Source organism: Anser cygnoides, chromosome 1 (assembly GCF_040182565.1).
Source record: "Anser cygnoides isolate HZ-2024a breed goose chromosome 1, Taihu_goose_T2T_genome, whole genome shotgun sequence".
Classification (NCBI taxonomy): domain Eukaryota; kingdom Metazoa; phylum Chordata; class Aves; order Anseriformes; family Anatidae; genus Anser; species Anser cygnoides.
The window spans coordinates 58922274-59479993 of NC_089873.1; the positions used below are offsets into that span (position 1 = coordinate 58922274).

The 557720-nt window shown below is 41.0% G+C and overlaps 8 protein-coding genes across 22 annotated transcripts; 3 read left to right on the forward strand and 5 right to left on the reverse strand.

Annotated features, from left to right (window-relative positions):
- Positions 1-67256: 67256 nt before the first annotated feature.
- Positions 67257-88966, reverse strand: C1H12orf75 (chromosome 1 C12orf75 homolog). 5 transcript variants are annotated; one of them, XM_048053022.2, is made up of 6 exons: positions 88810-88966; positions 81546-81570; positions 75281-75316; positions 74150-74229; positions 73308-73343; positions 67257-71960 (listed from the first exon to the last, which is right to left on the reverse strand). In XM_048053022.2, the coding sequence occupies exons 1-6, from the start codon at positions 88850-88852 to the stop codon at positions 71929-71931; spliced, it is 252 nt and encodes an 83-aa protein (XP_047908979.1). In that variant the 5' UTR covers positions 88853-88966; the 3' UTR covers positions 67257-71928. The 5 variants fall into 5 exon arrangements, with proteins under 5 accessions (XP_047908979.1, XP_047908928.1, XP_047909159.1 ...); XM_048052971.2 differs by having other exon boundaries at positions 67257-71963; positions 88810-88965; XM_048053202.2 differs by having other exon boundaries at positions 73308-73348; positions 88810-88965.
- A 16845-nt stretch (positions 88967-105811) lies between these two features.
- On the forward strand, positions 105812-143387 carry APPL2 (adaptor protein, phosphotyrosine interacting with PH domain and leucine zipper 2). The gene is made up of 21 exons (XM_048075086.2): positions 105812-106008; positions 110918-111016; positions 120912-120971; positions 121474-121545; positions 124254-124341; positions 126506-126547; positions 126667-126725; positions 127707-127853; positions 130186-130268; positions 134109-134267; positions 135392-135580; positions 135907-135949; positions 136028-136084; positions 136201-136289; positions 137935-138087; positions 138192-138244; positions 139759-139933; positions 140583-140619; positions 140749-140889; positions 141634-141681; positions 141883-143387. Exons 1-21 carry the CDS (start codon positions 105955-105957, stop codon positions 142009-142011), a joined length of 1977 nt encoding a protein of 658 aa, XP_047931043.1. The 5' UTR covers positions 105812-105954; the 3' UTR covers positions 142012-143387.
- Positions 143388-143467: 80 nt separating this feature from the next.
- Positions 143468-186619, reverse strand: WASHC4 (WASH complex subunit 4). Of its 3 annotated transcripts, none has more exons than XM_048075025.2 (34): positions 186478-186619; positions 182672-182811; positions 181691-181744; positions 181478-181543; positions 181270-181315; positions 178634-178701; positions 175502-175584; positions 174161-174203; positions 173522-173625; positions 172791-172911; positions 171127-171250; positions 170899-171026; positions 169993-170153; positions 168068-168194; positions 166684-166809; positions 166011-166118; positions 164022-164168; positions 163806-163885; positions 162605-162710; positions 161708-161824; positions 160934-161102; positions 160640-160794; positions 159033-159107; positions 158096-158200; positions 154760-154894; positions 153879-153987; positions 153086-153152; positions 152252-152338; positions 151585-151732; positions 149888-149984; positions 149225-149421; positions 148133-148232; positions 146675-146750; positions 143468-145892 (listed from the first exon to the last, which is right to left on the reverse strand). In XM_048075025.2, exons 1-33 carry the CDS (start codon positions 186536-186538, stop codon positions 146683-146685), a joined length of 3522 nt encoding a protein of 1173 aa, XP_047930982.1. In that variant the 5' UTR covers positions 186539-186619; the 3' UTR covers positions 143468-145892; positions 146675-146682. The 3 variants fall into 3 exon arrangements, 2 of the variants coding, with proteins under 2 accessions (XP_047930982.1, XP_047930941.1); XM_048074984.2 differs by having other exon boundaries at positions 143468-145911; XR_010831660.1 differs by lacking the exons at positions 143468-145892; positions 149225-149421 and having other exon boundaries at positions 146701-146750.
- A 6195-nt stretch (positions 186620-192814) lies between these two features.
- On the forward strand, positions 192815-227530 carry ALDH1L2 (aldehyde dehydrogenase 1 family member L2). The gene is made up of 23 exons (XM_066997268.1): positions 192815-192973; positions 198862-199003; positions 201267-201501; positions 203481-203646; positions 204512-204613; positions 206436-206525; positions 207937-208071; positions 208461-208586; positions 209977-210068; positions 210960-211107; positions 211850-211969; positions 212958-213085; positions 216215-216365; positions 217070-217140; positions 217247-217352; positions 217709-217796; positions 218560-218653; positions 218921-219017; positions 220456-220554; positions 221279-221444; positions 222711-222816; positions 223942-224141; positions 225170-227530. The coding sequence occupies exons 1-23, from the start codon at positions 192923-192925 to the stop codon at positions 225223-225225; spliced, it is 2769 nt and encodes a 922-aa protein (XP_066853369.1). The 5' UTR covers positions 192815-192922; the 3' UTR covers positions 225226-227530.
- NOPCHAP1 (NOP protein chaperone 1) lies at positions 227494-233436 on the reverse strand. 4 transcript variants are annotated; one of them, XM_066997291.1, is made up of 4 exons: positions 233283-233436; positions 230162-230248; positions 228753-228889; positions 227494-227702 (listed from the first exon to the last, which is right to left on the reverse strand). In XM_066997291.1, exons 1-4 carry the CDS (start codon positions 233419-233421, stop codon positions 227520-227522), a joined length of 546 nt encoding a protein of 181 aa, XP_066853392.1. In that variant the 5' UTR covers positions 233422-233436; the 3' UTR covers positions 227494-227519. The 4 variants fall into 4 exon arrangements, with proteins under 4 accessions (XP_066853392.1, XP_047915515.1, XP_013036505.1 ...); XM_048059558.2 differs by lacking the exon at positions 233283-233436 and adding an exon at positions 230979-231135; XM_013181051.3 differs by lacking the exon at positions 233283-233436 and adding an exon at positions 230794-230939.
- On the forward strand, positions 232870-290744 carry SLC41A2 (solute carrier family 41 member 2). 3 transcript variants are annotated; one of them, XM_066997278.1, is made up of 12 exons: positions 232914-233022; positions 236965-237200; positions 241587-242331; positions 245675-245782; positions 250356-250427; positions 251315-251459; positions 253357-253503; positions 263717-263864; positions 264438-264517; positions 276376-276507; positions 277553-277701; positions 288695-290744. In XM_066997278.1, exons 3-12 carry the CDS (start codon positions 241777-241779, stop codon positions 288878-288880), a joined length of 1722 nt encoding a protein of 573 aa, XP_066853379.1. In that variant the 5' UTR covers positions 232914-233022; positions 236965-237200; positions 241587-241776; the 3' UTR covers positions 288881-290744. The 3 variants fall into 3 exon arrangements, with proteins under 3 accessions (XP_066853374.1, XP_066853379.1, XP_013036424.1); XM_066997273.1 differs by lacking the exon at positions 236965-237200 and having other exon boundaries at positions 232870-233022; XM_013180970.3 differs by lacking the exons at positions 232914-233022; positions 236965-237200 and adding an exon at positions 237230-237329.
- A 10457-nt stretch (positions 290745-301201) lies between these two features.
- CHST11 (carbohydrate sulfotransferase 11) lies at positions 301202-473978 on the reverse strand. 2 transcript variants are annotated; one of them, XM_048059529.2, is made up of 3 exons: positions 473711-473978; positions 398652-398737; positions 301202-306068 (listed from the first exon to the last, which is right to left on the reverse strand). In XM_048059529.2, the coding sequence occupies exons 1-3, from the start codon at positions 473811-473813 to the stop codon at positions 305220-305222; spliced, it is 1038 nt and encodes a 345-aa protein (XP_047915486.1). In that variant the 5' UTR covers positions 473814-473978; the 3' UTR covers positions 301202-305219. The 2 variants fall into 2 exon arrangements, with proteins under 2 accessions (XP_047915486.1, XP_047915476.1); XM_048059519.2 differs by having other exon boundaries at positions 473696-473978.
- A 42380-nt stretch (positions 473979-516358) lies between these two features.
- Positions 516359-554291, reverse strand: TXNRD1 (thioredoxin reductase 1). Of its 3 annotated transcripts, none has more exons than XM_048047650.2 (15): positions 554139-554291; positions 541874-541983; positions 539531-539653; positions 536802-536874; positions 536566-536685; positions 535554-535696; positions 535315-535430; positions 533325-533550; positions 530894-530986; positions 529151-529227; positions 527321-527477; positions 525143-525250; positions 522967-523062; positions 520750-520884; positions 516359-517533 (listed from the first exon to the last, which is right to left on the reverse strand). In XM_048047650.2, the coding sequence occupies exons 1-15, from the start codon at positions 554212-554214 to the stop codon at positions 517471-517473; spliced, it is 1716 nt and encodes a 571-aa protein (XP_047903607.1). In that variant the 5' UTR covers positions 554215-554291; the 3' UTR covers positions 516359-517470. The 3 variants fall into 3 exon arrangements, with proteins under 3 accessions (XP_047903607.1, XP_047903727.1, XP_047903686.1); XM_048047770.2 differs by lacking the exon at positions 554139-554291 and adding an exon at positions 550082-550100; XM_048047729.2 differs by lacking the exon at positions 541874-541983 and having other exon boundaries at positions 554139-554271.
- Between the last annotated feature and the right edge of the window lie 3429 nt (positions 554292-557720).

Below are 557720 nucleotides of genomic sequence, written 5' to 3' on the forward strand. Positions count from 1 at the left end.
TTACCAGCAGATGTGAAGAAGAGTGAAGAAGAGTGTGCACTTCATCCCGTCATATCCAGTATAATGCAAGTTATGTTTACCTCAGTCTTTCCTGTCACTTGCCTCTGTTATAAAAGAGCCTTATTGCATGAAGTTGAAAATGCTTTTCTTCAAGGTAAGTATTTTGGTTCTCAGTGTAGGGTCACTGGGTGAAATGTAATAGCCTACACTGTTCAGGAGGCTACTAGATCTAACTGTTCCTCTTCACCTTAAATTTGCTAGACCCTTCACCTCTAGTTACCTCTACCTTTCACCTCTAGTATGGGAAAAAGAATGAGGTATGAAGAGAGATTCCAGGCAGCTCCATTTTGAAAAAAAAAAATCCACATTAACATTTCACCTACTAAAAACACTGTAGCATTATACCTGTGTGGTGCAGAAGGCAAACTCTCTGTAAATGATAGTTGATACATGACAACATGCTCCCTTTTTGTCCAGACCGTCAAGCTTTCTCTCTGGGAGATTCCTAGCTGATAGCTATTGCCACAGTTTTACACTTCATTGATGAAGTATACAAAAGGGATTTAAAATACCATAAACCACCTCCTTGGAACCTATTCCTTGGAGCAGACAGTTTACACTGCTTGCCAACACTTTTGTTCAGCATGGAGAGCATTCAGTGGGTACTAAAACTTAATATCCAGTAGGTGGTTTTGTTTGTTTACTGATTTGTTTTGTTTTTCCTGCACGCAGGAGTTTGCTATGAAGTTCTTCACTGAACTGCTTCCCTCTCTGAAGTAAGATAGATCAGTTCACCAGAATTCACCAGTAAATACTGAGCCCAGAAAAACTGCATTTCTGTTGGTCAATCTTGCTTTTTATTTGTTAAATTCTGCTCATGTGTGTTACAGTGGCTATTGAACAACTTCAAAACTCTGCAGACACAGACTAATCAAAAGCTTATTGAAATCTGTCAGAAGCTTCTTACTGATGCCTTGGGCTCCTATCACACCCTATTTAATTACATGCTGTTTGGAAGATTCAAAGCCAGCTAGCAAGGAGAAAGCAAGAATGCACCTGGATACAGAAACACATAAGCTGTATATTTTTCTTCCTTCTGTCCTTGCATCATATTCATTTGTTAACGGTTAAAATATTTTTGCAGTCCCTGAAATCCCACATTCTGTGTTGCTTAATTTTTTTAACTATATGGTAGAGCCAGGTGGTGAACCAATAACATTTTTCACCTCAGTTGACACAATTAAACACTATGATTTTCAACCACCAAGAAAAGTTGGCTAGTTGAGTAAGGGCAGTTTGACAACTGAGATATTTATGTAGAGCCAAAATGAGATAGTGCCCTATATTTTAAACAGTTCAAGTCAGAGGAGAAAAATGTAAAATTGGTTCCTAGATAATAGTGCCTAATCTCTGTTTCTATGGCACATTGCTGTGCAATTAAGGTTGGCCCATGAAAGCTGTGCATGAGCACACTCAAATCGCTGAATGGCCTCATAGATGGCAGGAAGGAAAATAAATATTCTACTGTTTATACTTTCAGAAGTAAAATCTTTGAGATAAACAGTGTGTCAGGCTGACAGGTGTGACTTCTTTAGCCTTCGCCTGATGAATTTTTCATTCACAGCAGAGGCTGATAGCCTAAAACTGTTGATGGAAAAAACCCACTGTTCAGATTTTGATAGGAATATGAATGTCTGAGTCTTAGCAGGGTCTGACTTCTGTGCAAAGAATTACAGACACTGCTGCACAGGCGTGAGGGAAGGACTGCACTGCAGCTGTGCTGCATTGGCCTGGTGTTTCACTCACGGTGCAGCAATACAAGGGAAAGGCGTTTTATGAAGCAAGTTGCTCATATACATCTCCCCCAAGATACTTGGAGAACAAAAGGGTTTTTCAGAGGTTTCTTGTGGGTATGTAATTCTCCATAAAGCGCCCAAAGCCATGCATTACCACACCATTCTTCATTTTGGTGAGTTCCTCACCTGCCAAAATGTTGCCCAGATCTTTGTGGAGCTACTCCTTGTAGGCATGCAGCAGGAGCATTAATATCATCTTCTTCTGGCTTGCTGTGCTTGGGTTGTCCAGGGTTTCTGCTTAGGTCATCCCCAGTCTAAGGAGGACTGAAATATGGGTGGAGAGAAATGGATCTGCATTAAATACAAAGAGGAGAAAATGATGAGCAGTGATCATCTATGCAAGCAAGAAAGGCTGCAATCTCCAGGCTAACCAAATGTGAAAAAGGCTTGCTGAGCTCCTGCCAGTGTATGGAAATTCCAAGAACAACAAGTTAATCCAATAAGATCCAATAAGACATTAAGATTGAGAAGTAGAGAGACAAATTGTGTTCATACTCCATGAAAATACAGAGCAATTGTAAGTCCTATAAACTCTGCAAGATTATTTTTCCTGTCCAAGAAAATCACTCCTGTCTCATATGGCTTGAATTTAAACCAACTAGCTTAAATCCTGGACCTTAACTCAATCACTGAGAAAATAAAGAGAAGGTAGGATCAAAGTTCAAAGCAAAGCGGTGGGGCAGAGGATGGCGCTGGACACAGGGATGGCGTGGCAGGCAGACTCAGTCCCCCTGCCCCACTGGTCTCACACCTTACAAAGCTGTAACAGCAGGAACCCAAGGGGAACCCTGCCTCTGCTCCAAGTTTCTGAGGGGCCGTCACACTACAGAGGGCTTATCAGTGGTCAGTGGCCATGTGCAGACGCATGACAACTCAGAGATGTCATTTTGTACTGACAAGCATGTGAGAGTGTTTGAGTAGAGGAGGATGGAAATATATACATAACCCACTACTGCTTCTCTTATGCAAAGCTTTCTATTACATATTAGCAGTCTTCCCAGCTGTTTCAGGCATAGATCATTTCAAGTTTTTCAGAGTAATTATCTCCACAGTCCCTTTTCCCCTCTGGACCAGCTGATTTATAAAGTGATGGCAAGACTGCACTCCATCAGGACGCCTAGCAGCGAGGGAGAGATGAAAACTTACTCTAAAACCTTTATCGTTTTAGGTGGTAAATTATAAACATTGCTGGGGAAAGGCAAGAAGACTGGAAAGCTCTGAGCATGACTTAAATGTAAAACAATGGGAAAATGGGCTAGGCTATGACTAAATTGCACAGGAGTCTAGACCACACACACACAAATACGTGAAACTGTTCAAAGCTGAAGACACAGTGTGTTTTTTTTCAACCCCACACATGATAACGGAGAGGATCAACTCTCCCCCTAGAAGTCCATAGCTATTCAGAAAAGTGACTTTGTGAAAAACTTGCTTGCTGGGAGTATTCACTACCTACCATGTTTACTCCAGCAACAGTATGTGTAGTTTGCTTCAGCCACTGGAGTCACAAGAGTCAATTCCAGAATGCAAAGAAAAGGAGATTGCAACCAAGAACAGAAAGGGACCGGCAGACTCTTAACTGCCAGTGGTGATGCTCCATTAGCATGGCTGACAGCTGTAAGTATAGGGAATAGAGCAGAAATCCTTTAGCCTCCTCCATTTACCACATTTAATCTGAGCTTCTGAGCTTAGCAATGCCCAGTCAACACAGAGATCTACACTACAGTTGTTAGTTTTAGTTGTGTTTGTTTTGTTTTGTTTTGTTTTGTTTTCCCAGAAGACCCGCTATCCTGTCCACAGCACAAAACAAGACATTTTTAGCACTTCTAGAAGGGTATTTTTTTGTTGTTTTCTTGATTAAGAGTAAGCTCTGCTTTCCTTTTCCTACTTGAAATTTTCTAAAGATGAATCTACATATCTCCTTTGATTTGTTTGCTTATTTCCTTAAATAAATAAATAAGTAAATAACCAGGAGGAAAGAGGTGGTGCATTTCTGTAAGGTTATTTGTGTAAGAAATACTATACTATAAATTTACATGCATGGAATACTCACATAAAAACGCAAAAGTTCTGCTTAAAGGCCCGTGCCACCAGGAAATGAAATCACGGTGTTTGTTACTTACATTTCCCGAAATGAGCAAATGAGAGGGATGTGGAGAGTGGGGAACAAGTGAAGACCCTGTTCGGCCTTGCAGAGCTGGGGAGCACCCAGCTGAGCGGGATCGGGGGAGAGGATTTTGCAGCCGGGCTGAGGCATGGCTGGCAGCGCTGCCTTTCCCTGCTGCCGTAAGGGCATTTCCAAGACGTCTGAAAGTCAAAACTTGGCAGGCAATATGAGAGCTGGATGGAAAGGGAGAAGTACTGGGGATTAAAAATGATCACTTTCCAGAAATAAAAACAAAAGCCAGCCACCATTTTTTCCCTTGCATAGCAGGATACATGAGGATACCAGTAAATATCGAGAGTGTGATACTCCCACTTACTCCCCCATTCATGCTCACTCGCAGTGGTTTCCTCACCATTTATCAGAGGCAAAAGGCAGAAGTTTTATTTACAGAGCGATATAAATAACAAAGCCTGAAAGGAGGAGCATGATGCCCAGCTCTGCAGCAGTGACAACAGCAACCCGGCGGGCTGTCAGGCACACTCCCCTATCTGCAAACAGCGCAGCAATCCAACGTGGTGCTACCAGAGGCTGCAGCCACCCACCACTGAGGGAGGCACAGAGCACAGCCTTCTCCATAAATAACGGTACTCCATCCAAGTTCTATTATTAAATTCTTTCATGGGTGATGCAAGCTGTCCTCAGGAATAAATAGTCTGGTACGCGATTGTGGAGGATGGTTTTGTAGGGAGGCAGTTCAAAGAAAACACGACCCGCACCAGATTAGGCTTGGGCAATTCAGAGGAAACTATGAAATAGCACATGCATTTTTCAAAGTGTTGCATTAAACACTTTCCAAAATCCCAACATCTGACTATTTGTATTCTTTCATGCGATGCTATGTAACCCCTAGCCTTAGATTCCAGCAACTGTAAGCACTTGAGCCTCACACCAAATGGTTACAGCTCCACCAAAATCCCACCCAGCGCCCAGTCAGAGCTGAACAGGGGAACATGGCCAGTCAAGGCTAACTCAGATCCCACTAGGTCCAGCCAAGGACTGTTCTCCCATAAAGCACAAAGCACAAGTTTGCCAAAGTGCTGGTGTGCAGTCCAAACCAACACTCAGACAAAAACAATCTCAAAATAGAATTAAGGTCCTAATTATATCTCCCTTGAATATTATTAGAATGTTACAGTTGTTAAAAATAGACATTTTGAAAAAACAATCAAGACATTTCCAAGGACTTCAGCCACCAGCTCCTCTCTCCTGAGCATTCCTAGTCCATGTTCATTGCCTTTACCAACTGCTGTTGGTCCTCAGTCACAAGAACACACCTCGACCCTCCCAGACCAGAAGACGTATTGATAAGTAGTGCCTGCTCATACACAGGAAGTTTTGTAAATCTGATTTCTTACCTGGGGTCTGAGTATCCTGAGAAAGAGGCTCAAGTCACATAAGTCACATTAGCCCCTTAACATTTTTTTTTTTCTTTTTTCCAAATTCCTCTCATTTGGGGGGGATTTAGGCAGCACCAACCAACTCTGCTGCTCACCATGTAAATGCATTGTCCACACTTCACTCTGTCCCTTTAGTCCCAGCTTGTCCGTCAGGAAGAGGACTTCTTTGTTAAAATCAAAACCTTTTACAGTCTCTAGGGTCTCCTTCATGTTACTCAAATAAGGCACAAGTCCATTTCTGGTTTATCTGTGTGTAATGACACTTAAGTAATTCACTTCTCTTTGATGGTCCCTTGCACTAACGTAAGAGGGAAAGAAGCCTACTATGAATGAAAGGGTAGCTCCCATGATTCAGGACAGTTTGCCTTTTTTCCTCCAGTCCTCTCACTTCACAGCACCTGCATTGCACCCACAAGCCCCTTACAGGAGTGAAAGTAGGGGAATGACACTAAACAACAGACAGTGCCATGGCTGTGCACTGCTGGGAAGATGTTCAGATACTATAATCTCAAGAGCCTCTACCAGAGAGAACAGCAAGCCAGGGATTTCTCTCTCCACATTTGTCTTTCCATGGGTGACAGAGGAATTACCCTAATTGTATTTGAAGTAGTGTCAGTATTTCACTTGAGGAGGAAGCCAGATCAAAGAAAAGATAGTGTTATACCTGGAGGCATGGTAAGGGTAAGAGCATGTGCAATTCAGAGGCATCAGACAGGCATTCAAAACCGTATCATGCAGTCTTTCTAGCTCATTGGTTCATGAACCTCAATGGCACAGGGAATATTTTACAGCACTTCTGTTCCTTCCCTGATACTGCTTGAGAGCTGTATACTATCTTGATCTCAAAGCTGTGTCAATGCAAACATCTGCTAAAGAAAAATTAAGAAAAAACCAGCTGCGTACAGGATAAACAACACAAACTTTATCATCTCTGTTTTTTCCTCCACTAATATTCTGTTTATTCACAGAACTACTTTATTTCATTGGTAACTGGTGTTCAGCTGGTCTCAGTCTATACAAACTCTCTTCTTCCAATGGCACGTTGCTGATCTGCGCCAGCTATGGATCAAGCCCCAAATGGAGGAGACATCCTGCATTTCCTGTTTTCTGGCCCTTGATCTTGGTGTTATTATTTGTCAGAGGTTTGCCAGAGGTGGCCTGCTTCCCACGTAACAGCTTCGAAGTCAGGCTGGGTTAACGCTTGATGGAAGATGCCTAACATGTATGTTGCTGGTCCTCATCTCCTCAGCCACACAGTGCCATGCCCATAAGTCTTCCACGGAATGCGCTGCGAGACTCCACAGAGGCACTGGAGCTTGTTCACGCAGCAGCAGCGGGCTGGGAAGGCAGTGGCTGACAAACAAGAAACACTCTTCCCCTCAGGTGGCCTGCTTCTCCCTCGCCAGCCGCACACTGCGGAGCAAAGTAGCTGAAAAGCCAGCTGTCCTGCCAAAAAGGACAGAAGAGTTTCTCGCGGGCAGCACAACTGCTTTATTTATTTATTTTTCTTATTTACCACACCATAGTCACTAGCTTGGTTTTCCTTAATCTTACAAATCGCCTGCCAAGGACACAGAGCATCTGGCTTTCTTCAGCAAATAAACTGTTTGCCATGTGTCTGCTGTCCAAAAAGACATGCTGCCCCCGAGTTACAATCCTGAAAAGGACTCTTGTCAACATGTTTTATCAACTAATAATAATAATAATAATAATAAAAAACCCTCCTGTGTTTTTCTCGCAGCTATTTATAAATTGTCTCCAGAAGCCAGACAGTGAATCAGCCTCCTTATCCAACTTTTGTTTCTACCAATGCAAATGCTCTCAGATTTGTTATTGGAGGGCTGTTCAAGAACAGCTGGGCTGCTGGCATTCAAGCTATTCCTTTTTTAAGGGGTTTTGTTCTGAGTACAAAGAGGCAGATTCAGAGATCATTCATGGACTTAAAGTCAAGCATATACTTAATTACTTTGCTGCACTGAAGCCTAAAATATTTGCATTGAAGCAAAACCATACAAAAGCAGCCTCTCTGAACAAGCATGCACAAATGTCCGCTACAGGCTGAATCTTTGCAGAGCTGCTGTGTTGGTAGCAGAAAGGAGGTTGTAAATTCCCCCCTGGTAAGCAGGAGTGAGTCAAAGTAGTTAATGAGTAAAGCTGGCGTGAAGACTGTACACACAGCTCTCTTTTGGAAGGTGGCTGGGGCAGAAGGTGGGGGGGGCTTGTGCCCTCTGAGATTTCAACACGTGGGCTGACTGCACAGCTCACGCTCAGGCAGAGAGTAGGGGTCGGGAATTTTAGCCTATGTGCCATCGCACATGCATGCTACTCCTACTGATAAAAATCTACTAGCGAAAAAACACACCTCCATCCTTCCACCTTCTCTTCTCCCACAAAACTGGGCCTGCATTTGCCCAGGTTACTAAGTGCTCAAAGGAGCAAATGTTACCACTGCATTTAGTGGGGCTATTGCAGGGAACTGCTCAGCCACGGATTTGCCATGAACTAGCTGGGTGTGCTAGAGTGTAACAGGAACTGTTGCTAAGTCTCATGAAATGCTGTACAAGGATCTGATCCAACCCACGCTGAAGTCAGGGCAAAGACTCCCACAGATTTAAATGGGTATTAGATCAAGACCTCAGACTTGTAAAATCTTCAGGGCAGGGGCCGTGACGTTATTACAATGCACAGTGTGCACTTAATATGCTCTCTAAGTAATAATAAATAAGAACTTGGAGGTAATTTGATGGGGGGTGGGGAAGAAGTTTCCAAAGCTTTCCAAAGAGCCTTGTTATCCCAGCATACCAATGTATTCTACCAAAGCTGTGCTAATCTTTTTAAATATCTTCATACAAAGACTGTAAAATCCTAGTTGGTTACGTGGGTTGCAACTATTCTGTGGCAGCTATTCATTTCACTCAATAGCTCACCTTGCAAAAAAATAAAATAAAAAGCCTATCTGCTATTATTCCTTTGCACATAATTAATGGCTTGCTGCCATCCTCTGCTGCACAAAATCTTTGAAATCCTTCCCGCTCCCCTTTACGTGCTTTTCCTCCGACAAGAGACACAACTCAAAAAGTTAACTTCAGGTTCAGAAGTCAACAAACTATCCATCACTTTCAGGGCGCTGCGGAGGAAGACAAATAAACACGGGAATGAAAGGACAATGGAATCTCTAAAATGCACCCAGTTTCCTGTGACTAACCAACCGATAGATATGAAGGGCTCTTGTGGTCCGCATTCAAGGATGACTGTAAAAGCTTTTGACAGCTAAATGAGGTAGGTTGTTGGCTTGTTTGTTATTTTGTTTTGTTTACATAAAGAAATTTGTTTTAGGACAGTTTCTCCCGTGTGAGCAAAATATATTAGCTCTGCAGGCTTTGAATGAGCAATAGACTGGCCCCTTCAGTCTTACCTAGGAAAGGGTATGCACAAGACTGCTATCTGTCTGCTTTATTAGTGGCAGACTTTTCCATTCCTCCTCCTCAAGATGCTTAAGTTACAACCTACTTCAGTGGAGCAGTCAGGTGAGATTAAACACCCTTTGAATACACCCAGATCCTCTGTGGTAGGACAGTCACTGAGCAATGATCCCTGTCTCACAGCTTTTCAAAACCAACACTGTGCCCTTGCCATGCTCCCAGGTCTTTGGCTCAAGCACCAAGAGAACAGTCCCAGAATTCAGAATTCAACCTGAGATCAAGTGTGGTGCTTATTGAAGCTAATGGGCAAAACCTGGACCAGCCATATATCCATCGCTTGCTGTCAAGTAGGGTATATTTGCTTTACTGGGACTGTTTATCCCAAGATCTCTGCTGGGATGCTGACATTCTGCAAATGCTTCCTCTGAGATATGCTATCAGTTTGCAAAACAGTCTCTCTGAGTGCTCTCATCAGTTGTGCTCTCAGATAACGTAAATTGACAAGTAAGGCAAAGCACAACAGATTATCAACTAAGAGGGAGATGCTGATCTTGGTGACAGTCACTAGAAGTCTGGAGTAACTCAGCTGGACTCCATGGAATTATCTGCCCCCCACAAATGTCACTGAGTTCAGGCACTGTCCCCTGGGTAGGAGAGGATGCTTGTTTTTGCAGCTTTGTAAAGCATAAGTAGTCACAAGTCCTCTTCCCTGTTAGCAGGCCTGTGAGAACCTTGTAGGGTTAGAGGACAGGCTGCTGTGTGGAAGCTGTTCTGCTGTAGAAAGCATCCAGCCATGCCCAGACGGACAAGAGCAGTGAAATTCTGCCTAAGGCACCAAAAATCGGTGAGACAATTATCTTTGCTGAGGTCTCAGTAAGTCAGGGAAATTCTGCTCTGCTGCCCAATTGTTTTTCACCTGAGCAGCTGCAGTTGTAACCTCCTCTGAAGCTGAACGGTGGAATGGGGAGGTGTTCAAAAACCCTCGTTAATGCTCTTCACATTAATGTCACTTCACCAGAGGCAACTGAATGTTACTATTCTGGCTCCCTATTTCTCCCTTTAGCTACTCTGACAACAAAGAGCTTTCAGTCAAATAAAGGGTATAAGAGATGTACTGAAAACCTGTCAGCTCACCTCTACTGTAAAACTTCTGAAACTCTGTGGGCCTCTTCTTCACCCCGCCTACCTCTGGAGCAGCCCCCAGCCTGCAGAGTTGCAGTAACTGAGCATGAGGCCTCGTATGAAAGGGTGTTAGAAGTGCTCACCTTGCCAATTGCAAGGCTCACTTTCCTTGCTATAAGGAAGGAAAAAGAAACATCAGAAAATGGGTCAAAACTGGACCTTTCAGTCATGAAAGATCCACCTGAATCTCCCATAAGGATGAAGCATACAGTTAACCTCTATATGTGATGAAGAGAAGGTGCTTTGCTGTTCATTCATCATTCTGCTGATTGTGAGCATGTTTCCTTAAAGAAAACAAATGAATACAAATATTAGCTTTCAGACAGAGGGATTTGTCCTGTTTGGTGAGCTATAAATAACCCTTCCCAAAATGTTTAAGTGCCATGAGGCTAAAGTGTTTGGACATGCTAAACAAAAGGTTAAGTACATGACTTTGGAAGGGAGAACCTGTCTTTCTGAAAGCATGATGACGGGCCTGCAGGGAGCGCATTAAGACTTGAATCAAGGCAAGTACAATACAGCACTTAGTTATTAAGAGCTTCTCAAAAAGAGTTCAAATAGCTGCACTTTTCATGAAGCCCAGCCAGACACAGAAATCACTTAATTCACCAAAGCAAGTACTGCAGTTAACATATGCATTTCTTAATGGCATATTAATGAATAGGATGTCCCCTGGTCACTACAGCCGGCCGTGTCTCTATCTTTGGTCCATTTAATGTCAGTGTTTAAGATGATGAACTAAAAAGATCATTTCCGTCAAGTCTTTAAGCAGCAAGGAGACAGTCAGACATTAAGGCTTGAAACACCCTGCGGTTTCAACAAAAGATTACATCATCTCTTTTACCATACCTATCTTTCCCAGCATGTTTATCTTATTTAACAGTCAGTTTGGTTGTCTTTTTTAATGGTTGATATTTCTCAGGTACCAGATATTTAACACTTAGGGACAGATTTGCTCAAAGTCTGCCTTTGTGTTTGAGGGGGTGATCACTGGCTAAAGCTCACCTCTCCTGGGGCGATGCATTCTCAACCTGCACTTTAGCTCATTGCAGGCCATTTCAAGATCTCAGAAGGGTGACAGCGCTTCCCCCTGTGCTCTCTCCACATTTTAGCAATCTGGAGTTGAACTTTTAGAGAGGAAGGAAAAAGGGGACACTGCAAAGCTTTACTGTGGGTTTGCAAGAGGTTCAATCTCACTGCTGCAATAATGATTACCCAGAAAGGCTGGCAGGCAGAGTCTGTTATTATATCTGACAGAGGCACACAGTTTTTATTGGGACCAGGCACACAGAATAGATCAAACTGGGACATGGTACACAAATATAATCTGGTTCTTAGCTCACTGTTATACTCTCTATTGTGCGCACAAGTTTGACAGATGATTTTTCCACAGATTGCTGTAACTTTTTTATTTTTAAGAGGAAAGGCATAAATATCTGCCCTTAAGAGAACTGTCCAAGCTTGCTAGCAACTGTTTTTGCCTGTCCTTGTCCTGAAAAAGCATTATGAGGACACCTTCTTGCAGAGCTCTGTTGGGAAATCCCCTATTGGAAAGGGCAGCCTGTGTTTCCATGCAGGACTGTTCGTGCACCAGTGTGAGAGACATGATATACATGATCAGCCTGGCAGATAGAAGTGCATTTATTTACTCTGCAGATTAATATTGCTTGTGTGCCCTCCAGCACCATGCAAATTGAATTAGTTTTAAAGCAGTTGTATTTTGGGAGGCAGTTTGTTTTCCAGGCCTACCCTTGAATTTGCAACCAAGACTTTCTTTAACAATACAAAAAGGATCCTCAATGTATCAATCAGCTTGTAGGTGCAGACTGGCATCAGAATGCCTCCCACATTATGTATTCAGGCTGCAGATGGGTAGTGTTGGTATTTCCTAATTTGTGAAGGCATGGCTTTACAACCATGGCATTCTTCTAATGTACTTTTGCTGTGTGTTCAACTGAGCTTTTAAAACAGCTATCTGAAAAAGCAACCATACCAATGAATTCCAGCCAGGGCAAGAAAGGGATGGTCCAGATAACCTCTCAGCCCCTTTACAATTTGAGGTGGAATCACTTTGACCTCTAAGTGAGTCTTCAACAGGGGATTAGGCAGATTACAGTGTCCTTCACCACCAAGCAGAAGATAGCCTCATAGGCTCTTCTCTGGTGGACAAGCTTACAGTGCAGAACAAGGCCCACAGATGCTGACTTTTCTGCTTTTAGTCCTCCCAAGCCTGGTTTCTTCTTTATTCTGCTCCTTCTTCATCTTACCTCCTGTCTCCATCTTTGGCTCTATCTCCATCTTTGGCTCTATCTCCAGCTCCTTACCTTCTGTCTCCATCTCCAGCTCTGTCTCCAGCTCCTTTCTCCATCTCACCTCCACCTTTCTCATCTCCATTAACCCAGTGCATCTCCAAGTCCCCAACACCAGTCACACTCTCCCTTCTCTCCCCTTACCTGTATCACTACTGGTTTTCCTTTACCTTTCCTTCTTTCCCCACAGTTGAAGTCATTGTCCTTTATTTGTGTGAGTTACTGTCCTTAATTTAGACTATACAGAGGTTGATAGAGGGAGACATTTCTGCTGTATCACACATCAGTAGTGAGCAGCAGCTGAGAAGCACCACTGACTCCAAATTGTGGACTGCTCACCCTCCACCAAAACCACAGGGCAGACCTTCACTTATTCAGCCCTGTCCCATGCCTCTCCCTCTTCAAGTATAAAAAGCAAGCTATGTGCAGCTAACAGTAGCTGCTGCAGGGAAAATACTACTTGGACCCTTCAAGCAGAAGATTTATCTAAGTATAATTCTGTCAAACTTTTAATGTTTTTTTCAGATGCTTTTTCTCACATGCACAATAGTGTCAGCTGGCTGCCAGTGTTGTTAAGCACTCTCCTTTCTCTGCCCTGAAGAACAGAAGTTATAGACGGGGCCAGACACTGGTGTAGATGCAAAGGTATGGACCTGCAAGCTCCTGCCTTCATTTTTGTAAGCCTAATGTAAACAGCCCATGGCACCTGGAGGCTGGCGGGATGACCCAGGAGTCAAGAGGAGGAATTTAGGTCAGTTTACAACTCTTATTTTCTGTTTGTTTTCTAGCCACTGCTTTCAACTTAAATGGCCACTGTTTTTGGTAAAACAATCACATGTAAAAGATACAGCTAAACCAATCTTTGATTATACCTGGAGAGCTGCATGTAAGCAAGTTGTTGAGCCTCTCCCTCCCAGCATCACTTCTGTCAGACTGAAGGATCACAGACTTGACAATTCAGATAATTAGAAGTGGCAAGGGGAGAGGAGCAAAAGAAAACACTACAGCCTATCACAATTCATCAGCTGTCAATCATCCTTAAATTTCATGAAGAGACACAGCACAAGGGTGCACATCTAACCTTAAAAAATCCTCTGCAGTTCCCGTTACCTGATTTCTGTGCATACAGGACACAGCCCACTCTAGGACACTTCTGCTGCAAGCCAAAGAACATTGTGAAGGAGATGGCAAAGGAAACGCTGCAGACCAGAGGAAATGACAGCATGCATTTTACAGATAGCCCTCTCGCCTCTGTACCATCGTTAATTTAACATCCCAGAGCCTGGACTCTGTGTTAATGAGGTCTCTCCCTGTCAGATGACGAGGAAAAACCACTGGCTCTGACCCCTGGAGGTCACCAATAATCCCGCAGCGCTTCTCAAAACAATGCAAAGTTAAACCCTGTGTCACAGGCAAATTGGCTTTATCTATCCAAAATTAAAAAAAAAAAATAAAAATCAAACAGCAGCCATCATTTTACAAGTTTGCCCCTCCCAGACCTTGATGGTCAGGGCCACTGTTAACAAGTGATCAATTAGCCTGCTTAAAAGCACTGATAACAACATTTTTGTGTCAGAGCAACCAGAGGGCTGGCTGCCAGGACCTAATCTCCCCCTTCCTCATGGCAATCATTTTTGAAAACTAAACAGCTTGCCGTCTGGATGACGGCATTAAACCCCCCTGCTGGATTTCTTTTCAAGATGCCCTCAGAGAAATTAAGTGGACTTTTAAGATGTGCGAGGCCCTGCGGCAGGCGGCCCTGCCTTGTGCAGGCACCCAGCCTCTCCGGCCCATGCTGGAGGCCTCAGGACTCTGCTGACCAGCCCCAGTGGGGTTCAAGTTCAGAAAACACAGAGGCAAATTACCCTTTTCTGTGAAAGATGGAATAAACTGCTAACACTGCTTTGGCACATGGGTGTGGTTTGCTGTAACGCTTGCAGGCCCAAGGCTCTCTGTGATCAGGACTGTTTATTCTTTGCATTTGCTGGTCTTCCCACTCCCATCAGACACTTCCTGTGCTATCAGTCCCAGGACTTCAGTCAACATAGCTTGTGGGTTCAGCTTCATTTACGTCAACATCAGCTTGGTATTCCTCTCAGTCTTATTCTTTGGGCAGGCACGTGGAACCAAACGTTGTCCTGCTATGAGAAATACAGCTGTTGCAGCTGCAATTTGGCTGCAGGCAGATGAAGTGGGCCTAAACTCGGACCTGTGGGCTCCAGGCTCATCCCAAGCTTCGTGACAGCCCAGGCAAATGGCATCTGGCATGGGAATGGTGTGTCTCACTGTGTTTGCCCCCATTTACACTAAATCCTGCTTCACCAACAAAGCAGCAGGCTGCTATCTCAGGAAGCTGTCCTGTCAGCCTGTATTCTTTGAATATTTGTTCCCCTTGTCTTCTGGCATGCACAGATGGGCAGCCAGGCAGAGGCCATGCTTTGGGCTGGGTGTATTTGGGCCCCAAATGTGGAGTGCCCGGAGGCAGGTATCCCCCATCTGCTGAGAGCAAGGCTGGAGCCAGCAGGCCTCTTCACAAGCCCACATGGCCACATAAACATTGCAACCCCAACTATAAGGCTGGGACCTTGTTTTTGCCTTGCACTGTAAAATACTGCATGCTATTTCTGTCCTCACAATACAGCACAGAGCCTCTTAAGCACTCAAATGCCTGGGGCCTATTATTTGAGTTTTTGTAAAAGAAAATTCCACTTTTTTCCTTAAGACTTTCTGTTCAAACATGCAGGTTGCCATGCAAAATGACAAAGCACCAGTGGCCCCGTAAGGACATCAGCTGATGTATCTCATAACCTGTTTGAAGACTGCATGACAACAAAGAGCAAAGAGGTTGGCACAAATGAGGCTACACCATGGCTTTGCCCAAAGCCCTCAGCACTGCAGCTTCCAAGGACAAACCAAGACGCAAGCAGCAGCTCAGAGCCTGCCACCTGGTTTAGCTCATGGTTTGGACCAAAGGTACCAGACTTACCCTTTCATGTGCAAATGCCCTGTCTCTGGATGTGCTCTAACTCTTGTATAGGTCAGCATGACACAAGGACAGAAAAGGGGTACTGCTCATCTCTTCCCCAACCCTCCTCTACCTCCAGGTGTAGGACACTTGGCCACCCCACAGATGCTCCCTGCTTCCTGGGCAACCCCATGACAAGAGCAGTCCTTGCAGGCAGCAACGGCACATCACGCATATGATCTCTGCCTGCTGGCTCACGTACCCATCTCACTGCCTGTCCCTGAACTACCATCACACCTTAAAATAAACTTAGGCCCTAGAAATTTCTCACAAACCCTGTAAATCTTCACTGGAACCAACACAACACAATCCCCAGTCTTAGTTTTGCTTTCAGCTTTAAGCCTCTCTTGTGACAGCCCTGGAGAAGGGCTGTTAAGATGCTCAGTATATAAAGTCTCACCCTCAGGATGTCAGTCTTAAAAACATGGTATTTTCTAATAAAATACAGCCAACCAGGCTAGTTCAGGCAGAGACCTACCTGGGGAAGAGGCCTGAATCCATGATCTCCTTGCCAGCTAGAGTACTGAATGGTGCCTTAACATACCAAAAGTCATTTTTATGAGTGTTACTTTGCAGTACAGCTGCATCTGGTCTCCACATTTCCACTAATTCCTGCCATTTCTGAGTAATTTAAAATAACTCCTGTTACCTCACTTTCTCCCCTCCTGCTCATTACATTTTTTTAAATCACTGATGTCACCTCAGCTCTTTTCTTCAGTCACAGCAGAACTAGTTTCTCACTCCCACTTTGGCTTCTCAGTTTCCAGTCTCATCACCTCATTCTTTTTCTATTCCTGAAAGCTACAAACTAGGGCTGAGTGAGTTTCTTCTGCTGGCACCTTCGTTGGTTTTTTTTGTGTGTGTGTGTTATTTTTTGTTTATTTTTTAAATGGACTCTTTACACTGTCCTTATTGTTCTGCCTCTGAGGAAGCACTTTTTTCTCAAGGCATGTTCTTTTTTATTTATTTATTTATTTATTTATTAATACAAGAGTACAGTGCAATTCATTCTATAAAAGTTACTAATTCTATACTTCAAGAAAGTCGTCATGCTCTTGGATGTAAATTCAACTCCTGAAGCATGGACAAGATTAATTAGATAATTCTGTAAGGTTTGAAGCAGAGCTACTAGCCATGCAAATGCTGCTGTTACCCTCATCTTGAAAGAAAATAGGTATAAAGTTACAGATGTGTTAGATACATGCCTATTCAGGCATGGTTTGTTACACAGCTCCAACATCTGTTCTTTGTCTACTAAAGCCATTCAATGTGTGTTCATGGTCCCAGTGCATGAGGGCACTATCAACCAGACAGAGAGCTGGTGCTGGAGACTACTTTGCTTCCAGCTAGCAGAGGCTTGGGGGTGTCATTCACACCAGCCAGCTTCTCACCTGCCCATGCCCTCCATATGGAGGTCCCCTATCCAGCTCCAGACTGAGAGTCAGGAGGCCATGCTTTGCTATAGAGCTAATAGTAAGAGCTTTGCTCCTTTGGGGCCTTAGCAAGACAGTGCAAAAGTGGATGTGAGAGCCATCAGGTTGGAATTAGGCCATTGTGCAAGCACGACTTTCCCAGGGACAGCATGTAATAATTGCCAAGTGCAACTTGAGATCTGCCTTGGTGATCTCATTGCTGAATAATTCAGTGATTCCTTTCAGTTAACATCAAAAGGGATGAGCAATCTTCAAGGGGGGCACTGCCTTGCTGCAACCTTATAATAGAGTTATCACAGGTGTGAGGGCAAGTGGAGCTTGTGGAGGACTAAGATGACAATAGCCTTTTATGTGAGAACATTAGAAATGAATCTGCAGGTCTGGGGTCATCTAACCCACCCTTTGGAGACCTTCCTCAGAATTGCTTTCTGTACTGCATCGGAAAGCACTATAGACAGTTAAGCTGGTATGTGCAGTCGCTCTGATAAATGACACAAAAAGTTAGAAAATAAATGCTGGCTTCTCCTTTTTAAATTATTTTTCTCCGTTTTGTTTAAATCTTGGAAGTTATTTGATTGTTTCTTTTAGTTTCTTTTTTTGGCAGCCCTGAACATTCACACAAACAGCTGCAGAGAAATTGCAAAATAAACCCTCCCCCTTCTCTTTTATTTTCTGGTAAGTTATGTTGAGAAAATAAATATGAATGGCACAGATGTTCCATTTTTCTCTCTGCGTAAAACAGTTTATGACATCTTGCAAACACTGTAAAAATATTTCTTTTAAGAAAGAGATTTCTCTTTCTCAAGCTCACTAAATTTCAGAGATGTTTCAAGAAGCATTGTAGAGCAAAGTCTGTTTTTTGCATGTCATTTTCTAGTTTACTAATAACATCAGAAAAATAAACCAAATGCTTTTAAATCAATTGTACTGGTTATTATTTGGATTTGAAAAGCTATTAAAGTTTTTAGGATTGCTGATCAGCTGCTACAAATTTATACATCTCTGTAGGCCCCCCAGTAACAGACTTAAATAACAGAGTTGCAAAATTAATGATGCATCAGCTGCAAGAGAAGACGTTTAGCATAGAAAGTGAAACATAATAAAAAAAATACAAAATAAAATTTAAAAGGTAAGTTTTTCCTCTTTAATGATGTAAAACAAAGAGAAATAGAATAGCTGAAAAAAGAACTATAATCAAATGTATAATCATACTATACTGAAAAGCCTAAAAGCAGACAAGACAATAAGGGAACTAGATAAGGTGCCATTCATCATGGATTTCCTCTGCTGTCAACTCACTCTGTTGCTCCCATCATAAGTAATTGGACCTTTCCCTCAATCACAGCCACGTGGGCTCGAAAGGACCTTGAGAGGTCAGCTAGCCCATCCCTCTGCCCCAGGGCAGAATCAGCTGTGCTTACCATCACTTCTGACAGACGCTTGTCTAACTGCTCAAAAATCCGCCAGACACGATTCCACAACATCCCTGGGTGACCTATTCTCATGTCGCGGTCTCTTGGCCTTCAGAGAGTTTTTTGTGATGTCTAATCTGAGTCATGCCTGTTGCAATTAAAGCACTGTTCTGTATGGGCATGGTGGAGGGATGAATCCCTTTCTCTTTCCACTACCCTCAGGATGCATGCACAGAAATGCTCTTCTGCACAAACTGTGCCCCCCGGCCCACAGGTCCCACAAAACCTCTTTCTCCAGAGTATATCTCATCAGCTGCAATCAGAAGGAGCATTTTGGCACAGTAGGGGTAGATGTCCCCTGTTCTGTTCATCAGGTTATAAATTAAAAAAATGAAAATAAGGGGGTAAAAGAATGGTCACTGTTTTTAAAGCCATTACCCGCCTAACAGTAATTTCAGAGTGGTCCATCTTCTTTTTCACCCTCCTTTGCCACACAGCTCTTGTTCAGGTGTTCAAGCATCCCATTTTGCTTTTCAGGAACCCAGCAAACCAGAATTTATGCTTATTAATTCCACCAAAAGACCAGGGAGGACAAAATAGCACCTTGTTTGAATGGTGCCAGTAGTCACCATCCCCGTAGGCTCGCTCCATGCTGTGGTTGTGTTGCAATCAGGCTTATGGTTTTCCCTTAGAAAAAAATTTCTGGAGGAAAAACTCTTTTCAGCTAAGCTATTGAGAAATGTTCTACACTGTCCATTTGTTTTCTCTTTGCAATGAGTTCATAAGTTTTATAAAGCATACAGACAGATCCCTTTTCTATGAAAGAAAACCACAGGATTTCAATAGCAGGGACATGAAGTAGCCTGCAGTGTTCACAGTGCATAGAAAGCATCCACAATGTGAGTTCATGCCCATGCACTTCCAGCTTGACAATGAGCATTGCTTTATGTTTTAGATTAAGTCTGAATCAACCCTGATACTACTGCAGTACTCACAGGTTATAAGAAACTTACTGGGGAAAATTCCATTCTCACCTAATAGTCATAAATCAGAGTAATTATCATTAGTACGATAGTACTAAACCTACCACAGTGGAAGTTAAAGTACAGGTCAGCTCACTGCCAGTACAGAGATAGCTAAGAAAAAGAAGACAAATCCTTTAATGTGATCATTAATTAGTTAATAATGGCTTTGAGAGGAATCAGGAAATTAGGAAATTCACTGTTAAAACATTACCTGGACAGAGCACAACATAACCATAGTTCTGGTTTCCTTATGAAAGATGGAGAGAGAAAGCAAATGCAGGAGAAAAAAAAAAAACTATTAAAACAAAAAAGTGAAAGAAATTCTAAAGATTACTTATTCTTTTAGCCAAGTGCAGAATATAAAACTAGTAGACCAGATTCATGACACTATACACAGAAATTCCATATTTTTCAGCTATATCTCTGAAAAAAAAATGGCTGAGAAAAAAAGGTTCATTAGATGAAGATTTTCGTGAGATTTAAATGTTACCATCTGCAGTATAAACTGGGGTCACTCACAATCGTGCTTCACCAGCAAACAAGGCAAGGAAAAAAAGGAAAATGCAATCAAGCAACCATAGCACAGATCATGAATCAGGACCCCTTACATTTGGTTCTGCCAATGGCTTCCTGTGGGAGCACTTCATTCTCTACACCCAGCTTCTTCCATCTGCAAAGTGGGAGCAATACCTCATTCTGTGAGACTTACTTCACACACTTACAAAGCAGAAAGACTCCCTAGTGCAGCAGTGCAAATGGCCATTTACTAATTATCAGTCCTATTATAAAATAGAAATAATTCAACTATTTCTACCATTTGTTCCACCTCCAAAGAGATCTCATTCAATCATGAGCTATATGTCCAGAACTTAGCTTTATTTTGAAATGCAAAGAATTATTAAACTCCTTCTTTTACCCATGGTACATCATACTCCGATCAGTAAGGAACTGAAGGCCTTTAATGGCTCCCCATAAATGAACACTGTGCAGTTGATTTGTGCCTGTCTTCTGAGCTAGCCACAAGATGGCTCTTTTTCTAAACCCGACAGTACTACAACTTATAAATTTGCTTATGACTTTTGCAGCTACCTACAGTGACTGCTGTTTGAAACACTTGCATCAGAAGATGAGACCAAAAGAAATTCAACAAGTGAGGATTTTTTTGTTCAAGCCCAGTCCTCAAGCTGAAACATAGATGGAAACAGATTACAACAAAAGATAAGGTTTTCATCAACTCTGAGAAAAGAAACCAGCAAAGCCATTAGAGCATAAAATAATTACAAACCAGTGTGAAAAAAAAATCTTTTGGATACACTGAAGACCGTTTGTAAGCCACTTCTTATTTACTTTGGCATCAGAATGCTCTTACAACTCCATGGAATTTAGACCTAGCAAAAAAGAAGGACTTAGGCACATAAACTGCATCTGTAAAACCACGAATCAGTCACTGTCTACCCATGGAGATGCCTAAGCTTCAACAGCTCTACAGTTTCTGACCTCAGATTTTCCCAGAAGTCTATACATGCACTTGGGTGTCACATCCTTGACAGGAATGAGCTTCATTCCCTCTACCTCACACCTAAAAATCCAGTTAGGTTCTTCCATGTATTGAAGGGATAAAGATGAGCAGGTTTGTAACACGCACTACATAGGAAAGAGTCTGAACACCTCACGAAGTGCAATAGCAAATTTTTTTTTTAATAGCCACCACAGTTTTCCATTCCAACATACATGCAAAATTTAATTAAAATTGTAATGTTCTGAAGTACAGCATTACTTCATCAATATGTCCTGTGAACATTACAGTGATGCACGTTCCTGCCATCCCTCTTTCCCTAATGAGTAATGCTATTCACAGAACTGTGAAAGCATGGGCATCCACTGAAGGAGCAGGAGAGAAGGACAAAAGTAAGGAGGAAAGACAGTGCTGTGAATCAGGTATTTCCATGAACAAAAGAAAGGAAAAGTATATTCAATAAATTCCAGCCCCTAATGCAGATTTTCACTAAGGCAATGATGCCGCTCTTGAAGCTGAAAGTATGGCCTATGTGGAAATAACTCAGCTTCATATCAAACAATATTTTTATTGAAAATTCCACTTATGTTTTCACTTTCCTAAGTGTTATTACACAGGAAATGCCGGTAGCTGCATGGATCTTCGGAAGAAAGGGTAGATGAAATAGGTGAGGGTGTACATTTCAACAGACCAGACTTAAAATATTATGTATTCTAGCTTTTATGGAAGGTATGGTGGCTACTTATTTTGCATCAATATTTTTCTTTGTTCTGGAGCACACAGTCCTTCTCCCTTTCTTCTCATCCCTCATTCGAGGTGACCAGGCTGGGTTACATGCTGCTCATTACAATGAATGAGAAGAGCCTCTATTATCTTTTGGGTGAATTGAACAACATTTGTCAAATTATTTCTCATTTGTGTGAGGTTTAGTTTAAAATGCATTGGCTCCCATATCCCCACAGCTTTTGAGTAATTTGAAATTAAAAACTTAAAGTTATTTTTCATGAGCTAGAACAATAGCATTTATATCTGTTGGCCCATAGAACTGACAGGGTACTGGCAACAGGCAATTTGGAGCATGACTTGCCAATGCCTGTATGCATACTTCTAAGAATAACTCAGTGTCCAAGAATTTGGCCTGTTATATCACAAGCCAGGACTAGCTGACAGCTGTTTTAAATTACAGTGGACTGAATGATATTAGCTTTATTGTAGTTGGACTGACGCTCTGCTTTCTCCTAATCGTCTTAATGTTCTGATTTGTCCTTTAGCCAGCAGTTGCACAGCATTTATTTATAACACTCAAGGTTTAAGTCACAAGTGACAGATTGGTTGGATTGTCTTGTACGCATGGAACATGATCAAAGTAAAGGACTACACAGTTAGGGAAATTTAAGCTTCTTTGCAAGGGACAGCCTATAGATTCAAGGCTAGGATTTTCCTTGCATAGCAGAAAAGACTGACTCTCAAACAGATCTATTCTAATTTTCCTAGAAGGAAGGCATTTCTTCCAAGACTTGCACGCTATTGTCAGCTACATAATCACATCCCACTTCAATTTCTTCTTGGGTAATCAGGCAAAAGGTTAGTCATGGACCTGCAAACAGCTGTGTACTTCAATTAATTACAGTCTTCAGAACTCATTAATTATATTAAGAACTTACGTCTACTCAGGGCCAAATCTTGAGCCCATCATAGACAGTACTAAAATTTCCGAAGATTTTACTGGGGTCAGTGTATGTCCGTTAAACTTATTTGCATGTGAACTTTTGGCAGTTCGTTAAAAAATTGCTATTCCTTCAGGAGAAAACAAATGGATGTGGGTTTTGTTTTGTTCTGTTGTCAAAATAATAATAAAAGAAATCCTTTACGAGGAATAGCAAAGAAAACTGAACACAAGATTCTGATTCAAGGTGCAGGAATTAATCCTTCTACTCTACTCAGCGTTGGGAGGGTCCCAGGCAGGGTCCTCTGTCCAACTTTAGGCACTACACTTAAAGAAAGATGCAGACAAATTTCAGAGTCCACAGGAAAGCAAAAAGAGTAATAAGTTTAAATATATGGCATGTGAAGAAACAAGAACTGCAGGAAGGTGATGGCAGAAGGAATAGTACATGCCAAAAGTCTTCAACTACGTGAAAGGTTATAGTATGACAGGAGGGATTAGCCCATTCTCCATTTCCAAGGATAGTAAAAAAAGATGTAGCAGGCTTAAACTGCAACAAGAAAAATCACGTCAGACTCTTGGGAAAGGCTCTTTCATGGAAGGGTATCAAGGCAATAGAACTGTTTGCCAGAAAAAGTGGGGAGTATCCACCCCTGCAGGTTTCTAAGAGTTTGATCCTACCACAGGTGGAGATATGGTTATGGTGACCTTGTAAGGGCTCTCTCAACTCTATCTAGTAAGATCCCATGATCTGTAGGCTTTTCTAGTACTCCCCTAGTTAATTTGAACTTAACAGACTGGGTAACAGCCTTTACTATTTGTTATTATTATTACAACTTGAACTTATTTGGAGTCATTAAGAAGCATCATACTGTATGTAACTTAAAAGACACCTTCCAACTGCTTTTCTTAGTTCTGCTGAAGCAATGACACAGCAGAATTCACTGAGATGCAGAAAATAATGCATAGCAATACATAAAACAAACAGAATACCGCACCTACAGACAGACCACAAAGAATTCCAGTCACAAAAAGTTGTGCCAGTCCCTTGCATGTCAGTGGTTGAAGGCTATGTCCTTTATTTTGTTTTAATATACACTCAGCCAACAGAAGAAACATTAAAGGAAGCACAAGGCAGAAACCATTATATAAGAATGAGGATATCTCTGTTCTTATTTTGAGGGTTGTGCATTGACAAAGCACTCTTTCTGATGGTACAGCTGAGTCTTGTATTTAGCACCACAGTCTACCTGCTTTGTTGTATATACAGAAGCCCACGTAGCCTCTCTGGTGTTACAGTGTTATGTGAGTCAATAATTACCTTCCTGAAATCAAGAAAAAACATTTGTACTAAATCTTGCACTGTTAATCCACTTCGATTAAAATTAAAATAAATTGTTTCCTAAAACTCAGTGCTCTCAGATGTGCCATCTAAATTTCATGGAGGATCTTACCATAATAAAAGACAACCTCCAGATTTCTCACAATTCAAATTCATTGGCATCAGTGCACAGGCCCCAAAGCAGCAAGTTCTAACTCTGGAGTTGGCAATCAGCTCTCTTTCCCCATCCTTTGCAGAGTAACAGAAAAACTTATGTTGGAAGAGGTCACCTCACCCAACATTCTGCTCAAAACAGGACTATTTTCCAGTTAGATGAAGTTACTCTGGACATCATTTAGTCAAGTTTTGAAAATCTCCAAGGATGGAGAGTTCACATCTCTGTGCAAACTGTTCCTGTACAAATATATATTTCTTTTTCCTTATACCTAATTTGAATTTCCTCTGGGATAACTTGTGACTGGTGTCTCTTGTCTTTTCACTTTGCACCTCCAAAAAGAATCTGGCTTCATCTAATCAAAACTTCCCCTATTAGGCTGTAAAAGACAAAAATTAGCTCACACATCAGCCTTCTTTTCGCCAGAATAAACAACCCCCCAGTCCCCTAGCTTGTCTGTGAACAACCATGAGGCTAGCCATCCTAGGGGCTCTCTTCTTTCTCCATTTTGTTGACATGTTTCTCACACTGGTGGACCCAAAGCTGGACCTACTACCTGAGATGGGATACCATAAGTACCTACCAGAGGTGAACAACACTTCCCTTGACCAGCTGGTGATACTCTCACTAATGCTGGCTGGTACATGTCTCACAAAAAAAAATCTTTTTCCTGCAGGTTGGACATGCCACCCTCTTTCAAAATGCTCACCTCTGTTCCAACAGGAATTGAAGCCATATCAGTCCCGAGTCAGTGAGCATTTTTGTATAGCTGCCTTCCCAGGATAAACCCTGCAGCCCCACTGAATGAGAAAAGTGTCTCTTTAAAACCTTCAGGTCTCACTTTGGACTAGAAACTTTGCATTGCACCAATCAGCTACACAACTCCTTATGGCTTCACCATAGTGCATACGATTAACTATAATTACTATATAAATGTATATACGTATTTTATACATCCATTCTTAATGTTCAACTTCCTGTGCTCTCGGTGCAGCTCCTAGGATACTTATGGCTCCTGTGTGATACAACTTCCCCTGATTTACCAATATGAATTTTGAATTTTAACATCACAATGATGCTGTTTGGCCTGGAAACAAAGCAGCTGAACTGCTTAACCAGCAGTGAGCAGTAACAAAAGGAATACACACTCCTTTTGGTGTCTAACTCTTCTTAATTACTCTTCTTGCATCTTCTTAATTAGAACTGCTAAAAGGTTGTCCTTTGTAGTACAAGCAGGTCTGATAGGAATGGATGTACAACTGTAGATCACAGCTTCCTGCCTAGCAGTGACATTGTTCCCTGTGAGGCTTCCGTTTAATTATACATTAATGATACATTCTCAATTGTATTTCAGCGAAGGCTACTCTCAGCTCATTGTGGAACTGCCAATAATTATTCATAAGCAGCAAAACTGGGAGAGAAAAAAAGAGAACCACCTTTTTTAAAGGAGACTCAAGATATCTGCTATGGACTCTCTGGGTCCTTCTTAGTCCCCTGACAAATGAACAAGAGAGAAGCTTTCCACACTTCTACCATAGGGATTCCCACAGACTGGTGTCTCTATGGTTTCTTACATCACAAGAGCCAAGAGTAATGAGTAGAATGTGCTAATTTTGCAAAGAGAGCAACAAATACTGAAAGTAAGCAAAGTACTCATGCTGCAGTGATAATGGTGGCAATAGCATTAGTGCTGCAGCTGTGACCTCCTTCAACATCATTCCCTGTGCAGGCAAACCAGCACTGACACTCTTTCCACCAGTGTTCCTTCTTTCACACACACACACACTTCTCTTTTTTATGTTTAACTCTGTCTCACTATCTGCTTATTCTTTTTGTCCAACTCCCATACCCACAGACTTAAGTCGTTAACAATCTTATTCCTTTGTTCCATTGCCTCGTGGAGATTCCCTCGAATTCAGTATTTGGGGATTGCAAGAGATTAATAGAAAGTAAAATATCCAAATCTTTCATGATTCCAGAAGAGGATAATTTCTCTTTATCTTTTCAGCTATTCCTCACTGACTTGTCCATTAAAGTAACCACACTAAACCATTCTTCCTTCTAAAGGCAATATGCTTTTGGAAAAGGATTTATTTTTAATAAGTGCTAACAATCTATTATGGTCTACAGAGCATGCTCAGTATGAAAGGGATAAATCTTCAAAGTGAAATATAAAAATCTGCTAACCATTATAAGGATTTTGCGGGTGTACCTCCAGCTTGCTACTTTGAAAATTTGCCCCTTTGCCTGTCTTGAACTGGCTGAGGAATTTCCAGATCTGGTGTATCATTAGAAATAAAGTACTGGATTGTGCTCTAATGGTACTATTTGAAATTTAAACATACTGGGCTTTCTATACATGAAAAAGGAAGTATTTCCAAGGAATGCTTGGAATGTATTCAGCAAGGAAATATATTTAATTATATTGAAACAGAATCCTAACTTTATTATAGATGACTACCCTTGCTGATAGCAAAGGACAAAGAATGATTTTGGGAAAGAATTGCAAAAATATGTTCTAATGGCATAAGGGCTAAACAAGGTTAAGGAACAGAAGTGCTAAACTTACCATACTTAAGCCACATTAATCTTTTCATTAGTACATAAAAAAAAATCACAACTTTCCATCTCAAGTCATTATGTTGATGGGGCATCTTTGATCTAAAAAAACAGCAATGATCCCAAAGGGAAGCCAGAAGTGTTTTTGATTATTATCTGTAAAGTCTAAAATTCCTTAGGTGAAATTCAGTATGAAATGCAACCATGCAATGATGAAGGTGAGTGAATATGTCAACATCTGTGCTTTATTAAAGCTGGACTATTTTTACTAGGCACTGAACCAGGGAGACCAAATACCCTGATAAAACCAGAAACTCCAGGAAGGGTTCTTTGAAGGTATTTCTTGCTGTCATGTTACTGAAAAATACAACTTAATGTTATTTTCTTACATGTTTAATATAATCAGTTTGCCTCACTACACATCACGATCCAAAACTGTCTTCTAAAAATGTACAGGGAATGAGACAGATTCCTCTTGCTAACCACAGATATCAAATGGATCATGAAAACGCATTTTCCAATGTTCTGAGTAATGACATTTCTGATAAAAATGCAGCTTGAGTGTTGCTAGGTCCAGAAATATAAAGTAAGCAATCAGAATTATATCTCAGTAGAATTAATTAATAGGATATTAGATGTCCAGAGTTGTGAATATTAAAAAAAAAAAAAAAAGAACAAGTTTCTGTGAATTCTCCAATGAATGAATACTGTAAAGCAAATATTGGGAAGAACAAAATTCAAAGAAACTATACTCACTCTGTCATCCAAGCTCCTGTTTAGTATAGACTACAATGTTTCTTCTGTGCTAGGCCTAATAACTAATGCTGGAGTGCAGCAGACCAAGCTGAAAGGCGATAACATGGTTTTGGAGACAGAAGAGATGGAGAATTTACAAAATGAAAATCTAGCATCAGATAAGTAGTGGACAGGAAAGCAGAGGCTGTAGAGGCTGCTGCTTCCAACTCCATGTTAGTGAATGAAATCGTTCCTCAATCTCTGTGAGATTCAAATTAGGTCATACTCCCTACGATGCTGTATTTCAAGAAAGAGTGACTGTCAGTGCATCTCAGTAAATATAAAAATATTAATTTTTGCATTTTTACTGCAGTCCAATTTCTATACATTCATATATGTGCACATTCAATTTTCATTAAGTTTGTAGGAGGCTGAAAATTTATGTGCCATGGAAAGTACAAAAAAAAACTAAAACCTGCCAGAGACATCCTCACTAAGCTATGCAAAGACGACTTATAAAGAAATCATATAGTCTGTATAATTATTGCTAATTTGTTATTTGCAGAACATTTCTCATGTTTATTTCCACAGATTTCTCGTGACTCTTTGGAGATTGCTTATTAGCCATGCATGGAGAGCTATGGGCAGATGTGCACATTCTGTGAGCCAGAAGATAATTTAAAACAAAGGAGTTAGTTACAAAAACAAAATTAAATTACAAACAAATTACAAAAGCATTTTAACACTTCACAATTGAATATGGATGTTACAGTCTGACAAGAGGTAAATTGCAAGGTTAGTCTTTCACAGTGCAAGGTACTTTTGTCCCATTTTTAGCAAATTACTCCAATGAAATATAAAAATAAGAACCCATACTGTCTTTGGAAGTTAAAAAGAACATTTACAAAACTGTCAAAATATTTTTACCAAAATACTTTGCCATTAAAATGCTTTTGTGTTTTGATAGAGAAATTCTTTTGGTCAGGTAAAGAAACAAAACATGCCTTGCTGATTGGTACTAGGTTTGGGCACTTTCCTAGAAAGTGGTGCCCACTTCCAGTCCTTGTCACTGCTGAGCTTTGCTCTGCATTACACCCAAGAGTGACAGCAGTCTGCACATCCGGTGTTCTATGCTAGCACCAGCAGCTACAAAACTTCAACAGAAGATACACTTTTTTGTTGTTTGTTTGCAGAAATACAGTAGAGTTGCTTTCACTTCAAAAAGAAAAAAATACATTTCAAAACAAAGAAGTTGCCATGAAAAACAGTATCTTTCCTTTGACTGAGGTATTCTAGACTTCTTTTCAACATGGAGAGTCTTTAACTACTACCCAAGTATTACTGTTAAAAGGGCACTCATGTTTTACCTTTCCCTTTTCTCCTCAGTGAGTCCCAGGCTTGGCAACAAATCACGTAGTAAATTAGCCCACTTAATTATATGCAAGTAAGTGGATCTGAGCAAGAGTTAAATGGTGCAAATATCTCCCATTCTTTATTGCTGTTCTTTGCACTGTGCTGTTTTCACTCAATATTACTGCGTTTATAGCACAGTACCATGGTACCAATCAGATAGGCTTCTGCACTAAGAAACTCTGCAGTATGTGTATCTTTACCCTGTTTGTTCTACCCGTGATAGAGGGTAGAGGGTCTTGCCAGAGGTTGGTTTGACTCCATGGAACAACATAGAATCATTAAGGTTGGAAAAGACCTCCAAGATCATCTGGTCCAACCATCCCCCTACCACCAATAACACCCACTAAACCATGCCACTGCTAGTACAGGATGGCAGTGACGTTCACTTTAGTCATGCTCCTGGTCATGCACAACACCAGCTCCACACAGTTCGGAAATGGTCACTCTATTAGCCCAATCACCACTCTTAAATGTTACACGTGAGAAGCAGTGGTCTCCTTTCATTTTCCATTCTGCAGTTCTAGTCAAGCTGATTCCAGTCAACAAGGACGTTGAGCCATTTTCCACATTCTGTAAACTTCTTGCTCATTAAAAGTTCCCCTCCAGAAGCAAACACTACCTCCCTATGTTGCTGTCCTTGACATTTATGAAAATGAAAGAGGTCTTGTAAATAGTTCAGATTTAAGGCTTCTCTGGAAGGCATGCTTACAGTCACTATCATTTCATACTGCAATACTACAGTTACTGAATACAAAATTATTTATTTACACCTCTGAAGTCACTGGGGACTCACTGTCTTCAAAGCAGAAGACAGTAGGAACAAGGTTGCCATTACTGAGTCTTCAAACTACTATGTCACCAACTCTAGTTGGGGAACAAAAACAGGCATCTCTGAAGAACATAACTCCTGTATTACCCCCGTATCAATTACCAGAAAGACAGAGCAGGGCAAGGAAAAAAAAGTTATCCATATAATCAATCCAAGCTACCATCTTACACAGTGCACATCACCAAGTTTGAGACCACTGCATCTGGTTGTAAGAGCCAGTTTCCTTTAATCAGTACGAAGAAACTATAATCATCTGTGGGTCCCTAATCTTTTCCTCCTTGGGTATCCCATTTGATTATGAAGTAAATACCCAGAAAAGTAGAAGGTAAAGTAGGAAAAAATCTACCATAGTCCTTTAGTACCAAAACTTAACCTCACAGTATTGTTTCAATTGTGCTTATGCTAAATGCTACTTGGATATATATTTATCACATGGAGGTACCATGCAGATTCCAATCCTCCATACCAACTCAATGAAGATACAGTTTACTCCTCACTTTCAACACTGAGTGAACATGTTCTTACTGTAACTATTGAGTTTCTGAAATATGGAATTAATCTGGGCTGCATGGCTCAAAGTTTATCACAGACAATACCAGAGTTCAGGAAGGCACATACAAAATGAGGAATTACGGTTGCTGTTCTAGAAAAGGCTCTCATCTATATTTATTCATTTTTATCAGTACAGTCACTATCAATAGAATTGTAGCATTTTATATTTCTTTCAGCATTTCAACTTTTAAGAACGTAACATGCACAAATATCCCCTTTTCTTTCTCCTTGAGCTCTGGTAGTTTGCCTCCTTATCTAAGATACTGATCCAGAGCACACTGAGGGCAACTTTGAAGACAGGCTCAAGAAGCGAAAGTAGTTACAATGCATGTAGGCATTTTGTTATCTCTTTTTGGTGTATTTTCTGAAGTGAGATAATGTCTGCTTTTTTTGTTGCAAACATGTTACTATCTTCTATCTCTTAACATGCCTACTAAGACCCTGTACATTCCAACGATATTTTAAGCCAGGTCTTAAAGTACAGGTCATGACACATTGCCTGAGGTTCATAAACCTATTCCCTTTCACCATCCCCAGACTCCCACTGAAACAGACTTAGTCACTCGCAAATAGTCCTCCTCCAATACCAGCAGCACTCTATAAATCACTGCACCCATTCCTTCACGCGTGCTTGGAAGCACCATGGGAATCAGCCCAGAGGATTCTGGGGCACATCTAAGAAGGTCAGATAGAAAATAAGCAACCATGGAGTCAAAGCGGGGAGTGAGGGTGAGTACACCTCATCACAGCAATCAGCAAGACAGATGATACCAAAGAACTTATGATCCAGTTATGTTTTTAAGTGTCCAAGGATTACTGAAGGGCACAGGCTGAGGGAGACATACCAAAACTCACTGGCAACAAGAATCAAAAGTATTTTCTGAGTGGGTCTGCCCCTTAGTGGCACAAGGGCACAAACCTCATTTGAAGTCCATGAGAACTGTGATCCCTGGCTATTTTATAGGAGAACAAAAAGATGCATTTGGAAAACTCCCTCTTCCCCTTAGATCCTCAAATTGTCAAGTGACCAACCGATGAAATCCCTTGAATCTGCTTTGACAGTGAAGGCGACAAGTGATTCCCCATACAGCACAACCATGTGTCCTATTTCTCCAGCATGTTTGGCTGAGGACTTCTTGAGTCTTCTGATAACTTCCTAAAATGAATTATGACTGTGGTCTTAAAAAAAAAAAAAAAGACCCTCTTGCATTGTACCACACAGGTATGTGGCACATAGTTGCCGACGAGCAATAACTCTTGTGTCATGGCAGGGGGGAAGAAACAAACTGATTTCCACTTAAATTAAATATCAGGGATGATAACAACAAATAATGTTGTACTTGAAATGTAAGTCACATCTGTGTGTGATGTGAAAGATCTGCAGAGCTGCTTTCATTGGGAGTGTTTTCCTTAGGGCTCTGGGCACTTCAGTGTAACTTTTTTAACCTTTTGGTACAGACTGATAGCAGAAAAAAGCCAGTCACAGATGATACTTTGTAGGGTGGTGTGGAAGATGATATGATTTAGGTCAGAAGGGAAATTAATGCAGTCTTCTGGCTGTGTCACTCGATAGCTCTAAAGGCTTGTTTCTGAGGACAGGTTATGCCTGAGATGTCTATATGGAAACTGAAAAGTGAAAGCCTTTCAGCACAGTAAAGATTCACAGAGAAAGGTGATAGCTTTCTTATACCAGTTAATAATGTCCCTATCTACAAACTTTTCCATATTTATATACATATTTATATACATCATGGCTCCAACATCATTACTACCATATCAAAATATTTAAATATTTCAAGATACAGAAACCATCTCTGTACTTCAAATAAGGTAACACACTAGAAAAATAGTGTCCCAAATGAATGCATCTGCTGGATCTGAGGGATTCCCGCATGGATTTCAGGGAACCTGACAGAAGGAAGTGGTTTTAACCTTCTTTGTCCAAAAGGAGCATAAAAATTATTTCTTGACTTATTCAGAGCATTTTCATGAGTACCAGTGAATGGAAAGTTCTCCAGCAGGCATGTTTTTCCTAACCAGGTTTTCAGATGATTTTGCATATGTCTGTGAGATTTATTGCTGACTGATTCATTAAGCATCCTTGGACACATCACTTCAGACCTCTCTGATCTTGTTTCATACAAAACCATACTCACAGTTACAAGAGGCCGGCATTTTTCCTCCCATGATCTACCCTTACCTCAGACCAACACCTCTTTGAAATGGTCACTGCCAGTCCTTGATACAGAGCCAGTACTTTGAAAAGAGATATTGTAGATATTTGCTGGTTATTTCCTGCTCCTTACTGTTTGGCTGATTTAATCTGGCAGGGTGAGAATGGACTTGGTTAAACATCTTGTCCTGTAGTTATACTCACCCTGGTCCATTTTTTCCTTTCACTTTGTTTTTATGCTGTTGTAGGACAACTGCCTTCTACTAACTGTTTCCTGGCTAGTAATGTTGTGAATTAATCTAGCAAACTGTCAAAGTCTAGTAGTTTCCTCTGTGTGCCAAGGACACCAAACCAGATTGTGTCCAGTTGTCCCTCTGCAGGAATATTCATGATGTATACAACCTCCTCCACAGGAGCAGCTGAGCTATCTTGAAGCTCTCCTTCTGCCCTGCTTCACAATTGCATTTTTCATAGAAGAAAAATGAAATTATCTGGTAACTGAATAAGGAGCTTGTGTTGAAAGCTCTGATACAAAATACCAGCCAGGAGAGTGAGGCTGGCCTGGACACCATATGCAGGTAGCTACTTATACTCACCCCCAGCCCATGGATCCTACTGTAGCTGCATGTTTACACACTGTACAGCAATGCCCCCAGGCATTATTGGGACAAAGCACAAAGTTTCTGTAGAAGCTTAAATTAAAAAAAAAAAAATCTTATTTTTTACTTGCATCGGTGCAAGTAAAGGTAACTAGTAAATCTTATTGACTACAATTCCAAACTCACATCAGGGAGAGAAGTTAGTTCTCATTTTTGTGTCTGTTTCAGACTAATGCGGCAGTGTAATTCAGAGAAATATTCAACCCATAGCTGCTTTTAAATAGTTTACAGAGGACTGTATCATTTGCAATGACAAGGTTAAACCACTGGCACATGCAGTCACTGCTTTATCACTAACATGGGTCCTTTTTTTAGCACATTCCGGCCCACAGCCCTAGGGGAGCATATAGTAACTTGTGGCACTGTTTTAAAAATAAAGTTTTTGTAAATGCCAACCACAATAACCTTAAGGCCTGCAGTAACTATTCTGAGAAAAAACACCTTGTTATGTCAGAGACATCTCATAATACTTCAGCCAGGAAAGACTGGCCTGAGCAGGCTGTCCTGTCACGGCTGTCCTGTTTTGAATTTTCCTCAAAATTCCTCTGCTGACAAATAGGCTTAGCTAGTTCATCTTTTTTAAAGGTACACTCAATAGGGAAAAACTATATGAACCTACACCCTACTTTCTGAAGTTCTGAATCCAAGGCGAGACTTCCCTTCCGGGGTAAAATGTTCAGAAACACCTATGATTTCAATTCTAAAGCAGTAATATAAGTGTTCTAAGATGCCTTCTTCATACTACCAGTTTACCAAATCTTTATTTAACTGGTTTTGTAATTGAAACACAGGATCAATAGCAAGGTTGGATGTGCCAGTTGTGATTGTGAAGTTTCCTTAAAAGTGTATTTTGAAAAATAATTTCTGCAAAATAAAATGCAGTAAACATGCAACATTTCCATGTCATTACTAGGGTAAAGCTGGAGCTAAGGATGTACTAAAATGGAGATTAATGTAACAGTTGCACTGACTGCCAAATACAGCCAAGCTACCGATTACTGGCGACAACTCAGCAAGCTAGAAGTTATCTTTATCTCTTTTGGCTTGACAGAAGGATTAAGCTTTAACTGTTTTGAGAGCTGGGAAGGGTGTAAAGGAGGTGTCTGTCTTCCATAAATCATGATGAAATAGGACATATGATCAGTATGAAAGAGCACCTAAAAGCAAAGACATTATATTTATTTATATTTAATTGGTGATATTGTATCTGATTGTGAATATTTCAGTCCTCTGCCTCCTATAAATGCTACGTTGTTTTTATGTTGTCTTGAATTTGTTTGGAACCAACTCAACTTTTTTTTTTTTTTTTTCAGAATTCCTTATATACACAAAACGCTCTAGTGACCTGGAGTTACTTACTGTTTATCCATAGACTGCACTAGATGAGCCAGATCAGGAGCAGGACTGAAACAGATGCAGCCGTCCCACTGACAGTCATCACAGCTGGACTTAGGTTAAATCATTCTTTAACTATTGCAGAGGATGTTCTTGATACAAGCTGGAGAAAGTAGCACTCACAGGTGGACTCCGCCAGTGCTGAACAGGGGGTGTAGGATTGAAGTTCTAGTGTGGACAGCCTTACCACTAGATACCAGGGCGACGCTGGTCTCACCAGCTTTAGATTGATGCCTACCTAATGCTACTTCTAATATATGTTAGTGGTCTGGTCAGCGTAGATATTTGTCCTGCATTAAGGACATTGTCAACATCTTAGGCACTCAAATTCCTTTTAAAATCTGACCCAGTCATCAATAGTGTGTGTGCTTATGAACATATATGAACAAGTGTGTGTTGATATTTATGGCCTTTTACAAGGTGTTATACATTCTAACAAAGAGGATAGCCATAATTATGTAATAAATTGAGTTTAGTTAAGGCCTCTTAGTCACTATGTTGTCCATGCAAATTGCAGACTTCTAAAAAAAAACATCTAAAAAATTAAGTATGGCCTACAAGTTACTAACCCCAATAAACTCTTTAAATGACCACAAATTATTTTCTGCCAGGCATTAGCAATTACACATTAATCTTCCAACCTCTTCTCCGCTCCTATAATTTCTTGTGCTCAGACATTATTTAATTCAGTTATTTCTTTTGTTTCATCATTTCCTTCACATATTACCATGTTTTTATGATTGTTATCCTACCTGCATAAATATTTGTAGGCTACAATTAGCACCTTTTATGACACTGTAGTTGTTATAAACAATGAACTTGGTCTTTTCCATTATGCTGTCATGATACACAAAGGTAAGCAGAAGAGTATATTAAAAATGTTTAGAAATGTTCAAAAACTCTCTTGCTTGTTCAGCTCAGCAAGAAAGATAGCTACTATTGGACTCTTCCCTACCGAATTTAGAAAAATAGAAGAAAAAATGTTTATTTCTGAATACAATATTCCTAACTGTAATTCCAAAAATTCATAGAATAATAAAGCTTTAATCAAGTTCAGCATTAGGAAGGCATTTTCCCTTCTCAGCTATTTCTTCTCTAAGTGAGTCTAACCCTCCCAGCATACACATGAGATGACTAATAAACCATTTGGTGTGAGCACAGAGCTGTACAAGGGAAGGGTAAGCCATAACACAAAGAAACTGAGTGAACTGCTCAAACTGAAATGCTCCCGGTGTCAGATGAATGACTAGAGGCCAAGAGGTCTTGGCTGCCAACTCCTATGTTGAGACTGCTAGACAAAACTTATTAATCACTCACTTGCACAACCAAACTAGGAAAAAAAAAAAAAAAGAGAAAAAAAAGGAAAAGAAAAGAAAAAAAAAACACGGGAAAGGACAATAAATTGAGCTGATGAATAGTGGAGCACAGACATCTCTTCTAGGTGACTAGTTCTGATCTGATGATGGCAGCTAGCAGGCATCCCTTTCTAACAAGGGTCTGATTGCTATTCAACAAAGTTCAGTAGGAGATTTCAGGGTATTTTGAGCTTGCACCACTAAAGTAATGCTAGAGGTAATATACTCATTACCAGGACAATCAAATAACTTCACACTCTTACTGGATACAGAAACTGAACTTCTCAGAATATTTCCATCCAAACTCACCGATCATGGTGGCACTCCCAAGCCAGTTGAAGTAGTAGAGCTGTCTTTACTTCCAGAAATCTCAACTCCAGAACTAGAAGTAGTACTTCAAACCTGATTTCACATAAATTTTTCATAGATAATGCCACATCTGTAAGTAGACTGAATGGAAGCTGCTTCAAATTCAATTTAGAGATGATACTCCAAATGTAAACAACAGAAGAATTATGTGTGAGAATCAAATATTCCTTAAAAATATGATCACAACTTCTAGGATCTATTCAAATAATCCTAGAAAAAGTCTGAATGCTGTAAAAAGCAATGCACAAATGAATATAAGCAGCAACCAAACAACAGCCAACATAAAGAGCATGACCACCAGAGATCAGTGAAAGTAAAGAAGAATTAATCACCTGAGACTCTTTCAGGTGGATGACAACTTTTATCAAACTTTTTATCTGAGTAGCAGGTTAAACTGACTTCTCAAATAGGGTAACATTAATAATCCATTCAAAGATATGCTAATGGTTTTTGAATAAAAATTCAGTCCAGAACCCCAAAAGAGCTTTGCCTTTGAAAGTCTTCCCTGTGATTTTTTGATTTTTTTTTTTTTCCAACAGACCTGTATTTTCTGACACAAGTATACAAGCTGGAGACAACAACTCAACAACTTGCTTTGTAAAGCACTGCAAAAGGAGCGCATAGAGCAGGGCTACAGCCTGACTGGACTCAGTGAATGATCTCTGTTCTCCCTGAGTGCCCCAGGCAGTCTGATGGATGCTCATAGCAATATATCCAGCCAGAAAACAGAATGCATTAAATTCAGAAGCCGACTCCACACACGTGTATGAGTGCATGACTCCCTGTCAACTTGCAAAACCAGGGCTGTATAAGCAAGAACTGCATTCCTCAAGACAGGGAGTCATTTTTATGCCTTCTGCCAAAGGAAAAATCTACAAAATGTGTGTGGAACCCACCTAACCAATGTTATTGCCTTTTTCCAACAAGCCTGACTTCTCAACCCACAGCCTATTCTAGAGGCAGAGCACTACACACAATGCTGAAGGAACCAATTCTGTGTTCTTATGACCACAATCCAAAGCCTAGCCAGGCTGCAGAGGTGCCCTAGGAGATTAAATTGATCTCGAAGGCATGCCAGACCTGTGATATCTGTGAGCTGGTTATCTGCATAGACTTCTCCCCAGAATTCAATGTGGAATACTCTAAACTGTGTGAAACTCCATACTCTAAACTGTGTGAAACATGCACCAGTTGAAGAGATCTGTCAAGGATTTTTAGACTTGCTAGGTTTGAACATCCTTGCTATTTCACTTATTTTTACTGGAGACAAATGAAAAAGCTAGATTAATTATACCATGCAGTGAAAGTAGACAATGTAAAGGGCCATCAAAGGGTAGAAATCCTATAAATCTTTATGATGTACTGAAAGTATGCAAGGCACAATATGACAGCATTTCACTGGTGGTAACAGAGGTACTTTGATGGAAACTTTTCTCTCAAAGGGAGGGTTTTCCAAGGCTCATTAATTTAATGCACTCTGATCTTTCAGGTACGCAGCACTGGACAAGAGGAGAGTTGGAAAAGAAGGCACCTTTTGGACAAAGAAAAGTTGGCTCCTTGTTTCTTTATCTTTCGTGATCCCAGTAACCCGTTCATGGCATTACCTTTTCTAAACATCTGGAGGTTAAGATAAACCAGTTATTTTCTCCAAAAGTATAGCTTTCCAAACCCAGCAGGTATTATCTCACAGTTTTTAGCTCAGTGTTTACTGGGGTAAAGCAGGACACTGTTCAAACTAGGCACACTGCCCATAGCCCACCCACCGTTAACTTTCACCTCTCAGGAGCAATGCTTGAGCCATGCTTCTCTCCACAGGCAACAGACTCTGCCTAAAGAACTGCAAACAAATGACAGCCCCAAATCTTCCATGCAAGGCATGGGACTGTCTCTATGTATGCAATATATTTCAAACCCACTCTTCCTAAACTCTAAAGTGGAACAGGACTGATGCATATGTTTACTACACAGGCAGGCTGCTCACCAGGAGGCTGTGAGATTGCTTGTGGATCAAAGGAGCATTCCCTTGGCTCCAGAAGCCCCAGGTTGCTCTGGGCAGTGCAGCGATGTGCGTTGCAGCAGTTTCCTAGCCCCAGCTAGAGCAAGTGAGACCTTAATCTGCAGCTCCCAGAGCTCATCCTAAACTCTACAACCATACTGACTTTATCCCCTCTCACGTTGGATGTAGAGTTACATAAAACTGATGAAGAGAAAAAAGATTAGGAAAATGTGTGAGGTGGAAGAGAAAATACCCCAGTATGCTAATGCCCTGCTTCATCCTCAACAGTCAGATTTTGCCTTAAACTCCAGTCTATGAAATGAGTGCCACCAGACTGTTCCTCTCCCCTTGCAGCCACCTAAACTCTGCCAAGAGGGGAGACTGACAGCCCTTATGTAAAAACAAGAGTGAATCCCTGTTTCTGGGAAAGTAATAGAAGACATCCCTTGAATTTGAATGCTTGTGAGTTTTTTCTACACACTAGTGCATTCCCATGGAGGCTGTTTCCCCCAGTTTCTGCTATAAGTTTATGCTGTTTGAACTGCTCCGGATTTGCCATGCCAAAGTGGCAAGATCAGGGAGAGTTTTCTCTAAAGACCCACTATATCAACTCTCCTAAGTTCCTCATTATTATGGTTATATAAACTCTTGAAAAATATGAATTAATCTCTTCGGCAACTCACAGCCACTCAGAATTTGACAGAAGTGGGAAATCACGGTTAGAAAAACTAAATCCTGCCTTTGTTTCCTGAACTTTAAACTACAGATTAATTTGACAGATGTCTGAGCCTCATTAATATTGCTATTGTCTGTCTCTGAATAATAACTCTGATTATCATTATGCTGTTCTGAGACATGCATATTTTAATAGTATGCTCATTACTATAAAAAATGTAAACCACATTAACTGGATTTTTTTTCACACTGTCATGAAAAATGCATTTGAAAGGGGGGGTTGTAGTGTTTCCAATTCTATGAAAAACTGTAGTAAGAATTGGAAAACACTTGAAATTTGTTGGTATGGAACTGCCATCACTGAGAACGTTTTCACCTTATTCTACAGGCTCTCTGCATAGCAAAGCTGGTTCAACTTCACAAGGGCCCACTGACACTGAGACTATACCAGGATGGCTGAGCAAGAGGAATTCCTGGAGGAACATGACCACAGCCAGCTCACTTCCATGTTCTGGTGATATCTGGCTCCTACAATGGCTTTGCAATACCACAAGCTCTTAGGCACAATCTCAAGCATCCCTAAGACCTCTCTTAAATGCTCTGAGAGCCTTGCTGGTCCTACGGCACTTTTTTCCTGGAAGAGCCATCATTTTGCCCCTACAGTTCAAGTGCAGCCTAATTCAGACCCAGAGTTCTGGCCTGCATAGGGTCACTTTCAGAAGCAGTTGAGCAAATCGTCTCCTCTTCGCAAAATGTATTTGTACATCACATAAGGCAGCATTTCACCTTGAGAAACTTCTGCTTATTTGTGTCTTGAATCCAAATGATCCATAGCCTGGGGAGGAGGCAAAAATGAAGCTCTTCAGGTAGGCCTTTCAGGATGAAAAATGAACTGTAGAATTCCATCCAGATTCACTAAGTCTAACCTTCAAACATATGCCATTAGCTCTACGTGCAATATATTTGCATCCCAGACTGGGATGGCAGTCCTCTCTTCAAATCCAGCCCTTTGTACAGAATGGCACCTGTCTCCCTGATCTGGGCATAGAGACCAACATCACCCACCCTCCTACATCTTCCTGCACACAACTCTCTACTTTCTATTCATCCCAGATAGACAGAATCAGAAGTGTGTCTGGATCTGGTAGATCTTTAGTCTCCTTCATTTGGCTGAAACTCAACAGTTTCTACTTTCTAATCTCACGACCTGGGAAATGAAAAAAAAAATATATTTTTTTTTTTTAATGCAAGAGGTAAAGGAGACCTGGCTGGAAGAAATATAGGAGAATTAATGTACCCACGTTTATATGCAGTCTTTTCAGAGACTCCATTTTGGTTTGGGAATATGTGCAGTTCACTTAGTCTACTTCAAATCCCTAAAAGATCTCAGGAGGACAAATAAAATATGACAGATTTAAGGCTTTCAAGGTTTTCTGTGTGGAAGGAAAGATTCCAAGGGACAGCCTCTGCTTTCCCAGCATTACCTTTTCCTCCATGTTTGGAGGAGGTGACAAGAATCGTTCTAAGAAATGTATGAGCAAGAAAAAAAAGAAATCATCTCTCAGGCCCAATTGAATATGTTTGTCTAGTTTTTCATTCCAATCAAGTCTTATAGGAATTTGCTGGGATGAGATTACTACTCCTACCACCCAAGCTAACCATGAGCATTACTGACTGACGTTCCTTTATTCAGATTTGCCAAAATTCTCACTCTGATTAAGTTTTCTCCATTTTTGTCCTGAAGAGGATTAGAGGGTTCTATTAATACCTCCCCCCTCTTTTTTTTTTTTTTTCTTTTTTTGGCAGTCTGTTCTAAAATGCTAAATCCTTATTTCCTCAGCAGGGGTATAATATCTTCTCTTATTAAAAATACTGAAACACAAGCTTACCCAGAGGTGTGTTTTATTTGACATGAAGAGATTCAGTAAAAATGCTTCCCTGGGAGAGCTAGTGTTTCAGCCATCCTGCAAGGATTTGGCAAGTGTTTCAAATGTTCTGCTGGACTCTCTGTTTGAGATTTTATTAACCCCTTTCAAAAATGGTAATTTCCACCATTTCCAAGTGCAGATGGATGGAAATTTCCAAGTCTATTGTCTGGAACTATGGCACAGGCAAAGAGAAAGACTGAATTGCTTGATTAATCACTGGGGAATGGAATAGAATATGGATGATAAAAAAAATCTTTCTAAAACTGGCTACAGCAGCATTTTACAAACAGGCAGTGAATTTGGCCTCCTAAGACAGTGACCACCAAAGTGTTCCCATCATCAGCCTGTAATACTGCAGTGTCTCACTGTGAAGGGGCAGGAGAGAGCTGGGAGTCCCTCTGTAAGAGGTCAAGAGGGTAAGAAAGGAACAGTCAAGGGACAAATTTCAGTAAAGTGACAACAGAGCCCCTAAAGTTCTCACACTTAGCAAGTATAAGGTCATGTGTACAGAGGGACAAAGGAATAAGGAGATCTCCCACACTGTGTGACAGAAGAGATCTCTGCACCACAACATGGATATCCCATAGGGCAGATGTTAGCAATGTGCTAGAGAAGTCAGCCCCAAAGCCAAGGTTATCCGTTGAGAGCCCTTGATCATGCTTAAATAGTTTGGACACTTGCCATCTCTCAGCAAAGGCAATGCAAGTCTTTCAATTGACTTAAATGGAAATTGGAATGAATCTCTAGGCCTAATCTCTTTCAGTTACTTTCTGTTTATATCATTTCAGATCTCTGTGACAGTTGTCTCTCAGATGTATTTCATTAGGTATTTAGCATTCTACTGAGAAGTTTCCCAATACATGCTTCTTCTCAAATCTTCCTTTGTAAATCCCAATGAACAAAAATCTTCTCACTTTCCATCTCTGGTTGATTTTTCATTCATCCATCTCTTCCTGCCAGAATCCTGGCTGATGCACTGTCTTTGGATTGTTTAATCAAACTGATAGCTAATAAAATGGATGTCTCATCATCAAATAAATTCTTCCAACCCAACTTTAAAGCCCCAAAGTGTTCTAGATTCTCATCTGGAGTAAATCAATTTTTGCTGATATCAGCAAAGCCTTGCTGGCTTACAGCATTTGAGAATCTAATCTTCTAATCTTGATCAAAGTAGAAAGTGTCTTACTATGATTGCCTACATTTTGTACTAAATGATCACTCTTTTGGCAAGCAAAAAAACCATCAGAATGTGTGTTCAAACTCTTCCCCAAAGGCATAAATCCCCCTGCTGCTTTTCATCTCAGCCTCCAGAATAGAACACACTCCTGTCATTTATCAAGAAGACAGAAGTAGTATCGCATATGCTAACACAATGAACATGCCTTTTTTCCCATACTATTGCAACTACCTTAACTGTTCATGCATGGTTTCCTGAAGTTATTTTATTGCTGAATATACAGATACACCATGAAGAAAACAGTTACTCTAAAAGTATTGTAGTTATAACTCAATTCAATGTCATATGATAGATCGTCTACGACTGCGTTCATGTGATCTTTTTTTTGTAACATGGTATTGAGCTATAACTCAATAACCAATACCTACAGTACTTTCAACCAGTGGCCAACCATACCAACACATACGGAATGAACCAACTGCACAGACAAAAATTCATTCTTATGACACCAATGGAGATTTAATGTTTTAAAATTCAGTCCTTTGAAAAACAAATATTGTTTCTCTAAACTACATGATACACAGACTAGAAAGCCAAACTGTAGCCAGTTTTGCCTATGGTACAAGAAAAAATGCTTCTTCCAGTTAATAGAACTGTACCTCCACTCTGTGGTGAAATTCGGTCTTCTCATGAAATGCACATTTTACCACATTCACCAAACAAGGAGAAAGAGCAGAATTTAACCAGTGGATTGAACTTAACTTCTCTAAATCCATCTCAGAAATCTTCCCTTCACTGTAGATTACTGAAGGCTACAGAGATGTAGCAGTCCAGAAGGGCTGAATATAAGTATCATATGAATAACGTTTTATTTCAAGGGTAAGAATCTGCCTTGAAGAACTAGTTGTGCTTCCTTTTAGTTGATCCAACAGATTCAAATAAAGGTGATATTTATGCAAACACTTTATTATAACTTCTTTTTTTTCCTTCGGCAAATGGCAAGGTACTCTAAATCCCTGCATCAATGCATTATTAGTAGACCTAAATTCTAATAATCTCAGCTCGTACTTTTCCAGACAACTGAGCTTGAATATTTCTATTGCACAACCTGCTCCAGCTGCTTGCTGATCAGTTGTTTGGATACTTACCTCTTCCATTGTGCTAATAAAGACTGTCCCTCTAGCTGAAGACTAACCAACAGGTTATCTCTTGCTGCCATACAGTTTATCCCACAAAAGAAACGGGGAAAAGGCCCTACAGCCTGAAAGCAAAGACAATAAGAGCACCATGCCATAATCACTCTGATTTTTGACCTGCTAGGAACACCCCACACTGACCATGCTGAAATCTGTTTTAAATCCATTTAGGTTGTTTTGAGAGAAAGGCCAAGGGGCCATGCCTGCTGCTTCAGGAGACAGAGGAAATGACAAGAACTCCAAGGATATGGCCTCTCCTAGCATGCCTGATTGACAGATCTGTTTTCTGCATTTAATACACTGTAAAAACATTGTAGCAGACTTGGGACTTATTCTTACAGAGAAAAATAATTATGAACAGCATACTATTTGTGTGGATTTTAAAAGGCACAACTGGGACCCTATTAGCTTCGCTAGACTCTCTTTATCTTTACAGAAATGTTCAGTAATTAAATCTTAAAAATAGGGATCAGAGCAAACACAGTCGAAAATCTAAACACAATCTGAAATGCTGATTTGAGTTGGTCAAGTAATTTTCTAAATCCATGGCAACTTCATTAGCTTGTTTTGACTGGAGAAAAACAGTAGGAAAACATTCTACTTCTTTTAAAAACAACATACTGTACTACTTTGAAACAGTGTGTCATTGCTAAATTAATTTGAATTTGGCAAATAAAGGCAAAAGTACCAAAAATGAAATAAAACACTTCTCTTGGGCCAAGGTAAGATTTTTTATCTGACTTTTTTTTTATCCTCCCCCCCTCCTTTTTTTTTTCTTTTTATGCTGAAAATGACATAGGATTTACCCCACAACTCCTCTTAAGCCTCCTACTGCAGTTAGAATATTTTGCAAGTCTCCATTCTGCATTGTGGGAGAATGAATCACTGACGGATTTTGACCTTTTATAGCCTGGATGGCTGCAAAGGACCCTACAGGAAAGGCCTCATGTCCCATCAAGGGGAGAGGCCACCCTCAACAGGATGCTCAAAACATCTCTTGTCCTACTTAATTCTGATCAAAAGACATAGCTGAAATACTCCTGTGTTCCCCTGTCAATACGACCAACAAAATATTCTCCAATGGCATAAAGTTTTGTAAAGTCATGTAAAGTTTGTAAAGGTCATGAAGAAGTGAGGAAAAGAGTTGCTGAAACTGTAGAGAAGCTGAGGAATACAGTCTAATGAGAAAACACATAATGCTTTACTGCAGAAATTATAGCTGAACCTGTAAAGAAATGACCCCACATACCCACAATCACAGAAGTGACCATACAAAAGTAAAGCTGAAAAAACTCCCATTCCTGGACATTTTGGTATTATGCTATACGCTGCTCAAACTGATCTCACAGGATCTCTAACCTGCAAATACAGTGTATTTTCTCACCCACTCACATTCTTATACTTCTTATTATCATGGAATAAAGTTGTGCTTTCCTTCTCAAGCCTGGGTTGATCAAGAGCACATACAAAGAAGTATTGAAAATGAGAAATACCTTGTAATGTGAATTTACAAAGTTGTAGCAGCAAACAGGCTTGCAAATGAATGAAGGTAGCGATTACTCCAGGGCTGCATTAAATAACAGGTGGCCAAGTAAAGAGCAGCAGGCTGAGGTAATGGGTTGTCTTAACTGGTGGAGAGGATTAACAGTCCCAGGACACACGAAGCCATGATCTCCATCTGTGATCCTTGTGCTGCTCACATCTTTGGAAGGCTGACCACCCTTGAGCTACCTTAAGACTGCAATGGTGTTTGCATGCGGTCCTCTGGGCACGTCACTGGACTTATAAAGTCAGAACACAAAATTATAAAGCACGATGAAAGACAGTTTACTTAGGGCTTGTCTCCTTAGCTTGAGTATGATTTTCTTTCATAAGTAAACAAACTGTAAATTAAGAACTCGTATAAAATGCTCTGGTATCAAAAACTTCACAAGCTCATTATCTGCAATTTGAACACGCAGAGACTGAGAGCCAAAGGGAGCTGTCTGAAGTCAAAGAAGACATTGGCTGAAGCCAATTTCCTCTCTCAAATCCATGCTCTACCCGCTGGACCATTAAATCAAAGCTTGGGCTTTTCAGTGCTTGAACACATTAGATTTGTATTTAACACCCTTGGCAAATGGGAAAATTACGTTAAAACATAAAACAGTAAATGGCCTTCTGAAGAGAACTTCTGCAAGTAAAAGACGGTTTTAGCTGGATTATTAGCACTTGTGCAGTGTTACATACACGTTATGTGGAAGCATATTCAAAACACAGAGTATTTCCACATGTACATGTCTAAGAAAACAAGTTGTGGTTGGCTAGAGCTGACAAAAATACATTAATAAATGAATAAAGGCTTTCCTTTTAGCAGTAATTCAGCCTCCCCGCTGTGAAGATAGAAGGTGCTCCAAGCCTCACTTCTATCATTCGCACTCTTGCCAGATATAACATACCGCAGAGAACACTGCAATTGTGTTATACCAAAGAAAGCAATCTCCTGCTAGACTCAAAGAACAAGAACAAAAATCCCACTGCAGCTCATAATTGTTTAGCCATAACATAAATGGTGAGTTTTTCACTTCAGGTTCACAAGATCACAGGTCCCAGCACATACCTGCCTGTCACTGGGAAAGTTTTCCATGTTTTTTGTTTTGTTTTGGTTTGGTTTTTAGTAGCAGATCTGCCACAGCAAAACCAAGCCCAAGCCCTGTCACATCCACCCATGGCAGGGCTGCAGTGGCACCACACTGGGAAGGCAGGAGCAGATGAGGAAGGTGAGCCCACCAAGCAGTTCATCATCTGTCACTGGAAAGAAGACACATTCACTGAGCTGCCAACAGTTACAGCCACCAAAAGATTTCCCTTTTTGCAGAAGGGATAGTCCTTTATGAATAGGCTTTAAAGACCAACCGGTAAACCCTGCCCCAATGAAGTCAACAAGAGCTTTTTTCACGAGCCTGGAGAATGATGATGCAGGATTCAGTCCTACAGGGGACACTTCCCAAATCAACTTGGAAAGCTCCCAGATTAGCCCGTGGGGGGAGGAAGAAAAGGGGACTTAAGGCAAGTGCAGCACATTTATTTCCAGGCATTGGCTTCGATAACATTAGCTAATACTTCTCTGCCCACTCAACCATTTTAAAGTTGGTTCTGCAAGATACTAAACAAATGGGCCCCAGGCCAACAGGACACTTAAACATGTGCTCGACTTTAAGGATACAAGTAAATCCTCCTGAATGCTTAATGTTACGCTTTCCTGAACCAGAGCCAAAGTGCTCCATCCCCTGCCAGCTCTTAAGGCCAGTATCAAACAAATCTCTCCTGGTAATGTTAAACAAAGTCCTTCATACAAGTATGCAAATAGTTCCACAAACTATATATATATTATCTCATTCTTCTACATATACATGCATGGGTCAGTTCAGGATATTCTGTTTCAAACTTCTATTTTATGCCTACGCTTTATGACTTTGATCCAAGCACTTCATTGCTCAGAGAAGACAGGGATTAAAAATGAACAGCATTCAGAATTCATTACCCCTAGTAATAGTATTAACCCTGTAGCAATAGTATATTGGCTTTAATATTATCCATATTGTGTTCTCTGGCTGGCATTTTCTCTGATATGTTTTGGTTTTCAGCTTTCAATCAATTCTCTCATCCAACTGGAATAGTTTCTCTCATCCAACTGGAATAGATGCCAAAATGACTTAGAAAACACTGTTCAGGTTCCATATAATAAAGCAAACCACAGGAATGGTCTATTAGCATTAAAATTACAGAATCATTGAAACACATTAAAGATAAACATGCCATCAATGTGAGTCGAGCAAGCATGCCACTCCAACAACACTTTTTAATAGCCCACGTTTGTACATTATATATAAACCTTTGACTATGTGCACCATGCAACACACCTTATTATGTTATTTATTCAGTACAATTCCCTTTTCTCTATTCAATTCTATTTTATCCCTAAGGATGCACAGTACATTCCAGCAGGACAAAGCAATTCAAACTTGTATCCCCAGGCTAAAAGACAGACCAATAGCTCTCTGTCTACTTCGATCTACCAAAACAGAAGAGTATTCCATTAATCCTCCAAGTTGGCCCCGCTGTGATTTCACCAATTAACCAGCCATTTCTGTATTTTATAGGATTTCTGTATTTAACTAAAGCAACTTTTCTAAACACATTTATTTCTTTGAGATCAAAGCCAAAATTCCATCTTTTTATAGGTTTCAAGAAGTTTCCAAAAGCAATCGACAAAGATCCAGTTGCTGAAATTCTCCAATGCATTTTAAAAATTATATTGCCAGGTTCCTGTATTCTTGATTGCCATTCAAGTATCACAGCCAATATCACTAAAACTCAGAAGTTCAGGTGCCCAACTCCTGATGAACACACTCACTACCTCTGTATCCTCAAACTGTTGATGAGCCTACAGGTCTACAGTAGGCTTGGGGATCTATCTTAAGAGCATTTTTGTCCATAGTGTCAATATCTCCCTGCCCTAACAGCTGCCTTTTGTCTGTGTGTCAAACATCTAAAATGTGTCAGGGGATCTGTGTAGAGAAACTGTGAAAAGGTTGATGTACCAGCATGGAAACTGAGAGTAAGAATTGTATGAGCTCACAGATTCTGTGAGAGAAGGGATGCTACCGTTTTAATAAACAATGATATTCACGCACTTCCAGAGAAATTAGCTGGGAAACAACTTGTACAGATCATATGGATACTGAGCAAAACCTACTGAGATCAATAACAACCTTTCCATCTATTCTAGTTGAGTTTTGAATCATACCCTTGGTGAAAGAGGAAATCATGTATGAAAGGCATGGATGTTTAGGAGGGTTGGTTTTTTGTTGTTGATTGTTCTGGTTTTGGTTTTTTGATTGTCGGGTTTTTTGTTGTTGTTTTATTTTTTTGGCTATTAGCAGAGGTATTCCCAGCTTTTTTGTATTTTCTTTCATTCTTTGGACCAGGACATTTATATGCTGCTGGCAGTCTGAGAAGAATTTCCCCTAGTTACATCAGATTTAGCATAGCTAACAGGATATATCACTTTTCCACATAAGGAGCAGCTGCAGTTGCTGCAGGGAGGTTGTAAATACACGGTATTTGGCCACACATTTTGCAATGTTTTGCATATTCTCTACATTTACATATTCTATACATTGAAAATTGGGGGAGGGGAAGGAAGGGTACCTACATGCAAAGGCCAGCCTTACCAAGGAGAAAAAGTGACAGTGATGCCAAAAGCCTCTAAAAGGCTTACTTGAACTCATTTCTGTCCTCCTGTATCAACTCAGGCTCCTTTTCTGGGGCACAGTTTAGCCTGTGTTTGATCTGCTGCTAAGGCTGCACTGCCAAGACTAGAGTCTGTCCTACAAAGGACATCATTTAAGATACTACTTGCTCTGCCTGGTCCCCTTGGAGAAATTATCTGCTTGCCACAAATCTTTTTAAACCAGTGATACTACACAAGACAGCTCTGCCAAGCAAGACACATGAAACTGAAGGGAATTTCCTTTCTCCTTTCCACAGTGGATACCCTTTCAAATGAAATGGGGTTGTTCCAGAAAGAAGTCACAACACATCTTTCTCTTGTTCTAAAACGTATTAATAATTCAATTTAAATAATTCAAGACTCAATTTATTTTTATGGTTAAGAATTTAGAACAGCTAGATGTTGAAGTCCATTTCTGCACACATCATTAACCTAAGTTTCATCAGTTCACAGGATTTGCTCCACGCTTTATTTGCCATCTGAGGAGTCTAAATGTGAGTCAGACAATCCAGGCTTTCTCCTTCCTTTGTTAGAAAATGTTTATGGACAGTCAGGCCTGTCTTCTCACGGCATATCCAGCAAGCCAGTAAACGTCATACAGAGTATTGGTAGAAGGATCTTTTTTTCAACATAAAGATGTTTCAAGACTCATCAGGATGAGTGATTGCTGTCATCCATAACCCCTCAATTCCAATGCACACAGCTTTCCACATAGCTTTTCAGTGAAACCAAAAACCATCCGCTATTTTCAGCGACACCATAAGTACATGGGGTTGTTTGCCATTTAATGTACTTTCCAGAAAGCCTTCCACAGAAGCATTAGAGCTGGAAGGAAAACTCTCTGCAGTTTTATTCCACACCCCTGCAGAGCAGCATGTTTACCCATATTAAACCCAGCCCCAAACCTTAGAGATGAGTATCTCCAGTGGTAACAATGTCCCAATCTTACTCAACAGACTGTCCCCTTGACCAATGTTGTGGTTGGTTTGGCTTTTTTTTTTTTTTTTTTAAGTTATGCAACCACAGAAACATGCATGCATAAATACACGTGTACCAGTCATCTCTCTCCTGCTTGAGCAAGGGCACAGCTTCTACTACATGTTCCTGAAATGTAAGAATGAATGCAGGCAATTTCATAAATTCAAGGTCCTGAAAAACAGCATTTTCAAAATTCTGTAAGACAGTAGTTAGCTTTATTTTTGATGGTGGAGATGTGTATATATAAAAATATAATTCAATATAATATTCACATGTGTGTATATGTGTGTATGAAGAGCAAACACTTCCTATGTTAATGATGTGTTGGAAAGGGCACTGGGCAGTTCAGACATCTCTAGACAACTTCCAGGTTGCTCAACCCTAGAAGCTGAATCCAATGGAGTATGAAAACATTGCTTGAAAAGCACAACTAAACTCAGTGTCTACACCAGGCAAAACAGAAGGAAGCTGGCTGTGGTTCAGCTGACATTTATGCTCCTACGCACTTTTTAGGATATCTGTGATTTCAAAAAGCAAACCTAACCTACCCTTTGTGAAGGTGAATCCTTCAAAAGAATTCAAAGTACCCACAGAGAGTAATTTTAAGCACTGGCCAGCCAAGCTGCTCCTTCTCTATTGTTTCCCAAACCTGGTGAGGCTCTGAGCTTTGGCAGTGAAGCATGCAGGAGCTGACTGCATAATGAAGCATTTTAAAAAAGGAGAAAGCAGTGTGCAACAACTAACTTTCAGCATTCAGCTCGATGCTTAACAGACTTGTTGCCATCTTCAAATAAGGCAAGTTCCTCTGAGACACAGCTGCAGTACAGGAACCGTTCAGGTGCTTCAGCTCTCCCTCTCTAGAGACCACTTTGTCCCTAATACTTTAAGAACCCAGAGGGATTAGCTTGCTCACTTCATGCTTGAAGACAATGTGTGTTTTTTGCTCTTTATAACCCCAAGATACGCAGTCTGTCAAAGGGTTGTAGAGTTAGGATTATATTGAGGCAATCTTTACACTTTTTATAACATATCTATATTTATATATTTCAGACATGTATTTCTTGCTTTGGGTGTCTTATCAATAGGGGAATATTCCCAACTCTCTTTACCTCAAACCTACTGGTTTTAATTCTAAAAGATTTTATTTTTACTGCTCTCCTCTGCATTCTCTCCCAATTTGTCAGCTTTGCTTTCGTAACATTTGTGGTTGCAAATGACCAGCATCACAATAATCCCTGCTTGCAGTTTCTTTAAAACAAACAAAAAAAAAAGCCAGAGATCTGAATAAGTTGAATGTACTCTGACACATATCTGTTTGCACAATTCCCAGCTTCACGAAGGCCAAAGTCGTCATGAGCACGTCGCCACAGCTATGTGGACCAACTGTTCGAAGATCAATTCTCTGTATGTCACAGTCTTTTGGGCAGCCTTCCAGTCTGACAGCTTGAGAGGATCCATTTCAAAACAAACAACAAAGGGAAGATGTAGCTGTGAATTAAAGGCTTTGAAATAAAACCCATGCAGCAACCAGTGGGTCACAGGATTTGTGAGCTATTTTACCTCTAAACTTTTGCCAGCGGTGGAACATACATATATGTTTGTACCTTGTGTACTGGAAGCCTGAAGACACAGCATACGCCTTGCAGTTACACAAATACAACAACTTCAGGAAAGATCAATCCAAACATGAGATAAATAAAGAAATCCTACAATCACATTCCAGGTACAGCTGAAAAACTATTGCTTGAAAATCCTTATATTCTTGCTTGAAAAGCAGGAAGAGAATTTGAAAGAAAAAGTACACCTTTATTGTGGCTTTGGTGTTTCTAATATCTAGACAGGGAAATGTTCAAATGGGCATACCATGGCTGATTAGCTGTGCCACATCATGAGGATGCATCAACATATAAATCTGCCCTATCTGTGCCTCAAGTCAGGAGTCTATGCCTCTTCCCAAATCTATGACAGTAGAACACCACAGAAGAAAAACAGCCTCACCAGTGCTCTTTTGCACCTTTGCAGGGTGACGCACAGCCCAGATGTGCACCTCCGGGAACTGGGGAGCATTAAGAAAGGTGCCAGCAATAACTAGCAAATTAGCCAGCTAGAAAATCAAGGTAAATAGGAGAATCAGTAGGGATGAAAGAGGCAGCTGGTGACTTATTTGGCTGCAGATGAGAGTTCTGGGGAGGTATTTGGGTTTATTTTTATTCTAGCCCTCTCTTCCTCTCCCTTCTTTCCAAAACTGGAAACATCAGACTACAGAGTAAAACTTATGGCTTCTACCTGACTGCCTGCAATGCCAACCCTAGCACCCCATGTGCTTCTCTGGGCTCTCACATACCTGATGTCCACAGTGGAACTGAGGAGTGTCCATTTCTAATAGCTTTAACAGACCTAGGCCCGCTTTAGGTGCTTTATTTTCAGCACACATCTGTGCAGGTCCTGGGCCACCTTCTGAAAGTCACTCTGTCACACCAGTTTGGGGAATACAGGTGGTATAACCACTGCTGAACTCATCAGGTGCATGCATGGGGCCGGAGACATGCACATGAACCGATCCCTCTCTCAACACACACAGGTGGGGAAGAGGAAGAGCAGTGACAAGCAAGTCCAGTCCACTGGCAGAAATTCTGTGTAATGCAATGTTCTTGTTACACTGCTGCTCTGGCCTCACCTTGGACATGTCTGAAATCTAGCTTTTTAGGGCAACGCAGAGCTGTAGCAATGAGCAGGTCCAGAGAGAACAAGTAGTCTTGAGGAGCTCTCACAGCAGATCACTTGCTGCCTTCCTTCATCCCTACAAGCCTTCTTAGCAGATCTGATAACTTACATATTTAAGCAGTACCACAACCACAGATGCCAGGGAAACAAAAACAAGTCTGTGATGCCAAGTGGGTCCCTTTGGATCCAGAAGTTAATGTAGAAAGAAAAGGAAGTGTCCTGTGCAATTCCACATTACCATCAAAGAATATCTTCTTGAGAGAAGTCTGCACAAAGACCTGTTACCACACCAGCTTTGTACTAGGAATAGAGAATTGACATTTTAGACACTCTCATCTAACACTGCATAGAGCTGGCTTTGTAAACACAGCCAACTCTGAATGGAGAGACCTTCAGGGAGCAACCCACCGCATGTTTGGAATGGGTCCCATACCAACACTGTGTAGGCTGAAGAAGTGCCAGTAGATGTAGGAATTTCTTCCAAAGAATTCTTAGTTCTTTCTGGACTGGTTATAACTAAGAATGTTGTGCAAAGACCTGGTCTAACACAGCAACAATGTTCAGCTACATCTAGATTCAAACTAAAAAGCCATGACAGTAAAAGCTTTTTAGTGATACCTGTACCTGTGCAAAGTTTAACACACAATTGAAGTCTTTGACTTGAGGACATCTACCACCTGCAGGAACTCACATGATGGAGGTAAATGCCTCTGCTTGCATAGGCTGAGTAAATTCTATGCCATGCAACACAGCGCTATCTAGGCATGCCAACCTGGGCTTACAATGCTGCTTTCCAGGAGCAGAAATCTCTGTAGCATGTTCCTCAGCATGGCTGATCTGCAATTAAACTGTGCAGACCTTGCCCAGAGAACTTGGCAGTGCAATCCCTGGTTCTGATAACCAGCTGAAACAGTTCTGCTCTTGCAATGTAGCGTACAAAACCTCAGGATGCCTCTGTCACCATGCAGATAGGTCATAGGATATTTTCAAAGGTATGATGGGACTCCATCCTCCTGTACTATATAGGGGCCAAATACTGAAATATTAGGAGTGACATTTCAGAGCACCAATATCTTGTCACATTTTGTCCTACTCATCATAGGCAAAAACAGCAAGATTCACAAGCTTCAAATATCGCTTAAGTACATGCAAATGGCTAAGTCATACATGTGGTTACATTAATTGGGACCCAAATTCAGACACCTCTGGGGACTTGTTAACATTTAACTTGTGTCAGAGCACGAATAGTGTCATGGTTCCCCCTGTGGCATCAAATTAGGCCCATTAATTAGTCTCTATTAATACACAATCTCTGGGTGTCATTAGCACATTTCTATTGGCAATTTTTTCACAGCAAAGTTTCACTCATTCTAATTGCTCAAGTTGTCTTTTTCAGAAATCTAACAGTTGCTTTTGGATAGAAACAGTAGTAGAAACACAAGCAAATAAAATAAAACATACACCAGCTTTAGCACAGAGCTCGGAGTGTGATCCAAAGGTCACTGAAGTCAGTGGAACAACTACAATTGTCTTCCATGGGCTTGGGATCAGGCTTCTTACGAACAAACTTTTACTAAAGTTTCAGCCTCTTTGAGAGCTTGCCTAGTTATTTCACGTCCACTCTAATTTAGCATAAATAGAAAGCAATTCTCCAGCCCTTTCTTGCATGAAACAGCTTGGTCCCATTAATTGGAATGGTTCTCACAAGCAAGTGCTCTTTCATACATACCAAAGTCAGCAGTGTCTAAATAATAGCCCAGGAGTAGGTAAGATGTAAATTCTAGTAAGAGCCAGTTAGACCACATTAGTGCCAGTATTTCATATTCCATTATCATCTACATCTCTCTTTCTTCTACATCTTTTAAAACTGCTTGCCTGTGTTTGATTCCTTGCAGGTTCCTGCAAGAATGAGGGGAGGGACCGTGACCCTGATTATTTTATTACATTTTTTAAAAGTTTTACTCTCCAAAGGTTAAATACCACAAGATTTCCGAACTAAGAGATCATGGTGGCAACACACTCTCACATAAGGAGGAAAAGGAAGATTTCTCTTATGTTCCTTTGGCTCAGTATCACAGCAGCATCAAAAAAAATGGCTCTACAGACAGAGCCAAAGTCACACTTCACACAACTTTCCTGCTTTCTGCAAAGTAGCTGTTCATTTCATGAGGATTGAATCTGGTCTGCAGATTGTAAAATACTGCAGTAGCTTAATTTGCAAAAATCATGGCAAAGACCAGTCCAACTTGAAATATAGGCAGCAAATACAAAAGGCATGATTGCACCTCCACAAACACAGGCAAATTTTTCCCCCACCTCCTTCTCCCCACCCACCCCCCAAAAAAGAAGCGCAATTATTCAGAAAAAGGCTGGGCCTATTAATCAAGCCTTAATTTAATATCAGCAAAATTACATCACTCACTAGCATGCTAATGAATTAATCTCCCAAGGTTTTATGCTAAATGCTCTTTCATGATCCTGAGTCTCTCCTGTTTGGTATACTGCAGATTTTTAAAGACCTCTTTGTAAAAATATAACATATATTTTTCAATTGAAAGAGACTGAGAGCATTTTCTTTACTGAAAGAATAGCACAAAGCCAAACAGCAGCCAAGGAGCTTTTAAAAAGCCAATATTTTATTCAAAGTTGTTACTAAAATTCAGGGTGGTCCCTCTTTACCAAATTTCTGGCATTTTATCGTGCTCATAATATTCTGCAGATCAACACAAACACAGAAACAGCTATACAAAGTCACACTGCTGCTTCAGGATCCCATCTGTGAAGGAGACGGGTAACAGCTGCTTTCAGAAAAATAATATATAGCTTCTAATGACTGCTTTATTCAAAGGCCATTTAGCACAAGTTTCAAAGTAATTTAGAAGTGTACTTGTCAGCGACTCCTGAGAAGAGCACACCAAAGCACAACTACTAAAGCTGCCATGGCTGAGGCAGGAGGCAGTCTATTTCCTTCTGCAGGAGCTTCAGACCTCTCAGAAGTATAGGCAGCATCCAGCTTCTTTACCGTAAGGATGGGGACAGGCCACTTTTTTTCCACAGCAGCACTGAACACAACCAGGGAAGGGCAAAGGAGCAGTGCTATGGAAAATCAGAGGGACTGGAGGGCATGAAGGCAAGATCTCCTACTGTGAACATCACCCATCTCCCTGCCAAGCAGCACTGCTTTAGTTATTTCGATCTCTCCCTTAGCATCAGGCTTGGCTCTCCACAAGTCTGGAATTAACATACGACGCCATGGGGTATCTTCTGCTCTTGGCAACTCCCTTGCCTATGCATAAAGTTGAGCTGGGTTTTGCCACAAGCTGAAAGCCTCTCTCTTTCAGAGCTGAAATTTGGCATTCATTCATGAACTTTAGTGTAAAGCTGACATACTCATATAAACTTAGATATATATTTCACCAAAGTCAAACCAAGCCTGAGGTTGTTTGGATAAAACTTTTTAAAATAAAGTTTAATTTTTTTCCTCACCCTCTCGCACCTTATCTTGTCCTTCAAGTAGTTATTGTCAGCCTGTAGAATATTAGCCTGGCTTGTTTACCCAAGGTTGCTTCCAATTTTCACATTAAGCAAGAGCAATGTTGCCGAGGACTTGAGCCAAACCTAGTGAAATCCATAAAAGAAAGCTGCATCAATTTTAACGGGCTTTGCAACAGGTCTCAAACATTTCAAGAGTAAAAGCGCTCCATTCCTGCAACCACAGCGTTGGCAGAAGCAGGACAGCACATTGGCCAAATGGCAGGAAGATAATAGGGACCTAAAAAGCAGGGTATGACCAGTAGATCTCAGCAGGAATTCCTAACTCCAGTAGTTAAAGCTGAGCTACTGCTGCAGCATACAGCTTGTCAGCAGAGGAATTATCACTGTCATGACACTAGACCTATTATCTAAGAGAGATTTTAAAGACAGAGTGGAGTGGCTTACATGGGATGGGCTCAGTCACTAGGCACAGAGCCTTTGCTATTTCCCTCAAGACTGTTGAGGAACAAATGCATTTAATTTCCACACTTCTTTACTGGAGGAAAAAAAAAAAAAAAAAAAACTTAGCCTTTTAAGTCTAGGAATTGAGTCTTTGGTAATATCATATGTTAGCAGAAGGGAAAGACCTTCTTAATCCTTCTTTCCCATTGTCCTTCTGAAGCTGTAGTAGATGCCTTTCCTTCATTAGGGAGAGACATGGGATACAGCCATTACTCATGTCCCAGGCACAAGAAAAGCTCAAAGCAAGTTTTTCAGCTTATTAGAACAACCCCTGTGCCCCCACACCCCCCAAAAAAATAAAATAAAATAAAATAAAATAAAATAAAATAAAATAAAATAAAATAAAATAAAATAAAATAAAATAAAATAAAATAAAATAAAATAAAATAAACACCTATGGAGGTATGGAGGCACAAACTCAAATGAGACTGAGTATCCCCTGCACTATGCAGCATCCCCCACAAGATAAACCTGACCACTTGTGTGCATGGCAAACACAGCCCCAGGTCACCTCTTGTACTCAGGTGCCTCTGTCATCATCCCAGCCATTCCAATGGGACTGCTTACATGTGAAACAGGTCTTAGGGTGTCTACTTTTCAGCAAACAATAAATCATTTTTTTTTCTGCTAGTCTTGGCCTTTAATAAGGGTTACCACATTTCACCTACTGTTCTTCAGAAAAAGGTCTTGTTTATTCATCTGCTGGGTAATATTGTCATCCTGCACAGGTATGTGCACTCAAAGGTATTTAAACATCCTCCAACACATCACTGGGCAACACAGCTACCATCTGTTATTCTCTCTGTCTCAGGCCTGCACAGTAAATGATAAATGAATCTGTATATTCTTCTTCCAGGTTTGTTTTTGTTGCGCTTCTGGGTTTATTGATGCATTGAAAATGCACTTTAGGCCAAGTCCTGCACAGCATGACAGCTGATGGAACGATGTGAATAACTGCAATTCTTTAAAGTGCCCTGGGATGTGTAGCACTCTGTATGCATAAGTCACTCCTAAGAGCAACCAGAATAAAACCTGTGACTGGCAGTGCGTGCAGGATTCTGAAATATAACTAAAGTGGTTGGAAAGGCTTTGCAGCGACACAGCTCTTCATGCACTGAAATACATGCACTGAAGCTCCATAAGCCTGGTCATCCATTCCCTTTGATAGATTTAAAATAGACCAAGACAAATGAAATGTTTAATCTGTGCTGATGCAGAAGGAATCATTTTCTGGAATTCTTTGTTATTGCTATGGAAGTATCACCCCAAGTATTTATGTTCATTCTTTTTCTGTTTCAGAGTGTGGAATTCTCCTGCTGGCATATTTATTTTCCCTAATACCACTAAATGCATACTGAAAACTGACTGAAATAGCCTGGCTTCTTTAAGAGATTAGATGTCAGAGGTGATGGGAAGCGTTTGAAGGAGGTACAACCCTTCAGCTACCAAGGAGAGCTGTGTGGGTCAAGGAATCATGGCTGTCATTTTCTTGCTTCAAGATGCCACTTCAAATCTAGCCCAAATGAAGAATGAGCCTTAAGTACCTGCTCATGAGAAATGAACCAGCAGCATGTGTTAGTTAATTATGGAGAAGTGTCTACAGCACAAAGCACATGATGCTTTACAATGATTTTGTAACCTCTTAGTCTTCCAGCAGGCAAAAATGGGTCTGCATCAAAGACACAATGATCACAAGTTTTCTGGGTGCTCTGCTACCTTGCTGCTGGCCTGCTAAGTGAACCTGCTGGTTCTGACATGCCAGTACGTTTCCTAACGAAGTGTTACTATAAGGTAAGACAGAGTAATGAAAATAGTAGCTCCCGTCCAAAACACTACAGCCTGACTCATCACTTGGTTGTATCCTATTACTGCAAAGCTCAAAAAAAAGGAAAGTAGCACTTTGTTATAGGACCCATTTCTAAATAGTGTTTGGATCCATGCACAACAGAAGGACAACGGCCTTATTTTTATCCCTTCCCCATTGGCAGAAGGCTCATATTTCAGCAAGTATATTTAGTGCAGAGATTTCAGAGCTGAAAAAGCCAGGGAAATGTCAGCATAGAAGGCCCCACAAGCTAAAGGGGAGACACACCATGCAGACATCAATTGGACAAAGGTAGGACAAAACCAGCACTCTGCCAGTGAGATATGCAGGGCTGCCACACAGGACAGGGGACAAGCCAGGTGTTGGCCCTGCACAGACAGGCATTCACCACGGGTTGCAGCCCCACAGGGCTGGGCACGGAGAGCAAGGCTGGTAATGGGCTGTTTTGATAGCACAGCAAGGGGCAAGCCAGTACCAGGGTATCCAACCAGGAGCAAACAGGCCAGGGCCACAATACAGCACTGAGAAGGTCCAGCCTGTAGCCCAGAGACAGGGCTAGAGACAGACCCACCAACAAACCAGCTCAAGGACAAGCCACAAGCCTTGGGCCTGCTGGAGTAGGCCCATGGTGTGGGTGGAGTTTCAGATGAAACCAGTCAGGGCTGTTAAGGCCCACTAGTGCCTTCAGGGTCTCCCTAATGTCTTTTTTGCTTTTTTTTTTTCCTCTTTTTGTTATTGCTAGTGACTGTGGTGGATAACTGGGCCCTAGTACAGGTCTGAGCAATGGGCTATGCAATAGTAATGCAGTTTCACAGCCCTTCAGGCTGACCACCCTCTGAAGTAGCGGGGCTGCTTCAAAGGGACCCATCCTGCACTAGGAGACAGCTCTTGCTTTTCTCTCTGCAGAAAAATGGCATCTCTCCCTGACATTTCAACCCCTGGAGGAGAGGGAAACATAGACTGTAAAGGAAACATTGACTGTACACTGAACATACTTCACCGGCCCCTTGGGAAAAGCAACTTTGCCAGTTCACAGCATGTGGGATCAGCAGCTGGCTACAATCAGGTCCAGTTCAGACTCATCCCCAACTAACCACATGGTCTCAAATACTTTTGTTAGCCAGACTTTTAAGTAGCGCTCCCTTTTGTTGGGATACCTCCGTTCAGGGCCATAATTAGAGACAGCAGATCGTGTTGATTTCAATGGCCCAGACCTCAGCTGAGCTCAATTACACTTGGGTGACCTGCACCTCCGATGGTCAGGCCCAAGTGCCTTACATTAGACATTGAAATTAGTACACTGCACTGCTTGCAGGACTAATAGTTTTAAATCTTATGATAGAAACTGTACGATGTAATGAACTCTAATTTTCTCATGCTATGGGTGAGCCTTGAATATATATAGATAGACGACCTTCACAAATAAGTTAACTCTACATTCTACCTCCCTTGCACACAGTTTCCATTTAAAATACTTTTTTTTTTCTCTCACATTACTCTCTCTCTCTCTCTTTTTTTTTTTTTTTTTTTTTTTTTTTTTTTTTTTTTTACCGAATTTTGCCATTCCTCAGCTACAAGGAGAAAATCGAGGCTCTATATGGTCATTTTTCCTCTGTGAGCAACCCCATTGCTCCCTTGTCCAAGCAGAACCGGAGGGCTGCACGAGCCGTGCCCAGCAGCAGGAAAGCAAACCCACCATTGCTGGAGCAAGGCTGCTCTCTGGTGGGGAATCCTACACAGGTGCATGCTGATGCCTTTCCAAGTGAGGTTTTTTTGCAGCATGAAGCTTCCACTTGCCCATGTCTGGTTCCCTTTCCCTGTCCAGAAAGCCGCCCTGCCACTTTAACCGCAGTCAAGCCAACAGCCTGTATATCCTCTGCTCCATATACCTGAAATGTGTCCGCTGTAGAAACAGTCCAGGATTTTTCTGGCAATAGTAGATGTCAAAGGAAGAAGTTTCAGAGCCTGCAAATATTCTGAGGTGACTGCTGCTGAATTCATTTTTTCCATAATGTCTGTCCCACATCCCTTCCCTGGCACCTGCACCTGAAATCCTACCACAGATCTATAGTGCCTTTTACAAACTCAGATGGCCATGGTATGCCCCTGATTTTCCCATTTTCCCTCACAGACCATGAACTCAGCCACGTACTTTGAACCTCCTGATGTTCTCCAGCATTTCTTTGCTGCCTTTCTCCCTCAATGTGTTCTCTGCATGCTCATGTGATGCTTTTCCCTCACACCATAATACCTTTCCTACTGGGGCTTCTCTGGAGAGGAGATAACCCTTGTCTCTCCAACGTTCACTTTGTGCCACCTGCTGGCCCCAAGTCTTCGGTCTTCAGAGAACACCACAAGATCCTCCCCTTCAAAGTACCTCAGGAAAGGAAAAAAGAAAATCTTTCCAGAAAGTAAGGGCCTTGGCAAGGCTGGTCACCATGGGAGACTTCATGAAAAGGCCTTGGCTCCTACTGCTCAGCTGGCATTCAACACGTCATGGTCCCTCGCTGGAGTCTGATGGGTCTGATAACAAGTACAGAGCTTGGAAGCGTGCTGGGATCTCTCCTATTTTTGCCATCTCTGTGAATGGCTTTTCCTGTCCAAGGCTGCAGCTGCCTGCAATAGTGAAGTTAAGGCCCTGGAAAGACAACTGCTGCTGTGCCCTGCGGAAGCCCAGCCACATCCCTGTGTTCAAGTCCCCAGCCCAGCAAGAGCTGGTTGCTCCCTTGTAGCAGTACAAGTTTATCAGCTAGAGGGTGTGAATGCAAGAAGAAAAACATCTGATGCTAAAACAAGGACCTAAGAGATCCATGGTCAGACATACGGGAGACACCAGTATCTTACTTACCTCTGTCATTGATCCTTTTTGCAGTCACAAAGGGGAATGAACAAGCCTTTTGTCCAAATTAAACCTTTCCTTCTCAGCAAAGCTTGATCACAAAATTCACACATTTTCTTGGGCAAAACAAGGTTAAATATGGATTTTTGTGACACTGGAGGTTTTGGGTTTCTTTGCTTGTTTTTGTTTGTTTGTTTGTTTTCTCAGGCTGGGCCTCTGCACAGCCTGGTCTGAACAGTTTGGGAGCAGTGACAAGCAGAGTGACTTGACTCAGTTGCCCATAGAGTCAAAAGAGATTGATCTGCTCAAACACATATGTCACCAGGAAGTGCATCTACTACGGGGAAAAGAGACAGTCTCAAATGAGATCAAGCAAGCTTTTTATTTAGTCATATCTCACTGTGTGAAAAACTCACTCTGTGTCCTTGCAACACTTGGAATTTTGCTAAAAAAAATCAAAAAAACATGCAAGTGTGCTGGTGCCAGGGCCTTCTGCACAGGTGCACTGGCAGCTGTTCAACCCAGAAAGTGGGCACGGTTGGTGTTAACTCTGGCAAATTAAAAGAGACGCACTCTGAGTCAAAAAAGCATTGCCTGCAACATGCAGAGCTGTGGGTCAGCTTGCATGGTTCTCTGTGCCTGCTGCTCTGTCCTCAGCTGGGCTATGAACATGGTGGGGGAATTCATGAAAGGATTCCTACAGTTGCGTTTGAGCAGGGAATGAAATCATGGATTATTTATTTTTCCTCAAAGAAAAAACAAAACAAAACAAAACAAAACAAAACAAAAAAAACCACCACAACTTATTCCCAAACTATTACTGGAAGCAGTCACAGGTTCTGAGGCTTTTAACAAGGGGAAAAAAAAAAAAAAAAAAGGAACAAAAAGCTGTTTTGCTAACATGAGTAATGCTTCTCAGTGTTTCTCAGCATTCATAATGAAGCCAAGCTACTGATTCTTTCTCCATCTAGAAAAGAGTAATTTTCACTGAAGAAGTGCAGGGAACAGCACTTCAACAAACAGCAATTAATCAACATCACTGTAACATGCTCTTGCTTTTCTGCTCACCTCCAAAATCCCCCTCCTTCACCTTCTTTCATCACTACATCCCTGTTCTCCAGCTGATGCACAACCCCTTGGGGCTGCATTTCTTGGGCATGGTCACAGACATAAGGAGGAGACAGTAAGGAGGGAGAGGGCTGAGACGTAGACTCAGGCCCTTGCTAGAACCACTCAGGCAGTGTGCAGGCAACCCCACCTCGCTGGTGGTACCAAGAGCCTCAGGAACATGCTCACCACTAGAAGCTCTTGGCTTTTGTTGGGGAAGGAGTGCTGAGATGTTATCAGAACAAAGGCTATCTGCTTGGGCACTCAAATTTGAAAACTGTTTTTGAAGGCTTCAGCCCGAGTGATTTAGCCAAGACTAACAAGCCTGTGGCATAGTCAAGACTGGAGTTTCTGATTCCCAGTCTCTCATGTCTATTTTTAGTTCTGAAATCAGATAAACAATAAAAATCAAAAGCAACCAGTCAAACAGAGAACCTGCTGAAAAATAGCAGTTGTGTACTTTTGGCTTTCTTCCACAAGTAGCTAGGCTTTAAGTAACAATAACAAAAACAATAACAAAAAAGACAGAGAAAATAACTCTCTAAATTAACTGTTTTTACAGGCTCCTTATTTTGCTGGTTAGGAAAACTTTAGATTTTTACATCATGCTCCCAAGCAGTTCCTGTCTATCCAAAGGCAGGTACCGTGTTTCTTTTCGGATGCCTCATCTCTCTTGATGTACCTATGCTTGTTTTTGAGAAGCAGTAAGGGTATCAGCCTCCATGTACACTATTTTAACCCATTTTAACCCATAGCAGCATGATGAAAACTTTTTAGTTTCTAGTAAATTACAATAAAGACTAAGCAGAATAACTTGAGATTGATCAAACTGGATGTTTGACCTTTTTATTCTGAACTTTAGACAGCAATTTATAATCCCAGTGCCCTCAGTTATAAGACCACCTTTGGGTGACCAAGAACCAGCTTTTAGTAGTTCAAAGATAAGTGTTTACCTCGGAAGAGATTAAAAAAATGACATTTTTATTGTCTAACTTGTGTAGGCATTACAAGAAAGTTTATTCCTGGGAAACAAACTGGTCCAAAGCAATGATACAATGAACAAACAAAGATTTGCCAAATTTTGATGGAAAATATTCGTACATATCTACTTAGGTTAGTCTATTTTAGCATGTATCCTGTGAAAAAAAAATAGAATGTGATTTTTTTTTAATTTTTTTTAACGTATCATGATGCATCAGGATGTATCAGGAAGCTTAATTTTGGCATTCTTTAATTTTTTGAATGTTTGTTGAGGGAGAGGATGAACAAGATTGAGTGAATCTTTTGATCTTATTTATAGTTTAGAAGTGCCCAGAGTGCACTAAAAACACACCAGGATGCAAACATTTATTTTAAACTCTCTTGCTTTAAAGACTTTACAGAGCACCCAGAAATGGCTGATTGCCTCGTTTATTGCAGAATCACAGTAGCATCTGTAGAGAGGCTAGAACAGGGCTATAACGAGTCACCTTGAAACTGGACAATAACACAGATTTCATCATAGAAAAAAAAAAAACAAAAAAAACTGAGAGACATGTTTTATGGCTATCATGAGAATCTGAAGTAGCCCAGAGCCAGTATTTTTATAGGCTCTAGTGTCTTTCAGATTTGACCTACAAGCTCCATAAGAAGCAAAGTTATTTAAAATTATTTGATTTTTAAACAATGTCCATGAATTATAACTTTGCCACAAGCAGTGACAAAGTGACAAGCAGTACAGTTTACACTGTCATTGCTCAATATTTTGCAGAATGTGACAACTTGGCATTTTAATACCAGCATCTGAGTCCATACATTAAAACTAAACCTTATAGTGAAAAATAAATAACCACAAGCTGTGGAAGTGATTAATTAATTACAGCAATTTCCCAGAAATCAGAATAATATACATTGAGTAACTCTTTTCAAAATTTTAAATAAGTATTTTGGAACAGGTAAACTTTAGCTGCTACAATTATATGTATGGGTACTGTAAAATTAAAATTTAAGACATATCTTTTAAGGAAAGAAACAATTGAACGTTACAGAAATGAGGACAACAGAGGTGTAGCAAGACTCTTTCGAAAGGATTCCTCCCTCATGCATTTTTAGGACTTTTGAATAAGCCTTTGGGATTCTCTTTGTTCAGAACATTTTTTCTGTACAGTTCTGCCAGAGGGTTCAGACTCCAGGGACTCAGCGTTTCCATACAGGTCTGTAGGATTCTTTCCCACGAAAGACATTTGAAGAAACTGATCTCCAGCAAGACCAACAAATTTGCTGTCTTTGAACAAAGGTGTTTCTCGAGGCCAGGCACAGTTTGCTGACCTACTTTGGACAAGGATTTATTCTGACATCCCAGGCTACAGCCTGCCCCCTCTGACGCTGCCAGGATAGCTCGAAGCTCAGCTGCCGATGGGGCTGTGATTAATTTGATTGTCACCAGCACAGCTCTGAACGTAAGGCTTGCTCAGGAGGCACATAAAAGGAAACTCAGTGCAGTCACTTGGGCTTTGCTGCTAAGAGAGCAAGGAAAGCAGACAAACAAATCCCAACGCTATTTAAGACTTGAGCCAGCTGACGACAAGGCCAGCCCCTCCAGCGCAGCAGGGTTCTTTGCACTGGTCTTCTGTCACTGGGGGGATATGGCCTGGTACAGCCCACCTGGGGATAGCATACAGTTCGTCCTTCAGTGGGTGTGACACCACCGTATCTTAGCCATAGTGCAAAGAAGACAGTAGGATCACCAGGAGTATGTCATGGAGGTGTCCTCCTGCCCCACGAACCTAACAGCTGGCTATTTCAAACTACTTCGACTATTTATACTGGTAGACTCCACAAAGGTGCACTGCAGAGCCACGTGACAAAACCAGCATGATGAAAAGTGGAAGTTTTCAGACTGTGGTGAGCTATACTCTGTGCACATCAGACATACCCTGTGATCTAGGCCAAAAATAAATAAATCTCTGGGGGTCAAATGGTCAGCCACAGTCAACTGGAAGTAATTTCCGTTACAAGCTGCGGAGGTCTGCAGGTGAAATTATGTGAGACTGCAACTACTTGGAGGCAACTGCAATGACAGTAAAAGAGAGCCCACTATAATTTGCAATGTCTAATACAGGTCTTTATGATAGTGAATCACAGGACCTGATTCTTATCATCTTGCACTTTCCGTCAACGTGTCAAGCCTCTTCAAAGAGATTATGCAATGTTGCAAAGTCATCTTCTCACCTAATTTCCTACTACTGTTTACTCTTGTTTTGCACATCACTGCTCAAACTGGAATGCGATGGAAATACTTTCCCATCATTTTGTGCATTCCAACTTTGCAGCACGAAACTGCTTGTCCAAAGACACAGCTTAAGGAGATATGCTGGGGGTAAGATGAAGTTTCAAGACCCTGTACTGAGGAACAAATGACTCCTAAAACCATGGCAGTCCAAATCCCAAGATGATATATGTGCAGTAAAAGCTCCACTTAGAGAACAACCAAACATTATCCATGTTTTACCTAAAGCTGAAAAAAATAGTTGAGTAGTGAAGTGTTCAGGGTAAAATGTTCTCCAGTGGCACCTACTTGCAGTGCTCATCTGAGTAAAGGTGCAAATCCAGCTGTTCAGGTAAAACTTGGTCTGTGGCAGAGTTTTATGCCAGAGGCTGTGTTCAAGATTACAAAATAAATAAATAAATAAATAAATAAATAAATAAATAAATAAATAAATAAATAAATAAATAAATAAAGGGGGGGGGGGAGGATAGTGCAAGAGGCTTGGAAAATTACTACAGATTAGAAATGCTTATAACAAAGATATCATAAATATTTTTTAACATGGATTATTTCAGCCAAAGTGAAAAAAGAAGAAAAAAAAAGATTAAAAAAAAAAAAAGATAAAAATGGAGGAATAAGATCATGCTTTAATAAAATACATGAAAAATACCTGAAAGTAGGAGATATGATTAGACTAGTCTAATCTAGTCTAATTCGTTGAGGGGGGGGGTATATTCATTTGAAGTGTAGAAACGTATATGTCTCTATGATAGAATTAGTCGATACCATTTACATTTTTTTCCTGTATCTCTGAATGAGGATTGTCTGCAATTGTGAAGGATGAGTTGCTTGTGTACCTTACTGGTTCAGATGAGAAATTGGCTTCCTCTTCAAATTTGAAGGAAAAAATATAATGCTGCTCTTGGCAAGTTACTGTCATAAATCAAAAATTATTTTCCAATTAGAGTTTTTCAAGGTTCTTTTCACTGGAAATCTTGGGTTTCTCAATAAGTAATTGTTATGCAAACAATGATGTTTTGAACAAAGACTCTTTAACAGTGCTGGGCAAGTACTCCAACTCTTATTCATTCTATTAAACAGAATTTAGAATTTATACAAGATCCATCTCCCCTGGCTGGCACAGTTTCCTTACTACAAATTAATTTCCTGCCAAAAATGGTTTCCTTTTATCTGATGATCCAAAGCAGTTCCTTTGATAGAACAGTAAAAGAATTTAATCATTTATTTATTAAACTAACCCACAATTTGGAAGAGGAAGAAGAAGTAAGCAACTGGTTTCTTGCAAGTGTTCGAAGATGAAGTACATCATTATAATAACCAGATACTTGGAGTTTGCTCAAGTTAATACCATTTAAACATTAAGATCTAATTAAATCTTCTAATTTTATAAAAATTTTTTGGCTGATTTCCCAAAAGCATGTAAGGCTCCTATGGAAAACCAGGTAGTGGGAATCCTTCCAAATTTTTTTCTTACTGCAATAACATTTTGGGAACACAAACCTAGCTGGCAGAAGATATTCACAGCTCAAAGTTGTGGTCAGTGTCCAGTAATACATAACCATAAATATGATAATAGATTGAAGCTGAAAGGTGTGCGTTACCTCTCAGATTTTATTTATTTATGAATGTGGTGCTATGTTTGTGTTCTGTCAAGTAGAGTTTGGTAGTGACACAACATGGACTCTCTCCAAAACTTGAATACCTCTTTAGCTCCAATAAAGTCTTACATTTTCCTCCAGTCTGGCATCCCCCACAAAACAGTTATTGAAAATGACCTGTCTCCAATTAACATGTTGCTCTGAATCATAGTCTCACAGTAAGAACCCAATGAGCTTAGCTTTTATAGAGCTGAAGCCATCCTGCAGCCAACACTGAGATTTGGCAAATAAAACATGGGCAATGATGGCTAAGGGTGGAATTTAGGTTTTCACATTACTGCCCTCTCCTTTAACACTGGAATCAAAGACCAGAAACAGAACTCTGTAAGTGGGCTGCTAATTCCCAGAACATTGATAAGGGTGCTGTGATCCAAACTAATCACTTGCATAGTGATCCATTGGTTATGAGACATGTAAAATACATCATAACTAAGCCAAAGCTTTGTTTCTAACTCTGCTTTGTTTTTCAGATTAAGCTCTTGTTTCTTTTCTGCATGTTCTATAATCTATTATTGTACTGTACCTGTTAATGATTTTTACATCTTGTGTATTTTCTCAGCCTACTAAGTTGTTTTTCAAACATGGTGTAAACTTCCAAAGCAACTAGAAGCTCAGGTCTGCATAGAGAGATGTAAGCAAACGGAACACAGTTTGAAAGAGAAGGTAGGATATTTATATATCCTAGTACCACACAAAAGGACATATAAGGTTCATGGACTTATTACGTTGGGCATAAAAAAAAAAAAAAAGAGAAGTCTACTTCTTGCTATATTTTCAACAGATGAGAATCACAGAGAAACGGAGCAGATACTTAATTAAACTATTTCCTTTTTTACGTCATTTTCAGTTCCTAACCTCCTTCTGCATCTATCTTTACTGCATAATAATATAATCCTCTTCCTCCCATGGACTTCTTCCTTTCTGGCACACTAAATCCATTTCATGCATGCTCCACCCCATGGTATCTTTCTCATTCTTTCCTCAGTACAGTTAAGCTAATGAGACTTGGTTTAAGAAGTTCCACTGTGCTTCATGGAATGATCAGTTTCACAGGCAGGGTCCTATCTTCACCTATAGGCACTTGCTCACGATCAGGTTAAGTGCTCATGTATACATGAGTTCCTACAGCGTGGGTAACAGCCATTCTAAACACTCACAGGCAGGTTTCTGCTGTCTGGTAAATATTCCTATGTTTGAAAACTCTAACATTACAGCAAAAATTGCCAGATCACGTAAAATGAAATTGCTCTTATTATGATTAATCTAAGTTATCTGCACGTTTGGTGTTAAAATAAAAGTTGAACCATTTAGCCCAGCCTCAAAAGATTTCCTGCAATACTGGCGCACCATTGCTTTGTGGAAAGTTTACAGAGCCATTATTTTCTTGGTATGTTTCTAAATGCATTGCAAAACAAAAATACTCCACAAATCACCCTCCTCCAGCATGTTCTCCACAAAGCCAATTCACCTGAAGTGCTCAAATTGCTGTCAATAGGAAGTGATGATGCTGTACTGCAAAACTCCAAGGAACTATAAGCAGATAAGAGCTTCTTTAGTGGGAACAGGCAATAGAGGAACTGTAGTAGCAGTCTGTAATAATTGTCACTTCTGATCACCATGGGAACAAAACAGAGGGCTACTTTGCAGAAAACAGATCTGTAGTGACTCACCAACTGCTTAGGAAGCATGATTATTGAGAATCACTAGACTTGTGTGGGTGAAAGAGAACAATATGCTAGTGAGTTACTAAAAAAACTAATGCCATTTCAACCATAACCTGATACAGCACAGACTCCTTTGCTAGAGATGTAGGATGAAATCAAGTAAATTAGTACTTCGTGTTTGCGTCCATTAGAGACAAACTTCAACTTTACGTTCTTCTGCAGCTTCAGCCTTGTGTTGACTCTGTTATGAGAGGATTTCACTCCTAGTGAATAAATCCTAACTGAGTTCTATGTAATGTTTTACACTGGGTTTTACCAGGTTGTCTGCAACCCTCTTAGTGATGGATCTAATGCTTGAGCAACACAGAAGTTTAAAGCCATGCCACATCCTCTGAACTACACTGCAACATGGATGGCACACACAGGATGGACAGCATCTCCACCTGGACCACCCAGATACTGAGAAGCTGAGTCCTTACAGCTAAGCCCCGGGTTCTGCATTAAGAAAAAAACAAAATAAATAAACTGTCTCATCAGTGTAATTCAAAGGAACAGATGTCTTCTAGGTGGAATAGTTTGCACAACAAGACCAAAATTTCCATCCAGTAAGAATCTGAACTGTTTTTAAGCTAATCACAAACTAGTTTCAATCCTATGCTTTAGTGGCATAGAATTTTTCAAGATTCAATTGTCTGAGCTGAGTTATGTGACTTCAAGCATAATATTTCCGAGCTGTCAAATAATCCCAAACTGGAGCATATGAGATTATAAAGCCTGAATCCACTGTCTTTGCTAAAGTATTTCCAGAGTGAAAAGATACTTTCTCAGCTTTGGCTGGAGAAAGAGTGACAACTGCAAAGGAAATAGTATCACAGCCCCAACATTTAAATGTCCCTTCTTAACAAATGGCAATTCAAGACACTTTGACAAAAAACAAAGTATATTCCTCAATAATAGCTCTGCCATTCAATGGCTTCTTGTGTTCTGTTTGCATTCTCACATTGAACCATCACTGAGTGCCTAAATATCTTCCAAGGATGCCATCAAATACACAGCTGTCATCTGGCATATAGGGTCTCTTTTATGTTCCTCCTCCTAACAGAAATATCCATAGATCGTACGTTTTGAAAGAGTTTACTCATTTCTCCATGAAATGTCATGTGCTCTTATTAGCAAAGGCTTAAGAAATGCTAGAGGCTCACCATAGAGGAATTTTGATGAACAGAAAATCAGTTCCCTAAGTGGAGTTTGGCCAAGACAGAATACATTGTCTTGTCATACAGTTTCTACAACTCCAGGTCCTTGAGAAAACAAAAGACAAGAGCCTGCAAATTTAAGACAAGGTCATGGCCCTAGCTCTTCAGTTTGATGAGTACAGCCCTGCATAAATGAATGCAGATCTATTGCAGAGGCTTCAGCCCATGATACTGAAACACTTGACAGTTGATCAGTAAGTTTTTGAGATGAAAAGATGCAGAGGAACAAAAATATTAAGAAAGAAACCACCATACCTCCCACACATTCAGGGGATGAATCATTAAGAAGCCAATTCTGTAATTTGCTCCTCATTTCTCTGCAACTCTGCACAGGAAAAATTAGGTGATGATGTAAAACAAGAAAAAGTACTTTGCAACTGTCCCAACACCAACTCCTAGGAGCTATTCATTAAAGATCACCACTTACTTTCCTCAGCCCACACATGGGGTTCAGATGTCAACAGTAGAACAAGTGCTATTTGAATTTAGCCCAGTCCCTCTTTTTGATGATTCTTCCCAGCAAGCAAAGGATAGAAGTGGACATAACTGGGGAGATTAGTAGTGTCTATCATCATCATTTTGAGCACTAGCTGAACTATGATGTATCCATCTTAGGACAACTGCTTTTTCGTGTTTTGCTTTTTCTTTTGGGAAAGGCAAACATGGTTAGGTCAGACATGGGCCTTACTGATTTCTGCTAAATAAATTTGTGCTGTTCAAACCATTTGTGGAACATGTAATGTGGAAACTATATCCTTATGCTATCGTAAGCAGGTGGGAAGCAAACCTACGTGTTTATTACCCAGTGGTATTTGAGTTCTCATTAATTTGGCTTGTAAGAACAAGAGTCTTCAAGTGTAATTTACAGACATTCATTCATACTGAGATATTTAATCTTCAAGTTAATTTCATCTTGGTTCTAGGTTGAAGGGGTCAAGTATGAGCTGCGTATTTGTCTTTCGGAGCTGGAGACTTGAAAGTGTTGATAGGCAAGAAGCAGTGTTCTGGAGAACAGCAGTAAATATTGCCACAAACACTTAAAAAGAGGGCAAGCATGGAGTACTTTTAAGTACTTCTTTTTACAGACCTCACACCATATAAACTACCACATATTTTAAAACTAGATGTGCAAGATACTGGAAATCACAGCCATTTGTTGTTTGTCTTAATAGATACTGGTGAAATGGGCAGGAATTTTAGGGTTCTCAGTGTTTCACTGCTTTATGTCTAAATTTTGCTTTTTCTTTTAATTTTAAGAGTGGTCACTGATCTACTGTAAAACATGAATATGGATTTTTTTTTAAGCGTATAACATCATGGCCTATTAAAAAGTTTGACTAAAGAATTATGTAAAATGCTTTAACAGTTTAAATACTTGTTCAGCTATATGGAAATGTACAATCTGTTTTATGTTTAGTGAGGAACCTGCAGTTGTTATAAATGTAACAAATTTTAAAGTGTCCCATCCATTACTTAATACAACAATTTGCTGAAGTAATAACCACACTCATTCTGTTACAATTTTCCATATTTGAGATGCTAGGAGATAAGTCAGGAACACAAAACTCAAATAGAGATCAAAACTCCCCTACATTTCAAGAGGACACCACACTGGAGTTTAGTTCAGTTATCTCTGACAATACCATCACTTCATCCTTATGCAAGGAAATGTTTCTGTAATATCACATAGAACGGAAGACAACATAATAGTTTGTTTCATTAGTATTTTTTTCCACGTAATGCTTTATAAAAGAGATAAAGCTGAAGAAAATAAAAACAGACATACATATTATGATGAAATACACTGTCCTTATTTAAATAAATTTCCTTGAGCATTATCTTTTTAAAAGGTGAAAATTAAACACTAATATTAATTTCACTGTATAAAAGTGATGGTAGCAATTATAAAGAGCCCAATGGTCTTACACTTATTTCATTCTAAAGTTTTCACAGCAAAAATAGTAAAATTTGCAATATTACCAAAAAGATGCAAACCTGTCAAATATATTACTCTGAAGTAAATTAACAATAAATTTATAGGAACCTACCATAGGAACTATTAAGTGGACAGGAGTAATGATTTTCTATATAAAATCTATCAAAAATTGCTGGAGAAAATATACGAAGCGTAGCTGATAGCTGATGAAATCTGCAATATGGCCACAGAGAAATAAGTTGCAGATCATCAAAGTTAGCTCTTGTGCAGAAACATCCACCATGAGTTCCTTAATTTCATTTTCACTGGAGAACAGCAGGAGGTTTCCATAATGCAACCATCATAGCAAACTGATTCAATGTTGTACTTTAAGCTTTACCCGTAGTTGGAACTTGCAACAGTTTAGATTTTTTGGTGCTCTGATCTGTTTTGCTCTCTGGAAGGCTATGTAAATACAAAAATCTTCAGCAGAAAGACAACTCTCGCTAAAGCACTGGCAAATGGTCTTTGCAGAAGACTGCTAAAAAAAAAAAAAGAAAAAGAAAAAGAAAAAGGGATGAACAGATTTAACTGAACTGGTAAAGCTATACAGTAACTCTATACATAAAGCATGAAATAGGTTTGTGGTAGAAGCTGATATTTGTGGCATATGCCCTCCAGACACACAAGCACATAAACTCTTGGAGTTCACAAGCCCCTTTGCAGGTTTAAAGGTGTTCATCTGTGCAAAGCTTTTGCAGCCTGAATCAGCAGCCACTCCCTGATCTTACAGCAATGAAGCCAAAATGCACTTTCAACTATTTTGAATAGAAAGAAAGAAAAAGAAGTCAAGAGATCAATTCCACCCAACCTCAGGCATTCAATTAAAGCACCTAAACAATTAATTCAGACTCCAGTCATCGACCATGAATGGAAAGCTTCAACCCCAAGAAAGTGCCTCGGCCTTGCTCAGATCAAGGGTGTCAATGTTCCCAGCTCAGACATCTCAGCTGGGTTACTGAAATTACGTGTGATGACCAACTGCATGTCTCCCTGTATATGAGTGCTCCTAGCAGAGCCCAGGGAGCTTTCACCATTCCCATGACTAAAAGCAACAAGTATAGCCATGTTCTGCTCTGCTGGCCCTGCATCCAGCACCGAGACCAGCCAGAACTGCTTCTGGTTCTTCATCTAAATTAGGAAACGTTTTTTCTTTCTATGGAAAGCGTTGGCAGCTTTATAATCCCCCCTCCCTACCAGCTAAACACTTGCCAATGTTTGTTCAGTTCACATTCTGAATGGAAGATTAGATTGTTTTGTTTTTCTTCAGGCACGAAGAAAAGAAAAAAAAACTTCTTTTAATTAATTAGTTGAAACTTTTATTCAGAAATAGAGCCTATCATTTTTCCCTGTCCTGTCACAGCCAGCAGAGAATGGAGCACTACAGATTCTCTCATAACTGGAAGAAAGCTCCAGTGTGTGACTTTGTGGGTGCCTCTCTTTGTTCATCAGAGTGGCCCCAAAATGGAGTATTCTGACTGCAAACTCTTTATTCCTGGGAAACGTTTTGTCTCGGTACTGCTGCAGGACCAGCTGTGGTGTGGTTGAAGGTGAGCACAAGGACATCTGATTTTTATTCATTCCCAAATGAGGTTATATGGGGCTCCCTTGCTTCACACTTCTCATCGAGAAGGTGACTTTACCCACTGTCTGATTTCTGTCTGCAGCACTGACACCCTGGTTTGGCCTTCAGAAGAGTTACGCTGCCGCTGAGAACGCCACCAGGCGATTCCCAGACCACCCCATATCTCAGGGAGTATCACCACCTGGTTTCTTTCCAACTAATACATCCCAAAGACATAATGTTAATTAAGCCATACCATACCTCCAGCTGTTTGGATCTTGCTGTGTTTATTTCCTTCTAATCTTAATCAGAAAACAAAAGGTAAAGATGGTTAAAACATTGTAACATATAACCAATTTAGAACATGGTTTAACAAAGCATGCGACAGAGGTACTACTGTTCCAAAGACAAATACTATTATTATGGTAACTAGTGTTATTTTTCTTCATTTTTTTGTTTTGCAGCACATTTTGGAAGCTCCAGTCAGTGACTTAGCTCTGTGGTGTACGTAAGTGACAGCGGCATTTTGTTGTATTAAATCTGAAAAATATTACACGATTTCATAAATATGTTTATGACTTGTCTTTAAGTACCTATAAAATGAATGTTTTTCCCACTGTTTAAAAACATAACATGGAAAAGAAACAGTTTGCACTGGGTTTCATATAAGAACAGAAATAAACCTGAAAGCAAGCACTTACTAACTGTTATTACTGGAATTCACCTCAATGCAAGTAAACACCTTCAAATCTAAAAATACTGCCAAGGCCCTGCAAGTGCATGTATCATAACCTCTTAATCCTAACAAGGTTTTGTTTTCTTTGAATTCTCACACCACTCAGAGCATGAAGAAGCTGTTCAGAAGACAATGTACTACTCTGGCAGCATCTGCTCTATGATCCTTCGACAAAAGTAGGTATGTTAGAACTTAAATAAATGGTAGCAATCACTTTGACGATTATAAATAGCCTCACAGCCTCAAGAGGGACCAAGGCTGGTTGGTCTGTCTGAAGTAATCATTGATTTTTAAAGGATAAATACATCTTGCTAGATAAAATTAAACTGAGAAAGCAGGAGAAATACAATACACAACCTTCCGATACCTTTCGGTGCAGCTTTCGTCTGACTGGAAACCATGGCAGCCGCATCTGATGGCAGACCAACATACACACCACCGTAGTTCCTGATTTGAGGGAAAAAAATTAAGAAACAACACAGCTTAATTGGAACACTTCTTCCTATAACATCAGTGTCACGCAATGACATTACAAAAACCATGCACGGTCAGAGAGGATGCACCTCTGCACAAGCATCCTTAGAAGAGCCCTCCTTTCCCACAGCTATGGGGGGAAAAAAACTCCTGAGGCTGGCTGTTACTTACAAGTGGGACCTAAGGCTGTGAAATGAGTATTTCATTCAAGTTCCCATTATTTTTCATTAAATTCCACCCGTCTTGTGACAATAAACCCCACCTGCACAGTTTTTCCTAGACACCAATTCCAGCAGACAGTCAGTCTGATAGCAGTGCCCCAATACTGAGACCGCTGAAGCAAGTCTCTTCAGACAATGCACACCAATTAAACAACACTTCCACCTCTCCTCATTAATAAACAGGATCTGCATCTCCCTCCTTAGGGCCACATGTGGAGAAGACTGTTAGTAGAAAGAAACATAATAGTATTTGGTATTTTCATGGCCCAACCTTCTCCCTCTCATACCCTTACAGAGTGTACTTTCTGGCTCTAAGACCTGTATGAAAAGCAGGGACTGACACAAGGGGGTGGAAAATGGGGGACTTAAAAATTTCTGCCATGCCTGGAGGTAGCTGCTCTGACCCATTAAGTACTAAACGAATCACATCCCTGGGGATCTGAGTTGATTTCTTGTGTGTTTGATGATGGAGTCACACTTCCCTTCAATTTCTAGCCCAGCGGAGAACTCCCACAGGTGCTAATGCCATCTGTGGCAGGGCCGGTGGGAAGGCAGAGGTCACTGGACATTATGGACCAGATCACCTACAACTGTGAGATAATGTGTTTGTCTTATTGCAAAGCTCCCTCCCCCAGCACACTAACAGGGTGGAGCACTATCATCTATTTGGGGTTCTACCTGAGATTTCCTACTCTTTTCTTTGCTCTGATGACATTGGTGGGGCTTAGGAGGAAAAGAAGGATGTACAGCCAGCAGCAAAACTTAGTGCAATCAATTCCAAATTAAGCCAGTACAGGACCTACCTCCTTTTGTCATCATCTGATACAGATTCTTCTGCTCTGTAACACCAAAAGATATAGAGCACATTAGCATACAGCTTCTTTCAGATATTCTGTCACCATCTGGGTAGATTCAGGGGCAAAGGAAGAAGGGGATTATTAGTGATCCCAGCTTAATTCAGATCATCCACATTTCAATAAAGCACTCACAAAGGAAAAAAAAATAGTGACAATTTTCCAATCTATTGTATGGAAGAAAGAAAAGGATTGAGAACAGATGCAGCTTACTTTCCACAGCCCCCTCCAGTGATGCCTGAAAGTAGGCTTGGGAGCTGAAAGCTGGTAGATTAGCATCTTTCCTGAGTGAAAGGATGTTGTTCCCAACATTGTTCCACGTATAACAGGAACATAAAGGCTCCATGCATAACAGAAACAAGCCTTGGCTGTTCTTCCACCAATAGAGGACTGGAAGGGACTGGCCATCCATGCTGGCATGGGAATGAGGATGAAGAAAGAGAAACTTTCACAGCAGCTGTGCCAAAATGTGCTACAGAACCTCTATGTTAAGTGAGGTACTGCTACTACTGAAGTCAGAGTTGTTTGCAAATCAAACAACTGTTACTAATCCTTTGTAATGGACAATTACTTCTCTTCTACCCTTAGATTAAAATGAATAGGGAGTCACTAAGGTTTGACTTCCCCTGCTTGAAATACTGTCCAGTGTAGCTGAACCAGCACAGGGCATAAAGTAATCAGCACTGATATGAAGGCACATGTGGTAAAAAGATAAAAATGGTATTGTTACTACCCGTGGGTATAGTGCCTGTGCTGTGCTCTTGGTCTGTGCCCCAGCACCAGCCTTCACCCAAACCACCCACCCGCCTTTGATTAAATATTTGGACTTTGAGCTCTGCTGCATGCATGGCTGGGTATGGATCAGGGCAGCTGCTGCTCTTTAGCTTGACTTGCAACCTATCAACCTAGCAATAAAAAGAGAGGCAAAGCAACTTGAGTGCTGTCAAATCCACAGACATCCTGCACTCCTTCCCTACAGCGGGGGTAATGGTGACACCTGCCCAACCTTACCACAGCTGCGGCCGCAGCAGGGAAAGGCTGCAAACAGGGAAGGGAGCACCATGACACAAGGAGGGCTCTGCTGTGCAAATGCTCGTGCATGGGTTGTTCACCTGGATACTGTCACCTGGATATCCCCAGCTAGGGACCAATTGCCTGAACTATGTGGGCAATGAAAAGATGCTCCCCACCATCAGCTGAGCCATGAATTTCTGGTTTGCTCCCCATGCAACAAAACTGAGAGCTGGCCTTTACCCAGCCTTAGGGCTAAATCTATACTGTAGCTGTGAAAGGTTTTTCTGAACTATGACATTGAACAATAACGTATGACATTTCTTATAGGAATTTATTTGTTCTGAAAGATACGTGTGCCTACTGTTTAATAATCGGGACTGTATGCCATTACTGACCCCTGAAGTCAAGGGGGCTTTTGCCCAAAGTGTCGAGAGCTGGTAGCAAGACACAACCTTAAATGCAGGGAGATGGCTCTTAGACCTCAGTCAGCACTCTCCTGGGCAGATAGCAAGCACCTTAAAAATACTGCTACAAATTGGAGATAATTTCACACATCTTCTTTCTAAGCAGCAGAACATTATAAACTATCCTTTATGCATCAGCACAGCAGATATGGTTATACCAGTCCTTAAACAGCAGAGGTTTGCGGTAAATCTAAGAACACTACGTTTTCCTAAAAGATATTCACACAGGGCATACCACTGCCTGGGGTGAGCCTCCTTGTCTGCTGTCTTTGCTTGTGTCTTATCACTCAAGAGGCACTGAGCAATAAACTCCTTATTCTCTGGTCTTCCTGCCACTCCTGTTTGGAGGAGCAAGTGCCACCTCAGAAGGCATTGCCCATCCCCTCTGCCACCACGTGGCCTCAGTCACTCAGCCATCTTGTAAGCAGCAGGAGAGAAAAAACGTACAGACCCCTTTCCTTGAGGGCTGCGAAGATGCTTTATCCTAGTATGGGCCAGTTGCAGCAGAAGAAATAGAAAAGAATGTGTATATCAATGGGTAGGAATGAGATGTATATTTTTAGTAAAAAAAATAATAAAATGACAGCACTTTAAGAAAGGGACCTTGGGTGACAGAAGATCACAAACAATCATTTCTGTTGAACCAACCAAACATGTCACAGGATTGATTTTCTCATACAACTGGAAACGTTTTCTATAATCCAGATTAACCATTATCCAGAGAAAAGAATCCTTTAAAAGCACTGATAACTTCATGAACAGTTCAAAGCCACTAAAATGGAGTTGTAAGAATAATAATCAATATTGTCCAACAGGAAATTAATGTCAATGTTTAAAAAAAGCCTCTACTAGGCAACAGGACTATTTTGTTCTGTTCTAGCAGTGTTCTGTAACGGGGCATCACTGGGCCATTACTGTCATTCTCTCACCAAAACAAATTATCCAGGTCTATCATTAGGCAGGCTAGGTTTTTTTTAAACATTTTGCTTTCCTCCTTTCCTCTTAATAGCTACAAATCAAAGTCTAATTTTACAATCCCTTTTCCCTTAAATGCTCAATAGCAAATAGTCTGGGATTGAGCAGGCCACAGCTCTTGGGCTGAGTTACGACTGGGTGCAATCGGTCATATTGCTGCTGGGAGAGAAGGAGGGAACAGAGAGGAGGAATGTGGAAGCGTGAGAGGAGAAGAACAAAAAATTCTGGTGGTGACGTTGAAGGAAGAAGCCATTTTCCATCTTTCTGAGGACTCATTTCTAAGTAGCAGGGGAAAGAGAGCTGCTCCAATGTATACATTACACATTTTTGTGCATCTCTTGCCTTCACACACTGTGGTCTGTAGTTTAAGGCACCATTTCAAGAAGTGCCCACTGATTTCACATGTTCAAATTTCGAGGTGCCAGCTGAGGCAGATGGACCACTGCTGCTTCTGTGCTCACACTTCATGAACAGAGGTGGCCCCGGGGAGCTGCACTGCAACGGTGACACTTGACTGTGTGGAAATGAGAATGGAAGGAAGATCCTTTGGTTTGGGCAGTGCTCTGATCGCCACGTCTCCCAGACTCACAGAGGATGCAGGAGTTCAGCACAACCTCTCCTTCTCTCTCCCACGACCTGTCCCTCTAATGAGTCTCTAGTTTCCTCTTAGAGAAGAAAGCACAAAATATAAATTTTAAATATCTCTCTTTGCATCAAAGAGCCTCCACTTACAGTGTTCTCCAGGAACAGCAAGCTATGATAAGCCTTTCTGCCCCAGGAATGGATGGCAAAAGGAACTAAACAGGCTGGACCAGACAGCCTGATGCGCTTTGCACTGATCTGCTGCAGTGTCACTGCATCTGCTCTCAGATGCCGTTGACATCTACTGCAAAGGAACTGAGATCACATTTTTCAGCAGGTGGCGTAGGTGGAGTCCTGTAGCTGGTAGGCAGATTTAATAGCAAATCCCTATAACAGCATCTATTTTCGGCTAGAAGAAATGTTTCTTTTGGTAAGGATTTGTCTGTCCCAGGAGGGTTCCAGTCACCCTCTTAAGTCTGAAAAATATTCTTAGTTCTCCAGCTGTCAGTTTTTACATCCATCAGTCCTATGCCCATTTGATGGCAAAAAAGCTGCCATTTTTCACATAATCTTTTAAATATCAAATGACAGGCATTCACATTAATTCACTCCATCCACATTTTTCTTATCTCAGTTTTTATGACTTTGTTCGTGTTGAACTCTGGCATTATACAGGCTCCTTCTAGCAGTACTCAGTAGTCCCGCCAGAAATAATTCATTAAACTTTGCACAAGCAACAGATTTCGTCACCTTAGTTTCACAGTCTTTCTTGGGACCAAGGGACTGTCATTTGTATTTGATGGATTTCTTCCCAATATTTTGAAACAGTTTTGAATTGTGTCCTTTCCTTCCTACTGCTATTAATCTTCTTCCGAACCCAGGCACATTCTGAATACAATAGGCATTGCATTAGTCTGTAGTACATACTTTACCCCTCTTATATCCAAACTTTCCCAGTTACCACAGTGTACTTGTTTTAGTATGTCAGTTGGCTGAAGCTGGGTGACAGGTTTTTGAGGGCTGGAGTATACAGGAAGAGATCACATTCCCAGATCATACACCCTTTTTGTCGTTGCGCAGACCTCAACCTCAGAGCACTTTGCATAGGAAGACCGTACCACCGTTGCCAGTTTACTAGTGGAGCAACTCAAGTCTCAGAGGGCAAAAAAGCTTCTCTGTAGTTACCTGGGAGGGCTCTGAGCAGGATCCAGTCCTCCCTCAATCCACCTGGCTCCTGGAGTTGTAATGAATCGCCATCAGGGAACAAGAAATCCTTTGAATTAAAATAACTGGATCCTGTACTGAAGAGTATGATGCAAGTGAGCACACGATCGCTTTTCTCAACCACAGCCGATATGACTAAAATAGCTTTTTTCTGGTTTTTTACTTCCTTTGAAAAAATCTGCTGCTAAATATTAGGATGATTGATCTAGGGCTTTTCTGGTCATCACTGCTGTTTCTCCCTCATTAGAAACACAGATCTGTTAATGTCTGACTAGAAGGCTCAATCATGCTATTACTCACACGGGTTGTTCGGCTGGCTCCACTGTACTTATCAGAATGAGTAATGGTTCCGGGACTGACCCCTTCCCCTTGTTGAAGTCTGCACTAGTAATTAGTTTTTTCTAAGCTATCTTGATACTTTTCTGAAACATGACAGAGGATCTATCGCTAATAAGTAGTATTTTCCCAGCTTAAGTCTTGAAGTCCCAGCCCTACAAGCATTTCTGCACATAAAAACACAGATCTACATGTGCTGACACATTCAGGCACAGAAACATGCCTACTACATTCTTAATTGAACGGTGCTTGTGATTTTGAAGTTTAAAATTACCAAAGAGCAAAGAAACAAATGCAGTTCTAAGTCAGTCACTTAAATTATCTCAATTGCCTGGACAATATAAGACGACCCTAATATAAATTGAAAATGGTGGTTTTGTTTATCTAAGAGTACTGAGGGCATGGGTGCTGCAGGCTATATCAAGAGGAGGTTCCTCATAAGCTTGCCTTCTGTAATTTATTTATTGTCTGAGACTGTAAATCCAGAAAACAGATTACATGGGTAATAGATCTCAAGAGTATCTGTGACAACAGGACTCATCCGCCAAGCAAGACCTGTCTTTAGTTCTCAGCCACGCTCTGTAATAGCAAGGACAAGCCTGTTGTTACGCTCTTCTCTCCCCACATTTATCTGACTTGACAGCCCTTATTTCTGCTCCAGGTTTCTTCCGACTAATTAAGAGTAGTTGTTTTAAATGAAGTAAATAAAACCGAAGAACATCCTTATTGCATAATATGAAAATATTTACCCGGTCCCTAAGGCTCAAACTCTAGTGGCAAATAACAATTATATGAAAAAGAAGGCAAGACCTCGGGATGACTTCTTTAATGTTTCCTTTGATAGGGAAATAGATTTATAGCTGAATAAAGCTGCTCCTGCAAATTTTTGCATCAGCAAATGAAAAATGGGTTGACAAAGGCTGATCTTTTGTTGCTGTTTTTCTGTAAACCAGAAGTTGGTGAGAGGCAGCAGGACAACAGAGGTTCAGGCCTTCCACGTTTGGAGAAAAACAGGATGGGTAGGGCTGCCCACTGCTCCTCAACATCAAAGATAAGGGACAGAAAAAGGAGCTGATAGATATTATCTTCAATGTGGAAAAGGTAAGGGTCATAACCTTCACTAGCTAAAGATCTCATCTGCAGCTAAATAGGGAAGGTTGGTGTTTTCTAAAGGAAGTCTGGATGGATTACTAGGTCTCTGGCAAAGAGGGGAGTTTTGCTTGAGTGGCTCATTAAATCTCTCACAGGGCATGGTGGAAATTTATGTGGTCACTTCATACAATAGCATGCCCTTTGGAGAAAGCTGTACTGGTATATGACAGGGAAGAATAGTCTGAAGTAAACATGACCACCTCTGGAAGACAACTCTCTCAACAGAGGCTAAGAAAAGAGATTTCTGCTAGAGAAATAAAAGGGGAAGGAATCTGCAGAATAATAAACAAGACGTGAGGTTGTTTTGAGGAGATGGAAGCTGTCACTAAAGACAATAAGCATCTGGTGCTGTTGATTGCATATCAGGAGCCAGATGAATCATTACAATGACTAAATCCAGTATAAGGCTAGTAGGACTGAAGATAAGTCCATGGTTACATGTTTGAAAAGGTAGCGCAAGTACTTACACATCTTTAGTAGTCCCTGTGGCACCTAGAATGGAAAAAAAAAGTGTATGTTTACAAGATAATGGCATAATCCTGAAACAAACTGATAGTACAGTAAACGTTTTTCTGCCTTTCTGTCCTAAACAACTTCTTTACATGTGCTGTAAAAGAGGCAGATATAGCAACAGGCATCTTCTATTGTCAGAGAACAGATTTCTCATGATTATCTAGTTTATCCTTAATGATTATCTGTATTAGCCCTTAAGTCTGTCATACTTACACCTGGGCCAGATTCTCAGAGGGTGAAATGATGGTGCAGTGGACCAGTGCCCAGCTGCAGTCACTCAGGATGAGAGCAACATAACATTCATCTTCCTGATTTTTTTTATGCTTCACTTTGCTCAGTCCTCTGGTGGTTTTGTCTGTTACAAACTGGCCGCAGCTAACCAAGCAGTTACTCCCAAATGCCTGTTAATTTTGTGCACATGCCATTTGATCCAGTTGTAGATTTGGCACTACGTGTGTAAACGCTGCTCCATTCTTCTTGTCAGATAAACAAGGTTTTATAAAACAACTAGACAGAAATAATATAAACATTGGGACACCATCCATCCAAAGCCCCAGACATCTAAATAGATCAACCACCCCTTAATTCATCTTGCTATTTAACAAAAAAAGCAAAAAGACAAAAGCTACATCTAGGCTGCCTGATTTCAGTGATTGATTTTTTGGTGACTCAGATGCTTCTTGCTGGGAGAGGAACATGCACTCAAGTACGAACTCCTTCCTGTTCCTCCCAAGTTATTAATGACACGTTGCTATTGCTGGTATGTCGTTCAGCTGAGTAACCAGCAAATTATCCCTTCTATTAATTACACAGGCTAGGGTAGACAGAGAACCTTTCACTTCTCTTCTTCCCTTTCCTCTCAGTATTTAGCTGGAAGAGACTATCCGAGCTCACTCTGAAGAAACTACAGTTGCCAATCTAGAAGATTTTTATGGGTTTAGAGGTATTTTTTTTTCCAGCCATGGTGTTTCATTTCTTGGAAAACTTTATTTTTGCTGCTGAAAAATATCCTTGAAGAGCAAACATCCTTCATTGCACTCTGATGTATGAGAGTATGCCTTCCCTGACCTGATTTTAAACCCAGGGAGGAAGAGACAGTCCTGCAAGGCCTTTCAGCAGTACCTACCTGAATGGACAGCTTGAATTGCAGGAAACTTCTCTTTATAGCTAACTCTTGAGCATAATTTCATTCCCGGTTCCTATTACTTGACCATCCCTCCTTTTCCCAGCAACAACAGACTCATCTTGTATGACCATACACATTTCTTTTGTTGGCATTGATTGCAGAGTCAGCAAAATCTCAGTAGAGCTATATGTATCAAAGGTACTCTTCATTAAGCTGGAAGCACTATGCATGATAAGCTCAGGCCTGAGCTCTCACACTTCATTCTACCAGACAGCCTTCTGAGAATTTTTGGCTCTAGAAGCACATCTACATGATACTATCTGTAAACCCTCCAAATTAATTGTGACCAGATGGGCAGTTTGCATTGCAAACCTCAATCTCAGCTGAGGTGGGAAGATGTCTTCTGCTACCCAGGCTAGTTCGTTCAGAGTTAGCTCAGCTATGTATCTTCAGGGCACCACCCTGGGCATCCAGACAGAGCCCAGCCATCAGCAGCAGCTCACATGTTGAAAAGTCTAGACCCATTGCTATAGCTAGCAGGATTTATTTATTTTTTTTTTCAGAAGAAACCATTCTTGTGTTCTGCATCAGAACCACAACTTTCTCATTTTCTCACCTCAACCTAAGCTCACTGCAAACAAACCCGATTTCTCCAAAAAGGTTCAGAGCCCTTTGTGAAGCCTCTGCTGAGCCTTTGTTGAGTCTGAGCCAGGGCTCTCAGCACTTTGGGTCTTGGTTTAAAAATTTTATAACACCTTCTGTGCAGGAAGTATACCAAAAGTGTTTGATAAGCAAACTGAAACCTTAACTGGGCGGAAAGAACTGCATGTCTACAGGACAGCTGCAATTCTGTATGGAGATAGTCAGGTTTCAGTCAACTGCCAAACACACTTCAATGCCATGCCCTTGTTTGATGCCATGCTCACGTTCAGTGCAGTACCCATGTGCTAAGTGTGCTGCCCACAGCAAACTGCAGTACTCTGCACAGGAACAAGCTCTGGACACAGGGCTGCACTCATCCTAAGACATCTACCTGGCAGGCAGACCTTACGAGCATGCTGGGACAGGAGCTGTCTCTCAGACTGATCAGCTTGGTCTTCATGTAGAGCCACATGGCTGTGAATGTGTTTGAGAACAGAGGTGTGCCCCTAGCACTCCCAATTTGCAGCACTCGTTTCCTTTGACATTAGGGGGGTGTACCACAGCAGAAATTCATTGCAACTTTTTGAAATGCACCTCACACAGAAACACAATGAACTAAGCATGATGAAAACAAAATCACTTTTTAAAAGATCATTTTTATTGGCTTGTTTCCTATTGTTTTTATAAGCACAAAGAATTAGGTTATCCTCACTACCATTGATGGGATTCCATCACGCTTTCAGTAGGGTTATTTCTCACTTTCACTAGCAAAAGTGAAACAAGAACTTAGTCCAAATTCAGTTGGGTTCCACTGAAGTATCTGATATAGACCTGAAAGTGGTTCCAGTTCACAAAGCCGTTTTCTTGCTGGAAGTGCTATGAGCTTAGGAATGAACATTAACTCAGCCCATAACTATCTCTACGTAAAAACTAATAAGATTTCTTCATTAGGGAGAACACCCCTTACATACAGCTTTTTATTTTGTAATGGATCCAATAACATCACAGTTTATACAGACTTGTGTTTGTTTTCAAAGTCCAGCCCACTCACCCTCACTGCTGTTACTTCACTGATATGTTTCTCTAACTCTTCCATGTTTAGTAACCAAGACATTATTTTATAGCTTCTCAAGTTCCTCCTGCCAGAAGTTCAGCAAAAGTACCTTGCTTACTATCAGTTCCCAAACAGTGCATAGCTATTTCACAGCTGCAAAACTTAGTGCTCTTGTAGTCATGATGTTATAAAAATACGACTTGAAAAAAGCCTTTTTTGAAAGGCTATTCATTTTTCCAACTACATCAGCTTGGTCTAAAAAAAGGTAGCACTTGACCCCACAAACCTTGTCTAATAGACTACTGCTGGTTTGGGCCCCCCAAGGCTGTTTTTGCAACGTGGCTACTGGGTAAGCTCTAAGTAGAGGCAATAGCAGTGAAGAGAGCTGAACCCTCTCTGGTATCCTGCTGGGAAGACTTGGAACCTGAGGAATTGCAACAGGCACCACATTTCTTCCCTGGCAGAACTCTAAATGATATAGCTGAACTCTGTAGACTGCCTAGCCTTATTCCACCCACTTCTCTAGGAACTTCCCAAGCCTGTCTAATCACAGATATAGACTGGGGGTAGCCAGAATAATAACAAATAAAGAAGTACTGAGTTGACCCCTCTGCTTATACATCTACCAGTAAGACCATGGGTGCATTTTAGCACTTCACAGCTGCAGGAAGAGGAGGAGGAATGCAGCCTGCAGAATAAACGAGGCACATTCACACATTCATCACTCTCAACACGAGTGATTACAGGAGAAAAACATTTTGTCTAGAATGGTGGAGCTGGGATCCCTCACAAAACATAACGTTAAAACAGTCACAAAAGAAGAAGGACAAATACGTATCATCACAAAGCATCTTCCATTCAGTGAGAGGGGGTCTGCACTTTCAAAACAAAAGCAGCTTGTTACTTGTATCCCTGCAGAATTTCAGTAATTGCAGGACAAATGCAAAAATGTTTGAGAGAAACTGATAGTCACAAAGTATGTTGCTCTATACTGAGGCATGCATCATGACCAAATGTGGAAGACAAAAAAAAAAAATCAGAAAAACAGAAGAAGGATGAGAGGCAACCACTTACATCAATAAAAACATGGATGCAAAAAATGCCAACATCTAGCTTTAGAGCAGACTATGAATGATTTTCCTATTAATTTCTAATCAACATTTTCATACAATATTTTCTTGCAAATACTCCAAATGGTAATAAGAATCAAATTTAAAAAAAAATAAAATTACATGTACACGTATATAACACAAGATTACATATGAGTTTTCTATTGTTTTTTCCCTTCTCATTGGCTCTAAAAACCACAAACATGGAACCAATTCCTAACTTCAATGGAGTTATGCTAGATCTAACTCAGTGTAACTGAGGGTAGAATTAAATCAATGTACCTGAAATCAATTACTTCAACTCATCAGTTGGCAGTTTGGTACACAGACATGACCTGATCAAACATTAATTTCAAAAATTGCTTTAAATAGAATGGCAGAGGGGTTTCCTGGGTATTCCACCAATCTGAAGTTAGTAAGTCTCTATAAACTTGGTGTGAAAGTTCTCCTTCATTGTAATTTGGCAGTATTTTAAGCTTCCCACAGAGTAACAGCTTGTCTGTATATTTAAATCAAGGCTAGACTGCCAGCCTCCACTGAGTACCATAATTTAAGGCGCTGTCATTGCTACTACAATTGATATAGAAAGAAGGAGGCAGTTAAAAAATTGTTAGTGAAGCAACACTAGAATGAAGGGAAATGCCTTAGCCCAGAAAAGAAGGAAATTAATGTGTAAGGGCATGGGTTTTTTTTAAAGACCAAAAAAGAAGAGCTCCTTTGGAGTTTCTGAAACATCAGGAAATAACATGAAAGAAGGATATATGAGACAACAAAACATCAGGAAAATAGCAATTTGCTAACAAAATTGTTATGTGCTAATAAAAACTTTAATGGGATTTTTTCAAATAAATGTAATCCATAGCTAACATTTAAAACAGCTGGTGGTTATAAGAAGGATATGTTTGCATCAGTTTGCTCAGATAACACAAGTCACCGTTTCTCAGCTGAGGAGCCTTTAGGCCTCAAATCCTTTTGTCTGTTGCTCTGGAAGGAAAAGCTGGGCTCTGTCAATTATATTGGTATTCTGGAGTGCTGCACCACAGACAGAAATGCTATTCTAGATCATGTCTATTAGTTTAGGTCTTGCAGACCATAGGGCTGATAGCTCCTCTGATGTCAGTCCAGCCATGCAACAGAAGATAATATCATTAGCTGAACTATCATTATATACGTGTCTGTTTAGGAAAAATCTCGTCAGGCTAAAACAGAAATTTTACCAGAGGAAGAAAATGGGGAGTAGCATAACCCATGTCTACTCTGTTCTGTGAAGTATGCTATAATATTATCCTTAGTCATATAATATGACAGAGTGTTACAGGTTAATTATATGTTATGCACCTCCAGCTTTGACATTACTGACTGTAGAATAGTCATAACTTCACCATTGAAGACGTAGTCATGCTGTGCAAGCCACAAAACTAATTTGTATTCATGCTGTACTCGTGTCTTTTGGTAAGATGTTGAGAACTAGACTTTTCTTAAAAGCTCTAGAATTTGGATTAAAAATGATACATCTTCCCCTACATAAAATTACTTTAGTTTTACAGACTCGCTATGTAAGGACTGCTAAACTGAAGAAAAAATTAACTAGTAGATGGTGAACTTAATTCTACTACCAGATGTTGGTGACTGTAACACCACAGACTGTGCAGCCATTCCTGACTTACCCTGGTGAAACTGGGAGCAGACCTGGACCTCTCAGACCTATACTTGCTTTGGAAAGGTCTATCAGTGTAACAGTAAAAATTACAGTATACTGAATGTGGATTTTACACGGCATTGTTATTTTAGCCTATGCTAAACTACTGGAGACCTATGGACTATTTCTAAAGAGTATGCGAGAGGTTGCCATGAAATACAAGCTGAAGTATTTTGTGAGTAACAGCACAGGCAAGAAGAATTACCAAAGGGGCTGTACTTTCACTGAAAATCTTTTAAGAAGCCAACACCTGTTGAAAATAGCTGCCTTTAAAGCAGCTGTAGACATGTTTATTTAAACCAACAAACTTTTAGCTCAGAGTAACTCACTAAACACCACCATGGTCAGAGTTAGCCTATTCAGCATTCACCTGTTGGTGCCCTGTTAGGAGCGTTATGCGGTGGCCAGGCCAACGGTGCCGGAGACGCTATCACAAAGTGACTAATAACCAGCCCAAAATGAGTATTTTCCTCTGAGCTGCTCTGACAGTTGCTCTGGTGCTTTTACCCAGCAAACAAATGTGGGATGTGAACAAGCATCGTCCCTGCTATGAAGCTACAGTGGACGAGCTGGGAAACAACTTCCAGTCATGGCAATGCAGGAACCAACTAGCAGGAGAGAAGTAACACGTTTGCAAATGTGACAGCCCTGACAAGAGTGCTGGAAGGTCATGCCTCAAGAGAGGCTTCCGATACATACATGATACCTCATTTATCAGCATTTAACAGCAACCAAGTAAACAATAACAGCAGAAAAGCCTCCCCCTGTGAGCACAAAGCGCGGGGTTCAGGGAGAACAGCAGCACACCACACAAGCCTACAACTTGCAGGAGTCACTGCCGCTCACGCTCAGAGACGTGTCGGTGCCACACATCGGCCCTACCATCACCCAAGGCACACCACAGCTCTGTCAGAGCAAGTCAACGCGGCAAGAGGCTGAGACCCAGCAGGTCTCCCTGGCCTGGCCGCTATTTGGCTGTGCATTGTCAGGAGGTTACGGATTTAATAAATACAGCTGAGAGACTTAAGGCAGGAATTTAATTAGGCAGCACTGTTTGCCAGGTGCAGTCAGGATGAAAAACGAGTTATAAATGCTCGTATTTGTAATTATACGGCGTATGCCCACTATTATTTCCATACATTTTCCCTTCTGCGGGGGCAGGACGAAGAGCCGCGCCGCCTGCCCAGCTCTCCCCTCCCTTTTAGACGGGGGGGAAGGAGCGGGGTCGACCGGAGGGCCCGGCCAGGGGCACCCACACCCCGACGGGCACAGAACCTCGGGCTCGCCACGTCCCCGGCCCCTCGGGCGGGCAGAGGGGGCACGAAACCACTTCCCAAGGGGCACAAGTGGCCTCACAGGGAACCAAAGGGGGACAGGGCTGGCAGCCCCGGACCCTCACGGTCGCGGCGCTGACCCTAAAACCCGCGGTGCCCTCGGCGGGGCACACCGCCCCCATCCCCGGGGGGAGGCGGATGGCGGCCGGCAGCGCAGGATGCTCCCGGCCGGGGCAGCCCCCACCCCACAGCCGGCTTGGGGGGCGCCTTCCCCGCCCGTCCCCGGCCCCCCGACCCCCGCGCCGCCCCCCTACCTCGCCCGCCCGCGCCGCCGGCCGTGGAGTTGCCGCAGCCCATGGGCGCCGCCCGGAGCGGTGCGGAGCGGAGCGGTGCGGAGCTGAGCGGCGACGGGAGGCAGCCGGCGGCGGGCGGAGCCGGGGGGGAGATAAAGCCGCGGGGACCCCTCCTCCTCCTCCTCCTCTTCTCCTCCTCCTCCTCCTCCTACTCCTCCTACTCTCCCCACCCATCGCCCGGGAAACAGCCGGCCCCTGCGCCGCGCATCCCCGAGGAAATCCCTCTCGCACCTCGCCGGCTGGACCCGCGTCCCCCCGAGGATCCTAAGCCCCGGTGCGGTTCCCCACAAGGGTGCGGGGACCCCGAGGGCTCCCCCCCACGCGTGCCCCGAGCGGGGGGCTCAGCGACGGCCGCCCCTGGGACCCCCGGGTGGGCCCGGTGCAGCCACGGGCCGGGGGGGGCCGAGACCCCACTGCCCTCGGGGGGCAACTTCACGCAGGCGTCCGCCGGTTCCTCTCGGTGCTCCTCGTGGAATCACAGAATCATTGAGGTTGGAAGAGACCTTCAAGATCATCTGGTCTTCCTGCAGGAACGCCCCGCTGACCCCGGAGACCCACCGGGTTGGTAGAGCTACGGATTCACGTTTACCGATTCCTGCCAAGAGCACTGAGAAGATGAGTTTGCAAAGTCTGCAAGCAAGCTTTTTTATTTAAAATGTACACTGTTCCTCCCAAAGAATTGGAAGTTTCTTCTAATCCGGACCTTTCTTCCGCACAGAGCACTAAAGTATCTCCAAGCCTTGCTTAGGTACTCTTGCTCAGGATTTCCAAATGACCAGAGAGCCAAAACCCAATGGAGACAACCACAAATACTCTAGCTAGATAGACATGACTGCTGCAATAAATGTGTTTAAGGACATAGAAAAAAAAACCTCTTAGGAGTGCCATATCAACGCCACAAGCATCACAAATTTCTAATGACTGATAACTGTCTTTGCTACAAGAGAATCAGATAGCAAACATTGTTGCTTTATCTTTCAGTCTGTTCAGAGCAGAGAAAGAAAGACATCACAATTTTCTTTTGTATTTCCCAACAAGCACATTAAGAACAAGCAGCTCCATACACAGCAGAGTCAATAATGTCGAGTCTCCTACAGATTTATGCCCTGGGGTCTCTTCATGAGGTCCCTCATGTCTACCCAGCAGTGAGCAGACCTTGGAGCAGGGTGGGCATTTTTAAGTTCTCCCTCCCCTGGCTGGCCACCTATTTCCATCACATCTGCAGAAACTCAGCATCTTCAAGGTCTTTGCCTGTCCCTCCTGATAAAATGAAAGTGAACAATCAGTTCCAAATTTAATAAAGCAGAGCTAATGGGCACATGTGCACAGCCATAGAACTCCTTCACCACCAGGAGCCCCAGGCACACAGGCATAGATCTTGCTTCAGCAAGAATCTCCCATAGGCACATGCTTTTGATGGCCAATTTTCTGAAAATCACATAGAAATACAAATTCTCAGGCTGAGTTTTCAAGTGCCAAGCATCAGCCCAAAGTGCATTTTTATGGCAGAGTTAAGAAGGAAGAAAGGGTCCTATGAAAAGCAGGGCTGAAAGACATGCTACTTAAGATCCTGTATGGTTTTCTAACATGAAAACAAAAGATCTCAGCAACCCACACTGACCATAAACTTGCCACTGTGGACTAAGCTATGAGCATGGTTTTAATACTTAATTTTACCTGAGGGGAAGCAGTTGTGGTGAGCACAGCAGCCAAGCCGTCTCCTCACATATGAGAAGAGGTGGCTGGGAGGCAGAAATCCCCCGGAGATGCCTTCACACTGAGCCATTGCCATAGCCACAACAAGAAGATATGAGTCTGGTTCAGAAACCCGTGGTTCAAAGAGAACAGAAGGACACTGCATCATCCTTCTAAGCACTTCCACTTGTCTTACAAGTTCAGTCTACCAAACAGAAGCTGAGGGACCTATGTGCACAAATTAAGGGGTGTGTGTTGAGTCCAACAGGGCAAGGCACTTCCAGCATACCCACCCAAAGCCGGAGCTAACAGCATTTCCAGGAGACTTAGGAGAAAGGCAGTGTGATACGTTCCTGTATGTACTGTCCGGAACTGCTAGGAGCCAGCCCTTCCTGAACCTCTTAAAAGAAGGGCCCTCAGGCAAACTTTGTCTCTTGGCAGCTGCATTGTAGGCGTCTCCTCTTTCAACTGAGAAGACACACTTAAGTTTCAACTTCACCTGTGCTCTGCACAAGCTGAGTATTTCACATTATTTCTGAAAATCAGATGCTTTCTGAAAAGCAAAGTGCAGTCACATAAGCAAGTTTATCAAGCAAATGCATTGCATTAAAGACCGGTGCCTTCCCTCCATCAGCGAGCTCCTGGCACCTGCCATCACTCACCCTGTGTACTCCATTGCCTCTGAGGAAGACTGGGAGGAGTATGGATATGAACTTCTGTGAGAAAGGACTGTGTTATTCTTTCCTTAAATCAACCTAAAATTTACGCAGTTGGAAGAGCAGGTTAGTTAACAGGGATTATCCAGATCTGAACTTCTGGTGATTTTCTCTTTTTGAACACTTTTGTTAGTCTGAGTGTTGACATCCAAACCATCTATTTCTGTCTGTCAGGCTGGTATGCAGGTCTATGGAGAATGTTTTCAAATCCTTTAGTTACTTCTGGGTGTTAGGAAACAGCCCTTATTTGTATGAGAATGTATATTTTGCTGAATTATTTTTTATCTAATAATCCATATAAAACCTTATTCATCCATGATTTTTTTTTTCTAACAAAACACATGCTTCCAAAGGTTTGTATCTCAGCTCACGCAAGTAGAGAAAAATGATGGTGCCAATACCATCTTTTAGGTATTTTCTTCTGAATAGTAACTTTTAGATATAGATGCTCTAAAAACCACAAGTGTCCTGACAAAAATAAAAAATCACCATTAGTTACCATCCTGAATTTTTTTTCCAAAACAAATTTACAACAGGAATTTAATTTAGACAAAACTTTCCCACTTCAAGAGTTGCACTACAAAACATTTATCAGAGTTAAATAATGGAAAAATTCTGGTGGATTCTCACTTCCAGTGTTTTCAGGTTGAATGAAATTCCAGTGCTTTCATGCTACTGTGTATTATGTTTCTTCCTGGACAGTTTTATAGTCTTGCTACAGCGCTGCTGTTTTATAGCTAGCAACCTTGGTTAATAGTTTTCACTGCCTTGTTCAAATATCGTGGTGCTGCATAGATGGCGACTGTGATCATTTAGTCACGGAAGGTCAGCCAGTTACAGCCCATTTTCCCAGTAAACCTACAGGGATGATTCTGTTTTAAAAAATCATTAGCCCAAGCCTACCATGAACAAAAGCTTTCTTGGGTCAGCTTGGGGCTTGCTTTTACATGTCAGCGAACAAAGCTCAGTGCATCAATACTTTCAAATTCAAAAAAAAAAAATTAAATTTAAAAAATCAATTATTATCACTGATATAAATAAAAAGATCTAATAATTAAAAAAGAAAAGATCACAACTTTATTAGTAAAAGCTATCATGATTCCACAACCATTCAGAGTGTCTATTAAATGGCAGAGGGAAACGGTTCAGAATTTTGTATATAGAGATCTCTACATTGCTGTGAACATTTTCAGAAAACCTCTTCTCTTCTCCCCTTCCCTCCCCTTTCCTTCCCTCCCCTCTTCTTCCCTCTCCTCCCCTTTCTTCTTTTCTCTTCTTAACAAGTGTTAACAACTTTGTTCTGGAGAACAGAAGCCAAATGACATAACAAAATCCGTAAGTTACCAAAAGGAAAATTCTCAGTTCCCCAAAGATCAACCTTGCTCAGGACTCTCTCTGATAGTGGCTGAAAGAATAGAAAAAACTCATATGATACATCCCCCCTCAAAAAACTCTCCCATTTAACAGCATTTGCAGTTCACAGCCTTCCTGAAGCAAATGTGTTTTCTATATATTTAGCAACCCTTAACAGATTTTTCTTCTGTGAACCTGTCCCACCTGCCCTTAAGCCCACACAAGCCCTTGGCAGCCAAATCATCCTGCGTTCCACTTCTCAGCCGCATCTGGTCTGAAGAACCTCCTTCTGTTTGCCTCAAGCACAACTCTTGTCCACTTCAACTGTTGATTGTTCCTTGTATCAGGATAAACACTGATGAAGCAGTCCTGCTGCCCAAGCCATTCAAGATTTTTGTTCTTCGCAGCAGAATAAACAGCAAGGAAACAATCCGCCATTCACCGATGCCACTCATAACTTGTCACATCCCCTGTACTAAACTGTAGTTAGCAGCAGTGATGCTAAGCTGTCATTTCCTGGCAGCTGTGTCAATAGGTAGTGAAAGTACTTTGAAAGAGCTTATCTGTGAAAGGGTTTTAAAAAGCCATTCTAGTGATTAAATTGTGCCAGTAACATCAAGCTTATATAGGAAGCAGCGGGGGGACTCTGCTTGGAGGCAGCAGCCAAACTGCTGTGCCCACCATAGACTTACTTAATCTGTTCAGTGAGTCCTTCCTTGCAGTCTGTGTTAGGAAGAAGAAAATGTGGACAAAGAGCTCCCTCTCAACTCACCACACCTTGCTTTTTCTGCCTGCCCAGGAGCCCCACACTTGGTCTGTGGAAGCTGACTGCAGGAAAAAATCATTTAAACTCTTCACTTTAAACAAAAAAGAGCATGTGACAGGAACGAGGATATTTTTCTCCATAAGGCAAGATTTTCACTCATCTATCTGTCCCAGCTTTCCTGGAAGTGACAAATAAAATTCTCATTATTAGGCCAAAGCAGACACGGATTGGGACAGAATCAAAAAAATCAATGAAAGTGTAGCGTTCTCTAAAACCTGGCAGAATGGAACAAAAATCCACTGGTCAGCCATGGAGAAGCACAAACATATCACTAAGTGAACAGTAAGTGTGGAAGAAATGTGAATACTCCATTAGCTAATACAGTGGCTTAAAAGAAAAAGAAAAAAAAAAAAAAAGAAACAACAACAAACTAGATCTGATAGAATCAATGTAATTAATTTCGTAATAATACTTATTGAAAGTGATTATTGTGAATAGTCATGAAAATCTGCTTGTTTTTTAAAGCTAACAGTCCAGGGCATATGACTCTTAGCTGATTCACAAGGTAGAAATGGAGTTCAAGAGTCAAATTTTCAAAGGCAACTTCATGAAGAAGAAGTAAGTCGTAATTCAACACCAGTATCTTCACATGAGTGCCACATCTTTTCCTTAAAATGTCTTGATTTTAGCACACAGACTTGCAGAGAGCCTTTGAAGAATTTGCTCCCAAGCTCAACTGTTACCCACTCCCTGCAAGATTTCTCTTTTAGAGTCATAGGGATGATTCAGTTTTGGGCCCCATACCCAAGTTTTCTCCAAGCTCATGGGAACTCTGTCGGAGTAAGGATCACTGTATCAACCACAAAGGTGATTTAGAAGGTATGTTTTATCAGTCTCCATAAACAGCTGCATTCATATTAGTGGCAGTGAAATGCAGTTCTAACATCTGCAGCACGTTCAGGCCTAGGAGAGGGAATTAGCAGATTTCAAAACACGGCCACATTTCAGCCATCAGAGTCCTCTCTGCAAAAGACAGAGGGAAAAAGAAAATGTCCACCACAGGGATCTTTACTGGAATGCAATTCTGACTGCCCATGTCTTATTTCTTCAGAGTCACGGTTTGGTAACAACCCCACCTTTTCCCTTTGCAGAAACAAATAGAGGGCCCCCGTGACTTTCAATTAATACACTTCTAAATTCGTGGGAACATTTTCCTTAATTCCTTTCCTTCCCATATGAAAAAGATGCTTGGTTTAGTGCTGGTGCAGTTGTTGCTACAATCCAAGGTAGGTGCCCTTGAAAATAACAGATGGACAAATGCTTACATTGTGTATTCAGAAACAGTTTGGCATTCTTTCTGTGCCCAAAAGGTTGATATACATGCTATATTAGATCCTCCTATTAAAAGTCTTATAAAAAAACAGTAGATGCATAACAGTGCTTCTTACTTCCGAGGTCACTCAACTTTCATTTTACTGTCTCCGATAACAACCAGACTCCCAAAGCTCTATTCTGGAGGAGAAAAGCATCTTACTCTGTTCTTTTAATATGATATGCAGACAGAGTGATCTCTTTCTTCTGTCTCTCACTACATAAATTAATTTGCAAGATGCATCTAAATCAGCTTTTACAAACAAAGAAGGGATCAAAAAAACGAAAAGATTAAAAAATGCAAAAAGTCTAGAGAAAAGAACATTATACTGACATGTCATTTAGATGCCAATGCAGCAGAGCATCCTTTTTAAATTCCCTGTCTCAAAAATGTATATGAAAAAAGTCATGCTTCTCAGGAGATGTCCCCTGCACAATATACTGGCCTGTCTTACAGAGTCCCAAACTTTCTTTTCAGGAAAGACCCCTTTGCACACAAGGCTCTTATTTCCTCAGTATTATGGGAAAACGGTATCCCCGCTTTTATTTTATTTTCATTTTCAGGCATTTTTTCAGATGCAAATTCTTCCCCTGAAGAACTGTTGATATAGATTTCCATTACAGATTCCCACCTGCAGTAATTGGTTTTGCCATATATTGCTAACGAAGCCAAATAGCACAGTTGCTGCCTCTTTTTTTGTGTGCAGTCTACCTGGAGATTGTAGAAATGGGAGACACATCCTCAGGATGAAAAACGTCATTATCAAATTCACATATTTATGTCCCTCTGATTATTTAACATATTACATTTTGAAGACTTAGGCTAAAATTTGCCAGTATTTTTACAATGAATATATATAATTCATAGTGGCTATATATAATTCACACTGGGAGGACTTTTGTAAATTGTCTGTGCCATTTTACTGAAAAAAATGAAATTTGCTTCAACAAATAGTTGCCACCTTAAAAAAGAGAGAACTATATTCCTATCAAAACTGCACCTCTTTCTATAAGTATGCATTTAGTACTAAAGGATGCTAATTATTTTGATTAGTTGAAGTTGCTGTCATATTAGGCATATGGGAAACAGAAGTTATTCATACAATTAGCAACATGGAAGCAGAGTGTTAGCTTATTCAAAAAAGACACCCACATAGGGCAATTATATTATTTTGCATTGACTGACAAAGAGCAAAAGTATGTTTTTAACACTGAATTTTAATCAGAATGTGATTTTTGACAGACAAAATATGAATAAATTTTAAGCATTTAGAGGTTTTTGAATATATAATTTGAAATATTTATAAGAGCAGGGTATTTGTGCACACAAAATAAAACAAACTGTAGACAATCAGTGTGCAGATACATGATGTTATCACAGAAGAGATCCTTTTAGCACCTACATAAAGGGGACAATGTCCTCTCATTTATAATAATAAAGATGAAGAAATTCACTCTTGTTCTGAGATGGTGTCAGCTTCTGGACCCACAAGCAGAGGTGAAGAGTAGAGAGAGAGACAGAAAAAAACAGAGATAGGGAATCTCTCCGTTAAACGTTTTATCTAGTTTCATTAATTTCAGGTTTAACAGCATAAGGAGGCAACACACCAAAACCCAAGACTAGCTGTTCCTCAAAATATTAAAACACTATATATCACTAAATATCAAATAACACTATATATCAATAAATATCAAAAACACTAGTATTTTGCTTACTACTACTTGTATGTGTAAATCTGTTTAAAAAATCATGACTTAGGGCTCTGAAAATGCATGGGATTGCATAAAAGTTATAAACTGAGCTTCAGATAATTGCTGTGGAGATTTACTTCTTTGATTTCTGATTAGTGAGCATTTAGGTTTTGTGGCCTTACCTTTGCTCTTTCCTCCACGATAAGGAGGTGCAAAAAAATGCTTTTTGAGCAAAAATGAAATCTTGCTCGCCTCATAAGAAGCAGCTCTCACTGCTTGGGGAATTACAGGCCTGGTAGCCCCACGCAGCAAGCCTGCCCAGAACACTGCAAGAGTGAAACCACGCGTGCCGGCAGCACCAAACCAAACACAAAGCAGTGTCACGAGATCTGGGCTCCAACCTAACGATAAACAGACGGCTTCTTTGAAACTAAGCCACTCTCGGTCTTGATTTAGCTTTCAAGGTACTGAACATTGCTCCTTTTGGCAGCGCTGTGACACAGTGTAAATCAAACATAACATGACCTCGGGAGCTGTATGCACAAGCAGTTCCATCAGGCGAGGGCTGAAAAACTCTGCAGACTTTGTCATAGATTTCTTTCAAAGCCATTAAGTTCATTTAAATGCTGATAAGAACATTTTCCATGACATTATTATTCCTGTTCTCCCAGTCATAGATTTGCATTGCTGTTCTGCTTGGGGCTTTTTTGTTTTTGCTATTTCATACAGGTTTGATTTCAGAGGGTGAAAAACTAATTAGGAACCATGAGTCCCTTCTAAGAAAACCTCATGTATATAATTAGGTCCTATTGACTCTGTCTGCTGTACATGTTGTCCACATGCTTCATGGTTTTCACAAAGAGAGATGCTTGCTGACCTAGGACCTTGTCAGCACTTGTGTTTACAGAGTATTTAAAGATAATGACTTATGTGACTGTCGTACTAAATGTTCTGGTGTTGTTTTTTTTCCCTAAAAAAAAAAAAAAAAAAGGAAAGAAAAGAAAGAAAAACAAGGATAAGTAATGTGTTACCATAAATGAATTTGAAAGAGCTGGAAAACTATTTACTGATCTGGCCAACATTAATATGCCCGGTTAATCTCCAGGAATTTGACAGGCCAAACACAAGTTTCTGCATTTGAAGAATTGGATCTATATAGCCAAGTGTACAGGTAATATAAAGCATTACTACAGGTGTTGCAAAACACCTACCGTGCGCAAATCATACAGTAGAAAGAAAAAGGAAGGGCAGCTTCTCTGCTGCAAGGCAAATCCTGGAGTTGGTGTGAGGTGCTCAAGCAGCAGCGCACAGTGGACAGTTCACAGCCAGCAAGCTGCACGCGGCCTGGTGGGTTATCATCTTGCTTGGAGCTTGCTCACAGTGGCCTTTCACCTGGAAAAACTCTCTTAGTGCACTGCGAGCGGTCTGCCAACAGAAGAATTACTTTGCTAATAGCAGCAGCCTGGCCCTGCTGCCACCCTTTCTAGAGGCCACACTCTTACCCAAGGTGTAAGGCCCATGAATCTCTAACAAGAGCATCTAAGAGCTACAACACTAGGAAAGGTAGCAACAATACACGGCTTGCAACTCTCTGCTCCCCTTGTACTGGCCCCCAAGAAAGAAGGCCACCAGCATGCCAGCATGACGCTCCTGCAACCGGTGGCAATGCTGGAGAGCCTCAGCACACGCTGCACAACTCTTGCTTTCTGGCAAGCACTCCATTTACAACTGGCGGTCCACGCATATGAGGGGAAAGGGTTTCTGGTATTTGGCTTTCTCCAGACAGCAGAAGAGCTTCTAAAGGGCTGTCACAGGAAGAAAAACTGGGAAGTCTAATCTAGCAAAGCTGGCAGCACCTGAGCACTTTGGAAGAATACAGAGCTTGGTGAGATGATTCCTGTTGTGCTAGACTGGGGGTGTCCAAACCCTCTGCCTGGGCAGCAAGGCAGCAATGCCTTTTCCTGCTATCTCTGCACTTGCTTGTGTACACGTGTTCATGACACTGCCTTGGCAGCCTGCCTGAAAGAGTCACTCCCCTTCAGGAAATAAACAGATTGTGGTAACACTGCCCATTCAGGCGTTGCCTAGAGCTTACTTATTGCTTTCTGTCTCATCTTCTGTTTTTCTGCAAACACAAAATGACACCCTGTTGCACCACCATGCCACTGAATCACAGGATGGCTGTGGTCAGAAGGGACCTCTGGAGGCCATCTGGTCCAACCCCCTGCCCCTGCTCCAGCAGGGCCTCCCAGAGCAGGCTGCCCAGGACCACGTCCAGGTGGCTTTTGAAGATCTCCAAGCCGGGAGACTCCACAGCCTCTCTGGGCAGCCTGTGCCGGTACTCTGTCACCATCACAGTGCTTCCTGATGCTCAGACACAACCTCCTGTGCTTGTCTGCACCCACTGCCTCTTGTCCTGGCACCGGGCACCGCCGAGAAGAGCCTGGCCCCGGCCTCTCTGCGCCCTCCCCTCAGGGATCTGCACACACAGACGAGATCCCCGGAGCCTCCTCTTCTCCAGGCTGACCGGTCCCAGCTCTCTCAGCCCCTCACAGGACAGGTGCTCTGGTCCCTTCATCACCTTCCTGGCCCTTCGCTGTCCCCTCTCCCCAGTACATCCCTGGGAGCCCAGAGCTGGGCCCTGCGCTCCCAGTGCGGCCTCACCAGCCTAAAGCAGCCTGGGCTACCACGAGCCTTTGTGGCATGGCACGTTGCTGGTTCAAGTCCAAAGCTGCCTTTGCCTTGGGCAGCACAAGCAGGCTCCACTCAAGAGGGAAGCAGCCAGGAGAGCTGTTTGGGGCCTCTGTATTTTCTTTAGTACCCCCAGTTATCAGGTTAGGGACGCTTTGTGCTACTCTACATAAACAGAACAAAAAGGCCCTAAGCAGCAAGCAAGGTGGCCTAAAGGGATCTAATAATGCCAGTAGACTTTTGTGGATTTCCAATAGTGTCCAAACTTAGGATATTTTCTAATACTTATACCTTAATATTCAACTCTAAGTAAAACTAAAAGTTTTAACTTTAACTAAATCTGAATGTTAACTCTTGTCATTCAGGTTTTTTAGCTTAAGCAGAAAGAGAGAGATGCCAAGGAGAGGTAAATTAAAGAGAGCGATGAAAGTTAAGACAACATGAAAGTTTCAGTTCTCTTGTTCAAAACAAAACACTGAGTGCAGGGCCTGGATGGTTCAGGTGGTCTCAAGATTTAAAAAAAAAATAGCCTGAAAGCTGGTTTTAGACACAGTGACATTAGGTACATTTGCATGTGCTACTTATATTAATGTATTTTAAAGATGATAAAAGAAGGGCTCTGAGTCAGTGATTCCTCCAACACCCAGGTGACAGTCCTTCCTGTGGAGCCAACCTGCATTTGCAACATGGTATTTTGGCCTTTAGTAACCTTTATAGCTAACAGATTAATCATTAGCATTTCATAAAACAATTATATGCCAGGCATCAGATTTCTCTTGCTTTAAACTCATACCACATGCACATTTCTTTGATGAAACACTTATATTATTCTTTTTTTATGGTACTTGTCTTTCACAGTAAGATTTTTCCTCAGGTACCCACAAACTCTAGGATTATCGTCTGAAAAAGGGGAGCTCTCTGCTAGGCTAGGAAGTTAGGGAGCAGTGCACTTAACAGGTGAAAAGTTCCTGTACCCTAGCATCTGCCCAAGCACTGCAAAAGGTATACAAAAGGTACTAGATTATAATATTTCAATACTTCTCCCCACCGATGAGCTACCTGTTCCCTGTTTGACCCTGTTCCTTACAAAGCAAATGCAAAATGGTAAACCAGATCCCCTTTACCAGGCAGGCTCCAGACAAAGGGCTGTGTGGACACCAGTAGGAGCCATGCAGCGCAGAGCAGGCACGGGCTTAGTCCTGGCAATACCTCTAGCTGATACGGTTATCAGAGACTTGGGCTTTCTAAACCATGTTCTTATTCAGGATCTAGATGGAGGCTGCTGCTGTTTCAAGTACCCTTATGGTTACATAATGGAACTTAATTGTACTTAAATTACATGAAATTAAAGATGGCAGTTACACCCTTCACCTTCAAAGAGGTTTTAATTTGATCCATCCCACTATCAAGTACATCTGTACATACCCATTCTGCCATATTACTAATGTGTTTAATGGAAATAAACAAAGCCATGTGTTTTACATTAAAACAAAAAGCATGAGGTCTTGGTTACATGACAATAATTTCAATGGAATTTTATTTCAGCATGGTATTATCTTGTGGGTCATAAACAAATTCACAAGATACTCTTTCTGTCTATGCCTGAGTTCTCATGTACATTAGATGCCCTATTATTAATCTAACCAGTAAGGTATTCCGATACTATTAAAAATTGTTTGGGGATGCTTCTGGCAGTGAGAATAGCAAGACTCTTTTTCAGATCCTTCATTTGTAAATAAATAAAGAAATAAAAATTGAAGTGATTTATTACAACTGTCATTTAACATACCTTCAATATTTATTCAAGACAGTTATTACATGTTATTACACCTCTAAAAGTCATCTGTAGTTCAAAGATTTCTTTGTCATTGTCTTAAATGCATAAATAGACTCAGCTGACTTAGCAAACATGTGACTAGCACACTACTGCTCAGAAATTTCTTGTAGTATAAGATATTAAGCCAAAAAGGAAGTATAATGCAATACATTCTTTAAAGTTATAATGGAACATATGAAAAAGAAAACACAACGCAATATGACTTACTCCTGTAACTAGTCTAACCGGAAAAAGTAATTATAGTCAGCTCTCCATTAACTCTGGGTGGATTATCAAATTTGGAAATAAATTATGCTAAGGATGCAGAACAGCCGCCTTGTTTCCAAACCAGCCAATTAAGGCTGGCAGGGCTTATTAACTCACACGCAGCACCATCCATTTTCAGCATTACAGCTCCCAGCCCTGAGCAGGCGCTGGGCAGTTAGGTGGCAATGTACTTGGGCAAATAAGCCCTCCTGTGGAAGGCAAACCTGGAAGCCTGGCTCCAGGAGACTTAAGTCCTGCCTAGGAGGCACAGCCCCCAGCTGCCATCTCACGCCGCGGTTCCTTCTGCCACATGAGAAAAGGCAGTCTGGGGAGGAACACACTTGACTGGCTTGCTACCAAGGGACATTCCTGGCTGCCCTCAAGCAAGAACAAGACTATCACATGTAAAACCCCAAATCCGAGTTTGAAGATGCACTAATTTCTGCAAATCTGCAGTAGTACTGTAAGTTTTTACAGCATTTTACCAAGAAGTGCATATAGCAGACAAATCTCAAGCTCACGGATCAATCCAAACTTTCTTCTTTCCTTTAAAATTGTTAATTCTCTCAGTTATGAAATCTTTGGGCTACATTCAGGCTTTTGCTGGAAGGAAGATTTAGAAATTTTTCCATCTCTATTTAGAAACAATACAACTAGTTCATTTGATGAATTACTTCATCCTCAAAAATAAATTATTTATTGATTTTATTTGATATTATTAAGCCTTATTAGCATCGTAAGCAGTATGTATCAAGTATTTTGGCCAACGCAAGGATTTTACCTTAAGTTTTCATATTCTAAGAAGCATTTATCTTAACCTAATCAAGTCAGCTGTAGCTTACAGAATACACATATAAAAATTAGTTGGACTGCTTACTGGAATTGTTCTCCAGCTCAGCTCATACTTCTGAGATAGATTTTTTTGAACTAGAAGGTATGTTCAGGTGAATGATTCTAGGTACTGTGTCTGCTGCTTCCCTATTCTCTTTCTATATGTCCTTTTAAATATGTCTTCAAGGAATAACTAAGAAACTGCTTTTCAGTAGAAGGATTTCTGTTCTAACTTGAGCGTTGCATTCAACACCTGGATTTAACAGACAGGAACCAGAGTGGGGTGAGTTCCCCACTACCGCTGCCCAGTGCAGTGAGCAGCTCTCTGATTACACAGCAACATAAACATCATGCAGCCCCTCTTCTGGAGGGGGATAAAATACTCTGCGACAGGAAGCTACCGAGCTCTGAAGAAGTCAGCCTGGGTACCAGGTGCAGTAGAGGCACTGCAGTGTGCCCCAAAGCACGCCAGCTAGAGCTGAGCTGGCCAGGCTGCTTCCTGTGCCCTGGCCAGACTGGGCAACCCAGCCTAGTGGTGCTGGTGCGGTGTGTGGAAACCCATAAAACCCAGAGATGGCGTCTTCTCATTTCAAAGGCATAGGCACCTGCTACGCCAAGGCTCTGCCTATACACAAACGTACCTAATTTCTGAATAATATCACTACAGCTGTGAAAGTAGTTGACATCTTCAGTGGTAAGTGCTATATGGCTTATTTGTTTTAAAAACATAAGAGTTGCCAAGACTGAAAAATAATTCTTGAGACTAGTAATTCTTATTCTTAATAGGCACTATATATATATATATATATTTTTTCAGAAACACCTGGACTATGTTGGGGAACTTTAATAAAAATGTTCTGATACTATACATATCAACTTCTGACAATACAAAAGAATGAGAGATACTACTAGCTAAATGTGAAGTGCTTTTTGCTTTGTTTAAATAAAACTAGTAGAACCTGTTCTGGAAATAGCTAACCTCAATTTTAAAAAGATGGCAACAGGCTTCCACACTTGAACCTTAGCCTAAACAAAGCCATCAAGAAGAACAAGATAAGACCTTAAAGGTTATAGCTCTTGCGAAGCTTCCTTTTATTTCACACCTTGAAATAATAAAAAAAACAAACCATACTTACATCTTCTTGTCGAAGGTTGAATACTTCAACCCAATGGGGAAGACCTTTTGCTGAACTATTTCAAGTTGGAAGGGGGTGTGGGAGGGACAGAACAGGGAGAAAAAGGCAGAGACATAACAGAAATATTAGGGAAATATTCACAAAGGCCCTGAAGCTACTATAACAGATACAGAAAATCTGATAAAGCATGGACTTCTCTTCCTCGGTGAATTTCAAGTAATGTTTTCGAACTCTTTGAAAAATAAGACTTTAACACAGGCTGACAAAATTGGCTCAGAAGAGGTCATGGATTCTTAAGGCTAATGCCTGGCTTCAGATTCTGTACACGCACACAAAAAACTCTGACCTCTTTCCACCATTCTAAAACTCTCTGAAACAACATTATTATTACAAAGCCACATCTATTTTTGTTTTCTCATTATATAAATATAATTGACTGTTTGTCATACTTGATATTTTTGGTCTTAGCTAGTGATTTCTATTAGTGCTCAGTGTCTTTACTCAGGCAGGAAAAGTAGACTGAACGTGAGAACCCTGTTTTTACTCAAGGGACTGGAACAGTCCAGCAACAGCTGCAACAGTCCAGCTTCAGGACTGATGGAGTGGAGTCATGCCGAGGCAGTCTTGGCACATTGGGTTAAAGGTCCTATCACAAGCTTCAGAAGCAATACCAATCAATGTCAGACCCACAGAAATACCTTGGCCAAAATTGCAGGGTTCAATGATCATTTCTCATACATAATTAAAGCAAACAGTCATCCAGCTGATTTGTAAAACTTTTCTAAGGCCATCTACTTGCATGCGCTCTTTTAATCAACAAGAAAAGCTGTATTAGCAGTTACCTTTCTTGCCATATAGCATGTTCGCTATTGTTTAAGAATAACAGAAGTGGAAAAATCCACAAGGATTTAGGTGCAAAGGGCAGGCACTTACCATAACGGCAAACACAGGTCAATGGTAATGTTTGTAATTCTTTTACAACTCAGACACCATCATTTTTGTTCTAGTATTTTTCTTCTTTCAAAGGAGAGCAGCAAGATGAGCTAGCCGAAGACTGGCATTTTTTCTTAGAAGGTAACTTCCCATCATTTTAAAACCAAAATTTTTGTCTGCATATTCTGTTTAATAGGCGGGATTCTTCCTAAACTCTTCAGAAATGCTTTTTTTCTTAAATTGAATTGTTTTTGATTATTTCCACTTTTACGTTGAGCCATACTGGAGTAATGAAAGCTACAGATGATAAGCATGGAGCGATTGATCTTTAGGTAAGAAACTGAAGACTTTCATAGAAACTGAGGCATCCAAAACCAGTGGCAATCCTTCAAAAAAGTGAACATAATGAAATACTCATGGTGAGACAGTTAACTTTGAATATGTTAGCCTTGGTATCACCTATAAATATGAATTAAGCCTAAAATACTGAAGTTATACAATGCAATTTAGACTGCAGTAAGATGGCAATAAAAACATGGCTTTTTACATAAATGACTACTACATTTACACATGTCCCTTTCCAACATCCTGCATCCTGGCTTGTATCAGGTATAGTGTAGCCAGCAGGACCAGGGAGGTAATTGTCCCCTGCACTCTGCTCTGGTGAGTACTGTGTTGAGCTTTGGGCCCCTCAGTACGAGGACATTGAAGCCCTGGAGCGTGTCCAGAGAAGGGCTACGAAGCTGGTGAAGGGCCTGGAACACAAGTCCTGTGAGGAGCGGCTGGGGGAACTGGGGTTGTTTAGTCTGGAGGAGAGGAGGCTTAGGGCAGACCTTATTGCTCTCTACAGGTACCTGAAAGGAAGGTGTGGGGAGCTGAGGGTTGGCCTCTTCTCGTAGATAACGAGTGATAAGACTAGGGGGAATGGCCTCAAGTTGCGCTACGGGAGGTTCAGGTTGGAAATGAGGAGACATTTCTTCTCAGAAAGAGCAATCAGGCATTGGAATGGGTTGCCCAGGGAGGTGGTGTAGTCACCGTCCCTGGGGGTGTTCAAGGAAAGGTTGGACATGGTGCTTAGAGACATGGTTTAGTGGGTGACATTGGTGGTAGGGGGGTGGTTGGACCAGATGATCTCGAAGGTCTTTTTCAACTCTAATGATTCTATGATTCTACGATATGGCTGAGCTGGGATGAACCTGCCTGCAGCGCTCTGTATTTCCCTAATTTTGCTTGCAGAGCAACCTGTAGACAGGAGGAAAACAAACAAGCCCGGCTTAGCCAGCGGCTGCACCCTACCCAGAAGGTCACCCAGGACCTGGGTCGCTTCTCTGAGCCCCCTGGGCTGGCCAAGCAGAGCGGGGACACCCCTCGGGGCTGGAGGCCCTCGGGCCCCACAGACCTAGGCTGGAGGACGCGCTTTTCCCTTCATTTCCATCACGCTCCCCCCTGCCAGGGAGCATCCCCAGCAGCTGAGGGGAGGGCCCGCAGCCCCACCGTGCAAGGGGACAAAGCCACGAGCGGAGCAGCGTGAGGAAGCTTCAGGAGGAGGAGAAGGACTACCCTCCATTTGAGGCCACCAGCCCCCACGGGGGAACAGGGGGAACCTCCAGCTAGCCCCGAGGAGTTAATGGCGGCGGGGAGCCGCCTCCTGCCCGCCCTACGCCGTGACTCGCTTCCTCCCACGGACGGGAACTGGGAGGAGTGAGCGGCCCCGGGCTGCCGCCCCGACCCCGCCAGCGCAGGCAGCTGCCGTGCCCCGCTGCCCGCCGAGAGACGCGGCCGCCCCGGCTGGGAGGGACGCCGCCGCCGAGCCCCAGCTCCCTGCGGCCAGCCGCCGCCATGCCCGCCGTCGACAAGCTCCTCCTGGAGGAGGCTTTGCAGGACAGCCCGCAGGTAGCGGCCCGCCGCGGGGGGCGACAACGGGGGGATGCACCCGAGATGGCGGGGCCGGTGTCCCGGGGAGGTGACACCGCCGGGGGGCGGGGGAGAGGGGTGTCCGAGGGCCGGGGAGGAGGGCAGGGCGCCGGGGAGCGGAGCGGGCTCCCGGCGGGTGGAGGGAGGAGTGGGTCGGGGGCTCCAGCCCGTCGGGGGGATGCTCGGCGGCTGGCGGTGGAGCAAGGAGGTGGCATCCTGGTGATGTCGGTGAAGGCTTTGGGCTCCTGATGATCGTCTGTCAGGGGAACATAGGCTATGGCTGCGGCTGGGGGCTCTGGGGAAGGAGCAGGGTGCGAGGAGGTCAGGGCACAGCGCCTTTTCTCCTCGCCCCCCTCAGGTTAAGCCCTCCTGTGGCTCTTTCCTCGCGTTGTCCCATGCCGGGGTGCTTTGGCTTTAGGGGGTGCCCTGAAGTGTTGAGCTCTGTTTGGGGAGGAGAGGTGGCATGGCTTGTCACCCTGGCTCCCTCCGTGCTCCGTGAGAGGAAAGCAAGCTGTGGCGCTGTGCGTCACCTGGCCCCAGTGTGGGCGACAGAAGTAGGCTGAATGGATCTCGTTGCCAATGTGCCCGTGCTCCTTGTGAGGTGTCCCAAGGGGTGTAGCTCAGATACAGGAGCTCCCCGTGGGACAGGTGAGGTTTGGTGAGGTGAATCCCACTGAAGGTGACCTCGTTCTGAAGGAGTCTCGGAAAGGAGGACAGCGGTTACTGCCTTTTCCGCCCCAGCCCTTGCAGGCAAGGAAGGAAGAGACATTTTTTCTCTCACCCCCATGCTCTGTCAAACCCAGTGTAGCATCTGTGCTGGGAGCCCCTCTCAGCTGCAGAAGGGGACCCTGAGCACTTTGGAAACCCCACAGCAGAGAACATGACATGTAGAGATGGTTATGGGCATTTCGGAGAGGTGGGTGGCCTTGTGGGAAGGGAGGGTAGAGGGAAGGAAGAGGGGAAGTTCATGTGGAAGAGAGACACGAGGGGAAAAGGAGAGTGGAAATCCCGCAGAGGGGTGGGGAAGGTGCACTTGAGGTCAAAATGCGGTGCAGGCAGAGATACACAAGTAGTTGGTGAAGCAGGGAAGGAGGAAAGAAGGGCGGGGTGGATCTGCATGGATCCTGTTCCCGGTGCCCAGTGTTGTAACCCGGACTCATCTGCTGGTGGACCAGGAGGACAAATCTGTAGGTAAGCTGTGGAGCAGATTGCTAAAAGGTGTTGTGGAGTCTGTCATGAGACATTTTGAAGGAAAGGTTGGACGTGCACCTGTCAGGAATTCGTGAATCTTGGGGCTCATCTTGATCACCTCTTCTTGTTTTTCTGTGATTCTGTGAAATCCCATCCCAATAAGAATGATTTTCATCAAATGTTTGATGAGACCCGTGGAATCTCAAAGCTTGGAGATTTTCAAAACTCAACAGGAAAAAGTCTTGAGTAATCTGATGCAATGTCAGACTGAGACCTCCTTTGAGCTGGGGTTTGCACCAGATAACCTCCAGAGTTTCTTTCTGACCCGAATTGTACTATGTTCCACAGTTTAACAAAGTCTGCTAGATTTATTACGAGCAGTTATTAACATTTTTAGTAGTTACCTCCCCAGAGCATTCTGGAGCTAAAGAACTTGACATGCAGGATACGTGAACTCATTTTCCTCTTCAATCAACACTTCCTTCAATGATTAAAAAAGTAATGCTGACTGAAAGCAGCTGAACAAAGCACTGAATTGTATTTGGAGGTCTTCATCTTTTTTTTCTGAGCTGAAGGCTGGTAACATCTCCTTTCCAATTACTGGAAACAGTGGGCTGAACATAAACCTGGGTGTTTGGAGGATGTTTTGGCTTGATGCGGTCATCACTTTCTGTTCAAGTTATGCAACTTTGGAGGGATGGGCATTGTTTAATTTTATCGAATGGCCCAGTGTTGCTAAAATCTATTTTTTCGTGCAGGAAAATAGACCTTTTTTTTTTTTTTCCCCGGGTCTTTTGCATTTTTATTACTTTTCTGTTGGGGAGGCCTTTACATTCACAGCCCTTCAGGTTGCCTCTGTGAGCTGGGTACTGCAAAATCAAAGCAAAAAGACAGTTTGTGTCCCACAGAGCTTGCAGTGTAGCAGCTTATGTGATCACTACTTACTTTTGCATAAAGTGACCTGATTCTCTTCTGCCATGTGCAGTTGCTGGCAGCAATGCAGAGGGACAGTAAAATGAGGACAACCTCACTTTGCAGAAAGTATATGAAGTATGTAAATTATGTGCAAAACAGAAGAGGATTAGGCCATTGTTATTTCTTCACTAGTTTTCTGAAACTTGATTTCTCTCTCCCTGACAATACAGTATTTTGTCTTGATTCATCTCCAAGCACTGACCAAAAAAGGCCTTAAGGAATGGCTTAATTTTGAAGTGCTTGGCCATGGCATAGGAGAGGAATTGACGTAGGCAGCCATGCTAAAACCAAGGGAAATACTTACATGAAGTAAGATTTTTATTTTTTTCCTGTGTTGCCAGCAGCCAGGATGATGGTGCTATTAACGAGGCCTTCAAAAACATTAGCTTAGTATTTGGATTCCTGGTTTATTTCAGCAGCGTTATCTGCTATTCCAGAAGTTGTCAAAACAGAAACAACAAAACTTGCATACATTGCTATTTTGTTGCGGTAGTTTAAAATAGTGTTCTTAAATGTGAAAGTTTCCAAGCATGACTTCAAAACTGCTTAATCATTTATTGTTTTTCTTATTTTTGAACAAAGTGCTAATAACTGAGGCCAAGACCTTCAGAAATGCTTTTCCAGAACTGCTCTACCTCAACGCATATTTCAACATTCTGAAAAACTGTGTGTGCAAAAATTCAGTAAGATTTAGGAATCTGAGTGAATTCAGGTTTGAAAACCTGAAGACTGGGAGGCAGAAACATGTGTACCCTCATTCAGGCAACTACTTTTTAATTTTTCAGTCTTAACTTGAGATTGGTCTTGATTAACACTGTATGTCAAGCTTTATTATTTTTTACCTTCTCTAGATTTACCTTTTTTCCTACCATCCTCACAGCCTTTGGAATTCGTCTGTTTTTATAACACATGACAGGGAGGATAAGCACTGTATAGATAGGAGATAGCTTGATGACCGTAGTTTTGCTAATTTTAATCAATGCTTCATTGAAGATTAAACATTTTAAACTAGATATTTTTGAAAAGCAATATGTTTTCAATTACTGAAGTAATAGTTTAGTACTGAAAACTCTCAAAATCATGCCACAGTCCCTGTAGAGAGGTTCTACACAAAGGTCCTTTATAAATTTGTGTTCTTGGTATCAATTTTATTGAGTAGTCCTTTTCTCCATGCTTTGGTTTTTGTTTTCTTCATTTGAAAACAGTATTTTGTATTATGTATCTCCTTCTATGCTGAGATCTCCAGCTAGTTTCCCAAAGGCATTAACTGCCAGTGTCTCTAAGGTAGGAGGTGTTGTAGCAGCTTAGCGTGTCAGCAGACTGAAATGCTTAGAGCTTTTTTGTTGCTTGAAGTATGGAAGTACTCCTGTGCAATGTCTAGAATAGAGCCCCAGGACTGACTCCCATGTCATGTACTTTAACCTCTGGGCAACAGTAATTTCTGGCTTAGATACTTCTCATCAGAGATGAAATGATAGTTTAGTCCAGAGTTCTTGAAGGATGCTGATTTTGAGCTTTTCAGGACAAACAAAATCTTGGCAGAGATTTGCAAAGAAGAATAAATGCCTTGGGGAAGTACATGTTAAAATACTGGAATTACTTAAAACTTTCTTAAGACTCTAAAATAAATTTTCCAGATATGAACCTGGATATTTCAACTGTATTAGAAGTTCATGTAATAGGAGGGCAGATAAAGCACTTGCTCTGTTACAGGACTGACATGATTATTAAAGTACTGCAGTTTATTATGGGTGCCCCTCAGATAAGCAGATGAAACTAATTAATGTCATATAAACTAACTGTACAGACAGAAAGACACTGCCACTTAGCATCAAACAGATTGGATTTACCAAAGTTAAGACTAAGGATGTATCACGACTTTGTTAAAGGGACACTGTCAAATTTAGTGACAGACTTTCCTCTTTCGATACTGTGTTGCTCTAGCAAAATCTGGAGCCAGCATTATTCTGAGATACTTTTCTTTCCCTTCTCTGAAGCTGTGTCAGCAACACAATTCATTGTTACTGGTGATTCCACCAAAACAAGCCAAGGGAATTCATGTCTGTAAGATAAAGCCAGTCATTATGCTCTTCTTTTCTCCGGTTTGCTGACAAGGATGAGCTAGCAGAATGGAGAAAGTACGGGGTATCTCTGAGCGGGTGTGTGCTTGTGTGCCTGTTGTTGCAGATGAACACGGGGTTGTTTGGCGTGGCTACGTCAGCAGGGTTTGGCAGCAGCCCTTTAAGAGTTGCTCAAGACAGTTGAGAGTGAATAACACTCTGTAAATTACCTAATGGAAAGGGGTGCTTTTAGTGCAGCCTGACATTAAAGAAGTAAAGTGAGCAAGCACTGGTGTTTGACCCAGTCCTTAACGTGGTTAGGATTACTGTAGTCAGCAGGCAGATATTCAGGATTTTTTACATTCCTGATTGTGTTGGAAGGAATGTTTATTAATTAGAGGAAGAGTCCGGGAGTTAGGATTTGGCCGTAGCACTTTCCTCACTTTGTTTCCTAATGCCTCAGTTTACCTATCCCTACTTGGAGGGCTAATTTCTATGTGTATTAAGATTGTTAATAAACAAAACCATACAAAGTGGAAGATTTATTGTTTCTGATTGATCTGTATTTTTGCTACCACTTATATGCACAGTCTTTTATGATTTTTTTTAAAAAATATTTTCACTTGGAACTAAAACTGTTTGCTTTTTTTCTCTTATCGAAGACTCGGTCGTTGCTCAGTGTATTTGAAGAAGATGCAGGAACCCTTACTGAATATACAAACCAGTTGCTTCAGGCAATGCAGCGAGTCTATGGTGCTCAGGTAATTTTTCATTTGTGTTTCTTTTGTTCCATGTGCAGTAGAACATAAGTTGCTATTATGATGCTGTTATTTACGTGAAGGGTGCCAAGTACCTGCAGTTCTTGCGGCTTGAGAAGAGTTGTGGGTGTTTTCCATCTGATGTCGCAGCCCCTTCCCACCTTAATGTTCTGAAAAGTCATACATATGAAAAAAAAATCTTACCTGCTTTGTCTGTCTCCAAACTATTCACAAAAGAAATATTGTGGTACGTCTGTACTTTATGGTATATGGGAAGGCCAGCCTTTATAAAATTGCTCGCTTGCACCTAGGTAAAGTCAGGTATCACTTTAGCCACCTAACTTTGATGGTGTGACTCACCATCTTGAAGAAACTGTCCATGCCCATTGATTACAGAGAGAATGTACACTTTGAGTCATACTGAACCTAAGTACCTAAGAAGTCAGTGTGAAAAAAATGGGAGTAGGAACAGAAAAAGACAACACTTTCCTAAAGCACCTACATGACCTAGATGACTAAATCCCTTTGAAAGTAAAACTTTTAAGTCATATCCAGTGCTTTCAAAAATATTATAAATCTGGGTGATTTTCAGTGGAGCTAGGGATTCCCATGTGTGTAAGGCCAGATATTTTAAAGTACCATATCTAGGTCTTCAAAGACATACGCGGTATCTCATAGCACTTGTGAAGGCATTTACGTAAGTTAGGTATGTGAGTTCCTAAGTAGCAACAGTTTTCCTATTCTTAAATCAGTACATCAGAGAAAATGGAAAGATGAGAGGAACAAGAGTGCCCGGAACTTACTGGGAGACTGAGTGCCTGATTCTCATCTTACATTATCAGTAATCAGCTGTATAGCTAGTGCAAGTATATGCCCATTTGGTGGGATTGCTCTTTGGGCTGCCTGGTGCTGTGTGACTGGGAAGAAAAAGCAGTCTGCTGCGTGTCTAAATACTTACACCTGGAAGATCCAGCGTTGAAGATCTAGTCTTAATGTCCTGGATCCTGTGCAAATGCAGAGCAATCGGAGACTTGCAGCACAGATCAGATACTCAGAAAACAATACAGTGCATAGCCAGGGGCTGGAGAGGTGGCATGAAATCAGCTCTCAAAGTTTGTGATGGGCATTTTGTTAGTGTCTTTGAGCTTTAAGAGAATGTTGGCCTGTTGGATGGTGGAAATGTGAGGCCAAAGAGCAGGTAGGATTGAAACAGGTGGAAGAAGGAAATCAGAGGGTAAATATGGTTTGGTTGTTAAGTGTTCAGCTTGTGGACTGTGTGTCTCTTTCCCCTGCTGATGCCTTTTTCAGATACGGTTTTAGGAAGCAGTGCCTTTACTGTGATTCATGAAAAAATGCTTTGTCTGCTTTTGTTTGCCTCTTCCTTTCCATCTCAGTTTTTAGCCATCTCTATTTCTGTTGCCCCACTGTTATGACATTTCCTCTTTCTTCTCACTATATCAGCGCATTTACCCATCTGTACTTTGAAATATTACTGAGTCTTTCGCATTTTCATAACGTTTCTTGGCCACTTTCTTCCTGCTCAGTTCCTGCTTTAGTTTGATCTAAATATTCAGTCACTTGTGAATATTAGATGCGTGCCTTGAAATATAGAATATTTGTTGCCATTTTGAGATGGGGAGCACATAGCAGGTTTTTTTTAAGTCTTTGTAAGGATGCACTTAACAATGACTTAGGAAAATCCATGTTTAGTGGCCAGAGCTGGAGACTTTACCAAGGATGCTGGCTTAGTGTTTAGTGTCAGTACTGTTGCTACTTCTGCCGTTTAATTCCTTGGGAATTGTGTGTTGTGACTTCGTTTTGGGTTTGTGCTCCTGGGACCCAGAACTACAGTAGCAAAAAATGACACTGCATTAACAAGCAAGCAGCAATAGATCACATGAATTATATACGTGGGAAAGGAAGCTGAAACCTTTTTTCCCTTTATGTGCTTTAAAAAGTCTTGATATTCTTGCATGAGATTTAAATACAATAAAATTGGGACAAAATTCTGATTTTTAAATAAAAATTAACGGGAACAATGAATTTAGCCATATACTATGGTGGTTAGTTCTACATTGTTGGTGCTGTGTAGGATAACAATGATTTCTGACTGATTTTACTGAGCTTTGTGAATGTCAGTGTATCCTTTTAAGGAGCTGTTTCTGAATATTTTGAAGGAATACGCTCTTCTAGACTGAATCTACCTTCAGTTTTTGAGATGCACACTACTTGCTACAAAACTTCTGATTGCGCTTGCCCTAGAAAGAGAATTGTAACACTGAATATGCACCACTGAAACCTGAGTGGAGGGTTAAGAAGAGTGAGGGTGCAATATTTCTTTGCTGCCTCATCACAAGAGAAAATAAACTTTTGCCGATGCTTTTGTTAGGAGACCCACTGTCTGGGCCTCATTATCTGCACACTAGGAGGTGTTCCCAGCACCTTTTCCTTTTGAGAGGGAATGAGATTAAGTAGTAGGAATGTAAAAGTAGAGAGTAGTGAGAAGACAGATTCTGAATTTCCTTTTTTTATTTTCCCAACTGCTTTGTCTTTGCAAAGTCACTGTCATCCCCTGCTGTTATTTCCTTATCTGTATAATAGGAATTACAGTGACTGACCTACTTTGAAGCAGTGATAAAAGTTCTGATTGCACAGCCATAAAAATGGCTGGAATCACAACCGTGGCAGTTGGACAGGACAGAAGTGGGTTGTACTGGTCTACAGTACTGAAAAATCAGGGTTTATGCCCCCTGAAAACAGTTACTACAGTCTTCAAAATGTAAATCTCTTTTTCTTTCTAACTATGTCCTGAACTTTAAAATCTCCCAGGTTTGTCTCGATATTTTCAAGATGTCCTGGAGAAGTTTACTAGAATTTTGGTGTTTCTTTGTGTTGAAAACTTGGGTTTTCCTGTAATTCAAACCACTATAGCTTGTGATCGAATAACAATAGTTGATGGTTCTTAATGGAGCAGTGCAGAGTCTCAGGGGACTTGCAATTAGTACCAACTGAAAGCTGTTAATTATCCATCTGGATATATGCTTATATTTGTCCCAGAACCCTGCTTTGTGTGCAGAGCAGCAGTAAGTTTGTAAATTGACAGCTCAAGCTGCTCTAAATGCTTGGATCAGTGCCTTGGAAAGGAATGCGAGAAAGATAGAAGTATTTGCCCAGAGATTTTTTTTAAGCACTTGGAAAGTAGGATTTTTTTGAAAACTCCTTTTTTTTTTTCTTAAACTATTAACGCCTCCTCCTTCCCTCCTTTTTTTTTTTTTCTTGAAGTTAGAGGAATTTGGCTATGTGCTGGGGCTCTTACATTTCAGAACACTAGGTATTCAAGCAGAACTTCATTTAACGTGCCTTTAGTGCCGGCTGCTCTTCCAGTGACAGCAGAGCAGTTGTTGAGATGGGTGCATTTATTGGGATGAGTAAAGGCAGTAGAGAGACCTTTGAAGTGACTTGGAGCTGCTTTTGTCCCAAGGGTGGCAGCACCCTGTTGTGGGGTGGAGGCGTTTGGTGATGGACGTGCCGCCGAGGCACGTGGGGCCAGGTGGTGCAGGAGGGCCGTAACCGTAAGCTGCAGCTGGGTGGTGGGCTTCAGCAGCTCTCCTTTGGGTGCAAGACCCTCAGGCTGCGATGCTGCAAGGCAGGTGAGCGTGTGATGCTGTGGTTAGGGAAAAGGTCACAGGAGCCAAGCGTATGAGCTGTGCTCGAGGAGCAAGACTCGGTAGCTCTGACAAGCCCGTGTGTGTAAATACAGAGAAGCATTTTTATATTTCTTCTTCAAATAAACCACATCCGTGTGAGTACGTGTTGTGCTTCCTGCTCTAGTTCTGTTCTCCCATCTGTGCTGTAGAACCCTGAAGTAGTTCATCGCATGGATGGTCTTACAGAAGAAATATTTCTTACGGATTTTGGTCTTGTAGTTCCTCCTCCTTGCAAGCAAACCCTCATGCTACATCTGGCATTGCTGCTGTCTGATTTCTGTGAATGTTGTGTTAATTGTTCTGGACATTTTATTACCTGAGCAGTATGTAATGCAGCAAGCAGGGACTTAATTCACTGGGCTGCATGCTGAAGCTCTTGCAACAGTGTTTGACCAAGCTGTGCCCAGTTCACATTCCTGGCTTCCCACTGCCACAGTAAATTATTTTCAGAGCTTTGCCATCATCTCTAGTTCTTCATCATACTACAGAAACAGCTTACGTGGGATCTTCACATAATGAAAAGGAATGCCATTTAAGAACTCAGGAGGCTGTTGTGTCTCTACGGACTATTAGAAGGGATAAACAGTTAAGCAAATTAGAGGAAAATAAGATGTATTATGTCTTTGGAGAGAAGTTTCATCTCGTTATTTCCGATAAATCTGTCTAGATATTGAAAACAGCGATGGCAGAAAGGGAATCAAAATAAACCCGTGTTGCCTTTGGCAATATATCCAGAGAGAGAACAGCACGGGAATTGTGAAGAGTAATTCTGTTCGGCTTCAGTGTCTCTGCGAGCAGTTGTCTTGTGATTCCAGAGTCACATGGGTAAGGCAGCTTTATGGCCAGGCTCTTAAGGAAACTCTCAACAATTATGAAACAGCCTTGGTTTATATGCACCGCATTACTAGGTATCAGGACGGCTTGTATCTGTCCAGGACTGTTTTAAGTAGTGCTTTATAACTGTTATTTTCCTCCCCAAATTCGTGACACCTTGTGTCTGCATTTTTTAGCAGCGCTTCTTGTTTGATCTTACCATCTACTGACTTCTGCGAAATAGTGTATATATTATTGTTCCTTTTTCAGTGGAGGTTTGCACCATACACCTGTGCAGTTCTTGAGGTTTATTCACCATATGCTGCTAACAGGTAAAGGGTATTAGCCCCTGAGAACTAATGCGTTTACAAAGCCTTGGGAGTTGATGTTAATACTGCTGATGAAGTGGGAGCCACTGTGCTTGGAAGCAAGCCAATGTTGCGCTAAGCAGCATCTGGAGACCTGAGTGCTGCGAGGAAGCGTAAATGTATAGATGCCATGCTGACAGGAGCTGTTTTGCAGGAAACTGAAAATTCTTTCCCTACTTAACTAGACATCCTATGGTGGCTGCTTTTGCTGTTTTACAGCAGAGTTTTGACTGGTGCCTTTTCTTTTTTTTTTTTTCAAGCTGTTAGATGATCCTTTGCTGAACTTACCGCATTTGTGAGGACTGAATGCCATGCTGTGAATCAGCAGCAAGGCAAACTGTATTTTAGTCTGATCTTGTGAAGTGCTGGGCAGCCTGAGCACCCCAGTGAGGCTTAGCTTCTCTCAACATGGGGTTCAAGATTCCAAGCAATTTAATATGGAAACCTAAATGTGTGGGACTGCAACATTTACCATACTGCTCGAAAATTATATTTTGTAGGAAGATAACGTGCATGTAGACAGAGATGCATAAAAACGCCATATCAAGACCCAGTTCTTTCTGTGCTGTGTCTAGTTTTGAAGGTCAGTGTGTTCCCTAGTTCTGAAAGGATGAGAAGCCTGCAACTGCCTTGAGGACCTCCTCTCTCAACCACCTGCCTGATTTTTTTCCTCGTTTATCAGGCATTAAGCTTTCCCATATGTAAGCCGGACTTTACTATGTGTCATTCTGCACATACAGACTGCATGAATAAATGCATTTTCCAGTCTCTTGCTTGTTTACATATGAAGAAGCATTTGGCAGTTCTGTGTGCTGGTTACTTGCAGAGCTTTAAAAATGCCAGCTTTAGCTGGAGTAGGAAAGTAGCTTTGCAGAAAGCTTCATTATATTGGGATTGGAAGTGGATGTGATGGAATAGCTCTCTCTGTCTTTAGAAGTTAATTTATAGCTCAACCTAATCCTTTACATGACCTCAAATCTGAAGTCTGTTAGACAACTGTCTGTAGAAGTATCTTCTGACTTTAATGTGTTGGCTGTCTGGTTTTACTTCGGAAAATAAAAGAAAGAGATTCTAAAAAATGATGGACTGCCTCACTGGTCAATGGTCAATACAGCGAAGATTTTATTACAAACAGGTTACAGAAAAATCAGTCTCTCCTGATACGAACAGCTTGGTGAATAAAAGTGGTAATTGTGAAGGTGGAATCAGCTCAGAAAATCACATGCTTTTGCTCTGGTGCTAGATCAGAAAACAACAGTTGGACATTTTGTTGCTGACTTGTTTGAAGGCAGGATGAGGTACTGAAGTAACCCAAGAATTTAACAGAATGTTTTTTAATCTGCTGGGTTTTTATTTGTGGTGGATTAATGCTGGATTCAAAACACCACTCCCATTACCTTATTATGTGAACTGGTGTTAGTGAACTTTACGAAAACCTATTCCTAGGGATTGTCCTAGCTTGCCAGCCATGGGCTTTGTTTGTTTGTTTATTTTCAATTAAAAAGTACAGGATTTTATCTGTGATCATAACTGTCTGCTGGATACCTATTTGTGTCCAGACCTTCAGTCTGTTCTTCTAGTGTACTTTTTGCATTAATGCTGCAGTGATGTTTTCCCTGATGTATAAAATCATCTAATGAAAATTAATGAATTTGTAAGGCCCAGTACTGGTTAATTTTGCCTGCATGTAGAATGTCTGGATTTCTGTTCAGGTTTCTCTTGGTTTTCTGCCTGAAGCTGTCATTTCATCAATAGCTTTCCCACTCCAGAAATGCTTGATGAATTCTGAAGTTTCGAGGTAATGTGGGAGAGACGCTGAGTAAGCGGTTGGGACTGTAAAATAGCTTTTCTTTTGCTATGGTCTACTGAATTTCAGTCACTTCAGGATAAAGGAAGTGAATGTTGCTGTATTGTATAGGAAAATATTTTGGAAATAGATTGAAACACGATAAAATGATTTGCCTGGATTCAGCGGATCTATCAGCTGAAGCAATCCAAATAACTTCTAAGTCTTGAGACTGGTAAGTCGTGGCAGTAGGGGGGCAGGAGAAGGCTGGTTAGGAACAAATGGGAGGAGGATTAACCAAACTTTCCCAGATTAGTGCGTTTAGCAATGCGGTATTACCACTAGGTCAGCAGAGCACTTTGCCTGCTTCCTGTTCCTTATGCAATATGATTGTGTTTAAATTCACCAGCTTAATTTGAATTGTTTACAAGTGTTTGTTTTGTGTGTGTGCTGTGGTGGATATAAGTCTAGTGGCAGAGAGAGTTACAAAGAGGCAGGGAGGGAGGAGGGAAGGCCCCAGGATTAACTCCTCTACGTGGGCAGGGCTGGAGTAAAAAGCTTGCTCGTGGTGTTTTGACACACAGAACCAATCCAGTAAGAGGCATGAGCAATGTGTCCTGCTGGCATCGATGGGACATAAGTGGGATGTGGAGCTGTTGGCCTAAAGTCAGCCCAAAATTTTGAAGGAAATTTTATGTCAGGCCCTTCCATCACTTTGGACCTGGGGTAGCATGCCATGGATGTCTGCTTGGGGTCTCTATGTGGCTGTTGTCACCTGATTGTATACCTGACATGATGTTAACTTATAGCCCCATGGGACTCTCTGGGTGTGGGTATTCTCCCTCTTATCCTGTCACATACTAGAGACCTCTCCTGGGGAGCAGTGATGGCTGGAAGATGCTTCTTCCACAGCTCTCTGTATTGCCCACTCTCAAACTGCCTCATGTCAATGACTAACAATGCTCTTTTTAACTCTTTGGATATCATTGGGATGGGGAAGGAGGGTGAGGAGCTGGTAATCTTAAAAATCAAACTGGTCGAAGCTTTGAGGATGGCTAACACAAAGGAATATGGTGTCAGCCTAGTATTCTGAAACCTTTGGTGTCAGCTTAGTATTCTGAAGCTGCTTTTAATGTTGGCAAGTTTGAGCCACCAACATGTATTTCCAAAACAGGACCACAGGAACAAGTGAACTAAGACAAAGGGGGGAAAAAGGCTTATTTCTAAATGCAGATTATTTCAAAAGATTCCTCTCACGTTGATCCAGCTATAAAACTAACAGATAGCACCACAGCTGCTATGTGAGGACTTACTCTTAAAGCTTTTACTCAGCTTCATCTTTGACATTGACAGAGAAGATCCCATGCCTGAGAACCTCTGCTGCTTTCTGTAGTCTTAAATCCATCTCTGGACTCCAGCCACATGCACACAAACAAGCACACCCTTCTAATGTCACCAGTCCACACGGAGCGAGTCTCATCCTTCCTGTCATCCAGTCACTGCTTGCCAGCGCCAGCTTTGAAGGTTTCGGTCTCTCAAGTGTCCTTACTGCCTGGGGGCAGATAGTTAAGGCTTATTCCATCCTTCCCTGAGCCCTTAACAAGGTTTGTTAACTCGGAAGGCACAGCCTCCTTTTTCATCCACTGGCTTGGGAAATACTTAAAGGCCAAGTGTTTGTGTAAAGCCTTTTCACGCTGAAAACTTCACAATCCGTATAACCTGCAAATCTTGCATGAATCCTGGGTATTATTACTTTATGAAATTGTAATGCTCGTTACTAATTGGTCTGAGACAAGAAACAAGACTATAATAATCCCCTGTTGTGGGAATGGTGAGAATAGTCATGGGGTGCACATGACCTGAATTTGGGCCCAGATTAACTCCAGTTCTGAGCCCTTGTTTGTGACTTGGAGGGCCTCTGCCCTCACATCTCCAGCCACCTGTGAGTGTTATTGCCCAAGTGTTTTAAGATTGTCAGAATTAGCTCATCCTTCTTCTGCTGCGTGCTCACAGTGCAGTTATTCACGTACAGCTGGTGTTACGTAGGCTGCTGTGGCTATGCCTCTTTTTTTTTTTTTTCTTTCTGTGCTCTCGGGCACACCTAAGACTCTGGCTGAACATTTGGGACAAGCCTTGCTGTCCGGATTAGCACTCCTTCCTGACATGCCGAAGTGGTGCAGAAGCAGCAGGCTGTAATGCAGTATGTCAGAGGTGGCATGAGGCCAAAGTAAAGCTGTTTCTGGCCCAGATGGTTAACTTTGCCATGCTTTGCTTGCTCAGGACGGTGAGGGAGGGAGCACACAAACTCTGTCCCAATTTTAATGGTTTTGTATACCAGCCCCAGAAAAAGGGTGCTATAAAAGCAGTTCAGAGATTGCCCTGAGTTTTACGAACTCTCCATTGCCTTAACGTATTTTATTCCCCCCTCCAAATGTGTAAAGTTTAAAATGAAATTACAAGTGATTAATTTTCTATGTTACCAAGGAAGAGAGGGATCTGACAAAGTTTGAGACAGATCTGAGTTCCCCCTGCTCCCTTTTTCTTTTCTTCCCCAGTTTTAAGTCATTGCTAACAAATGGGGCCACAACAGTTGATTTACTAGTGTTGTGAATATACCGAGTAAAAGTTGACGTATCCAAATGCTTGGCTGTATTTTCTTCTAGCGAGGTCAAGCAAAATTATGCACCCTCCCTACAAGTCTTGCTTTGCTTAACTCTTAAGGATGTGTGTACTTTCTTTGGGCAGTTTAGCCATAAAAGTACAGAATTACGTGCGTCTTGTACTCCTGTATCAACTTAATGCAGTTTAATTATATCAGTACGTTCCCTGAGCATGATCACATTATATAAAGGCACATCTGTGGGTTCTCTTTATTCCTGTAGATTTTGGAGAAAGATGATTAATGAATATGAAACATTGTTATGCTAGTATGACAGCTTACATGTTTGAGGTCGTTCTGATTCTATCTTGGAAGAAAACAAAATGACAAATTTCACCTCTGTTCAAGGAGGTTAAGCTGAAATAAGCTGCGTGTTGATTATGTGTGAAATGTACCTGATATTACTGCTTCTCTGTGCAGGTATTTTGGGACTGTTTGTTTACATGCAACTGAACATTTGTCTGAGTAGTTGCAGATTCAGTCAAGAGGCTGGTTATGAAATAGTAGTAACAGCAGAGCTAAAGATTTGTCATTATTTGTATTAATGTGTAACTTTTGTTTGTAGAATGAAATGTGTCTTGCCACGCAACAGCTTTCGAAGCAGCTCCTTGCCTATGAAAAGCAGGTATGTTCAACACTGTGCCTCTGATTTATTCGTCCACGCTTGAAAAGAAGCCTCTTCAAAGAGTGTGGTTTCCAGAAGTGCTCAGGGCATTGGATCTATTTGATTTCATGTGAAGACTGTTGTAAAATTCCCCAGGATCTTCAAGGGAATTGGGTCACTTCTCAGCATCTTTAAAATTAAAAGAAACAAAAAACAAAACAAAAACAAGACAAAAAAAAGTGCATGATGTGAGTTAGTAGACTTACGAAGATAGAAGCCAGTTTGTTCCTACTGTATAAAGTTAAGATGAATCTAGTAAGCATTAATTGCATGTTGTCCAAAATCCATTAATTTAAAACAAGAGTAGCAGTGCATAAAGAATATATATATATTGAGTTGTTGTTTTTCCTTTTAGTTTTACTGCATTTTGTAAAAGTATTTATTACCTTTGTAGTAAAACACTTCTTGTGTCTTATACTCAGCTTTGTTGATTTACTAACCAAATACTTGTTTCTATTTTCAGCATTTTGCCTTAGGGAAAGGAGATGAAGAAGTGATATCCACCCTTCATTACTTTTCAAAAGTTGTGGATGAGGTAATTTGAACTGCTATTATTCTATTATTACAATGTTAATGGAATATTGGAGCTCTTTCTTTTGATCTTTGCCCTTTGGGTTCTGAGCCTTCCCTCTGAAGGACAGATTGTGTGAGAGTTTTGTAGAATCATTTAAGCAGTGGTAGAAAGAAGTATAATACCACCTTTTAGTAGTGGTCTCTTTAGATCTGCAGATCACTAGAGCTGGGTCTGTGGCTTCCTCGTACATGCTATTCTCAGAGCAAAGCTGAACTTACTAAATAGGGGAATTAGAAAAGAGACTGAATCAGGACATGGTTCAGGTAGACTGGGAAAAAAATCATATTTATATTTTCAAGCTTTGAATACTGCAGTTTGAGCCCAAACCATCCAGGGATGGGCACAGAACAGCTGTGCAGTGGTACAGTTGCAGCTTATTTACTGTAGGATCACAGAGAATCCAAAGGTGTCTGGGGAGGCTGCAGAAAGGTCTGCTGAAGGCAGGTTAGCTACTACAGCTGTATGTGCTGAACACTTCTACACTCCCTCCATAGGTTGTGGCTAAGTAGCAGGTGTCTTCTTAAATGTGCTCTTGTTAGACCTGCCCATATAACATTTCATTCTAATGTCAGTGTCTGGGTTCTTATTGCTTCAGTATCGTTTGTTACATCATTCTCTCTGGTGTGAGCAGGACTGTGTGTCATGAGACAAGTGCTGTTCTTTAGTCTACTTCTAACCTTCACTTAGAAGGCAAAGGGCTATAACGAGGTTTACTTTTGGGAAGACGAGAATAAAGAGGGTTGCAGGGCAAAAAATAAGTTAAAAGTTTCAGAGCTGTTCTCATTCCATGGATAACTCTAATTATATAATGGGAGGAATTCCAAGGATTAATTTTGTCCTTAGCCTTATCCTGCTGCATGCCTGCAGTCAGGATATACTTGAAAAGAACATTTACTGTCACAAGTCTTGTACTTGTCTTGGTGATTTATTAATAGATGAAAACTAGTACATTCTCCTCCCCAGGTACAAGAGAACCATCCCTTTTGTGGGCTGAAAGTGGAGAACCTTGCTGCTCAGTTCTGTCAGTCACATTTTCCCTCACAGGAACCTGTTCCATTCCTCAACCTCCTTTCACGTGTGTTAGCTAGCCCCTGTATCTCTTTTCCAGTTGTCCTTTCTACAGGTGTTGAGTTGCCCTGGTTTAGTTCTGTGTTGTTGAGTGGGAAATACTGACTTCATCCTTACCTACCTAACCCTAATCACAACAGGAAAATGCTGTGAAGGTAAAATACTGCCCCCTGTTGTGATTGTGTCCTGGGTAACCTTCCTGGATGGAAGAAGATTCTAGTCATGGAAGTGGAACTGTAACTCTGTGGTATAGAGCCTAACAAAATCTGGTTAATAGAAGCAAATTACAGATGAAATCCCGCTGGGTTGCTCACTAGAATTAATCATCAAGTGAACTGCTCTAATACAGCATGTGGGAAATGAAAAATTCTTGTATCCTTATAAAACGGTAGGCAGGAATTAACCACTTAGTGCAAAATCCCCATCTGTCTCACAGAAATATGTTTTAAGCACTGAAGTACATGGAAGTACCTTACATCTTTGTCTGCTGGGCACACATGGCAGGTGTGGTTCTTCAAAAGCTGTAGAGTGCTGGGGCCATGCTCTAATTTAGATGGTTCTCCTGTGGATCATCGTTCTGTAGTTTGTTCCTCCAAAGCTGACTTTATTATTATAGGGCTTAACAACTCTAGCTGATGGCTGAACTCAGTTATGTAAGGTGATGTATAAACACGAGTCTTTTTTTCTTTTTTTGAAAGAGTTTGTATACTTTTACTTCCATGGGAGAAATACATTTTGTAGGTTAGATATACAGATATATAGATCTTACACAAATACTTATGTGTATGTATATCTTTAAAAGGTTTTTTAAAAAACTCGCCTTGCATCTGTGTGCATCCATGTGTGTTGAGGAAGCAGGGGTTACAATGAAAACCTGCAGTGGGTGCTTAAGTGTTCACCAGAAAGCTGCGGTAGATGCTAGGTTGGAAAATACAGCGATTATAGTAACGTGATTATTGTGGTCATAGTTTAACCACTGGGGCTTGTTGGTCTGCCTCAGCCTACGTGGAAATGGGAGTAGGATGCGTTACGTAGAATTTGGTGCTAATTTTTCTGGTGGAAAAAGGTCACTGTGGTCATCTAATTCTTACTGGGAAAAGTGCATGTTGATGTTGACAAATGCACGCAGAAAGACCAGAGGAGTCACTTATTTTAGTAGGAGACATTTGAGTTCAAGTATTATGAATAGAAGAGGTTATGGAGTCTCTGTCTGTGAAGTTTCTCATAACCTGACTGGACATGGTCCTGGGTAGCCTACTCTAGCTGACCCTACTTGAGCAAGGTAGGTTGACTAGGTGATCTCAAGAGGTCCTTCTCAACCTAAACGGTTCTGTGGTTCTGTGAACAATAATGACACTTGGTGGTGTTGATATGATAGTTCTGATCCCAAATGGTAGAAATATAAAACCACCGGACTTTCTGTAATTTTTTTTTTGGTGAGAGCTTTGCTAAGAATTTTGTATTGCTCGTGATTAAGGTTACCAACATGTGCTTTTTTAGTCTGTATAAACACCAGTTACAGAGAGTTCAGTAACAGACAGTGTATGTTATTCTTTTTATTTACATTCTGTCTTAGAACATTCCTCTATTCTCTGTTTTAGCTCAATATTCTTCATTCTGAATTGGCAAAACAGCTTGCAGATACAATGGTTCTCCCAATAATACAATTTCGGGAAAAGGATCTCACAGGTAAATTTTATTTTAAATTTTAATTTTCCTCTTGGTGTTCCTTCTTGCTTATTTTGTCATAAGCTAAGGCATAATGCCATATAATTTGTTCTTCTGGTAATTCACAGAAAAGTTTTGTTTTGTTTTGTTTTGTTTTGTTTCCTGCTACAGAATTTCCTTTACAGGTGTGTGCTTTTACTCAGACATAAATAGTGCAGTTTTGCCACTTATAGGTTATGCCCTGTGTGGTGCAAGTTTGAAAATACACAACTTTGTTCTTTGTTGGGTCACTCCACTTTGACAGGAGTGTAATTTCACTGAAGCCAGTGATGTTACAGTTGCCTAAAGCAGGGAAATTTAGCAATGTATCTGGCTTGCAAACAACATTTGTCCCACTTCCAAAGTTTGGGGTTGTTTGAAAAATCACAAGCTCTTTCAACTTCATAGTATGATATATTCCCTTCCTTGTAAGCAATTAGTTCTCTTTAAGCCCCTTCCATCCACGGGTAGTTCCAAGTAACCTGATTGTGCAAACTTGGAAATTCCTTAAACAGTAAAGCAGGAGTGCAATCATTTGTTGTAATTTCAAAAGAGACAAGTTGATAGTCAAGGTCAAGGACGCTGTAACCTACATATGCATCAGAAACACGAGTTCTTACTGCAGCATTTCCAGGGCTTTCAAAAAAAAAAAAAAAAAACAACCAACGTTTCTCATGCTGAGTTTACTCTCCTGCTTATATATTTTTTGAAAACATCATTTTGATGGGAGATGAAATAAATAAATAGCAAAATAGTGACTATTATAGGTTTAAGATATCATAGCATCTTATTTGAAACCATGGGAGATACCAAGGTACTTATAAAAATGGGTATCTTGTTCATAATCTAGTGTCAAGTATGTAGCAGTATTTGGGTGCTCAGATGCTGATTCTATAAATGCTCTCACACCTCTTTAACGAGGCCTCCCTGATGCAGTGAATCTGGTCCCATCTGTATGGATTCTGTCCCTAGTTTATAACAGGAGACGGAAAAAGAAGATGCAACTAAAGCCTTAGCTGGTGCATGACAACAAACAGAAGTTTATTCAGCTTACCTGGATGTCAAAATGTTTTTTATTCTCTCCATCCATCCCCACCACCGTTTTGCTCTGATGCAATCTGTAGATTAGAGAGATTAGATTGTAGATTTTAGCAGAGGATTGGCCATACTGAAATTTCATCATAGGATTAAACAAGGAAGCAGAGAAGATAAACTGTGTTCTTGTTTTACTTCTGATCTTGTTATGTACTGAGTACTGTAGAAACCTTTAGGTGCAAGTTAGTCACAGACGGGAAGAATTTCTGTCATTCTGCATTAGAATCATGTGGAAGTGTTCTGGGAAGAAAAAGGTGGCATGAAGCTGATTTCTGAATAGGTTGTTACAAATAATCAGAGACCATGATGACATCCTACAGTTTACCCATTTTCTTTTCAGAGTTGCATAAGAGCTGGTCTTGTGGTCTTATGAATGTGCTTAGTTTGTTGGTTTCTGAGAAGGGTTTTGCCAATTAAACGTACATTGATAGGGGAACTGAAAGCGATTTGTACCCAACACTACTGAAAGTTGAGTTGCCTGTTTAGTTTCTCTTCCTCCTACCTGCATCAGAAACTGGTGGCCAATGTTTGTTATGTCAATATCACAGCCAGCAATCGGATGGATTAGACAAATACTTCTTTTCACAGAGAAGCTTAGCCAAAAAAAAGTTCCACGTTGATGAAGATTATGTACAGGGAAGGGGCTTAGTTCATGCGTCTCTAGGACTTCATTAGATTTCTTGATATCATATAGGCATTGTCAGGCTGTTCAGAACTGCTGGTCGTTTAAGGCAGTGGAGGGCCTTTTGTGATAGCAAGCATAGTGAAACGATGCTTTGGGTAAATGACACTGACAGATAAGGAATCTTTTTCAGTGATAACTTGCTCAGTCAAATAAACTAACTCGACTCTTATTTTCCTATCTGTCTGTTAATTTCTCTAGCCAACTGATCTGGTTTATTATCATTTTCAAGATAGGCATGACTTGTGTGTGCATCTCTGCTTTGGAAGGACTGGAATGATTTAGGTATTAACAGTGCCATAAGTCATCTCAGTTGAACAAAGTGTTTACAGCAGTTTTTACTTTGAATATTCAATTTCTCTTTTCCAGAAGTAAGCACGTTGAAGGATCTTTTTGGCCTTGCTAGCAATGGTATGTTTCCTGGTTTTGTTTGTTTCTAATGGTGTGCACCTGTTATATCACAGAAGACATTTTTAATCTATGCACACACACATCACATTTCTAAAAAAAATAATATTCCTTGTCTACAGAACATGACGTGTCCATGGCAAAGTATAGCAGGTTACCGAAAAGGAAAGAAAATGAAAAGGTAAAGAACGTGAAAGGGAAAAGGAAAAGTTTTCATCAGCCGTTCTGTCTTCATTGTAGCTAGTCCTTACATACACTTACGAGTTTTGGAGAGTTCATCAGTTAAAGCCATGTTAGCTCAAGAGTACTCATGATTTAGTTTCTAAGCAGACACAAAGCTTTTAGACATCAATTCAGCAAAGCTATACCTGTTTTCTCCAACTAAGGCAAATGACCAAGTATTTTGCTGAACTAGAGCCCTTCAGGTCCAGAGGAGCTCTTCAGACAGACGCAATCCAAATGGCTATAAGTAGATTTGTATGGGCCTACTGTTGTACAGCTAATGTGATGATGCTGTGTCACTGGTACAATTCATTGTAAATCATGTCATGAAGCCTTGTGTCTGCTATTTATAAAGCATACCATTGTTTCACATCTGCCTTCCTGCTAGATTTCTATGTATGGATTGTCATTTAATTTACAGTACACCAAACCGTGTTGGTGGAATTGTTTTACATTTCTTCTTCATTGCCCACTGGACCACTATTCCAAAATATACCTCTGTATGCTGGAAATGTATGATTGGCCCTGTCCTTTAAGAGTGCTTCAGTTCTACAGGATGCTCTTTCAAAGGAAGTGCATTGAAGAACAGAATGTGATACAGCGTATTGTGAATTATTCATCTCTGCTTTCTGCACTTACAGGCTTGTGTTGTGATCTCAGCTGCAAATAAATCTCTTGCATTGAGATCAGGTCTAGAATGTTAGTTGTGGTAGTTGAGTTAGTTTGTAGTCACAGGGACTGTCCAAATGCTGAAGTATCTTGACATAGCAGGGCTCAAAGTTGATTTGGGTTTTGGATTTGCTTTGTTAGTTTCTCATCCTTCATTTTTATGTGGAGAAGTTCTGTAATGACTGTTGTTTAATGATAATTTGAAAATAATCAGTGAATATATCCATATGCACCATAACACTTTGCCAACCTCTTATCAATTTTTGTTTAGCTTAAGGCAGAAGTGGCAAAAGAAGTGGCAAATGCAAGGAGAAAGCAGCATCTTTCATCTCTGCAGTATTACTGTGCCCTGAATGCTCTGCAGTACAGGAAGAGAGTGGCAATGATGGAACCTATGCTAGGATATACACGAGGACAGGTATGGGCAGTAAAACAACTCTGTCAGTTAGACCCTTCCCAGGGAAAGTGAAACATTGTAGCTCTGTTTTTTTTTTCAATTATTTATTTATTTTTGAGAGCTGACAAATGAAAATAAAAGAAAACAAAACAACTTTATTCAGCGTGCCTAGGTTCTAACAAATGGTTTTGTTTGTGGCAGATGGTTGAATGTTTAGCTATCCAGGAAAGATAGCAATGGGAAAAATAATTACTATTACACATACATTTATTTACACATATATTTGTTTACATGCACTTGTATGCAAAATCAGCCTGGGGTTAATTCTTTTCACAGCTAAGTTATCTGTACGACAGCATGTAGTCCTACTCTTTACTCTGTGTCTGCACAAACTCTCCTATGTAGCAGTTCCCCTCCTGGCACATAATGTTCAGCATACTGATGAGGAGTGTACACGACAGGGAACAGAGCATCCACTGGAGAACTAGAAGGACAGAACAGTAGGGTGGATTGAGCATAAGTCTGGGAAATCCTGTTTCTAATCTTTATTCTGCCAGCAATCTGACATAGTGGCTGAACGCACATTTCTCAAATCTGTAAATTGCAGCAGTGATACTGTTAATCTGACCCTCTGGGATGTCAGGAAGATTAATAAACTAGTACTTTCACAGCACTTGATTCTCATGACTTGCCCATTTTAAGGGTCTGTTGTGCTTCAACACTGATGAAAGAAAGTGTCCAATGAGAATTGGACCATGAAAATAGAAAAAATGAATGCAATGGTCTGTTTGAGATTACAACCTGGATCACCGTGTCAAGTGTCCTGTGTCTGTTGCAGATAATGCGTCCTATATAAAGTAGGTACTTAAAGAGAATTCAGTTGCTTTCCATGGAAATTCATACTGCTTCTCTAGTGTATAATTACTTATCCTGAGCAAAAAACTGCACCAGTTTCCCTTTTATGGAAGCCAAACAACTTCCCTGATCTGGAAAAAAAAATCTCTCATTGCTTTATACAGGAAAGTCTCAGGTTGTCATAGGAATGACTGAATAGCCAGAAGCCAGTTGATACTGATGCTTAAATACTGTGAACCCCCCCCCCCATTAGCTTTTAAAGTATGTATTTTCTTTATTAATTGCTCGAAACATGCCTAATATTTCACATTTCCAAAGAACGAGCAGGCCATAAGGAATTTTTAGAAGTCATGGCTAGTACAGAGGGTTTGTTAAAGTTGGACTGGATGATCTTAGAGGTCTTTTCCAACCTGACTGACTCGGTGATTCTATTTGACTGAAAACTGACATCAACGTCTAAGATAGGCATGGCAGTCTCTTATTATTGTCAGTGGAATGTAGGGCTCTTCCCTCCTGCAGTAGATTTCTGAAATAAATAGGTGAATCATTCTTGAAGAGAGTCTGCTTTCTCTCCTTTGTCTGTAAAGGGAGTCTGTGGTCAAGAACATAGTTGCAAAAATCTAAGTTACAGGCAAGATGAATCCTATGTCCCAAAGATAGGGGAAAGGAGTGGAATCACGAGTAAAATTGGATTAAGTATCTAATAAATTGCTTAACAGCAGAGAATTGTTTTGATGTTTTTGCATTTATTTCTGGAGTAGCTCACTTTTTTTTTTTTAATTAAAATAATTAATTGCATACACACCACTACCTGTGTCCATGATTCACAGAGCTGTCAGTAGTTCCTAACTACGACTGTGCACCCCACAGCCAGAAATGAAATCTAAGGTAGTCTACACTGAGTGCTTTGCTGCTACTGCATGCCTGCTGAGCCATACCAGCAAACTGGACTCTTCATCTGTAATAAAAAGTGCACTTGGCCTTAGCAGAACAAAATCATGGTAAAACTGTAGTTGATATAACCGATTGCCCTAGAGACTTCCGCTAGTGCAGCTACACTTCATCGTTTTCTTGTCTGACTTTGCTGTAGCAGTTTATAAATTTCCAGGTTGGACTACTAAATCTAATGGACAATTTATGTCCTAGTCTTTTTGGTAAGCTGGCATTGCATGCAGTGGCTCATGACAGCACAGAACCAATTCTGTACGGTGCTATTATAGGAGAAGGCTGCCTGTTCCCTCCTAGCAGTCATTCAGCAATTCATTGGAAACGTACCTGTCAGCAGCCAATAGCTTGTGTGTGTAATGGGGTACATGAACAGGTGGGAAGGTGCAAAAGAGAAAAATACAAGAAGTCAACAAAGTCATTTTAATCACACATTTGTTTGCCAGCCCAAAGCACCAGTCATAATGGGATCACTGTTAACACAGTTCCAGCAATCTGTTATTTGTCTGCCAGAACCAAGATGATGCCAGTGTCCCTTACTTGTATTTTTCAGATCAACTTTTTCAAGAAAGGAGCAGAGATGTTTTCCAAAAGAATGGACAGCTTTTTGTCATCTGTTTCAGACATGGTTCAAAGGTAACAATACTTTTGCTTCTTTTTGGTTGTTCTTTTGAATTCTGAGCAACAGTACTGAAACCTTCAGGACATAATAGGCAGCGCCCATGTTTCTTGCTCAGGAGAGTGCTTCCATGCTTGCATTGCATTTTTGGGCATATTCTGTTAAAGTAGCAGGTGGAAAGGGGGGTGTGCTTGTGCATGTAAAGGAAAGTGCTGTCAGTGCACTGCACAGTGTTTTTACAATATAGCCAGGAACTGTATCTTGTAAAGTGCTCAAATGCTTTCTTTTTTGCAATGGGTTAATAGAATTAATATAATAAAGCTAAAGTGCATTCTGAATTAGAGGTGTTTTTACTTGCTGGGTCTTCTGTAATAATAATGGATTGTTGTTACAGTAACCTCCCAAATAAGGATTTAGGACTTGTAGTGTTTGATGTTGTAGATACACAAGGCAACTAAAACTGCTTGCCCTGGGCAATACGCATTGCGTCTGGAATAGCCTCTATCAGTCCACTGAGTTCAACATGAATTGTTTAAGTCCCTATTTCAATAAAGTGCCCCATGTTTGTGCTCCTGCTTTTGAGATTATTTTTTCTTTGTTCCCTCTCTTAGTCCTCCTCTTTTTGTAGTGGAGATTGACATTCTCTTTATAATTAAGTCCTTGTAAATGTTATAAACTTTACATTTAAAATGTAATCATATTAGAGAGAACACTCATCGTTTCTTTTAAATCAGCTGGAACACTAGGCTGAATCCTTCGCTTTATTGCTTCATACCTTTCATATTGGAGTATATCCAAGTCATTACTTATTCTGACTCTGGTGGCATTTTAAATAATGCATGCTTGTTAATTTGAGAACAGTGTTACCAGTAATCTCCCTGTGTAGGAGATTCTTTTACTAAATGATTCTTTATTTCCTATATCTTTATGCTTATTTATATATCTTTTTATGCTCAATTCTCAAATAAATTCCTCTACAGTCTACATAGCATTTGTACAGATTGGAGGACAGATTTTAAACTCCCTTGAAATAGTGTACATTATTAAAGGTAGAGCATGCTGCCAGTGTCTCACAGGCACAGTTAGGATCTTATCACTGGATTGTCGCTGTAGAATAAGCCCTTGTTGAAAACTTGGGTGGGTTTGCACTCGGGACAGTACACAATACTGAATGGAAGCAAAAATAGGCTGCTCAATTAGTTTGCTCAGTCTGATTTTCATGTTTAATTCAGCAAAGCTGGAAAGTACAACTCAAATATAAATAGTGCAGTTGTGTGATGTTGTGTGATGTCTTTGGAAAACCCAAAAGAGAAGCTTGCAAAATCTTGATTGACTCTGCAGCTCAGCAGTTACCGACAGAACTCGGTTTCATTATTTAAGGTTACACGGCCACTGAAAAACTTGCTGCCCAATCCTTTCCTCCTTTAGTGCTAGGGATCACAAGGCTTCAGTGAGTCAGATCTGCTTGCTAAACAGGCTAAAAGCTTTTTATTTGTCACATTTGTTTTCATTTGGAACAACAAGCTGATGAGAGCCATTGTGCAGCTAGAAATGTCAGCAGTGATGTGGTCTTGCATCTATTTAAGCTGATTGCGAAACTGACTCTTCATATTTAAAAGTATTTTCGTTTACACAGTAAATACTGCTAACAGTGTCAAAACACATTAGAAAGGAGAAATCATTGACATATTCTCAGTAACCGATTTGTTTAGCTGCCACAAATGCATGGAGAAATAATTTCAGAATTTTCATTTTTTCTTGCTTTTCTGTCAGCAAAAGAAGAGAAATGAGCCTTAGGAAGAAGATTCCAGTCTCACGAACCATGGAGATGCCAGGACAGTTTTTATTTTTAAGAAATACAGGGTCTGTGCAGCCTGTATCATGCACACACGTACTCCAAAAGGTTTAACCACTTGGGATGCAAGTAGGGGGTTAAAGTTCCTTAAAGCATAGGTGCCAGGGTTAATGGCCTTCTAAGATAAACAGTGACAAATACTGTTATGTTCCCACCTCATGAGTTTTCCTAATAGCCCGGATGCAGTTAATAACTCCTAAAGTATGGAAAAGTTAATAAAGAAATCAAATACGTACCGATAATGTTTCTCTGGAAGTCAAAGGACAGCTCCTGCAATACAGACCTCAAGAGGTCATCTCATCCAGTCACCTGTTGAGAGCAGGATCAGCTACAGCAGAGTTCTCAGTGCTGTGTCCAGTCCAGTTTTAGGTATTTCTCTCTATCACACACACACAGTATCTTGCCACAATTTGTTTCTGCTCTCTCATGTCTGTTGCTGCATGCCTCCAAGAAGGGTCTAGCTCCATCTGCTGTATGCTCTCCCATTAGGTAGTTAAGCTGGCAGTAAGAGCTCCTCTTAGCCTTCATTTCATAAGGCTGAAAAGCAGTTCTCGCAGCCTTTTTTCATGTCGCATGCTCTGCCCTCCTGACCACCTTGGTTGCCCTTCACTTGACTTGGTTTAATTTGCTTCTGGCTTTCATGTGCTGGGGCACCAAAACAGCACCATTTTGCAGCTTGTCAAGGCCCCTCTGAACAGCAGCCCTCCACTGTAGCATAGCTATCAATCAGTCTTCCCAATCTGGTGACATCTTCATGCTTGCTGAAAGTGCAGCTGTTGTCCTGTTGTCCAGCTCGTATTAAAGACTGTAAACCTGTAGGCTTCAGTATCGGTCCAAAAGAAACACCACTAACAGCTGAATATCGGTTGGGCTTTGTGTCACTGATAACAACCCTTTAATGTTTTCTACCCTAATGTTTTCTACAAAAACAGCCATGTTTTCTACCCGTCTTGTAGTCCGTTTCTCCAGTTTGTATTTCACTAATTTGGCTAAAAGGATGCTATGGGAAACCATGTGAAAAGTCTTGCTGATGTCAAGTCAAACATCATCCACTACTCTCCTCACGTCCTCCAAGCTAGCCATCACATCACGGCAGGCAATCAGGGTTGGCAGGCGTAAATCTGTGCTTGCTGTTCCCAGTTGCCTTCTTAATCTTCACGTGCTTGGAAATGGCTTCTAGGAGAATTTGCAGGAATTCCAGTGTGTTACACTATGGCAGGAATAAGAAGTTGTTCTATGAAAGCCAAGAAATACTATAGCAAAGCCTACTTTGAACTGTGCTGTTATATTAGAGCACCACTTGTATGTGTTCAGTCATGTTAACTCATACATGCATTGCTTTTAGATGATTTCTCTCTGTCTCAAAAAAATAACTTTTCATTGTCAACATGCCTTGTGTACTCATTTCAGGCTTACAGAATAATTCTGATCTCTGTATACTGTTTGGGGAAAGAAGACACTTATGTTCAACACAAATTGGAGGGGAAAAAAAAATAGCTACTATATGAGACATACTGAGAGCAAGTTCACACACCTTCAAGCTGGGCTTTCAAAATAAAGAGCAAGGGGAAATCCTGGCTGTGCTTTTGCTACCAGCCTCCAAAGACAGCCATATTTTCCTTAAACCAGTGTTAATATCTTCAGAGTGTACGCATCTTGTCTCTTCAGCCTCGGATGGCGTTTTTTGGGAGCAGTTCCCTATTGTATGCTGCTTCTTCCATTCTTTCCTAACTGAACGGATTTATCCAGTCCTTAGAGAAAGCCTTGGGCGTGTAGTCTTATATTACATTTCCTATAAAATCTACTCTAAAAATAAATTTTATCTTTGCATTCATTACTCTCCAAACCAGTAAGAGATTTTACTCAAATGCTTTCTACATTTAATTGGATTCATATTTGATCTCAGCTGGTGTTTTTGTTCATGTTGGGTTATGGATGTTAGCTATAACCTGGTATAAATTGACTAATGATGGCTTTGGATTTGTTTTGTTTTGTTTTCCAGCATACAGGGGGAGTTGGATGCTGAAGCTGAAAAAATGAGGATATCCCAGCAGGACTTGATTTCAGTTAATGAGTCTGTTTACACACCAGACTCTGATATAACTTCACCTGCTATCAATAGAAACCTCATCCAGAAGGCTGGCTACCTGAATCTTAGAAAGTAAGAAGGTTGTTCTACTTGCTCGTTTCTTTAATTGTCGACTTGTTGCTACATATTTTTGTTTTAGATCTTGAAGACTCCTCAGGTAATGAAGTTTTAGACTCCTCATTCACTCTGGTAGCTTTACCTCTCAGCTCCTAAGTATTTCTGTCATCTTTGACAATATGTTTTAGAAGTTTAAACCAAATTAGAGGCATTTGAGGCAGTTTCCCTAACACAGAAGTTTACTTCTGGATGAATTCACCTTCAGGGATATTTCCTGTGTTCAGCTGGCTAAAAATTAGAAGCCTATGGGGCAGGGCTCAGATTGTTCCCATTTCTTAGGGCTAATGAAAACATAGTGCTTACAAAGAACAGCTATATTTTGTATTTAATATGGGTTTTCATAAACCACCGTGTTTGCATAACTAGAAGTTTTGTGGACAATGCAAGTGCATAACTTGGAATGTATGCCATACGTAGAGTTACTTCTGCAGATTTTCCAAATAAAATCTTCCATCACCTTCCACAGGAGCTATGTATATACAGCAGCAGAGTTTGGTGGCATATAGTAACCCAGCCTATGTAATTGATTAAGCTTCAGGTCATTTCTGTTTGACTAGTAATCTTCTTTTCTGTTCTTTTTTCTTTGTATTGGATATTTGTTTATTCCTAGCAGCATTCTAAGAGCTGGATTACAATATAATAGGAAGGACTTCATAGCTAGGGAAGAGATGGTTTATGAGGTACTACTTGCAGAAGACACTTTTTCTTATGATGGCTCTGTTTTGAAACTGCTCATGCTGCTCATCAGCTGAAAATATTTTTTTTTAATCAATCTTACTAGTATTTCATGTCAGTTACTCAGTACTAATAATTCATTTATTCCTTAACTAGGAGATAAAAAGATTCTCTGCAGTAACTTGGGATGTTTAGAATTGATTTATTTCTCCAGCTTTTATTAAGGATTAGTCTCTGCTAGAAATAGGTGATGTTTTTACTTCTAAACAGACTCATCATTAAAAAATGTCCAGGGCTGAACATAAAGTTCAACTTTAGCACCAGGGTATGTTTGAAGTTTCATAAGGTCATTTGGAGTCATTTCTAAATACCAACGAGTCTTTGTCATTGCATCTTCTCTGTAGTAAAACAGGTCTGGTGACTACAACCTGGGAAAGACTCTATTTCTTCACTCAAGGTGGCAACTTGATGTGTCAGCCGAGGGGAGCGGTAGCTGGAGGATTGATTCAGGACCTGGACAACTGCTCTGTTATGGCTGTAGACTGTGAAGACAGAAGATACTGCTTCCAGATTACTACTCCTACGGGCAAAGCGTATGAGACAGGTTTTCTTTGAGGACAGCCGGCCATGCCTACCCTTTCAGATGCTGTGTCATGTAAAACATGCTTGCTGTAATTGTAAGCCTTTCTGGATTTCCAGAAAGCCGTTTCCAAATTAAAACCATGTTCATTCCCATCCTCCCCCACAACTGCCTGAAAAGCAAAGGCAGTATTTAAAGCTGCTTTAGCTGCAGCTTATTTGTGATTTTTGTTCTTTTGATGGTGAATAGAGACAAAGTTTGGTGGCTTTATTATAAGACTGGGAGCCAGACATTCCTTCTGTCCACTGCTAGCACTGATACACTATGTTTACATTTCAGGGGTATAACTCTTCAAGCAGAAAGCAAGAAGGAATATGAAGAGGTAAAAATATTGTCTTAATGTTTGTCATTTTTGTATACAAGTGAGCTTGAAGAGCTGAGTTTCATTTTTGCCTTCTAGTGGATATGTGCCATCAACAACATCTCCAGACAGATATATCTCACCGACAATCCAGAGGTAAGAGCTTGTTTCCATATTTCAGTCCATTCCTTCTAACTTGCGTTGCTGTTGTTCTTTACAAGGCAATATACCCAGCGTACATATGTAAAAGAGTTGCTGTTTTGTTTTCCTAGGCAGCTGCAATCAAGTTAAACCAGACAGCCCTACAAGCAGTGACTCCCATTACTACCTTTGGGAAAAAACATGAAGTTCACCATTCCAGGTAAAATGCTCGCTTTCATGGACTAGAGCCTGCTGTGTGCTCAGCTGTGTTCCTTTTACAGGGCAGCAGTCACCCAGGCCTGTCTGGGTTCTGGCTTTACAAGTTTTTTTTATTTCCAGCAAATTCTTCTATTTCTGATGTTTCCTACTGTAAGCCAGAAGAGATATAAAGTGTTGAGGGTAATGCTTATTGCTCCACATCGCAGCTTTGAAGATCCCTGTAGGTGCCATTGTGTTTTTGCTGTTTCTTCTGAAACAAGCACAGTGATTTACTTCTAACCATTTTTCAGTGAGGGAATGACTTGTAATGTGGATAATACAGCAGAGCCCCCGCTATACATTTAAATAAGTTTATTCTTGCACATTACTGCAACCAATTCCTGTCAGTCTGACACACGATTATGCCTTGTGAGGGCTTTTAAAATAGTTGCTTTTGTTCTCTTGTGCTCGTTCAGGTCAATCAATAAAGATCCCTGCCACACACACACACACACCTCAAAAATTGTTAATAATGCTCTAGGATATGCTTGTATTCAAAATGTGAATTTTATGTATGGTTTCTCTGTATCTGTTTTGTTAATAATCCCAGCATCTTGCCCAGTAGGAATTCTTCAGACTCCATGATCAGAGTTGGCTTTCAAGCCTCGTGTTGGAGTAAATTCTTGCTTTGCAGCAATGAGATAAATAAAATAGGGCAAGTTTGTTTCATGCTGACTTCTGCACAAAGAGCATTCTCTGTAAGATTTGTTAAAAAATTGTATATTTGTGTTCAGGTATTTACTTCTAGAAATTCAAACCTTTTCTAGATCTTCTGTCTCTCAGACCAATGCCTTTATTATGATTTATTATTCCCTTGATTATGACTGCTTTTAGATTCCAAAGTTCCTCTGTGGGCATGGGGAATGCCAGTCAAGTGACTTTCTTTCTCATTTTATTAGGAGGTATAGCTGTTTCACTTTGATAGTTTTCTATGTATAAAATTCTAATCACCAGATATTTTACTGGCCAAAGGAACGAGCTATTTCCTTGATAACTAATCTCACAAGTCACTTTTATGTCTGTATACAGCCAACTTTGTAGAAATAGAAGATGTTGCTAGTAAAACCAGTGTACTATATGTAGTGACGACTTCTGTAGCTGTAAGAAATTTACAAATTCATCCTCTTTGAAAAAGGTGCAGGAAGAGGTCTGGCTCAGTATGTAATACTTATTAACTACCACCTTGTAATAAGCCTGTGGCCAAGTGAGACCTCAAAAATATGGCAGGATCACCATTTACAGGCTTAGAAACAAATTCAGGTCTGCTGTTTGCACTGGTAATGTGACTGTAAATATGTCCACCAGAGGGCAGGGAGGCAAACAGCAACCTATTTCCTGTCTGTCAGTCCACAGAGTTGGTCTGCAGTCAGGTTTCATATACCAATATTTTTTTTTTCAAATAATTTTAGGTATAAAAAATAAAATGAGGATTTTATTAGAGTCCTCAGTAATAGGTAAATAAAAAATACTCTTATTTATGTTAAATGAATACTGGTTCAATCTACTTTGGATTCTTTTGGATCTTTGGAAATCTTGCCTCCATTCCAAAGCAAAGATATGGTGTCAATGATTGAAACTTTTTTTTTTTTTTTCCATTTTGACTTTAGCCAGAATGTAAGGAATACAGAAAATGATAAAACAACGCCCAATGAATCAGCTGGTGCTCAAGACTCCACACAACTCATTGCTCTTGGAACACCGATTCAGTTTGATATTGTACTGCCTGCCACGGAATTCCTGGACCAGAACAGAGGTGGCAGGTATGGTCAGAGACAGCAGTTGGTCACTTTGAGTGATTTCAGAGGAGAATATTAGGTATTACAGCGTTTGTATGTGGTGACCAGTTTTTATTCTTATTTCACAGGCGTGCAAACCCATTTGGGGAATCCGAAGACAGCAGCAAAAATGAGGAAGAAGGTCAGTGCTGCATTTTTCCAGATAAAGTTAGTCATGATCTTAGGCATAATTCAGCTGTCAGCCTATCCGGTGTCTCTTAGTGAAAGCACCTGACATCACGGAGCAGCAGTAACAACCTATAATACAGCTAAAGCTAGTTAGGTTCAGAAGCCTGTCTTTTAAATATCACTGCCTATGAAGACAAGCAGCTTTTTCCTTGATAGTCCAAGCTGTATTCCAGATTAGCTCTATTTCAAAAATTTAAAGGCAAAAAGATTTGGGTTTTAGTCCTTTTTTTTTTTTTTTTTTTTTTTTTAAGAGGAGCTGTTGAATTCTTTAGAAAGGATTTGATGGGACTGTATTATAGCTCTGCTCAAGTTTGAGAATGCTTAGTATCCATTTCTTACCCACAGGCACTCTGAAATCCACAATCTGAGTTTCAGAGAAGAGTACAGGATATAGCTAGCAGCAGCAACGTGTCTCTTTGAGTGAAAGGAGTTTCTTACTGCTGCCTCCTTTCCCCCCTCCCAGTGACGTGCCAGTACAAGGCAGCAGTTTTGAGCTGTGTGTGCTGGTAGGCTAAGGTCAGACTCTGCCTGTGCACCTATTCTCAGTTCCAGTTACAACCACTAACAACCGCTGTTTGGAACCAGCAGCCCCTGTCAGAAAACTGTTCGCAAAACTGAAACAGACCGTAGTGATTTGAATTCTCACTTGAGTGTGCTGTCCCGGTGTGAGGTAGGATGGCTCACAGAGGAGCTGTGAGGAGCAGGCACCTCCACACTGCGGGACACAGCAGAGCGCACAATGCTTCAGTGGCTGCTTTGTGCCTCAGGTTATACAGGTGGATCTCCATTGCTCAGCTAATGCTGAGCAGTCTTTGTGGTGGTATCTTGTGCAACATAGACACAGCTCTTGTAGCTCTTGAGCTGTCACATTCAGCAGAGCTTATCCTGCTTTATACCTTGCTCACCACTGAACATGCAGGGAGGTGGATCAAATGACAGCTTTTTCACATAATGGCTATGTAATTATAAATAAGAGAGTTATGGTGATAGTCAATAAGCAGGGAAGGATTTAATGAAAACCTCAGTGGAACTACCTGCAGTGTGGTTAGAAGGTCATAAAATTAAAGCAAGGAATATACAAAGTTTAAAGAATGAGTTTGTTGGCAGCTAAGGCTCATGCAAAACCATCCATTTATCACAGTCTGTGTGTTGTGGTCCCTCCATCTGATAGCAAGATAAGCAAAGTAAATTTCACTGGCTAATCAAACAATTCATAAAGGACCAGTTATAGTTTTTAAAGCTGCTGAGCGGCTGTGCTTCTTTTTTCCTGCTTGCTGCCAGTTCAGGCAGTTTAAAACGGGGTCAGAGTGACGCCTGGCTCATAGAAGGAAGCCATCACCCACACAGTCACCACCCACGAGTTTACTGTTGAATTTCCAAAGGGGAAAAAATAATTCCATGGTTATTTTCCAGCTACTGGCAAATCAGAGTGGCACAGTGAAAGCTTTCACGCCTTTTATCTTCCAGATTCACTCTTGCAGCAGATGTTCGTAGTTCGGTTTTTAGGATCTATGGCTGTCCAGTCAGATGACACGAGTGAGGTGATTTATGAAGCTATGAGACAAGTGTTAGCTGCTCGTGCCATTCATAACATTTTCCGTATGACTGAATCCCATCTCATGGTCACCAGCAAGAACTTGAGGTACTGTAAAATCTTCATTGCTTATCCCGTGTCAGTATTCTGTTCTCTTCATGCAATTTGTGATAGTAATTTTTGCTTTTCCAAAGAAGGCACCCTTCAAGGGAGCAAGATCCCAAGAGTCACTTTACTTTGTGAAATGCCCTCCTGATTTGTTGTATGAACATCCTACTGAAATTTAATAGGATGCATTGGGTTTCTAAGACCCTACAACTACACAGGAAAAGATGCAAAAAGAAAAACGCAGTGAGAGATTCTCTTACCTCAGATGCAGTAACAGCGAGAGAGGCATTGCTCTGTCCTGTTGTCAGTATTGTTGCTGTAGAATATGGTTAGACAAGATGTCCACTTCAGCTGGATTGCATTTTAGTACAGGCACATACGGCGTTAGCTCGTGCTGGCAGAATATTTACCAAATTAGTGATTCAGAAAGATGTGACCAACAGGTAAAGCAGCTGACAGTCAGGGTCTAGAGTTGAATTTTGCCATTGACTGACTTGAAGTCATGGCTAAAGCATTTGATTCTGCGTGCATTTCCTCATCTGTAAAATTGATTCAGTGGTTGCCTTACTATTATAAAGCACCTTGAAATGACTGATAAGACTCATTCTAAAACCATTTACTTTCTTTTTCTCCCTACACACAATTGCAGGTTAATAGATCCTCAAACTCAAGTTACACGAATAAGTGTAAGTAACTTTGTTTTGAATCCGTTTTTTCTACCACAGCATTGAATACTTAGTCACATGAACCTTAGCTCTTGACCAAGCTTACTGCATGCTGATTAAAAAAAGACTTCTTTTATTATAATTTTCCAGTTTGAACTTGCCACTGTGACACAGTTTGCTGCTCATCAGGATAACAGGAGACTGATTGGTTTTGTGGTCCATCTCAGTGAGACTCCGGGAGAAGAATCCATGAGCGCATACGTTTTTGAGAGCAACACAGAAGGAGAAAAGGTTTGCATAACGTTTATTAATATACTTTATTTAGAAAACAAGTCCTGGGCTTCTTGGCTTACACATCTGGGAAGCAGTACGACAGAAGGGAGAGTAACCAAATTTCTTAGTAGGTAAACATGCAGTGGCCTGTGTCTAAAAAGGCCCCAGTCTGTTGTATGTGCTGCTGCATTGGCTATAAGGAAAGGGTGCGATTGCTAATACAAGCATTAAGAGATATGGAAAAGCATGTCTGTGTCTAGCTGAAAAAATGAAATTATTTCATTTCAATGAAACACTGAAAAAATGAATTTATCAGTGATAGCGAGACAAATACAGCTAGAAAGCTCTCACCAAAAAGACAGCCATACTGTGTTAACAGCACTGCGGCGCTTGCTGCGTGTCTTGTAATAAGAGACTTCTAAATAAGGAAGATGTTGAAGAATTTTTTCTCTTAAACAACAATAATCTGAGGCATACTAGGGGAGATTCCCAGGTTTGGAAATAACTTAGTGAATAAAAGCTCACACACAGAAAAAAACTGAGTACAAAGATAAACTTTAGTTCATCTCTAAGAGAGCTTTGAAATAAGACTGCTTTATTTTTATGTAGTTATTACAGTGAATTGGTTTTCTACCTCTCCTTTTACACCTGTATTTAAAACTAAGTTTGCATCGATGCTTCTGTGTTTTAGTCCTGATTAAGCAGCAAAACCCGTAACAAAAACAAAAAAACCCTGACCTTCACATACATTTCTCTTTCTAGATTTGTTACGCCATTAGCTTGGGAAAAGAAATCATTGAGGCACAGAAGGTAAGTTTGATTCCCCATAAATGTCTGTCTTTTCTGCTTTTGGTGACAGCTTTTTTTGGTGGAGCTTTGTCATAGTCGATAAGCATAAATATAACAACTTACCCACATAGTTAAGGTATTCTCCATGTCTTTCTCAGCAATATAAAGTTCAAAATAAAAGACCCATTTTTACATATTGTTGACCTCTTTATTTTTCTTCAGGACCCAGAAGCATTAGCTCAGCTAATGAAGTCTGTGCCATTAACAAATGATGGAAAGTTCATGCTTCTGAACGATCAGTCAGAAGAGGACGGAACCACACATGAAGAAGGGGAAGAATCAGAAGCATAAGAACTCCTGGACCTTTCCTACCTCCTATCTGGGAGCAGGAAAAGCGGGGAGTCTTCGCAAGAAGCTCAGTTTTTAAATCATCTGTGCACACTCAAGGCCAGCTTCCGTCATCCTGCTAGAGAGAATGTGGTGTCTTTGCAGTGGAGTCTCCTCTGGCTTTACAGTGAAACAAAAGCAGAACCTTGGCCTTTGGGAATTTTTGCATTTGTGAATGTGTAGTGTAGAGGGGGTCAGGGAAGCTGACAATCCTAGGAGATGTTTCAGCATTAGCCCTTTGCTGCTGGCAGTTCAGACAGCAAAACTGTCAGCCACAAAGGGTTAATGTTACTTCTGCAGATTAACAGTGAGAAGCCTTCATTTCTGCTGAAATTAGTACAAATTGTAAGTTGTCAGCTCCTTTAAAAAAAATCAGGCCTCGAACTTCCTACCCTAGTCAGTTTTTATAGTTTGCATGATTATGTGCATCTGAATGAAGGTTAAAAATGCACTATTTACTTTATTTTCAGATGAAGTTATTTTTAGTCTAGTTTAAGTGTAACAAGATTTATCTTTTGTGCTAGTCTATTTACAAAACAATTTGTTAAACACTAAATTTTTCCTATTAATATAATCTATTTTTATATTGCATCTGGAATAAGCTTACAAAACAAATTTAAGTGCCTACTCTTACCTTTATGGGGACCGCACTCACGTTCTGTAATTAAATAATGGACATAATGTACCTCCTTGATTTATTATTCTAAATACCACTGACATGCAAACATCAGTAGTAGTCAACAAGTGGGGCATGTTAGCTGTGTGCAGTTTTTCTACGGTTAGGTTTCTTAAGTTGCCAGAGACAACTTGTAAGACAAATAAGTACTTTTATAGAGTTCTTTGTATTTTTAACATTGTGGTGACGTACAACAGTGGAAAATCTACCAGCAATCTTCAATTTTAAGAAGCTGAGCAATAAAATGCTAGATTATCAGTCTCTAGTACATTGACTAGTTTCACAATACATTCCTGAAATTAAATGCTGTGTATCTTGGCTAATAAGTTTAGATTTTTTCCCCCTCCATGAAGTTGCATTTTGCAAGAACAAACAAAAATAAATAGGAGTACTGGGGGGAGAGGCAGGAGGGCATCCATATGTGGCATTGTTTATATTAATCGAGATAAGGTAACTGGAACAAATAGCTGATGTTCTTCAACTGAATTTAACTCTTCTCAAGCACTTAATAGGAAACTAGGTTTTCTGTAAACAATATGTGCTACAGCATCTGAAAGATTACAGTTTGCGAGTGTTTGACATGGAATAAATTCGTTTAGTTGGTTGCTGAATGTTTGTAAGAACCATGGAAGACAACTGTTAGTAACTGACACAAACACTTCTTCTTAAATAAAAGTTGAAGCTGTCATATTAAAAAAATTAAAACCTCCTGAAGTGCTGTTACTGAAGACACTGAGAATGAGGTTCTGAAAATTACATTTATTAACAGTTTTATGTACATAAGGTACTCTACTCACAAACCAGACTGAGGTAACAAAATACCCTTTTGTACAATGAGTTAGGAAACACTGTTACATTTGGTCCTTTGTACCTGAGAAGCTGAAGACAGCTGTTGTTGATGGACATCAGGTGAAAACTCAAATTTACTTCTAATTAGGACCTCTGGAACCTACCCTTCAAGCAAAGCTGAACACACACCAGCACTTTGCTTCCCAGGGAAGCACAGACCACTTGGGTGCTGCTGGGGCCATCGCTCAGCACCGCTGGTCAGTGACAGATGCCTTTTGACCTGGGGGCTGAAAGGCAACGAGGGCATCAGCTGCGCTCTGCTTCCCCTACCTGATAGCACCAGGAGGGAAGGCAAGGCAGCCGCGTGGCTTCTGGCATAAAAGGACACAGCACCATATCAGAAGCAGGTTTCAAGACCTCTGGAGGAGCTGCTGCCACCACCTCCACCTACAACAGCCTCGTCACAAGACAAAGCGCAGGAGGGCAGCGGTGGCAGCTGCCTTCTCAGGGAGGTAGACTGGCCTTCAGCCTGTTCTGCCCCTGACTTGAAGGAGAAAGAAAACTAGAGATCCATTTTATGTCCCTGCAGTAAACTCATCATCCTCACTTCCCTTTTTCACCTCTCGCAATTTTGGGTGAGCAACAAGTTCAGTTTAGTTTGGAGGATTCTTTTTGTATTACTTTTAGATCCATCATCATCTCCAGCCAACCTGTTGGAGCCCCTTTTGTTCCTAAAATCAGCGCAGGAGGGCAAAAGCAATGAAAAGAGTAGCACCACAACAAGAATTCTGCACCCCTTCCAGATAATTGGGACAGAGGAGTGCCATCCAAAACCAGGACCCACTTTGTATTTCAGATGACGAAAGCTTTCGTTATCTATGTGCTGCTACATGACAAAAAGTGTAAATATAATAAACTACAATCCTGTATTAGCAAGAATAGCTCTATTATCACTGTACATATTTGTTTGTATGTATATATTTTTGCCACATATAGTATACATTCAAGTCCCAACCTCAAACAGGACTCTATAAAAATAAGCTCATGTCTTTTCTGTAGAATTTCCATTACCAGAACCACATGAATTTGTTCACCATCATACGCACATTAGTAACTGGAGCATAACCTAGCTGAGATGGTCTTTCCAAAAAATGTGGGAGAAGGAAAAATAGAAATGCAGACTTCATTAGAGCACAGGTAATGCCTTGACTGTATGTATCTACCTAGCAAGTCCATCCTGGGGGGAAAACAAACACTATGTGTGAGTCTGCTGTTGTTGCAGAATCAGGATAGTGCTTGACCACTCCAAGGCAGGAACTTCCATGCCTTCAGATGAGACAGGAGTCTGGAAGTAGGTACACTGCAATTGCAACAGTATGGAAATTATTAGGAACAGCCAGACTGCTGCTGCTGTTCTCAGCAACACTACTGAGCGCATTCAGTGCGGGCACAATTTGGTCAGAAAAAAAGCATACATAAATTATGACAAAAACTATCAAAAATAAATCAAGTAATGCAGCATTTTTTAGGGCAGTCTCTGCAGTTAAACAAACAAACAAACCCTTTAATGAGCCCAGCTGATTTAAACAGTCCACAAAGCTTCTGGGTCATGTTTTCAGAGCCAATGAAAGGACTTTCATCAGTCTGGTCTCTCTCCAGTTGCAACAAAAAATTTGTCCTAGTTTTCCAAATGCTGAACTGACTCGCAAGAAAGAATGAATCAAAAAGTCTGCCAGGAATTGTCTTAGCTACTGACACGAGGGTGGGGGGAGCAATTTGAACCATTTATATTAAAGCATTACTTTTTTGACGGGGGAGAAGGGGTGGAATCAGAAGAGATGAAAGAAGCTTTCAAGTACAGTCTTAAAATACAGTTAAGAATGCCAAAAACCAAAAAGTAATTTCTCAGGCAGACTAGAGTAGTTTCTTCTAGCTAGTAAAACCTAAAAGTCTTATGTTCTGGGAGATTAAAACACAAGAGTATCTTTTAATGGAACTGGTGTTTACTTTTAAGCTAAGTCTAGCTATTTACTTAAGTCAGGTATCTGAGTTAACTCTTGTACAACCTAGAAACCTCTACTTGCAGGCATTAACAGATGTTAAAATTTATACAGAGTTCTCACAGTGTTCAGCAGCTTCTGAAGCCTGCAGTGCAATTATTGTTAATAACCAGGCATGTAAGACTGTATTAACAACACAGACAATACAACAGACCTACAAAGGCTAAGAAACACAGATTTGAGGCTGAAACTTGCAGTTAGGCACAACATATTCATGAAGTATAAGATCACTTAATAGGTACAGACACTCATCACACAGTGTCTGGTCATAAAAGGAAGAGCTGATTGTGGTTCTGTCTTGGCTCTTGATTTCCTTACTTCTGTGGATGCAAATCAGACCTTCAGTATGAAATGAAAAGTAGTTTGTTATCTTCACTTTTCTGGTTTCCCCTGTCTCTGATATTGGCGTTGGGGGGGGGGGGGGGGGGGGGGGGGGGGGGGGGAAGATTCGGGGAAAGTAAATGCTTGGCAGGGTCTTAAGCTCCCAGAGTGCAAATCCCATACTAATAATAAGGTTTTGTGGAATAAAACATTAATAAGGACTTCCACATTGTGCAACAGTTTTAACATACATTCACAAGGTACACTGTTATACCCACAGTGTAATTTGTGACTGCATTAAGCAAATATAACAGGACTGCATACCCACATCTGGACAACAGATATTGCACCATATTTTTCTTCAGTTTTCTATTTCTTGTTGAACAGATAAATGTACAAGTTCAAGTCTTAGATCAATGGCCTATGAGTCTTTTTTCTTTTTTTTTAACAGTATGTTAGAGATGCAAGAAAGCATCTAAAAATTAGTAGTTTTCTTCGGTATACATCTGTAATTCAAAATAACTACCTCCAAGCTATATTTTATGTAGTTATTTTCAATCTAGAGAAAGTGCTGTAGATAAGTAACTCCTGAAAAATATGAGTTTCTAAAGGAAAATTGAACAAAAACAGACCTAGCGTCATTGGATGCTAGTATACTATTATACATTTTCTGTTGGGTTTTACGGACCAAGTAAGTTGAATGCAGAGCTTTTACCCCTACAGAGTGTTACTAATTTTGACAAGAAAATGAATTATTTGAGTAAGTAATTATCACCCATACCAGCCATATCATTTCACAACAGGATCTGCAGGCGTAGAGTTGGAAAGATCTCCGTTGCTTGCTTTAACAGATTCTTCTATAAAAATAAAAATTGGAGGCATGGATTATGTTTAACATTTTACTCAAGGCAGTAAAAACAGTCTTAGCATATATATCATGTTGCTCTCATAAAACATTTGAAACACTATACCATGGTCACGTATGCCAACTGACCTTGTGGTACAAAGGATCCTGGCACTATGAAGAAGTTTGTATTTGGGTTGTAAGGTTTCTTCTCATCAGTAGGATTACTTGTGTAAAGATTACATACATGTACTCAGACATTTTGCAGAGCCCAAGTCTAAATATTGTGGTAGAAGGCAATGATACAACCATGTCCAAATCTTTCAGGCTGGTATGCCTTTCCAGCTTCCCTCACCACAAAACACGTTTTTCAGAGAACTCAACATGTACCATGACAGTGAATATTTTACCTGAAATATAAGTAACTGTTGTCCTACAGAATGCTCTCCTAAAGAAGCAAGGATTGTATATCTAGTCCTACTCACCACAATGCTCATAGTTGACTTTTGAGTAGCACATTCATTTGAGAAACACCACTGAACGTCAGATATAAGTTCATACTAAAAGATTTTTCTTTATGAAATGTCTTCCTAGTACAGAAGAAAAGTGATCTTTGTCTCAGTGACAGTAACCTCACAGCTCATTTCTATCTTTGTCAGAACTAAACAGAATTGGTAAATTGTTTTCCATTGTTTAAACACTGCTACATTCAGCCATGAGAGAACCGAGTTTCTAAGCAACTTGTAACGGAACATCTACATCGTAATCCTTGGGAGCTTTCTCATTTCTTTAAGATTTTTTCCAAACCCAAGAGAATTTCCCATAATTCTTAAGGGAGACTATATAAGCATGAATGTAAAATGCAAAATTTCCATGTTACCTAAGTCAAGAGAGTATATATCACAAGTAGAGATCTTGCCCGTTGAATGTAATTCAATGGTAGACCAAAACATATCATAAATATTACACATGTGAAAGTCACGTATAATATCTCCATTATCTGCCTATGTGAGTTGAAAAGCAGCTACTAAACAGCAGATGAAAAACACCAATTTCACATCAAAGGTTGTGCAAAAAAACTGTTAACAACATTAGTAATGGAGAGGGTAAATATGATGCTAAAGTTACTGAATTTAATACTGCTGCAAGTATGCATTCTCCATGTCCCTGGTTTTGCTTGTTTGTTTCCAGAAGTCCAGCTTGAAATTTAACTTTTCCAAAGAAGGACTCCTGAGCTGTTCTTGACTACTTAATCATCCTGAACCTCATAAATTCTCTCAGTAATACTGATTCAACACAATAGCAAGAAAGCAACTATGGAAAAAAGGAAAAGAGCATCTTCCCTACTAAGACACTCTTGGGAACTTAAGTGTTCTACACATAGTATTCACTCACCTTCTTTTTCTTTCTTTTCCTGGTTTTCTTCTGCTGCAGTTTTATCTGCTCTGAAAAAAATTCTTGCACTACTTAATGAAAAATAAAGGAGTTCAAATTCCTAAGTAAAAAGATACAGAAGAGAAGTGTCAGTGTATCACAAGAAAGACTTTGTAGACAGATTAATATTCTTCAGAAGCATCAAAGGCAACTAGACTTCAGTATCTACATCACTTATGTGCTGTAGAAAATCTTCCTCCATTCATACCCTTTCCACATGCATTTTACAAAAAGCGTAAGTCAGCCAGAATCTCTAAAGAGTAATTTAAGCAAAGCAGCATCGATGCAATAAACCTGTGACTAATCCACTGGGGCTGGATGTGAGGTTTGTAGCCACAGTGAGAATTTGAAACAACTTGCACATGGAAAACTACGCAACCCAATAATTTAGATGACTGCGAGGTAGATCAGTTTCTAAACAAGGTTCAGTGATATACATGCTTGTGTACAGTCATGCAGGGCTTTCTCTATTCTAGCAACAGCTGTGCTTTTACAGAATGTAATCACCGACTATTTATAAACAAACATCTGCAGATTTGTCCCGTAACCCCTTCAAATGAAAAGCAAAATGAGAGAGACAGGCTTTTATATCTCAGATAGAACCTGAACTACTACACTTGAAAATTTAAGTGTATCTTTCTCCTGTTTGACAGCTGGTATGCTGTCAAACTCAGTAATTCAGCGAATTAACACCCAAGCAACTCTGAGGGTTCACAGTGTTATGTTAAATTTCTTATAACTAAGATTTTACAAAAAAGTTTTTAGCTCCTATTTAAACATTTAGGTTTCAGTTGCATTCGATTTTTGTCTGTTAGACAAAGACTTCCAATCAAACAACTCAAATTCCTGACTCAGACAAATACCACAAATGCTTATGACATCCCTTCAGATAGTACACCTCAAGTCTGTTTTTATTTTTTTTTTTGTTTGTTTGTTTAGCATTGTTGCTCTAGACAATGCTTTATGTTGTTTGTTCTTGATAATCTCCTTCAGAAACCAGCTCCCTGAACTGTGCTGAACTCAACACATAACAGAACTAGACCCATGCTATACCTGTAAGCAAACTTCCAGTCGCTTGTGAGTAAGGTTCATAGTTTGTAGCAGTTTTTCATCTTGATTAATGGACTGCACATTCTGTTGCTTAGCTACTGCTCTTATTTCCTTCACATACTTCTCTCTAACAGACTGGAACCAGTGCAGGGAATCAAACTCCTGGTACTGATCCAAAAGCTTCAGAATGTAAGCCACACCTATAGTAATTAACAAACCATGTGCCAAGTCAACATGCAATTTATAAAACATTTTGTGAATGTTATTAATGGATCAGTTTAAACTGATAATTTCCATGCAATTAGAATTTAAATTGCAATTAACTTACATTTAAATCTAACAGAAAAAAGAATTGTAATAAAGAACAAGCTTCGATTTTTAAAAGCCTCATGACTTATCCAAAGACTTGCATGAATTCTCATCTGCTGAGACCTGCAGGCTTTGAAAGAAACCAAGGAGTACTGACATACGACAAAACTGGCTGCTGCCATAACCAATTATTCCATGCTTAAGAGATTCTGAACAAAATAGACCCCAAGTCCACTGTGCTGGAGCCAAGACAATCCAAATTTATATTATGGGAACACACACATAAAAGACAAACATTTCTTGCAAATAGCCATTATGTTGGCTTACCTAAATGTTAGTCAGCAAGCTGAAACTTACCCATGGCAAAACCATCATCAGTGAAAGCTGCTCCGCTTTTGTTCTTCTTATTCAACTTCTCCTTACAACTGATTGAATGCTCTACAAAATTGAGGGTCTGAAAGAATGAAAAAATTGTCTTGGAGTCATCAGCAGACATAAAAAAAAAAAAACTACAAGATATTCACATGCTGTTAGATATAATTCTTTGCCACTATCTATACTAACTGTGTCTCCCATCATGAGGCATTTTTTTGGAAAAGCTTGTCCTTTTTCTAGAATTTCGAGGAAGAAAGTTAAGTTTTGGAAAACATTTGCATAAGTAAAAACATAAGGTACATCTGCTGTTCTTGTGAGACTATCACTTAGCAGACTGTTACTGATTAAAGGTAAACATGTACATAAATAAAGGATAATTAGAATAACCAGGATTCCTGGAAAGCTTAAAAATACCACTGTCTTAAAGCTACAGTGCATTATTTCACTTTATTTAGAAATGTATAAAAAGATTTAGTCAGTCTTACAACGATATTGAACAACAGATCCAGGTACTAACACTAAGTAATGGGTATTTGTCTGTATGCAGTAGCTACTCTAAGACATGTATATCTGAGTACATTAACAACTTCTCAAAAAACTATGAAACATTTTCAACTTAACTACACTGAAATGTATTTTATTTTCATCAAATGATGGCATTTTCTCGAAACTGTGTTAATCAGAAAAAATTCCACAAATTGTAATCAAAAAGTGCAGAGTGTTTGCCTTAGCCCTTTACTGTCTTTCACTTCTATCACCGTGACATACTCATCTTCTCAGTTTTATTAAATTCGTGGCATATATTTATCTGACATTCTAAAATTAGCTTCTAAAATGGTGTTCTGGTTTTGGCTCAGACAGTTAATTTTATTCATAGTAGCTGGTATAGGCTGGCGGTTTCAATTTAGGATGGAAATAATGTTGCTAACACACCACTGTTTTCACTGTTGCAGAGCAGTGCCTACACAGAGTCAAGGACTTTTCAGCTTCTGATGCTGCCCTGCCAACGAGGAGGCTGAGGGTGCATGAGAAGCTGGGAAGGGCCAGAGCCAAAACAGCTGACCCCAAATGCCCAAATACATGGAATGTCATGTTCCATAACACATGGCATCATGGTCAGCAACAGAAGCTGAGGGGAAAGAAGGAGGAGAGGGACACATCTGGAGTGATGGCGCTTGCCTTGCCAAGAAACTGTCACACATGATGAGCCCTGCTTTCCTGGAAGGAAACACCTGCCTGCTGATAGAAAGTAGCAAACGGATTCCTTGTTTGGTTTTGCTTGTGTGCACAGCTTTTGCTCTACCTACTGAACTGTCTTATGCTCTACCCAAGAGTTCTCGCAATTTTACCTTTGCAATTCTCTCCCCACTCCCACTGTGGGGGGAGTGAAGGAGCAGCTGTGTGGTGCTGAGCTGTCTGCCAGGGTTAGACCACCCCAAATGGGATGTTATACCTACCATGCAATTAATCTGTTTAGACCATTTAGGCCTTCAGATAGAACTGAAAAGACAAACAAGGCTTTGGACAACTACCAGCAGAACAGTTCTCAACACAGGTCTACTCATACTTAAGGAAGAAAGCATAACACGTTAATCAATAGCCATAAACAAAACATTGAAACAGAAACTTTGACTTTTTTTTTTTTTTAAAGTACTGGTACAAACAATGAATATACTAACCAGTGGGGGAACGATTATATAGAAGTTCCGCAAATGCATATTCTTTGGGCTGCGAAATTCAGGAGCAAATACATCCACAAGCATTTTAAAGTATTCCGTTCCTTCTGCAAAGTTACGTGTGAGGTCACTGAGGACAGAGTCCAACTGCCTGCAAAGGATAAGCAATGTGTTACCTGTTTTCTGCTAGAAGTTTCTTTACTTACTCATCTCTCCAAGTAAAAATGCTCTCTTCACCCTTTGGCTACACCTACAACCCAATATTCTGACAAGAGAGTCCAAGGTGACACCCTGCCTCTACAGCCACCTTGAATAATATAGTTTGATTTAATTTCCTCAAAAGCGTTCTATAGAATACTTTTTTTTTTCTCTAAGGCCCTGAATATTAAAAAAAAAGATGTCAGACAGGTGGTGAGAAACACTTGTTAGCCTTTAAATCACAAATATATTATCAAGAAACCAGATTCAGTAACAAGTCTCTTAGTACAAATGATACTTTATATTCATTTTTAAAACTGCTTATATTTTCTATGCTTTTAACACATTTTTGCATAAAATTACTTTAACACATGCACACACGCAAGCAACCAACAGTTGCATTTACAGCTTTAGAATTACAGCTCTCTCATCCCAACCCTGCCCCAGACCTCAAAGCAGGATATTAGGGTACCTTGCTGCTTTCTGCGTTTCTTCTGAGAGTCCTTCTTCTTTCACCAGCTCTTCAAAATTAACAATGTCTTCCAGATCAGGAACAAACCTGAAAACTTACTGTTTGTTACGATTATCTTCACCTGGTTATATTCAGTGAAGTATCTAACATAGTTTATAGTATATTTAATTTAGTCTTCTGGGCTCAAACTACTTGTTTGAAGTCATAATCTTATCTGCAATTCTATTCTCATCTGAGTCCTGTTAAATCCACTTCTAAATACACACAAAATTATTTATACTTCTTTTACTAGGCTACCATCTCCTTTCTCTAGCACTTGTCCTTGGTAACTATAAATTTATTAACATTTGCAAGAAAACCAACTATGCTGATATGTAAGAGTCACTAGATCTTAATGACCTTGTACAAAAATATTCTTCTTTACATACAGATAGATGATTGTATCAAGGAAGTGTTAATTTCAATTTTAAGCTCTTCAAGATTAGTCCTATTTTTCTTTTAATGCACCTTCTTGAAGTGATTAACATTAGGAATTACTTAATTATGAACTAATGACTTACATACACATTCCATTAATTCTTTTGCAGTGTATTTGCCTATAATTTGTTTGATTTTTGGTGTTTTAAGGCAACCATTGAGCAGATCTGAATGCAGGCAATATTTTTGATAATTCTACTTCAATGAAGGAATAAAAATGGACTTCTTAAATATTTAATCAAATTATATATTATTTATGGCAGGTGGGTGAGAACCTTTTCAAGGGAATATCACCACAAATAGGGAACAAAGGACTGAATAAGAGAAAACAGAAAAATCAAGTATTTGTGGAAGTACCTAATTGCACTACTACAGCAGTGAAGTCCACCAGATCTTATCATTCGGACATAACCCATAGCATTGCCTTTAAAAACAAGGGAAAAAACAGAAGGAATTTATAACTATTTAAATATATATACATATATACACACACATATGCACACACTTCAGCATTCCTACAAGTTCTGAAACATGACTTAAAGTTTCCGTACGGTATTTCAGCTTTTAAAGCAGTTTCTTTGCAGAGTTAAAAAAAGATAAAAGACATTCATTGAAAACTGATGTAAAAAGTCTGTCTAGATGAGTAAAACACAAGATCATCATCTAGCAACATTGAGCTCACTTGCATGATAGCCTAAGGGCCAAATAGTACAAAATCTTTCCTCCAGGCACATTGAGTTCCATTAAGTTCAGATCAGTCCTACACATCTACAGTATCAATGGCTGAAAATACCGTCATAATTTCATGCATTACTCAAAGTTACTTTGGCTAAATATACAGCTTTTTCCTGAAAAATATGAAGAGTATTTTACTGGGAAATATACGCAATCTGGATAAAAGTAACTTCCATAAGGAAAAGGAGAACCTAAAAGGAAACTGGGTTCTATGCAAGCTGTAGATACATTTTAGATTATGACACGCAAGGCCCAGTCCTGTGCATTAGATACGAGTATTTATTTTCCCTGGGGTACAAGTGAAGCACTTTCCATCTGACTAGGTTTAGCCTGTGCTAAGAGTTCAGTTACAAGACTATGAAGACTTCTTCCATTTACTAACATTTATAAGATTGTCTTAGATAGCATTTCATACCGATTTGACTTATGAGTTGTCTGAACTGGTCAAGGTAGCTCTGGCCATCTGGGGTTATTCCAAGTTTTCTGATGCCTCTGTTGAATTTATCTGCTCTTTCAAATGGATACTACAAAAAAAAAATACAGTAATTTGTAAAAAAAAAACTGCTAACCTTAAAAAGTCTATTTTTTCATCATGTCAATACTATTCTATTTGCAGTGTATCCCTACCTCAGTGACAGCTTCAGCATTTTATTTTAAATTACACACCTGCCTGTTTCTATTAGTTTGTAAAAATCATTTGACAAGTCACTTCTGCAAACTGAAAAATGAAATAGAAATGTTACAGTGAACAAGAAAGTATTCCTACAAGAAAAAAAACACTTGACATGCAAAGAAGCTGATAGCATATTTTACTGAAATACATTGCATGTTACATTTTTGAGAAACCAATTTTCTGGCATAGGAAATCAGACCCTAGTCCTCAAAACCTGACTGACTTGAATAAATGTCGTATGTCCATATCATTTTGGATTCTATCTGTAAAATCTTATTATTCAAAACTGACAGTAACTGTTAAGCATGATTTGAACCTGAAGTTTAGAGCCTCTAATGGATCACAAATGCAGCAAATTATTGTTTTCAGGTCACTGACAGAATAATTTTAACCAACTCCATAACATCAAAGAAAATATTCACGGAGGAAACAGAACGAAGCCAAGCCATCCTGAGCAAGGAAATTCAAAGCATTCTATTGTGCTAGGACAAAAGCTTTCAGTTTGCCTGGAACTATATGTTTAAATAACAGAAAAGTTGTGCATAGTCCAGTCCGCCTTTAGTCATGTGAAAGAAGTGCTTCTTTCAGACAGGTTACTCTCAATCCTTCAAAAATTACTATACCTTGTGATCATTTTGATCCTTGACTTCCCTGAAGAATCTGATGTCCTTGATAAGTCTGGATTTGATATGTTCATCATACATAAACTGACTAAAAATATAAAATTTTTTCCTCAAAAACTGGTAAGTGAAGTTGACCTAGAAAAAAAAAAAAGTAAAATCAAGAAAGTTGGCAGAGTAACATACACCTCTAGTGACCCCTGTTCTGTAGCTTCCAATACAACTTGTATTTATAATAACGTAACTTTGAAAAAAGGAAATCTATTTCTCAGTTTATTTCGTTTTGTTATTCTCAACTTATCTATTTCACTGCTTTAAAGAATAAAGAAAAAACCTTCTCCGGGAAGACCTACTGTCTTCCAGGAAGGGCAGAGGGATCAAGGAACAGATTAGCTATTTCAATTCGATGACCTGCCCCACACAGCCATTATTTTGTGTCTGGAATATCCTGTAACTGTCCTTTTGAAACAATACAAGTATTTTGAGTTGAAAAGGGCATCAGACATGCTCGACTTCCTCACTCTTCAAGTAATGGAATCTGCATAATGTCCCAACATACCTTTTCATTTTCTCAAAATTTTCTAAAATACTCTCCCATAAGACAGAAGTACACTTCCACCCTACGTATCTCATTTACTTCTCCTGTTTGCATAAAAAGCTTTAATGACGACCGGACATGAATAAAGCAGCAAAATCCACATCACTTGGAAATAAAGCAAGTAATAAGACAACTTTCTGAGTAACCAAAACCCCCATGATTAACTATTCCACTAACAAAATCATTCTCAGAAGAATAGTGCAAGGAAAGTTATTTCTCATAGTAAAAGGAAGCATGAAAACCTTATTCTCCTCATCACTTGTGTAGCTGGTGCCATGCTCAAGGATTTGGCTTCAGTGATCATGGATCTACCTTTGAGAAACCATGTCTGTTGAGAGCTGATGGGATTCACTTGTCCATGAGGAGCAAGAAGAGTTTTCTTGCCAACAAGCTGGCCCAACTTCTAAGAGAGCTTTAAACTGAGCTTAGGAGGAGAAGGAGATGGAGTTTTGAGTAACAGAGAAGATCCTGGGGCTGCTGATGTACTAGGAACAAACAGGGAAACACCCGTGAAATGTCTCAGAGTAATTAAGGCTCGTTCCTCTAAAAAGGCAATGTGGTAAACAGCCTGACTGAAGTGCATCTATATCAATGCACACAGTGTGGGTAACAAATGAGGGGAGTTAGAAGTCAGAGCAGTTAAAAAGCTATGATCTAATTGTTATCACTGAAACTTGGTGGGACAAATCAGACAATTAAAGTGCTGCAATCCACGGCTATAAACTGTTCAGAAGGGACAGGCAAGGAAGGAGAGGCTGAGGGATCGTCTTCTATGTAACAAAAATCAAACGAACAACAAAAAAAAAAAAGATTGCAGAGAGCTGTCTGAGAAACAGTGATGAACAGGTAAAGAACTTGTAGGTGAAAATTAGAGGCCAAGTCAAAGGAAACTTCACGGGTGATGTTCACTACAGGCCACCCAGTCAAGGGGATGATGTTGATAAAGCTTTCTTTCTTCAACTACAGGAAGCAACACACTCACAGGCTCTGATCCTTTTAGAGGACTACAATCATCTTGACAACTGCTGGAAAAGCAGCACAGCAAGCTATAAACTGTCCCTGAGACTCTTGGAGCACGTCCAGGATAGTTTCTTAATCCAGGTGATAAGATAGCCCAACCAGAAGAAAAGCATCTCTGTACCCACTGCTTACCAACACCAATGAGCTAATTAGAAAGGTCAAGATTTGCTGTAGGCTGGGCTTGCAGTGATCATGCCCTGGTGGAATTTAGGATCCAGAGGGATACAGGCCAGGCAAAGAGTAAAGTCAAGACCCTGAATTTTAGGAATACAAACTTTCAGTTCAAGGAATTAGTGGATGGGATCCACTGGGAAACTGCCCTCAGGGATAGAGGAGCAGAACAGAGCTGGCAGATGTTTAAAGACATTTTTCTTAGAGCACAAGAGCTCTCAATTCCCATGTGGAATTCCCGTCAGACAAGATAGGCCAGAGACCAGCATAGCTGAGTAAGGTCAAACTAAAGTGTAAGAAGGAAGTGCACAGCTCCCTCAGCCTGGAAGGAAAAGGCTCTGGAAAGACCTTATTGTGACCTTTCAACATATAAAGAGAGCTTTTAAGAAAGATGGAGAAAGACTTATTTTTTTTTTTTTTTTGATCAGAGTGGTTTTAAATTGAAAGAGGGTAGATTTACATTGGGTATCAGAAAGAATTTATTTATTTTTAAAACAGCGAGTCTGGTGAGACACTGGAATAGGTTGTCCGGAGAAATTGTGGATACCCCATCTCTGGAAGTGTTCAAGGTCAGGTTGGATGGGCTATGAACAGTCTGATCTAGTGAAAGATGTCCACATCCATGGCAGGGGCAAACTGGACTAGATTATTTTTAATGGTATCTTCTAATACAAACCATTTTATGATTCTATTATTTCCATTTTTAAAATTACTTGAGAGTGAGAAAGTGAGTTCAATATTCAGCAAGTCCTCCCCCCACCTTTTTTTTTTTTTTTTTTTAAATGTAGCCAGAAGAGAGATAAAAATAAAGCAGCAAAGAGGTGGAAAGAAGTTGAACAGAAGATTTGAAATCACCAACCTGAAAAGAAACTAAACTGAACTTTGGCACTGTATGCAAATCTGAAGACCACAATGATAAACTCCCGCTGTAGTAAGCAAGCTGTGGGAAGTGCCCTCATTTAACACCTAAAGAGGTGAATGCCTTCTACCAGTTAAAGTGAGCATCTACACTACAGATATCTAGCAAATTGTCATAGATCTGCAGCTTTACTTCAAACACTCAAAAGCTGATATTTAAGCTTAATGATTATAAGATCAACTTAAAATTAACATTTCATGTCTACTAGATTTAAGTACAGTGATAGTATCTGCCTATTAAGTATCAATAAGCAGCAACTTAGGAATCAAAATATTCTGTTAGTTTATTAGTTTATTTTCATGTTTATTGAAGGTCACAATCCCACCAGAACATCAGTATCTTATTAGATGTGTTTACAGATCTCTTCATCAACTTTTATGTAACAACCAGAAGTGACATAACTCCCAAGAGATTTTACAATAGGGATTTGTATTGTCCAAGAACTGATTTGTCTTATTAATACACAAAAACCATTATTTTCACATTACTAGAACTGCACAACCAAATAAGCCACTGGGAGATGCAGGAGCTTGGAGCATTACTCATGCCCTTAAGCAGTACACTTTTGCGCGCTATTAAGAAGGGGAATTCAGGAAAAGAATAATCCAACAAATATGCAAAATGTACTCACTGTTGTGTTCATGATTCCTGTTCCATGAGTTCGAATTGAATTAGCAATGTGTCGAATATTGATAGTGTTCAAGTGTTTGTTATTACTAGTTCTTTCAATGAAGATCTGGAATACGCAGAGAGGAAAAAATGTTATTTACCCAAAATTAACTCTGTGATAAATTACCAATCTAGGTAGTCCACACTCTGTTTCTGAGAACAAGCTAATAAGTGGTGATTAGGGAAAGAAAAAAAGAAAAAGCACGCATACAATGAACTTTATCTAGTATGCTCCACCAGTTTCTGGAATGTTGTGGTTCAACAACTCCAAGGCAGATGCTTCACCTGAATCGTCATATTTATTGAGGCTATCCTCCAATGATTAGTCTAAACTCTTCTAGCACTGTTTGTACTTTTGGCCCTATTGTATATCACGGCAATGAGTTTCACTACCAAATTATGCGATATAAGACAAAGTACTTTTCTGTCAGAAAGTTGATAATTTTTAAGAAGGGGCCCTCATTCTTGCATTGAGAGAAACCACAAAGTCATTCCCTGTACATATTTTCCATATCATTCACTGTTTCAGAACTCCAATAACCCATCCTTTTTTCAAATATAAAAAAAGATCAAAAATCAAAAATATCATTTTTTTCAAGCTGAAGAATCATTTATTTAACACATCCTTATATAGCAACCAATCATCTCTGCTGCTTTCTCCTAGTTTCACTGGAATTTTTGAGTTTAAGTGATCCTACTGGCACACAATACTCAAAACATGCTTATAGAACATTTTCCAAGACGTATCTACAGTATCCCCAAAGATCTTCTAGAGCAGCAGTAGCTACTTGACAGTTTGTCATTGCGTATGTTCAGCTTGGGTTACTATCTTGTATGTGTAATCTGCGCTTCCCTTCAGACTGGACAAATCCATAAAAAACGTACAGAATATATCTTACCTGATTATTCAGATTGTAAAGGTAGCGAGACACAAACACATGAATATTTCTCATGATTTCCAAAACATCCAGACCCTGAAACAACATTTTATATTGAGAATTTTTATCATAATAATTCTCAGGAACCACTGACATGCCTAACCACTAAGACATGAAAATATTATTTGTGCATTTCTGTTACTTCAAAGCATTTTAGGAAACAATATTTTCCCTTTTCAAAATGAAGACTCTCTGCACAATTTTTAAATGTGAGTTCAGCTCACATTTTACATTTACACTTCTGCCTGTTTTTGCTTCCAACTTCCCTTGAAAGCAAGGAATCCACAGGTCTATTCCACATACCCAAATTTAAAAAACAGATAAATTGATGCATCCTCAGATTTGAGAAGACAACTGTTGAGGCTTCTATAGACACACAAATTTCTATCGAGACTTAAGCAGCTAGCTACTTTTTGATGTCACTTTGCCCAATATGTCTAGAAGACTGAATTTTTTATTTACAATATCAGTTTGAAATTTGTTTTGCTTGATAATCCCTTGAACAAGCCCCTTTAGTATCACTGTGCACAGAGAGGATCCTGTTTAATCTATACACTTTATTTCCAAAGATTGTACCAGGACTTTGTGGGGGGTAGGGTGCACACGTGTGTGCATGTGCATTTTTGTTTTGAAGCTTATACTAGAACGAATGCTAGGAAACCAATGTTGTCAAATGATGTAAGTCTTTACAACAATGTAACGGCCAAACATTATTGGTGCTAGAAAGCCAAACCCAGAAACAGAAACTATAATCCACAGCGCTTTTGTACCAAGAAGTAGCTGGAGTTCTTAGTTCAATGCCGTCTTCCAACTTCGGAAGGAACAGCCAGGAAGGAACGTTAGAAAAAGAGGCTGTATCTCTAAGAGCTTTCACCAGTGTGCTAACCCAAATGACGAAGCTAACATTCTAAAACATCCAAGATACTCGAATGAAAGTCTTCAGAAACATGAGTTGCATTTATTTTACTTCAGAAACATGAGTTGCATTTGTTTTACATCCACCCTATAAACAGTGAATGCCTTTACCATTAACTTGATGAAACTGTAACTTTACTGTGTATGTAACCTTAGTTCAAAGTTTCTCTGAGTCATGCTACTATTAAGCTAAGCAGGGATCTCCTGGAGTCCTTGATAGCCACCTTATGAAACAGTTTCACTTGATCGTCACTAACAAGAACTTGTTGAGAAGCAAGCAATAAAAACAGGGAAGAGACCCGCAAGTCACAGATCTTTCTACACTTAACGATTGTCATATTGTAGATGTATTATTTGTCAAAGTGTTGATATTGGAATTTTAAGAAAGTGTTCTGACTTTGTACATCTGACTTAATTTTAGTAAGTATGATGTTAAAAATAAATGATATCCTTTAGACCAACATGAACTTAACTGGCAGCAGTGTTAAGCATCTCCAAAGACAGATCCTGTTTCAGAAGCCATCCAGAAATTATTTTTCCCCAAACTCTTTTCTGTTCTCAGGGACTTTAATTCCATTGTCTCAGTCCTTTGAATAGCTAGCAAATACGATAGCATAACAGAACAAGTGATTCTCATCCAGTGGATACTGTACCTGTTCCAGAGTCTGACTGGGAAGATGTGCTTCAGTCATACTTAAACCATAGCGCTGAGTTGCTAGGTTTCTCATCTCACTATAGGTAGCCCAGTCATGTAAAGCCACAGTTGTTAAGTTGTAGAAGGTCTTGTCCAAATAGTGAGTTACATAAGCTGTAAACACATAAAAGGATGAACTAAAATAATCATTCCAGTTTAGTTAGGGAAGTGTGCTTTACTATATCATTTTACTTCTTTCCAAAGCATAAGACAGATGAAAGTAATGGGATAAAGAAAGTGCATAAGAACTCACCTTTTATGTCAATGAATCGGTTGAAAAAACGTATTGGGTTGAGAAAGAAGAAGTGAGCTAGATCCTTCATACCAACTCTGAAGGGATTTCTGTCATCCAGTTTTAGGTGCGTATGAACTGACAACCGCAGGTCCTTTTCTATCTCTTTACATAATTTGTCCAGCAAATGCTATTCAGAGAGATTAAAAATAAAATCATATTCAGTGCCTACTTACAGAGCTCTGTTAACAGAACTAACATCTATTTTCAAATATGTTCTCTGACCTTTCTTCTCATCTCAAGAAGAACGATTTAGGGCTACCTACCTAGATAAGACCTCGTTCAGCAACTCTCCACAAAATACGTAATATTTGTTTTTGAACTAGTCAAAAAAAAGAGTTGTTCAAAGGTTAAAACCTAAGACTTGGGAAATCTGAATTCACATTTTTCTCTCTGCCAAACATTACTTATAATTCTAGATAGCGAGTCACAAAAGAGGCCATCTACATTTACAGAGCCTCTGCTACTAAAAGCCATGCATATACACTAAAAGAAGCTGATTTGACAAAATGCACTTCTGTATGCCGTACTATGTTCCTAGCCAACACTGATACCATGGATAACATCCTAAATATTCAAGATAGTAAGTGATAATTTTCTTATTTATTGAAATACTTCACACCACCTCAAGGTTGCTAAGCTATTTTTATACATCATGTCAGGTCTGCTACAGTAGATACTGGCCTAAAACATTCTCCATAGCATTGCCTTTCTCTTCCATTTGAAATAAATTACCTCATTGAGCACTTCCATGATTTCTTTATCATAGCATTCCAGAAGCACCTCATAAGATTCCAAGTGCCTTGCATGCATCATAGCAGGTACACAGTCCCTCAGTGCACTGAACATATACTGGAGAAAAAAAAAAAAAAAAAAAGCTTTTATGCTTAACCAACAGATTGACAGACATACCAACATCTCAAATAGTTTGGGTTCAAAGCTAACAAACAAATTAAAACCACTAGTCTTCCCACTTTCATCAAAATCAGACTTCATTTACTACTAAAGCTTCCTGGCCTTAACATGCTCATCTGAAGTACTTAGCTGCTACTGATCCATTCACTGGAAGGCCATAATTATTAGCCATTTCGGCTTAAATGATCTGTACTCTAATCATAGTGTAATTGACTATGGCGTGCACCATACTGGATCAGATAATTGATTTTATCAGGATTAGTATGATAAAGCATGATTCACTGCTACAGCAAATTTGTTCCCTTACAAATAGGGAACAGGAGATGTGTGGTGGAAGAAGCTACAGAGCAACTATCCCACACAGCATCACTGAAGATGGTGTTATATGCTTTAGAAATAAATTAACCACAACTGCGAACAAAGACTTAAACTGTTCAAGTCTCGCAAAAAGTGTTAATTTCAAATTAAAATGAACGAAGAACAGATGAACAAGGAGGCAGACAGTAAGAGAGATTTTTACAGCAGTCTAACATAAATACTTTCTTTAGACTTGGAACAAAAGTTGTTTTTATATCCTCCAGACTGAGAAGAAATTTCTGCATCAGAAGTAACTCATCTGGGATTTTTTTGAGGCTCTATTTTTCCCCCTAAAATTTGCAGACTAATCTTTTCCCTTTCCTCCTGTGAATCCCTCCCACTACTAACATTATTACTTACATGCAGTCTAGCAGAATCAACTGCATTTTCATACACATCATCTAAATAGATTGGAAAGACTGCTCGATGCCAGTACAAGAAACAACAGTCACATTGTGCTCGAACTCTAGAATACAAGATTACTAATTAGACAAAGAACTGGAAGAAGCCATTCTTCTAACACAGTGATACATATTTCAGTGTGTTTAAAGACAACTGCTCTTCAAGCCTAAGTTTTACATGTTTATATTAACGTTCCAGATGCAACATACTTCAAAGCAAAGTTCTTGAATAAAGGTATTCAGCACTTCAGTTTTTCCATTAGCCTATTTAGAAACAAAGCACCCCTGGTTTAGAAACAAGGTTTAGTCAGCCTTTTAAAAAAATAAACTGTTACTCTACAACAAAATCCTAACTAATTATTTTCTTATTGCATGCAATGAATAGCCTAGAAGTCAAACACATATTCTAAGCTTCTTCTGTAGCCAAAAAAGGAGAAACAGGCCCTTCTTTACAGAACTTGTGTGCAATACTTATCTCAGTAATTTTTCCCACAAGTCATCCACTGGTGATGTTTGTTGTTCTCCATAAAATATGCACGTAACAGATATTCACCTGGCTTTCAGATGCCTAACTTTATGTTACTTGAGTGCCCCCTAAAACTACACTCACAGTGGAAAAAAACATGGTGCCACACGTGAACTAACAGCCTGATCTCCTCTAAGGACTGATAAAACCTTCTAACTAATCATAATGGAAGTGACAAAATGCCAAAAATAGCCATAGCAAATTCATATTTGAGAACTGACTGCTTCAGTTTGCCTTATGGCCAAAGGCCTAGTAGTTTCAAAAGCTACTAGACTCTACACGTACGTGCACTTACACTAACATTTATGAACAACTCTGGTGATCAGTTGATCAGAGCTTGGGTTAAGAGGAGGACTTTAGCTTAACATAAAGCCTAGCCATCTACATGTCTCAGGAAGTGACAGAATTTCAAAGTGGTCAAAGTCAAGTACCTAACTTGACTTGCACTTCCTACCCAAAGATTACCAAGCTTCAGGTTTAGCTCTGGAATTCTTTTTGTCCATCCCTGGTCTACAATACATATAAAAATCACGACCAGCATGCAGCTACTAGATTTTGCAATTTGCACAAAGAAGACCCAGCTCCCCCCATGACACTACACCTTCTCCAATATATATCACGTGCCACTGCTTACCGCTCTGTAAGTTCACTGATCAAGTCTAATTTCTTCAGAACTAACTGAAGGGGAAGGAGTTCTTCATCTTTAAAAGTTTTCTGTTTAGAAGAAAAAGATGACAACCTTATATATATGTATTTTTTTTAATAAGATACTACAGTTGAAGGTCTTTTCCAACCTAAATGTTTCTATGATTCTAAATAAGTGAAGGTCTGGAATAATTGTGGCACTTACCATCTGTGTTCCCACACTCAGTGCAAGGGAAACAATTAGTCGCCTCTGTTTTGTACTCGGCCCATTGAGGGTGTTCTCAGCCAATACCAAAGCAGAAAGGACATCCAGGCGCTGCTCACTGTACTTTTTATCAGAAATGACTCTTTTCTTGATGACAGAAAGACAAAGAAATTCAGAGAAAAGTTATCTAAGCCCAAAAGCTATATCTTACCTATTATTCTCAAAGTTTATAGATCTGTCATAAATTGAGTATTTCTGAAAACAAATTAGATTTAGTGAACAAAGCTAACTGAACCCAGATCAACTTCTTCTGTCAATTCAGTGGTATTATCTATCTACAAGCTTGGAATATGCGCAGTTCAGCATGAACATGGGTCTGGTCATATTACTATAGAAACACTGCGTAAACTGCATGCCAATTTTTGTTCTAAGATGCACTTGAGGTTTAATTCATTTACTTACAAGTAGTAGCTTCCTATTGTTAGTAAAAATAAAAAAAAATACAATTTATGGAAAAGAGCCAGAAGATGTATAAACATGGTAATAACGATACCTTCTGATTTTATACAAGTTCTAGTTTATCAGAGAAACTACATGCCAAAAAATTCACGTTAACAAATGCAGGAAGCCAAGTCTTCTGGCTAAGTTGATCTCTCAGATTTATTCATGAGTAGCAGCATTATTCAGAAGAGGCACAGTTTCATGAAAGTTAAATACTATTCCAACTTTAAGCAAGTGTGCTCAATGTGAAACTCCTACCCCAATGCTAAAGCTATGCAAAGTATATGCCTTAGACCTTTACTCGACTTTGTCATCTGCTAAACACATTTCTAAGTACAGCAGATAAAAAAAGATGAGTACTTATGATCTCTTCTATTTACCAGCATTTGCCCGTTACATATTTTCTGAGAAGGAAAGTAGTCAAAATATCAAGATCTGTTCACAAATCTGTTCCATTTGATAGCCACTCACAAGTATCAGCATATTTCTATGCATTTAAAAATAATTTGTAATGCAATTACATATATAATTTGAAAAGGTTATGAAGTTATCTGTACACATGAACCGTTTCTTTGAAGACATGCAGTTTTTCTTAGCAACTTTGAAGTTTTGAACTTCTTTAGTTGATGTTACTCCTGATACATATCAGCTTTTTGAAGTAAAATTTTATTTTTGGCTTACACCAGAAAATGTAGAACTGCCAGACAAATGGAGATTATAGCCAAATTTCAAACATATCAAACAAGTTTCCCAACTAAAGAAATCTACTGTTTAAACTGTAATCTCTGAATGAACATAATCAAAACAAAAAGAAAGTTTTATAACTGCACCGATATCAATGGCATACCTCCTTTGTAATTTGGCTACTGAAGACAATGAAAGAACAAAATCAGCAATACATCAGAACAGGTATAATACAAACTCATTTTCCTTTTATCCTGAATTCAGAAATACAAGAGCTGATAAGCAAAATGTGTATTAAACTAATCATATTTTTCTGTAAAGAAAATACGTACTTATTATGGTATGTCACAACCATAAGCACTTTCATCTCACTGAGAGAAATAGTGAATTTATGCTCACATTAAAGCCCTGTAAGCCACCATATATTAACTACTGCTATTTTCTCAAGCGAACAAAAAGATTTCAATACATAACATCCTGCTTGCTTGAACTTAAAACAGATTGCTTTTAGAATGTGATTCAGAAAAGAGGTCAGGCTGAAAATCACTAGAAATAAAAATGGAAAAGAACACAAACAGGGATGCAACAAGAGATGCAGCAGTTGAGAGGAAGAGAGGACCCCTACTCGATCGAAAAATAGATAGCCATCGTCTGTGCTGTAACGTTTAAGGCAAACCTATGACTTACCGGAAAGTTTAGATACCTATCAGTTTTGCCAAACCAAGAAAAGTACTTTAATTTGAAATTAAGATTTCAATAAAAAACACTTAGATAATAACAACTATTAGAATTTGAGTTACATACCTTGGCTACAGAAATAGAGTGAAGAGCCTGGTACTGCAGATGCTGAGCAATGTGTGTCACAGAATCTGCCACAACCATACTTCTTCGGTAAAACATGTGTTCTATTGCCTTAAGTCAATGCCAAAACACAATAGTTGATGTAGTTACCAGAACTGTTGCCTCCAGAATTTACATTTATCCCAGCTAACTCATCCACACTGCAAATACAAGACCCTTTACACTTCCAGTATACTGTCAGTTGCCATTAACTGTCACAGAAATTGAGAAAATCAAACCATTCAAGAGTGCAAAGAAGTTTTGTGGGTTTGTTTAGCACTTTCTTTTTTATTATTATAAATAATCCAATTCTGTTCAACGTAATTTTAGAAAGGAATCCCAAAACAGTGTATTTCCTCTTTAGAAAAAGAAGAAACAGAATACACCAACTAAGGAAACTGGTTAGAAGTTACATAAATCAGTTCTGTCTCCCAAACCTTCTGTTCTCTATTCAAAACCAGTCTTGAACAAGAAGCCACACAAAAGCACTTCCTCTTTCAGGTTCTCCACTCCACCATTTCCACAAACATCCCCACCCCACCCTTTTTTTCCCTATTTTTAAAATAAGTTGTGACGTTTGATCAAAGTTCTCTGTGACAACCTACATGAAATCAACAGTTTTCATTCTGTGACCTACCTTCAGAAGTTCCACAAGCCTGCAAAGAGCTTTCACTGAGGTTTTGGTCATAGGCTTTTGCATTGACATGTAGAGATTCATTGTAGTTTTAATGATGGTGCTAAGACTGTATGCATAAAGAAAACCCTAAAAATAAAGTAAGAGGGGAAAAAGAAGCAAATATTTTTACAATATACCAAATATGTCCTCTCTGTTTTCCTTCATACGTACCAGATAACTAACTTTTGCCTCTAATAGAGAATCACTCCATCTAAGCAAGAAGCCTGGGATCTCAAACCTGAATGAGACCTTTTTTTTTTTTTTTTTTATCATGTAGACATTACAAACCTTCCCAGGAGTCAATAAATCACCTGGTCATTAACCTCTCCTAGAGTCATTCAAATTAAACATAGGTCAGTGAATTAATTAATCGCCTGATAGGTCTAACTATCACAAAAACTAAAACTTTCATAGAATAAATACACCAGCAGTATTTACACAGTTCTATACACTTTCTAAATAGAACTGTCCATCCCACAATAAAAAAAACCACATCATTCCTACAACAACCTTTTTCAAAGTTTGCCAAGCTTAAAAATCACTGTTGACCATGTACAGGAAGACAAAAATGATAATCAACTTACTTCAAAGGAAAAGTTGTAACAACAAAAAAAAGACTAGGAAAAGACAAGTGGTCTAGGAAACTCAATTTGCTAAGGGGCAAACTTACGAGTCGATTGCAAATTGTTCCAATATAAAAGAGATACGTCCTAGTACATGTGTGTCTTTAGATATGGAAGATCCAGGATCATGCTTCTATCACATGCCTATTTATATCAGATTTCTATCAGGCAGACAGATGCATAACAAAACTATCAAAAAATAAGACATCTTACATCAAGACTACATGCTGTTAGTAGGCCAAAAAGAAAACCAGCTGCCTCAGTACATAGTAAGATTCTTGCAAAGTACCATCAATAGGCAAAGCACAATGAAACAACACAAAACCTTTTACTGGAGATATGTATTGTGCTAAATAAAGCCAAATTACACACTGTTTCAGTCCAATTTATATACCTCCTGACTGAGTCGAAAGGAAAAATAACACCTTTACCACAGAGAAAATGAAGCCTTCTAGATTTCCTAAGAGAAAATTTCAAAATTTTAAGCACTGAATATTTAGTCAGATTTGTTTTCCCCCACGTGCCTTGTGGAAAACACCTTTTACAGATTTACTCAAAAGAGTATCAACTGGACATTTTTAGTTTTAGAAGATTTCCCAGATTGTAAACTAACACAAAGATAACCACAGAATTTCAGTATTTTGTTTTAATGTTCAACAGCTTGCAAGAAAACATCTTTTTTGGTATTGTTTTCTGTATCAAAACATTAAAAGACTGCACACCTGAATGAAGACATTACAGCGGTTAGAAAGATCTTCAGCAAACTTATCCATGCGTTGCTCCTTTGACAAGATGGATTCCATTTTTGTCATCCATGAGCTCACGAAGACATAGTATGACTGCATATCTCTGGAGAGGGAAACAAAAAAAAAAAAACAAATGTTTTTCACTTCAAATAAAAAGAGTATGAGAATTTTCTCTTTCCAAAGCCTGAGTTCTTCTATGGGAAATATATTACAGGTTCAGTCCTCAGAGTAGTAACTTTCTCCATTCTCAAAAGTATCTGAACATCATATTCACTTATGCTTTAACTCTCAATAGATAAGGATTAGTCTGTCCATTATATCTGTACAAAATCTTGTATAACCCATTCTTTCAAGAGACAAATGGCCCTCTGAGTAGTACATACCATACTACTTTAAATTAACACAGTAAATAAAACTGCTAGAAAATGCTTTCAAACACCAGACAAAATGGAGTCCTCCACAAGTTGCAAATTTTTCCTCCAAGTTTGAATTTGAAATATATAGAACTTGTCATTACATCAATGCCTGACTGGACTGTTCTTGAATAACACACTTCTGCAGAAAATAATCTGTTTTGATTACACCAGTTGTAATATTTAAACTGAGATCACTTTTAAAACTGTTATTTATTCCACACTACAGAACCGTGACACTGCAATACCATATACAGTAGCAGTTACAGCAGAAATGTACTTAAGTCATTGATAAGTGTCAAAAATTACACTTTAATAAGTGCTCATATTTAATGGAACACTTATCAGAGGCAGTGGAAGAACTTGTAAAAGACATGCAGTAGTTATCAGCAGAATTCAAATGAGTAGATAAAAAAAAAAGGATTTATTATAATGCCTTCAAATGACTGTGGATAACCAGGATCTTTTTTTACAACCTTTTCTGAATCTTAAGAGCTGCAAGACAAGATTTGTACCACTGCCCAAAACCAAAAGCAAAGCAGCAGTGTAATTATGCTCCACCCGTGAATTAAAGCCCAGGAAAGAATTCAGTCAGAGCACTTGATTATTCCAGTGGACACAGGATGCAAACCACAAAGTGAAACAGAAACAGGCAGAAGTGAAAATAATCTGTTGGAAGATCATGTAGGCACGGAATTGCCATCCTTTGTTTCACCCTTGCCCCTCCTCTCCAACCCAATTTTGCACACAGGGTTAGAAGTCAACCTGCAAACTTTAAGTGTTTATTTCTGTTCCTCAGACCGTTTTCCACCTTGTATCAGTTTGCAACACAAACAAAAAGGTGGTTGTGTTACGTTCCTACAGAGTGCAGCAAATTGTTCATAGGACTGAATTTAAATTTCCAACTCATATTTACAGATTTTTGAAAGAACTTAGAGCAGGAAATGATCTGCAAATGACACGCAGAGCACAAAAGAGAAACCTTTTCCGATGTAGACAGTTTCATAGACCACTAAATGAGCAATTAAAGACTTGAAGAAAACAAATGTTTGCAAAGGAAGTATCACTGAGGAGAGAAAAATCCCTTTATAAATCAGTCAGTCTACATGGGCCTTATCTCCATAAACACATAGAAACCAGAGCGCGCTAACAGAAAAGAAAGCAACTCAGGTTACTGGCAGTTTAAAAGTATGGAAATAACCCAGAACAACTGAGAAAATACATAACTGGGGAAAAAAAAAATCTAATATTTAGAACTGCTGGGAACTTTGTGATTTCGGTCACATAATACACATTTTTCTGAAAGCTTAAGTTTGACCAATACTTTCTTTTAGCAACATTAAACACACATTACTGCAGTGATATTGACCTTTTTCTCCACACCGCTTAGCAACACTGCAAAGCACATTAGTACCCTGAGTTTATAAATACATGAGTTTCTTCATTATTTGCCAACCAGCACAATGAAGCAATATTTAGGAAGCATACTTGGTAAGTGACTGTGCCTTCTGCTGTAGAAAGTTTTCCCTTTGCATTTTAACTGTATGAATACTTTTCTTGTCCAGAAGTTTGGCAGCAGCTGGTATCTTCTGAATCAGAAAGTTATCAGCAAACCAGATAATATTTGCTGTTAGCGTGATGGCTGGTACCTGGAAGAAAAAGAGGAGAAAAGGGGCAGAATATTAAAAAGTAGCAAAAAACATTAGTGATAACAAAAAAAAAAAATACTATGCCACTATGCACTGTCCGTCCTTTTAGTTATGAAACATGTTTTTATGCCTCTTTTAAACCATAAAAATTCCATTTATTTTTGCATATTTAGTTTCTACACAACATTACTGCTCACATTAAAAAAAAGTTCTTCCCTTAGAAGTCCATAAAGGACACCAGACACAGAGTTACTACCACTGTCAGTGCTTCTTAGTAGTGTTTGAGAACTTCTAAAGGTGGTCAGGGCTTTTTAGTTTTGTGTGGTATTAAGACTTAAAAGTCTTTCAAAAAAAATGTATGCTTCTACCCAACATCAAAACCCAAAGCATTTGATCAGTCTTGCAATACTCAAATCTCAACAAACAACTCTTTGTCCTCATTGCCATATTAACCTTGAGAAGAAACATTTTAATGATAATTTCAAGTTATTTGATCTTTCTGCTTACCAAGTGTAAAACACAAAGTGAGTACACAGGCTTTAGACTATAAAACAAGGGAGAGGGGGAGAGGTAATTATAAAAAGGAACAAAAAATTAAAGTCTGCTCTCTGACCTGTTTTGGTAACTTGCACATTCTTCCTGTTCCCATGACTTAGCCATGCTACACAGCCAAGAAAATCATCTGCTCATTAATGAAGGTTGTTTTTTTTTTTCTCTTAATTAACAAAACGGGTAAAGCACTCACCTTTTTACAGACATCCAGCAATGACTTGTAAAATTTCTTGTCTACAGTCCGAAAAATCTGAAAATGCAGTACAAAGAGGCCACAGATGCCTACATATCTATCTCTCTGATCAATTTCTGAAGGTTCACCTGCAGAGACAGAAAAGAAGTTCTTTTTGAAGTACTCTCAGACCAACAATAAACACTTAGAAACAGTGAACCTGCTAGGAGAAACATCAGCTTGCATTACCAAGTTTGGCTTCAACATTTGCGAAAGTTGTGCGAAGAGTATGAGCAAATTCTTCAGCAAACGCGCTATTCTTCGACACAGACACTCCACCGTTCGTGGAATCAAACTGTTGCTCTATGCAGGCCTGAAGGGAAAAAAAAAAAAGGTATAATACCATAAATTTCAGGCCTCAAGAGAATACCAATTTTGCAAAACAGTAGTGCAAGACTACATTGGTTTATGTCATACAGCACTAGCCTGAAGTTAGAATCTTTACTTAATACAGATTTTTAAATCTGTTTAAGTTTAGTGTACTAAACCAAACAGAAAACATTAAAAACCTCTTATGTCTAACAGTAAAACCAACCAAAGAACACTAAAAATCCACCACCATTCAATTTATTTACTGATTTAGTATTTCTTCCATGAGGCACTTTCAAAGAAACCACATGATGCTAGTGCTAGTGATAAGAAACTAAATGCTAACATATTTAATATGTTACTACAAATACGCAATATACATTAACTAAGAATCATACAGGTAACATGTAGGATGTGGTTCATGGTCTCGTAGGATAAAAACCCCACAACTAGTGGCTGTTTTTCTAACTATACTAGAATAGTCTTTAACGGGATTGTACGTGAGAATTTTTTCACATATTATTGTTTTTGTTAGGAAGGAGAACTGGCAGGACAGGAGGAGAAACATCTTGAATGAATAGCAGACAAATGCTATTGATGTCTCAAATTAAACATATAGTGAAGCTTTTGTACTAATGCAACATTATAGAAAGTTAAAAGGAAAAATTGATAGTTGGATATCAGTATCAGTTTTGAAAGGAAAAACCTGATTATATTTAATGATTTATCTACAATTTCACTTTTGAAGGCTTTTCCAGACCAGAACTTTCTTCCCTATGCCTTTTTTGATGTAACAGCAAGAACTGAGTAACAACCTTGTTCAATTGGCTCTGTTGTGACCAAATCCAGCAACATCCAATTTGAGCATCTCAAATACTAACCCTTTTCTATAAAATGGCTCTTTGTATGAACACATTTAAATTAAATATACTGAAAAAGGAGTCATTCTTCTCCTCCAGCTGTACACTTGCACATTTCAGGGGTATACACTGCTGAAAGTGATTCCTAATGACAAGTACTTGTGTCATAAGCTAGGAATGAGACAAAATATGTAACAAGAAGTCACACAACATATTTCAAAGATTATGAAGAGATTTTAACTTGCAGCTAGAATGAAGTGGACCTATGTAAGCCTGACCCTATTAAAATTTCTGGATAAAAATCAGACTCCCTGAGAATACAGAGTCCTAATGCCAAGTTCTCTGCATTTCTTTTGTTGTGCAAAACAGTAAGCATTAACTGCTACCATTCAAAGCCTAGCACAGTTCTAGCACAAGAGAATAGCAGGGAAGAATCTTACAATTGAACTTTTTTTTTTTTTCAAAAAAATGTACAAATGCAAAAAAGCCAAATTCACACATCACTATCTGAAACAAGCCAGACCAAATCAAACAACAACAACAAATAATCCCACACACACACACACTAAAAAAGAAAATACTCAAACTCAAACAAGCGTGATATCCTATTGAAAGCCATTCTGAGAACAGTCTCACTTTAGCACCAGTTTCCCCTACTACACTGGTGAACATTAATGTTATTACCTGAAATATCATTCCATCAAGTAATTGGCATTCCAGTTTTAACAGCAACTTTTCAAATGGCTTCAGTTTATCTTCTTGAATTCCAAATTTGGAAGGGTTGTGATGGACAGATTTTAGCAGCCTGAAAGGGGTAGGCATAGAACACACAGATGCAAAACAATTAAAACATACTAACAGTTTTATCACATCCTGTGCTATTTTGATAACATCACTGTTCCGTGGAACATGCGCAACAACAACTCCAAAATTGTAACAAATAAAAAGTCTGTGTAAGCCACTTGTATTTGAACAACTACCATCTATTGAGGTTTTCAATGAAAGTTATTTTTCCACTACTTTAACTACCTATATAATTGTTGACTCCAGCTCTTCCTTTAGATAGCGTTCTTACTCAAATCTGTATGCCCATCCCCGTGATCAATAGGGAAATGGAAAATTAGATTTCTTATTGAATACATTTAAACATTTAAACTTTCATTTAACATTAAACTTTCTCAATATACTTACCATGTACAGTTTCAGGAATGGCACACAAAACATTCAGCACTGTAAAAAACTAACTGATGCTGCTAGAAGGACAAAGTGGGAGCTTCCCCCTGCTCCTCACTGAGTTTTCTGGTAAGCACTCAGGGCTAATAAAAATCCACGTTCCTAAACTGACTTTCTTCAAACAAGACACATGCACATGCTTTTATGTCACGAGAGTATTTTTCACACCTTCAGAGACACACCTCTTGTACATGGTCCAGTGATCTTTCAAAGTGGCATGATTGTCAATTATTTCATCTAGAGTGATTAAGACAGTCAGTAATTCTCCCAGATGCTCATACATTGCCTGTTTAAAAAAATAAAAGGTAGAAGAAAAGGCTTGTAGCTATTTTAATGCTCACTGCAGTGATGCATTGCATATACAACATCAGTTCTTTTAAAGCCAGCAAGACATGAGCTAAGCCATCATCTAAGACATCATTTAAGTCAGAGATTTTTTTGGTTGTTTAAAGATTTGGTATTTCCTGTGGTGGGACACAAGGAACGTTAGTATGCGTGTAGGCACCACTTAAAGTTCACTGATCTAATTTAATATTGAAGGTAGGATTTTCAAAATTAGCTAAAAGCACAAGCACGTAGTGCACACAGTAACAAAGCATGTCAGAACTTTTTAGCTACGAAAGCTAGAATTTAACAGACAGAGGTACTAGCCCTTTCCACATAAAGGCCAGAAAAAGCTGATTAACAAAGTAAAGTCTTTAAAGGAGACTCCAGATTGAAAGCTGTACTTGAAATTCACTTTCTTGCTACTTTCCTCAGAATGAAGACAAATATATTAGCATGAAATTAACATAGGCGAAAGGGTACAAAATCATTCCCACCTGAAAATGAACTCCTGACGTCTCTATAATTTTAGGTGCATTCCTGTAAATAAAATAAGTACTTTAACATCTTTTTAATCCTTAGAACAGAACATATTTACTGTTTCTGTGTCAAAGTATGTTCTTTGTTTCTTGGGGTATGTTTTTCTTGATTAACACAGTAATGTCAGAAAGCAAAATTATTCTCAAAATCTGATTAAAGCATATACTATGTGAAATGTGTGCTATATAATCAAAATTGATACTGCGGTTTTGAATGTACAGCATGCAACTGGTTTAAACCACTGATTTCATTCAGTGCATGTCTATCAGCAATTCCCAATTCAGTTACGTAAACAAATAGCCTTGATACAGCCTTGTGCCCCAAAAGTACAAAAAAAATTAAAAAAAATCACATTTAACCAAGCCATAACCAAGCTACATAACCAGCCCTGTTCGCTCAGCACAATACATAAAGTCTACTTTGTGCTGCAGTGTAAGACAAGAACGAAAACAGGTAAAACCGAGAAGAACAATGCTATCCTATGTCAGGGAAAAAAAAATCTAGAGCCCTGCAGTTATATTCAGAGCTAAACCCAACAACTCTGTTCAGGACTGATCTCTCCTCAGAATTCTCAGAGGAACTAAGCCCAACGACCATCACTAAACTCAACATCATGTGTTAAAACCCTGGATGTTTCACGAGGAATCTGTAACATGAATTACAAAATCAAAACAAACAGCAGTATCTTTTATCTAAAGATTATAATTATTGTTGAATATTAAAAAATAAACTAGTGATGTCAGACACCACAGGCTCCTTTCTGCAAAGACACTTGCCTCTCCCTCAGACATACTGAAACATAACTGCACACACAAAGATGTGAGTTCACATGGCAAGTGACAATAATTTGTTTTTAAACTCAATGGATGATTTAATACTGATAAAGACCACACATTTAAACATCAGACTGTGAAAGTGATCAGATTTTTAAGCTTTGGAAGCTACTGGTATCTCCTGTACCACTCAACAGATGAAATCTCTCTCAAACAAAGCAAGGCTGGAAGAATAATAGGAGGATCTCCTGAACATCAAGACTAAGTGCCTCTGAAGTATCAGATCTATCAAAAATGGGGGAAAAAAAAAACCAACACACTAAAAAACACTTGCATCTCATCAAATAAAAGCTCCAACTTTTCCAAAAATAAAATACACTTTAAAAATAGCTTATGAAGCCTGAATTTATACAGCAAAGCACCAACTCTAGATAGTCATATTCCAAAACTGACCATGCCTTGAGTGTTTATATTATATTCATTTTTAACTACAAAACATGATACAGCATTTCAGGGAATAATTACTTGTTGCTGGTGTAAAGAACAGCCAACTGATGGACTACATTCACCACCACTTCATAACATCGAGTAACAAAGCAAGACAGCTCCTGAAATACAAGAAAATAAAATCCATTACAAGAAAATATAATGCATAACCCCTTCTCATGAACAGCATTTCTACTTCCAAAATACAGAACATAAACCACTGAACTTGCACCCAAGTTCCAGCTACATTCCTAATCCAAGTCAGTGAACAGATCTACAGCAGGATGGAAAACAGATCTGGGTTTAGGTCAAGAAGCTATTGTACAAAGCTCCTAGTACAACTTGATATTTCTTAAGTACCAATAAACACTTTATATAAACAGAAAAGCATAATAAAGAAAACAGAAATGATTTCACACTCGCATATGGTTTTGACGAGGTGGATACTGAAATACCATAGCTGATGCTCAAGGCCATATTTTAAAAAAGGATACAGGGTCTTTGGAGAAAGTACAGAAAAAAGTCACCCTCAGGAACTCAATGTGCTTTAAACATCGTGCTGTAAAAGTTTTTAAGAGTTCTATTTATTAGAGACAGTAAAAAGTGACTTAATAGCAGTGCCCAGGGACCTTCAGAGGGAATATTCAAATATCCCTGATAGCAATAGCTGAGCCTTTTCCCACTAGATTCAAGAGTCACACTCTGGAAGCCAGCTATAGACAAATTCAAATGAGGAATTAATACAGAAGCCTGTACCTACTATAAGAATGATTAGCCACAGAATACTGTCTTTAAAAAAGTCTTTGAGATGCATGCTCAAGTAAAGCAGAACTTGTGCTCAGTTACATAGCACAAAATGTGTAAGAAGAGGTCAACCTTGATCACGGAAAAAACTGACCTTAATTTCTATAATGGATTTTAACAAGGTGTTCCTTAAGCAATAGGGTAAATGAATCTGGGTTTCCCTTAACCACAACAGTGTTTATTTATTAATGCACCTTATAATCCTACCAGGCAGCAGTCTGCATGAGATGAGTGGCCAGTCAGCACACAGATGGCTCCATAGCAGACAGCCCACGCATGCTAACCAGCCAGCCTGCTGTTCTTGCCAGAAGACTGGCTAACAGCTGAATTCTGTCTTCCCCTTCATCAAAAATAGATCTTATTTGGGCTTCTGCCTTCTATTAGTCACCAGTTTGCACGAAACATGAAAGTGTCATTACTTCTTATATTTGTATTGCTCTATGCCATTGAGCTGAAACCAGCCAACAGGTTCCAGAAGAACAGGTTAATAGATAACTGAGATCATGTTTCCATTGCCTTTTTAAAATTTCTTTAAAACAGCTGCCTTCTTAACACTTCCAGGCAATGATCCAATTTAACAGCACATGTGTATTATCGGCTACCTAATATAGATAATTGTCATTTTTTCAGAGTTCTTCAAATGCACTGTCTTCTGCAAGAAGACAACCTACTAGTGTTTCATGGCATTAATTTGTTTTTTTTTTTTTTTTTTAAACGTTTCTACATAGCAAACCAATTGGCTACAGCATCTAGTTAATTAAGTTCTCCCTGTTCTCTGCATACCAAGAAATCTAACTCAAAAGAGCCAATAAATCAGTAGATACATGTTAGCTATGTGGAAACAACATTTCACCTCTCCTACAGTCTTCATTCATGTTTTTACACTGCTCTCAAAGTAATTCTTGTAACTTTGACCATAGCAGCATCCCCCCGTCAATTTGCTACTACTGAGTGGATTTAGAGGAACACAACTGTTGAAAAAGACTCAGAAAGGAAAAAGTTTTCCTCACAGCTTTACCCAAACTAATACAAACCCGTCAGCATAGTAACCCTTACTCTTGAGCAATGTCCTCTGTCTGCCTTCTTGCCGTGGTTCTCAACATCCAGCAAACTATAGTAGCACATATACAAAGTTGGTTCACAAGCAAGACTGCTATACTTATGTAGTGTTTCCACTATAAATGTGCTTAACAGGATATACCACCTAAATGTGCGTAAGTTTGTACTACAGGGTGGGTTTTATAATGCACATATGCTGAAGCTATCCAGACAACCAGTCATCCTGCTCTCAACTTTCATCTCAAAGAATCCTGGCAGTATTATTACACTAATATCCTGGAAAAAGAACAACACAGATGTACAGTAGTCCCTTTCCCGAAACACCACTATCTCTCAAACATCTGCTCAATAAGAAATAGAAAATCAAAAACATAATTGACAATGTTGATAGAAAAAAGCCTGAAAAAATAGAAAGAAAAAAAAAAAGATATGGTAACAACTAACTGCACTTAGGCATGGTAAAATGGGTTAAGACACAACATCCTACGGCACTCAACTATAAATGACCAGTAAATGAGTACTGCCATGCTAGTATACAGCAAGAAAAGGAATTTTAACATTTATTAAACAAGAACTTGTTTAAGCATTCTGAAAGTTTCCTTTATCTTCTCTACTTCAACATATATGCTTCATTACAAGCGATACTGCATAAAAATAGAAACATTTTTGTAACAAGACAGTCACTTAAGCTATAATGATGGAAAAAATCCACAGTAGACTGAAATCCAAAAGTGTGGGAAATCCTTAGAAGAAACATGTATTCTTTTTTCTTCCAAAATACTGAATATTCTTCCCTGAAAGCTTGAGAGGTGCAAGCCATTTTTTTCCAGATACATTTTAATTTTGCCCCTAATAGCTACACAACGTACAAACAATTAATTGAAGACCAGTTTTCAATTAAAATTAAAACTTGAGAAATCAAAGCTATAAGATTAGAGATCCTTAACATTACTATCAAATGAAACAACCTCAGTTTACGCTCTTACTGAAATCAGTTTAATGCTAATTTCTCTGTACAATGATTACACAAACCGTAATTTATTCTCTCATTAGACTACCTGAATTTTAGATGCATATAAACAAACATAAAAACTAAAAGCTAAAGTAAAGACCAACAGATGACCAACCCAACTTAAACAGCTGTCTTGTAAGTGAGCTGGTTGCAACGGATCTACAGGCAAAACATTAACGTATCAAATGACTGCAGTGCCTTTCAGCAAGCTGCAAGCAGGATACTGGAGGCTGCTAAATCCACGTTGCAAATAAAATTAAGATTATAATTGCTGTAAGAATCAAAGGATACTCTACCTGCAAGAAAGAAATAAATCTTCCCATCTGTATTTGGCAATCTCCTTCTACCATGCTGGAATCTGTGCCTTGAAAAACAAAGATTTGTCACTACTTTATTCACCAAATTCTGAAGCTTGCCCTCCAAACCATTTGTATGTCATACAAGCAGAGTACATAATTAAAAGCTTACTGACAGAACTTTAAAAGCTTTTAATCTAGTTTTCTCATTAAAAATTGGTTTAAGCTATACATAAAGCAGGAAAAAAAATCTCCAGCACATGAAAGAATATAAAATCTATAAAATGTAGTTCTTTAAAAGATATCTCATGTAACTTTGATATAAAGTTTCCATTTAAAAAGTCTGTAAAAAGCAAGGCATTTATATATTGCAAGGAATGCCTACTGGTATAGTTATTAACTGAACAAATATATTGCATCGTAAAACAAAGATGAAAAGCTGTGTAGAATAAAAGTTCCTAAAGAAATTTGTTTTCCTTTTCCTATACATCATGCAGTATAATAGAACTGGTTCTCGCCACAGCTCCAAAGCATTACTCGTATGACAAAGTAGAGCAACCGGGTACTACGAGATACGATAATTACATCACCAATGTCAAATTCTTCTGGAGTGCTGAAGCGATTGCAATACTAACAAGACTGTTGTCAGGTAATGTCATGACAGATTAATGCTCTAGACTTGAGATTTTTCTGTTGGGCCACTCTGAATGAAAACAGCTTATAATTGCAAGTTTACCCACAAAAGAAATGACACCATGTTAGAGAAAAGCAGTCTCCTGTTACAGAGATGACCTTTCAATCTGTAGAAGGAAACTCTTAAACTGCATTTAGTTTTAGTTTTCTGGTCTTTTGCTTCATAAAAGTGCTCTTTTAGAGCAATTACCAGAGTCTAAAGGAGCCTCCATAACTCTGTTAGAATTTTTGTCCCAGAGCTCCAATTAAACACTGTATCCTTCCCCTCTGCACCTTTGTTATGTAACCTTTACTCTACTGAGATTAGCAGATGACCCAAAAAGCAATCCAATGTCCTGAAACTCCTACACTAGCCATAGTCACTTAAAGGACAAGATGAAAAAAATGTTTCTATATACTGAAGGCAAAAGGTTGCACAGTGTTTCTCTGTTCAATTTATCCACCCTCGAGGCAGTGGTCTTGCTATCTGTTCTAAGTAAGCAAGCTACTTGTTATCAAAGCATATGCTATGAGGAGGGATCTGGGAGCAGAGAATACCATTTTTACATCCCAACCCACAGAAGGTTGGCCTCTCAATTTCTGCCGTTCAGAAGCATTCCTTATGGACCACGGAAGCAGGAACAAACTGCTGCTATAACATACTAATCTGCAACAGTCTGCCTTTATTCATGCTGGAGACATGAAAAGCTTTTGAGAGACCCCTACTATTATTTTGACAGCACAGCACTTCCTTTTCAGATATAAAAACCATGTCTGAGAAGAAGTGAGAATCTACTAACAAAAAAACACAACACAAGACCCAATCTTTTTTTTTTTTGACATTTCTCAACTGAACCACAACAGACATCTTACAGAGAACTTAGAAGTATGGGGGAATGTTTAGCATTCTTTTGTTGCAGTCAAGGCTCTTGATTTTTATTTTTTTTTTTAATTTAAAAAAAAGCCTTTCTAGAAGACTACTCTGAAAGGAGCATGCTTTCTTTCATCTCACATTTCTGAATCAGAAAACAAAGCTAGGTAACATGTCCCTAAATCATTAACACATTTGAGTCCTCAGGACCAAGATCTTTGCTTACTCCGAGACCAGCATCCTTTAATGTAGATGCTTAAGACTGACCCTTTGGGTGAGTTACCAGTGAAATTCAGTGACAAAAAGAAGGTTTTCAGGGTTTGTCAACTGAATTGAGTTTCAGCCACTTTTGTCCCTGTATCATGGTCTAAGCAGCAGTAATGAGTAATGTTGCTTTCACTTGAAGTGCGGAAGATGACATTAACACACTTGTAGTTTTTCCTAAGACAACTATGATCTTATGAGTAGAGTCGACTCGCAATAGGACTTGGTCCAAGTATTTATTATCAGTTTCATTGTTTTATTACAATCAAATTGCAAATTTATGGTTTTACTACAACCAATACAAAAAACAGTCCTAACACGAAATATGCTATTTTAGGATAAAATATTCTCATATGAAACACAGGTATTCAATGCCACACTTTGAGAAATAGCTGCTACAGATTGTAAGCTCATGTTTCTGTACAATATACATTAAATATAATCTCATTAAAAAAAGAAGCCAAAATGTTTATTGAAAAGAAAAAAAAAAGTCGCGATGAATTTCAGAAGTACTGCTTTTATACATCTCATGCATTCTCTCAGTATCTGTTTTTAAAAGCCATTTGTCTGAAAAACATCAACAGTCCGTGCTCCCTACTTCTCATGTAAGGCTGCAGCGAAACTTCCTATTAATATGACAATACGTAATACAGATAGCATTAAAACTTTATGTATAAAGCTCTGTTATCTCTATAATCACCAAGTCCATTTCTTAACATTCACCACTCAAAGACATCCGTAATAGAAAATTACACTTACTGTAGCATTTAATATAACCTGAAGCAATACAGTAAAACTACAAACTTTTACTGGAAAGGGAGCTACTTACCTCCTTCTCCATAAAACAAGAGGCCGTTATAAAATTTAGTTTCTGCCTAACAACAAAAACAGAAATTTGTTTTTTTAAATAGTATATATGTAATCATGCTACAAAAATTTAGACATTATAACTTGTTTCTTTATTGCAAAATAATAATCTATATATCAGCTTGCCAATCTGCAAACATTTCCATGCGCATTGCAACAGCTAAATTTACCTCATATTTTAACTTCTTGATTTCACAGCAAAGGGCAGCATACACGGTTATTACTTTGTTTAGAACCTAGATTCAAAAGGAAAATAAACAGATTACAAATAGAAAACTACAGCTGGTAAAAATCTTATAGAGTATTTTTCATGTTTTAAAAGGGCTTGGTTTTAGCTAGAATAACTTCTTATTTTCCCCCTGTTTTAAGCATAAATCACTTACCTTGTTTTCTGTCTTTATGAGCTCCAGTAGAGAGGACTGTTCGTAAGGCAAAAGCTGAAATTTATTTAAAAAAAAAGCAAACTTTAGAAAACACTTGTCCAACTAGGTAAGTGGTGTAATTTTTTTTTTACAGTTTAATCTCAAATAAGGTCAGTAATAAAAGGACAATAATGGCACATTACTGGCTACCTGTGCTGCAGGAAGCCTTCACTCTTCACATTTATGCAGAAAGGGAAATAACCAGATACACTATATGGCATTTATAGCAATTTACTCACAAAACTTGGAAAGCGACAACATGGTCATTATGGAGCATGAAAAAAGAAAAAAACACAAAAAACTTCGCATGCAGGCACTGATGTTTTGTACTGAAGTCAGCCATGAGATTGACTAGTTCATATACATCCAGTGCTGTAGGAGCCCACATCATGTGAACAGACAGAGGATTGTTTGAGACTACATCTTCTGCACAGACAAGTTCTATATGGTAACAAAAGCCAAAGTGCTTTTAAATGATATGCGCAAGTTCGGTGAAGAAAAAAATTCATGCTCCACAGAGGACAGAAAACTTATAACCAAGGAAAAAAGCACTTCTGGAAGACGGAAAATACTGTGCATTTTGATTTTCTAAATATATATATATTTATATTTAAGGCCATTAAATCAAAGCATAGCTATAAGCATACACACACAGTTCACTCTGCATTTATACATATATCAGGGAACTCTACTAGATGCCAGCCCTCCTCCAAAGAAAAAAAAAAAAACAACACTCACTGAGAAGTTTGCTGGAATTAGGCTTCCTAATATACGAAGAACTGACATTCATTTAACTTCCACTAATACCCAAAGGACAGGAAAGCAATAATACAAAAACACCTTTTCTTGTGATATGAGCCAAATAATTGTTTGCTGATTAAAATAGCATTAGATTTAAAGGAACATAACAGTTTCAATGCATATTAAAAAGTGTATGAAGACCTTTAATGCAATGGGATCAAGACTGAAGTCCCAAACATCTCCAACAGAGTCATCCAAAGCATCTTCAATCCTCTTCAGCTGAGATGCATATTCCTCAAGAAATTTTCCGTAATTCTTCAACTCCACTTCAGCATGGATTTCTGAGAATTCATAACATTTATACAGTTTTATAGAATATTCAGTGAACTGCAATACCCAAAAGCTTATAAAGGTTTTAATCTGTTGCTATTTAGCATTGTAACACTGCATTCCTCATTTTGCTGCACCATTATCTCCTTAATACTACTGCATCTTTTTACTACAAAGCCCTTGTTTTAAGAAACATACAACTCCGCGTCAGTTTCAAAGAAACCCAGATATTAAAGAGTATCAAACATTTAAGAGGCTTACAGAAAGTTATTTTTGAAAGTACGTATATTTTCAAGCTAAGATCTTGACAACCTAAATATTACGCCAAGATGCTGAGCAAAGAAGTGACTGTTCAAATCTCAGCATGGCAGGTGCTTTTACCCATCAGCTGAACCAGCATGTATGCAATTTTACTAGAACTTTGAGGCAATGGGTCTAATCATTTTGGCCTGAGAAGCAGTTGTATTGGTAGCAATCCTTCTTCTACTCTCCCCCTACTATTTCTCAGTAAGTCATTTGGGTATTAAGTTGATGGCTTCCAATCCATCCCACCACTTTCCGATTCACCACTTTCAAGCAGAACTTTTCCTCTGCTTAGCACCTGAACATTGAAAAGCACAGCTGTCCTGGTGCTGCTAGTTGCAAGTAGATTATCATGTTCAGAAGGAAGCATTCAGCTGGTCAAATACCAAGAGTAGTGGTGTTAATGAGTATAGTAAGTCCAAAGAAATTTGATCCACAAAAGTTTCATTCACTCTATCCCGATCGTCTTTCTTCCCACACTAAAGCACAAGCAAAGACAACTACCAAGTTAGTTGCATAATCTGAGCTACTGAATGATCACAGCTCAAGGCTTCTATCCTCAGCAAGGAACTACAATCCTTTCTCATGTGAAGACTGAAGTGTCTTCCCCCTGATTAGACTACACATATAATAGCTTACGATCTTCTGATATTCACTGAAAATAGGATTATCTAAAGTGAGTAAATCAATAAAAGAATGCAAGTCAGCTAAAAAAAAGGAACTTTGCCTAAACAGGAAGACAACTCTGCAGAGAGTACTCTTTTTCGCTTAAGTAGTGATTTAAGGGCCCTTTTCACATTTTAGCAAGTAGATTGCTCTAGAAAGTTTTTATACATCTGTAATAAAGATGTATAAAATACACTTTTTTGGGGTGTGTTTACTCATGTAAATTGCCAATAACTGAGATAAATGGTAGTTGGCTACTTCAGTGGAAGAATGCTGCTGAAACAAGGATCCTTTGGACATTTCTTGGAGGCAGAGAAAATCCCTGATGGGGACACTTCACCAGGCATAAAGGGGAAGAATGAATGAAGACAGATGAAGAGAGATGAGAAGTTCTATGCACAGGAAAGTTGAGACTGAGAAGAAAAAATCACTACAGTGAAGAGCTAACTTTCCTGAACTAATTCTGAGCTACTACTTTGAAACCAGCAGCAACGTGAACCGTAAAGGACTACAAAGCCTAACCAAGATGCATGGCAAACCAACCCATGGGGCTCCACCGTACCCGTGGACCTGCTGCTGTACAGGCGCCATCAAAATAAGGAAATTGAATTTCACATAAACAGATAAGAAGCAAGTGAACAAAAAGCTCTCCGTCAGCAGCGCGCACTCCAGACACTGATGCGTATCCCTCGTGTTGTATTGTCATATTGTTCTATTCCATCAATTCAGCCCATTTTCCAGGTTCCTACCAGTGCATCTTCCGGAAGCTCTGCTGCGGTAAAACAGTGAAACTGATGGATGCAGACCCCTGCAGGATGGAGTTTAACTAGCCATCATGACAGCTGCAGTACTTTACTCTGAGAAAATTTTGCAGAGCATGGCAATTTAAATTCTTATAGAAGCTTGCTGTGTTATTCCCCCAGTTCCACCTTCTCCCTTCACAAACAAAAGGCATAGCTAAGAGCAGAAAAATTGAAAGAGGTATTGGGGCTTTACAGGAAGAACTGACAAAAATTAAAAAAAAAAATCATGTAAGAGTAAGAAATGGGCATTGCTGTTCAAATCAATTCCCTAAAGCTAAACAGGCAGCACACCTCAAACAAAATCTCACAGCAGCATTCTGCTAGAGACTCACAAGCTGTCACCTTTCCAACAGCCAAATGATGCATTTAAACAATGCTATAGCTCAACTTAAAAGATATTAAGTATTGCCAAACAGATGGTCATCGATTTGCCACCTTGTACTGATCATAAACAAAAAATAATAAGAGACAGGTGTGAATAGTTTATCACGATCTTTCTAAAGTAGACATGAGAGTGAAAACTACTAGCTAGTCAGATATAGGTAGAGTTGAACTGATAAAACATGACATGGAAATGGCTTGGAGAAGGGGGAAACGTTTTAAGATGCAGAAATATTTCTGAAACAAACTAGACTGCATGGAGAAAGAAAAAGAAATCATAGATATCTTCCTTTTCTTCCAAGCAACAGACCTACTTCATAAGGCATTATCTGGTTACAATGAAGTTTGATTTAGCTTCTTGTCTGGTGATAAAATGAAAACCTTACAGCTGGAACAATGCAATGATCCACTCAGCAGCACAGATTCCCACAGCTTCATCTAACCTCCTTCCATTAAGTCAGCAATGTCAATATTCAGGCTATTTATTGCCCCAGCAGGATTTGCAAGTGCTGTGTCCATAAATACCTAGGACAAAGATGCAATAAACTGGACTTGCTCTATGTCCTGTTTCCTCAGTTGAGAAGACTGTAATTTCTAAAGATTAGTGATACAGATACAAGGACAAAATAGCAAAACAAGTAATTTTCAAGTCACTAGAGTTCTTTGGTGATTTGGCTTTGAGAGTTGCATTCTGTTCCCAACAGCAGCTTTGCCGCTGTTCCCGGGCAAGATGGTGGTAACAGAGTGCATTATGGCATGTGAGGTTCTCCTGGCTGCACTCAACATTGATAAAGACCAAAAGAGATCTGACAACTTGTGTAAAAGCCCCACTTGGCATTCCACAGCTTGAGAGGTGGTAAGGACCTCAGCTCAGGGCAGCTTCAGTTTCCACTGAGGGCCAGGTGAAACGCATGCGGTACAAGCGGCCACATCCCTGGGGATAGCGCTGTATGTCAAACAGCTGGTCCACGAGTGACATATTTTCACAGCAACACCTGGCATCGTTAACGCGGCACAGCTCGATTTACAGAGCCTATTCCAGCGTGACAACCACATACGTCCCCTGTTTAAAAAGTAGGTCACCTCCATAGGCAGAGAGAAACGTGGATTCTGACGGACGCTGCCAAAGCGCTAAGCATCACGAGGGCTCGCATACTGATTTTCTAAAGGTGAAACAGCAAGCGACTGCCCAAAAAGCCTGTATCAGCAGAAGCTAACTTATCCCGAGCTGCCTTCTCCGGCTAAATGGGGGTCGGGGGGGGGGGGGGGGGGGGGGGGGGGGGGGGGGGGGAGAAACGCTTCAAAAAATAATGATGAGCGAGGAGCTGCGATGGGGAAGGACCGAGGCAGCACCTGCCCACGGTGGGGGGACACGAAGGGACAGGGGGCGGCTGGGGCAGGGGCGGTAACGGCCGCCGGGTTCCCCTCAGCCCTCGCGGGGGGAGCCCTCAGCCCGCCGCCCGCCGCCCCCTCCCCACGCGGCCGTTAACGCCTCAGCGCCGCCCGCCCCCGCCGCGCGCTCACTCTGCGAGCCGTCGTCGCGGCGGCCGAACTCCCAGTCCGGGGACAGCGTCTCCAGCGCCATCGCCGCCGCCCCCCGCCGCCTGAGTCAGGCGCACGGGACTTCCGGCCCCGCTGCTGCTGGGAAATGGAGGCGGAGAACCGGGGGGGGACTCTGGCCCCGCCGCTGCCGCCCGCCCCCATCTTGCCTCGGCGGGCCCGCGGCCATCCCGTTGCCTCAGCGGGCGTGGAAGTGGCTTCAGAGTCAGCGGCTGCTGAGGGCAGGGAAAAGACAGGCTCCGGCCAGAGCTGGAGCAAACCCTTTCGCTACAATCATTGTATTGCCTCATTTTTCCTCCCCCCCCCTTTTTTTTTGTACAAAATATTTTTTTCTTTCAGCTGTGGAAAACCGCCCGTAAACATGGGCTGTCAGGCTTAAAAAGTAGTCACCAGGCAGTTTTTGTTACCCTGTCTCAGAAAAATGGGTCCTTCAATTCCGCAGGATTGTTTGAGTACAAGACTGAAACTCGTAGAGCTGGTACTCAGTAGGGCCCTCCCTTCCCCACATCTGAGCTGAAAGCGTAAAGAGCAAAACGCTGTGGGGTTGGTTATTGCAAGGGTGTGAGACCATCGCAACTGCAGACCAGGTAACCCAGCTAGCTGGGTTACGCAGGGGCCACGCTAAATACACGAGGATAACCGTAGCATAATCGGATGCAAGCCTTATTTTGAATATGGGGAAAGGAAATTAATTTAGAATACATATATCCTTTACCCTTTTTTAAAAAACGCATTATGTCAATAAATTCCATTCTAAAATAAAGGAGCAGGAGGCTGCATAACTCGTAAAATCACAATTAGACTCAAACAAGTACACCAGTGAAATTTTACTCTGGCATTCACGATGCAGTTATTTCAAAGGCTAATTGCTTTTCCTGTGAAACGCTAGGTGGCAGTGTTTGTTGCTGACGCTGAAATTTAGGTCAATTCTAGATGCTGCTAGAATTTCTATTTCTTCTGGAAATCTTACTTGGACTTTGTCCTGAAGCCTGTTGTTTCAGTGACAGCAAGTCTAGCTCAGCTCTGGCCGATAAATCTACCGTGCTGACTTATCAGTGAATGTCCATATGCTGGTTGCACATGTGAAATTATTGACACATTTCATGAGCACCTTTTCTGAAATTCAGGTGACACAGCTTTCATGTGTACCAGGATGTTTTTATTTGGTACAAGCTTATAAGAAGATTACTTCAATATCTGTTACTGTCTTCAGAAAATACAGTAGTCAGAAAAATCTTTAGACTTTGTTTAACACAGTCATTTTTTGGTAATTTAAATATTACTGAAGAGGCACACTTGATAAAGCAATCATTTCTTTTGACCAGACCAAAATGACCATGAAAGTAAGATTTCATATTGAATTTTCACATGAACTGAGTCTTACATAAATATGTAGCAGTCAAAATTATTTGTTACACCTGAGTACTAGAAAGGGTAGTTGAGAGAATAAAGTCCAAAATACAGTATAATTAACTTGGTACGATGACTCTTTTATTTATGAAGTGGCTAGTTATCTATGACTTCGTAAATCAACATGAGCTCGCCTGTGTGAGGTATTAACCTTTTATTTTCCTTTGAAGTTATCCCAGTCAGAAACATCATTAAACATTAGACAATACAGTTACTTGGTATTTTTAACAGAATTTTTATGATAGTTGAAAGCTCGGTGAAAACTTTAGCACTGCACCGAGCAGGAACCATTTTATTTTTTAAAAATGATGAAAGCATTCAGAGCAAAAATTGTTTTTAGTGTATACAGGCAAAGTTCCACCAAGCTTGATAGACTTGTAGTTACTTATAGGAGAAAGCATTTGGCTTGCTGAATCTGCAGGAAACCAGCTCTGCTATACATTCCTTGTCTGTGGAACATTCAGTGCTGAGCTCTCTGAATATTTTAAATAAAATAAAGTCCTTCCTCAATTTTTATGGCAGGATTCCCAGAAAAGTTTTACTATCTGAGACTTGCTCTTTGCAACTCTGAACCAAAAAGATAATATCAATTTTTACAAAAGTCGTTTCTTGTCTGTTGTGTGGAATTTGAGAAAATTCTACTTATGCATCTGAGTAAGGCACCTGATCATGATAATTCTTTCTACTGCTTAAATTGGTAAAGTAATTCCCTTTCCTCATCAAATATATACCCCCTTTTGGTTACTCTGGAAAAATGAAATGCCAAACATGCAGTTTTAGATGGTTGTATAGCTGGCAGAAAATCTGTATGAATAGGCTGTGAAAACTTTGCTATCATGTGTGTTTCTAACCTGAAGTGGATATAAGGCCCAAATGGGGGAAAAACAAACAAATTAAACCCCACAGTTTTATATATAAACATTGCAGAGCAAAACAAGAAATAATAGTTTCCCGTGAAATCTTGCATTAGCACATGGCAAAACAAGAAAAGTTGCTCTTGTACAAAATTTGAGTTGAAACTTGTCATGCAATTAACATAGTTAGGGAATAACCAGTACAAAGCCTTACTTTATATTTTTTAATTACTCAGTCTTTAAAACTGGATGAACTCTAAAGTACGCCTGCGGAATTAAGGTCTGAACTATGACCAAATCTGTCTTCGTCATGAAAAGACCCGTCAAGGCTGATTTCCAACGACAAAAAGCCTATACAGATCTAGTTCAGTCATTTGCTAAATCCCAGGGTATGATTTTCAAAAGAAAACAAATCCTGGAAGATCGAGCAGCTTCCCAAGTACTTCAGTATGTGCACGTACTCGGCGTCCTGTGGAACACAGCCTTCCTCAGCAGTCGTGCCAACTCTTGATGATATCTTTAAAGACACTGAGAAACTTTTGCTTTACAGAAACCAGCGAGGATTTATAAAGTTCAGCTGGGTTAGGTCTCACGTTTGTTCTGTACATTTCTGCACATACAAACACATTCTGCTTTATAAGCATGCTGTTGAACAAGCATGTTTAACTTCTGAATGGTATTTGTGTTTCACATCAGTATACATAGCACCCTATATCTGTGCAACTTGTGGACATAACATCACCGGGAAAGTAGGGAACAGAAGCTGAATGGGTTAGGGAGAAGGCAGTGCTGGAAAGCTTACTATGGATAATTGCAATTTCCTTCAAGTTAACCTCTGGATTTAAGAAGCAGAGACCAGAACTGGGAGAGAGAAATCCAGAGAGAAAACTTAATGTATAAAATGTGCACCAAATCAATTGCAAAAGTCTACGCCAATAATCACCAGAGCTAGGATTTCTCCCCAGATGAACAAGAAAAGTTGATAATTTGCAAGGTACTATGGCTCATTCTCAGACGGATCAACGCTGTCATCCTCTGCATGACGAAGAAATCTCCAGTTTGAATTGACTGCAAATGTTTATGCTGATCCCTGAAATTCTACATACTCAATTTAAGTGTGTTTTTTAAGCCCTTGCATATGATGAGTGCATCACTGATCACTAGAAAAAAGCTGATGGCATGCAAATGCTATGCTGGCATGTGATTTAGCATGTCCTTATCCCTGTTCATTCCCTCTTCATTACTACGAAATCTAAAGTAAAGCTTGCACCTTAATCCCCTCCTCTTCTTTATACTGAGATTCTGCTGACAAGGGACACCTTATCCACTGATTTTTCCCTTGTGTCACCCAACATTTTAATAGTTTGTGAAGTAAAGCCATCTAGACACGATAAATGGAGATGTATTCGTTTCTCAGTGGGTTTGGAGTTGTGTTTTGGAGACCAAGGTATGCCAACTAATTAAAACCCTGGTGTTCAACACGTGAAGTGTTGTACGTACTGTGTTGTGGGTGTAGAAGGAATAGAGCCATGAGTCATTACAAATTGCTTATCTAGGAACAGCGGGTATTTTGCCGTAAGCCTGCATGTCAACTGCTAAATGCCAAGTATGTGGTATTGTAGTTGGAGAGGATTTTGGATCACAAACCAGGATCTGGAGTCTCATGCACTTTGGCAATGTTTGAATCCCGCTCCACACTTTGTAGTACAGGAGCATTTTTGATGCCAGCCAACAGCAGAAGTTGTTTGCGCTCTGTTGCATGGAATTTGTGCAACTGGATCGTTGTATGAAGGCTGCCCTACGCTGCTTCCTCCTACTGTCTGAGGTAGTGAAGCAGTTCCTTTAGTAAGGGACCAGGTGTCTGTACCTTTTATTTGTGCACATCATGGTTTCAGTCAGCGGCCAAAAGGACTGTCATGTGCATGCATGTGTATAGTCCCTGGAGAGATACAACACGACCTATCAAACTGTGCAATTTTTCTTTAAAAAAAAAAAAAAACACTAATTAAAAAAGAACCAGATTAACAATAAGCATTTCAGATGAATGCTGCCTGTAGTAGTTAAATGATGCATTAGTCCAACGAGATTGAGGGTTTGGGCCATTTTCTTTTATTTTCTGTTTTATATAGTTATGGATTTTTATGCAATTTTCAAATGGTTTGTTTGAAAGAAACACTTTTAGTGGTGAAGTTTGGTAGATTTTATGTGAGATAATTAGAAGATATGAGGCCACATCCTGTAGAAGTAGTCAGTAACAATAGAATACATTGGGCTTTAAAAATAAGTCAGGAAGCAAAATTTTGAAGCTTTCTTATTGAAAATCTGGAATTACTGCACTCCCTTCTTCTTAAACTCATACTACCATGGATACTAGGAAAGGAACTACTTGTATAAACATGTTCTTCTTCCTCGTTAATGTGACTTTTTGATAAATTCTACAAGTTTAGCCAATTCAGCTTTCAATGTCTCAGAGCAGAGGAACTTACTGATGCCCTCAGGAGACTGTTCCATAGCCTAGCAGGTCGCCACATACCCCAAATGAAGGCATCATGAGAAGAAACTTCAATCAACTGGACAAAGTTGTACCCTGAGTTTTAAGCCTAGGAGGAGAGGAAATTATAGGAACTGACTAGTGGTTCTCTGTGTTGAATCTTCATTGCAAAAACAAAGTCCAGTGGTTTTTTTTAATTACAATTTCTGCAGGTTCCTCTCCATGTCGCCTATTCTTACGGGACTGCCTTGAGTAAGGGTCAGGATATATTTTGTCTACATAGAAGTTAATAGAGGAATGAGATATATGATGAGGGTTGTAAAGCAAAACCTCGTGTCGCTGTACTCCATGGGGAAAGTGTGCTGTGCAAGCCCTTCTTGCCTCTCCCTGCGGGACCGGTGCAATGCGGTGCCTCTGCTTCCCACATCCCCGAGCACAGAGAAGCAGCGGCAGCTCTGTGGCCACGCTCTTCTTTCAGGTCTGGCCGGGCAATTGCAGCGCCCTGAAGAAGAGGATGGGAGCCTTGTCATTAAACCCTGGACATTGCTATCACAGATCTTCTGCAGAAGAGCAGTAAGAAATGGCTGTTTGCAAGTGCTGGGAAAGACCGTTTCTACTGGTTTCTACTGTAACACGATCTCTGCAGGTTATGGATTTGGCGTAAGCTTTGTTTTGACTTCTCTGATGTGGTTCACAAGCCAGCCATATGATGACCAACTTCTTCATTTTTTTCCTCCTTGTTTTCTTGACAGAAACAGGGTGTGTTTCAGCCTTGCACCCACCTCTATTTACAAATATTAAATATTTCTGAGGTTTAAACCTGACCCAGTTAGCAGTCGTGCTTATACTACTGCCACGGTTTCTGCTGTTTTGCTCTTTGTGGTCCTTCTGGGGTCATTTTCATTTGCCTTAGGATATTTTTTGGCACTTTGAATGCGTATTTTCCCGATCTTCTCCATACCTGCAACAACAAGATTTTGTCACGACTTTAGAAAGGTGTGAATGTCGAAAACTTTATGTTAACAGCTGACCTCAAAGGAGGTCAGGGAGGATTTTTTTAATTATTAAATAAATGAGCCGCTTTGTATATCCAGTGATGCTGGCAACAACGCGGGTCTCCAGAATGCTGCCGATGCCCAGCACTGGCATTTTTGGAGTGGCAGCCGATAACCTGCCTGGACCTTCCCCTCTCACCGCTGGTCCCAAGGCCGCTGTGGCCCGGGGGTGGCTGACAGCCTCCAAAACCTCCTCCAGGCCTCGGGGGGCCCGGGCTCCCCTCACCACACGCCTCAATCCTCGGGGGGGGCTGCCCCTCAGGGGGTGCGTGGGGATACCGGGGGGCAGTGAGGGTACCGGGGGGAGCGTGGGGGTACCGGGGGGGAGTACCGGGGCCTTGCCGACCCCGCTGCAGGTGCGGGGCCTCCCCCGTGCACCCACCGAGCCCGGGCCCCGGGCGGGGGCGCGGCGCCGAGGCCGAGGCCGCCCGGGCTGGCGCGGAGCCAGCGGCATCGGCGCGGGTTGCATCAGACGAGGCGCTGCCGCCGCCGGTGCCGCCGGTGCCGGTGCCGGGGCTCGTCGTTGGGCTCGGCGGGGCCGGGGGTGGGGGGCGGGAGGGCGGAGGGGGGAGGCAGCCCCCCGGCGGAGCATCCGCAAGATGCTGCGGGCGGCCCCGCGGCTGCTGAGGACGATCTGCACCACGGGCGCGGTGAGCAGCCTTGGGGGGGGGGGGGGGGGGGGGACGCGGGGAGCGGGGAGCTGACGGGCTCGGGGGACGAGGGGCAGGGAGGGTCCGGGGGCGGCCGGGGGGCTCGGTGGGGGTGCGGGGCCGAGGGACCCCCCGAGCCCTGCCCGGGGCTGCAGGCCCCCTGCCCTTGGCTGCTGCCTCCGCCGGGCCCGGGGCTGCCGGCGGGGGCCTTGCCCTGCTCACGGCCTAAATTCCCCCGCGGCCCCCGGGGCGGCTTTGCCGGGTGCCGGGTTTGCCCCCGGCCCCGCTTCCCGTCCCGCTAAAGGCACGGAGAGCGCAGCGCCCGCAAGCGCCCGCTCCGGGCTGTCCGGATGCCTGCCCCGGCCAGCTGAGGCTGGGAGAGGATCTCTGCTCCCCCGAGGACCGCTCTTTGTCTGGCACAAGGACAGCAGTCCTCCGAAGGGCTCTGCATGGGAAGGCAGGCTGGGAACGGGGGGGTTTGACGCGGGGCTTTGGGGACCGCGGTCAGCAGTGCCCGCAAGGCGAATGAATGACCGACGGAGAGCGCGGTGCCCGGGGCTGTGCGGATGGGAGGGAGGGAGGGAGGCAGGCTCTGCGGGAGGCTTCAGCCTGGGGCACTGGGAGTTAGCACACGCAGGGGAATCCTCAGCAGAAAGCAAGCTTTCGAAGCAAGCAGGGTTTAAAATTCAGCCTTGAGAAGATGTAGCAATATTAAAATCTTCGCTAAATTCTTATAGAGAAGAAATAAAATGTTGTCGTCTTTTTGACAGCAGTTACCAAACAGTAGCCTTCAAGACATTTGGTTAGAAACTGATAACCCACTGACTGTTAGACATGCATATATACCCATGTACAAAAGAGGCGGTAACAGAAAATAGGTTTTAGCTATGAAATAAATACTCTTCTCTGCAAATGTCTTACAGCATTAGACTCTTATGAAGGAAGAAAATGCAACTCTTGGACTTGTCTTCCAATTTTAGGCAGTAGAACTTGAAAAGATAGTTACCAGCATTTGTCAGGCTGCTTCTCTATATGGTGCTTAATTCTACTGATTATTTTGGATTAGGTGTTTTGAAGGAGAAAAAGAACCAGAATGGAAGCTAACAAAATGCTGCATTTATTTTAATGAGCTATTGTAGAATCAGTTCCAGCTCTGTATCAACAGATGGCACAGCCAGAATTTTAAAATTGGGCAATTAAACTTAAAGCTATGTGTTCATATTAGGGCAATGAAAAAAAGCTATGCTTTCATATCAGAGCAACCTGATCTAGTGGGGGGTGTCCCTCCCTGTGGCAGGGGGGTTGGAACTAGATGATCTATGAGGTCCCTTCCAACCCAAGCCATGAAATAAAAGTGGACTTTCAGACAATCTGAGCATTCAAGACAAGACTGCTTTACAAGTAGCCTAAAGGTTTTGTGACCTTTACCTTTATCTTATTTCCTCCATCCGAACAGGAAGCACTTGAGTCAGGAAAAGAGATTTTATTTCGAACTAGTCCCAGTGCATGTCAATCTGTGTTACAATGTAAGCAAAACAGAAGGTTAAAGAAGAAGTAAAAGTTCAGACAAGGAAACCAACAGAATTACAGTAAAGTGAGCATCAACTTATCTGGTAGCACTGTCAGATTCACTACATTATTCTATGACTTGTGAACTAATAAAAAAAGGTCAGGCCTCTCTAAACTACCTGTGCTCCGTTGTTTCCCACAAGTAGGAATTGGGCATCCTTACAAAAATAAAGCAAGAAATCCACAGTGACAATATATGTCTATTAACTTTCCCAAGAAAAGAAATGCATCTATTAATGGGTATCATATGTTCATAGTCAGCCAAGCAGCTGCAAAAGAAACCTACCATAACCTCCTAACACTACTGACAGAGACAGTAACAAGCTTGATCTTTGTATGTGCTAGCGGTGATGATCCAGTACCCACCAAGCACATTATTCAACACGATTGTTTTGGTGTTCTTTAAGGAGCTCCTTTCTACAGCTTTATGATGAATGCTAGTGACCATATCCTGCCAAAATGTGCCATTTCATTAAGAAGGAAAACACCAAACTAGTTTTCATTTCCCTGTAATTTTATAGAACTTTCACTTTTAATTGAGTGTCATGTCCATACTGAATTCTTCTAAAAGGATTTCTCACTGTCACGGGTCTAACTCATCTTGCATAAAAATGTTTGAGGAGAATTTCCAAAATAACACAGAGGGTGGCTATTAGATCTTCTGCACTGAGCCAGTTGTCGATTTTCAAACAAGACAAAAAACGAAGGACTGAATTTGTGGTCTGATCATGCAAGCCTCTCCACATATGGGATTTCTCCCACTGAACCCCACAGATATCCTGTGCATGGCTGACTTGTGGGTTTGGCACTTGCTTTCTGCTGATGACAGTGCATGTGTTAAGGCGAGACAAGCAAACCACCACGTCTAAGCCAGATGTTAAAAATCACACAATGCACGTGTACCATTCATTGGAGAAAATGCGAGAATCGCTGGTCATAGCCCAGTTACAAGATCCGTCTTGCAATTGAAGGCAGTCTCCAACTGAGTAACTTTCTATTTGGGTGAGACAGCAGAGCTGATTTCTTGCCAGGCAATCTGTTTGTGCACTGCAGTCAGGATATGGGACTTTCTGAGTTAGCCCGTCCGCAATCTTCTCAGTTTGACCAGTTTTATTTTTTGGTCCTTTGGAAACTGTGTTCTCTCTTCTAACCATTTGTTCACTCAGCTCCATGATTAGCATGAATTAAGCAAGTGTAGCTTAACTGAAACTGTATTTACAGCAGCTCAGGATTTGGGAGGGGAACTGGTATGCAGTTCCATGTAATATGAGGATCAGACAGGGAAACATGAACTAAGAGTTAAGTTTAGGGATATAGGTTACAAGTGTCATTAACACTTTGTGAACAAGTGGAGAGAAAGTAGCTCTTAAAGTGGTGGTACACATGGACTGTAAATTACAAGATTGTCAAGTATCAGAAAAGTACTTTTTTTTTTTTTTCAGTGATTACTTTTAAAGTAATTTAAAATGGAGGTTGGATAAATCTGTAAAAGCAATCATACAACGTTGCTTGTGGTGGCAGAGCACTGGATTTTTAGCTAAGGTCACTTCCAGTCTTGTGTTCTTACTGAGAGATGCTAGCAAAAGGATGAAAGTAGAATAAGTAACTTGTACCTGGACTACCTTTAAAGTTTTTTCAGTGTACTTGTTGGGCTACCGCTGTAAATTAGTGCTGCACAGAGATCAGAGGATTTGCTACCATGCCAAACATGTTCAGTGAGCTGGCAGGTTAATCTTTCCCCAACTTGCCTGCTATACTTAAAACAATTAAAAGATTAGGAAAATCTGATGACTAAATTTTATAATGCAGCAGTGTTTCTGCTGTAAAAGTAAAGACACCGGTCACAAAGCATTGGGAATACAGTCTATCTGCATCCACTGGGCCTTGCTAGATAAACACTGCAAAGATAACTTGTGCTCTCTGAAATTCAGATCCAGGACTTGTCTTTACTAATGTTGACAAAATACTGGACGTATTTTAGGCATTACTACCAGCAGTGCAGCGTTGGTTGGGAATATCGTCATTACCGGTCTCACAGAGGATGTTTACCAGCCAGCTGTGAAAATCTGATTTTGCAGCCCAAGTTATGTCCACCTTTGCAACTATTTATTACTACTGCAGTTGCAGGCATGCTGACTAATGCTGTAACACAGGGATAGTTTTGCTTATGCAGCTTCATTCTGAAGAAAAACACTGCCTCTGGAGACAAATAGTTATTTCTTACTGGTTTATATAAAAATGGTATGCATAAAATAACAAGCATGCTTCAATATTCCTGTAGTGGAGCCTACCATTTTGTAAAGTCCTTTCCCTAAGGCCATCTGCACAACTGAACTGTAACTTGAAAACGGCAAAATTCATCCATAATATTTCAACTGTGAAATGAATTGCATTGAAATGGATTGTGTTTTTGAGTAACCTGTTTTTCAGGACATTTCTGTTTGTCACAGAATTTGTCATTTGATCTGAAGGGCAGTGCAGATCACCTGGTGTCCAATCAATAACCCACTTCCTCAAGCCATCCTTATGTCCCAGCTTCCATAAGAAAGGGAAGAGAGGACGCAGGAGAAAAACCTGCAAGTGCCAACACACAGAACAAATACTGGTGGTCAAGACGCTCAGACAGTGCCTCGATTCCTACGTATCGCTCTGAGCTCATGGCGCCTCATTCAGGATAAATGGCAGTCCAAGTTGAGTTGGGAAAGATGAAGTTAAGGATGAAGGTGGGGATGTGGATTTATACTCTGTCCTTCATTCAGACCTCCTTCAGTGGTCCAAATCTAGGAATAGTTTCCATCTGACGCAGCTGTGGGGAAGGCAGGTTTTTTGTTTATTGCGTGCGGAGCTTTCCTTAATGACCAGGTCTGCCAGTCCATTTGTTTTTCAAAGGTTTCAGTCATAGCTGATGAAAAATGCAAAGGCAGCGCTTGCAAGGGCAGTTCCACACCATGCTCATTCCTGCACCCCTGCTGGACCTGCGTTAGGGCTTGTGGTGTTGCAATGAACTAGACCTGTGAATAGATCCAGTTAAGAATTAGCCACATTTTGTCAGGCCACTGACCACCTGTCTCCGTACCCTAATCCAGTTCACCTTGCAGCCACAGGAATAATACCTCTAGGAAAAAGGAGGTGGTAGGGGCAAGGGGCCAGAGGCAGGATGAAAGAGGAGCACAAAGGCACTGAGGGACATGGTGTAGTGATGGAACTCAGTAGGTCAGGTTGATGGTCGGACTTGATCTTGAAGGCCTTTTCCAACCTAGGTGATTCTGTGATTCTGTGAGAGTTTGGATTATGTTGAAGAGCATCAATGTATTTGTAGTGTTCACAGTAAAACTCAGTTGGTCTTGGAACAGTTTCAAAGTTGAGGTGGATTCACTGAAGCTGGGTTCTCCCCGCCTTCCCTGTTCACACAGGGGCTACATCAAACCCAGAAAACGTACGCTGTGCTTCATCTGGTATGTTTCCTTGAAAGGGAAGGATTAAAATTAGAGTGTCCTCAAAGCTGGAGTCCTGCAGAAGACCATTCTTTAGATTTTGGGGAGCCTAAGGGAATTAGTACTTTTCTCAGCATGTGAAGAGCTTAAATAAAATAGCAGTAGACGATTTTCTGGTATTATAGTAGTGCTGTGATTCTAACTGTCCTAAAAATCAAAAGTTGGGGCAGTTATTGGCACCTACTCAGTCTAAAGAAGCGTAAAAGCATGTATCCACTGTACTGATGAGCAGACACAGAAGGCAAGGGAAGTCCAGCAAGGGAACCTCATATTTAGTGGTATTTCTGTGTAGGAGGATCAAATGGATGATCGCTGCTTTTAACTTGGCAGGAACAATGCAAGCTTGTCTTCTTTGTCTATTCATATTAACCACAAATTGTATGCCACCATCTAATTATATAGATTTAGAGGGCATGTTCCAGACACCTAAATTACGCCTAAAAAAACTGTTGTATGTACCTGTTTCAAAAATATTTTTGTATTTCATATCATGTTAGTTATGACTAGGAACAAGGTCATAGAGCCTGTTATGCCTCTTACAGAGTAAAGTGAGTTTGTCTAATAAAAATTATGAGAAACCAATATAAACATCAGTGGCAATATCAAATGACACTTTTATGCTCAGTGTTCTCATTTATTTATTTCTGAGAGATTAACAATAGGTAAACAATTGATTATTTTTTCTCCAAAGGCATTTGAGGTAGAAAGATTGTTGCATTTTAAATCAAAATGAATGTTGATCCAAAAAGAGCAAGAGAGAAATATAAGTAGCAACATATATACTTTGCATCCTATAACATGGTTTGTTTTAATTCTTTTGATCAGGCTTATCAGAATAAGCTAAAGCTAGCCCTTATAGGTCAAAGCATTTTTGGACAAGAAGTATATAACAAGCTGAGAAAAGAAGGCCATAAAGTTGTGGGAGTATTCACAGTGCCTGACAAGAATGGACAAGCTGATCCTTTGGGTAAGTGTAACCTTAATCTAAATGCTAACTTACAGACATACATAAACTTGCCTTGTCGTGAGAAGAAGATGTCTATATGGGAATGACTTGCATATTTTGCCTTTATTACACTGAATTCAGCACAAGAACTATGCTTAAATGAAAACACAAGTCCCAGAACTGGTTTGACCTTCTTAATTAGATCAGTATTTAAAACTTTTCTCTAGCTACGCAGGGCTATACATTGTGATATTAAGAAAATAAATTAATCTGTGCATCTTATTTGAATGCACATCCTAAAGGTAATCATCTTGAACTAGATCTGTATCTTAACAATATGCAAAATATGTAAAAGCAGGTTCAAGGAACAGTCCGATAGGCTGCATTAGCTCCAGACTCGTTCCCTTTTCTGGAGAAGAAGCAAATAGCTGCTGAGCCTGTACTCAAGCACAAATGTCTGTCACCTGTTTCATGGTGCTGTCTGGGACACTCAAGGCATGGAGCCAAGACTGTTTATCCCTGGCTTTCTGCCCTTTCTGACAAGCTTGTATGCAGCAGTGCACCTGCAGAGCCTATTTCTCTTCCACCTGGACTATGGAAAACCCACTGAAAAGGGTAGAAGAGGCTTTGCTCTCCCTTTTTACAATGCCATGATGCATAATGATTTTCTGGACTTTCTAAACAAACAGTTGCTGGGCAGGTATTCAGAACTGTACTTGTACAACAGAACATAGTGTGATGAAGAAGCTTATTTGGTATCACTATCTGAATTATAACTTTCTCTTATTTTTCAGTGCCATGAAAATGGTGAGTTAATAGGATTAGCAAATGTAAGTGCCAGAAAGGAACTTACCTTTATGGATAATCAGAAATTAAAATTACATTCCATGAGCTGTCTCAAGCATCTCTTCTGCTTTTTTATTTTGGTCAGGTCCTGACATGTTTTTCCAGAACTCTTATAAGGGAAGAATTAAACATAAATTTTGCTTACTTGGGCTATGGCACTCCCAAACTAGCACATAGTTCTCAAGTTTATTACATTCTATAACCCCACCTCTTTAAAAGAGTTAATCACATGTTGGAAGAATTACAGGAGGTAAGTATTAGTTTAGAAAAAGACAATTTAACCATCCAGTTCTGGAGGCATACCATAATACTTGGTTGTACTATACAGATTATTACTATACAGTTAAACTAGCAGATGGAACACAGCAACTCTTCCACTGATTTCAGTCGTGGCCATTTTAACTAAGCTGTGGAATGTTTATTGTTCTCCTAACGTTTTGTTGCTTTTTAATTCCTGATGATCCAAACAGCTGAAGACTCACGTGAAGTTGGCTTATGTTTCTATATCCTCAGTCAGCTATGATTTTTATTTCTAAAAGCAATTGCGGTGCATGCTAACTTCCAGTGCACAGTGTGGAATGATACTTAAGTATTTACTTAAGACCTAAGTTGGTTGGCTAAAGATGCTTCAGGTCAAACTCAAGATTCAATTTCAGATACGAAAAAGAGGAAGGAAGTACAAAAATGTGTTTCAAAATAGAAATTAAATTAGGTAAATTGTCCATATCTCTTCTTGTCTTCCCTTTTCTTGCAATTACATATCCAACTCAACAGCTGTAGAGTTCGACTCTACTGTCCTCCCAGTGATGGGTTGTGAAGCAAATGCACAATGGAATTTATAAAACACCTAAAAATTCTCTCTGCAATTAATGCAGTTGCTTTTTCTCAGCCTTCAGCCAAATTTTGGGTGTAGTTGTGTCACACAGATAAATGGAAACAGATCCAGAAATCACCAGTAAACAGAATTTTGAAGAAATAACTGAAGGCCACTAGCATCTGTTAATATTTGAGCCACATGGCAAGATGCTACTGAGATGAGCATGTAGTAATATTCACATACAAATTGCTGAAATGTAAACTTAAGCTCTGCTAAACCAAACCAGTTGCAGGCAAATGTAATGATTGGACAAAAAATAAGTGTCATTATTTAATAGTCAATGACATTCATCAATCTCTTCTGCTTTCCATTGTATTTATGAGCCAGGCCATAAGAGTGAATTTAAAAGTTGAGAAGGACACAAGCTGTAGGAATGAGAATCAGTGACAGAATTAATAAAATATATTCAAGCACAAAGTTTTCTTTAAACACCATACAGAACAGTACAAAGGGCTCTATGTATTGCATTTCATGATCTGAGTTGTCTTGCCATATCTCATTTGAATTTGAACTTTTAACAAAAGAATGTGAATTAACAAAAAAAATATTCTCATTCCTCAGCACTGGCAGCAGAAAAGGATGGCACTCCTGTTTTTAAGTTTCCCAGATGGAGAGCTAAAGGCAAGCCTATCCAGGAAGTAGTTGCAGCCTACAAATCCGTTGGAGCAGAGCTAAATGTCCTTCCGTTCTGTACACAGTTCATCCCTATGGATGTTATTGACTGCCCAAAACATGGCTCAATTATTTACCATCCATCCATCCTACCACGGCACCGAGGAGCTTCTGCAATCAACTGGTAAGTTTTTGCATGCTGTTCATCAAAACTACGTCTATGTCCTGCTGGGATGTTGGGCCAGACCCATTACTCATGTAATTGCTGACACATTTCTGTTGACTTGCAACTGCTCTGAAGCAAGTTCTGTGAAGCAGCTGAGTATTTGGGTCATGAATTGCTCTTCATACCTGAGATTCAGCACGATTTCCACTGCAAGTGCAGCTGTTATTCTGGGAAGACCAGTGATGTGATCTGTCCGTTCATATATTTTACTCACATAGGTAGCTCAACAGCATGTAGTTTCCATAGGCAGGACAGTACCCTCGCAGTTCATCCCCTTCAAACACTAGATAACTGTCTACAGAGACATGACAGAGCCTAAGATTTCACAGAAAAGAAAGAGAGAAAACAATCTACAAGAAGAAAAGTTTATCCTGCTATCATCCTGAGCAATGCACAAGGCTAGATTCAAGGTGTTATTGTGAAAGAACTACCCTCCAATAATGAACACAGTGGACTCAGATCTAGCATTCCTGTGAAAGCAGAAATGTTCCTATCATAATGTTTAAATTCAATAAGAAATTGTCTAAATATGAAGAAACAAATTAAAAATAATCGAGCAGGTAGCGTGGTGATTATTTAAAGATGTGTTGGGGAACAGTGGGAATTAGGCATGACTAAGGGACACCAACCACAAACAAAGGTTCTAAGCCACTGAGGGTTCCTCACTCCATCAGTTACAGCCTCTTCCAGCTGCTGCCACTTTGTTATGAGCAACTTTTTGCAGAGGGAGATGGTGCACAGAGGAAGGAGCTCACAGTAATTCTCATCCTGTTGTCTACTCAGCGTCAGCGGCATTTGCCCACATTACTTTCTTCTTCCTCAGTGCAATGCTGAGGACATGTACTTCTCACCAGGGTGCTCCTTCTGTATTTTTAGATAATATAAAACAGATGAGATGCTGCTTAAATGTGTGAAAGATCTTACATGGACTACCCAAATTTTTGCAAATTTTCATTTTTGATGTAACTGCTAACTTCTCCAACTGTCTTCAGAGTTTTTTTTTTCTTTTGCTCAAATGCATGTTTTTTTTCCTTTTAATAATGTAGTTTTCAGTGTTTATGTTGTGAATTTTCATGTGTATAAGCCAGATCTCGAATGATCCTGTCACAACATGGACTGCCAAGGGAATATTTATATATGTCTTACAGAATATGGCGTTGGTGTTTGCATGCATACATATTGTTAAAAGCACGCAGAAAAGTTGTGCCTCTTCACTTCTGGTTGCTTGCTTAAGCACTTTGGTTTGATTTTCCATCATTCTGAGGCACCTGCAGCTCCAACAGAGAACCAGAAAATCTATGTAGCTGAAGTTCCCTTCAAGTTCAGAGAGATCCTGAGCTGATGTAAATCAGCGTAGGTCTGCAGTATGAGCAGTGCTATGTTCATGCGCACCAGCTGAGAATCTGGCTGGACATAAATTCCCCCACTGACTTTTCCTTAAACAGTTACACATTCCTGCTTTCTTAAGCATCCATCATTTTCCACTCTCACTTTAGCTCTTTTTCAGCTGTGGGACAGCTGTACTTCCCTTGCTGACCTACAGATAAGCTTTGAAGCTTAGCTAGTTACTGTAAACAATTAGGAATTATTTAGAAAATATACTGTCTCGATACTTCCATCTTTCAAACTGTCACAACTATTGCATACCTTTTGCTCTATGTGTCTTATCACTGATAATACACTTAAAATAGCGCAATGAACGGTGTGATAAATGCTTTGGATTCAGTTGCAGCTTTTCTTATGTCACTTTGGGGAAACACACATCAATAGTATCAAAACTTCGGGTACCTGGCTATGAAATGAGCAATGAAACTGGGGGTAAATAGTGTTGGAATTTTATTTTCTGCGTAAAGCAAATAAATATGTAACAAAAGAATGGATATCCCTGACTGCTTTCATAATGTCTCTATTTACTGTAAGGTTTCTTTTACCTCCAGGACTTTAATTCAGGGAGATAAGAAAGCAGGATTTACAATTTTCTGGGCTGATGATGGTTTGGACACTGGACCAATACTTCTGCAGCGAGAATGTGATGTTGGCCAAAACGATACCGTGGATGATCTGTATAACCGGTTTCTCTTCCCAGAGGGAGTAAAGGCTATGGTATGTTTACCTGTATTAAATATCAACATTTTAAAATGAAAAGAATAGCATCTGCTGGAGTTTGAAAAGAAAAAGAAAGGAAGAGGAAGTACAAAATGCATAAATTTGGTAAGACAGAGGTTGTGGTGTTCAGATGAATTTTAAGGTTCAGAGGAGCTCTGCTGCTTCACAACAGCTGAGGAGGTTGCCTAAGAATATTTGTTGCTGGCAGTGGGCAGAGCATATCCTGTTTCTGCAGAAGGCAACAGGTCAGATTTGTCTTGAGTGTAGCTCTTCCACAGACTTGAATGTTTTTACAAGGTGAAAATTTTTACAGGCTTACAGAGAACAGAAAGTTAGGGGTGAGGCTGAAGAAAAAAGAGGGATGGTGTTTAAAGTTCACAGCCTTGGTGGACTGGCTTTGGATTTTGTATACATGTCCTTTTTTTCTGTTTTGCTCTGTTTTGTTTTAAAATGAAGAAAAGAAAATACATAAAAATACTCAACATGGATCATTAGAGTTTTTTTTTTTTCTCCCTATTTTAATGCAGAGAAATATCTTTTTGCAGAAAGAAGAGATGAATGCAAACATATAGAACTTCGTTCTGTGCTTAGCTAAGTTCTGGTCCTGTAGAATTTAGGCAGCTGCTATTTGCATGGTAACTAGGCACTCCAATCAAATTTCTAAGGCTACTTTTTTGTCAAAGAAGTTGAAGTATATATGTATGTTAATCAGTGCAGTATTGGTTCCCTAGATTTTGGAAAATCCAAGTTTTAAAAAGAAACCTATTCTTGTGGAAGAAAGTCTTCTGCAGTCAGTCACAAGCATGACTGAGTTCAAAAAGGGAAACCAAGCTAACATTAAATCTGTTACTTTTTTACTTAGGTGGAAGCTGTACATCTAATCGCTGATGGTAAGGCACCTCGTATACCTCAGCCTGAAGAAGGGGCAACATATGAAGGGATCCAGAAAAAGGAAAATGCAGAGGTAGTGTTAAATAACTCTGTGGTTTTCTACTGCCTATCTACCGCCTATCTCTAGAAAAGTTGTTTCTAATTCGTATTTCAATAGTAGTGACATGAAATTAATATAGGTTTTAACTCAATTGTTTCCTCATCTCATATTTCTGGGATGGAGCCCCAGGTTAAGTTCATATAGCCTGCCAACAGTTACATATATATAGAAACTTGATGACCTACTTGAGATCATCTACAAATAGCTAGATAGCAGCTGCACCTTCAGTGACTTCTTACGTTACCATACTTTTAAATACAGCAATGAATGGAGATAGTTTGTTTACCAACAACCCATGCTATATTCTCTACCAGAAATAGGTCTGATGTTACAAAAAATAAGTGTTGGCACCTACCAGAAAAACAAACAAATAAGCAAGGAGGTCTCATAAACAAACAACATATTTTTAAAAATAAATAAAAAATAATAATAATGCCCATGCCCTGGAGCATGGGCAACATATACTATATAATTATCCCTACTGCATTAGCTAGGTCTTCTTTGTGGTTGGGAAAGCCACCATAAAATGATAGTGAACGCTGCCTCTAATACCCTCTTTTGCTTTTCTAGACCATTGCAGAAGTTTAAAAGAAAAAAAAAAAAGTGAAAATATTACCAACAATTTCAGCCTCTTGACCTTGGTGAACATACTCCTTTTCACCTGAAATTTTAATGCTTTTTTATCATATCACAATTGCTGACTTAGCTTAGACACAAATAGCTTTTCATATGCACATTTTTAAGTGTTCTGACCTTATATAACAGTTATGGACCAAAATTTTGGGGTGCCCATATACATACTGACCCCATATGTAGGAACTAGCAGAACAGCTGAAGAGGTTACTGTTTTTGACTCCTAGCTATTCTAAAATGTCAGTGAAAAGGAGCTGACCAAGGGGAACTTTCATGTCATTATTGAAATTACAGGGAAGAATGAGAATGAGGACCTAACAAATGTAAACAGTATATGCAAAACTGCAGTGAATTCAAAGATGCATAGTGCCTTATAATTTTTAATGTATTTATTTAAATTGTATGTGTTGTCCAAAAGCTGTATTCATCCCTTAAATATAGTATATAAGGAACTCCCCCGGATTGAACTAGTTTAATGCCCTGGTTGGAAAACTATTCTCATTGGCTTATAACTTGCTTCTAAATACTCCTTGTGCTTTAACTAAGAAGAACACTTGAGATTTGTTATTTAATAGATATTCTATTACTTTATTTAATTCATTTCATACATATACTCATGGTACTTGCAAAGATAAAGCAATACATTTTCACTAGTGTTACATTTTAAGTATATATGACATTCTTTACAAAACATTATTTCCTTTTTCCTCAAGGTCTTGCAGGAACTGCAAGTTTTAGTAGAGATTCCATTTATGAAACAATTTATAAAGGGTTAGTAAATGATTAGTCAGTATTTTAATAAAAGTTTTTAAAAGAACTTAGGAACCAAGCAATAAATAGATCATGTTCAGCAGAAGGTGTTACCCTGACATATGCTACTTATATTTATACAGTGTTTAGTAAATTTGTTCATCATAATATTAATTATGAATGAATACCTAGTAGCAAGAGTTATGTATTCATTACATTAGTGTAAGAAGGAGAATCTGTGGAAAGATAAAGGCTGCACTGGTCTTTCTGTATTAGACCAAACCCTTTCTGTGTTCTTAACAGTTGAAAGAAAGGGGGGGGGGGGGGGGGGTGGTATGCAGCTTGGAAAACCTTAGTAACTTGATTTATAACTAAATAGAGAAGAATTAGCTGGCATATCTTGACTTCCTAGATCTCCTGGGATCAACCTGCAGCAGCTTTGCACAATTGGATCCGAGGGCATGATAAAGTACCTGGAGCATGGGCAACAGTGGATGGCCAGGTAAGCTCCGTAAATTCAGTACTCTATTTGTGACTTTTTTATTACAAAAGCTAAAGGTGTCTGCGTACAGGTGAATACAAATTTGAGTTATGTTGGAGTAGCTCTCATTTGGTCATTGTATATTTTGTATATATCTAGAACAGGCACGTGAACGAATACACAGAACACAGTAGGTAACATTTTTATGATAGGTGCATTTAATTAAAAGAAGGATAAGAGCAGTATCTGAAAAATAGTATGAATAGTACAAAGCAGTAAAAAGCAAGGGTAGAAGCAGACCGTGCCAGTCGTTTAAGGAAGTAGGTATGCATTACAGTGTAACAAAACCCACACTGTACAGTGGGCAACATCACAATATAACAGCAGAATGAAACACCGAGCAACTGAAATAATAACAACAACAACAACAAAGTATTTTTAAAAGAGATTTGGTCCTAGGAATACTAGAATCATTTGTAGAATTAAACTTATCTAATTTAATCTCAAAACAACTACTTCCTTTCCATGTTGCAACTTTTCAATACTTAAAGGGGGCTTAGAGAAAAGATGGAGAGTGACTTTTTGCTCAGTTAGATAATGTCAGGAAAAGGGGGAATGGTTTTAAACTAAGAGAGGGGAGATTCAGGTTAGAGGTTATGAGGAAATTCTACACTCAGAGGGTGGTGAGGCACTGGAACAGTCTGCCCAGAAAAGCTGTGGATGCCCCATCCCCGGAGGTGTTCGAGGCCATGTTGAACGAGGCCCTGGGCAACCTGATTTAGTGGGTGGTGTCCCTGCCCATGGCAGGGGGGTTGGAACTGGATGATCTTTAAGGTCCCTTCCAACCGAAGCCATTCTGTGATTCTGATTCTACTCTATATTTTAAAACCATTACACATTTGATCTGCATTTTACTTGCATAAAATATTTTAAAGTCACATTTCCTGGGTATGATGTCCAAATTTTGTTACTTAACTATTAGCCAGCTGTTGTTAGTCTGATCCAAAAGCCTGGCTCTGCCCTAATATTGAGGGACTGATTTGAGAGCCCAGAAAGAGCAGAAGAGGCTAAACGAGAGGCGGCATTCAGCATTTCCAGCCTGCAGGCAGATCAGGACTCTACCACTCACATTCAGGCTTCTGCTGGTCTCTCACTTTGGACATGCACTGACAAAAATTGTTTCCCTTTCTGCATTGATTGAGTCTTGCACAACATTACAGCTAAGCACCTTTGCAGGTTTAGGCAGCTTGCAAAGTTTTACATGTCCTGGGTTGTAAAGATACAGAAATAATGTTATAACATGTTTTCCATGTGTAGTTACTTATATTTTATTACTTTATATTATACTAAAGCTTCCAAACAATATCACTTCATCATTAGGATTTTAGAGCATGTTTAGAATCTATGTACTTTTAAATCCATTTATTTTTAGGTGGTTACTTTTTATGGATCATCATTACTTGATGCTTCGGTGCCTGCTGGGCAAGAGCTGGCAATAAAAGGTGCTTCAAAACCTGGACTTGTAACCAAGAACGGCCTGGTCATTTTTGGTAATGATGGGAAGATGGTAAGTGCTCACCCTCGCACACATGAGTATGGATGGAATAAATTAGCAAGAAGTGCAGGTAGTGTGGAATTGTTATGCTATAAAAATTGAGCTGCAAATGGTAGCAAATTTTTTTGGAGCTTACCAGTCCTCTGCGATCCTAGAGAAAAGACATTCATGTTTTGCCTCAGACTAAATCCATATTCAGTTTCAATGGATTAAAATGTATTAATGCTAGGGGAGAATCTGAAGACAAGTAGGAATGACCTGTTAAATTACCTGTATCATAGCAGCTTTCCTATAAGCCATTTATTTTACTATTTCCACGACCATATTAATACCTAAAAACTCTCCACACAATGACATCTTGCCTTCCAGATAATTTGAAGTCATGTCCCCTCATTTTTCAGGTACTAGTGCGAAATCTACAGTTTGAGGATGGAAAAATGATCCCTGCATCTAAATACTTCTCTGCTGATGAAACAACTGCCCTGGAACTTACAGAAGAGGAAAAAAGGATGGCAGAAGATATTAGGGTAATTTAATAAACTGTTTTAGTAGTATATTACTTCAGACAAAAACATTAGGTACTTCTCATTATAAGGAAGGCATATCTTTTATTTAACCATGAAAATTGTTTTGTGAAGAGTATGGGGTCAAATTTTTAGTTATTGAAATTAATTCTGATGGATGTGAGAATTCACTAGAATATACAAAAACTTACACATAACCCTATCAAATTTTCTTTCAGATATAAGTGTTACAAAGACAATGATCACAGTGTCAGTTATGGTAAACGTTTGTGAATGGTGAAGGTGGGAGTGAATGTAGAGTGAGGAGAAACAAAAGGACGTTTGTCTCACAACAGTGAGGTTTTCAAGACCTCGAAAGTTCTGAGATCCTTTCATCACTGTGGTAGTACTCACTCGGATGCAGTCTGAATTGCTCTTGTGGACAAGCTCCAGGGAGTCTAGGAACAGCAGTCCAAGAGAGAAAAGCAGCAGTTTTCTACCTCTACCTTTGTGCTGTCTTCTGCCACAACCACACACAAGAGGCTACCTTGCAGAGGGGTGTGGCGATGGGGCAGCTGGAGCAGAAATCTCTCAAGGCCAGAGAGGCACCTTGCTGCCCTCTTGCATAGTCTTCCCCTCTGTAATGAGTGTCGTGTGCTTAGATTGAAGCCACATTGGTGATTAGTTTGGGTTTCGTGCCAGAGCAACTGAATCACAGATGTCTTCCCTTCCGCTAACTCTGCCAGTAACTTTTGGCACAAGTCATGCAGCTTGATGAACTGATGTTTTAAACTGCTGCTCCAACATTACCTTGAACCTGCTTGCCAGCAACTACAATACTGCCTGTAGCTATTGACTGAGACAATAGCTAAAAGAAAGATGAACTCAGGTCACGAGCTGCTGACTCTGAATTATAATTAATTGAAATTTCATTCTACCAGTTATTTCACCTTTCACATTAGCAGAAATGTCCATCTCATGCATGCAGCTTAAACTACTCCTCAGCTCTGCCCAGCTGCCAGAAATTCCACCCATCCAGTCACAAATTTCTCCAGGCTATCCCCACCTCTGCTGACAGCACATTCTATAATGCAGCAGGAAATTATTATTTGGAGAAAAAGGCCTTGAAAAATGGGCCTGACAATTATTACCTTTGTACCAGGTTGTGTGCCTCATTAAGTAATATTATTATGAATGAAATAATTTTTAATATGATAATTATGCTGAATATTTTATTGGCTAACATGAAGTCTATAGAAAGTTCCAGATCCTCTTAAAATGTTTTTCTGTTTTAGAATCCTATGAAATAATATACTTTGTAGGCATGGATACCTTATAAAATACCACTTGATAAATACTTCTTGCAATTAGAGGATTTTTCATTATTGTCTCCACAATTTTTGTATATTATTAGGCCATTTGGAAAGGAATTTTGAGCAATATTGCTGTAATTGAGGATTCCACAGACTTCTTCAAATCTGGAGCATCCTCTATGCATGTTGTCAGGTAAAAAACTATTCAAAACAACAAAATTTGGAAGCAAAAGTTAATGGAAACAGTGTTGTCATGGTGCTTTTAAGTCAGGGTTGATAGAGTAGTGTTCAAAAAAAAAAAAAAAAAAGATTGTCCATTGTATTTTCTAGTACTATTTAACTATCTCCCTTCCTACCTTTGAAAATATTATAGGGTTCTGTTCCCAAAATTAGGAGTTATTGATGTAATCCTGCTCTTTGTGTTCAAGCAAAGTTCCCTGTAACTTCAGGAACAGAGCCATATGGGGAAGAATGGTGGTGCCCAAACCTGTTTGAATGCAGTGACAGGTATCTCAAGAGCAGGAGGCTGATTTGGCAAAGAACTCCTGAGAAGGAAAGAGGAGCCAGCTCTTTTAGAGAAAGGATTCAGCCCATGCATACAAGTGCACAGAGTTCATGTTGTGTTGGGTCTCTTCAGTTAAATTCTTTTCGCAAGTCAGATATCCCAGGCCATAAAATAAGACCAGCATTTCAGTGTTGGTTTCTTGTTTGTTTTTGTTTTTAACAAAACGATTGTTGTCCTTATTACTTAGCAGTCTCACAGAGTTCTAAATTTCCTCCATGTATGGGTAGTCTCATATGCTGTTTCATCAATCAGTACGTTATTTGTCATTTATTTCCAAAAGTTTATCCAAGAGTATTCCAAAACTCACATCTTCTTTTCCATAACACCCCCAATTAACCCAAGGGATTTCAGTAAAATGTACAACTGCAGTGCCATTGTTCTCAGAGAAACACACACACATATATTCACATGCATACAAACCGGTAGCCAGTTTTGACTCCTTTCCAACTTACAGTGATTTGTTTATCTGAATAGTTCTTCCATTTCTAATTCAACTTACTATTTCTTTAAAATCTTCAGAATGCTAGAAGAAATCAAACAGAAATATAGTGGGCTTCAGCTACAGAACGAAGATGTGTATATGGCCACTAAGTTTGCAGACTTTGTTCAGATGGCTGTCAGAAAACTCAGAGGAGAGGACAAAGAAGAAGAATTGGTCATTGATTATGTAAGACCTTTTATTTTGCCTTCATTGCTTACTCTTTATTGTTTTTTGGGAAGATAGACAATGCATTTTCCTAGACTGTTTGATGCTGGCAGAAATACAAGTATTTGGTCATGCAAACCATTTGTAACTGTTTCCCCCCCCCCCCAAGTTTTATGTATTTACATTTTGGAGTGGAAGTATGTATGTAACATCATTTACAATGTTATACAAACTGCGAGATCAAGAACGCACGTTAGAGTAGCTCTCACATGTGCAGATATTCCTGCCTCCCCTGCTCTGTCCTGCCAGTATGCCTCAGTCAGAATTTTTCTAGACCTTCTGCAGTCCTGAGGCAAGCTGTGCTAGGTTTTTCTCCTAGGTGTTGATTGAAAACTTTGTGTGAAGGGAAGATAGCGTATTTCATGAAGTCATTAAACAAGGCAGGATTACTTGAATTTGGGAATTACATGTTCATTTCAAGTCCACTGGGACCAGCCTTAACCAGGGTTTAGTATTTTTTAGCCATAGAGATCCAATTATAAAAATTATGGAAATCTACTTCACTGTCTCTGAGTATGGGCATTGGTGTTAATGGAGAATATGATTTCAATTTCATTTTACTTTCTTGGACATTCCTAACAGCCATATATGCATCCTAAAATGTGGGTGGATGTTGGCTGTACATACCAAAAGCTTGTTAAGCTACATTAAAATCTTAATTATTAAAAAAGTCAAATTAATATCTTATTCATTTTGCTCTTAGGTTTCAAAAAATGTGAACAACATGACTGTGAATATGCCATACCAGTGTTTCATAAATGGTCAATTTATAAATGCTGATGATGGAAAAACATACGACACCATAAACCCAACAGATGGATCAGTAAGTAATTTTTAAGTATAATCAGTACCAGTTTATTTCAATTTCTTTGCCTACAAAAAATCTAAAACACTAAATATTGCCAAGTTCAAAACCATAAATACATTAAAGAACCTCCAGAAATAATTTTAAATTTCAATTTACTTCTCAATTTATATATTCTACAGTTTTTCCATTTCAATCAAGTTGCACATTAAAAATAACCCAATTCCACTTCAACTAGTATGTCAGTCTCCCTGCCTAGCTCTATGGTTTACCTTGTTCACATTCTTGTTTAGCTTTGCAAACAAAAACTGCTGAAGATTACTTGCTAAAGAAGTATTTCTTTTAGAATACTGTATATTTTTTTTGTCAGTCATCAACAGTTTTTGTTTTACTTTTATTTACAAAGCTGATGTCTTAGGGCAAATGTGACTTTAAAATATCCCATTAAATTCCCAGTTAGAAAGATGACTTCTCAACAGGAAAATACAGTTCTGCTTCATCCTCTCAAAAACACTGAACATTGGTTGCGTGACTCAGAATTATAAATAAGTGCTGCTGATGCCCTTGTATGCCATTTAATTCTGGAGTAACTGAATTCTGCTGAAATCAGTACCACAAATGTCACTGTCATCAGAAGCCAGATTCTGGTACTTTTTTTTTTTAACTCCATAAAGGAATGGAATAAAAATCATAGCAATTCTGTGTTAGGATTTACAATGTATATGTTGATAGAACACAATCATCATAAAATACTGTGTGTATATTAGGGAGACAATGTGCCTTGATGTAAAGAAAGATGTAGGAATCAGAGTCCCTGCATTGTCCTCCAAATTCAGCCACCACCAGCTGTATCTGAACTTCTTGCAGCATGATTCACCCATGACAAGTGATGGGCTTGACAATATTGATTATTTGCTTATACCCTATCAAGAAGTTTAGGAGGAACAAGTTACACACAGCATAATAGCCTTTCAGTCTGAACTAACAAAACGCTACCTTTTGACAGATAATAGCCAGTGTATCTTCTGCTTCATTGGCTGATGTTGACAAAGCAGTGGCAGCAGCAAAAGAGGCATTTGAAAATGGTGAATGGGGAAGAATGAATGCAAGGGAAAGAGGGCGACTCATGTACAGGTATGTAAAGAGCAGTTTTTTGTTTGTTTCATTTTTAAAAATCATGTTGTTTTATTCCTCTGAAGAATTGTTACACATTTTCTGAACGTGATGGATATTCTTAATCCCAGAGTTACCAGACTAGTTATCCTTTTGTCCCTTCAGTGCCTGTGTTTGCACTACATACAGTAACCATACAGCCACATTGCCACTAATTTTGCAACTGACTGTAAATGATGCTTCATTTTCCATGTACATAAACCAGCATACTTCTTAACCTGCTACAGACCCACCCTAGCAGATGTTTTATTGTCTGTTTTGAAAGAATTGCACGGTGTAGAAACACTGTAAGCTGAATCCCACTTTTAGCTGACACGCTTCCAGCTCAGTTCTCCTCATTTGAATTTTTTTCACTGGGTCAGCCCTAGAGAACGTCTGGTTCTCTTTTTGCCTGCGTTGTTATTGTTTCAGAAGACAGAGATTATGCTGCATGAATGGTATTTTAGTGATGGTTTCTGATCCTTGAAGGGCAAGAGGTGATCTGGGAAGGATAGGATGATCATGCTAGCTAGATACTCAAAGGGCAACACTAGAGGCAGCTAATTAAAACCCAGTTACTGAAGATTCTCCATATGCAGCATGACACTTATGATGCCAGAGAGCAAGCACTGGTAGGGGACTGTCTTGCAAACTTGACCTAACTAGAAGCTTCAGAGCTTCCCTATAAAGACAGCCTCTTTTGTGGAGCTATATGAAGCGTTTTTATTGCTTTCGGTGTCCTTTTTTCAATTTCAGTACACATGAATGGATGAGTAAGTAGAGCACAAATGAGTTAACAAGCAGATTGCTACTCCTGATTGCCACAGGTCCACAGTTAGCTAATGTGATGACGAAAAATCAATTCTCAGCACAGAGAAAGAAATGTATTTGGCAAATTATGTCCCTATTCAGTAGGCAGAAAGCTTAGTTACTGTACTTGACATAGCAGTTAGCTTTAAGGAAGGTAGGATCTTGAACAGAGTTGAAACTTCCTGCACAAAAGAACTCACAAAGGAGTAGGTCCTGGGTATTCAACATCTTTCTTCTGCAGGCTGTAACCTGCAAGCCTATCAATATTACTACTGGATATCCTGGCCAAGTCAATTGTGCTGAGAAAACTGCATGTTCATCTGTAGAGAAGAGAGGGATTTTTTTTTTTCCTTTAAAAAATATAATATTACATCGTGTGCCCATATGCACAGCTGTATTAAGCCTGTATTACCTTGTGCCAGGAGGTTATGCGCCAAATAGGTGTAATTAAGAAATAAAAAAGTATTAAAAATGCTTTACAATACATTGCAGGCATCTTAGCAATACAGAATGAAAGCAAAGTTGAAAAATCTGCTTGTCTCATAAAGTAAAAAAATATATATTCCAGGAGTTCATGGTGAGTGAGACGTTTGTATCTGGAAAAATTTGGAAAAAGGCCTGCAAAACTGAAAAAAAATATCTTCACAACAGAAAACAATCAAAACTAATATTAAAAACTCAGATTAAAATTAAACACCACCACTAACACTTAAAACTTTCAAAAGTGTACAAAGTTCAAAACATGTACAAACTTGGATTCAAATTGTGTTAGGAATGTAGAGTGCTTGAGAACCCAGGGTAACTCTGCCCTGGAGATAAACCCTGAACGTCTTAGGACTACTGTTCTGTGTTCTACACCTGAAAGACCTGCAAGCAGAGCTACGTTGGTTAGGCATATTGAAAAGGTAACTCCCCTTCACTGCATAGATTATTCCTGGATTAAACTCTTCTCTGCTTAGGGGACTGGCTCTCCAGGATAGGTATACCAGAATATTTATGTTGCAAGTCATTCCCAGTATGAATGAAGTCTCTCTTCAGTCCACCTTAATTCAAACAAGGCCCCTTCTTCCTCTTTGAGATTTTGAGTGTCAGACTGGAGAGGTTTGTACCTTTAAAGCCTCTAGCTCTGCTGCTTTGTCCTAGGGAATCATTAATAGAAGATATGAGGCATGCAGTAAATGGAACTTCCTCCTTTGTGCCTGACATGCCATACCTGTTCTTTTGCACAGTGCTGCTTATGCCCTGACCTGTAGCCGGCTCTTGAAAATACAGTTTTAAAAGGAGAAGAGCATTTTTCCACGTCTCTGCAAATGTTTTAAATGTGCAGAACTGACACAATGGAAAAAATATTTTCCACATCCAGTTTCAAATACTATTTACAGGATCTTAAACACACCTAGTTAACCTCTTAAAATCACACGAGAGCATTGTTTATACATCTGAGTACCAAAACAGGGAAAGAAGCTTAAGAAAAACCTTGCTGCATCTGTTTTACTTCTATAGGAGAGACATAAGACCTGGATGCAAAAATTCATTCACACAAACATACCTTTCTGCCTGAGCAGGGGACCACTAAGAGACACTCCTGTAGCTACTATTAACTCAACAGTTTTTACCACAGATACCCTCACAGTCTTACTTATACCTCACTGTCTTGCTTCACAAACCTAACAGATGGAGAACTTGAGGCCTAAGTAACCCTGAGACAGATTTTTCAAATGTACTAATGCATATAAAATTCAATTTGTGTTACAGCTTAGAATCTGTATCTTTGGACATCGATGTGCCTTTGAAGCACCTAACACTTAAGCAATTTGTCCAAGTTCAGACAATGCAAAGCAGTGTTATGAAGCTAGGTTTCCCAAGTCTTAAACTAGGACACTGACTAGCCTTTCTCGGTACTTTTGATTACTTGACATTTCTTATGTTACTGTGTATTTGTTTTCTGACTTACCAGTCTGATTTTTTATAATTGGCTCCTTGTAGTACAACACAGAGAGAGCAATTTTTCTAATGATTATGGTAATTGCAAAACCGTAATTGAATGATCAGGTGAAGTTTTCACGGATCTGGTCTTAATCCAGTGTATATTACAGTCTATGTGAAGACATTTGCAGACTTAAGAAACAATTGCTCAAGCACTTGCTGACATTAATGAGCAGTGGATCCAACGCTGCATTTCCAGATTCAGTGGCAATGCTATTTTGGTTATAGTTCTTTACCACACAAAACATCATTTTATGCTCTCAATGATTAGAAGTCACTTCTCTTCGATGTGCATTTGCAATGTTTTGATTACAGACTTGCAGACCTGATGGAAGAACATCAAGAAGAGCTGGCAACCATAGAGTCTATTGATTCAGGAGCTGTCTACACTTTAGCTTTGAAGACCCATATTGGAATGTCTGTGCAAACATTCAGATACTTTGCTGGATGGTGTGACAAAATTCAGGCAAGTGAATGTGTAAAGGAAATAACCAATGACAGTACTTCTCTATGCCTTTTTTTTTTTTTTTTCTGCTGACACAATGCCAAAAAGCAGTGTTAGCAAAGTAATCAAAGAATAAAAAATAAAAATAAAATAATTAGAATTTTACCGACAATGGATGTTCCTGACAATACAAAATCAGTGTCTGCTTCCAATTGGAGAATATGGATTTAAAGTCTGACTCCAAATATCTAAGAAATTACTTGAGATGTCAGAGGATATGTACGCTTAGTCAGTTCTTGATTATCCGTGGAACAGAATATTGTTGTGGTCCAGTCATGCTGTTAAGTGCAGAGCCTCGTGCTATGTTACTTCCTGGCCGAGGCTGCTAAATTTGCTTGGTACCACAGCAAACAGCACAGGTTCCTTTAAGATCCACAACCAGGAATATCATTCAGCTTTCTTTCCTCCATTAGATTCTCATTTTATGTTCTTCCAGATTTTTGTTATCTATGCCTTTATGTCACCCAACTGAAAATCAGGAGCTGGTTACAATAGTCTTAGAAGGAAATTTTACTTCAGAAACATCCCTGCTCCTTTCGCTGATTCCTAAGTGCTTCTGGTTTTGCAGACTATTCTCTGGCTTTCCAAAACATACTTATATGACAATTCTATTTGAAACAAAAATGATTAAATGGTACCAGTATTAATCTGACTTTTTTTTTCAGGGTGCTACAATTCCAATCAACCAGGCCCGGCCAAACCATAATCTAACATTCACCAAGAAAGAGCCAATAGGGTAAGTATCACTTTTTTTCTCCTTAGTGACAGCCTTGGCATATAGAAAAGACATACAAAAGCTGCCTTCAAAACTGTAATCTTACCCCATTTTTCCCTACTTTAAGTGTCTGTGCAATTGTTATCCCGTGGAATTACCCACTGATGATGCTCGCATGGAAGAGTGCAGCATGCTTGGCTGCAGGCAACACATTGGTTCTCAAGCCAGCTCAGGTAAAACTAAAAGAAATGTACAAATGGCTCTGGTCCTCCAGTTTTTGCTCAGGCAAAATAATTCATGCACCCTAGTGGATTTCATCCATAGGCTAACTTGTTCTATGTTTTCAAGTGCATGTATATTAATATAAATAGCCATGATGATACAAGATACTGATTGTCTTAAATTCTACTCTTATGGTACTCTCATTTTCAAGAATGATACAATATCCATCTTCTTCCTCACAGTATCAACAAAATAAAAGTGGTTGTTTCTTACAGAAAATAATTCAAAGTTAAGAAGTACTGAGTGTAAGAGATATTGATATGCATTTAATTAAAATAGGAGACCTAATCTAAGTGTTTCTACTTAGGTCACACCTCTGACTTCTTTGAAGTTTGCAGAACTCTCAGCTAAAGCTGGATTTCCTAGGGGTGTTATAAATATTCTGCCTGGTTCAGGTAAAACTTCAACTAATCATTTTTTTCTGGGAAGAGTAGGTCATGCTAAAGCTGGGGAACTAGAATTGTGTGTGCCGTTGAAGACCTGGTACATAAGTTTGTTTATCTTTGTAGGTAGTAGGCTTGCATCTGTGTCATACAGCGATTTCACGAATTTCCAGAACTGAATTGGAAATTTCTGTATGTCACCTGGCTCTAACTAGTGGTAAGAGCTGTCAGCCTACACCCTTTCCAAGCTCAAACAAATAGCATGAATACTCTGAAAAGGAATGCATTAGACAGAAACGTATTGCACTAGATTGTAAGACTTCATTTTTTCTCCTAATCTTATCATCACTTGGAGGTATTTAAACATGACTGTGAGACCAAAAGCAAGCAGGTAAGATGCTTATTGGTCACTATAAATAATGTGGTCCACACCGTGTTACCTAGTGACACCATTTTCATCTTTCCCCTGAAGAAGTAAAGTGACAAAGTAACTGTATGGGGCAGGCTCTGTTACAAATCTGGTCATTCCACCTACAGTGGAATATTAGGGAAGAAATTCTTTAGAACAGAGAGATGAGGGAATTTGGACACATTAATGTGATTTAAGTTAACTAACAGGATATTTTCATAGTCATATGAATAAAGCTGTAAATCTAAATGAGGATGTGATATTTTACTTGATTGACATAGTTAGTTCTTTCTGTGTACAGTGCTACTGCTGGGGTAGTAAAAATTGCTTATGTACTGTCCAGCTAAGCTGTTTTTCCCATCCCAGGTGGCCTAGTGGGACAGCACCTGTCTAAACATCCAGATGTTCGCAAAATTGGATTCACCGGTTCTACACCAACTGGTAAAGAGATCATGAAGAGGTACTCTCAGCATAAGATTCATAAATAAATGCTACTTTATCTAGTTCTTGAGTACTTTATTAGCTTTATCTTGCATGTAGCAGTAATACACAAGCACAACTAGACATGGTTGTTTACGTGTATGTAGAATTCTACTGTCATTGTTAGAAAGTAGAGGTTTACATTTCCACTAGTTATGATTCAAATGAAATAATGAAACAGCTATTTAAAAGTTTGTGAGTGTTTTTGTTGTTGTTTGTTTGTTTTTACATAATCTTTATTTTTCAGTGCAGCCACTAATCTGAAGAAAGTTTCACTTGAACTTGGAGGTAAATCACCACTGATCATATTCAACGACTGTGATCTTGACAGAGCTGTAAAAATGGTAATGCTACTTTGAAATAAAACATACTCAAGGCCTTGGTGATGCATCCTCAGAGTATTGCAACACTTTTCTTGTCAAAAACTGCAGCAGGAAACCCTTGCATAAAAATTTATGTAATCTGTTAGAAAACAGAGTCTCTTTCTATAGGATGTTTCTGTATGCTAGGACAATTGAATTGTACATGCTGTGCCAAAAAGACAGGGATTTGTACTACAAGAAGTATACATTAGACAGAACACAACAATGGAATATACTTAGAAAGTATTTTCATCAGCCAAGTTAACACATTAAAAATGATTTCTGTCAAAATATGATACTCAAAATAAGGAAAAAAAGATTCAAAAATAAAAGTCTGAAAGTAAGCTAAAATATACAATGAGCTCCCTTTTGCAATACAATGCTTCTTGGTTCACCATCAATCACGTCACCTTCCCAACCAGCCATAATGCATTTAAAATTTCAAAGTAAAAAGAGCAAACGAAATTTGTTAGTTTTAATCTTATTTCCTGCTCAAGTGATCTGACGATGAAATGACAACAGATACAGTTTGCTCACTAAGAAGTAAACGAAGGTCTCAGAAAGCAGGAAGAAACCGTTACATACTTTCCACATTTGTTGAGCTTGTGTTGGCAGGACAAGAGTCTGAGTGATGGCACAGTGAAGTATATGTGTAAATAAAAGTTAAAACTTTGCAGTCAGTGCACTGCTTGGTCACACCACTGTTTTCACATGTAGAAGTGAGAGGGTGATGCAGAGGTTGGCCTGAGATATACATAACATTGATGGCTTTTTTCAAAACAGTGCTTTTTTTTTTGCCACACGCTTGACATTAGCACATGATCCTCATCTTACCTACTAATGCCAAAACTCTAGGCCTTTGCAGCAGCCAAAAAACAACTTAGAGGGAATTTTATTTTTCCTGCCTTTCTTTCCCCCATCTCCCTACCACCCCTGGAAAAACAATAGTAGGCATCATTTTTTGGTAAATAAAAGGGAACATATTGCACTGATTCTGAATCCACACTCTTGAAACAGAAGGTTCACTGCAGATTACAGTGAGGTAATGTTCATCCCATTCCATGCGACTATCTACACAAGCAGTATTGCTCACTGGATTAACACAGTTTTATGTTTTCTGGTCATGCTGCTAGCTCTCTTCAATGTGATGCTGTAGCAGGTGTTTCTGTGGAACACTGATGGAAATGAAAAGAGCAGTGCTAATGGATTCGTCCCAAGCCATTTGTCTCCAGAGCAGTGTGTTTGCCAGTTATAAGATTAGTCCGCTTGTTGCATTGATGATGTCCCTTTACATGAAGCATCACACTTTGAGTGTTACAAGCATTGAATGCATCTGAAGGGAACAGAATGAAAGAGAGAATGAACAAGAGGATACCTATAAATACATAAATATGAATGTGTTTTTTTTTCCTTTGATCAGGGTATGGGAGCAGTATATTTCAACAAAGGAGAAAACTGCATTGCTGCTGGCAGGCTGTTTGTGGAGGAGTCAATCCATGATGAATTTGTTAGAAAAGTGGTAAGATATTTAAAGAATAAAGTTTAAGCAGATGTGTTACCATGGCACAAAGATCCACTAGTTTTATAGAAATGTGCATTTCTTGTTATCTTCAGTTGTTTAACTTCTCATTATTGTTTAGGGTAGGCAATGCTACTTCTTGTGACCCTCTTACAGGGTTAAAAGGAAGACACTAAAGGGAGATATTTTCATCAGTAATGCACAGATAAGTGACATTGAAGTAGATATTTTACCTTCAATGATATTTCGTATTTCACTAAGAAAGTAAGATGAAAACAACGACTGAACTTCAGTCTGTGTGATTGAAGATCGCTATGCAGTTTTGAAAAAGGCATATTGGAAGGGTAACTTGTCATTCTTAAAAATCCAATAGTTACCATACCATATCACTAGAGAATTCATTTGTATAGTTCAAGACCAGGAAATTATTGTGATAGCTCATTTACCACTGGTAAAAGCTAACATTTTACATGCGTTCTTAATAACAGAAGAGAACGAGTACATGAAAACAGCATAAAAAACATAGAGAAGTAACCAGAGCTTACCAAACACAAGACTATATAAACAGTCTCATTTTAGAAGGGGAGGAGCGTTCACCTTCTAAGAGTGCAGCCCTTTCTCTGAGCCAAGCTTCAAAACACTATCAACAAAGCACGCTCAATCACTGGCCGCTTTAACAACCATTTCATGTTGTATAACTTCATTTCAATTGGGTAACCCATAGGTGGAAGAAATTAAAAAGATGAAAATTGGTGACCCACTTGATAGATCTACGGATCATGGTCCACAAAATCACAAGGCGCATTTGGAAAAGCTGCTGCAATATTGTGAAACTGGAGTAAAAGAAGGAGCCACTCTAGTGTACGGAGGAAAGCAAGTATGTAGACCAGGTAAGGTATTGTTCAAAAGTGTTTGGAATTTTTACACTTTAAATAAAAGCCAGTGGTTTTGTCTCTGCTGCTTTATATAAAGCTGCAATATCACAGAAACGGTACAAGGTAAGCCCAAGATAGCACTTGAGAACAGTGTTCAAGTCTCATTCTAAGGGATCCTGTGCAACCAAAATGTAACATACAAAACTGAGTCTGTATTAGAATCTTATGATCATTTACTCCTATTGTTTGTGGAGCACTGAGGCCTTTTTTGGGACATCACTGACCTGTCAAGAGCTGTAATTATATCCATTTAGATGAACAAAACATGAAAGCTGGCTGAGGAAACTGCTGGCAGAGTCTGCATTAGGTACTATTATCAAAAAGCCATATAAAGAATATGTGTATTAAGTTTAATGGGAAGGCAGCATTTTCTCATGGACATCTGTCGTTTATCAGAAATGAATAATAGACATTTGTGCCTGAGTTTTACAATATAACAAATGCATCCCCACAGAAAAAGAAAGTGGAGATTTGTAGCTACAATAAATCCTTGTAACAAAATTAAGCGGGAAGGAGGAGGCAATTAATACGAATTCTTGGAAGTTGACTTTACCCACTACAGTGAAATACGCTCGCTCGCCAAGATCTAGGTGGCCAGGACCATTTACGTCTAAGACCAGGACAATTCTTGATTGGGAACAATGAACTAATTTTTGGATTTCTTTTTTCCACCCTTTAGAAATGAACAGTTGTTATTAGGTGAGCCTTTGTCCTAGAATTTTCTTTACTTCAGTCTCCATAAATCTTACGCAAAGTTGCTGCCCTTCAGATCTTTTTCCTTGTTTGGAATATACAGAAATGTATGGCTAGTCTGTCTTCCTGTTGGGTAACAAGAAAAGCAGTGACCTCTGTGACGTGCCATAACCTTGTCTTCCTGCTGCTGTAGTGCAGGGTCTTCCCCTTAGGAGTCACCTGGGCTGGTGGCATGCAGGCCTTCTGGTCTGGGCATGACCAACATGTTACTGCTCCGATCAAGAAAGGCCATTCTTTTAACCCTTGTGCTGCTGTTTCACTGGTGCTTTTCTACATACATGGAGGTCTCTTCCAACCTAGATGATTCTGTGATTCTGTTCATACTTCATTCATGTCAATCTTAGTATTTTCTTTTTCAAGTCTCAGTGTATCAATGATGTCAAAGTATGCAAAACTGACGGTATGGCTGATAAAACCACAAAGCATTTTGTCCATGCTCAAATAAATAATGCCTTATCCTCTGTTTAGGTTTCTTCATGGAACCCACTGTATTCACAGATGTTGAAGACCATATGTATATTGCCCAGGAAGAGTCCTTTGGTCCTGTGATGGTGATTTCCAAATTTAAAAATGGGTACGTTCTCCTCTGGTTACTGTTTGCAAATTTACTTCCTCATTTTCACCCTATGCATAGAAATGATAAAATACATAGTATAGGAGTGATAAAATATGTAGTATGATTTTGTTTAAACTTGTAAGACCTGGCTGAAAAATCTGAAAATTTTTAGTATGGGGTATCCTTCTCCATGCCAATATAGAACTAATGCTATTAGAACTGTGCAAGGGAATAGAAGGCAACTCCATGTACCACTTCTTAAATAAGACTTGGTATTTAACGTAACATTTTTACTGGAGCTTATATAATTGCGACAGCTTGATCAAATTGCAAAATGTGTATTTTTTTTTTTCCCAGTGTAATTGCTTATTCTCTTTGTCACAAAGGACTGCACAGCATTTTTGTGCATTGGACAAGACTGGCACTTTTTTTTGTAACTGAAAGCTATTAAAACTGGCAGTCCACAAAATCACTTTATATCATAGGTATTATTTACAAACAGATGAGATAACCTTATATAAAAACATCATGTAACTTATTTCCACCAGGTTTCATTTTGCTGCAGTATCAAAGTGCATCCATGGCCACATGGACACCCCTTTATATCTACAACTTATGTATAGCAGTAAGGGGCTATAACAAGTTTTTGAAGTTTTAACTTTGAAGGTATATGGAGACGAAATACAATCAGGAAATAGCACTCTGAACATGTCCTGAAAAGACGTGTCACAATAGAAGGCTGAGATTCAACATTTATTCTCCATTAACTTGTAAATTTTGGCAAACTGATTCATAAACCCGCTGCCAAGCTCTGTTTTACAAATGTTTTCGTATTGCTCTAATCCCCAGGTTGTGTTGTAGCTGAGCAAAGTTAGTATGCGTAGTGCAACTTTTCATTTGACATTTCTTAGTGTAGTCTTACACGCAGAAATGTAAACACAAGCTTTATAAATTTGAAGCAAGTGTATGAATTTCTTTAAATCTGACAGATTGACACACAGAGTAGTCACAAAAGTAGACACACAAAGCTAACTGGAGAAGAGAGCGCATGGGAAAAGGTGTTTCAATGAAAATGAAGGTGAAAGCTTGCAAATACTTGTTTATTTTACCTCCTAGCAATTAAATCAATTCTTTCTCCCACAGGGATGTTGATGGAGTGCTGCGACGGGCAAACACCACAGAATATGGTTTAGCTTCAGGCGTTTTCACAAAAGACATAAGCAAAGCACTCTATATCAGTGAAAAGCTAGAAGCTGGGACAGTTTTTATAAATACATATAACAAAACAGATGTGGCAGCACCATTTGGTGGATTTAAACAGTCTGGCTTTGGAAAAGATTTAGGTAAGTTGTTCTCTACCTCGTTTCTTTTCTTATAGTCCGAATCAATGAAAAAACAATTTTAGCCATGAACTACTAAAACAAAAGCTATGGATGTGTTTCCTGCATCTCCCACACTCCTCCAGGTAGAGATCTAATTCCTCTCCCATCCGTACAATACTCCCACCTCAATACCTCCACTTCAGTCCCTCCTGTACAAATGTTAAGTAATGCTACAGCATACAGAATATTCCTCTCAAGCAGTCAAACAACAGCTTATCCAGAGCTGCCCGCAGGCTACAAAATGCTGTAAAGCAGCAACGGTATTGGCCAAAATCTTCTTTCCTTTCTCTCAGAAATGATGTTAATTTAGGTCTCTCCTCTAAATTTATAAGAGCTTCAGAAATTTCATTATGCCTCAAAATGTCATCGAAATCTGCCAGTGAGCACTGAGAAAGATTGCATGAAGATATTTTCTTTCCAAAAAGTTTCAAAACAAAAGTCAGGCTTAGTCTAGCAAAGAAACTTTACAAGTCTGGACAGATCAAGCCTCATGGCAATGAAAAAGTAAAGATTTTTTTTTCACAGTAATGCAACAGATTTTTGCCTTTTGAATTTCTAGCAACTATCAGACATTTGTAGAAACCAAAATGATTAATATTATCAGGAAAAAAAAAGGAAGATCAAAAACTTCTACACAGAATTTTTATCTGGAAACTTAAAGGCAAACCAAACTTCTTAAATTCAACTACGAGCCCCCCCCCCCCCCCCCCGTTGCCATCTAAGATTGCTGCCACTTTAATCCCACCCAAGTGACTGCTTCTTAAATTCCAGCTGTTTTCTTTCCACACTTGTTGGGTTTGGTCTCTTTTTGTTAAGCCAGTTCTGTAAATCTAAAGGGGAGGGTAAACTAATTAGTTTCTCATGATTTGTTAAGGGCTCAAATGTTGGCTACAGCATTTTGATTTTTTCTTTAATGATATAGTTACGTTCTCCGACAGCTTTCTCTCATTTAGCTGCTGTTCTAACTGATTAATATTGTGCTTGTACAGGTGAAGAAGCTCTTCATGAATATCTCAGAACAAAGGCCATCACTGTGGAATATTAACAGCCTCACTTGGAAAGTAAACTTTTGGCAAAGTTTTAATCTTAAGGACTCCACAGAGCACTTAATACCATGCCCAGGATATGCTGTCTGCAGTGCTACAACTAGAAAAAAAATACACCCATTCCATAGACAAATTTCTGGAAATCAGGTCCAAATTTTAGTCTCACTGAAAGACAAAGGTATTTGGGAATTAACCTGAAGTTGTTTAAATTATCCAGCAACAGTAGCAGTTGTAAGCACAAGCAAAAAAAAAAAAGTATTTAAAAAAATAAGCCAAACCACAACTGAAGGATAAGTTCTCACATGCCTACTACTTATTTGTGTGAACATAGTATCTACATGATCATTTTTAATCCTTAGTCATAAAGCTTGACTTAAAGTTGAACTAAAATATGCATATTATGTCATTTTTGCTATAAACGAGTTCAAGTTTTACAGTAGCAATTAAACATTCTGCTCTGGTGATTCTTCAGCAGTACAGAAAACCTTTGTGCCATAAGTAAATCAATGCAAGAAAGTGCACTTACTATGATCTTTGTATAACACATACAGAGTTCAACATCAGTGTTAAAACTATGCATATCAAGCTAAAATTACCTGAAAATATTTTCTATCTTTTTGTTGATATGGAACATGTGATCTGCCTGCAGTTTGAAAGGTGTTTACACTAACAGATTAAAATCACTTTGTGTCTGTGCAGATGGACTGTTATCACCGTTTTATATTAACCTACTGGAAAATCTATTTTAAAATGACTGAGTTAAGACATTGGCTTTCAAACTTTCTTCAGTTTGAAGCTTTCCGAACAGATCAAGACCTTATCTAACAAACTAAACCTACTAGGACTGCTTGCTCTTCTTAGTCTGCAACTCCACCTAGAGTTTAATATGATCTGTGAGCTACCATTAAAAGTAGCAGCCCCATTCTTTGATTCCCATCCTTTCCATTCCCTAAAATACTCAGTGACTTAACCAGCTAATCTCAGTGAATCGTGCCCCCCTTCCATTTTTAAGAAGCCACACTGTGAAAGACCAGAATCCTTGTAATTTCTTATCAGAAACACTACCAAACAGATCATAAAAGAAAACTCTAGAATTAAGTGCTGGATTTAAAATAAATGGTGTAAATAATTGCAGGTTTGAAGTCATGATATCTTAAATTTAATACTTGAGTAAATACAATATAGAAAATTTTACTTTAATGGTGTAGAAAATTCAAAGTTCCTTTAAGAAACAAACTGTGATATCCAGGAGCATCATAGATTCTTCTGAAATGCAAAGCCATCTGTAAAGTAAATTAAACTGCCCAAATCATTGTATTTGATCAATCTGAGGAGAGTACAAATAAGACATAACTTCATTGATTACAGTTCCACAACTGTTTCAAGCTAGTTCAACCTCAGTACAGGCATACTGAAAATTAACCTTCTTATTCTTCTGGCAATGGCAGTTGTTAACCAAATGGAGAGGACAGAAACACCGTAGAGAAAGTGGGAGATTAGAAGTGTGGCTTAGAGCAGTTGTAACACCACAGAGGCAGACTTAACCATGTAAGTACCAAGGATATCTACACTATAGCCACAAACATTGCAGATATGAGCTAGTTCAGGGACTAGCAGCAACCCACCCATAACTCAGTGCAAGCCAAGAAGAATAAGTAATCCTTTGTCAAACTCTCTCAAGTCATGGCTTGTTACAAAGCTGTCCTTTACCGTGCTACCTCATCTTGAAATGGCTCCAACCACTGCTTCGGTGTTCAACAGCTACTATCATGAGTGCAATGTAGACAACCTCTGATGTACTTTAAGGTAACGTTTAATATTGAAGACATGGTACATAACAATTCACAGGACACCATATAAAAGAAATAAAATATTTTTCTCCTAGTTACCTCTTTCCTCCCCTTGAAGCGAATATTTATTTTAAGCACACTACAAAAATCTTTATTCAACAAAGCAACAGTTCTTAACTAGCTCTGCAGCACGCCTTCCTGTTCAAGTGCCCCAAATTCTATCCACTTTCTTTGTCTAACCTCATGATGAAGCTTGGAATTTCCATTTTGTTTGATGAATAAGACAGTACTTAATCTTCAGAGATGCAGCTTGCCTCAGAGTCATGAGTAGATCCTGAATTCTCCTTTATGTAAACTATAGCATTTTATGTGATCCTGGGAAGTGTCACATTTTGCATCACATTGGTGATGCAAAAAACACGGTAGTTTTAAGGGCCAAATTGTCAGACAGAAAACTGTTTTTGTTTTTTCTTTTAAAAAAAAAAAGTAAAATAAAAATGGATTTACTCATTCACTTTGCTGTCCAAAATTTCTATTTTGCCCTTTTCTCCCTTTTGTTTAGGAAACTTAATGTTGTGTATTGTCACTTCGTCAGTTGTACAGTCATCTCCAGATTCCGAGTCATCTTCTGAAGTTAGTATCTCCTCATCCGTATCAGAACCACTCAGTTCAACTACAGCCACATTCTGGAAAAAAATAAAAACAAAAACAAAACTGAGTTAACACATTATACATTTCTGTATCACTTCTATCATTTGAGTAAAATATAAAGAAAACAAATCAATCAACCCTACTAGCATAAGAAAACCACAACCACAGTTAAAATTTTGGCTTCTTCTGTGATTATGACAGGTATCATAAACAGATTCCTAAATACAAAAGTTGTAATTTTATTGCCCAATAACAAACATAAGTGCATTTTTGTATCATTATAAAAGAGAGAACTGAATACATAGCTGAACTAGATCTAAATTAGAAGTTTAAAGTGGTGAGCAGTAAGCATCAAAACTAATATTCAGTAAAGAATTTAAATCAAACCACTTAATGCATAAAGGGGTCGTGATATATGCATATGAAGTGTTTATATATTTATGAATGTAAATAATATAATCTAGTATTATTGATGGTACTACAGCCATCAACACAAAGTAGCAAGTAGTTTAAATCACCAGGATATTTTCTGAAGCAAAAAATGATTGTATATTTCCATATGCAGAGCTATGATTTGAGGTCTGTTTTTTTTTTTTCTATGAAAACATCTGTCTTAAACTGACAGTTCTCACCTCAAAAAATTCCTGTATGCTGCAAGGCAAAATACAGGAATATATATTTATACAAAATATGTTAAATATACACATAAAATATATTTAACATAAATATATGTTAAATGCACATATAAATATACACATGTATATAAATACATGTATAAATACAAAATATAGGATACATATTTGTTGTGCAAATACATTTCTTACATGATCTGCAAATAGCACTATGTTATTAATGATTAGGTCTCCTAGCTCGCTTATTATAAAGCCAAGACTTTTTTCAGATGTTGCCATATCAAAAATCTTTTTAAAATCCTGCCAGTTACCCATGCCATATCAGCATGTTACAACAATTCTCATAATCCACTTTGTTTTTTCACTATTCTTCAGCCTAGTTCTTTCTAAGATCAGAAGATTATTTTACTTGTTTCTAAATTTATTGTATAGAACCAAATATATAGTATTTACCATTTCTATAACTTTTTCTGTGGTGTCGTCTAGACTTTCAATATCAAATTGATGAGCTGGCGCTGTTACCATTTTTCTTCTTAGCTCATCATTTGCATGCGCCATCTGTGGTAAAAAGCTCTGTACTCTGTCCAAAACTGAAACAGAAATAATTACCACCTGCATATCTATAAAAAGACACATACTCATTTATACCTCAGAAATCTGAGCTTCTAAACAGATTCCATTTCAATTGTAATGTCCAATTATCATCTTATGTTTTAATAGGACGATTCTTTATAATATTCAATTTCCCAAGACATAAATTGCAAAAACACAAAGAATTGGTCAGCATCTGGTAGGGGTGAAGAAATCACACCTACAATTCCATTTGTATTCTTAAAACAAAATGTAGCTAGTAAATGCCATGGTTTAAAATACACATTGAATGCCATCTTGAGAAACTTCCACATCAGCATTACCTCCAATGGAAATAAAATTATGTCCTCCTTTCTTCCCTTACCAAGTATAGACTGAAGGACTCAAAGATGACAGAAAAATTAACTGTAGCACAGATGTCATGCTACACAAAATAAAGTAATACAGTTTCCAAAAAGGGCTCTGAAATTAAGATGGTGGGAGAGAGACAGATGATCTAGGTTAAAGTATAATGCACTTGTCCTCTACAGAAGTCTCCCTCTAAGCTTGTTGTGGACTTCCCGACAATTTTAAGATAATCACTGTAATTAGCAGAATCACACCCATCTCTCCTCCATGTGGAAAAAGAGAATCTTCACCTGCCTCCAGACTTTCTTCAGGTAATCTTTGCTCCACACACACAGATCCATCAGTTACTAGTTTTCATTCTCTGTGAAGTAATACGTACTATTCTGAATGAGCCCCATGCAAGTCTAACAGGCATAACGTACATCTGAAATGTTGTCATTTTCATAAAGACATGCATTCCAATTAATTTATTATGAATGAAATGTTATATGGTCTGCCTTAATAATTCTGGCAGAACATTCATTAAAAAATAAGTTATTAAAATTATCCACATAACATGCATGAATTTGAAAGTAGCTGACTAAATGAAGACCAAAGGTACAGCCTAGCTAGTTTACTGTATGCAGACATTTGGATTTTTCTCTGAGCATAAGTCTCTAAAACTTAAAACTGCAACACCTAGCACAGCATATCTAGTTTTGCAGAAAGAGCAGTTACATAATAAACCTGAAGGAGGCGTAACTGCAACAAAGAATCAAACACCAACAAAACAGAACATGAGAGTTTCTCCCTTTACCAATGCAAGGAAATAGTTGCAGATTCACAGATGCAAAAGAATGTTAAACTGTTAAAGTATTAAACATTAAATGATGTTAAATAAAATACCTAGTAGTTGCCACTGCCCCAGAAGCCTTTATACTTACCATTACTCCTTGGCATCCTAACCGTCTGTAAAGTTGTGGCCTTCTTGCTGCTACGTTTTGAACTGATCAGTAATGTTTCTTCTAGCCCTGGAAACAAACAGGTGTTTAAATGTTTACCTGCACCAACCACAAATCTCACATTTTAAGCGTGAAGATCATCTCTTGCTGCTCCTTCTCCCCCCTCTCTACACCAAACCTAAACAGATGAGGATTAATTCAGCCCTCTCTGCCTCCAGAAATTCCACTCTGCTTTCCTGCAAATGTTTTTTTTTTTCACTTTTGTTTGGGATGGGACACGTCAGTACCTCTGTACACAACAGGGAGCGAGTATCTAGAACTTGCTACCACAGAGTGTGAAAGCAGATGGATCAGCAGGTACAAAACGGAGTTAGACAAACTCAGGGCAGCAGACATAACCAGATCCCACGGGACTGAGCGGAGGGAACGTGCCCTCCAGCAGCCCTACCCTACAGCTACAGCCACGGCAACTACAAGAACAGCAGCAGACAGCGTTCAAGTTAAAAAATCCCCCTGCACCACGTGCTACCGCAGCTGCTGGGAGAAAGGCTGCCGGACTACACAGAGCACTGGTCTGCCCAGCAGTCACTTCAAAGTCTTTCTCAAAGGTTTACTTCGCAAACCGGAGCTCCCCCGGGCTGCGGCTCGGGTCGGCTCCACGCTGCCGGCGGAGGCGGGGGGCATCCCGGCTACAGGCCCCGGTGCCCGGAGGCCCAGCTGAAGAGGGGTGGCGGCGCTGCCCCCTCCCCGAGCACGGGGGTCCCGCCGCCCCCTCCCCGGCCCCGTTCCGGCCGCTCACCTGGGCGGCGCCCCGCGGCCAGCAGCTCCCGGGAGGCGCCCGGCGCCGCCGCCATGCGCGCACCCGGCCGGAAAATGGCGGCCGGGGAAGGGCCCTCAGCGACCCCTGGCGGGCTCCCGGGGGGGGTGCGCTCCAAAGCGAAAAATGATTTTAAAAAGGGCTTTGGAATCTTCGTGGAACGCCTTTTTTTTTTTGGTAACTTTCCCGTTTTTACGACCAGAATCTGGGGAGTCAAATGTGGGATCCCGAGGGAATTGTAGTTGTCGTTTGGAAAAGCAAGTGCTGCAGCTGCCAGGTTCAGCTCGGGGCTGTTCCGCAGCTCCCGGCCCTGTCTGTAAGCTGGGGAACGGCAAAGCCCTAAAATGAGAACTGGGTGCTTCCTAAGAGAGGAGATGGGATGTCCAGGCCCAACATGAGGACAAGGAGTAACCAGGTAACTGTTGCTCTAGTAGGAGATGTGAAATTTTTTGAATTTGCTGCCTGGTTTGCACCTTTCTGCCCAGCCATGCTTCCAAGAAGGATCCCTCTGCCTGCTCTTGAAGACTGACAGGTGCTGAGGACTGAGTTATTTAGTGGTGGGCCACAAAACACCGAGGCTCTCTGAATTTGCTCCCAGCCCAGAATAACCATACGTGAGCCCCAAGTAAGACATTTCATCCATGGGTACAAAGCAACTTGAGCGGACGGAGGGACACGGTGCTGCCAGGGAACCTCTGGCAGGGTGTGATGAGGTGAGTTGCGCAAGATGCCCAAGCAAGCAATGAGAAAAGCCAGGAACAGCACCCTCGGGTGCTATTCTCGTATATTCCAAGCCGCGGCTGGCAATACCAGTAGCAGAAGCACACTTCACTTGGTTTGCACAGCACCCAGCTGGGTACTCAAGCTACATAGTACAGGGTGCAGGTGCATGTGGCTGTCATGAGGCCAGGGGACAACAGCTCCTGTAGCCCACAGAACTGATAGCCCAAAGGTTTGGGCTGCTTCATTCCTTCAATGCAGTCTCGACTTGGAGCTCACGGTGATGCTTTGTGTGCCTCTGCTGCAGTGCAGAGCGTTTTGGCTGCTGTCCTGCGAATACATCGTCCTGTGCTTGAGCTGCTGCTTTTCCACGCACCTTGAGGCAGCTAGCTCCAGCCGATGGCAGATACTTGGTGCCTTGCCCGTGCTCTCTTCTGGTCTGTCGACAGAAAGGAAAAAAGACGCTGCAGGCTTGGCTGCTGCCACCATCATTAAATCCAGGTTGCCTTTCCTTCCTCTTTCTTCTCTTTCACTTTCCACTTTAGGCATCCCCAGTGCTTTGAAGTGCGGAGCAGCTGTCGGGGAATAACACCAACAACGGTAACAACCGCACAGATTCAGCTGGCTCCACCATTTTAATATGCTAAGCTAAAAAAGCAAGCGTGCTTCCAGATAAGGGTTTTGAGGGTTGATTAACAGGGCCCAGCAAGGCCTTGGCCATACAACGAGTCAGTGAGTGGCGCTTCATTTGAGACGGGCAGTTGATTGCAGGCGTGGTATGCATGGACTTGCACTCAAGCGCTTGGTGTTGAGGGAAGGGTAGGCGGCCTGACAAGAGCCAGAATACTTCAGCTGACCCAAATACCCAGAAAACCCCCTTTCTTCGGAAGCTATTTTTAACCACCCTGCGGGACAGAACGAAAACGTTCCAAAAGTAGCAAAAATAAAAATAAAAATTCCAAAGCAAAGCAAAAACTGCTGACTCGGAAAGCTCTGCCAGGAAACCTTCCCCCCCCCCCCCCGAGGCCAGGGCTGCCTCCTCCGCCCCTCGGGCTCCCCGGGGGCTGCGGGGCGCCCCCCTCAGCGGCGGGGCAGCGGGCGGGTGGCGGCCCTGGCCGCCCGGCCCCTTCCCCTCCGCCGGCTGCGGGCTGCCGGTGGCGGCGGCGCATCACGGGGCCACATCATCGCGGGGGCCGCCCGCCCGCCCGCCGCTTCCGCGCCTGCTCGGTGCGGCGCCGCTCACCTCGCCCGCAGCTGTCACCGCCGCGATGGAGCGGCCCCGCCGGCCGCTGCCCGCCTCGCCCAGGTGAGGGGCGGCGAGGGGAAGGGGACGGAGGGGACGGGGGTGACGGGGACGGGGGGGGGGGGCGGGTGAGGGGCGGCCGCCCGGCCAGCTGCCATCCCCCCCCCCCCCCACCCCCGGGGGAGGGGGGGTTCGGGAAAGTTTCCCCGCCGGGCGGAGCCGCGGGGGCCCGGCAGGGTGCTGCGGGGTGAGGCGGCCCCGCAGCCTGCCCCTGCGCTCGGCCCCGGTGCTGTGGCCTGCCCGGAGGCTGCTCTGCACGGTACCGGGTCCGTGGAGGCACTGCCGGCGCCCGGCGCTCCCCGCATCTCCCTGGCGGTGCTGGTCCCACCTGGCGCCCTTCAGCTGCGCCGGGATCTGGCTGGGGTCGCTGGAAGAGCAAGGAGGCGTGCAGCCTGCAGCCATCACCTTCTTCCTTCTTTCTTTCCTCTTTTTTTTTTTTTTTTTGTCTACAAGCTTTGCGATTAACATGTGGTGACACAACACTTGCGCTCTTTCCATCCTCTCCTGCCAAAACATAAGAGCTTTCTGTCATTTCCTCCACTCCATCATTAATTCTCAATTACGTTCAAGTAGGAGCTGCAGCCACTTTCCCTAATTTCAGTAAATATTATCGTTACCTCCCGCCCCGTGCTGTCCAGGATGCAATCGTGTCCTCTTCGCTAACATTTTATGCCAGATTATAGACCACGATATATTAGCCAGGCTCTGATAAGTGCAGCATATAAAATTAAATTATTGTTTAGTCTTAGTATCAGTAATAAATCATAAAGATACAGGGAAAAAAATAAAGTCTTCTCATATGTCTCTTCTGCATAGAGTCCCGCCAGCTGTTAGTAGATATCCTAAGTTATCTGTGCTTTACCAGCTCAGTAATGCGGGTAAAAAGATGAGATTAGATGGGAAGACCTGTCTTGGCAGTATTCCCCACTTATATTGCCTTAAAGAGATTATGAACCTGGAACTGTAATGACATGGTACGACGGGTAGACATTTCAGAAGGAAAAATAAAACGTATCATTTTCTTTTCAAATACTTAAGGATATTATCCCCCCAAAACAATGTGAGGTCTGTATCCTGGTGCCTGAGTTAATAAGCGATTCATCCCTTCCTCATGATGACAGTAGAAACCTGTAATCAGGATCCCAAATAGTACAGCTAGGACTCATCCAGGTAAGCACCTAATGGTTACTTAATCTAAAGGAGAGCGCTACCTCTTCTGTTTCAAACTTCCCCACATGCTTTTGATGGTCTGGATGTGATTTGCCAGACAGTTTTCGTGCCGGCATTCCGTTTGGGTGATTTTGCAACCTGACCGCATTTCACAGCCTGCCGCTTCGTTTCTGGCTCTGTTTTGGTCTTTTTTAATTGAGTTGCCTTAAAAGTGCAGAGGCAAACCAAATCTTTTTCTGACAGCTGCTTTTCCCTTCCTCGGGGCAGAAATCGAAAGCTGCCATGTTCAGGAAGTGAAATGCAGCAGTCTGAAACTTGTCTGAAAATTGAGCCTGAGGCTGGCTGCTCCTTCAGTGTCTTCATTATTTTCAAGAAGGCATTTGGAGGTTGTTTCATCTATTTTTTTCTCTTTTTTTTTTTGGTCTCTTTTGCAGTTGATTTAATCTACAGCTGCCAAAAAATAAACACCATATTAACTAGTATATCACATAATATTTAAAAAATGGTATGTGATGCCTGTTTATCTGCTGTGCACACAACGTTTATAATTTTTCATCATGTTTTCCATTTTTTCATCCCAAACATTAAGTATCTGGTATAAATAATCTTAGCACAGCACACCATCTTAGGTTTGGGATGCTACAAACTGGTTAATAATAATACAGACTGTTTACTCTGTCTATATGCTGAGGTGAACTGATGTAGCTTTCACTTTCTGCTGATACGTTCACCAGGACACAGTAGTGTAAATGATTAGCCATAGCTAACATAAGGATGTCGGGGTGATACCGGGAATTTGTACGTACATAGGACACAGCAGTGGAGAAGAGGCCGTGCAGATCCTGTGTAAATCTTCAGAACCTACAAAAAATCCCCTAAAATGTCACATTCCAAACCTCAGAATCTCAGAACTGTTGTGGTTGGAAGGGAAATCTGGACACTGCCCCATCAACCACCGCTGCTCAATGTAGGGTCAACTAGGGCAGGTTGCTCTGGGCCGTGTCCGCTTGGATTGTATCACCGAGGATGGAGACTCTGTAACCTGCTTGGACCAGTGTTCAGCCACCCTCACAGTGTGGAAAAACAAAAAGGGGAAAAAAACAAAACAAAAAAAATAACTACACTTTTTTCTTATGCATAAACAGAATTTTAAGTGTTTAAATTTGTGTCCACTGCCTCTCATCCTTTCACTCGGTACCACTAAAGAGTCTGGCTTCATCTTTTTTAACTACTCTCGCCAGTTATTTGTACACTTTTCAAGATCCCTCTGGGCATCCAGCTTCTCCTCACCTATCAGATGTTCAAATCCCCAAATGATCTTCATAACCTTTTGCCGGACTGGCTTCACTGTGCCCATGTCTCTCTTGTACTGGGGAGCCCAGAACTGGACACAGCACTCCCAACATGTCTCACCACTGCTGATCGCTGAAAGATTGCCTCCTTCCACCCGCTGGCAATGCTCTGCCGGCAGGATTCAGCCTGGGATGCTTTTGGCCTTTCTGCAGCAGGGACATGCTGCTGGCTGAAGGTCAGCTTGTCCTCCACCGGGGTTTTCTCTGTACGGGTGGTTTCCAGCTGCTGGGTCCCCAGCCTGTGCTGGAATGTGGTCTTATTTCTCCCCACCAGCAGGACTTTGCATTTCCTGTTGCTAACCTTCATGAGATTCCTGTTGGCCCATTCCTCCAGCCTGCCAAGGTCCCTCTGAATGGTAGCACAGCCATCTCATGTAATCTTCTTCATTATATCCGTCTATAGACATGGCAATGACCATTCCATTATAATTATCCCAGTGTTGAATAGGTGGAAGCAGCCCATGAAGGGAAAAGAATGAAACACTAGATATTCAATAGCTACAAAAGCTGGTATAGAAAACTATTTAAAAACACTTATCAACGTCTCCTCCATGACACTTATATATGGTGATTTAAATTTAAAATCCAGAAACACCAGGATGTCTCCTTAATTAATAAATGGTGTTTGCAGGCATGTCTCAAATGATGAAATCCTAACCTCAGTTAAATCAGTGGCAAAATTCCTGTTGCTGTACACGTGATTAGTATGTTAACCGTTCTGAAGAGGAGTGTTTTGCAAACAAGTGTGAAAATGAGCAAAGCTAGAGTCCTGAATTTTCTCTACAATAGATTATCACATACATAGTCTGTTGTCCAAAGAAAGGCCCTTTCTAAGGTTGTACCTACCTGTTTATTATGGCAACATATTAAAGGTCAGTGTTTCATTAATATTTCATATAACGTGCCTGAATATCCCTTTCCAAGGCTTGTTCTTGTACTGAGAGGTGTTTCTCAGACACGTTTAAGCTATGGTGTTTTATTTTAAGCCACGTAGAAGTGCAGCATAGAGATTATTATTGCCTTAAAAAATTACCTGTAAAAATTGTTTGCAGCTTATAGGAAAAAAGGGCTTTGACTACGGTATGATTAGATATGGATCCTGTGAAAGCTCTCAGTATTGTTTAGTTTGGTGTTATCTTTTCATTTTGTTAGCCAGACTCTGAAAGAAATCAGAAAATTAATTTTCGTAGCCTTAGACTTCAATAAATATTTGTTTTAGCCTCACATAATATTGACTTTAGAAAAGTTTCGTATTCTGTGCTTCAACATTCTTCCCTCTTCCGCTTTTTCTGAAGGTACTTTAAAAAGTATGGTGATTGTTTTCATGCTTTAAATCAATCGTCAGCAGTGTAATTGCTGTACGATCAAATTTTTAGCCATAGAACTCAGTCCCTTGATCCTGCTGGTGGTGGATGTTCTTTAGGTGCTGGGAAGGCGTGTAAGAAGCTCCTCCTTGCTACGCTCCTGAGAACTGAATCCTCACCGTGACTGAAACAACGTTTGGGTAATAACGAAGAGCATTCTTGCTGCCTCTTCCTGAACAGTTACATTTTCCATGTCATCTTCATCTTCCTCAGATATGACAAGACCAATCAAGTCAATCAAAAGTGAAGGATGGAAAAATCTGATAACAGTCAGGTGTTCAGTTTCATGGCTGAAGTATGAGAGATTTTACCGAAGCAGCTATTCATTTCCAAAAATCAGCATCTCTTCCAGCTGGTGGTCCTCTGTATTTTCCACACCATCTCCTTCTGCCTGTCCAGTTACAGCATCAGACATGCTGTCTCTGTATGTATTTTAAAAATTGCTGTATGCATTAGTTGTATTAATTCTTGTGGAGAAAATTGCTTTGTTGTGTGCCAGATTGCTAAGTGTCTCACTTTTCAGGAATAAGTCCTCAGCACACAGCAGGGTATGACTCTGTTTCCTATTTGTGTGTGTTTGCAGGACTGAGAAAGAGAGGTGAATAACACACAGTAATTGTTATGTGGTATAAAGTGAATGAAGGAAAAGAAGGAACTGTTAAATGTAGCTATTTAGGAAACAATAATGAGTTGAAAATGATTATATTCATACTCTGGGCAGAGCTCATTATTTTGCTTGTAGGCAGAAAGACAAGGTGTCCTTTCATTTCACATATAACATGCTGAGTATAATAAATTTGAGGCTGCTTTCTGACTTCTCAAAGGATCTTTGTCTTTCTCTCTCTTTCTCTCTTTTTTTTTTTCTTCTTTATTAGTTCACCTTTGTCTGTAACCTCCTGGTTATATGGCAGGAAACAAGATTCACTTATCTCCTCGCATTTTTGGATGCAATTTTTGATATTTTTACTTCCTTTATTTCACATGAGTTACTCTAGTAGTTACTCTAGTAGTGCTTGCTCCTTTACCTGGCTATATCTTTTCTAGACAACACAATAAAATCACAATTGTTCTTGTCAATGATAAAGCTTCTTAGGGACTTCTAATCCCTGAGATCATGTTTTTCCTTAGATGTAGCAGGTACAAGTGTTTTGTAGCTACAAGCAAAAAACTAAAACTGCAGCAATATTAGCATCCTGTAACTCAGAATAAAATTATTGTATCAGGTGACATTTGGAAGATTATCTTTGCTGGAGCAGGTTTTTAGAAACGAATGCTTACATTCAGAAGGCTTCAAAGTTATTTCCTCTGTGTATGCTCTAAAGATGTAATTACTCTTCGTTGTATATTTAAATTTTGTAGGATAGTTTTCAGTTCATCTTCTAAAGTTCTCATTTTTAAGCATTTACCGTTACCTCATTTTGGCATTTCAGGTCCTTTTGGTAGGAAAAATAGAAATGACTGTCATCCAGACTGCTTTGTACTTTCTCATTTCAACTGTTAGCCATCCAGGCCAAGCTTTTTCCCTGTTTGTAACTTTTACAGTTGACTGAATCATTTTTCTGTCCCCCTTTGTTCTTTTAGGTGTGATTTCTGTTTGTTAATAATCTCTCATATTAAATGAAACCACAGTACCCCCAAAAGATCCATATCTTAAGAAAATAGAAAGTATAGACTTACATGGAGAAAACCCCATATGGTATAAAGATATGGGCAATTAACCCAAATATTTTTGGCCGGAGTTCCAGAGAAATGAGTAATTTCCATGAGTCAGCAGTCTAGCACTCCAGTGATGTGACTGGAGGACATCAGAGTAACCACAATGACAGCCAGCCTCTGCCTTGCTAAAGCTATTGGGAAATTTTCTCAGTGTATTTCCCTGGGAGTGAAATTAAATCCGTCATCTCTTACTCCTCCACTCCGCGCTCCCCCCCACCCCCTGAGAAAAAAAAAAAACAAAACCAAAAACCTGCCACCCCTAAAAATCCTTACACTGGGGCTGAGTCGGGCTATGTGGCTTTTATCTTGGACACTTCCAATCTTAGTTTCACATCCCATTTTTGAATTATTTCACCTCTAATCTGGATGCTTCTTGTGATCGACTGAAAGTCACCTGGCTAAAGCAATCTTAAATTTGCCCTCTGCAGAACTCGTGTGCTGCTTTCCATCCTCATAAATCAGCTGGGAACCTTCAGCACCCTGTGTTACAGCCTTCCTGAAACCCTGATTTTCCACAATTTCCATGAACTTCCCTTTCATTCCTCTTAATCCTTCTATAAAGCTCTGTTGTCACAGATTCTGGTAATAGTTAAGCTGCTAGTTTAATGACACATCTGCTTGTCTTTTTTTATGCATCCTATCTTTTCTTTTACTTTCTTTACTTACCCTTGCTTGGGTCAGGCAGAAACTAAATTGCTCCTTCTTGTTCTCTTTCTGTAGCACGTAACCAAGCACCATTTTCGACTGTGGTTAGAGCTCCTCTGGGACAGCAACAAAGGTCATTTTGTTGTTTTGTTCCTCATAATGATGTGTGGGGAAACTAGAATTGAGGCCTACAAGTTTTTATATATAACAAAAGGTTCAACATAGCACAAACTACTACAGAGTGGCAAAAAGATATTTCAGGAATCTTGGTTCCTCTTTTTGACATGTGGAAAAAATTGTGGGTTTTGTTTTTGTTTTTCTTGCAAAATTTGACTTCTTTCTAAATCGAATGATAAACTCCACTGTTGCTTTTAAAATATTATTTTCTTGGTCAGAGCTGCCTTGGATAACGCAACTGATAGAGGGAAAGTCTTCATGTCGAGTCTGAGTCGTCTCCTCACTGACAAAAACCAAACAAGTAATTCTGTAAGCAGCAGGAGATTTGAAGCTGACTTGCTGTGGCTGTATGTGGGCGAATTATCCTAACTCATGTTTGAAGATGCCTTACAGCAAGGGCACCAGTCAGGTTCTCCTGTAAGGCTGTTAGTAACTAAAAGCTTTGACATCTCTATTTTCTGTCAAACGTAATTGAAATTGCTTCAAAAATATTGGATGATTTAAAAAACATTGAAACGGAGAGATGGAAAGTGTAGGCATCATAACATATATATATGATCTTAGTAACCCTATTTTCTTAGGAAAATAGATAAAAAATCCTTCAACCCTGAACTATTTCTATTTCCTGCAGTTTGTAAAAATATAACTTTTTGCAGCTTTGCATAGATTTTTTTTTTCTCTTGAGTTTGTGGAAATGTGTTATCCAACATCATATTAGTTCAGTCTGCCCAACCTTTGTTCTTTGTTTGTACCAATGATTTACTTGTGTTCATGGAGTCTAGTAATAAATACAGGTCAACAAAACTTCCAGTCAAATGAATACTGTTGTACTTCTAGTAAATTACTGTAACTATTATTGCAACATGAAAACTAAAGAAGAGGAAAGTGAAGTGGCTTCTGATGGAGGACATGTCAAATGACTCGAGACTGCCTATATATCGTTGTCTAATATTCTACCATAGCAGCAATTTGAAAGCAGAAATAAATACACATAAAATCACACTAAACATAAAAGATATATTGTCTTTGGATGACTTGCAGAAAGCAAAACAAACTGACCACATCTGGTGTTAATATTGATCAAGTAATAATATTTTAGTGGTCACTAGACAGGAGAATAAAGTATCTTTAAGGAAATATGTGCAACCGATGCCTCATGCAAAATTAAATAAAAATCAGTTTTGTGATATCTTATTTATCCTAACTCCTAACAGTTTTTGTTTCTAATTTTAATTAAAATTTAATATACCATATTTATGAGTATAGTGCTGCAGGTGTATTTTTAAATCACTAGTATACTATATATACTAATATAAACTTAGCTTATATACAAATATAAACTATTGTAGACTGGGCTGAATTGGTCTGAATTTCACTACTGCCTTCTTTCCTTGATACTGTAGTATTTCATTAAAAAACATCCAGCTTTATTGCATATATAGAATCTCTCTATATTTAACATAATTTATATGTTTGCTTCAGAGCAAATTCGGTAAGTAAGATCTTAAATCAGCATGCTTTTGAATTGTACGTGCCCATATTTTTTTGCGATCATTTTATGGGGCTGAGGAGCAGAGGCTATCAACACATAAAGACTGTGCCACCCAGAATATCACTTCAGGCTTGCCACATCTGTTTTGAAAGGTGTTTTTTCCCCTTTTTTTCTGTGCTTCCTGCCATTAGCACAGGGCATGAAGAACAACAGCAGCACCACAGCGCACCATGTGGGCTCTTTTTTACCTCACCTGTGCACCTTCCACAAACAATTTCCTCTGGGGACCTACTGCTTCCAAGGACGCTGGAAGTCTAGGACTAAACTCAGGACTTGCCTAATGGCTTTGACTTCTGGACTTTAAGAAGGCAAAAGTTGGGCCCTCACCAATTCACTTACGGTCCACGTTGCTTTATCTTTGTCTCACTGGAAAGTACACTGATTTGTGAAACCTCCTCACCCACCAATTTTCTCTTTTTCCCTTCTAATTTCTTTCAATTTAGGTAGTTGAGGGTTGGAGGAGAGTGGCTTGTTTACAAACACTTACTTTGAAAAGGTAGTGGGTGGCCTAAACATTAAACTAGTATCTTATGCCTTCTGTAGAGAGTTAAAATATTTTCAAGTTTTTTATATATACTTTTTTTTTTTCAGATCCAGACTTGCTTATGGAATTGTTGAAGACCTGAGATTTCTGAAAAAAACTTTTTGCATGCAAAAAAGGAACATTTTGGTTTATCTGTTTTAAAATTATCAAGCGTGGCTCTTGATGACTCATCTACAAGATTTCTTCACTGACGTCTGAAGAACAAAGTGCTTTTCCAACCTGTACTTCTATAGCACTATGACTAACTGTAAAGGCAGATCTACCATTGCCAAAACAAACAGCAAAGTTCATGACAGAGAAGGTTTTGTAAACTGGACCATAAATTTTAGTACAATTCAGTCTGATAAATTCTTGAGTTTACTTTTGAGTATGGTTCCTGTTGTTTACCAAATAAACCAGGATGAAAGACACAAAAAAGTGAATGGTATCTGGCAAGATGGATTACAGCCAGCAGGACACAATTATAATGTTAGATCTGACCAGCACACAGAGTACCATCACTTTGCAGAACCAACTTTTCATGGAAGTAATGGACACAGCCCAACTAGCTGTAGCCCTAAATATGATGATTTTACCAGTTATAATTACTGTGATGGAATGGACACTTCAGAAACAGATGCCATGTTGCAAGAAGACAACCTGTCTAGTGACAGTAATGAAGATATTATTGTGGAAGGGAGTAGAAAACAACCCAAAGAATCTAGTAGTATTATGGCATTGCAGATACTTGTACCTTTTTTGCTAGCAGGATTCGGAACTGTTTCTGCCGGCATGGTTTTGGATATTGTACAGGTTGGTATTTGCTTTGGAAGATATTTTTTTAACAGATAATCTGTGGGTTTTGATAGTTCTAAGGCATGATAATGTAGATGTTCACAGTATTTAGGGGTAATTAGGTCTGTATAAGACTTTGCTATTATGAACTCCTTCTCCCCCAAAACTTGTCTTAAATAGTTCAAATATTTCATTTGGAGTCAGTCAGGACTTGGTAAGTGTTGTCACTTAGCCACAGTAATCTGGCGAAAAGAAATGTTACCATCTGCTTTAACTGAAGATAGAAGTATAGCAATGAACATGCTCAAATTCTTTTTGACAGTAATAAATGTATTCAGCTTTAAGTGGAAATTGTAATTAATTGTGATGCCACAATGCATAGGTGTTTAAAAAGATACGAGAATTTATTTTATTATCTCATTTCCAAGTGTGCTTGCAGCCTATGCAATTTCTGACATAATGTGTAGATCTGGTCTATGATAATGCACATGCATATGAAAGTGTGCATTAAATTCATATAATAAATGAAATTCAGTGTATTAGAGCTTTTTTGAGTATTCAAGTGGAAGTGACTTTTTTATATAGTGTTAGGTATACAGAACACTTGAAGTTAAAAACATTATTGGTGTGAACAGGGCTGCAAAGTCACTTCCACCTTGAAATATAGTTGTGGTAGATATGTGCTAGCAGATTTAACTGATGATAGTTATTCAGGATTAAAATAAAATACAACTTTCTCTGAATTTTAAGAGTTACATTAATAGTATTTTTAAAACCTGTTTTGGAGTTAAGGAACATTTTTATAGGAACATTATACCATAGAGAACATTTTTAAGAGTGCTTTCTAGCTTAACACAGTTGTAGGTGTTTGCAGCATTTCAGTAGAGTTAAAAATAAAAGTTGCCTATGAAGTATTTTTTGTGCAGTTATACTTGAAGAAAATTCTGAAGAAAGTAATAGCTAAGGAAGGCTTAATGGACTAAATTACTTTCTTGCCTACTCTTTGCTTTTTGAAGGCTATATTTGCTTTTATTTCCTACCTACTTTTTTTTTTTTCAAAACCAGAAATTTGTTGTAAACACTAATCTAATGGATTCTCTCTTCCTGTATGAGTAGATGCACAAAAAATTATTCAAACAGATGAAATAACCACACTATTCAAACTGAAAAGACAGTAGAGAAGTCCATCTGGTTTTGCTTTGTTTCATTCTGTCTCTGAGATTTCTTTAGCTATACTTAAAGTTCACTTGAAGGAAGAGGTGACCATTTTTTAACTTTTGGTTATCCCATAATTGTTCAGGCAGTTGTACTAGATGATCTTTTGATGAGGATGACTAGATGAGGATTTTTTGTATTAATTTTGTGTGGTGCCAGGAGTTGGACTTGATGATCCTTATGGGTCCCTTCCAACTCGGGATATTCTATGATTCTATGATTCTATGATCTCTTAAGTTCCCTTCCACTTTCCCTTCCACTTTCCCTTCCACTTCCACTTTCCCTTCCACTTCCACTTTCCCTTCCACTTTCCCTTCCACTTCCACTTCCACTTCCACTTCCACTTCCACTTCCCTTCCACTTCCCTTCCCTTCCCTTCCCTTCCCTTCCCTTCCCTTCCCTTCCCTTCCCTTCCCTTCCCTTCCCTTCCTTTCCCTTCCCTTTTTTTCTCCTTTTGTCACTCAAAATCTTGAGAGAGTAAAGAAAACATGGTCTTAAAGCAATCGCAATGAAAAGACACTTTGTACATTAAGAAAAAGGAAAATCAAAATTGACAAGCAAATTTTACTGTTTCCTTACACTGTTTTGCATCAATCTTGTACTTTGTTCATATACATACTGCCAGTTTTATTCTTTTACAGATGCTTTGTTCATCCACAGTTAGTATGTGTTTTATGTCGTGATACAGCGTAATGATCAGCCAAAAGAGGCAGTTGTGTCTACTGCCATTACTGGCTTCCAATCCAATATTTCGCCATGCTTTTCTTCTCTGAAAGGAGCAGAAGTACTTGGGTAGCTGTTCTTTGATCTGGATTGAGATATTACCTTGTTTTTTCCTTCTATCTTACTTTTAATCTTTCTTGGTTTCTCAGTTCAGCAGCATCCATGAGAGAAATGTGAAAAAAGACAAAACTAAATAACCGTTAGCTTTTTCTACCTTAAACTAAGCATAAATCTATGATGTCAGTAGAGCAGGGTATTGAAATGTGATAGAAAATCTTCTGAAAATGAAAATGTAAGGAAGACAAAGCATTCTAAGCTTTTTTTTTTTTTTTTTTTTAACGAACCTTTTCATGGCTGTTCTTTCTCAGTTGTAAGTACATATGTGAATTCATATACAAGAAATTCTGATATCTTGTTTACATTTGAGAATTGATCCTATTTACTATCATATTTCAAATTGCTGCAAATTCCTGAATGCAAAGATGATTTACATTGTGGTTTTGTTAGTTCAGTTTAAGCTGATACGTGATTACATATTAAATACATAGATTGACAGGCATAGGAAGTAGTAGAGCATTTCTACACCAAGAACTCAACACACACAAAAAATATTGGAGTTTGTCCTCATTTGCTTTAAAAAATCAGGGTTTTGGAAATCTGTATTCTTCTAAATTTCATACTTAAGAGTTAGGAGCCATTTTTTCACTTACAAGCTCTGTCCATTTGACAGCTTATTCCTTGCAGTTTTTACGTGAGGTTTCTAAACAGCTGCAGTAGAAAAGATGAAAATATTGTAAATTAAGAGCAGTTTCCAAAAGCAGTCATAGCACGTGGTATTATTTTAAAGTCATTTTAAAAAGCTTCAAATTAATTATCTCTCTTTAACTAGGTTTGTTATTTAGCTCTAGCTTTCTGCTATAAAATAAATGTTATTAAACTTCATTTTTTTTCTGATGATGGCTTTGAAGTAGTAGTTTAATTTAAGTGGCAGAAACTAACATGCACTATACAAACAGAAATTACATGCATCAAACAGATTAGGTACTTGAACTCTTTTCAGAGAGAGTAAGAAATAAATACTTACACAACAGGAAGAGTAAAAATTTCCAATGACCTTTGCTTAGTCTTTATTTAAAAGATGCAAAGAAAGTACAGTAGTGGAGATGCAATAATTTAGGAAGTTTTGTATCTCTTGCTTTTGGTATTCTGGTCTTTGAAATAGTAGTATGCAGTCATAATTCTGTATTATCTGGATAGATAACAGATCTTGCTTTTAAAGACTTTTAGGTCTAGTATTAAAAGATCGATTTTTATAGAGACTTTAATTATGAGTTACAGAATTTTTGGCATTACATTAAAGAAGACCTAAAGAGAATTAGAGAATTTTTCAATTGATTTTTTTCCCACTGTGTCCTTTAAATAGCACTGGGATGTGTTCAAGAATGTTACTGAAGTTTTTATCTTGGTTCCTGCACTTCTTGGTCTCAAAGGAAATTTGGAAATGACCTTGGCATCCCGGCTGTCAACTGCTGTAAGTAACTTTCTCTTCTCCTTCCCCCTTCAGATAGGTGTTGTAAATTTTTGAAAACAAATCTTTGGAACTCTAGTGATTTATGTGTATGGCTTAATCTGGCTTTTACGGGAGCTCTTTAAATCTGTTATTAAATTGGCAAAGTTAAAAAGACAACCGTCTTCCAATCTTCACATATCAAAATTTTACTTCTTTTGTCTCTTCTGAGTCATCATTCAAAAAGATAAAGCAGATTTACATTTGTATTCTGTCAGGTTGGCAGATGTCTTTGGCCTTGATGGGGTTTGAATATGCTAACATGAATATTTTGAATATATTATTCCAAAGACCCCTTGACACCAAAATAAAACATTTCTCACATTGCCACTCCAGACCTTTATTGATCAAACTGTAAGATTTTTTTTTTACTTTCTTGCTAAATAATTTTATTCCTTTTTTTTTTTCGATTTTTTTTGGTGTGTGGGGGTCAGCACTGTAACATAGCGTAACTGTTTTATTTGCAGTCTCCTTTTGTATGTATTTGTCGTAGTTCTTTTCTACATGTCATGTAGAGATATTCTGTACCTTCATTTTTCTAGCCCAAGCAATCCGGATTACTTTAGCATAAATATTTCTGTGTGTGTAAATAACTAACATGAACTAATTAGGTGGCTAAGCTATTTGTAGTACCTGAACTGGGTATCTCTGTAAGACACTACCTTTCTAAGATAAGCTTTCCATTTTCCAGCAAGGCCTCTTTTCTCTGCCTGTTGCTGCTTGAATGAATCTTATTATAAAATGTTCAGTCACAGGTGTATATAACTCCAAAGGGGACCTCGCTATGTCGTTGTAAAATAGCGCTTCCCTATTTCCCTTGAAAATTGCTCTTGAAACTTTCTCATTTATATGGATTTATTTTCTGAGCAGTGTTGGGTTTAGACCTCATAGTTACTTTGTAATCAATTACTGTGTCCTAGTATTTCTCCTTTTGTGCTATTTCCAGTTGTTGCTCCCATCTGCTGGCATAAATATTGTTGGTCAGTAAGCGCATAACCTTGCACTTCTACTGTTGAATTTCATTTGTTTCCATTGCTGTAATCCTCAAGGTCATTCAGTTTTTGTATATTTCAATGCTTTGTATTGACAATGCCTCCCAGGTTTCTGTCATTAATACATTTCATTATCACATTATATTGAGTGATTGTCCAAATGCACACTGTGATGGACATAACCTTAGCAGTCCTGTGAAGGTTTGCTTGTGTCATGCCTGTTATAGAAACTACTGAGTTTTGCCCCATACCCTTTTTTTCGTGCATAAGAATTGACATGTACTGCATCTTTGTCAGTAGCAGCCTTAGCTATTCATATTTGTTTTGTTTGATTTTAGTGGTTACTTTTCTGTGTATTCTGTCTGTTTCTTAAAAATATTTGTTGTTTTAACCTTACTAAGTTTACTGTCATGCATAAATTTATCTTCTACCTTACTTTCTTTTGGCTTGACATGTTGCTTAATTTGTTCCTGACTGTTACAGCTCATGGTCTGAGGGTTGAAAGTGATTGTATCGCACAGTGAAAAACACAATCAGGGAAGCCCAATATCTACCAGTGCCTAACTGAAAGCTTAAAAAGAGGTTAAGAATTACCTCCACCTCTTCTGTTTCTGTTAATGGGATCTTTAATTCTTTGTCCAAATTACATCCTTGATCTTTGTCAGATCATGCCTCCAGCACCTATTCTCTGGGCCAGTCAGTGGTTGGTTTCCCCATCATCACCAACGCCATGTCATTTGTGAAACTCATAGATCTCAGGGAACATTTGGAAAAGGGTCACACAGACCTTTTGTCTGCACTGGGAACATTAGCCCCAGTTTGTATCATCCATTGAATGTTACCAAAAGTGCAGGAGTTGATCCCCCTCACACACAGAAAGTTGATACTAGAGTTTCCACAACACTGGCTGCGTGTTCAGTGGCTAAGTTGACATCATGAGGTTCAGGACATTTCTGCTCAGCCCAGAATGGCATTCTTAAGCATATCCCATTAATTGTGTGATAACGTGATCTGCAGATGTCTTGAGTGTGATTTTTTGGAGCCAGTTCGGCCATTTGAAGCCCAAGCCTCCCGACAACAGCCCAATATGAAAAGTGTTAGTTTGAGGAGTATTGCCAGTGCCACTTACCACTGTCATTAAGTCTCACCAAGACGTAAGTCAGCTAATGATTCAGTAGGTTTTATTCAAGCATTTTATTCAAGGCTTCCCCTCACCTCAATACAAGAAATTGCCACGTCTGGCTTGGCAAAAACAAGTTAGCCAGCTCTGTTAGCAGCCTGCCATCATGAAGGTAAATTAGCTGACTGAGAAGAGGTCAGTGAAGTGTACGTTTCTTCAGACAATGCTTTATGGCATGTGGGAGCTCTGGTTTCTTTGGCATTGCCTGGTGTCACCGTCACAGCACCACCAGCACCAAGCTGTTTCCCAGCTTTGTATGAACAGACTTGCGTTGATATCTTTTTCTTGTTTGCTTGTTTTCTGATGCCTGAATTTGCTGAAGCCAGCTCCCCACCAGGTACACACTAAATACAAGACTGTGCCTCTGTGAATAGCTTTACCTTTGAGGAAGACATTTCCAGAATGACTTCAGCATTGGAACTAATTCATACCCTTCTTGCTCAGCTAGCTAATAATTGCATCTGAATTTGTATATGTGTCTATGCTCTTGGGGCTGTAAACTAATCATCTTTGTGGTTTCAATCAACTTCAGGGCGTAGCTTGTACTTCTCTTTGGTGTTAGTATGGATGTGAAATTCTCCCTTATCCCACTGCTGTGCTGGCAGAAGTGTATGAGGTGTGCTTAGGCAACTGCCCATTCAAGCATACTATTTATATTGTGTGTTTTGCATTGTTTTGTTGTTTGAGTCATTCTCATTGTCTCAGTTCACACTGCTGCCTTTTCTCCCTACTACTTTTTCTTTTTTTAAGAGGAAGTGAAAACAACAACAATAACAATAGATAAATAAATAAATGAAAACAAAAAGAAACAACCACTCATCCAGACATCCCTGTAAACTTTATGCAGACTCTTTTGTTTTGACTATGTGTTATTGGGGTTAGGCATTAGCAATTTGACTTTATAGAATTCATAAGCCTTTTGTTACTTAACAATAAACAAATAAAAAAAAATAAACAAATCTTTTTACTCCAGAAGAAAGTGTTTTCCATCAAACCATCAAGCAAGTCTGCGTGGCTTGTAAGTTGCTCTGAACTTACTCATGAAATTGGTGGACCTTGTTCAAGAAAGACAAGGTGAATGTGTGGATGATGGTGAGGAAAAAGAACTATACCTTCTGGTAGCAGCTCTCTTTAAGACTGGATTAAGTTCTTTGCAAGATTACTGGTTTGATAGGGTGCTTTTCTTCCAAAAACTTTCTCAAAGGACAAAAAAAGTGAACCTCTCTATAAACTGTCATTTAATTCATTTAGTGTATATATTTAAGAAAGACACAAGGGAAATTCTTATCCAAACTTCCTTAAATATTGATGTAATATTTAAAATTAATGCATATCTTTGTGGAGCTTTGACTGTACTTCAAACGCTGTAAAGTATTTATAGTGTAGATTGGGATAAAGTGTCTTATTACATTTCCTTTTTTATAAGCTGGTATTTCTTTTAGTACTTAGTTCCTCACAACTCATTAATATCAGAAAGTGGAACAAAGTGGAAAAGAAATTGAAGTATAAAACTGATCATAAAGAAATTATAAAAAGAGGAAAAATATGCATTAAGACTTTCTACATTTTGAGAAATATAAAGTATCTTGTAGGTTAGGATTGTATGGGAAACACCACTGAAATTTATGCTAAAAACTTACAAACTTACACCATTTTTACAAGAAAGTAGTTATTTTAAATATCATTATACTGCAGTGGTACGTACTATCTTCAGATTTTGTCCTCTAACTCAAAAAATACAGGTTTGAAGTACATTATAAAAGACCATGTATGTACTTGTTCATTTGTTAGAATAATTCATTTGCTGTCTTCCAGCTACTGCTTTAAGACTGGACCTCTATCATTTAAAGCATCATGAGTCTGTAACCACTTGCAGTTATTCTATGCAAGTAGTTCCACTGCAGTCAATTAAAACACTTTTATGAAAGTGTTTGTGTCCATACACTGTATAGTTGTGTATTTTTTTATTGGCTCATAGAACTAAAGGACCATAGAAACAAGCTTAGTTTAAAGTGACTGAACACTGAGAATTTTCCCTTCCAGCCACTGATCTAATCACTGGTGTTGCCTGGGCATTCCTGGAACACAAGGCAGCTAATATATCTTGCACAATAAGCTAATGTCAAACAAGTTACTGTGTAAAACTGCATCAAGCTTAGCTGCTCTTGGATAGCTAGTGTGAATACGATTTTAAATCAACAGCAATGCTTAACTTGAAAAAGTGAAGCACAGTTTTCACTTGCTTTCAAAATGTCTATCTTTTGGTGAGAGTTGAATTATTTGTGGGTTTCTGCCTTGTTAGTGCATTTTCAAAGTAATGTAAGTTTAAACCCAAACGTCTAAAATTCTCTTGTAATTTTGACAGGTAAATATTGGAAAAATGGATTCTCCCATTGAGAAATGGAACCTAATAATTGGCAATTTGGCCTTAAAACAGGTAAATAAATCAACTTGTTTGATTAACTTTTCTAGGTGAACTAAGTTTTTTTAAAAGTAATCAAGTATAGAGACAGACAATGTTAACAGGAAACTACCCTATTACACTGGTTCATACTTAACATACAGGGTTTTTATATGTTTGTTTTGTTTTGTTTTGTCTTGTTTTGTTTTGGTACAGTGTAGTTCTTCTCTAAAACGATATGAGCTTATATTTATCACAAGAAGAGGTATTCTTTGTGACTGCACCAAGGGTACTTCCTTTTATTTTTTTTGAGAGAGCATTTCTAAGGAAGACGGGATAAAAATTTCAGATTTGGCAAAACCTCTTGAACATAACCTCTCAAATATTTTCAATGCTGTATTTTCATTGGACTCAATATTTACAGGAAAAGTATGTGATAGAGCTTTTGGATAATAAACAATATTTTAAATAGCTGGGTCATTTGAACAAAGGAGTATTTGTTCTCCAGAGCAACTATTTCTTAATCTTTAGAACTATTTTATACTCATATGTTATAAAAAAACATACTCAAAAATAAGTGAAATGTTTTTGCTGTGACTTCATTGTTTTAAGTGGCTTAGGAACCTCTTTAGGCATTTCATCTTTGGCTTCTGGTAATTCCTCAGCTCTTTTCCCTAATTTGAGTTTTGTTATTCCTGAGTCTGAATTATCAGTAAAGCCTTTTCTGCTAGCATAAGATGTTTCTTCTTCATCATCTAGGGTTATCATTGTCTATACAGAATGGGTGAACATGCTGCCTTTACAACTTGCAAATAAACGTAAATAGGAGGAAAGAATAACAGAAAATTATTCTTAAGTCTCAATTATTTTTAAGAATCACAGATCACTAAAAAACATGTGTTCACCTTCTTTTTCTTTTCCAGGTTCAGGCAACAGTAGTTGGTTTTCTGGCAGCAGTGGCAGCAGTTATATTGGGCTGGATTCCAGAGGGCAAATACCGTTTTGATCATTCAATCCTTCTGTGTTCTAGCAGTGTAGCAACTGCATTCATAGCTTCTCTTTTACAAGGTAAAAGAAGTATATATGCTACTTTTTACAGTTATTTAGTTCTCTGTGGATGCTGAGTGTATATTATGTTTCAGTCCAGCAGGGTGTAATACATGTGAAACACAGCTGAGGGTAGAACAACCCTTCTGCAATTTCCATAGAGGCCTGAATATTACATTAATCTGTCATATTCTTTAGAAAAGGTTTGATTTGCTTGACCTCCTCAGCACGTCTAAAAAAATAGAATAAAAAAGTATGTTTTTAGATTTCACCTAATAGGATGGAGAACTTTTTCCCCTACTTTCTATATTAATTGATGTACAAAGTATGTTCTTAACACTTAATACATGGAACTTATTTGTAATTAAGCTCAAGTTATCTTGGATGTTAACTTAGCTGAATCCAAACTCCCTGGTTATCTATCCATGCTGCTTATATATTATTTTATGTTTTGCTTGTTTCTGAAATTAACAAATTGGCTTGTTATATGAAAGTTCTGGATTGAGTTCAAGTCCCCTTCTACAAACAGTACCAATGTATCTGTCTGGAGCCACATGTCGTGATGAAATTAAGCTTCTCTTGCCAATTGTCAGGACATATTTAACCGCAAAATATGGTATTTAATGGGCATGAGGGGGAAAAAAAGGTTCCTCTACTTTTGACATATTCTTAATGAAAATATGCGATCAGTAGTCTTAATAATAGTAAATCAAGTAAAATGTTTAGCTTCCTTTTTACTAATTTGATATGCTTAATTAAGTGAAAAGTGCAAAATTGTAAATGTTTAGCATGGAATTATGAGCATACACTTTAGTGACTCCAAAGCCATTAAATTTGATCATGTAACAAAATTAAGAGCAGCAAGAGAACGGGGGAACATGAGTGTGTTTTTTCCACTTATGTATAAGCTGGACATGAAGAGAAACTTTTAACGTTATCTGGTGATAGGCCAGCACAGGAAATTACTTTCTAAGTTTCTGCCTCCTAGGCATGAAACAGGTGCTTTTCAGATATTGTGATCAAACAGGATCATTTCAGTTCTTTCTTTTGCAAGTTTCTTGGAGTGTAACTCTTCAGGCAGTTTCTCTGAAAGTGAACTCATTTACCCTACAATAAATGTTATTACTTGCTACAATACATGAAAAATATAATGAAAATTATAATACCAAATCTTCAAAAATTCTTTAAAATAACATGAAGAATAGTATACACAATTGAAGCACTTTCGTGTATTGTATGATGAGGGGTAAATTAACTCAAGTTGTGCCAAAGAAGGATGTTAATAGCAGTGTGAGTTTTATTTTTAGTAGCCATTCTGTAGGGAAATGTCTCTTTAAAAAGTTAGTGTTGGTGTATGTAGGAAAATAATAGAAACCAACAGTGTCAATTTGAAATGCTTTAAGTGGGTAGCAAGCTACATTTTCATGTGTTGCCTAGTTTTAATTTAAATTATGATGTAGCTTCTTGACTTTTGGTATTGAGTACTTAGCTGGAAATCTTGCACAATATCTGACGTCCAAGTATTTAATCTTATGTTGTTTTCATTGTAGAGCCATTTAAATTTCAGTCAGCTAAAGTTAATGGGGTGTAGAAATAATACACTGAATATTTTTTCTTCAGGAAATGGTTGATTTACGATTTAAGTTGTGCTAATTCTAATCATAAGCAAAATAGTTCATTGTACAGATGGTTCGATATTTTTGCATGCTTACTGTATTTTTTTTAAATATCTAACTTCATTCTTAAGAATGGCTAAAATTTAAACATGCAGAAATCATCTAGGTGAGAGGAATGATCATCCTGGGACAAAAGCACAGACTTCTTATTTATTAAGTTTGAAATTGCCATTGTCTTGACATTTCCTATGGGGTTCCAACAGTAGATATGATTACTGTATTTTCTTCTTCATTGACTCTAGGAATAATAATGGTTGGAGTTATTGTTGGATCAAAGAAAACCGGTATTAATCCTGACAATGTTGCCACTCCTATAGCAGCAAGTTTTGGAGATCTTATCACTCTTGCTATTCTAGCGTGGATAAGTCAGGGTCTTTATACTTGCCTTGGTAAGTATATGTCTCCCTAGAAGCCTTTTTCTGGGGCAAGGGTGGTGGAGAGAAGGCAGGGAAGGAGAAGTTTAGAAAATGTGTTAAACTGCCTTTTTTTGTCAACATTTATACCATTGGATGATTGAATGATCTTTGGTTGCAACATTATGTCATGCTCTTTCTTTTTATCATATTACTATCTTATTATCTAATCACTAACCACAGTCTTGGCACAAACTCCTAATAGGCAAAAGACTCTCATAGTATCACAGCCAATCTACACGTGAATTAGAAACTGTAGTTGCTGAATTTATTCCTCTTTCTTTTGGGGTGGGAGGAGAGGGGAAGCTGTCTTCACCCAGGTTTTCTTGGATGCCCATCTCTAAATCAATTATTTGCTTCCCAGAGCCCTATTGAATTGTCCTTTTGCACTGAGGGGAAGGTGTTGAATTGTCTATGTTGATCAGGTACTTTACAGGAGACTAGCTGTGCTTTGAGATTTCTTTTTTGGTAGGGTGTGGTTTTAGACACCATTCAAATATATCTTGAGCTGCAACTATACATATGCTTGGAAATCAAAATGGCAATAATTTAAGTAATTTAAGTAACAATAGCAAGTCTACAAGAAGTATATATTTGAAGAAGTGAAGCGTAATTTTAGATCGATTTGTGCTTTGTGATTGCTATGACTTTTAAATGAATTACACAAAAATGAGTTTCCTGATTCCTACCAAGTACTTTCCAGCTCCCATTGCAATACCTCCTTGTTTCCTCAGCTCCTGTATTCCTGCTTCCAGTTGCAGTTTCCCCACTCTTTCCTATCTGTTTCACTGACACTTCCACGTCTCCCTCTTGTTCCCTGGTCCCAAGCGTGATTTTACAAGCTTTACCACCATTTCCTTCTGCTTTTCAGTGAACAAAGTAACCACTTCCAGCTTCTCCAGATAATGACCTGATTGTTTTTGTTTTTCTTTGTTTTGTTTTGCCTAATAAACTTGGTGAATATATTTCAAACGTAAATCTGCAAATTCAGCTGTAGCTTTCTTCAGAACAGCAGTTCTGCCATGAAAGGTGAAAAAATGAATAACCGCTGTGAATAGCTGAGCAGCAAAGGAGAGGCCTTCCTTGGCTACTGACTACAGAAGGCAATGATCTAATCCTGCCTGATGCATGAATTCTGTCTGGCTTCTTGGTGAAGTTTTTCACTATTTGCTTAGTTTCCCATTTATAGCTATGAACAGGGGAATTACACATAAACAGGTCCAAATTAATTTTCTTGTGAATTACTCTCCTTTTTTTTTTTTCAGTCTGCTTTTCTTCTCTTCTACTGGTTATTTGCATGTTTCTATAGTCCCTTAGAAAACTGTCTTTCTGATTTCTAGGGCCCAAAGTGTCTAAATCCTACTCTCTTTAAGGAGCAGATTACTGAACAAGGTTCATTGCCACAAGATGAATTCTAAAAATGAATATGGCAATAATTATTATCATTAAAAACATGCTTGTATTTTGGCAAATGTAGTGAAATGCTTGATTGTCAGAGAAAGAGATATGAGTTTGGAAAATGAGAAAGAGGAACTTGAAAATCAATCTTTTTCTTCCTGTTTCTTCATATCCTCCTCTATTCCCCATGAAGAAACAAAAAGTATGAGAACATCTTCTTGCAGGAGGAAAAGACTGTTCAGAAAAATATTTAAAATTAAATTATTATTGAAGCTGACTCCTTCCAGAGAAACTATTTAAAGTATATTGTACTTTAAAATATATAACTATAGGCAATTATAGTACAATATAGCACAGGCCAAATTTTGTACTGTTCGTGATAGTTTTACCGGACATGTTGACATCACTGCATATATTCTTTACATCTGTGCTCATTTTTCAAGCCTTTTTCAGTTAAAAAAATGAGCTGTTTTGTGTAGATACTAAAACATCAATCAGAAAAGGTAAGTAAATAAGTTTCAAGCTACCTTGGAGTGACTTACCATTTTGTTTCTTCACTTTCAACTTACAATTCTATATTTTTAGTATTTGATTTATCACATTTTAAACGTGTTGACATGTCATCTTAAATGCATCAGTGTGCAATACATCATTTTTTAATATTTTATAATTTTTTGTTAAAACTTAAATTGTACTGTGTATTTAATAACTATATTTTAATGTATTTTTAACCTATATTCTAATAAAATAACTTATTTCTCAAATACTTCATTTAAATACTGCTTTTAAAGAAGTTTATAGACTTATAGTGAAAAGCAAAAGACTTTTAACTTTTTTTTTCTTTTTTTCTTTTTTTCTGGTGAGGAAAACAGCAGAGAAACACCTATTTGCATAAAATGCGGTGTCTGCTGCTAATGCTAGGGCTGGGATAATAATTAATTTAGCTCATTAAAGTTTGTGTTTCTAGACTTATTGCTATGCCCCAAATTCCTACTAGGTTATAGCTTAGGGTTATTCCACCTAAAAGAGATTTCAGGTCCCTGCAGTTCATACGGTTGATTGGACAAAATTGGTTCCAAATTAGAACACGTGCTGGTCAGTGAGGTGCCAGGGAAGCTGGTATAGCAGCTGGATGGAAGGCAGCAGAGAGCTGGCCAGGATTACTGGAAGTCATGTACTACCTATCTGGGTAGCTGTGGAGTTGGCAGAAGATGCCAAACTTGGGTTAACACTAAGATTAGATTGGGGCTAGGATTATGGCTAAATTTCTTCTTGCCAGGGCAGTGCCTGATTTAGAGTCATTAATGTTGGACTTAGGCTTTAATTTTCAGCTAGTATCCAAATGAAGTTTCTTAGACACTTGTGCTACATAGATCAAACTTTATTTTGTCTTTTAAAATTCTACTATGCAAAATACTTTATAATGAATGTACCAGTGATGTTTAATTTGTTTCCTAAAGCTTTTCCTTCCAAATATTAGTTTTGGAACATTGTAATGTTCTCTGTAAAATAGCTTAAGTTGAATCCAGAGATGCAAATACAGTAAATGAGTAATAGTGATTCTTACTGTTTTTAAACACCTTCTTCTACTCTTTTCAATTTTTTTCAGTGCTGGTTACAGGAAAAACCTAGTTAGGTGCACTGGTATGGCACACAATTGGATTTTAATAGCAGCTACATTTGTCATTTGCATGTAAACAATGTATGTCATTTTGTGCATATATCTAGTATTGCTTCCTGTCCTTTACATAAATTTTGCACAGTATGTTTCTTATTTTTAAAAATTAAATAATTGGTACTAATATTTCAGTTTCTCCTAAAACATTATTTCTTCTTAAAAACCACCACCATCACCAACACCACAAACAAAAAAACAACAACAAAAACTCAAACTCAAAAAGAAGATAGTGAAAGAAACTTGGACTTTCTTCTTTCTTCTTTTCATATCTATTTAGAAATTTACATTTCTAGTTACAGGTGACCTAATGTCTCTCAGAGGAATAACATAAAAAGCGTGGCCAGCTTGAATTGGTCCTTTGCTATTTTTACAGCTGGACACTCACATTGTAGCAAGCCACTGCCACTGAAAAGCAGATCACACACACACGTAGGAGGAAGGAGTAGTGCTCTCAAGTATTCTTCTAAGAGTTACTCCCAACTTTTCTTTCTGTATGGTCTTCTGGAAATGCTTCTCTTTTGGTGATATGTATGTAATTATCTAGTTATTGCTAAAATAATGGTTTCTGCTCTTTACATTTGTTCTATGCCTTTGTATTTTCTTCTCTTCAGAAACAGAGAGTCTTTCTAAAGTAAGAACAAACCACAAAGCCCTTGCAAATGTGTGGCTTCCAAGATGTAGCTGAACTATGAAATAGTAACACGGAATATAAGATTGTAGTAGCTTCAGCTCAGGAGAAGTATATAAAGCAGTGAAAGGCAGGGAAGAGGCATTCAGAAGATGATCAGACAACAATGTTTTGTTTTGTTTTGTTTTGTTTAAAAAAGTTACGGGAACTTTTTCACACAATACATGATTGGGATGTGAAAATTACTGCCAGCATATATTAAGAGGACCAAAGTGATTAAAAAAAAAAAAAACCAAAAAACACTAGTTGGATAAATTAATCAGAGAAGAATCTATGGAGGATTATTGAAGAGAAAGATGCAGCTAGAAAGTAGAGTGATGAAATCCCATCCCTGAGGCAAAGAGCAGCAGAAGAGGCAGAACATTGCTGTAAATGTGCCATTTTCTTACCATCTTTCCACAAGCCTTAACTGTTGGCTGTGGTCAGAAACAGGATGCTGGACTCAATGAGACTCTTGGCTTCACTCAGCACAGATGTCCTTACGTTCTTTCTGCCACTTCCCTGCTTTCTCAGAAGTAGAGCAACAAGCGTAGAGGGAACGTTATAAGGAAGTACACGGTTTATGAGCTAGTAGTGACGCAGGTTGAGCCCACCTCTGAACTGTCTTCTGAATGCAATAGTTTCCCCTACAACTTACTAGCCTTATTACTAAAATACACCAACAAAGAGGGAAGGTTCTGGCTCTATGCATGGGAAAAGTTTTCAAATAATAGGCCAGAAAGGGTGAAATTATTTATTTAAAAGTTTTCTGCTTGTTTATAACGGAGCTGTACAGCAGGTGCTTCATGGCATGCCCAGAAGAGGCAAGGAAAAAGGACGGTAGCATACTTACCTAGGTTAGGGACATATCAAGCATCTTGTTTGTCCACCATCATATATACAATCTCTTAAAAAAATCATTTGACTGTTTCAAAAATAAGGGCAAACCCATCAGAGCCGGGGATTTGAATGGCACCAGGTTAACAGCTCTGTCTTAATGCCCTGAAAAGGACTGTATCTGCACTTCTAAATTACTCCATGAATTGCAGCCTCAGAGATAATCTAATCATTTTCCTTCCTGAGACAATTATTGTAAACTAACTTGTCCTTTAAATGCTGAAGCCAGTTGAATCCTTTAGCTAATTCGTGGCGAGTCCTCGATAGCCAGTCCTTCAGCACGCATTTAAAAAAAAAAAAAATGAAGAAAAACTTCCACATTTTTGCGCGTTGCACTTAGAACCATGTAAACACACCCCTTAACAGTAGGACGCCTTCCAGGCCTGTGTTCAACATCTCGTCGAACAGTGACGGGGCGGCGGGGAGTTCCTCTGAGAGGAAAACCCTCTTCCCCCGGCTCCGTGTCAGCGCGGCGGCCCGCCGGCCGCTAGGGGGCTCTCCAGGCCCGCCGACGGCAGCGGGGCGCCCGCCCCGGCTCTGACAGAAAAACCGCGCTGCTCGCCCCCTGCAACGCTGCGGGGGCCTCGTTTCAAGCTACCCTCTTCTCCTCACGGGGCGGGGATTAAGTGCATGCCGGCGTCTCTCAGCTATCCTCGGATCTAGTTTGAGAAGCCAGACGGCGGGATCCCCCATCGTTACTAATTTTGCCTCTGAAATAGTACATTTCCCGCTCACACCTAGAGGTTGTGTTGTTTTCAGAGGCACCACACCGAACAGTACACCACAGTAGACATCCTGCATAAGCGGCAAAATGTTAACCATCTGAGTTCCCCAATTGCTTGTTTGATTGCTGTCAGTGTTTATACCACAAGAATGAGGGCTTTAAATAGTTGAAGATCAGTAAGGACTTGGTTGGAAGCCTTGTCTCTTCCCTCCTTCCTCCTTCCTGTTTGATTTAAGGTCGCAGCCAGGAGTTCATTAAAGAGTTATTGAGTGTTTTTAGGAGTTGATTTTGCAGTGTTGGATGTTACAAACTCTGTAGCAGAGCCACCAGAACAGGCCAAGCAAATTTCCTCCTGCCATGTAAAGTAAACAGCACCCAGCTGTCAAAAGTGGCGTGAAATGAATCCCAAAAGGAGAGTCATTTATTCCCTTTTCCCCCTCTCCAGCTATTGTAGAATAAATTTACTTTTTCTATGGATTAAATATAAATAGGATGATGGCCCAACCTTCCTCAAAAGATGCATCTTGAGGTTAGAGTCTTTTAAGATCCAAGTAAGTTGTTCTGCCAGCAGAGTCTCCCCTAGCTAAAGGAAAGTCCTTTCTGAGAGTTAGACTGGAGCTGAGCAGTTTCACTGGGTCTGCAGGGAACTGGAATCTATCATAGCTCACTTGTGACAGTTTCTGTGATATGTTTTGAAACTATTAATGGCTTCTACAGTTCTGGTTTTAATTAAACTTAATAGATGGGAAGTCGAATATAAAGTTCTATTAGGGAACAGCTGCCTTAAGCTTCAATTTTACATAATCTTTGCCTTAAAACCTGGGTAGGGTGAATTTCAGTTGGGTAGGCTAAAACCTGTAAATTGATTAATAAATATACCTGATTTCCTCCTTGTTTAGCAGCATGGGGGTGACTGATGCCCTATTTATTTGTTTGTTATTCCCTCTAGCACTTTTTTTTTTTTAAAAATAAATCAGGGAATCCCAATGAAGTACTAGAATATTATCATAGAAAACATTTATTATCATTTTTTAAGAATCTAAGCTCTGGCCTCATCTTGCCCTTGAAGATTCCCCACTCCTGAGAACCACTCGTGACTTTTGTCCTTTTCAGAAAAACTTGTGACACAGTCTTGTAACAATGGGTAGCTTTTATAATCTGGTTTATGTCCAACTCCATTTAAAAGCCTCGGGTATAAAACCTATTTTGTAAATTGTCTCTGATTTTTCTGCATGGTAAAGTTAAGACACTTGTACATATTAAAATATTGAAAAACAAGGCCAAAAAATAACTCTTCTCACTTGTTGTTGACTCAGAGGAAGAAACTTAAGCCACTGCTGAGTATTGTTGAAAGTCATGCCTTAGTATGTAACAAAACCACCAGTTGCTTTTCTTTCACGTTGTCTTTTATATCACTACACACCTTTTCTTTTTACTGCTATAAAATATCTATTCACTCTCTTGAAAGTTCATCTAACTTTTGCTTTGTTTGCTGTAAAAACAACAGCTTGCGTTATATTGTATAGATGCACTTCTTTTTTTTTCAGTAGCTACTGTTAACTAATTTAAAATATTTTGACTTCGACTAGTGAAAGGACTGAAAATCGTCCATGGGTTAATTGTGTTTTCTAAGGCTTGTAAAGCTGCCCTTGCTACTGGCTGCTTGCTGAGTTCTGAAATAGTACAGTCCTGTTGCACTGCACATATAAATTGTATTTATTTTGGTTATAGTTCATGAATACACTAGCAAGACTGTCTTCTCATTTTTTTTATTTTTTCATTTTTTAAAACATCTTACAAAACATTTATGTGGCAGGATGATATATGCATACATATATTTTATATTTCACTTATTTATTTATAAGCTGCTTATTAAATATCTCTTGGTTAGTATTTATTGCTCATTTGCTGGACTGGTTTCTGTTTTATCTTTGTGCTGGCATTTTTTTTTGTATTTTTTTTTGTTTGTTTGTTTGTTTTTCCCAGAAGAAAGGAATTATACAATGTATTTTACTTTGAGTAGAAGAGTGCTTATTTTTAGTGTTCTTTGTAATTCTTGGACTATATTTTTGGACTAGTTCTCCATGCTTGGAGACTGCTGCTGATAGTTAAATACTCTCTTTTCTCATGAACATGTTCTAACAAGTTATTTAAGTTGTTATTGGGATTAAAAAAGAAATTGTAGTAAAATGCCATTCCTTTTTGAACTTTAATTTCCTTTCTTGTGTTGGTAAAAATCTCATAATCACGGAATCAAATGGTTGAGGTTGGAAGGGACCCCTGGAGATTATCTAGTCCAACGTCCCTGCAGGGTCCCTAGAACACATTACCCAAGCTTGCGTCCAGACAGCTTTTGAATAACTCCAGCAAGGAGACTCCACAACCTCTCTGGGCAATCTGTTCCACATACACATTGATCAGATCCCCCCTGAGCCCTCTCTTTTGCAGGCTGAAGAGTCCCAGCTCCCTCAGCCTTTCCTCAGATGCAGATCTCAGTCCCTTCGTCATTTTAGTAGCCCTTCACTGGACTCACTCCAGAACTTCATGTCTCTCTTGTACGGGGGAGCCCAGAACTGGACACAGCACTCCAGGTGAAGCCTCACCAGGGCTGAGTAGAGGGCGAGGATCACCTCCCTTGACCTGCTGGCAATGCTCTTCCTGATGCAGCCCAGGATACCACTGACCACAAGGGAACATTGTTGGCTCATGGTCAAGTTGTTGTCCACTGGGATCCCAAAACCCCTTCTCCTCAGAGCTCCTTTCCAGCAGATCAGCTCCCAGCCTGTACTGGTGCGTGGGGTTATTCATCCCCAGGTGGAGGACCCTGCACTTACCTTTGTTGAATTCCAAGAGTTTCTTCTCTGCCCATCTCTCCAGCCTGTTGAGATCCTTTTGAGCGGCTGATACTCTGGTGTATCAGCCACTCCTCCCAGTTTAGTATCATCAGCACACTTTCTGAGGGGGCACTCTATCCCTTCATCCAAGTCACTGATGAGTAAGTTAAACAATACTGCACCCAGTATTGACCCCAGGGGACACTGCTAGCTACTGCCCCTGCCACTGATCTCACTGATCTCTGAGACCTACCATTCAGCCAGTTCTCAGACAGAACAGACATAGAGGGAGTGAGAATAAGTAGCAGGAACATAATGTGATTAACATCTTAAAAAGGAAAAAAAAAAAAAAAGAGAAAAAGAAGGAAGTCTCAAAGTTTTACGTAAATAGATACAGAATGAATGATGCCATTCCATAGGACCCACTGCAGTACGCACAGGGATCTTTCTTCATTGCAGGTGGAGGGAAGAATGCATTTACTTGGGCAGCAAGTAGTGGTCCACGTGACAAAAAGTTCAAAAACTTTACATCAATACATTTTTCTCTTATAAGCTTGATTAAAAAAAAACCTGTAATTATCAAATAAAGGAGTCATGTATTATGTGTACTCTTTTGAGTCAGACCTTTTCACATTAAACACCTCTTAGTTCATAGAAGGAGGAAAAACGACAAAAAAAAAAAAAAGGCACCACAATGGAAGGAGATAATATACTATAGAGTAGTTAGAAAAGGAAAGGAAAAATTACTTCTCTTTTGGGTTTTGTCTCATTCTCATTCTGATAGCTTTCTACTTTTAGCTTACAGAGTGATAGGAATCTTAGTCTCTTTTCTGCTGGCTCTGCTGCAGAGGTTGTTACCAGTCAATGCAGAAGGACAGTAACTTCTAAGAACACTACAGCAATTCTTTCAGGAGTAATTTTAGCTGTTCTCCATCCCTCCACCAAGATAACATCAAAGTAGTAATTGCTTGAACTTGCAGACTTTGTAATAAGCCATAATGCTTGGGTAGGATAGTTTTATATATACTGGATATTCTTCTTTGTTCAAGTGTTTATGCGTTCTATGTGAACTACTTCAACCTGTTTATTTAAAATATATTTTGCATTGAGTTGTCCAAATTCTGAAAGTTTAAACAAAATGTGTTTAATATTAAATACACTGCCACATTTCTCATAAAATTAAATGTATGTAAATGCAAGCTGTTTGTGTAAGTTACACGTGTATTTGCCACAGTTGAATTGGATCACTGTGATAGCTTCTGAGTGGATGGGACTGTATGACTGAACTAATCTGAAAAATATTATTCTTTCTGGAGGCAGCCCTTTGCATTATTAGTTTTGTTTTACGATGGTACTCCCTTACTGATATTTGCAATTGTGTTCCTATGAAATATGATGCCATTCTGATGGATAGGTGCAGGCAGCAGAATTGTGGCTGTGAATTTCCAGACTTTCAGACAGGTTATAAAGCAACTGAACTACTGATATGAATGTTTCAGTATTACATATTGTGCCTGCATCATTTTAGATATGCTGTTTCTGGGGAGATTAGCATATTATCTGTGCTTTGGAAAGAGGGAGGTTTACATATGCTACAAATTTATATATAAACAAAATGCATTTTCAATATGTTGTTTCTTTTTTTTTTTTTTTAGCAGACATGTAACAATGTTTTATATTCCACATCTCTATTGCATTTTTATCATCAAGCATCATATAAAAATGTTTTTAAAAACTTTCTACTTGACACAGATAGTTCTGTCCTTGATGGGATGGGAGAAAGCGATCACAGGTGGCAGATGTTACACCATATTTTTTGATGCAGTAGTTGAAAAGTTAGGTACAGTAGTGCTAGAGACTATTAAAATTCCTCAATTGAATGGCGTAGAATGTAATTTATTTTAGAGTTCTAAATTAGGAATAACTTTTATGAATGTCTGGAAAGCAAAACAGTTATTTTGTTTTTCTGTGTGTTTGTTGTTTTTTTTTAGAGACATATTACTATGTATCTCCTCTAGTTGGTGCCTTTTTTTTGGCTCTGACTCCTATGGGGATTGTCATAGCTGCCAAACACCCAGCTACCAGAACTGTTCTCCATTCAGGATGGGAGCCTGTTATAACTGCCATGGTTATAAGCAGGTAAGTCTATATGTTTTTGTTTGTCTTGAGGTCTCTTGTCGGTCTCTCTATATATCTTATATAACACCTGACTGTGCTTGAAAGAAACATTCAAGGAGCCTCTAGAATGCGGAGTGGGAAAAAACTTTAACCTTCCAAAAATTACGAAGTTACATAGTTAAATCATAGATCGGAATGAGTGGGGAAGCTAGCAGTAGCCTGTGGAAATGACTGAACAGAGATGTACTGTATCAAATAAAGGAAACAGTGAAGTATTCATCTCCTGCAGCTTCCTATCAAAACTGCACACTGATCTAAGAAGTGATTTAATCAAATGAAAGCTATGAATCTTAAAAGTCAAGTGATTTTCTGAAATTCTATGGTCTTTGTTATACAAGAAGTCAATTTTAATATCTAAATCAGTAGCTGTAGCAATGTTAGTCTGTAGCGGAGGACAAAGTAATAGGGGAAAAAAGATGAATTGAGAAGAAAATTGGCTTGAAGATATTAAAAGATTGAAATTACTAAAAAAGTTTGAAATACTAATTAATGTATCTGTTTGCCTTATTCTAAATATTGTACTTTGTTTTTCAGTATTGGTGGCCTTATTCTGGACACTACTGTATCTGATCCAAACTTGGTTGGAATTGTTGTTTATACCCCGGTAATTAATGGTAAGACTAAGACAGGATTATATGCTGCTACGTATTGATTGATACACTTTGGTTTGATAAAAGCCTATTAACACCTGAAGAGAGTTTCTTGGTCCTATTTACTGCAATCATTAAAGCATGTTGGAGAAAATGAGAAGTATGAGCCTGAAGTATGCATTAAGAAACTGTGAAAATTGAAGAGGTATATTCAAATATTATATGACCAAATATTATATGGAAATTGATATGGCTGAGGAAAATTTAGATAATAATTTGTTTCAGATGATTTTCTTTTGAATGTCCAAGGGCAAATTTTCAAAATAGCAATTCAATATTTACTTGCGTGTAGGTTTAAGAGCCAACAGGGACGCTACAGGCAAATTGATTTCTTACGAGAAATGTATATTGGTTCCCATGTTTGTTATGCGCTTTCCAGATGCACAAAAATGTATTCATGACAATTTCATCCATAAATAGTTTTGTCATCTAAGAAAAATAACAAGGCAAATTCTGCATGAACAGATAATATCTTATTAGACTGATGTAGTTATTTGCAACATGCAAATTTTTAGCTTCTTTTTTTTGCTACAGTATCATGTGACTAATACGTTTAGCTTGCAATAATTATAATCACTGGATCTGTTCCCACAATAATGCTCACTAGCTGCTCTTTTCCCCTTTTTTATTTCTACATTTGATTCTGTACATTATTTTGCACTTTTATGCATTGATTTTAAATCAATTTCTCTAACTATCAAGATGATTCTGACTTCAGATTTTTGCTTATCAAGTGCTTTGGCTTATCTTAACTTGGCCTTTGCAAATGCCATTGGGGTATATTCTATTTTGTTTTCTAAGCTATCAATTAAATAAGTTAAAACCACTTGGTTTGCTCATCTGCTTTGATAATAAAAATGTTAATATTGATGCTGGGTTTTGAAACACTTTGCCTCTGATATAATTAACTTCCAAAGGTTGCTAGTGGAAATGCGGCATGGGATAGCATCAAAACAATTTGCAACAGTTAAAAGTTGGTATATCTATGGCTGTGCCCATTAGGCAAGCTGTTCTGTTAGAGGAGATAATTGTGTTACCTTGACAGAGGGATGTTCTTGGTAAATTCATGTTAGCTTTTGTTTTGCTGCTCTCTTATCTTCTAGATGCTTACAAATTGTCTATTTAGTAATTTGTTCTTATACTTGTCAGGAATATAAATTTTACAAGCATACAGATTCCCCATATCATTCTTTTTGGTCCTTTTTAAATATACATTTTCTGTTTTCCCTATTACAGCCCTCTGGTATTCACTAACCTCTAAGATAATCAGTTTGCAAAAATAATAATTCATATTCAAAAATAATAATTCATATTCAATAATTCAATCATTAATAATGATAATTCATGGACTGTTCATCTAGCTCTCTAAGGATGCTCTACATTTAATTTATCCTCAGGCCGTACAGACTTAAACGTACAAGTTTATGATCAGGCATCACCATTTTTTACAAAGTCAGGATACAAAAGGAACTGAGTATTTCAGTCCTCCACACAGCATGCTTCTTTCCTATTAAGCTCTTGTATTTCTTTTTAATTTCCTTTAAATATAAGGCATTTCAGTGTTGCTGCTTATGTTCCTTGTTGACTATAAATTCATTTTTACTTTTCAGCCTTTATGCTTCCTTGCCTGAGCCTTTCCTTTATATTCATTCAGAATTGCAAGTACTTGCATCTACTTTTTGTGCATTTCCATTTTGATTTCCAGATACCTAAAGAGCAGGGTGACCATGTTGATCTTTGACCTCTACTGCTTTACAGCTGAAAGCTTTCTTGTAATAGTCCTCCTCCTTGGTAGCTTACTTCCTAAGAGAAGAGGATCGTGTTTTCTTTAGAGGCAGGTGCACCCAAAGCTCTTACCAGTGGTACTGCTTTCCTAGATGACATCTCTTGATTACAACAGCAAACAATTGTCTGATGATTGCTTTATACTGTTTTCCAGTAGGCTTCTCTCTCTGCTCCAGTACAGTAGTAGAATAGGTCTGGATTTTCTCTATAGATTCTCATGTTCTGGTCTTGCTGCCTACACTGGATACAGGTCTGATGGATACAGGTCTGATGGATATAGGTCTAATGGATACAGGCCTTTCTCAAGACCGTACGCTCTTACCAGATGTTGCAGTGATGATGGTCTTTTACCCTGTAGTAGTTATGAACTGCCCTTGTAAGTGGAACTATGCATCCTGTTCAAGGTTGGTTTCTTTCACAGAAATTGGCTGTAAAAGCTGAATTGCGTGCGTGTTTACATTTTGCCTTTTTAAAAAATTTGTAGTTAATGATTGGACTTAAGTAAATCATTTTAATTGCTAGGAATGACAGCTTACTATAAACATGCCTCTAGAGAAAAAGTTAAATGTACCACTTTGTTTCTAATTTTCTTTCATAAGTTTATGAACAGAATTAAGGCAATGTGCATACATTCTTTTGATCTATCTTTAGAGAAAAAGAACTAGCCAAATGCTATACATAGCCATGGATGATTAGCTGGCAGGTCAAAAGATCCCTGAAGAATTAGGTAGGCTGAGAGAGGGAAAGCTGTGGCTAAAAGTGGGCTTGTAGCTGTGACAGTCCCACTGTGGTTCTCTGATGGTGATTGCTGTGATAATTGCACCACCCCAGTTATAAAAGCTGCCTTCATTTTAAGAAGTTTTGTATTTCTAGGCAGTTCTCAGCCTTTGGCATCTGCCCCCCAAACTACTGTGCAATGCCTGAGAATGTTTTTTTTCCATGCTACACCAGGTACCTTACCCCGTTGCTTATTTGGATTTTTCATGCTTAGCTGCTTCTTTTCTTGTTACGCGTAAAGCAATCTTTTCCCAGCTCGCAAGGTTTAAACTTTTTAGTGACTAGTAATGGACCATCATGGAGTTGTTTATAGTCTCCTGTCCATATATTTCAGCTACTGTCCCAGTCTTAAACTCCATGTTGTAATTAGAGTAACTTCACACCATGCGCCATTTTGGAACTCTTAACAAGCTGGCAACAAGCATAATAATAGGTCAAGACTAGAGACTTGTGCTGCTACCGTAAGGGAAAGCTAGTGCAAGGCCTGTGACCCGTGATCAGCAATAGCAATGCTGCTTTTGCAGTGCCACTGGACAACAACGTAAGCACTAATGAATTCTGGTTTTCCCTCATCCACAAATGAACAGAGGGGCGTAAGTATAAGTGTCGTATGTGTGTGCTAAACTCCTCAGTCCTCAGAATTTGAAATATAGAGGCATTTCTATTGTAAAATATAGAAGAAAATACATTCTGTGTAGAGGATGCAGTGTGCCTGCTTTATGGTACACCTCCTGAAAAAGGAAATTGTAGGTAAGTGATTTTTTCAGTTGCTGTTAGATTAGGCTTTCCTGGTTTTCATAATTCTATTGGCTCCTTTTGATTTTGCTGGTCATTATAGCGTAGAAAACTGGAGTTTAGGAAATCTTTCAGTTAAAAAAAAACATCTGTTGACACTCATTTACTAACCAAAGATGTGCTAGGCCACTTAACAGAAAGCTTTTTAAATATGACTGTTGCAGAAAGCTTTCTTTCCCAGTGCTTTCCTGTCCTTGGAATTATCATTGTAAACATAAGCAGTGAAAGTAGCTGCAGGTTTTCCCACTCAAAATGGTTTTTAGATGCCTTTTCCTTTCTCCTACTTTGAAGCTTGTTGTTCCTGTGAAACAAGGAAACCTGAAATAAATATTGTAACCTATTGGGATTATGTCTAGCCAAAATCTCAGGATGGTGTGTGAGCGTCCAAGATTTCAAATTGTTGCTGATTTTTTCAGTGCCAATTGTTGGGTATCGTGAAATCCTGGACATTATACACTGCAAAGTCATCAGGTGTTAGGCTTCCTTTGTGCGCCAGTAAGTAGCATTCAATCAGGTCCTGTCTAAGTGGTTTTCATATTCTTAGATGTGGGACAAGGCACTTTCATCATATATATGTTACAGTTTGGAGCCATATATCTTCTGGTTTAAGAAATATTGGTCTGGAATTTGAACACCCTCAAAGATTCCTACCCCTGTTAACAATAACTGCAAATTTTTGCCAAGAATATTAAAATAGTTCTTAAGCAGGCAGGCATTTATAGTCAACTTTAGTGCTGGTGGCCAGAAGTATTTTACAACCAGTTTTCCAATTTTCCCCTGTTAAACACATTTCTTGAGATGAAGAATTATTTTTAATTCTATGGTTGGTTGGGTTAAATTTTAACGGTGCTTTCTAAAAATAAATAAATCATTTTGTGGTTTTAGCCATTGTGGTACTTTAAATCTAGTTGAAATTTAGATGTTTGTGTTTGATGTACTGAAGTTCTGAAGAAACTAGCTAAAATTCCAGCATGGCTGTGCTTCAGCCTAGATACTCAAAGCTGATCATTATGTTTTCTAATGGAAGAGATGTATAAAATTTACAAATCCACTTACAGCAACACAGTTTGTTGAATTTGGCTCAGGAACTGCAATTTGCAAGTAGCTGAGTTCCTTTTGTGCAGAAAAAAAAAGATAATGCTTTATACAATTATATGCTTCAGAATAATCAGCTGAAATTAACTGAGATTACTAGATAGAGCCACTTTCCATTTTCCTTGCATGCTTAAAAAAATATTGTGAGATATCTTGTAAGTATTTTTATTTCAAGAGTTACTGCATAGTAAACAACATGTCATTAGATTTCACCCCGTTTTTATGCATTTTGTAGAATGGAGGTTCTACAAATTACTTCTGAAAACAACTGAAAACCAGAAATGGTTTGAAGGCTTCATATAGAAAAACTTGCATTTACAGATGATTTGAAACAAGAGTCCTTAAGGGTAACATAAATCTGTTGTAATATTCCCTACTCTTTGGCTGTACGTAGTATTTGATATGTGGGAGAAATAAATGTAGATCAAGGAATATGAAGAACCTGCATGAGAAAATTTAACACAAAACTTAATGAGTGTCTGTTGTCTGGGAGATGAAAGTTAAGCTTATGTAATATATTCCCCAAACCATTTTTTTTTTAAATCTATTAATAGGATAAATTGAAGGACAGACTTTCAGGCTTTTCAGATATCTCTTGATGTAAATTGTTTCCTTTAGAGAATATGGAAAGAAAATACCAGAAATCATTCCCCCTCAAAAAATAAAATGTATTTTTAATAACTTTATGTATTTTAATCTGCTATAGGATAGTTGTACTCTCAGCTTTTATACAACAGAGAAGTGCTTTGATTAGAAGACAATCATTGTCTCAGATGGCTGAGTTTCTGAAATTTTCCTCTGTAAGTTACAAGGGAAGACATTAGTGTACTTCTATGGTACTGGAGCAATTTGTCTGTGTAGGAAATTAGTTTTTCTGCATCCTGAATTGCACAGAATATAATAGAATTAGAAGGCACCTATACTGTATGAGATTTATAATTCAGTCTTTATTTTGGAATGAAAATGGAGGAGGATTTTCATTCTGAATATTTAATTCTGACTCATTATTGGGTTATAGTTCTACTACTTTTTAGTTGCTAGTTGTACATGTAAATCTGCATAATCTGTGCTGTTATAGATGTGAGTTCTTTCTTTTAAGTATTTTATTTTTTTACAAGATTTCAGTAATCATTAGTTTTCACATCACAAGTATATCCAGAATATTTTCATTTTTTGACAGTCAAGGAATACTTGTCAATTAGGCATAGGATAAAAATTATTTATGAGCCAAACCAAACCTAAACCACTCAATTTTAAAATGTAATGGTTTGCATATGTAATGTTGTCTTAAAAATTAAAAAAAAAAAAAAAAACACACCTTAATTGGCACAACTGACTGTATTGCTGTGTATTGTTGTTAGGAGGGTGCAAAGATGAGCATTCTTCTTCGGGAATTTTGTTGGCCTAATTCTGCCCTTATATAGGTATTAATAGATTTTTGTCCTATTGCAGAAGCTGTAGTGTAGAAGTTTGGGAACAGCACAGTATTCTGTGACTGATAATCTCTCCCATAGAAGTGAATTTATAAAGACCTTTAATCTCAATGAATTGATGTGCATAAAGTTTGCCATTCTTACAAAGTTATTTGTGTACCCCATCGTGCAACTGTTCTTAATAGTCTTGTGAATGGTTATGGTGTTGGTTTTTAAAGCTGAGTACCTAGGCTTTATCTTGTTATCTTGTGCTCTCAGTGCTTTCAGGAAGGTAGTTTTCTGCAGGAACCCATCTTCATTTATATATACTTAAGGGAAAAAAAAAAAAAAAGAATGAGATGGAAACCTACAGGAGAGGAGGTAACTTTATATATAAGGTAGTTGAATACTGCTTTGCAAAATTCCTCTTGCCTACCATGCAGTTCTCCCCAGTGTTAAACAAGTACCTTAAAACAAATTTTTTACCAATTAGTAGTAACATAATTATTCTCATTTTCTGAAATATCTGATTGTAGATTCTGAATCTGACCTGCAAAAATATTAAACACTGATTGATACAAATGAAAACATTCATTGGTGCAAATGAAATCAATGAAAAGTCTGGTTTAAATACTTATTCAGAACAAAATGACTTAAATATTTCACATTCATTACCAAAAACTGCAAAATGCTCTTTGCAGACAGTATAAAAATATCACTTCACAGGTATATTTTAAAAATAAATGCATTCATGTTTGCAAAGCACTCAGATTTATAGTGACAAGCACCAATGAAAAGCAGAAGAGAAACTAGTAAGTCTGTATTCAGTCCAGATTTTGAAGAGTGGATATTAAATTAAGACTGTGAATCATTCATGATATGCTAAGGATAAATTAAAGTATCAAAGCGATGTTTAGTCAGGCAATGCATCATGACATTGACTTAGAAGAATTAGAAGTCTGAGAGGAAGACTAGTAATCGTATTATTTTACTGCAACGTAACTTATACCAATTTACCTATGGAGCATTTACAGATAGGTTTCTATAAGATGTAGGGGGCTGTATCTACCATGAACTTGGGCTTTGGAGCACCTTGATTCTGGGTGTCTGGCTGCCTGCAGAGAAACTAAATCTAGAGCAAAGGGTTCCCAGTAATGTGTGGAGGATGGTGAGCTAGTTTGGAAGACCACAGGGAAACAAATACACCTGTGTGCTAAAGATTCAAAGTTAGAGTCCTTTTCTAAGGTTAGATGGAAGCTTCTGTTCTTCAAAAGCAGGAAGTAAGCAGGGTTTGTTCTGTACATTGGAAGCATAGCTGAAATAGTGTTGAGAGGAAGAGCTGGCTTTATTTACTTTTCAATAAAATCACAGAACCAGTTAGGTTGGAAGGGACATTTTGAGATCTAGTCCAAGACCCTTGCTCAAGCATTGTCCTGGATTGTGTCCAGTTGGGTTTTGAATATATCCACAGACGGAGACTCCACAACCTCTCTGGGCAACCTGCTCCAGTATTTGATCACCCTTGTTAAAAATGTGGTATTTTTTTTTGTGTGTGTGTGTTCAGATGGAATATCTTGTGTTCTATTTTTTTCTCATTGCCTCTTGCCCTGTCAGTAGGCACTTCTGAGAAGGACCTGGCTCCCTTGTCTTCATCCCTCCCCTCAGGTATTTAAACACATCAATAAGATCCCCCTGAGCCTTCTCTGTTCTACAGGCTGAGCAGCCCCAGCTCTCTCAGCCTCTCCTCATATGAGAGATGCTCCAGTTCCTGTGATCCTGTGCTAAACTTGCTCCAGTAGGTCCATGTCCTGTACTGGAGAGTTCAGAATTGGGCTCAGTACTTAGATATGACCTCACCAGTACTGAGTACAGACGAAGCATCACCTCCCTCCACCTGCTGTTGATGCTCTTCCTAATGCAGTTGAGGATACCGTTGGCTGCCTTTGCCATGAAGGTGCATCGCTGGGTCATGGCCAACTTCTTGTCCTCCAGAACCCCCCGTGTCCTTCTCTGCAGAGCTGCTTTCCAGATAGCCAACTCCCAGCCTGTACAGGTGCACAGGCTTGTTCTTCCCCAGATGCAGGACTTTGCATTTCCCCTCATTGATCTTCCTTTCAGCTCAGCTCTCCAGACTCTCCAGGTCCCTCTGAACAGCAGCACAACCCTCTGGTATGTCAGATATTCCTCCAGTTTTCCCTTGGAAATGGTACCCAAAGTGTGTGGTATAAGATACGTGGAAAACAACAACATCAAAACCAAACAATCAACCAAAAGCAAAAACAAAAAACACAACACCAGCCTGGTGAATTACCCAGAGCATTAGGTGATCTGAGATGAGTCTGCATCAGCAACACCCAGTCTACTTCCTTTAACTTCTATGATTGTTTGTTTTTTTAACCTGTAAAATGTTAATAAGAGTAATGAGGGACAGATCTGCTTTGAAATATTCTTTAAGATGCATTGATACAAAGTACTTTTAATGTGGTTTTCAGACTAGCATGGTTACTGCTCTTACTAGAAAAAAAAATCCTTTTCCAAATAGTGCTTAGTAGAATCATGCCTGTAGGCATACTCACAAATACATGACGTGGTTTTGGCTCTACTTTAAATATGGTTTTGCGTGCTTGTTTTACAAAACAAAAGAACTGATAAAAAAAATAAATCAGAGGTGGTATTAATTCTTGCTTATCCCTTGACTGACTCAATAACATGATGAGATTTTCAATTTTCTTTTAATGTCGTAAGTCAGCATGATGTCCTTCACACTTTAGCAATGTCTATTCTTATTATTGACAAAGTAGCACTCACATTGAAGCTAAACACATCTGCTGTCCTGAGAGGAATGCGGTAACAGTTGCAGGATTTTACTTTTGAAAGCAATTATTTTCCTCTGTGATATAGTACTCATGAGAAAGAACAGTTAGTTTTTGCTATGAAGTATGTGCTACGATGACTACAATACAATCTCAGGAAACACATTTTCTCCCTTAAATTCATGGAAACAGTCCATATATATGTCTGCAGCGATTTTCATAATATGAGCAGCTACTTAGCACATGACCATTTTATGCATTTAGAAGATGCTCAGAAATGATCAATTTTGTGTATTGACATCTAGTCAACCTACACAGCTTTATCTGTTTTCTGCTTCTTGTGGGGATCTGGTAAATCTGATATTGCTGAGTTAACTTCACGTGCACAGTAACTGCTGTTAGAGGAAAACAAACTGAATGTCTCTGTACATAGTGATTCATTTAATGCAAGCACAGCTTTATTCAAGTCATTCTAAGACCAGCAGAATAATGGAACTTGATTCTGTGCTGATTTATATCCTGTGTTTTTAGAGCACCGTTCAACCCACAGTGTTCTGTGTCCTAGTGTCCCTGCAATACCCATTGCTTACAATATTCTCTCCATTCTCCCTCTGCTTTGGCCATCGTCCTTCCTCTTCAGTGTCACTTAACTACAGGCTGAGTAAGAGGCACCATGTCTAGTTCCAAGATGTGCTGACTGGGCACTTGGCATGCTTATGCTGAGAACTATACAGCTTTTATTACTGCCTTTGTCTCAATGAGGTGTGGATTTGAATCTTTATTTACGCAGGATCAACCATTGTTTCCTTTTTGTCAGCCACCGTACTTGGAGGAGGTAGTTAATATTAATATTAACCCCTTAAAATTAAGTAATCCTTGTGTCAGACATGGTTGAAATTGGCCCAGAGGTTCAAAAATAGTTAGAAGGAAGAATTGGCACATGAGTGCACAGAACTAAAGGACAGGATGACTGCTGCTGTCCGTCACCATATGCTGTTAGCTGGTTGAGACTCAGCAGGATGTATGGGCTCTAGAAGCTTTGTAAATTTCAGTGCACCTGCATAAGGTCTGTCTCTGTTGTCTAGCCAGTTTTGCTGCCATTTCAAATGGGAAAATTTCCATTTTCCTTAATTCTTTTCTCTTGGTTTCCCTTGTTGTTAATGAGGGAAAGATGTCCAGATCATCTCTCATATTTCTGTTTGTCTGAATTTGTTACAGCAGATAATTATCAGTCACAAGAGGAAATTGCACACATCCTAGGAAGTATGTGAAATCTTGCCTTTTTTGTGCCAAAGTGGTTTATGGTTGCATTGCCACAAACCTCAAAACATGCCTGGAAATTTAGCCCTATTTACTTTTATCTTTCATTTCTTCATTTAATGCTATAAAAGATAGGGATAGCGAGAGAAGAGTTAACTAATTTTATCTTTTAATATTGTTTTGAATAGATCAGTTATTGCAGTTTCTAGCCTGCTTGTAATTATCCAGATTGCTTTTATCCCCTTTTTTTAAAGCAGAAACTGTTTCATATTTTCTAGTCATATGGCACCATCCCCAGCTTTGTAGCTTTATTAAAATGCAGTTTTACATAACAGCTTTTTTGTAATTCAGTCACAGAAATTTTCTGATCTCCATCCAAATGTAGTGCATTGATCCTTCATTTTACTTCTGTCTCTCTTTCCTTACCTTATTCTCATTAGTTAGAAGTATCAACATTATTGTTCACATTCAGAAAATAGACTTTGGACCCTACTTAGATAGTTTTTCATCTTGTATAAACCCCTCTTATAGTTTATATAAATCCTTTATTTTACTTCTCCTTTTGTAGTTTGATGAAAAAAAAACAAACAAACAACTACTGTTATTTTAGTTTTCTTTGCAAAGACTGACTCAACATTTTGGTAGTTCACATTTTGTCCCTTTATCTCCTGACTGAGAAGATGCAGGTAGGTTTGATAATCAGTCTTTTCTGCCAATTCCATGACTTTTTCTAATACTTTATGTCCTGATATGAAACCTTTTGTTTAAAAGTTGGACCCCCTTGTTAGGTTCTGCCAAAATCTGTCTTTAGGCTGCCTTGCAGCAGAACATTTTCATTGAGTTCTCAGTGTTAAATCTTTATCCCAACCGCTCCATAGTCCCCAGAGAGATTTGGCAAATAGTTTCTTCTGGTGATGACAGACACTTTTTCTGTGACCAAAGCCCTAAGCATTAGTTCAACTACAGTAACCAAGGTCTCCTAAGTAGGGCAAAGATCCATATTACTTCCACCTAATCATATTTCTCAGAGCTATGTAAAGCATCTGGGAAAAAAGGGTATGTATCTGATATGCAAGTAGACAACTCTAAGATATAATAGCAATAGGAGAGTTATATGTTAGTGCCACTTCATTCTGTAATGTAGATATAACAAGTTGGTTTACTTTTCAATTCATTGAAATTGAAATTGTTTCACAGAAGTTGTCTTTTTTTTTTTTTCCTAACATATCAACAGCTGTCATGGAGAAGGTAGAATCTCCATCCCTGCCATTCTTTTAAAAATAGTTATTCAGATGCTTGTCCTTTCAGCCTGAATTGTGAATGGCAAAAGATTATGGTTAAATCCGTCTCTGTGGCGAAAGGGAATGGATAGATTATTTCTTGAAGTCCTTTCCAGCCCTATGTGTGAGAAGTCTGCATTTATATTTGTGGTAGCAACTGCATTTGCTCTGTGTTATTTATACTTACCAGCAACACTGAGCGAGGAAGCTAATTCAGCAGTGGCACAGATATGTATTACTTCTGTTGTTCCAGGAAGGATTGCCAAATAACAAGGAGCCTTAAAAGGCAGCTTCACCTATGAAAAAGTATCAGGTTGAACATTTTGGAGGAATTTTCTGCACTTATTACAAATTAAAACTCATCCCCAAATTTCCAATATATAGCATGGATATACCAAATATCTAAATATTCAGTGATACACCAAATTGTAGCCCAAGTTTGATCACTTTAGAGATTGGTGGTAGCCTTTCTACAACATACACAGTCTAAGAATGTTTCTCCTTTTGACTTCTGTATTTAGGGAAAATCTGTAAAAATATTGCTTACTATAGGAAAAAAAAAAAAAAAGTTGAAAATTTACCACTTGTTCCCTTTTGTATTTCAGGTATTGGTGGTAATCTAGTAGCTATTCAAGCTAGCAGAATTTCTACCTACCTCCATTTACATAGTATTCCTGGAGAACTGCCAGAAGAAGCCAAGGGTTGCTATTATCCATGCAGAACCTATTATGGTACAGGTATGTATTAGTCACTTAGTTGTTAAAAATGGTGTCTCACGTCTCCTCTTTTTCCCCCTATATGACTGTACCCCCAGTGAGAGACTCAATTTGTATGCAATTCAAAGGCAGCAGAGGTCTGGCAGTTTCCTTTGCCTGCAGCTGTTTACATGTGACAATCACAAGCAACTCCCTGCGGGAGGTGATGCATAGAGAGAGGGAAAAAGGCATAACTTTGGCAAGACTCAGACATAGGGACTGATCAGGCAGGGCCCTGATGGTATCAACTCAGGAGGATTTCAGCCTTTATCATACCTTATACCTTAACTTGTTTCCCTGCTCTTAACCTTTGTCATTTAACTCCAGAGTTCAATCCAGTCTCCTGTTTGGACCAAACTTTAACATTGTTACTAAGCCTAGTCCCTGCTTTCCATTCCCCATTTGCCATTTCTTTCTAGATTCTTTCTTCACAGTTTGTCTTCCCTGTACTTCCCCCTTTCCTAACAATGCAGTATCTGTAGTGAAATTTGATGTTTCAATAGAATGTATTACACATTAATATTTATGAAATGCATTGAGGCATTGAGATGTGAAAATACTAAATGTAACAGTAAAATAGTAAAATGGGATTATGGGAAATAGTAAATGGGATTATCTTTTAGAAACATAAGATACTTCTGAGGATGGCTTGAGTATGGTGTCTAAAACATCCTCTTTCCTATGAAGGTTCTATGAAGTCAGTGCAGCTCTAAAAAACTTGATGCTATTACATAAGTACAGAACCAAAAGAGATGTAGGAAATGCACTGATTGACAGCAGACAGTTTGCACAGTCTTCTGGAAAGGCCTTGCTTAACTTTGCTGGCAGGCACGAGGGATGACTTTTTTGCCCCTGTTGAAAATCTCAAGGATTGGCTTTGTGAAAAATAATTCCTGCTGTTCCACAATAGCCAATGCTGTGAAATTTCAAAATGTCTTTTTATATTAAAATAAATAGAAATATGATATAATAATTAAAGAGCTTAACTGAATTTTGGATTTATTTATATATATATTTTTTTTTATAGGAGTAAATAACAAATCAGCCCAAGTTCTGCTTCTTTTGGTGATTCCTGGACACCTAATTTTCTTGTACACCATCCATTTGATGAAAAGTGGCCACACTTCCTTAACTCCTATCTTTATAGCAGTATATTTGTTTGCAGCTCTGCTACAGGTAAGAAAAAATACAACTTGAAAATGCTCACATAAAGTTAAGTTCCTGAAGAAAATGATGTGTTGTCTGATTTCTGAAATTGCATGAATAAGTAAAAGAGGGTATGGGTTATTACAGACTTTCAGCACAGTTATGAAGTAACTAATTATCTCCGCATGCATATTGCTTACAAAGGTGTATAGGTATTGTGAGTGATTTTCAGAAGATTCATGACTACATTATTTCACAGTCATCCATCTTGCACTTTCTCTTTCACATACTTCTTGGCACCATTGCATCTAAAACCCCAATCATTTTAATCAGCTAGAGGGGAGATGGAGAGATGGAGAAGTAACACTTATGAATAATGAATACATCAAGAAAACTCTCAAAGTAATCTCCCACAGTGGTTTCTTAAAATGGTTCATGGTACTGTTTTAGTTAACACAGTCAAAAATGTAGGAGATGAGAATGTTATTGCTTGGTACATTTTTAACGTTTATTAAAGTTTAAGTTAGTGTAACAGCGATCAATGATCACTGTGCAAGAAATTGTAATTGCATTAATTGTCAAACAGTGTTCATTATTTTGTGTTCCTACCTAGTTGGTCTGTCCACACCCAGCAGTGGCATTTCATGAAAGATGCCTTTTGAAATACCAATGTCTTAATGTGAAATAATTTCTCAAAGAAAAATCGCTAATAAAAAATGAAATATTTTTACTAAATCCACAGCCAATTTTTAGCTAAAACTTGGCTGAATTAACTGTAGTGCTTCATTGTTCTTTAGAAACAAAAATAGAAAGTTCATGTTATACAATAAAAATACAGTTGAATTATCTGTATATTAAATGTATATAAGCATTGTTTCTAAAATTAAGCAACTTAGTTTTAAAATGCAAACAGTATTATCACCAATCAATCCTTTAAAAAATCATAATTTTAATGTTCTGAATTGTCTATCACACTGCTATTTCAATATGGATAGGTTTTGAAGACTGCTACTATTTTAATTTTATATGTGAATTCTGTACTCTTTTGGTAGAATATAATTGGAAAGGTTCCAACCTTTGCAAGTGAGAATGTCGTAGTAAAAATTACAAAACTATTACTTTTAATTTTCCTCTTTCATGTTATTCCTAGTTTCCAGTCTTAAGACTTGTTTTATACTGTGTTTTCCTGAGGAAATTATGCTATTCATTCAGTCAGTCTATTCTATCTGTCTCTCGTTTCTAATAAATTTTGAATCCTTTGGCCTGCTTCAGTCAAGTTTTTCTAAGACTCAGGTCTCTCAGTGATACGAAGTCCCTATAAGCTTAATAAAAACAGGTGGGGAAAAAGAGTCCCTGTTAATGTCTCTACCAAAGGTAAGAATGAAGTGTGTGTGGTTTCAGCCATTATTAGATTTCAATGATTTCACATGGGAGTCAAGGTCAAGGCATAAATCCATATGAAATCCATATGATTCGCCTGTTCACAGAACTACAGTCATAATATGTTCAGGGCTACACATCTTTTTTCTGCAGCAAAGGACAGGGTAAGGTGTGAGAAACGCAGAAGTTAGCTGAAAACCGAGTCTGAGGCTCTAGGGCAGGATTTTAAGATCACACAGTAATTCAGGGCCCGTGCTGGCACAAATACACACACACAGCTGATTTTTGTAAATCAGAGCATTCAGTTTTGCAGTCTCCATTGCAGAATAAATCTCCATTGCAATCCATAAAGCCACATCTGATTTTCTTGATTTTTCACCTAGAAGAGCAGACATAGAGCCTTTTTTTTCCCCTCTCCTTTTTATAGATGATTTTTTCCCTCTTTACCTTCTGTCTTTAGCTATACCAGGCAGCTTGAGATGTATTTATTTTGAAACCAAGTAACAGTATTGCACACACACTGTAAATTCTCATGGGTCTTGACAGATTTACAATTTGGAACCCCATGGTTTTTGACACCTTCTGAAAATATTTAATGAGATTCTTTTCCTCGTTTTCATTATTCTGGCATTTTTCTAGTAGTGATTATCGCGGTATTACATACCAATAATTACAGCAGCTTTTAATTTTACAGGGAAAAATTCTTGCATTAACCCTTAAATCTGGAATGCATTTTACTTACCTGTCCTTCTGATGAGCTTCCCTGCTGCAGATTGTACATTTTACATTTCTCAGGGAAAACACTTCAATATTAGTACTCATACCTCTTCCCCTTTTCACTGAAGTCATCTATGCACCTGGATATAGTAAAGAACAGTTTTGAAAACTGTCATCTATTTTGAGTTTTTACAAACCAACATCTACTGATGTCATTGTTCCAGAAGTTTTTATATTTTTGTCCTTCCAATGACAGCTTTTCAGCTCTGCTGTAAAACTGAAAAACCACATAGCTGATTACTGTCTTTTCAACTATCAACAAAACAAATCGAATGACAGTCTCTTGAGCAATGAAAGATGTGCTTTCTAGCCCTTTTTTATAATGTATTGGACTTTGCATTTATTTTCAGTTTGCATGGAAGGCATCTGAAAATAGATGTCAAGAATTACAATCCTTCATATAAGAAAGCTTTGATACCTTCTTTTCCATGTTTGAGATTATCATTTAATAGAGTATAGTGATTCCCAAAGGTGAGAGTTAATTACAGTCAGTCCAGTGTTCGAGGAGGTTCAATGCCAGTGCTTTGCCCTTTCTAAGTCATTCCCTATATTTAGCTGGAGGGGGTAAATGAGAAGCTGAATAATTATTATGGCAATATACCACCTATCTACATTTTTCCACTATTAAAAAATACATATGCCAAATTAAAAAAATAACAACAAAAAAGTGAAAATTATATCTTTAAAATTCAAGTGACTTTTGTAAGATGACATGATTATTTAATGACATATTTTAGAGTGGACTGAAATAGATTTTAAATTAACTTCAAGATCTTTGTATTATTTCTGATTATCCAGCTCTGTGTTTGTTTAAAATGGAGACAAAGGGGTTAGGGAAATGACAAAATTAGAACTGGAATATTATAGTAAGCTGAAAAAAGAAGGAAGATTTTACATGAAAGCTTTAATCACGACATATTTATTTATCTGTTGCTCTCATTTTATACTATTATACATTATCTCTACAGTAAATTTGTAACATAAATGTGAATTCCTCTATTTGGCATTTTAACAAGACTTTTTCGGGTTGCCTGTGAACTTCAGTGTACTTCCCACAGTAATAAAACATAATTTATTTGCACTGAAAGCTCTATACAGCATTACTGAAATTCCAGTCAGGTAGTTAATTTCATTTTCATTCAATTCTAATATTATCATTGTTTGATTTTTTTTTTCACCACTAATGCCTACCAGCTTCTTTACTCTCTTCCTACCTGTTCGTAGATATTCTGTCTCTTGCATGTCATGTAATTGAAATATTTATGGAAAATAAAGAATTAAAATGGCATGCAATTAGCAATGTAATTTAGTTATTATACACTATGTAGTAAAACAAAATGTAGCTTCTCTGAACATGCATTTGTTCTAAAAAACATTACGTAAAGAGATTTTAAGTCATATGAGTAGCCAGTATTATGGTCTGCAATTTCTCCTCTCTGATTGTATATGCGCAAAACAGTTCAGGTTTTCTAGACATAAGAAACCACAGAAACTGTTTTATTTTATTTTGCTTTTATTTCATTTTCCTAATTTAACAGCACAGTTGGTTCTGTTCTTGAAGGACATACATATTGTTGAAATGTTCGTGAAATACATTTATAAATAAGTTCTATCGAAATCCAAGGCAGAAATCCCCTTAACTTCAGTGAGACTAGGATTTCACAAATATGTTTTAATAAAGATAGGGAGAACTGCACACATTCATATTAATCTGCATTCAGGTTGAAATTTTCAGGCTTGAGTCTGATCTGTGTTTATGAATGTTGGCATCAGAGGAAAATATCAAAATATAAAATATTATGAGGAATATCACTTATGTACAAAGGCACCTGTAAGTATGTAGGGTACTTCACATCATGCAGCATACAGTAGCTGGGCAAGCCACTGTGCATTAGTGAAAAACAGTATATTGATCATAAATGAGATTTGGATTTGGTAAGTGTCATCTATTTAAGAGGAACTGCATTTTCTTGAAAATTTTACAAAAACAAGTCACACAAACACACACCAGTATTCTGCATGAAGATACAGTCTGGCTTTGGGACAACAAAGAATATATTAATTAAAAAAACTGCTCCCCACCTCTACCTCACAAGGGCACAAGTATTTTTTAAGTTTATAAAGCCATACACTAAGCAAAGTTTCACCTTCTGTCATGTCAACCTGGAGCAGAATGAGAGCAACACTGGAACTGCCAAGCCATCAGTCCTGGCACACTGCTCCGAGCGCTCAAAGGCTGCCTCTGTTCTTAATATTCTCACTGAGCCAGTAAAATGCCCTCTAAGGAATTTTAACACCTACTGAGCAAATCTGAACACACAGTTACATTAAATACCCAGGGAATAAACAAACAATAGGAGATTCCCAGAGCTATTACCGACCAAATTAGTAATTTCAAAGTGTGGTTGTTCTTATGCAATGAAGATCAGGTGTCTGCTCCTGAGAAGTAACCTCTGCAGTGCCTCAGAGCTGTCTGGGGCAACAGAAAACCAAGAATTCAGCAATGTTCATGATGACTTCCTGCTCACATTAAAAATGTCTTGGACTTCTCAGTAGTCTGAGGATTCTAACTACAGTATGGGTCACTTCAATGTGGAAAAGTAACTCATGGGGCATACTATTCATTATATAGAAATAAGGAATATTGTGTTTGTACAGGAACTATTGTTGCATTTGAAATACTGCTTTCTTTTTTCTAATAGGAAGGGTTACTTCCAAAGTGTAGAGCATGTAACTATTGGGGAGATACCATGATTCAAGGAAATATGGAAATGAAGGTCCAAACCTGGACAGTTCTGCCTATTCAATGCTTTTTCATTGCAGCATGAGAGACAGACTTGCCAGATTCATTAGGATCTGAACGTGGCCATCACTAGCTCTTTCACTTCCAGGCATGTTGCAGCCAGTAGTAGAAGCCTGGCTCCAAAAAGGCATTAGCAGGGAAATTATCATTTTTGCCTCCAGAAGGCTGTGTAGGTAGCACGACACACTGAGTTGTGCTTCAGCTAGTGCAGGTTGAACATACCTGAAGACTTAATGGTCTGTGTTGCACTCCTAATCCAGACATCTGGCAAACAGCGTGAAGTTAGGACTGCCTTGGTCAGACCAGGGTGTCTGGCAAAGCTACAAAGAAAGCAAGAAGACAGTCAGGAATTTGGATTTAAACTGTGGAATAAAGAAAGTTCATTCACACAAAATTACATGGATACAATCCAATTGATTCAGAAACACCTTCAGCTAAAATGGTACAATCTTTTTGACTTAAATGAGGTGTTAGTCTTAGATAGATTTATGTTTTGCTTTCTGGGTGCTTGGATACCACAGTGCTGTGCACTTCAGACAGAAAGCAAGTAATTATACATATTGCCTGTATACATGCAACACAAAGGTTTTATATAAAGAATTGAACTAGTATTACCAAGAATGTCTTCAGTCTGCAAATAGGCTCCTGTCCTTGATCCCAACACAATTACCATGTAGAGTTAGTAACTTGTTTTTACTGTTCTTCTCGTCTGTCTCTGGATTGACAGGTAGCAGAAGCAGTGTCCAGTAGGCCACAGTCTGGCCTATGATCACAGCTCCACTGACATTGGCACTGTAACGCTGGTTTATTGTGTTAGGCTACAAAAGGAGCATCAGATAGACATACGTGTTGCCTTTTTTTGACCTCGATATAGTGGCAGTAGTTTCTAAAAGTGTGTAGAGAAATGCATGGGATTTATAATGTCTTAATTTGCTGCATCAGGAGTTTCCAAAGCTCATTACCCAAAGTCCTAAATTAGCTTGGAAACTGATTTAAGTTAAACTGGTGAGACTTTTGTGTATAGACATGCTGCAACTGCTTGCTGTATCCATTTATGCACTTGGATTGAGTCCAGGAGGACAAAAGACTAGTGAAGTGTATTCATTATTGATGAGTGTTGTTTGAGAAGCAAGCTGTTGTATAATGAGTGGGCTGGATCTTTTGCAAGGTATCCATGTTCGCTACCAAAGAGAATGAATCAGTGGTTCCAAACCACAAGATAGCTAAAACACAGACAATGATAGCAAGCGGGAACAGCATTTTTTTTTTTTTTACTGCCAGCCACGAATGCATGCTTGGAGAAGATAGACAGTGACTATTTTCCCCTGGACATGATACGTGTGTAGACCCTGCACAGACTATAGAATTTTGGCTGTAGGCAATGGAAATTCAGCAAGTTCAGCATAAATCTGTTATGAGTGCTTTCGAGTTACTACTTAGTTTTACATTAAGTCATCAAAAGCCATTTAAAATCTGAGAAATGTAATGTATAATTTCAAAATTAACTTGATGAAGGGTCAAAACCACTAAAAGACCTAAGCCATAAATCTGATGAGAATGATGTTGAAGTCGGGACACAGTAATCTTTAGAGATCTTTAACTGGGGCTTTTCTGTAATAATTCTATCCATATATATATATAATATAGAATATATATATGTGTATGTCTATATGCATACATATATATATATATATAAACTTACCATTGATTTTCATGGATGTATATGAGTTCTCTTGCAGGAATTACCAGATCTTTTAATGGTTCCATTATAGGTGAATTTCAAGTCAGTGTGAGGTTGAGAATAAAGCAGAATTAAAATTCATTTGAAAAGAGGTTACCACAGCTAATTTGCATCTATGTTTTCAATCTAAAGTAAAGGAACAAAACTATTTTGCAATGCGTCTTCAGGTGGAAACAATTTAAGGTGAATCAGTGGTACTAATAAGATTCAGGAGATACTGTCCATCTAAGCCATGCAAAAGAAACTGCTAAAAGATCTCGGTTCTGCATACTAAACTAGTAGCTGAATTTTAATAATGCCCATATGAAGACGCAAATCAGAGCAATCAATGTGAAAACTAATATAAACATGAAAGATTCAAATCATTTTCTTACAGAGATTATGCAGTTGATTGTTATGCTTGTTATACATTTTATCACTTGCTATACTCTGAATTTGACACACACTCCCTGATTAAACATGGTCATCCCATATGAATGAATAAAAATATTATATAGCATCCTGCAATATATCGGTTAGGCTACAGAGAGTTTAGACAGCATTATGAATGTTTGGAGGCAATTTTATATTTTTTATTTGAAATAATAGATTTTCTGAAGTTATGAGGAATTAATTACATGAGAACATGCAGATAACTTTTAGAGGTCCTTACTGCATGCAGAAAAGCAAAACAAAACAAAAGAAACTTTTGTTTAGCTAAACTTGTTATTTGTATCTAAAGATCTGCACAGAATGAAAGCAATTTTTGGCAAGAACAAAGGAAAAAAATGTTTTGGAGTGTATAATGTTCCCATTTCTAGTTTTGTAACCATAAGATTAGAGCTTTAAATAGTGAGACTCACTTTTATTTAAGCATCAGTGTTCAATTTCAGTTTCAATAGGATATTTCTGATTTGAATTGAATATCAGAAAACTCAATATCTAGAATTACTCTTTATGTCTGTCCTTTCTGTCCATAATAATATGCATATTTACACACCTTATTTTCAGATTCTTCATCATTAGGGGTTAATAAAGAGTTCTCTCCTGCTCTTTTTCTCCCTCCCTCCTTCTCATTCTTATCGCTATATTCATTATGCAGTGTCTCTCCTCTTCTGTCTTCTGAGGACCTATTTTGGATAATGTGTCTGATGCACATTTTTACAAATACATATTTATAAATAGAAAATATCAGTCATTATTGGGATACTCATGTTATATTCCATTAGTCTGGTGATGTCTTTAGTTTCATTCTCCTCAATTTTGTTGTCTTTCCAAAAGAGTAATAGCTTAGTGTTGCCTTCCTTTAAAAATATTAAAACATCTGGAATTTTGCCTGTATTTTTGCAATCTTTGATCTGGGCTTTCTTTTCCTTATCGGTGACTATAATTTCTCCCTTTTCTTAGCCAGATCTTAATGTGTATAGCTACTTAGTTATATTTTTTTACCTTTCTTAACCCTCAGGGTTATCTCATTTTTCAGTCTTGAAGAATTCCTATAGTTCAGTTTCATAATTCTACTACTACTCATCTCTCTTGTTCTTGTAAAAGGCGCTTCATTGTTCTCCCCTTTCTCTGTATATTAAATAATTTTAAAATATTAGCTCACACCTTAAACAACAGTTCTGCGTACATTTTCAAACTTCTCTTATCACTTTCCTACAGCACTTCATGTTAAACAGGTGTTTTTTGTACCATCTCATTAGACTTTTCTGTGATGTTGATACCTTTATTTTTTCTCTCAAGAACAGCTGGTTTTCAGTTTGAGCTATGAAGGCTTTCTTATTCTTAGAATGCGAGCAGAGGAGAAGTAAGCTGAATTTGCACTGCTATGCCATCTGCATGATTTTGCTGAAATGATTAGAGGTCACTGATAAATCCCAGCAAAAAGCGCTCTGCCACTAAACTATCTTGTAATGTCTCATACAGTCTTCCACCCATGCCTTAGTAACCTTTCCTTTTTATTAATCTTTGCTCTCCTTTAGACTTCTCTGTTTGCCCTAGTTTTTTTCAAACCTGCCACATCTTTGCAAGTGACTTTTCTTATCACTGTAAATTCAAGAATTGGCTTACTTCCAGAAAAGTCAGCAAACTCATAGTAGAGCTTTTACTTTTTTTTTGGTCAAAAATAACAGTTGATTGATGACTTTGAGTCCCCCTTCCCCACCCTTAACATTCATAAAAAGAAAAATCTCATTAAAGATTTGAGTCACATTGATTGACTTCTGTCTTGCAACACTAACTTCTGTGGCCATACCTTTCTTACCAAGTAACCATTTCCAAAAACAGATCTGTATAATTCTTAGATGTTAGTGAGCTTCTAGCCATGCAAATGCATGATGATAGCATTATTCCTTCCCCTAAATAAAGACTGGTAAACTGCATAATTTATCCTGTAAGGGCTATGTCCCAGTAGCCATCATACACTATTATAACCATCAGTTAATACAATGCATTATAACTTTTTTCCTATTATTTACAGAAGCTAGGTTTGTTGTATTTTGCATTATGTGTTATGCACACTTAAGTTACTATGTCAAAAATAATTATTTGTGAAGGTTCACAAAACTTAATTTCCAAACTATCTATTTTTCACAGAAGTCTAAGTCAGTTGCTGTAGGATGGAAAATATACGGAAAAATCTGAAGTTTTCATGTAATGATTTTTAAAAGACAAAAATGCATACTGTCATTTAAGTTGGACGGTGTATGTTATATCTAATTGGTTGTGAAATATAAATACGGTATAAGTTATTCTTGGGGTGAATGCTCTCATCTTCTAATAAAACACGCATAACGATTGTTGCTGTGGGGCACTACAGAGCCTTCTGTGTACATCCTCTAGGCAATGGTAATGTACAGTATCTTTTATAAACAGACCTCTTTTTGTCTGTGGCAGAAGAAAGAGCCGACTCAAAGAATCTGATAGTCTTCCAAAGAAAACATCTGTTTTAAATATATTTGTTTGGATTCCAGTAAGCACACCTAGGACTTGCATAATTAGCTTAGACTACAGAGTTCCTTTTTCAGCAGATATGTTTATATAAATAAACCATGCATTTTTCATGAAGCAAATACTAACCCCCCAGGTTTGAAATTTTAAAAGGTACTTTTGCAAAGCAAAGATTAATCGGGTATAACTTTTTCAACACAAATTTTTATATGACATTTGTTTTACTGTATTTTGTATTGCTGGGAAGAGTCTTTCAACTATCATATCAATATTTCAGCAAAGGAGTGCATACATGTATAAAGATTTTTTTTATTCCAATAATTGATCACTTAGGAAATAAAATTAATTTTGTACATTTTACTACTTTTGTTACTGTTCTTCTAAATGTACATAGTAGGAATTCTTGAAAAGTAATATGGTAATAATTCTTAAGTTTACCCTTCCTAAAGATCTGATTAACTAAAATGCATAAAATATAAAAGTTTATCTCTGCTTAAGTGGATTTGTATAAGAGACAGGAAATTAGCAGGCTTTTCTCCGTTCATCTTGTGCTGTGCCACACCATGATTCTACTGAACCAGAATCTCTTATTATACAGCTGTGCAACATTAAAAGAATTCTTTTCTAAAACTGGATTAATAATTATGCATACCTTTGGTATTAAGATCAAACTACTTGAATGTTCAGGCATTCACAGTTGGGAATGAGATCTTTTACTTTGGGATGAATTCAGCCTGGAGTGACAATTTCATAATATATATTGCAGGTGTGCCTTATACAGAAGGGCTGAAGTTGGTATTTCATGCCTAAAAGTAGCTTCTAGGCTGTTTTCAGTGGTTCATACGATCCAGGTGAAACTGTTCCTAATCTGACCCCATATTCTTTATATGGTGTCTGATTTCAGTACTGATCTAGGTGTCAGGAAACAAGAGCTATGCCTGTGTTGAGTGCTTTCATCTGGGTAACATCAGTCAATTCTGAGTGATCTTGAAACCCCAGTTATGCTCTCACTATACACAGAGTGATGTCTTGTGTAGGAAATGCAATCACACATTTGGCTGGTGGTTTGGTTTTTTTGTTTTGTTTTGGTTTTTTTTTTGCCATTGTCAGGAATCCTCAAGAATAGCCAGGATGAAGAATGCTATCAATGATTCATTATGTTCTTCCTAACTGTGCACATGATTTCCTGGGAGAAATGGACTAAGTGTCCCTGTCTCTAGTTGTGGGGAGTTTTAATCTGAAATTAATGCACCTTAATTATTTAAATTTTTCAAAAACAGTAGTATACAATATTGCTAAGTACTAAGGTGATAATAATGTTGGCTTTTGACTCCCTTTCAGTGGAATTTCAGTGATAATAATACAGATTTTGGTTGTTTGCTGTTCTGTAGGTGTTTACTCTGCTATGGATTGCCGACTGGATGGTGCACCACTTCTGGAAAAAAGGGAAAGATCCTGACAGTTTTTCTATCCCTTATCTTACTGCACTGGGAGATCTGCTTGGAACTGCCTTACTAGCCGTAGGTTTTCATTTTCTGTGGCTCATAGGTGACAGAGATGGTGATGTCGGAGATTAGTTATTTCAATGGATGCAATGACTTTTCCTGGAATATTGAGAAGATCAATCATTCCATCTGAAGGTCCTCAAAATGATTGTTCCATTTGGTCTGAGTAAATCAAGTTGACACAGATATGAAACAGCCTTAATCATTTTGTTGTTGTTGTTGTTCTGTTTTTGTTTTTGTTTGTGAAAAAGGATTGACCGAGGAGGATATTTGAGAACTTCAGACTGAAAACAAGGTGGATGGCTGCTAATTGAAAATATCTGAGTAGACACAATAAAGGACATGTCAATCCTTTATCAGATTTTAAATTTTTTAAAGATCTGGTCTTTTAAATGAACAATTTCTTACCTGTAGTGCAAACCAGAACAATCTTCAATCGCTCATTCGGTGGTGACAAAGAAGAAGGTAAAAAACAATCAGTGGCTTGCCTTGTCTTTTTATCCCTAGAAGAAAGTGGGTACATGTTTTCTTATTCCCACAGAGGTGGTTAGGAGACCTCAGATGAGTTCTCTTTCATAGACATTACCTGATTAGCTGATATGTTCTTAACTTGCAATTTCAGTGCTGTAACTCTCTGATCATCGCAGGCTTGATATCAATAATAACTGTTACAGCGATTTGAACCCTGATTGTCTAAATGTTTTGTCTCAAGCTTTATTGTATACTAATATGACCATCATTTTCTGAAATCAGACACTTGAAAAGTGTCTGCAGGACTGAGCCCTTTTTCTTTCTGCTAAAAAGAGCAACCTAATTATTTTGCTGTTGTAATTTATTAGAACGAGAACGTAGTAAAGTCATATAATGTGAGACTGACCTGATCAATAATAATGGATGAATTATTAGAATTCCTTGTGCTGAAAAGTGTCTTTTCATTTTGCAACTGAAAAAAATGTTTAACTAACTGATATTAATGGTGTTGTGATGGCCAGTATCCTGACTTTAATGAATTATTTAGAGGTGTTGAGTCAAACATAAATACTTACCCCTGATTAAAACTTAGGGTATAGAAGATTATGTTGCATTTCAGGTACCTAGGAAGTTACATGAACTTCTGAAATTCCAGAGCTATGTCATCCATTTCAAAGCAAAAATCTCCATTCTTGTTAACAGGATTTCTGTTTTCAAGTTCTAGAAGTAATATGGTTAGTAAGGAATGACTGCTGCTGAATGATTTATCTTATTTCTGAACCTCAATATTTCAAATAATACATTGATCATGAGGACTCTGGTTGTCACTTTGGAAAAAAAAAATGTACTAAATGCTCTGTTTTAAAATCTAGTGGGAGTTCCTCATGGTGTATGTTTTTAAAGACTACAACATACATCCTAAATGCATAGTTATATAAACATGTCAGACTTTAAATGTTGTGATCAGATGTTTTAAATTTTGAGACTTAAATTACACAACTAAATCCATATATCAGCATATGTTGTAAACCGGTAAACATTAGTCATGCGATGTATGCATATAAATTGTCCCTTTTAATTTGATGGACCTACTCAGATGAATTAAGTTAATTATGTGCATAAGTGTTAATGGGACTTTTATAGGTGTTCGTCACCTTAAACTCTGTGGAAATTGAAAGTGTTTGCAATTCTGAAAATTAAACCAGCTATCCAGTGCCTACACATGGATTTAGATGCCTGACTTTTAGCACCCTCATATAAACATTTTTATTTAAGCTTTTTCTTACAGTTATATGGCATAGTTGTTTGAATGAATCATATGTATTATGTCTTTTATTATGTGAAAGATGAAATCTTTCTAACTTCAGGTTCTCTGACTTTTCTTAGTTTGAATTAATGTTATTTAAAATAGTTGTATGTAGCATTGCAGGAAATATTCCCATTAAATTGTTTAAAATGGACTAGATGTAACTCTAGTTTTATTTTTTTTTTCAATAATGGCTATTTATTTTTGGTACAGACTTAGATGCAAGATTTTTTATTCTAATAGAACTGCCATCTGAATTGCCGTTTCAACTAAATCGCCGTTTCAAACACTTTTCTCATTAGACTTCCTGGATTTTAAAGTCCTTTTAAAATGACTTTCAGGATTCTTAAAAATTAAAATTTCTTGAGATACTTGTGATCTGTGCTTATATGACTCATGAGGGAATTGTGGTATCTAGCCATAGCAGTATCCTTATTGTGTTAAATATTTTCACAGTAAATAAGCAACAACTGTTGGTACAGCCAGCTGACAAATAGGTGAGTGATTAGATTGCAGAACTGGGGAGGAAATGTCAAATGGGACAAATTCAGTAAAATTTGACAAGCATAAATATATAGACAGGCTGGAACAATCTGGGCACAGTAACAATAAATGATGGGAAAGCATAATGGGAAACAAGGTACTTCGAGAAGAGGAAAGTCATTGCATGGCTGAGAGCAAAATCCGTGTCGTGGGAAAGAAAGAGGTGCAAACTTTCACACAGCATTCATTATGAGAAGCAGGAGCAAACAGAAGGTAGTTATTTGGAGAAAAGAAAAAAAAAAAAGACACAGCCAAGCTTGTTTTTCAGGAAGGGAAGAAAAATGTAGCTGGTGTTGGAAGGAGTTGGAGAAGTGGAAAAAGAGGTACTTTGAGGAATGGTGGAAGCTGGAAAAAAAAAGAACGTACTCAGTAAAGTATGATTGAAGAGAAGTCTGAGTGGGGAAAGAAGCATCACATTGATGAAGCAGAGAGAACCTAGACATCTGGAGGGAGAAGGAGTAAATAATGTATGATGTGGAAAGGTTTTTAATTCATATGTGGGAGGGGCATTTAAAAAACATGCCAATTTGCTAACTCTTCTGCACAGTAGTATGAAGGAAAAAAGCTCTTATGCCCAAGTTTTGGAGGGTATATTATTCTGTTGCACGAGGATATCATGGGAGAAGTCACAAAAGAGTTACTGGATACCAGAGAATCTATCATCTGCTCAGAAACTTTACTAGCTAGACCAATTTTAACTCTGGTCAAGTCAGCCTTGCTACAGCATTCCACCAACTTGATTTTTTAGCTTATCCTAGTAGAAGTCAGTTACTTCAATGTATGTGTGTGTAAGAAATGTTACTAAAAATTCTACTGAAGACAGGTAACAAGTCCCTTTTTGTACCATTCAGAGCATACAATTGAAAGGGACAGCCTGAGATAGTACTGTCTCTTGTTAACAAAGCAGATATATTTTATAAGCTTGCAGATAAAATGATGAATTCTTATTAAAATGAATTAAATATTTTCCTCCCCTCTAACTGTAGAAGATTCGTTTGTACCTCCCTTTATAATTTGTAGTTTAATTAGGGCTATGGCTGATTGACATCTATTTGCTTTTGTGTCAGCATGTAGCACTTTCTTTATTTGACTCTTGTTCATATTATCTAATTTTCCTTATTTAAGCTGCAATTCATCTTAAAGCTCCTTCCACAGCTTCTTGTACCATTGTTGTTCTTCTGACAAGCTAGACCAGCCAGAAACTCCCGTTGCTTTGCCTTTTTGATGTGTAACAGTCGGAGCCCTGCTGTTTGGCCATTCCTACTGTCTACTCTTTTTTTCCCTACTTCAGAAATATCCAGAGGGTAAATAGAAGTAAGGGTGAGTTATTCGAAATGTGCATTGTTTGGCATTTTGAAGGATTTTGTGACCTTCTCAATTGTTCTATCAGCGTGCTTGAAAGGGAACAATTTCATTTGTTAAACTACAACCAAATGCAGCTTTAAATTTGGAGTCAGAAGCATTTTATACCGTGGGTCCTTTTCTTCTTCTGTGCAGTGCTTTGAGATGATCTTTGCAATCTAGTGAGTTACTGAATTATTCCAGCTTATTTTTAGAGTAATTACATAGCCAAGACAGTTCTGCAGGCTTATTATGCTATTTGACACAGGGAAGAGTGCTTCTTTTAACTACTTAGATCAATATTTTGAGGTTTTTAGCATCACTATATATCTTACATTGATCTGTGATAGCTAAATTTGTGATATCCCCTTCCAATCCAGTTTTTAATACATTAATTTCTTTGGGGCTTTTAGAATGCTGATGAAAAACTGGTGAGCAGCAAATTAATTTCAATTCTTTTTGCAATTTACCAACTAAATGAGACTTTTCTCATACAAAGATTAAAATGGTATGAGGATTAAGGCTTTATAAATGCTGAATAGTTTGCAGAATCAGGACTCAAAATAAGACCTATCTTCTTTTTAATGGATTTGCTATTTCACTTCAGTTCTGAGCACCATGCAAGCTCTCTTAAGTCCAAGAATAACGCATAATACACACATTGGGAAGCACTAGTATAAGCACCCTGTGAAATGAAGTGTTTGAAATTCATTGTTATTATTATGGTAAAATTGCTATTGCAAAGAGGATAGTCTCTTTAGAAGAGCAGAAAATAGCAATATAATATGCTAATTAAATTACCAACTGCTTAAAAAGGAGCAAGATGATGCTCAAAAACAGTACTGAAGGTACCAGAGGCAACGTGAGGTCTCCAGTGTGATTTTTCTTTTTTTTTTTTGGCCAGGTTGTTTTGTCATATGCTCTATTAACTGTGATTTCTAATCCATTCCTAATGAAGTCAGTCTGTTGTTCAGTTATCTTTTAGATCATCATTTTTCCACATACACTCCATGTTATAAATCAGCTTTCAGTATATAAAGGTGGGGGGGGAAGAACTAGTAGAGGCATGGTTTGTCGTGAAAGTTTCCTTCTCGTATTCATAAAGTCTTTGTATTAAATTCAGTGAAAATTTGATCGTGTCACGCAGGATACTCTAGAGAACCTAGTATTAGCAGAACATGAATAATTCATGATTAAAGCTAAGAACCACCATGTTTAGTAAGTATGTGAAATTGCCATATTTTGTGGGGGTACCCAACAGCAGTAATGTAGCCCTTAGCCATTCAGCCTTGTCAGGCTTGGAGAACAAAGGGCTTCTCAAATGGAAGTAGAGCTGTAAACTCCCTATGCTGGATGGGCTTTACTTTCTCTGCAGCTAAAAATCTAGTTTGGTTTCAGTCCTACTAGTTGTTTACTTAATATGCAGGACAGTTCATCATATGCTCTATTTATGCATTTATTTCTCAGTTCAAACTATTCTGGAAATCTGCTTCTTTTATTTAACTAGCTTGTTTATGTGATTTAACGTTCTTCAAATTGCTCATTTGGGAGTTTTCTCTGCAAGAGTTGATAAGAGTCTTGAGAAGTCTAAGAAGTGTCTTCCCTAAATAATTTGAAATCTGCTTTTTACAAAAAAAAAAAAAATCATTAGGGTCCTGAATGAATTATTTCATAGACATCTTTGGGAATAATTTACTTCTTAATAGTGCCTTGAGATTTAATATCTGTAAGTTCTCAGATTCACATTACAAGTTCTACTACAAACAAGATCTAAGAAGGATTTTGTCTGTTTACTCATACTTGGTGTTGTCTCCTGGTTTTGATTAAAGAAGTTGTTGTCATGTCCTGGCTAAAGCAGAACACCATTCTAATAACATTGACATTCTAAAGAATTTTCCAAAAATCAGGACCAATAATACTTGTACAAAATGAACTTATATTTGGGAAGCAATCATCCACCAGGTTTCTTTCTTGTGAATCTTCCTAATTTGGTTAGCTTTAGATCAGCCATTTTTTCAACTCTCTTTGAAGCAGGTGTTTTTCACTGTGCTGACACATCCAATTTTTTTTTCCTCTTATACTGTCCAAGGTTCTGGAGAAACATTAAATGCTTCATCTCAGTTGTTCTGAATACTGAATCAATTTTTACTGAATGCAATTTTAGATGTGGCTGATTGATTCTAGTTCTGGGGAGATGGATGATAGCTTTCACTTAAACTAGAAGAGTATCTCTGGAATTTGGAGATTTTCCAAAATAGAAGTTAGCTCTTAACCACATTAGATAACTGAGATCAGCTCAGGCACTGAGATCATCTGAATTCATGTACAAAATTCAGAGATGTGAGTAAACTACTTATCTAATATGTAAAGATTGGCTGATCGCTCTTCTGTCTGTCTCCCATTTGAGATCTCACTTGCTCAGACTGTTAATGCTTTGTTGTTGTGGCTTCTATAGAGCCCATCCATTAAGGCCACTAAGTGCTTTGGTAGTGTAAGTCTATAACATATATATGGAAATTATGGTCCCCCTCTGTAATAGATGACATTAAGGCCTTTGAAAACGAGTGAACTAACTAAACCCCTCGCAAAACCTGCATGCCATTTCTGCAAAATGAAAGATTTAAAATGCTGTGAATTCAGATAATGAGACAGCCTCATTCCTAGGTTTGATTTCCAGCTGGCCTTTGCTCTATTCCCACAGCTGAAAGCTGATTCATTTTGTTAAGACTTTTTATAGAGCACTGTAGGACCACCATGCCAAAGAGCATGAAACCCTGCTCCGGGAGATACCACATCTGGTTATGTGCTCTGGGCATGAGACTGACATGATCTGTGACTACGGTAGCCCCTTAGAGAGAACTAAATCCCTTACTTTGAGCAAAGCCTGACCATATCATCTTGACATCGAACAGGCACTATCTAGGACTGGCGCTGTACTCAACACACAGTACTGGCTGTGTGGGGTTCTTCACCTCCAGCAGCTCCATACCTGGAGGAGCAGTCACCAGGACACCCGCTGTGTTGCTGGCACAGTCCATGCTGGTTGCAGAGTAAGACTTTGCTGAAAATTGGGGGGGGAAAACCTGTCCATGCAACAGTTCCTCCAACCCATCTGAAGGTGCTTACCGAGCTATCCACCCTCTACTCAATGGGCCTTTGTCCCATGCAAGGTGTTTCAACCATCTGCTTCTCTCTCCTTTACCTTGTTGACTTCATATGGGAGGGCAGCACGCAGATACCGCTGCACTCCATGTTCACCAGGTTCTCATGTCTCACTAGAGGCACAGGAAGATGCAGAAATGTCCATTAGCTCAAAGGAAGTCCAATACTGGTGTTTGGTACAAAAAAATAATATTGCTTTTTAAACATTTATTAAGGCATGTAAATATTTTAAAGTATTTCGAATGAGATTATTGCATTACATAAATATTTAATAGGTACAGAATCTACACTTAAAGCTCTGATTAATGCATACATACGTCTGGAATAGGTATAGCTTTCAGAATTGTGCTAAGAGAAACAAACCTGAACATTTTTAGCACTCCCTGCCAGAAACAAAAAAAAATGTCCTGTTCCTGTCAGAAGCTTCTCACGACATGGATTCATTTGTCACATGTAATAACCATTCACCTTTCTGACTGGTAATTCCCATTCAGCTCCAACATCGCGCTCAGTTCTGTGGCAGATTACTAAACTGAGGCGTTCAACAGAAAGCTTGCTGTTAGTTACCTGATTATTTTGGAGCCACAGCACACCTGCAGATGCCCTGCTTCCAGTTCGTGTCATGGCTATGTGTATCCCTCACCTATGTTCAGTCATGTCTCCTGCTAGACAAGGACCTCTGAAAGCCCTTTAGGTATTCGGAGTTCTCTTTTCCAATGCAAGCCCTCAGGATGAGGATGAGGAAGGCTGCAGCGTCATGCACAGCTGTGTGCTCAGTAACTCACCCACTTTCCCTGCAGTGTTAGGAAGGGGTCAGGCTGCTTCTCTCTCGAGCTACGTGGTGTGCCAGTAGCCAAAGAGAAGACCCAGCTTTGTCACACCACCGACATCAATTCACTTCTTCTGAAGTAGGTGACATGGCCTGGAAGCCTCAGTCAACAACCCACAATGAACTCAATTGCCTTCATACGAAATGGTCAAAAAATACAGGTAGCCACATTGGCTCTGCATAGCAGACTCTCACGGTCACTTGTTAAAAACGAACCCCTGTGACTGGCAGAGCGTTAGGATGCCCCGTTTTAGGATGCTTCTCCATGGTCTGATAGCCTCCAAAAAGGGAAGGTCCTGGCAATGCAGCAGGCAGCAGCATGCAGTCCACGTCTCTCCTGAGGTACACCCAGCTCACATCAGTCAGATCTCTGGCGCAGAAGGAAACCATTAGCCATCACCAGCATCTCTTCAGCTAATTATCCCGAGGCTTTTTATTTGATCAAAGGAAGATGTGAGTGTGCTATTTTACTTCTAAGCAGAAGCACACCTGGCTGAGTACATCTACTGAAATGTTCTGCTAGAGGGAAAACGAGCATCTCTGTCTCCAGATGCAAATCTCTTCTCACCTGAAAAGCTCACTTTGCATGACAATTTGATAATAAAAGAGGAGTTAGCAGTAACACCCATCACAGGGACTGTGACAGCACCTGCAAGCAAGAGGCTGATTGCAGCCTCAGCCTGGATTAAGGTGTGGAGGAAACACTGTTCCTAATGGCTTCAGGTGGAGCCTCTGCCATTCAAAACCAAGCACAGAATGTCTTAAACCTGACACCAGGTAATTATTTTAGAAGTGCTGACCTGAGTGCTTTCCATCTGACGTCTTTACACTGATGAAAAATTAGACTGGAATTAGACACTGCAAACAAAGCGTATAACTCCTCACTGAGAAACTGGGATGGAGCCTGCGTGCTAGCATCCAGCTGCACTTCTCAGCATGGCAATGCTCATTAATGTTAGACGTGAGTCATTCGTAGGTTTATGGCCACTTCCAGTAGCCCTGGCAAAGAAAGAGTGGCCAGATAACCTGAAACATAATACCATAAGTAAAGCAAGATTATTCACTTTGTTGTGGTCTTAAACACTGTCCTCTGATTTAATTCTAAATATCTCACAGTGAGACTCCCAAAATGTTCTGCAGAGGCTTTGCATCTTAAATTTCCTCCCATTCCTTTTCCATAATTACACAGACTTAATATCTCATCTGAATTTCACTCAGCTGTTCCTCCTTCTAATTCTTGCACCATTGACTTCAAGGTTTTTTTCATAAAAAATAATTGCAGATATAATTTTTGCAAATTTCCTAAGTGAAAAACGGAGTCTTAAAAGCATCTACTGTAGGAACGGTACATATTGCACATAAAATCTTATTGCATATACAGCAGTAACATTTTTATGATAAAATAGCAAAGTACATTAATACACAATAGCTGAAGTGTTATCTCTTTCCATATTACTGGAGGAAAAACTCTCAATAAATCACATATACCTACAATCCCAGGAAGGAAAATATTTTGGTTTTCTTGAGTACAGGTGTCAGCTGTTACATGGATGGCTCTGCAAACAGCTCTCACCGTTCCATAGCTATTCTGCATGTTCTGATTTGACATTTTTTTATACTACTGTCTCTTGCAAGTTTACAAAATGGCAAAAAAATGCATTGATTGATTGCATTAATTGAGTGAACAGTTATTAAAACAAACAAACAAACAACACCTATTGTAGAAGTAAAACAACCTGTTTTAGCTGGGTACAATGGTTTTCTGCTAAGATAGGTCTGACTACATTAAGCCTAAGAAAGGCCTAGGTGATGCCTAACTGCTGGCTTTGCAGGAGATTTTCCAGGAAGCTGGGGGCTGCAATGGGCAGCAGCTTCTGAAGGATGTAGCACTGCAAATAGCTGCTGACACCATGGAGACCTCTTGCTAGCTAAAAAGTCATGGATTGCCACAGTATAATTCTATGGTTTTGAATAAACTGAAGCCTAATGGATTAATTGTCATTATTCAGCTGTGCATTACCCTGACAGCTTTATATATTAGTCGAAAAATAGAAACAGTGTCATAAACTTTTGATTTTTCCCCTGCTGAGGGAAGCAGCTTTGCTGGTTGCTTGTTTCTTAAGTAAAATCTCTGACTGAAATACAGTTTTTAAAAACACATCATTTTACCTGAAATGCAAAGCCTTGTTTTCCAAATATTCTGTGCATTTGTTGCGAATTGATAGGCCATGTGCTGCTGAACACCTAAAGAAACGTTATCAAATCTGTGTTCACTCAAAAAAAAAAAGACAGAGAAACCAATTTCAACATTAAAGTCAGTAACATTTTTTAAACAGTGGGAAAAAGATATTTCTAACGATGTATAGTTGAATGAGAATATTTTCTATACTTATCCCCCATGAATACGGTGCCACTTTCAGTCCTAAGCACCCGGGACTTACCCAGCAGAGGTGGGTTAGTGGCCAGGGCTGTCTCCTGTTCCAGAAGCCTGAGCGCTCCCGCAGACTGACACAGGGCATACAGGGGAAAGGGGAGGCCGTGGAGCACTTAAATAGGGAAAATAAAGTTGTTTCTTCTCTTGGAACAGATTTTTAACAACTGATTTGCAAGCAGTTTGGGGAGGTTGCTCTAGGATATGTTGTCCTTTCAAGCACTGCAGAATAGATCTGGTCTCTAGTTTTTCAAAATTTTCAAGCTATGGCAGAGCTGTAAGTGCAACTGGAAAGGCAAGCTATTTTTCTGTGGCATCAGGAGTTTTGTATGTAATTATGTGTAACACAGCTAGCGAGAAAAGCCCTGCATGGCAATTTAGGAAGCATATGCTCTAGTTTCTGCTCTGCTGGTGGCTGCATTTGTTTGTTTTTTTGTTTTTTTTCCTCTTTTCTTCCCAGCTTCCCAGATTTTATTTTTTTAATTATGGTAGAAATAAATGTATTTTCATTCAGATGAAAGGTCATGCCCACACCGAACGTGTTACATGACCACAAGGGCAGGCTCTGCTCGATCCCTGTGTCACCTCCCCTGGGCTTACTGCACAGGTTTTTCGCCTGCCTGGGCACAAGTAGGATCCGGCCGCTTCCTTGCGTGCCCCCATGCTCCACACTCATCTCCCCCATGCCTGGGTGTGCCACAGCCCTGCTGTCATAGGGCAGTAGCAGACACTTCACCCTTGTGAATGAATACAGCTCTTACCGAAGCTGGTAGACTCCTCAGAGGAGCGCTGCAGTTTTCTTAGCCCCTGTACTGACGGAACGGGGTTGGGTTGCTTTGAAGCGTGTGTAATGCCTGCCAAATTGCCAGGGGAGGCAGAGCAATCAGCGTGGTGTCTGGAGCCAGGCTGAGCATTCGCTTACATTGAGACCTTCTCGAGACCTCCTTAATTACCTCCCTCTCTGATCGAGATTGTAGAGGAAACAAATTGGTGGTGTTGGCAGCGAGGAGGTTGTTGCCTCGATGCTGCGCGGCTCAGGAAGCTGGGCTGCAACTCGGCCTGCTAATTAGGGTGGGGGTGCGTTAGCAGTGGGAACGGGCTCGGACGCTAATGACAGGCAGTGAGTGCCCCAACAGGTGCTGCGACACCTACTCAGCATATTTTGTATCTCTTATTTGTTAGCTTTCTTCTCCTGTTGTGAATAACATGGCTCACGGTGCAGCTTGCCTCGTGAGGCAGGGGCTGGCAGATCAAAGGGCCTGTTTGCCACTGGCCCTGCTGCACACAGAATATGGCATCCAGTTTTGGGCCCTCCTCAATTCAAGAGGGATGTTGAGATGCTGGAGAGGGCCTAGTGATGGCCTACCACGATGTTCAGAGGCCTGAGGCATATAACCTACAAGGGGAAGTTGAGTATTTGGCCTTCTTTAGCCTGGTGATGATGTGGCTAGCTGGGAATCTAATGGCAGCCTCCAGCTACTTGACAGGGACTTACAAAGAAAGGGAATCCGAACTCTCCTTCCAGTAGTGACAGAGGATGGACACAAACTGAAGGGTGACAGTGGCACAGTGGCAACTTGGAAAACACATCTCTGTTGGGAAAGTTGTACAGCAATGGCACAGGGCACCCAGGGAGGCCGTGAGCCTTCTGTCCCTGGAGGTATTGAAGCCTTGGCTTGTTGAAACCACGGCTGACCCTGCCTAGCCTTGGTGGTCTTGAGCAGCAGCAGCAGCATGTCCCAGCTGACCACCAGGGTCCCTTCCACCAACACAGCCACCACAGTGAGCAGTTATTTCCTAAATGTATGTTTTGCCTAAATAATTTACGGTGCTGGTTTCCTCACCCAAGTTTGTCTTCAAAGCCCAGTTGGAAATTTCCGCTTTGGGGCTAGCTGTGGTCTCAGTGAAAATCACAGATGAGGCCACACAGGTCTGGGGGTTGCTGGAAATGTTTAACACTAAGCTGTTGTTAGCAAATTTTCATGAGGATGGGCAAGAACACGACCTAAAGCTCATCAGATAGTGGGAGTTTATTTCATTGAACTGGCTCCAAAGCACCCTCATTTGAGGTGGGACTGTGTTTCTGGGCATCCTACAGTCTTAAATTGACAGCCCTCATCTATGCTGGCTGGGAACTCCGAGAGGAAGGGAACGAGGGATGTTGGTAGATGATAGCTTTGCTGTGCCACAGCAAATTTAGAGTCTTTTGCTTGTCCTGCTGCAATAACCCTTGTGAGAAAGCAAAGGTTTGTGAAAAAAATCCCACCCTCAACCCTGAAAGCATGAGCCAGAAATAAAGCACACAGAGAAGAACTTTCTTTCTTCAATTTAATTGAAGTTACTTAGAAAAATAATCAGGCTTGAATGGCTTTTTAAGGAAAGATTCATGAGCAGTTCACACTTGTGTTGGCAATGTATAATTTAGCTTTTTTCTTTATTAACAGTATATTTAGGTATGAGGAGATACTTTTCTACAACAAGCCTTCTACTGCATACAAATAGGTAAAAAAAAAAAAATCCAACCCCACATTGATGTTAAATTATTCGTACACATTGTATTGTGCATGCATGTAAGAAAATAACACTCTCTGTAACAAGAGTAATAGTAAGGACAGTCCCTTTTTGTACCTGAAAAGTGCAGCAGACTACAGTGAAACCCTAAGACATCTGGGGTCAACTTCTAAAAGCACTTCAGCTTGTGAATTATTTCACAGGTCTTATGCAGCGCATGGTTCAGGCAGTTTGCAAGTTTTTGTGACAATGGGCATGGTTTATGAAGAGGCTGAAACATGGAAGAAGTTGGGTTTGGGGGCCCCCCCCCACGCCCTGAAGCCACCACTGTGTTCAGGTGGGCCAAATGCAGGCTGGGCTCCAGGTTAAGGTGCTTGGGGTGATCTGTGAGGGTGAAGCCAAGGGAGGAGTGGCTGGTGCTGCTGGGCTGTGCTGGCCCTGCCTGATGATGGGGCAGCACCAGCGGCTCCTGCATGGAGATCAACACTTCGAGGCCCAGTGGCTTTGAGGGGGCTGGTGGCTGAGGTGGGCTCAACCATAACTGCTGTACCTCTTTCCAAAACAGCAGCTCCCTGGTTGGCCTTGCAGCCCCATGGACACATCCGTGTTTTGAATTTTGCCTGCTTGTCTCCTGGGACCAGCTGTGGCCACAGCTATAAAATGAACCCCACAAGGAGGCCATGCTGAGGAGCAGGCCGGACCCCTGCTGGGATTGCGTGCTCTGGTCCCCTCACTGCAGGCGGTGGCCACCAGCTCGCTGAGATGAGGAGGCACAACCTCCGACGTGGGGTCATGGGAAAGGGATTTTTTTTTTTTTTTTGGCTCAGTCAAAACAGCACACCCAGTAGTCCAAACAAAATCTATTCCTTAACATTTGTGGTCCTCCTTCAACCTCATGAGGGCTTTGCGTTCAACATACAGGACACGATCATATCCAGCATCTCAGCTCTTCACTTTAAACAGGAATCTACAACCAATTCACAGCACCTCAGAACAGATTAAACATTAAATTGACAGATTGCAGCAGTTTGGGATCAGGATTTTTTAAATAGCAAGAGATTGTTTTAAGTGCCTGCTCCAGACCGCACGGAGGCCATGTCAGAGCTGGGCACCCGCCTCAGGCCGGCCTCTGCATGGAGGCAGAGAGGGGCAAATGAGCCCAGCACTGCTCTCAACAATCCCAGCACCAGCAGCACCCAGCCCTCAGATCTTCTAAACATGCTTTTTCACCTAAAGCTTCCTTATCAGAGCTGTCAAATATGTGTGGTTGTTTTCTTGGTGTGTGTGTCTCCAAAGCGGTGAAGCTAAAGAGAATATTTAAGAACAGATAAAAATGTGGTGATGAGAGAGCGAGGCAAAAAGTACAGAAAGAAGGGAGAATGCACACCGTGCTTTTAACATATTTACTTTCTGAAGCAACCTTTTTTTTTCTTAAATGAAAAAAAAATAATCACATTGTGTTGGAGTGGATTAACAGATAACTGAGGAAAAAATGGGACAAAAATATTAGCACTGTTGGATACAACACGAAACAGGCACAGAAACAGCTTGCAGGATGGGGGGGAAGGGAGAATCTACCCTCATACAATTTTTTATTTTTTTTTAACAAACATATACCCATCAAACTACAAATAAAAGAAAGACGGGGCACACTGTGATAGGCACTTGCAACAGCTCCACATACTCTAAATGAGACAAACTGCTTTCAAGTAAAGCACTAGTCAGCAATCAGAAACCACTCAGGAATTCAGAGCTGTCAGATTCAGGCAGCCAGTGCTTCACTAGCCATCGGGGTTATAAATAGGACCTGGGTTACAAAAACTGTGCCTGTTCCAGAGTGGATGAGAGATTTATTTGGAGGCTATGATTAAAAAAATAAAGACCCAAAGCCTGGGTAAAACTGAGCACAATCATGAAAGGAGTTCAGCTGTTGTTTGCTATGCTAATTTGTTCTCCACTGAGATTTACTCAGTGACTTATTTTTACAAAATAAGACAGACCTATGTTACCTCTTTAACCATGTAGTGTCCTGGAGGCTACGTAATTCAGCAGCTATTATCAGCTACTGTACACTGCAACATTGTCCGGATCTGGTTCTGATACTGCTCTGCCTTCCACTGAGTTTACCTAAATCTTCACTAATTGTTGGAAGCGTTGGGTTTGATCATAAGAAGACACACATGCAGGCAATTCAAAACCCCATTTTAGCGAACAGCTTTCAAACATTCCCACAAATGCCTCGCCTAAAGCCTATGCCTCCTTTTGCCAATCTTCTCTCTTTTGTTCCCCAAAGCCTCACACAATCAAAGCTACCCCTTGATTTCGGAAAGCTGTAGCTTGCCTGGTGGCACAAACACAGGTGGTCACCCTGAGGACTACGCGGTGCGTTACCGGCACTGGTACTGGAGGAAAGCCACGGATCCCTGCTCAGCGCAGCACCCAAGGCAGGTGAGCGCTGGCCCTGAGCAGGCCCCGGGGCAGGACACCCATGGGTGACTCTGGAGTGCATCCCACTCAGCTCCTGCTGCCCTCCAGGCCACATGTCTCACGGGCATCGCATTAAAGCAAGCGAAACAACTGCCATGGAGACATTCACCTTCAGTAAAAAGGCTGTGCTCTTACATTAGACCTGACTGAGAAGAAATCCTAACCATGGGAAATCAGAAGCATCCCTGTCAGCAACAACTGAAAAGAGAAGACTCCCCCTTCCCCACAGGAAAAAGCCATGAAACCAGCATGTAGGAAGATTAGGGACCTTTTTTATTGCCTTGCATGCTTAGAGATCAACACGAAGATGACTTTCTGACTTTTTAAATGACATCCCCACATCCTTTATAGCAACATATTGTGACTGGTGTTTTTGGAGCACATTAGCCAATTCTGGTTGCCCACCCTAAGATCAAGTAGAGAGGCATGACTTTCAGAGGATGGAGCTCCCCCAGTAACCCCATCTTGGATATGACTTAAGTGAACACCAATTGCTTTTGGCATTCAAAAATCTCCACAGCCACTTTCAAAATGCTGATTTTTCAGACCAAGCATCCGCAAATCTGCATTCGTTTGTGTGGGTGGGCTTCAAATTATGAGACAACGGGACTCATCATATTCTTGATAAAACCATTAAGTCCAGATTTAAAAAAAGTTCATGGTTTCTCTTCCCAAAGAATACATTCACATTTCTTTTAGTCATGGGTTTTAGAGATCATGTATCTATCAAAATCTGTTTTATTTTTTCCCTTTCAGGGTTAGAAAGACAGCTTTTTAGTATGCTTAAGTGCAATATCACTTTCTGCAGAAATTATTTCCATCATTATTCTCAAAGCATGTGGTATCAAGAACCACGCCTGTGTTTACCTGTATGAAAGGCTAATGGAAGAATATTATTATCCAGAGACAAGCTCAGCTGAAAAAAGTATAAAACCAGATTCCTTTTGTCCAAATGTTATCTTATCTCTGTCGCTAAAGTGAAACCTACCAAGAGACCATGTTTTAAATAAGTATAAATAACATTAATTAGAATTTGAGGAATGCAAGATCAACGAAATTCACCAGAACACTATTAACATTTTTTTAAACAGTGTAGCAGTATTATTCATTTCTACAGCTAGATCGTCACAATCCTGTTACCCTGCAAAGAGAGCTGTCCTTTCTTACAGTTGATTTAAATAATTTTGACTGTGCTGCTCGCAGCATCATTCAAAAAAAAAAAAAAGAAAATATTAATTTACAAAATAACCCACTCTCCATATTTATTATGACAAATAAAAATCTTAAATAAAACAAGCTTTCTCTCCCCACTCTCCCCCCAACCCATCCCTCATTCCAATTTCAGGTAGCTTGGCACTGAGTAATTGAACATTAAAAAATCAAGTTTGTAGACTTCATACAGCTGCGTTTGGTGCTCCGAGCTGATGTTCTGGAAGAACTCTGTGGTCATTTCATCAGTAGTTCTCGTGGACTTTGCATAGGTGGGGAACTTCAGGTAGTTGCCGACTCCTGCAAGCTGGAGAATGTAATTCGAATCTTCTTCGAGTGTTTCGTATTTTCCTATGAGGTCGTAGTGAATGTGGCAAGGGTGGCAGAGGGAGTACACAGTCTGCCAGTGCTCGTTGAAGGGCTCTTCTCTCTGGGTGTGCGGGTCGATGAGATATGCCACAAACTCTTCAAATTTCACATCATCGCCTTTCCGCAGAGCTTCCTGGGTTGCGTTTTTCCTCTGGCGCCTCACGATTTTGGTGCCGTATCGCTTGTGGAAGGAAGTGTTGTATTTCTGTGTGAACTTGTTCCTGTAGGCTGACACCAGTCTCTCGAAGGGCTCGCGAACAAAGAGGAACTTCATGTAGTTTTTCAAGCGGTGGTTGATCTCTGGGATGCTGTACTGGTTGAGGGTCTTCAGGTTTGAAGACACATGGGCTTCATTGGCTGGGATTTCCATTGGATCGCTGTACTTGCCTCTTCCCGTCAAAACCATCATGACTCTCTTCCAGTTTGTGCAGGCCACTTTGGGAACATAGCAATAGATCATTTCATGGTCTTCATCCACCACCAGGTGTTTGAGATCGTTGGGCGTCAGCACGCGGCGCTTCCTGCTAGACACACTATTTGCTCGGCATGTGTCTGTCACTTGGTCTCGTCTAATCTGATGAAGAATTGCCGTGTTGGACAGCTGCAAAGAAAGCACATGCACCAAGTAAGTTAAGCAGGTTGGAAGCTCTTACTGCCTTTCTACTTACTAAACAATTCACAAAAAAGCAGATTAGTGTTTATATGGAACTTAAAACAGTTCATAATGAGGCTGAGTAAAAATGTTCCTGTGCTAGAAGATAAAACTTTTTTGTCTCCAAACTTCTTGGTACAAGCTGCTTCAACACTGTTCACATTGCCCAGGGTTTCACTTTGACACCGATGCAAAGAAGTGTAAGTGCTTACACATCCTGGTGACAAGTGTATTTACACAAAACTCACACCCTGTGATGTGGTCGCCGCTTTTCTTAGCCCTGGAAAACCGATCTCCACTCCGCAATCCATCCCACAGCTACAGCAGTCAGACCCTGCCTGACTTTTTGCTGATGAGATAGGGTAGGAAGACACCAGATTCAGAAAGTTTGTCAAAATGAAAACAGTATGTGGTTTCATTGCTGATATCTTTATGCTAGAGAATTAATAATCTCTGCTTGTTTGTTGGCTATGACCTTGGCAGAAGAAATGAAGCCCATGGAGATTTCTGCTAGTTCCTAAGGGGACCATTCACACAGACATGATTTCCTGGGGACTTGGGAGAATATTAGCTATAAATTCGCCTCTCTGCTAAAGCCAGACTGACAGAAGGAAAGAGCACACAGCCTTCTAACACACACAGCACTATATTCACCCATGGCCCTTTATTATTTTGTTAATAGCTCCCTAATTTTCTACTATTATTGCTACTGGATGCTTTGGAGAGGTTGTAATCTCTTAGGGGGAGCCCACAGGGCCCACTGGGCTGCTGTGCAGCAGCCACCAGCTACCATATCCTGAACAGCAACAGGAGCAAGATTTTCTGCTAAGGCAGGTACTGAACTCCTCTGGGAAACGCGAACTATTACCCCAGGTAAAGGACCACGCCGATGCAGGGCTAAAAATGGGTAAAACCATTTGGTTTTTCAGAGCTACCTGAGGTGTCCCTGCACGGCACTGTGTTTTGCTGTGCAGACTGTCCTCACTGATATAAATGCCTTTTTACATATTCTGGATGAATTTTATCAAAGCAGCAGAGGGAAGGTTTTGGTAATGGCATTTACATTTACTTAACACCACTTAGCTGTCAATTTCGAAGAGCCTTGTGCACAGTAATTAGTTTAGCCTCAAAGCCAAGTAGTAAGGCAAGTATTGACCTTCCAGTCTGATGGGCAAAGAGGTCCGAGATGCCTTCCTGAATGCTGAGTCTTCCCAATGTGTTTATTTAATGCCTTCCAGGCAGGTTAACACGCATCACAGGATGCTGCAACGAAGCAGTTGGGGCAATGCAGATTGCATTCATCTGCTGTGAGGGTATTTAGCCTTTGGCTACAGGGCCATACTGAGCCTTCCCCCTCCCCTGTGTGGTAAATACCCTGGGCAAATGGCTCTGCACCAGCTTGGGGGTTCCTGCAGTCATGGGTCATATCTCTGCTTTCAAGACCAGAAGCCCTGATTCATATAAAAGAAAAAAAGAAAGAAAGAAAGCAACAAACAGGATTCAAATGCACTTTAGAGGCAAAAACCAGACCAGACAAGATCCCCCAAAGCATCTTACTGACAGAAAAATGGAACTAAGCCAGTCGTAGGATGTGTGAGCTGTGGAATGAAAGGAGATAGAAATGGTATTGTTACAGACAAACCCTAAAAGCCCAGGCTTCACCCGCCCAAGGGCAGCAAAAGCTTTTGCAACACTTGAGCAGCTGAGACTCTCCCTCCCTCTGTGCTGCGGTAGGTTGCAGAGGAATGCTCTTGTGGTGATGGGGAACACCACGGGGTTGGTGCACCTCAGACCTGGGCAGGAGGATTTTTTCTCCAGGACAACATTTATGTGTTTAGCCTGGGACCTCTGTATTTTGTACACGGCCAATCACCACTTCTCCTCCGAATTCCTTGAGACTTTCCTCAACTCATCTCCTTAGTCCCTTGTTCAGCAAAATGTTGGCTAATGGTTAAAACATGCAATTGCCCAGCGTGACCACTTTAGACTGGCTCGCCTTTTGTGCGTGTGTGGTATCCCCCTGAATGCCTTCCAGGTGCATTTCAAGGGCAGTTCTGTGTTGTAGTCCAAGGGAGGAGAAAACCGATGTGAAGTGTGCTTCAGATTTCCTAGGGAAACTGGCTGGGAGTTTCCAAAGTAAGATGTTAGAAAGCAGTTGTCAAGGACCACACAGATGTTTGAAGAAAATTACTTTTTCTTAGGAAAAAAAAAATAAATCCCTATTTCAATTTGTGCTGTTCTCAGAGAGAGAAAGAACTAGCGGTCAGCTCTATACGGGTTAGTTACCAGTGAATAATTTTCATACTACTAAACAAAACCCTATGCAAACATACAGACATGCAAATTCTCCTCTGCAGACAGATAAAGTGCCCAAATCCCTCTCCTTCTGCAGATTTTACATCAATATCATACAGCATAGTACTGGTGTTTGTCTCTGGTTTTAGGGTAAACACTAGAAAAGCCTGAAGATACTGCTACATTACAATATGTTAATGCACTGTATTTGCTTCTCTGATGCTGTTCTTTGGATAAATACAGAATTAAATGGATGAGATTCTGCGGCCTGTATTAGATGGAAGGTCAGACTTGATAATCTAGTGGTTGCTTCTGACCCTAATCTATGGATGAATCGTTGTAGAGCTGTGCTTTGCTCCTGATTTCATTCCTACATCAATGGGCTAAAGCACTTTCTCTCTACACATCAACATTAATGAGATTTTCAGGCATTCGGAGCAAGGGGAAAAATGCAGCCTTAATATTTGCAATTGCAAACGAGACTGCGCTAAGTCAAATTCACTTAAAAGACAACACTCGTGGATTTTGAAGTGGCACTTGTCTCCCACTCTTTTTATCACAAAGAAAATAAGAAGAAATGGCATAGAAGTTTTGTCAGCTACATTTACTAAACATACACCAGTGCTCTGGGGTCAGCTCTGCACCTGCTCTGGCCTGGCTGGTAGCACACAATGCATATTAAAGAGCAATGTAACAATAAAAGGGTATTGTCCTGTTCTCATAAATTGCAGTACCATGGCTGATGGATGAAAAGCCATGTAGGAAATGTGGTTCTGAAAGCTCCGTTTTTTTTTTTTTTCCCTAGGCTTCATCATACCATAAAAAAAAGCCAGTATATTAAGTGTTGTACAATGCCAACTGTTCCCAACCCCACATTTGCACGGTCAGCAGAACAGGGCCCTTGATGCCTCCGCGCAGTCTGACATCCCCGCTACTGAAGAAGAGACTTTCTGCTGCAGCTGACGAAGAGTGGGTGATGCATCCTGAAGGAGCTGAGTTACCTGCCTTGCTGAGAGAGGAGTGTCCTGCTGACCCTCCTTGAGGTTTGGTGACAACAGCCCTCTCACTGAAGGGGTGGATGACATGAAAGCATTGCTCTTGTTAAACTAGCAGAGCCAGGTATGGCACTGAGGAGCCTTTAACGGAACTCCTGCCAAAGCACAGGCATTTGCCGTGGTTTAGGGCTGTCTCTCCACAGTGCACTGGAGAGAACACACTGACCAGAAATACATACGCTGGCGAATTTACAACCTTCAGCCTGTGAAATGCAAAGGTTATTCAAGGTAAATTACAGTAATGAGATGGGAGGTATTTTCTTCTGACTACTTAGGCACAGCAGGATAAAATAATCTTTAAGGGCCTTTCTAAGCTTGATGGTCAAGCAGCAAGTTCAGATTTAAACGCAGGACATTTTAAATTATTTTTTTAATTGAACAGTGTACTGTAATGCAGCCTAAGAGCAGAGATCAATAAAATTCATGTAGATGGCTGCAATGAAAGCACTTTTTGAATGGAAGGACAGAAATAACCAAGGTGCCACTCAAAAAAAACCAACAAACTTCATTAAATTTCACCTCTCTATAAAATAGGACAGTGCAAAGAAGTGCCTCAAACTGTTATAAGGCAGGTTTTATTTATTCTTATTGCACTGCCTGCAGCTCCTGCTTGTTCTGCAAATTACTGTAACTGGGCTCACAAACAATCGATGCTGGGAGTGCTAACGTGACATTGGGCACGGCAGGATGAAGGGTAATGTAACCAAGTTAGTTTAAAGTGGAAAAAAGAGGACAAACAATATGAAAGGGGTCTGCAGACCAATACCCTTCTGTACTGCCATTTCCTTGCATTAACAAAAAATTTGCATCTGCATTTAGTTCTTCAATTACACTTGTGTTTGGGGGTTTGGTGTCTGTCCTGTGCTAGAACTATGCAAGTTGCCGTGGCATTCCTGCTATCTGCAGTCCATGAAGCTATCAAAATTAGGAGTATCTCCGCTGAACTCTGAGTTGTGTCTATCCAGTAGCACTGCTTAGCTTAGCATGAACCAGAGCTCATCTACACCAACTTCTTCTTGAGAGTATTTGTTTAGAGCTGTGCGGAGCAGACTCATAATCCACTGAAAGCAAGGTCTTGAAGTGAAAAGTGTCAGACAGACTAACTATAGGTGGCACTAATGGTCCTACTTATGTGACATCTACAGAGACTAATATTTCACTTGAGTGAAAACTCTCAAAATAAGAGCAGCTCTCCCTCCTGCCCAGCAACCACATCATCTGAATTTCAGGAGGTGTTTGGCATTTACTGTATAAAATGTTTATTGATATTATTTATATTTTCCAAATGTTTAGGGGTGTTGTTTTTTTTTTTTAGCATGAGGTTATACACATGCACATTTCCAATCCAATTTTCAACATAAAAAGTGTGAAAATAATTGTTACAATCTTGATGGACTGCTCTGAAACTACAAACATATTTTAGATGTTGTTTTAGTGGCTGGCTTTTAAAGCTTGGATCTATAGCTGCCATACTTGGTATATATACATTCTATGCAACAAGTTCTAGACTGTTTTCTTAAAAACACTCACCATTAGACAATAAAGGGGTAGTAACTATGCTTCATATGTCATAGTCCAAACATAAGTAGTTCTAATAAATCACACATAACTATTACTCTTTACAATTTATATAGACGACAGACAATTATAAGTATGTGAATCAAGACACTGAATCTAAAAGAGTAAGCAAATTTTAAATAAAGAGATTTAATTAAACTGACCTGGACTGGAAAAAAAAAAAAGTAACAGCTTTGAAATATTTCATACTTTATTTTACATTTCATAGTATATTATTCTTGATTTAATGTTTTCAAAAAATCCCAGAACTCAAATAACCCCACCAAAACCTCAATCAATATTTGTTCAGAGTCCAATAAAGGAGACTAGAAAGCACATAATGCATGCTGGAGATGGAAATACTTAATATCTTTGCTGACAACTTGAGGATGGACAAACTGGAAAACAAATTTGCTATGAAAATGTCTCTACAGAGCGGCTGGATAATATAAGATAATAAAACTAATATTAACTTAGGAGCATTTGTGCTAAGAAAATTTTAGAGACAAATTATATCCTCTGAAGGAAAATTCATGAAATATTACAAAGCTGCTTTCTTTTCTCCATTTAATTCATTGAACTTATTGCCCCACAAAGATAAGGCAAAATATGCATTTATTTCAAGTAATTCTCTGTATTGCAACCCAAGATAACCATAACTTTTTAAATTCCCATCATACAGAATGCACCAGGGCTCTGAAAAAAAAAAAGAAGGATCAAAGCTTTTGAGTGAAAACTGTCTTACATTGCAGCTGCTAGCACTGTATTGTCAAAAATCCTAAACTGCTTCACACATTCCCTCCTTCTTCCTCCTATACATGCATCCCACCTCATGTGTGTGTCTGCATGCATGCATGTAGAAGGGAAGGGTGAAACAGTTCAGCAGTTGCATTGCTTTGCTTCCAGAGGTAACAGTTATTTGAATAATGACACATCAGCGTTAACTTTGGCATTCAATCGTCTTTGGGTGCTGGGGAAGAAAAACACTACATCAGGCAAAATGCAGGGGCAGAAAGAGATGCTGCTGAAGGTGCCAATGCTGTCCTGGGAAAGCATCACTACTAGGTCAATAAGTCTTGGGCTTTTTGTCTTGAAGGTACCACGCAGAGCCTGAACAATGCGATGTCTCCTTGAAAAAACACAAGCTGGCTCTCTATCTGGCATGAGGGTCTCAGCAGGGATTGACAACAAACAATACCAGTTATATGTTAAAGCCAGCTTTTTTTATCATCCTAAGTACTCCACCCAACAATAAGAGATACAGGTATGGATTCAGGAAGAAAAGAGTGAGACTTTTTTAAAAAAATGACAACTTCTGTAGCCCCAAACATATTTTCAAGCCTTTCCATTGCCATTCTGCTAGAAACTGTTTGGTGCCAGGGCTCATGCAGCAAGCAGGATTTGGGGCTGGCAAGGTGAATGTACACACTTGTAAAAGGTCTCTTTGGAACAGCAAGATAGAAAAGTTGGAAGTGCCCAGGAGAAAGACATACGATCTGTCCAAACGGGGTGACTAAACTGTGTCTCTGTGCCTGCTGCTATTCTGAGGCTCTATGGGAAACCTGCAAACAAAGTACAGGCAAAACTGAAATGACTGAGTTTAAACGCAATACACCTGAGTGGTAAGAAATCATTGGGAAGTACAGAGGAGCCTTGAGCTGAGAATAACTACAGCAAAAAAACTTAATGCTGGTGTGTTTCTTGGGACGTATATAGAAGACAAGCTTGGAGTCTCCTGTTACATGTACAATGAGCACATTGCTGTCACCTCCTCAGTGTTTCAAGGCAGCTGCAGGAAGGGAGTGGGGAAAGGAATTCAGCAGATAGCCAATCCGTTTCTTTTCTCTCAGACAAAACAAGTGGACGAAGCCTGGGGCTGGGCCCCAAGATGCCTTGATGGATGGGATGACGATCAGAGCTGTGTGGCCTTTCTGCGGCTGGGCTCTGCCCCAGCCTTGCCACCGCCTCCACAGGGAAGGACAGCACATGATGAATCTGTCCGCTTCTGGCTCATTCTTTAAGTGCCGCCATAAATCACTGCTCATATTAAAAAGCTGAAAGGTCTGGCTGTCTTATGAATTTAATTTTCAAATGAAAACTTTCTAGCCTTTCCCCTCCAACACATGCACACATAACTGGAGCTCGGCTCCATACCTGAGTGTACAACCTGTAACACACGGGAGCTCAGCCATGGTCCTTCTAACCATTCCCAGTCCCCAGGGATGGCCATTTCACAACTAGGACCTTGCAGCGGGATGCAACAGCATGCCACATTTGAGGGCACAAGGCTGTGCTTGTATCTTTTTGGCTGAGCCAGAAAAATCTACGCTGGCCTCATCTTGGAAACCCCTTGCTAAGTCACAAACTGGGACAATCCAAGCCTAGGGAACAGCACTTGCACTGGGAAGCTCGAAGCCAGTATCTGCTGTGCTCTGCTATTGCATCCCTACCGTGGGAGCTGTAGAAGTGGTTTTCAAGGAGAGGCTTGAGAACAACTTAGCAAAATGCATGCCACAGACATCTGCAAGCGGTGCACCAGAAGGAGCACTGGGCTGGGGATACGTGGAGTCAGCCAGGGCGGAGCTGGGAGTAGCCCTTAAAAAACAGAGTGAGGAACTGCATTTTAACAGAGCTGGCATCCAGGAGACAATGGAAACACTGACATTTATTTCTCTCTTGCAAGACATTATGGCAGTAGGGGTGAGATAAACTGGGTGGAGCGGGGAAACGGGACGAAGTAGATACGTAAATACAGAAACACATAAATTCCAGAAGGAGGAAGGGAATATAACCTGCTCTCTGGACTCACTGTGTAGTAACAGAGCTAAACGACAGAGACTCAGTTTAGATATGGGAAAAATCCTAATGGAGAGGATAGGGTATGTCTGTGCTGTAAAACAGTGAGGCATCTCCAGCATGAGAAACCCCCGGGAACCTCCCAGGGAAGGTGTTAGGAGCAACCTAAATGACCCTGCCATGTGTACAGGAGTCTCCCTGTGACTCCTTCAAGTTTCATGATGCTGGCTGCTGGAATCAGCATGAGTTTAAGAGCACAAAGTTCTCCTCAAAAGCTAAGCTTGCTGCTGCAAACCCAGGTATTTCACATCTTTCAGAAACAAAGGTCCCAGCAAACGCTGCAGGGCCACACAAGCAGAGACCAGCTAGCACTCGCAGTAATGCCTCCCTCAGGACAAGGCCTCCCTCATGACAAGGCCTTCCTAGGGACAAGGGACCACCACCAGACCAGGGACGGGCCAAGGCCTGGCAGGTGCTCTGGTGGCACCACGGCGACACTGTGCGAGACCGTGAGGAGGAGGAGGCCGCCCTCTAGGCCGCCTGGGGGGCTGGAGCTGCCTGGGACACCAGTGTGCTGCTCACCGCAGCCAGCTCTGACCTGGCATCCGGCGATAATGGATTTCTCGGTCACACAAATCCTCCCCTTGTACCTCTGGGTTGCAGCTTAGGTGCCACACAGTCAAGTAGAAATACTTATTTTCTTCCCAGCAGGATATCTGCTATTTTAACTGAATACAATTTTCTCAGTCCCATGCTAAATCAGGGTAATACATTTCCAATTTTTAACTCAGCATGCAACACGCCAATATTGCTCCCAAGCTTTTGAAACCCAAAAAAGAAAAACAGAAGATAGTTGCTGCATAGCTGGTTTCTTTACATATAATTCAAGGTACTTAGCAGCCTGCCGGAGGCGAGAGGCACCACAAAGCCATGTCTTTAGCTGTGCTGAGCCCCTGTCCCCCACTACCAGGATGAGCACTGTGCGTGGGACGCTGCGGGATGACCCCTTCTGTCACCTTCTTGCATGCCACCACTGCTCCCATGAGCCAGGGACACAGGGTCAGTCCCCACCAAGAAATGCTGTGTGGACTATTTTAAGGTAAAGAGTAGTAACTGGGAGAGAGGAGCAAACACTATGATGTAGCTGCTGCCCTGTCCGCCGAGCCCTTGGTCCGTCACATTGGGGTGTGTAATGCTGCTATGAGCTCTCCTCTAATTAAACCATTCTAAATTAACACTGTATTTCTTTTACTTTCCTTTGGTGAGGTTGTATTTTGTTCAGACTAAGACACTCTACTCCAAGGATAACTTTTCTGTCCATGCTGCTCACTGATGTTCACAGAAGGCAACTAACCAGGGTTGCTCTTTCTCCACAGCCTTAATTAGAGTTAACCCCAAAGTTCTCACCTTTCTGCTACTCTTCAAAATGAACCAGATGACCCCCTGCTTGAACAGACAAAGGACCTTCTCTATTAAAATGCTAGCATCCATTTATAATCTTAATTACAATAGCCTTCCCAGAAAACCTTTCTGCCATTGAATGAAAAATAATTCTGGGTTAACATGGAAAGTCTGTATCATCAAGAGCTTCCTAGATCTATTTCTTCTACCCTGAGATGAATACCAGTGACTCAAGTCCTGAGGGATGCTCAGATCTAAATGAAGCCACCACCATTTAGTCCAAACCTAGTGTTGTCAGGTTTGGACAGACATTGGACATTAGGCCCAGAGAGAGACCAAAGCAAAAGACTAAATATTCGCCATGTCTGCTTCAGCAAGAATTTCTGTTTTTGTTTTAAAAAAAAAAGTTGTTTGAGTATTTGTGCACTGAAAGAAGCTCTTTGCCAGCAGCAGACCACAAATGACTCCAACACAGGCTTCTCTGGGAAGCAAATAGCATCTGCACAAGGCTGCCCTCCTCTCTGCTGGCCACTGATGCCCCTTTCCAAATGGCAGCATGCTCCATCAGCCATGCCAGCTGTACCCAAAGGACAACGCCTGAGGCCCTGCAGGTCTGACCAGGAGGCCCATGCTGGGAACTACTTGTCTCCCTGGGTCGCTCTGTCCTGCAGACAGGGAGACCTTGGCACAGCACTGAAAGAGCAGCAGCAGAACACACGCCTAGGTAATCTGCTTTAAACCCTGACAAATCCCAAAGGGTCTGGCTTGTGTTTTTAAGCGTCTGACTTGCCACACTAAGACTTGTTGTGTCAGAGCACGAGGGCAACGTTAAAAGTAACTTTCGTCAGTGATTAATACAACTGGAAGGTACAATTATTAGCATGATGCCTTGTTAATTTTCCTCATCTCTACAGCTGTGTTTACTGTGATTTCTAAGGGTCTCTGTCTCATCTAATAACAGATCCATTTAGGCACTGCATACTAAATGTTAGCTTACAATGGAGGAACAAATTCTTAGTATGTCCTTAAATGGCTGCTATTTTTTTAAACCATTCCCTCAACTACACCCTGAAAGAAATTGCACATAATCACTTCCCCCCCCCCCCCCCTTTTTTTTTTACTGCTCAGTCTTTTTTAAACTTCCCAAAGCGGTCGTGCAGAAAAGGCTACTCTGAGATCCCATTTTTGGGACCCTTCTTGGCTGCAGCCAAGTGCTGTCTCCTTGTGCCCCGCACCTTTCACGGCTCCTGAACGCACGCCAGCCCCTCATCAGTGCCCTTTCCATCTGCCGAGAGGCCTGGCTCCCCTTTTGCTGCCCTTGTATCCTCGCCGCACGCCCTGTCCCACCTGCAGCCTGAGGACTCCAGCAAAGGCCAGGAGGAGCTCCAGGACCCAGCTGCCAGCTAGCTCACACTCCACACCCCTCAGCATGTAAAATCCCCCAAAAGCAGGTCCTTGCTGCCTCTGGGCTAAGCGCAGCACTCGGTGGGCGCTCACGGCATTCCTGAGCATGGAGGGGATCGAGAAAGAGGGGAGATGCCCCTGTCCCATGGCCCCCTCCCACCCCGCAAGCAGCAGGACCAGGCGAGAGGGGAGAGGTGCCAGCCCGCAGCCCTGCGGCCCGCAGGGACGTGGCTGGAAAGCCGGGAGTGAGTCGAGGCATTCAGCTCTGCGCACGGCGAGAGCCAAGAGCGTGCGCTAGATGGAAATGTGCCCTCTCCTTTGCAGAGGGGGAAACAGGACGGCTTCTGTCCCAGGCACAGGGCCGGCGCTGTTTCACCTCCCATGTGGCTGGGTGCGCGTTGCCTTCAGCTGTTAGCTTGGGCAGCTTCCCTTCAGCACAGGTAAAACATAGCATCTGGTGGTTTACACTGAAATGGTATGGGGGAGCTGACAGCCCGGCTATCCATACCTACAGCTACCACTGGCTTCTCCTTGCCTACCCATACCACCAGCTTGTCACTGTTTCAGGACTTTTTATTTTTATTTTTTCCTCAAACAAAGATACTTTTCTCTTTGATTAACAAATAACACTAGTAAGCTGAGCGGGAATACGTATATCTCCCTGTGTACGTATGCATATACATCCCTGCCCACATCCCTATATGATAAGCACCCAGATGGCATACTGGGTTATGTCAGTCACAGGCCAGGACATATGGGAGTCTCCAGACAGTACCCAAGCACTGGAAGACATTTGCTTGGGTAAGTAGGTAGGGCTGAAAAAATCCAGCAGCACAGTGTGGGGAAAGCATGTGCTGCCACTGACTGAGTTTAGTAGGGCAGTTTGAGAAGCATCCTTGGTTCCCACAGCCAGTCAGTACCTGGGAACTGCTATCATCCCTCTGATGACTTCAATCCAGGCAGCAAAGGTACCTGCTGGCTCCTGAGAAACACTGGGAGCTGATGCTGTCCTGGCTTATTGAACGGAGGTTGTCCTTCTCTGGAGCTGCCAGGTGACAAGGATTTAGGGGTGGGGAAAAGTGACAAGTTCACACAATGCTGGAAAAGCTGATATTCCTGACAGGCGAAGCAAACCTAAATTACAGTTTACAGCTAAAAGGGCTGTCATTTTAGAGACTCTGTGCAGTAGCTTCCACCCACTGTATCCATACAAATGAAGAGCTAATGATTCCTCCCCCAGCTCGTGGCATTGCCTGCTGCAGGACCCATCTTCACAAGGCACGGAGAGCTGCCAAGCACCACTGTGCCCTTTGCCCCATGGGAGGGCTTCCATGGCACAAATGCCTCCCACAAACATGCTGGTAATTAACAGCGGGTTTTGCTCTTTGAACGTATCAGGCCTTGTACGAGATGCATCAGCACAGCTGACCTAGAGATTATCAACAGCATTCAAATGCTCTGAACCCTTTTAGCTTTGCATTTCAAATATAAAACTGATTTCGTAAAAGTCTGCTTATCCTGTTGTTTCTAAATCCCTTCTGGAGGTTAATACTAGCTGGAGCAGGTCACCATGTGAAGGTCCCATTTGCAAGGACCGTGCTTAAATGCTTTTGGTCAGGCTTTGATCTGCAACCCTATATCCATTCCTGTGCTCCATCCCATGTGCATTTTCCAACTGCTGTGTACCCCAGCTGGCATGAACAGGAAAGCCTTACAGAGCCCCTTCTCTACTCCCACTGTTTTTAAAGACCTTCTCTTCCTGCTCCATGACCTAACTTTAGCTTTGTTTGTTTAAAAATAAGCTTTGTCCACAAGGGAAAACAGTACGTGGGATTCACTGCTTCCAGGAACACACTGCAATTTTGTTCAACTTCTTCTGTCCGCGTGGATGCTCTCTTCTTGTACCTCACCATCACCTTTATACATGTGCAAGTTCATGCTCCCAATTTCTGTTTTTCCCCACAATGCTGTGTGGAAGCAGTCAAGGCCCCCTAATTCACCTTATTAGTGCCACTGTGTTCTCTGAGCCCCTTAATGCAATGCAGACTCCAATGTAATTCTAGTTATTTTAAGGTTAGCTTTAACTGTTCTGCTTGAATTTCTTTCTCACTCATGTTTCTCACTGCTGTTTCCTCACTCTCCTTGGCTGCTCTTTATTTACCCCCCACGGCATCTCTTTTGCAAGCTGCACTCCGTATCACCAGAGCTCAAGCTGAACTTTCAAACCCACGGAGGGCTGGGAGCAGAGGAGGAAGATGCAAACATTTTCAAAAGAAGGCATGAATGTCAAACACGATGAGTAAGAGGCTGCTCCAAAAGATGCACAGGATTTTGGAGATTAAGATAAAGCAGCTACCATACACCACTAGTTTAAACCTGATGCAGAACATCTGCTCCTATTTCACTTTTAATGATTCACGTTCTCTGCTCTGCAGCTCCAGTGAGAGAAGGACCACCTGAGCAGAGATAAACTGGCAGGTTGCTTACACCTTTTCCAGGAGGAGAAAACACTTGCCAAGATTAGCTGAGAAGAAACAAACTGCTGAACAGCCAGCTAGGCTATACAGATCCTATGTATCAGCCTAGGAGCACCTTTTGTTCCCTCTTCACCCACCACAACACTGCAGGCAGTGTCGGACCCCCTCTTGTCCCCCACTCCCTACTTACTGATTCTGGACCAATTGTGATCACTAAATCTTAGGAGCTCGACAGTAGCCTGTAACTACAAGCTATTGGAAATACTAAGAGATCTCCCTGTTCCCTGTAGCAAGGTAGTGGAGCAGTCCCGAGTAGCGACTGAAGGCAACAGATGTACACATTCACTGGGAATAAATGCTAGTTCCCAAGTAAACCTCAGATATACTGCAGAGGAATCTGCAGGTGCTGGCAGGATGGATAATTTCTCCTGAAGCTGCATCTGGAGCCACTATTACAGACTGAGGTCTGGGATAAAAATAACACTCGGTACTTATCTGGTCTTCTTCCATCTGTAAACTTCAAAGCACATCACATTATCCCTGCTTTCCAGATGTGAGGACCAAGCCACAGGGAACTGGTCCAATGTTGCTGCATTTTTCTACCATTTTCACGGGGAGAGCCTTGACCTCCCAAGGAACCTCCCGACATCCCTTCCCTACCCAGGTGCAGCAGGAGCCCCTGTGATGTGCAACTTGTCTAGGTTCGAGGCAAGGCAACCCCATGTTACCAGCACTTCCTTTTTTTTTTTTTCTGTGATTCTGCTGGTATTTTAAGAAGGGGGTGAGGAGGGAGAATGGACAGCTGGTTATTCTTCAGCACCGTTTCCCAGTATTTCTCTGGAAGAATTACAAAACAAGTTCTCTCTTTAAATATTTGTCCTCCCTGAAATTTCGAGTCCTCCTAGTTACTTAAAGGTCAACTAAATGGATTAAACTGCAGTCTCAAAATTCAGGTTGAGAAATTGTGGCAGTAAAGAATTCTGGTATCAGCAGATTGTGGGAATTCAATACGTTTGGTTTAGACTTGCACCTTTCCCCCCTTGTTATGTCTTTCCTGAACAATATTTGTGATATTCACCATTGGATGTAACTCCTATATCAAGTTGGTGCCTATGAGAAATTAAGAACAGACAATCAACACTGACTATTGTGAAAATGCATAGCATGTACTACAGCAACACATATCTCTCATGATTTATCAAAACAACTATCAGATATGCCACTGAGATCTAGAGGAAAGTCATCAAATAGTCACCAAAATTCAGTACAGTCAGAGCACTACAAGGTGTTGTACCAGGATAAAGAAAAATCACTTCAGTACAAACAAGGAAGGGTTACACATGTTGGTCTGCTTTTTAATTTGGTAATATGAGTTTGCCACACCCTTGAAAATCAACCAGTATGGCACTGAAAAATATATAGTTCATGACTATATAAGGGGCATGGTTAGAAGCAGAAGGCAGCTTTTTTTTTTTTTTTTCCGGTAAAAGTACTGGGTTCACTGCAATAAATAGAGACTTGGGAAGCATACAATTTATCTGGAATAGCTCGACAATATTAAGTCAAAACAGTCCAATTTGGAGAAACTTCATTAAGAAGCTAGTTAGTGGGTACAGCTTAAATAAAATATTATAATTCTACCTACTGGCTTTAGCCTACCACATCTTACTTACTGTGTTAAAAACAACTAGAAACATGGTAGAGAAGGTGAAGAGAAGCATGAAGGAAACTATGAACACAAAAAAAACCACAGTAACAAAGTCACAGGCTGCCTGGGTACAACCCTCTGAGTTTAAATGGTATCTGGTAAAGCAGTGGGGTACCTCCACATTGGTACAAAGATGAAAGAAGACAGCAAGAAAAGCTGGCAAACAGATTTTTAACCCCCAACTCCAAGGAAGCAGGTAAATCAGAGCCTGGCTCTGGCGGTAGAAAGTGAAGGGGAAAGAACACCGATAAGAAGACAAAGATCTGTAGTAAAAATACTGCCGGGCTGCAGAGCTGCTTTAGAGAAGCTCTTGCTTTTGATGGCAGAGGATGACATCTCTGTGGGACAAGAGAGGAAAAGAAAACAGAAAAGCCTGTGATAGACAAAAACTATCAAACAAAAGAGACTGTCTGGGGAATTAATATTTATGAAATGCAAAAAAAAAGATTATGGTGAAATACGAGATAACACAAACCTAATAAAAGCAGAGTTGTTCTGAATTAAAAAAAAGATACAGAGCCTGCAATCTGGTTCTGTACTATCAAGAAACAATTCCCCTCTGTACTAGGCAATGTCAAAAGAAAAAAACACATACAAAAACTTGATCCAAAAGCCAGTGAAGTCAATGGAAAAATTCCTCCTGGTTTCCAGAAGCTTATGGTTTGAAGCTTTGGGAATTTCTGATCCCATTAAGAGCTGGAAACCCCCACTATCAGCACCTAAAGACATCCTACCCTTCACCCAGAAGCACAGTGAAATGCAAAAGGTCCAAAGGTTTACTGCCATTAGTTCACAGCTCCTCTGCTCAGCAGAGACCAAAGGTGCATCTGAAGTCCCGTTGTAGGTCACTGGGGGGATGTTACCTGCAGCGTTATGGAGATGATTATTTTTGAAACCTGCATATGGGAGTTACTCCACTAATGGCCTCTTAGAGCCTTTGAAAATCTTCCCCCATCACAAGCGTGAGCTAGAAAAGATGTTTTCACTCTTAAACCCTCCTCCAGCCACGCAGTGTCATACTATACTGTATTCAGTGTGCTCTCTAGTCTTATTTTTAAAGGCTGTTTGCTTTGGGGGAGGAAAATGTTTTATAATCCTACTGCATGTCTTTGTAGAGAAGCATTTCTTCCGATACCCAGCTAAAGTTTATGTTTCTTTTCTTCCATTAAATATATCCATGGCCAGAAGATCATGCATGTGCAAATGGACCAGTTCAGAAAGCCTGAATGAAAACCACTGTGACAACCTCAATTCTGAGTTTGTTTCTCTGTGGTTTGATTTCTTGGATGGGGTTTTCATTTTAGGTAGGGTTGTTTTTTCATTTCCAGGTACGGTTTGCTCTGGTTTATTCCCAAGAACTTGCACTAACAAAGTCCTATGGTTCTGTGACAGGAGTATAAACATAGATGCTAACCATCTGAAAATGTTACCTTCTGCACTGTTTTCTTCTTTAATAGAGCTTCCCAGATGGAGGCCTTAAGACGATGTAATCGCAACCTGTGTCCCCAGGCTCAGAGTTACGGAAACCACACAAAACTGCTGCATCCCTTCTTCACAAGCAATCATGTTGCACAGAGTGTTTGCCATGGTGAGGAGTGAGCACGTCCTCACCCCAGGGTACTTACAGTGCAAGTAGTGCATACCACAGAGACCCAAATCACTCAGATCCTTCTTTTGGGAGCAGCCCTGACTTGACAGGGGCTGCTGATCCTGAGCAAAGCCACATTTGGGTCAAGACTGTGGGGGGGTGCCACGGGGTCTTTCATCCATGGCTGGGCTACAGATCTGTGCAGGTGACTGCTCCTGACACTACAGGCTTCTTTCCGGGGAAGAGAGAGCAAGCCTCTAGAGGGAAACATCAGGTCACAGTGCAATTCTGGCCTATTAATATAATTTAGAAAGAAAAAGAAAATCCACGCTGGGATATTAGCAAAAATCAGGCGTTAAGAGTGCTAGGGAACGTGAGTAAAACACTGCATTAAACGACGGCAGTTTTGCTCTACCTCAGAACATAAAGTTTATTGAACGGCTCCCAGAAGAGGAGAAAATGGATTTGGCACTCAGCAGTAAAGTCTATAATTAGTTTTTTATAGAAAATCTACGTAGAGTGCTCAACCCCTGATGAGTTTGAGGTGCTGGCTCATGAACACTCTTGTCTAGCGCCGCCATCAGTGGGAGCAGGACATAATGCCCAGGGAGGGCTCTAGGATGTCCCCAGACCTGCACAAGGAGGTTTGGCTGAGGAGGGCCTACAGAAGAGCCTCATTCTTGCTTTGTGCCAAGTTCACTGCAGAAGTGCAGCCATGGGTCTGTTGACCCACCCGTGGCCACACTGAGAGCTCCCAGGCCGCAGGCAGGACTGAAGCTGTGGTAGTCACTGACGCAACCTTCCCACTGGTCACCAGACCTGGGAACCAGCAGGTGGCTGCTCCAGCTGAAAGCTGGGCCAACGTGGCCTCCAGTGAGCCCCAAAGCTGCGGGAGGCAGCCGTAGTGACCAGTTCCCTCAGCTCAGACACAGAGGAAGAGCCAAATTCTGCACTTGCCCATGAGCGCGTCCATGGCAAAGCAGGCCTGTTTTTTGGTGACTCACTGACCCCTGAGCATTTCCAGCCATCTGGTTTCCCAGAACTTGCCAGTGCGGCTGGTTTGCTGCCAAACTGACAAACTAAATGAAATGTGTGGATACATAAACTCACGGGATTGCAGCTGGGGACTTAACTTATCACTTCACGGAGATCTAAAAAAACTGCATCTGGGATCAGACAGGAAGGGTATATAGAGATGGGGTAATTAAAAAGATTCAGTAGTACCATAAGAAAACACTTTCTGAAATTATTTACTCAACAAAATTTTATGTTCAGGAATGCTACAGTAATTCAATAAGCAACTCAAAGCTATACAGCTACTGCAAAGAATAACAAATGTAATTTTGGATGGAAAATTTATAGATGTGTTTTTAAAATGCACATGTCGATACCCTCATTTTGCTTTTTTTAACAGCCCTGCCTTCTGTGCATTCATGGCCTTCCTGAGCCTTATGTGAAATTTGAGAGAATGTGTAAATCAGTTCCTCCCATGGACTTTTAAATAGCAAGTGATTAAACCAAAAAGCAATCTCTAATTATATCAGCAAAACCACTCCACTAGTTATGGCTGTGGTCATCAGGCATGATGTAAGCTTGCTCCATCTGCGGCTCAACAAAGTAGAAAAAACACAGACTATTCCCAGACTCAGTTCTTACGGGTCTAAATCTAGACAATGGCAATTTACACTACAGTTAGTCACAATAACCTGTCTTTTGTATCTAACCTAGTAAGATCTTCAGATAGAGAAAAACATGTATTTTATTTAAAGATTAAAGAAGGGCACTCAGCAGTGCTCTCACCACTGGATGCCAAAAAGGTGAACGCCAACAAAACCATGAAGAGACCAAATTAATCTGTTATCCAAACATAAAGCAGCAGCCTTTCATTTGGGATATCTGTGAACATCTGTGTATATGTGATTCCCTGCAATTACAAACTCTCAGCCCCACAATGAAGCATAGAAACACTATTTCCATTCAATAAAAGTGAAACTTAGACTTGCTCGAGCTGACATGGTCAATCTCTGCCAGAGCCAAGCTTGATATTCAACAGTGTCTTGGTCTTCTGCCATTAACACCAGCATTTGTGAGCAGCAAATCCACCAATATAACAATCAAAATAAAGGTTTCACGGTTTTTAATTCAATGTTTCCCTTTCTGCATCACCCTTCTCAATTTTCTTATTGAGTTCAACACTGATTGAAAAACACATTTGCCGTTGAGAAGACTAGAATTGAGCACAGAACAGTTTTTTACTGTCTACATTTCAATGCAAGAAGACTGTGGTTCAGATCATGGGACTTATCAAAATTAATGTAAAATCTGACAGTGACTTCAAGGAATTCTGAATTTCTTCCACTGTGTTTGTGCAATGTCCAGAGCCATGAAAGGCTGATCGTGAACTGACACCAGTGAGTGCTGTTCCAATCAAAAAATAAAAGTAATGGAGAAACTGAGCTCACCCCAATTAAAAGGCAAAGAAAGTGAGCACTACAAGGATACAGACAAATGATATCAAAATGCTTTGCCTCTTCATGGCAATATTTGTTTCATCACAAAGCCAGGTATGAAAGATTTTATTTTTAAAGCCTTCAGGCTAGTGCATCAACAGCAGTTTCAGATAAAAGTGTTATTTTCTATGAGGGAATGTACAGCAGACTTTTTAAGAAAACAAACAAAAGATCTACAAATGCCCCCAACCTCTTTGCTTCTATGGGGCTGCTCTGTTTCATCAGTCACAAACAATGGGAATTGTCCAGTAGCTATCATGAAAATATCCACCTGAGACAGATACGGGCATTTTTGCACGATGTATTGCACTCTGCTGAGGGTTGAGCAGATGATCCACTGACATGAAGGAGATTTGTACTATTAGGAGAGCTGCCCACAGGTTTTATTATTAAGTCTCACACCAGAGTTTTCACAGGAGGAATTAAAAAATGACAAAGACTTTGATATCCTAAACAAGCGTCCACTTCGGAAGGTTTAGATGGAGATGTGACTGAGTGAGCACTGCAAAGAGACAACGAGAATTTGATGTCTAGATCAGCAGACTGGCAGTGCTCTGCCTCCTGCGGTGCTGGGATTTGTTTTAAGCTCTCTTCCTCTGAAGAGCATAACAGAGACATTGAAATTTGGTAAGTTCTGACCTGAAGACAGTTTTTCAACCTTGCAGGTTGTGTTTTCTGCCTGTGCTATCACTGGGAGCCAAAGGGAAGTTCATGCCAAGGCAGTATTTCATGCTCTCAGTAGCAACCCAATTTCTGTAACCAGATTTTTGGAATAGAAAGCTCTTACTTTGGACAAATCCCATGTGAAAGACACATCCTCTGAGCCCATTCTCTGATGAATTTTTTAGCTTCACTCTTATCTTTGTCAAGAAATTAAAAAGCTGAATATTTTTTTTGTTCCTTGCCTGCCCAGCAGTTACCTGGCTTCTTCCACGGCTGCTGCTACCACGTCTGAGACCCCCGCTGTGCGGGGGGCTTTTAAAGTGCAATGGGAGGACAGCGTTTTCTAGCCCTGCATCTCTGAGGATATTCTCTTCTATAATGGCCTACATTAATGGATGATCCTGTACCTGCTGAAGTAAGACTCATTTCACTTGATCCAGTATCCACTGAATGAAAGGTCAAGAATTCAGCTCTGTCCCTCTCTGATGGTAAAGCTGATCTCCAATGAGAACCACTCAATAACTTCCAGTTCTTCTGCCTTAGTAGGCAGATGTGTAATTCCAACTTACTGATATAACTTATGGAATGTATTATTAGATAGAAAGCTACTGTCTTGTCATGCTTCATACATTAAAAAAATATTTAGTACAATACAGGATTTTATTAACACAATTTAGAAGAACACATTTGAAGAAATAGAAACGCTTTTACTGCAATGTTCTCATTTGGACCTTGGCTAAAAAATTAAAAAATAAAAAAAAAATAAAACAGCTACTTTGTGCGTTGGGACTCAGATGAACTACAGCATGTTTTTAAAAAAGTAAGACTCGTGAGTCCTTGTCATAAGTAAGGCGAACAGACGCATTTGCTGGAAATTTCCGTACTACATAACTGCACGCACTTCTATATTATATTACAAAATCATTATAATAAAGAATACTGAGTTGTACTGCACTCTAGGATGCAGGAACCTTCAGACTGATGTTTCGGGGTTGATCTATGAAGAACCAGAATGAAAAAGCCACTGTTCTTTCCAGAGATCTGTACAGGGTTGCTGCAGACTGTCATATTTTTGTGTCTGCATGAAGTCTTGCAATCTGAGCAAAAAAATTCTTCTTTCACATCCATAATGCACAGAGGATCAGTTAATGTCAATGGAAATCCCTCCTGGGGACTGAATACAACATGAGAGAGAAAAATTGGTGCAGATCTGAGAGCAAAATTTTCGCCCTGCAGTTTGAAAGGCTGCTTTCTGCAAGATGCTGAGGAAAATGCCTGGTGGATGCCATTAGCAGTCTTTCTGCACAACACTGCCAAGTGAAGGGGCCCCATTTTTCTGCTACCTCAGACCCTTGTCCAGCCGTACCTGTGGGGAGAGCCCCATCACAACGCCAGCCTGCACAGACACAGACAACCTGGCCTCACATTGCAGACATCATTGGCATTGCAGCTCATAGCACTGAGGGGACAGAAAGTACACGTATCGCCCTGAACATACATTAAAAAACAAAAGAAACCAAATTCACTGGCCTTTTTTCTAAGCTAAATCAAGTCTACACTTTATAACATGCAACTGCCCCTGCTGTTTTGAAGTGCTGGGTATTGGCCAGAGTTCTGCTTCCATCAAAGTCAGGTGAATGAGATTAACTCCCCCACTTCAGTAGGAAATTAATTAATAGAATGGCAAGCACTTTTTGAAAATGCCACCTCTCTCACTGTACAGTTGGTTTTTTAAATTACTGCTTTTCAATTGAGAAAGGCAAAACTGAGAGAAATACAGAAATAATAGCAAAGAACTATTGGAGTCATCCCGTAATACCTAACTGAGTAACTGGCATGGTTCATCTGACCAGTTATTCTACTTCCCACTTAAATGGGGTCTGTAAATAAGCATTGAGCAGATATATAACCCATGTGCTGGATTTTATTTTTACTATAATAATAATAAAAGCCACACAGAGAGATTGATGATAACATGAATCCTCACTCGACTGCGCACAAGCAGCAGCATTCATTACATTCTGATGATGCATTTAGCCTTTGGAGTACAAAGAGAGTTTTACCTCTTTTTTTTTTTTGGCAATTTGCATGTGAAGTACAGAGCATTTAGTCTTTGAATTAATCAAAATATCTCTGCCTTCACTGAATAAATATATTTGAATACATGAATAAATAATATATTGAGTAAAATAATGAAACTATTTAAAATAAGGCTGTGAGTGAGGTCACAGTTTTTATTAAATGTGACATTTTCCACAGTGTTTACACTGCAAGAGATAATGGTCTATATTTTTTAAAATAGCTAACAAATCTCCAAAAATCAACTTTAGATAAATTCAAGTAGCTTTTCAGCAAGCACTGGGCTTTTAACCTGACTTTCTGAAAGCCAGGTTAACATGATTCAAGATGAAACTTAGGCTTATGTGCCTAGGATGAAAATCTTCATTTAAAACCAAAGCAACCGCTTAATTTAAAGTCAATCCTAAGGACTAGGGGTCAAATCAAAAGATCAGTCTTGCTAAAGCTCTCAGGCTCCTATCCTCAGAATTAAATATAACTATTTCATCCACTGCTTGCATTTCAGCTATAGACATACCATAAATTCAATATACTGATTATCTTAAACAAAAATGTTTGCACAAAATTCTGTTCTTGGAAGCAAGCAGAGAACTCCTATAGACATAAACATGAAGTGAGCTTGAAAAACTGATGAAAACCCACCGGGCCAGATACAAAAACCATTCACCAATAGTTGACTTGAGGACAACTCTATTTTACTTGGCTGTCTAAAACCATTACTTGCCCAGACAAGTCAGCAAATAAAAATGTAAGCGAAGCAGGTACTAGAAGTGAATTCAATTAATTTGCAAAAAGAAGAGCGAGAAATGGAAACGATGACAGACACTTTAAACAGTGAAATAGGTGGAACAGATCCTATCACACCACCTCTGCCACACTTCATCCTTAGCATCCCACCAGTCTGCACGTGATGAGCAGTCAAGGAAGGATGGGACATACCAATGCCTGGCAGCAGCCAGCTTGCCAGCTTGTTTTCATTCGCTTCTGACTGCTCAGGACTCGTGTCAATTAGCACAACCTAATCAGTATTTCATTAAAAACGTAATGAAAAACCTAACTCTCTGAGAGATTTATAATGCTGTCCATTACCACCGTATTGAAGTGGTGTAATTAAAGCAGACTTGCGCTGTGCTTCACCTCTTGTAGCCGTGACTCCACATTAGGTTTCATCCATTTAGCAGCTACGTTGAATGCCCCTTCGTGGTCTGCTTGTTAGTTACCCATATGCTCTCAGCTGGCTGACATGATAAATTTCTCAGATTAGAGTAATTCAATGGTATAGCAAGAATTGGGCCAATTAGAAAGGTTTGTCCTACTCTGCTCTCTCCTCCTTGGTAGTGATGGAAAGTTTACTTCACCACTAATATGCCATGTGCTCGCAGTCATAGCAAAATGGGTTAAGCGCCTAGACCATTTGATGAAGCTCCCCCATTCAGCGCATTAAAATCCCAGCCTTTTTATGCTGAAAGAGATTCAACTCCAAGGTTACTTTACATAATGATCAGGCTGGACAAACTCCTCCCAGGGCCCCAGCACTGGCCTACAGTTGCTGTGTGCCGCGCAGCCCTCTCCCAGACAGACCCAGGCCATCTGGACGCTCTGGATACCGCCATCCTGGTCTGGAGGGTGTGGGGTGAGCAGCAGGGAAGCAATCTGTGCCACCGCAGCTCATCTCCACACCAGGGAATGGAGCCTGGCTCTCCTCGCTCACCGTGAAATCCCAAGCTTTGTGTTGTCTCCGCTCTACAAAGCTAAATGTTTTGGTTTATGTTCTGATATGCTTTTGAGTTTAAAAGCCTTTTTGGTCTTCAGGCTTTCACTACAAAAAATAGTTGACGTTGCCCCACTATTTTAAGCTTTTCATCAAAACCTTTAGAAATCTTATGCATCCTAATACACTAATTTTTCTGGTACGAAGGAGGAGTTACGTGCCCAAAGCAAAATTCACAAAGCATCGTGCAAGCAGTGCTCTTGGCAAATCATTAGGATTAGTGATAAAATGATCCGCAGTGTAGCTAGCCCATGCAACCTGCAGAGAAAGAGCCCAAAGACTTTAGCTGACTACACACAAACCTTCCTAATGTACAAAAAAAATTAATTTAGTCTCATAATAACTCAAGTTGAAGGCTGCCTTTAGGCTCTAATAACCTTTCTCCATCTAGCAAGTTTGCCTAGCTGGAATGCCTGAGTGGTTTCCACTGCTATGCCCAGGTATTTTGGCAGCAGAGGAGGTGGGTGGAGAAGGAGTTTGGGAGATATTATTGGAAGATTGGTGAGGAAGTGAGGACAGGAACAGCACGATTTATAGACTCATGTGAGTAATCTGGGTTGTAAATCAGTGCCTATCACCCTGCTATGCATGTCAGGGGAGTTACAGGAGCAGGATGGAGATACTTCCCCAGTTCCAGCCTGTTAACCGTAGATTATAGCATGTCATAGATTATAAATCCCAGTGATTTATTGTCCAAAGTCAATTTACCAAGTCTTTGCCTTTAAGAATACTTAGGTAAATGAGGTGAACGAAGTACAATCTCGAATGGAGAAATAGCTGCTCTTTGGATGCTGTCCACAAAGCTGGCATTAGATAAAATAGCATTGCTTCAGAGAACGCCCCTCCCCGCCAGATCTTTCCCATTCAATCTGAGAAATTGGTACCTTATGTCCCTTTTAATTAATTCTCATTTAGCCAATAATGCCAGTAACTTCCACGTAATAAGTCTTATTTATGCAGTTGGAAACAACTTGATACAAGTACACAAGTCTGAAATACGTGCTGAATGCTTCCAACAAGCAGTCCTGCCCAGAGGGGACGACGTAACTGAGAATCCACTTGTACCATTACTATAATTAACTAATGCCCACTTTTCTAAATACTATCCTCTGTTACCTGGCATCTCCCTCTGATACGCTGAATACAAAGTGTTCGCTACCACCTTTCAGTCCCCCAAGGAAATATAGTCATAGTGGAGGTGCTTTAGACAATAATGCAAATACAGTCCTGAATTTTTATCAGGACTGGGCACTGTTGGACAACAAGGCTCCATTTTCTACTGTTGAGAGCCAGCGTTAAGCCCTTTGCACTGTCTGACTTCGTGATCTCCAGAAGCTCCCATGAAGCTTCTTGAAAGAGGCCCTCACACAGCATTGCCTGAGGGCAGGTTTCTCCTCCAGGGTGAAGGTGCATGGAGTACCTGACTTGCTGTCTGGTAAATAGGCTCTGTGGGAAGTTAAACAAGTTAAATCAGCTTTTTTTTTTTTTTTTTTTTTTTTTTTTTTTTTTTTTTTTTTTTTGCCTTCCGACTTGCTTTTGGAGAAACCTATACAGGAACAACTCCCAGGGTAAGGTCCTCTAGCAGAAGATGCCACATGGGATGGTGCCAAGGACTGGTTGTCAGGGGACACCATAATATGGAGAGTTGAAGGAAAGCAAACAAATAAATAAAAAGTAAGAGGCATCAGCTGAGCACAAAGATAGCACAAAGATAATGAAACCAAATATGCAGAACCGACAACCTGGACACATGCTCCCCATTTACATCCAGGCACTAGGATGGAGTGCACCCCAGTGCGGTTGCTAGAAAAGAAAAGTCTCCCTTCCTGAATGCCTCCCACCACAGACAGAATAGGCATTTCAGGAGAAAAACAGGATTTTAATTTTAATTTTTTATTAAAAAAAAAACAAAGTTCTTGGGAATAATGCTACCTTGACCATCACCTGCTCCTTCTGCAGCTCTGGGCAAGGAACTTTAACCCTTAGCCACAGTTTTCCCCTCTTACAAAATGCAGCTGACAATTCTTACTGCTGTTTGGCATGGAGAACAACATACATTTTCTCAGCATTTAAAAGATTAAATACTCCACACTGTTTGATTTATTTCTGTTATTCTTGATACAAATCGCACAAAACTGTGATTCATGTTTTAATATTGATCCTGTAATTAGTTCAGTGCAGGTAAGCCTTCACGCTAGATACAGTCCCACATTTACTCACTTGGATGCCATTGTAAGATTGGGCTTTAGATGTTAAACCTTTACAAAAAAATCCTATTTCATGGTAGTCAAGAGCCTGTTTCACACTGTGGTAACAGCCTGCCGTAATGAAATCTTATCTGAACCAGAGTCTCGTGCAATTTATATGACCTCCGTCACACGCGCACCCAGCTGGGACACCAACAGCACTGTCCTTGTTCCCTGACTGTACGTCCCCTGCTCCTGGGGAGGAAGCATTGGCCAGCGGATGCACAGATGGATGCTCCATGGGAGCCGCCAGTCTGCCTCGTGTTGCTCTGTGGTCTCTCCTCACTTTAGCAAGAGTCCAAAGTTTCAGAGGCTCCTCTCCAGCAGCTCACGACACCTTTCTGAATGTTCTTTACAGCCCCGTGTTATCCCTACCCGCCACACTGTACCTTCCATTATTGGGCAGGAAGAAATAAAGAGCACAGGCATGGTATGTTTGAGAAGCTGCAGATTACGGCATTCAAAGCATTGCAGATTTAGTGAATACCACCAGAACCTGTTAAGCACTGAAGCTTTTAAATCCTCCTTATGAAAAGCAAAAAAAAAAAAAAAAAGACCTGACTTACTGCTCCTCTGTGCCTTGTTGTGATGGCTTATTCATTGTTTGGGGTTTGGTGGGTCCCCTGAGGATGGCTAACTCATCCTTCCACTGAAGAGCATCACTCGCAGAGGGTGGAGGCCTGGATCCTGTGAAAAGCTGTTTTACTGAGCCCCAACAAGAGGCCTCCACCTCCAGCACAGCCGATCCTGCTGGCTGCAGCGCCAGCGGCCTGGCAGCACCCTGGGTGGCTGGTGGGGACCCATGGAGGGGAAAGCAGTCCCTTCTGCCACGGTGTGGAGCAGCTGAGGATATGGCCAGTAAACCCAGGAATATCCTGCATGCCTTCAAAACCTCCTGTCAGGAGCCCCATGGAGCTGTGCTCTCTACCAGTGGTGCAAGCCCCCTACCTGGCCGTCTGACCTTTCCCCTGCCCACCACTGCATTACACCCTCCTCTCCTTGCAGATAAATTCTCCTCACTTAGGCAATGAGAGAATTAGATATCCAATGGATAAAGCTTAAAAACAATACTCTGTGTAGATTACCATACTCTGAGCCTGGTACGGCAGTGTGTGGAAAAAATTCCTGACCAAACTGGAATTCTGGCAACAAGAAGAAACACAGAAATAACAGCATCAATCCTGTCAAATTTTGCACTGCTATGTCTTGTCCTTGCTGAGCAATCACTAGCCCCAGTAACATTTAGATTACACTGGGTCTAAGCATTTTACAAGCTCTTTCATGGCTACCAGCATGTCCCCTAAAGTTAACGTGTACACATTTTACCCTTACCATTACAAGGGGAGCAGCAGCCATGCAGAGATGCAGACCTATTTTGGGCGTCCTTCCTAATCTCACCCACAAAGCACAACTGCAGATTTTCATTCAGTCTTTTCCATAAAGATAAAATTATTTCCATAACAACTGACTTAGAAGCAAATCAGAGACATAGCCAGCAACACAGACCCATTTTAGACATTCATCACCCCAACTGGCATCACCCTGTAAGCTGAAATAGGTTTCTCCTTTCATTCAGGAGAGAGAAGGGAGCTATTTGTATGGATGGACATTACAGGCACTGTCTATTTCAGAGCACACATCCAAGAAGTGGCATTCAGCTGGTTTAGTTAGTGGCTTGAACAGATCACATACTAAAGGTCTTACTCACACGTATTTTTGAGAAAATATCAGCCTCCAACTCAGCTCATCATCTTGATGCAGCAATGCACTTAAGTGTGCATTTAACATTAAGCCTATGCTTAATCGTTTTGAAAAGCATGCAGCTGTTCTGCCACTTTGTGCCTTCTGCTTTTCAAGAAACAACTACAAAAGGTAATAGAAATGTTATTTAATCTCTTAATATGCAAAGAATCCTTTAGATCCTTACAAAATCATCATCATCTTTCTTTACATGACTGCTACAGTTTCTCAACACAGAGAAATGCAATTATCCCCACATTCTGAGGGCGAATATGTGATTCCAGAGAATCTTGCCATGTGGTACTGGAAAGTGTTGCAAGATGTTAGGTAGCAAGCATGGGTGGCAATATACAGCAGGTTACATGAAAGGTCAGATTTCTGTTAAAATCTCAGGTACCTCAATTGCTTTGGCATTTCTGAAAACTGGACCCTTAAATAAAAATCGGGATGCCTTTGGTAACGTGATCCAGGCCACCTCACTTCATGTCACATAAGAAATAGTAGTAGCTCCCAGACTAGTATCTTTCCATGTTGCTACCTACCTCTAAAAGCTGAAGAAATGATTGAGGAAAGCTGTGTTATCCAAAGTGTCACCACAAACCGAGGACAGAAACCCAGATATAGTGCTGCACTAGATACATGTTCATAGCTCTCACTTAACCTAAACAAAGCAACGGGGGTGGAGAATTACATATGGTGAAGTATGCACCTTCCTTGAGGAATTTTTGTGGAAATGGGTTGCTGATGTTGAGAAGAGCTTGCTCAAGATGATAAACTCAGTGGAATTAATCAGTTAAGTCAGTGAAAAATGAGAAGTTCAGGTCATTGACCAAATATTCTGGTTTGGTTAGGGTCATCAAGGCTTTAGCTTGTGGTGCAGGGGACTAGTTTTTTCTACACTGTGACACAGCCACATTTACTCCTGTGACCAAGCAGAAAAAAGCATCCTGTGATACTGCAGCAATCACATACCTGGGCAGTAGTCCATGTATTTTACTGCTCCTTTATGGAGTCTGTTTTAACTGCCAGATGCAAGAGTAAGGAGAGCCAGCACCACCTGACTTGACCTTCTGTGACAGATGTCCTGCTAGTCCCAACACAGCCCCATCTCTTGCAGCAGATCTGTCACGAGGCATGGCTGAGGGCAGTCGCATCACCCACCTCTTACTCATTCAAGCTCCATTCCACATCCGCAAGGTATTCACATCCTTAATACACAAGCGTTAGCCTCAAACGAATAGACATTTTAGAAGGATTTAAGGCTAGCCAGTTTGTCTGCTTAATCTTTCACTTCAAAGCAAGCATGTTCCAAGGCCCTTAAAAATAATGCTAAGGATGGAGAAGTATGGAGCTGCCTTTCAGTTACTGAGACAGTTAGTAATAGCTCTCCCAGAATGTTAAGCTTGCACTGTACTTTAATTACTAAAAAACAGGCCCAATTGTCTACCTGGTAGACAAGAAAGCAATTATAATGCCATATGCTGCTTTTTGTATTTGCTAATGCCTGCAAAAGTGCCTACTGGGAGGAAACCTCCCCTTACAACCTACAAGGAACACCACAGGCATGGTAGCAAAAGTTCCCGTGTGTAGACCAGTGGCCAAACAAGACTCACACCTCTTGTGTAAAGAAAGGACGTTGGAAGCAACAAGGAAAGGAAGCTGAAGCCTGTGCCACACTGCCTATCATCATGAGCTACATGTTATTTTGGCTCATTAGAAAAGCCCTTAGGCCACATGTAGTTATACAATCAAAGTCTGTTTTGTAAGACCCAGAGGGACTGTGTTAAGGTTACCAGGCATCTTTAATCCTATTCTTTTCTAAGTTCTGAGAGACTGACTTTTTTTTTTTTCATGCATTCTTGCATGCAGCCTTGTTTAACTTGAAGTTAATGATGACCATGACTTTTAATAGCAATGGAACCTCAAGTAGTCAAGGGAGCATTTGTGTTACAGAAACAGAAGAGCCTCCAAAGAGAAGTACAGACTCACCCTCAGACAAACAATTTGCTATGAAAATTGTTGTAAATTAAATTACTTTGGAAAAGAATATGAAATGGAAAGGTGTTGCTATTAAGGAAAATGACAAAGATGAAGGAGGCTATTACTTCCAAGAAATATTTCCTCTGGCCAACTACCCACAATAAATGATCCTCTGCTAATCCCCTTTAGCTCTCTACTGACAGAAACACATGCAAACACACTGAATTCTTACAGAATACAAAGAGGTTTTCTCTCTGCAAGAACAATAATGTAGGCTCAAAAAATGCGTAATCTTCAGTACATTGACTGTTTTGGTCAATTGCTTGACTGGGGACAGCAGGTCTAGTGTCATAAACAACAATCAAGCTCTTATTCTTGGAACCATATGCAGTTATTTCCAAAGCTGAACTCACAAAACTGACTCACAGACCTGTCAATCAAGTCAAGATCAACATGTTCTCCACATAAAGCTCAACAGATGCAGGAAATAAGTTACTGCTCAAGGGAGACTCTCTTGAGTTGAAGTTCACCTGTGGAACAGGAAACGGTTGTCTCTCTTGGAACAAAAGGGAGGGTGGTGAAACCAACCTGAGACCAATCAATGTCTTGATCATGGATTATTCATTGTCAGCTCTGGTACTAAACTGTACCTTATCTGCCCTGGGGCTTTGAACTGTTGGTCTATGCTCTCCAAAAGCTTGAATAAGGTTAATTGCATTGAGATAGAACAACAGAAAAAGGGGCCCTGGAGAAAGCTGTTTTCTTCTCCAGTGAGTAGATAAGATGATGACGTTTAGAAGGCTGCCTCTAATGGAACATCTAGTCTCAAGACTGAGAGTGATGATACTTGGATGGCACCAAACTTAGAGCTAAGGCCTAGGCCAAGTGTGCACATGGCCTCTGCTGTTATTGCAATCAGCTAGAAAAAGACATGTACACCAAGAAAAGATCAGAACAAAAACAAATGTCCATGAGGGTAAGTGCTTGTGGCCTTAATGAACTGTCAGGATCTCAGTCAGCAAATTTACAGAGATTTGCATAGAATTACAGAGCTACAAGTGACAGCCGGAACTATATTGATACTCCAGTTCAGTGTTCTTACTAAGCAAAGGCATCAAAACAACAAAAGACTCCATACTGGATTTGATCACTAAAGATAAGCCCCTGTTGCAGCGTTGTCTTGGGTGATTGGCTGCCTTGCTCAGCTGGTTTTGAGTGTCCATCTTGCAAAACTTTACTTGAGATAGCACATCCTCATGAGTACATCACACAGAGCACCAGATACAGCAGAGCCTTGTAGGGGAAAATCACCTAATCCCCTGGGCTTTGCTAAGCAGTTCTTTAGCAGTCAACAGGGTGATGACCTGTTTGTCTTTCTGGGCATGGAGAAAGAAGAAGATCCTGAGGTACTATGGGGAGAATATCATTGCCTGAGATGGGGATGCTCCTGACAGGGCCCTTGTTGCAGGGAGGGCAGATAAGCACCTGGAAGTGAAGCAGTATCTGAACATTGGGGCCTGCTTCCCCACCTCCTAACCAATACTATGTCCAGAAGGGCAGGTTTCGTGTGTGGTCAAGGACTCAGAAACCAACTGAGTTGATGCTTCAGAGAAGATAAAATCTCAGACTGCAGCCCACTTGAAGCTCTCTGTTACATCAATTCAATTGCAGAAACACAAGACACAAGGATGATATTTCACACACAATTATCAAGTGCAGTAGCCGGAGCTGTTAAAAGACCAGCAATCAATGTAACTGCATCTCCCTCTACGAGAGGTTGCTGTTTTTCAGGCCAAGGGTGAGATCGTTCTCAAGGACATCTGTTTACACGTTCCTCAACCTCCACTAACCGCAGTAAAAGCACAGCACGCCACATGAGTATACTACAGACCAGTGCTTCATGGCCACTGTTTTATAAAAGTGTGCAGCAAGATTCAGAAAGACATTTTAGATAACTTCTACAAAATGGGGCTGAAATGTCTGACAGGGTCCCTCTTACTTTTTGAGCTGTCTGAATAACAAAAGAGATTAGCTTAATCCTGGTGGATATAAAATGCAATTCTGCCACAGCAATTTATGCACTGGATATTACAGAACCTTAACGTCAGCTATGGTGATTACTGTAGGAAGTGGGACAGGAACACGGAGTCTGTAAGGATCTTTTAACGGAAAGGATACCAGCCTCAGGGCAGGGGAAGGCTAAGTCATGTCCTCCTTGCCCCTCAGTTGTCCTCAACCTGCTGTTATTTGGAATAACTGAAAGGGATGAAGAAAAGGACACGATAATGTAGAAGAACTGGAGACAGGCACATTCACTGAGGCTGAGATACATCATTGCCAGTGAAGGGCGCTCAACTTTCACCCATCTTGCTTCTGTTCCCTTGCCTGTACCAGGGCTGGCTGCCCCATGCCCAGGCACTGCTTTGAAGTGGGTGGAAGAGCTTGGGGTACCCCTCAGTCTTTGACAGTGGAGATGTTTTGGTGGAGTATGCATGGACATGACTTGGTGCAGTCAATGGGGTCTTTGCTGTTTGTCCTATAAGTAGGACTGCACACTGGGAGTTCTGGGTGAGCACACGTCTCTGTGTAAGGCACATTTATACATAAATACATGTGCTTTTCTAAGGGCTGCAATCACTGAGTCTACAAAAGAGGGGAAAACCCTGCAAAGAGGCACTCTACTAGCAAAAAGGACTTCTCTGGGTCTTAAGAGAGGACTTAGATTATCTTAGCCTTCCATGGAGAAATGAATTTCACATACCTTTCCTTATTGTCCCTTCAAGTATCTGACCGTTTTTTAGCCTTCAGCCCTGTTTAGAAGAATACTCTGCCTGTACTTCTGTGAAAGCACAGAGTTAACTTGTCAGTGGTTTGTACTCAAAAAGGGTCTCTGTAGCCCATTTCCTGGAGGCAAGCACAGATCAAGCCCTCTGTGACTTACTCTTCTTTCAGATATACTCATGCAAGGATGAACTTTTCAAGCTTCAAGCTAACACCATTTTACCTTTTACAATTTTTTGAGCAAATGTTTAGTTTCAAAGCCCTGAAAGGAGAGCTAAGAGGCCATCACAGGGCAGTCATTTGCTAAGCAAACTCACTTATCATCAAAGCAGAAAAGAAAGGAATGATATACGTTGATAAAAGTCAATAAGTCATTAAGGGAAGGAGGGGAAATATGTAGATGGTTGTTTAATGTACTTAGAAGGCATCCCCAAGGGATCTAACATTACACAGTATGTATTCAGACTGACTGCTGAGCCAGAGGTAAAATAAGCAGATTCTAGATACCTACACTTCCTTAAGCATGTGCTTTCTCCAGAGCAGAGAGGTCAGATGATTTATTTGTAGATTTTCTTTCTTTTACACACACACACACAAATTATTCAGCAACTCTAACCCACATCAACACAATGATGCTGGGAGACCAACTGTGGCCTCTTTGTAAAACGGCAAACCATCTGATATTACCCATACACTGAAAACACAGACCCTGTAAGAAGAATTGCAAATAAAGAGCTGGATTGGTTAACCCTGCCTGAAGCTGGTTCAGAAGTCTGACTCACCCAGCATCTAAGTGTTACCTCCCACTGGCACAGCCTCCAGTAGGAACTAAGCTTCCAGTTAGGAAAAAAAATGTTTCCACCGTGACCTTTCTTTTCATGTACTCACAACAGTCAGAAAGCCTGCAACTTCATAATCTGTCCAGTTTCAACACGGAGGATGTAACATGGCTCACCACGGCAGACACCTTTACCTCTTTGTGTGTGATCAGTTCTTCAAGAATGAACAGCCCTTTTAAATGCTGCTTTTCAGTTCTCAAAGCAACTGATCTCATTCCGTGTCAGAGCTACAAAGAAGGCTGTAATCAAAGCAGGCACAGCACAGGACAGAGACAGGACACGCTTTCCCCTTTCCCAAAGCAGGGGTTGCACCTACCACCTCCCAGCAGTGCCTGGGAGAAGCTGCCTCTCATAGGGGCACGGTGCCACCAGTTAGCTGCACGGCAGTATCCTGCCTCTGTGCGAGGCTCCCACTGAATTTCAGACCCTGTGGGAAGAAGAAACCATTTCTTTGGACATGGCTCCCAGCTTCTGCATCCCATCTTGGCAGCTGTGCCAAATTTTGCTCTCCCCTGGTGTATTGCTTCTGTGTGCAACCACAGGCAGCAAGGCAGATGTGCATCAAATGACATTCAGAAGTGCAAATTCTCTCTCTGTTACCAGCTCTGTCGGCTGTGGCAATCTGTGTCGGAGCATTAGGATGTATGCAGGAGGTCTCAGCTCTGAGCTTCCTGCCTTGTAAGCCTGATCTGAAGCTTGCTGAAGTCAAAGGAAGTCTTTCATTATTTCTAGTGAGCGTGGATCAGCATCACTTTAAATCATAATCATAATACAAGCTAAACATAGCCTTTCATACCCTGAACACTGCAAAGCTGAACAAAAGCAATATGCTATATATAAACACATGGAAGAAAGCATTATGAAATTCTCTAAAAGTTTCCTGTAATGCTCTTGTGAATTGAATCCTTTCACTCAATTCCTCATCACAATGAGAACCCATCATTATCTTCCCATGTACAGCACGAAAAACTAAACCTAACCTCACTTTCTTGTACTTTTTTGTTCTTCCTCACTGCTGGAGTACCAGCTACAAAGGAGAGTGCTAAATGTTTTAACTAGTAAAAATGACTTTGAGTCACTGTTAAAACAGATTATGTAACGTGACAAATTCTCTGATGCCTCCATCTCCTTTGAATTCAATGTGGTTTGGCCCAGTAATTGTCCTGGAACAAAGACAGAAGAAGCCAGCTAATAAAACCATACTCCTTTGCCATTTAACATTTCATCCTCCCACTCTGCCAACTGACCACTCTTAAAATTACCCTTCATAAAATCTAACTCCCAGCTTTAGAGGGCTACAAGCCCTCTGAAAGTCTAATTATATCATTGCTTGAACCCCTCAGACTGACTTTGATGCTGTATCTTCTTTGGGTAAGGGTAGGTGCCATATAGAAGTGAATTTTTTACATACTGGTGGCTCTAACCCAAAAACAACATGGAGAAAGTCAGAGACAAGAACTCTATATGCAGCTAGGAATTGAACTTAATTTTAAGAACACATGGAGATATTTTTCTTTCACGTTCATACAACATTGTCTACAGTGCAACTGGCATACTCCAGGCTCTCCGGGAAGGCAGAAAATACGACACAGTACCCACTGTGTGCTTTAGTATCACTTCACTTGTCTAAGGAAAGCCCCACAAATTACAGACAGCATTTGATGGGGAAATTAAAATATCATCTACATTGCAACTGGTCTGCCGCCAGCTGTATGGCTCACATTTGAGATGCAGCTGCTGTACAAACAGAGCCATTTACCAGTTTTACCTAAGGCAGACGGTTAAGTAGGTTTCAGCTGCTACACAAAAGATTGTGAAGCTTTCCTTGCTTGCAAATATAGTCTCTGCAGAGTCACAACTGTTTGAAGCCGTGTTGCATTCCAAATCTCCCAAATTGGACCTGAAGGGGCTGAGTATATCAAAAGGCTATTAGCCAGCTCTCTGCTGTTGCTGTGTATGCTGAAAGAAAAACTCTTTAACACTGCCAAACTGTTTTCTCAAAAGAAATTTAAAGTGTCAACTTTCTCATCTCTCATAATCCTCACAAAGCAGGGCAGTATGTACCTTGTGAGTGGTTTAACTGGAACTTGTTGAAACAAAAGGCTTGGGATTTCACCAGCCCTACATCTTTTACTTGCTGCAGGCAAAAAAAGAAAGAAAGAAAAAAGCCATCAACAGTCCCATCAAGCTGTTATCTTTGGGCCTCATCCTGACTGCAGGCTTTCTGTTATTGAAGCACGCTGCTCTGATAGAAAGAAACAGCACTGAGCTGCAATTGAGACAAAATGTAGGTAGATCACACCAAGGTGACCAATAAACTTTGTCTCAGTGCCTTCTCTCTTGGTTTTTCATCTGTCTGTGTGCCATGCAATAGAACAGAAAAGCATTCAGACAGGGAAAAAATTGCAATGTAACACAAAATTTGTCTGTAATTTTAATACTAGCAGTTGATTCGTGCCATGGGAAGGAGGGGAGCAGTTCTGTGGCAGCCTAAGTATCAACAATCATTTTTTTCCAGCATCACCGTAGCAACACTGTAGTTATTGTCAATGAAGCACTTTCATTTTAAGGTGCTATTTTTAGATGATTTTACCTTTCCAGAAGAATTACCCTCTGGGCTGCAATTTATCATTTTTGTTCCATGGCCCATGGGTGAATTTTAGCTGGGCCTTTATTTTGTTTTTAAAGCAAAACCAACCAGCTCTGTCCTTCCTCCTGCAGACATTTCTGCACTCAGCTCAACACATCCCTGCTTTAACAGCCCAGCCCTGGCAAGTATCAATAAGGACCGAGCTCCTGGAGGAATTAAACACAAAATAAAGCCCCTCCCTCCTCCAACAACCACTGGTAAACGCAACAGGAAGAACAAATACATTTTCAGCATGCAGAAAGCCTGGGGCTGAGGATGGGGAAGGAGCTGAAAGGGGGACAGTTGCTAAAGCTGGGTGTTGTTGAAGACCCAGCCTTCTCCAAGGCTGGAGCCGGTGGTTGCAGCAGCGTTCTTTGCCCGTGCCTCGTCTGTTCCTGGCAGTTTCACAAACCTCAGCCTTTCCCCCACCGCTGCCCCCAGCCAGCATCCCTTGTCATGAGGATGTGACTCCAGCACACCGTGTTCTGCTTTTGGAGAAGTTACATGTGTTTTTATCCAGTGAATACATAGGGCTGAGATGGGCCCATAGAGCTTCTACTCAGAAGCACTAAAGACAAAGTAATGACTCAAGGTCATGTCTAATCAGGCAGCCTCCAAGCAGGAGCAGGTCATACACATCCAGATATGAGATGCAAATGAGCCCTCTGCTCTTACTGCTATAGTTAAATAAATCCTGCACCTATTGACTCCGGTACTTGAAGCCATACTGAATCAGATGCACCTTACCCATCCTTATGGAGGATAAATAAATAATAAAGAGGAGTGGAAATAAATAAATAATAAAGAGGAATGGAAAAGAACTTTATTTCACTTATTTCACCATCTAAGAAAACAAAAACAACGAATCCTTTTTTGTTTGTTATCCATCACTAAGAAATATGGATCATCAATAAAAATGATCAAACGGACTTCTGGATACACTTTCTGCTCGTAAAAGTCTCTGAGACTCGATTATTGTTGACGCTTTTTTTCCTTCCCACTTCCCAATTTTAGTGTCCATGGAGAATTTTCTTCCAAATTTTTGTTCTGCAGGATGAAGTATTTCACTTTTTTCACACTTGAAGACTCAAGAGATTTAAAAAAAACACTTTCAATAAAACGCCTTGCAGGGACACCAGGCTAAAAAAGTTTTGTTTTTTTTTTTTTTAAATATGCTCAACCCATGGCCCCATGACCCTTAGTGCCCTGATGGGCTCACATAACCAAAGTTAAAAATCTTCCATGTGATTTCAATAAATGCCCATTGATAACTTTGTTCCAGGCATCTCTGAAGAAGTCTTCAGAAGCAAGACCTGAAACACCAAGGTTAAGTGTTACTTCTGCATACTAATAAGAGGACATTTCCCATTTGCTGCCACTCACTGACTTACAGGGGCTCAACTTCTAGGTGTTGAGAATTTGGGGTTTACATGATGGGGCTGCAAACTGGTGGGCAGTCAGGGCCAGGGCCAAGGCACTGCACACATACAGAGCTGCAACAGCTTCAACTATTGGGATGCTACTGCTTCGCACCACAAGTTCTTCATATCTATAGTAATTCACATACAAGAAAGAAAATCAGCTAGTGCTGAAAATAGGAAAACAAGTTTCACAAAAAAATGTATCCTTAATTTTTCTTAGATATTTAATATTTTGGAAAAAGGAAAACAAACACTTTTCAACCTTAATTATGTGCAGTGCAGTTGCAGTAAAGCAAGAAACTAGAATAATGTCACAGCTCCCAAACACTTCTTTCACCGTCCCTTCATCTGCCACACTTTCATACTGCTCATACAGCACCTCTCGTTACATTTCATTTCCATATTAAATTGAATGCCCTCATTCTGCTCTCAAGTCAGTAGTGGTAACGAACAAGCATTTCTAGAAATTATCTTTTCTGAGAGCTACAATTATGCACCTGCATGTACTCTCTACTTCATTTGTAGCCTGCACAGATGAGAACAATTCATTAAAACATCAGCTTGTTACAATATCAACTATTTGTGTTGGTGATGGGGATGTGCAGCATTAAGAAAGTAAAGGGACATTATTACTTCATTTAGTTTAGATTTCTAATTCAATCAAACGAGTGCCTAAACTATTGCAGGTGTATCATGTAATATCACAGGTTTAAAATCTTAACAGCCCTAAGATGATTTGATTGAAAATTGAACTGATTTTCCATACGGTAGGTCCAGAAGCTAATGCCAGGACCCAGCTTGTTCAGCAACATACGTGCTGTAGGCTGAGAGTATAAATACCTGAACACAGAAACACACCAAATAATTTTGCTCATTGTAATAAAAAAAGATTGAAATCACCTCCATTTCTCTCTAAGGAAAACAAAGTAAAATGGAAGGAAACTCTCAATGCCCAGGGAAGCAGAAAGCACTTCAGAAACGCCAGCAAAAAGAGCAAATTTCCAGTGGCAATTATTTTTTCTTAAAATATACCTCAGGCCATACAAATCTGTCCACAAATTCAACAAACTATTTCAATCAAAAAAAGTAAGTTTTTAGTGGGTAAGAAGTTGAAATGTTTAATCAATAAAATTTTAAAGTGACTGGTGAGAGACAGAAAACTAACATGCAAAAAATTATTTTTCTATTCCATAAAAAATAATTCACCTTGGACTGAGGAACAAAAAAATAATTAATCCTCCCTTATTTTAGGTTTCATTTCAATTGGAAAACCCCTTCCTTTCATTGACCTCAAATAAATTTCTGTTATTTTTTTGCACTGGCCAACCAGCTGAAGAACTCAATTATTCAGCTCAACTACTAGCAAGCCAACTGTATTTCGAGCTTTAGGTTTCTGTATGGCAAGTGCTTGGTGATGACATGTGCTGGGTTTTGCAATAACACAGCCTACATCTTCTGCATACTTGCCAATATTTCAAAACCTATAAATGGAAATCTTTAGAGAGAAAAGTTGGGACATACCTAGGGAAATACGCTGGCCTTTTTTAGACTAGAAAAGAAATAGTCTGTACTTTATTTAAAAAGGCAAAGAGAAAGGCAAGTTGAGTCTTCTGAAGAAATATAACCTGTACCTCATAATTATACGGGTTGCTTATGACTTCTTTTTGGACAGAATTTTGCCTTAGTTTTTATATATGCCTGTTACACAGTTCTGACTCCATTTGGAGCAGGAAATTTTTAACTTCTTTACTATCACCAGACACATCCACCTTTGGGAGCTCGTCTGTCTCTACATGGATGACAAACCAGTCAAGCCCCAGTGAGAACTGGCAGTAATCACAGTAACACCTCAGCTGAAGCTGGTGTCACTATTTACATGCCTAAGAACAAGCTGAAATTCCATTTGTTGGATTTCCATCTATTTTGGTCTTCTGTTCCATTCTCCAGCCCTCCCTGGGTATTTTAGTTTTTTTTTTTTTTTCTTTTTTTAGCATATGATTTTGATTAGCCGAAGAAATTCTTTAAAAATACTTCAGTGAAAGTCAAATGCCAGCTCAAATAATTCAGCATTAACTTAGAAAGTTCAACACATGACTGCCAGAAAACACTTCTAGCAATCCAGAAGCCAATTTTGCAGTCACAGGGAAAAAAACAACACCACCACTACCACCAACAAAGAGCGACCAGGTTCCCCCGGTATTTCTTCCCTGTTACTCAGATCCCCTCCCTGAAACACTACATTTGGATACTAACAGCCATGTTTGAGGCAGACACTCTTTTTCTGAAGTCACTGTGCTTGTGACTTTTGCTGTTTGCTTACAGATCTAAAACCATGGTGCTGAGACTTATTTTTGGCTTGTGATGGTCAAGGCAGAAGGAGAAGATGCTCTGCGAATCTTTCTGTGCTTGAGCAGAAGCTCCCAGAGGGCACTGGGTGGCTCCTAAGGGAGGAGATTCCCAGCACAGGGTGGGACCGGGGACCACAGGGACCACAGGGACCACAGTCCAATGACTGTGGATATCCAAATCCAGTTTTAGAAATGCCATGTCTCTTAGCATGTCTCTGTCTCTGTGATCTCTGGAGACATGGTGCCGCTCCGTAATACAACACAGTGCCATGCACGGATGACTGAACTGGCAACTTGGACACGAGAAAGAGTGGCACCTGTGCAAAATCCCATTGAACTTGCTAAGGTGCACGTCATGTCTCACAGACTTCATTTAGCCCTTTCACAGCAAGCTTGGATGTCTCAAGAGATCCCTGTGCCCTGCTGCTTGGAGAAACCTTGAGAGAGGCTGAGCCCTGAGGTCTGCCTGTTTGCTAATCTGCAGGCAGGGAAGGACTCAATGGTCCACCAAAGTTGTTCTAAAATTTGTGCATTACTGAAGCTAATCTGTTACTGACTTGATACAGGCTACGTACACAGCATTTTAATTAAAAAAAAAAAAAAGAATCCTGTATACTCTTGCTGCACACTTCCCTCCAAAGTTTGCAAATTTATCTTACGAGCTTTAAATTATTCACGTGTTCAAACAAATAAATAAATAAATGCTTTGTAGGTGTTTGCTTTGTTCCTTTTACAGGCGAGGGAACACCAAGGCAGAAGGGCTGGGTTCTGCAAGTCTTCAGCCTTCCCCATGGTTGTTTTTTTGGTTTTCTGGAAGCACAGCTACAGCACATCGCTCCGGGCCATGCTGCAAGCCCAGGAAGAGCTCCTACCTCAGTTCTGCATCTCCATCAGGCTGCTCACAACCTGGCTTCTTTGGTCAGGCTCCGAGCAGCCCCAAGCACACGCAGCTCCCAGGAGGGACGGCTCCTCACTCTGCAGTTACCTGGTGTATGCCCTCTCTTGATTTGAGCGCTCTAATACTAACTGTGCAGTAATACTAATAATTTCATTGCTATTTCATTTAAACATTTGCAGTTGTCTTTCAAGCTGTAAAAAATATCACAGCCCCGTGTCCTGGGCTGCTGTAAATTGGCACAGAGCATACGGCTGTATCAGTCTGCACAGATGGGGAGGTTTGCCTTACCTCTATAAAGCAATAACACTATTATGTATCTTTTTAGTGTGCTGTTTTGAGTTGCAAACATCCATTAAACCATTGTTTGTTACAAGTTTCTCCCCCCTCTGCCCTCCTCTGCATTATAAAACTTAGAAAAATTTTATGCTTAATTCCTGGTGGAAACATTACATTACCTGTGAAAGCCTGATCAAACACTGCTGCTCTTTATGCCCCGTCTCTGCTGATATGCACAGTAATATATCCTGCCTTTTTCAATATAAACTCCCTTCCAATAAACAGGGTTAAGCTGAGGTATTTAAAATGAAATTCTGTTCGACACAAGGTCGTGCACCCCTTATCCCCCTCATTTGCGTCTATCACCCGACCAGCTGAATAACTCCTTGTTTCCCACTGTCTCGGGGTTGGGATTTTTTTTCCCCCTAAAGCAGTTCTGTATGTTCTCTGGTCTGTTTTTTGTAACCACTATATTCCCTCCTCCAACTGAAGGACTGATCATTTGTTTAACCCAGCTCTGCTTGAAATAAAAGCTTCATTTGTTGTTGCTTGTTTCATTCACTTTTTAATGGTGGCTAATAAAGGCTAAACACATACAAGCAATATATTTAAAAAACAACTACAACGAATCAGCACAGAGGTGCAATTTTCTTGCATTGCTCTGGAGGGGCACAGGACAGGAATAGGATTATTGTCAGTAAAGCCTGGGGTGCTTTGGCAGGGTGAGGAAAACACCCTGTACTTGCCAGCACCGTTTCAGGCTGTTCTTGGTCCTGCTTTTCACGCTCACTGAAATACCTTCCTCTTTTAAATCCACGAATAAACAAACAAACAAGCAAATAAAAGCAAGATGGCCTGAAATCATTCAGGAACCGAGAGGGATAATTTCAATGTGTCATTTGTTTCAAACAACATGACCCGCCAGATGCTGCTCTGGGGAGTTCAGCTCGCAGCCCTCTTGCAGCGTGGCCGTACCCCCATGTATCACTGCAAAACAGTTTGCAGCCTATGAAGGTCCAGAGAGCACGACACAACCCACACAGTCTGCACCTCCTAAGTCTGCAGAGGCTTCCATTTGTGCTTGTAAAACTGTATGAGCAAGGTATGGATGAGCACACCCGCTGTAGTCTTCACCGCACATTGGGCACAACCTGTGCTGCTTCGCTGACTTCGCAAGTGTTTGCAGGTTGTGTTTGGTATCTCAGGAATCACTGAACATTCATCCATTTTGAAAGAGTCACTCTTCCTGCAGCCAATCCAGACAAAAATAAAAATAAAAATAAAAAAGCCTTTATGGCTGTACTGATTTTGTCGAAGTATGATTGTGCATGAGAGATGTACTGGATATAATTTAGCCTCTTGAGCAATGTGAACCTCCAAGAGTTCAATTTACAAAAGACCAATGGTTCTGTCAGAGCCAGTTTATATGCGCTCTTGAAGTCCAAAAAAAAATTGTTTTGAATTAATTTGAGCTTTTCAAACACAGACCACGTTATGAAGATGGTCAGGATCTGGGAATGCCTTGCTGCCAACTACTCCAAATATATGGCAAGCTTTGTAACACCAGTCAGTTCTTGCAGCCGTTGTGACTGGGAAAAGGGATTAGGCTACCTAGATGACATACGTGCCTAGATGACAAACCTAAATGAGGCTCTCACCAGTCGCCTGAGGTGGGGGAAAGCAGGGCTTGCAGTCACATAGATGTGGAAAGCACATCCTCAGAGTTCCCTCTGGAAAGACAAGAGCCGATCTCAACCTCTGACTTCAAGCACGCATCAAGGGAGAGGAGAGGTGTCCCTCCGGCACACAAGGGCCAAACGATGCTGTGCCGTGGCTGGCAGCAAAGGGGCTGCATCTGCACGGGACAGGGAAAAGGTGCAAGGGCTCACTGCAGCCCTGGCCTCCAGAGTGGAGCTTTTGGGCTATTTGAATAACTGGGGGCTGACCCTCTAATATGAAAGAAGAACAAGGTTAATGTGTGTCTCAGACAGAAGGAAATAAAGTGCTTGATTGTGCCAAGCCTGACTCAAGCCAGCTATTAATATAAAACTTGGCTATAAGGAGTGATTCAGTGGTGCTGCAGCAGAGCCTTCTTCCAGACAGCAGGCGAGCACAGGAGCAAAATAAATCTTCCATTGGTTTCACCTCTGGATTTGCTCCCAAGATCTCTCCCCCGCTCCAGACACTTACAATCCCTATTGTGTTACTGCTGCGATATATCACCGTGCCAGGGATGTGACAGCACCTCTCAAACAACATTTTATAGCAGACATAAAGTTTAAGTTGGGGGGGGGTGGGGTAATAAAGGGAGAAATGATGCTTGTTACCATGCCAATCCACATGAAACCAGAAGGACCAGATTGCTGCACTTTTCCGAAGAGCAGTTTTAAGCATCATTTCTCTCATGCTTAGATTTTCCCTGTTTAATGCTGCAACCAGTTACCAAAGAGGTCTTTAAGAGCAGATAATTGCATCTGGAAACCCTGTGGGCCACGGGCTCCCCTAGGTGAACAGGCAGTCCTCACCCTGGGGCCTCAGTCCCTGAGGGAGGCACTAGGGACAGGATCGTTGCTAACAAAGACAGCTGCCCCAAACCATTTTTTAAAAAGCTCATCAGTTTAGCAGTCTGCTTTTTGTCCTCTTCCATGTGAGGGACTGAATGGGTCGTCTGTTGCTGGAAATCAGGACTGGGAGCCAGAAGACACGGGATTTAATAATGGGGTTTGCTGCAAGTTCGTGTGACATTGCACAGTCACGAGTCTCATCTGAATCTCCATCTCCCTGCCTGAACATCAGTATAATAATTACCAACTAACCCATGGGTTTTATTGAGCTTTATCAATTAGCACCAGTAGTGCTTTGTTCACATCCTTGAATCACAAGGTCATATAAAAGAAAAACAGTGTTACTGCAACTGGCTGATTAAGCGTCCAGTGGGTGCTTTGCTCAGATCCTACACATGACAAGGCAGGAAGATGAATTTGAAACCTAGTAAGTGGGAGAAAGCTACTTGGCAGCACATCCAGCACGATCGCAGGCTGGAAGTTCACTTCAAGTCTTAGGCGATGACAGTATTTTGCACACACAGATAATCGCTGTTTAGATCATTAGGGGTCACAACCGTAACACCTACCTACACATTACCACCGCTCACCATGCTTTACAAACATGGCATTTATTCTCCCAGCGCCTCTCTGACACTCTCCACGTTTAATGGGTGAGGAAACCCAGGCGCTGAGACTACCGAGGTGCCCCATCCAGCCAAGAAGCATTCCAACCTGCTCTGATACCCGGCTGCCAAACACCAGTGAGGTGGGCGAGACCCACCAGCCTGCCTCCCAGCCCGGCTGCCAGACAATGTGGCCATTCAGCCCCAACACGCTCCCAGCCCTGCGCGATGTTTTGTTTCTAACAAAGAAGCCGCGTTTCAGGACTGCTTGTGAGGCAGCACACTTCCAGCCACGCCGCTGGCACAAAGGGGAGGACACGGAGCTTGAAGAATTCAAATACTCTCTCGTCGGGGGTTTGCTTAATCACCTGTAGGCTGCTAAAACCCCAAAACAAAGGTGGCAGAGGACGTTTTCAAGCTGCAGCCTCCAGCGGACTCGGGCAGGCTGTCGGGGTCTCTTTTGCCAGCAGCAGCTTCAACTGCTGTCCCCCTGGAGCAGGAGTTGGTGATAAACGTTTGAACAAATCCTCACACCATCTAATGACTTGCGGGCTCCAGTGACATTTCCAGCATGCAGATTTGAAGCAATAACTCCTCAGTTCGACAGTTTGAATGGGAAATGGATAGGCTAGAGAGCAGCTGAAGAGAGAGTTACACTTGGTACTGACAGAGAGGAGGAATGACCTTATGAGACAAAACCAGAGACTCATTATCATTTCAGAAAGGAAAACAAAAATAAAAACAAACGGCTGGAAATATCAAGATCATAAGAAAATGATTCTCTCTTCTAGGCCTGAATATCTCTTTGGTTCTGTGTGATTGCACACGCTATCCAGCACGATGGCCCCAGATGGGTGGCAGAGAGACATGACTGCAGAGCCAACAAAGAACAGCATACAATACGAACAAGGAGGGGGTATCAGAGGGACAACCTCAGTACACTTTGGGTATCTGCAAAGCTACCCGATTACCGAGTGTGGAAGATGTAGGCAATGATTTTCCATTATCTGGGAAAGACGTCAAGATCCATGATGCTGTATTACCCCAAGATTTCATCAAGGTCTAGATGAGTCAGGAGCTGTGCAAGCACAGTGTAAGAGGTAGCGTACGCCTAATCAACTGACAGGTTTGAGAGTGTATCTAAAAATACCATGAAGCAATGAGCTTTTTTTTTTCCTTCTTCTATAGACTGGGAATGAATTTTCCTTACAGAGGTCTGGCAACATTCCCACTCAAAGGGGGAGAGGGGTTGCTCATCTCCACTGGGACCTGGAGGAAAGGCTCTCTGTCCTGACTACAGTTTTATGGAGTGCGTCAGCAATTCAAGATGAGAGGTTGCCAGAAAGGCCTGGAGGAATATCCCAGGGAATAGGCACAGCAGAGAAGTTAAAGCATGAATTTTTGTATGTAAAAGCTTTTCCCCTCACAAATATCTATGAGTCCTCGAATATGAACTGGTGTCAGTAGAATAAAGCTTTTGTTAGTATCGGTTAAGTTTAAGCTAGCAGGAAACTCAGGAAAAACTCAGCACTGACTGCGTGTAGACCCCTAGAAACGGAATGGCATCTCTTCAGTCTAGTCAAATCAGAAAAAAATACCCCATTAATCCCATCAGGTTTCAGTTCAGGTCTGTAATTTGACAATGCTATTTAGAAAAGTGAAAATCAAAGCAATGCTATGTCCCAGTTAGATCAGAGACCTGAGGTCCAACTACAGTACAAATTAAAAACAAGCAGAGTATTTGAAAATTACATCGAGCCTATGCGTAAAACAGGACTTTAAAATATCCCGTAATTATGCTCATGAGGACAAGTATTGGAAAAGAATTTGTGTGAACTTTTATTGGTAGAAGGAAAAAAAAATGAAAAAAATGAAAGGTGTGATGTAACAGATGAATGATGAACAAAATTTCAGATTGCAATATTAACATGATTGAGTACTTTAACTGGGGAACTAGCAGTAGGGCACCTGCCCCATTACTAAGTTGAAAGAGAGGCCATCTTCCTTGTCCCCCCACACATACAAACACATGTCCACTCGGTCATATGGCAGACATTTGCAAAATTAGAAAAAAAGGACTGGGGCAAGGAGAGTGAAAAGGTCACTAGAGTTTCTCCACTGAAAGCCAAATAATGAAATTACAAAAAATGAAAACCTGCTCCAACCAACAGAAGTTACTTTTCTGAAGGGACAGAGAGGAGCACTGACTGAAGGCGCTGCTCCCATATTAGAAGCTATCTAAGCACAAATGGCTCACCAAAAACAGTAAAACATTGTTTTCTTTTAGTAATTTACCGAAAACTATAAGGTTTGATTCATAAACTCCACCAAATCCACGGGAGTCCACGTGATTCACTCCAATGGGCTTTGGGCCAGATCCACAGCAGGTTTCATTTTATGGCGGGTCTCAGAAAAGCATAAATTTATTACTTAGATATAAGAAAGCAAACTTCCTGCATTGGGTATGAGAAAGAAAGAAGAGTTATTCTGGTGAGGAGCAAAGCTTCACTGTTGTAACACAGTCAGATCCCTCTCGACAGGGCACTTATGCTAACTCCTGCTTGTATTTAGGTTTTGCGAGAGCTGCTAGGGTAAGGAGGCAGAAAGCATGGCAATGCACCTCCCTGCTGTCCTCTGCCACCATCGCAAGCTACGAAACCTGGCAAGCTCTGTGCTCACCAAGACAGCAATGGTGCCAGCTAGTACCTTGCAGGACTGAAACTTTGAGATAGTAACTGGTAACCAAACTCACTTCATGCATATCACCACAACTCTGCCCCAGAGGATGGGTCAGTCCAACCATCACAAGCCTAGGTTGACTTCCCATTACCCGTCCAGGCTGGGAGAGCCCCTGGATGCCCTTTCCTGGACCCACTTAGTCCATACTTAGGGGAATTATGTGCACTTTCCCCACTTCCTGAAACAGTCGTGCTGACCAGACTCAAGAGACATTTGCCGAGGTCTAAGAAGCAGCTCCACACACCTGGGATGCACCAGAACACACAGCATTGAGCACCCACCTGCTTGCCCCGTGTCCATCCAGCTACTGTGAGTCTGGCACATCAGCACCTCAGTCCTCCACTTGTGATGTGGACACCACAAGCTCAGTCACCACGGATTTGACATGAAGAGGTGCTGGGGACCTCTCCACTTGTCTTACCTCCAGAAAGCCTAATTCAGTGCTTTGAGTTGGCATTACCTAGTTCACTCCCGAGAGCACTCTCCACCTTACAGCCAGGGTAGGGTGCCCTCAGTCACTGCGTGCTTGCTCTGCATCTAACTCAGGGGAAAGAACACAATTATTACATTTTCCTTTTGTGCTGACTCCCCTTCCTAAAGAAAAAAAAAAAAAAAGAAAAAAGAAAAAAAAAACAAACAGAAAGAAATCTAAATGCTATGCTTGTATTTTGGAGCTCCACCCTTCAGAGACACTGTCTGACTGGCACAGGACATCAGTATTTATACTGCATATTTTTACACGTCCTGAACTTTGGGAACCACATGTTCAGCTGTGGCTAACACACCCATTTCACTTACACAGTCCTGTGTTTGTCCTTGTCCCACATCCCAAAAGTGAGGTTAGTCTGCATACCAGAGTAAATGCATGACAGTAAATAAACTCAGAAATTGGTTTACACCGCATTTATCTGATCTGCAAATAAAAATATAAAAACATATTTTCACACTTTATCAAACTGCGTAATATTCCAATAGTATGCAGCTAAGTTTTTCAGATCCACATTAATCCAAACCAGAAGCATCTCTTTCTGGGATCAAGGAAGTATTTGTCATGTAAAAATAACTTAAACAAAAAAAAGAATGTACTTGAATAACCAAAATGAAGGAAGAAGGGATTCATAAACAAACAAACAGAACTCTGCAAATAATACTGAGGAGCTAAAATTACCAAGTTAATTTTAAAGATCACACACTGAACTTTTTTCGACATAAAAACAAGCTCCTGATTGTTGAGGTTGAATACCAAACCCATTAAAAAATGGAAAATGCACCAGAGGCACAGGAACTTTCAGCACAGCTGGCCTAATGTAAAAACAAAGTATGTAATTGTCAGCGATTAACAAAATTGTGCCTTCAAGAGTTGCTAATTTATCTAAAGCTCGACTCTGAGCAAGGATTGACTGCTTAATGATTTTAATTTTTCCAAAGACTGTCATACCACAGAGAAGTTGCTAAGAACGTGGTTTCTTAAGCAGTTGCTCCAAGGGAAAATTCCTCTCTTGGATGCACTAAGATGGACTTCTCCATCATCTTCTCCCAGTTCTCTCCTCTGCCTCCTTCGAGGGTTGTCTGTACCTTTGGTGACAGAAGGGTGGCACAGAGATTTTGGTGACAAGTGAGACAGCACAAACTTCAGTTACATCTCTGCCTTAGGTGGAAGCTGCTGTGTGGGAAACCAGGAGGGAATCCCTACTTGTTTGTTACGGGAGGCTGCTAGGAAGAGCCCGATCCCTTGGGAAGCAGCTCTGGTGACACAGCCTGCAAGAGAAGGGCAGGACAGACAGAAGTGTTCAGTGGGAAATGCCCAGCTCCCCACAGCCCAGGGTGAAGCCCACCGTGCTTTCAAGTGGCACCAGCACTCACGGAAAGCCCGCAGTATCTGTCAATCACGCTGCACCGAAGGGCAAGCGTGGCTGCCAACAGCAAATCACCGCAACCTCTAATTTGTTGCTTTTTTGGTATCAAATTATTTTTCATTGCCAGAGTGCTGCACAAACCCCTAATAAACCACTTTTGACCTAACCCTTCACAAGCTACTGCATGCCTCGCTCCACATCTACGCTGCCTGTGGACGACGTGTTTGCTAAAACTTCCCTGTGGCCACCCAGTGGGACAAGGAGACGCGGGATCGGCTCTGCAGGGGCTGCCACAGCTCTGCACTGCTCCTCACCCTATGCTGGCACCTCTCGCACGCTTCCCCGCTCTCTTCTCCCCATTCTTGATCTCTGCCCGCTGTTTGCCCAGCTAAGGGCAGAACCCACCTCTAGCAAGAGATGGGAAGAACTGGTTTTCTTTATCAATATGGTTGAGGGAGGAACATCGCGAGCTCCCAGCAGCAATTTCAGAAGAACCTGCTTTAGATCTGCTAGATATTCTTGAGCATGAGACCCTTTTAATGACCTTTATATTCATAAACCAAAATCAGAGAGTCCAAACCAGATGACTGCACTGGCTCACGTGATTAATGTAGAGGCATAATTAATTATCCTCCTCCCCCCCCCCCGAGTTTCATCAAAATGCATACGAAGAAAGATGACATTCAGAGCTAAGCACCTCAGCACACATCTGAGCCGAGGCTGGTGGAAGGTAAATCACTCCCAAAAGATTAAGGAAATGAAAATCCAACCAGAGCAACTACCCTTCTCCCAGCTCCTGCGGATTCACAGGATTAGGAAAGATTACTGGGAACATCAAGCCTGGGCTACTTCACTGGCCAGACTGCACAATTTCATAGACTCCAAGCTGAGTTACTTGTCAGTGTGAATTTTTAATGACTTTTTGATTGCAAACATATGCCATAGCTGGGCTTACTCCAGCCCCCAGCTGGAAGCAAGTCAGGGTGCAGGTCTGTGTTACTCTTCATTTGGTGCAATGTGGGGCTCCCTCTGAAGCAGGCAGCCCTGTTTTTCCTTCCCTGCCTAGCATCGTCTGTGCGGTGAGTTGGATCACCTCATCGATGGGACACAAGTATCAATGCGAGGCAAACCAGCTGATCCCATGGCTTCACTGCTGCCAGGTCTGGTACGAGGGGGATGCCGGAGCCATCCGTGGCTGGGGACGAGGACAGCGCAGGAGCAGGGGTCCACCCTGCTGCTCACACCAGCCTGCACACCACAGCAATGCTTGCCGAAGATGCACACGCAGCCCACCCCAGGAGTTACTGCTTGCAAGTAACCAGCCAAGGGCACCTGGAAAGTTCACAATAAATGCTTGTTGTTCAGCTTTGGTGGTGTTTTGAGTGTCCCCTCTCCAGCACAGGCACTCTGAGCTTATCCTGGTGTTTTTCCTCCTAAAGCACCACCTATACAACTTATGATAAGGCATCAGGAAATAAAAGCAACCCATAGTGGTTTAATGTGTGCTGTGCTACCTATGAAAAGTGCTACCAGCAGAAGTGTTTTGTCCAAAGAGTGTCTTCTGTGTTCACCCAGGAATTAACACCCATTACTTCTTACGCTGCCAAGTGTAAGTCATTCCTGGTTTAGGACAAAAATATAGGAAATATAAAAAATACAGTATCTGTCAGTCACCCGAGCCCAAAATTTGAACGTAAGCAGAATAATGACATGTGGCAGTAGAAGTTGTGTATGCTCTCCAAGCCTGAAACAGAGCCCCTTGCTTGCAATTTCAAAGGAGCAAAGGAGACAAAAATAACCAATTCCTATTGAAAAGTTACAGAAATGAGATGCCTAACAGCTCCAGGTGCCTGTGAAAAGCCAGTCTGTACCTTTCCTTTCTTTTGTGGTTATGATATCCCAGAAATAAACACTGTAAGACACTGAAATGAAAAGCTGGACTGCAACAGAACAAACCACACTTCTCGTGATTAGCAGGAAAGAAAACACTCTTATTGTTATTACATTTTTTCTCCCTTCCAGGGAACAGTTGATATTTGTGGTAGCTTTGGCTGTAGCTTGTCGCAGCTGTGTTGTATGCATCACATTAAATATATTGGTGGGTCCTACATGGTCATTCTGGCACCATTTATATTTCATACAATGCCTTCAGTTTCTCATTTAACCTCAATCATTTATCAATCATTCACCAATGCCAATAAACCAAAGTGTCTGGGGACCCTTAAACATAAAAATAAGGAGCTGTAAAAAAATATTACTACAGCAATTAAAGACTCAAATAGACCCTACTTGCATTACACCTTTAGAAAGCCCTACTGAAATTAAACAAACATCAAATATCAACAATATGAAAGGGGCTTTTTCTTCTAGTTTATAATAGCTACTGGTTTATCCAGAGCAGAAGAGAATTAGGGTTATTTTTATAGAAAGTATGGACTGAAGGTGAATGTAAAGAATGGGGGAAGGAGAAAGAAGTAATGAAAACGTACAATGAATTAACAGTGATTCTTTTTCTAGTAGACTAAAAGAACATGTAACAGAATTTACAAAATAAACGTGTACCTTTGTCTGTGATGGAAGTGTAATCTTTTGGTCTGGATCAAAATGGTAGGATTAACAAATCTATTTTGAGCCAACCTTACAAGAAGACATTTTAAAGTAAGTAAAATTTTCTGTTTTGATACATAAACTTTGGTGTTCTTTTCCTCAAAAGCATTTTTATTTTCCAGAAAAACTTTTTTTTAACCACAAGATAAGGAAAAAAGGCTCAAATCCATTCAAGAAAACTAAATGCCAAACCTTGGCCAGCTGGATGAAAACACCCTGCTGAAAAGGGGACATTTCTCTTCAGAGGAATGATATGTTAGCGCCGTCCTGGCCGTTCGCAGTCCGGCCCTGGCAAGGAGAGGACACACGCCACTGTGTTTACTGCGGGAGCCTGATGATTAATTTCCATTAAAAGCTAGCACAGCAACGCCACGCCATCCTGCAGGGAGCCCAGCCTTGGGCTTTATCCATGCCAAAATTGTGAGGTTTTGTCAAGGTATTCCTGCCTCCCCTTGCAAGCGGAACAGTCTGCGATGCAGTGCGTTTTTCCACCAAGAAGCCACTCGGGCCATGCTGTAACATGGGCACTCCCTGCACTGCTGGCAGAGGAGGGCTGTCCCCACGGAGTCCTGGTTGGACTCGTTAGCTCTGGGCCAACGCTTATTGTGATGAGGAGCTTTTACAGACATACTGTAAAAACACTGCATGGGCCCTGGATGCTTGGACAGCCATCTTTATTAAAAATTAACAGTTCTACAGTGCCAGTTTGCTTTGGCTTTCCTTACTGGCCTACTGCAATTGCTACCAATAGAAACGGGCTAGCGAGTAAAAGCAACCAATAAACACTGTTTTTAATTTTCTTCTTTTCTCCCACTCTTTTTGGCTGGAACTGGTTGATGGGCCTTGTGCTACAAGAGCAGCTGAGAAGCAAGACAGGGACTGAGGGACAGCGGAGAGCCCTGGGCCCGGCTGCCTCTTGTATGGCCCTGGGGCTGGTCAGGGGCTGCAAACCTGCCCCAGTGCTGCTGCAGAGCAGTAATGGCCTTGAGATGGGAGGCCTGAGGTAAATGTGCGATATCACTGCATGCACAGAAGCTTTTTGTCCTGTGATTGTCATGTGGAGGTGGCAAATTAGTCAGGGTGAAACACGTTTCACGTTGCTTGCATAGTAGGGGCTTCTCCAGAAGGAAAGTGCTGCGCAGGTTCTAACTTAGGTCAATGCATCTCTCTTTCCTGTCTCAGTTTTTGCGTCTTTTCTCATCTTCCACAAACATAAAAGCCTTAAGTACTTAAATCCAGGGTGTGAAACACTAAAAGGTACCACTACCACTTTTCAGACCCAGACCAATGAAAACTCTACTTCTGATTCCTCATGTTTACCAACTACCTCCACAGTGTCCTGATCATGAAGAAAAAATGTAATAAACAGTGACGTCTTCTGAAAGAGTAATACTGGGGCACTGAACAACCCTGCCAAAGGTTGTACCCAGCTGGGCTTGTGCAACCAGTGGAAATTTCCTTCGCACTTCTTTTGCAACAGTATTCTCTTTCAGTAGTTTCCTCTCTGCCATGAAGTGTTCTTTTATTCTATCTGTGCTGAGCTGGTTCCAACAACACACTGAGGACAGACGGAGCTACCAGGGCACGCTTTCCTACAGCCCAGCAGCGAGCAGCGTGGCCACCAAGGCAAGGCATTCAGCAGAGTGCTGGCCCATGCCAGGTGCTGCCAACATGGCCCAAAAACGGGGCGAATAAATCCAAGCACACTCTGTGCCTCTCACCTAGCCTCCCTGTGCCCCCTGGAAGAGTCAGACACCTATTTTCATGGGCAAATTGTTTCCCATCTCTGCACATCTTTGTCTTTCAGGGCCCAGGCAGTCTGCAGACCTGCAGGACGAAGACGAAGACTCAGCACACAGCCTCAGTAAAGCTGCCAGATTCAAAGGAGTCCCTGGCAAAGGAGCTTCAGGCACTGAGGGTGGCTGCAGGAGGCCTGGCAGAAGCAGGGACAATCGCCTGTGGCCCAGCGCTCCAGCTGGAGACCTGGCCGAGGAGCCTGGGCCGGCCGTGCCGGGCAGCCAGGCATCCGCCTGCTCTTCGCCTTTAAAAAGACGTGGATAAAGGAAGCTAAGAATGAGCCCGAAGAGGCTGAATATATACAGACCTTTATGGGAAGGTGCAGAAACAGCACAGTTTGAGCCTGACTCATTGTGTCCTTGTTACGTTGCTGGTTGCTTGGAGACTGTCTGAAGGCACACAGCAAAGATACCAGCTTGGGAGCCACTACCTTGCCTTATTTTTCATTTCCTCCATGCACATAATTTTCCTTTAAAGGCCTGCCTCGCCTCAGAGGCAGCTTACTCTCTTACTCTGCCCCTGTGGAAAACTACCAGAGGGGAGGCAGCCTGGTGTCAGGAACAGTGTCAGCGTTGTTCCACCCTCACCTTCCAAATCCGACTCCCCGTGCTGGAGGAGGGAAGAAAGCATGCCTTTATTCCACCACCAGCCTGCCTGGATACTAAATTTTACCTTCAGCCAAAGCAGTCACAGATTGCTTATTGAGAGACGTTCCCACACATTTCCAACAGGTCACCCTGAAGTCCTCCAACTTCCTTAGCTTGGAATAAATATCTGCAAATCCCAAATAGCTCTTGAAATATAATGGGGAACTTGAGTGTGTTCCGTTAGTCCACAGGCACAGCACAACCAAGCTCTGATTAAGCACTGATTAATGTGGAAATCTTACTTTGCTCTTGCCTGACATAAAGCTGAGCAGTATGGAGACAATTATGCATAATTTAACAAGTGCTGAAATTTAATGTCCATTGTATCTTGAGTGCTAACAGTATCACACTTCAAAGTAGGGGCCTGTAAAATATAAGCAGGACTTTTAGGACGCTGTTAAATTGCATGGGTTAGAGTCTACATTAGTATAAAAGTAAGGATTGTATGTCCACTTTCGACAGCCCTGTATCTCATGTATTCTTAATAGCTGGAAACTAAGCAGTATGCAGTAGTATAGGGTAATGAATGACCTTTTACTTCTCTGTTTTAACAGGTCTTTATTCCACTAATCAATCTCATCGTTCACACCAGAGGAATCAGCTAAAAGCTCTTTAAAAATACAAAGGTGCGCTCAGGGCGTATCCTGCAGATTTTTCTAAAAAGACAATTTATGTAAGTAAATGATGAAAATTGAAGCAGGAGCAGAGGCTCTTGTGGGAACTGCAACGTGCAAAGGTTCCCTCTATGGGTGCCAGAAGGCAGAGGGAGGAGAGCTGACCCCAGACACTGGGCTGTACAAAACACTGCTCATGGCTTCTCACACCTCCCTCTTTGCAGAGTGGTTGTTCAATTCAGTTCAAAGCTCACTGCTCTCTCCACCTGAAGTGGCTGTCCCTTGGCTTTTGCAGAGAAAGTGACTGAGGTAAGAAACGAGTTTAAAAAAAAAAAAAAAGTTGCACTGAATGACTTGTAATTTCAGGAAGAAAAACAAAGTTATTGACAGTAAAGGAAAGCATCCTGTAGAGTTTATTTACAGCTCACTCAACTCGAATGAAATCCCCTGCAATGAGTCCAATGACCTAAGAACTGTACAGGCACATTGTAGCTGCACACCGGTGCACATGGCAGGAGGCTGCTCTTTGGGAAGAGTGGGCTGTCTGAGCCTTGGGCCCCAATCCAAAGGCACAGATTCAGCCGTAGCTCAGTGACACATCCCTCTGCCACCTGAGACCCCCATGCCCACAAGTACAGAGGTGGCACAGCCAGGCACCCCGCCGCAAAATGCAGGGGACAAGGCTAGGCAAGAGACCAAGAGGCAATCAGATGAGATGTGACAATTCTGCATTAATCTGTGCAAACAAACTGTTCCCTAATTTTCTCCCATTGCCCTACAGCTGCTTCCAGCAATTCAGCCTGCAAAGGCTGACATACACTTGGTCAGTACTCAAGTAATCCAAGAGAGCAGCAGGATGCAAAGACGGCTTAAAGCTATGCTAGTCCCATGGGATCTTTGATAGCAACACGCCGCCAATGTTGCTGCATCCTAACAGTCTATCAGCAGTGCTGTGACCAGCAGATCCCAGTAGGATCCTTATAGGATCTGCTCCCGCTTTGTCTACAGAGATATAATACCTCAAAGTAAGCCACAACCCATTCCAGAAGCAGCTTTCAATTAGCTGGCTTAATTGTCAAAAGCCTTCTGCAAGAAATCAAGTGAAATTAATGCTGATGCTGCTTGTGATCATTCGGGATTTCTTCCCGAATGACCCAGATATACTTTGGCTCAGGGACAAGACAAAATGAAACATGAAGCTGCTCTTCAACACTCAGATAGGTCCTCATTGTTCAGTCCTGGTGCACTTTGTCAGCAAACTTCTCAATCCCTGCTTTGAAGAAAAGCCAATGCCTTACAGGTAAAAACAAACAAACAAGAACGAGCAAACCAACTAAAACAAATGCAATTGTGAAGTTCAAAATTACACTGAAAGTGTATGAAAAAAAGAGAAAGAGAGAAAGAGAGAAAGAGAGAGAGAGAGAGAGAAGAGAGAAAGAGAGAGAGAGAGAAAGAGAAAGAAAGAAAGAAAGAAAGAAAGAAAGAAAGAAAGAAAGAAAGAAAGAAAGAAAGAAAGAAAGAAAGAAAGAAAGAAAAAGAAAGACAGAGAAAGAGAAAGAAAGAAAAAGAAAGAAAAAGACAGACAGAAAGAGAGAAAGAGAGAAAGAGAAAGAGAGAAAGAAAGAGAGAGAGAAAGAGAGAAAGAGAGAAAGAAAGAAAGAAAGAAAGAAAGAAAGAAAGAAAGAAAGAAAGAAAGAAAGAAAGAAAGAAAGAAAGAAAGAAAGAAAGAAAGAAAGAAAGAAAGAAAGAAAGAAAGAAAGAAAGAAAGAAAGAAAGAAAGAAAGAAAGAAAGAAAGAAAGAAAGAAAGAAAGAAAGAAAGAAAGAAAAGAAAGGAAGGAAGAAAGGAAGAAAGAAAGGAAGGAAGGAAGGAAGGAAGAAAGAAAGGAAAGAAAGAAAGAAAGAAAGAAAGAAAGAAAGAAAGAAAGAAAGAAAGAAAGAAAGAAAGAAAGAAAGAAAGAAAGAAAGAAAGAAAGAAAGAAAGAAAGAAAGAAAGAAAGAAAAGAAAGAAAGAAAGAAAAAGAAAGGAAAAAAAAAGTAGGGAAGGGTAGTCTAAGCTACATCCACTTTGGTACTTTCTGAAATTTTCAGACTGCTCCCTGCAGCCTCAGTCTACTGCTAATACTAGTTTTCAATAGGGTCTCTTATTGCATTTCTCTATGCCAGGGGAACCCAGACAGCTAGCTAGTGTATCCTATAATAAATAAACAAACATCCTCTCCTGCCCCCAAACACATGTAGAAGATGGATTTAAACCATTAGGATTTACTTAGCTCTGAAAGGAAACAATTTTTCACCACACTGCAGAAAACACCACTGCAGTGCAGGGTATATGGCTCAGATTTTCAAAAGAAACGGAAAGAGTTCAAGTACCCAATTTCTACTGAATTTCAATGTCGTTTGGCCATCTAGCTCCCTTGTACACCTTTCCCTGAGCTCTTGTTTTTACTGACAGTTAGATTTTTACTAAGTTGAAAATAAGAGAAATAACAGAGCAATTGTGAAAGGTTATGAGTGATTTTTGGAATAGCAGTTTACATACGGCATGCTTTTACCTCCCCAGTGGCTGAACAGTTAACAGCCAGAATAGAAACAGGTCTTGGGACACAATCTCAGATGGGGAATAACCTGGTGAAATTCCTTATTCTACCACTAACTTTTTGTGCAGACTCAGCCAGCCAGTCAGGGCTGGATGTTTAAAAGTATTTCTGTACAATGTGTTTTCAGAAGTGCTGGAACACTTTTTTTCTTTGGATTTCAAACAAGGACAATGAGCTACTTTTAAACTCCACCAAAATAAAAGTTTGACAGGATTTGCAAACACTCCGTTGATAATAGCAAGGATTGCTCTTTACAGTTGGAGCTTTCTATCCAAATAATATCAACGCTCTTTATACACAAGAATGATTAAAGTTGAAGAACGTGCCTCTGATACAGGTTCATTATTTGCTTCAAGCTCAAATTTGGCAAAGCATGTAAGCACTTCAGGATTGGGGCCAAGGTAATACTTCATCGTGGCAGAATTGAGCAAAGACTCCCAAGCCTTCCTCAAGTGCCCTTTCAGTTCTTCAAGGGCTACACGTAGGGTACTCTGTCCTCAGGATCCAGACTGCAAGCGCATTTTGCCAGGACTTTGTCAAAGTCTCAGACAAAACAATGTCTCTTCCAATCATGCAGGTGAGTGTGGATTTTTTTCGTGTCCTTCTCCCAGTGCAGCAGCAAAGCCACACGCAGCATCTGATTAGGCCAGGTAGGCCGGACCCCATGTGCTGTCTGCTGCTTAAGTGGACCTTGATAAAATTACCCGTTAGGACTCAATAAAAAATTGAGTAGCCAATGTAAATTCAAAGAGGAAAGAGTAGGTGTAATTCCATCTTCATGCAAATTTCCTACTTCCCTTTCTTGCCTGAAGCCAAACAAGCAAATGCAAAAGAGGGGATATAAAAGTCATCCAAGAAGCTTCAAATGGCTTTGGCTTTCTTAATGCACATAACTTCTCTTCTCTTTGTTTCTTTGCTTCTGATTTCTGACCTGAAGCTCATACAAATTGTAGTGAGGTGAGGGTAGGGTGAGGAAAGAACGCCACCAAGTATACAGCAGCAGTCAGACTGCCAAGATCAAGACCCAGAAGAACCTTTAAAAGTGTTTTGTTGGTAGTTGCTTAAATTGTCGGCATGCACACATGTACCATGCAGGGCACTAAAATTTCTATGACATTTCTGCAGAACTGTAGTAGCTTATTTCCCTTGATCCATATATAGGAGGTGCAAGATGTGGTGTGCAAAGCTGCCCTCCCACACCTTATGGCAGATCCCAGCTCCTGGAGGCTGCTCCGCACGTCTAGGAGGCACTGCTGCTCTTGGAGACAGTTTCACACAAATGGAGGACAAGATCAAGCAGGCATCTGCTACAGAAGGCTCCTGCCAATTTGTACCAACTGAAAAGGCAACTGCTTTTCAGCAGAACAAACCTCAGCTTCCACAAACCTTAGCGGTTCCTTCCCTGAGCTTTGCTGCATCCATTGTGAATTGGCCACTGAGAATTTGATCCTAAATGTACCGCAGCCTTTCCATCAAATTCCCCTTATGTGCTGAACCATAAGCATGCCAAGCAGTGGGAAATCTGAAGCCTTAAATAAAGAACATTTTCAGCAGTCAAGGCCAAGGTTAAAAACATAAGGCATGTAAGGAGCTGTTTTTGCAGTGAATTTATTGTACGGGCAAAGTAATAAACCATTTGCATTTGAAAGATCTATAGCATAACGATGTAGATTAGTAGTGCTCCTGTTGGTTTTTATTTTAGCACAGGGAAACTTACTGTTATCTTTCACAGGACTGTGCTCGTACCCTTTCAGTCTCTGTGGCACTGCAGTAAAGGCAGTTTGTGTATTGCTGCAGCAGCAGGCTTGGAGCCCTAGCTCACTGCTAAACCTTCAGAGTGCTGAACCACCACACAGAGTAAACTCTTTTTTCCTCAACGTCCCGCATTTCTTAACGAACGAGGACTGACTTTTTACACTATTATTTCTGAAGTATAATATATTTAAGAAACTAGCTAGAAAAGCATCTGATTTTTAGGCTGGGATTAAGAGGGCTTCTTCCCTTTTTTTGTATACAGGCACCCATAGGCTCCAATTCAGTCAGTTGGATGCAGAAGTCCCCATCTGCAGACACATACCTGGTGTTCCTCTAGCAATCACTCAGGCTTGCAAATTAAAAATCCGTCTAAAAATCTGACACTATTCATGCACTCAAATGCTTTTAAGAATATGGGTTTGATCCAAAAGTCCATTAAGGCAAATGGAAAGACGAATTGATTTTCCACTGACTTTGTATTGGGGTCTAAACATGCAGCACCAGTCTAAAGATCATCTAATTCTTCTAGCTTTGAAACCAAACCTATTCAAAGCTTTAATTTACAAATGTAGACATTATAATGGGGCATTCAAATGCTGCTAGTGGATTTCCAAAATTAGCTCACTGGTTGGTAGAATATGCATCAAGTACACCTTGGTGCCAATATAAACATCCAGCTGCAGAGATTTCTAAAAAATCTTAGTATGACTGGTCTCAACAAAAACATACCACCACTCGTGACTATTAAAATGGGAGAGAACCAGAGGAATGAATGAGAAGACAAAGCTGAGAGACATCACTTTAATTCTTCTGTGTTCCTCCTGCTTTCAAAGCCTGCCTGCCATGGTGAAAGTGGCTGACAGCTTTCCCGTAAAAAAGATGACTCGCCATGAGAAAGGAATTCATTAACAGTCAAGGAAAACACTAAGGTACCCAGCAGATGATCAAGAATCTGGGAGTGTGGAAACCAGGAAAGGATTAAAAGATGTTTTGCAAGGTGAAAAATAGTATAGAGATTTATGAAAGTGCGTGCATTTAAAATAAGAGTATTTGAGCAGAGCAGCTGTTAAGCTGCTTCTGGTAAAGCAGAGGCTTTCCTTTAATGCAAGGAAAGACACAAAGGCAAATCAGTTAAGGATCATTACGGCAGCTGATCTAAAGCATTTACCTTTTCCCCAAAATATCAGTGAGAGGTTGAGCTCACTGATCATTTGCCATGCTGTGTTCTCTTTGAGGAAAAAAATCCTTCTACGGGAACAACCTCAACAGCTGCCTGAAAGGACAGGGAAAGCAAAGGACTCAAACAAGAGCAGCTACTGAGTCTTCCCATCTTACAAAACGCATAGAGCACATATTAACATTTCCAGTTAATAATGAGCATGAAAACTCTGCCAAAACCACTGTACGTCTTCCTGTAGCCTCTTTTAAATACACAAGAATCAAAATTTAATGAAAGCTTGAGGCTGCCAAGAAAAAGATACAGCCGTTTTCCAAACTTGAGCAAACAATACTGGGTCAAGAGAGCATCCGACCCAAAACACTCATGTTCCTCCTCTCCCTGAGAGGTCCTGGGATTCAAAAAAAACTATTCTTCGTATAAGAACACTGGGAGCATCTCTCTTACATCAGCACAGCACTTAAGACCTTCACGAGATGCTTCCTCTTCAGCTCTGTGTTTATCACCAGGCTCCGTTGTCCCAAGGAGGCTGGCGAGCTCCACGAACTGCAGCCACAAAGCCGTGCTGGAGCCCTGACTGAGGCCTTTAGAAAGGCAGTTCATAACAAGGGATGGAGACGGGCTGCCTGATGAGGGAGCACACAGTGCGCCTTCTGTGCCAGGAGCTGCACCTGGCACTCGCCCATATCAAACTCGTCTCAGCAAAGGACAGCAGGGACATGTCTTCGGGTGGTCTTTCACGATACGCCAGCATCTAACCTATCACCTCTGATTTTTCTGCAGCAAGTAGTGAACCAGGCGCTGAAACCACATGAAAAAAATCACTAAAGAAGTTGCTGACATAAGACAGCCAGAGCGACGAAGCCAACATCTTTCTGCACTGGGATTATGGGCCCCTGTGGGCAGCGCTCTGAAGAAGAAAAATGCTATAATGACATCCCCGCTACTTGTTTCATATCAAACATTCCCTAAAACTGATGCTGTTTTTCAATTTGCTAATGGAAAGGAATGGGGAGAGGAACAACTGCCATTCAGAGTAAATGAGGAATCTCAGTCTCTTTTCCCTCTCTCACATCCTCTGTATTCCCCTAGGAACAAATTATATGGAAATATTTAAGTGCTTATTGTATTGATACCGGGAAGTAGGAAGATATGTCACCAAGGGCCTTTGCCAGGCTGAAATCCCAAAAGACAGATGACGAGCAAATGCTTACATTCTGCTGACATATTCCTCTGATAATTTCTACAGCGTGTTGCTGAATGCATAACAAGAACACAATGCCTGCCATTATGCGCCGCTCTCACTGTTAACACATTTGTACCGGTGTTTCACCTTGTAACGCTGAAAGGTTACTGAAAATTGACAAGGACTCTAGGACACGAATGTACTAATGCTAATAATTTTAGCATCCAGCTGCTTAAATAAACACCACCTCCGTAGTTTTTTCCCGTTCATTTAAAGATCCACTCTTGAAACTTTCAAGGTTTTTCATAAGCAATTTGGACGCTAGGCACTGATTTAAGAGGTACCTGGCATACTCCGTTGAGATTTGTGGTGTCAGTAAATAGCTTTCTCTTCCCCGCATACAATGAGGTTGTTCTGATAGATCTCAGTTATGGGTATACCTACAACACGCTCTTTGCTGCTGGGCAGAATGAATTGACCTGCTCTGAGATCGACATTGCTATCATTAGGCTATAACCATCACCCAAATGTGAAGTGCCGCATGGATCACAGCGCTATGCTTTGCTTGCTGTATGTATTTTTCCCTCTATGGCTGAAAGTACAAGGGCTTGCAAACACACACTTCTGTCTTTCACTGTCTGACTGCTGGACCGGGCTGAGGATGTTTAATTGGCTATTTGTTTTTAACAAAATCTTAAACATCACTACTGAAAAATGAAACACCTTTGCAAAAACTTACTTTTAGGCATAAAATCCCTTTTTTTTCTGAATTTAGAAGCAGCCTGGGTGATACCATTACAATAAAGAACCATGTAGGGGTGTAAATGTCAGATCTGCTTCAGTGTATAAATCACCATTAAACTGTGGTGGTTCTGGGAAAATTGGTTTTAACAGCACATTTACCACAGATGTAAGAAAAAAGAAAACTTTCCTGCTCACGTTGAACTGTTCAGGATGAAAAGAGATTTGGGGTTTCATCTACGAGAATTTGCCTTGTCCTTTTTTTAGGCTCTGGGACAAATAACTGCCCTGCGTCTAGCTGCTGCTGCACATGGCAGTGGGTGGTCTTGCAGTGATCATAAAAATGGTAACTTTGGCTCTGGGGTCCCAGCATACTTTAGGTAATTCCCCAAGATACAGTAGGAGGAGAATGACTTAATGAATTCACATGAAGGTTTAGCACAGAGGTCTGAACTTCCCAGCTGCTTTGTATGTAGGTATTCAGCCTGCAGTTACATAAGCCAGATGTATGAGATGTGGTTACAGGGCACAGACGCCAATGTGTGCTCATTTGCACACCCATCGTCCTTTCCCTTTTATCCAGACCAGGGCTACATCTCTTCCAAAGGTATCCCACACAGGATGAGATCATGAGTCTTCCCTATCCCCTGCAGAGTTCTAATCAGGTGTAAAAGTAGGAAGGAAAATAATTAGAATATTTTAGTTGAAATTCATTATAAGGTTCATTTTTGTCCACTTAGAGACACCTTACCAGGTACCACCAACCATAATAGATTTATATGTAAAAACAAGACTATTTCAACAATGTAAGTATTTAAATCAAATGGATTCTTTTTAATCCAATTTGTGATTTTTCATGGAGATTGAATGATATGAAAGATTCTCCTAAGCATATTGCACCGCAATATCATATGTTGCTGGAACACACCGTCAATAACAACTTACAATACCAATACAACTTAAAACACCGTATCAATAACAACAGGAAGGAAACAAGTCATTGAAACAACAGATCCAAGAAGTTTCCCAATATTATTTTCCGCAAAACAGTCCAGGAAGTCAGCCAGTACACACTGGAGACAGTTTTGAATACTTCAAGAGATTTTCTTAGAGAAAGTAAAAATTTGCCTCCAGCCCTTCTACTTGCATCGGTCACTCTACCGAGTGAGGGAGAAATTCTCCAGCTGACATTCCAGTACTTTTGCTGTCAGAGGCAGATAACCCACGTGTAGGACTGTCCAGTCTGGTTATTTCGTATACATGCAGACTCTTGCATCAGGAGCGTAAGGCCAGATCTAAAGTCCATCTTTGAAGTCAACAGGAATTATTTCTGTTGACATTAATGGGGATTTAAATCAAGTACTGCTTCTTATCATCAGCTGTATTTTAACTGATGAATCCTTTAAGTGTCTGGCTTTGCAAAATGCCAAGGATCTCTAGAGGCACAAGGCATCTTGTAGTTTGTCTCTATTTTTCAGTTTCTCCTGGTTATTCTTCTGCAAGCCATTTTTATTCTTCAGCAACTGCACTGCATGCAAATATAGTTTTAGATGAAAGAATTCATTAATAACAGAACTTGTGTGCCTTATCAGACTCCCAAGCTTTTACATGCCAAGAAAGACTCAAGTAAACCCAAGGGGTTTAATACTGCCACCTTTAAAGAAGCCAAACTCCCCCTCAAATCCATGGCTAAATAGTACCCAGACCACTATGAACAGATCACGAAGTAAAGATTATTCCTCAATAATGCAGCAGATGAGTCAAGTTTTCTAGTAGTTTAGGGTGTTCCTTCAGAAAAGCCTGCTGTCACATATGGAAATGACACCGAATGGGAAAACAGCTTTCAGAGCACTCTCAGGGAATTTCTATTGAAAACTCCCAACCAACTGTGACAAAGTCAGCTTCTATTTGCAGCTATGAGAAGGCTCAGCTCTATGCAGAGGTCCTGTGAGACTGGTTTTCAGAATCCCAGAGTGGAGTTACAACACAGCACAAGGACACGAGAGCCAAGAGCACCTGTGGTGGGTCTTGAGCTCAGTGACCTTACTGCTGGACAGTCCTCGGGGCCAGATTTACCAGGGGCATGGCAAGGGACAGATTCAGGGGAGTAGCCCCAACCCTCCCGCACTGCAGGATGTCCTTCAGATCACTTGGACAGGTCAATCACTGCATTACAACTTCAGCCAGCATTAGTCCTTAAACGCACACATACCAAATTTACTACTGACAGATTCTCCTTGGTTCTTCTTTCTATCCAACACAACTCTCTGTTAGCACAGCGATGAATTCCTCCCCTGGAACCAATCCACACTCAAGCAACATGGCTTGGACACATTTGTCTGCTCACATAAGACATTATAGATGATAGCATTTCATCCTCCTGACACAGAGCACCAGTTTTTATTCGGTTGAAGCCATGGACATTAGCAATATGCTCCTTCCTCATGCCAACATCAATATTTTTTTAAAAGAAACTATTAAGAGAGCCAAGTGATGCATCAAAATTATTAGTTTGCCATACAGACATACCAAAACGTCATCATCTGGTCTCCCTCCCCTTTTATGGGATCATCGTTACAAAATATGGTGTGTTAAATAATGCTGCCAATTCAGAGCTCCAGTCAGGCAATCCTCTCCAGAGGGTTAAGACAAACCCACTCTTGTCGAGTACCTCAGTCATTGGGAGGAGCAGGTTTCAGTCTAAATTTTTATCACTGCCTTTACCAGAAGGTTCAGTACCTGGGTTATTCAGTATAAGGGTTGCTTGCTTTTCTTCTCAAAAGGGTGAGACAAGCATGTCCCAGGGGACTAACACCGTCTACAGCACTCCACACCATTTTGCAGCAAGCTCCACTGCTGCTTAAACACAGCAATAAGAGGTGCTACATTCTTCTCCACTGCTAGATGTGGTGTTTGTTGCCAGCAACATTAATTTTGTTTCCAGACACAGAAAACCACTAAACAACTTGTTAATAAATTAGTAGGGATGTTCATACTGTAATTGAATAAAATGATAACTATTGCATTTTCTCACTGTACGGAGTACGCCTTGCCTCCCCCCACCAACATCTATCTGCTAAGCTACCTTAAAATAAATTTCATTTATTATGCCTCCACACAAATCCCATTACTTGCTCAACAAACAGTTTTGTTTTCCTGTCTGGGCATCCCTCCAAAGACAGGCTGCTGTGTATGCTTTTGTAATTACTGATACACTGTGTAAGAAACTATGGCATGTTTCTGACAGACTAATTAAAGGCGAAGAACAGTCTTCCTGAGACCTTGATTCAGTTGTTATTCTCCCCTTGGCTTCCTCTGTGATCTCCGCCAAGTGATGTAATCTCTCTACGCTTCATTTCCCCACCTGTAAAAAGAGGGATGGGAACCTCTCATGTGCCTTACCTACTGACGGGACAAGATCTTTGTAGAAAGGGCTAAGACTCCAACCGCCCCCCAAATGTTCCTCTGATACTTGTGCTTTAATACAGACATTGGGCAAACCCAAGACTGCAGATTGATGGAGGTCTCCTCACCAGGCTCCTCCAGCAGTGGCACAGCTACCGTACGGCAACCCTGCACATTGCATAGGGAGCAGCAGACTACAAATACGGCGAGGGGAAGACAGACCATGAGGAAATAACCCAACCATTTTTTTCCTGAGCTGCAGCCCAGGCTGCCCCACAGGCCTGCACGGCCTGTGCCCTCGGTCAGATGAAAAGTGCTATCAGTGGCAGTGCTCTCTGGGCACGGACGGCTCTGTCCCCCCCGGACCTGCAGGCCATGCCCCTGTCAGGCTGCATGACTGGGATGGCCGCAGCACTTAATGGTCACTCTTCTCCTCCCTGATGGAGGAGAAAGCTTGTACTCATTTGTCTTCCACTCCCTCATCTCCTTCCTGCCACAGGGAATGGCCTCAGTTATTTTTCACATTCCAGTTTATTTCATTACAGAGTGGCAAAAGCTATTCACAGTTACTCATGCTGATCGCATTTTTCCTCTTATTCCAGAACATGATTTAATCTCTACTCTTCATCTATTGTGCTTAAATCTGAGCTTGCTGGGAGAAAGATGATGGGTAGAGGAGCAAGTATATTGTAGAGGAGCAAAGCATATTGTTTTCTCTGACTTTGTCCACATTTCCTGATGCATTTCAGCCTTCTCTGTAGTTCCCAATTTCCAACCCTCTGGGTACTGAATCCTCAGCCTGGCCGACCCCTGCAGTCCCCCCGCGTTGTTGCCACCGAAGCCAACAGCAGGGCTCCCATGGGCAGTGTCCGCCGCCAGGCCCATGTCTCTCGGGCAGGAGAGGGCGGCCGACCTCGGCTACGGAGTTCCCAAAGCAAGCGTTTCAATGCATGTGTGGAGATCTAAAAGGAAGCTTTTCTTCAACCTCACATTTTGGGCTATATTTACAATTTTTTACATCTCTCTCTGGGTAATGTTGTCCTCTGGTTTTCTTACATTTTAACACTGAAGGGCAATACCTGTTATCCTCACCAAGAGAGCTGGGGGGAAAAAAATAGAGGGAAGGCTTTAAAAGTTAATTATGCAAATTCCTGTGGTTTTTGCAATACCTTTGTGCACATTGAAATGAAACAATTGTCATTTTAAACCAACAGTCATGTGTTTGGATTAAATATTTCTATTTCACGCACATACAAAGTTCAGAGGAACAGGTATGGTTGAAATGTCAAAGCAGCCTCCAACACTGCTTACTGGTCTCCATTACTGAATGGGGGATTTTGTCTGATTCATTTGTGCAATGCAGAATTTTTCTTGAAAAATCACAATTTTTATGCAATTTGTACCTTTTATGCTCTATTATAAGTGCACGATATTAACAATAACAAAAAAAAGATTCTTGGATGGACAGATAAGGCTTCAATCACGGGACTGGAAGAAAGTAACTTACATCCAGAGAAGCACCAGAAAGCAGGTAAATATTAACATAAAAGCAGAAGTCAAATTCTGTATGAACTGTCATGGGTTGGAGCATTCACTACTTTTTGATCCATTTATGTCACCTAAGTATATGACATTTTGCTCTTAATACTTTTATCATCCAATTGGAATAGGCTGGCAACATTTACCTATTATACTTCTCTGTATTTTACAGAAATTGATTGTGCTATAGAAGGGTTAAAGTATACATGCTAGGCTGGGAGGTCTTAAATTTCTCTCCTCTCTTCAGGTAGAGAAGAGATGAAGATTGCTGTTGATAGAGAGCAGAAATGGAAGTAGCATGAGGCAGAAGAGAACAGTGACATTGTGCAGGCAAAATGCTGACTGGAGATTTACATATTACAGTAGGTTTTATTAAGAAGTAGACTAAGTGAAGCTCCATAAAGTGGGGTCTTGACTTTAAAGTATGACTTTTTTTTCTGAAGCATATTAGGACAGAAAAAGGGAAAAGATAAAGAAAAAAAAATGGGTTTCTTTTTCCCAGCACCATCCTGTTATTTTTCTCATTTTAATAACAATTCAGCAATTGAGCTATGGAATATGTTATTCAGACAGCACAAAGGCCAAACACGTTTGAGACTACATAGGGAGCACGTTTGGAAGAGCATTTGCAGCTCTTTATATACTGAAGAGGGGAACGTGCTCTGTAATGGTGTTTCCAAGCAGGACGTCCATAATCCTGACAAATGGGATCGGGAGCCCCTAGAGCAGCCCCGAGCCTGCGGTTGTCACAGGTAACGCACTCCAGCCATAATAAGCTACTACATTCATCCTAGCCTAATAAGCTAGGTTATTTTTTCCTTGAGCTGTCTTCATTCTCCCTGCACTTTAAGCTTGAATAAAACCAACCTATGCTGCCTGTCTCTAAGTGGGAGCAGCCTCCCTGCATTCATATACAGCCAGAGGCAGGAGCGGGAGCCTCCCACCCAAAATACCTGCTCCAACACTATCATCAGGGCAGTAACTAAAAATACCAGATACACCCAGCCTGAAAACACATTTCTGGATCCTTTCCTACAAAGTGGCTTGCTTTTCCCTCCCCTACCTAACACACCAAAGACATCATGTTGTGGAGGATGCGGATGGAGAGTAGGAAGAAGTCCCTGTCCCTTCCCAACCTGGCAGCCTTGCCTCTCCTGTGAATTGTGTGGGGCATTAACAGGGTGAACACAACACCAGTAGAGTAACCAGAAATTTATTTCATAATCAGAGGTTTCCACCTCCCTAAATTTCCAGGTCGCAGTATATTGGTAAAAGCTTTAACTTTTACAACAGATCATAGAATCATTAAGGTTGGAAAAGACCTCCAAGATCATCTGGTCCAACCATCCCCTTAAGTATTACAGGAATAGCAGCACATTCTTTATTTATTCTCTCATTTCTGAAAGAATCGGCGTCTTTAATACTTAACCTCCAGACAAATACATCTTAGTCTACTTGCCCCAGAAGAAGGAAACACAAAGGGTCCAATCTGCTCTCCAATAAACGCTTCCACTGTCTTTAAAGGTCACACAAAGGCAGGGTTAGGTCTGTTTCCATTAGAATATAAACTCAATGTTTTAAAGAGAAATGATGTGTATATACCAAAGGAAGAGTTATATCCCTCCAGGAACTGTCTGCTTTTGCTGTAAAAATCTACACACTACATTTGGAGCTTTTATTAATAGTTATTTTATTTATTTTATTCCACCTGCATGTTTTTCTTTGTAACAGATTCTTGCAAAGCTGATGATTGGAAAGGAGGACTCCAGCAAGCAGTATCTATTACTTTAAGGTTTGTCACCAAACGCTATTGCTGTTTCTTTGAGAACTCACTCTAGGTTACAAATACAGTTTGTTTCAGCTTTTATACTAAATGTTTCTTCTCCACAAAGAACTGCTTATGAGGAAGCAGAGACTGATGTGCAGCTCCTGTAGCTCTCACGTTTTCTTTGCTGAAACTGCTCTGACGGTTTGCTCTGGTGAGCACTGTGCTTTTAAGGCACAGAACACCAGCTGAGCCTCTCTGCAAACTGAAGCAAGCACATTTTTATACAGAAGAGATTTTGACCTCAGCAGCCCCATCCTTCCTCCCCTTTGTATACAAAACCCCATTGACCCAATAGCATCAAGCTCTCAGCTGCACTGAAACAAAGAGGAAGAGAAAGAGCAGGGAGGCAGGGAGCAAGGCAGGGGAAAGAAAAGCCCTCTTGCAATGCTGTGATTTCCAGTGTGGAAACAGTAGATGTAACTCCAGCTACTGCTGTAACTGCTTTATGTTATGAAAGCTGAGCGGGAAGAAAGTGAAAAAAAATGAAACACAATAGCTGTACAGAAGTGTGCTGATAAGAAAATGACTGACATTTGCAGAGAAGATTACTGACATTTTCACCATGCCCATTTTGTCAATCTTGAAAAGGCCTAGCATGTACCAGGCACTTAATGAATCACACAACGCATCACCTTGTGAACTGACTGCAATCAAGATCAGGCAAATGGAGATAGATTTCAATGAATGTGACATCAGAAAAACCTTCCTTGATGAAGGCAAGCGTAGGTTTATGTTCAAGCAGCATTTAAACAATCCTGCTAAAAGGCACTGGGCAAAGGTTGATGAAGAAAATAAAATATGAGGGAGAAGTTAAAATCCCCCAAAGCTGAAGCTGGAAATTAAACCTCTATATAGACAGCCAAAACTGTCACCACAGCTTCTCTCTAAGCAATGGCTGAACTAACCTTCCATTGCAAAGTACAGTTTTCAGTGCTTAATATTGTGACCCCTTCAAATCCTGTCAGCTGAGGGTCTGCTCTGTGCTACAGAAAAGTAGCACAGTTTGTTGTTTGTTCTCTCCAGTTTGTTGGAGAGATTTCTAGTGGTTAGAGTTTTCTCCTTGTTAGCTGCAAATCTTGTCCTAACACTTAGGTGTTGCCTAATAAGCCTAGAAAGCTTATTACATAAACATAAGTTCATTAGGAAGGCTGCTGGGATGCTGATTGAATCAGGAGGCTGAAGGCAAATCCAGAATGAAGGTTTCCACGAATTTAAGGACACACTGGCCTCATCTATTAATTCCCTAGTAAGTAATACTCCATTTATTTTAAACTCTTAGACCAAAACTTTTCTGCTATATTTATAACTAACACCCTTTGCTTTATTTATAGCACTCCATTCATAAGAAGCACCCAAAGCTGTCGAAATGTGTGTATATGGAAACAATTGATTGCCCAGTGCTAAATGTGAAGTTTTCCATCAAGTCCAGTGTTGCCTTTTTTTTTCCCCCCAACATAAAGTTGGAACAATTTGGTCACTTGCATGGAAATCAAAGCAGTCAGGAAAATGAAGGTAGCCTTTTCACTCCAAAGGGCAGAAAGCAATGTATGGGACAATCCTTAGTACTGCCTCTCTCCCACTCACTCACTCTCACTACTTAGCTATCAGGCAACACTTCGTAGCCTGGTTAGTCTCTGCAGTTAGCATCCCTTTGTACAAATAATTAACATCCATTCTAGTGGAAAGAGGATTTCAGGTGTCTTGACTCCAAAAATAAGTGTCCTAAGTTACACAGTTGGTGCTACGTACTTCATCTTGAGAGTCATTAACTACATCCACAAAGCTACCAAGTATGACAAATCTAATAGCACTTTTTCTGCCTCGGTTGTGAACCTAACACCTTGAAGAACAAGTTTTGCTCATAAAGGCATGCTGCATTATAAAGAACAAGAAGTTGCTGGGTTTTCCTTCTCATCTCTTCTAATAAATCATCTCTGATAGCTTCTGCTAGGCCACACATCGAATAACGTGGGCTGGAAGGGACCTCAAAGATCATCTAGTTCCAAATCCCCTACCATAGGCAGGGATGCCACCCACTAGATCGGGTTGCTCAGGACTTGCACTGGTGTAATTTACACATTGACTAGTAAAATGAGAGAAGGTATACATTAAAGATTTACCTTTAAATTGTCATTTTCGGTTTTGCAGTTATTTTAAAACCTAGGAATTAATCACTTTTTCTGCTACTTCTGTCTTTGGATCATCTGTTTATAAGATATATATGTTTCCTTGGATTTTATTACTAAATGGGCTCATAAAGTAATGTGAAACAAGTCTAAATTATACTCTAGCTCACAAGTTTGAGCTTAAGGTTAGATGGCTGGTTTTAGTACATTGGAATAACGACCTTAAAAATAAGAAGTTGCGTGCTCTGAGGCCAGCATAGAGCACGCATGCACACCAGGCAAGATGCTGCACCAGGATTAAAAGTGCCCACAGCAAGGTGAGAGGATGCTAATTAACTGACGTTCGTACAGTACTTAGAGGTCCTCTGATAGAAGGCTGTATAGAAGTACAGAGAATTATTAACTACAGAGACACTAACTGGGAATTTATGAATAACGAAAAAAGCGAAGGAAGAACAACCACATAGCTCAGTTTCCTTAATCACTGCCTCTTCAGTATTCACCCACACAGGCAGATTGGCAGACTGGAACTGCTGCTAATATCTTATGCAAAAAGGATGGAGATTTACTAATACAGCATTCCCTACACAAGCCTCCATGCAGCAACTAAAACAAGTCCATTCTTGAAGCGAGGCACTTGCCTGAGAACACCGCTGAGCGCAGGTCTCGGCATCCAGCAATGCAGGAAGCCAGGGGAACGCCCAAGGCAGCAGAGCCCAGAAATTATGGTCAGGGGTGCAATAAAAATGTGTGAAATACTGACCAGCAGCTGCACTCTGATGATGAGTCCAGCTCCTTAACTCATTGAAGAATATACTAAAATGTGCCCTGTATTTCTAGGGGGTAGCAGGGGTTTCCCTGTGTGTGAAAACTTGAGTACCTCTTATCTCACACCAGTTTTAGTGCATGTACCTGATCAGCCAGCGACACGTCACCAAGGCTCTCCATCTATCAATATGTGCCCAGGCTCCTTAAAAAACAGTAATTGCCAGGTGTCTCCCAGGCAGTCAGATCATTAAAAAAAAAACAGGGGTCAAAAGAGAGAGTTCAGGAAGCAGGCAGCAGAAACAACACCTGGCAAATCCGGTTCAATCTCTATCATGCAAAAGGACAAGACTGAAAATTACTACGTTGCCTTGTCAAAGGTTCCTTGACATTTGGTGGTGAGACACAACCATAAAGCTTATTTATTATTACAGTGGCCTCCTACAATGGACTCCTCCCCCCCCCTTTTTTTAACATTTTATTAATCCATTTCTAGTCTCATGTTAACAGGCAGGAATTTCATCTCTGTTTCATTTTAAACTGATTTAGTTGTAAGGCTATGACTTACTGCACAAATTTGGGGGTATAGCTTAGAAGTCATTACTTACAAGAGCAGCTGCCAATGATAAAGCAACTATTGTACTCCTGTGACAGTGGTTGACAGCATAATGCAATTTTTAGAACTTCAATTTTGGTTTTGTTAGGATGTCTGCAATACTGGGGAGAAATAACTGGGCAAGAGAAATGGTATTCTGATAGCGTTCTCCAAAGCTTTTATCAAGAGATAGGGGATTATCTATGAAGGACGTATTTTCCATGTGAGCTTATGCATTAATTTATATGGCTATCTACAGAGATCATTATTTATCACATTACAGTGTCCCAGTTGTGAGAAGCATTATCTATTCCAAATTCAGGAAAATCCTGAAGTTTAAAAGTTCCAATTTTAGTCTTAAATTCCTAATAAAATTTAAATTGTTTAATGCTGACCACTGTATATTCACCCAACCAAGAAACCACCTTAAGGCATTTATAGAAACTAAAACCACACAGAATTTTCCTCCTTTAAACCACACCTTTTATCTGAAAAGCACTAATGCAAAAATAGTACCATGATGCTCCACAGCCCTGTTTATTTATACACAATGTTAAGCAATTAAATACAAACTCCAAGCCACCACCCCCCTATTTCTGTAGGATTTTACTGCTTTCAGCCCTTCAGAACCAGTCCTGACTTTAAAAAGCCCAGCTTATATCCTACTTCTTCTGTTCCACCACCAAACTATCATGCTGAGAGTATTTCAGATGATTGCACAATTCTTGTCACACCAAAGACAACAAGTTCATCAAATTTATTGCATTCATCCTCTGACACACTGGCAAAGGGAGCAAAGAGGGGCCACAACTACATTTGGAAACTGGGAACTACAGCCTCACTGTGGGTGTTTTCAGATCTGTTGAACATTTGTTTCTGACTACACAGCAGGGGAAAGAGATTTTTTGAGAAAGAGAGAAAAAAAATGCCCAATTTTCAAAGCACAAACTGAGCTTCAAAAGGAGAAGCTCGAGATGCCCCTCCTGTCATCAGCTGAGAGCACACGACCTGAGGGGCAGCACCTATACGAACGTGCTTATAAACCATCTGTTTTCTGCCAGAGTTATGCTTTCATACTCTCCAAGATGCCTGGAGCACTACTCATAGGAACCCTAAAAAACATACCTCCACCTCTGTCCTGGGACCATGGCTTGGGTAATGAGCCCATGAGGGAAGAGCAGGCTCCTATCACCATCTCCACAGCATGACGCTCCTATCCAAGCACTAACTCAACAGCACTTGTACCTTACGAGAGTAAAAAGAATGTCACGTTTGGCTATGTCAAAACAGTGAAAAACAACAGTGTGACTGAAAGATGGGACTGAATGGACACACATGCCCAACTTCAATTTTGAGGTGTTCAGATGTGAAAGCAGTCTCTGAGGACCAAGGGGAAATCATTCCATGCAAGCCTTAGCATCGAAATCTAGTCTCTAGGGTAAATCCCTGCAGCTTTCTACATGAGATATGGAGAAGTACAGATGACATATAGATGATGCATGAATATGATATATGAGGGACCTTGTCCTAGCAATACTCTGGTAAAACACTTGGTGCCAAGTGGCTGCTGAGTGAGGGGAAGGACACAGGAAGCAGATCAAGACCTAGCTGATTGATTCAGTCCAGCTTCAGGACCGATAAAGCCAGTAGCAATAAAACCACATCAGTGTTTCTACACCAACCCTGACCCTTCAAAACCTGCAGAAGCCGGGAGAAAAGCCATCACTGTGGGCTGCCAGAAGTTCCTGATGAGCCACAGGATGCCTACAGCCAGAATACTGGAAGCCACCAAGTAACAAAAGCCAAACCAAGAGACATTACTTTATAAAATACAGTTAGAAGAATTTAAACATTGTTCAATGGAATGATGCACTGTTCCGTGCAATTGCTTGTTTGATAAATAGCAGGCAGTCAGAGCTCACATTTTTACCCTTGAATTATTGCCAAACTGAGTTATTTTGTGAGGTAGAACTGAATCAGCAGTTCACTTACAAAAATTAAGCCCTGGAGAATGTGAAACAGTGAAATATTTCTTCTCATTAAAGAAGCTATTGGTGCTGGATAATCAGCACACAGATGCAGCACAGAAAGGTGGAATATTTATGTGCCCTGATCACTTTTCCTGAGATTTCCCTGGTATGCAAATTGTCTATAGCTTGATAGTATCCCTTAAGTTTCCTTCCCCACAGATTTACACTATGTCCTAATCACTGTTCTGCACCTCAGTGTTCTCCTGGTACCTGACCAGGGCTCTCTGGGTCACCTCCATGACGTTTACTCAAAAATCAAACCATAAAGACTGTTTCTGTAACCAATGTAGTGTGAAAGTTTCTCCCAACTCCCTCAACACCTAAGGAAAAGGGAAGATACGCCTCTTCCAAAAGCATTGGATGGGAATGGGGCTACCTGCAGGGCCGGGAGAGAACTCGTGCTTTTAAACACCTCACCTACCACGTAAGTCCACTTCACTCTCTCCTAAAACAGTGTTAATTCTCTTGGGAGCTGTCAGCACTCAGAGTCTTTTTTCCGGTGTTGCTGTCTCTGTTCAAAAGAAAGGAAAAAACTTGTGGAGCTCTTGACAGCAGACTCCGGAGGCCCAGAAGCTCTGAAGAGAAGATACAGGACATACAAAGCTCTCACCTCGAGCCATCGGTGCAGAGCCAGGCCAGCATCATCATTTAGAAGTCATTTAGTGGTGCATAGAAACAAACACTGCGGTTGCACTACAGGCACATCCTGACCCTCAAGGCACAGCGCTGCTTGGCAGTCACAGAACATGTTGCAAGGAACTGATGGCTGAATACTGTTCTTTTTGCCCTGGTGACTATCCTCTGAGAACAGCAGCGGGAGCTGTAACGGAACTGATTTGTGGTTAGATCCACAGCTGACAGCTCAGCATCCTTCAGAAGATTAAAAAAAAAAAAAAAATCATGTCCATGCATATGTACAAATTACTTTGGGAATATATATAATAAAATAATTGGGGACACTTTACACAGAAAATTGTAGGAAGGGTTATTTACTTCACAAAGAAAAAGAATTTGTATATATTTCCTCCTACAGTGTGAATACATTCCCCACTGGATAATATTAGCCTGAGTTGGAATATGTGCAAATTTTCATTCCAAGACAATTACATGTTTTGGAGCTGGTATTTCACAACTCATCAAAAGCAGAGACCAAAGCTTTTGATGCTTTAAAAGGCAATGTCTCATTTTTCCAAAGAGAATCACAATGTCCCTTTCTAACTTTCAGAGATACTGAGCCATCAGACTTGATTTGCAATTTCGTCACAGCTAGGGAAAAAAAAAAAAAAAACTGTTTGAAGTAATTTGCAAGAGTTTCTAAAATTTAGTTTTAATTTCTTTCCTCTCTCCTCAGAGCCTCTGTGATTACTGGAAAGTAGCTTTACAAGTGGAACAGTATTGATGCAAGTCCAGAACGATGCAAAAAACATTGAGACTAATCCTAAATCGATGCTGACAAGCCTTTACACCATACAAATGAAGCGCGTATCCCCCTCTCTGCTAACTGCACAGCACCTCGCGAAGGATACACCTTCACCTATATACCTGACCATGCCATCATTTGGGGATATATAATTCAGTATCTGGGGGTTCAAAACAGAATGTGATAAAGGATAACAGGTTAAAAGCAAAAAGTGTAAGCTGGCAGAGGCACATTATCCCAGGGAAAAATTTATGAGCCTAAGTAAGATCAAACATACTTATTCTCATAACTCTTCCATGCTGACAGACCATCAAGAGTCCAGCTTCACCCACCACTCCAGTGAGCTCTGTGTCGAAAGAGGGAGCCCTGTGGGACCCGCAGGATCATGGCTGATTCCCCACACCCTCCTGCCTCTGTTCCCACACTTCGGCTGTGCATCCTGAAGCTTCTCGAAGGTTACAGCTGAAGATGGTCGGAGAAGCAGATACACACACCAAAAGGGACAGGCTGGACTGGTCATTAGATACTGTGGAAATTCCTTTCTAGATGCTATTTTTAATCCCTAGTATAAACATGCTTATGGATATTCCGTTTCCAGCACAGTTATTACTCTTCGATTCCCATAAATGTAAATGGTGGGTGCTGGTTAATGCCAAGCCATGTGATTAAATTATTTCCTTTCTTTCCCATCTGCATTTCTATAGTCTTTTAAAAAAGAAGACGCCAATGAGATCAGAGCTGAAGCAATCACCCTGATCCCATCCCACCACGTATTTTTGAAGAAGCCTTTGTTTACAGGATGAAGCACATCGCAGGCATTATCCTCTCTATCCTTCCTAATGTGTAGTGGATAATACTACAGTTAAAAATATTAATGAAAAATGACTAATGGTAACTAAATGATTCACTTAGCTTGGCTCTCTCCATAATGTATTCTTCATATGACAGGCATTTATTAGCTCTCACTGATGACTCCACAGACACCCCGCTATGCACAGAGAGCCTGTCTACACATTAAAACTTAATGCACAAAGCAAGAATTATTGATGTTAGCTCTGTTCTAAAAGGGTATATCAGCAGGATTTTATTATTTTTTTCTGTCATGGCTTTATTTTCCTTGGCTACTGAATAATCACAGATTTTTAATTTTACCAGAAGCTAGTGGCCCGAAACACCTATTAATTTCCCCATAATATTATTTTCCCCCAAACTATTGTCTTTTTATGAGTTGGTTGTGTGGTTTTTGTTGTGTTTTTTTTTTTCATACACCTTCACAGACGCGTTAAAATAAGTATACGTGATGTTTCAATATTAAAAAAAAAACAGCTGGGAAAACTTAGCGACTGCACGCTGCGTGCTATCTGTATGCACGGGGAAGCAGAGTCTTAATGGAGCTCGTGTTATCCTCAGAATTTCAGCACTTCTGAGAACAGCCAAATGCTGATAATTACTGGAGCCAAATACTGCACAAAGATGAATGCTGCTTTGAATACACACACAGAATTGTCTCCACTTTACTGGAAGTATATATGCTATAAACAGGCAGGAGCTAAGTGATCTGCTTTGCATTGATCTGATGAAGCACCGCAAACACCGGCACGCACCAGCCCCGCTGCTTACGGACCCTTGCCATGCAGGAGCTGGGAGCCACACTGAACCACAGGGCTAGCACGCAAGGCTGTGGGGTGCCCACCAAGGCTTAGCCGGGCCTTCTGTAGACCCCACATGAGATTTCTCAGAGCATCTACATCCTTGACACCCGGGATTCCCAGAAAACCTACAGTATCGCAGTCTTTTGGGAAAACCACCACCAAGCTAACGTCTCTAATTACAGCTCTTAAAATCAAAATATTTTTTGCTTTTGTATTTTATATAACCTTTATATTTTTGTATAACCATATATATAATGATATATATGGTTTTATATTTTATATAACCTGGGGCAGCCGGAGCCCTGAGCGACGCTGATTGCAGCTGGATGCACCTTGCCCAGGAAGATGCGACTGGAATCTGCCCAAAAGCACACCTCGCTCTGACACATGCCTAGCCACCTGCAAGACCCACAAGAAGGTGAGCAAAAGAGGATGCAGAATGCCGCTGATCTGCTTAGGTAGGATAAGACAACTGGTTTGCATCCCTTTGCTAATTCAAGGATTTCCGCAAAGCCTCTACAAAAAATAGAAAAAATAAACCTCAAAGTCGAGCAGTTAAAGCGCTCCCCCAGTTTCTTTTCCTCTGAATGCAGATAGAGAAGGACGCACTTTCCAAAGTGCCAAAATGCCCGTCCTCTAGACTTAACAATCAGAAACCTGAATGAATCACTTGCTTTTCTAATTGTCAAAGCCAGGCTGGAAATAGATTTCAACCTAAGACAGACAGGCATTTTTGGAAGCTTTTACCCTATGCCTAAGTGTAATTTCCACTAGCAGACTGTACCACGCAGTGTAATGTAAATGGCGAGTTAGACCAGAGATAGTAAGGGCCTATAATCTTTTAGCTATGTTTAAACAAAAGAGAGGTCATTGAGCTATTTACACAAATCCATTTTTAGGTTTCATGAAATTGTGGTTAAAAAAAAAAAAAAAAACAAACACAAATCAAGTGTGGCCTTTATTGTCAGGAAAGAATGGCTGACTGTGCCTAGGTATCCCTTTGGTATCCCTTTTTGAAGATGGAAGGAAATGGAATGATTTGTTTAATAGGTATATTTGATAAGGGAACATTAATGCATTTTTTCAGGAATAAAAGCAAAGAATGCTGTTCCAGTTAGACATTTCTTTTCATTTTTGTTATACAGACAGGGCTTGATTACAGTTTAGGGAAATGGACTGAAAGAGCAGATGTATCATTTTTCTGATAGGTAGTCAGAAGGGTATTTTACGGAGTACAGAAGAGTTGGAAGGCAGATGATCCAAAGGATAATTGAAGAACGATATTTAAACAGGTTACATTTGTGCCCTCAGGCGTTAAACATAGGAGACTGCTTTTAATTCTCAACACGGGAGCACGCCTTGCTCCAAAGCAAATGAATACAACGAACAATTTTGTTTCAGGGATGTGCAGTAACCACCAGCTAGCAACTGGGAAATTCTCTGCAATAGGAAATAGCGGGGAAATGGCACCACTTATCTGAAGTTATTTAGTCTAAGCCAGATGCTATTCAAGTTCAATATTCATCGCCGTTCATTACGGTATATTACCATATTTCCAGCAGTTTCAGAGCAGAGATCAAACACGTCTGGGGGTAATACAAGCCATAGCAAGACCATGTAGAGGCAGCCCCAGGGTCTGGGCTGCGGTGCAGGGGTGCAGCGCAGCCAGGTGGGAAGCAGGTCCCAGGTGGGACGCAGGTCCCAGGACCTAAGGGTGGTGGTGAATGTGGTCGGGCAGGTGGCAGAGCCCCCCACGCATGCACACGCTGCGGCACCAGGTCTGCCCCTGCTTGGGAGCAGTGGCAGCATCTCTGTCCCCTGCTGCAACATCCCGGCTACGTGCGACCCCGCTGCGCTCTTGGACGCCGTGGTGATGGCTGAAGGGCATTCAGGGCACGCAGGATTTCAGCATTTAGCATTGTACACCGTTTTGTTCAAGCTATGCATTTAGTGTCAACTTTAGTATCAGATTGCAGAAAGTTAAGAGGCAACTTTCTAAGGGTTTCAGCCCTCAGTAAGCTGTGTGCTCTGTATTATACAGCAGCACAGCCTCTTTAAAACCCCTTGGTTCCCAGCATCTGACACGTTCACATCCTGTTTAACAACTGAGCACACATTAACCCTTTCCAATAAAAACAATATATATTAATTAGCAAATTTCAGTGCGGTCTACGTCAATGACACATTAGTGTGCCATGATTAATGTTTTGCACTTCATGCCAATTGAATTTCTAATGATTAGCCACTTAATTCTGAGCTGAAACAATTAGTCTTCCCACTGAGAATTACTTCTTTTAGCTCAAAGCCAGGCAGTGAAAGTACAGAGAGCCAACCATACCCAGTCATGCAAACAGATCTTGTGGTATCAAAATTCAGCTTTACTAATATGTATTTTGTATGCATAATAAAGCACTGGGCATACAAAAACATCCCTTTTCCAGACGGGTACAAATCTTTTGGCAGGACTGAGCACATCCCTAATTCATAGATTTCAGCAGCAGCTGGGGGATATGGAGATGCATGCTCATATTTGTACATGAGAAAGGAGTTTGCACTTGGTCTGTAAAGGCTTCCACACAAACACTGGCTCTCCCTGATGTTACTAAGACCAACAGTTTAGATTCAGTATATACTGGTGGATGCTGTAGTGACACTACTATATGTCAGAAAATTAAACTGTTACATCTTGGTTTAGATTCATTACAGTTAGGACCAAATACTTGGCTTCACTTCAAGTGAGTGAGGAATTTAAGAGACACATCTCATGGCAGCTGTGTAGATGTACAATCTAACTTGTAACCGGTAATTACATTTGTCATTTTCTATAATCACCACACAAACAATGATTCCATCACCAGTATGCCCCTAAGAAAGAGGTAAACAGGCATCACTCATTTTAAAAATGTGGAAACAGAGACATAATGATCTGATGACAAAGAATATCCATGGCAAAACCAGGATCTTCTCCCTGTGTTTATCGTGCAAAACCACCCAGACAATAGCAATGGCTGAACACAGCTGCAGCCCACCAGGATGCGAGCACTGCACCTTGCCAGGCCACCACTGCTTCTCCTTTGACATTATGGTGATAACCGTACTACCAGGATGGTGATTCAACGAAACCATGAATGCTCCCACACTTAAAGACAGAACACATATCACTGAACAGACATCAGTTCTGCAGGACCAGTTGCTAAGTACCATATTCATAGCACAATCAGGGCTGCAAACAACGTGAACAGAATATTTCCTTAAGTTTGTTCACCTAAGGGACTGACCCCAAGCCAAAGCAAACATTGGGGTCTTCCTGCTGACTTCAGCAGCCTTTGGATGCAACCCTCTTATGCACGATACAAGGGGAAGCTCTAACAACTACAAGAGCCAGCAAAAAGGTCTCCATTGACTTTCAGAAGACATAGGACCATTTCGTCACCTACACATTGACCTACCAACCAGTACAGCATTTAGATTTTCTACTCCATGAGGATTTTTAGCTTTGTGGTGAAATGTACTCTAACACTTCAATGTATGAGGGATTCTGAGCTTACAGATGTGATGTTGAAGAATCATGAGGGAGCATATTACTCCAAGACACCCTTGAGGTGTCTGGGACATGTTACTTAGAAGAAAGCCAGAAGCAGCTTCTCAGGATTAATTTTGCAGAATAAAGTATCAACAACTGTAATATTAATAGGTTTGTTGCTTAATTTCTAAATGAGTGGTTTACTTACAATGCCTGCAGCTGGAGGCTGAGGTCTCCCCCTTAGTTTTATCTTTGCTTGGCCTCTGAAATTACCCTCCTTTCTCTGCTTCTCCAAAGCAGAATCCATGTGAAGAAAGAACAAAGTCCCACACAGAAGCTGGCCAAGCCCAGCCACATCCAGACTGCTTCCCTATCCCCTATTATTCCCTCTGGCCTCTCTCATTTTTCAACACGTTTTTGACGTAGCAAATGGAACCACAACAGCGACTGTCTTGGAGCTTGGTGAGTGACCAGAGTTAGTGACCTTCTGCAGCTCTGTGCGAGAGCCATTGGAAACGATGCTCTGCACAGCCCAGCCGTGCCAAAATCCACATCCACGGGGAGCAGCACAAAGCCTACGTGCACAAAGCAAGAATCTAAGAGTGCTTATTATTTTGAATCATTTCAACACACAGCTTCCAAAGACAGTAGCAGCTTTGGCAGGGAAGGAAGGAAGCTTATTTAGGTTATTTTCTGGTGCAGATAACTGACTAAATGCATGTATTTTTATCATGCTGCTGCTTACACAGCATGAACTTGTTAGTGACAAGACAGATCCTGAACCTGCATGACTGCAGGACGGCCTTTAATGCCAGATGGCAGTACTTTGCCAATGACTGGATAGAGAGGTTTGGTGTCTAACAGATGATACCTTCTGTCTTACTTCTTTAGCCACCAATTTAATTACACTGATAATGTTATGAGAAGCAGAAATCAATTATTCATTGAACCTGCCTAAGAAATCATTCTTTTATCCCACATATTTTGTTTCAAGATCATTTACACTTGGGTAAAAAGGCAGTTTTCTTCCTTCAGCGTCAATATTTTATACAGTAACTCGCTTAACATCCCAAGTGAAAATTGAAGAGGCTCTGTCAAAGAGGACGAGGACATGATGATACTCTGTGCAAGGCAGGAAGGTGATGCTTCAGAGCTCCACCGATCCGCCTGCTGTACCTCCGCAGCTGTGCAATTCAGCGATCGTAAGCAGGATGCATGGAGAGATCTGTTACATCCCTCTGGAAAACAAAGCCCTTTGATGCATTTACATCTCAGCCTCCCGTGACTTTTTCAGAGGTTGTTGGAGGTGAAGCCGCAGATCTCGCACTGCTTTTTTTTCAGGCTCTCTCCATTTTTAATAAGCACACGACCTGGCTTGCCATTACTTTCTTGACACAACAGATTTTTTCTACGTTCTCATTAAAAGCAATACTGCCTGTTATAAACTCAGAACAAGTCATTGAGCTCTCTTTAGCAGCAGACAGAAAAATATCTTTTTCTTTGCCTGGTCTGTTTTTGCAGTGGTCGACTGAAGATAAACAAATAAATGAGAGCATAATTTTCAGAGATGAGTCTCTCCTCTCTATCTGCTTCGCCATCAACTGTCCGCCCTCGTTCTCCCACTGGCCGGCTGCACTTTGTGATAAAGCCACGATCATAAACCTGCAGAGTACCCCACGTAAAAAGATTCTAGTCTTTGTAAGATAAAGTGGTAGGAATGGGAGAAGGAGACTGAGCAGAGTTAAAGGCATTAGACTGAGCAGGAGACCTCAGGGCTGGAGGAAATGGGGAGGAGGAGGAGGAGGAGGAAAAGGCAGGACGACAGAAGTACATCTTGGCAAAGAGACAACCAGCCCCCCCTGCACACAGCTGTGAACTCGAGGACAGTTTACGAAGCCGTGTTTACATGACACAAAGCAGACAACCCCAGCTGCACAGAGAGCAGCCGGATCGCGCCTCCCCGGCGGGCGCACACTTGCCTCACCCCGGGTTACCGAGGGAGCGCCCCAGCTCCGCGTGTGGCGCGAGCCAGCCCAGCCAGGCCGTGAGGTAGCTGGGGGTGAGGTGGCTGGGCCTCTCGCGACACCAGCGCACCCAACGCAAAGCTTTCTGCGGTCTAAGAGCTACTCTCAGACATACAGACAAGCACACGTTTGTACATCCAGCTTTTAGCATTACCCCAAAGCCCCTGAGTGCTCAATGGAGGCCAAGCTCTCCCTGGGCAAGTACAGGACTCATCTGCTCAGTGACAGGGTGTCCATGTGTCCATGCCTGGAAAGTGCGGTGTGGAAGGATTTGTTACCAGGCTGTAAATATGTGGCATTTAACTATAGGTCAGTCTACACACAGGCTTTTGTACGTCCAAAGCTATGGATGGAAAAAAAAAAAAAAGAAGAAGGAAAAAGCCTGCGCTGTGCCTACATAAACTGCTCAAAGTAGTAATTCTTGGCCATTATTTTACAGAGTGATGTCATTGGCACAACAATCTCTTCAAGGAAGAAAGCAGCAATTGTGGAAGTACCCAGTACTGCATCTCACCTTCACCACAGGAACTTTCATTCAATTCACATTAAGTAAGACGTTACGCTTTGGAGAAGTTCCAGCGATTTCAGCTTCTCCTTCCCAGTTCAATGAAACATTTCTTTTCTCCTTCAGCTGAGCTTATTATGAATATTTAATGGATCAAAATGAACTGAAAGCTACCACTGTGCATCTGCTCTCCAGCTTTCCATCCATCTATTGACATCAAGGCTTAGTTCCCAAAATATGACATTAACTATATTGCTATGTAAATACAACTCCTTCAACCAACATTTCATAAGTCAAATGTATGCATGGCAAAAGTCAAGCATGACTTGAATAGATGAAACTGTCCTCTCCTGGCTAAAGATATCTTTGTTACTTCAGCTCCCGCTGTCAATTCCCCACGCCAGCTTGTACGTTCATCTTCTGTCCTCTAATTGAATTAATATCCACTTCCCCTTACTCATCCCCAGATGCTTGTCCAAAATGATCTAAAAGACACAGCCCACATTTACAGGGAGGAGGGGAAAGATTTATATTAGGGCATCAGTTTGATAGCTACAGAGGCTTGCTAATTTGCCGTGCAGCCATGTAATCTCAGTGCAATTCTGGCTGCGGGAATGTAGTGATTTTTTACCGCATGTTTTCCTTTTAGCTCTTTGCAGAAACCACACTCAGAATAGTGTTCAGATGTGATTTAAGATTGAAATGAAAGAAACATCCCTTCCTGGATTTTCCAGGCACCAGAAATATATATAAACTTCAGTGCACTGTAAGATTGCCAACACTCTTTGGTTTGGCTATAGTCATCTCACCACCAGGAAAAAAGGGGGGGGGAATCTTTTCAGCATCAGATTTACACCCTTCAGGATTTCCTAGTGCAACAGAATATGTGGAATGGTGAAAAGGGAGATAAAACAATGGCTGCAATTATAGCTCCCTTCAGATCCCCTGGATCAGATCTTTTAACTAAAAGTTTGGCCTCTTCAGAGCCTAGGAGTTTTGCCATCAATTTTCAAGAGATCAGGTTTCACTTTTCTCCCAAGGTTATGAATGGACAGAAGCATCTACACTGACAGCACACTGGAAAATGAGAATATGAAGACAGTGCACCCCTCCAGTGCAACTACATTATAGTCTCAGTGTGAAGGAAATATATTTTTGCCACATTTCTCCACTGAGTTTCACATTGCCCTGTAAATGTAGGAATAGTTCAAACATAAAACATCCCATCCACACTGGGATATATAACTGTTACAGGTTGGTCAAGCAACAAAGATTTTCTTGAGTGGCCCCAATACAATTGCTAGTGTTGTTTTTCTAGAGGAAAAAAAAAGACATATGCAGTATAAACATTGTTTTTGCTGTATTCGAATACTGTATAGATATTACTTTATAAATCTCCCTTACATTTCCTTTTCGTTTTACATCTCCTCCAGATCGGTAAGAAGCAAGGTCTGAAAGCTAGTGACTAAAAGCTGTTTAAGTGTGGCTGGCACTGGTGATGATTACCTAAGCAACTGATCTTTCAAGCTGATGATTAAAGAAGAAAACAAGAAAACAAGCCCGGCAGCCAGCACTGACAGCATTTCCCAGTCCTAGGGGAACCCCTGTGACTTCTGCTCCCAAAGGTTCAGCTCCCTGCTTCCCCTGCCCTGACCACCATCAGCAACGGCCTGTGTCATGTTGCCCCCCCCCATCCTTCTGCTCCACTCTTTATTACTGCTGTCATGAGGGTCTGGGGATGTCAGACAAACAGGATTGACAGGGCAAGGTACAGTTTTTTTATTTTTGCAGACGAACAGACAAGCACACATGGTCTTCACCACAGGTCTTACTCTATTGTAAGACCATGTCACAGATCACCATGACACGACTTAGTAAAGAGCCTGCTATACAGCTCAGACTTTTGCAAATAGGAAACTTACCCGGAAAATGTCACTAGACAATCTGTGCTTGATTTAACTACCTACGCATTTGTGCAAAAACTCTACAGCCTGCCTCCCAGCAGTACCATTCAGTTCCTTAGCACATTAGTGCCAAAATGCACAGTGGCTTCTGCAGCCACGTCCTTCAGGAGGCAATATTTTAATACTGCCTTGTCTGCAGTATTTACAGAGGAGAAATTCTGAATCTGTGTACATAATCAGAGAAGCAGATTACTGCATTTTTACTGAAGAAAGCTTTAGTAAGTTACATTATTGAGGTGAATTTATATTGTACAGACCTAAAGTCCATCAATGAACATTACAGGTCAGTTCGTAGGTCTAGAGGTGCTGCATCAGATACACTAAGTCTGTAAAAAGGAGACTTGGGGAATCTGATCTCCTGAAAATAACTGCAAATTTTAACAACTTCTTCCAGTCCTCCTTAATTTTAAAGTTACATAGTAAACGAGAATTACAAGACCAGCAGAGTAGTGTCTGTCTTCTCTCATTTTCATAATTATGCCTACTGGGATACTTTACAGATTCTTAGAGAGAGAGAGAGACTGTAGCTGGGCCCCTGGGATTCACAGAGATTGTCCTGCCCTGCTGCAAGCAGTCTATGATTCTGCTGCACAGAGTTAAGAAACCTCTCTGATAACAAAGACTGCAGGAAAAAAAAATAAGCAGATGTTTAGACAAACATGGTTGCTACCCTGCACACAGGGAGAAAGCTGCCCAGAAAATATCTGCACCAGAAATGAGCAAGAGAGGCTACACTGTAAATAATTACAAGGTCTAGACTGAGAATATTAGGATACAGCAATTTAGCCAGGGATGTTAGAGTGCTTGCTAAGTGCAGGCAGAAATCCTGCACCATCTCCGCAGGAGCAGGTGGCAGAAATCTGTGGTCATTACACCAGTTTGCAAACACAGATATTCCCCCCCTGCCCCCTGCCTCCTAATTCTCCAAACTGCCACATCCCTCTGCATTTTGAGATAGAATTATTCGTATTTTCATCACTGGTCAAGTTAGCATAAGACTTTCAGCTGGGGAGGAAAGAAAGGAACCTAATGCAGAAAGATAGGCAGGTTCCCCGTTTGAACGCTACTTGGTTCCAAGCAAGCATTTGATTGAACCATCATGTTCGTGACCAAATCAGTCTCTGATTTGGAGAGAATTAAACACAAAAAGCTTCACTGATGCTGATCGGGCACTGGATCAGAGTGCTACAGTCCAGGTTTTCTTTCCATCCGCTGCACAGGTTTAGACAGTTGTCTAATAGGGAGTCCAGACATCACATAAAGATGTCCAGTTCTGAAAACTGTGTTATTTTCCCCCTCCAACACATACAAGCCTTTTGTTTTTGGCCACGTCTCCTGTATTACTAAATCTTTTTTCTCATAATTGCATGCCTCCAGAAAGCCTTTATAATTAAACTCATATACTCTCAAAATAATAAAAGATGACTCAAGAACGGAAGAAATTGAAAGAGATCTCTGCTGCTTCTTTTTCTATCAGGGAAATCAGAGCTATTTTGAGTGACAACTGTACTTTTTCATTTTGTGCAAGTAATAAGTCTTCTATTAAACACAGGTGAATAAAAATTCATCTCAATGCACTGCAGTAACTTGAATGAGCTTGTCCTGAGGATAATTCTGGCCTTGAGTACTGGTAGTTACTGTACATACTTGTCTGATTAATTCCTCTTGACTTACAAAGGCATCCATCATGTCTCAAGGAATGATCTATGAAGCACACTGTACCTGAAATCCTCCCCTCCCCTCCCTATGCCATTTCCCCAGCATCCAAAACAGGCTCTTATCATTTGTAATCAGTAATTAATAACAAAGCATTCTCACTAGTGCAGGTTTTTTTTTTCCTAAGGTTAATGTAATATTTCATCCCAGTCCAGCTGCTGTTTTACGACTTGCAAGCACGACAGTAAGTAATGTCTTTGCATACGAAGTCATCCACAGAGTAAATCAATTACCTCTTCTTTCATCAGCAGACATCTGCTACAGCAAGGGAGGATAATTAGATACAATATTGTTGTTTACCAACAGGATTATGTTCCCAAAGTTTGGCACTGCACATTGAGTTTTCTTCCCTATGTCTCCATTCTGCAACTTTTCCATTAAGGAGTTTTTAATCTATGATCAATCAAATACTGAGACTAAGAACTGCACTTACCATGCTGTTATTATCTGCATGAATCTGCCTACAAAGATCAGCATCAAACACACAATGTACGTTTTCAGTACTGGCAAAACTTTGGGGCCACTTCTTGCCCTCATAAGGACACATGCACATCTATGACGATTCATCTCAATAGCAAAGCATCAGTAATTTCTAACCTTTTGCTTTTTAGATAAGGTGCTCTATTTCTTGTACTCCAAAGTTCACATTAGGGTATCTGTACTGCTGTCCCTGGGAGGAAATACAGCAGACAGAACATATACATATGAAAAGGGGAGAAAAGTTAGTGTATAGCACTGGTATATAGTATTGGTGTAATCTTTCTGTCTTACTGAAATTGGAAAGTAATATTTTTCCCCTCCTCTTCACTGCTGTAGTAGTTTGGCACCTTGGGTTCTTCTTGCATGATATAACTGATGAAGGAAGACATGTGCCTGGCTCAGGAAGCCCATGAGTTTTTGTGTGTCAGCAGATTATCATGATTTGTTTATCCTTCTTGTAGTCTGTCCTGGTCACCTGCTGACGGAGACAAAACCACAGGTAAACTGGACTTTTTGTCATACTCATTGACCTGCCCTTTACTTCTTATACTTCTACAAGAAGCTGTTGCACACAGAAACAAACTGAAGAGTGCTCAGTACCTCAGGCTCACCAAGGGCAGAAATACGGGTTTTTAGGCATTTGAACCTTCGATTCAAAGTGCTGTGGGCAACACATACACAGAGCTCAGACCACATAGCTCACCACAAACTTCTGTCCGGGAACAGTCACAGTCGCCCACAAAGTTATCCTAGTGAGTTGAAATCACCTTGAAGACAGGAAAGTACCAACCCAGATGAAAGTTAAGCGACGTGGGCTGAACTGGATTGATGTTTGCAGATGCTATCCAGACAGCCTGAGCCACAGATAATCATGCGGCATCTCCAAAAAAGGAGCACATGCAGCCTGAGGTGGCTGAGGATGTATAAACACTGTCTGTGAGCAGCAAGGCAGCCGCTCACTTTCTTTGCACTTGGCAGGAAGGCAGGGGAGAAAAGGAGTGGAAGTAATAAAAGAAGTGGGTCATTTTGGAACGACTGCTCCAAAACAGTCCAATACAATTTCATAAGAAAGGCAATGTGAGGTCCACAGTTCTGACTCACCAGGTTTAGCAAATCACTAAACATCCTGGCTCCAACTACCACAAAAATCAGCTACCTAGAAATGCAGCTCCTCAACAAAAAGAAATGTGTTTGAAAAGGAAAATAACAAATGGCAAACAGTTTGACCTTTGGTGAAACGGTCATGTCGACTCATGTATTAGTTAGGCAATGTCAAACTAGAAACTGAAACAAACAAATCCTTGGGATGTGTATCCTAACGGATACAGGACTGTACCTCTGCTGTGCTCCTCACAACAGTCTAGATAGTTAGACCAGACAGATTTCCTGGAAATTAGGTGTTAATCTTGACAACTAGAAGACAAATTCTAGCTTAAAGATGCAACTATTTCTCTTTCCTTTAACATTGGGTCTATTTTCACTTGCAATTTGCTGTAATTTGGTAGCGCTTTCATTACACCAAACAGCTCAATGCCAACCACTAATGTGTACAAGCCTCAAGTATGATGTTACCCAATTCTGAACTTCTGGTGACTCCAGCTCCATGGGCTGATCCACAATTATCTGTTATTTTTGGAGCAATGGGCCTATACTCAGTCATGCAAATTACAAGACAGAGCTGCATAAGTTGTCCTCTAAGAAAAAGTTTTGCAACTATTTGTTTACCCACATCCTTAAATTCCTGGGGTTTGGTATACCAAAAAAATATAAAAAAAATCAATATACGATGCAAGTTTATGTCACATTCCTGTAAGTCTCTTCAACTGTGTTAAGTTACATCTAGATATTCTCTTTTGCTACTTGTGTGCTGAATCCTCTTTCTTTTTCCATTACAACTATGTGGCAGAAGGAATATAGTTCTACTTAATACAGATCCAAGCTGGTTTTTTAACAAACCCATTAAAGAAATGCAGCATTTCAGCCCTCAAAATTTGGCATGGGTACCCCTGCACCTTATTAGTAAACCTCTAACTGAAAAAGAAAGAAAAAAAAATGACAACAGGGTCTCAGAGACATGTCTGCATGTACTCGAGGACCACAGCCTGGAAATTTGCTTACTCAGTGTAAATCCAGTTCAGTTATATTGACTTTTCTTTCCCTCATGGTATATTAGTGCTCATGAAAAATCTTGCAGTAAAAGCCCTAGAGAAGAAATCTTTTGTCCACAGACAAATGCACCTCTCACTTTCTGCTCTATTACAACAGGCAAAAGAGCAAAAGCATTGTTCCTACTTTTACAATAATGGGCTTTGTTACAGACACTTAATTTGGTCCTAACTCATTGCTAACTCATAGAATCATAGAATCATTAAGGTTGGAAAAGACCTCCAAAGTCCTCCACTAAACACCTGAACAATTATGATCAGTCCACTGAAAATTTGACTGCAGTTTTCTAAAATTCAGCTCCTATAAGCCATCCTTTCAGTCACCTCCATTTCATTGCTACATTAGAATTTATTGAAGCCAAATTCTTCTCTTTTCTTCTTTTTTCTTTTTTCTTGTCACAATCATCCACCAAGTCAAAAAAAGATCCAAGAGACAAATGAAGGCATCTGCAAACAACCTGAACAACTCCATAGAAGGAAACAAAACAGCGCAGGATCAGAGAGGCTGTTATATGTCAACACAGTAAATACCCGTAGTCAAATCCTTGGCTGGTGTAAATCAACCTTTCTCCATCTAGTTTTACGAGGGCAGTGCAACCTGATGCTGAACACAGAGTTGAAAAGTCTTACTCATATTAAACTACAGCATTTTAAATCTGAGAGATAATTATTGACTCTATCTGGCATTTATTTTAATTGACAGCCATATTCCCATCTCCCCTGACAGGGAACATCCTACAACCATCTCAGAGCAGGAAGCCACATAAGCCCCCTCCCCTGCCCAACTCTCTTGGGGGTCCTGGAGACAACCACAGGAATTATGTTTGCACATTACTGCCTACGTGAGGAAACCTGAAGCACATTAAATGTACACTGCACTCTGTAGCAGAGGATGGTGAGCCACAGCTGGGTACTCCTATTACTAGATCATGTTAAAAATATGCACGTGGACACATTAAATATTTAAAGTTTCCTACACTGAAAAAATTACATCTGCACCTAGCTTGTGGTAATCCAAAGCCATAGCTGCACGGCATCTTTCAGCAGCCTAAGTATGATGTTTGAATTGTTCAGATTCCCTTGAACTACAAGGAGAACTACAAATATCTGCTCAATCTACCACTTCTCTGAGGCAGCTAAACTAGGTGCCAAAGGGTTCCTGTGATGGCACACACACAGCCATCAGCATCCAGGAGAAAAGTGTGGGCTCCCAACACCAGGAGTCCAACAAGTTCTTGAAAGTCAAGGGTTGAAGATCTAACAGGTATTTTAATTATCTATATCTGTAAGAGAGAGGTTTTGGCCAAAAAATGTCTTATCAAAAAGGTATTTATTCTATTGACTTCTGAGCTGATTTTACAAATGGTAGATCATGACTGCTTCAGCAAGGAATTGCAGAGACAGATTAGGAGTCTGATCTTCCCTGCCCTCTTTACAACTGCTGGTGAACTCCTAAGGTCAAGAACTAAGAACCCCACTGCCAAAATACAGACCAGTCTCTCCTCTGCCACCTTAAGAAAGGCAAGACAGGTATTCAGGCAAAAATGCAAAAAGAAATATGACCCACATATTTGAAGAAATATTCCAGAGGTCATCTCCAGTCTGTTGTTTTACGTGTCAGCCCCTTCTTGCTGTCTTTTCTTGTTTCTGCATGCACTTGCTTGCCTTGTTAGTCCCTACAGAACTGAGTGCAGCATGCAAAGCCCCATCCAAAAAGTGAGCAAATGCCTTCTAAAAATAAATAAAGAAACAAAACTTAAAAGTTTGGTAAGAAGGGATGTCACTGAGCTGACAGAAACACTTCAGCGTGAAAAACGTCATCTGCTTAGTATGACATCAGCTGCAAGAAATGCTGCACTTACTCTAACACTGACATTTCTGGCTGCCTCCTAAGAGAGCCCTGAAAGGCATGCTAATGCTTTACTTGGTCAGGGCATGCAGAAATGAAGGAGAGGCAGTAAGGGAGCTGCCAGATGCATCCCCTGCTTCAAGAAGCTCAGAAAACCTTTTGAGTTGGCCAAGCTTGCAAGGGCTCTGGGATTACAGCCCTTCAATGGATGGGGATCCTTTTCTCTTATGGGATGGCCATTAACAATATTAAAGGGTAAGGAGGTTTTAACTGACACGCTGCAGACCCCGGGGAGAATAATTAAATGACCAGCCTCTCTTCCCTTACATGCCTTTCTTGATCATCTGCAAAGAGTATTTAAATCTTTAAATTTAACCTGCAAATTCTAATATTTTTCCTTTGTAGCATTTGATTGCTCCTCTTCAGGGCTTTTACATGCACTTTGCATTTACACAACGCTAACTCTATAATGGTCAATAAAGGCCAGTATATTAGTATGATAAACTCATGTTCCCAGCCATGCACAGAATTCCAATTGAATTAGAAAGTCAGCGTATGCTCATAAAAACAACGTAATCAAGTAAATGGAGCTTTACCCCACCACGTATCAGATATCACATATCTTTAGGTTGTTGTCATTTCTTCACATAAATACTTTAAATCACTTAGATTTCATTTTGCACACTATATAGTAAGTCTCTTCATAATCAAATAGTATTTAAAACATTTACTGCCTTGTTAAATCTAACAAGTTAGATTTATTGGGATAGTCACTTTCCTTAACAGCCAATTTAGTAAAACTCAATGTATTCATTGATGTATAAATATATAATAGGCGGTTGTTAAACCTTAATAAATATGTTTAATAGTCAGCTGGCATTTTCTCTCAATGGCAGCACTTCCTCTCAGTTGCCAACAGGAAATGCTGTTCCTGAATGTGCCAATTCAACTCACATGTAGGGAATAAATTGATCCAGAGGAACAAATGGGAGCACAAATTTCAGATAACTTTCCTGCACTGCTTGTCACAAGAACTCGGATTATTGTAGGCTCCCACCAAGACCATCAGGTGTCAAATAGTGCATAGAGTAAGGACGTGTTAGCTACTGTGCTTGTCTCGACCTCATACAAGTAATGAACCAGGACAGGAAGGGCAGCTGGCTACCATACAAATAATTTTCATATATTATTATTGCAATTTTCTGCCTTCCTGCATTTGCTGTTTCATACGCAGAACGTCACTTACTCTTGCTCTCACCCCACCCTGCCCTTCTGTGTGTTGATTGACAGATTAGACTATGAAGCCTCAGCTTGTACCTAGGAGATCTAAAGATATTATCTTAAGGCTTTTAGGTACCTAAGTAAAATACTTAAAGGAGTCTGCATCATTAGGCAACTAAAAACCTTCAAAAATCAGGCCTTTAGCTCAAACTGTAGAACTTTATGTCTCAGCTTTGCAGGTCTGAGGATTATTCCTCTAAGCAGATGGCAGCTACTGCATATAAATGATATAAAACAGACCAAAACACATTTAAGTTAAGCGAGACTGTATTTGTACTCTGGACTGGGAAGTTTGATCATAGCCACAAGACACTCACCTGGGTGGGATTATACAGTTCCTGGAGTGGGCTTCTGGATCCTTTCCGGCAGCAAATGTCCATCCCAAATGGATTTCTACGCATTACTGCAAGAGGAAATTGAAATTAATACAGGTTAGCAACACTGGTTAGCAGTAACCAATTGCAATGCCTACAGCAAGAAGACATTTTCTGACATATCAGAGGATTCCACAGCCAATGTTGTGTCTTAATTACTAATTTTACTTTCCCTATAAATGATCCAAGAGCTAAATATTTGATCTACCATGGAAACTACTGAAACAAAGCTCTCTGGTTCCCGTCTTATAAAAGCTGTTATCCAACAACTTTCAGCTTGGGTGGCCCAAAAGTCTGGTACAGGCACCAAAGCCAAAACAACGTGATTTTCAATTCATTCGTGGTAGGTACCTGCTTCTCTGATCATCATGGAGCAGTCGGATTAACTCCTAGAACTGGCATCTCTGAATGGCAATGCTTGAGCCTCTCTGAGCCTAAATACAGAGGTACACAGGATCCTAATATTAAAACATGGGATTTTAAAGCTTTTGGCCTATAGCTTTGGTTTCTCCTTGAACAGACACTCAGCAGTACACGATGCATATACAATCAATTATTCCTGCACTTTCTTGCTCCAAACTATATTTTGCTCTATGCATTGCAACTGAGTATTTGACTGGTCCAAAAACCAACATACACTACGGTATTCCAGTTGGAGGCAAGCAGGTTTTCAAAATAAAGACTTTGTCAAAGAGCTGATCCAGAAGCATTTCCAAGAGAAATTTTAATCTGAGCCCCAGCAGGATCCAGGACCAGAGATCACCAATTTCAGGTTAAGCCCTCCACAGTCAGAAAAGTCTAAATAAGAAGCTATTCAGCTCCAATCATCCTCTACACCCTACAAGGGTGGATAACAAAAGCTTGGCTGTCTTTCTGATATCACCTGGCCCAAATCCCCCCAAAAACCACTCCTCTGACCCCCACTTGCTCTGCTAGCTAGAGAGGGAGCATCAGGCAGGCAGATGCCCACATCAGGCATCACGACTAGGGGAAACTTGTTTCATCAAGGTATAACTGAGATGCGAGCAGTAAAGAAGAGGTGGTCCTGCTGGGAATCCAAAGGCACTAAGCAGAGGCAGGCAGGCTTTTACCACCACTTGCCAGGTTTTTAGCAGGAAACTGCTGAAGTGTCCTGTAGTAACAGCTGTGAACTGCACCACTGACAGAAATGCTATTGCAGGTGTCAGGCCAAGCGCTAGAGAATACTGTCAAGCTGTGCTTTAAAACAGAGGGCTTGTACATGACGATAATCGATATGTCAAGTAGCATGAACCAGTGTAAAGTTTCTGCGGAGACAGAATACCGTACGCAGCTCCACTCTGGAGACATAATAGTCTCCTTCACTCACTTCGTATCTATTTTTAAATCGAAGGTAATCATCGAATAATGTGTCGTGTTGCTTTTTCCCTGAGCAAACAAAGATTCCCTGCACCTCCTAACAGGACTTAGGCGTACATGCTTAGTAAACAAACAGGCTAAATGTTTTGATTTTCTTCACAGTTCGAACAGTGATGTTGTTAGAGGCTATAATTTTCATTTACATGTTTAAATACCTGATAAGCTTCCGAGAATACTTAGACACATGGCACAGTATTGCCACAACAGCAAAGCAATCACGATGCGCCTTCATAACCGTTAACTTTAAAAACATTTAAAACTATTAAAACTTTTTTTAAAAAAAATCATGTAAGCAATGTCAGCTTCCAGGGTCTGGAAGTAGTTTTTGGAAGAAGACACTAAAGCGAGGATGTGAGACACCCTTAGAGGTTGTTCCAAATGCAGGGCTTCTGCTCTGACAACAGGAGCAGGGCCCCGAACACCGTTCTGGTGCCCCCTCTCGCCACCACAAGAGACCTTTCCAAAATGGAGCCCTCGGGTCAACAGCAAAACACGCCATTTCCACTTAAATACCAGAGCGGGGAAAGAGAGAGCGGGGAAAGCTTCAGTGTGTGCAGGTCATTGCGCTTTGATTAACCAGGATCCTGGAACACCGACTCTTTGTTCCAAAATGAAGAAGAATATTGTTCCCTAATTTACTACCTCACTTTTCATTTCCATTAAATACAGTAAACTGTGACGTGCATAAATGTATACCTTCCTGCTTCACTTAACCAGCAGGTATCGACACAGCAACACTTTATATGCAGCAGCAGCAGCCATAAAGATTAAATTATTTGCACAATGTGTGAGATTTGATTCCCAAACGTAAACAAGCAAACAAAAGCTGCTGTCTCCCCAGCAAAAGCTAAATACTAACAGAGAACCTTACTCATAAAAACCATTAAATCTTTTTTATGATTCTCAACATTGCTTAACTGGTTTGTTTCTTCAATAAAGCCTTGAGAACAAGACTGTGGAGCTCGCACAGCAGCACAGCAGCTTAGCACGGCGCTTGGCTCCCCGCTCGGCGGCGGCAGCAGCAGCAGCACACGCTGGTGCAGCTGTACTCAGCGCCTCTGCGCACACCTGGAAAATGCTCCTGCCTGGAATGTACCCATGGCATTGAAGCAAAGGGGAGCATTCCTCCTTCCTGAGCAGAAATCCCACTCATGCCTTCTGTAAAATTGTCCTTAGGTGAATAACTATCATGAAGGTTTATTCAGAACACTTTCTGGCACACCTATGGACAAACGCACCTCCCAGGTTTCCTGCAAACTGCTTTCTATCATCTCAGCTTCGCTGAGGCAGTGTTTTATTGTGTTAATGACACGACCTCTTTGGCCTGAATCTCACTTATAGCAATCTGCAGAAAGAAAACCATAAGATAGGTGGAAATGGCAGTTACATTAATTTTGACTGATTCCTTCACACTACTGTGATAGTGAAGAATAAAAATCAAGCCCTTTATCTTCACCAAATCTTCTTATTAACATAGTAAATATCTAAATTTACATTTTATGGTTTGGGCTGATCTCCATCCATAATTATAGTTAATTATAATCTAATGGTAAGTGGTGCACATGCATGGCTCCCAGGACTGATTAAAAGATCCCGTTCATACACACCAAGTGTGTGAAGCAGCTGACAACAGTAGACAATGCCTTGAATGATTAAAGAGTGGTGTTAATACTGCAACTGCAGCAGAATCAGCAGTCTCCTGAATTCAGCAAGGACTGTGGGCAACTGAAGGAACTGTTAGTTTGTCACTTAAATACAAGAGCTGTAAGGACACCTTTCTTCCCTCTTCTGGAATGATTTTCCCAAAATGCAGTCAGTCTTGGTCCATCTCACTAGAATCAGTGCAATCAATATTCATTAATTTAATAGTAAGTGTGGACAGCACATCATCTAGGCAATAGTTTCTCAAGAAAGAAAGATAAACAGCCCTGCTGAATTGAAAGCTTATCAATATAATAATTACCTAGGTACATATACACATATATATAAATAGACAGCAGGCCTTGCATTACCTCAGAACAGAAGTATCCATGTACAATTTCTAGAAAACTGCACCTGGGTCCACCAGCATTAAGAGAAGCAATCTCATCTGTGAGTTGCATTGCACTGAGCACAAGAACGCAGTGCTACCCAGTCAAAACTTCTTCTAGTGTTGCACGGAAAAAAGGCCAGAGGTTTTCCTACCATCTCAATCCATTAGATGACTACAAATTAAAATGTAGATCTTTCAAATCAAAACCACTCTTTGGAAAGGCACAGTTTCTGAGAGAAATACAGAGAGCTCGCTGGTCACCATTCAGGCCAGGCAGCCTTTGAAGCCATGGTCCAACATTTGGTGTGTTTACCAGCATCTCCTCCCCACGTGCCATGGGTGCTGAACCCAACAGAGCAAGGGCAGGGTTACAAATGACACAGTGGACGCACACAGCAAGTCACCTATTAGATCTTGGCATCTTTCTAAGGGGGGTGTCACCTCTGGGTTGCACCTGCCTAAAAAAAACTGTCTGGAATAGTGGGGGCTTAGGGAACATGAAGACAGACAAGAAGACACCATATAAAGCCTTTTGTTTTTTCCTGTGACATTTCAGAGACTGAAGATCATTCATACGGAAATACGCAAGTTTCTTCATTGCAAATTCATTCATATGCAAGTCAGGCTTAAGTTGTCACCTCCACTTGGCAGAGGGCATTTATAATGCACTCGGTCATCTACAACAACCTGGTCCCAGAAGGGCAGGTCCTTGGTATATCCACAGGATGAACAACAGCTGGAGAAAATACTAAAAAGAAGAATCTGTATCACTGCAATTTCTGCCTCTCCCTCTCAGGAGCTACAGAGTAACTCTGAGAGGGAACATGGTGACACTTCTCTAGGGAGATCACTTGCCTGAAACCATATGTGAGCACTGGGACTACCTAGAGAGAAGAGAAAGGGGTAAAAAAGAAAAAAAATAATAGGAAACAAAACTCTTGGAGACTTGAAACCAAAAGGGCACCTTCTCACAAAGCACCAGAAGTGCAAGTGAAACCATTTCTCATAAGTCTGTGTTGGATCAAGTGACAAAGGACACTGTAGTATGAGCCACACAAAGTAATTGCCACTTCTTTCATTGTACTTGCAAAAATAAGTGACATTTGAAATGCTGAGGGCATGAATTCAGCAGGCACCTATACCACTACCATCCCACAATCCAGTAAATGTCAAATGCTCCCATTTCCAAGACTTCTGTAGTATAAAAGTTCCCTGCTTGCTATCTAACAACCATTTTCCTACTTGGTAATGTTTCATTTACTTTGCTTGTATTATTCTTTTTACTTCTGGGTTGCAAGACAACAAGAAATAAATGCAAAAACACTACCTCCATTTACTGCCTCACTTAACTCTCTCATAGTACAAATATTTGAGAAAAATTCCATGGACATGTTAATATTTAATTTTTCATTGGTCTAAAGTACAAAGACAAAATTCTCATTGTTGAAAGCTGTTTACATAAATCATTCCACTTCTTTGGGATATAAGACATCTTGTGAGGAAAAAATGTGAAATACGGCATTGAGAGCAGTATGTTGAGACTCCTGGTGAAAATGTGATCCCATTCTTATTTTAAAGAAATAAACCATTGACAATTGCAGGCCAGGGTTAATGTTTTCCATGGAGCAACATCTTACTGACAGCAATGAGTGGGTACATAAGCCAGTATTTTCCCCTAGAGCCTTAAACAACTGGGTGAAGGCTGATCATTGACCAAACACACTCTACCCAACCAAGACAGAAAAATCAGCACAGCTTGGCCCAGGCAAGGTAGTGGTATCAGAACATTTTAATATGTTTAAACATGCTACTGTCCTCAAACTTCCTCAATTTTTAACGCAAAGTAAGAGTGATTCAATTATACCCATTCTGAAGGCTTAGAGATTTTCTTGAACTAAAGATTTTGAAGCAGTTTGTCCTCTGATATGACCGCAAAGCAGCAGAGAAAACTATTTCTATCTGGCTACACATGATGAACACCGAAATACACATTCAAGCACTACACTGAACACCTTTCTCAGAGACACTAAGACATCCATAGCTCAACCGCAAGCATACGTCTATAAAAGACATTATAAAACTACCATTCCACCTGTACTGGCAAGAATTATGTTCAGGACAGACTGGTCACTATTTGAATATGGACCAAGCAAGTCTCAATCTGGCAATATTTTGCACATGTAACACCCTTCATGCACGAAGAAACTCAGGACAAAGCTGAAGTAAATGACCCGAGGAACCCCCCTTTTCCAGTTTGTCAGAGGTTCTTGGACTGTATTTTTTGCAATTTGAAAAGTCCTGTACGCGTACCTCTCAGATCCTTTGCTAAAATCATGCTGAACAAGCTCATAATTAGTAACTGTCTCGTTCTACTTCAGGAAAACAAGCCCTCTGTAATAATTTACAACAATCTGCCCTGCAAGACTTCCCTCTAGCCAAGTCCAAATTGCAGACAAAATCAGAAACTCAGCACAAATAAAGACTACCCTATTTCAAGCTTCATTAAAATTCCTAAGATCCCTTCAACAGACTAATCAGGCTAAGGACACTGAGCAGGATGAATAGGGTTAATTTTTAATCAGCGACCAGGAGCATGCGGGTTGAATGCAAATGTTGGCACACAGCACTGGCTCCGCAGCATCAGTAACAGCATTTCAGATAGCTCTCTGGCACTCGTTTACGAACATTCAGCAACAGTTCACAGAGATCAACTGATGGATAGTAACGCTACGGGATGTTTGGGTCCCTGTGCTTTGCTGCACCCAGCTGAAGATTTTAGACTAAGTTATTGGTCCTTGATTTGAAGACTACAGGTACAAGGATTTATGACAAGATTCTTGTCTGGACTCCTTCATTTTCTTAAGGCAAAACTGCAGCCTTTTTGTTGGAGGCTGGGAGATCTATTTTTAAAAAGTAAAAACCAGATTAGGTATTGTATTATGAGCATGCCAAAGTCTTAAGTGCAGAGAATGAAACCATATTTTTTCTCCACATTACTGCAGAACCAGATTCTGCCTCGTGCCTTAGAGTAACAGGAAACACAGTGTTTTATTCAGTGTGAGAAACAAGCAAAAGCCCGTGATCGGAGCTTACCACATGTAACACCACTGTGCCTCAAGGACAAACTAGAGACCTTGTTGAGCTAGATGTTCGACGGACACGGCAAAGCAAAATCTCAAAAGCTTGATATTTCAGAGCTTCTCCCGAGGAATGGGGATGATGTATTTTGGTTTAGCAATACAGGTTCATTGACTCCACATGTCCACCGAATCCTTCCCTGCTCTTTCCACTCCCACTCATCTACCACTGGCACCTACCGGAATAAGACTGTGGATGGATACAACGAAAGTGAAGCATAAAAAATGAAGAGAAGGCCAACACCTAAGTGGTGGAATGATTTCTGCTGACATGAGCAGCAAAGTCACTAGTTCAGAGACCATGAGTTAGTGAAGTAATAATCCTCAGTTCACAGTTCAGAAAAAGAAAGGCACTGAGGTTAAAAGCTTGCACAAAGCAAATTAGCTGTTACAGGCCAAATTCATTTTCAGAAGTGAGAAGTCTATTCTAAGGTACTTTTTTAAGCACCTACTGTTAACAGAGAGCTGCAGCTGCAGAGATGGCTCACCTGCATGCCTATGGAGGTGGCTTCTTCCACTGACCAGCAAGCCAGCGTGGGCTGATGGTTGAAGCTGCATGGAATAACTACTGGCACAGCAAGGAAATGAGTCTTAACATTTGTTTCTAAGTTCTAATCACTAATTGCAAAGGTTGTAAATGCCCTCCAAAGAATAGAGAGAGATTTAATTACTTTTTGCTTTAGACAAATTTCCAGAAATAAATTTGTATTTTATCCTATTTGTTCTCAGATTAGCATGGGGATGGGTTTAATTGGGCACAGTGGGGAAATTAATATCCTTGGGTGAAATTATGCAGAGACTTAGATCCCGGGCCACCCTACGGACATTGCATGTGGCATAAATTAACACAGCATCTTTCCTGCTAATGAACAATGAGTAACTTTTTTTTCCAGTAATTTTTTTAAAATGTTAATCCATGTGGAATTTCTTTAGAAGTCTCATGAAATTATCCACAAACCTACATCAAGAGACTTTCCCATATGCTTTACTTCTCACACTAGGAGAGCTCTGATTTGTTCATCTCTGTCCCACACAGGCACACACTGTTTTTAATGCAGCAAGGAGTTTTTGTGAGGGCAGACTATGTTAGAATTGGTCAGAATTTGTCTGATACAACAGTGTTTTCAATAGCATGAAATGCAGATTCCCTGGCATTGAAATATTTCATGGGTCAGTTCTGGATGGATTGCTGACCACCTCAGCTGCAGGCTCATCTCTTTGTATTCCCAGGCTTACGCCATCCGTTAGCAATGCCAGATGTCCCAAAATTGAAAAGGGTCTACTTCTGGTCTCCTAGAATTATTTCTAAGTCTTCATAAACAATATATATATATACACACACATATATTTACCATCCACATAAAGTCTCGTTTCCTTTTTCCTTTTTTTTCTATCCCAAAAAAGCAACTCCCCACAATGGAAATAAGACACTAAGGAACTGTGACCAACCATATGTATTTCACAAACAAATATGTATTATGAATATGCATGAAGTAACATTGTGGATCTAGTGAAAGAAAGAAAGAAAGAAAGAAAGAAAGAAAGAAAGAAAGAAAGAAAGAAAGAAAGAAAGAAAGAAAGAAAGAAAGAAAGAAAGAAAGAAAGAAAGAAAGAAAGAAAGAAAGAAAGGAAGAAAGGAAGAAAGGAAGAAAGGAAGAAAGGAAGAAAGGAAGAGAAAGAAAAACTCTGTTTCTGGTCATTATACTTTTTCCTACTTTTCCTCTACAAGTTAGCCATGCTCTTTGAAAAATGAGGCTGCAATAATCTGGAAAGGCTGTAAATTTTCTAGTGAAGCTTACAGGTTTGCAAACATGCCTCCCCCCAGTTACTAGATACTGATTATAACAACACAAGCAGGCGTACCTGCCTCCGGGTTCTCTTTATAGCAAAGAATTGAATTCTACTCAGTTCTTCTTATCAGCCAAGTTTTCAAGCCTGTAGATAGTTGGCTATATCCCATTTCTCTGATGTAAGTTCAAATGAAAACTATGTAAATATAAGTCCAGGGAAAAAAACATTTGCATTGTCTTAAAACATAAGAAGCTACATTTTCTTTTTTTTCTATATTTCCCTACATTTCCATAATACCATCAGTCCCAATCTACTTTAAAAATATGACGTATGAGCTCATTCAAAAAACAGAGTGAGAGAGAAAAACCTTTAAAGAAGGAAGGTTTCTTTAGAAAGCTGTAATTTTAAAAGCATTTATCTTGAATCAAGGTCAAAATGAGAAAGATGGCTGCTGCAGCTGCAGTCTATTTGAGCTACTATTTCTTTGCTGTTCCTCAACAGATGTGCAGTGAAGACAAAACACAAAGTCCTGTTTGCTATAGATATACTAAAAGGCACAGCAAAGCCTTTTCACAAGCCAAGCAGAACAGAAAATAAAGTTGCTGCAGTGATTTCAACCCAGAGCATAAATGCTAAATCTTTTGGCCTCAGCTTGACCGTCAGGGGGAAATGTTACCTGCACATGCACGCCTGACCTGACACAAACAGAATGGATGGACACAAGTGATTTCTGTTCTACAAACATGCCCACATGGACAAAGATTTATTGCCCCTGAAGCAGTGCCCCTGATATTTTTAGTGAGATCACATCCTCTTGATGTGGCTCTTTACTGTGGCTTATACACCATAACTTTCTTTACTAGAAAGAAGCACTAAACAATTTGATAAGCGGGAAAGAAAGTACGAAATCCTGCAGTAATCATTTCCAGAGCAGTCATTCATAATGTCAAAGAGGATTACAGCAGCAGCTTGCTGGATAAGATGACCCCTTACAAAATAACGATGCAACTTCCTTGGCAATGTGAAGGCCAAATGCTGATATTAAAAGGAAAAAAAAGTACCAGAGATAGTAAAGTCCTGATCTTCTGAGTTGCAAAATGTCCAGACTAATAATTAATGCACAGCTGGGCTTTGCTGTCTTACTACCTTACCAGAGTCTATTCTGCTTAATACTTCTAAACTCCAAGTAATCCCAAGACACAGAGAAACAATCAACTCCGTTGCAACATCCTTTACTTTTCCAGCAGCTGGTTTCTGCCTCATCTGGCTGGGTCCAGGTCTGCACAGCGTTGCTGGACCACATCCATCCCCCTCGGCTCCCTCTCCTCCATCTTCTGGTGGAAGCTCTGCCACACTCCTGCCTTCCTCCAGCGGGATCCGTAAATCCACACACAGAGGCTGGGAAGATGCTTTCACACACTCCTCTTCCTCTCCCTGTTAGCAACAAGCTGTACACAGATAATATTGCTTTCATATGTAAGAATCCCTTCAAGCGGCCGTTTTGAAATATTCCAAGCCACAGACTCCTCAAAACATTTTACATATGAATAGGACATTGTCAACTCCCTTAGACCCGCACTGCACTTGAGCACACAGAAGAGTAAAATACACATTAGCACTATAAAACTTCATCTCAATTAGCATAATCTGTATTTCCATTATAGAGCCCAGCTTTATAACCAGCCTCGGGTGATGTACGGAGCACTTTGGATCCAAAGTGCTTCGTCTTTCTCTAAGGAGAAATTCGCCAAACACAAGAAAACCATTCAGAGCCGTGCTTGCCTGGAATGTATTAGCCTTCACTGGCTGCTTATCTCTCAGCAGTCCTAGCCCCTTTCTCTATCTCCTTCCACTGCTCCCTTCATTTCATTGAGTTCAATTAAAACCTTGTGATGCACTTTGTCTGCAGCCAGGAAACGCTGTTATGCTTCGCACATACCCGAGTGGATGGGCCGAGCACACCAACTCCTCCTGCCAAGGGCACGCCCAAGACGAAAAAGGGGAATGAGCGGAGATCTTACAGATTTTTTTGCTTCCAACGAGAGCATTTAAAGGAAAATCAAAACAGGCAACAGTTACAGAAGACGCATCTTCTGGTACCACTACCAAATAGGATGCTGGAAATACCAGAAATTCTTCCTTCCTTCTCCACCTGAGATTCTTCCTCCAAATATCATGGATATGCTTCACAGCAAAGGTTTTTAATACATGTAAGGCCACTATGCAAGAATTTTTCTCCTGGATTAAACAGGAATGAAGGAATCTCATAACGTTTTGAAGCCCAGTTTCTGAGGATCCAGAATACTAGATATCTATCTGAGTTTTAATGGTAATAATACTAATTCCTAATTAGCATGCAAAATAATAACCTTCACTTTCAGTCACTAATAGCCTGCCAAACTCACTGTGAAATTTCTACTAATGTTGTAGCTAGTGATCAATAAGTACCAAAAATCATGGATCACTCTGACAGCATGATTATGAAGGAGATGGACAGACAACAAAACTGCTAGATGGAACATTAAAAGCGCAGAATTTTTTTCCAAAGGGAAAAAAAAATGTTCTTTCACCTTGTGAGGCCTTATGAAGAAAACTGGAAACAGCAGGAGAGAGAATCTAAAGGAAAGTGTCTTTGTGAGGAGATCTCTATATAGAGATTTTTTTCTCAGGAGGGTCCTTGAGACATCTGAAGGGTGAAAGACTGTACCAACCCTGTTAGATATCTCCTCCAGACAAGAAAAAATTTACACAGACTTACTAGCATATACATATTTTGGTCTTCCCTAGGCACTATTTAAAGCACTAATAAAGAGAGTCCTGGAAACAGTCTTCTCTTTCCTGCCTCCCCCCACAGCTCACCACCACCACCCTTGCTCCCTGTGAGGCTACCAGCTGGGATCTCAACAGGATTCAAGATAAGCCTACTTGCAGAACTGGCTTGGAGATTTTCTCATCTTGAAAGCTAACAGGAAATGCACATGGAATATAAAAACAAGAGCGGAAGGAAGTAAACTGAATGTTTTCAACCCTCAGGGAAGAGTTAATCTAAGAGTGATGGTTCAGGCTGTTTCCAATTTCACTACCACTGTTTCACACAACTGTAATGAAACAGATGCTAATTTCCCCACAAGATAATCCACATCATGTACAAATCCAAACTTTTGGATTGCAAAAACTGGTACAGTTTCAGTAAGTCTCTTTTTCTCAGTATTACTGGAGTTCTTTAAATCCTTCCATGTTTTAAGACCCTGAGGAGCCTGGTCTTACCTCGCAGCTGACACGTCTTTGAGCAGGAGGCTGGACTAGAGATATCCTGCAGCTTCATATCCTGTGATCCTACGTTTATGGGCACAGTCCAGTGCTTCACTTTATCTTTCCTTTCATGGTCACATACACTAATGCAAAGCAAGAGTAAGTCCACACAGCAGAAAAATTGCAGGCACTACCTATTTCTCATGTTTCTTCTGTACTTCTTACCTTAACATGTGAGGTCTACTCGTATGGCCGCTGAAATCCACAGTGAAACTCCCACTTTCTGGGAGTTTCCCACTTCCACTGCCTAGACTCTGGGGCCACTGAATTAGGGCCTTGCAACTGAATCACTGCTGAGATGTATCAAGTATGAAACCAGAACTGACAACTCTGAGTAACTGGTCTGGATACCCGTTATGACCAAGACCAGAGAAGACCTCCCTAAAAGAATACCCAATTAAGACATAGTCCATTTTTCAGATAGGCAACTCATCTTGTCTCAGAATTTGCCAGGAGCAGAAAATCTGCCTTGATTTGACATCAAACTCTCTTCCTCAAACACAACGCATTTTTAATCTGAACTGACCTAGCCACCTTCCAGCCACGGCACCTTGTTTGGTGTCTGTCCACCCCTCATGGCCACAGCTCTCTGCTCTGTGCAGGAACCTGTACACTGTGACCAAGGTACCCTTAACTTTCCATGATTCTGCAGCAAGTGTTCTAGGTGTTTCATCACTTTTCTTGTGTTTTTGTTGTTTTTTTTTCTAAACACACTTAAAGATAGTACTAGGACCTTCTGAAAACAGCATACCGCTGTGAGACACAGTACTGCAGCAAAGGTCCCAAATGACGAAGTACAAAGTCACTTCCCCACCTCTCTACTTCACCCTTGCACGTGCCAGGGTGGCATTAACTTTACTCTAGCCCAAGGAGCATGCAAGCCAGCTGGTTAACCACCACGCTCACACCCCTTCTAGACCTCCCTTTCAACAGAAGAGAGTCCCCTGCTCAGTAAGCATCATCTAGATTTCATTCCTCTACACGTTCATCCTTATTAAAATTCATACTGTCTGCTGCCGCCCGAGTCACCAAGTATTCACAGCTCTCTATTACTGACATGCTGTTTTCCTCCTCTCCATTTACCACTGCCCTAACTTTTGTGCCCTCTGAAAACTTGATCGATAAATGTCTGTTTTTTCTCTGGGTCATAAAGAAGAACAGTGAACTAGCGTCAGCCCAAAATCTGGCCCCCTGAGGATCTCATGGGAAATGTATCTGCTTAGTGATGACTTCCCAGTTACAGCTATTTTTACAAACTGTCAAACATTTTTTAAATTAGTATTATGTATGCCAGATTGATATATATTCACTTGCCAATTTAGCTTTTGGTTTATTCATTTCCATATGGATCAGTATAGGAGTAATTCAGACGTTCAGATATTCTTGTATCATTAAAACAAAGAGGGTCATTGGCTTGGAAAGTGCATTTTAAAAATTTATTTGTAGATAATGCTTAGGTTGGTTGTCTATCTTTATCCGTTCAAGGCTACTGAGAAGGTTTCTGTGATGTTTTAGAGCATTGCATTGATCCCAACTTTGCGTGGGTTAATTTTGTTACAAGTTATTGCAATCTGAAAGAGCAAAAACACTTTTTAATCAAAAATATTTTATACTTTCAACTCAAAAATATAAAGCATAATAAAGATTATGGTTTAGCTGGTGCTTTCTCAAGCCACAGAGTTGAGTGGCAGGTAGGAATGACCTGGAAGGGGCAATCTCAGACTGTTGCTGCTTTTGGGGTAATCCTTACATTTTATGCTGAAAATTCCATTTGTCATGATTAAATATTAATCAGCCATTACCAAGGAGGCACATATATAAAAGCTCTGTTAAATAAAACCCAACAAGTGAAAAAAAATGACTTGATTTCACGCTTACAATAAAGGGTTGCCACATTATCCCCCTCCAAGCTCAGATAAATCACCTCAGCTCCACACATGCGAATGGATCTGTGCTTCCCCATGAGCTAGGAAATGCACCCGGACTGTTTATGGGAAAAGAAAGATTTACTGAGACCGACTGCTTGAGTCCCAGCAGGCAAAGCTGTTAAAGCACTCTGTTCAATTGGGAAGGACACCATTTGTGTGCATATGTGCAGCTACTCATGCAGGTATGATATGAGTGACTATATTACATCTATACACAAGTGGATATACCCATGCATTATTGACGCTGACACAGCACACCACTGTTTTACCCACCACCAGATGCTGGCATTTTTCTATCTTGTAATTACTTCATTGTCAAGAGTTGTAACACGCTGGATCATGTTTTACTGTTCAGAGACACTTTATCATCATTTTGGCTTCTCCTTTCCCTTCTCTATTTTTTATGTCTATTTCATTACAGGGTCTCCGAGCTGAAAGTTTAAATAATATTCGGAGAAAATGGCAATGTGAATTTTGCATATAATAGTCATCTCTTATTTAATAACCATTTTTTTCCAGAACACACTACTTTTTAGCTCTCCTATTTAATCAAGCTCTTGACATAACCTTTTTCCTGTCAAAATCTATTCATTTTTCTGAAATCTTTATCCTCTACTCACTAACTTTTTCTTCTGTCTTTTTTCTGTCACCAAGTAACTTCCTTCAGCATTCTGCTGCTGCCCCCATGCAGCCCTACCAGTCTTTTAGGCTCATCCCCTGCTAACCATTTCTCTTCGCTCTGTTTTTCTAGGCTACCACCACCCCCCAGCTTCCTTCTAATGCACTCACAAAGCCACGAGCTGAGGAAGACCCCTCTAAAGACCTAACCTGGCCACCCCACAGCCGGTGGCGGGGGAGATGAGGTGACCGTGACATGGGGACTTGGATTCAGTTGTTCGAGAGGTAACAGAAAATAGCTCCTTCCCATGTGTCTCCCCCCTCCCCCAGTTTCCAGGGCTTTAATCCCGTTCCTGAGCCTGGTTCCTCTTTTCCTCCATCTGGGTGTCCCCACGCCCAGCCCAGCGCTGTCACTCGATGCACTCTCCGTCTGTTCCTAAGAGACCCTGTCCACGCAGAGGCCCTAAATTAGACAGAACACACAAAACGCAACAGAATGAACAAAAGGCTTCAGAGGCAGGAAAATTACAAGGACAAGAGTTACAGCACAGGGCGGCCATGAGGCATGCCTGTTTGTATTTATAGTTTTTACTTGGCGTTTTGTTTTTATTGTAGTTCAGCAGTTAAGAAAGATGACAGAGTTCGAGGTCAGGAGTGTTGTTGCAGGCGCACAAAGGCATGATTAGACTGGAGATTCAGCAGCGATGCTGCTGGGCACTTTCTCATTTCTCAACAAATAGTAATTCTTCCTCTCTGTTTTATACACTCGCTTTCAATTCTGTATCTCAAATGTTTAAACAAAACCCAATTATCCCCTCATACAATTAAAGGCAGTGAGTATGGAAAATAGTCCAAGGCTTTATGTGTTACTTTATAAGAGAACGTACCAGAAATTTAGTCGTCCCACTAAGGATTCCCTCCTGATAAATTCAGTGTGAGAAAAACAAAGATTTCAGGAAAATACAAACAGCCTCAGAAACGAGGACAGCCTCATACCTCTACTTCAGCTATGAACGTTTTCTTGAAATGAAGCAACCCCAAATGCAAAAGAAAGTGAGAAGATCCCAGGCTGATAACCCCACTGGCATTAACACTGTGGAAAACACATTTGCTACATGTTGCTCTTGTGGCTTCCTCAAAATGTGTGCTAATTTCCAATGAAAGCTGAATATGCATATCAAAAAAAAAAATCCAAACCTCTAGCATTGACTAATTGTGCTGCTCAAGATATCAGCTGTATTCTCTTTTGTTGTTGTTTTATATTGTTCATAAAATAAAATAAGGCAGGCTACAAAGGATGTAGATAAAGATGGGAGTGAACCTGAAAAATCACAGCTTCTAATCACCCTGAGGTAATTGCAAAACAAAGAAGAGTGCGGTGAGAAGGTAACCCATCATTTTATTTAGATCCTCCCACATGAACGGGATTAATTCCGTGCGCTGCAGATGTTCATTTATGTCCTCCTTATACTATGGGGGAATTAAAATACAGGGTGGTTTGCTGCTTACAATGTCAGGGACAATTTAACTGTTTCCGCTGCAGCTCTCCTAATTCCCTTCACAGAGGGGAGAGCAGCCCTAATACCTATGACCTCCAACAACAACGCCTACCCCAGCACTTGCAGGACTTCATTTAATTTGTGATGTCCTTCTAAGCAGGAGAAAAAAAGATCCTTACGCAGGCTCTCTTCTCTCCGGGCTTCATTACTGCCTTCCTCTTGCCATATGCGCAGCGCTAGTAAGTACTGGTGTTCAAATGAACTATCTCAGGCTAAACAACGTTCAAGCTCTTATGAATAACGTGGTTGGGGATTTGGGGGCGTGCTTCCGAAAGCCCCTGCCGGAGTGTTTTCCCCTGTGTGCTCCCACCCCATTCGAAGCCATGCAGCCTCAGAGCACCAGGCGGGAGCAGAGGCTCCCTCTCCCCCTGGATGCTGTTCGGGGCCGGGCAGGCTGGGGCTTCGCCTGTACGGCCAAGAAGAGAGGCAGACTGCAAGCCGGGGTGTGAAGGCTTCACCAAACCGACCTCAAATTGTGTTCACCTTCTGAAGGGCACGGGTGTTTGAAGGCCCGTCTAACTTTCCCAGCCCGCTGGCTGATCTAATAAAACACTGCTGGCTCTACCTACAGCTCTGTCCTGTCAGTGCGCAGAGCAACACGGCCACCGCAATGCTGCCATGGGTCAAATACATTTTGACATAACTGCCTTTTACTTCTCTTTTGTGTTACACGCTCGTTCCAAAAAGCAGCTAAGGGTCAAGTCATCCCCACCCTCAAGTGCCCACACCCAAGCCAATCCCAACTAACGCACATAGGGCACGGAGAGGAAAGGGGAAACAAAACAAAAGCACAGCGAGTCCTAAGCAAACGTGAGGGTTTCTCTCCTTCATCTGTTAGCTATTCGTACAGACAAAACACAGAATTAAGCTATGCACATGACTAAGGGTTTACAGCATCAGGGTTTTCCCAGAGCTATTTGTCTAATCAAAAAGTCAACAAGCTACATCACAGTTTTTTATTGCAAGGACAACACTGAAGGAAAAACCGCAAGACTTCATTTCCTTTCCTCTCCGTTTTTGGAAGAATAGGCGCTGGTTCAAACAGCATCTGCTTGTTCCCCACAGACAAAACAAAACACAGACTTCTTCACTCCCTTCAAAGGAGAGATTAGACACTCCGATAGACTTTAATACTGACAAGCAAGTGACCGAAGTGGTTCTTCCAAACCCAAACAGCATTTTTCTTCCCAAGCATCCAGACACAACACGGAAGGAGCTGCGCACCAGGTTCTGCAAGCTCCTTCTCAGAACCAGCTCCCCTCAAAACAGCACCGCTTCTCCTCCCAGCTGCAAAGCTTAGGTCAGGATTAAAGGGGGGAAATGCCTGACACACAAATGGCCTCCCACTGGCCACAGCAAGTGTAATATGTGGATGACAAAATTCAAGTGAAAACAAGACATAAAAACCGCACCTATGTGGCAAAAAAAAATAAAAGAAAAAAAATGATGCAAATGTTACCCCCCAAAAAAAAAGTTTCAAAAAAAACTCACAAAACCTAGCCAGATTCTATAACCTTTCTCTCTGAAGTGCCAGCCTTTACAGTAAGGTGTGTCCACTTTGTTCCCTACTTCTGTAATTCACTGATGTCATTACGCTGGCACCAGGGCCACAGGATTCACACAGCGTCACACCAAGGAGGTTATTCAAAACACAAATGACACAATCCAGCACTGAACACAGCAGCTTTTCTGAATTACGGCTGTTTCCTGAATTACAGCTATTTCCTAAAACACGGCTGGTGCTGCATAACCACTTGTAGCCAAATTTGTGACTGACCCACGTCCATCCAAGCCACTTTGAAGGCAACGTAGGGAGGCTGCCAGCACCGGACACGCTCTCTGAAAACATCCCCCAGTCTGCTCTCTGCCACGGGGAGAAAAACACCCCCGTCACAGCACAGGCCTGGTTCTGGGCCAAAAAACATGGGGTAGGACCCAGAGTAGAGTTCAAAACATCGCTATGGTAAAAGATGCTACTGAGGTTTATATCCAAATGGAAGATTGAAGCGGAACGGTCACTAGCAGACAGGATTTGTTTTCCACGTCAGATCCAAATGTCACTTTGAAGCAAGTACATTAATCAGAGCCACTTGATAGGAGGAATTGCACAGCCGAGCTACAGGGTGAGGTTAGTTTGGGATTTCTTCCAAGAGTGTACAGAGAAGAAGCGAACCCTCCTGCTCCACGTGCTCTTAACCCCGCATCCTATCTCCAGGTCCCCCCCCCATTTTTGGAAGGCCTTTCCGTGCTTCACAGCTTCATTCAGCCACACCACAGGGATGCTGAAAGTCTTTGGCTTAGGTTGTAGGGTGTTTTTTTACAGCCTCAGAGAGAAAAACTACAGAATTGCCAGGTACCAGCAAGAACAGCAACATCTACCACCTTTCTCAAAGGCTTACTGAACAACTGCCCATGTTAATCAGCACTGCTTACCTCTCTCTTTCCCTTCCTCCACTACAAGCGACAGCAACAACTCTTTTTCTTGGCACAAAGAATTTTAGAGTTACTAAACTGCAAAATAGCTGGTATTTAAAGATAAAAGAACACAGCTGATGATAAAACATACTATGTCTAAAACTGAGCATTCAAGAGCAGCTACAGCAAAAAAATGCTCAGTCCTTAGATTCCTTATGAAAAATAAATCTCTGCATTATTGCTTGTCTGCACTTAAAATTCCTACAGAGCAGCTCTTATTTAATGTATTTGCCGTTATTTAGCTCTTATCTTTGGCAAGAGCTAACCAATTTAGCTTGAGAAGTGCCTAATCCAGTTATAGTTTTTCTCCACATAGCCATCACCATATACCCTGTGCCCTTTTCTTAAATCTGAACGTGTTTTTCAAAGCCAATGGGCTTGAGCTTTGGGCCAAAATTCTTGCCCAGGAAGCAAAGGTACCCATGATTTATACGTCACACTGGAATTTACATCTGGATAATACTGTTGGTTCCCTTACAGCATTCCTATGTAACCTTGGGAATATCACTTCAGTCCAAATTTAGCCATAAACTGAAGTACTCGCCTCACATCATGCATACGAGTCAAAAATCAATGCAAGTGTCTTGCTGAAGTGACACATTCATAACTCACTGAAGGTCAGAAAGCAAACTGGAAATAAAACAGATCTCCTGATCTCGGGATCAGTTCCTTTAACCTCCAGGCCACGTTGGCATGAATTAACAAGGGAAACAATTCATCTGCAAGTGGTCTGAATCATTTTCGTGATCAGGTAATGTGTCCCAGTTCTGTCACTGTTACATCTGTTGGCTCAAAGCTCCAGTTTCCACCCCCGTGCCACTTGCCCAGCAATTTCTGTCCTTGGGAAAAAGTAATCAAGTATGATAAGGATGACAATCATAATTAGCTTAAAATACAGGCCTGCTGGCATGTATTGAGAACACATTTTAATACAAAGAGCTAATGTGAAGGGAGCAAGACTAACGCAATAGAATGTTTAGATTAATTGAATATGGAAATCCAAATGCAAATTATGAGAAATGATCATTTTAGGAAGCAGTAGGAATTCCCCTTACATAAATTACTCATTTAAATATTTAAGATCCCACTTCAAGCTCGGTAGAAATGAATATTTAATAACTGTACTTTTGTAACCTGAGAAAAACATTTGTAAAATGCGTTTAGCCCAGTCAGTCCTACCCTGTTCTCAAAATATGGCCAGGAAGTGGACAAAGACCAAACAAGGTAAGAAACCACCCGATTTCAGTCACCAACCCGTCATAAAGTACACCACTTGCCAGAGGAGAATGGAGGACAGACCCAAAGGCTTGAAGGTGACTCTGTAACAGCAACCAGTTATGAATTAAATCACATTAGCACCACTTCTGTATTGAGATTTTCTTTTTCCAATGCATTTATCTATCTTCTGCCATTTTTCACAGTTAAGCAATTACTGGTCTGTTGGAAGGATGCCAGCTGTCAGTATTTTTGTCAAACTGACGCTTTACAAATACATGAGTCCACATTTCTGATGATGAATTCCTTGCTGCATGTGTGACAGGATAAATTACTGCCAGCGATACCTGCACAACTCGTCCATGGGTCAGCGGGCTTCCCTTCAAGAGAGGCTGGCAAGGTGAAAGGCACTGTCACAGGATGACAACTTCTGCATCTCGGGATTAAAGAGAGTAGTGTTTGTTTGTTTTGAGACTAAACTTCATTAAAATCCCAGCTACTAAAATGCCACGAGCACTAAGCCCACTACATTGGTACCATGCATGGTGCAAGTCAAGCACCGCTTCAAGTAAGGTTTTCATCGAGGAAGCACAAAAACCAACACACGGTTGTGTCTTCAACACGAGGGGCCACCCACAATCTGAGTCTTTCTGACCCGTTTCAGTTTGGGTGAGAAACAGGATGCCGTGAGTCATCCCTGTGCACCCACAAAGCACACGCAGGGTGCACGCGTCCTCCCCCTGCCCCATGTCCCTGCTCTGCTCCGTGCTGTTGAAACACGGGGGAGGAAGCCACCATGCCCGGCAGCGGCTTCCTCCACGGCCTGCCAAGGAGCTGGTGCCTCACCAGCTCTCTCCCTCCTCTGCTGGGTCCTCACATCTTCCCCCGGTGCCTTCCCCACCACGCTGCCCATGAGGACATTTGCAGGGAGAGAAACCCATCAGCCGCACTGATCGCACCTCTCAGACGGCCACATACAACCCAACAAGTGTGGGCAAAACAAGACTTTCCAAGAGTTTAAACCCTTCGTTAAGCTCTCTTTCTGAGAGCTATTTTGCTAACTCTCTCCTGACCAACGAAGTGCTGCGGTGGGAGGGTGATCGAGCCCGTTGTTGGACTATGTGCACACATGCTACCACTCCGAGGTTTCTCTTCAGCTGAGAAGTCCTGGTATCTGGGAGGGGGACAAGGCTAGGCTTTTTCCTTGTTCTTTTTAATGATTTCCAGTGCTATCAAAAGATGTAGAGCCACATCTGCAGCTGGTACAAATCTCAGTAAATCCACTGACTTCGACAGCAACACGAATTTAAACTGACCGAGATTTTGCTTCCAAAGTCTTACCAATTACAAATAAAAACAGTGACACCCTAAATTCTGGCTCCAGTTTAAAAACCCACTGACCGTCCCCTGCTGACACTGAAAACACTGACCTCTCTTTCTACTCACCCAGGCAAAAAAGAAAACCATGCTTTTCCCAAATCTGACACAAAGAACTGCTACTTCAAACAATAGCAGCAAATGCCTGCTGCTGCCGCCGTGCCTGCAGCTACCTCCCATTCCTGTCAGCAAACAGTTATTGTGCTTACGTTTCCTGGGCAAACCCCTAACATGGCAAATGGAACTGTAGCCACGTAAGAACGAAATATTTAAAGCAAAAGAAAAACGTTGATATATAGAAGTTAAATATTTGGATTGTTGATTTCCCTCAAAACTGTCACTGATATTATTACCAATAAAGGATAACAATGTGCTATAAATGGAGACAAAATGTACAACAACACTTTTATGAAGTCTATATGTAATGAAATTTAGAAGACTATGAAGGTGCAATTGCAGGAAACGCAAATATGATACCAAAAAAAAGGTGACTTTTCTTGGAAATCCCACAAATTGCTGAAACATCTAGTTAATTCCCAAAATAGCGTGCCCACAGTAAACGAATAGCCACTGAAAATAGCACAAAGACCCCCAAAACAGCACAGAAAATCTGACAGAAGAAATGCTGCCCAGGAATGTGCTGCAAAATGTCTAACTACAGCTTCCCTGGATAGCAAAGCCACACACCCACTACATAAACAGTATCTGCAACAGGACAGAGCACAGCGTGCAAGCGTTACTCGACAAGGCTGAAGTGCAGAACTGAGAGCACAACGCGCTAAGCAAATCCCTCCGCAAGACAGAGTTTGCAGCACTCACGACCACTGGAGCTTGGCAGAGCAAGGAGGTAAAATGTGGCAGGAGGTTTCTCAGACAGCACGAACCCTCCACGCCAGGAGAAGCCTGCTGGTGCCAAAGCACCGGCAGTGGACAGCCCTGGCTTTTGGGGTCACAGGGAAGACCTGGGTCGCAGCCTGATCCTGCCATCCAGACGGAGACCAAGCTGCACGCCGCCACGCTGCTGTCCTGGTGGGGAAGTCCTGGGGTTTGTCCTACCTTGATCCAGGACTCAAACTTCTCACTCATTGTAGCTGGTATTCAATATGAGCCATAGCAGGCACTGATGCTGCCAAAAGCAAGCTGAATAGAGGCCAAGCAATCATACTTCAGGAGATGAATATGATTGATTAAAAGGATCCTTACAATTCAAAGTCATTTAGAGATAATCTGAATCTTGACTAATTCCCCCCAAAAGTCTACACTAAAAAATAAAGGGAAAATTTTCACTTTTTCACCAAATTAGGAACACAGACAGCATCTGAAATAGAACTGACCACAGCCTGAAACGAGGCTAGCATTTAAAAACGCGTTCAACAGGCAAAGGTCTGTCTCCTCTTCTGATTGAGAGCCTAGCTAAAAAATGCTGAAATTTCTTTCTCTAGGCAATGAAAATAAAATAGCAGTAAAAAAATGTATGAGTAGACCTTGGATTTTTAAATTAATTACTTAACTTCTAAACCTAAATTAGGAAAACTACCCTGATTAAAATTTTCAATTTTTCTAATTTAATTTGCCTTGTTAAAACCTGCTGCTGAAATAACACAAATTGTGAAGCGGAAAGATACAGGATTCTGCCTCTAGCACACGTACTGAATTGGCTTAAGCTATTCTACAGAGATAGCCTAAGGAAATACAAGTAACACCAGGACGTGGATCATGAAAGACAAGAAGTACTGACAAAATTAGCAGTCTCTACACTAGTTCTTACGAAAAAAAAAAAAAAAAATTACAGCACTTAAAATACTAGAGTTTGCAAATATAGGCTTCTTAACTACAACTATGACACAGGAGTGTGCGATCACTGCCAGAGGAGACGACATCCCTTCCTCAAGTGAGACACCCAGACTCAAGAACGGTAGACCGCAGGCAAGGAAAATAAGAAAGAGGAAAAAAAGCTTGCTAATGCACTGAGCGAAAGCCACTTTTTTAACTGGTGAAAGAGGCTTTCAGTAGCAAAATGAAAGACATGAACTGAGATCCCGTGCAGAAAAGGCAGGTAAGGACACTTCCAGGGAACCCACTGGGATCAAAGAAAGGGCAGGTGTTTCCACACTGTCTGCATCACAAGCTCTGAGCAGAGACAGAAATAAAAAGAAACATGAGAAAATGCTGCTGTCATTATGGAGGAATGACACGGCATGTTGGGACAAAAGACTGAGGGAAGCACGGGCTGGATGCACTGATGAAAAGAAGAGAGTGGCAGATACACACAGAGCCACGCTGCCGCAGTACAAAGCCCGAGGAGTCTGGGAAAGCTGATAGCATGTATCGGGGCAGAGGCTGAAAGGAGAAATAAAGGAAAAAGCTTTAGCAATCTGAAAGGCCTTTGAAAGTAAGCTTTCTGAGAAGGAAAATGTCAAATGGAAGATGTGGACTCATATCAGCTCAGTGCCGTAATTTTGACAAGAGACCTACACAAGAATACACAAAACTTGCAAAACTTTGGAAGGAAATATAAAATTTGCTGTAGAAAATTAGTCTGTCTAGTTGGGTAGCTTGCAACTCACTCCCCACCTCTATTCCTATAGGCAGTGAAAGCATCCCATTAAACGTCTGGTGCTGGGCTGAACACAAAAGAGAAAATTATTTCCTAACACCTACCATGATCTTTCACGTCATGAGCTTCAGACTATCTCTGTCTGCACCAATGCTGTGTTACTAATGCTCGTGTCATTGCCACGACCAATCTATGGCCTGGATATTTGACCAGGGAAATTACAGTGAGATACACTGCCAGGCCAGACCTCTTACTCTTTTGACTTCAAACAAGTTCTTTTATACAGTATTACAATTTCACTTTGACAGAAGGAAGACTGCGACTGGTCAGACCGAAGAATGGATTTTTTATTTTATTTTTAATCAAGATATCTCTGCTCTTCTACTTCCCGGATAAAAGTACCCTGCACACCATTCACATGCTAATTCACTACACATGTATTCGTCTCCTCATTTCAAAAAACACAGTTTAAATTCTCTACATTGTGTAATAACAAGCAGAAAAGGCATTATACTCAATATAACGCCTTTTTATTTTTCTGATTGTCCTCTTCAAAAGAACAGCATCCTCAAAATTTTCCGATCTGTCCCTGCACATTAACCGGTCTCTCTTCAAACCTGGGAACACCTCTCCACTCCCCAGAGCAAAAGACAACATAAGCATCCGCAACCTAAGCTGTTTTTTTTTTTTTTTTTTTTTTTTTGCCAATGAATGTTGCTTCAGACTTAGGCTTGTTCAATTCCACCTGCCAGAAGGCTGCCTGACCCTGAGACAGGTACTTATCTGCTGAGAACTGCAGTGCTTACTAACCAAAACAACAATTAAGTACTTACTAACCAAAACAATTCATTGACACCAGCCAACAAGTTGTCAGGTTCCTTCCTCAAATCTTTTCATCGAACTTCCCCAGCTGACAGATCAGGCTGTATCAGCCCTGGCCTGGATTACCCACCTGCAGTAATGCAGTTTACATCTTGAGAACCTATTCTCTGCTCACTCTGGTTCTCTGTTCTTGCTGCAAAATGGATTCCTAATTTCTACTTGAATTGCCTCCATCCCTGTGGTTACTTATTTTCCAGAACAATTTCCTTAAGGAATGCTTCAATTTTGAATATCCAGCTTAGTTACAGTCTCCAGATTAGCTATATTTACCATTTTGTTAGCTTTTTCAGATTATTATTTGCAGACTGAAGAAACCCTTGCAGAACCTGGCTGCACAGAACTGCTCACACCCTTCACGGCAGGGCTGCAGCATAGCTCCAAGGAGCACATGCAAACAAACATTCATAATTTTAAAAATCATAAAATATTTTATCTATGAAAAATGATGTATTAAGTAAGGAAATAGTTTTCACTTTTCATGATTGGACTCTCATTAAAATGGAACTTGTTTTTGCAGCCTGGATAGCTTAAATACAGTGAAAACTTTTGTTTTCTTTCCATAAAATTCCAGTAATTACAGATACAGACTCTTAGTAATAAATACCATCTAACTATACCCAAATTTACAGCAAGTCAAGCCCATTTCTGGCGTACTTTCTATAAGAAGAGAAAGTGTCCAACTACATTATCAAGATCTCCTGTCCATGACGGACACAGAGCACATCCCCTCCCTTACTTCAGTACAAAAGCTCGACTCCCTTTCCGTTAGTGCTCCCGTAGCTGTCACATTATTTCAGATCCTGACATCTTTTTATCTTCCTCCAGTTCCTTATGGCAAGCTCTTTTGTACTTCTGACATCTCTAATGCTGGCTACTTCTTCTTATCCAAAATGAGTAATGTGAGGAGAGGCAAAGGATTTCTGTAAGAGAACACAACCGTATCCAGATGACACCATTGGGCATCTCTGCACTGCCTCTTGAGTTTTGAGGATGCTCTTCGCACACGCAGGGCGTTGTTGGCCGAAGAGCAGGAACCTCCACCGCAGACCTGGAGGCCTCGCACCCCACCAGGGACTTGCAGCTAGGAGGGCACCCCCACACCTTCCAGCTGGGGACTAGCTCAGGACACCTCAGCCTGGTGGGACACCCCAGCCCAATGTCTCGTGCCACAGGAGGCCGTTAAGTGCCGAGGACGGGCACCACGCCGTGTCCCCGCTGAGAGAGGGCGGCTGCCATGGCCGGCGCCATGCCCACAGGCACCGAGCTGTGCGCCAGCATCAGTACAGGCCGAGGTAAACACTGAGGCAAGGCACACCTGACAGAGTTACAGCCAGGGGATGAGGTGGAGTCTATCAGCAGATTAAACCTTGTCCTGAAGATTACTGAGTCTTAGCCTCCCTGTTTTGCTTATATTAGTAAGTGACAGCATTATGCATTTGGGCAGACCTGTTTGAAACACCCATCAGGCACTTCCATGCACAGGGGAAAGAGAAAAAGAAGCGGCTGCATACATCCATCCTCTGGAAGGATTGCCATTATCAGCAGAACACAAACTGCATCAGTTTCCAAAAACAGACATTTTAGGATGATAAATAATAACAAACGTAAACTGCCATTGGATTTCTTCTGCTTATGTATTTAAAGGACTCTAGGATGTCTGTCCATCTTAAACAGCCGCTCCAAATGCAGCAAATTGTTAGAAACTAATCAGGTCTACAAGATATCAATTCATTACACTGGCTAAAATACAAGCACTAATCCCCAGCGGCTATCTGGCAAGAATGTAAACTTCATTAACTTCATGTTTTGCTTAGGGCTTGCATAAAATTAAATATTGATTGTCTTGCTGCTTAATACAATGTAAAGATGATATGTGTGTATTGGAGAAGCATATAAATATTTATTACAGAAGTAATTAAATGCCACGCAAAGCCAGACTAATCACTTTTTTAGGTTGCTCTTGTTTTTTTTTCTCAAAAAACCAAAGCACTCAGGGCATGCTAAATGTGAGGAATAAAACAGGTGTTACATGCACACACATTTATTTCACATTTGTTTTGTTTTTCAAGTGAGAGACACTCATTAGTCCCTAATTTTTAGGAAATGACTAACAATAGACTATGGTTCTGCTCTGAAAGCATGACCGCAGGACACAGATGCTGTCTGCACAGGGAAAGGGAAAACATTACATGGGAAGGATTTAATTTCTCAAGAAGATTTTCTCACAGCCTTGTACATGCTTCTGCAATTCAACCTTCGCCATCTGGTTCAAGCAATTTTCCAAGCTCTGTTAACCTCACTTTTAGGGTGAAAGGAAGCGACGGTGGTTATTGTTTACTGCACTTGCTACATTTCCGCAGAGGAGATTTTTTTTTTTTTTTGTGGCATGAGGAAAAGGAAGAAATTAAGCAAATTGTTGCATGTTCTGTGAAGCAGCATCAATCCTAACAATCCTGTCCAAAGAGACTCAAAAGCCTGCTTTATCCTCTGGGAGACATAGAAACTCGACTTCATTCCATCGTGCCTGCCAATTCAGATACTGCACTTGCTGACACAAAAGCATAACAAGAACGTGCTAGTTAATTAGATGAATGATAATGATTTTAGAAACATCATTTAGAGAGGAGGTTGAACACACTTTTCACTTGAGGGATTTGCTACTTCTCTGCAAAAATCTGCAATTTTCAAACTTTCTAAACACAGCTCTTCGCAAAATGTAAAGTGCTGCAAGTGAGACTTGGAAATATAAGGACAGCACACAAAATGTTCTCAAGTAACTAGAATACTCTCCTTCCTGTGACTTTGATATTTTTGCTATAACAGCATTGCTGGAAAATTACAATTGCTTTCTTCTGACTTTTTGCTGTGGTTTGATACTGGGTGAATAAAATTCTAAGTTTCAATAACTCAAGATAATTTACATAACAGAAAAAGATTTGCTTTTCCCTTGGCTAAATTAATGGTCTGAGGTGAGCGATAAGGCATAAAACAAGATTTCCTGAAACTGTTGGTTAGAAAAGGCAAAAGAATTATTGTCAGTTTTCTGTAAGTAAACTACTTTGCTCTACTAAACTATTTGCGTATTGCAGAGCTACAGTCTCCATTCACAGTGATATCTGACAGCACCTTTTGCCAAAGAATCTAGTACCTTTTCTTGAATGTCCCCGCTGATGCACACTGTCCCCCAAAGAAGGCGCTCTTAGGATGAATAAGAGATGGCATTACCAAGAAAAGAAAAAGGAAATTTGGAGATATACTGATGAAACCAGGAAATTTGCATAGCCTTTGCCATTACTCTCTTATACTCATTTCTGGGGAGACAGTATGCCACTCTCTCTCAAAGTCAGTGATAGTTCAGAGCAGCTGGAAAAACTTTGATCTGTAAAGCTGGTAATTGCTATCTGATTTTCATTACATTTTTTTGCAAAAAAAAAAAGGGAGCTATCCTTCACCTGGGCTTTTGGATGCCTTGTAACGGAGGGTGTCAGGAAGAAGTGGTCAACACATTGTAGATGTCACTTTCCCCAAAGCAGGAGAGCCTCCTTCAACAGGACTTACTTCACACAGTGTCCTGCTATGACACTGAGTGATTGCAGCTGATGGCACGCTTACATTCTAAGGCTGACAGGTTTGGAATGCTTTTTTCCTCAAATATAAATAAAACACAAATCTACGCTGCTTCCCCACCAGCCAGTCACTGCCCTGGCAGAACAGCTTCATGATAATGAAGCACCCTCATGTGCACACCTAATCCCTCCAGCCCTGTACCTATCAAGCAGATGGGATTCCTCAGGATTTTAGTTGACCATTCATCTACCATCCATTTTGTGGCTTAGTAAGTCCAAACTCAGGTAGTTTCAGAGTCCTGTTTTCAAAAAATGCTGCCCAAGTAAACTTAATGTGACAGATGAGGTGTTGTCTTGCCCAATCACAGAACAGATCCTGATTCCCAAAAAAAAAAAAAAAGAAAAAAAAAAAAAGGAAATATAGCTACCATGCAGCTTAGTACGATGAAGTTAGAAAATCTCTTCTCTGACATCAGTTTTTGGCACATACTGATTTCTCAAGTATAATCTAATTTTCATTAGAAAGTGGAGGCACTTCCTAAAGTTTATAATGGATGTGTACTCTTGCAAGAAGTTTGTTCTGCTGCTGCCTTTGTCAGGCAGTAAATTTACCCAGCAGTTGTCTGAAAGCAAACAAAGAGGCTTCCCCAGGCTCCTAACCAAAGCACAGAACACACGTTGTTACAGCTGAAAAGGACAGGTAAACCTGCAATACCCACTTCAATTGGATATTACAGAATTAGCTGCACAAACCAAAAGATATTTAATTAACAGCACAAAACCAAGGAAACTGATAATCATCCACAAGACCTACTTAAGGTAATTGACTGTTTATCCAACATATTCCAATAGTATTTTGTTGTGTGCTATTTTGTTTTCAAATTTTACATGTTAATATGTTCTTACATACGCCAATTTTTTTAAATTAACTCTTCAGGTTTGAAAAGTGCTACAGAACTGAACGCACAATATTAAAGAAAACTATGAGAAGATTTTTCTTTTTCTTCTTCCAGTACGACAAAACAGCAAGTATCTTCACAATCACATTCATTTCCACATGGAAAATCTTTCCAGGTTCTCTGCATTAGTTTCTTCAAAAGCCTTCCACCACTCTTTGCAGAAATGTGGGTTAGTAAGAAAGGAGAAGCAACAGTTGCACTACTTTTCCTTTTCTATGTTTCCTAAGAGCCCATCCTATCTATCCCAACTCTGACAAATCTTGACTTGCTGGATGAAATGTCCAAATCCATTCCTTCTGCGTAGAACATTGGCAAATACCTAATGTACACACCATGTAATAAAACAGCCTGGACTCATTTTGACTGCTGAAATATGTCATTAAGTGTTACTGGAGGAGGGTATGAAACATTTCTCTGTGCCACAGTGCCAAAAACCCACCGCATTACCTCTGCCAGGAGCTGCCGACATCTCTGTCACTCACGCTGCACTATAAATGCATGCCGCACCTCACTAACCCACCCACAGCTGTCAAGTTGCACGTCTCCACAAAACAGCCTACGGACTTCAGTAGGATATTTTTCATGAGAAGTGCCAAGCAGTGGAAGCATGACTATAAAACTTGGGTCTGCACCATCAAATCCCTCAGTAACACCAGTCCAACAACACCTACACTAGGGCTCCCAAAACACTCCGCTCCTCCCTGGGGACGTAAATGCTCTTTGCACTTTGTTGCTGAGAACTTCACTCGATTCAGCTCAGGATTTTGCACACCTCTGATCCCACTGCGTCCAGCTGGATGACATAGATGCTTGCTTTTAGCCACATACTTAGACTCTCCACAAAAACAAGGCTACAAAGTTGGTGGTGAAGATGGGGGCTCCCAGTAAATAAGACAGAAATAAATCATTTTTTTTCTGAATGCAGTGACTAAATGGTTTGGTGATTAAGTGGACTGTCCATGCTCACAAGTGCTGAGACACGCCTGTGTCGGTGTAATGAAGCCATCCAGGTCAACTTTCCTCTAAGCTTTTCTCTCCCTTACTTCTGTTAAGAGTAGTTTTGAATCTTCTACCTGGCTCACATCTTCCTTTTGCTACTGCCTCTCTTCGCATCTCAGGTGAAAGACAGAATCACGTAGAATAACTGTTCAGCATTTTCAATACAAGGATGTCAAAGCAAGACCTAAGCACTATGGCATTTGTAATGTCTCGCCAAAGGGTTCAATTGGAAAGAAAGGACTATAAGGTAGTGCTAGTAAGGAAAACCAGCTACTTTGAAGAAAAATGCTACCTTCCAGGAGACTAGTGGGAGATAAAGAGGCAAAGGCTATCATCAGTAAGGAAACCCAAGCATTTCTGCTCTCAAGACCACAGTGAGCTATAAAGTTGTTCACTGAACTGTCACCTAGCAATGATTAGGGGACCACTTTAGTTTACTCCGTTAGACTGAAACAAGCTTTACACACACAAAATAAAACTTTTAGCAGATATGTTTATTTTTCCCCAATTTCTCCTTACTGACTTTAAGACTATTCCCTCTTCTACACCACTCCAAAGGACTCCTCCTTATCTGCCAGCATCTCATCAGAATGTTTGAAAGAAAAGTTTTAATGAGCTGCACAGAAAGCAACTTACTGAAGGCAGTAAACACTCTGCTTGTCTTTGTACTCACGTCTCAACTCTGCTTGTACGTGTTCACCTAGACAAGCACCAAAATACACAGAATTAAGCTCCTGAATGGCTGTCAAGGATTATGCCTCTCCAGCAGTTCTTTAAGTTTCGGTTGTGGTGCCATGCAAGTCCTACAGGTACCTAAGGGATTCTTTGTGAGAAGGCTTCAATAATGCTTTCCTTTGGGAAAAAAAATGCACAAAGTTTTAATGTGACTGTATTTGCACTTGACAGGACATCAAGACAAGAGTGGCATGAAATGTTACATTTTGTAAAAGTAACACTAAAAGGATCTTAGAGGAATCACCCCATCACCAGCAACACTTCATGTATGATCCTGTCTGAATGGTCTACGGATGGAACAAAAGCACAAAACTGTCTTAAAAGGCTGAAGTGGGCGCATGAGCTGCTCCAAAAAAGGCAGAGCAAGGCACCTGATTCAGAGTGTAACTAGGGGGTTGAAATACCTCTGATCAGGTCACATCCTCCACCTTCATGCTCAGCTCCAACTACACCCCCCAGCATGCTAGGGCCATTTGGGGGGGCCCTCGTTCCCCCAGAGCTGCCTTCATGCAGCCTAACGCCTACTTCCAGTACCAGCTTGGAGGTGCCGTGATGCCTTCCAGCACACGTCCTTCAGAAAGGCAGCGTTGCAAGGAGAGGGCACCTCCTTGGACCTTCAGACAGCTCCCTCCAGCTTGACCCACAGGCGCAACCCACAAGGTGTCACTGGACTGGCTGATGCTGTTTTTGCACTCACCCCCTTCTACACACACATGGATTTTATTTATCTTGAGTACAACTGCAAATAATAGCAATTAAGCTTTGGAAGAGGAAATCATGGCCAAAGGGAGATAAGAACTTCAAAACAAAAAGTGCTTAAGTGGAGCAGGGGGAGGAAACTCCTGAAAGTAGCCAAGGAAAGCCTACATTTACAACAGGTTCATTAGCAGCCATAAAGGTGCTACGCAATCTATTGGCACTGCTCTGAAAACCTAGTATATTGTCAATGTGTGCACACCTAACCACCCAAAACTGCCTCTTTACTAGGGCCACATGAAAAATGTTCACTTTTGCATTAATTTATGTAACAGAAATATTAATTTTTTTAGTATAAAGTGAATTCATCCATTAGTATCTGTTTTTTCACAGAAAATGCAAAACCCAAAATATTGAGCTTGCGTTATTCTTACAGGAGAGAGTGCAAATGCTCTAAAACTTTCTTCTACAGGCTGAACTGCTTCAGTAGTTGGGCTTTAAATCCAACGTGCTTTGTTGCCACGTGACTTTACCAAGCAGGAGGTGAGACGCCAGTGCACTTGTAGGAGGTGTAATCTGAACAGGAATTCAGTCTATAAAAGAGAACAGGACTATGAAGTAACAGAACTTCAACGTCCATGAAACCTGTATCCTTAAAAAAAGCAGAATATCTTGTCTTTCCTTTTACAAAGCATAAACCTTATTATAGACAAAAGAAGTAACATTTGAACTGAAAAGAAAACCTTAAAATGGAGGGATGTCATTCAAATGTTGGTGTTTTGTTTGAGTTTTTTTTAAAGCCCTCCCTGCCCCATTTGGTCATTATGTTTTTCCCCCATATGGATTTGGTATCCATCCCCAGCTCTGAACTGCGAGAAATGAGGATAAGGTTCTCCAAAATCTGAGAACCGTGAAACTGTAGAAATGAAAAGAGATGTAGACGTTGAACAATGCCAAATGTCATCAATCACTAGCTCCTGCTGGGCGCCTGTCCTGCGTGAGTCTTTGCAGACTGGTGAGTCTCTCTGGCAATGAGAGATGCCAACGGCAAATGGCATCGCTCTCCCTACGTGTTCCAGGCACTCTGCAGTGCCCCAACACGCATGTGGGACGCACGGATTCAGCTCGGGCTTGAGCAGTGCAGAGGCTTCCCTCCCCTGACTTTGGCCCATGTTCCTTCTGTCTGTACATCTGTAAACAGCCAGCAAATAAAGGTGCCAGTAGGCAGCCCTCAAGAATGTGTCACACAGTTCCTGGGACCTCGTCCATAGACAAAACCCATGGAGATTGTACAGGACTTGGTTGGAGAAGACCTTGCCTGTTAATGAGGAACACATGTACAAATCTATATGCAATTTTGGTAATGCAATACTCAGAAACCACTCTGTCAAGATAAGGTCGACGAGAAACAAAATCGCTGTTGTTACAATCCAGTTTTCATCTCAGCCAATTTAGCCTCCAAACCTCCTGCTCTCCAGGCACTATTTTCTTTATTATACAGTGCACAAAGGGGAGGAAAAAAATTAAACAAAACAAAGAGTGACCCCTTAGGCTGCCAATTTGTTCCACACTTCCCTTACTCTGCAGGATATGATTTTTGTGTGCATGTGTCCCTCAGATTGAATTCCACAGCCCCATCGTCCCAAAGAGCTGCAGGGCAGGAGGGAAAAGAAAAAAAGAAAAAGGGAGAAGTTTTCCATTCCAGCTGCTGCTGCCAAAAACTGAGCTGGGAACCCACAAGAATGAGAGGATGCAGAAAAGCAGGGCGCAGGACGTTCCACATATTCTGGCTTTCTGCTCAGCAGCGCAGCAATGCCTCGTACATATAGAAATAATCCAGCTTGGATTTCTGGGCTCAAATTAGTGAGTAAATGCACGACAAAGTAAGCACACTTTTCAGTTAAAACCACAGAGAAACTCTTTGAGGGGGGAACTTGATTTAAAAATTATTCTCTATAAGATTTGGCTGCTACACCAAAATAAATATACTAAAGGTTCTCCGGAGGACATTTTCTTCTGAGCCACACTCTCCAATCTCTATGAAGAAGGGAGCTATTTCAGTGCACCAAGACTGTCTAGGAAATATTTAAGAATTTGGTTGAGGTTTTAAAAGGTTTAAAGTACTCAGGAGAATACCTCCAATTATCTTTCATGAGGCTTATGCACTAAAGTCTCTGAAGACTCACTTTTATGAAATAAGCCTAAATAGATATATATTTTTTTTAAATGGGTGTCTGAGGTGAAACATTTTAAATAAAGAGGATGTAATAAGGGTCATAAATCAGTTGAATGGGCTTAGATTAATTAAAAACTAAAACAACAACACATGAAAGAAATTCCAAATATACAATGTAGCTAAACTGACAAAAGACTCTAAATTAAAAGTTCACCAAGAAGTAATCTGTAGATCCTGCACATCAACAAGCCTAGGAAACATTCAGCTTAAAAATGGATCCAATAAACAGATGACAAGAAATATGTACCTTTGTTAGGAGAAGAACATATTAAAAGGCTGTCATTTTTCACTTCTTCACCTTTATGGAACCATTATTCAAAAAAATCAATTTAAACAATTACATTCAAAATTTCAGGCGCATTTTTTCTCTACTTTAAAAAAAAAAATAGTAGATTCAAAAGGTGAGATAAAAGTTCCGCTAAATGTCAAGATAGACAGAGTGTAACCATAGTACATTATTATCCTGATAAAGGTTATTTGAAAGTGTTAGCGCTGGAACAGATTTTGCTGCTGTTAAAGGTCACAGATTTTTTTTTTCTAATAGCCTCCATTGGAACGGGATGGGGCCATTTTGGTAAATGTTCTTCTGCAACAGCACAATTGATGGAACTGTTGACGGCATAAACAGTAGAAGCATAAAAACAGTCTTTTTTTCTTCCCTCTCTAACTGGGTTAACATTTCGTGTACACAATGATACCATATATTTACACAGCTAACAAATTATATCTGTAATGGTTACAAAGCTACGAGGATTAGTCATCAAAATCAATTCTATCACTACCTACCTATCTTTATAAATATTAATGTTCCACACTGAGCTATTTCATCTGCCACCGGGAATCAAAACCATTTTATCTTCATAGAACACTTTAGTTTACTCCTAAAATTTCCATGACAATTACCTCACCCAGCTTCTAAAAGGAATCAGTGCAGTTCCACAAAATTAATGGTGTAAATAATCCAAGTGTGATCAAAAGACACCATCCTCTCTCTCTCTCCCTCTCCGAATTTACAGAGCGGCTTTATTTTTATGGAAAGCAGAACATAATAGTTGTTTAATCTTGCATAGGCCAGTTTTGCTTTGCTTGGTGGGAAAAGGGCAGGGGAGGGAGAGAGATTGATTAACGGGTAATCCTTCCTAAAGTAAGGTCAGCTACAGGCCCCAGTGAAGAACCAGGGTCCTACCGTGCTGGAGAGCTGCTAGTCCACATAGCCCAAGCACTGAGAAAGGACCTCTGGGGAAGGCATCCTGGAGCACGACCCAACCGCCCACCCATCCTCTGCATCCATCAGGGGTGTTTCAAAGCACTGATCTGCTGCTGCCCTGCAAGAAGAAGTTGATACAGGGAGAGATGAAGGTCAAGCCCTCGCACAACTGAGTGGCAGCTGTCACTCACTGATTTCAAGAAGAGGCAGTCGCCTGACTTTAAGGATCTGGGTAATCCAGGTCCCATGAGGAGCATGCTGCAGACCTGGAGTTCACATTGAAGGCACACTGACAGGGTAACTCCTCCTCTGGCTTGTGATGCAAAACTCCCAATACACTCGCTAATTAATACTGAGCCTCCCGGAAACGCAGAATAAATTAAAAAGATGTGGTACAAATGTAATCTCCGTCTGTGACTCTTACCACAAGTCACTTGACAGAAGTTGAAAGTTTTTCCATGTGATTTCAAGGAATAACCACCTGGTTGCTCTCAGCTTAACAGTGATCTCATTGCTAAAAACATTTCAGACAGAGTTCTCCTTTGGTGTCAAACATAACAGAAGTAGCCAAGAACCCACATGCTTTCCAAAGCCATAAAATCACAGTTGGCTTTCAGCTACGGAACAAAAATAGAACCAAATCACAGAGGTCCCATATAGTCCACAGAAGCTTCAACCAAGAAATGAATATGGGTTGGAGCCTTTGCACACAGATTTTGATTGTTTGAGGTTTTTGGAGATAGAGATTTTGCTGTCTTGCTTAATAAACACATAGCTGAAGTGTATTCCTTCCTGACTACAATGTGTGGACTGATGATTAAAAAACAAATTTTGATGTCCTGTACATACACCTAAATTCAAGAAAAGGTCCATTAACTAATCATTGAGTACACCTCAGTTTGCATCAGAAGTAAAACAGCCTGATGGTTATTGGATTTGATCTTCTGCATAAAAAACAAGCCTCCCTTTCCACAACTTCCCTTTCTCAATAACTTTCAGCTAACATAGAGCACGTTACTTAGAATCCTATCCAATTTAAATAAACATTCCAAGCAAAGGAGGATTTATCACATCAGTGCCACTGCTTCACTGCATTCATGGTTAAAATATGCTTTTTCCCCCATTTGATTGAGTTTTGCTGACTAAATTGGAATCACAGGAAGAGAAGAACCCCCCAGGGTCAGAGATGTTCTCCTTGTGTAGGCTGTTATACCCTACAACCAAATGTTTGTTGTTTTATATATATATATATATATATATATAAAGGAGTCGATCTGTTTAGTTTAAGTTCTCATAGAAACATGTTTTCCTAAATTCTCTGGAGTTAATTCTCATATAGAGTGGTCTATGAATTTTGTTCTTAATTAAACAATGCTTTTCTTGCATTTTTCATGCTTTCCTAATTATCTTTCTCTCTTGTTTTTCTTTTTTTTCCAAGATGAATTTCTTTGATGTGTGAAGCAAAGTCAATGATACAGTCAGAACATTTGATATAAGCTCTCTGCTTTCCCAAGCACTGAACTTCAGTATTAGTATCTGGTTCTGAAACTTTTATTCCAGACAAGAAAGGAAGAAAATAATAAAAGGAAGCCTCAAGATGAAAGTAACACTGTTAATTAGATATGAAAGAGTAAATTACTTTTTTGTGACAAATTTTCTGACAATGACAGTTGCAACAAAGCAATCCTTTGATTGCTTCATATCTGTATCAAGCAACAGGCGAACCTGCTCCTCTCCAGAGACACGCAGCTCCCAAACTAAAAGTAGCATAAACTTAAACCAGCACTGTAGGTGGTAGCTGGGAACAGCCTGGGGTCTTCCGACTGCAATGTACTTGCACCTGAGAGGCTGGGAGCTGTCAGTCTGACCATGCGCTCTGCAAAACTGCAAAAAAATGGTGAATCCAAGGAGAAACCCAAGAGGGAAGGGATGGTCAACAGATGGCAGCCTATGCAGGCTGGCAGGGAGTTCTTCAGTTCACACCTGAGTACAGGACAGAAGAGAAAAAAAACTCAGCCAGCTAAAATGGCAGGGAAAGTTTCAACCAGTAAGATGTAACTTGGAGCCACTTTGGGGTGCTCCCATACTAAACCCAGTTCCATTTTCTGCGTGAACATCCTTACTAACAGTGACCTAGTGAAAAAGTATCTTGCACATCTAAAGTCACAGAATCCCTGAATGGCTGTGGTCAGAAGGGACCTCTGGAGGCCATCTGGTCCGACCCCCTGCTCAAGCAGGGCCACCCTGAGCAGGCTGCCCAGGTCCAAAACACTACCGAGAGCTGATGCAGCCTATCTGCATAAAGTCACCAAGGAAAGAAAGGATGGCCTGTTACGGTGTGATGGATTAAAGAGGCAGCTTGGCATCAGACGGGAATATTGGATGTATTTCCAATCCCTTAACCCTTTTTAAGATAATTTTTGTTCAGAACCCCCACAGCCACCACAGACCACCTCACCTGACCTGGTGCACAGCATAGGCCCTCCCTCAGCACTCCTTGCGCTGGATTCATTCGCACAGGCCTGACCTCTGTCAGAAAGCAAACCAAACCTCCTTTGAAATCCCCAAAAGATGAGAAACAGACCACATCGTGTGACTTTCTTTCCCACCCCCTTCCTAAAAGGATCTTCTGTTGGTCCAATTGTTTTTAAGGAAAGGCTGCACATCCATATGACTAATGCCAGGAGATAAAATGATCTCTGCATAATCCACACTTCAACAAATGTTCCAGGCAGATTATGCTGGGGGTGAGGTTTTTTTCCTCTTTCACTATGCACATGTGCTCTTTTCACTTCACATTCAAGTATTTAGTTTCCTTCTGGAGGCAGGCTCTGGATGTGTCTGTATTAATTCTTTGGCCTGCGGCTGTGAAAGGCCTGCCTGGCTGGGGATTTGGCTAGTGCCTACCAGAGCGCCCACAAAACTTGGAAACAAAACAAGTGCTTGTACAGGAATCAGAGATATTTCATCAGTACTAAAATAGAAACAAGGGCCTAAATGGCAAATACGTGAGAGCCCCAGGCATCAGTAATTACCCTCTTTCACAGATCATGGCTCATCTACTGACTCAGTCTTACTACAAGAGAGTATCACCTGCAGAAATACGAGAGGTAACTGCAGCAAGAGCGCATCCTCTCTAGTTTTGTTTTTCATCTAAACAAAAAAAATCCATGAATGTTTTAAAAATCTGTCAAATCACCAAAGCACAATGCATACAAATATCCACTGTATACTGCAGGACTTCAATACATACTAACGCTTCCAGAATACATTTTTTACTTTATAAACTAAAAGTAGCCTGATTTTCCAGGGCACTGAGTACCTGCTGCTCTTACTGATTAAGGCAGCAATAACAGCCCAGTAGCAATGGGAGGGGAAACTACCTCCAGCACACAACTGTACCAGCTCACCAGCAGGTGCCTAACTTTATGGGTCTGTACTCGAGCACTCTGGTGCAGCTTTCTGGAGAGAGCCCAGAAAAAATAGCTGTGTGGTTTCTTCCAGAATGGTTTTCGTAATATTTCTGGAAACTGAATGAATGCAAAAATATAGAAAGAGAGAAAATGATACAGAATAACCCTTCATCTTAAAACCATTTTTGGAACATTGGTTCCAAGTACATCGGAGAGAATGGGGCATGGTTGTTTTTTTGTTTGTTTTTGGTTATTTAAACACATAACGCTGAATGGTGTTCAAGCAAGATCTATTGTTCAGGGCAAATATAGGCTCAATCTCGCAGTCCTTGTTGGAAAACCCACTACTTAGAACAGAGGCTGGGATAACAAGGAGGCAAATTTAGCCCAATATTACCAATCTACAAGTTTAGAAAAGGGTCTGTGCCCCTTTTCTAGGCTCCAATTTTGCAAACACTCGAATGCATCCTTATTTTCAGCCACATCAACAATTTCACTACAAGCAACTGAAACTACATAAAGAGAGCTTGTAGATTTATTTTTTAACTAAACTTCCACTTTTCCATTCTTACACTTACTAAGGATTGAGACAGACAATTACTAAAATTGATACAGACGATCTTTATCCCTCGTCTGCTCTGGGGGAGCCACTTCTAAAATCAGTATCAGCACTGAGGCGATTGGAACTACTGGAGATTTATACAGGAACTCACAAAGGCAAATTTTGCCCCAAAGCAAAGAGAGCTCTAGCCTGAACCCCCGCAGTTTGCTGTTGGGCTGAGAGTTAATAAACGAGCAGCTATCAAAAAGAAAAGACCTCCTCCTGTTCCCCAGCATCTAGTCCACAGGTCAATTCTTCTCTTCCTTAGCAGCCCAATCACCACGGGAAAACCTTTTTGTTTTAGTCCTACCGCTGAAGTGATGGTCTTCAATGAAAAGCCATTTGTTCAAATATGGCTGGAGCTTTTTTTTAATGATCTCAAAAGAATGTTAAAATTTTGTGGCTAAACTGTCTAGACCAGATTTGAGCAGTAAAATATTCCATTTAGTAGAGAAAATACACTCAGAAGCAACTAGACTCATTAACACGATAGTTTTCCAAACTGGGCACAACAAAATGCTTGTCTGTTTGTATTAGGTTTTGTGTCTTCTATTTGTCATTTCCCTTAGATCATCTGTACAACTTCTGTTCTACACCAGTGCCGCTATTGAAATCCAGATGATCATAGATGACGTTGTGAAATCCAGATGATCATAGATGACATTGTGAAGTTTTGTCCCTGATTTTTGGCTCTCTCTTCCTGCTCCTTTTTCCCTAAACAAGAATATATCACATACAGTGTTTTTCAGGAACCTCAATGGTCTCTAGAAGAGCTTATATGCATGGTGTTTCTGTCACCCTTGTTTCAGATTGTTAGCTGATAATTTCTTCTCAGAAAAACTAATTCAGCGGTGAAAGAAATTACAGAATCATGAATATTAGTTTCCAAATGGCACCTGGTTCCGTTCTCCCTGTGCACGCAGCCTGGACTCAAAGCTCTGGGTCTCAGAACCTCTGGGTGTCTGGAGGACTACTTGCAGAGAGATCAGTAGCATTGAGGCAACCAATGCCATGCTCAAAGTCTCTGGTTTCTAGTTCACACTGGTGCAGTCTCAGGTTTATCCACCTTATCATTGTTTCCAATGGAAAAGAAATTGCCAGTTCTTGCTAACTCTAAAGACAGGCATTGGAAAAATTACCTTGTAAACCATAAGCTTCTTTCGCTCCAATCATAAGAGATTATTTCTGTGCAGACATAGCCCTCGCTATTGTGTATTTCTCTTCCCATTAAGTTTAGGGCAACTCTAAACCAAACCTGACATAGCAATCTCCGAGTCATCTAGTTCTTGGAAGTCTTGGGAACATAAGCAGCAGAGGGGATAGATTATCAATGTCACTCTGTAAGGAAAATTTGCTGCATATCCTAGCCCTCATTATACACCAGAGATTTAACATTGCATGGAAGGGACGCTGACAGAAAAGATCAAAGAAAGATGTTAAGAGACAGCGCTCCCAGCACAAAATGCATAGCTGCATCAACCAGCTTCCCCAGGACCCTGCTGGTAAAGGGTAAGTGAATTCTGCTATTCCAAGTGGCTTCTTATCCATCTGACTGTGGGATACAAGTCATTTTTCCAGTGGTGAGCCAGGATCTGACTATGAACTGAGTAGTCCTGAGGAAGGAACTATACCAGCTAAGTGTTTTAGACTTCATACAATAAAGAATTAAAATAGACACCTGCTTGCACGCATCAACATCAACTGCTATTGAGTGGAGATCTTCCATATGCTATTCTTAGATGCTGGTGACTATGGAGGCCTGCCAAAAAACAGGCCTATTGTTCAGTGCCTTGCAGGGCTGCTCAGAGAACAGATGTCTTGCCATAAGTAGCAGCGATCTCTTTGAAACAGAGAATACCCTCATGGAGAACCGCAGCTTTCTATATTCATAAAATTACTTCTAAATGCATATATACACAGTATGGTAGGGTTTTTTTTCTTTTTAAATTAAGATATCCATCTGAGCCTTGCAGGAGATCTCAGTGCTGTATGCTAGCAGTACAAAAACTGAAGTGTGACAAATAATTGTCATTAAAGCATAAAGACTGTGAAAAATGTCAGTACACTATAGTTAACATCAAAGGACACCTAAGCAGGAGCTCATGCAAGAAGATCTGGCAGTGACACTGTCCACTGCAGCAAAAAATCACTGTAGTCATTTGGCTCTGCTAGGGTCCTCCTTCACAGTATAGGAGCAAGATGCTGGGTCACCAGGCAGGCGGGTGGCTTGGGGCTGGTTTGCAGCTGAGAAGCCACCTCCCTGGTGGGACTCCTCTGAGCCCTGCGTGCTGCACACACAACCCTCAGGCTGCCCTCTAGCTCTGGTCTTCTCTCTCTAGACTGCTCATCGGGCACATCCACCACTGGCCAGCAGATTTACCTGGAAGTCCTGTACTAGTCCTGGGACAGAAGGGAGCTGGCAAGGGGATGCAGAGCCTGTGGCAAGCAACTTACTGCTAGCTCACAGCCACCAGCTCTTGAGAGGAGATGGAGAAACAGGAACTCATGGTCAATGCTGACATAGGGAGACTGATGAAATACATCGCAAATGAAGAGACCCTGAGCTTTCAGTTGCAGTTGTGGGCTAGTTAGGTCCGTGTGATACCCTATTCCTGTCACTGTCCCATAATGGCGAAGATGGATTTATCTTAGCAAAACTGAGCAGGGCAGTCAAGAATACACCTACCTGTGCCTTCCTCTGGTCCTGTGAAATAAACTGGGTTAAAAAACAAACCCAAATCATTCACAGAGCACAATCAGATAAATCATAGCTGACTAAACAAGGGCGGCTGCTTGACAGACGGGGCAGAGGGGGGCAGCACAGTGGTGCAGAAGCAGCAACCATACAGCCCCCATCTGTTGTCGGTGGAACAGCTGATGAACTGTGCCCTTACTTGCACTGCTTAATACCTTTCACTACAAACAGCTTCACTGAAGCTGATGGGACTGCCTGCAGAGCAAGGTGCTACCTGCTGTGAACACTAGTCTTCTACCTTGGTTGTGTGGGACTCTCAGTCATTTATATACACAATAAACAGCTGTACTGAGCGAAGGAAATAATAACAGACTGCTGAGTCAAGGACAGGAGTTAAACCTGCCTTCCACCTCAATGCTTATCATGCGCTAGGATCTAGAACACGCATATGTTTTTTGTTACATTTTTCTCCTGGGATATGGACAGAAAAGTGTGAGGAAAAGTTTTTTTGTGAACTGGATAAAATTCTGACAAGATCTCTACTTGAGTAAGACGTTTTGCAAATCAAAAGTAAGTTGTAGCAAACTACACTCTGTATTTTGCTTTTTAAATGAAAGTAAATTAAGGTTAGTGTTCCAGAAAGGTATGTCCTTTACAGCTATTAAAATTAAAATGGCAATGCATTAAACACATAGGAAGTCACAATGAAGCTTCCTGCAAGTTCTTATGAGAAAGTCTATAACATGTCAAATAACAGTGAACTCCACAAGGAAATCAAAACCAGTATTAGCTCTTAAAAGAGCCAAGCCTGGCGAGAGGCTTAGAAAGCAGCAGCAAAATCTAATTAATAGGTTTTTGAGGGAAAGCCCAGAAACCTGGGATCTGTGACAGCCTTGGTGTTTGCAGGCTGTACTCCCAATGTCTGTGACTTGTTGGGGTGCTGATGCTGCCTCTCCCACCTTTTCCTTTCTCATCAGTTTAAGAAAAGCCCTTCAGACAGGGATTGAGATGTCTTTGGTACAATGAAGTGCTGCCATGGGAGGGCCCCAGATGTTAGAGAGATGTGCCTGCTTCTGCACAAGCCCTCCGTGGATGTACAGGTCCTTGGCAGGCTGGATGCTGAGCAAAGGTCCTCTCTGAGAAGGCCAGCTGTGGCATGCAACGCTTTCCGCTTAAGGAGGCTAGCAAAGTTACAGAAAGGTTTTCTGCTTTGTAAGCAGCCTGGTGGACATCAACCATCCCCACATCATCACAGAGAAGACCCGCGAAGGGACCACATGCTGCCCTAGAAGCACCAGCAGCAAGCAAGGGCATTAACCTTAGCAACACCTGTGTGGGGTCAACCTCTCTATTTGTCACAATGTCCTCCAAGAGTCTGAACCTCCAAATATATGCCTCCACAGACCAAGCCCCAGCACAGAGAAACACCCAGCCCCAAGGCCAGCACACGATCCATTTGTTTAAAGCAACAGCCGGGGTCAGAATCTGCCCTGTAATTTGCTCTGTCTCCAGTTTGCTCTTGTTACACACCTGTGGCCAGTTCAATTAATTACAGTCCTTCCCCATCCTCCTGCCAGTGCCCAGGGGATTCAGACTGTCACAGAATCGAATAAATCTCGCCTCTGCCGCTGTGGCAGAAGGCTGGACACGGCAGCCACCTCCCACTTCCCCCTCCTGAAGGAGGCTGCTCGCAGCTCCCCATGGCCGCAGGCTGGCCTGCACGTAATGGTGGCAGCCTCCAGGCCCTGGGTGGGGATCAGGACTGAAGCCTTCAGAGCAGGGTGTGTTCGCAGAACCACAGAATATTAGGGATTGGAAGGGACCTTGAAAGATCATCTAGTCCAATCCCCCTGCCGGAGCAGGAACGATAGTTCAGGCCCATAGTTACCCAGTGGAAAAAATAAAAGAGGTTCAGGTACCCAGGTGCCTCAGAAAACTGAACGTTGGGAACCATTAAAAAAAGATTCATTAATGGTTTCCACTATTCAAAATTGTGACGGGGCAAAGACAATCCTTGGGAAATGAGGCCACCGATTCAGGCAGCGCTGAACCCAGCAGGGCTTTTGCTGGGGAGCTGCTGGCTCTGTCCTGCATGCAGATGGTACTGGGGCACAGGCAGCACTCAAGCACAGCCCAGCAATGTGAACATCTCCACGCCGGCATCCAGCTCCAGGTGGACAGCGAGCAGTGGATGAGTGGGGAAAAAGGCAGAAAATGTAACTATAGCTTGGCAAGAGTAGGAAGGAAAAAAACATGGCATGGCACAGCTCGGTCTTAAATGTAGCATCAGCTCTCCCCTTCCTCCATCTTGCCCACTGCCAAACGGTTCACTACAACAGTGTGCCTGGTTCAGAATGCCTGGTTCACTACAACAGCAAGTACATGCTACTTATCAAAATCAGAACATGTTAACATGTTCAGAAGTCCCCTAGGACCATTTTTAAAAGTGTTGAGAACCAGGACTTGGGGCAGTTTCTTCAGGCACCAACAGCCAGCTTTACCTCAGTATGACACATAATTATGTTTTTTTCAGAAATCTAGTCCTTTTTTAGCCACATATATCAAACCTGAGCATTTGGAAAAGAGAAGAAAGAACAAGAGAACCTCAAATCCCAGTGCCGAAAGCCTAACATGATGGACAGATGCCAATACCCTTCTTAAAAGTGGACCCCTCCTATGTCACATTTCCACACTTGATACCTGGGAAAAGTTTCTTAGATGAACTCTAAGCAAGCCCTGTCAATGATTCATTACAAAAGACTATCTTGAATCATATTTTTGCAAGTTTAGGGCAGTCTGTCTCATGTTTCTGAACAACGATTTAAAATAAATTTATATAAGATTTGCCTCAGAAACAAGTAACATCTCACACTAATATATGTTTAACGAATCTGGTTAGCAAAAAAAATCTTTATGTAAGTTTTGTGGGCTGATGGTTGTAAGTAGCTTTCTAAAAGGTTTTGTAGAAGACAGGAAGTTTTAATGCAAGAAAATTCAAAACTTAACTTCTTGTGAGGGCTACTCTAATGTTTAATAAACTGTACACTTAGAAACACATCAAGAAGTCAATGACATGCTGTAAACCTTATATAAATCAGCTGTTGATTTCAAGACAATTCAATTTGGGCAAAACAAACACAAATTATTGCAACTGAAAGTCATCTATCTTTATTCCACAGACACTTTGACTTTTGAAGGTCATGTTTGTGCAGGGGAGAAGAGCTCTTCGCATTACAGAGGAGCTGGTGAACTGGGGAATAGTTTGGGGCACTTCAGTCTAAATACTGGAGCCCTGCAAGGCAGTGTCAAGCAAGTAACAAGCCATCTTTGTAAAATACCGTTATGGCTCAGACTTTTGTTTCTGTTCCTGATCAGAGTGCATCATCCTTCACAAGCTGAATCCAGCCTTCTTTCGGTGCTTTACCTCAGGTCATCTCGATGAAACAGAAAACTCTGAATGTGAGACATTGACTAGGCAATGAGAACATGGACAGCATCTATATTATTCAGTCCTGTTTAAAATGCTTTCTATTCTGCAGTAAAATGTTTAGTGTATGTTGCTCTGCCTCACTAAACACTTCCCCTTAGTTAATGTATTGCAGTTGACTTGAGGGGGGGGGAATGTGTTGAAAGCAGACAGATGATGCAAGAGAAGTTTTCCCTCATGCTGCCCCTGTTCAGAAGCAGAACTACCCCAAAGATTTCATGACTCATGGAAAACAAGATTCAGGATAAAATGGTCTGAACAGCAAAGCCACCTACGCTGTCACTCCTTTCCTGAGCTGCAAGTGTCCAAATGTCAAGCAGGGAAACCAGACATGGCTGTACCTTCCCTGAGCCCCAGCCAGACACATCCTACAACCCTGCATGGTGCTGTAACCCTTGCCTCCATTAAAATGAAGATTAGCAGTTCCATTCTTTATCAAGGCAGCTAGAAAGAATATGAATTACAGCCACAGAAAGAAAGCGGAAACCTCAGAAATTCTGTTTAAATCCACCATCATACACGCACGCCAACCCTCAGTGCTGCACGCAGAAGCTGGAGCACAGATCTACCAAAACACTATCAACAAGCCAGGTGCCAATCAACAAGACTTTTTCATATTTAAGCACATACACACTTAGACTTCCTGCAGAATAAGTTTTTAACATTACCCTTTGCTTAAAAGTAAGTACACAAGGAAGAACTCAATAAGCCATAAGCAGGAGGAGTTAATTTATGCAGTTCTAATTGCACAGTCTTAGCAAGCAGAAATAGCAGAGGATTTTATTTCAGAGCTATCTGAAAGAAACAGAATTACTGTGAAGGGACTGAACTTTTAGCACCTTCCTTTCATAAAATTCTTCCTCTCTCTTTGCTCAAAAATTAAACCGCTTTAACTGGGCTGTGCAATGGCTCCCGTCAGCTGCCTGCTCCCACCCTACAGCCGGTGCTCCCCAGCCAGGCTATGGACACGGACTCTGCAGCGGGATCCTGCGATGTGCAGCCTTCCCCCAGGGGCAGGGGGGGTGTGCACCGCATGCAGCCTCATCCAGGGGGGGCAATGGAAAAGCACCACAGCAGCTCTTCCAAGCAGAGACAGCTGAGGTGTGGTTTTCAAAGACAGGAGTATACCTGAAAAGGGAATTTAAAACTGGGAGGGAAAACATTATGTGAAGCTACAGGACAACATTATTTGGTCCAAAACAAAATTCAACTTCATCGACACTATAAGAGTCCCTTGTGTAAATACCCAGTAAGGCACTGGTGAATCAGATCCTCCCTGAGAACATAACACATGAGCATGGAGGAGGACAGGGTTGTGACTGTAATGTTACAGCGCTGAACAACCACAAAACAAGTGGAGGCAGACCTTTTAGTTAAACAAAATCAGGGACTAGCATAAAAGTTCCTATGAGAAAATTCTTGTCCCTTATCTAAAGCAAGCAAGTAAATAGAAGAAATTGGCACAGGAAGAGACTCTTCAGACTGTCAGAGATGAAAAACAAGTAAAACTAACACACAGTTAACATGGAAAATGAAATTCACTTACTCTGGCCTACTAAACTAAAGACACACTCAGTTGAAACACCCCAGAGGTGTGGCAGCTGAAGGGATACAGCTTCAGAAACGAATTAGGGCAGATGTATTCTCCACCTGACTCCACACTGAACCTCAAAATGACTGTGAACAAGTTGCTCCGTTTCCATGCCCAGGCATCCTTCCCCAGTCTTGACTGCTGAAACAATTACACATTTTGACTCAGTTCTTGCCTCAAACCACATAAGCATAAATTTCCTAGGACTCCTGTAATGAAAAATACTTCTAAATATGTATTTGCCTTTTACTGATATAAACTGGTATCTGCGGTCAGGCTCTCACTTTGCGTTCCCGCTAGAAATACAGGAGTTATTTTTCCACCCAGGAAAAAGAAAACATACAGTGAGTCACTAGGAAGTAGATGAGTCAGTCTGCTTCAGATGCTCTAGCCTTGTGATGATAAATGACAAAACCCTCTGCAGCCCAAACCCTGGAGTCTCTCTTTCTCATATCCACGCAGCCCGCAGCGAAGGACAGATCCTGAGTGGTGCTGCAGGGCTGCCGGTGCCACCGCTTCCTCCTGCTGCAGCCTGGGGACCACAAACAGCTCCCACCTCCAGGAGCCAACTCAGCACCCATGGGGATAGAGCCCACGGCCATGCAAGAGGAATTATGCGGGGATCAAGTTGCATGTGAAAAGCAATAGTGAATTTGAAATCTCAATGGAAGAAATGCAAATTTCCATGGGAACGGCTGAAATACCTGCAATAGTTACTGGGTTATGAGAATACATCTTGCTCTTAGCTTCTAACAAGAGAGGCATATTGCTGCATCCTTACATAGTCCGGTAAAGAACAACATGGAAAACTGGCTAGTGTTGCCAAATGTACGTCTTTGTCTTAAACACAGCAACTCTCTGTCTGGAGTTTTTCAAATTAATTTCACTTTGTTGAAGCGCTTCAAAGCTATGCACTCCCATGGCCAAAAATAGCCAGTGATACTTTGTTTAAAATACAACAATGGGTAATTTCCAGTACCGTGCTTAAAACACACTTAGCCTAAATTACTAGCAAAAACAAAAGAGATGAGCAGCAATTAGAAAAAAACACACAACTATCTTTATCTACTATTTGCTGTGGTATTTCACAAGTCTAACCTTTTCAAGTTATATCATGCAAAATAGGCCTTATTTCAACATGGCAGTGACAATAGGCAATCTTCTGTTACAGCTACACAAAGATACTGAAAAAGGAGAACTGCTCCCCGCTTTAAAGAACAAGTTTTTGTCGCCTTATATAGTCTACAGTCAAAGGGACAACTGCAAGGTCAGGGTAATGCAGAGACAGACACGTGCTAGCGAGATGATTATTTGCTTGCAGGATCTGCAGCGCTGGGGCAGAACAGCACTGCCCTAAGCAGCCTCTGGGCAGAATGAGAAAGTCCCTGCTCCGAACCTTTTGCAGAGAAGGAGGATCTGCCAGAAAAGTAGCAAATTCTTGTAGGTTAGGTCATTCTAATTAGGTTGCACAAAAATACTGAGTTAAGCTGACTCTCTTTAAATTTCCATACTTCTCAAGAAAAGCTACAGCTTGTTTGGAGACCCTTGCTCATGTCAACAACCAACTTTATACAGCTTTTATATGGCAGCTGATGTCTCACAGCCACATTCTAGTGGGAAGAGCAATGGGCTGTTATTACAGCAATGGCCCAGTCAGCCCGTGGGACAAGGAGACACTTCTGACTGACTTCAGTAGGAGTGGGTAGCAGGAAGAGACAGCACAGCATATAAAGGCTCACCAGTACCCAGCAGCTCAAACAGGTTTTAGCCTTAGATGCAGCCATGTGCTCATTTAGGTGACATTATTAGGAAAAGGCAGTTCATTATCACAGAAGCCATTTAGAGTGAAAATCTGCTGTCAGAACCCTAACAGTCTTTGAGATTCTTCTACATTTCAAAATGTGCTTTAGTCTATGCCCACCTGCTGCCTTACATCTGGAAGATCCCCCAAAGGCTCTGCGATTTGGCCAAAGAAAGCCACGAGCATCATCACCATGGACTTGTGCCATCATGTGGTATTTTAGACTGCTGGAATGAGCAAAATGGGTACAGTTATAAAAATATATAAATAAATATGCAGCACTGTGTGAAAAACTTAAGAACAGCTATCACTTATTTATGTGTTATGTATTTTGTGGCATACAGATCTGAGACACGATTTCCATCAGCCTTTGGGGTATGGAGCTGAACTATCTAATTCTGTTTTCTCTTCAGGCACATAAGACTGTGAAACAAAACAACAGAGATCCAAATATCACTGTTATCTTTCAAAGTACTACCCATGCATTTGCTAGGTGGAATAATGTGATCATGAATCCCATAGGCCTTGGTGTTTTTTTTTCTTGGATGCATGACTCAGAATAATTACTCTAGGGAATCCTGGTTCGGGACAGATCATTAGTTCTGGCTACTGAAGCTAGATGTATTGAATGACCTCATTTATAAAATAATCAAGCACCAACCATTAAAATAGTTTTTTTTCCTTCTTTGCAGAAGTCCTTCTAGTGGTTCTAAATTACTCATACCCAATGCACGTGTGCTTGTCATGTCCATCCTTTTTAATTCAAATCATTTTCTCCCTTCTTGTGCTGTCCTTGTTGGCACGCTTGCAGACAGTCTCTTCTTTCATCTGCTCCAGAGAGCAGCACTTGCAGCTAACGCTGAAGGAAAGGTCTGGGCACCTCATAGTAAGGAGCAGTGTTTTTCAAACAAGGGCACAAATGGAGGCAGCTATCATCAATTTTCATGATGCTCTAAGCTTGGAAATCTGTAACACAGCTGCTTCACCTACTGCTTTTGACCCAAGAAAGATGGTGCAGAAGGTTTCTCTGGAAAAAAGATGCCAAGTGACGGAAACCACCCTTCCTCTCTGCACTGAGGAAAACCCCAAAATTCAAGATATGGATGTGTAAGGTCTGGTATTTTGTGCCTCCATGCACAAATGAAACACTCTCTCAGTGCAAACACCACGTGCAAGTTTTGAATAAACTGAAGAGCCAACTTTCTTTAAGCCATGGTTTAGTGCTTCATTTCTGTGGATGGTTCTCCACTGCAAGGTGAGAACTGGAAACAAAGCCAGCTGACCTTCCAGCCCACTAAACACACTCAGCAGCTTGCAGGTAATGTCTGAAATTCCTTCTTTTTTTTTTCTACAATCCAACAGAACATACAAGGGAACTGCTAGGGCAGTCAATAATTAGCTAAGGGGGGAAAAATGCATCTGTTTTGTTACACGCCGCTAAATTTTGGTCTTTACTCAAACACTGGTCGATTAATTATTTACAAAAAAAAAATATAAATAAATCAGATCTGAAATCTCTTTAACATCGTATTATCAGGGAATTGATGCACCTACACATTTATTTACATGGAGATATACAGCAGATATACATTTATTTACATGGAGATATACACCTACACATTTATTTACACGGAGATATACAGCAGATCTGAAAGAATGAACCATTGTTCGACAAACAGATCTCTGTTAACCATTCCCTCAAGCCTTCATTCATTTTAATGGCATATGCTTCACTTTGAAATATATCCTTGAAGATGTTAATTATTATTGGTGTTCCATTGTGCTTTGCGTGTTCGACAGTGAACCCTGATGAAATCTGTTGTGTGGTTTATTACACTGCAAGGCCCACCGCAAGCTTGGTTGTTTTTGCGGTTTTTGGTTTGGTTTTGTATATTTTTTTCTAACCACCTAGTGCTCTCAGGGTGTGTGTCTGCTTGACACACCTTTGGATTCACCCGAAACAATCTTGCTTATACCACCTACTCAGCTTTATCTAACCACTTTGTTTTGATCAAACTCGTAGAGCCGAAGACTATGCTTATCACTGCAAGCCACCCAAGTTTCCTTGGTGAATCAGCTTTTACTGCATGGCTTTTCCCTGCAATAGGGGACATAAAAGGCTCCACATCTGGCTCTAACATCTGGCACTGCTGAACTACCCCTTGTTTATTCCCAAAAAGTGCTCAGGCCAGTAAAAATTTACCAATCTGTAAAACACTTCAGCACCTCTTTCAGCGACCACACTGTTTGGGAGTATTACTATCCTATTTTCCTTCTCTTCTCCTCCCACACTGTTTACTGTTTCTTTGTGTTTTATTCAGACCTACTGCCTCTTTTTTTTCCTGGAGACATTTAAAGGAGGTCCTGTTTAGTTTGGCTTATTTCCCTTCCTTGACCCCACATCTACATAGTCATTGCATAGTAGTATATAAGATCTGCACATCTGAAAGCTATTTACTGTTACTATCATTCCTACAATAGCGGCTTTAGAAAGAAGTATGCCAGCAGCCTTTTCTGCTTTGTACCATTTGAAACCTACTGTTCGCTTCAGCATTGAATTGCCACTGTAACAAATGATCTGCTAGCCTTTTGCTGTTGGCTTTCCCAGCACCTCTCAGGATTTCAATTTTCATTAAATATTTACCTCCAACATTTTCACTTTCTGTAACCCTTGTCTATGAAAGGATTAGCATATGTGTCAGTGCCTTGGAGAGACAATCTATGCTTCGGATATTGGTCAGTCTGGTTGCTGGTTCTCCATGTGGGGACGTTGTTTTCTGGAAACGTGTTCCCAAAAAGCACTGCAGTACCTGTGGCTGGTACCAGTTACACTGCGCTCCACCTTCCACAGCTCTGTGTGTGGGGCAGGGCTCAGCTTCAGAGCCTTGCTTCTCTTACCCATTACCGAACAGGCTAAGTGGGGGAATCATAGCTGGTATGAAGCCATACTGATCTGCTCATCTGCCCTAAAACATGACCATATCTGAAATGTAGCTTAAAATGATATGTTTCTAATCTCTTCTCCATTTCTACCTTTGTGCGTGTGTGTGTGTGGAAAGCTTAAAGGTACTCCCTCTGCATGGTAACCACCTCGCTCCTCCAAATTTATTATGAAATAGACTTATTATTTAAATCACCTTATCAGGTCCTAGATATCAACATTAAGAAGGTAAGTGTAATTCTTGGAGACTTTTTTTTAGTCATTTGCCCAATTTCTTTTAGTGCAGCTACACCTTACTGCTCTAAAATCTGACTTTTCTATGCTTTTCCTTTCCTTTTCTAGGACCTTGGTTTCCATGAGGAATCATCAATTCTGCTGAGGCACAACCAGCCAGTTTGGCCCTCTGTCTGGGAGAAGGGCAACACTTGTTTCAAATGGAAAGGAAAGGCCATATAACACCTGCAACAAGGTGACTGGGGATAAAGACCTATTAAGACTAGGGCTGAAAACACAACCAGGACTCTTAGGAACAAAAAGTTCATATATAGGCTATGCCTTCAAAAATCCCTCCTCTGATTCACAATCCCCACTTGCAAACATAACACTACTAGAAATTTGTAATAGGAAAAAAAAACATGGAAAACTCAAGTTCATTGCTTCAATACCATGATATCCCTGCAGCATGGGGAAAGGACAAATGGTGCTAAAAACAGTGCTTCCCAGGTTCTTCCACATGCAGTTCGAGTTTTCCATTGAACACGCAGGCCTTGAGTAGCTTCAACACACAGGCCTTGAGTAGTTTCAGAGTTAGTCTAAGAGCATATACAAGCGTGCTGCTTAGAGCTCCAGGGAACGATGAATGAAATGCTGGAAATCACTGTGCACAAACAGCTATTACCAGACATTGCTGTAGATCCCAAATGATGTTCACACATTTGTCAGCTGAACTCAGATATTCCCAATACATCAAAAACAACAAAAAAAAAATCACACAGTAGAAACTTAAGGGATATAAAGTATGAGTTACAAGTCATCATTGGGATCTCATATATAGAGAAAGGGGTGGGGAAAGAACAGAAGAGGAATTACATAAGTATTAACATGGACAACATAAATTAAGCTTCTGTCTCATTACATTAGAGCTAACCTATATTCAAATGACCTCCTAAACTTCATCTTGCACGCTAGATGCAGCAGGAAAAGCATGGTATGTTGAAACAACATGTTTATAATGGTAACATTCTTTGGCTGAGCAATAAATACTTCATACTGATTGTCACAAATTGCACCCTGTATCCCCTCAGCCAACATAAAGCAATGCTGAATCTATTTTACTGTTATTAGCTTATAAATATTTGACACATTAGTTGCATGCACAATTCACAACAAAATAACCAAGGATTACATGCTAGTTCTCTTAACATCATTCGGTGCCATACATTTTACAACAGCTTACAAGAGGTTTCAGGTTCCCTTCTAACACAAAGTAAAACAGAAATACATCATGGCACTGCACATACATGTGAAATGTACTGACACAGGCAAATGCTTCCAGCGTGAGGCCCTCACCCAGTAATGTTGAGCAAATTTGCCGATGACACAAAACTTGGAGGAATTGTGGACTCTGTTGAGGGTGGAAAGGCCTTGCAGAGAGATCTGGACAAATTGGAGAGCTGGGCGAACACCAACCACATGAAGTTTAACAAAAGCAAGTGCCGGATCCTGCACCTGGGACGGGGCAACACTGGCTATACGTACAGGCTGGGCGACGAGACGCTGGAGAGCAGCCCCGCAGAGAAGGATCTGAGGGTTGTGGTTGACAGCAAGCTGAATATGAGCCAGCAGTGTGCCCTGGCAGCCAGGAGGGCCAACCGTACCCTGGGGTGCATCAGGCACGGCATTGCTAGTCGGTGGAGGGAAGGGATTGTCCCGCTCTGCTCTGCGCTGGTGCGGCCTCACCTCGAGTACTGTGGGCAGTTCTGGGCACCACAGTACAAGAAGGACATGAAACTGTTGGAGGGTGTCCAGAGAAGGACTACAAAGATGGTGAAGGGCCTAGAGCGGAAGACGTATGAGGAGCGGCTGAGGTCACTGGGCCTGCTAAGCCTGGAAAAGAGGAGGCTGAGGGGAGACCTCATCACAGTCTGCAGTTTCCTCACAAGGGGGAGTGGAGGGGCAGGTGCCGATCTATTCTCCTTAGTCACCAGTGACAGGACCCGCGGGAACGGTGTCAAGCTGAGGCAGGGGAGGTTTAGGCTAGACATCAGGAAGAGGTTCTTCACCAAGAGGGCTGTTGCACACTGGAACAGGCTCCCCAGGGACGTAGTCACTGCACCAAGCCTGTCAGAGTTTAAGAGGCGTTTGGACTGTGCACTTGGTCACATGGTCTGAAATTTTGTGTAGACCTGTGTGGTGCCAGGAGTTGGACTCGACAATCCTTATGGGTCCCTTCCAACTCAGGATATTCTATGATTCTATGATTCTAATTTAAACCACTAATTCTACAGCCTCCTGGACCTACTGTCAAAAAATGCAGATGGGGTTCAGGTATCAAAATTAATGCTACTTGAATGATTTGAATTTAACTTTAGTTCTCTCTGCAACATGCAGAGATACACAAGGAAGAAAATGTACAAGGAAGAATATCTAACACCTAATTGGCTGGCTTAGACAATCAGAGAATGTTTTGGGTTGAAAGGGACCTTGCAGACCATCTCGTTCCAACCCCCCTGCCATGGGCAGGGACACCTCCCACCAGCCCAGGCTGCCCAAGGCCCCATCCAGCCTGGCCTTGAACACCTCCAGGGATGGGGCATCCACAGCTTCTCTGGGCAGCCTGTGCCAGTGCTTCACCACCCTCTGAGTGAAGAATTTCTTCCTTCTATCTAATCTAAACCTACCCTCTTTTAGTTTAAAGCCATTCCCCTTGTCCTATCAGTGCATTCCCTGACAGAGTCCCTCCACAGCTTTCCTGTAGGCCCCCTTTAGGAACTGAAAGGCCACTATATAAGGTCTTCCCAGAGCCCTCTCTTGTCCAGGCCGAACAATCCCAGCTCCCTCAGCCGATCTTCATGTGAGAGGTGCTCCAGCCCTTTGATCTTCTTCATGGCCCTCCTCTGGACTCGATCCAACAGGTCCATGTTCTTCTTGTGCTGGGGGTCTCAGAGGTGATCACAGCACTCCAGGTGGGGTTTTACAAGAGCAGAGTAGAGAAGGAGAATCGCCTCCCTTGACCTGCTGGCCATGCTTCTTTAGATACAGACCAAGATATGACTGGCTTTCTGGGCCACAGAGGAGTCCTGAATTCGAGGTTGCATGCTTTTTTCTGAGACTAAGCTCAAATCAGATCTCACTTTGCTTTCAGGCTTCCCACTGTATAGAGATCCTAATATAACCACAGCTATACTCAGCAGCATAAAGTATAAGCAACAAAAGTATGCTTATACTAAGATAAGTGGGTGGATCAAAATGCACTCAGCATGGGCCAGGATGACTCAGTGAATGATCTTTCAAGACTCGTGTAGCTAGATGAGTAAACAGAGGTGCCTAGGAAGTACTGGTTGTCATCCCAGGAGGGTGGATTTCATATTAAATAACATATATGATTACCATTTGGTTAGGGGTCTAAGAACTCATTAGCATTTGTAAATATTTTATGTATGAAATTTTTCAGTTTCTCAGATGATGGGCCACATTCCAATCTCAATGGAGTCTGAAAAGTGTAATCAAGCCAGTATAATGACCGTAAACAGGGAAATGAAGAGCCCAAAACAGAGCTGCCAAGCACTCTGAACTTTCTCGTGGAGAACTAGCAATTTCAGATGCCGTAGGTCAGCCAGCAGATAATGATCCTACAAAGCCATGAAACAAAACAGAACACGGTTGTAGTTCACTGGCAAAAGGACAAGAAAAAAAAAATCTTATATCAAAGGTTTGTCAGAATTTCCCCCTCTCAAAAAAAAAAAAAAGTTTTCCTCTTTCATTTTGCTGAATTTTTTGAACACAACATAGACATGAAAACTAACTATAAAACTATTCATGGAAGGAAGTGATTAAAAATGCTGAAGGGAAATGGCATAACCTCCAGGACAGAAAATCACTTAAGTCACTTTTACTAACCCTCTTGGCCAAGTACAACAGCTTTGTGAGATGGAGAGGGTGCCAATCCCAAGCAACCCCACAACCCAGTGAATAGGGAAGGCTTGCTTCTGAGAAATGGGCCTCACAAGTTCAATTCCTCTGTCTCGCTGAGAGCCAGCTGAGGAACACTAATTCTTCATCTCAGTTGGGTAAAAACTGACAGGACTCACAGCTTCAGTTTCCTTAAGCAAGCCAACTAGTTTGTGGGTTGTCAGAAAGTACCGCTTATAAATCTAACCTGGTTGGAAAGTTGCTTCCAAAACCTGTTCTATTTTTATTATTCAGATAGAACTATGAAATGAAGTTGGAAATAACTTGCATGGAACCCAAAGCTGCCTTTGTCAACACAACTTTTCACTCTTCAAAAAAGTTTACCCACAACTCGTGTGACAAAATCACCGCTGGGTGGCTGGGCAGTAGTTGGCTTCTACAAAAAGCCAGGCCAGAGAGACTGAAGGGAATACAAATAAGGGTTCAGGGAAAAGGAGGAAGAACACAAAAGCAATATATGTTTTGAAAACAATCTAGTTTGCAGCAAGAGATGGGAAAAAGAAAAGTTTCAGAAAGGAATAGGTCACCAAGAATGAAAAGTTGAATAAAGACAGAAAAAGATAGGTTAAAGCAATTTTTAAGGGAAGCTCTCTTAACACTAACAAAGTAAGCTGAATGGGAATGCTGCAGCATTTTAGATAGAGAAACAGTCTAGTGATCAAATAAAACACCAAAGGCAAAGGATTTGGCTCACTGTGGAGTCACGCCTGACCTAAAATGTTTAATTAAGACACTGGGGCTGGTTCGAAGCCACCAGAGACAGTTTTATACAAACCCCTCAAGTTTCCCTAGAACCACCAAAAGCGATGTGTTGTTAGGGGTATGTTTGGAGGTACAGAGAGCTTACACTGAGCTTGAAATAAAAAATAGAATTGAAATTAAAAACTTTTTCATTTAATCTGTGTCCACAAGGCAAAGCATTGCCAGAAGCCTCTGACTGGCAGCACAACCTAATGCAGCTCTGACTGACACAGATCTTCTTGGCTTTTGGTGCTCTCTGTGCTCAAGGGAGATGTACAGGTGACCTAGAACCAGCACAATTTCAGCACCCAGTCTACATCCAAAGCTTCCGCCCTTCCTAATAAATGGGAAATCTTGGATTTATGCAATTACAGCATCTCATCCTTACTGAAAAGGGCTTCCAAAACACAGGAGCAGTGATAAAATGTGGATCACTAATGAAGAAAAAATGCTTTCTGGGCTCTTTGGATCCTGCCAAAAAAGACACATCAGTTATTGCCAAATGTTTCATTCCTTGTAATTTCTAAACAGACGTGCCTCTTCACTGCACAATCTTTAACTGGCTCTGTTACAATCTACCCAAGACTGACTTACTGGAAACAGAAAGGAAAGAAACCTTTTAAAAGGAGACAGTAAATTTGCTTCCTGCTGAAAGTAATCACTCTGATGGAGCCAGGGTAGGGCAACAAAGGCAGGTTACTAGGAGGTAAATCTGGCTGGGACCATGCACAGCATCAGCAACTCTGACCCACTGCCCCTTCATACCTCCACCTCCCCAGCAGCTTACAACTATCTCTAAAAACAACTCTTACCACAGCCGCTATCCTCTGGAGGCTAACACATTCTGCCCAGCCTCCCTCCCCAAGAAAAGGCAGCATGTCCTTACTCACTGATGCTACAACTTCAAACGCAGGCAGAGCCACCACCTTCAAGCATTCATCTTTTAGCTCCATAGCAATGCTTCTCTTTTGCCAGAGTTCTCTGTGCAGCTGACTCTTTTTTATTCTTACTGAGGTCTCTTGTTGTAATGCTTATAAGTACACAAACAGTTTCACCTTCATCTTCAATGAGTCTTTTAAGCCTCAAAGACTGGAGATTTTCAGTACAATGATGTATTTTGCACTTGAAGTTATAGTAATGCAATGAAAAAACACTTTAAAACAAGAACCTTCATTCTGACCCTCAAGCTTGAAACAAAGTGACATTTCGGCTTTGATCCTCAATTCACACTCAACTCAGCTTTGGAATTGGATCTAAAACAACTAAGGACCAATCTCCAAATCAAGTTCAAACATGACCCAAATTGTCAGTCTTATATCAAGATCTGCTCTGCAGAAATTAGCACTGTATAAATTGACATAAATTTAAATTCTCTTTCTGGAGATCTAACTTTTTTACAGCTGACAAGCTTTTCACTTAAACCCCAGTTAAGTTTTGGCTTATCTAGAACTACAAGCTCCATGCTAAGGTTTTTGATGCCGCAAAATCTGTCTCTTGCAGACTAACAAGTTAGGAGATTTTTTTCGGTACTCTATGAAGATGGAACAAGAAGCATTTGTTTTTTACATCAGCAGTTTATCTGTTTTTTCTTCTTGCCTCTCTTCACAACAGAACTGGCAACCCTGGTACCCTGCAGCTTACTTCTAGCATTGTGATAGTCACTGCCAAAGCAAAATAGCGTGATCCTCTATGCTACTGCAATACAGCAACACTGTAAAGATCAGAACAAAAATATTAAACAAATCTCACTTTTCAGTTACTCTTGCTAGAAAACTCATAAGAAATTCTCCTATGCCTTCCAAGTCTTTCTGGCCATCCTGTCTTTGGATACAAGCCTGACTTTCCTTAACATTACTGTTCATCTGGGACAGCTTTTCTGAACTGGTCTGTCATGTCACTACAGATCTGAGCAGCCCAGAAAGGGTGGAAGTGCTTTTTGCAGGAGTAGTGCCAGTTTCAGTGCTCATCCAACAGCAGCTGAAAATTCACAGTGAATGCAAGTAATTACTTACACTTATGAGCCCGGTGCACAGGTGGAAATGTCTTCCTTAAGAAATTGCCCCTGAATAACATATTTGAGTTTAAAAAAAGAAAAAGAAAGAAAAAAAAAAGCAGGCAAAAGCACACATACACAGGACAGAAATTACAGAATTACAGCCAAGAGTAACCAGCAGTAAAACACAAACAGTAAAAATATTAATTAATAACGTGTCATAAAATGCACTCTCTAGCAATATTAAGTGCTTAAGTGCTCATAAGACAAGGTTAAGAAATTCCTGTCACAGTAGCACTGAGAGTGATAAATAAGTGAGAATTCAGGGAACTTGTCCTTACTGCTGCAGATAAACTGTTCTCACTCGCGCCTGTTACCTCCCAATTTGACTTGAAGAACTTGTTAGTACTGATAACCCAATCCTACGGAGGCGACTGGCAGAGTGAAAAGCACCCGACTGACAGGCAACGCTGCAAAAGAATATCCACCAGGCTACGTGACAGAGGCATAAAAATGTAAACTATTAATTACAATCGTATCTCTCAGTTTATTATTCCAGTGCACACAGGGGAACCTGCTGCAAGTTAGGGTGCCTTTTCCTGGCTGAATCCATGCCCTTTTCCTCTGGTCGCTCCCTTGGAGTTAAAATCCCCTCCCTCCAAACGGACCTTTTGTACAGCCAGGAGCAAGGAAGCCTCAGCAGACAGCTCCAGCAGTGCCCTTTCCCCGCACTTGAAAGAACGGTTCTCCTGCCTTAACATCAAACTGCGGGCGATGGGTTAGCACACCCCGTGTGCACCCACAGGCTCCAGCGGTATGTGCTCTCCCTGCTGCACTCACACGTGTTCTTCGTTTCAGGACAGCATTTCTGTTAATATTATTATGTTCAGTAATCTTTTTAATTATCCTTCAATTCTGACTCAAAAAACTACCTGGTCACATTTTTCCCCTCAGCACTAATGCCCGCTAATGGGAGCATTTGAAAATCCAGCGCTTTTAAAGCATGATCTAAAAACCTGATTAGGCTTGTGCTTTGATCAGGTTTGCCTGCTTCGCCACCAGTTGCAGCTCAAGAAGCACCAGCTCCAGCTATTAAGAACAGCCAGCGTGGAGCAGCATGCAGGCACAGACACTTTGTGCACGCTGCTGTAGGTTGCATGCCAGCACCACCACAGCCAGCAAACCAGACAACTAGGCCAGAGGGTTCACAGCGGAAAAGGAGGAAGCAACGAAAGCCATGACCTTCCAAGTACACACACACACCACCAGCTAATGCTGACAGGGACACATTCATACTCCGCCAACCTTTTATCCAGTTACTAACATCTCCTCCCAAACCATGAGCTAAAATATTGTATCAATGATGCAAATCCCAGGATTACATCAGATGTTGTTCTGGTCATCCAAAGGATAACTAAATTCACCTGGTCTGAAGAAGTAGCAGCTCAGCAGGCCAGGGATATTCCTGGCTATAACTCCTATGTGTTTCGAGACAGCTTCCCTACCCAAACCCACCCACCACCCAAACATTTTCATATTGAGTATCCAAAACCGGAAAATTCTAAAAAAGAAAGATTAACCATAACACCTTACATCTGCAAAACAGATGAAACTCTTATGATGATGGTAAGGGAACACCTGGCACAGCAAAATTCTTCTCACTGCCTAGTGTTTGTCTCCAGGCACCTCTGCAACACAAGGCACCCAGCCCTAACTTAAGCTATCTCGTGGTGGCCCTATGCCCAAAGGAACTTTGGCCTTAAAACTGTAATAAAGTAATGACAGGCAATCACGGGGAAAATATTTTACTTTACAGAGATACACTGCTTTAATTTGCAGAGATGCTAATCATGGGTGTGTGTGAAAAAGCATGGGTGGATTACACAACACATTGGCCTTGAACAATGCCCAAAATTCGATGACGTAGGAAGACCATAAAATGGATATGGTTTTATCACATTTGCTCTTCTCTCTCATGGTCTTTGTCTGTTCTGTTGTTGCTGCTGTTGTTATTTTAAACTTAGAGTTGCTGGCAAGACCTCCAGCAGACCTGTGCAAAATGCTCAGAAGACATTTGTATAATGGCATTACCATCACACTTTCACCAAGACAACTACTTCCCTGGGTTCAACACTGCTATAGAACAACCTTTCTAGCAGAAGGCAAGACTGCCTGTTGCTTAGGTAGTACAAAGGAGAGCACAGAACAAGGTGCTGAAATGCCGTTTGCACGGGGCTGGAAAGAACTGGCCGGAGAACCCAAGTTTCCCAAGCGTCCCTTTTCCATAAGGTAACACTATGCTTCCAGTCAGCAAGTGCATCTCTCAAGTCAGCAGATCATAAAAATGAGCTAGCTACCCTACTGACAGGGCCCTGAGGGTACCAACAGACCTCAGTTGCCCTGACCAGTCCTGCTAGTAACCCCCACCCACATCCCCCCATCGACAAGCCTAGGTTTCTATTTAAGTTAGGCTTGGGCACCTATGTCTTGGGTGGCCCTATGCCCAGCCTTTTCTCCTGATGTCAGAGCTTACCATCTGGTCTTCTTGGATGGACCTCACACTCTTTTTTATGGTTAATCCTCTCTTCTGAGTGAGCACATTCACAGCTTATTATCTTGCCCTATCTTGAGCCATGGCCAGAACCTGTCATCACTCTCCTTGGGTGCTTGGGGCTGCACCACATATGCAAGGGTGCACCCCGTATGTGAGGTTACTCCCCATATGTGAGGTTACTCCCCATACTGGGCTCACCCTTGACTCCCATCTCATCTCCCCCTCATGAGGCAGCCCCACCTTCTGCTGCTCCCAGACACCTATATTCCCCCGTATAAAAAGAAAAAGGGTAAACAGAAGCAAAATTGCAGTAAAAATAACTCAGTAAAAGATCTGACCAGAAAGTAAAAATCTTCCAGACTCAAGCATTAAAAGAGGCAGAAAATATCAGATGCTTTACTAATGATTTATGAATCTGGTTTAATCACAAACACAGTTCACCAGGGGTTTAACCTATAAAGCTCTGGGCCTATTACTGAATGCCCATGTCTTTAGGCAATGTCAGCAGAACAGGGACGTGCAAGTTGCCAGGACAGAGATGGTCACAGTGACACAGGCACAACTCCTAGCTCCGCTAACAGCTCCCCGGATGGTTGTGGGCAGCTGTTAGGATGGAGATTAATTCTGCTTGATTTGGCCATTTTACTGCAACTTAAGTCTCCCAGCGTAACAGACTACTGACAGAGATGCTGTGAGTTCACACTGCCCACATCAGCAGCTGAGCTTAATGCCCTGCAGGGCAGGACATCTGCCCGTCCTAGGCAGGAGGGCAGCTGACCAACTTAGCACAGCATGGGCTCATGGTGTTGGTACAAGGTGGTATGAGATAGACAAGGAAGAACACAGTGGGAAGCTATGGACAGTCTGTGCTTGGCTCATCCATGCCACAGACAGCGATGTATGTATCCTTACTTCAACAGCAATACAAGTGTGAGTGTTTCTCTCCATCTGTATCAAGCAGCTCCTATGAAGTCTGTAGCTGCACACCACCCTGCTTCAAAGCAATTCAGAACTGAAGGCTCACACTTGGGTTTGAATACATCTACCTGAATTACCAGTTTTGGTAGCCAGTTACTGTTTTCAACAATAACTTGCGTTTCCTGTTGTGTTGGGACTACCCTCTACCTATGCTGAGCTGCATGGGTTCAGAGCAGCCCTACTACATGTGTCGGTGTTGTCACTGCATGTCCAGCACATCAGATTCCTGCAATCTGAATGTGAACTCCGAACTCTGCACCCCTTCTGATCTGGATGAAACACCTTAAAAAGAAATCTAAGCCATGCTTTAGCCATGGATGTAGAAATACAAACACTGGGTTTTCAGACCTTGTGCATTTACAGCATGAACCCCTTGCAGCTGCATCACTTGCATACAAGAAAGCGGGACACATTAGGGTCGTAAGTGCTTAACTTGCAATTTTGACCTCTTAACCTTGTTTTGTAGTGACAGATTATGGGTAGCCCAGGAAGACAAAGACCCCTCCTTTCTGGAGTTAACCTCTTCTCCCTAAGGATCATCTTTTAACAGAGACAAAGAAAGCAGCAAGTAAAATAAAATCCAAGTCATTCCCTGAACTTGACAATGTCTTTGTTCGTTTAAAAAATGGCAAGGCCTCTTGCCAAAGGGCACAGGAACAGATGGAAACTGAAAGGGCTACTACATAAATTAAACATGTAAACACTGGTTGTCTGCTGAAAAATCAACTCCTTTAATTTCCACGTACAAGATATTTGATGTGGCCATAGTGTCGTTTCTACATGCCTCCACTTAAGGATGATAGGCTTACATTTTTCCAGTTCGCTACATAACTACATAGTACTTAAAACTGCCTGCAGCTACAAAAGATGACAAACATGACACAACCCTGCTATTTCCAGCAAGGAAGCTAAATTTGAAAGAAAACCTCCATATATATATATATAGGCTATAATTGAAATTTTGAAGTAGCCCTTACCTTAAACATTCTAATACAGATGTGGTGTGCTATCAATTTAATAGCATCCACAACTTGTGACAGAACAAGATTTTTCATATTTTAATGCAACATTAATCTCCAACAGATAAGCAAGAAGCAAACAAACCTCAGAATTTCACACATATGTACATTTTTGGCTACACTTGCCCAACTGTGAGGCTGGACAGAATCTTCCAGATCAGCAGATGAGGGAAAAGACAGGAAGAAAAGGATTCATATATGTCTTGCAGCACTAACAACAGGTCTGTCTGGTCAAAATGTCTCACCGAAGTTTATAAGTTACAGCTGCTAGTCCTGTGCACACACATTTAGGGGAAACAGTCACACTTTTAGTGGGACAGACAGAAAGGGTTTTTTTTTGTTTGCAAGACTGAGGCAGAAAAATCCTTTTTAACATGTTAAGTAGTAGGCACTAGAATCTGTTTCCCACCTTGAACAGCACTACACGAAGTGTTACTTCTGAAGCCCCAAACATCTGTAGCAACTGAAGAAGATAGTAGATTTAAATGCAATGAATTCCTGGGCAATAGCAAACACATTCGAGAAATGCTACACCAGAGACTTCTGTCTCAAGGAATGAACACCAGCAATATCCCACAGCCACCGCAAAGAACATGGAAGTCTAAAAGAGAAGGATTTTAGAAAGCATCAGTCAGCGGTTGCAGCCCCTCACATACACCAATGATGTTACCTTTTTGAAATAAGTGACAGGAGTCGTGACCTTAAAATTGTAATAAAGTAAACATAAGCAAAGCAAAGGGAAAATATTTTACTTTACAGAGATACAATGCTTTAATGTGCAGAGATGTTGATCATGGGTGTGTGATAAAAAAAACCCTGGTGGATTATGCACATTAGCCTTGAGCAACGCCCAAGATTTGGTGACATTCAAGACCATAAAATGGATACGATTTAATCACATTTGCTCTTCTCTCTCATGGTCTTTTCTTTGTCTGTTCTGTTGTTGCTGCTGCTGTTATTTTAAACTTAAGAGTTGCTGGCAAGACCTCCAGCAGACCTGCGCAAAATGCCAAAACAAAACAGAAAAGGGATGAGGCAGGCCTTTTTGTCACCTACAGTGATCAGCAAGCGAGTAAATCCTTTACTGGCAAAAGCTGTCCAAGCACAATGCTGTCTGGAGGAAGACAGGCTTGCAATTCCAAAAAGAGATTTCTAAGCACAGGCATGGCCTCCACCTCAGTCTACATCCAAACTACAACAGGACTACTCAGTAGATGTTTGTATAATGGCATTGCCATCACACTTTCACCAAGACAACTACTTCCCTGGGTTCAACACTACTAGACACCAGCCTTTCATGAAGACATGACTGCCTGTTGCTTAGGCAGTACAAAGGAGAGCACAGAACAAGGTGCTGAAATGCTGTCTGCGTGGGGCTGGAAAGTACTGGCTGGGGAACCCAGGTTTCCCAAGCCTTTAACTTCTGATCCAGAAAAGAAAGGCCATTTAACATCTGTGAGGGCATACACAGAGAAGAGTTTAGAAACATAAAGACAATACACAGTGAAAAAATTAGAAGCAACAACCATTCATGTCGCTTCTCTGTACTAGTGGATGTGACATTAAGCTCGTGGGAAACCATTAATCAAGTCCCTCCACACATATCCTTCCTGGCCATGCCTCGGTTTCCTTATCTGTGGAGTGGAAAAGAAGCACAGGCCTATTCTGTGGAACATTCTTAAGCCTTCTGATGAAAGCGAAGCATTACTACCAAAGATGTAGACTTGGGCCCAAACACACAAAGACTTCCAGAGATAACGCTCCTAACTTGCTGCCAATTAAAATTTTCAATTGCAGAAACAGCAGGAAAGCACAGACTTGCAGTTAACTAATACAGAACACACATTGTTTCACGCTTAGCAGCACTTCCAGGTTTCTTCTGCCTGGAAGAAGTACACTACGCGTAAATATTTCTGGCAAGTTAAAATCAGCTGAGGTACAACTCCGATGACAAAAGATCCCCACACAGTTGGAAAGGGAGCATGAAATAGATCCTGCTTGGTCTCTCTCGGTATCACATCTCAATGAAAACAGAAACAAGCAAAAGGTCTAAAAAGTACAAAGAAAACTAAAATGAAGGACAAAAAAGTCAATGTAAAGATTGGCAATGGGAAACAACCCAAGCTAGCTTAGACGTGCAAGAATTACGGCCTGTTTCCCTTGGTGCCCAACCACACAGGAGGGAATGAGACACATTTCTAGTTGCACAAAGAGTTCTCACAGCAACGTGTTACCATGCTGGTTACAGCATTCTTGGGATAGATAAGGCTGTAAGTCGCTGACATTATACTGATGTATAGACTTTGTGTGTTACTGATCATTCAGACACAATGGCCTCGTGTATATTTTTGTTTTGCTAACTGTCCTGGCATCCTCTGCAAAATTCTTATTTCTCCACTCTGGAACATTTCAAGAAAAGTGCTGAGGAAAAGGTAAGATAACATGGAATAACATGGAAAGACTCACTAGGAAGACTTCCTTTAAAGACTTGTTATGGGTTTAAAAAAAAAAAAAAAGGAAGATGGAACAAGACAGCCGGATATAAACAGTTTTAATTAAATCATGTCTGTCTTCAGTTATCCATTTCAGCTCATTTAGTATCTCAAAAGGGTTTTATCTCAAAATAGTTAACGGCTCCAGAAGCTGCAACTTTTTCGCCTTTTTTTTCTTTAATGCAATTATAGTTCTGCTGTTGCATCAGAAATACTAATAGCCTTTTCTGCGTAGGATGGAGAAGTTCTTGCAGCAAGACCAGAAAACTTCGATCATACTGATGGCTTGCATGGCAATGGCTGCATATAACTTATCTGTCAATGTTGTTTCCACTGAAACTGATGAAAATAGACAGTATCCCCTTCAGTACTTCAAGCATGTACCGCTATGGGGAAAAAACACCATCCACTTGAGTGCAGAAGTACTCTGTGAAGGACAAATAAATGAGAAAGTAGAAAAGCAGAGCTGTTATTCTGTGGTATATTGCTCTTTAGGAGGACACACAGGGACAAATTCTGCCGTTCGTTACAGTAGCTTTGATCCAGAATTAATATAATCAATTCAATGGAGCTGGCCCAGATTTACAGTTCAGAGCTGCACCCAAGCCTGCAATCCAATATCCCTACCACCACAGGGGACGTGTGCCCTTTATGCAATTCAGAAAGCCTCCGTTCTGGCACAGTAGACCTGATCGAGCGCTCATTAAAATCAACTGAAAAGTGACCATTGACTCCTCCAGGCAATCATGCAGACCTCGTGCAGTCAATCCACCAGCATATTCAAACCATTCATCAATGTACTTCTTTCAGAAAAAGTCATAAAACCTTACAGCTTGCCCAAAACAAAACCCCAAACCCAACAGCCTAGGAGGCAGCTGTGTTCATCCTATTTGAGCTTCCCCAAACTTGCCGCAGAGGACCACCGAGTCTGGTTTGGGAAGAAAAGGAGGAAAGCAAAGAGGCAGAGATCAGCAGGCACGGTCCACGTGATTTGCAGTGCCACAGCAGCAGGAACTCTGTGCAACATCCAGCTGACCGATCCTACTCCCTGCAACAACTGCTAAATCAATCACAGCAACTCTTTTGAGGCAGAGTGTGTGTGCCAACAGCCACCCTGATTCTGTGGGGTATTTGTCCCCCTTGATTAGCGGTTACATCTACTTCATAATTATATATGTACACACACGCACACTTAACTCCAAAGATAAAGCATTCACACCCATCTGGGAACTCAAATTTATTTTAGCAGCTAATCGAGACCAAAGCATATAATGAAGATAGACTTTTTCAGTTTTAGACTTATGACCACAAAGGGCACATTTTATTAATCACTAAGTGTTTAAAAAGTGTTACTTCCCTCCCCCTCAGTTACTATAAATTCTTCTCTCTCACTTCAAGCATGGGCTGTGAAAACACAGTTTACTAGAAGGACATATCCAGTTCCTGGTACACACCACTGTGGGCGCAGAATATGCTATTCCACATCGGGTCACTTAAGATAATACAGACAGTTTGGTTCTGGATGCATTCCAATCAACTGTAAAGCACAGTAATGCAAATAGTCTTTAAAAGGATTTTAACTACCAAAGGCTCTTCGTTTTAAGACAAGGTATTACAGCAGAGATCATCCATAGGATCCAATTATAACCACCTTATTAATTATATGTCTACCTTCCCTAAGCCAAAAATCCCTACAAGTTATCCATTTACAACTTTTTGACCTGCTTATATAATCACTTATTAGCCAAAAAACAATATGAAGGTTACTAGCCACAAAATATGTCATTTGTTAAGTGAGTTTAGAAAGCATTACTCTGAGGGTCCTGAACCCCACAGTTTTTACTGTTTACAAAATATGTCTTGAATTCTCAGAACATCTTTTAAAAAATAGATGTGAATAGAAAGCGTTGGTTTTTAAAATTAAACAAGCTAGAAGAAAAAATATATATATAGTTTTCTGCTTTGTACAGAGCTCTAGGTGTTTGAGAAGTGGACTGAAACCAAACAGAGCCTTTTATTCCTTGTGTGGACTCTGCAATTACAAACCAATGTCTCCCAACCCTGTGGCATGAAGAGAGACAATCTTTTGATATTAAGATTACTACGGACAGCATCTTTCAGCCTGAGGCAATGACTCTCAGCCTGTACACAACACTGAAAGCCGCAGCAGATCCCCTGCAGAACAAGGACAGCCTAGAGCAGCCATAACCTCCTCCTTCACCTACCAGAGGACAAAGTAAGGGCCCTCATCCCACAAAACCACATGCAGATCACTTCACTCACACTCTTGAAACTAAGGCTACTTCTCATTGTAAGAAACTAAGAGCAGATGTTCACCGGATGCGATCATTTCCCACCTGTTTTTCTACGTTGCAGTCCACCTACGTCCATTAGCTGGATATAGTTAGCCTCCCCCAAACCCCTGAAACCGCAGTGCCATGAGAAATGCTGCTGATTGCATTGTTTGTCTTTTCCATTTCCCCCAGAACCTTCTTGCAAGTTCTTTCATAGGAGTGTGAAATCACTGCAGCAGTGATTGATAGCAAAGGGTGCAAAGACATCCTTCAGTGTCTACAGCCTGGCACGAATAACATGAAGGCTACCTCAGAAAGACACTGCTACTGTTCACACTGATACTCCCACAAAAAAAAAAGTGCTCTTCCACAGCTTAAAGAATTCACAAAAACATTACTTCTCTCAAGCTGGATGTTTCCATACATTGTGTAAGTTGAGAAGAAATAACAGAACGGAGAAACCACACCAAGTACACATTTCAATTAGTAAAAATTACAAAGCCCTTGGCACTTCTGGGATTTCTTTTACTGACAAAGAACTCCACACGCCTTACAGTGGCAATCTTAGCAGAAAAGGGTTTGCACTTCATCAGTCAATGCATTTGGGTTACCTGGGCTGCCAATTTCAGCCCAATTACAGTTTGGAGGGTGGGGAGGATGGGTGGGTGGGCATGCACACAGACACACTTGCATGGGCAGCCGTCTGATTTTAAATCAGCATTTTACAAATGCTCATGCTCAGCTTTTTTAAAACCAAAGATTTTGAGCCAGAGATTCCCCCCTCCCCCAGCAAATTAGATTACAAATCTAACTTCAGTGTCACTCTGAACACTCTAATGATTTTTTACTCCAGAGTTTCCATTGGCAGCCATCTAATTTTATTTCTTTTAAATAACATTCCCTTCTGAGGCTTTACAAGCTACACATTAATGCCTCTTTAAGACCTCTTTTCTAATGTGCAAAATTAATAAGGCTAAAAGCAAAGCTGTGGTCTACTTTCATTGCAAATACCGGACAAGGTGCAAAGAGCAACCAAAAAGAGCACATCAGTTTAAAATAAAAGCTAACTGAATATTTAAACATGAAATACATAATGCAAGAAAACTTCTTTAATACAGAGAAACCTCTCTGACTCATACAGATACCAAGTTTGCTTGCTGCACATGCCAGGTCTGCACAAGTGGAGCGAGAAAAACATGCCAGCTCCCAAAGACATACCTGCAATCCACATGTACGATGTGAGGGCCCCCCCCCAGCAGCCTGCAGGGACTGAACAGGGTATCACAGAAAGGGCAGAACAGGGGATGTACGCTTGGGATGGTCACCCCCCTGACTCCTGGCACACTTATTCCTTATCCAGAAGCATGCTTATTATTTGTGTGCTGGTGGCCTTTCATTATGCCCTTCCTTGTGGTGCTACAGCCAGCGAGACAGCCCCCAGGACAGCAGGGAAGGAGGGGATATCTAACACTCATCAGGAAACCTATACCTGCAGCTTGATGGGAGGGAACGGACCTACTCCAGAGTCTCTCCGACCCCTCCTTTCTAAGGAGCATGGGGAGAGGTCAAGACAACAAACCACATTCACTGGTCTGGCGTAAAATGGGGGATAACAGCATCATGCAAAGAAGCTATACAGAGTCCATGCGTATAGGTTGTAGAATTTTGATTTATTCATGAAATCCTAGTTTCAGGTGCCAAACAATTACACGAAAGAGGAACACGCTGCATCCTCCGCTGATTACATCCACAGAATTGGAATCCGAGAAAATCCCTCTGTCTAGAGGCATGTGCCAGAGATAATTAGGAACCGTGTTCTCTCCTTGGTGCGCCGCAGTCTCTGGTGGTCGCGTCTTCTGCTTAGAGCACGAGGCTTGTGCCAGAAACACCACTTTGTCACATGCAAGCATTCTGCCCGCAACAAAGGGATGTTATCTATAATTTGGATACTGAAACACAAATAAGGAGGAATTAACCAAACTCTACATTTTGAATTACTACTGTAAGGACAAATACCTACTTAATCCACAAAGATCGTACGTGAATGGGCTCCACAGGGAATAGGAACATCCAGCAGAAGTATGAACGTGCTTTGAAGCATTATCCTCGTAACGCAGTATGTGCTTACCGAATCTAAGTGACCTACCACAGACATATATGTGTCTTTATCCCAGACACGTCAGGTCTGCACAAATATAAAATTCCTGAATTTAATTTTATTTCCTTAACGTGAAAGGAGTCTTTCCCTTCATTGATTTGAGCGGGGCCCTTCAACCACACATCCGCACTTGATTTTATATATGTTGACACTTAGACAAGTCACACACTGAATTCAAACACTTGCCTTGAACAACATGAACAATCCGCAAAAAAAAAAAAAAAAAAAAAACATCAGATTCAAACCCTTGTGTCCCCAGCCCTGTTCCTAACTCCCTCAGGATCACCTTAGAGTTGATACATAATACATATGCATTAGCCCAAAAGGCTTGAGAGGAAAAAAAAAAAACTGTACTAGAATGACATTCATGCAAGGACAACTGAAGCTGCTTTGTCAGGCAGGATTTGATGCCGTACGTCTGGCCACAGAGTCAAACAAAACACAGGAGTGCTGACTTCGGGAAGAGTAACATGGATCTAACTTTTTTTCCAATTTCTCTAAACCATTTTTAGACTTAGTGACATGGCCCAGTATAAGATAAACTACCCGTCACTCTAGAAAACAGTGGAAACGATGTAAGAAATCAGAAAGATGCTCACCCTATACAGAGAGAAAATTGAAATCCTAGTTGCACCTGATCAGCTGTATAATTTTTTTCCATAAAAAGCACTGGGCATTTATACCGCATCATACTGCTTTGTTTAATCCTACAGGAAAAAAGTTTCCACTCACATTGACGTTTTATCTCTGAAAAATTTAGACTTTGCCCAAGTCGTGACAGTTTTATGTCTGTGAACAGAGTTGAACACTGCTATGAAAGTCAGCAGACAGTTTCCTTGGTATTAATTAAGAGTAATAAAAACATTGAAAGCTTACACAAATCCGCATTGCAGAAATGGTAATTGTGGAGTAATAAACGTTCTGATAAACTACCGTTTAGTAAGACCTTACTGTGGACAGTGACAGGCAATTTTGGCTTGAATACATTCAGAAACAGATTTTTATTTCTAAAGGTCAGCAAGCAGTTGTTGCAAATAAGCTATACTTGTATGTACTGAGACAGAAAGAGCTGCCCTTCTGGTAAGTTTAATATTCACTAACGAGGAAGACTTTCAGAAGACACAGAGAGCAGTTAACTTAGAGCACTTCCAGCCTACTGGTACCTTTGAGAAGGGGGACCCGAGCGAGTTTGCTCACACTGATCATGCAGTCCCGTAGAAATCAATGAAAACCTTACAGGGGCACCGACAAAGGAATACAGCACGGCCCCCTCGCCGGCGCACAGCGGGGCTTCTGCCTGCGACTGGGGGACGGATTTCATCGTATGCAATTAAATGAGGGCCAGATTCTTGTGGCTGTCAAATGAACTCCATCTCCCAGTACCCCAAACAGAATAATTTAAAGCCAGTATACGGGGTCCATCAAAGGAATGCCACACACCCACTGCTTTGCAAGTCTCCTTCCCCTTTATAAGCAGGGGAGAAAGAGTGGAGCAGTTGCAAGACAGGAGACTGCTGCATTGATTTTCAGTCTCCCATCAAGACCAATAATGAGCTTGTCATCAGACAAAGAAAAAAAAAATATCTCATGTGATCTGAGCTGTTCTGACATTTGAACAAAGGTAGACAGCAGCCTTCTGTAAGGACCAAGCAGCTATCAATCAGACAGCGCTACAAGAGTAACTAAGACGATCAGGGACTGGAGGCCAGTCCGAGGACCTAACCTTTGTTAGCATTCACGGGAGAATTGTACGAGTCCAAAATCAGGAGATGAGAAATGGAGCAAAAGCATTCCGGTCTGCAGTGAAAACAACACAAGGGGGAAAAAAACAGATTTAGAATAAAAATGCATGTCAGGTAAAAAACATTAAAAAAAAAAAAAGATACTCTTAGCTATTCTACCTCTCTGGTATTTTCCCTCACGGAGGATCCCAGCACACTGCCTGCCCCTGCTCCTGCCCCGGCCCAGCAGCTCCTGCGAGCACTCCTGGAGGCACGGTCCCGCTCGCCGCAGCTGGGCTGCATGCAGAAGGCAAACTGTGAAAGCTTAGGCAGGCCGAGGGCTAGTGAGTGAACTGATTTCATCAGAAAAGCAGCATGTGCGACTGTGGTCAGCTGCCATATAAAATCCTAGGGCCGACCCACTGTATGCAGACAGAAGATAATCAGGTTTCACTCAGTGCTGCAGTTAGCGCGTGGGGGAAATATTCTGAGCAAGGACCTGTGAATATCAAAAAACCTTTACTATGTCCAGCTAAGGCAAATACTGAAGAACATGTTTTTGCATTTGGGTGTGTTGACGATTTCTTTTTGTCCTTTTTTTTTTTTTTTTTTTTTCCTTTCGTAGAGGCTAGACAGGCAACAGGAAAACACACAGAAGTCCCCGCTGCTATTTCCTCCCCCAGGAGCAAACAGTGAGCTGGCCTCCCCCAAATCCACAGGCAAGCCACAGAGCCAGGATCACCTCCAGAGCTTTCTCTGCAGTGCCCCTGAGCGCCACAGAGCAGCACTGCTCACCCTTCCCCACCGGAGACCGGTCAGGGAACCCCATTTCGGGCGGGTGGGTCCCCCAGCGAGTAGTTAACCTCTGCCAAAAGTCGCGCCTTGCAGAGATGCGTTCACCGGACAGCACGCTTACCGCTGGCTTCCCAACGGAGAACTGCTGTGGAGCCAAAATGAACAACGTGTCAAAAGCACCTGACCCCTCTCCAGTACGCTGCTATTTGCGATACCGTGCAGGGACACGGCACCAAGTTCTGTCGCGAAGGTAAGGGTAAGAGCAGGCACCTTCCCTTTTCCTTTTCCCCGAGAAAGTCTTCCATTAGCTGTCAGTTTCCCCATTCATCTACTCCAATGGAAAAATCCGCCAGCAGGGGCAACTTTTCGCTGTTGCTGGTATTGAAACAGTTCTAGCAAGAGATTCAGATGTCTAGCAAGGCATTCAGACTTTCTAAAACGGAAAATGCCCGCCTAACAAATGAAGAGTTTGCCCTGTCCCTGAGGGGCACTGGGCTCATCATTTGATGGCCTCCCAGCATCTTTCACCCACCCTGCATCACAGCCAAAGTTCTTTGGGAAGCTCTGTAGGCAGAGAACGAGTTTCCTAAAATTCACCAAGAGAACTGAGGGGGTGAAGAAATTGCCAGATTTTGAATAAAGAGCTGACAGTTCTTGCAAAGAACTTAACCGAAGACCTTATTTTCTGTCCAAAAAGCTCGGGTAGAAATTTTTCAGCTAATTCTGACCGCAGGGATCCTGTCTTACAAAGCGCTGTGAACTTCCAGCACCAGCGGCCGGTGGCAGCCTGGGGTCTGAGTCAGCTCCCCCCTGCTGCCTTCCCAAGGCGCATGCTCCAGTGCGAAGCAGCTAAAATTTCAAACACCCTCAGCTACCAAAGGGGTACCAGCAAGATTTTGAGAGGTTTTAACACCTTCAGTCCCATCACGCCTAACTTGCCCTTGGCCAGGGGCTCAACTCCCATGAATTGAGGGATACAGCAAGAAGGGTTATTGACGTGCACGGAAATAAGGATGCTGACAATCTCCCAAACGGATCTGCTACCTGATGCATGCCGCACTCCCAAGTTCGCTGCCTCCCTCCAAGAACACCACGTTAGCCTACCGTCTGCACCACGAGGCGGTAACATATACAACCATATGATAGAAACCCGGTGAAAATAGCTGTCTAAGCTTCACGAACTGCACGCCAACTGACTGACCGCGCTACGCGTCAGTCCAGATTAGAGTTTGATAGATTTCTAGCAGTTTCCACTACAGCAACAGACCACTTTAAAAGAGAAGCAGAATTAGTCATGATCAAAAAGGTACAACAGAGATGGAGGGGTTCTGGTTGCACTTATTTCCAGACCTATTCCACACACACTAACAACCTAGAAACGTGTCCAGTGGAAGACGGGTGCAGTTCATCCTCCCCCTGATTTCACAGCATCACGCTCTCACCTCAGAGTTTATGGCAAATCCTTTGAATTGTATCAAAATCTCAACCTATTTATAGTTCCACAACAGCACGAATATAAAACCATAACCTTCAGCAGTTAGCAATAGAGCGTATTGAGAATTCTTTTAAGGCAATTTTTATATACTCAAAAATTCACAACGAAACATTTAATTTAATCTCCCGCTTACTGCATGCTGAGTTTTTGTTCCAGCAGTACAATTCTTCCGAAACTAGGGGAGAAAGACAACTCTTAGCCAAATTTTCTGAATACGCATGCAAACTATAATGCCCGTGGAACGCAGTCAACGCAAAGACTCATACTTTTATTAAATTTGTAAAGCTGTGTTACAGCTATCTGGTTTGCACGGTGCTCGGAGCCCTCGGATAAAGCCTTCCCCGGCTCTGCTGAGGGCTGAGCACTCCTTGCGACGCCGGCGAGCACGGAGGAGATGGAGCAGGGAAGAAAAAACACGCTGATCTTCCCAAAGAATCGGCAGGTACGGACACAGACGGGCACCCTGAGAGAGCGCGTTCATGGAGCGAATGACACCGACCTGAGAGGAGCAGGCAGCTGACAGAAAAGCACCAAACAAGACTTGGAAACAAGACTTGGCCTCGCCGCAGCACAGAGGACCCGCTGCCTCCTCACCGCAGCCGCTCGCCAAGCCTCCGCGCTTCGCAGCTCCCAAAACTTTAAGGAAGGTGAATTTTTAAGCGACTATAGCCCGGTAGCGACAACCGGGGGAGGACGGAGGCGTGCTGAGCACCTCCTTTTCCCTTCGCCCCCCTTTGCCCTTCGCACTGCCAGGAGGCGACGGGCACGGCCGGGGGCTGCCGTCGAGGGGCACCGCTCCCTCGGCCGGGCGTAGGGTCCGCTACAAAAGGGGTCGGGGCGGCTGGGCTCGGACCGGCACGGCTCGGAGGGGCAGCTTTAAGGACCGGCAGCTTTAAGGACCGGCAGGGCTCGGACCCTGGCTGCGGTCGGGCGCGGTGCGAAGTTTCCAGGACCCAGCCCCACGTCGGGGGGATCGGCAGCAGGACCACGCGGGGTGCGGCCCCCGAGGGCCGGGCAGAGCCGAACCGAGCCGGGCAGAGCCGAACCGAGCCGGGCCGATCCGCAGAGGATGCGGGGATGGAGGCACAGCCCCGGCTGCCGCCGCTCCGTCCAACTCCGCTCCTCGTCCCGCCGCAGGTTAAAATTAAAAAGAAAAGAGATAAAAAAAAAAAAAAAAAAAAAAGAGGCGAGCCGCCAAACTTTGCTCCCCGCCGCGGGAAGTTCCCCGCGGAGCCCCGTCCGTGCCGCAGCGCTGCCGGCAGCCGCGACCCGTGGCCGGCCGCCACCTGCCCCCGGGAGGGGGGTGGGGGGGGAAGGTTTGGCGGCGGTGCCGGTGGCGGTGCCGTACCTGGGTGCAACGTACTTTGGAAGTAGAAGATGACGAGGATGAAGGAGCCCACGGACGTGACCAGGACCATCCTGCACACCCGGTTCATCCTCATTACTTCCAGCACCGCCGGCTTCATGGCGTTGCCCGGCGGCGCGGGAGGGAGAGCGGGTGCGTGGGGAAGGGGGGGGGGCGGCGGAGCGCCGGTGCCCGAGCCGAGCCCCGAGCCGGGCAGAGCCGAGCCGAGCCGAGCCCCGAGCCGGGCAGGAGGAGCCGCAGCCGCCGCCGCCGTGCCGGAGGATGCCCGGGCGCCCGCGCCCCGCACCGGGGGGCGCTAATGCCTGCGCTGGGCGTGACCACGCGGCGCGCCAGGCGGAGGGGCGCTCTGCGCCGCGCGAGGGGGGAGGCGGGCCGGGCGGGGAGCCGGGGCGGAGCGCTCCCCCCCCCGCGCCGAGGGGAGAGATGGTCCCGCCCGGCGGCGGCGGCGGCGGCGGCAGCTGCGGGCGGGAGGCGGGCGGGGACGCGCCGCGCTGCCCCGAGGGGCGCCGCAACGGCCGGGGGCCAGCGGGCGGCGGCGGCGCTGCGGGCGCCGAGCTTGGCCCCGTCCGTGAGGAAGCTCCGCGGTCCCCCGGGGTAGCGCCCGCTGCCAGCCCCGAGCGCCTCCCCTGGCGTTATGTAAGGCTCCCGTTGGTAGCCGCTCTTTGTCATCGCCGCGCCGGCCGGCGGCTGCGAATGTTTATAAGCGGCGTAACCGCCGGCTTTCGGTAGCACTGAGTCATCCCCCCGTCAGCGCTGCCACCTGGCTGCCGCAACCGCGGCGGGGTTGGGGCGTTAGCGCCAGGCGTCGGGTGTCGCAGTTAAACCCGTGGGACACGAGGGCGCTTCCCTCACGGTGCCCCTCGCCAGCACGCCTCAGGGCGGGCGGAGCGCACCGGCAGGCCACGGGGCGCCCGGCTGTGCGCGGGAGGAAGGCAGAAGAGCTGCGTGTGAGGGAACAAAACGGCCCCAAGGGGCCCACACGAGCGTTGGGGTCCCAGGACCTCCACGTCACACCAGGGGGTTGGGGTGCCAGGGCCTCCGCTCCCCGTGTCACGCCAAGGGGTTGCGGCAGGCCACAGTGCACGGCCAAGTCCTGGACAAGGTTTTCCGCTAACCACACCGTAGGGCTTCCAAACTGGGATCTCCCGCTTGCTCAGGACTACACAGGTGTTTAAAAGTACATCTGAGAATTAATACAAAGTCCACAAGTCCTCGTGTTAATCAGTCCCTTTGTTCTCCCGCTGCACCCCAACAGTAGTTTGCTACTGCTTTTCCTCGTGCTAAAGTGAAAATCCTTTTGGTGATACCATCTTCACGGGTAAAAGGATTTTTTTTTCCCCTCCAGATTTCTGTCTGTTCTTCTGGGGGGTTTGGAAGAGGTCTTTAAAATGAAAATAGCCCTAAACAGACCCAGCCCAAAGCTGGAGGCTGGGAAGCAGGTAGGATAAAACACAGTTTAAGCCAGAAAAACAAAAACAAACAAGAAGTGTGAGTATTCCTTCCTGGGTAATTGTGACAGAAACATCTAAAGTCATGGGGGCTTTCCATTCAGACAATTAAAAGGCTTTTTATCTAAAGGATAAACCATTTGTCTAGACATCTGTGACAGAGTAGAGATTAGGTGGGGTTGGCATGGAGTTGCCTTAATGAGAAAATATTCAATTTTGCTTACTTTCTGTAGATTTTTCTTTCAGCAGTTTTGATATGCAGTGTCATCCTAATGTAAAAGAAATTTTAAATAGATTTTTCCTATTTTAAATCCAAACCTCAAAAGTGACACAAAAGCCTTCTACCAAAATCACTACAGAGAGAAGTACTTCTAATACGTAACACACCAAAGTGACGAAGTCAGTCAATAAAAGCCAACCAGAAGCACAGCCTGGCATTTCAGTATGCATCCATCAGTGTGCACACACCAGTACAACAGCAACTGCAGTATTTTAACAGGAAGAACTAGCCTGTATCCAGAAACGTGGCTAAGACACCAAGGGATGAGGGCAGAAGCCAAGGATTCAGTACTCAGGCAAGTAACATGTGCAAAGAGAAATGCTCCACACTGCTGGAGAAGGTGGTCTGTTACTCAGTGTGGCTTAACAATAGTTACTCTCTTCTTCTGGACATCACCCTACAATGGAAAGATGTAGCATTTCAGAGCAGCAGAGGAAAAAAGAACCAGCTGTGTTGCCAATAGCCTTATTATAAGAGAATTGTAAAAGCAATACCTTCATTACATAAACGGGAAATTACAAGATTAACATTCATGCTCATGCTTGCAGCATCTATGTCAGTTTCAAACTATGGCATCCTTTTTAATGTCCAGTGAGTTAGGACAATGATGAAATACAGCAGGTTTGTTTTCGTTTTGTAGTGGTGGTGGTTGGTTTTGTTTGTTTGGTTTTGACATTCAGACACCTGTACTTTGGATTTCCTACAGGAAAGAGCAAAAGAGAGCATGAAAGAGGGAACACAAGGAAATGCAGCTGTCTTTCCAGATGAGTGCCAAGTTTTCTAGTAGGTATAATGCACAGCTCAGACGCTTTAAAGCACACCCCTGAGTGGATGGTTTAGCAGCTGCAGAGCAAAAGGGAGACCTTGGGTTGTATGGTAGGTGTGATCACCTACCATTGCCGTGATAATATCCAGTGTTCAGTGTCTCTAAATAAAATATTCTCATCATCCAAGAGACTTCTAGAAAGAAAGAATTAAGAGCTTAAGAACCAGATGTCAGTGACATCAAAAGGAGTCCAGACAGTGTTTTGTAGATTATTTCATAACAGAAAAGCTTTAGAGAAAACAAACAAACAAAACCACCCACATCACTATTTATTGATAAAGCTCTAAAAATAACAAAACCACAGTTGAAAAACAGCGCAGACAGAAATGCAGTGTGTAACAAACTCATCGTGCAATTTATGAAAAAATGACAAGCATGCTAATATTAAGGAGCATGTGGAAATTTAAAACAGAAATCCATTAGTAAAGAGAGGCGTCACTGAGAAACACAGGTATCTATGATACAACTTATTTTGTTTTATATCGATAGGCTTCCTCCTCTTAAAAACAAAGGTTAATATTTTGGGGGAATATTTTTGGATTGGGGCAACTAATATTATGAAGGGAATATGCACAAGCTTTTAGGCATGCAAGCTCTTCTTCAGATCTGGAACAGAAGCAGCAAGTTTCAGACTGTCTCACGTCTCTGATTGTTACAGATCCAGTCCCATCACAGCGCTTACCACCACAGAGTGAGGCTGCCTAGCTAAACGATCAATAAATCTTCAGGATCACCTACGTGTCTCTCTGGTTATGTTCTGTGGGGATAGTTTAACTTCTTCTGCCTAAACCAACCATACCATAAAGAGACCAGGGTTTTGTCTTTGACCATCAAGGAAAAAGTACATTGCTTTAGTAAACCCGGCCAGTCTATAAACCTTTAATCTGACCAGCTCCATCGAATTGCACTGCCTGAAAATAGGAAGTCAAACAAAAAGGAAATATTTTAGGTGCAGGGCATGCACCTCCTTACTTCACAACCTTGTACCGCAGCCTGAGATTACCTATCAGTCAAATTGTATTTGGCAATGTTATTCTACTAATATATGATGATAGCCCTTTAAGGTACCGATTGTTTCCATGAAAAAAAAGTCACTGGGAAGCCTCCTGATGCAGCTGATTTCAGTGGAAGTAGGACAAAGCTCTTTTACCCACAGATTTCTCAGTCAGCAATTCACTAAACGCATGACTAAAATGCCACCCGGCTCCAGGAAGCCACTGCCATGGGAAATGTTAAGACAGTCCTTCCTGGAGCTATAAAAAGTCTTGCCCCTTCCTCTTCCCTCCAAATAAGAAAACTCACTTGTCTAACATGCCCTCAAAGTCGAAAAATCTGCTGAGTTTCTGAAATACCTTGTCCTGCATCTTGCATTTTCTGTGAATGCTCTGCATCTTAGAAAACAACATGAATCAGGACGCCACCTCCTCATGGGACTCCCTCGGCAGAACCATTTCAGCCTCTCAGGAAGGAACAGATGCAGCAATATAGCTTGGCCTAGCTAGAATGAGCAGTTGCTTATTGCTGAGCAGGAACACATTAATTAGACTCATGGAACAAACAAACCTAAACACGAGTCTTACCTGATCTTTTAGCTTTCCCTTTGTTAGGCAATGCCTCAATTCCTCTCTACCCCAAGCAACCCAAGCTACTGAATTACAAGGCGAGGCCACATTCTCGCAGTGTCTTACTCTTGGTTCCAAGAGTTCTTTCTTACTCTTGGTACAAGAATCCTTTCCCAGGAATGTAAGGTTTATCCTTTTCCACTTTAAGATACATTGTACTAGACGTCACTCTGCTACCCAGCCTGCTTTTTCCTGATGATTTCATCTGGCTTTGCTCGAGACGGAACAAGTTTATGGCTTCTTGGACCACACGCTTCCCAGGTAATGCGAACCAGATTTTGAGGAGAGGCGGTATTTCTAAAGATGCAACTTGTATTATCTGAATGGTCACATCTGAAAGGTAGAGTTGTCTCCACTTCCCTTCTACTGAAAGACCACAGTTTACTTCAGTGCTTTATTTTCCCACAGAGGAATCCCAGTGGGCTTCCTCCCTTCCTCAGAAAACTCACTAGTGGTCCCTTCTCTGCGGAGAGCGGAACAGCTTTTCCAGGTCTAACTGTGGACCTACTCCCATCTCTGAAATGCATGTGGTAACTTTATCATCATCTATTGTTAGTCTTTATTATTACCTATTTACTATTATTATTATCCTCAGTAGAAAAACATCCTTGCAAGCTTTAGGAAGCACTGCTCTAGTATAGATCCTTGCAAGAACCGTTTTTGCCAGCATGGTAAATACCCGGTCTGTAAGCATTCTAAGCTGTGCTGCTAACGACAGTTCACTGACAAGACTGGGTGAACATGCTTGTATCTACTAAATACAAGGGCAATGCAGTCCATTTAAATAACTTCACAATGCTGACAAAAGTTTCTGATACAGAACTGGCTTGATTTAAAGGCGGAAGAATGTACAGTCACTGTTAAGTCAAACAAGATACATGAAAGAACAAGGATATATTTAGCTTAACTAAATTCATAAGGAGAAACGATTAATCTTGAAATAAAACATGTATTTCTTCTTCTATAGTAGTACTTACAAGAAAAATCAGTGTCTGATTTTCAAGACAACTACGATACTAATTGTGAGGCTGTTAGTTAAAAGACTTAGGGGAATTAGGCATAGAAGCAATTTTTTAAGCATTGCTTTCAAAGATGCAATTTCTAGAGGTGATGGATACTTACACCTCTGCCAACTGTGATCTGCAGCTGCACTGGATCAAACCCAGTGGCCCAGCAGTCAGTGGCCCACAAAGTCACTGGCATCAGAGGAAAGTTCAATAAGCCCTGCAACAGGCAGCAGTGGTCAGGTCTCCTGAAAGACTGACATTTGCTTGTGACATTTATTAGCTAGAGCTTGGCTTTTGTCCTGCAATGCCAATGGCTGCACATGGGGAACAGCCCCCAAAAATCAGATCTAAGAAAAATTCCAGTGCAACCCACCATCTCAGCTACAACCAGAACAGCCAACACAAATTCCTAGGCAAAGCAGACGCTAAAATATTTGCCAAGTTCCACTGAAGCTCAGTTCTCTCTTTTTTTTTTTTTTCCTCAATTCTATGTGCAGTTTCTTTGCATTTTTCCCCTACTGCCAGTTAAGGACACTCTTTATGAAGTGAAATTATTGCAGTAGAGTTTAACAAATGTGAGGGAAGAGGCAGCTGCAAGGCAAGCCATTCTGCTTATGCAAATTCCCCTTGCATTGAGGTAGTTGCATTTGTTACAAGGACTTGTAAAGTGGTCAGGTATTTTGCCCAGCAATAGTGGGACAATCTTGAGCTGTGTTTAAATTCATGTCTTTTTCTACCGACCTTAGAGCACTAGCAACATCTGAAATGTGACTCAGAGCATACAGAGGCTGAAATAAAAGAGAATTACTGGCTTTTCATGGGGTTGCTCATCCTAATTCTATTCTCAGACACCAGGGATTACTCATGCTCTTCAGAACATATTGCTGGTATCCTGCTACGCTGCTCATTAGACACAAGGGTCTCACAATAAAACATAGTAGCCAGGAAGGCAGGATGCTGGTAGCTGTTGGCTAGCCAAAGCAGCATACCACCAGAACAGTACGCACTGCGTATGCTTTACAAGCTGTAAGCATGCCTACTCCATTCACCCCACAGCAATTTCTCAGCTAAAATCCAAGCAAGCTACTTCCAGGAGCAAATTGATTTGTCTCCAAGAGTTGGAGTGGTTTATATGTTACTCTGGAGGGAAAAAAAGAATCCGGCCAAATAGGAACAAGAACACATACTTAAAAATGAAAAATCATCTTTGCAGAAGGGAAGAAAATCATAGAATAAATTATTATTGGGAAGGAGAAAAAAAGAAACAAGGAAAATACTCACCCCACAAAAAAAAAAAAAAAAGGAAAAGGAAACTGGAAAAACAATTACTTCATTTGTTCCCGTTTTACTTTTCTGAACTGAAGATAAAACCATCCCCTCTACTTAGTGACTTTAAAAGTGCCTTTAAATGATTGTTTAGCTTTTCTGAAACACTCTCTGATTATTTCTGATAATCTACATAAATTGCCATTATTTTCTGTAAAGGGTTTCTTTCAAAATCATCATTATTATCACTTCTGGTGTAGATCCATGTCACCAAACATTTAGGTGTATATTTCATCCAGCTGGTCTCCAACCATTTGCTGTAGATGCATCATTAAATTAACAGAAAGGAAAACACATTTACATGACACAATTCACTTTGCCTGTTTTAGGCTTCTAAAGTGCAATGAGATGAATCATGCCCTAGAAGTGCCCCTTGAGTGAAAAGCTCCTGGACATTTAACTCTGCTACAGACACCTATATTGCACAGGGGAAGGCTAGGAAAAACAAATCCCAACCCATGTTTCTCAATTTCTTTTTGCTTTGTAGGACATGCAGCCAAAACTCATATTTTCTGTACTCTATTTTTCAGCATTATATCCTGTTTTCATGTCACCTACCTTACAAAATACCTTGCAGTCAGAAATGGGAGGCATCTTCTTCATTGTTACTTGAGCATGTTAATTTCAGTAAGCCTCATTTTAGGTCAGTAATATGTCCTTTCTTTTCCTATATTTTTTTTCTAAACACACACAAAATCCATCTTGGGATAAATATAAATATTTTCCTTTTTAAAGTGCTTCCCATTTAAAGTTTTAACCTTATGTCAAAATTCAATACTGTCATAAAAGACTTGTTCATTGTAATTGCCAAAAGATCCTTTTTTACACGTATAGCTACTACACATTCAGTTTACACACATTTGATCTAAACGTACATTTAAAGTCCTTAGGATTTGCATGTGTGGAATGTTTTTCAAAATCAATGGCAAGTTAACATAGTCTGAAGTGGAAAGTCACATACCTCTCATATTGCCATGCTTTTCTTATGTTTCATTCCTTTCATATTTGCTTTAGGAGAAAAAAATCTGCAAAAGCCAGAAGCACAGGTGTGAAAAGCAGATCCAAGGCTGAAGCCAGGTTTCTTCTGCCCAAAGGATAACAGCAATACTGAAAGTCTTCAGACTGCTGCTGTTTCAGGAGAGGCAGCAATTCATACTTACAAGCAGAACTTCTCTCACTGTCTACACTACAGTGACCTTAGGCCTGAGAAGTGTTATGAGAAGTTTAACTGAAAAACACTCTGGGATTATATGGAACAGTTTAGAAACACATCTAAAAGAAAAGCATTTTCTAGAGATAATTAAATGCCCTCACTCCCCCCTTTCACCATCCTTCCTCAATTAGAAGGTGTGACTTCAGGGACTCTTTCTATTTAAAGGATGTCTAGGTGATATTACAGGAGAGAGAACAGAGATAATAAATCACACAGAAGCTGTTGAAATAATGTTAACCAACCTGTAAAGACATTTTTCCAAATCACTTCACACATTCATTACTCCATCAGTATAGCATCTATATAACGAGTAACTCCTTATATTTCCCCTCTGATGTAGGTTCCCATTCTTATGAACCACCTGCAGTGGAGCTGCGATTCCAACTGTGCTATGAAGTCTCTGCAAAGGAGAACACGACCCAGCTCCAGCAATGAGAATCTATAAACACCATTGACAGCTGACTATGCAAACCCACAATTCACATGGTGAAGCATTTCCTGACCTGAGGAAGAAAAAAGGTCTGTGTTTACCACTTGTTAAACCATATTAAGGAAAATTAACAAAATTAGAAAGGTAACCCAGTTTTAGTAATACAGTAAGTTTTCCTTTGGCAGTTTAGAAGGCAAAAGGGGATGTTTCTGTCACTTTTCTTCTGAACAGCAGGTTAAGAAATTTTTACAGAGCAACAGCAGCAACTACAACACATTTTCATGATCCATTCAGGTTTGGTTTCAGATCTGTTTGATAAAACATGAGCCATAATTCTATCAAAGTTCATCTCTTCCTGGAGTTGGCCTAGGATAACATACCCACGTTGACTCTACAACATCTCTGACAGGCTGATGAAGAATGAATACCATTAAGCTGTCTGTCTATCCCTGCACAGGAAGAATGGCTATTTGCTATACGTGGTTCACTGATAAAAAAAATAAAAATCAGAAGTGCTTCCTGAAGGCTCCATGCTGCCTCATTACTTCATTACTTTTTTATAATCCGTATTTACGTAAAACCAATAGAGAATGTATATACGTGGCTTAGACTGCAGCAGTTTCCAACTTCATTGACTTTTCAAACCTTTTTGTTCCCTTCTCACTAGTCTCAAAATCAAATAATGTTGCAAATGCATACTAAAAGATCCATTGTTTTTTCCTCAAAAACAAAACAAAACATATAGCTAACACTGAGAAGAAAGTTTTCTGTGAATGCAAATCAAAACTTTCCAATGACACAAAAAGGACTTCAAATTAATTTATGGGTAACTACTGCTACAGTGTTCTTTTGAGTGAGAGAACTTCAGACTTGCTACTGAAAAGCAAACTGATCTGCTTCCGTTGACAAAGTGTCACCCCTTCAGTAAATAATGCCATACAATTGAGTCAGCATCAGGCATAACAAGGGCAGGTGATGTTTTCTTGGAGAAGATCAACCACTGGGGGAAGAAAAGATTGCTATGTTGTCAGGAGATCCATTAAAGGAAGTTTGCATCTCCACCCGGTGTTAGCTGCTCACTCTAAGACCAGAGATTTTTATCACCTTTGTTTGTGTCATTTACCAAATCAACTTTGTGCGAGGCCATGGTGTAACTGAGTGTGAAGGGCTGGCCTTGGCTGGCTGACAGACCTCACCCACCTGCTCTCTCACTGTTCCTCCTCAACAGGACATGGAGGGGGGGAAGAAAATAAGATGGAAAAGCTTGTGAATTGAAATAAGGACAGGAAGATCACTCACCAACTACCATCACGGGCAAAACAGACTTGGGAAAGATAAATTTATTACCAATTAAAAATAGAGTAGGCTGGGCAGAAATAAATAAACAAAAATAATTAAAAAAAAAAAAGTTCCTTACTTATGCTCAGCCTCACTCCTTCATTCCTGACTCTTCTACCTCACCCCCTTCCACAAGCAGCACAGGGAAGATGGGGAATGGGGCATGTGGTCAGATCGTAACACCACTTCTCTTTTGCTCCTTCCTCCTGCTCCACCTCTGTCCCTCACACAGGATACAGTCCTTCACAAACTGCTCCAACACGAGTCATTCCCACAGACTGCAGTTCAAGAACTGCTCCAACACGTGTCCTCCACAGGCAGCGCCTCCTGCCAGAAGACCTGCTCCAGCGTAAGCTCCCCTCCACAGGGCCGCAGTTCCTGCCAGGAGCCTGCTCCAACATGGGCTCTCCAGGGGCTGCAGCCTCCTTTTGGCACATCCACCTGCTGTGGTGTGGGGTCTTCCATGGGCTGCAGTATGAGTATCTGCTCCAGCAGTCCTCAATGGGTTGCAGGGGGACAATCTACTTCACCATCGTGTTCCCCACGGACTGCAGGGGAATCTCTGCACCAGCACCCTTCCTTCTTCACTGACTTTGGTCCCTGCAGGGTTGTTTCTCATTTTTTCTTCACTTCTCTTTCTCACAGCTGCTACACAGCCTTTGTTACCCTTTCTTATATGTCTTCACAGTGGTACCTTCAGCTTCACTGATCAGCTCAGCTTTGGCCAGTAGTGGGTCTGTTTTGGAGGTGTGTCTAATACGGGGAAACCTCTGGCATCTTCTCACAGAGGCCACCTTTGCAGTTCCCCTGCTACCAAAACTTGGACATGTAAGTCTAATACACTGAGGAAGTAGATGTGATCATCCCTCGGGTGTTTGGACTATAAACCTTTCCCCTTCCTGCTCCTCACATTATCACCAGTTTGTTTGTGAAGTGAAAAGTTAAACAGATCCAGTTCAAACCACAGTCTGCTAGCCCACCATGTAACTAATGGGATTAAAAAAATAAAAATAAAACATCTGAGTCATTCTAAGGAGAATGTAAACTATGACCAGAAAGCACTTTAGGGAAGTGGATTTTGCCAGAGTACACACAGCTTTGGATAAATGCAACACAACTCTTACTGAAACAAGATTTGAGGCTTTACAGAGTCAAAGCAGCAGCAGCAGCAATCCGTGCCACTGCCACAAATCCTGCATGAGGCTGGGGCTACACCTTCCCTTCCAGAAGAGGCCAGAAGCACTGGTTGCTATTGCTGAGCCCCTTTGGGCTAGTCTCTTCCCTGCAGAGCTATTCCCTTTGAAGACCAACAACAGTTTTCTTTTAGCATCGTAGGCAGAGTCCTCTTTTAGCAGTACAGAATCACAGAATGGTTGAGGTCAGAAGGGACCTCTGGAGGCACCTGGTCCAAGCCCTGCTCCAGCAGGGCCACCCAGAGCTGGTTGCCCAGGACCACATCCAGGCAGCTTTTGAAGACCTCCAAGCAGGTAGACTCCACAGCCTCTCTGGGCAACCGGGCCGTTGCTCCATCACCTACACAGTAAAGAAGTGTTTCCTGATGTTTAGACAGAACCTCCTGTGTTCCAGTTTATGCCCACTGCCTCTTCTCCTTGCACTGGGCACCACTGAATAGAGCCTGGCTCTGTCTTCTTTGCAATCTCCTTGGGGTGTTTATAGACATTGTTAAAATCCCCCTGAGCCTCCTCTTCTTCAGCCTGAGCAGTCCAAGCTCTCTCAGCCTCTCCTCATAGGAGAGATGGCACAGTCCCTTGATCACCTTGGTGGCCCTCCTCTGGGCCCCTTCCAGTACATCCATGTCTCTCTTGTTCTGAGGAGCCCAGAACTGGACACTGTACTCTAGGTGTAGCCTCACAAGTGCTGCATAGGGTGGAAGGTGACCTCTCTTGACCTGCTGGTGATCCTTTGCCTAATGCAGCCAAGAATATTTTTAGCTTTCTTAGCAGAAGTAGGATGGGCCATTATGGTAAAACCCACTCACAGTTACTCAAGTATGGACAGTCAGTCTCATGGACTTTGGTCCTCAGTGAGGAGGGAATACCCTGTAACATGCTAGGAGATCACCTTCCCTCCTCATATCAGAGAAGAGAAAAGCACCACGTGAAGGCTTGTGGCAGCACTTCAAGGGACAATCAGAAAAGCTCCCTTAGAAAAGGGTCATTCCCTTTACCTCATAGGGAAGATTTCCCTGAAACACCTGGAACTTTACTGCTATGGTTTCAGACTAATGATACACTCAATTTCAGACTTACCATAACATATAAGGCTGAGGGAAGAAACAAAAAGTAGGTCATTCCTTTAATAACTAAACCCAGTGGCATGCCTTGCCTTTACCTGAACCTTTGGGGTTGTGCTTCTGATGACTTTATTTACAAGTTTATGTTAATTTCGGTAACAGCCTTTAGCTGTCACAATGCTAGCAGCATATGCCAAATCCACGTATACTAAAGGAAGCATCAAGTAGCTTTGCATTTAGGGCAGGAAAAAAAAAAAAAAAAGAAAAAAATTCTCTCTCCAGGGACCCAATCATCCTGCCAGTTTAAGTTGCAACACACACCTGATGAAATGATTGTGCCTCAAATTAAGCTTTCTAATTTGTGTATAAAACTGGGTCACAAAGCATATTTCCTCTTCCCCTCACCCCCCTTCACAGCTCCTATACATTCTAGTGCACTCTAGTACAGAGGAAAAAAATATGCTGAAGGGTGGAGCTTTGTGGATGGCTCTTCAGTGTATCTATGATGTGTGTTACAAGTACAGCTTGCAACCAGCTTCTGAGGCAGCACGCTGACTCAAAACAAAGTGTGCTTTACCACGGGGCTCTCCGAGTCTGTTATCATTATGCTGCTAACGCTATCAATGCGGTAATCTTGCCTTCCTCCTGTTTTGTTTTTAAATCCCCTCCCAATTTGTGTCACCAGCATCACAAAGTCTGTTATTTGCCAAGTGTTTCTCAGTCTCTTGAGTTATGTAGGCAGTTTCCAGATTAGAGTTTGTAAACTAACTAAATCATTGTTGTTACTCATTTGCAAAGCCTTGGTTACAATATGAAGTAGTCACAGAAGATTCGCTTTCTTCTCATCTAGGTGCAGGCTTAAAAAAAAAAAAAAGAGTTTTTTTTTGAAGTAATCTGTACTTACTTAAAAGAATTACCATTATACCGTAAACTGAGAGATAAAACATTTGTCAGGCATACTGACAAAGCCCTGCAGCCAAAGTCTCTTATCACTGAACCATCCAGACAAACAACTCAAGCTTTTATCCTCCAGCAGATGTTCCAGCTGCTCAGGTTAGTGGAATACCCATTTCCATCTCTGCCCAACAACAGCAGACTCAGGCTCTTGCAAGTCACCATCTGACACCAGGAACAAAAGGTCAAACCATAGTCTAGACAGAAGCTGTAAACTGGGATGCCCAAAAGCCATCAGTCTGACAGCCTGAAGGAGCCTAGCAGAATTTTTGCAGCAGATTAGATGCTGAGTAGGTACCTTAACAAACATACCTCCTTCCCATTAGCGAAGGACAAACACAGGCCAGATTTTTGGCCCACACTACATTTTGTATGATTTTAGTTTCTCTCTTTCTCTATGAGGTACTCACTCACCTCATTTTAGGAAGGCAGACCCAAAAGCACAGGTCAAATACACCGAAGATGTACCTTGATATAAGCAGGATAAACTCAACTAAAGTTACTACAAGAGTTTCAGATATAAATTTAACCCAAGGGTCAAATCCAGTCTGATAGCTGAAAACAGCTAATCAAAAAAAATGGCAAATCAGAGAATTAACCTATACAACTGTTGTACCACCATTCCTTTCTCTCCAACTTGGCCACGACATCAGTACTGCCATCCCAAAGTCAAGCAGTACAGGCATCCCAGCTAGCTCTCTTACACTTTTTATTTGACCTCCTCGGGGCCCAGATTTCACCCTACCTGTTTTATAGGTTGCAAGTAGAACAGCAATCTAAGGTGAGGAACGAGAAACACAGCAAAACATTCAGGATTTACGCTCAACTAATGCCTCATCACCTCTCTGCTTGCTAAGCTCTACAGTAGCGTCAAGGAGCAGGGCTGAACACCTTTGGTATTTGGCTACACAGCTCTAATATGCATGCCACTCCTGTGCACCCTGCCTACTTTGATTACTCCTGCTTTTGGCAATTAGCACCAGGAGATTAACAATTGGCTCCAGGACAATTGACTCTGGAGGCAATTAGCCTCTTACAGGCACCTCGCTGGTTGCCAATTTCAGAGAGGTGAGAGGTGCAGGGGCTATTAATGAAATGCATCAGGAAGAAATAACTGAACTGTCAGTTAGTCTTGGGTCTCATCCATAATTCTGGTTAAGAACAAATGCTGTAATTGTACATCCCATGTGAATCACAGAAGGCTAAGTGAAATCATCCTAGAAGGACTACTTTCCTTTGCCACAAACAAGGGATTCGTGGGATGCTCCCATTACAGTAACATCCATTTAAAATTTTCCCTCTTTTATACAAATTAGGTGGTAGTGAAGTGAAATGACAAGGATGCAGTTGTGCAATTTAAAGTCATACCATCCCTGCCTGACTTCTAAAGCACTGAGTAGACACATCTCTCTTCCAGCCTGGCGTTGTATGTAAGGACAGCTATCTTCACGGCTGAGTGCTGCCTGGAATGCTGTGGTCAGTTTGTAACCAAATCCAAAAATACATGAGCTGCTGCAGAAGCAGGTGGTCTAGTTGAGCCATTTAAACAGCAATAAACATACATATATGTATGTATTTACTATTTGTAATACACAATGAGTTCAGTTCAGAAGTCCTTAATTATTTGAAACTTTATTTATATTAGTAAGAGTTGTGTGTACATGCATCCTTTGAGAATAGAGATGTTTTCCAACTTTTTACTGGTGTTTTTCCTAATGTTGGAAAAGCAGGTAATGTACACCTAACACAGTGCTACCTCAGCTCTATACCAGGAGCTTGTGGGGAGTAAATCTGTGAAAGGAATTTGGCATTCTGTTCCCGCAGCAGGATCCTCTTGCTCCCAGGGGAGGGAGAGGTGCTCAAGATTGCCAAGAAATAGTGCACTAAGCAATCCTCAGAGGGTGCTGTTGGCGAGGCTGTATCTCATATCTCGTCCCTTTCCAGGATTTCATTTCATGGCTATGTCCACCTGGGATTCACAGCCCGCAGTTAGGTATATTATCTAATAATAATGTAGGTATTGCACACTTAATAACCCTTGCGGCTGGGACTGGAATTCAGGACTCCTGTCAGCTCTAAACAGCAGACCTGAAATTCTCAGCCCTGCTTCAGTTTGTTTATGAAGATAGACAATTGGAAACAGTGTCATAAACCATGTTAAAGTCAAGACAAACATCATTCACTGCTCTCTCTTCATCCACCGAGGCAGTCATCTCATTGTAGAAGCTATGAGGATGGTTAAGCATGATTTCCCCTTCATAAATCTACGCTGACTACTCCCATTCACCTTCTGTCCGTCACGTGCTTAGAAATGGTATCCAGGACGAGCTGCTCCATTACTGTCCCAGGTAGCGAGGGAAGGCTGCCCAGCCTGTAGTTACCTGGATCCTCTTTCTTGCCCCTTCTTGCAGATAAGAGTGACGTTTGCTTTCTCCCAGTCTTCAGAAACATCTCCTGATCACTGTGACCTTTCAAAGATAAACTAGAGTGGCTTCAGAGAGACACCAGCTAGGTCCTTTACCACTCGTGTGCATCCCATGGGACCTGATGTGCATACCCAGCTTGTGTACACGTTCCCTAACCTGATCCGCCTCCACTGAGGATAAGCCTTTCTTGCTCCACACTCTCCTTCAGTCTCAGGAGCCTGAGATTGCTGAAGGCAACTCCTACCATCAGAGACTGAGACAAAGGTGGCATTGAGTACCTCAACCTTTTTGGTGTCCGTTTGTCCTGTGCTTGAGTCTTCTTTCCTGGAGTTCATTGCCTGCTATTTTCACTTTTCTCATTCTTAAAATGTCTCTTAGCTTGTTTAATCCTCCTTCAATAGATTTTTTCCTGTTAGCAAATTAAAACTAGTGCTCTAGAGGCCAACAAAAAGCAGTCTCTTAGTGCAGGTGGGCTTTTTAAAAGGTGCTGAGCATTTTATTTGAGAATTGGAGAGGGAGAAACAGTCCCATAAAAATTAAATTACACCCATTTGATACCAGTCATCATTTTATTGCACATAAAACCTGAAAAGCAAAACATTTAAACTCTTCTGTATTTTCAAGTCGGTTATCTTGTAAAATATTATATTTAGCATAAAATATATCCTCAACCAAAATATTGATCTACCATTTACCCTAGACAGAAAGGAAATCAGTATCAGCTTAATGGTGTCTGGCATTTCAGTTTAAAACCTTTTCAGCTACAGAGAAAAGAAATGAAATACAGAATCCCTGTCTGCATATTGGGCTGGATCTTCTCCAGGCCACAGGTAAGTGGTGTGCCTGGCTCTGGCACCCCACCTCCACAGACGGTAGGAAATGCAACCATGCTGCCCGTGTCCTCGGATGGAACTGGACTGCCTGCACCAGAGAAGGAAGGCGGCAGCTCTTCATAGCCTGACTTCTCAGCCATGCCATTACCTGTGAAGCGGACAGTCAGGAGCACAACATGAGGTGGAGTTGCACACAGCCATAACGTAGCTGGAGGAAAGGGACTGTGTGGCTGTTGATGCCCATCACCTTGTTAAGCGCTTCTTAAGGTTGTGATATACATAAAAAAGCCACCTATTACCACTGCTCAACCTCTGTCACAGTACATCCCCTCAAGGAAGGCGTTTGGGAGGCCTTGTCCATTCATGAAGGCAGTTCAGCTAGGAACACCTTGACAGTTCAAACCCCTCAGTGGCCAATACTAAACAGCTTTTCACTATACAGGCTAGAAGGTCAGAATTTCAAGGCATGACTCAGAGCTGGAAAGAAGTATGGCAGCACAGACAATGGCAAACATTCCTCTAAAAATTACGCGGACATGGGTGAGCTGAATGAAGAAGTAGGTAATAAAGCATTAAGCCTTTTTTTGTCTCCAGGACAGAGGCAGTAATTGAAGACCAAAGACTAGAGAGCAATTCATACACATGTAAAAGATGCTGATCTGAAACAATGCCTAGCCAAAGCCACAGAGCAACTGCAAACACATCTATAAGGAATGCCACTGAAAAGAAAGATCAATGCTTCAGTGCATGGGGTTGTGGAGAAGTGAAACCTTTCCAGAATCGCCAAGCAAGATTTGCACCAAACTCACAGCTTTGGCTAAGGGTGAGAGGCAGCAGGTAACGGGAGACCCCATCCCATGGTCTCATAACCCAGCAGTGTCTGGAGGAAGTGTCCACACAGACCTGAGAGGAACTCAGCAAATAATAGTACAGCTTTCTGAGTCCACTGAAAACCTCTATTCCTACTGAAATAGATACAGGTACCCATTATCTGATGGAAGACATAATAAACTACACCACACTAATTCTGGCTGACCCAAGCTGGCTCCCTCCATAGAAGACCATCCAGGAGAAGAGGATGGGCATGCAGAGCTCTGAGGCAAGCATGGTACAGAGGAATGACAGCTATGCTTCAAAGTGTGCTGGTATCACGGCAGGTCTATGACATGCAGTTTCAGAATAAGAACAAAAAAGCAGTGACTTTTTTGAAAACCAAAAAAAAAAGAGCAGTGAACAGAAAAAATATATATAGTTTGAATAGTTTTAAACCTTTTCATTCTGACCTAAAATATAAACCGTTCTACAGAATGCCCACACCAACTGGCTGTGTGTATGAGCAGAGCAGGATGCCTCTCAAAATAAGAAAATATAGCTGTGCATTTCTTATACCCAGGAGCCAGTATAATGCCTGACTGCCTCACAATAAAAAGTCGAATCAGAAACTTAAGGGGATGAGGCAGGGAAAAGCCTTTGAATTTGACCCTAGTCAGAACAGGATTAGGACGTTAAGGACACATGTGCAGCCGAAAAGCACAATATTGATGCATACAGAACTGGCAAAACAGTCAGAAGTGCTTTGAAGAACTGCTGCTGCCAGCAGAGACCAAACTCTATCTTGTGACAAACGTATTAACCTCTGGAAGCCCTGATCCAGGTGTCTCATCAATTCTGTGACAATTCTCTCACTGTCAGTGTGCATGTTGCACTCATGCTATTCCATTTGCCAGCGAGGTCACAGAGCTCATTTATGGTTCGATTTCACACACCCCTCCTCCATTTTTACCACCTTAAGAACAGTCCAGCTCCTGTATTGTGGCCAGAATTTTTTTTCCAAAAGCGCTTAAACTCCGAGAGTCCCTTCTTGTTCTCGATGGGAGATGAAGGCTTTAGAAAGTGCCAAATCCCCATTTAGAGCAAGGGGCTCTGTTAGAAATCTGATCCTTAGCATTTTGGATAGCATTACAGGCCCACCTGCTATCACTGCCCATTGCAGTTCATTTTGCAGCCAGAAAAAGCCCAATAATGTATGACTACATTCTTGGTGAGTGGTCTGAAACTGGACAAAGCACACTCCCTTTATCAGCATAAAGAATGCAAAGCAGCTAGCTCTAGTGCATTTGTATAAGCGCCTGCTTAACCATCGCATTTAGATAAGGAATCCTAGGTATTTTGTGGTTGTTACTACAATAACACCTGCACAATCCTTTACCCTCTTGATTACATTTATCCCTGTGCCACCCCTTCAGGGCGGTGTTATCGCCTCCATCTTGCTTATACAGAGTTGAGACAGGGAGATGGATTAAGTCAAGTGACCTGAGACACATAAGAAGTCTGCACTAAGACTGGAAACTAACCCAGGGTTCTGCTTAGCACCTGTCGATGGACGTGGATTCCTTACACAGAGTAACTAGAAAATGCTGAAACTATGAATTTATATTCTGATATTGAACAATAACAACAACAACAAAAAAAAACACACCACCACACATTTGTCTCATTTGATTGTTTTAAGGAATATATTGTCAGTTAGTGCTACAAATGCCTACTGCACTCTAAATAGAGCCCTAGCACAAGGTATAAATCCAGAAACCAGCAGGCAGGTGGAGAACTGCAATATGGGTCTCCAAGAAACCAGCAACAACATTTAGTTTAATACCACAAAGCTGCTATCTGTATTTCTTCATACAGCTTATTAGTAGGAAAGTCCATCTGAAAACAAAACAAAACAAAACAAAAAACACAAACACACTAGTTTTGCAGATGTTATGAGTTTTTTTCCTTTCTTTCTTTCTTTCTTTCTTTCTTTCTTTCTTTCTTTCTTTCTTTCTTTCTTTCTTTCTTTCTTTCTTTCTTTCTTTCTTTCTTTCTTTCTTTCTCTCTATCTCTCTCTTTCTCTCTTTCTTCCTTCCTTCCTTCCTTCCTTCCTTGTTTATTCTTAATGCCTTTTAGGCTCTAGTCCTGTGAACCCTTACACCTCAACATGTATTTCTGAAGGAGATACTTCTTCCATGTAACACTTCCAGAACTGGATTCTTCAAGACTAGAAACTATCACCTGATAGGATAATAGGGATTCTTTTTTCCCATATGTGAATGAAGCAAGCTAATATTAGGAGGTCATTAATAAGCTCTATTGCAGTCTCCAAAAAGCCTTTCAGACATAACTTATCTAAGCATTCAGCCCCTCTCTAAACTTTCTACACTTACCTTCACCTTTTCCCTCATCAGTCCCCATGGAAAGAGAACCTACCAGGTTCTAAGGACAGAGCTGTTGGCACCACTAAAGGCTTCCTGATCAAGGTGCAGTCCTTCAAGGGTCTGTGTAACTAACGCCTGACCCTGGAAATGCTTCTTCACACATGAAGTTACTCAAATGCATTTGCAGAATCAAGCCCATTTCACTCTCACTCCTCTGCTTCAAAGAACATTTCCTTCCTCCTCCTTCATCTGCTGGGAAGATACCACACACAGTTGCAATTGTGACTGTAGCCCTCAGGGGCTACAGTTTGCTCGGTGCAGATTACTTGTCTACAAAGCATTTTCTCACCTGGACCACCTCTTTAAAGGGAATTCCTCTAGCCCGAGTTTGTAATGTTTCCATAGAACATTTATTACATTGCTATTCACCAGCATGAAATCCATGCTCCGTATGAGTTCATCAGCTACAGCACAGCAACTTCCTAGACATCCTGCTATGCCCAAGGTCCAATTCTTAAATCCAATTTTCTCCACTTTAAGGCTGGCTGTCACAGTTTCCATTTGAGACTAATTCAGTAGCTCAATTTTAGAATCTGTTACTCCCAGCAATTTCAGCAAGACTGGTCTAATAAAGGCAATTTTTCAAAGGCAAGTTGGTGCAATTCTTTCTTTCTCTGTCAGGCTCGCAGGCAAATTATCTGTGTTCAGTACACACAAAAAGGATCTCAAATTCCAGTCTAGCTCTATCCCTCATACAGGGTGAGATTTTACCATCATACCCCTGAGATACTGTCTTTTCTTCCCTACAGAAGTAGCATTAGTGTGCTAATACTGCTAATATTGCTAATACTGTCATGAGCAGACTTTTGTTCTGCTGCTACCTCTATTACTAAGATGCCATGTGAGGCTAGTTCTTCACCTCTTGCCTCAGCTCTTTTACCTCCCAAGAACAGATGATATGGCTGTTGTCATACGTGGCCACCAATGCTGTGGTGTTTGAGTGCTGCTTCTGGGTCTTAGAGAGAAATCAGTGCTGAATTTCCAGCTGGAAAGTCTGGCTTACTAACGAGATTCCCACAAAGGAAAGGAAGGAGAACCTCTTGTTTCTATACCCTTAAGGCACTTGGGATTTTTGTGGGCTTCCAAGGCCAGTCCTACATATAATGAAAACCATAATGAAAAACAGAGACCCTTACAGTAAAAGAATACAAAAAATGGACTTGGGCCTGAAAATGCATGTCTTCTTGCCCTCTTGCCTACGCAGAGCTCCACAGGGACAGGGACAGGAATTCCCCTGCATTGAGCTGCTCCCCAGATCACAGCTAACTGGGTGGCCAGTTGCTCATCTGCAGTTCCCTCCTGCTTTGCAACAACAGTGCAGTGGAGTTGCATAAAGGCTCCTCAGCAGCATGGCCAACACTGCACTGTGCAGCTGCCAGCTGAGGAGCGGGAGGCATCATGCCCAGGCCTTTACCCCATCAGAGGAGCTGTGGGGCACAGAGATGGTGGCACATGGCAGGCTGGAAGGGGAAGACCCCGACACTCTGATGGCTGCAGTGGCCCATTTGGCTCCTTGGGATCCAGGCATGCCCCCAGGAGTCAGTCCAAGCCCATCCATCATGCTTCCTGAAACAGCTGGCCAGCTGCCTGCTTTGCAGTTTATAATTTGATGAGACCTCTGTTTCAGTTTTGCTCTGCTCCCTGGTTTATGGCCTGCTTATGGTCAGGAGCTTTTTTGCTTTTTCGGACAGATCAGAAGCACAGAACCTGTGGCAGAGCCAGACTTCGTGGAGGAATAACCCAGCAGATACGCCAGGTGTACAACAGGGACACTTGCAGTAGCGGGAGGAGAAGCTCTCCAGTCTGCTGCCTTATTTACTTATTTTTCCTTTGCCTTGTGTACAGTTAGAGGAAAAGGGCAGCTGGAGAGCCCTGCAGCAGGGGTGCTTTAGCCATTTGCTTCCCATTGCAATTCTCCCTTTGATGCAGCTTCACTTCAGTGTCCTCGCTGTGTTTCTCCCCTGTCAGTGAGCAGAGGAGCCCTCTAGCCTTCTCCTTCCTTGGTAATAAATGAACTTTGGTGATGAGTTGTTCAAGACTCACCATGCCCATCTAGATTTACAGCAGCTTCCTTATTATCTGGAATTATAAGCTGTCAGCCACCTACAGGGGAGTCTTCTGGTGAATAACCCAAACACCTCTGGGGTGGGGAAAAAACACAGCCTTTATTTTACATTTCTGCTGGAAACGCCAAACTGGGTGGCCGCGAGCTGGCGTGTGGGGCTAAGCCTCGCTGCTGAAGCGAGCCTCTGAGGGAAACCACCCCGGGACCACGGGGAGGGACCCGACCCAAATGTCTCCTTCCAGGACAAGCGTCCTTAACCCGACTCCCCCTCCGCTGCCCTGACCCCTGGGCTCCCCTCAGAGAGGGGGCAGCGCTCGCCGGGGACACCGGAGGAGCGGGGAGGCCACGGGGAAGCCCAAGGCCGCCGCCGGGCGGGCCGGCGCGGCTGCGTCGCCATCTTGCGGCTGCGGCCGGCCCCTGCCGCCGGCCCGCCCGGTGCCCGCGGGGCGCCCCGTGCTCCCCTGCCCGCCATTTGCAGGCCCCTCAGGGTCCTTAGGGACCATCGCAGCCCTCCTGCCGCCGGGTTTTTCCTGAATTCTCACCTGCTGACAGAAGAGAAAGCTGCTTTCACCTCCTTCCTACCCGAAACAGTTATTCACAACCTGAAGCTTATATCAGGGATACAGGAGCTTTGTCTGCATGTTTTGTCCAAGGGGTTTTTTATGGTAGGGAAGACCTGAGGCATTTTTTCCTCTCGGACAAAGACTGAAGCTGCTAAAGCTGTGATATAATGACACTGCACTGTAGGTTAGCTTGCTTGTAGAAATAAAGCTTTACAGTAAAAGCTTCCTTTATCCCGTCTCATCTTTTTGTAATTTTCCATTGATAAATACACTCAGACGTTCCTAGCTGTTACATCAGAGCATCTGAGAGGCAGCAAAGCATCAATAACCTTAGGCTCTCCTAAATCTTAAAAACAGGCCTTGACCTGAGTAGAAGAAAACCAACATCACATTTCAACTACTGCACACAAAGGGTACTGAGGCACTCACCCAGCTCCTCAATAGGTCCTGTGACATTGCTTTAGAAGGGTCTTCCTACCATGTATACAGCTTAAAACATTATTTTATATCTCTAACTTAAATGTGAGCCCCCACGTAGCCTTTGTTTCGGAGTTACGGCAGGAGGTAGGGTGCGCGTGGGTTGGTTGGAAATTCTTTCTTGTCCCAGACATTACAAACCCTATGAAAACGATTTCTTTTCTGCATTTTTCCCAGGGGACCACTGCAGAGATCAGGAAGCGATGCGTAAGATAGGAATGTCTCCAGTCTGCTGTGGCTGTACACTCTGCTACAATAAACTTGAGCTCAGAGCAGATGAATGAACTTTGCCCATAAGCCACGGTCAGAGCAGAGTAGCATTTGGAAATGGGCAGTGCTGAGAGCTGATATTTAAGAGCTTCAGGATGTGGAAGGCGGGGAGGGAGGAGCACATGCCAGAGTATTTTTCTCTCCCAGGCAGATAGACACCTTTGAGAGAAAGAAAGTTGTCTTCATAAACACAGTATTCTCCAAACCACATTGTCATACAGGGAAGAACACTTTTAACAAAATGCCTTTCTCAAACTGTTTGCAGTTCCCAGCTTTACCTTTTGGCAGGGGAAAGGTAGTATTTATGATGTGGACTTGTTCCACTGAGAAGAACAGATGAGTCCTTGTCTCTCAGAAGAAACAGAGAATCGTCTTTGAGATGGATGCGTGACAAGTTACAAAGAGGGTTATTCTGAACAGTGGAAGATTTTTCCAGGATTGCCATTCTTTGTCAGAGATTTTATTTTCAAGGGGGCTACAAAGCAGATGTCCACACTATGGTGGGCATTCCCACATTTCTCTAGGATTTTTTTTTTTATACATAGCATTCATGAATATAGAGTTGGAAAGGACCAGATCCTTGCAGGGTTGAGGTATGCCTATGCCATTCTTGACAAAGATTTCCCAGCTGTTTCTTAAAGACCATTTCCAACACTGGACATACTACAGTCTTCCTGGATAATCTATCCCAGTGCCTCACTATCCTTGTAGGGACAGGTACTTCCAGACACCTAAACACAATTTCTGGGACAGAAATAAAGGCATATAAATGGTGTGGCTGATAGTGGCACATAGTCTTGCATTCAGCAAGACCACTGGACAACTCAGAACCCCAAACAATTTTTTAAAATTTTTCAAAGTTGGACAAAGTTGGACAAAGTTTCTGCCCACAAAGAATAGTAGAAGTTCAGAGAAACCGTACAGATGTCAAACATACACCATACCTGTCCCGGCAATTTTCTGTCAGCGCTGTAAAAGATGATAATATCAAGTAAAAAAATTGCCCTGTTTCAACTGGTGTTATCCACTTGACTGAGGAGATGATACAATTTTCACAGGGCTATGCATATGCAGTACAGATGGAGTGCTTGTGGATTGCAGGCAACACAAGCACAGCAGCACATCTTACCTACACAGTGCAGCTCCCATGCAGAGGACTTGTCAAGGCTGGTGCAAGGACTGCTGCATGGTCTGAAACCTTAGCAGGAGAGGAAGCGAGCAAATGGCAAGCCCTGCTGCCGGCATCACTGGGTTACCCTGGCCTCCAGCTTCATGCTCTGCTTTATTTCACCCCGTGCTAGAGCAGCAGCAGTGGTCTTCTGCCAGTGACCCAAGTCACTGGGTTCCAAAGAGCCTTCTCCTGCCAGCACTTGGAGATATTTAGCTTTGCCATCCTGTCACCAAGACATTTCTCTTGGTTGTCAGTTCTGAACATACATCACTGAAAAACGAGATGCTGTGAAAAGTATCTATCACATCAATATTTCTGTATCACCAGCAATCAAAGTAGCTGTTTTTAACACCAAAGGGAAAACAACAACAATAACAACAACAACAACAAAAGAACTGTATGCTTCTCTGTGTTTATACAGACCTATTTTTGCTCGTTTCAGAACAGGTGTGGGAGTGAATCTCGTTATAATCTGTGAAATTTTCTACAGCTTCTCAGTTTAAACCCTAAACTGATTATTCTCAGAGGCTACATTGTTAACTGGAACAGCAGTCATGCAGGAAAGGTAAACTGTGTGGCTGGCCAACGCTTGCATGATCAAATAATTAATCAGCCTCAACGGCAAAAATTAGATTTCCAGGAACCCTGCTTCTTTGGGATTAGATTTTGGAGTGGAAAAGGTCACACTGAGCAACCAGCTCAAATAACTCACAATGCTTTCTTCTGTCATTTTTATTTAATTTGGAACAAGAAAAATAAGCTTCCATCCAGAGCTGGGTAAAGGAGTTTTCTCTTTCTTGTTAAGGCGAAATCCTGATGTACTTACTTAAACCCCCAGTAACTATTTTTGGCTTGGTCCCAGTTCGGTGTATAGCAGCTATTTGCTTGCAATACAGAAGCGCCCCTTGCCAACAACAAATTTATTAGCTCTTTGGAGAGAATCACCAGGCTGGGTGGTCAGGACCCTCTAACGAGTCATTTACTATGTTCTTGACCAAGACACCATTTCTACAGAGCTCTGGTTGTGAAGCTGCTGCTGCTGCTGCTGCTGAAAGACGGCTCATTTGTCTCGCACGAAAGAGGAATTAATCCTTTTGTGACACTTAGGATCTGGAGAGTGGGTATAATGGGGAACATCAAGCTCTAAAGCACTTGACCCATCCCTGTGGAGATGATGAGCTGTGCTGGTGGTGGTAGAGCAAGATCCTGGTCTGCAGCGCATGCTCATATGATTTGTATCTCTAAACTTCCTTGGGATGCCAGTCTCCAATGATGACTTCCTTGGACAGATGCAGAGCACAGACCCTATTAAATACAGTAATTAAGCCCAGCTTCAGATGTCCTCAGCTATTTTGAGAACAAAGGGATGAATGCACAGAAACCCACGGCACACAGACTCACTAGGGCTTTTCCTTCTGTTCAGGTGACACCTTCCATCTCTTGCCAGCACAGCTGTGCCACCATCACCTGCTAGTGGCTGATGCCATTTCTGACAACTGTAATATGCTTGCTCCAAAGGGGCAGCTTAGCACCACTGCTAACAATTTGAAAATTATTTTTCTTTGTAATTCCTTAATAAAATAAATAAGTAAATAACAGTTATTATTCCTTGCAGCATTTAAAAGCTAATAGACAAGACAAAAGCAACATGAGGTATGGGGGCAAGGTGAGATGATCCTCCGTACAGAAGGACTTCAGAATATTCCTGGTAAGCACATGGTAGGGATAGGCACCTTTCTGCCCTCACAGAAGATGCCCATATCAACCTTAAGGTACCCCCAAAGCAGAAGTTTGCATGCAGTGAGCAAGACAGTGAATTACAGTGCACAACCCTATGTGGCTGTGTTTCGACTGCATGAAGAGTGAGGTAACCTACCTCCCACACAGCTTGCACTCAGCTTTTGTGCAGGACATAGGTGCAGATCCACAGCTTAGCTTTCCTGTGCACTGACTCCCCAAAGAAACGAGTCGCAGGCAGCCCGGGTGCTGGCACACGGGTCCAGCCAAACCCTGCACACAACACTCGGAGCTTGTGAGGACAGTCGGGTGGATCTGTGGCCCAAAATGTCTTCCCTTGTGTTTACTGACAGGCACTGCCTTGTAAGGTCCCTCATTCTTCCCCTAACTTGCAAATCTCTTAAGATACACATGTCAATGGTTACGAAGTGCAAGCTAGGGCATAAGGAAAATACTTTTATTCTACAGGTTAGGCGTGCTCCAGCTAAATAGCAGTCTTCTGTACACCAGGTACAGAGGGCATCAGTGGAACTGAACGTAATTCACACGTTTGCCACCAGCACTAAGCTTAGTTCTCACTAGCACTTTCAGTCCTCCCCTTCCCTGAGCAAAGAAATCCTTCCAGTTTGTTTGTTTTCTAAACAAAAAATAAAAATTAGGAAGAGAATATTTCTATGCTCTATTCACTCACAGTTGTTTACAGGTATGTTGCTGGGACAGCAAAGTCTGGTTTTAGTGACTGGTTGCACTATGAAGCTTCCCGAAGACAGATCTCTGTCTTGCCAAGAACAACTTTTCTGTACCAAATTAATTTCCATAGTGAATGTACAAGGGGGAACGGAAATTTTAGCAGTATGCTCAAGAAATAAGTATGCCCTACACACTTCCAATTACAGGCTCTGAACAGGCCTGGAAAATTTTTTATTTTGGTCGACTCACCTCTGTGTTTAAAAAGTATCTAAGTCCATAGCATAACCAGAGCACTGTTGCCATTGTTCACACTTTGAGAACGGTAAGCAGATTGTGTCTTATCAGGAAACACCTCCGAGGTTATATGTAAATGACAGATGAACACAGCCCGACAAGATGTTCGTTGACAGTAAGCGCTCAGCTAGCACTCTTCTCTCCTTACAGTTCCAGCCAATGTCACTGTCTTTGAAAAACAGCCAGGAAAACAAAGTGCTCTGCTTAAGGTACCCAGCTGCATAACACTGGGAATCCTTCTCTCTATTGCCACACATCAGACTCTTCCCACTTCTTTTCCTAACTTGCAACTGCTTAGCAGCCCTAACTCCACTGCATTTGTGAGTAACTGAGAACCAAGTTATTAGCTGTGACCTTCCATTCCTTTTTTTGAAGATGTTAGCGGTTGGCATTTATACAAAAAGGAAACAAATATAAGTTCATCTTGGACAGAACTCATAGCTGGACAAATTTAACCATATTTTTGCCACTCTGCACTGTTGAAATGGGTTGAACATACCTGGGAAGTGGGATTATGTGATTTATTTTTTTTTGTATTGTCTTTCATTTGCAAAAATACAGAAAAAAAAATATTTTCTATCACTCAAAAAGTCTAAAGCCAAAAAACCTAGCGCAAATTGGTCTGAGTTCACTCATTTATTATTGAGTGAACATATAGTTTACATAATTACAACTCTATTTTCCAGGATGTCCAGGTCCAGCCAAGACATCTAGTGTCCAAAGCTTGACATGACACGAGCTGGGCAGTTCATGCCCGGGATCCCAGCTATTCTGGTCACTGACAGATTGCTTGCCCCATGTATGGGCTGCTGACCATGGTGATAGCCTGGTGCCCACACAACGTCCAGCATCAGAGAGATGGGATCACAGAGATCCCAAAGGCACCCACCTGCCTAAGGAGGAGCAAAAAGGTCTCTCCCCTGTCCTAGTCCACTGACATGGGCACAGAAAACCATCCTCCCTCTGAAAGGAGCTCCAGAAGCAGAGAGGTCTGGCACAGCAGTATGTCAAAGGCAGTGTTTTCCCTGTGAGTTTTATGAGTCTCCGCAAGAAGGAAATTAGAAACTGAAGTCTACACTCTCTCCCGTTTATAAATGTGTCCATAATGTGTACGTTGTGCTGTAGGTTAATGATGCAGTTCTCAAACAAGATTAACTGCTGCTTCAGACAGCCATCAATTTTTTATGATTGCAAGACCATTTCCCTACTAAAAATGAATGTTACGTTCCCCAAGGGATGGGCTGTAGTCAGCATCAGTCAGGTGTGTAGGGTGAGAAGACAAGGATAAAAAAGAAAGAAAAAAGATATAGAGAAAGAGAAAGAGAGAGAGAGAGAAAGAAAAATACACAAGCCAGCTCCCCCAGTAGGGAACAGATATCTGACTTTTAACACTGTTACTTCTGAGCATCCTGAATAAGGTTAAATATGCAGGGATGTGTTCATACTACTGACCCAACTGATGGGGCCAGTTCCCTCTAAAACGATCCTATAGGCATTCAGTAGCCAATACCAGACAAGAGCTGCACAAGGCCAGCACAGGCGTCATCCTGCCTTAAGAGCCTGAGACATTTCTCTTGCCTGAGAGAGACAGTCCAGAGATTGCTTAATGCTGTAGTTAAGATTTTAGTTATTTGGTTTTTAAACAAACATAGCCTTTATTTTAAGTCAATCCCAAGAGGCTGCCTGTAGCAGCATCAGCAGAACAACAGGAAGTCACCTCATCCACCAGTCTTTTAGGACTAAGAAAGTGGGAAGAACTGCTTTGTGTAGGTGCCTGCCTCTCACCTTTCTTCCCTCCTCCAGCTGCCGAAGGGAGCCTGATGCCTAGCCAAGATTAGAGGCACCCTGTTAGATGTCTGAAGCAAGGGGAGATGAATCCTCACCTGAAGTGCGGGTCTTTGACTGAGTAACTTTGACCAGGAACTACAGGTGAGGCTGAAAGGGTCCCCAGCCACCTTCATTAGAGATAATTCACATTTTAACCTGATGGTAGAACTGTTATCACTCTCAACACTTTCAGAAGACTAAACCAAAAGAGTACAGTGTCATTGTAACTCTGCACTTAGTTTCAGCTTTAGGCTGGCTTGTCCTCACATACCTTATTTTGACTCTATGTAGAGGAATAAGTTACATCTATGCAAAGAGTCTTGTAGCCTAATAACTACATCTTTGTTTTCGTCTAAAAAAATTAGGCTAGGTTTAAAAAAAAAAAAAAGAAATCAGTCTGTTGTCCGTAGCTTTTTCCCAGATTTGGGACTACAATTTTTCATATCATTAACCAACAAGATGTTATATCTGTGTTACCATAAGTGCAACTGAGACCTTTATTAAAAAAATGGGACTGGAAAAAGTTCATTGTGAACACTGCCAATAAATAGGCTCCCAATTAGCATGTAATCCAGCTACTTTTAAGAACAGTTCTGGTGTTAGTACATTGAAAATGACTGAACAACCCTATGAGGAAGTCCATGCTTAGGTTCGTGTTTAACTGCATTTCTTTCAGCCAACTCATAGCCCATGCTGGAAAAGTCTGGGCCTCAACTACATTAAATTCTTTTGGGCATCTCCCACTTTTCCAGAGTTGCAAATGCAGCTATGGTTGTTTTTTCCATTTGCAGTAGTGTTGAAGAAAGCATTTCTGGAGTTCTTCTATTGCAAGGATGTAAGATGAGAGTGCCCAAATGTGAACCCTTATTTGTGCAGCTGCATTTTGCTACAAAGCACAATAACCTCTACTGAGTTTACCTTTGTTTCAGTATCTTAATGGTGAGACAGATGGATTTTGTTGCTGCCCCCTAAAGCAATTTGAACATGTGTCTTGATAAAGCAAGGGTGGGCTTCTAATTACTTTGCATAGAAAATGAATCTCAGACAAAGTCAATGAGAACATTTTCTGTTAAGCCTAATGGAATATAGACAAAAGTAAGCTGACACACCTACTAGTACTGCTTCCATTAAGAAAACAACTTAAATATTTATGAGGAAGGAACATATCCCAGCTTTTACTACAGATATGCTAGGTCTCCTAACCTTCTTTGGGAAATGCTGTAAATCTTATGAGCACATGTAACTACCCTGAGCTGCTCTTCCAAAGAGCCAGCTTGCATATCGGGTGCTTGGTGCGAGTCCTTCACGGGGGACCTGAGGGCTTCCAGGGCTGGTGAGCACCGCATCCCTGCACTGCTGGGCCCTCATAACACAAAGGCGGCCAGGCCAGGTCGTAACCCCAAAGGCCAGAGACCACCGTGGAGAAGCAGGGTGATCCACTGGCTCGTCCTTAACCACCCCAGCAAGGAGGAGACAAGTCCACAAGCAGCCAGGCTGCTTCTGAAAGAGCAAAAATATTTATTGCTGCCCATGCCAGTACGGCCTCAAAACACTGACATGAGAACTGGGTGAGAGAGGCGTCTCTCGCTCCCCACTGTGTTCACTAGCCGTTTGGAGAACAGCAGTCACTACATTTTTAAAAGCTGAAAGGCTTGACAAAACAATATTTAAATGCAGGAAGGGTGCCAAAATGATAAGTGCCGGGACTCGAGCTCGCCATTCATATGCAGAACAGGTCTAGTGCAAGCTGTTGCAAGGCAAACCTCAATTTATCTGTTTCTGTGGTCTCCAGAGTAGGGCAGCTCCCCCCAGTGCTCTGACATAACTGTAATATTTTCCTTTCTTGCCGCACACTGGAGATAAAATTTGATTAATCTCAAGCTTGTTTTTCTGCTGTGCGTGTGTAGAAGCTTAGGCACTTTTGCCTGTTTTCGTGCACAGTGCTACTCAGAAGAACATTGGCTATCCACAAGCTTGTAGGAACAAAACCAAATAACATAAAACAAAGATACACAACCAGTTCACAGCTCCTGAACTGGCTCCCTGCCATCAAGCTGGATGTCATTCTTGTGTACATATGAGAAGTGTTACTTTCTTGTTTGTCTAATAAGTACAGGCAAATGCACAATACAGAAACTAAGACTGTAAAACAATCTTGAACAAGCTAAAGGCATTAAACTGCACATGCCACATGAGAGACAGAGCAATTGCGCTGGTAGTTATTTCCATGTTTCCTAATTCTACCACAAGATACTCATTTCACTAGCTATTATGTGCAAAAATTGTTACAGCGCAGAGGGAAGCAGGGAATAGCTTGTATATCCATAGCGTGATCGCTGCCAATACACCAGTGTACGAAAACAAATGAATGCATTTTCCCTCAAGTATCAGAGTGAGAGGCTACATATCAAAAAAAAAAAAAAAAAAAAAAGGCGTAGTCCTATGAGGAGAAAAGCTATTTTTAAAGAAATAGCATTAGGAGGCAGAAAAGCAGAACAGAATAACTTTAGGGTCATTTCAAGAGAAAAGCAGAAGGCTTATATAAGGGTATCTGTCATACCACAGGGGCTGGTCTTTGCATCAGCAAAGAAAGAAAGGAGAAAATTCTTCTTTGTTGTACTTTTAATTACTTTTTCCCCTCTACATTTTTTTAGGCTATAAATATTAAACTTTGGATGCATATTATTTGCTGGAGCATCTTGGCAATCTAATTGTGGCGTTGTATAAGCCTGTAAATCTGACAGCAGATCCTTTCCTCCCCCAGCTCAAGGTTCAGCGAAGGCATACTGAAATTTAGTCCCAGAGTTTGTCCCTTTCTGAAGAGCCCCTGCTTTTCTTCCCAGGTTGGAGCATAAAAGGTTTAGCCAAGGAAAGGCTGGGAACTATAAATGTAAAGGTGAAGAGGGAGAAGACGACAGCTTGATTGACTGGTCTTTCAAACACTTTGGCTGTTCTGAATTCTAAACATAGAGAGAATTAATGAGACAGAACTGTCCTTGAACATTAAAACTGTCAACGCTCAATCACTGAACACCACAGAAGAAGCACAAGCTTCTGCTCTCACCTGAACATTGTCAGACCTAACTCCCCTCCCCTTCAAGCTGTCAGGTTTAAGCCTACTTGTGACGGTGCGTGCTGAGGCAGCACTGCGATGGACAGGCAGGATGAACCCAGAGAGCAGATAGCCAAGCCAATGGGGCTGACAGCGCTGGCAAGGAGAGCAGAAGGAAATCTGTTGAGTCCCAACCATGTACCTGGTTCTTCCAGATAAAGTAGGAAAGGTCAAGGTAATGATTTTTATCACCAGCTCATCATTTCTCCCTGTCACATAGGTTCTCAATAAGTATGAATCACTTTGTGAGAGACATCTATGCTTCTGATCTAGACAGTTTCTGAAAGGATAAAAGCAAGCTGGGCTGCAAAGTGGTCTTGGGTCTTTGGGGTGGTCTTGTGCCTGGAAGTCTCAATAGTCCTGGGTCTGACGGGCTGACTCGGGCTCCATTAAGCATGCAGCAAACAAAAACTCAACCTAATTTATACTTAAACTATTTTTTAACTGAGGAGACAGATTAATGGCTCTGTCTGTAAAACAATCCATATAATGTATTTCGGAAAAAAAAAAGTGTCACAATTAATGTTTCTGTACAGTTGAATGTAATGAATCCTGATTGATGTCAACCTAATGCATATGTAAATGTCTTTATGAAACCAAGAACCTTCTGCCTGATTTGGAGAACCAATTCAAGTATGACCTTGCAAAGGAGAAAGAAGAAAAGATCATGATGCCTTTTCCTCCCAAACCTCTCTCTGGTTAGTAGGTTTACTCAAAGCTCTCCTTACTAGGATTCAATATGGCAGCTTCCAGCTTCAGTGAAAATTGGAATTACTGCAAATAACTTTCACATTGAGCTCAGCCTTCTGCGAGTTGCTTCATTACCATGCTTTACGATATTGGGGCAAGTCCATAAGAGGCAGGACCAGACAGCAGTGCCTGAGCCACTGAGTCTGGGCCTATGGCCGCAGACTGACAGCTCAGACACCCTTGGGCAAGCACCTATCCTGATCTCCTAGTTACACCTAGAAGGACAACAGACATAATCTGGAGCAGTACCAACACTAAAGTCTGTCCCAGATACGTGTTAGGTGACCTTTTAAATGTCTAACTAATGTGGATCTTTTTCTTTTGATTCTAGACCTGTAATGGGAAGTGAGGCATAGAGAAGTTGAGGAGAAGGACAGGGTCTCACCATGGCTTTTCATGCCTTTGATTTGCAGGATCAACCAGGACTCTCCACCTTCGCAGTCCAGTTGAGGTAGCGTTCAGCATCAAAGATGGGCTTTCACATCTGTCACCATTCTGAGTTTATCACCAAAGAGAAAATGAAAATACAATAATAAGCAACATACCCTGTAGCCTCAGAGCTAATTATGCAACTTTCTTCACAAACTAAGTGGAAAACACATGAGCTTGGAAGATAACCACGGAGCAATTAAACACGTGCTTGTCAACATGTCACAAGTACTGTGTTGTTACAGTTGAAACGAAAACACAAAATGCCATCTGATTGAACTTCAGAATAATTAGCACATCATAGCACAAAACCATGACAAGTACCTGTCAGCAGTTATCAGCACAGCAATGACATTTTTCACTGTGAATAATAATGTCATTTTCCACTTTTGAATAGTAACACTGTTTTTTATTAGGAAAAACCAGCATTGTTTAAAACACACAAATATATCCTCGGTAAAACAAGATTTCGTTCTGCTAAGTTAATGCTCAAACAGAATTATTTCATCGATTTTGTAGCCCAATGTCTAATTCCACATGCAAAAGCAAACAACGCTCTAAATCCACGTAACTCCTCGAGGGAAAGCATGCTGCCCGCGAGACTCTGCCTTCGCCAGCCAGTACCTAGGTACGCCTAGAACACTTTGTCTCTATGCCAAGCTGCAAACCATGAGTGCTCTGGACTTGTACTAAGCTGGTGATTTTTTACAGGACACACAGTAGTATAAAAATATAGCAGATAGTCAGGGTGCTGTGGGTGATTCTCAGCAATTTGGGGCAAGTTAATAATGACAGTTCGGCTGAGCTCCTGGAACAGTTTGCTGAGGCAAAGGTGTAAAAAATAAAAATAAAAAATATTCTGTGAAGTTTTCTTAAGGTTATAAACTGCTCTGCTGGTTTGTTTTCTGTAAACAAGTTGGTTATTGATAGTTATGATTTAAAATACATGTCAAATTGCACATTCTTTTTTTGGATGGCTGTGTACAATTTTATGCTTGTTGACTATGACTTTAATTAACAAGTCATATGAGTTAGACACTTTGGTCTTTGGAGTCTGTTAAAGAAAAAAAAAACATCATACTAACAATAACCCACTGACAATCCTATAAAGACAAGTTATAAAAGAAAGGCTGGAAGGAATCAATTTAATTTGTCTGCAGGTATTGACAGGGCAGTAGGGCAGGAGTCGAATCCCCTGCCTGACACAGCTGAGATCAATGTATTGATTCACCTGATTGAGTTAATTTTGGGAGCCCCGGGCCTGGGGCAGCGGTGGTACAGCCGTGCTGGCTGGTTCAGAGGGAGCTTGGGCATTTCTGCACAGCGCTGTGTCGTCACATACTGTTTTGCCTAACGTGAGAGGTAAATGAATTCCTGTAGCCGTTCCTAACTAGGCTTGTCTGCCCACCAGGATGGCAGCTTTTAGTGCCAGCTGGAGGTAGCTTGGTGCCATCGCAACAAAAGTTCTCTATTTCCATTAACAGGATTAAGTAACTGATATATGGAGACGGCTCCTCCTCACACAGAGCACAGAAACCTGCCTCCAACAAAATATTTCATTAAAACACATCCCAGAGCTGTCAGTTCTGCTGAGGCTTCACACCCCATGGGGTGGGAGGTGTCTTGTCTGTCTTTAGCCATTTAAAAGGTAGGTTTACTCCCCTCCTTGAGTGGGAGCGGACGGTTCTGCTATAACCCGTGGAAAGGTGCCAGCATCTCCAGACGGCAAGATACCTCACCTGTCTTAGACACTTGCATCTGCAGCTTCCAAACGGTGCAGAAAACCTAACTTGAACTACAAATTTGGACCGCGACCAGCACTGCCATGCTTGGGTCTTTGTTGACACTGGCACGGCAATACAAATAATACGGAAATCCGCCTTGTGTTTCAATGGCTTCCACTTCTGACTCACCTCAGTGTGAAAGAAGCCCCTCTCCCCAGAGTGTAAGTTTTATAGCACTGGTGCCATGGAAAGAAAAAGCAGCTTTGCAATAGAAAACTTGAGACGCTCAGTAAGACTTTCTACTAAATGACATCTTCCTCTGAGTGTTTGGTGTCAAGCTGGGTGATGAGGGATCAGGTGGATAAAGCTGGCTCTCTGTGCAAAACTCCCACATCACACAAAATTCAAGTAAAATTTTGTTTAAAAAGTAACAATGAAGATCTTTAAGGGCAAGATATGTCTCTCTCTCTGTCTCTATCCCCTCAAGCACTAACCCCAATATTTTTACACTTCCACCCACCGCAGAAAAAGGGCGAAACACTACCAGAAGATTGTATCTGTGGGATTTAAGGCTCAGCAGCAAGTATGAGAAGAAATCACAAGGATGCAAGCTGCTGAAATTTCTGAGAGCTCTCCACAAATCTGCAGTGTCCACAGACTTCCTACAGCAATGCAGTTCCCGTTGTGGTTGCCTGACCTGAACCTGCTGTCCCACCACGGGGGTGGCCGGTCCCATCTGTGACCACCACCGCCTGCTGAACTCCAAGATCAGCAAGAAAACCGCCGCCTGTCCATTGGTTCAGGGGGAGGAAACCGATGCTCAGGAATGAGAACTGGAAGTGAGGGCAGAATAAATCTGTAAAACTGAAATTACAAGGGCACACGCTGGAATTCCAACAGCCAAGATAATAAAGTTCCCGCTTTGCCAGGTTTTAGGCATTGGATTTCACCTCCTCTTGAGGTGAAGTGGGCTGAGCTGATGTATTAGATCAGTTCTGTCACCAAAAGGGTCGACTGCATTCTCCTGTCTTCCCACCCCACTGCTTCCCTACTGGCTGCTTCATGAGCCACATCAGCCCCCAAAAAAAACAACCTGAGGGAGGAGGGAAAGTGCAGAACACCGCTCCTTGGTGACAATTCCTATTTCTCATGGTTTTGATTCTTAACATATTTCCCTACTTTGTTTTGATGGGGTTTATCCACTTTCAGGACCAACCTTCAGAAAGAAGAGGGGAAGGGCTAAATGGGAAACCTACCAGGCTAAGTACCAGATGGAGGCAGGGCCAGCTGGGTTGAATCACTTTCTCTACAAAAAGCGTGTCAGCAGCGAGCACAGAAGGTAACTGAGCTTGTGGTTTCCAGTACAAATCACCCTCCAGAGACAATGATTATAATCCTTCTGTGTTCACTGTGGTTGGCGTAGGCAGCCAGGGCAGACAGACAGGGACTTCCCTGCAGCTGTGCACAAGAGCATCTGCGTGCAGAGGCTGCGTTACGTAGAGGCTGGTGGCTGGAAGATCTCGGTCAGACAGGATAATGCCTTTTGGGCATGCCAACACCGTCACTTCAACTTGCAGCGCAGCTGGAAGAGGACAAATACTCTTTAGCAGCAGTACAAATGTGCCTTGCAACATCTGTGCAATATCAGAATGACTCCGAAATGGAAATAAATTACCTTGCACATAAGCTGCAGGGCTAGCGATAACTTGGATGAAAGGAAATCTTTTGTTAACTCTAACACTTCACTCAGAAATGTTTCTTTTTCTACTTCAAAGTATCAAATGTTCGTGTTGTAGAGATTCAGTGAAAGACGCCTTTTCAGCCAACTAGGTTCAACAGTTCAAAAGATCCTGGGAAGATATTTAATTAAAATTCAGTGTGATTTATATGGGTTTAGTATAAGTTCACCCCTTATTATTCTGGCCTGCCTGTTGAGCCCCTAAAACACATGCTCTTGGCTCAGTTTAGACAGGCAGAAAAGCAGGAGCTGCTCAGGAGGGTCAATGCTGTCCCCGGGAGGTGGGCAGGGAAGATGCCATGGAGGGATGAAAACACCAGAGCAGACTGGAGGCATCTCTGGGGAAGGGGCCCAATGAGGAACCTCTGAGGTTCAGTCATCGCATCGCCCTCCTTCCAGCTCATCCCTGGCAGAACTTGGGAGCAGAAAGCTTTGAGGCAGGGGGAGCTCGAGTCTCAAGCAGACCAAGGAACACTCATTCAGTTTTGTTAGGCTTCTGCAAAGCAGAGCCCAAGGAGGGGAATCCAAGCATGAACAGCCTATGCCATAGGCGTCTTTAATCTGATATCCTTTCGCCCAGAACAAGATGATTAGGTAACGGGTATAAAATAACATAAATATAACATTAACAATACAAAGCATACAATAAAGGTTATAAAAACAGTGAATATACAGAGGGTTGCTTCTTGCAACTTACCCTCCTAAGCTTCCAGCACTCCATGGTTTAAGGGCATCTGCACCATAAGCTACAGCCAGGTCATTATTTTATTAACCTCCCAACTGGCATGCTTATGATAAATCACTTTTTCAATATAGTTACATTTTTAGACCATACCATCCTGTGACAGGGAGTTCCATTTAGTTTTCTGTAATGCAGGGGGGGAAAAAAAAACAACACAGCCTTCCATGTTTTCTGTCATGTAAGCTTCCTGCTAACTTCAGTTCTTTCACCGTAGATCTTTTTGTGAGAAATCAGGGTCCTTGTCTGCCTTTCCCACAAATTTTACGGTTTCAGAACTGCTAAGAACAAGCTTTAAGAGAACTCCCCAAGACAAGTCTAAAACTGGAAAAAAAAAAAAAAAAGTGAAGAATAAAAGGGAGGAAAGACATCAGCAAATTAAAGCAAAAGTCGCTATGTATCAACACGGAGGTTTAAAGCTCTGCAAGATTTCAATGCAAGTCGGTTCCGTTCCTCCCGCTACAAGAGACTCCAGAAGACCTTTTCTTCTGTCTAACTCGTAGGAGGCAACATGTCTAAATCAGAGACGCTGCTTTAACGTGTTCTATGGCAGCCAGGTTCCTTTTCAGGTTGCTTTGATTCCCACCATGACTTTACCTTCAAAGGTACTTCACAGCACACCAGCCGATTGCTCATGTGCCCGTCCCCAGCCTAGTCAAGGCTGCAGCTCTTGCTCTGACACGTGTTTTTTGTTATCATCTTACTAAGCAACCTGAGGAAAGAGTACTCAATTCATGTGCAACCCAATGTGAATATGTGTGTGTAAGACTACAAAGCGATGAAGTCCATGTTTTGAAAGAAATAATTTTGCAAAGATCCTGCATTCAGAGTTGAAGAATGTTCTTGTAAATAGATGTGCTTGTAATGAGCAAAAAAGCACGGAAGGTGGAATATATGCAAATGCGCCTTGGCATATGATTAGAAAAATTGTATTGTGTCCATTCTATTACATAGCACTGATAGACAGCGAGAGGCCAGTGCAGAGCCACAAGGATGATTAAGGGAGTGGAGCATCTTCCTTACGAGGAAAGGCTGAGGGAGCTGGGTCTCTTTAGCTTGGACAAGAGGAGACTGAGGGTGACCTTGTTAATGTTTATAAATATGTAAAGGATGAGTGTCAGGAGGACAGAGCCAGGCTCTTCTCTGTGACATCCAATGATAGGACAAGGGGCAATGGGTGCAAGCTGGAACACAGGAGGTTCTGCTTAAATATGAGACAAAACTTCCTTTACGGTGGGGGTGACAGAGCACTGGAATAGGCTGCCCCGGGGTGGATTGCGGAGTCTCCTTCTCTGGAGACTTTCTAAAGCCGCCTGGACGCGTTCCTGTGTGATATGATTTAGGTGTTCTTGCTCCGGCAGGGGGATTGGACTAGATGATCTTTCAAGGTCCCTTCCAATCCCTAATATTCTGTGATTCTCTGATTCCTAGTCTCTGAGGATGGCAGGTTTCCCAGAGCAATTCCTCCTTCCCAGACCGTCCGTTGCTCTTACAGTTCCTTGCCTTTGCCCTTGGTGGTGCTATCTTCAGGAAGCCTCTGGTTCTTAGGTACCCATAGGCTGCACCTGCAGGAGGCCAGCAGCGCCTTCCAAGGATGCTCCGCGTTGCCAGGCCCGGTTCCCCAGCTGGCAGGCATTCTCCGCTGCCAGGCTTTTAGGAGACTTTTGCTGTCAGCCTTTTCCCCAGTGGGGCCAGGTCACCTCTGTGGCTGCTCCCGTCCCCAACAGTTTCCCATTCCCATGATGACTCCTCATCCCCCAAATGACTTCTCATCCCCAAGTCTCCCTTGGGGACCGGCCACCCGCAGCCGTTCCCCATCAAGAGCAGACATCCCCAAAACGATTTGCGGCGCGGGCAGCAGGAGAGGGCTGCATTCAACCCCCCCCACTGACCGATGCAGGAATAAATAAGTGCAGGCAGAGGCTTTGCAGGGTGGAAAAGGCAATTTAATACTGGGGTAATTGTGGCTGCCACCCCCAACCCGTCCCCAGGTGAGGCCCTGCTCAGTCTCGGGGCCTGGCCTGCCGGCCCGCGTGGTCGCCGGACCCCGGTTCCTCCAGCTGGACCCTTCGCAGCCAGAGTATGTCCCCGAGGTTGTCATCCTCTGGGGACCGTGGCAGTCCGCGCCCCGAGTGCCCCGAGTGCCATGAAAAGCTTCGGGCAAGTTGTCGTGCCATGGGGGGGCTGCGCTCCCTGCGCCTGGGCGAGACGCTGCGGGACCGATAGCTGGAGGGGCTCCTCCGCCGTTGCTGCCGCCGCCCCGGCCCCACATTGCGCTCCAACCTTCTGCGGGGCCGGCGGGACGAGGCGTCGCGCTGGGCGGGCGGCACCAAGCGCACGATGGCTATGATGAGCCCGCGGCACATTGGGCAGCTGACCCTTTCGGCGGCCCAGACACGGATGCACTCCAGGCAGAAGGAGTGCCTGCAGGGGTTGATGCAAGCTGGGTTGGACATCCGGCCCAGGCAGATGGGGCACGTCTCGTCCCCGGGGGCCTCCTCCGGCTGCTCCTGCTGTGGCCGGTTCATGGTGCCTGCAGCTGCCCCGGCGTGGAGATGGTCGTCCCCTGTGGGAGGCTGCCCTGGTGCCAGGCGCTTATCAGCAGCCTGCGGGCCTCAGCACCTCCCTTGCTGGTCGCCGGCAGGACCTCGATGCCTTCTCTCGTGTCGCTGGCTGGAGCTCGACGCGTCGCGTGCCACCAGCAGGACTACTACAGATAGAACCAGGAAGAAAATATTCTATCAGCCAATATACATTAGCTTGCTAGGTTCAACCAAGTTGTCTATAGCACTGTAGCAGTAAATATTCTTCGTATGGATTCCAAACATTGCTATTAGGGTGGCAAATATGCTGATGATAGGTTATGCTTCACGAGAGTACACTTAGGACAGGTGAGGTACATATATGTATAAGTATTTGATAACATTACCGAAGGACTTTGATGGATCGTGTGCAACAAAAAGGGCTTCGCGTGTGCTTCCTGCAACACCTCCGCCTCTCGCCTTCCAGCAATGGGACCTCGAGCACTCGAGTACCAAGAGCCGGACTGGCCGCAGGCGCGACGCTCAGGGCACTTATAGCCCAGCCACCTTTTGTGATGCCGTAGGGTGACAGTGACTCTGTGGTGGCATCACAAGGGTCTCGGGGTGCCCCTGATGGCAGCACTGACAGAGGTCACCTGTTGTGAGAAACTGCTGACGTGAGATGGCTGCTCCACGCTGACAGGAGCAATGGCTGCCAGGCTGGGGTCCAGGCCAGGAGGTCGGCCTGCGGCCTGGGAACTGCCCCTGGGAGCCAGGGATGTCCTGGAATTATCCCCCACATAGCCAGTGCTGTTAATAAAGAATACCTGCTTTCTAATTCTCCAAAACGAGTCTTGGAAAGTTGCTTTGCTTTTTGCGTTCCACCACTGGTAAGGACAGAACAAGAAACTGAGGAACAGCTGATCACCTGGGGAGGTGGAAATTGGCCAGAGACAGTGGGAACGTGCAGGAGAAATCTGGGGTTGTTTAGAGAAAATCAGGACTCGTGCTGTGGAGGGGCTGCGCTCCCTGCGCCTGGGCCAGGCTGCAGGACCGGTGGCTGGAGGGGCTCCTCTGCCGCTGCACAACAGCCCCAAGCAGCGCTACAGGCTGGGAGCTGAGTGGCTGGAAAGCTGCCTGGCAGAGAAGGACCTGGGAGTACTGGTTGATAGTCGGCTGAACATGAGCCAGCAGCGTGCTCAGGTGGCCGAGAAGGCCAACAGCATCCTGGCTTGGGTCAGACCCAGTGTGGCCAGCAGGGCTAGGGAAGTGTCCCCCTGTACTCGGCTCTGGTGAGGCCGCACCTCGAGTGCTGTGTTCAGGTTTGGGCCCCTCACTACAAGAAGGACATCGAGGCCCTGGAGCGTGTCCAAAGCTGGTGGGGGATCTGGAGAACAAGTCTTACGAGGAGCGGCTGAGGGAACTGGGGTTGTTTAGAGAAGAGGAGGCTCAGGGGCGACCTCGCGGCTTGCGAGCTGTCGAGCCCAGCTCGGCTGCGTGGATGCTCTTTCTGATCAGCAAAATCGCTGCGCTAAGGAAGAGGCAGCACGTGTGCAGCGGGCATTATCCATCTGACTTCAGCTACCGGAAGGGAACCTCAAAGTCTCGTTAGAGCTGTAAATGTGCAATGAGCAGCAGTTTCAGCATGCGGTGTTGGAGTGACCAGTGCAGGCTTACCAGCTTAATGCAAACACAAGCTATTAATTTAAGGCAGGTATTTTTAGCAGCCGTACAGCTAAGGGAGAAACAGTGCCAGCAGAGCCAAGAAAAGCACAAACGAGGCCGCTGCAAGTTTCCTGCATCCCCTATGCCACCGAGGCGCTGACCTGCTGTGCCCCCACCACACACCGCTCTGCCGCAGCCTGCCTGCACCACACAGGAACTTACATGTTGTGTGTTTTGTTAGGTTGTGTTAAATACACTGATGGTGTTGGGAATAAGAAGCCCCCTCGTGGGAAACAGTTTCACTAAAACACCAAATAGCTTTTGCTTATGGCCTGCAGCCTCTCTGGGATCTTCTTTCCAACACCCAGGCACCTCAAAGTACCACCAAAGGAAGCATTTGTCCGGAGAGGCCTTGACTCACCCCATCCCACAATTCACACCCGTGGGAGCACAAAGGAAGGAGCAGTGCTGCCGAAGCGGCAGGTTTGTTGCTGCGTGCCCCGGCCAGCTCCCACTGAAGTCTCAAGGTGGAGATGGAGACGTTATCATATATCTCTATCATCATGCACAGATGACAAAAATACACACCAGAAAATATTTTCCTTCTGGAGGAAGAAAAGAAAAAGCCCTAGGGAAAAAAAAAAAAAAAAAAAAGAGCCTCACACTTTTAAGTTTAAAGTAAATTAAAAGCAATAAAACCCCCTTTCTGAATTATGTCATTAATGTAGCAATGTACATCAACACTGATAACAAGACCCATGAGAAAGAACAGGTACATTTGGTCCAATCTTGCAAAGCCGTGCCCATATATGTCTTTATTCCCTACATGCCAAGCCATGCTCATTACACATCTTTATTCCCTACGTGCCAGGATCAGACCTTCTTATAGACATGCTTGAAAATAACGCTATTCCTGTGCTTCAATATGAAGAGCTGAACTGCTGAACAGCTCAGGAACCTGTACTCCTGGCTTTCCAGAACACACATTGACAGTAACTTGTGCAAACACTGGTAGAGTTGGTCCTAATTCATTCCTTATTTTTAAGCGTGCCCTCCTGATATGTTTAACATGCACAAATTGCACATGAAATAGCCCCATACCCTGTTTCCAGAGAAGAATCTGCCTTCAAAACTCAAAAGACTACAATGAATCACAGCTGGGATCATCAAGGCGCCCTCTTCTGGCCCGTTGAAAAAGTCGTCTTGCTATCCCCTGCTTTCTTGGCCTGGAAGAGCCATCAAAGTGAGCACCTGTTTGTGCAAACATTCCATTTATTTAATAAACTGGCCAGAAAAACAACACAACAGACCATTCTTGATGTCATATAAAACTTTTTTAAAAAAAATCCTTCCATTACATATGACTTTATAAAAATAACTTAAAGCACCATTCCAGGAATCTCAGTAGAAAACCACGGATTTGTTGCTGGGTCGAAGTTTAGGTACGGAGTGTTCTGCCCAGAGGGCGGAAGAATTTACCCCATTTTCACACCGCAATGAACTCCCAAGAGCCATTTAATTAAAGTAATCTGAACCTTCCTGCTAAAAGAGAGGGAAATGAGAAACCAGATCAAAAAGCACAATCATTTCCGTTACAAAGAGGCATTTTACCACTTCCTGATAAATATGGATGGAGTTTATCCAGCAAGAGAGTGAGCTTGCTTGTACTTTTCATGGAAACCTCCATTTCAGAAGTATTGTCTTCTTAATCAAATACAAAACAAAACATACACGAAACTAAATATAGCTCTTAGGCCTTGTCTACACAGAAGAATTTTCACTATAGGTTTTCAGAAATTGAGTGGTGGTGGTTTGCCTGTTTGAAGGAAAGCCTCAATACCACTGTGTTTAAAGTGGCCAGGTCACACCTGAAACCGTGCAGCATACAACTGCTCACCTGAAAAGGAAGAATTTATTCAGATTGGATACAATTACATAACACACTTGGAAGTATAATCCATTCCAAATTGGAATTCTGTCAGTTCTAAACTGGACTAACTATTATCACAGAAGCTGCAAAATACAGCTCAAAAGATGTGTTACACGCAACGTTGTTACTACCAAAACAAAAAGGCTTTACGTATAACAAGGCCCTGATAAAAACTATTCTCTTACTCACCAAGAACATTTTTATACACAAGCGTCTCTAAAAAGTCAAGAGAAAGTCATTTTGAAAGCAAAGAGATGTTATCCTAGACGGTACTAAACTTCTTTCAGTGATACCTTCTTCCTCGTGATCTAACATGCAGATAATTTACCTCTGTTGGTACACAGCTCTGATCAGGTAAAATGCATGCTCACGAGGAGGACTTGTAATTGGAGTGTTAAAACCCGGTACACAGGGGCACTACACAGTTATCTGAACTTGTGGTGACATTCTGGAGTTAGGATGCTCTTTGCTCAGGTAACAAACTAAGGAAGAAAAACAAAGTTGTTGCTCAGCTGTGCCAGCAGTTCTTCCATCACTGCCCACCAGACAATGCAGGTTTTAGGCTATGACTTCATGAAAGCATTTGTAAAATGCCCTGCCAAACAACAGCTGGAGAGTTCAATATGCCCATTGCTTTGCTGATTGCCAGCCCATCACCACTAGTGACCGACTCCCACAGAGCTCTTCTCCTCAGAGGAGCGGAGTGCTCTGGTTAAGATGTACACACTTCTGCAGACTTCTGAGGATGACTTCTCTCAAAACCTCTCTTCTTAAGTGCACAAGTCAGCCATAGTGATGAAAGTCAGTCTCTGGCAATAACAAGAATGGGGGTCTTTAACCTCAGCAACCAGCCTGAAGAGTACTTTCACCAGAACGCTTAGTCACGGACAGAGTGGTGAATACCTTTAGGGAAAGAAAAAAAACCAAAAACAAATACTTTTTAGTACAGCTAGAATCAACCTTCTCTTCCGAAGATTAATTTGGGCCTAATGTTCAAACCACAGCCGTTTCTTATAGTAATAAAATAATAATAAAACCCCCTACATTTAAAATCCTTGCTACTAAATAGCGCACACACAAATACCCTCTGTTCCCTTCATTTACCCCATGGCCTTACTTTTATGGTGAAAAGAAACAATTAAGGAAGTCTCATGGCTTTATAGCACCTTTTGCCTTACTGCTGGTAAGTTCTTACAGTGCGAATGAGCTCAGCAATAATACTCTCCAGCCTGTACACCTAACAAGCAAGTGTCTTTATTGCTTAGACAATTTCTTCACTGGGTAAGTGAAGTTAACCTAAGGCTGTAGCATTTGAAGAGAACCTAACTTTTGCCTCTGTGTCTTTCCAGATATTACGGAAATGTGGAGCTGATTGCTGATGAGGGTATTATGCCTGGGTTTTGTATCCTCTGGACAATAGCTAAGAAACACTTAAGCCTAGCTTGGAAAGGTCAAATCTTTACTGCTTTCAAGTCACATTAAAGAAAAAGACATGTTGAAGGATAATTATTGAAAAACTAAAGGATATCAAAATTCAAAAAGAAAAATTATACAATACCGTGTCTAATATTAGAACTTTACCATGCAAATAATTGCATTGTTTTGCACAGATGTAATATAGAAAGGAAGAAGGGAAACCAAACTAAACCCACTTCTATTTAAATAGTTCAAAGTTGCAATAATTAGCCATCAAAGCCATCTCTCAGGAAGAATAAACTTAGCACAGAATAAAGTACATACACATTTCATTTATGCAAATAGCACTGAAATATCTAAAGATAATGAGGATCTGAAAGCCCTACAGTCCTGTAAGTAGAAGCTTTACTGCATTAAAGTTGCCAGAGCTCGTCAGAGAACATCAATAAATGGTATGCCTCTTCCACTTTCTACAAGCATGTAAAACATTATGTGCAAGTCAGGAAGACAAATGCATGTTTAATATATTATGGCAGAAGAACCAAAATATATTTAAACTATGGTGCATGGCTTGATACAGGGTTTCTAACTCTTCAGATCTGATCCACAGACTGACAACCTATGGGAATTTTCATTTGTTGCTATAGAATTACAGAATCATTAAGGTTGGAAAAGACCTCCAAGATCATCTGGTCCAACCATCACCCTACCAATGTCACCCACTAAACCACATCCCTAAGCTCCTGGTCCAACCTTGCCTTAAGCTTCACCTGCTTTCTTCTTGTCCCAACTGCAAGCTCTGGGTCTGCTAGCCAGTTCCAGCAGCTCTGGGGACCACAGAGCTCCCCAGCTCCAGTAAGCCAGCTGGGAGTCTTTTGGTAACTAACTTTTTAGCTGACTCACAGAATCATCCCAGCTTTCAGAAAATACCTTTTCTTCATCACAGATGCTCAACTATATGTGCCTGTATGTCAAGCAGTGCAGTACAGTCCAAAGTGAGAGGTAACTCTCTATACTTCAGACATTCTACCAATCTGTACTTGCAGTTATTTGTACTTTGCCTTGCAAGAAATTCCATTCGGAGTTCAGGCTTTCTGGAGAATAAAACGCTGTTCAAATATGGGAAGTGAAATCTCACCCTAATTTACAAGCAGCAAGAAATAAGACCCTCAGTCTTAGTCTTCTTCAGGTTGAGTAATACTGTGTTCTACGAGTCTCTCTGAGCAGTCAGTTAGCACTAATGCCAGCGAAGACGTCAGTATTTGATCCTGCAACACTGTCGCTTTACTGCTCAGATCAGAGTTCATGTCCTTTAGCCTTTATATAGATGCATCATAAACATCATTTTATTCAGCCAGATATGCACAGCCCTGACAAATTCCAAACAATTTTAAAACATTTTTTTCTTAGTCAAAGAGTACCATCTTGCACTTTGATTTTTGTTTACTGCATAAGAGATTAAATTAAGTAACAGGCATAAAAAACCTTCTAAAGACTGGCATTAAAAATGATCAGTGTTCCCTGAAGCTTTTAAATAGTGTATTTCTCCTGAGCCAATTTCTTCCTCCCCCACTCAAACAAATATGATTATCTGAAATTACCTCCCTAAATTATGTCTAATCATCATTCTATTCAGCTTCAATTTTAGCAGCTCAGATGTCCAGAATAAATTATGACTATCAGCCTCTCTTCACACTGCATATGCTAATATCCTGCTCAAGTTCACAGGTTTGAATGCCTCACTCAAAGTACCCCCTCTACAGGGCCCCTGATAAGATAAAGACTTACTGCCCCTCTTCAAGGGCTTGCAGGAACACTGCTAGATGATATTACAGGGGGAAAAAAAATAGAATCTGTATTGCAGATGCTTTGAAGATGATTTAGATTGCTAGCAGTCCATTCCATTAAAGGAGCTCATATTAAATTGTTTATACCACATCAATTTGGAAACACAAGAGAAGTGGGCTTCACTTCTACAGACTGGTATCCTGGTGCTCTCTTACACTTTGTAGCTAAAATACGCAGGTAAAAACACAGATTCTGTACAATGACCTACAAAGGTCATATACAGTTACGTGGGATTCTCAGCTAAAATAAATGGTCCTAATGCTACTAAAATCTGTAGAGCATCTCTGATTTACACCAAGGGGGAACTGTTCCCTCCCTGTTAGACAAAATTCAGTTCTTTGTTAAAGACAAATAGCAAGACGAACACAAGAAGTTGTTATGTGGCCTTGTGCACTTCAATTCAAATACAAAGACCTAGAGAGTAAAGGAGAGATCTTCAAAAGGACAGAATTTAATAGAAAAATTGGCATGTAGCTGGTCCCCTTCCACAGCACCAGTTTATATGCCTATTTTGAGTACATATATCCAGAAAAATTAGCTCTGACAACCACCTCAGCAGAAATAGTACTGGAAACCTTCAAAAATGTGGAAGATTCTGTACTTCCCAGTAGAGGGAGCACTGGGTTAGTGGAGACAACAATTATTTCTCAAATGAAAATAAAAATAAATAAATAAATAAACATTAACTCTAAATGTTAGTTTTTTTAATATTAAAAAGAAAATTTCCTGTCTTTCCCTCCCCTCTACTTTCCCCTAATTCTGACTTCTTTAATAAAATTCTGATGTTTGGGTTTCCAGCAGCTTATCCCAGAATGCTACAGAAGCTGGGATAGGAAGGTGACTTCGTATACAAACCTCTGCACAGACTGGATGGATTCCTATGGTGCTGTCTAGCTGTTCTTTGGTCAATCCACATTTAATAGCAGCTGCAAAACCTTGGGTGACTTCTCCAGCATTTGGGCCGAGGACATGGAAACCAATGACTCTCTCCTAAATAACAAAGACAATCAAACGCAAGCACAGTTACCTGTAAGGTCCTCTTACTGAGAGTATTCGATTTCACCAGTTCACAAAACATACCACAAATTAATGTAACCACGAATGTGAACTATCATTAGCTCTAACAGAAGGGACTTAGTGGGAAAAATTTCATCCTCTCTCCAAGAAGGAAAAGATTAAACTAAGAACTCACGAATCAGCTTCCTTACACCTTTGTGCATGAGTCTTCCGTTTATATCAAGAGCATTCAAATTTAACACATATCATGATCTACACTCGATTATTGTGTATGTCCAAATTGCAAACGTACTTAAACTTTATTCAGGCAAGCTATTCCACTCATTCCAGTAAGACTAAGTAAAGGCAAACATCTTGCATAAAGGTTTGCAATATCAGGGTCTATGCTAGCTGGCTGTATGGCACATACCTACAGAAGAACTCGCAACTTGATAGTTGCTTAGTTGCTTGATAGTTGGAAAGAGCTATAAGCTAAAATTCTGGCTAAGAGAAGTGACAAGAGGTGCATGGTAACTAAACTGACGACTACTGCTGTCGTGGTGTTCACTGCCATTGGAAGATAATATACCTAGAGATTCGCCAAACAGAAAGACTTCTGGTTACAAAGAAGATAATATGACTCCATACATTACTTCTCATACCTCCACTACTGTTCAGCTGCAAAATATGCCAAATTGTGCACATATCCTTACCGAACACTCAAGGGAACAAGCCCTTTTAACTTGACTTTCTTTTCTTCAAGAGAGTTTGTCTTCTTCAGCAAAATCTAACTGCTGTGGGCTTCAGTGGCTTTCAGGACATTAGCTGGATTTTGCTAATCACAGACCTAGCCCAGTTGGGAATGAAGAGTTATCTGCTCCTTCTGCTAAATATCACATGTAAGGGAGTGGGGATAACCAGTACACTGGAAGGTTATTTTCTTTCAGTAAGCCTGATGACTGGGAATTACCAGAAGGTTCATTTAAATAAGAAAAGCTATCAAGAGGTAGTAACTAAAATGGAATTATCCTTATTTTCCATTAAAAATATGCACATATGTAAACATAAAACCACAGAAACGAAGTTGAGATAACTACAGTTTCCCCTATAAATTTAAATAGTTACTGAACAAAGTTTCCATCCGGGGTAACTTTCAGCTCAATCTCTAGATGTTTAAACATACTTCTAATTTTCAGGACAAGAAAACATTTTATATCACCATAAAGTCTTCCTATTTTCTTAAGTAACTTTGGATTAGGAACATAAGTATGGGTTCTAAAATAACTTCCATGTTAGTGCAAACTCCTCCAGAAAAAGGAGATGGGCAAAACCAAGCAGATTTGCAGACTTCACAAAATGACATGATGCTTAGGAAGACTGCAGGAAGACAAATCTGTAATTGGTGATAAAAGAAAATAGGCAAAACAGATTCAAAACTTCATTAGGGCTTGAACCTTTATGCTATTAGCTTATTATTGCAATTAGCAATTTTGCTTGTGCTTCAGCAGGTACTGTATGTTTCCTTAACCAGGAAGTCTTATCGTAGTCCAAGGATAATCCTGGCATTATCACTCTAAATGAGATTTGTGCAAGCAAGATATATTAATCCTGTTAGAAAAATCTCAGGAGTTTTATAGACACATATGGACTTGCAGAGGTCACAAGATGCAACGATTTCTGAGTGACCTCCACTTCAGAGAGAAAAATCTCCCCAAAAAACATATCCTGGTTTTGAAGAGGGAGAATAAGATAAATGGATATGACTTCTAACCATTTTTTTTTCTAAAGTGAATCAATGGTTAAAATTAATGAACAGTCTTAGAGCTCTCTATTTGTCATTTTTCATATACAAAAAACACCATATACAAATGGTGACTGCAAAATTTTCTATTTTACTGATGGTGATTTTTGTATAAACTAAAGTATCATTACAAATATTTATTACATTTCAAACGGTAGGGAAAATGTAAATTCTTTTTTAACTTGTTAAAAATAACCTATTTATAATCATGGGGTCAATGGTCCCTACGATGAACATACAATTTCTGTTTTCTTTGGAAGTAAAGATGCACTTACATTATCTCGAATATTGCAAATGATCTTTGCATAGCATTTGTTGTTGTCTCTGGATGGCACAGTCCATTCCAGCGGCCAGAAATGACTATGGTACACCTGGAAATACAGCACAAATAAGAAAAAGTTCTAATTACGTATCAGAGAGCATCTGCTCTCTAAGAGAGATCTTCCAAAAACTGCCAGTTTATCTTAAATTTGCATTGCCTGCTTCCAAAACCAGAGCTTTACTACTGACTGCAACAGATTTAGGAGGACAAAGCACTTTTGGAAATCATAACTTGTAAAGACTTTCAACAACTGAGATGTAGCACATGGATGAACCATTAACTAACAGCTCTCCATTAGCAATCAGGCATGTACATAAGAGTTTGGAATACTTTAAGTCAGGTAGAGAATTCTTCCCCTTGAAAAAAGCTGAAGAAAGCCTCTACAAAACAAGCATTACTGTCATCCAGTAGTTTAAGGAAAAAACCACAGCTTTAAGTATATTACACTTCCAGAATGCAGTAACCATGCTCTCATTAAACTTGACAAATACAAGCGTTCTTCACAGAAGGCTGCACAGTCTCCGGATCTACCTGAGATGAAGGCAAAAATACTTCCCAAAGTGAAAAAAGGGAAGAAATAGCCTCAGAGCCCTGGTTTAGGGACAGATGAGGAAATGCTTTTTGCACGGTCTCTTAGATTATGAAAAAGAAAATTATGGATTAGATTATGGAAAAGAAAAGGAAAACAAAAAAAAAAAAGAAAAACTGAAAAAAAAGAAAACTGAAAAAGGAAAGAAACCACACAGCCCCAAACACATTTTCCTGTCTACCCCAAAAAACATCACTGAACAGACTCCTGGCTTCAGATAAGGCTGCTCATCTGCTCATCCACCTGTGTAGGATTTGTCCCAGAAAATGATGGGGGTGTTTTGAGGCACAGGTCTACCCAGTACTCCTGATTGCTCTCATTATAAGCTAACCTCAAACGAATTACTATTTGAAAGAAGTTCCTAAGTGATTGCAACTTGAGTAAAAATATGCCCCTTCACAAAGTTGGAGAGAGAGCTCAATGCTTTCTGCATTAATGGAGCTACAAAGCAATTATAAACATTGCTATACAAAACTGAAATTTAATAGGTTTGGACGACAGATGCAACTCAATATTCCTACTGAAGCTTACAAACCAAAAGCCAATACAGTGACATGATAAAGAGGTCAGAATCAACTAAATTAGGACTTCGCCAGAACACAAATGTTTCTGGATGCACATTTTCAAAAATGTGAAACAGAAGTAGATTTTCCACAATAAAGGGTCCAGTGTTTCACATGGAAGAGCACAAACTTAACTCAACAAAAATTTGACTCTGTATAAACAAAGTCTGTGGGCACAGCAGAATTTCAGCCTCTGTCCTGTAGTTAGGTTAACAGAACTTGATGTGCAGCCATATTAAGTCATATGTACCTCTTTTCTCAACGTACAAAAAGTATATTTGACAAAGCTAAAAGCAAGACAGTTCTCAGCTTTATGAACCACCACTTATGTGCTTATTTCCCCAAATAATACTCCTCAAGTGATCCAAGTGGACATAAAAGAAGTTCAGATTATTGTCAGACACCCTCCCCTCATGCTTTCTGTAAGGTGGTCTCCACAGTATTTTGTAAGAACAGCTTGGGACACCAAGTGCCTACATATTCCATTCTCGACAGCAATCCCAGTGAATGAAAAAGGATTATTCAAGTGAGTAAAATTAAACAGGTATCTGCCTACATAGTCAAAATAAACAGGAAAAACAGTGTATCAACATTTGTTTTTATAAAGTAAAAATCATCATGACAAAGACTTTGCCACATTGTAGCTACAAAAAGCTCAGCTTTGACATTGAAACCAATGTATTAGTTCCAACACCTTTAATTTATCCTGAAGTATTTGCATAGAAGATTTTTTTTTTAATAATAAGTATTCTACCTACAAGCCCTGTTTGTCAAAGAGAGAACATATTTACAACTAGAACTATCAGAACTGGGGACTATTTTTAAAGCATGCTTAGGAACTGCCAAGAAAGACAAAAATATACATAGTCTCCTCCTGCCCTTACATCAGAGTACAGAATGTTGTTTTAATCAACTTTTAACATCATTTTAAATTACAGACTTGGAACTTAAAATCTAGATGAAATTAAGGCATTTACCTCAATGTTTTCCTCCCCAAATTTCTGTATTGCATTCTCTTCAGAATATCCACAGGCTCCATATTCTAAAGGAGTGAACACCGTGGTTGGAACATTCACGTAGTCACACTGTGTAGTATTCAAAATAAAACAAAAAACACACACAATATTAGTAATAACATCAGCACACTGAGTAAAAATTAAGCAGTCTGAAAGTCAGGAATAAAAGTTGTATTATTTGTAACTCTGAAAGCTACTTTTTCTTTATTTTAAATGAAGCTACAGTTCTGGTGTTGTCCCTCTCAGAGGTGTTAACTACAGCAAGAACAGAACGAGAGTTCAAAGCCACACTGACATTAACAGGCATAGAGTAAGAAGGAAAAGGAAATGCAGTAGTGCCCTGCTTTAAAACATAACAGACCGCAAGTGACACTGGAGATAAAAAGCAGTCAGTTCAACTGCTTCTACAGAGCACTCTATTTTTAGGAGGTAATGCTACAAATACTACACCACCATCCAAAAACCAGCATCTTTTTCATCAGCTGCAGCCTAGAAGATGTCAAAGGCATGAACTACAGCCATCTGCAGCAATAGCTAGCACTAAAGCTGTGTCCCCAGTCACAACCCATGTAAGTCAAAAAGCCCTGACTACTCCGCTGGCAATGATCTGCCAGGATGCATCTGCAGGACACAGCCCAAGATGCTGCTGGCCTTTGCCATCAGGGTAGATTGCTGGGTCAGAGTAAACTCCTTGTCCCCCAGCCCCCCCAAGGGGCTTCTCTGCAAAGCTACTTTCGCACTGGTTGATCCCCAACCCACGCTGGTGCATGGGGTAACACCTTCCCAGGCACAGAATAGCATGGTTGCCCATGCTGAACTTCATGAGGTTCCTTCTCCAGTTTGATGAGGTCCCTCTGAGTGACAGCTGGTGCATCAATCACTTTCCCCCCATTTGATTCATCTGCAGCCTTGCTGAGGGACTCTGTCCCATCACCCAGATCATTAAGGAAGATGATAAACAGTACTGTACTGAGTACCCAAGTGCTACGGCACTCCACGAATGCCTGGCCTCCAGACGGACTTCTTAAGGGTGATCACAGCCCTTTGAGCCCAGCAGTTTGGCTAGCTTTTGGTCCACCTCACTGCCCACTTGCCTCGCCCATACTTCAGCTTGTCTATGCGAATGTTACTCTAGCCTTACTAGAATCAAAGTAACAACATCCACTGCTCTCCCCATATTCACCAAATGAATCATTTGCCACAAAAGGCTAGCAGGTTGGTCAGCTCTAATTAATTTCCAGCAACTTTATTCTATTAATTTCAACTCTAATTTCTTTGTGTCTAGTTATCATTTAAGGTGCTGTTTACTATTCTTTCACCACCAATCCATAATACTTCCTTATGTTACAATCACCCTTTCTAGATTAGTTAAAACAGCAGTGTAAGCCAGGATCCCACCTAAGCAGTTATTTATTTCTTGGATTCATTCAGAGAGATGATGCTTTCTTTAGTAGCATAAGGATTTTCATAACCTGAGAGACAGTTATTTGGCATCAAATGTAAATTAAGACCTATCTGTAGTTCTGCAGTAAGAAGAAATCCTGGCTCCGGCTATGGTTTACTTAAACTTTGCTTGACTGATATAATGACATTAGGCACACTAATTCAAGATTCTGTTACTGCAATACCTGCCAACCTAAAACAAACAGCTTAATCAAGCTTTAAATCTGGCTGATAACAGAACCTGATATGAGTACAGCAGGCTCTACAATTGAAAAATTTTTCTACTTAATCCCCTTGGTTATGAAGGCAAGACAAGCACCCACATCAATGCTGCTTGGGTAACATTGCTTAAAGGCATCTTCCTTTCCTTCTATTTACAACTTAAAGATAAGGTGTAAAAAGTACCCATGTTACTCCCATTTGGACTGGCATAACTTGACTGAAACCTACAATCACACAGGTATGATATATAAACACTGGATTCATGAATTCAACTTCTCAGGTATAAATACGTGTTGACTTATTGGCACACTTGAGCTTTCTTTGTATCCATATTCAGTTTGTAGCAAAACTGCGGACAGCACTGAAAACATAAGGAAGCGAAAATACTAATGCAAATAACACTGAAAATTAAGAGCATCACATCTCCTTAGAAGAAGTAGAGCAATGAGTGTTCTGTAGCAATTGGTTACTTACCTTAGTGGTTGCCCCACCATAAAGCCTCTGCACTAACAGTCTTCCTGCCTGGATTGCCACCGGTGTGAGTTCCAGCCTGTCCTGCAGTATATCTCCGATAGCGTAGATATATGGCACATTTGTTTGCTCCATATCATTGACAGGTATTTTTCCTGTTCTGTGATTTGCATCAAGAAAAATAAAAGATGTAAGTATTCTGCTGTGAAGACTCAAGTGGTAAATAACATTGCAGCAATTGAACCCTTTAGCTTTAAGACACAGGCATGTACTTGACATCTGAGGAAAAGAAGTCATATTTACAATCTTATAACCTTGGTCAAGGAAGTAAACTAGTGCAAATTTTGGTCTCTACCAAAACTACAGGAATTTACACACTGGATAAGGAGGTAGCCCCTGAAGTTGTGATTCATCTCCTGAATAAATTCTCTGGTGAGACATAACTGCTTTCCTCAAAATACGCTACTACCAGCTGAACTGTGTACTGGAAACCCTGAGGAGTGACAGGAAGAGACATTCTCCCACTCAAGCTGTAGGTCAAAATAATTTCTCCACTACTGAAATTCCAGTCCAGTGGGTGAAGTAGTTTCTATAAACTTAACCTTCAGGCTTCTTCACAGAGACAAGTCAAGCTGTTAGACATCCTACTTAAGGAATACAGCAAGCTTTTTAGCATTAAATGTATTGAGCTAATGGAAGTTTTTAATTATTAATATTTCCTACTTCATTAATAAGTGACATAGTGCAGTAATCACTGCAGGAAACTTACCTAACAGGTAAACCTGATCAGACAGGCGCAGAAACAGTCACACAGTTATTTGAAGGACCAGTAACGATTTTTGTATAAAGATGCAGCTTTTTTAATTTTCGGTTTTGTTAATAAAAATGGAGTTTATACTACTAATTCTATAGTTAGTTCTATTAAATTAGTAACGGATATCCCAATGTCAAACAAATAAAGACATGTACTGTTCTACAAGACAACATGGGTCTGCCAATTTTGAAATGAATTTTGGAATTTTTTTTACTTTGCTTAACATTGCAACAGTTCTCTTCAGCAACATCAGTCACAGTATTCATATACAAGCTGCCCTCTGCACTGCTCTCCCACATACTACTAAGTCAAGTTCATGGTCCTGCATTTTTTCATCAAAGGGAACATGGTCTAGGTCCCTCATATCTGGAATACATTTTCAAGTTACCAATACTGAAAATGCTATTGATAGCTCCACTCCCTGGTGCAATGACCTCACTACATTAAACCTGCAATTCTCTGCAGGAGACAGATTGTTCCCAAAGGTAGCTGCGATAAGGCTAGAAATAAACTTCTCCAAAAACTAAAACACATCACCAACTCCAGCTGTGAGTTTAAGAATGCTACTTTGATTTTATATTTCAAAATAAACATACAGTAGTATTTACATTAAAAATGTAAACAAACCGTACCACACTAAAAGTCCATACGAAGAAACACATCTCTGCCCCAAGAGGTGGTAGAGATAAAAACAAGGTGATGGGAGTAAGAGAGTATGAGAAACAACTGACAGATCCTAGAAAGCCCAGTCAGTGGAAGAAGCTGACAGACCAGTCTTTGAACTGAGACAGAATGGAAGAGACACATTTGACTCTCAGTATTTAGGAACTGACATTTCAGTATAAAAAAGAACATGGGGTAGTACTATGAAAGATAACACAATTATCTGCTACATAGTCTCCTATCCAAACAGGAGACAAATTTCTCCTCAAGGCATCTGACTGCAGATGCACTGCTGCCACTGCACTTGTCAATGACACCAGCTGTGTAGTCAGTGATATACAGAAATCTCTCCTTACTTTTCATTGATTTTCACTCCAACTTTGTCCAAACCAATTTTTCTTGTACATGCATCTCTTCCAATTGCTAGCAACACCTGCAAAACAGCAATGCACATGTTACTGATTTCCTAAAACCTCAAAAGCACACCTGCTTGTTGCTATCTATTATTTTAATTACAGACTAAGGATCAGTACCTAAGGTTTGGTCACAATAACATGAACACATTAGTGACCCATTGTATGTTCGCTGAGTTCAACACAAGCAACACCACCATCGTGACCTAACAATACGAGGTTTTAGCTACAGCCAAATATCTTTCCGTGGAAAAATATACGAATAGTATTCTAAATAAATCTGTTATCATATTTCCTTGCAATTTCATACTAAATTGTTATACCATATTCCTGTATGTTGACACCAAAATGCTCTTTAAAGAAAGGGCTCTTTAGGAAGGAAACTCAGGTGTTTAGGCAGATAAGAAGAAAATAATCTTTGTTTTGATCAGAAAATATCATTTACTTACATAGGCCCTCAACCAAGCCACTGCCAAATAATATTTGTTGAATATTATTTGTTTGTACATTTGTTCAGAGTGATTTTTTGGACATTTGTTCAGACCAAATTCTTACCCAAACTACAAATTTGGCCAGCTTAACTAGCAAAACAAATTTCAAGGTATACTGTCATGGAGAAAAGTGTTTCATGCTTTTCAGTCTTGGAGAACTGCCCAGTTAACTACGCAATGTGTCTCAAGTGACAAAAGAACTGTGTTGAAGTTGTCCAAGATCTGCTTCAAGTCTTTTAGATGACCAAACCTGCCAGATCTTCGGAGCCGAAGGTTTTCAAATGCATCACACACAGCTCATATAACAAGTGACAGCATTTCAGTGAAAGATATAGTAGCAATGAGAAATCAGAAGTTTCCTTAAAATAAATAAATAGAAAAAAGCACTGATTTGGAAGTTAAAAAAAGTATTTCAGTACCATGGACCAAGAAAAATAGTATCACAATTCTGTGAAACAGCACTGCTGTTGTTTATCTTTCTTGTAATATTAGTACTCAAGAGGCACTAATGCATATCCTTGCTATGGAATAAACTGATGCACTGTGCAGGTAGATGAAGTCACTGGCACAGACTATTTTTTTTTCTTTCAAGGCCTAAGAAAATGAATGGTGTGAGAGGTGATGAAAACAGTCAAACATATAAAGGCGTACCTGCATGCATTTCCACTGTAATTTTACTGCTTTCAGTGTATAATGAAATTCCTTGCCTGACTTGCCATGGGGTATTTGTTTTTGTGAAGATGTGGCATCAACAACCGATCTTAACAACACCTTAACAACAACACCTGTTTTGTTTAGCTCTTGTAAGGACCATTGTTTTATGCTAACTCCAGAACAGCATGCTTCAGTTACTACAGCAGTTATTAAAAATCATTACTTACAGTTTATGATAAATATTTCCCTGGGGGAAAATCCTGCAACTGATTCCACATGACCAACCTCCTCTAAATCCCTAAGCTAAAAAACAGGTTTCAAAAGCATGCAAGTGATTTGGTAAGGCACGTGGGACTCATGCCCGTGGATTCTAGGACTTTTCTCACATTAATTACATGTTGATTGTGTACCATTAGCCTATTGTAATAACCGAAAATGATTTTTTTTAATTGAAGCTAAACTATGGATAAAAAGACCCCAGGAATCTTAACATTAACTGGAAGTTTATTCCATATTCTTTACATATATAGACAGGACTCACAGTATTGTATTCCCCTTCAATTACTTCATTCCCCTTTGTGGACTTGGCTGTAACTTTCAGTCTTCCAGGAGTTCCTTCCTCAATCTGCTCAACCTACAACATTTGGGGGAAAAAAAAAGAAAAGGTTAGTTTCAAATTAAAGTATACACATATATCTTAGTCCCGCAATGTATTTTATGATCAAAAGTGAGTGATTAACCATGACCTAAAATTCAAGCATTTGTTCTAAAGGTATTTTCACCACTCTCTAGATTTGTGATTATTACTTTCATATTTAAATATTTTGTTTCATCTCCATGCATTTATTGTTATAATTAACACAGTAAGACCTCATTTCTGTTTACAACAGTTGTATTGACTGCTAAGTTCTTGTCCAAGAAGCTGTTAGTATCAACTGAGGACAGGGAAAGCGAGGAGGAAGGGAACTCCTTCTAGACCTGGAAACAGAATCAGACATTTTCTTAAGCCACACCTAGAGGACCATTGTGTCTTTCACCCATGGGGAAGCCACAGTCATAGCCCTGCCCTTACTCCTGTTGAATAACATTAGTCCAATACATAAAGCTGCAACTGTCTTGCAGGAGAGGGCAGCAGCTGGCTCTAAATGGCTGAAAAACACCAGCAGTTTAAAAAGAAGCGAACAAAAAAACCCAGCCCTTCCAAGTTCCTCAAAGTAAACTGAAATAAATATTCCTAGTTTTAGCAACAGATCAAGCTTCTTCCCTCCCCCCATCCTGCTAACTGCAGTGGGTTACAGCCTATTCCAGTAAAGCAAAACAAAAAAAACACACCCCCACATAAACAAACAAACAAAAAAACCATGAATCTTTGCAACTGTGCTCTTTGTTGAGGGTAATAAAATATAAAGCCTTGTTTTAAACAAACACCCTCCCAAAACACATGCAACCTCTACATACCAGAAAACAAAGCAGAAAGTGATGCTACTGGCTTTTTTGCCCCCCAAAGGCTCCTTTTTCCTCCACTAAACAGTCAACACCAAATGAGCAAATGGAATTTGAAGCTACATAGGCGGGTTCTCTTTCGCCTGGACTGTGAGAGGACTGTATGTTTAACTGCAGTCTTTCTTTTACCATCTCAGGAACAACTGCCACAGCTCCTACTTTATATTGAATATCTCTAGTCAGGAAAGGAAATTTTCTGATTGTTTCCCCGTCCTTTATTTTTTTAATTTAAAAGAACTCAAACCTTCTGTCCCATCCTATCAACTTTGAAAGATCGCTCTTAAATTGCTCCTATTTGCAGGTGGCATTATTTATAATCATTTTCTGTCTTCCAAGTGTCACACTGAATAATAGGCAGAACATGCATAACTTCAAAAACAATGCAAGAAAGAGATGAAAAGATCTACTAAGGAGATATCCAGCAGTTAAAGGATATTCTCAACTAGAAACAAGACCATATATTTTATTCGCATTGAAATCAAAGACATACTGAAGGGACAGGATGAAACAAAAGTATACTTTATGACTAGGGTGAGGGACTCTGCAGAGTGCATCTGGCTGGAGGAAACCACCTGACATTCAGTTGAAATGATCTGCTTCTTTTAAGACTAATTTCCTCCTTTCCTATCCCACCAGAAGAATTTACAAAAAGATAAATCTGAAACAATCAAAAGCTAGATAGTCATCCCTGACCATCTGTAGGGTCAGACCTACAAAGTGGTAACTGGCAAGAGCATTTTTTAAATTACTCTTGATATTGTTAAGTGTGGAGGAAAAGAAACAAACAAACAAAAAATTCAAAACAAAACAACCAGTCTTCATTCTATTTAATACTTTAGGAATTAAAGTGTTACTCATTAGTATACTAGCTTAACACCAAATGGAAAAATGCTTAGTATGTTATTTCCTATTTCATAATTATTAAGAATCAATCATTGTGGAAAAGCATTAAGAAAAACACTGTTAGGACTCTGAAGCCTTTGGTAAGGCAATTTAACATTAGAAAAGCTCCAAAGCTTATCTCATCTACTTTGCAACCTGAATTTGCTTATACATACACATAGCTGTCTGCATGCGTACCTCTACGGAATTCCAAAAAAACTAGGCGTGTATGTAAGGTCTCTGCCAAGTAAAGGATATAGATAGATACTTTAAAAGCTCCTTTACTTTCTGGATAGTCCACTGGTCCTGGACACTGTAAGCAGTATTTGCTGGCTGAGAAATTGAGAACTGACAACGAAAAAGATGACTATTTGTGATGCACTAGCCCTGGTCTTATAGGAAGTATACATCTTCCTACTTATCAGTCCACAAGAAGTCTCACAGACTTCAGAACATCTGCTAGACTTTAAGTATATTCAATATTTGCAGGATCAGGACAAGTAGGCAAAACAACATTTTAATGTAACATATACTAACTCATTATGAAAGGTGTATTAAAATCAATTGTAGTACCACCTCAAGCCTACCTTGATCGGCACAAACTCTCTGATAAATTTGATTCCGTGTTCTTCCATATATTCACCAATTTTGTTTGCCATATCCTGGTCAAATCCTCTTAAAAGAATGGATCTCACCATTACAGTGACATCTAACCCAAGGCCTGCAAGAAATCCTGCACATTCCAAGGCCACGTAGGAAGCTCCAACCACCAGGGTTTTCCCTGGACAGTAAGGCAAGGAGAAAAGATCATCACTGGAAAAAAGGGGGAAGAAAAAGAAAGTCAGAGAAAAACAGGAGTATATGTTGCAGTTTTTATTTTTCTACTTTCTTTTGTAAGAATAGGATTTTATTCCTTTTCCCGACCACTAACAACAGAACTTATTTTTGGAAATCATGCTAGAATACTAGATCAGTACATGATAGATTAAAGAAGTCTAATTAGGAGCACACACAAAAATATGAAATACTCCAAAGAGCCACTAAAATGTTGAGTTTTTTTTTTAAATAAACTTCTGACAATTTCTTGAAAAAAAATAGGATATTTCTTCTGAATTGCTTCAAATATTTTACTGCAAATTTTAGCTCCCGATAGCTATAAGGAAGAGGAAAGGGTTTAGCATGTAAATAAACACAACATCTTAACTTCTTTGAAGACTTCTCCTTTTGCTAATTAATTATACACAGTGCTAAATACGTGCAGACAATAAAACGAATTAATGCAAACCACAGTAACAGGCAGAGCTAGGAGTACAAAATTAGAGCAAACATTTATTTGCCTGCTTTCCACTTCTTTCAACTGCTTCATCAACGTGTCATTTCTGCCACACCTTGGAGCTAGACCCAGGCTATGAAACCAGGACCTCATGGAGACATCATGCTTGCTCAGCGCAAACTCAGGCAGAGTTTGGCAAGAAAATTCTCCAAATATTTAAATTTTAAAAAGCGTCGCTTTTTCAGCCATCAATGGCAACCACTAAACAAGATGTTCTTTGCAAATGCTGCAGTGGAATGAAGCGTGACTGTGTAATTAAAGGCTACATCATAGTTCCTAGCTCTCAAGGAACCCAGTTAAGATTACAACAGACAGCCTCAGTCTGATAGTCTGTAACTCTGGCATTCCTGACCCTTCGATCTTACTGTTATTTTAAAGCCCTACTTTATCAACTGTGCAATCTATTACCTTTAATTTCACTACCACTTAATATTAGGGAAACATACAACATGGTGTTTGGGTTTCACGGGGCTTACGCCAGTCATTTATTTCATTATTGTAGGTTTCTAAGCCTGTAATTCCAACCTGTGTTTCTACAGTAAGTAATATAGCAGTTAGCCTGATACGAAAGCACATTTTATCCATTTCATCTGCACATCACTTTTTTGTGTGCGCGCACACGTGTAAAATTGTGCTAAAGTTCCTTGTTTTTTTAGCCAGACATTTGAAGCAGGTTCTCCCCAAAGTTGAATTCACTTCACTAAGTAGCTGGGAAAAAATTGGTTCAAGTTTCAAGACCAAGACTTCCACAGCGCATGAAGGCAGATACATTTCAACCAGCTTCACAACATCAGCTACTTTCGAACTCCCTCTTTCCCTGACATCTGAGCCGGAGTTTTCCCTCCATACAGACTGTTCTCTTCATTAAGAACAAAACTCAGTACGTGAATGGAAAGACCATAAAGAATAAGGAGAAAGCGTGTAACTGGGGCACAAATGATGAATTAATTTTATGACACACACGCAAATGATTTCTGGGATTCTCAAGCTGCTCTGTTACCAGCTAGAAATGGCACTGTTCTAGCCTACCACCCACAGTCCAGTGGTGTCCACCAGACAATGTTCCCAGCACCGTGACGTGTCTATAGCTATTCTCCTTCTCCTTACTTTCCTCTAAGAAGCAGAAAGAAACAATATAGAGAAACAACAGCATGCAAGCAAGCGCTGCTTATGCTTTACCACCGTCTCCTACAGGTTAAGCATTTACACACAGTGAATGACTTCATATTCTTCCCTATTTTTACCTGCTAATGCAGTATTCCTTGTCTCCAGGGATACCCAGGTAGCGTGGCCTTTCACCCGTGGCAATGAGAAACCTCTCAGCTGTGTACAGTTTTTCAACTCCTCTTTTATTTGTTGCCTGTGAACAAAGCAACAGTCCCAAGTGAGTATCTTGTAGTCCTACTAAGGGAAATATTCTTTGACGAACACCTGTATTCAGAAAACACTACAGGAAGACCCAGCAAACAGGGCTAGGCAGTACCTTAACTGTGTGTGGCTGAACAAATTCTCCATATGCATTCTCATATGTGACTTTCTTCTCTCTCAGTGCCACTCGATAACCCCAGTTCAGTGAGCCAATGTAATTCTGAACAGACTCTGTCATAGTCATCCAGTTGTGTTTGACTGTTGGAAACAAAACAGATTTTTGTCTCAATCTGACAGACCTCTATTTCCATAGCCAGCCCTATATTCCCAGACTTTTTTCATGACCCAGTCACCTTTGTCCTATTTCTATTTCGCTCCAAGGTTAACTCTACTGAAATTCAAAGAACTACATCAGCAGAGACAAAACAAGAGGTCACAGTGGAACAGATATGCCTTAAGCAATGAATGACTTGCCTTCTGTCAAGCATTTGAGATATTTCCCCCCCTTTATTAGCACAGCCATCGCCTTTGACACATTGAACACTTAGACTTTGCATATTATCAATAGTTTTCTAACGACACATGCTCTGAGCAGGTGACATTGCTCAACAAATGAAGATTATGCATCTCAGAGGTGCCTCTGCATGCTCCCCCTTATAGAATTACACCCTTAATAGATCCCAATCCTATAACCATGCACACTAGATCTAATCTAAAGAAAAATTCAGCTTCTGATGTAGTAGCAATGCAGACTGAGGGAACAGTAACCCTTGCCTACAATTATTACTAAGTTTCTGTTTCTAATAAACAACATTCTGGGGTATTCCTTTGGATGTTGTGTTACATTCAGAAATGGAGTAGTATCTTAGCGCTTTTATTCACACAGCAGGGGGAATAAATCAAATACTGACACAATGAGAACATATTAAAAACAGATCAAGTGCTGCAAGGCAGTAAGTCCTGTGCCTTTAAACTTGAAAAGCACTTAAGTTTATGCATAGTCACTCTGAAGTTGCCTAACGTTGTTAAAGCCAGCACATAAGTGCAACAAGCACTTGACTGTGAAAGAACCTCTGGATTTTCAGCACAAATGACAAAACTGAAAAAAAAAAGTTCTCCTTCTGTACCTTCTTCTGGAAACTGCCATCCAAATTTGCGTGAATCTTGCAAGGCTTGTCCCAGTAAAGCTGCCTGGTGCATCAATTTTTTAGGTATACAGCCCACATTTACACAAGTTCCTCCAAGACCTGAGAGAAAGGAACAGAATGCACTTTTCACATCTGCGTGGCTGATCCCAAAGTACAAACAGACTCTTAGTAAATAATGTTCCTTTATAACAAATTTGCAATGAAGAAAAATTTACCCCATGAATTTCCCAGAGGCGTAGGTGTGACAAAATCCAGCACCATCACTTTCTTTTCATATTTGGCAGCCTCCTGCAAAACAAATTAAGTAAGACATGTATCTAAATATTAGAGGTTAAATTTGGAATAGATGATAACATCATGCATTGATGAAAAGCTTTGTGACTTTTAATTAAGCAATAATGAATGATTTGCAAGAGAACAGCCAGACAGCCATTAATCTTCAGAATTAGTCTGTGCAGTCAGTAGGAAAAAAAGACGAAGGGGAAAAACAGGCATTTACTCTGCTAAACAAGAGCATGGCACCAGTTGATAGAGGACTCTGGGAGTCAAACCTCTTCTCGCCTCCATCCTGTCATTTTGTTTACAATATTTCCCAACATGACATTTGCTTTTAGTATATTTAACAAGTTCTTCATTAATCCAGTTTTCCATTCATAGATGGTTCCTCAAATGTTTGTTTGAAACCACATCACACAATGACATCAGCATTCACGTGGCCAAGCATTACCACTACGCTCATCCAGTCTTTCTCCTTGTAGAAAAGAAACACTCAATTTTGTGTACAACATGCAGTTGTCAGGATCAGCTCTTGCTCTTCACCCTAGTTAACATGTGGTAAGCTGACTTGACTTTCAAGATGCACAGATGTCATCCGTTCTACAAAAGCAATGATTTATTTTATGATAACTCCCCTGAGAAGTTTCATTAGCAAATCTAGAAGCAATGTGTGTGCATGATTCTGAGAACTGGAATTTCTATACTGACTCTAGTATTCCCTTTGTGATTTTTAAGAGAAAGGCAAAAATCCGTGGCAATAACTGATACCAGAGAAAAACACTTAAGCACTAGAGAACTGAGAAACAAAAGATTCCTCCATGAGATGCAGCAAAATAGCTTTGGTACTTTGAATAACTACAACTGTGCTGCATCACATGATGAATTTTCAGACATGTAATAGCAACTATAGGCACAGGATATTACCCTAAGGCCTTGGGTTTGGTTTGGGAGGAGTTGGACAGCTTTCAGCGTTAGATTACTAGTAAGACTTGTTAATCCAAATAGTTGACAATCAAAATTTCAATTTTAAATGCATCTTATTTCATGCAAAACACAAATCATATTTCAAACAACATAGGCAGTAGACACCTTAGGAAAATGTTAATGTATGAGATTTCTGCTTCCAATTAAAGATCAAGGTTGGCCAAGAGGCTCACTTCTATGCATTAGTAGCACCTTTGATAAAGTTTCTCAGAAAGGTGCTTAGGGATTAAGATGTGTTATTAACGCTTCCTTACAACTCTTTCAAACAACAGTTTGAAAGCACATTACCAGCGTTAGCTGTCTAACCAGAACGCACAATTCCCAAGCTTACACTCAGCTACGTGTTCACATAACAGAGCACAGCACTGTATTGCCACCTCAATAGAGATCACGAACAGATATAACCACTTCTGCACGGTGATAAGCCCACAGCAACAAAACTTGCCCTGTAGGCTTTCAGACCTTGCTGGATTCAGTGCAATGCATTGTGAACACAAGGTTGCTTAGGGCTGGAGCTGTTCTCTGTGAATTGGTAGTGGTGGCCCGGCAGTTTTGATCTGGGTCTGTGGCTGGGCTGCTCAGAGTCAGCTTAGCAGCACTGGCACTCACTGTGGAGACAAGCCTCCAAAACAAAAAGCTCTGAGCACTGTATGGAGAGGAAAGGGGAGTTGTTCACACAAAACTGCTTATGTTTTAATGAAAAACACACATTTAATCAACCTAGTTATATTGCTGTAGATATCTGGAACTTGGTACAAGAGCTGTATGGTTGGTTTTTGTTGTTCTTGTGTTTTCATTTTTAAAGCACTAAAAATATTGAACAAACTAAGTATTAGTCAGAAGCCTACACACATAAACCAGCTTCATTTCAACTGAACGAAGCTGTTTTGAAATACACACATTACTACTGATAGCAATGTTGACTTTATTGATCTACCATCCTTTGCTCCACAATCACGTGAGTACACTAAGAGGCAATATACTTTATATGCTGAATAAGGTAATTTATCTCTCTAGCCACACACCTTTTCCATCCCACAGCTGAGAAATGATGCAATAATCATCACAGCTACAGTCTCACAACCTCGCATATGCATAGAGCAAAGCAAAGCAGCCTCCTTATGGAAATTTCAACAGATGGCTTTTCATTACTCCAAGCCGGCTTTGCATTCCTGCAAGTTCTGTTTTACTCTTTTGTATTAAGCACCTTCCCTTTCCAGGTCCTCTGAATTTTTGGTAGATCTTATCTTTCATCCTCAGCCACGACAACAGTGCCCCCCTATTGATAGGTAAGCAGCAAACTACCAAAATAGATTACAGATATACTGCATGTTACAATCCACCACAGCTGTGCACTCTCCCGCTGTTAAGATGTCCACCCACTGGTTTCTAAAAGCATCATCTCTGATCAGTGGGCATACAGAGGAACCAAGTTTCACTCTATTGAAATGTATACCACGACATTTTTATGTTTTTCTGCTTCCAAACATATGGAAAATAATATTGTATTCTATACCTATGATATGGATAAGACTGTCTTTAACCTGGAGGTAACTTCAAAAGAAGCCCTGCTGAACAGGCAGAAAAGTTTCTACAAGTGTTAAAGATACCCAGATCCAAGATGCTGAGGATGTCAGCCACCCACTTAAAAGGGAAGTATAAATCTGTATTTTCTGTCCCATACCTTGGCAGCAGCCAGACCACCTGAGCCCCCACCGATGACAATGAGGTCATAGTCGTAGGAATGGGGCACCGCTGTATGCCCGTTCATTTCCAGCAGTTTCTGAGGATTGCCTTCTTTATGTGCCTGAACAGAGAAAGCAAAAAGGATTAGAGAATATTGAAACATCACCTATGGTGCTCAAAAATGAGCATTTTCAGCAGCAAATATTGTGATATGTGTACGTAAGCGCATCTCTGTTTTCTCAGCTCTGCTTTTAATTAGCTTTTTAAATCTTCATCTTCTTAATCCATTGTTGGATAGCTCAGTACCTATTAGATACCAAACTATGAATTTCCTTGTTCTTTGGAGACCCGGGTTTCCTTGCAGAGCTTAGTCTTCCACATCACCACAACTCCAGTGCCTCCTCATACTGTGGGCACCAGGATGAGATGCATACCTGCTGACACAGGCATTCTATGGATTTATTTTATTCTTTTCATCTGCCCTGGACTTCCATAATTAGTTTTTTTTTTTCCCCCTCCTGCTGCATATATGAGTAGGAAAATACAACAATATACACCATAACAATCTGCAATTACCAGCCTTACCAACTGAATAAATAGAACCAACCAAAGAAAACACTTTCTGAAAACGACATTTTTTTTAACATGACTAGTTTAGTACTGTAGCTAACTTTGGAATCAAACAGGTAAGTGTGATCACTAAAGTTTCATGAGAGTTTCTGTTGTTTTTTTTTTTTGGATCAGATGACTACTACCACAGAAAAAATCACCCCCTAAGTCCTAAAATGCATTCTGACAGCTATGTGCCACATAGAACATTACATTAATCTTCATATACCTTTTCTAAAATGACTCTTTGTACTCAAGTTGTGGAGTTCCAGTGAATCAGGACTTCAGACCCTCAGCTCCTTCAAGTTGCTGGGAAAATTCTCAATGCCTCTCAAAATGCCCAACAAGATTTGGAGTGAGTAAACACCGGATGCCTCAACTGATACAAATCACTGAGTATCAACTAAACACATGATAAAACTTTTAAGATTTTAAAAAAAAAAGTAAATAAAGAAACCTCACTACGTCACTTTACAAATCTGGTCACTTTTATTCAAGTGTTTCTGCCATGGTAAACAGAATACAAGAAAACAGAGACGTTTTCCCTCTCTTCTCATCTAAATTTTGTTTTGCATTAAGCTTCCCTTTGTGCTCAAGCCATTCTACCACTGCCTTCCTCTGAGGTTAGACTAGTCCCTGTCTCCAAGCATAACTGGTGCCAGCGCATCTGTATCAGTGACAAAAAATCCCTGTCACTCCACCACACCACACAGCAATTTCAGCAAAAATTCAGACTCTACTTCTGCCTGTAGGAAGTTACATTCGTATTAGTCTTTCATAACCCTTGGCAGCATGTTATTAGTAGAAACAAAACCTAGAAGACATCTGTTGTTGCTGTGAAAACACCCCAAAATACCTTGTCTTCCTTCCTCTTCTCTTCCTGCTCTGCCACCCCAATGTATAACCCTACCACTGAATCTTGTCTTCACTCAGTTCTCCTTTTTTCTGTTTTTCTAACAGTCATTAGCCAAACTTCCTGCTGCAAACAGAAGCACTGAAAAAGGAGCATGTATTGCATTATGGTATGCAATTTCACTTTATTCATATTTAGGGACACAGAACGAGAGAAAGCACGTTGTTCATTTCTGAAGTACGCCTTCTTGTTTGCTCAGCGGCAACAGGATGGTGTGAAGCTTAAGGGCAGACTCAAACTTACCTCCCACGCAGTCATCTGACCAAACTACCAAGAACTGCATCTTTACGATGCGTACAGATGTAAGTATAAAGAAACTACAATATCTATACATGGATTTTGCTTAGATCACTGACTGCAATCATGCCAATTTTTTTTTCTCTTCCTTTTAGGAAAAATGCTTTGTATTTTTACATGTGGACTAAGAAGCTTCAGCTTTTATTCCATCAATGGTGGAACTATTAGGTTTCTTTTTATGCTTCCATTCAATGGAACAAACCTATCGTTTGGCTCCTTTTTCATTAGCTCTTGATGAAAACATACTAAAAGCTTAGATCACGCTTAGTAGATTATAACCTTCCCTGCTGAAACCATCTCCTGGAACTCCGCTCTAAAACAGCCAGGATATTGACAAGCTTTGCTTCCCATTTAAGGGGGCAACTTGTTCCTGACCATGAATCAGGACTGTGATCCCATACTGAGAATGGATCTGTTCCTTTCTTCTCCCAAGAACTGTATTTTATATTTTTTAAGTCTACATTCTTCTTATTTTTCCATGTCAAAACTAAATTACAGAGTTTAAAATGCATGTCCCCCTACCTTTAAAGTTTTCTCATGACCTCCTATTTGCTTCTCTTGCACAAAAACACCTGGCTGTGAAGTCTCTGTGGTTACTTCGCACTGCACTTCTTGTAGCTTCTGTGCACTCTCTGTGAAATAAAGTATAAAATAATGTAGTGTCTGGAGTGGCGCCCTTTATGTAGGTTGTGCTCCTGAAGCGAAATTGTCTGGGGGAGTGGCCTTGGCGGCTTCATCACTTCCTCATCGGCAGCACGCCTGTCTCAGGGGAGTGTTTCCTAAGGCAACTGATGAGTCATTTGCAACGTTAGGATGACTTGCTATATTTTTCTCTTTAATAAAAATCCCATATGAGAATTGGCTAGGATTCCAGGACGTTTTGCCAATCTGACCAGATGCCTGAAACAAAGCAAGGAAATACGATCTGCTGTGGCTAAGCCTGAAACTTCAGTCTAAAAGGAAAATGGTGATTTCTACTTTTCTTACTCAGAAAGTACCTTTTTAATGCTGCTGTGCTATGATTTTTTTCAGTCTAAATGTTTTAAAGTGAGTTAAAAGTTCTGATTTTGCTCTTTCAATTAGTTCCCCTGGAAACTTCTCTCAAATCAATTTAACGATACAATCACTTCCCCCCCCTCCCCCATGCAACCCCCCCCTCTTTCCCCTCCAAATAATTTCGGCCTTACAGAGTTTGTTCCTCCTTTGAAATCCTTTAAATAAGCATTTTCAAAAGTCTAGCAAAGATCTGTGCCTGCTCACTGGTCACAACTGATAAGGATATCCTACAGAAAAGGTAAAATATTAGCAGCATTAAAAAAATAACATCTCTACACATGGTGATACTTCATTTGGCATTGCATGGCAAAAAAAAATCTGATATATGTCTGGAAGCCACTATCAGCTCTGCCTTCCTATACATAACTCTGAGTTACGTTAACCTTCATTTCCAACAAATGGGTCAGTACACACTTGTTTGTGCTTAATCACATACATCCTTTGCACTGCACGACCATCATTAATTAACAAACTCTGACACGTGCACATAGTTAGACAGCCACACTGAGCGTGTATACATTCCTTGGGCGGGGAGCCCACAAATCTGAAAAGCGTTCACCCAGACGCACACAGACACAAAACGGCACTCACTGAAAACTGGTTTGTAAGCTTGCTGTCTTGGTTTTCCTTTCTGCAGCTTGGTGATAAAATTCCTCTATCTCACAAAGGTATTAGGAAGAGTACTCGACTGATGTTGACAAAGGGGTTTAAAGATCTGAGTCATTATACAAGAGTTAATAGCAATATTAACGATGGATAATTCTTGGCCTACTCTAGCCTGGGGAAAGAACCCAGGAATTCATGTCTGCATATACACACAGACACACCTGGGAAAAGCAAAAACACAGGTTTGAACACTGGTCACCATCTGCACATCGGAGGGATTTTTCTTCAATATATTATCAAAGCTACAGTCCTGAGGGTACCTAAAGCAACTGAAGTCTTGTAGTTTTTTTCCTGCAAGTCTGAACAGCCTCGGGAATGTTCATGTAAAATTGTATCTTAAATCAGATAAAAACCTACTAGTTAGACAACACAGACATTTATATAAGCACCTCTATCTTCAGGCAGATCTCTGCTAGAGGTTCACAGCTTTAGCAAGAGCCCCAAAACCCAAAGGCAACCGTAACCTCTGGCAGAAACTTGAAAGACTTTTGTCTGCAGGTTATTACTGCTAGGGGCCTCTCCCTTGTTGGCCCAGGCAATTTGCCACAGACAGAATGACAAAGCAAAAAATGCTTTTGCATCATGTGCTCGCTCCCCATAAAAGTCCATCCATTAACGACAATTATAACAGCCACTGCTTGTGAATCGATGCCTTCCAGAAATCGATCAGCAGATACCATTTCTCAGACTGAGATTGCTAAACACCACCTGGGTCACCTGCTCTGGACAATTCTGAGATATGCAACACGTGGGACTATTCTCTTTGCTGGTCAGCATCAGCACTGACTTCAGCAAACCTGCAGCAATTCATGGCTACCTCAGGACGATCCAGCAAGGCTCCAGCTCCCCACTGCCACTCTTTGGCTTTCGTTAGTCCCAATCCAGGCAGAGGCTGCTGCGCGCCACCTCCCCTGCTGCCTGCCAAGTGCTCCCTGATGTGGAGCGAGCTGAGGCACCAAGTCGCTGGTTTTGAAGGGGATAAGCCTTCGTGGGTCTAAGCCTACTCTCTTCCACCATGCTGTTTTTACTTCTCCCTCCTGTCTCCATACCCTGTCCGCATTCTTGGCCCTGGCAGCCAAGAGACCCTTACACGAGCTAAACCAATGCACTAACCCAGGAGAAGAAAAAACATGGGTGGTTTTCGACCAGGCTAACCAGGTCCCTCCATTCACAGGAGGACCCCCCGAGTGCCACAGCCGGTACAAGGGAGCTGGCACATCCACACTGACCAGAGCGGAGGAAGAGGAGGCAGCAGGATTTCTCTCACTGGTAGCAGCACAACTGCTAGATTGACTCAGCGGGTTGTTAAATCCGCCAAGAAACTGCCTTTCTAGCATTTACCTGAATAAATTTCTGATGCAGACTACGCTAGGCCTCACTGCCACTTCTTGTGCAGATCAAGAAAGAAAAAACTGTGGTGTTTTAAACTCATATCCTTACTGGGAGACAGCTTCCTCATGAACCAAAGTTCGTGCTGGTACCGAGGCCTGGCCTCTGAACTTTAGACTTGTGTAACTCCTGGCGGGGGGTGAAGAAAGGCACGGCTGGTTTCAGAAGGCCTTGACCACAGAGGAACCTGACAAGCCCTAGAGAACAACCCAGACCCGCTTCATGAGCAGAAATACTCCAGGATAAGAATTGCCTTATTCTGCAGAAGTGTTCACCAGCTGCGCGGGCAGGACGTGGGGCTAAGCAGAAAGCCCAGGCCTTGCAACTGCTCGCCGTGAAGTAGCCTGAGGTGCTTCAAGGCAGAAGTATGTGGTGATTTAGCTGGATTCTGTATGTCACACAGAGGCCATTATTAATGAGAAGGAACTTCGCAATATTTTTTACAAAATCATGTAATTAAAAAATAGCCATCTTCAGTAGTGTAGGAGATGCCTCTAATTTTGTAATGCTTATAAGCAGTCATGTGGCTTGCTTTAAAGTCTTATCCCCAGGCAGCTGAGGAATGCAGGATGTTTCTTACGACAATGAAGATTTACCTTTTGCTCAAGTTAGCTTTGTAGGTGGAGAAAGTTTCAGCTTTTCCTTCTCCCTGCTCACTTCTGCCCTTTCAGGACAGGTCACTACCTCCCCAGTTGCACAAGCTCAAATATTTGGAAGTGATGGGCAACGGAGCCATTACATGATCCAGATTACAACAAAAAACCCAAACCTTTAAAATATGCATGCCTCCAGCCTGGATCGTATCACAAATCCACGCTGAGAGGCTGCACTGCAATCAGCTGAACTAGTGAAACTATGAAGGAATAGAAACGTGGGGCAGAAGGCAGGAAAGGATGAAAACCTCTTAAACTGGCTTTATCGCAGAGGAGTCACAATGCACCTGTACTTTCAAGAGATGCAGGATCAGGGGATGAGAAATTAAAAAAATGGTAAGTAGAAACTATATTTTGATGAGCCAGTGGTATAAGTTAGACCCTCAACCTACCTCACACGCTTTAATTTTTCACTGTGCCAGAGACACAGAGCAGCCTCACAGCTAGCCAAGAGAAGCAACTGAGCTGGCTGGTGTAGAAGTGTCAGGGCTTGCTAAGATAAGGACTGCGTGTGCTGTGCTCTAGTGATCCTGGCCAAAAACCACCGTTACCTTTGACAGGGTAAACCAGCAGCCCTGTGGCTATTCTCATTCCTTCCAAGAGCTGATTCAGCACTTGGCTGCCCCACCAGAGGAAGTTTAAAGATAGCTTAGAGGTACATTTGCCTCCCCACCTGTACACAGCCAAAGTCTGATCCCACACTAAGTCACTAACATGAAGACAAACCAACCTGACATCACTTATACACACACAATTCAGCGCCCACTGACGAGCACTGTTAATCAGAAGTGAGCACTGAGTGAGTGAGTGAGCGAGTGCTACTACTGAAGGCTGGCGTATGGGAGCCTTCAATCCTGCTGCCTACTCGCAGGACCAGGATATATGCTACACCCTAGTACAAGCACCTCTAGCCTTCTCTCTGAAATTGGCTACTTGTCCTTAAAGATGGGTAAAACACCTTGTGTCATCACTGCACAGAAATTACACTGCTAGATAAGATCTTTGCTTTTCCTCCTAAATGTCAAATATTAACAAATCAAAACCCAGAAGTTGAAGAAAACTGCCTCATTCAGCTTTCACACCCACACGCACCAGCAGAAGCTTGCAACACAGAGGAGTGGCCAGCAGGTGGAGGGAGGGGATCGTCCCCCTCTGAGCTCCTGTCTGGAGCACTGCATCCACGTCTGGGGCCCCAGCACCAGAAGGATGTGGGGCTGTTAGAGCCAACTCCAGAGGAGGGCCACAAGCTGAGAGAGCTGGAGAAAAGATGGCTCTAGGGAGACCTCACCGCAACCTTTAGTATTAAAGTGGGCTTATAAAAAAGATGGAGAGCAACTTTTTACAAGGGCAGATAGTGATAGGACAAGGGAGAACGTTTTTAAACTAAAAGAGGGGAGATTTAGATGAGAGGTTATGAGGAAATTCTTCACTCAGAGGGTGGTGAGGTGCTGGCACAGGCTGCCCAGAGAAGCTGTGGATGCCCCATCCCTGGAACTGTTCAAGAGCAGGTTGGATGAGGTCCTGGGCAACCTGATCTAGTGGGTGGCATCCCTGCCCATGGCAGGCTTCCCCCCTTTTCTCCCTGGATCACAGGTCTGTTCTGTTATCTGCCAGCTTCCCACGCATGCATTCTTCACATAGCACAAAGCACCACCACATGTGGAAGCCTAGCAAATAGCAGTGACTTGACATATTGTTGAAATGCCCCAAAGGTGTTTACGTGTTTGCAATGATTCTCATAGGAAACATCTCTCCAGAAAGCAGATGCACAGGTTTTCTTGGCTTTAAGAGGAGCTTGGCTTTATGCTCTCTCCATGTCACACCAGCAAATCCTTAATCCCATTGGTATGAGTTATTTCATTAAGTAATAATCGTTATCCTTGCAATTACTGGCTATCTATATAAAAGAGAGCAGGTCCAAGTCAGCCCTAACTTCACCACAAGACTGGGGTGTGTAACCTGGCCCACTGACACCCTTTTCGACACTCATTGCCCTAAACTTACTGAATTCAAGAATAAATGCAAACAGGGAATTTCGTGCATAGCTGGATTTTGACTCCCCGTTGAAACCAAAACCCACCAAGCTTCAGGACTTACAAATAAAAGAGCGAAGCACATTCTCCTAAGAAATCTGAAGTTTTCTGTACTCTGTTACGGTTTATATCTATTCAGTATGCTGTTGCAAAGCACTTTAGTTTCAATTGTATTCTTCCTAATCCGCTTTTTATACCTAAGAGCATAAGACTTCTTCCATAAATAAAGCATAGCTTGACTGGGAGCAACATCAAGACATAACGTCGAATAATGCAACCTTACACTTGGTTGAAACACAGCTACATTAACAGAAACTGGGGGCTCCACTTTGGCATAGATTTCTGTTAATAAAGAAAGTCCATAGGGTAACCTCAAAACACAGATGTCCTTCATGAAAGCATAAATTCCTTTTTATTACAACTATCTGGGCAGAAAAAAAGGCATTTAAAAGCATTTTTGTAAGTGGAAAAAATCATGTAAATACAGATTTTCTTCTGAGTGCTTTTCGACTTAAGTTCTAAGCAATAGGAGAAAAAAAAAATGTAATTATCCCCAGCAAATTAAACACAATTAACCTAAGAACAAGATAGGAAATAATGGAACACTTCATAGCTCTGTTTTCTCAAAGAACAATAGAAGTGTACTCACAACTTTTAAACAAACCTCTACCTAGCAAAGCAAGAATTACAAAACCAAGACAAGACAAAGAAGAAATCCTGACAGAGGAATGATGAATGCCACAGCACACAAGACATTTTCAATCGACTTCTCTCTGAGGGTCTGATTCAAAGCTCACTACGCCCCTTCAAAAGCTCTTGCTCGAATGAAGGCCCTAAGTGACGAGACTCACCCCTTTCAGCTCAATTTTCTAATTAGCATCTGGGGACCAACTGAGCAAAATCCTTCAGTCTGCTTTTGACTCAGGATGGGTCAGCCTTGTATCATGAGCAGACTGCGATGCACCAACTTTGCATCCAAGAACGAGAAGAGTTGCTAATGTGGGGCAAGAAGCTCAAGACCAAAATATCTCCTACTCAGCCCGCACACAGCCAGGCACGCCAGGCCATTATCTGTCCCTTCCTGATAGTCTGCAAAAGGGCTTCTGAAACTGGCCTCAGTTCCTAGCAAAAGAAGTAACTCCTTCTTCCAGTCATTTATTTTCCTTCTATTTTTCTAAGTGTCCATGCAGCAGTGCCACAAAGTCCAACTGTAGTATGACAAACTATTTTGCTTCACTGATTTCAGCAGGGACAGCATCATACTCCATGGCTCGTGATGAAAAGTCTTGAGACACGTTTTTGCCATTAAAATTAGGGAACTTGATAGCCCACTCCAACAAGATCCAGGTTTTCACACAGACTTTCCTAATAGCTCTCACACTACCAAAGCCTTTGGCAGGAGACCATTGATTGCTACTTGTCTTAGAAAGTCTTCTTATGTAACTGTTTACAGTAAACCATATAGGATTTAGTGAGGTTGCTCTAATTAGCATTAATAGGGATGTTTTCTGTGAGCATAACATCACATGCTAACCTCAAATATTTCTAGAGCATCTACAGTATAAACTATTGGCTGAAACAGAGTAAGCTGTGTACATTAACCAGAGGTAAACTTCAGACCCTCTCTTCCTTAGTAAAAAGGAAAGCAATGCTAAATTAATTAGGTATCTTTGAACACTTCCATCTTTTATTTTATTCCATGTTATTTCACTGTGAGCTAAATTAAATAGGTTATGAAAAACTTAGGATAAAGGTTCTCTGGCTTTGGAACTTTAGTAAAACTTTTAACATCCCATATAAAGCTTTACATGCAATCTTCATGGAAATCATCACCTGAGAGTGCCAGTAACTTTTAACATGCAGTTTTGCCTACTCCCATCAAAAGTCCCTGCTGCTTTTGGATTTACCCTTGGTAGTATGACGCGTTGAGTAATCCAAATCAAAACAAAGGAAGCTGATTTCTGGTATGACTACCTGTAGGTGTATCATTCTCACTGTGCTCACCCTTCATTTGGGATGACCTGCAAAAGCTGAGCTTCCTGATTTTTTTTTCTTCTGGAAATTCCTGTGGCCACTACAGACTGTGATTAATACTCTGCTGCTAGAGGAGGAAGTACCACCAGCCACAAGTGTGGCACCTGAGGCACTGGGAGGTGAAACTCAGCAGGGTGAGCACTCAGCAGGGCTGGGAACAGGATCTCCTGGTACTCTGCTGTTCATTAGACCTTGCTGCCACCAGCCATGCCTTTACTGTCTCTACCACAGTTAAAACCATTTATCCAGCCCCACACATCTCTTTGTAATTAGGGTTGTGTTTGAGTCATATAAAACATCAAAAAATGGAGGAAAACGTCCCACCCAGAATCATTCCTTTTGCCAAACAAGTCAATATTAAAAGTGAGCAAGGTTAAAGGAAACACAAAGGTTTTGCAGACCATCTCCTAGAACGTGCAAAAAGTTTAAGGCAGTTATTACACTGTGAAAAGTACTTGGGTGCTTTGTTTGGATGCCTGACATACTTGTTTTTAATCTGAGCAGGGCTTTTAATAGGAGGAAAGAAGCACGTGTTTTTAACCCAGAAAAATCAATATTTCTCGTCCTTGGAAAACAGAAGAACTTGGGTGGAACAATTTATTCCTGCTTGTAGCAGCCCAGCGAACAATGACATTGCATTTCTACGAGCTGAACAAAACAGCATAACCCAGCAGATCATTGCCCTTAAACCTCTCCTGCTACGTAACTACTACAACCCACCACCAACCTACAGCACGCAGATTCCAGCAAGGGCCTGACTGGAAAGGGTTGTGAAGGATGGGCGGGAAGCAACAAACAGCTCACTTTTATGAAGTGAGAAACAATGCACACAAGCGTGCTTGCTTTGTGTCGGGCTGTGCAAACAGTGGTGGAGTTAAGGAAGTAGAGAGCTTCCTTACCGCCACAGTGGGAACGCAGCGCCAGACCACGCGGGAGGCGGCGGTGCCAAACGATGCCTTCTTCTCTGAGCAGCTCAGTCAACAAGCACAACAGGCAAGTTTGCTACTGCAGAAGATGAAGTAAGAAGATATCTCGGTTTACTACTTTAAATTGCACTACAGTGCATTAGCACATTCCTAAAGAAAAGCTCAGGACTACTCTACAATAGGCTCCTACTGTTTTCTATCCCACGCCAAGTAATAGCACCAAGGGAAGAAAAGGACACGCACCATTAGAAGGGAGACAAAATCTTATCTGCAGACACTACCTTAAGATTCTAATTGCAGGAGATACAAATACAAAAGGAGGAAGCACACAGTAAAAAAAAAAAAAAAAAAAGTATGCAAATAGAAGTGCTCGGTAGATAGCGTTGGAGCAGCCAACAAAAACAGGGGTCACACAGGGTTTAACACAGATAAGTCTGACTACGGCATCAACAGTACAAGGCATTGAGAGTACAAACAGCAACGACAATAAGCTGAGGAAAGCAACTGCTGTGAGCTTTTTAGAAGAAAGACAGAAAGTAAGCCAAGCTGGAGATGAGGAAAGAGAGAAAACATCAGGTACGGCTTGGCAAGTCAAAGGATGGCTTTTTCAGGAAGACGTGCAACGTGACACCACGTTCAAAAAGGAGGTTATTGAAAAGTATGAATGAGAAAAACAAGATCTGAAAAAGAATTTCTCAGGAAGTACCTAAGTCCAGGTGCTATGGACTGGAAGGCAGCTGCACTGGAATACAACAGTTCAGTTGGAAGGGACCTAGAAAGATCATCAAGTCCAACTGCCTGACCACTTCAGGGCTAACCAAAAGCTAAAGCATGTTATTGTGGGCTTTGTCCAAATGCCTCTTGAACACTGACCACCTCGCTAAGAAGCCTGCTCCAGTGTTTGACCACCCTCACAGTTATGAGATTTGTCCCAATGTCCAGATTGAACCTTCTCTGGTGTAGCTTTATGTCACTGCCGTACATCCATTCAACAGGAGGAAAGCAAAAATACAGGAGGCATCAAAGACAGAGTTTTATCAGGAGACAGCAGGTGTAAAGTTCACTCACTTCAAATCAATGGAAAAAGGACAATAAGTTATCAATTCAACACACATACTGAATTAAGCCAGAGTGCATTATTTCATCTGGTACTTAGGTTTGCTTTCTGCAAGCACAGCCAAACAGACAGCAAGACATCCTACCAAGGGATGTCCAAGATAGGCTTAATGAAGGAATAAACTTCAGACAGGAACAAGCCGCCACTTCTCTCCAAAAAAGTCTTGAAAACAGAGAAACCATACCAATGGCCTGGAATAAAGAGGACCAGTACAGTACATTGTGAGGGACAAGCACTACTCCCAGTCACAATGGAAATCAAGGGGGTGCCATAACTGTGAAAAAGGGGAGAAGGAAGAGCATGGGCAACCATGATGTCACCTCCAGGAGCCAAGTCTGCTCCACAAAGGGTGCGATGACACATTTGTTATTGTTACACCTGAGCAGTTCACAGGCAAATTATATGGTCAAACATTTGCAGGAAATACTACAGAAATAAATTTTAAAAAATTGGGGTTTCATTACTCACGTGCTCACCACATGTGAATGTCGGTGCAACTCAATAACCACCAGTGCTGGTAGCCCAGTGCAGAGCTAGGACCTCTCACATTAGCACCAGAAATGAGCAGCAACTATTTGAACAATACTTTGTTAACTCACTTGCTAGAATCCAACCCAAATCTCATTCCAAGTCTACTAGACCTTTCCAGGTCCACCAGGGGGTATGTGCTGTGTCCCAAGTGCCCAGTCCTGAAAGGAGCTGGACAACTTCAACTTACATGCAAGTCAAACTGAACTGAAAACACAGCCATTCATAAAATTCATCTAGCATGAGGATCTGGGCTGGGGGGGGAACAGTACTTGAGGAGCCCTGCAGAAACAAACAGTATATTTCAGTATATTTTATAAGGCAAAAGCTGCAAGTTAGGATATCTTAATTCTGAGATGTGCAACTTGAGTGTCATTTTTGATATTTGTCATGATTCCTTTTTGCAATAAAATGTCTGTTTAATAACACAAAAAAAAACCACTTGTGTGAAGATGAACTAACAAGAAGTCAGGAAAAGCATTATCTTCTGAGTTATTTCCAATTTTCATACCTTTACACCCACAAAGTGCGTCATAAATACTGCATATTTGAAATGCAACTGGTAAAGTAAACTAAATACTATTTGAGGACTGTAGGATAACCTTTTTAAGAGCACAAGCTAAGGACAAGAGAATGTTTTTAATAGCTATGTTACACAAAACATATATACGCGTTTAATCTTAGAATTTTTACTTTTTCCTATGATAGCCATAATTTTCCTTGACAGTTTCTCTCGTTACTGGCTTACTACTTTTTGGTTTTGTTAAACACCATTTTAGATCTTTCAGTGAATTCAAAACTCTGAATTTATTATTCCCATTGCTGAAATGGTGGAAAGGTGGGAAAAGATCCAGAAAGTAATTTAAGAAATTCTTAAAGCTAGGAATTACCCAATTTCTTCCTCCTGCTTCTGAAAGGACACACAAGTTTAAATGCACCTTGTCTGAGAGATGTACATAGAGGTAAAAATAAATAAATAAATAATCAAAACTAATCTACTCCCTGGTATGACTAACTGTAGAAAGTTAATTTAAGGTAGTCCCTGTTTCAGTGGCATTTAAACAATGAGTAACTAGCTTATTTGAATTATGTTTCAGTTTTCAAGTAAATTACACATCGCTATTTGCATTTCAGTAATTATTTGTTTTTAATCTTCTATTTAACCTCTTTTAACACCACCCACAACTCCCCTCATCTCTTGTCCTTGACGGATGTTGAAAAATTTGACTTGTTTCTTCATTGGGCTTGACAGAATAATCCACTAGTATGTGACTATCCCAGAAGCAAAGCTACCTAGATGCTGAAATATAAAGCTTAACATCACAGTTTAAAGCAACTTTACTGGAGAATTACATTAAGACACTCCCAGTATTGTAGAATGGGCAGCAGGGAATAGTAATGTCTTACGCTGAAAAACCAAGATACAGCAGAGTGTATATATTCAAGCCCAAACAATATGTTCTTTTAAGTCAGGTTAGCCCAAATGACTCAGGTTCACAAGGTTGAAATAGCTCGTTAAGATGCAGGCTTCCTTTCTGAGGTTGTGTCAGCAGATAACACGGTTGTCCAGAGGAACTGGGTTGGGTATAACTAAACGACTATTTATTCTGCCTCAAACTCCGTGTTACCATACCTGCCTAGCTTTTGGTATCTGATTTAAAGCTAAATTGGGCATTTCTACTCTTAATAGGAATGTGGTAGTGGCAGCATTAGGTGAGGGACCTTCCCTAATGGGGTAACTGCTGTGGGTTAACCGTAAGTGCTCTCAGGGAGCTGCATCACCCGGGAAGTACAGGGACAACTGGATGCTTTGGACAGATCCTTGAAAAAGTTCTTTTTTCATTCAGACTTTCCTGTCGGGCTAAAAGACCATCCAGTGCTTCCAATGCCATGCCTTTAACTTTATGTTTGTTTAACTGAAAGTTACTAAGCAATAAGCAGCCATAATGATAAGCCTATTTCAAGAGTTTTAAAGGGTTATAAACCTCGTTACTGTATTCGCCAGCTCCTGCCTTGCACAGACACTTACTGCACAGACACCTTTGCTTTTTGTTTGCCAAGCCACTGATGATTTCCATTCTGCAAAACGAACCTTAAAACGTGTTGCCTGAAAGCTGCCGAGGCGCTTTCGTTTCAGTGCTCTTCAAACACCGAATACGTAAGTCGGGCTTTCCAGACAGGCCCCTCTCCCAGGCACCTGGCAGAGCTGACAACACCCCTCGAGCAGCGGATGCCCACCCAAGCACTGCACCCCGAGCGCTTTCACTCCGGCGGGGCTGTGCGGCACGCAGACGCCCCCGTCGGTGCATTTTCCCCGCTCGCTACCCCAACCTCACCGCAACCCCCGGCGATTCAGCCACGACCCCCCGGCGGCTGCCCCTCTACCTGCCGGGCGCCTTCCCTCCGGGCAGCCTCCGGGCGCCTGCCGCACCGCCTTGCCCTTCCTCAAGGCGCCCCCCATGCCGTGCCTCAGCCCCCGGCCCGGCTCCAGCGCGATGGCGCCGGGCTTAGACCCAGCCCCGGGCCTGGCGCGACCCCTGGCGGTGCCGAGGCGGCGCCGGGGTCCTCGCGGCTGTCGGTGCCGGGCCGGGGGCCGTGAGGCGGCGCCCAGCGGAGCCGGGGGGTTTCGGCCTCGGCTTCCCCCTCCCGTTGTTTCCCGCCCGTGAGGGGGGCAGCGGGGCGGCCGGGGGCTGGTGAGAGGCAGCGCGGCCTCTGCCTCAGCCCCCGGCCGTCCCGGGGCAGGCCGACGTTAGGAGGGAACTCGGCAGGTGTCTGAGAAGCATTTTTCTGGCAGTTAATGCTCAGAAATTGTACCGAGAGGACGCTAACTGGAGGAGAGGCTGTGCGAGGCACCGAGCCTGGTGAGGCTTATCGCCCCGCTCCCCTCGGGGATCCGGGAGCCACTTGTCATAGCGAGCTCTCAGCGCTGCCTCCCTCGTGGCCCCGTTGTGGTGGCTCTCGCACAAAAGCAGGGCAAGAGCAGTGCCTGCCAAGGAGATTCCTGGCGTAAACAGAGAAGACAAAAAGAGTGATGAGAGATGTACACCAGCAGAACAGCACGCTGTTGTTACCCTCGGCTCCCATTTGAACTTTCTTCACCCTTCGCCCTTACTTGTTACACCAAACGTGGCAATTTATCCAATCTGTTCTTGCTTACAGCAAACGATGACTTTTTTGGAAAGTTTTTTTTTTTTTTTAAATAGATTTTTTTTGGTGGATGAAGCTTTTCAGTCGCACAAATTGGCTGCTGGGCTGCAGGCTGGGTATGGAGGCTGCTGGCCTTGGCAAGGACAAACGCTTAATGCTAAGGCACTGCAACAAAACGCACGCTGTAGACTCAGGAGCTCCTAATCCAGTTCCTAACACCTCTGTAGAATTGCTCTGTGGTCCTGAGGAAGTCACTCATGCCAAGTATCCCCCAACATAAAATGCAACTATAGGGTCTATTTAGCTTATAACACCTGAAGAGTTGCAATTACCTTGCTAATGCTTGTTATACCCAACGCTGAAACACACAGGCTCTCTACTCTGACACAACAGTAATGATGAGTGACAGCGGAAAGGACTAATAAAAAGGGAAGACGACAGGATAAAAACTTTGGAATCTTAAGGCTTGAGGCATTACCTCACAGTCCTCAGCTTTTTTGCACACAAGAATTCAGCAGTTCCCATTTGTGATGCTGTATTACTCTTTCACTCTGCAGTGAGATCTCCACTGTCAGCTGGAGTTTCTAATAAAAAAAAAAAAAAAGACAACTAGATTTATAAGTGGAAAAAAGTCTCTGAACTCACTGTGGGAATGATCACTGAGATTTCAGAAATAATGTCTTCAATACAGATATCTGTAACAGCATAAATTATGATGATAATGGGGATAATAACCGTTACATGCATTCAGGGGTTATTACAGCTTCAGAATTAAAGTTATTAAAATAATTTGCTGAATAAGCTTAGGGAAGGAACTCTATTCTGCCAAACCCCATCTCAATATTTCCATAAAATGGGGACTACAAGCTGACAATCAGTCAACATGAGAAAAATCAAGTTTAAAGAATACCTTGGTGTGCTATTTCTGTCCTTGAAATCATTCACAATATTTCATTTTGCTTATTGTTTTTCAATTATGTTCTCATCACGTTTGCTTTCATTAGGAAAAGAAAAAAAAAAACTCATGTTGATGTGGTGAAGACATATTGAAGGAGAAAAAAATAAGTCTAACATTTGAGATGTTTCGTAAGACTGCATAACAGTGCATCCAAAATACTAATTTTCCAAAATCACTCTAAAATTTTAAGTATAGTAACCCAAAGAGTCTGTCATTGCAGAACAGAGCCTTGATACTGCATCCAAAGACTAGCATTCATTTTCACCTTCTTCATCATCCCACTCCTCCCAATCTGCTGTTTCTTCCTACACAGTTTACTTGCACACCTCACCTCTTATCCTAGTTATTAGAACCACCTCATTAATACTGCCTTCAGGCCATTCAAAATGCAGCCTGAGAACTTATGTTCCTTAACTATTCTTTTAATCAGACCACTCCTGATCTGAGCCTTTGTAAGAAATCTCCTTTCCAGTTTTTCCATGGGCTTCATGCATTCCCATGAGTCACAGGTTGTGATTAACCCCAAGGTCCTATAAAACTTTCTATTTTTGCTGATTTATTATTTTGCCAGATCATCCTCTCTCCAGTTATATCTACTTTTTCAGCATGTTTGTGTGATTCTCCATAGAGGTCTTCTGTTTGCTTTTACTATGTTCCCCAGGTTAGATCTCTTTCTGGGCAAGTCCAAGAAGTATCTAAGTTTTTATTTTAACTTCTCCTAGAAATTACACTTTTTGAAGCTTATGAAAAGCCAGGCACATCCATTTATCTTAGAATTTATTCTTAGCCAACTGACGTGCACGCATACATGAGGTCCAGTGCTGGGCCACTGAAATGAAAGCAAAACATAATAACAAGAATGCCACATGGAAGAGGATGAAAGAAAAATGCAGTATTACTAGTGAGATCTCCTGATGCCTTGTCTGTCCATTACACACCTTTTCCTTATTCTCTGCCTTTCTCTCTTTGTTTTGACTCTTTGGGAGAGAGACTTTATCTTCCTCTCTGTTTAGACCATGCCTGACATTTCAATTTCTACTGCTGTCCCCCTCATAAATAATCTTCACGCTGTTCTTTTCCAGTAGCAAGGACACACATAGGAAGCAGTCTTCAGGATCATAAAAGTTTAAGGACACCCTGGATCCTGTAGTATCTCCTTGATACAGACATGAATTTAAATCCCTGTTGGAGTCATAGATAAGTCTGAGCACTGAAGTCTTTGGGAAACTGAAAGCCTATTTCAGTTCCATTCTAAAGTACTGATTTAAATCTGCTTTGGGTTTGTCTTCTAGTCTGTTAGTTCCATCAACATGAAAATTTAGTGCAGATCTTCAAAAATGCCATGTTAAGAAGCAGGACAGCAACGACTGTCTCGTTAAAAATATATGTAGAAAAAAAGAAAGCCTTGAAAATCTCACACATAGCATCCTGCCCTGAATACTGGACTATCATAAAGCATAGGCTGCATAAAATACCATTGTTGGTGCTAAGAGATCAGCTGTGATAAATTCAATCAATGTGTAAGAAGTATAAATAAAAATAGCAATTACATTAAGATATTAACTGATAACATTCTTTATAAAGATGAAATGTAAGGTGTCTCACACTGTTTTGAAATCTTGATAATTTATAGCAAACATATTTGCTGCATGACTCCCAGTGAAGAACCCTGCAACAGAGCCGTGATAATCTAAAGGATATATCAGTGGGGCCAGCCACTCAGTTGTTTCTGAGCTAATTGATTCCCAGTTCCCTGTGGCTATTATAAAAGTGATCACGAAAATAATAGATTTCTGTATATTCTGTCTATATATAAACTAGGAGGAAGGTTTGTCTCAGTAAATGAAGCGCCCAGAGTGCCA

Excerpts from the sequence above, each read along its gene's own strand:
- WASHC4 (XM_048075025.2), bottom strand. The coding sequence starts at position 186,538 with ATGGCGCTGGAGACGCTGTCCCCGGACTGGGAGTTCGGCCGCCGCGAC. Across the intron at positions 181,316-181,477 it reads TCAAGAAGTTAAAATATGAG|GCAGAAACTAAATTTTATAA; the intron begins GTAAATTTAGCT and ends TTTTGTTGTTAG. Across the intron at positions 170,154-170,898 it reads TGCTGGATGTCTGTAAAAAG|GTACCAGCCATCACGCTAAC; the intron begins GTGAGTGCTTTA and ends TTTTTCTTCCAG.
- C1H12orf75 (XM_048052920.2), bottom strand. The coding sequence starts at position 88,852 with ATGGGCTGCGGCAACTCCACGGCCGGCGGCGCGGGCGGGCGAG. Across the intron at positions 81,571-88,809 it reads CGGCGGCGCGGGCGGGCGAG|GTGCCACAGGGACTACTAAA; the intron begins GTAGGGGGGCGG and ends TTTCCATTCTAG. Across the intron at positions 75,317-81,545 it reads ACAGGGACTACTAAAGATGT|AGCAGAAGAATCTGTATCAG; the intron begins GTAAGTACTTGC and ends TTGGTGTTACAG.
- APPL2 (XM_048075086.2), top strand. The coding sequence starts at position 105,955 with ATGCCCGCCGTCGACAAGCTCCTCCTGGAGGAGGCTTTGCAGGACAGC. Across the intron at positions 126,548-126,666 it reads TTTTGGCCTTGCTAGCAATG|AACATGACGTGTCCATGGCA; the intron begins GTATGTTTCCTG and ends CCTTGTCTACAG. Across the intron at positions 139,934-140,582 it reads GTCACCAGCAAGAACTTGAG|GTTAATAGATCCTCAAACTC; the intron begins GTACTGTAAAAT and ends ACACAATTGCAG.
- SLC41A2 (XM_066997273.1), top strand. The coding sequence starts at position 241,777 with ATGACTAACTGTAAAGGCAGATCTACCATTGCCAAAACAAACAGCAAA. Across the intron at positions 264,518-276,375 it reads TTATACCCCGGTAATTAATG|GTATTGGTGGTAATCTAGTA; the intron begins GTAAGACTAAGA and ends TTTGTATTTCAG. Across the intron at positions 276,508-277,552 it reads CAGAACCTATTATGGTACAG|GAGTAAATAACAAATCAGCC; the intron begins GTATGTATTAGT and ends TTTTTTTTATAG.
- NOPCHAP1 (XM_066997291.1), bottom strand. The coding sequence starts at position 233,421 with ATGGCTGCAGGCTGCACGCCTCCTTGCTCTTCCAGCGACCCCAGCCAG. Across the intron at positions 230,249-233,282 it reads GCAGTGCCTCCACGGACCCG|GGCTAGAAGAAACATTACTG; the intron begins GTACCGTGCAGA and ends GTTTGTTTCCAG. Across the intron at positions 227,703-228,752 it reads CAGAAAAAGTTATAGAAATG|AATGTGGCTGTAGTTGAACT; the intron begins GTAAATACTATA and ends ATTTTTTTCCAG.
- ALDH1L2 (XM_066997268.1), top strand. The coding sequence starts at position 192,923 with ATGCTGCGGGCGGCCCCGCGGCTGCTGAGGACGATCTGCACCACGGGC. Across the intron at positions 218,654-218,920 it reads GGTAAAGAGATCATGAAGAG|TGCAGCCACTAATCTGAAGA; the intron begins GTACTCTCAGCA and ends TTTATTTTTCAG. Across the intron at positions 224,142-225,169 it reads TGGCTTTGGAAAAGATTTAG|GTGAAGAAGCTCTTCATGAA; the intron begins GTAAGTTGTTCT and ends GTGCTTGTACAG.
- CHST11 (XM_048059519.2), bottom strand. The coding sequence starts at position 473,813 with ATGAAGCCGGCGGTGCTGGAAGTAATGAGGATGAACCGGGTGTGCAGG. Across the intron at positions 398,738-473,695 it reads CCAAAGTACGTTGCACCCAG|TAATGCGTAGAAATCCATTT; the intron begins GTACGGCACCGC and ends TTCCTCTTGCAG. Across the intron at positions 306,069-398,651 it reads AACTGTATAATCCCACCCAG|CTGTCCAACACGGCAATTCT; the intron begins GTGAGTGTCTTG and ends CTTTCTTTGCAG.
- TXNRD1 (XM_048047650.2), bottom strand. The coding sequence starts at position 554,214 with ATGGGGGGCGCCTTGAGGAAGGGCAAGGCGGTGCGGCAGGCGCCCGGA. Across the intron at positions 533,551-535,314 it reads AAGGAATACTGCATTAGCAG|TGATGATCTTTTCTCCTTGC; the intron begins GTAAAAATAGGG and ends CCTTTTTTCCAG. Across the intron at positions 520,885-522,966 it reads TTTGCAATATTCGAGATAAT|GAGAGAGTCATTGGTTTCCA; the intron begins GTAAGTGCATCT and ends TTTGTTATTTAG.